Source organism: Pelobates fuscus, chromosome 13 (genome assembly GCF_036172605.1).
Source record: "Pelobates fuscus isolate aPelFus1 chromosome 13, aPelFus1.pri, whole genome shotgun sequence".
NCBI lineage: Eukaryota > Metazoa > Chordata > Amphibia > Anura > Pelobatidae > Pelobates > Pelobates fuscus.
In genome coordinates, this window is record NC_086329.1 from 25,444,118 (window position 1) to 25,987,909 (window position 543,792).

General features: G+C 42.2%; 10 protein-coding genes across 15 annotated transcripts; 4 read left to right on the forward strand and 6 right to left on the reverse strand.

Annotated features, from left to right (window-relative positions):
- Window positions 1–18,458: 18,458 nt before the first annotated feature.
- On the reverse strand, window positions 18,459–66,051 carry SNX6 (sorting nexin 6). The gene is made up of 14 exons (XM_063439703.1): window positions 65,945–66,051; window positions 65,786–65,836; window positions 45,191–45,295; window positions 43,359–43,469; window positions 40,444–40,565; window positions 38,833–38,956; window positions 38,648–38,743; window positions 34,296–34,401; window positions 31,723–31,798; window positions 29,913–29,952; window positions 29,533–29,619; window positions 20,394–20,553; window positions 19,780–19,865; window positions 18,459–19,082 (listed from the first exon to the last, which is right to left on the reverse strand). Exons 1-14 carry the CDS (start codon window positions 65,948–65,950, stop codon window positions 19,029–19,031), a joined length of 1,224 nt encoding a protein of 407 aa, XP_063295773.1. The 5' UTR covers window positions 65,951–66,051; the 3' UTR covers window positions 18,459–19,028.
- A 17,735-nt stretch (window positions 66,052–83,786) lies between these two features.
- On the reverse strand, window positions 83,787–120,266 carry LOC134582436 (cofilin-2). Its single transcript, XM_063439034.1, has 4 exons — window positions 119,994–120,266; window positions 92,313–92,620; window positions 85,813–85,889; window positions 83,787–85,242 (listed from the first exon to the last, which is right to left on the reverse strand). Exons 1-4 carry the CDS (start codon window positions 119,994–119,996, stop codon window positions 85,127–85,129), a joined length of 504 nt encoding a protein of 167 aa, XP_063295104.1. The 5' UTR covers window positions 119,997–120,266; the 3' UTR covers window positions 83,787–85,126.
- A 9,544-nt stretch (window positions 120,267–129,810) lies between these two features.
- BAZ1A (bromodomain adjacent to zinc finger domain 1A) lies at window positions 129,811–172,238 on the reverse strand. The gene is made up of 27 exons (XM_063439702.1): window positions 171,848–172,238; window positions 166,164–166,442; window positions 164,055–164,192; window positions 163,749–163,850; window positions 161,445–161,532; window positions 160,551–160,688; window positions 160,378–160,465; window positions 159,679–159,845; window positions 152,314–152,409; window positions 151,852–151,990; window positions 150,204–150,350; window positions 149,478–149,573; window positions 149,130–149,354; window positions 148,350–148,515; window positions 145,871–145,969; window positions 145,632–145,726; window positions 144,545–145,102; window positions 142,514–142,674; window positions 142,008–142,156; window positions 138,473–138,621; window positions 137,852–137,923; window positions 136,816–137,063; window positions 136,520–136,719; window positions 135,899–136,416; window positions 132,482–132,627; window positions 131,176–131,263; window positions 129,811–130,778 (listed from the first exon to the last, which is right to left on the reverse strand). The coding sequence occupies exons 1-27, from the start codon at window positions 171,958–171,960 to the stop codon at window positions 130,588–130,590; spliced, it is 4,656 nt and encodes a 1,551-aa protein (XP_063295772.1). The 5' UTR covers window positions 171,961–172,238; the 3' UTR covers window positions 129,811–130,587.
- A 4,806-nt stretch (window positions 172,239–177,044) lies between these two features.
- Window positions 177,045–197,459, reverse strand: LOC134583465 (uncharacterized). Its single transcript, XM_063440394.1, has 8 exons — window positions 197,300–197,459; window positions 195,023–195,144; window positions 193,047–193,185; window positions 192,659–192,780; window positions 191,141–191,251; window positions 190,750–190,856; window positions 189,659–189,749; window positions 177,045–177,478 (listed from the first exon to the last, which is right to left on the reverse strand). Exons 1-8 carry the CDS (start codon window positions 197,394–197,396, stop codon window positions 177,362–177,364), a joined length of 906 nt encoding a protein of 301 aa, XP_063296464.1. The 5' UTR covers window positions 197,397–197,459; the 3' UTR covers window positions 177,045–177,361.
- A 135-nt stretch (window positions 197,460–197,594) lies between these two features.
- Window positions 197,595–243,819, forward strand: SRP54 (signal recognition particle 54). 2 transcript variants are annotated; one of them, XM_063439173.1, is made up of 17 exons: window positions 197,595–197,808; window positions 200,714–200,817; window positions 201,150–201,241; window positions 205,319–205,403; window positions 206,206–206,310; window positions 206,654–206,720; window positions 209,562–209,619; window positions 210,843–210,993; window positions 212,589–212,737; window positions 212,881–212,981; window positions 215,288–215,374; window positions 215,943–216,016; window positions 216,335–216,443; window positions 216,968–217,138; window positions 219,513–219,608; window positions 241,197–241,294; window positions 242,825–243,819. In XM_063439173.1, exons 2-17 carry the CDS (start codon window positions 200,740–200,742, stop codon window positions 243,029–243,031), a joined length of 1,728 nt encoding a protein of 575 aa, XP_063295243.1. In that variant the 5' UTR covers window positions 197,595–197,808; window positions 200,714–200,739; the 3' UTR covers window positions 243,032–243,819. The 2 variants fall into 2 exon arrangements, with proteins under 2 accessions (XP_063295243.1, XP_063295242.1); XM_063439172.1 differs by lacking the exons at window positions 241,197–241,294; window positions 242,825–243,819 and adding an exon at window positions 220,889–221,723.
- Window positions 243,820–247,475: 3,656 nt separating this feature from the next.
- Window positions 247,476–268,436, reverse strand: PPP2R3C (protein phosphatase 2 regulatory subunit B''gamma). The gene is made up of 14 exons (XM_063440313.1): window positions 268,210–268,436; window positions 267,924–267,989; window positions 266,241–266,362; window positions 264,269–264,373; window positions 264,042–264,154; window positions 262,372–262,469; window positions 259,997–260,067; window positions 259,545–259,677; window positions 258,823–258,878; window positions 258,170–258,245; window positions 257,567–257,703; window positions 256,441–256,578; window positions 248,237–248,296; window positions 247,476–247,667 (listed from the first exon to the last, which is right to left on the reverse strand). Exons 2-14 carry the CDS (start codon window positions 267,970–267,972, stop codon window positions 247,476–247,478), a joined length of 1,350 nt encoding a protein of 449 aa, XP_063296383.1. The 5' UTR covers window positions 267,973–267,989; window positions 268,210–268,436.
- Window positions 268,437–268,755: 319 nt separating this feature from the next.
- Window positions 268,756–367,469, forward strand: PRORP (protein only RNase P catalytic subunit). 2 transcript variants are annotated; one of them, XM_063440199.1, is made up of 8 exons: window positions 268,785–268,809; window positions 268,986–270,002; window positions 271,478–271,525; window positions 273,338–273,470; window positions 320,898–321,005; window positions 350,608–350,756; window positions 363,698–363,893; window positions 367,246–367,469. In XM_063440199.1, exons 2-8 carry the CDS (start codon window positions 269,020–269,022, stop codon window positions 367,375–367,377), a joined length of 1,749 nt encoding a protein of 582 aa, XP_063296269.1. In that variant the 5' UTR covers window positions 268,785–268,809; window positions 268,986–269,019; the 3' UTR covers window positions 367,378–367,469. The 2 variants fall into 2 exon arrangements, with proteins under 2 accessions (XP_063296270.1, XP_063296269.1); XM_063440200.1 differs by lacking the exon at window positions 268,986–270,002 and having other exon boundaries at window positions 268,756–268,806.
- Window positions 367,470–377,522: 10,053 nt separating this feature from the next.
- On the forward strand, window positions 377,523–389,677 carry PSMA6 (proteasome 20S subunit alpha 6). Its single transcript, XM_063439175.1, has 7 exons — window positions 377,523–377,654; window positions 384,758–384,852; window positions 385,104–385,185; window positions 386,360–386,515; window positions 387,852–388,030; window positions 388,593–388,687; window positions 389,513–389,677. The coding sequence occupies exons 1-7, from the start codon at window positions 377,579–377,581 to the stop codon at window positions 389,568–389,570; spliced, it is 741 nt and encodes a 246-aa protein (XP_063295245.1). The 5' UTR covers window positions 377,523–377,578; the 3' UTR covers window positions 389,571–389,677.
- Window positions 389,678–400,321: 10,644 nt separating this feature from the next.
- NFKBIA (NFKB inhibitor alpha) lies at window positions 400,322–404,524 on the reverse strand. Its single transcript, XM_063440074.1, has 6 exons — window positions 404,079–404,524; window positions 402,514–402,622; window positions 401,875–402,082; window positions 401,654–401,742; window positions 401,192–401,449; window positions 400,322–400,835 (listed from the first exon to the last, which is right to left on the reverse strand). The coding sequence occupies exons 1-6, from the start codon at window positions 404,303–404,305 to the stop codon at window positions 400,791–400,793; spliced, it is 936 nt and encodes a 311-aa protein (XP_063296144.1). The 5' UTR covers window positions 404,306–404,524; the 3' UTR covers window positions 400,322–400,790.
- Window positions 404,525–512,877: 108,353 nt separating this feature from the next.
- LOC134582800 (major histocompatibility complex class I-related gene protein-like) lies at window positions 512,878–533,503 on the forward strand. 4 transcript variants are annotated; one of them, XR_010086273.1, is made up of 9 exons: window positions 512,878–513,145; window positions 519,398–519,661; window positions 520,434–520,709; window positions 521,405–521,677; window positions 522,437–522,538; window positions 522,636–522,668; window positions 526,559–526,610; window positions 532,282–532,522; window positions 533,391–533,503. XR_010086273.1 is itself a non-coding variant. In XM_063439453.1 (8 exons), exons 1-7 carry the CDS (start codon window positions 513,034–513,036, stop codon window positions 526,597–526,599), a joined length of 1,101 nt encoding a protein of 366 aa, XP_063295523.1. In that variant the 5' UTR covers window positions 512,878–513,033; the 3' UTR covers window positions 526,600–526,610; window positions 527,311–527,575. The 4 variants fall into 4 exon arrangements, 3 of the variants coding, with proteins under 3 accessions (XP_063295523.1, XP_063295524.1, XP_063295525.1); XM_063439453.1 differs by lacking the exons at window positions 532,282–532,522; window positions 533,391–533,503 and adding an exon at window positions 527,311–527,575; XM_063439454.1 differs by lacking the exons at window positions 532,282–532,522; window positions 533,391–533,503 and adding an exon at window positions 527,311–527,575 and having other exon boundaries at window positions 526,559–526,600.
- The last annotated feature ends 10,289 nt before the right edge of the window (window positions 533,504–543,792 follow it).

A 543,792-nucleotide genomic window follows, 5' to 3' on the forward strand; every position in this document is an offset into this window, starting at 1 on the left:
CAGCTACAGCATTCCATATATTACCAGCTCTGGAAATCTCTGTGAACACTCCTATTTTCAAAACTCGACAGATTGTGAATAGGCTCATAGCACAATATGGCTGCAATCAGCTCGTCTATCTAGTAGAAATATAAATGGATGCTGAACTACATATCCCACAGACCACTGCTAGACATGTCTTTTTATTCCAGAAGTTTGGTCCTTAAGGAGTTAAAGGAACACTATGGGGTCAGGAACATAAACATGTATTCCTGACCCTACAGTGTTAAAAACACCATTTAGCAGGTGGAGCTTAGCGACTGTTCCAGACGGACGCACTATATATGAGCTTCGAAGCAGACCGTGAATAAAAGTAATGAAACCCTGATTCTGAGCAGGGATGCAGTTCTGGCAGCTATGGGTCGGAGGACCAAAAGGTAAGAACCTGATAAACCCTGATTGGGCATACATATTGGAGATCTCCGACAGGCACTAGACGCAACTGGGCCCAAGATGGCCGCCTATGATGATGAGTATTCTCACTCGTCAGAGGAGCTACCCTTTAGCATGGAGGCCGAGGACTTACCTGCTAACCTGCAATCCCAGTTGATCCCACAGAGCACAGACTCTAGGTCAGAGACAACAGCTGTCCTAGAAGAGATATTAGCATATTATCTCCAAAAAAAACATCCGTACCGACTTTACATCGGTCCGCACTGCGTTCACAGCCCTCATTGGTAGAATGGGCTCTGTGGAAACCAAGTCTAAGGGCCAAGGGCAGAAAATAACCTTGCATGAAACTTCGGTTCTTACACTGCAGCAACAGCAAAATACATACGTGCAACGTTTCTCTACTCTCGAAGACATGAGGCGGAGCAAGAACTTAAAGAACCCAGGGAATTTCGGAAGTGGTCACTGCAGCACAATGACCACACTTCCTGAGACGTCTGCTTGTTGCCTTGCTGTCGCCTAAGCAGGCCTATCCCGCACGCTCATGGTCCTGCAAGGCGAATCGTCTTACCCAGTTCAAGACCTACAGGGAGCAGCCGCCCTCCTAGAGACCCTCAGTCTCCCACAAAACTCTCTGAAGCAGTCCAGCCCACCTCAAGCACCTAAGTTGACCCAGTGAACAACTCCATTCCTGCCCCAACAGACCCCCCCCCCCTTACCGATGCAGAAGCCACTTGTTGAAACACTACATTGCCTTTTTAATTAGATCCGTTTACCATACTATAAATGCAGATAGTCAGTTTTATTGGTTTTCAAATATACACTATACTGTTCCATACCATATGCTGAAACGTACCCTGCATTCAGATGGGTTGAATTAATGTCCAACATGACAATGACCTGCCTGCTTGCCTGACATAATCAGAAGTGGTGATCACAGCCAATCACAATGCTTTCACGTAGAATTGGCTGAGACTGTCAAGGAGGCAGATCAGGGGCAGAGCCAGCACAAGCCAAACACAGCCCTGGCCAATCAGCATCTCCCCATAGAGATACATTGAATCACTATATCCCTATGAGGAAAGTTCAGTGTCTCCATGCAGAGGGTGAAGACACTGAATGACAGTCACACTGTGCAACACTGCCCCAGCAAGCACCTCTAGTAGCCATCCAAGGAGTGGCCAGTGGAGTTATCACTAGGCTGTAATGTAAACACTGCATTTTCTCTGAAAAAAAACCCCAGCATTTGCAGCAAAAAGCCTAATGGGGATGATTATACTCACCAGAACAAATACAATAAGCTGTAATTGTTATGGTAACTATAGTGTCCCTTTAAGCTGTGACTCATACAGTTAAGGTATGTTTAAAACGGTTGTGTGTGTAGGAAACCCACAGGCTATACATTGCGCTTAATAATGTGAATAGAATAACTGCATAGATGACACGTTTTTCTCTTTTTTTGGAATTGATGGTGGTTATGGTGGTGAAAGAGAATCATTTTCTGATACAGACTTGTTTCTTTAGTATTTAGTTATGTAAGGTTCCTACTTTCTTTTAGTAAAAGCCTAGCATTGTGCTCCACAACTGGGTAGACGTCACACGAGTTACCTGATTGTCTCATCACCCTGACAGCCCGTACCTGATGAGAACTCTCGGAATAAAATTAATACGGTTTCTATAGTAACTACATGAGATTCAGTGGTGAAATGCAAAACCAAAGATTAGCCATTTTTGAAAAAACACCGCCCCTTTGGAATGCCAATATATTAATGCCAAACTCTACCGTGTAAAACCATTTAAAATGTGTAGGGACTGACACGTCACAATTCCCTTTTATTCCAGAAGTTTGGTCCTTAAGGGGTTAAGGTATTTGATTTGCCAACAGGTTTGTGCCACACATTAGTTCCTTTGCTGTAGTGAATGGGTTAAGTTAGAGAAAGTGGTGAGTAGGCTCGGCATACACCGTTACTCACTGCCCAGTTTTATATTTTGTTGGTTGAGGAGTTGGAGACACTGGCTCTGCAAGGCTGTTGTGTCTGGAATGTAATGGTCCAGCTTCAGTGCAGCCCGAGTAGTACAAGCGCGATGCTTCCAGGAATCCAGAGTCTCCGCCTCCTTACTGACGCCAACACGTTTCTCCGGTCTGCCCGGCTTCCTCAGGACGCAATGCTGTCACGATTTTACTACTCAGGCTGCACTGAAGCCGGACCATTATATTCCTTGTAAGAGACAGTTTGTTTATTGAGTTTTTAACACTGAGTTTTAATAAATTTGCTTATTCCTTGAGAATCCTTTGAGGAGAGGAAATCCCTGAATAGAACTCTGGGAAAACAGAGATAGATCCCTACCTAGAGAAGCTCTAGGGGAAATGGGGTCTGTACAGGAACAGGGGAAACAGGGAGAGAGGTATTTGCCAGGAGGGCTATATGGAGGAAGACAGTTGTGGAGGAATTGCAACTGGGATAAGCTCCACACTAAACCCTATAATAAAAAAAAACTAAGATAAAAGGTAGATATAAAACTAAACCTAAAGGTAATCCCCCAAAGAGAATAATAACGTCCTAGAGGCGGGCTAAATAATAAAAACCTGACCCTAGAAATACGTTGGCACCATGGATAAATCCACTAGTACCTTCCTAAACCAAGCTGTCCCTGTCTGAAAAAAAAAAAAAACTACTGTGTGTACCTAATATAGTTCATTATGTGATGTTTTAATCCAGTATTATTGGACAGAAGGAACTTACCAATACCTAATAGTACCAGCCACGTAACTTACACACATTTAACTCTACAGGCTCCACATATTTACGTCCGATTTAATTAAAACGTAGGATTCCAATACTAAGCCGTCGCCTCCCTACTAAAAGCCTGGTTAGTGGTACTTATATATGTGGTTTGATATTTGGTTTATATAGCTGTGTTGGTATCTTATGTGCCATTCAAAAGTTCTGCTGTGATGCGAGGTATAGACCAAGATTTAATAGAAGTAGGACTAGCCATGTCCCTGTGTGAAGTATCAGACCTAGTAGGAGTGCAGGGCAGGGACAGGACCCTCCACCTTCTGGTCACGGAGATGTGTTAAACAGCATGAAGTAGTTGTGTGTACCTTTACGACATACTGGCATGCTAGCTATTGCAAAGTGGCAAAACCATTAAACAAGTTGGTGACAGGTGAGGCTCTATCTATGCGTTGGCGCCAGGGGATTACGTGGTTACAGAAACTTGTGGCGGGGTGTCGGCCTCTCGGTGACTTTTAAAGCATAAGATAGAATAGGAGTGACAGGTGAGACCCTCTCTATGCCATGTGAGGCGTCTAACTATGAGTTGGGCCGATGGGGGTAATACCTCTGAGTATGAGGATGGATGTTGGCCTCGCGGGACCACTAACGTAAGGCATAGAGGCAGGAAAAATTTTTAAGCTATCGGGCTCCTGGTGCTCTGCCAGCCAGTAATGAAACTAACTAAGGGAGGCAGGGTAAGGTATCGAATGAGAATGTATAATTTTACGTATCTGAGAACGAGTAGTCAGAAATACAGTAAGACACAGAAGGTGGATTGGCACAGACATACAGGGGCAACGAGATATAGTGGAATTGTGGTATGTTATGTAAAAGTAGATATTCTGTTCTGCCTAACAGGATATGTAGCAATGTAACGTTCAGCCATAAGTAGGAGGTTGTGTAGTAAATCGTAGATACCTAACACCTAATGATATGATGATGTAACGTACATGAGCTCGTGAATCCAACCGAATAATCTATAAAAGACCTTCCTAATGAATATAAGGGGTATCATGAGTACTGTTGCCCTGAAATCCTGAGTACTCCATAACCTGTAATAAACATATTAATAGTAATGCCTTTGATACGGATATACTCTAACCCGTGACCCCTAAGGAAGAAGAAATGGATACAAGTGAAGGCATCAGTCCTAATTAATAGACCTAAAGCTATAATGGAATATGTGAGGAGTATGTGTGTGGCCTTGCCCGGGACCTCCTCAAGGTTAGAACCCGAATTAAGATAAAAAGGTAGTGCTGATAAGGGACCTAAATCGTGGTAACATAGTCAAGCGATTATACTATACACTTGAGTAGAATGTAGGCAAGCAGTGAATGAAGCACTAGTGATAACTAGTGAAGTACCGCACTAGTGATAACTAGTGAAGTACCGAACTGTTCGCCGGCGAATATAGCGTGTTCACGTTCGCCACGGCGGGCGAACACATGCGCGGTTCGATCCGCCCCCTATTCGTCATCATTGAGCAAACTTTGACCCTGTGCCTCACGGTCAGCAGACACATTCCAGCAAATTAGCAGCAGACCCTCCCACCTCCTGTACAGCATCCATTTTAGATCCATTCTGAAGCTGCATGCTTAGATAGAGGAGGGAAAGTGTAGCTGCTGCTCATTTGATAGGGAAATTGATAGCTAGGCTAGGGTATTCAGTGTCCACTACAGTCCTGAAGGACTCATCTGATCTCTGCTGTAAGGACAGCACCCCAAAAAGCCCCTTTTAGGGCTAGAACATCAGTCTGCTTTTTTTTTTCTGTGTAATGTAATTGCAGTTGCCTGCCTGCCAGCTTCTGTGTCAGGCTCACAGTGGATACTGTGCCCACTTGCCCAGTGCTACCACTCATATCTGGTGTCACAATAGCTTAAGCTTGCATTTAAAAACAAAAAAATTTTTTTCACTGTAATAGATTGAATAGCAGTTAGTTGTCTGCAAGCGTCTGGGTGTCAGGCCTTCAGCGTGTACTCTGCCAACCTCTACAAGTGCACTTTGCCACTCATATCTGATGTCACTATAGCGTGCCTTTAAAAAGAAAAAAAGTTTTTCACTGTAAGCTAATAGCAGTTAGTTGTCTGCAAGCGTCTGGGTGTCAGGCCTTCAGCGTGTACTCTGCCAACCTCTGCCAGTGTACTTTGCCACTCATATCTGGTGTCACAATAGCGTGCCTTTAAAAAGAAAAAAAGTTTTTCACTGTAAGCTAATAGCAGTCAGTGTCCTTAAAGCGGGTGTCAGGCCTTCAGCATCAGAATGTGGCTTTGAGGAGGAGGAGGAAGACCAACCACAACAGGCATCCCAGGGTGCTCGTTGTCACCTATCTGGTACCCGTGGTGTTGTACGTGGCTGGGGGGAAGAACATACCTTCATTGAGATCACTGAGGAGGAGGAAAGGGAAATGAGTAGCTCGGCATCCAACCTTGTGCAAATGGGGTCTTTCATGCTGTCGTGCCTGTTGAGGGACCCTCGTATAAAAAGGCTGAAGGAGAACGACCTGTACTGGGTGTCCACGCTACTAGACCCCCGGTATAAGCAGAAAGTGGCGGAAATGTTACCGAATTACAACAAGTCGGAAAGGATGCAGCATTTGCAAAATAAATTAAAAAGTATGCTTTACACAACGTATAAGGGTGATGTCACAGCACAACGGGAATCTAACAGGGGAAGAGGTGAAAGTCATCCCACGACCACGCCGGCAAGGACAGGGCGCTTTAAAGACGTGTTGTTGATGGAGGACATGCAGAGCTTTTTAAGTCCTACGCATCGCCACAGCCCTTCGGGATCCACCCTCAGAGAACAACTCGACCGACAGGTAGCAGACTACCTCGCCTTAACTGCAGATATTGACACTCTGAGGAGCGATGAACCCCTTGACTACTGGGTGTGCAGGCTTGACCTGTGGTCTGAGCTATCCCAATTTGCGATAGAACTTCTGGCCTGCCCCGCTTCAAGTGTCCTGCCAGAAATGACCTTCAGTGCAGCAGGAGGTATTGTTACTGAGAAGAGAAGTCGCCTAGGTCAAAAAAGTCTAGATTACCTAACCTTTATTAAGATGAATGAGGGATGGATCCTGAAGGGACTGACAGTGGGCGATACATTCGACTAAAAAAGAGATGAGCTGCCCTGGGCTAAAAATGGTCCACACGCTGCTGTATTTTAGCTCTGAATGGCGGTTGACTTGCGTGACTTATCCGCCACCAACTAGGGTTCAAGCCGCAATGTTTTAGGGCACTTTCTGCCTGGGAAACAAACATCAATTTTTATGGCCGCTGCTACAGCAGCGGCTGCAACAATACCTAATTTTTCAGGCATGTGTACATGCCTAATTTTTCGGCCCTCTGGTGCTGCACTGTGGCTTCAAAAACCAAACCAAAAAAAAGGCACATAACAGGGATTAAACTGATAGGAATAGTACTACTTAACACACCACTCCTATCTGGTGGCACATTAGATTGCATGCGCAGTGCCCCAAATTTGAAGTAGGAGGACCGACCAAGCATCTTTTTCCATCTCCCGGTTCCTAAAATCGATGCCATATACACATCCCCTGATAGGGCGCCAGCTCGTTATTCTCTTGGGCGCCAGCTCGTTATTCTCTTTTTCACTTCACTAGGGACACTTTACTGCACTATGGGCACTTAGACCCACTCTTTGTCTTGCACACTGTTATTCCTAGCCAGCATCTGTGATGGGAAATCAGGCAGTCATCTAAACGTTTAGATTGAGCTTTAGCTTAGAACACCCTTGAAGGTGTTTAAGGAGATTAGGGCTAGTTTAGAGGATTCTTCTTAGACCTCTCTGTGTCTTTATAGCCCTTCTACCTATCCATCATTTCTGGAAACTAGCTAAGAGAAAGGGTGGCTGTGTGTCTGTGATACATTTAACTTTATATCACCTTATTGACACTTTATCACTCCGGTCTCCATACTCTCTGCCTATACCCATCTATTTAGAGGGAATTTCCTTGCCCCTGCCAATATTATATAATAGGTAATAGTATTACCATTATTACACAATTAGGTCTCTGAGGACAGGTGTCAATCCATATCTGCCAAGTGACCCTATGTAGGGGGAACAGTCCCTATTCTGCTCTGTGTCAGTGTGTATCAGGGATCCTTAGGATAGGTGTCAATCCATACCTGCCAAGTGACCCTATGTAGTGGGAACAGTCCCTATTCTGCTCTGTGTCAGTGTGTATCGGGGCTCTGAGGACAGGTGTCAATCCATATCTGCCAAGTGACCCTATGTAGGGGGAACAGTCCCTATTCTGCTATGTGTCAGTGTGTATCAGGGTCCCTGAGGACAGGTGTCAATCCATATCTGCCAAGTGACCCTATGTAGGGGGAACAGTCTCTATTCTGCTCTGTGTCAGTGTGTATCAGGGATCCTTAGGATAGGTGTCAGTCCATATCTGCCAAGTGACCCTATGTAGGGGGAACAGTCCCTATTCTGCTCTGTGTCAGTGTGTATCAGGGTCCATGAGGACAGGTGTCAATCCATATCTGCCAAGTGACCCTATGTAGGGGGAACAGTCCCTATTCAGCTCTGTGTCAGTGTGTATCAGGGTCCCTGAGGACAGGTGTCAATCCATATCTGCCAAGTGACCCTATGTAGGGGGAACAGTCTCTATTCTGCTCTGTGTCAGTGTGTATCAGGGATCCTTAGGATAGGTGTCAGTCCATATCTGACAAGTGACCCTATGTAGGGGGAACAGTCCCTATTCTGCTCTGTGTCAGTGTGTATCAGGGTCCCTGAGGACAGGTGTCAATCCATATCTGCCAAGTGACCCTATGTAGGGGGAACAGTCCCTATTCTGCTCTGTGTCAGTGTGTATCAAGGTCCATGAGGACAGGTGTCAATCCATATCTGCCAAGTGACCCTAGGTAGGGGGAACAGTCCCTATTCTGCTCTGTGTCAGTGTGTATCAGGGTCCCTGAGGACAGGTGTCAATCCATATCTGCTAAGTGACCCTATGTAGGGGGAACAGTCCCTATTCTGCTCTGTGTCAGTGTGTATCAGGGTCTCTGAGGACAGGTGTCAATCCATATGCCAAGGTGTCAATATGTCATATGTCAGGTGTCAATCCATATCCATTGTGATTTAGGAATGTTAGGTGATTTATGCCCTTTATGGATTCAAACCAGACTCTGCATCAACTGTGTAATTTTCCATGGGAGTTTTGCCATGGATCCCCCTCCGGCATGCCACAGTCCAGGTGTTAGTCCCCTTGAAACAACTTTTCCATCACTTTTGTGGCCAGAAAGAGTCCCTGTGGGTTTTAAAATTTGCCTGCCCATTGAAGTCAATGGCGGTTCACCCGGTTCGCGAACGTTTGCGGAAGTTCGCGTCTGCCGTTCGCGAACCGAAAATTTTGTGTTCGCGACATCACTAGTGATAACCTCTAATTCCTGGTTAAGTGCCATAGACCTGGTCTCCCTTGAATATGGAAATGGATACAAGAAACACATTCCTACATTAGAATTGGAATAGCAGAAATATTGGTGCAGGTTATACGGTGTCGATGTTGAATGTAGGTTAAGGCATCGAGCCTTAAATTATCTCCAACCAAACATTAGACTAACTTAAAATATAGACTCGTGCAATATCAATACTGACCACAGTAGGCAGTCATATGCCACTCAGTATTAATCTAAACAAAGAATTTTAAACATGCCGTTAAAGTACGTGTAGAAAAGAAACATTATGGACTAGAAATGAAATGAGAGTTATTTGTGGACCGGAATAAATGTAACCATTAACCAACGCACAGTGAATTGTGAATAGTAGCAGTGATGGAGATCCAATGCTGAAATGCTTTGAGTCGGCTTCCTTACCGCCTTGACCCTGAAGAGGATCTCCAAGAATACGGCCCCCTTCGAGAATACGGCTACAGCAGGTAGGGGAGGACCAGGTAAGCGTTCCCCCGTGTAGAAGGTAAGTAAAATGGCAATTTGCACCAACCAGAAGTCGTGGTATGCAAATCGCCAGACTGAAAACAATAATGGGGAGCAGTCTAGGGTCCCTTAAGAAGGGAAACTAAGCCCCTCCCACAACTACAGGCCCTAGCTTTACATATATATATATATATATATATATATATATATATATATATATATATATACACACATACACACACAATTAGAGACATAAACCAACATAACCACAGAAACACACCCAATCACAGACCCACACATATAATCACAGACCTACACACATAATCACATAAACACACATAATCAGAACACACACACTTAACCACAGGGATGCACACACAATCACACATACATACACACATTTTATAAAAGGTCCACTCAACCTTCCTACCTTGCTCTGGGAAAGCTGGAGTGGAGGGCTGGTGGTCAGTGGTTGCTGCTGGGATCTCTGTCCTCTTCCTGCACAGGTCCCTCACGTGCACTGTAATGACGCCGATGCGGGGATGATATCATATCCCAGCTGCCGGCTCACTGCAGGGCAAAGACAGTCAAACACAGTTAGGTGCACACAGATATACATATACTGTCAAATTCAGCCACATGCACACAGTCCCAGACACAAAGTTACTCACACACAGTTACAGGCAGACAGTCACACACACACAGGCAGTAGCACGCCCAATTACAAGCAGACTGTATAGGCAGCATCACACAGTCAAAGGCAGACAGTCACACACATTCAGTAACATGCAGTCACACACACAATAACAGGCAGACAGTCACACAAATTCATTAACAGTCACACACAGTCGCAGGCAGATAGTCACACACACTGGCACAGGCAGACAGTTACACTCACACACAGGCAAATAGTCACACACTCAGGCACAAGAAGGCAGTCATACATGCAGACAGTCAAACACACTGTCACAGTCACAGGCAGACAGTCACACACACAATCACAGGCAGACACTCACACATACAGCACACACTCTCTCTCACTTACTGGAGGAAGAGTGCTTACTGAAGTCCCTGGTCTGTAGTTGGGGGAAGAAGAGACTCCTTCCTGCTTCCCCCTCTGTGTGCAGCAGCAGGTAGAAGCTGTATTTAGCTCCGCCCCGCTGCCAATTTGCCCCTGCCCACACAAACGATTTGGCTCCGCCCTCAGCTCTCCGAGAAGTTCTTCTGCTCCCAGCCCCTGCGTGTGTGAACTGTGTCGGCTGCCGGGCGCCCCTACTGCCATGGCGCTTTGTGCAGTCATCCTGTGACGAGCGGGTTCTAATGCGCCTGCTAGGCAAATGCTGCGCGTGCATTAGACCTCCTCATAGATAAGCATTGAATCAATGCTTTCCTATGGGGAAAAATCTGACGCTGGAGGTCCTCATGCAGAGCCTGTTACCTTTCAGGAAGCCCTCTAGTGGCTGTCTGGTAGACAGCCACTGAGGGCTGACTTAGTGCTGCAATGTAAACATTGCAGTTCTCTAGAATTGCAATGTTTTACATTGCAGCACTAAGTGCAAAAGGGACACAGCACCCAAACCACTTCAATGAGCTGAAGTGGTCTGGGTGCCTACAGTGTCCCTTTATATCATTTTTTTTTACTTTTAAAAATGTTTTTAAATTCTTTATTTTTAGTTGTAAAAAAGTTAGACATGCAGGCTTATTTTGCGACGATAGCAAATACAGGCATTACATGAGACATAATACTGTGGCATATAGAGGAACTGCACATTTTTTTCCAAGTAATAAACAGGCTGATACAAGTTATGTCAGATGGTGGTAAGGGGATAAGCTTATGGGGGACATCTTGTGTAGGCTGACATTAACATTGTCAAAGATGAGAAATTAATATAACATGCTAAACTATAATTAAAGGACCACTCTAGTGCCAGGAAAGCATACTCGTTTTCCTGGCACTAGAGTGCCCTGAGGGTGCCCCCACCCTCAGGGTCCCACTCCCGCCCGGCTCTGGAAAGGGGAAAAGGGGTAAAACTTACCTTTTTCCAGCGCTGGGCGGGGAGCTCTCCTCCTCCTCTCCGCCCCGTCGGCTGAATGCGCACGCGCGGCAAGAGCTGCGCGCGCATTCAGCCGGTCGCATAGGAAAGCATTTAACAATGCTTTCCTATGGACGCTTGCATGCTCTCACTGTGATTTTCACAGTGAGAATCACGCAAACGCCTCTAGCGGCTGTCAATGAGACAGCCACTAGAGGATAAGGGGGAAGGCTTAACCCATTAATAAACATAGCAGTCTCTCTGAAACTGCTATGTTTATAAAAAAAAGGGTTAATCCTAGCTGGACCTGGCACCCAGACCACTTCATTAAGCTGAAGTGGTTTGGGTGCCTAGAGTGGTCCTTTAAGATTAATTCTGGAGCTTGGTAGCCGCTGGGTACTTAGGTTTACGGCAACAGGAAATAGCATGTTTGAAACTGGTAACTAACATGGCAAGATAACATGGTACATAACATGCATAGTAATTAGCTTGGCTGGCATAGGAACTTATTGCAGGTTTCATTGTTTATCACCAGGCAGCATATCGGGCATATTGAGTCATGAGGGTAAGCTGAGCATTAGATGGTCTGTAGCCTGTGCCTGCGACTGGCAGATCGCCAAACCTGGGAAATCTAAGTCCACCTTTCTGCAGGTAAGGGCACCGCCGGTCCCGAGTGCCTGTGCACTCTTGTTCTTCACTGACTGCAAAGCCAATTAGTCCTGTAACTGGGTCATGGCCTGCAGACCGTCTCAATGCCCTTTATTTGTGTTGCCAGATGTCGTGCTGCTGTGCGGTTCGGCGCTTAGAGAGTCCACTGGCGGGCCCGTCGGCAAGATGGACGTGTCTCCATGTGGGCACATAGTGGTCCCCGTGGCGGGAGATCGGTCGCCTCTCCCGGCCACCAGGGCTGCCTTCCACGTTAGACTGCATATTTGGAGTGTGGACTGTTCACTCCAGAATTTTACGGAGCAGGTATCCACTTGGTTCAGCACTGCGGTATCGTCGAGCTGGACTGCATTAATCAAGATTGTGGCTTATAATAGCCAATATTATGCTGTATTTGTGCCAGAGCTCTGTGCACATACGTCTGGCTAGCTCAGCTGTCTACCCCACTTCCCCCTTTTTTTACTTTTTTATATGGCAATAAGAGTCGCATTAAATTAAACACCATGAAGCACCAATAAAGCCCAATTTCTGGGTCTATAAATTTACATAATAAACAACCGACTACACACAAAATCCTTCTTCCAAACCCCCCCCCCCCAAAAAAAAACAACCACACCAATCAGTGGTGTATCCTTGTTCTGTGCTGCCCTGGGCATGACAAAACTCAAGCGCTCACCCCCTTCCCCACCTTCTAAATACACACACACACATTCACTGACCGACACGCATACACTCTCACTAACACACACACACACACACAAACTCTCTCTCTCTCTCAAATTCAATCCCCCAGGCTCCTTACCTTTGGGAATGCTGCAGGGGAGTGGGAGGAGGGGGGGGGGGGGGGAGGAATTTCTCCCTTTCCCTGGGGTCCAGTGGGGCTGCTGGGCGGCCAGCCGGTGACTGCAGGCGGCGAGGGAGCACTGATTCTCCTGTACAGCTCCCTCACGCACCGCAGAGTGATGCCGGAGCATGACGTCATATTCCGACTTCCGGAATCACTCTGCGGCGCGGGGGAGCTGAGCAGAGAGCTCACAAATCAGTGCTACCTCGCCAGCACCGACCGCATGGATTTTTAGTTAGCCACCAGGCTAACAAGACATTTGCCTGGGCATTTGGGGCTTTTTTTGCCGCCCCCTGGAAAGTGCTGTCCAAGGCAAATGCCTAATACGTCCCTGACACCAATACATTTATAGACTCCACTAGAGGCCACAACCCACCATGATTTAAAGGCATCCCAAAAAGCCAGCTTACCAGAATTAGACACAGTAGCACACACACTGACATCTTCCAAAAAATGCTCCAGACATAAAAGAAAAATTGGTAGAAAAAAAGTAAAGATGAAAGTAAAGCTTTTATTCTGCCTATTGTGTTCGATTTTAACAACAAAAGTTGGGATATTTTAAAAGAGGATGACATTTTAAAGGAGATTTTTTTTACCACACAAACCAAAAATTGTTTTTAAAGGAGCCCACGACCTTAAAAACCACCTCACTAAAAACTATACAAAAATAGTTTTTAAATTAAACACTTTGGCACCTTATGAGTTAAATGCTGATTTTGACCTTTTTAACTTTTTATAACCCACAAATCTTTAAATGTATTTTTGTTCTTTGCCTTTTTATTGTGTGCTTTTGTAATGTTTTTCTTATACAGTATCTCAATATCTCTTTTATGAATCTTCCCCTTTATTTACCAATTCACCTTTACTCTCTTTGTTTACATATTTTACAATTTTGCCATTTTATCTCCCAGTAATGTCAGTTTTATTTATTGTGCTATATTTATATTGCTTTACTCTCCTTTAATATTTAGGTCCACACTACCCTTATTACTTTAAAAAAAATAAAAGAAATAATAATAATAACCACATTTCCCTTACTCTACTACATTTCCCACACTCCCCTTTGTCCTCCCTTTCCACCATCTAGTAATTGGTTGTACTAGCTAATTTGAGCTAGGAGGGTAGCTGCGCCCTGTCTCCATGACGACACAGCCTGCGTCATGTGATTGGCAGCCATCTTGGTTCACCACCTTTGGTGTGGTCCTGTGGGGATATTTATGGGATAATAATTGTAAACAGAGAGAATTGCCCACGAGTTTCAATTCTCAGATCCCTAATCGTTATCGTTATAAGTGAAATGTATGATCATATACCGGTAATTAAAATCACAAATTGTTATAAAAATAGATTTATTTTTATATTCAAATGATAATAATATAAGTAACATGCGTGATAATAATCAATGGAATTTGAGTATAACATGAATATGCAATACAATATGGTAATTTAAAACAAACATTTCCTAATGGCTAAGACGTAGTTTAGAATCTAAAGCTTTAGGTGTCAGGATTGATTTACGACCCTTTCACAGAGACAAAGAATGTGAAAGTTTCAGCTGCAGCATGAGATCATAAAGAAATTTTCAGCTGGCAGTTTAGATATAACCCTTGCAATGCTGGCTAGACCTCCTAAGTAATTAAGGTCTACTTTTATGTAATTTTAAATAAATAACATTACCCAGTCATAATCTTTAAACATTTCCTTGCATCCAATGATCTATGTTATACTATGTTATATTAGCTGATATTTTAATTAATTTGTCTAAATAGATATTTTATCTCATTTTAGAGCCAATCAATATAGCTGGATAAATGGTCATGATATGCTAACGTGATATTAATCACACAAATACATTAATGGCTATATTAATCCCAGCTGCAGATGGGATGCTATAACCATATATATATTCTTTAATAATTAAGATTTCTAAATATGAAATCTAATCATGATTTATCCAGTCATATATCATGCTATTAATTTATTTAATTTAAATTAATTAATTAAATGCCTGTATATTTACCAGTTAAGTAGATATTTTCTCATCAGATGTTCCCAGGTAGCTAAGTGTCATGGGTCTCTTTCTCTGCATGGAGTGTCTTGATTTTCTGAGTGTCCGATTCTGCCTGGATCTCTCTGAATCTCCAGAGAGTGTTGTAATGTCTCTCTCTTCAATCTTTGAATTCCCCACTCTTCCCTTGTCTTAACTTTTTAAAGGGGAAATTCCTCTAAGTGATAGCCAATCACAAATGTGGGGTGTGGTTGCCTTCTAGGTAACCATTCTAATATTTGAACTCTAGAGGGCAGTATTGTCCCACTAAACATACCTATCCAGGAAAGAGTTAACTTTTCCTGGTGGCTATTTTTGACGTCATTTACGTTATCTATATGTGGCCTATAACTTATTTTATCTGTCAGATCAAGAGGATTTCTTCAGACTATGCGTCTCCATTTTCTGCTATAATTCCTAAAATTGATAGTTTGTGAACTAAGTTTCACCTTAAACTATAATGGGACGTTGTACAATATCGAAAGTAAAATGTAATTATTTAATCCTCTGTCACCCAGGTCTGGGTTTAGAATTTATTCTTATTCCATTCGCAATTAGACAGTCTGTCCACCCCCATTCTCAATGTCTTATCTATTTGGTTTGTATTTCTATCATAGCACAAAATGTCTGCCGATATAAATACCCTGACAGTCCTGCAGCCACAAAAACGCTAGTTTTGAGCGTTTTTACCTCAGCCCACCTTCCCATACTTCAGGGCTCCCTCCTCAGCTCCATGGGCTTAAGTTTTTAATATTCCAGCCATGCTTGCCATTGTCTTTTGACTGGCGGCGGCCATATTGGTGTACCCTATGGTCCTGCTGCGGTGGCCATCTTGGTGTCCCTTTACATTAAAATAAAAAAAACTATTTCTGTATTTTATTTTGAAGTTTACTTTATTTTTGTAATTATTTATTTTTGATGTGCTTGGCATAATAAAGAGTACATAATATACATTGAGAAGCCTGAAGTGAAGTAACCTGTCACAGCATAGCCTTACAAGTGTACAGAAAAACAAGCACATTTTTTTGTTGTTGTAAGAAATAAAAAAAATATGATAAGAACAACACTGTGCATATCGATAAGAATGGTAGGGTAGTAAGTATGCCGGCTGTTTGCACTGGGAATAAGCTTAAAAAAGTAGACAGTGACTAGCTGTATAGGCAGACAAGCAATTTATCTTTGAGTAAAGACCCCTCGGAGGCCCCCTAGACAGACTATAAATGAGAGTCCAACAAAAGAGATGAAAATAAGCACAATAGCTTATTTACTAAATTACCAGGTTATTCTGTCAGAAAGAGGTAGTCCTAGACTCGGCCTTGGACTCAATCTAGGCCCTGTAGGGGCCGTGTACAGACCCTCCATGGAGGTCCCAGTATTAGGCACAGCAGCCCACCTGAGTGGTGATGTTGGGTTGCTGTGTGGCAATCAGGTATGTCCCGTGTGGGTAAGCAGGGATTCTTTAATACTTAGAAAAACTTCATTTGGAACTCAACTGCAGATGAAAGAATAAATGTAATACTGTCACTTTAAGAATGTTTGATTTATTGATTTTAGGCAGTGGCGTAGAAAGGGGGGGCACTTTTGTGTGGGCGGCAATTTCCCTGCTCCCACCTTCTGAGTGAGATCTGGCAGCGATCCTGCTCTGATTGCCAGGTCTCCGTGCGGTGCAGAGAGAGAGGGGGGAAAGGCTGGGCAGGAGTATAGAAAGTGAGGTCACTTCCCGTGCCTCCTGTCCTGCGGAGAGAAGAGAAAGTGCAGCCTGGCAGAGACACCAGTTAAGTTCTTTCCTGCACAAATCCCCCCTCCCCGTGCCTCCTAAAACCCACCCTTCTTCCCCTGCACAGATCTCGCCTCCCCTGCACAGATCCCCTCTCCCCCCAGACAGCCCCCTCCCCTGCACACATCCCACTCCCTCCCCTGCACAGAACGTAGTGAAGCCCATTCCCAGTCTGGGAGATGACAAGGTAGCAAAGTCGGTATCAGGAATCAGAGGTTCGGTACACAGCTTAACAAGAGAAGGAGCTCCGTCGGCACTTGGCAACAATTAGGTAACAAATTGATTGAGCCATCGGATAGTTGCCGCGACTTCCTTTTACAATGGAAGCACGTGACGTCAGACACATGGATGGAGTTGGATCGGCCAAACCCGGAAGTCATACAGGTGAACACCCATCAGATAGAAATGATATTGGAAATCATGACAGATTCACTCGATGGTACCAAGGTCCTGCATTCTGCGTTGTGTGCTGCAGGTCTAACAATGGGACTCGGCCTGTATCTACGGGCCCGGACGTGGCAGGGGTCTTTCACAGTGCTCATCTGGCTCTTTGACATGTCTCCAGCTTTGCCACAAAGGTTTTGGATATTTCATTCAGGTGGTGCAGAACATAGTTAGGACTATAGGATTGGACTTAAGGAACAAGCGATATCCGCCATCCAAAGTTCGCAAGAGTGCTAGTTGCTTGTTCAAGAGGAAAGCTGCATGTCTTAAGCACTGCCAGGGAGCTGAACGGGATAACCCCAGCTGGTCCAAAAACAGGGGGGTGGGAGGGAACAGGGCACCGATCGACAGCACAGGTCTGAGGCAGAGATTGTCCGCTTCCCCACTACCAGATTTACCAGGCTGCCAAGCCAGCTCGGGTTTCCTCGGTAGCATGGACACACGGAGGCCTGAATACACGCTCCAACACCACCCTAATCGGTTCAGGAGCACCACTTGAGTATTCAGTGTCGTAGATGAGCGTGCAATTTGCAGGAATAGCTGCTCGTTAGATTAAGCCCCGGGGCTCCCAGTAAGTGCTTCGGTCCGGCATGATAGTCAGGCCCCACACCCCAAAGTTAAACTACACACATACAATGTCCTTATCTCCTTCACTGCTTTATAGTATCTTGTAGCTGATCACTTGACCATCTAATTTTAATTGTGTATGCTATTTAAACAGGACAGGTCCTAATGTACTATAACACTTTGAAAATCCCCTTTGGGTGAAACGCGTTAGTTTTTTATGTCATTGGTGCTCTCTGTTTTAAATAAAACAACTTTTTACCTTACGTGGACCTTCCTGATTTTATCCAGACGTGCCACACCTTTTACCCCCTTGGTGGAGAGTAAACATTTTTGATCTCCTTATGGGAGTTATACCTCCTTTTATTTTGCTTTTACATTAACAAAACATAGAGCACTATTTTCTGTTTTTATTCTCATTTTATATAATTAGTGAATATCTGTAATGCTGCAAATTAAGAGGGAAATACCTGTGAACGCTCAACACAAACAGGTGCTTGACCCTGACCTACCACCATCTACAAGGAACCAGGATGAGCGACATATCCACAGGCGGGGATCATACTGCCGAGGTGCATATATCTGGAGCTGAACATAAGCTTCAGAAAATTGTAAGTGGCATTTCTCTTATTTCACCTCACCACCTACAGAATATACTACACTATATACAGCTTTCTGTCCTCATATTTTCCATATTGACTCACAACCATAAGAATTTGGGGACACCCAGAAGGCGCTGCTTCCCTGACCATTCCCATTATAATGTTGCTGAACACTAAATCCACAGGTAACTTGATAGTCTGATGTATGTTTTTTTTTTTTTTTTTATATCAATGTTCTTTTCCGAGCCGATAATTTGAAGTATGACAAATTACCAATAATAAAAGAACAGGACCATTAAATTAAAAATCATTGGATTCACAGTTTATTTTACAATATTTGAGAGAAGTCTACAAGTTAAGGCATACATATTGATGCATTAGCGTTAAGAACTTAAATTTTAAAAAGATAATTGAAACTTTTTGAAATATCTAAGAAATGTTTGATTAAAAAAAAATATTTATATAGTTCAAATAGTCGAGATAACAGAAGCTTTAACAAAAAAAAACCCACAACTAAATAAAAATTACATGGTAAATCGGACAAGTATACGACGCAAACAACAAATGGCAATATTAACTCCATTCGAACCATGAATGTCGAACATCATCCAAGATTAACATACATTGGTAAATAAGATTGGCAACGTTATGTGATACAGTTCATAACACGAAGAGCATTTAACTTTCTATTTTCACAAAAAAAAAAAAACGGGAAGTTGTATTTGTGAAGGACCAAAAAGCATTCTGAATAAATGTACACGTGGATACAGTGAGTGTGGGCCTCGAAGCATGTTACTGCTTCTACCATTGTAGCAGCCCTATTTCCATGTTGGAGTTAGTCTACTGAAGAGCGGGGGTGCTCAATCTACCAATCCTTGGAAAAGTGGCAGCTCTTGGATGTGGAAGGAGGGTCTGTTTTAGCAAACGAGGACGGAGTGTGCGTTACGGTTTCCCATTTAACACGGCCAGGCAGCTTTGCAGGAGCTGTAAGTTACCCTGCAATAAAAAAAAATGTATAATAAAAAAGAAAATAGTTTTTCATTTTTTTACCCTTTACATATGTAATGGTAAACTTCCAGTCTATGGGTGAGGAAACATGTTCATTAACCCCTTAAGGACCAAACATCTGGAATAAAAGGGAATCATGACATGTCACACGTCATGTGTCCTTAAGGGGTTAAAAGGAAAAAGGCTTTTCTATGGCGCAACAGTCTATTATAGGCATTTTTGTGATAAATGAAGATTTGTTATACATGGTTGTTCACGAACATGAAAATTCTAAGTGAATTAAATTTGTATTTCAAATTTAAGGTAAAAAAATAGCTGAAATTCTCTATGTTCAATTCTGCTACTTTGTTCTTACATTTCAAGTTCACTTTGAATTCTTCCTTTAGAGGACAGCCCTGATAAAGTGTAATTTGCTCTCACCAGGATGTTCCGTGAATATTAACGTATATGGCTATTCAGCTCTTCATAAACTATGAAGACATTATAGGCACCATAACCACTGCAGCTCATTGTAGTAGTTATGGTTCTGTGTATTTATAGGCTCCCTGCCAAGACATTCACACAATACTTATACAAAGTTTTTTTGAAGAAGTCATTTTTTTTTTATGATAAGGCAGCATATGCGTTACAAAAATAACAATAGTAGTGAATTTAAACCTGCAGCGCCCCTGTAAATGTGTGCTACCTTGGCGTGCTTCAGTTCCAGTTCAGCCAGTTCTACTAAATTCTTTCTAAATGCGGCCACTCTTCGAGTTTTGAAATCCATGAGTTCTAGGTAAAATACATAATAATTGGGTTCATAAGCAACAGTAACACAGTAAAGACAAAATAAGTCATATTCATGTATAATATCATATAAAAAGTTTAGTGATATAAGGTTTAAATCAAGATTTTTTTTAAACTTTATTTAATATTTATTATAGCACTATGTACAATATAGTCTTCTCTACACAATAACAGACAAGACGTAAAACTGTTGGAAACGGCTGCTAGAGCAAGGGTAGGCGAACTTCAGCACCTTAGCTGCTGTGGACTACATCCCCCATGATGCTTTGCCAGTATTATGGCTGTAAGGACTTTTTGGGAGACGTAGTCTACAATATCTGGAATGCCGAAGATTGCCTAAACCTGGTCTATACTACGTGTAATGAGAAGTGTAAACAATTTTAGATATTTAGGTCCATAATTTTTCTGGTGTTTTTAACATAAGTATCAACTAGTCTCTGGCTACGCAACTTAACATATAATCGGACGATAAATAGTACAACATTGATAAATATTAGTAGTATTACAAAGTACCTTGTTTTGCAGATTCTGATATCTTTTCAAACTTCTGGCAGCATAACTGTTGAGTGGTTTCGGCTGATAAAACATCTTTGTTTTTTGCTCTGGCCTTGTCTAGGGCTTTATTAGCGTTTTCATAGTCCACCAATGAGCGAGATCTTCTATACAGGAGATCCTAAATATACAAATGACTCATTAGTTTAAAAAACAGAGTGCATTAAACAGGAATATGAAAAATATAAAAAAAGAAAGAAAGAAAAAAAAAAGACTTAAATTGCACCTTTTACATATCTTTATACAAATAAAATTTATATAAGCCATATATGGAATTAAGAAATAAGGAAAGTATGTATCACCGAGAGCGGGCAAAAAAGGAGGACCGCGTCCGTGTGGGTAGTACTTGGGCTGGACCCAAAACATAGAACTGAAGTGAAAAAATAAATCTGGAAAAACTATCCAAAGACAGTCACCTAGCTGATAGGTAATGAGAGCTGGGACTGGAATGCTCACCAATCGCAACCAGCCTAAGAATAGCACGAAGTAGGATAAGGCTGTGGCAAAAGAATAGGGATTGACATATATTGATCTTTTAGAGCAGAAACCAATAACCAGTGAACTTTCAGGGCGATAGCTTACTGATATTTTGTGCATTTACCGTATTTATTTATTTTGCTAATCTTTTTTTTTTTTTTTTATTAAGTGGTAAATGCACAAAATATACATGCCAGTCAGATATTTTTTATGTTTTGAAGAATATTTGTGTGTGTGTAGTGGACGCAGTGAGAGTATTTGTGTGTGTGTTTGTGTAGTGGATGCAGTGTGTGTTCTTGTAGTGGATGTAGTGTGGGTAGTGGATGCAGTGTGTCTGTGTGTAAATATGTGCAGTAGGAACCCCCCCTCCCACCCCTTACCTGTCTCTTGGTGCACCCCCACCCATTCCCCTTAATGTTCCTGTCCCTTCTCTTTTAATGCCCCCCCCCCCAACCCCAGTGTTCCTTTTCCCTTCCTTCCCTTGTACCTCAGTGTCCTCCCTTAATGTTCTCTCCCCCTCCCTGTCCCATAGTTTTCTCCCCCCCTCCCTGTTCCATAGTGTTCCTTACCATCCCCACCTTATCTAGTGTTCCTTTCCACTCCCCTCCCCCATAGTGTTCCTTACCATTACCACCCCTACTTACCATAGTGTTCCTTACCACCCCACCCCGTCCCATACTGTTCTACCACCCAGTCCCATAGTGATCCTTATCACATTCCTTTCTTCAATGGAAAGGGGTTATGACTCGCCCAATTTAGCAGACAGTTGGTGGAGGGATATCCCCTAAATAAATCGCTCTGCATAGAGCCCTGCTCATTAAGTGTTAATATTGTGTCAAGAAAGTAAATGGTAGAGCCTACCAACTCTGCAGTGAAATTGAGATTCAAGGCGTTGAGTGCAATGACAAAACTCCAAAAGCGCATATCTGTATTATTCCAGATGATAAGCACGTCATTGATGAAACGCCTCCAGAGTATGACAGATTCCGTAAATGATTTAAGTTTTTTCTGAGAACACCACTGTCGCTCTTCCCATCAGCCAAGGTGAAGGCTAGCATACGATGGGGCACAAGATGTCCCCATCGTAGTCCCCCTAGCCTGCTGGTAGTAATTGCCGTAAAAGACAAAGTAATTATGGGGAAGGACAAATTGGAGAAGCTCAACAACAAAGTCACTATGTGCCTGTGTGTTGGCTCCTCTAAGTTGTAAAAATGTTGAGTGTACATCAGACCAAGTTCGTGTAGAATGGTACTATAAAGTCCCTCCACATCAATGCTACAAAGCCTAGATCCTTTTGGGGGTTCTTGCACTTTAGAAATCTCATAAAAGGTTTGCTTGGTGTCATGAAGATATGAGGGTAACTGCTCAACTAGCGATTTCAAAATCATGTCTATGTACATACTGACATTTTGTGTTAGATTATTCCTTCCTAGTTCCTTCCTAGCTAGTTTGGTTTGTTGTTTATGGATTTTTGGTAGTGTAGAAAGTGTAGCAATCCAAGGTGAAGTATTAAATAGAAAATTAAATTTATCTTTAGAGATCAGTTGTTCACCAAGGCCTCTAATAGATTTTTTTTTAATTGGGCAGAACATTTTTGGTGGGGTAATTTCTCAGGATTTTAGAAGTCGCAGATTCTTGAAGCAATTGCAAACAAATGTCAATATAGTGTGATGTATCTAGGATGACGATATTAAGTTCAGCCTTCCTCACATCTGTTTTCTGCTGTTGATGCAAAAGAAACATAGAATGTGACGGCAGATTAGAACCATTCGGCCCATCTCGTCTGCCTAATTTTCTAAATACTTTCATTAGTCCCTGGCCTTATCTTATAGTTAGGATAGCCTTATGTCTATCCCATGCATGCTTAAACTCCTTTACTGTGTTAACCTCTACCACTTCAGCTGGAAGGCTATTCCATGCATCCACTACCCTCTCAGTAAAGTAATACTTCCTGTAATTCTTTTTAAATCTTTGCCCCTCTAATTTAAGACTATGTCCTCTTGATGTGGTAGTTTTTCTTATTTTAAATATAGTCTCCTCCTTTACTGTGTTGATTCCTTTTATGTATTTAAATGTTTCTATCATATCCCCCCTGTCTCGTCTTTCCTCCAAGCTATACATGTTAAGACCCTTTAACCTTTCCTGGTAAGTTTTATCCTGCAATCCATGAACCAGTTTAGTAGCCCTTCTCTGAACTCTCTCTAAAGTATTAATATCCTTCTGGAGATACGGTCTCCAGTACTGCGTACAATACTCCAAGTGAGGTCTCACCAGTTGTCTGTACAGCGGCATAAGCACTTCCCTCTTTCTACTGCTAATACCTCTCCCTATACAACCAAGCATTCTGCTAGCATTTCCTGCTGCTCTATTACATTGTCTGCCTACCTTCAAGTCCTCAGAAATAATCACCCTTAAATCCCTTTCCTCAGATGTTGAGGTTAGGACTCAAATATTCTGTACTCTGCCCTTGGGTTTTTTACGCCCAAGATGCATTATCTTACACTTATCCACATTAAATGTCAGTTGCCACAACTCTGACCATTTTTCTAGTTTACCTAAATCATTTGCCATTTGGCTTATCCCTCCTGGAACATCAACCCTGTTACATATCTTAGTATCATCAGCAAAAAGACACACCTTACCATCAAGTCCTTCTGCAATATCACTAATAAAAATATGAAAGAGAATGGGTCCAAGTACAGATGCCTGAGGTACCCCACTGGTGACAAGCCCATGCTTCGAAAAGAAGGCACAAAAAAATATTGTTTTTTAACCAATGAGTAGGAACCCTAACTTCATTGAGAAGGTTTCACTGTTCTACTGATACTGATACTTTCATTTACAGGATTATGTGAGGATATTGGTCTCAATCTACTTTTATACTTTAATACAAGTCTCTACCCCTATACAACATTATTTAGCCGTTGTACATTTGACTGCATCCAATAATGTCTGTATAGTACATTGTAGCTATTTCTGGGAATTTCCTTTATCTAATCACACTACTTTTAGACACCTTTTGAGAGTATTATTGTCTGTAATTTCTTACCTACCAGCTAGGGGGCTCAGTCTTTGGATAGAGCTTTTTTCAATCATATATGAAATTAATATAAAATCCTACTAAAACTTTAGCCTGACAATAGGCTGGAAGAATTATACCGCGACTTCAATAGCTCTAGGTGCCTAGGAGTCTTAACACCTGACCTACCCTGCTCCTCTCCACTTATCTTTTTTTTTTAAAATTCTTTATTTTTTCGTGCAATAGGGTGTACATACAGGCTTGAGGTGCCACGATAGCAGGACAGGCTTATCAACAGGTACATTATTGTGACAGGATTGAGTTGCACATTTTAGTTTTTTTTAAACGAACATAACATTGAAGTAGAAACATGTGTAATGTATATCCGCAGCTGAGGTAACAACGTATATGTTGGACAGAGAGCTTGTGCTCGGCTGAGGAGCCTGGGGCTAGTATTTTACGAGTGCTTAGTAGCATAAGTGACGTAAATAACTTTAGTTGTCAAAAAGGTTCTATAGGGTTGTGCATATTAAAATGGCTGAGGCACTAGCGTACTCTAAGTGGTGTGGTCTGTCAGGGCTATGGAAGTGTTTGGTCCCGTGTCTCCTATGCCGGCTGGGTTGTGGCCTCTGTATGGACATCGTTACACTCCTTAAGTCATATGGGAGGTCTATGTTAGGGGATAGCATAGTGTGTAGGTTGGAGACTGCGCGAATTTCGGAGCGCTTGTTTCGGGTTGGTGCGTCATCAACATCTGGGTGGTTTGCCGGGTCTTAGAGATTTGACGCCTCTGGGTGTAGCTTAAGTGGGTTTGGGATTGTCCTGGGGTGCAGAGGGGGGGGGGGGGAGAGATTATGGGCTCTCGGTTGTTGGGCCATAGCGACCCACGTCAGTGGCTGTTGTGTTGGCTATATAGTCATAATAAACGTAAACATATATACATGAACAGGTATTAACTAATAAAGCAAGTAATTAAAATATAAACGATCTGCTCAGGTTGCTTCTGTGGCACGTCTGTCTGCCGGGATAAAGGGGGTGACTCTTGCCGGGTCCGAGACATGCGACGGCTTTGTGGCACCTCTTGTGCTAGGCCCGGTAAGGGAGTCCTTCGGGAGGCCCAGTGTTGCTAGCATGGCAGCTGCTTCATCCATATCTCGGATCTCGTGGGTGATGTTTCCCTGTGTGATCTGTAGTTTCCGAGAGGTGCGCCATCTATATGGAATGTCACCGTTTGAGTGCTGTTGTGAAGGGTCGCAGGGAGTGTCTCCATTTGAGTGTGTCCCCTGAGAGGTAATTGTAAAATGTCAGCGACATATTTTCAAACCTATAAGGCGATAGTCCTTTTAGTGCCGCCATTACTGTTGCCTTATCTCTGTTGCAGGTAAGTCGTACCACTATGTCTCCAGTGGTGGTTGCAGGTGCTTGGTGTGGCTTTGGAATTCTAAAAGTCCCATCTATGTGGATGTTCTTGGCCTGTTTGGGGGTCAGCAAGGCACAGAGCAGTCTCCGTATCATGTGCGGTAGTTCCCCTGCCGGGATTTCGTCCAGAAACCCCTCGTACCTTGATGTTGTTTCAGCGCCGTGCATCTTCCATGAGGGCAAACCTCTGTTCAAAGGTTGTCTGCTGCTTTTGAAGGCGCCGTATTTCAGCCCCAAGTGAGGTGATCTGTGTGGATTGCTGCGTGGCCGTTGTTTCCACGGTCTCGATGCGTCCCACCAGGCCCAGGAGTTCAGAGCGCAGGGAGGCCATGTCGGCCTGCAGCGTTTTCTGGAGGTCATTGTCACAGGCTGGGTGTCAGCACTCTGTGGTAGTGCCTGGGTATGGTAGGGATGTGGCATGGGAGGTGACTCCCTGTCCAGAAGCGATTCACCGGAGGAATCCGAGAAGTCTGCATAGTCGGCGGCCATCTTGGGTCCTCTCGCACCATGCGCTCGTCGCAGGAGTTCCCCAATGTGCATGCTCGTCTTGGGCTTATCTGGCTTAAGCTTCTTGCTTTTGCGCCCCATAGGTGAGCCTGCCACTGTTTTCGGGTCGCTGTGGGTGTTTTATCGTTAGAGATTTCTCGTTTCTACACGGAGCCCATGTATTGTGCGTCCGGTGTGCCTGCCTGCTTGGCTCCGCCCCCACTTATCTTAAACCTACAACTGCCACACAACATCACCAGTCCTCTACCAAGACTACATAGTTGAAAAGAGACATGCGTTTGTCAAATTTAGCCTCTCTCACATTTGATTTTTACGATTGATCCAAAAAGATAGCAAAAAAAACAGTCTGAATCGTTTCTAATTGACATTTCCTCCTGGGTCAGCCGTTGTATACAAAGCTAATGGAGAAAACTGGATTCTTCAGTTTTAGCAAACAAGGGTGTCTCTATACCATTGGTCTCGTTTGTCCACACATCACAAGGTATTGGGAAGGAAGGTATTCGTCTCCCTCACAACTCCTTTTCCAGTAATTCTAAAAGAACCACATTGCAAGGCAAACTTGTTGCTGAGCAAACAACCCATTATTCCTTCCACAGATTCATCTAAAACTTTTAGTTCATTGAGAAAATCCCAGCTTCTATTTTAGAATGTGGCCAAGTAGGATACCTGCACAAGTTTGAACCGAGTAGACACACAGATTGAACAACACGGTCTAAAGTTATGATGCTTGATATGGTCAATACGCCTGACAACTCTTAGCACCATAAGTCATTGAACTGATTGAGGTCATACAAGTTACCATGGATGAGATAACATATCAAAATTATCAAGAGCGAGCTGGTTTGATCCCAGAAAAAAACAAAAAAAAAAACCCTGGTTTTATTTATAAAATAATTTATATTTTTACTATATAGTTCACTTTTAAATAGTTTTATTTATTCTGTATATTAATAAAGATTCTGTTTTAATACCCAGTCACTCTTGAGCTCCTTATACTCTCACCATTACTCTGCTGTTCCTGATCTACATATATCCCTAGGTGGGGATTGTTCCACCTAAAGCTCCATACACTAGAGCAGGTCATTGCTCTAGCAAATGTAAGTAGGTCAAATATTATTTACTTATCCTACTTTTACATACGTACTGTACCATTGGTATACATCCTTATTTTTTTAATATGATGAATCGCACTACCTTGGGATTCTGATACCAGCAAAAAGAAATCCTTAGACGGGGATTGTTCCGTCCAGGCTCCTAAAATAGAGCTTTTTAAGCTCTGCAAAACGTGAGTGCCCCTTTGGAATATATCTTTATAACCATACTGCACTATCATTGTACTTTTATTTCCCCCCTTTTTTTTTTTTCTTTTTTTTTTAAGAGTAAGACACATAATTGCGAAATCTGCTGCTACCTGTGTATGTATGATTTTATTATAATAATTCTTAGCGCTGTCCACCTAATTTACTTGCTTATGGATACAATGTGTTTGGTCTAAAGTATTAGAAGAGGGTCGGTCACAGAGAAAACCAGTACAAATGACAGATATTGTACACTGGTGACTCCTCCCCTTTACATAGGTGAATTACCGTATATACTCGAGTATAAGCCGACCCGAATATAAGCCGAGGCCCCTAATTTTCCCCCAAAAAACTGGGAAAACTTATTGACTCGAGTATAAGACTAGGGTGGGAAATGCAGCAGCTACTGGTAAATTTCTAAATAAAATTAGATCCTAAAAAAAATATATTAATTGAATATTTATTTACAGTGTGTGTATAATGAATGCAGTGTGTGCGTATGAGTGCAGCGTGTGTGTGTATGAGTGCAGCGTGTCTGTATGAGTGCAGCGTGTGTGTATGAGTGCAGCGTGTGTGTATGAGTGCAGCGTGTGTGTATGAGTGCAGCGTGTGTGTATGAGTGCAGCGTGTGTGTATGAGTGCAGCGTGTGTGTATGAGTGCAGCGTGTGTGTATGAGTGCAGCGTGTGTATGAGTGCAGTGTGTGTGTGTATGAATGCAGTGTGTGTGTGTATGAATGCAGTGTGTGTGTGTATGAATGCAGTGTGTGTGTGTATGAATGCAGTGTGTGTGAGTGCAGTGTGTGAATGAATGCAGTGTGTGTATGAATGCAGTGTATGAATGCAGTGTGTGCAGGGCCGGTGCAAGGATATTTGCCCCCCCCCCATATGTCCTGACCTCCCCTCCTCCTCCCTCAGTGGTCCTTACCTCCCCACCCCCGTGTTCCTTCACCCCCCTCCCCCAGTGGTCCTGACTCACCCCTCCCCTAGTGGTCCTTACTTCCCCCTCCCCTCCCCTAGTGGTCCTTACTTCCCCCCTCCCTCCCCTAGTGGTCCTTATCCCCCCCTCCCTCCCCTAGTGGTCCTTATCCCCCCCTCCCTCCCCTAGTGGTCCTTATCCCCCCCCTCCCTCCCATAGTGGTCCTTATCCCCCTCCCTCCCATAGTGGTCCTTATCCCCCCCCTCCCTCCCATAGTGGTCCTTATCCCCCCCCTCCCTCCCATAGTGGTCCTTATCCCCCCCTCCCTCCCATAGCGGTCCTTATACCCCCCTCCCTCCCATAGTGGTCCTTATCCCACCCCCTCCCTCCAATAGTGGTCCTTATACCCCCCCTCCCTCCCATAGCGGTCCTTATACCCCCCCTCCCTCCCATAGTGGTCCTTATCCCACCCCCTCCCTCCCATAGTGGTCCTTATACCCCCCCCCCTCCCACAGTGGTCCTTATACCCCCTTTTTTATTATTTTTTTTATTATTATTATTTTTTTTATTATTATTATTTCTTATATTATTTTTTTTTCGTCCCCCCTCCCTGCTTGATATATGGCAGGGAGGGGGGCTCTCCTTCCCTGGTGGTCCAGTGGCAGTTCAGTGGGGGGGAGAGGGGGGCTGGCAGAGCTGTAACTTACCTGTTCTGCAGCTCCTGTCAGCTCTCTCCTCCTCCGCGCCGTCCGTGCAGCTCCTTCTATCAGCTCACACTGTAAGTCTCGCGAGAGCCGCGGCTCTCGCGAGACTTACACTGGGAGCTGACCGAGGTGCTGAACGGACGGCGCGGAGGAGGAGAGAGCTGACAGGAGCTGCAGAACAGGTAAGTTACAGCTCTGCCAGCCCCCCTCTCCCCCGGTTTGTATTATGGCAATGCAAATTGCCATAATACAGACCTTGACTCGAGTATAAGCCGAGTTGGGGTTTTTCAGCCCAAAAAATGGGCTGAAAAACTCGGCTTATACTCGAGTATATACGGTACCTTTCAGACAGACACTTTTTATCCATAACCACCTATTTCAAAACAGTGTCTTCATAGCTTTACCAAGAATATTTCCACTAAGAGCATTGGGTATGTGAACATCTGAACACACAATTTTCTTTGAGGTGTCTACTTTTAAATACAAGTGCGCCCCCTGCCTTCTTTCTCTTTTTTTTTTTTATTTCTAATTGCCTCTTTCTTTCTGCACATATTTACGGTTTGGTACAGCAAAATTAGAACCCGTGACTCTGTCAAGCACTTCATTGCTTATTATTTTGTCGTGATTGCCAGTTTAATGCGCTGTCCTCAATAAATAAAATATTAAAAAGTTAAATATGGACTCATCGGTGCGGAGTTTAGGGTCATGTGTGCAAAAAGCCATCTATTTATCGATGGACATATCCACCCTAACATTTACCTTAGCAGCTTGTGATTCTCTTAAGTAATATTTAAGGAGGTCTGAAAGCTTGAGATCTTCATCAGCGGATACTCGCGCCTCAATTTTCTGCAGGAGAGAGCGGACAGGACAGCACATTGCAAAATCCACAGGAAAATTGAAAATCAAGTTTACAAAAATGCAATTCAAAACACGACAGTCTATTCGATATACACCAACCTATAACGGATAATCCTTCCCAATGATCTTATAATATTGACAGGACTACTTGTCACGCAGTTCTGCTAACACAGTATAATGATGAAATTAATGTAAATACCCCCACCCTGTTTCCAACATTTCAATGCTGCAATCTAACATAATGAATCAGACATCTGAAATAAAATCTGTGCTTTGCCTACCCGAGTCTTGTCGAATAATTCAGATACTCTTAGGAAAAATCTGAAAAACATGAGACGTAAGAAAAGAGCAATGTTTATCTCAGTTTTGCTGGCTACAGAGTTAATTAAAAAAAATATTACTGTAGTCATTATCTGTTAATTGTGCTCAGAATACTTCAAAGGCCACTACGGGCACCAACACAATTTTCAAGTCAATGAAGTGGTTATGGTGTTTAGAGTGCACTGGACCTTTTTTTTTTTTACCTTTAAGCATTAAACCATTTTAGCATCTGCAGACACACTCAGCCTAACACTAACTGCCCATAGTAAGCACAGCGTCAGAAAAGTTTAAAGGTGTACTATAAGTGCCAGGAATACAAAGCTGTATGCCTGGCACTATAGCTCCCTCTGCATCGGTCAACCGGGTGATACATATATTGCTTCCCATTCATGGAGTATATTTAAGCAAGTGTACATCAGACACAACACCGTGTGGGCCAAAATAATTAAGTGATATGATTTAACTTTAAATAGTGTCCCATTTAGGGCTTCGTCCATTATAAATGAATGGGGAGGCTTAGGCAGAGCTCACAAGCCACATTGCTTAAATTCCAGTAACACTGCTATTAGTAACACGCAGAAATCAAGAACAAACTTTCAGCTGAATACCAAATAAAACCCCTGCTGTCCAATTCACCTTCATTCGGATTGTTCATTAAAAAGGACTGCAAGAAGTAAACTAATCCTAAATAATTCTAATCCATACATGGAGGTTGTTGCTATTTAACAGACAGCAGGACACATGAAGAACCCGCTTCTCCCAACCCGCGTTTGTGTGATTAAGGGACAGTTTAGATTAATACAAACAAATATATTTAAGTTTCTTTCCCCCTGATTTAAAGGGACACTTTAGTCACCAGAACTACTATACCTTATTGTATTTGTTCTGGTGAGTAGAATCATTCCCGGCAGGCTTTTTGCAGTAAACACTTTTCCCCCCAGAGATAAGGCAGTGTTTACATTACAACCTAGGGATACCTCCAGTGGCCACTCCTCAGATATCTAGAGGTGCTTCCTGGGGCAGTGCTACACGGTGCAATACTGCCATTCAGTGTCTCCACCCTCTGCATGGAGACACTGAACTTTTCTAATAGGGATGCTTTGATTCAATGCATTTCTATGAGGAGATGCGAATTGGCCAGAGCTGTTTGACTTGTGCTGGCTCTGCCAGAATCTGCCTAATTGACAGTCTCAGTCAATCCTATGGGAAAGCATTGTAATTGGCTATTAGGACCACTTCTTATGATGTCAGCCAAGCAGGCAGATCAGGCGCAGAGCCAGCACCAGCATACTGGAATAAAGGTAAGACTTTACTATATTTATGGGTGGTGTTTATATCACTATATATAAAGATGGTGTTTATAACACTATAGGGTCAGGAATACATGTTTGTGTTCCAGACCCTATAGTATTCCTTTAAACCTTCCTCTAAGATCAACTATAAAATATTTTTACAATTTCTGGACTTTCTCCAACGTTGTGCAAATAATGTTTACAGTGATTTACTATATAAACACACAGGAGTCACATAAATTTACTGTCACACTTAATCAATAATGACTTTATACAATTTTATAATCTGTCTCCTTGCCAGATTTGAAGAAAAACAATGAGGATATCAAGTTACAGTGAACTTTCCCTTTTCCATTTTTTTTTTCTGCTCAGATTCACTAGTCAGATAATCCATAACTAGTGGGCAATATATAGGTAATATATTTGTGGGTCATGTAAAAAACAAAAACAAAAAACAAAAAAACAGCTAGTCCCTTACTTGCATATGTCAGTATTGTCCTGTGTTCCCAATGCGTACATCGATGAACCTATCCTGTTGTAATCATCTGCAGTACCTAAAACAAGCAAAACAAATTAAAAAAATCTATAAAGTAATAGAAGAGAATGTTATATTAGAACTTTAGAATATTCATGAGTTTAAATGTACCTCAATGTGCCATCACTGCGTTTCGAGTGCTTCAAACTGCTCGGAAGTAAGGGGAACACGCAGCGGGGTCACGTCAAGTAGCCCAAGGGGGAATATATCGATTTACAAACAGGTCTTAATGCCATACTGCAATATTAGTTTTCAAACCCTCACCATCCACCCTGGTGTTTTCTCTGGTGTATAATCCCTGGAGACGCCAGAACGTTGCTGTATTTCTACAATAAATCAGCTTATTTTGCAACCTTGAGTGTCTGGACCATCTTATTTTTTATTTTGCAAACCATGTCATTGGCATGCTCCCACTAGCAACTTGTCCCAGACTCACAGTTCCCAAAGAATGCAGTATGCAGATTGCTCCTGTGCAGCACTAAATGAAGCGAGCTGGTGACTTTAAACCTTCCCCAGAGCTCATACTACATCCGCCACAAGGTCAGTATAGCAAATGACTAACTGGAATATAGCACCAACCCAGGCCAGGGGGATTATTTTACATCGCCAAATCCTTGTCAATCAGAATTGTTTAATAAAACGGAGAGTAGAAATGGAAGCAGAAATCACAGGGTTTTGACTGATTTTAATTAAACTGCAGTGGGAACATACAGCTTTAAAGACAGAGCTTGTTAAATGAGACAAATGCCTGAGCTGCTTCCAGTAGCTAGGAGTACAATGATGTACAGAATTTTTTTTTTTTTTTTTTTACATGCTTTGTATGAATATAAACCATATTGTGCTATTTGTAATTTCATGGAGGGATAGTTAATATAAAAGTAATGCCTTATGGATTGGTTTATAGAGCAGGGTTGACTTTGTAATGAGCCGATTTAACCCCTTAAGGACCAAACTTCTGGAATAAAAGGGAATCATGACATGTCACACATGTCATGTGTCCTTAAGGGGTTAAAGAAAACTGCTATTTTTGTTTCTATGGTGGTCGGCCATAATGTATGCGCCATTCCCAGAACAAGTTAAAACAGATAAAGAAGTTGATTCTCACTGCTAATTGGCATTGATGGCTGCAGCAATGACAGTACAAGCACTCTAAATGTGTCAAAGGAGAAGGAAGTCTAAAGAAGCCTAAGCGTCTTTCTTTTCTCCACTAAATAACCAAGAAAACCTATTTATCGTGAAGAGAAGGGTAATACATAACAGCATGTGTTGTGGGATAATAATGCCAGAAAGGTTGTCACGCTATCTGTTTCTTGTGTGTCTAACTCCCACACCTCCTTTGCACAAACATAAAGCAGAATATCACATTCTACATTTAAACAGCAATTTTGATGCTGGATGCTTGTTTATATTAAGGACGCCAGCTGTCAGTCTGCATCAGAATGGACACGTGTGTCAATTCATACATTTGCACGTTCTGGCAAAGTCACCTAGTATGCACCTTCCTTTACCTATGTAGAACCACTGTTCCTAGACAGCATTGCCCTGTTGTGGTTCTTGCCTGTCCAATAGCAAGCCCAAATTTCTTGTTGCGATTTTGGTTTTATGGCAACCCCCCACTCTGCTCGTTTTCCAATATCTCAGTCTCAGGCTCTACTATTTTTACTTCCTTGGAGATGTCACGTTAAAAAGGAACACTCTTATATAAGACATAGATATATATTTAGATGTGTTTATTTATCATTAATAGATTTCTACCACCCCACCCACCCAAAAAAAGTCTACTTTAAATTTACCATTAAATTAAGCTGTAATGCAGCCTGATCCTCCTCCAGTGAGATCATCAACACTGATAATCTGTGTCCAATCAGATTCTTCCTATAGAGAAGCATTGAGGATACACGGCACATGTACAGTAATAGCCGTGATCTGCCAAGCCAGTGCTTCCCATAGAGAAGCATTGGACTTACAAAGTGTCACCATATGTTATATAAGCTGACTCTGGACGTCAATAGTTGAGTTCATGTTAAAAGAGACGATGACTATAATCTTTAAATTATTTTTTCCATTTCTTATTTTCATGTATTTTTGTTGTTCCAAAACAGCCAGAGAATTGGCTATTGTGAAGCACATACTCCAATATGTAGACTCAAAACCCTACTAGGGTTTCTCTTATTTCTTGGTGCTGCATTGGGCCGTTTTGGGCTGTATGAGATTGAAAGGAGTTAATAATTGTGGATAACATCATTTTATTCTGCCTGCCGCTCTTTATTAACATGCCGGGTAGTGAACGGGGAGACTGAGATATGGCATGGATTGAACACAGCAGTTACCAAAAAGCTATGGTACAATTAAGAGGATCTTTGAAGCTGTGTGATATGCCAACAGTGTTACAGGGGTTATTTAATTTTGCTATCTGTGCCAATGCGTATACTACAGGGAAGGCAGAGGATGGAAGGATTTGGGTATCTCAGAATAAGGTGAATAAAGTAAATATTTTTTAAAAAGCAGCTACTTGCATTTGTGAGATCTTGTCATCTTGTCAGATTTAGCACTTGCGTCCTTCACTCTGTTATGATATTCCACTAGAAATGTCCTTTCGTGATCAAAGAAATCGTCCACGTCCTGGAGGGGGAAAAAAATTCTTACATCTGGGGTATTCCAACGCTTTAACAAACGCAGAAAAATACATGGACTTATCAGACAGTTACAAGACAAAATGAATCATTTAAGAAATTAAGACAATCTAAAGTCGGGTAATTAGATGGGCTCAATTAAATAGCCAACAAGAGCAACAAGCCCCCTAAAGATTTAAGTACACTAAACGCTTATAGAGAAAGAGAGGTTAAAAAAAAAAAAGTTGGTCCATTGAGATGTGGGTGGGCTAGAAGGAAGAGCAGAAGCTTTTTTTTTTAAACAAAAAAGAAACAAAGCAATGGAAATAGGGACCCTAGATTAGTTACTTCCAAAGACCTACAGCAAGGGCCATACATGGTATATACACGCGCAGGTACTTGAATAGCCTTGTGTAGTCAAGACTATGATTTTTAAACATCAAAGATTCTTTTGTTCCTGTTAAGATGTCGAAGGACTGGCTTAAAAGCAGATTTTGTGAGTTTGACATTTGTGGTGAGGAAATAATTACAAAAGGTTATGAAGGGATAATGTTCAGGAGCACGTTATATACACCAATATCATTAATAGGAGTCAAAATGGTTTCATCGAGTACAGCTCACATCAAACTAAGCTAATTGCAGTCTATAACAGCATGAATAAAAACACAGATCAGAGTGTTGCAGTGAATCTTCTTACATTTTGCTGCAGCCCACGTTGTTCTTCTTGACAGCTTAATGTACTACTGAAATGTAGGCTTACAGAAAATCACTTTGTTTATGCAGCCCAAGTCACACCTTCCCTGCATGTGACCCACACAGTCTCCCTACACATTTCCTGTAAAAAGAGATCTAATGTTTACACTTCCATTATTAGGCTGTTTAACCCCTTAAGACCGCAGCCAAATGTACAAGTTGTGATCCAAAAAAACGTAAACAAAACCTGGCATTTGCGCTATATGTCTGTCCAACCATAATTCACCTCTTTCATATTAAATGCACCCCCCATTATTATATATCATTTTATTCAGGGGAAACGGGGCTTTCGTTTAACATCAAATATTTAGGTATGGAACATAATTTAATATGAAAAAAATATTTTAAAAAAATGGGAGAAAATAAGAATTTTAAAATTTTTTTTAGTTCTACGTGACATTCTAACTGTGAATGTCATAATACTGTTTGCTTTTACTGCAATACAATACACATATTTGTATTCAGCGATGTCTCGCGTGTAAAACAGTACCCCCTATGTACAGGTTTTATGGTGTTTTGGGAAGTTACAGGGTCAAATATAGCATGTTACATATTTCAGTTTTTTTTACATTGAAATTCGCCAGATTGGTTATGTTGCCTTTGAGACCATATGGTAGCCCAGAAATAAGAATTACCCCCATGATGGCATACCATTTGCAAAAGTAGACAACCTAAGGTATTGCAAATTGAGTATGTCCAGTCTTTTTTAGTAGCCACTTGGTCACAAACACTGGCCAAAGTTAGTGTTAATATTTGAAAATGCAAAAAACTAATTTGAACGCAAATTTTGGCCAGTGTTTGTGACTAAGTGGCTACTAAAAAAACTGAACATACCCTATTTGCAATACCCTGGGTTGTCTACTATTGCAAATGGTATGCCATCATGGGGATAATTTTCATTCCTGGGCTACCATACGGTCTCAAAGGCAACCTGGCGAATTTTAATGTGAAAAAACTGAAACGCAAACCTTATATTTGACTCTGTAACTTTTGAAAACACCATAAAACCTGTACATGAGGGGTACTGTTATACTCAGGAGACTTCGCTGAACACAAATATTAGTGTTTCAAAACAGTAAAACGTATCACAACAATTATATCGTCAGTGTAAGTGCCATTTGTGTGTGAAAAATGCAAAAAATGTCACTGTCACTGACGATATCGTCGTTTTAATATATTTTACTGTTTTGAAACACTAATATTTGTGTTCAGCGAAGTCTTCCGAGTAAAACAGTACCCCCCATGTACAGGTTTCATGGTGTCTTGGAAAGTTACAGAGTTAAATATAGTGCTAGACAATGTAATTCCCTGAACTTTTGGCCTGGGTTGGCAGGCAGGTCCTGCAAATTGTAATTAATAAAATGACCTAATTATGTAAAATTATTACATAAATATATGCGTAGAATTATTGTATATATATGTGTGTATATATATATATGTGTGTGTATATATATGTATATAATTTTTTTAAATTATTTTTATTTATATATAGGTATATACATAGTGATATATACGTATATACTTATGTATATAGATATATATATTATTTCGTTCTACATGTATTTTGATATCAATATATATATATTAATTTTAACCCCTTAAGGACCAAACTTCTGGAATAAAAGGAAATCATGACATGTCACACATGTCATGTGTCCTTAAGGGGTTAAAATACAGTTAGAACGAAATTACGCATGTTTATATATTTTTTATCTATTTTTTTTTTATTTTTTTATTTATTTTTTAACGTATTTATATATTTATTTATTTTTTATTATATATAAATATATATATATAATGAAAATTATATATATATATTTAATCAATATCATTGTACGTGTATTTTGATATTAATATATATATATAATTATGTATATAATATTAAAATACACGTAGACAGTGCAAATATGCATATTTATGTGTATGTGTGTATATGTGTGTATATATATACTTAGATCATATATATAATAAATATATATATGATCTAAGTATATATAATTTATTTTTACACTGTTTTAACATTTTTTATTTTTTTTTCAGACAGCAGGGGGAGTACCTGTCATTACAGGCACTCCCCCTGGTGGCAATACCTTGGACGGCTATGCCGTCCATGTGATCGCGGGGTCACATGGCCCTGGGCGGCTGAAGAGGACGCAGGGGGACTCCCTGGGCTCCCAGGTAAGTCCCCCATACCGCGATCGCCGGCGACCGGGTAAGTACATAAGATCGCAGGACGTACTATGCCGTCCTGCGGCTTTTAGAGCCACCAAAATAAGGACGGCATAGTACGTCCTGCGGTCTTAAGGGGTTAATTTAGAATGTTTTATCTCCTGCTCTGTTTATAAACTGCAAGAGCCTCCATGTGCCTCCTGAGTATGATTAAAGTTATATTTACAGAGCAGGAAGATAAAAACTTCAAGAGTAAGATCTGAAACAATTTTTCATGGTTCAGGCGGTGTCAGTCACTTCCAGGGGAGGTATGGTTATGGCAGTATAAACAGCATCGACTTAGCCATTATTAGAGCCGATATTCAGCATTTGTCTAATAATCAGAATCGGTATTGTGTAAGTACCTGACTAGTGCCAGTTATTGTTGGCGACCGATCATCGGTATTGGCTCTGATATCAGGCAATCCCTCTTATTCCCATTTTAACTAACATTAGCTACTTTTTCATTAGGCTAAAGCGATTTTGATGCCTTTTGATGTAGCAAGCTAAGAGTTGCTGGCAAAGGTGAAGTATGAACTTGTTATTCAGGGTCTGCTTCCCTATTTGTTACTGCAAGCAGAAATAAATGGCCAACATACACACCAGTTTCCGTTTTCCTGTATGTGCTAATTATTGATAACCTATATTCTGGGAATATTCTTCAAGCCTCACATTCCAAAATAGAACTGCGGAGGTAGCACAATGGCAACACCAATGCAAGAGCCACTTCCACACACATAGGCTACATCATATACAGTAAGTATAAAAGCGGTCTCTCCCACACATGTAATATCTATACCCTTTCTCCCGTCCGGCAGCCGTTGGCTTGGAGTATGTAGCCTTATCACCCTAGTTTCATTACCCATTTATTTCTTATTTCCCTCTTTCCATATCTCCAACCCTCATCCCCACCATTCCTCCTAACTAAACTACTCTTCCAATAAACATTTAATGCTCCTTTGGTCTTAAGCATAAATGACAGCCTTCATTAAGGACCAAGCTCTTGCACGTATGGAGTTTTTTTGATCCACAGTTTAGCAATCTTGTTCTTCTGGTTATTTAATACTGTTTATAGTCATGATAAAAAAAAAATGTCTGCCCCAAAAAATAAAAATAAAAAATATTAAGTAAAATCAAATCCCCTCTCATGAAAGATTGCTGCTTCTAATGGAGACCGTACTGAAAAACAGTTGGGGGCAGGACTTTTTCCATAATGTGCCGACAAGCTAGCAAGAAACACGAGCGTGCACACATACATAGAATGCACTATAAAAATGATACTACAATTTGCTTACCTTCGTTCCTGAGACAATAACGCCATCAGCTGATTTAACTACGCTCTTAAAGAAATCTTCTAATTTTTCCTTCTTGTTCTTTCCCCGGACACTTAACTAAAAGATAAAATTTGAAATTCTGTCTCAACCTCAGAATGTAAAAAGCTGTTGAATACACATTTTTGATTGCAATTTAGTTTACTTACATCCTGATTGTACTCAAGAAAGACGTGAAAATTTAAATCTTTCCTAAGAATGGGGTGAGCTGCTACGCGGCAAAGGAAGACTTCATGCATTGCTACAGTTTTTTTAAATATTGCCAGATACTCTCTGAAAAAGAAAAACAAAAATACTATAAGGATACAGTATGAAATATGTTATTTAACTTTTTTTTTTACATTTTTTAGTTTGGCTTACAGTTTATTTCAATTCACTGTTTAGTGAATAAACCATGACAATACAACAGTTTCAATACCAACAAATCAAATCCAGCCATGTGTTTCTCTTTTCCTGTTTTTAAAAAAAAGAAAACCCCAAGCACCATAACCACTACATTCTCTTCTCACTTTCTGTAGAGTAGGGAAGCCGTGGCCATTCATTGGCTGAGAGTATCTTTTAGCCAATGACTGCCGTTCGGTGCAGTTAATTTTGCAAACAATTGACATTAGCCAATCCGTAACTCTAGTTCCAGGCTGGATGATGACATCCCGATGACAATGCCGGAGGTGGAGTTACACTTCCGGCAGCAGAGGGGTTAAACTCCATATGTGCAGCGTTTCCTAGTGAAACAGTGTACACATGGACTCCAAGCAACATGACCACTTCAAATCACTGAAGTGGTCATGGTGCAACAAAATATCCAAACTGCAGCTTGGAACAAGTCTTCAAGGTGCGGGGTCTTGGTGTGTCTGATTTATGGTTTGTTTTAATAAGATATTTTGTTATAATGTTTCCTCACAATACTGCTACTACTTGATTTATACATGTGCACTGCAGTGTTTTAAAAGACCCATCAAGTAACACCAGTAGGACAGGCTGCCTAAATGTTTAAATTTATCACTGGAGTTCTGATATCCTTTTTTCTTCATAATTAGTGTATAACTCTTTAAGGAGACTTGCTTTCCAGGTCATTACTAAGCTGCTGACTTCTATTTATCCCTCTACAAACCGTCCCCATCACACGCCCTCCCCCACCCCCCTTTTTTTTTATCTGTTTTTCTCCTCTCGTCTTCCTTCTTATTTCCACCATCATCGCTTTTCCTAAGGACTCATTTTCTCATGTGTTGTTCTATTATTTCAGTTTCTCTCACTGTGTAACCCAAGGCTGTTATTTGCAATTGACGATTGTCCACATGTGATGTTGGTATGTAAATTGCTGTACGATTACTGTATGTAGTATAATTTTTTTTAATTTCAAGTTACATTTGAGTAACAGGAAAGCTTATACATAACACATGGAGGTAAACCAGCAGGAGTACCATCTCATTTTTACGTATTAAAAATAAATTAAAGATAACCAGAAATAGCAGATAATGCACAGGCGTTCCGACTGAGCAGAACATTGTCCATCATAAAGGAGCCTAGTGATGGACACACATAAGGTCCATTAAGGACAGGATACTGAGAAGTTGCATATACGTTATTATATGTAATTACCTTATTCGAGTTTTGTGCCAATTATACAGTTCACTTCTCTTGAAAATTAGTACTTTACTTCCTATTCCAAATGATTTTTTAAGATGATAACAACGTTAATTAGAAAGTCAATGAATACATTTGTTGTAAAATCTTAGTAAAGAAGAATGTGGGGTACATACGCCTCAAGTTCCTGTTTCATTTTTGTAAATTCCTCCTTCGTCATTGATCCTTCCCCCTCGCCAAGCTTCTGAAGTTTTTCTCTGGATGCATCAAAATCCGGTCTTGGAGGCGCTGGTGGGATCTGTCAAAAGAATAGAACAATGAGAACCAGGCTGTTTATTTGAGGCCAATGTTTTATTTCCTTTTTCCTGATCCACATTAGTCTTGATGAAGGAAGCTATCAACGCTCTCTCAAGCCAATAAAATTATCAAAGGTCACTTCTCTGCAAGTTACAATTCCTCATCTCAGTAAACGCTATTGAAAATCTTACTGTGGTGAGTAGTGTTATGGTGGTAAGTCCAAAACACACTTGCCTTCACGGTACTTCTATGTTCAAGGTGGCATCATCATCTGATGCTCCGAGAGCCCTCAGGCATCTGCAGAGTAATGCCTTACAATTGCATACTTTCATTGGAATGTCTTCCACAATCTATGCCCGATCCAGAATATAAACAAGATCTCCTATAACTATTATAGTGAATTGTTAACTTTCACTAGTCAAGTTCCTATAAATGTAAAAGCAGGGATTCTAAGTTTTTTTTTTTTTTATATTCTTTATTTTAGTAGTGCATAGTTTAACATTCACATGTATGTAGACATTTCATAAAGTACAACAGCAATTGCAAAAGGTAGAGACTTGACATGAAATGTTGGATAAACTGCACAATTTTGGTAATAAGAGGAAACATAAAATACACAGTTCTCTCAAATGAAGCAAAATGAGGAAGACAAACTATAACTTAGAACTGTAGAGAGATACATGATGCTAAATACTGGGACCACTGGGTCTTGTGATATTAACTATGCCATGAAAGAGCATTTGGGGAACTATGAGCAAGTATAGCAGTGGAGGCACTGTAGGCAACGATCCAGAGGTAAGCTGCCCGACTGCAAGCTATACTGTCCAGTCAGCCTATGCCTAGGGGCGGTAAGTCGCTTTTTCCGCTGCCATCAGCTATCTCTTTTGGGGCCCCCCAGTCATTACAAGCTTGTGTGCAGTATAGTGCCATTACCCACTGGGCGACTGCAGGACACCAAGCGGTAGCTTGCTTTCGGCGGATCTTGTGAAGCTGGTATAGCGGGTATAGGAAAGGCAGGATGCGTTGTGGGAGTGCATGCTTGTATGCCCGACATCGGATCTTGGAGGTGCGAGTGTAGGGCCGGAGGCGAAGTGCGGACCCCAAACGAGGCTGTCTCCTGCGTCCTCCTCTCCGTGGAACCCTTCGTTGAGCACGTGGGGGAGGCCCACTCAGGCGGCGCGGCCCAGCACAGTGGACCCGATATGCATCAGGTCGGCTTATAAGCTTGGGGGTAAGTTCCCTTTCGGCAAGTTTAGTCCAGAAGGCAGCACAGATGCGGTCAAAATTTAGGAGCAGAGAGTCCGTCGGTGAGGGTGACCGCGGGAACGTGTCTCCGGCTATAGGGCTCATCTTGGTAGCCATCTTGGGAGATAGGTCTCAACCCTGTGGTTCAGCTGCAAGCTGTGTGTCAGCGTGATCCCAGCACCAGTGGGGACCGGGATAACCCCCACCGGTCCAAAGGGGGGGGGAACAGGACCCTGCGCAAGCGGTTTCAATTCAAGGCTGGGGATCGGCCGTCTCCCTCACCTCTTGTGTGATTGTAGGCCGCAGGAGAGTCGAGCATGGGCACAGAATCGCCTGTTACGGGTAGAGTAGTCGCGGAAAGGCTCTAGGGGGACTCCTCAAGATTGTCTGCTCGATTTTCCCCCAGATATAGTGTAGTTTTCGTCGGTTTTAGTGCTGAGTAGGTTAATATATTGAGGAGCTCCAGCACCATGCGACCGTCCTGATCGGCTGTCAGGCCCCGCCCCCAGGGATTCTAAGTTTTAATACACAGATCCCCGGGATTGTGATACTTTGTGCCAAAGGGTAAGAGGGTAGATAATATGAAGACAGTGAATGGCTGTGGGGAGTAATGACAGCAACTCAGCTCACATTGATACCTCATTGGCTGTGCTCAGGTCTTCTAGTACAGATGTTGATCTAAGTAAAAGAACAGGAATGGCTAAGGGGGTAAACAGAGAGTGCCAGGTGTGTGTTTTTTAAAGGTTCCTTTTCAGTTGCAAAGCTAATTTACAGAAGGGAAAAGAGCAGACAACATGGGCAGAGGTAAAGAAAGGTCTGATACGGAAATCCAGCGCAATTAAGAAAATAAATATAAATAAAGGAAAGGGTGAGGATTGTAATTATTATGATACAAGGCATAGCCAAAGAAAAATCATAGGGAAAAAATGGCACTGCTGAGTTCATATTTCAGAATTTTTCTATCTGTAAGTTACCATCTTCCCCATGACATTTAACTTTAACTTTCAATTATGTGGTTTTCCATGCAGCAAAACACAGACAGGGATTAGAAAACAAATTAAAAAGGGATTAAAACACATGTAATCACACTGAAAAGGATTTGTTAATCAACCAAATAGCAATCCGTCACCAAAAAATGGATAATGAAAAATCCACGCAATCTTCCCTCTAAGAAATACACCGAAGGACAGACACCCCTGAGGTTCAAGAATAAAAACTCAAGTGTAGCCCAGTCGGTGGTGTCATGTTTCTTTCTGTTGTAAACTACATTTCCCATGATGCAAAGCTAGTCCACTAACCAGCTAAGCATCATGGGAAGCAATAATCTACAACAGGGGTGGGGAACCTTTGTCCTCCAGATGTTGCGGACTACATCTCCCTTAATGCTTTGCCAGCATTATGACTGTAAGAGCGGTAGTCCAAAAACACCTGGAGGGCCAAAGGTTCCCCATCTCTGATCTACAACAAAAACAACAACAGCAGCAGCAGCACATATCTGTTTGTCATCACTGGAATAAGAGAACCCAGAACGTTTGGCGTTTCTACTTACAATATACCCCGCGTATTCCTCATTTTCCACAAACGAGTCATGTAGCCATATGAATTCTTCATGCTGCCTCACCACAGAAAACTCATTCTGCTTGAAGTTTGGTAGAGAGCTCTAACAACATGAGAAAGAGGTTAGTAAGACAGCAGGGGGGCATTGATATATAAATGGTCATCATCCATGAATATCATATAAGAACTTGCAAGAAACCTTTCACCAAAATAGTGAAATAGAATTCCAGTATTATAGAAACAGTAATATAGAAACAAACTATATATACAGTTTAAAAAAAAGCATCTGCTGCTTTCAGCAAAGTAAAATATGGCAAAATTTTTCATTTGTTTTGTTTCTAGCTCGCTCTCGCTGTCTCGAGAAGATGTCCTTTTTCTCCTTACTGCCATGGTAATGTAGGAACTCATTTCCTTTCACGGTTATAGACTAAAGTGTTAAAGGGACACTAAAGGGTCAGTAATACAAACGTGTGTTCCTGTCCCTGTAGAGTGTGTGTGTGTGTGTATATATATATATATATAGTAGGTCCCCCCTAAATTGAATCAAGGGGAATGTTCAGAGTCTCCATGCAGAGCATGAAGATGCTGAACGTCAGTGCCACTAGAAAGCCACTAGAGGTGTCCCTAGGCAGCAAAGTAAACACTGCCTTTTCTCTCTCCAATAAGCTGTATTAGTTCTGGTGACTATAATGTCACTTTAATTTTCAGAAATTCTAAGTGATTTTCAAATTTCAGATCAACAGAACTGAAAGCACAGCTATATTAGAATATTAATCACCATCCATAATAGAAGGCATTTTGTTTTTTTTCTTACAATTAATTATGTAACTTAACTGTTGGCTGACCTAAGCCACCTTTAAGTTATGCAGCATAAAAATCATCATGTAGGCACGATAACTTGTATAACAAACTCAAACACTTGGAACGTTTTGTACCTGCACTTACATTTCCTCTCTCTCTGCTACACAGCACATTTTCCAGCAAGTATCCAACTGCACTTCCTACAAAGCTACAAATACTGTATATGCTTAAATATCCACAACCTTTCTCCCAAAATTAACCTCAAAAGAGGAAGGAGTTAGATGGATGGATGCTGGAAAAGGTTATGACCAGACAACAAGAAACAGAGGTACAATAGCATAACATTATCTAGCCTGCAACAAGAGTTCCATTTGTTTCCAGTGCTAGTCTTATTTTGTTTTAAATTGAGGTGTGTGAGTGTTGCCATATTTTCCTTGTGTTATTTATGGGTGCTGCAGTTGCTTTTTAGCGTTGTCTTAGTCCTTATGTTGGAGTAGTTTGTGGTATTGTGTAGGATACCTATGAATGTGGGCTGTGTATGGGGGCTGCTTGTGGGGTTGTGTGTATGTATGTAGACTGTCAGTGGTGTTGTGTGTATTTTTTTTTTAGACTGTCAGTGGTGTTTGTGGGCTGTTTGGATTATTTATATGAGGGGGGGGGGGGGGTGTCTTATGCAGCTCTGTGTATATCTAGCAGTGTGGGTGGCTTGGTGTAGGTCAAGGGCAGGCGCTGCTGTTGGTTACTCTACTCCAGTGCAGATTCCAGTTCACAAATGCTGGGAGGAAGTAATCTAAGATCACTTCCTGTATGAGCTGCAATGGATGAATAAAAAATTGTCCCTCACCATCCGCATTTGCCCATCGGTTTACCTTAGCAGATATCTGAAGTCCCACTGGGACTCATGATAGGCCAGGCCCAGTTTGGCTCTGGCAGCCTTGAATGCCGTGCAAAGGCACCTCACATGCCATTGCTGACCCACCCACTCTAGGCCGTCAAATTCTGTACAGACATGTCAATACTCACCTTTGTATGTACCGTGAACTTCACTTTGTCCCTCTCGCTCAATGCGTCAGATATGTCAACTTGGAGAGTGGCGTCTGGCTGTAGATCTACATTAATCGCTCTTGGCTAAAAAAAACAAAAAACAAAAAAAAAATGTTATTGCAGTGATACCGATTTAGCAATTTCATTAATATACAGTCTTCAAAATTATTTTTACAGAAAATTTTTTAATAGAATATAGAAATAAGAAAAAAATGCCCTTTTTTCGTATGAAGTTTACATTAATTCATATTTCTGTCCATTCACATCACATTTAAACTAATCTACTGCTTGACTTAAATGAACACTACAGTCACCAGAACAACTACAGCTTATTGCATTCGTTCTGGTGAGTAGAATCTTTCCCTTAAGGCTTTTTGCAAACTTAAAAGAAGACAGATCATGACTGCGTTGGCATAGAAAGTGTAAAATATGCACATTTGGCATTATCCACTGCTATTTGTTAGGAACCTCAAGTAGCAAAATGGAACCATGACTTCCTTTATTTTAGGACATTGAATGTTTTGACCCTTGTATTAAGCATTTAATTTATTATCAAAGGTTTACTAATTAACAAACCCGTACAAAATAATCCGCCAACACTGAGCATTCCAGCTAAGTTAAAAACAAACGTATTGCACATTGGTAAAGGAATGTAAATGGCCAAACCTAAAACACAAATATTACACAATAGTAGAAATACAATGATCAGCCACAGCAATAAAACCATATGCCTATTATAGTGTCCCCCCTCTTGATGCCAAAACAGTTCTGATGCGTTGAAGCCTGGACTCCACAAGATCTCTGAATGTATCCAGTGGTATCTGGCACCAAGACATTAGCAGCAGATCTTTAAAGAACTGCAAGTTGCGAGGTGGGGCCTCCATCTATCGTATTTGTTGTTTCAGCACATCCCAGATATGCTCAATCGGATTATTTGGACTCCAAGGCAAGACCTTGAACTCTTGGTCATGTTCCTCAAATCATTCATGAACATTTAATGCAGTGTGGCAGGGTGAATTATCCTGATGAAGAGGCCACTGCCATCAGAGAACATCACTGCCATGAAGGTCTGCAACAATCTCTAGGTAGATGGTATGTATCAAGGTAACATCCATATGAAAGCCAGGACCCAAGGTTTCCCAGCAGAACATTGCCCAGAGCCGACTTGCTTTCTACTCATAGGGCATCCTGCTGCCATCTCTTACCCAGGTTAAAACACACAGATCCACCTGATCTAAAAGAAAATGTGATTTATCAGACCAGGGTATCTTCTTCTATTTCTATCCATGGTCCAGTTCTGACACTCACGTCCCCATTGAAGACGCTTTTGGCGGAGGACAGGAGTCATCATGGGCACTCTGACCAGTCCACGGCTATGCAGCCATATACGCAGCAAACTGTGTTCTGACACCTTTCTGTCATGGGCAGGTTTTCATGCTCTCCTGATAGCAAGACATTTCTAACCAAGAACTTTCATTAGCTCTCCTGAGATAACCAATGAACTAAGCTTCATTGCAGGGCTTAAGAATGCCCAACGCTCTGTCTTGACACACTCTGCCAGGACTTCGCTCAGGACAGCCAAAGTATACGCCTAGGCAGGAGTTTCCAGGTCTCTGTTAGAAGTAGTGGAAGCTCTGTTAGAAGTAGTGGAAGCAGGGAGCAGAGCGCAGCGAAGCATAGGTAAGAAGACAAACAGTTCTAAAACGATTGACTCCTTATAGTGGGGAGAGGGCACTCCTGGCACCATAACTACTGCAGTGCACTGTAGTGGTTATCGTCCTTGGAGTGTTTGTCTGTAGCCACTTCCCTGATTCAATAACATTAACGAGGTTCATCCCCTGCATTTGTCCTGTTGCTCTCCAGTCTACCCGTGCTCCTCCTAAAGTGATCACTGATTTGCCTGCTTGAGAACACTTCCCTAAGCGGGGGAAACCGCCTCAGTGAAGCAGACACACTGGCTTCTTGCCAGCGTCTGAACAGAGTGATGTCTTGCTGCTCATTTTCCATACCCACTAGACCAGGGGTGCCCAAAAGGTAGATCCCCACATGTTTCAAAACTACAGTTTCCATGATGCTTTGTCATTAGAAAGGAATTCTAGAGGCATGCTAAGCATCATGGGATTTGTAGTTCTACAGCATCTGGGGATCTACCTATTGGGCACCCCTGCACTAGACCGTGATAGCAGCGTCAGCTAGTGTAGCTGCTCTCCCCATCTCTCAATTCCTCTGTATTCAGTGACTGCCAAGGAACCAAGAGATAAATGGGAGGGGAAAAATAACAAAACTTTGGGCACTAGATACACTACTGGTGTAGGATTAGATGGCAATTATAGGGTAATACTTACTAGCTAGGAGTTACATCATAGAACTGTATTTTTACACAAGTACATAAATATAAAACAGGTGGTCTATGGATATCCCAAATAGCTGACATGCTGCTTTCTCTAGAAATCTTCATATGCAAAGAGATTAAATATCAAATAATGCAACAATACTTCTATTTACTGTCCAGTATTATATGCTGCAATGGTTAGCTGCTGTAAGAAGAGCTAACCAGTATTATATGCCGCCATGGTTAGCTGCTGTAAGAAGAGCTAACCAGTATTATATGCCGCCATGGTTAGCTGTTGTAAAAAGAGCTAACCAGTATTATATGCTGCAATGGTTAGCTGCTGTAAGAAGAGCTAACCAGTATTATATGCCGCCATGGTTAGCTGCTGTGAGTAATAAGAGCTAACCAGTATTATATGCTGCCATGGTTAGCTGCTGTAAGAAGAGCTAACCAGTATTATATGCCGCCATGGTTAGCTGCTGTAAGAAGAGCTAACCAGTATTATATGCCGCCATGGTTAGCTGCTGTAAGAAGAGCTAACCAGTATTATATGCCGCCATGGTTAGCTGCTGTGAGTAATAAGAGCTAACCAGTATTATATGCTGCCATGGTTAGCTGCTGTAAGAAGAGCTAACCAGTATTATATGCTGCCATGGTTACCTGCTGTAAGAAGAGCTAACCAGTATTATATGCCGCCATGGTTAGCTGCTGTGAGTAATAAGAGCTAACCAGTATTATATGCTGCCATGGTTAGCTGCTGTAAGAAGAGCTAACCAGTATTATATGCCGCCATGGTTAGCTGCTGTGAGTAATAAGAGCTAACCAGTATTATATGCCGCCATGGTTAGCTGCTGTAAGAAGAGCTAACCAGTATTATATGCCGCCATGGTTAGCTGCTGTGAGTAATAAGAGCTAACCAGTATTATATGCTGCCATGGTTAGCTGCTGTAAGAAGAGCTAACCAGTATTATATGCTGCCATGGTTAGCTGCTGTAAGAAGAGCTAACCAGTATTATATGCCGCCATGGTTAGCTGCTGTGAGTAATAAGAGCTAACCAGTATTATATGCTGCCATGGTTAGCTGCTGTAAGAAGAGCTAACCAGTATTATATGCTGCCATGGTTAGCTGCTGTAAGAAGAGCTAACCAGTATTATATGCCGCCATGGTTAGCTGCTGTGAGTAATAAGAGCTAACCAGTATTATATGCTGCCATGGTTAGCTGCTGTAAGAAGAGCTAACCAGTATTATATGCCGCCATGGTTAGCTGCTGTAAGAAGAGCTAACCAGTATTATATGCCGCCATGGTTAGCTGCTGTAAGAAGAGCTAACCAGTATTATATGCCGCCATGGTTAGCTGCTGTAAGAAGAGCTAACCAGTATTATATGCCGCCATGGTTAGCTGCTGTAAGAAGAGCTAACCAGTATTATATGCCGCCATGGTTAGCTGCTGTAAGAAGAGCTAACCAGTATTATATGCCGCCATGGTTAGCTGCTGTAAGAAGAGCTAACCAGTATTATATGCTGCCATGGTTAGCTGCTGTAAAAAGAGCTAACCAGTATTATATGCTGCCATGGTTAGCTGCTGTAAGAAGAGCTAACCAGTATTATATGCTGCCATGGTTAGCTGCTGTAAAAAGAGCTAACCAGTATTATATGCCGCCATGGTTAGCTGCTGTAAAAAGAGCTAACCAGTATTATATGCTGCCATGGTTAGCTGCTGTAAGAAGAGCTAACCAGTATTATATGCTGCCATGGTTAGCTGCTGTAAGAAGAGCTAACCAGTATTATATGCTGCCATGGTTAGCTGCTGTAAAAAGAGCTAACCAGTATTATATGCCGCCATGGTTAGCTGCTGTAAGAAGAGCTAACCAGTATTATATGCCGCCATGGTTAGCTGCTGTAAAAAGAGCTAACCAGTATTATATGCCGCCATGGTTAGCTGCTGTAAGAAGAGCTAACCAGTATTATATGCCGCCATGGTTAGCTGCTGTAAGAAGAGCTAACCAGTATTATATGCCGCCATGGTTAGCTGCTGTAAGAAGAGCTAACCAGTATTATATGCCGCCATGGTTAGCTGCTGTAAAAAGAGCTAACCAGTATTATATGCCGCCATGGTTAGCTGCTGTAAGAAGAGCTAACCAGTATTATATGCCGCCATGGTTAGCTGCTGTAAAAAGAGCTAACCAGTATTATATGCCGCCATGGTTAGCTGCTGTAAAAAGAGCTAACCAGTATTATATGCTGCAATGGTTAGCTGCTGTAAAAAGAGCTAACCAGTATTATATGCTGCCATGGTTAGCTGCTGTAAAAAGAGCTAACCAGTATTATATGCCGCCATGGTTAGCTGCTGTAAGAAGAGCTAACTAGTATTATATGCCGCCATGGTTAGCTGCTGTAAGAAGAGCTAACTAGTATTATATGCTGCCATGGTTAGCTGCTGTAAAAAGAGCTAACCAGTATTATATGCTGCCATGGTTAGCTGCTGTAAGAAGAGCTAACTAGTATTATATGCCGCCATGGTTAGCTGCTGTAAGAAGAGCTAACTAGTATTATATGCTGCCATGGTTAGCTGCTGTAAAAAGAGCTAACCAGTATTATATGCCGCCATGGTTAGCTGCTGTGAGTAATAAGAGCTAACTAGTATTATATGCTGCCATGGTTAGCTGCTGTAAAAAGAGCTAACCAGTATTATATGCTGCCATGGTTAGCTGCTGTAAGAAGAGCTAACCAGTATTATATGCTGCCATGGTTAGCTGCTGTAAGAAGAGCTAACCAGTATTATATGCCGCCATGGTTAGCTGCTGTAAAAAGAGCTAACCAGTATTATATGCTGCCATGGTTAGCTGCTGTAAGAAGAGCTAACTAGTATTATATGCCGCCATGGTTAGCTGCTGTAAGAAGAGCTAACCAGTATTATATGCCGCCATGGTTAGCTGCTGTAAAAAGAGCTAACCAGTATTATATGCTGCCATGGTTAGCTGCTGTAAGAAGAGCTAACCAGTATTATATGCCGCCATGGTTAGCTGCTGTAAGAAGAGCTAACCAGTATTATATGCTGCCATGGTTAGCTGCTGTAAAAAGAGCTAACCAGTATTATATGCTGCCATGGTTAGCTGCTGTAAGAAGAGCTAACCAGTATTATATGCCGCCATGGTTAGCTGCTGTAAGAAGAGCTAACCAGTATTATATGCCGCCATGGTTAGCTGCTGTAAAAAGAGCTAACCAGTATTATATGCTGCAATGGTTAGCTGCTGTGAGTAAGAAGAGCTAACCAGTATTATATGCTGCCATGGTTAGCTGCTGTAAGAAGAGCTAACCAGTATTATATGCCGCCATGGTTAGCTGCTGTAAAAAGAGCTAACCAGTATTATATGCTGCCATGGTTAGCTGCTGTAAGAAGAGCTAACCAGTATTATATGCCGCCATGGTTAGCTGCTGTAAAAAGAGCTAACCAGTATTATATGCTGCAATGGTTAGCTGCTGTAAGAAGAGCTAACCAGTATTATATGCTGCCATGGTTAGCTGCTGTAAAAAGAGCTAACCAGTATTATATGCTGCAATGGTTAGCTGCTGTAAGAAGAGCTAACCAGTATTATATGCCGCCATGGTTAGCTGCTGTAAGAAGAGCTAACCAGTATTATATGCTGCCATGGTTAGCTGCTGTAAGAAGAGCTAACCAGTATTATATGCTGCCATGGTTAGCTGCTGTAAGAAGAGCTAACCAGTATTATATGCCGCCATGGTTAGCTGCTGTAAAAAGAGCTAACCAGTATTATATGCTGCCATGGTTAGCTGCTGTAAGAAGAGCTAACCAGTATTATATGCCGCCATGGTTAGCTGCTGTAAAAAGAGCTAACCAGTATTATATGCTGCAATGGTTAGCTGCTGTAAGAAGAGCTAACCAGTATTATATGCCGCCATGGTTAGCTGCTGTAAAAAGAGCTAACCAGTATTATATGCTGCAATGGTTAGCTGCTGTAAGAAGAGCTAACCAGTATTATATGCCGCCATGGTTAGCTGCTGTAAAAAGAGCTAACCAGTATTATATGCTGCCATGGTTAGCTGCTGTAAGAAGAGCTAACCAGTATTATATGCCGCCATGGTTAACTGCTGTAAAAAGAGCTAACCAGTATTATATGCCGCCATGGTTAGCTGCTGTGAGTAATAAGAGCTAACCCGTATTATATGCTGCCATGGTTAGCTGCTGTAAGAAGAGCTAACCAGTATTATATGCCGCCATGGTTAGCTGCTGTAAGAAGAGCTAACCAGTATTATATGCCGCCATGGTTAGCTGCTGTAAGAAGAGCTAACCAGTATTATATGCCGCCATGGTTAGCTGCTGTAAGAAGAGCTAACCAGTATTATATGCCGCCATGGTTAGCTGCTGTAAAAAGAGCTAACCAGTATTATATGCCGCCATGGTTAGCTGCTGTAAAAAGAGCTAACCAGTATTATATGCCGCCATGGTTAGCTGCTGTAAGAAGAGCTAACCAGTATTATATGCCGCCATGGTTAGCTGCTGTAAAAAGAGCTAACCAGTATTATATGCCGCCATGGTTAGCTGCTGTAAAAAGAGCTAACCAGTATTATATGCCGCCATGGTTAGCTGCTGTAAAAAGAGCTAAACAGTATTATATGCCGCCATGGTTAGCTGCTGTAAGAAGAGCTAACCAGTATTATATGCCGCCATGGTTAGCTGCTGTAAGAAGAGCTAACCAGTATTATATGCCGCCATGGTTAGCTGCTGTAAGAAGAGCTAACCAGTATTATATGCCGCCATGGTTAGCTGCTGTAAGAAGAGCTAACCAGTATTATATGCCGCCATGGTTAGCTGCTGTAAAAAGAGCTAACCAGTATTATATGCCGCCATGGTTAGCTGCTGTAAGAAGAGCTAACCCGTATTATATGCCGCCATGGTTAGCTGCTGTAAGAAGAGCTAACCAGTATTATATGCCGCCATGGTTAGCTGCTGTAAGAAGAGCTAACCAGTATTATATGCCGCCATGGTTAGCTGCTGTAAGAAGAGCTAACCAGTATTATATGCCGCCATGGTTAGCTGCTGTAAGAAGAGCTAACCAGTATTATATGCCGCCATGGTTAGCTGCTGTAAAAAGAGCTAACCAGTATTATATGCTGCCATGGTTAGCTGCTGTAAAAAGAGCTAACCAGTATTATATGCTGCCATGGTTAGCTGCTGTAAAAAGAGCTAACCAGTATTATATGCTGCCATGGTTAGCTGCTGTAAGAAGAGCTAACCAGTATTATATGCCGCCATGGTTAGCTGCTGTAAAAAGAGCTAACCAGTATTATATGCCGCCATGGTTAGCTGCTGTAAAAAGAGCTAACCAGTATTATATGCTGCCATGGTTAGCTGCTGTAAAAAGAGCTAAACAGTATTATATGCTGCCATGGTTAGCTGCTGTAAGAAGAGCTAACCAGTATTATATGCCGCCATGGTTAGCTGCTGTAAGAAGAGCTAACCAGTATTATATGCCGCCATGGTTAGCTGCTGTAAAAAGAGCTAACCAGTATTATATGCTGCCATGGTTAGCTGCTGTAAGAAGAGCTAACCAGTATTATATGCCGCCATGGTTAGCTGCTGTAAAAAGAGCTAACCAGTATTATATGCTGCCATGGTTAGCTGCTGTAAAAAGAGCTAACCAGTATTATATGCTGCCATGGTTAGCTGCTGTAAGAAGAGCTAACCAGTATTATATGCCGCCATGGTTAGCTGCTGTAAGAAGAGCTAACCAGTATTATATGCTGCCATGGTTAGCTGCTGTAAAAAGAGCTAAACAGTATTATATGCTGCCATGGTTAGCTGCTGTAAGAAGAGCTAACCAGTATTATATGCCGCCATGGTTAGCTGCTGTAAAAAGAGCTAACCAGTATTATATGCTGCAATGGTTAGCTGCTGTAAAAAGAGCTAACCAGTATTATATGCTGCCATGGTTAGCTGCTGTAAGAAGAGCTAACCAGTATTATATGCTGCCATGGTTAGCTGCTGTAAAAAGAGCTAACCAGTATTATATGCTGCCATGGTTAGCTGCTGTAAAAAGAGCTAAACAGTATTATATGCTGCCATGGTTAGCTGCTGTAAGAAGAGCTAACCAGTATTATATGCCGCCATGGTTAGCTGCTGTAAGAAGAGCTAACCAGTATTATATGCCGCCATGGTTAGCTGCTGTAAAAAGAGCTAACCAGTATTATATGCTGCCATGGTTAGCTGCTGTAAGAAGAGCTAACCAGTATTATATGCCGCCATGGTTAGCTGCTGTGAGTAATAAGAGCTAACCAGTATTATATGCTGCAATGGTTACCTGCTGTAAGAAGAGCTAACCAGTATTATATGCCGCCATGGTTAGCTGCTGTAAAAAGAGCTAACCAGTATTATATGCCGCCATGGTTAGCTGCTGTAAGAAGAGCTAACCAGTATTATATGCTGCCATGGTTAGCTGCTGTAAGAAGAGCTAACCAGTATTATATGCCGCCATGGTTAGCTGCTGTAAAAAGAGCTAACCAGTATTATATGCTGCCATGGTTAGCTGCTGTAAGAAGAGCTAACCAGTATTATATGCTGCAATGGTTAGCTGCTGTAAAAAGAGCTAACCAGTATTATATGCTGCCATGGTTAGCTGCTGTAAGAAGAGCTAACCAGTATTATATGCTGCCATGGTTAGCTGCTGTAAAAAGAGCTAACCAGTATTATATGCTGCCATGGTTAGCTGCTGTAAGAAGAGCTAACCAGTATTATATGCCGCCATGGTTAGCTGCTGTAAGAAGAGCTAACCAGTATTATATGCCGCCATGGTTAGCTGCTGTGAGTAATAAGAGCTAACCAGTATTATATGCTGCAATGGTTACCTGCTGTAAGAAGAGCTAACCAGTATTATATGCTGCCATGGTTAGCTGCTGTAAGAAGAGCTAACCAGTATTATATGCCGCCATGGTTAGCTGCTGTAAAAAGAGTTAACCAGTATTATATGCCGCCATGGTTAGCTGCTGTAAGAAGAGCTAAACAGTATTATATGCTGCCATGGTAGCTGTTGTAATAAGAACTAACCAGTATTAAATGCTGCCATGGTTAGCTGCGGGTCGGCAAACGTGGAGCGGCCCCAGCCAAAGACGTGTGTACCCAGCTCGGATACGACCCGGAGGTAATCACACTCACCGACAAGCATGGCTCCAAACTCCCCCGCATCTGGGAGACTGCACAAGCTGACCGGCATATTGCAAGCCTGGGAGATGACCATACAAGGCATAGGCTAAAGCACAGGCATTGCGGGACTCTAGGGGACTTGATACCTTTGTTGGTTGCCTTTGGTACCCCCTTGCTCACAGAGGACATCATAGCTACCCGTTCACTACAAAGCAGCGGATAACATGTTAAAAAATGTGACAGGTCTTTCTGTTTATGTTTACGTTCCCTTTTAACAGAGTTTATCAAAAGCAGTCTTACTGTGAGTGAATCAATGTACCAAGCAAAGTTAGTTTACTTGTTAACCACATCTATATGTGTCTCCCTAAACTACCATGCATGGGCCACAGGGCTCATATTATTCATTGCTCCGGGTCAGCCTGTTTTATTAGCACTTGAATGTACCCACAATAGACAGAACCGTTAGCAAACATAATCATTTATTAATTATCAATATACTGTACCTTCTTTGGTTAATACCTGCGACTCGTTTAAGCCTCCAGAGTGACTAAACGTAATTTAAGTTTTTCAAACGTACCTGACTAGCAAGTTAGACTCAATTAAAACAAAAATGTGTGCATGTCATTTAAACGCCATACCACTGTTATACATTGTCTGAAAAGGCATGGTTTGTTCCGCTAATGTGGCGATGCAAGGTTATTATGTGTATTATCTGCGCACCAAAAACAAAGATTTTTTTTTTTAAAAAGGCGGGACTTCGATAAAACAGAAGACATCTGTACCTAACCAATATATATGCATTAGAATTTCAGATTATCCTTGTAAAGGGATGATTGAGAGCAGCAATCAATGATCAGCAAGTAAATAATGAAAATGACCATTTAACATTCAATTTCTAAATTCTTAGCAAGTCCTGCAGTCCTACATATCTTATCCTATATAAAAGGTTATCTACCATCTCTCAGTAAGCTTGTAAATTACGGTGAAGCCATAGGCGGGGTAATTCATTTACAGTAAGTGGAGGGATGAGGCATGTAAAAGCACTATGAATGTGTGGGATGGAAACAGACAGATACCAGTAAATGTCATTTGAAAGGAACTAATCCTTTCAGGAAAATGGCTTAAAGCTGCACTGTCATTCCCCCTCAAAAATTAATAAAATCGCAAATATAGAACCTTTCGAAATTCCAAACCAGCAAGAGACATACTGAGGCAAAGTAGGAAGAGGACCCCCGCGGTCTCCAGCAGCAATGTGTTTAGAAACTCTGCAAAGTTACCAGAAGGTGACAGTGCCACTTTAAGCTAAGATGCCAAAGATTTAGCCTACCTGGCAAGACATTTGTCAGATAGGGGTAAAAAACAAAAACAAAAAAACAAAAAAAACACAAAATAAATAGACAAAGGATGGGGGATGTTGCTAAGAATTAATGACAAAAGGGAAAATGAACTTTAAATATTTTAGTTTTAGCAGACTTTGTACTGACTGGATCTTTACGTGCTGAATTACACATCACGCGTTTGTTTTAATGATTGAAGAAACAAGTTCCGGGGCAGCATATTCCGCTGACTGAAACAAACGTCGAGAAAATGAGGAGATTTTACACATAAAGAAACATATGCAAAGAATGGGCATTTGTGAAAAAGCTTTATGCAGGAATGTTATAATCTGCTTTAAGATTTGACCTTGGCACGGTTTTCCATGGTAGAGATAAGCCAGACATTAAGATAAAATGTAAAATATGTCCAACAAATGCCATATGTCACATTACATGGATATTAATTTGCAAATGTGAGGTGAAGCACACAGGATTTTGGCAGATAAGGCCATATTTATATTGTAGGGCTAAATGTGACTCTAGTAGGTCTACCTGACCGCCACTAGAGGCACTTCCACAGTGAGAACAGAGTCAAGCTCACTTCTCGTAGCTGCACAAAATATACATGCCAGTCAGAATTTTTTTTATGTTTTCAAGAATATATGTGTGTCTAGTGGATGCAGTGAGAGTATTTAATTAGTGAATGCAGTGTGCGTGTTTGTGTAGTGTGTGTTTGTGTAGTGTGTACATAATGAATGCAGAGTGTTTGTGTAGTGTTTACATAATGAATGCAGAGTGTTTGTGTAGTGTTTACATAATGAATGCAGAGTGTTTGTGTAGTGTTTACATAATGAATGCAGAGTGTGTGTATAGTGAATGTAGTGTGTGTAGTGTGTATATAATGAATGCAGAGTGTGTGTATAGTGAATGTAGTGTGTGTGTAGTGTGTATATAATGAATGCAGAGTGTTTGTGTAGTGTGTGTTTGTGTAGTGTGTATATAATGAATGCAGAGTGTGTGTAGTGTGTATAGTGAATGTAGTGTGTGTATAATGAATGCAGAGTGTTTGTGTAGTGTGTGTTTGTGTAGTGTGTATATAATGAATGCAGAGTGTTTGTGTAGTGTGTGTTTGTGTAGGGTGTGCATAGTGAATGCAGAGTGTTTGTGTAGTGTGCATAGTGAATGCAGTGTGTGTTTGTGTAGTGTGCATATAATGAATGCAGTGTGTTTGTGTAGGTATGTAATGTGTGTATAATGGGGGGGGAGGTGAGGGGCATTTTAATTTTTCTGGATATGGCATTCCCTGGTGGTCCGGTGGCATGGCCTGTGCAGAGGGGGCCCAGCAGCACTATTACTTCCCTCCCCAGCATCTCCCCTGTCTAACACTTGCTGCCTGTGTGCCGCCCGTGGCAACGCTCTGACGGCCGTGGGACTCGCAAGATTTAAACACGGGAGCTGAAGGGAAGGTAAGAGTGTGCTGTGGGCCAGGCCCAGGCCACCGCCAGGCCCATGACAACTGTCTTGGTTGTCATGAATTGATGGTGGCCCTGGTCTACATTATCGGTATCTTTATAGGCCGATACCAATATTGCTGAAAATTCAGAATATCGGCCAGACCAATAATCTGTTGATCTCTAATTTATAGCACTAGAGTGTTCCTTTAATGAGGGAATTGAAACCTAGTTAATACTATACCCATTAGAAGGTGGATAATTAACCAACATTGCAGGGATTTTATGCTATAAGTGACTTTAAATACACACCGTGCAAACTAGACAGACAGACAGACGGGCGAGGAACAATGTGGTAGCTGCATTAAACATATCTAGCAAATTACAATATTATACATTTCTAATAATTTTTAATTTTTAAAAGCAGTTAAACTGTTTAATATGAACACACCCATTTAAAAGGCAGACGTGTATTACTGGCTTACAATCTTAACTAGCGAACCTTGTGTACATCAGTCTTAGAACAGCAAACAGTGATATGGTAGCTGAGGAACAAACTGTAACGGACTGGTGGTGAATTACCCTTAGGGCAAGGATAAAGATTAACAAAAAAAACAAAATTTTTTATATATATATATATATATATATATATATATATATATATATATATATATATATATATATTACCGTTTCATATTAATAAAAGCAAAAGAAAAACAAAATACATCTTGCACTGTCAAAAACATTTTTTATTTTGTATTGATATGAGAAAGTATGCTTACCTAAAAGATTATTTTTTTTGTTTAAGTAAATGGAAACCAACATAAAGAATAGCCACTCTAAATCATTGTATCCAGAGCCATCAACACATTGAAAAAGAACTTGCTATGCATGAGTAAAGTGAAACACACATGAAACTAAATAGCCGGTGAAATCTCCTAAACTTAAAAAGGGACACTATAGTCACCAGAACAACTACAGCTTATTGCATTTGTTCAGGTGAGTAGAATCATTCCCTTCAGGCTTTTTGCTGTAAACACTATGTTTTCAGAGAAAATGCAGTCTTTACATTACAGCCTAGTGATAACTTCACTGGCCACTCCTCAGATGACTGTTAGAGATCCTTCCTGGGTCATGGCTGCCTAAAATGCATCCAAGCATTCAGTGTCTCCTCCCTCTGCATGCAGACACTGAACTTTCCTCATAGCGATTCATTGATTCAATTAATCTCTATGAGGAGATGCTGATTAGCCAGGGCTGTGTTTGAATCATGCTGGCTCTGCCCCTGATCTGCCTCTTTGTCAGTCTCAGCCAATCCTATGGGGAAGCACTGTGATTGGCTCAGGCTACCACTTCTGCTGATGTCAGCAGGCAGTGGGCAGGTCTAAAGGAAACAGGGACAAAGCATGCAGCTCCAGACTAAAATACAAGTAAGATTTTACAATTTAGGGAGGCATGTGAGGACCAGGGTGGCTAGATGGTGGTTTTAACACTATAGGGTCAGGAATACATGTTTGTGTTCCTGACCCTATAGTGCTCCTTTAACAAAAAGATGTAACAAAGAAACAATAAATGTAGCAGATGTCTGGCAACTAAAAAAAATAAAATAATAGTTAACCAAGCCGGTAAATGTAAATAAGGCCAGAGATTTTAAAAAGTCCGGAACGCCACAGTAAGTGGCTATAACAGTGTTCATAAAGTGGCCAACTGTGAAAGTGAATAGCTAGACCAGTCCAGTCATTTAAAAATAAATTTTTTTTTTTTTTTTGCAGGACATCTGCTACACTTATTGCTTCTTCGTTACATCTTTAGGTTACATTAAGGAGATTTCAACGGCTACTTAGCTTATCGTGTGCAGCATAGTGCAGTTTTGTGCAGCATAGCTCTACATCTTAGCCACTCTTCAGCATTTTACAAAAAGTCTTCCTGACGGAATGCAGCTCAGCCAATGAGAGCTCAGCGTGAGCTGAGCTGCCGGTTTGGCTTTGTTGCCACAGCCAATCTCCTCTTGGTGTCCGCATAGTAGGCGTCTGGAATTTTGTTCCAGTGATAAAATTGCCATTTTATCCCTAGAATAATTAGTTTTTTTCTTCTCATGATTCTAGTGAAAAGGCAAAAGAAAAATCAGCAAAGGTTTAGTGTAATTATTAAGAACATACAAGTAAGAGGCTTTGAACACGAGCACAGCTTACATTAAAGGAAGTTAAGCTACATTTAATAATATTTGTAATTTTCAATTCAATATACTTTGATAAATCGCTGCAGTACTAAAATACAAGCAGATTGTCATAACTAGATGTGTGAACATCCAGATGTTTTTGTCAGGCTAAATCTGCAGAAATACTAGAATTTAAATGGAAAAAACGTAAATTATGTGGACTTCTTCTCAAACAGAATTTGCTATGTGTTACGAAATACATCTGGCATTCTCCTGCTTTTTCAGACTGAAAATAAACTCACAAAAACATAATTCGCTGGGAATAAATGACTAAGTGTATACCGTAAAGGACAACAAATAGGATTTCCAAGGCTGACATAGCTCTTTTTAATGTCGCCAATATGCCATATACTCACATGCCAACTCACTCGCTTAATGAATGACATAGCAATGTCCACTACCACTGAGACTTTACCACTGGTGTCAGTGCATCATAACCACTACAATACACTACAGTGGTTATGGTGCTTAAAGTGACCCTTTAAATCTCATGTGTATGTACATATATAAAAGTATTAGTTGTGCTCCCAGAAAAAGAAGTGTTACACTAAGCATCATAACCACTAAGGTCCACTTTAGTAGTTATGATTCCAGGAGTATCCGGACTCCATTTCCCAGCAACGGGGCAAACTGTTTTGCAGTGGTATGCCATTGGGACCTGATTAACCCCTTAAGGACACATGACATGTGTGATATGTCATGATTCCCTATTATTACAGAAGTTTGGTCCTTAAGGGGTTAAGCCAGGCGCCGAGGCTCCTTTCTTACAGGCTGTGACGTGTATCTGGATTCTGCAGATCTGAAGAAGCAAGAGGCTGACCCCACCAGCCGTTCTTTGGCGGAGAGCGTCAGATGACCACACTCACCAATGAATGTAACTCTGTGCTTAGATACAGGCACAGAACGGACAAGATCCAGGCCGGAACGTGTTCCGAATTGGCGTATGACGTGCCGGGGGTTGAGTTGCTCCAAAGATGGCAAAGGAGTTAAACTCTGTAAGAGCCACTTCAAATCAATGAAGGTGGTCACGGTGCTTTAAATAACTTTTTTTTTTTTTTTTAAATGGGAGCACTCAAAGCAACACAACCACTACAGCTTTGTCTCTGGGCGCCATTTAACGGTTTTACTTCAAACTACTTAGGAGTGGCCTGATGTAAATGGGGCCCCTCAGCAACAACACGCATAGTGCAGCAATAACACCCCTGTATTATCAATGTCCATTTATTTTTACAATTTTTAATAATGAGATTACAACCTGGAAAGCGGTGTTTGGCTGAGAGTGCTGGGTGTTTATTAGCTTGGGACTCTCAGCCAATGAATGTCATCCAGGTTGAACAAAACTGATGCTCAAAATGCAGGAATGTCAATAACATTGGGGTTTATAAACCATTTCCCTGGTATGGCATCCACTGCAAGGTAGGTTGACAGTAGGAGAAGGGACATATCCAGTTTTGAGGATACCCCAGATCAGGGGGCCCCAAGTACTTTTACTAGCACTAAACATATTGGGAATTGAAATGGATTTCCTTCACACAAAAGTGTCAAATAAAAATAGTGCAGGATTTTTAAAATGAACCTGCCATTCATAATTGCTATTAAAAGGGACAATCCAAATCCCTCAACAACTTTAGCTTTATGTGTAAAGAATGTGTTCTCTATTCTTCATTTTGCAAAAAGTGCAGAGTTCTATAGAAATGGACACTTTTATACAATAACCTGGTTACACCCCTTGGCTTTCAATCAGACAACAGGTAATGTTATTTCCTGGTTTGGTTAGCTAATTTAAGCGGAACGCAAGAGGCAGCAATTGCCCAGAGCACCTGCCTTGCAGAGACTTCTCACTGAGCTGCAGTAGGAAGTCTGTGATTGGACAGCCACAGAAAGTCTGGGCGGGGTTAAAAGGGGAAGGTTTGCAAAGGCAGCAGACAACAGAACTGCAGGTTTTGCAAGCTGTTTTTAGATTAACTCCTAATGAAAAAATGCATAATTAAATACATGCACGTTTTCGTTTGGGGTATATCTACTAAAAAGTGCATTTTATTAATTTGTATTTGGCCAGTGAAGTGTCTTATATCTTTAATATTTACGGTATACCGTAAATTCACTGAAATACCACTGTGTTTTAAAGATATTCATAAGGGTGTGATATGTATGTCTTTGGGGCAAGGCTAAACCTTGGCTTTTTCCCCCAAGCGGATAGGAAAGGACATTTTTCATGCAAATGCAACAGATGCCTAGCAGTTCAAGAATGATGACCAGTAGACAAATTAGTATAGACAACATTGGAAAAAAAGAGCTGGAGGCGAGTAGCTCACCATCATCTTCCTCCTACAAGGGTAGCCATGTGAGACACGATGGTATCTGGACTATGGCATAATCTACCAGAAAATAACCTCCAATCTTTGAAATAAAATTGCTCTAATAAAAACCAAACGTAATATATTAACTGCCGACGGTTAACAAATATGTTTTTGTATGTCAAATATGTAACCTTGAAACTAGGCTGTACTGTCTGTGCATCCCGGGAAAATAGCTAAAAATCACAATCTATTCTACATGGTAAAAAATAGAATGTAAAAAAAAAAAATCAATACAACTGAAAAGAAATATTTTATTGTACAGCGCTACAGAATTTGCTGGCGCTATATAAATAAGAAAATAAAATAATAAAGAAATCTCCCACTGTTCTCACCCTATTACTCATATCCAGTTTAGTTGGAATAGCACTAGATCACGCAAAAGTCGTGATTTTTGCCTAATCACTCCAAAACTGTTTGACGAGAAAAAGGAGGGATAGTATGCATACTGTATACTAATAGAACCATAATCACTACAGTGAGCTACAGTGGATAGGTAGCATAGATTGTCCTTTAACTTGTACAGTGATATAATGTATGTATGAAACGTCTTGTGTCGTGTGTGTTATTCCGCACTACATATCCTCTAATTCCAATTAGATCACCTGGATCCACCAAGAGATTTCGAAGAGAGAGCAGCAGTATGCGTTATAGCAGTGGATTTTCACCCCAGGGTTCAAACATAAACCTAGGTTCCTACTGATCGGAACAGACATGTTTTCTTATCTAGGCAACAGCTCAATAATACATTGTTTACAGGCCAAACACTAGCACATTGGACACTCTTGAGTTTAGGAAGAATCTAATGAGGGAATTTCACAAAATATTAGCACGAAAAATGAGTCCTAAGCTAGGTATAGCATTGAAGAATGGATCATCAAGGTAATAGCACGTAGGTGATTTTGATACAGAAAAGGACCGGGCGATTTTTCTGGTTGCAAACTTGAATGCGCATGGAGTCTCCCCATAACAATTTACTATAAAAAGTTTTGAATAACTGGTTCAGTGAAAAATCTCTAAACATTTTAGACATATTCAGCATAGTTTACCTAAAGCTATTACTAACAGTAAAAAGTAGATAGTCTATAAACCAAGGATAGCTGTCAACTACTCCTTATGCTTTGCCATTTTCAAGAGCCACAGCATGACGAGAGGTCTACTTCTATCTGGTGAACTAACTTTTGGCCAACCGTACTATACACCACAGGCAGGACCATATTACTTCACAGAATATAGGCAACATAGCAATAATCTACCCCTAACACAGCAAACAAACTTTTAAACGAACACTATAAGGTCAGGAACACAAACATGTATTCCTGAACCTATAGTGTTACAAACACTATACAGATCCCCAAATATAGTAATATCTTACCTTTTTTCCAGTCTGCTGGTGCTGGGTCTGCCTCCTTGGCTGACATCATCAGAAGTGATGATCTCAGTCAATCACAATGCATTCCCATGGGAAAGCATTGGATTGGCTGGATTAACAGAGGGCGGAGCTAAATGCCACCATGGCAAATCAGCATCTCCTCATATGAGGAAGGTTCAGTGTCTCCATGAAGAGTGACTGCCACTAAAGGTGTAGCTAGGCAACAAGGTAAACACTGCCTTTTCTCCGAAACGGCAATGTTTACAGTGCTAAGACTGCAGGGACAAGCTTTAGACACCAGAACCACTACATTAAGCTGCATTGGTTCTGGTGACTATAGTGTCCCTTTAAATCAGACAGTATACACAAACAATACAAATTCAACTTTTAGAACAAGATTAAGCATGCATTTTATTAGACCAGCATTATTTTTATTTTTGTAAATTACTTAAATATTTAATGATTTCTGTTTTTGTTTTTTTTTTAAAGAAGGCAAAACACAAATATATAGGAATTATGAGCTTAATCACAAAACCAAAAAGTACGGAGATTTGACTAAAGAATTGCAAATTGTAAGCTAAAAAAAAAAAAATGAGAATTCTCCAACACCGATATTTTTCCAGCTCTGCTAGTTTTGTGTAAGATTTGGAAATGACCTTGCCAATCCCCCACAATTCCTAGTTTAGTGAAAAATATAATACAATTACATGACAGCAGGGAGTCTGTCTCACTCTGTACTTCCTGTAATGTAGACGCTGACTTTTACAAATGCATGTTTCCTTCGGCAAACAAGACTCTCAGCAATGCAGCCCTCTATTATGTCCAACGGTCACTCCTCGCACCATAACAACTTACGCTCCTTGCACACGTTATAGGTTTCTCTTTGCACATTCAGTACATCAGAGGATAAAGCTAGGTTTCCATCACTGTCTGTGCCAAATTATGCATCTCCTGGGCATACTGCGTGAGCGAACATCATTCAAATCCACACTTCCCCTCCCTGATGTTGAATGAAAGCTAATGCCACAGCTGCAGACACGCATGGTCAGTGGTTTGAAGAAACACTGTGCGCTGCGCCAGTTAGTAAACAGAGAAAAGAACAGTCAAAATACCAACAGCATCAACACAGGTATAGCTGCCATCAGATCATTCGGAGGTTCTATTTATCCTCTGTGGTGAGTGGAACTGCTGGCTGGGGCCTAAATAAATTGTCAATAAACCCCTGTTTGGCAGTGTGTTTATGATACAAGATCCAACACCACAGGCAGAGAGGCCCACCACTGGTGGAGGTTCTTACTGGTAGGGGAGATGATTTTGCAGTTTCTGCACATATAGAACCATTAAAAGGTTGGAATTTTTCTATTATAATTTTAGCTTTGCATCTTTTTAACGTATTATCCATATAACGCATTAAAAAACAACAACTTGTAAGCATGTATTTTGAATACTATAGTGCTACAGTCAATATTTAGATTACCTCCCTGACAGAAATAATTGATTTTGGGAGGGGTGAGTGCATTCAGCATCCCCATGTAGAGCACGGAGACACTGAAGGTATGTTCTGCAAAGATTGCAGGACCTAGTCCAGGAACTCTCCCTAGTGATTGTCGGAGTGGCAGCAATGTAAACACTACCCTTTCTCTGCAAAGGCAACATTTACAATACTCTAAAGTTAAAAGATATATGCTCCAGAATCCCCACACAATACAATGATGGCTAAGGTTTAGCACTACAGTAGCTGCAGAATATTTTTTTTCATGATGCACATAATGCCAAATGGTTCGACAAGAAACAGAACAGCACCTGCTGGGGTGCCCAATACTACCCATCACTGCGTTACTCGATTCCAAGGGTAGCCAACCTTCGGCACTCCAGATTTCGTTGACTACATCTCCCTGATGAATTGCCAGCATTATGAGAGATGTAGTCCACGACATCTGAAGTACCAAAAAAGTTGCCTAGCAATCTGTATTCTAATAATAATAATAATTATAATGTGAAACGCTTTAACTATTATGTCAAGGAGGGTTCAATTATAATATTCTTAAAACATATAATGCTTAAAAGGTGTTTAATATCAAGCTTGTAAAAAATACTCTTAGGGCCCCCACTGCTATGCAATTGGAGCCTTACCTGATGCATTAAAGCAACATAAGGTAGGACCCCTCTACCCCCCCATATTGCAGTTTAAAAACTACAACTCCCATGATGCTCTGCCAACCTTGAGACTGGCAAAGCATCATGGGAGTTGTAGTTTTATATCATGGGGGGTGGGCATTTGATTGATCCCTGCATTCCTGGGACTGTGATCCAGCAGCTGAAGACCCCCACCCCCATATAATGTGTGAGGAGCTAAGTAGGCACTCACCGCTCTGTCTTCCTCGGACAGGAAGTCGGGTCCGTCATCCAGGCCTTCCTGCTGTGTAATAGAGAGAACACAATGGTCAGCCAGGGGGGGTACCTGTGACTGCAGCCCCCTGCCCAGACTGTGGGTAAAGGGGGCCACCTACCACCTAGCACTACTTACCATCATGGCTGAGACGGTCACTGCTAGGCAGGGGACGGGCTCCGACCGATATACAAGGGGGGTGGAGGGAAGGCAGTCGGGACACGTGACAGTAACGCAGCCAGGACCTGTAGGGGGAGTCAGGTGACAGCTTCTGCCAGTACTGGAGGGCTCTAGTGAGGGCACGTGACACAGGAGAGGGTTGGTGTCGGCCATCTTTGTTAGGGGCGGAAATGCATGTAACTCATTGATGTTATTGGCTCGCTATTCTGATCTCCATTTTTATTCATAAATAAATGTCTCGGCATGTCTGTGTCTGACTGTGGAAGCTTTATGGAAATGACCAGTCCCTTGGCATAGTAAAACAAACAAACAAACAAAAAAAATACACAAGAAAAGATTTTTGTGAATGAAATATTATATTTATTGCATTAAAAGTCTGTTCTTTCCATGCTTAGTATAAAATGAATGCAATAATTTGAAAGACTCATGTATTCCATTAGTATAATGGCAAAATGACCTGATTGCAATTCCCACAATCCATTCCTTCCTGACTGCCTCATTATTTATCCAATCCCGCTCCTCTCTTATATTTACTCTGCGATTCCCTCTGTCCACAAATGTTTCACTGGCAAATGTTCCCAATAATAATCCCTTGCTGCGACTCTTACTATTACTATTCACTATGCAATTATTTCCTGATTAAAGTATAATTATTCATTTATGTAGCCATTGCACCCGCTTTCCTGACTGCAAATCCCATATGTCTAGACACCAACACGGTTACTCCTAAAGTGAAAATTAAAACTGAATTTCAAAATAGCCAAACAGAAAAAATGATATAAGTCTGCTTTGCTGTCACCAGGGGCGGACTGACCACTCAAAGGGCCCTCGGGCAGTGGGTGATCAAGGGACCCCTGAGGTTGGACATAGACGTTGTGGTGGGTACTGAAAGGCATTAGGGGCTATGGTAGTTGGACGTAGCATAGGGGCTTAAGTGGGTAAAGGGAGAGGTAGATCCTGGGGTGGGTACAGGGAGGAATGGTGGTTGAGGTGAGTGCAGGGGAAGTAAGGTGGGTTCAGAGGGGAGTGAGGTGGGTGGGTTGGTGCAGGGAGACAGGAGGCTATGGTGGGTAAAGGGGGGCTGAGGTTGGTTCAGAGACACAGGGGGCTAAGGTGGGTGCAGGGGGAGATGTGGTGGGTGCAGAGGGGGCTGAGGTGGGTACTGGGGGGCTGAGGTGGGTACAGGGGGCTGATGTGGTACTGAGGTAGGTACTGGGGGGGCTGAGGTAGGTACTGGGGGGGAGCTGAGGTAGGTACAGGGGGCTAAGGTGGGTACTGGGGGGAGCTGAGGTGGGTACTGGGGGAGCTGAGGTGGGTACTGGGGGGGAGCTGAGGTGGGTACAGAGGTGGCTGAGGTGAGTGCAAACTGCAATGTACAGAATAAATCTATAAGGAGCTTACCTGTGCTGTCTGCCAGGCTGCTGCAGCTCCTTATCTTCCAGGTGCTCTTCAGGCAGGGCAGGAAGTAATGTCCCTGGCCCCGCCTCTTCCTCCTCACACACAGCACCCAGGGGGAGAAGACCTGACAGCAAGAACTGAATCCTCACTGCCAGGTCTCCCTGAGATGGGTGAGGGGGGTTTATCTACAGAGTGATACATTACAGGGCCTGGAATATGGCAGAAATCATGTTTTTCTGGCTGAGGAGATCATGGCTGTGCTGCCGGGACCCTGACTGCCTCGGGCCCTCGGTCCATGACCGATCTACCCGACCTGTCAGTCCGCCCCTGGCTGTCACTGTCGCTAGAATTTAAAATATTCACTTTAAATTCTCACTTTAGTAAGTAAATCTATAATGGTGCAAATATCTGCTCCTCCCTTGCCACAACGACAACATATGCCAGTGGTTCCCAACCTAGTCCTCAAGGTATACCAATAGTCTAAGCCTGGACTAGGCAACATTCAGCACTCCAGATGTTATGGACTACATCTCTCCTGATGCTTTGCCAGCATTATGGCTGTATGACTATGGGAGATGTAGTCCACAATATCTACAGTGCCGAAAGTTGGCCCAAACTCTGGCTTCTCAGATCGTGCCGAATGCCTAGTCCCATGATTATTCAACAATTTAATCCATTCAAAGAATTCTGGGAGTCGTAGGCAATGAGAGTTTGAGTTCCCTGTTTCTATGGGGATACTGGGACCATTGGCGTGTGTTGAAGCCTGGGATTGGAAAAAACTCACTCCTACCCGTACATACTGAGGGCTACTACTGCTTCTACAAAAACACTAATGCTACCACTGCCTACACACCACTGACAATGGTTCCTCCATCACTATATACTACTGTACAACTGTCCATTCCAATCTTACAGTAGCCCTCCATCACTATTCGATAATACTACCACACCCTCTGTAGCTACTCCATCTACAGGGCCAGATTTACATATCAGATGCCAAAGGACACAGAATTTTACAGCATCCCCTGCATTCCTTTCCAACCCTCTTCACACCCCAAAAAAGTGAGTTTTATAGAGGCATGCAGAATCAAAGATAATGCTAGGTGTTGTTACGGTAGGGAGGGGGGAGTGAAAGGGGTTGATGTAATTAATTACATAGGGTGTTAAGAGGATTAACGGTTTGAGAGGTCTGACCGTTGAGTTATAATCGGTGTTTAGGAGTGGGTTTAAATCTAGTATGGGATACAGGCAGTGTTAAGATTGTAAGAGGAGTTACACCTAGGGTTAAGAAAAATATTTTGTTTTCATATTTAGGCTTTGAGTGCTTAAATTGGGGAATAATGACATTGTCTGTCTTGGTTTTGGGCAGGGTTCGATTTAGGCTTAGTAAAAAGAGTGTGTAAGAGGCATGTGGACTTTAACCCCTTAAGGACACATGACATGTGTGACATGTCATGATTCCCTTTTATTCCAGAAGTTTGGTCCTTAAGGGGTTAAATGGTTATTTGCAAAGTACTCATCCTCCTATGATTACTATTAGAGTTGCAGAAGTTTTTATACAGTGTGCATCACTCAATGCTGCCCCTGCTGCTCCTCCAACACATTTCCAGTGTGAGAGGCTGCTAGTGGGCAGATGGGAAGTGATCTCTTCCACTTCATGTCCAACCTCACACACAGACAACGGAGGATCTGGGACAGCACAGAGTTTTACCCCCATTTTAACTGTCCCTGCCCCTCTGCAATTAAACATAGGAGACCTGGCTATTGGGAAATCCAATCCTGTCCTTCTACCATTATGCTACAACCGGTCACATCTTCTGACAGCTATTTCTTCTATCACTATCCATTAATACTACCACTGCCCAATAACCCTGACAGCGACTCCACTATCCACTAAACTTACCACTACTAATACCCCCCTGGCAGCTACCCCTCTGGGACTATCCACTAATACTACCACTGCCCAATAACCCTGACAGCTACTCCACTATCCACTAAACTTACCACTACTAATACCCCCTGGCAGCTACCCCTCTGGGACTATCCACTAATACTACCACTGCCCAATAACCCTGACAGCTACTCCACTATCCACTAAACTTACCACTACTAATACCCCCTGGCAGCTACCCCTCTGGGACTATCCACTAATACTACCACTGCCCAATAACCCTGACAGCTACTCCACTATCCACTAAACTTACCACTACTAATACCCCCTGGCAGCTACCTCTCTGGGACTATCCACCAATACTCTCACTGCCACATCTCAGCTACCACTCCATCAATATCCACTAATACTACCACTGCCCAGAGCCCTGAAAATATTCCCTCTACCTTTATCCTTTATTGCTATCTCTGCTCATACCATCTTATAGATTTTTCTTGTACCAATATCCATATAGTCCCCTTACCTCTCTATAATAATGCCACTATTGCCCACTCCTCCCTGACAGCTGTTCACTCTACCAATACGCACTACTTCTACTGTGAATCCTACTTCCAATAACCATGCCTATTCATATTAGCTATCAACTCTTCTCCTAGTCTTGCAACTAGGATTTGCATTATCATACCACAAATAATTACTGGATCACTTCTTGGGGTGTCTTTTTAGTATACCCCTGGCTACCCTAGGGATCAATAATTCACAGTTGTTTCTTGTCCACTTTTGCATATTAAAGTCTTATCTTGATTAGTGTCTGTGCCATCAAATTAATTTCAATGTACTGAGCACTCTGTATAATTCATTAAGCTGCTTTTTCATGCAACATGATTACAATGGCCATTATTGTGATGTGTTAAAAGATCCGAACTGGCTAGCAATCAAATTCAGATGGAACCTTAACCTTTCTTGAATGGCTCTTATCAGATTTGTAAGATTCTAAAGTTCCTCAGCAATATGCTCATTGACATCCGGCATTTCACTTTCTTAGGACATAGGTCGAGTAGCCTTCTTTTCATACAGAGATTCGTAAGTGTAGAGGACCCTTACATGAAAGATAAAATCACCAATTTGCAAAACCTCAAAAGATCTATTTCTTTAGAAAGTATTCACTAAACATCAAATTCAATTGAGCTGAGCAGCAAATTGCAAAATTCAGATTAAAACCACTAAACTGTGGCCACAGCTGTCTTAAAAAAATTGGATTATTTTTGGGTTGAGCACCCCGCCCAGCCCTCCAGCATTTCAGATACCTTTGGAGGTGACCACATGTATATATGTCAGGAGGTGTGTTATAGTAATGTCCCTATAAATGTCACACAGCAGATTTATAATATGCATTGTGGGTATATACACAGCAGAGCATTATCACTTTAATTGTTTAGTTTTTACTGTGATTTTTTGGATTGCATTTATCACACTAATTTTGCATTATATATATTCACAATGCTCTTACAACAGATTATTTAAATACACATCAGTGTATTTAGCACTAGCACTATTAGATTTGTCTCCCATGCTGGAATTTGTGTGGGACCATCTAATATTGGGGTACTGTGATGTAGAGGTGGTCTTAACACAATATGGCCATATGGTGGAACTTAATCCCCATATTTGTTTGCTTAGAAATTTATTTTTATATGTGCGCTGTTCAGTAATCTGTATTATGATTAAAACATGGGGTCACAATGGAAATACATGGATACAGGGAAAACAAGTCTAGAAATTAGGGTGACAGGAGCCAACTACGGGAACACAACTGAGGTAAGACCCAAGAAAGTGGACACAGGGAAGCCAGGACCACAAAAAAGGGAGAGAGGAGAGACCAGAGCACTACAAGGTCTGGCGGTGGAGACAGGACCGCACAAAAGGGACACATGGGAGACATGGCCACAGTAACACCCAAACATAAGAGGAAAGCACAAATATCTGCAGCAGACAAAACAGCACGAATGGGAGAACAATAACAGAAAAAGAGATGCAACAAATCTCTCAGAAAGGGATCAAGCGAGATAAAGCACATTTCAAAAAGAGGGGACAAAATTGCAAGTGTCAGAATAGGCCAATTTAACAAATAAATTACCGTGAGCATCTGAGTGACTTGCTATATAATAGTTTGTCCATACATGAATTGTTAGGCAGTCTTTAATGACAATGCTTAGTAAATAAAGAGAATTATTAATCTATCGTTTTAAAACTCTATTCACATCCCTGATGTGATTATTATAATTACCCCCCCTCCCCTCCAAAAAAAATAATTAATGTGTGTTTTTTTTATTTGTCCACTGGGAATTTGGGTGACAAGCTTTAACAGCGGCACAGTGTGCCAATTAACCAAAGTATCCTCATGACCTACGTGACATTTTTGTGAATCCAGTTTCTTTCCTGTTAAACTGCTTTGTCTTCGCATTATGGCTATTTTTCCTTTTGGACACTGAATGGTGCTTTGATTCGCGCCGTGGACTTCCAATACACACTGGTTCACTGTGTTTCTGAGAATATTGAGTTGTTTCCTAAATGACATCACTTAGCAGTCGGACATCTGGATGGAGAATGTTCCAAGCTGGCCAGACTTCGGCTTTATATCCTTGTTTTGACACTTTTCCTCTTCCGCTAAATACTTAAATATTTAAGCAGGCTTTTAACCCATTAAGGACCAATGACAGCATATGCTATCATAATAATCTAGTCTTGTAAAGATCAATTGCCATATACAATATCTGAGTCAGGTGCAGCTGGGCTGTATAGAGCTGTCAAAACTAAATAGTTGAGAGTTTCATGTTGGCAAAGGCATAGGGCCATATCGTTATGAAGGTATAAATCGCTTTTAGTCCTTAGGGAGTTCAAAGAATGTTCTAAAGCACCAATAAAAATGTAACAAGCAAATAGTTTATTTAGTAAACTATTAATTAAAAAACTGATTTACAAAATATAGGCTAAAACATGAGGTACAACTTCCCTAGACCAGGAAGTGTCAGAAGCCCTTCAGCCAATCCTGGCATTCCCATTTTTTATTGCTGACCACTGTGAAATATTTGAATAGAAAAGTTGGAATTATGGCTGCAAGAATATTTGGATGAACAGCAGAGACTCAAGAACAAGGACGCTCTCCTTGCAACATGACAAGGAATGTAAGGAATATTTGTAGTTATGTTACAGTGCTTGGATCATACCTCCAAACTGTCCTTAATTAGGGGGGACAGTCACAGTTTTTGGCACTGGACTACAGAGAACACTGGCCAAGGCTCTAGGTAGTTATCTCTCCCCATTAACCCACATAAGCTCCAAAAAGGCCCATTAAAAGTGCTGAAAATAGACTCCCCCTACAGGACAGGTACATGTAGGCCTCACATAATGGATAGTATGGTGTTAAATGGGCAATTCCTCAATGTAATTTCATACTTACATGCATTTATATCCTTTAGAGAGTCTTAAATAGGCCATCTATGTTATTTGACAAAACCATTCTGTTACACTGATTTTTAACCTCTCCCTGCTCAGCTCCCTCGCGCCGCAGTGGTGTCGATTGCCGGAGTGACGTCATATTCTGGCTCCCGGCATCACTGCGGAGATCTGAGCAGGGGGAGCTTACACTCAGCGCTCCTTCGCCGCATAAATATTAGTTGTGGGCCTTGAGTTTGACATGGCTGGTTTACACTAAAATAAAACTGTGCCTCCCTCGCCCCTGCCGGCTCTGCAGGACAGGAGGGGAGATCAGAGATCTCCCTCTCCAGCCTGATAACAGTGTAATGCTGGCAGGGGAGGGAGAGGACCCGAGGGAAGTTCTAACCTGCAGCTCCGCCGGATTCTCCTCTCGCAAACTTGTAGCGTTGGTTATTGTGCCTGGATTGTTTCTTTAAATAATCTACAAGTGCCCCTCCCAAGATTAGTTTCTAAATCTGCGCATGAACAGCAAGCATTTCTGCCGAACAGGAGCCCAGTTTATGCACATATACAACCTAGAAAATTGTTTTGACTTGGAGCGCCTTAGAAAAATATTGAAATATTAAGGGCGCTTTGAACCTAAAATATTTGGGCACCACTGATATATACCAATACTGTATAGCAGCGGTTTCCAAACGGTGTGCCCACAGGGGTACCACGGAATGTTTCCCCGGTGCTATGATTATAGCTCCGGGGAAACATCACTGCTCAACATGGACCGGTCGAGTGCTGTGGTCCTTTAAGACCGCGACCCGGTCTCTGTAATGTCGGCCGGCTGGGAGGAAGTGACAACCTGTCACTTCCTCCCAGCGTCATGCAGAGAGACAGCAGGGGAAGGAGAGGAGGCAGACGCAGCGTGAGGGAAGAGGAGCATGAAGAGCTCCAGACCTCTCACTCCCACAGCAGCAGGACTCCAAGCCACCCTCCTGGCACATAAAGTAAGCTAACAGGAGGGTGGCTGGCGATATTAAAAAAAAATTGTGTGTGTGTGTGTGTGTGTATGAGTTTGAGTGTGTGTGTGTGTGAGTGCGTGTATGTGTGTCAGGGTGTGCATGTGTCTGTGTATATATATGTCAGTGTGCTTCTGTGTCTGCACACACATCTGTGTATGTGCATCTGTGTGTCAGGGTGTGTGCTTTTATGTCAGTGTGTATATGTGTCATGGTGTGGGCATGTTTCAATGTTTGTGTGTGTCAGGGTGCATGTGTGTATATGTCGGTGTCTATATGAATTTGTGTGTATGTGTCATTGTGTTTATATGCATCTGTGTGTTAATGTGCATGAACATCTGTGTAAGTATGTATGTATGTGCATAAATCCAAGCAGTCAAACACCAGCACAACATACAAGCACACTCCTGCAATATAACACAAATATTACATACAAACACCCCCCCTTCAAACAAACAAAAAAAAATACGCACACACACCCCTTCACTCAAACACAAATACTTCACACAAATGTACATCCACATTTAAAAGTGAACATTACATTCAGACATCCCCCTGCAATCAAACGCAAACATCACATACAAACACACCTTACAATACATGTATACAAACACCAACACTGTACATTACACTATAGCGCCAATAAATGCGGCAGCACTGAACAGATATGCAACCTAGAAATTTTAACTTGAGGTGCCTTGGAAAAATACTATAGAAATATTAAGTGCACCGTGAACCTAAAAAGTTTGGGAACCACTGCTGTATAGTAATATCCTGCCACCTACTGGCAGCTGTATGACACTGCAGCGGTGATCATGGGGACCATTTTGTATTCCAAGCCCATAGTTTCCCTTTAATTCTACCATTCATTAATTTCAGATTTTCCCTGATTATAGCCTATATTAGTATTATTATTTTTTTTATAAATGTATACATTTCTATACTTTGTTTTTAGACACTGACTTGCTCAGATTAAGTGTTATACTTTCTCCACAGGTGCCCTAAATAATCATTAAATATCTAAAAAGCAATTTCAGGTTAAATTGCATAATTTCCCCCAGAATATTTTGATCTGGAACTCAGAGGTATTACAAAAAAAACAAAAAAACAATATATTATTAATTATACTAGAGGGTAGGCTAGAGACCAAAGGGTACCATCTTTTTAGAAAAAAAACCAAAACAAAACACACACACACTATACGTGATAGACAGTTTGCAAGATGCTATTCTGAATCTTTTTGTACTCTTGTACATATCATAGCTGTGTGCGCATACTGCAGAGATTTACTGTTCAAGCCCGGATCACTGGTAGCCAATCAAAAAGCTCATTTATTGTATTACAAAAAAAATGGAATTTGACGGCTGATTGACCATGACAGCTGGTAGTATTTTCTGTTACCAAGAGCTTGTAACTCAACACACCGGACGAAAGAACAGCGAGAAACAAACTGCCATCACTCTCATTTTAAACACTTTGGTCAAAAGGCTAACTTTGTAGGCTAAATGTTTTAACAGACAAGCGCAATAAACAAAGACAAACACAGACAGGACTCCGGAATACTGATGGTGTACATTTATTCAGGGGAAGACCACCTCACAAAACATGAAATGTTTCAGTTGAGAATTAGGCAAAATCCACCACTGTTTTTCACTGATCAATATCACCTACAACCCCTACAGTCCCAGCTGACATTTAAGATCAAGGGGTCTCTCTTGACGGAAAATCGCCTGTCTATTCCGTTACGCTGAATGTGTTGGTAGGCATACTGGAATATTGACCTACATTGTCTATATCTACACTGATGGTATCACACTGTGTACTTGGAAGATCATTATGCTTCAATACTGAATGTTTATTGAACCTACGTATTCCAATAACACTTCAAAGGATGGGGGCAGACAATCTCAGCATATCACAGTTCGGAACTAGATTCTTCAAAGCAAACTAAAATCACACATAGTCTGGTTATTTATTTTCTAATTAAATTCAACTTTTGCTTATACTGATATTCTCTGTTTAATTTGTGACTCTTAATTGGCATTTATCCCCATTTTTTTCTGTCTCTTGCCATTGTTCTTTTTGTTTGTTTGCTTTTTACTTTGGATTGAGTTATTTTTTTTGGATAAGGGGAGATAATGAAGGGGAACACAAGCAATAAAGAGGAAGCAGATAGGATGAGAAACAAAAATGTGTGGGTAGGGTGGGCATTTGTCTGTCCGTGATTGTGTGTCCGTCTCTGTATCTGAGTGTTTGTGTTTCTGTTTTGTCTGTTGTCATGCGTATGCGTGTGTTTCTGTAAGTTATTGTGTTTTTTCCTGTCTGTGCTTGAATTTATCAATGTGTCTGTGCATGCCACTATTTGTCTTCATGTTTGCTTTTGTATATGCATGAATGTGTCTATATGTGTATGCTTTTGAGTTTGCATGTGTATTCTGTATGTTAGTCTGCTTTACAAGGGTGTGTATATTTGTCTCTGTGTGTAAGTGTACCTTTATGTGCGTGTGTATGTGTCTTTCTGCATGTGTCTGATTTGGTTTGTTCATGAGTTTTAATGTATGTCTCTGTTTGTAAATATATCCATGTACGGCTATTTATGAGTATTTCTCTGTATCCCCATGAGAGATTTTCCTGTATATGTGTCTTTAATCTGTGCATGAATGTGTCTTTATATGTATATTTGTCCTTCTTTAAGGGCGTCTGCATGCTTGTCTGTATGCTTGTATGTAAGCCTAAATGTATGTCCATATAGGCGGCCTCTATAAGATTATATCTAATTGTGTATCTATTCATGGATATGTTGGCTGTACAAGCGCCCTCTCTGTGTGTTAGATTACATACAGAGTGCTTCTTTTCAGGGGCTGTTCTGGGAAGAGTGAGTCTAAAAAGGCATCAGGGGGATGGGATGTGAGGGTACCAATAGATGTTCTTTGATTTAATGAGATGGTGTCAGAGGAGGGGGCCTTGACTAGGTTGGGTACATTTTTGCTCTTAGTTAAAGTCCCAGATATTTTTGAAACTGTGCAACAAGTGCGTTTCACGCACAGCCTCACAGCACAAAGCATTCATATGGGTCACTTTAAAATGTCATGTCCCTAGGCCCAGACGGTTTTGAGGGAGGCAATTAAAAAACCTTCTGAGAAGAACTACTCCCACACCTGGAAGCCTTATTCCAAGACATGATTACAGGGACCCCCGAACAGGGACATGACACAAACAAACAATACTTCTCCCGAAACCGGGCAAAGACCACACCCAACCATCTCCCTTATTAATCATGACAGCAATATATTCGCCAAGATCTTGGCTGGGAGACTAAATCCACTCCTGACACATCGAATTCACGCAGACCAGGTGGGATTCATCCCAGGCAGACAACTGTTCGAGAACACACGCCGAAACATAGACATAATCTGGACACTGGCTGCAGCCAAAACTCCATCCCTAATCCGCTCCCTCGACGCTGAAAAAGCTTTTGACCGCGTAAAATGGCCCTACATGTTCACGCTACTAGAGCACCTAAGTTCCCCCCCCCCCCCCCCATATATCACTGCATTACGAGCACTATACACTAATGTATCGGCACAAATAAAAATATCTGGGGCAACTTGCCCACAATTCAACATAAGCAACGGCACCCGGCAGGGATGCCCACTACCCCAATTACTCTTTGTGCTGAACCACTACTCCAGGCCATCAGGGAACACCCTCAGATCTCTGGGGTCAAGATAGAGGGCCTCAAGTTCCTAGCCTCTGGGTATGCGGACGACGTATTGCTCACTTTTACCAAATCCATTCCATTCATGCATGCTCTGCTCCCACTCCTTCAGTCCTACAGTGCCATTTCAGGCTACAAAGTCAATTTGGAGAAATCCAGCGCACTCCACATGAATCTCTCACAGGCGGTCATCGCCCAAATCTCCTCAGACCATCACATACACATCTCACACCGGGCATGAGACCATGGGACTTCAAGGGCTTCGAGCGTGCTGACCTCCAGAGGGTCCACCAACTAAACACAGGTGGCTCAGTGGTCTCATTCCCGGAACTACAATCTAGAGCAACCCTAACCCCATCTGACTTCTTCAGATACCTTCAACTCAGAAACTACGCCACCCTAGCAAAGGTGAAAACCGCTGCCAACACCAAACCAACCTTCTTTGAATAAATCTGCCATGAGGAAAAATATCAACGGGGCCTGATCACCCAACTCTACTCCCACCTCTGTTCCACCGCTCAGGAATGGGGCGACTTACACTACACCAACAAATGGGAAACTGACTTAGGAGAAACATTAGAGGGCATCGACTGGCAAGACATATGGGAGGCCAACTCAAAAACCTCAATATGTGTCACTATGCAGGAACAATCTTACAAAACAATGTTCCGGTGGTACACCACACTGGTCCAACTATACCAAATGAAAAAGACACCCACCGACCTCTGCTGGCGAAACTGCAGAGAAAAAGGGACCTACACCCACATGTGGTGGCACTGCCCCAAGGTTAGATTATTTTGGGAAAACATTCAAACACTGACATCCCAGATACTATCCAGACCGGTCGAACTGAACCCATGGACATTCCTACTGGCAAAACCCTTTGACAACTGGTCCAGACCAGAACAACAGCTGTTTAACAAAATCGCCCTAGCAGCCAGAAGGGCCTTGGCCCAAACCTGGCTACGGCCCACCACAACCCCCATAGCCACGGTGCTCAACAAAATTAAAGAATGACACCTCATGGACAAGCTGACAGCCGAAATACGAGGCTCCATAAAAACGTTTTCTAAGACGTGGAAACCGTGGGAAAGCTATGTTGATAAACACTAGAGACACACTGACAGACCAGGGACCCGACAGATACAACAATGACCAAATCATCTCCCCCTAACCTCCCCCTCCCCTCACCCCAGACTCCTTCCCCTTCTTCTACTAGGCCGAGACAACCGGTACCCCGGCCTACTGTTCGTTACACCAAGCAACCAAAACAAGTTCAGTCAAACTTCTTGTTACTACAAGTTAAACATGTTTTCTTACTATTCTTGTATAAAAAAACTGCAGAAAGATGGCAGCTACTACTCCAGTGTCAACAAGACACACCATGTATATTACTTGTAATTCTGTTCCAACTGTATACAACTGAACCATACATGGGCTTTAGCACAAGCCACTAAACAGCAAAAATGTGACAACTTCTGTCAATGCGAAAATAAAGAATACATTTTTTTTTTAAAAAGTCATGTGATCTGTGAATCATGTGATCTGGCAGGATGAGTCACACATGCCAGCATTTAAATAACACAAAATATGGGGTGAACTCATCCAAACATGATACCCACAAATCTAAGGAATTCATACATTTTTGTTTTCTTTTACAATCACAAAGCTTGACGAAGGATGTGATACATTATATATACTTTTTGTATGTCACATTCCATCTCACTTTTAGAATTTTCCTTCTTAAAGACATTTATTTGGTTGTTTACTTAAGTACGAATTATCAAGAATTAAAAGTGTTGGGGGTGGGGGGGAGGATTAAAATCAACTTTTCACAACTATCTATACATTTGAACTTGAATTTATTTTGAATTCCCAACAATTTTCATTTTAGTAAATTACCCCAATTTAATTTTTATTATAATTATCTTTTAAATACGAAATTAAACTTTACTTAAATAAATACAAACTTGGGAAAATGAGAAATAATTATTCATCTTCAGTCAGATAATGAGGAGAGAGAGAGAGAGAGATTTTTATAACAAAATTCTGTATGAGACTATAGGGCTTATTTAACAGAGTGTTGTAGTGAATTGAAAACCAAATTTTCAATTAGAGACAAAATTAGTCAAAGTTGTAAAGAATTTGAAGAATTTCTGAAACACTAGATTTTGCTTCTAAATTTTTCAACTTTCTTTTCAGTTAAATGTTTAGTGAATAAAACCTTTAGTTACTCATTTTTTCCAATATACCCAAATCCAAAAATATTTTCACTAACACAGGTCCAGTTTTTTTTTACCTATATAGCAATTTGCAACCCCCCCACATCCTACAATTTGTAATTCCTTTGCCAGTTCTCCACAATTTCAGTTTAGTGACTACACCATATATGTCTCAATCTTTAACCCCTTAAGGACACATGACATGACATTCCCTTTTATTCCAGAAGTTTGGTCCTTAAGGGGTTAAATCCGCGTATCTGCCCAATCATTTAACTTCTGCTAAAATAAATAAAGAATTTTGTTTTTCCAAAACAATTAAAAATTTAGACAGCAGCGATTTATCTCATACCTTATTTTACATTTAAAACCACCTTTTACTCGATCCACCGTTGTTACTTTGAGTTGCTATATATATTTTTTATTTTTTTTAGTCTTTGTAGGCAACGGAATGTCCAGCTTTGCCTTTTTCGGGCCAGCGATGACAAGGCAGGGAATGTATTTTCTATTAATAGGTCTGGTGTATGAAGGCCAGCATGAAGATCAGGTTGCAAACTAATGCGCCTACAGATTACTTGTTCTATGTCCCATACTAACATTTTAGAGATCTTACCCTGGAACATCTCCTCCGCAAGCACCGTGTTAAAGGCATAGAAAAAATATATATATTTGGAATGTGTCCTAAAAAAAATAAGGTCATATCTAACTCTAAAAGTAGAATCTTTTTCTATTTCCATACTCATCCTATTTTACCTTCTATTTTTTTTTTTTAAACCATATTTAGGACAAAATAGGCAAGTAAAAAATAGATGAACTTGAGAACCTGTCTCCACCTATTTTAGTTATCCATTGTGACCTCAGTTTTACAATCTGGCTTTTATTTTATTCTTCTGCTTGGTAAATAAGCCCGAGTAGAATGAATTCACTAAACAGCGACTTTTAAAAAAGAATTGAAAATTTAAATAGCTACACTTCAAAAGTTCTACAGTTTAGCTGTTTTTTCGATTTTCTTTATTTTGGATCAAATTTGCAATTCTGTTTTTTTGTCTACACCAACCGGGAAGCTGTCTCCAAGCATATAACTAAATCCAATTACACATTCAGAGTCACACGCTAAACAATACATTTAGAAAATTGGAGGTAAAGGTAGTTCCGATCTAATGTAGTTTATCCAGTTCAACTATTTTTGCCTTGCGGATTTAATTCACTAAAAAACAGTGTTTAGTGTATAACCTTGATTGTATTTCTTGCACTTTCTTGCTAAACCTCTGAAGATTTGGCCTTTCACTAACATTTGTTGCAAAGGAATTTCAGCAAGGTACCAGGAAAATTAGTACCAAAAAGTCATTTGTCATTAGATGCTATATATACTCTTGTGGACTTTATGTTATATATAAAAATAAATAAAAAAAACCTCTGTACTAGATACTGTATTTTAAAATTGGCTAACGAGGTGATCATAGCTTTAATGCAGTGCTCATGATTGAGCTTAAATTTTACATAAGTATTGTGAAGCTATGTCTATAATTATTTGTTCTGACTTTGGCCAGAAACTTACCTCAGCTTGTCTCCAACTTACCAGTTATTCCGTGGAGTCCACAGCAGTATGTTCTAGTCTTCGTAGGTCTTCTCCCACCGACAGATATGGTTCCAGTGCTGTGCATTCTCTTAATACTAATCATCTCTTTAACTGTAGTCCAATTCCAATAACAAGTTCTAGTCCATTTTGCTCCTTATGCCAAGTCCTATCGTGAACCACAAAATGCTTATTCCAGTTCCGTTTGTCCTGGCATTGTCCTTATCCTTGTATACTGATATAATTGAATGTTCTATCAATTCTATTTATTTTTGTAGAGCCTTGTACATGTTCGGTGAGGCTCGTGAAGCCATACACTGGCCAGCTGAGTATGAGGATATGGACAATGGATTAACATTTATATGGCAATAATAACCTTTAACATGACTTTAAATAATTCATTTTCATTTTCTGTGGCATGAACAAGCCAGTTTCCGTAGAATTCAGCATTTGCTAACACATAACTGTTGCATATTGACCGAAATGTAAAGCCAAAATATCAGAAAAAGGGAAATTCTACAACTTAACTATTGCTCCAATTCGGCTATTTATTTGAAAATGTGCAGTTCCCTAAACTGTTCCTGACAGTACCCAGACCCTTAAAATTTGAAATTCTGGGAGCAGTGCTTGACTGCAATGCCGGACGGATGCAACTCAGAGGAGCTCCGGTGCTTGACCTCCATCCTAATCTTGCTATTTACACCCAGTCGAAGGAGCTACTTACCTTACCGGTATCCCAGAACTGACTGGAGGTACCTACGACTGGTGATGCCACTGATCGGGCACGCTTGGCTGAGGGTCGGCCTAGAGACTTTGTGCGCCTGAAAGGGTGGAGAGGCGGCTGATCTCTGCTCCTATTTGGCGTTGCTGCTTGGTGCCCTGTCTCCACCGCCCCCGGACCGCTGGGGGTGATTCCGGTCTACCCCTCGGAGGCTCCTATATTAAACTGTGGGCACGCGGCATAACTCGTGTGAAGGCAACAAGATATAGGCCCGCAAGATGGCGGAAGCCACATGCTTCACTGACCTGCATGGTGATATCCTGCACCGACTAAACAAGATCTTCGACACATTCTGGGCAAAACTGAAGTCACGTCTGGAACATACAGCTCCGCGCAGACTGCCTGTGGATGGGAACCCACGAGATGAGGCTCTGCTTACAGTGAATAGCCCCTACTGCACTCGGACACAGGTGACGCAAATAAGTGGTCAGAGGCAGACATGGAGACAAGCGGTGAGTGACCTATCGCAGCGCTGCAACAAACCTTACTAGTGCCCAGAAGCAAGCCTGAAATTGACACATCCAGAAGAGTTTGGGCAGATTCCATCTAGCCTGCCTGATCATCTTGTTGATTCTCCCCCACGTGGACTGCTGGGCCTGGCAGGACACTGATTGGCCCCAGCAAGGCATTAACCGAATCTTAAGCACAAGGATGGACCCTCCTATCCCTGGCTCTGCACCCCAGCAATATACCCAATGACACTTCAAGCTCAGAAAGAACTTTATTTTTGCCATCTTTTCCTTTTTGTGGGACTTAGTGACCTAGTAATGGGGGCCTTCAGGAGGTTCTTTTATTTCCTGATAAGCTTAGTGCATATAGCCTTCTCACATCTTCTACTAGAGATAAGCTTCACTTGCACAACGATATTCGTCTGTAGTTTTATATATATATATATATATATATATATACTTCACTGTTTTCTCACAACCAGTTTAGTAAACAGTGCTGAATATTGTCTGGTTTTCCATTTCATTCCTTTAAAAAAAAAAAAAAAAACAAAAAAAAAAAAAACATGCTGTATTTATGACATGGTAACAATTCTTACTGTTAAACATGCTCCAGCTAATCTGTCTCAACCATCTTATATTTTCATCCATGCAGAATAAAAATAAATAATTTCTTAAAAATGTAATTCTAAGCTGTTATTCAACAAGCCTACATTATATAATCACTTTATTGTGCTGTAAAACTTTGTAACTTTTCAAATCTTTAACACCTGGTCTTTAGAATGGGCTTGTCTCTCTACATCAGACACAGTAATGTTCCACGTTATGATGACTAATCTGACACCTTCTCACCAGAGTCCAGTCGTGTATCTATTTTCAGTTCACATGAATGACCACTTCCTGTGCAATTCTCATTCCCAGAATGTGATTGCTTCTTATTTTTTTCACAGCTGCTACTTCCTATTCCATATCCTACGTATTGAACTGGTCATGGATAGAAGCCATCTCCTACATGCCGAATCTGTCTTCGTATTTGACTTGGTAACCTGGGTGCCTTCTAAGCTATTGTCTGCACTTCATGCCGTTTGCCTCAAAGAAGCCAAAAACATTTTTTAAGGGTCTCAAACCTTAACAAGTGGGTGCTTGTTACTGGTTGTGTTACTATAGGATTCCATCCGTACTCATCCATGCGTACCTATCAGTCTTCATAACTAGGATGGAAATGTCTAAAACATCAGGAATGCTCATAGAGCTACTGTTTGAGTTGCTCAGAGATTTTCGTTCATTAAACATGGTCCTATAAAACCCAGATTGAAGAAAACGTCGAACAAGTGACTTTTTATTTGGCATCAATAAAGAAATGAGAAATCAAGCAAAACATTGTTTCGGTTTCATAACCGATGTTTGTAATCCATATTAATAAAAATTGCCTTTTTTTAAATTTATTTGTGGAGCCCCATTGTAATTTTTTGGTACGGTATCTGTATTACTTCTCAGAACCATAGTACATTGGAGAAAAAAAACACTAATTGTTGCAATTAAAACGAGAACAGCATAACTGTGAACCATCAAAAGAGGTTTTTTTTTTTTGTCAAGGCAAAGTCAAAGACAAAATTACAAGATTAGTTCTGTGGTTGTTTTTTTCATAGATGTCCTTTTTGTACATATTCCGTGCTGATCCCAAACTCTGCCTTGTACACTATGACATTGGTTGTAAGAACTCGTAGAACTACTGTGGACAGGAAAATGCAGGGCCCCTTTCGCTCTACCCAATGAACACCCATGAATGTAATAATGCTCCCCCCCCCCAAATCCTTTGTTTATTACAAACACTAAGCAACTTTGGTCTGAAACAGATATTGGGCATACACATATATTTATTTATTTACGTGACATTTTTTGCAAGGCTCCATTTTTGGGGGCATTTGCACCAAACCTAATTGATGAATCATTAATCGTTGGTGGACTCTGCACCAAACATTTTATTGAAAGGTACATTTCTAACCAGTTTTAACATATTTAATCCTTTCAATAACCTAATCGATTACCAGAATGTTTTCGTAATTATTCATGTTTGAATTATATTTCAAGAATTAAAATACTATATTAAACTGCTTTAAGCCTTGTGCCTTGTCCGACGTTCTAAGATCTCACATTGAGCTTAAATAAAGTTAAAATAAAAACATATAAATATTTTTAATATATTAAAGAGTAGTATTCTTTGCTATATAATATGTATGGTTTTACATATAACAGAATGGTATTTTCTTTTTTAAATCCAAGCCCAACATTCCTTTTAATTCTTGAAATAGTTTAAACAGAATCTAGATTGATGGATCGGTCAATCTTTGAAATGGAAATGTTTAACTTTTTGTTCTTGTGCATGGTTCCATTGATCTTAGTTATAATATGAATTTGCTGAAGGCAGGATGCAATGTATGTTCCATATGTTATAACTTTATTAAGTAATGTTTTAGGTTTGTGGTGTGTTAACGTTTCAATGTTTTCCCCCCAAACACCACAATTATTAGGCTTGGAAGGAAGGAAAATTATGATTAGACAAAAGTCAATAAATTAAAAAACAAAACAAAATAAAACTATACCCTCCCTTATGGTCAGAATAGAAACCTAACCGGTCATTTACTGCAAGGTGGTAATGAGATTCATTTTAGTGGAACCCCTTCAAGTGAGACCACCACATTTCCCCCAAGTTTGTCTGCCAGGGTAGAACGGTCTTTTATATCATCCAAGCCGTTAACCTGCCATTCATGTTTTATACCTAAAAAAAAAAAAACACAAAAAAAAGAAAAATTAGTGAGCATTGTGAATGGTTATATCATGTATTATGCAAACACTTAAAGGAACACTCCAAACACTATAAACACTGGCACCATTGTAAGTTGTAAAACCGGTTAAGAACGTGGGGCTTCCTGCCTCCTCTCAGCATCCATGCTCTCCTCAGCTAAGCCCTTCAGATAGTTTAGCTCTGACTGTAGTGGAGGCAGGGTGCAGCTCCCAGTGGGGAGAGGAGCAAGTGGACTCTTGGCATCATAGCTACTACAGTTTGTTGCAGTGGTTATGGTGCTTGAAGAGTTCCTTTAATGAGAATAGCTGTATACAATTCTTAACTGTAGAATGAAGAGTAACCCACTGTTATGCAACCTGCGAGTTTCTAGTAGGTTAAAACCCCTTAAGGACAGACGACGGATATATTCCGTCATGATTCCCTTTTATTCCAGAAGTTGTGTCATTAAGGGGTTAAAAGCCATATCGGAACAACATAGATTAAAAAAATAAAAATAAAAAATAAAATCATTGTTTATCATAGCGATGACTACATTATACTTACCTGTAAACTTTTTCTTAATTGCATCTTTGGAACTAGCATATATCATCTTGCTTTTCAGAGGTGCATTATCAGGAGCCCTAAAAAAAAATTGTAAATTAGCACATAGAATTGTTTACATGATCAGTTCCACGAAGAAAGCATTTTTGACTAATAATATATATATATTTTTTTTAAATTGACTGAAATTCTATAATTTTGAGAAAATGAAAGTTGCATTCCTGAGTTTAATTAACAAACACAAATGAAAGTATATACATAATATCGACTGAATGATTTTATATAATTATATATATATATATATATATATATATATATATATATATATATATATATATAGTTCTCAGGTAGTGATCAGCACTTACAGGCTTAAAGTAGTAAAATTCCGAAGTTTATTAAGTTTCCATTAAAATATGATCAACGTTTCAGTTCCCCTTGGAACTTTCATCAGCCTGATCCTGATGAAAGTCCCAAGGGGGACTGAAACGTTGATCATATTTTAATGAAACGTAAAACTTCGGAATTTTAATACTTTAAGCCAGTGAGTGCCGATCACTACCTGAGAACTAAATTTTCTTCCCTAGATTTTTAGCAACCGGCAATTTTTCACCAAGCGTGAGTGCAAGGATTGTATATATTTTTGTTATTTATTTATATATACACACATACACCAACCTAATGCTGATGATTTGCATTAACAATGAAACAGCTGTCCATGAGTGGTTCACTGGCTTTGCATAATCCATGTTTAAAATGGAATGAGGCAAACATGTGATTCTTTGAACTAATTTGCATATGCCCACCCAGAATCCTTTGCAGTAGTAACATCACTGCAGATTTGTGATTTCTGTGGGAAAAGCAAGTCTTAGGGCTTGACTGGTGTGCAGATTATTGTTGAACATTATATATATATATATATATATATAAAAAAATAGTTAATACAATTTGTTTATATTAAACATCTAGAATTATAGCTGTATGGATGGACAAGATTATACACCCTTGATTTAGCTCATTCTGACAGTAATAAATATGTAAGAATGAATTTCGGAAGTCCAATGTCAGAATTTCCTGGTCTTCTCGAAACAGCGATGACTTACAAAAAGTAATTTAAATGTCTCTAGGTCTTATCAAATTATAATTTTTCACCATATGACAGAGTCAGAAAGTGTACTAACTAAGTCAGCAAAATAAAGGCAATGAAATGGTTAAATACGCATATATCTGTTATCAGACTCATATTTCCATCTAAAATGTTTTTCTTTATCCCAACGTTAGGACAGAGCATACAGAAGGATTTTGGTATTGACAGCACTATAGATAGCAATGTTCTATGTTACTCTAATCGCTGTAGCCAAGATGATCTTTTAATTTCCTGATAACTTCTAACATATATACTATTGGGTTCCTGAATATATGAGAAAAGCTAAAATAGCTTTTACTTTAATTCATCTACCGATTGCAGTCTCCACTAATAGAATTTCTATTGAGTAATTTAGGAACTGCAAGCTTTAAGGAAATTGTCCCTTTCCGTAAATTAAGAATAAAGCATGCTTAAAGGGACAATCCAGTGCCAGGAAAACAATCAGTTTTCCTGGCACTGCAGGTCCCCTCTCTCTCCCACCCCACCCATCCCCGGTTGCTGAAGGGGTGAAAAGCCCTTCAGTCACTTACCTGAGACCCCCGCTGATGTCCCTCGGCGGTGGTTTCTGCTTGTGCGGCTCCTCCTCTTCCTTACGTCAGCAGGTGGGCGAGACTGATCCCACCCGCCGGCGGAGGAGACCTAATGCTTTCCTATGGGGATTTTAGCGATGCTGGAGGTCCTCACACAGCGTGAGGATGTCCAGCGATGCTCTAGCACAGAAAACCTGTGCTATGGACCAGGAAGTGCCCTCTAGTGGCTGTCTAGTAGACAGCCACTACAAGTGGAGTTAACCCTGCAGGGTAATTATTGCAGTTTATAAAAAACAAAAAATGCAATAATTACACTGGTAGGGTTAAGGGTAGTGGGAGCTGGCACCCAGACCACTCCAATGGGCAGAAGTGGTCTGGGTGACTACAGTGTCCCTTTAAGACTTAAAAAGTGAAGGAAGCTCATTTCAAAACACGGTTAAATCAGCTACAAAGTATACGGTATGTGGATTTTGTGGATTAGTAAAGCTACTCCAAGCCACCTTAGATTAGGTAATGTTTATTATAGTTGACATAAGGACAGTTTTGGAGGTAATTTTGGAAAAGAACATTTTAAGGACATTTTTTGCATCATTTTTGTTCTACGTCTTTGCCCATGTCATCCTAATACACGTCACTCCTAAAAATATTTAGGTTGCAATTCTCATTGCAACTGACGCGTCGCATCGATATGATGTCAGTGCCTGATCCCATTTCCCTTTCATGGTTCTAGGGCCATAAAGCGCAAAATTCTCTGTATTGAATACATTTTTCTGATTTGACCCGGCTTAGTCCATGACATAGATTTTTGCCCTTCTGGTATCCCAGCTAGTGCGGACACGGATATATATTTTTTGTTAATTCCTGATTCAGCCTTTTTTCTCTGTTTAGTATTTCTTGCCTTGAAATTAGCATGTTAGTTCTTCTACTTCATATTTCTACTCTTGGAACTAAGCTCAGCCACCCTAAATTCCAGTAATATACCTACCTACTGTGCCTTTTGTTAGGTGTTGACTGTTATCTGGCTGAGCATCTCTTCCACATCCTCTAGCACAGTGTTCCTCAACCTTCTCCTCAAGGCTCACCTAACAGTCCAGGATTTAGGCATTACCCGAGTGTGTCTAAGGTGTTTAACTCCTTAAGGACCAAACGTCTGGAATAAAAGGGAATCATGACATGTCACACATGTCATGTGTCCTTAAGGGGTTAAGGTTTTTTTTGTTATTTTTTTTTCTTTTTCTAAACACCTTAGACACACTCGGGTAATGCCTAAATCCTGGACTGTTTGGGGAGCCTTGAGGAGAGGGTTGAGGAGCACTAATCTAGCACAATGATATTCCCTGTTGAGCGCCCTCTGACTGCTCTACAGGTTTAAATGGCCCGACATCCAACAGTTAATACACTGCCTAACGCCGACTAACAGCTTCTTGGTGCACACGCTTACAGTAATGACAGTACATGTGATTTATTATGACACGTACGTTAGTGTGAGAGGGTAAGTGTGCAGTTATGTATGAATGAGCATTAGTGGCTAATTGACTAAGTGCAACAATTTATCGATGAAAATAAGGGATTCGCGTGAGCGTGTGATAATATCTATTGAGGGTAAAACATGAATACATCACTGCTTGGGCTCGTTTCTAGCCCCCTAAAAAATGTGTGCAACGTTAGGGATTATTTTAATTGACCAGGTTAGCTAGCAGATGCCCACACACTCTCTTCCTATATCATTTGGTCCAATATGTGTAACATCGCTGCTTGTGGTGCTGCAGCTCGATGGTGAATTGTAATTACCTCCATGGACAGAGCCTTTTTTTTACCCTCAGCCGTCATTAGTGACGGCTGATGGCGGTAGCTCTGCTTTTTTTTTGTCAAGTGTAGATAAAATATATAAGACAAAGTAGTCCCTTCTCTCTTTTATTACAGTATATCTTTTGACATGGTTGGAATTTCATTGAGATCACAGAAAGCATCTATAGACCGAGCCCTTTTTCGCCTCAGCCGTAACTAGTGATGGCTGAGGACTGGATAAACCTTGACGGTGGTAGGTCAAGCTTTTTGTAAAAGCTTTGTCGAGCGTAGGAAAGTTACATAAGACAAAACAGTCCCTACTTTGATATCTCGTGACTGGGTTGGCATATCATTGGAATTCCAACACAGTATTTAAGACCATTTCATAAACAGTTAATCGTTATTAGAAGCTCAAAACAAATTTGAGAGGGAGAGGGTTACTTTAAGCTACTACTATCTTCAACACTCAGTCTATACTCAGAGTATAACGGACAACAGAATGATCGTAGTCTGGTGAAAACTTGAGAGAATATGAATGAATATTTTTGCACGTTACTACATTATATATTTTACAACCACCACTAGCATAAGTGGCATTGTTCTTTTAGCTACACTATCTAGTGCAATGCTACATGCTGCTCACTCCATCACTAAAAGGGCTAGATCAGGGGCAGACTAAAGGTAGATTTCCAGCTGCTATTGAACTACAAATCCCATCATGCTTTGCTCAGGGTTAGTTAGAAGATCACTTTTTTATACATGTGAGATCAATGATAATCACAAGATTTAAATGCTGAGTTAGCCTGTAAACACAAGTCATGTAATACATGATGAAAAGTTATGAATAGATAAAATAAAGATAATATAAATAAAGTTAAATCACTTAAAAAGGCTAAAAGTCTAATACTTGCTTCTTGGATAAGATATAGGCCTGCTTCAAGGTTCAGCTATAATCGTGAACAAATGTGAAAGGAATATTTCATTTTTATTGACAACCCAAGAATGAATTTGGAGACAATAATAGTGTAGAAAGAAGAATATAAATGGAAGGAATGCCAATGAAAATGGACAGAAAGAATTTGTCTTCTTATAATAAGGAAGATTACCAGTCTAAAATTATTTTATAAAATTGAGGATTGAGGATATCCCCCTTCCATATGAGATATAGCAATTTTGTCCAACTTTGGATGTAATTCGTTGCCCGAAGAGGGTCAGCTGACACTTGTACTTGCAGTATTTGTGAAGAGTGGCCAGACGGTGGGCACTGAGAGAGGCTAATCAAACAGTTAAAAAAGGATGGTGAGAGAACCCCTGGCACCATAACAACTACAGTAATAATAGCAACCAATCCTTAGTCTGAAATAAAACACTTATTTTACACAATATAAGTCACCCTCTTGGTCTCTCGGGACTACATACTGTTAGCAATGTCTGTCATTCACAGTTTTATTTTCTATTTTTATATGAAAAATCTCTAATAAACATGTATAATAATAATAATAATAATAAGAAAAAAGTATCAATATTGAAACACTTTCTGAATTGTGTGAACATTGAATGGCTTTAATTAATGATTGCAAGCAAATTAATAAAAAACATTTAAATATAGGAATCGGTACCCTCTGCATATAAGAGCAAACTGACCATCTGATTCGTACCTAAAGAACATGAACTCAATAAATATTTTATTTGCTGCTCAAGATGTTATTGGGTCTATTCCTGGCATCTGAACATGTTCCCATTAAAAAGTTTGCTTTACATATAAGACGAAGCGACCTCTATCAGAAGACTACACCCATAATAGGAACCGCCACTAGAAGCATTTAAACCCTGTAATAAACAGATTGTCGTTCCTACAGAAAAGCAATGTTTTCAGCTAAAATAGGAAGGGGGGGGGGGGGTGTGGAGGCATGGCACATTGAGATGAATTGGTCTGGGTGCCTATAGGATACAGAAAGTATAAAGTACCAAATAATTGTAGAGGTTATGGTGCTTAATAGCTATTGGAGCAGTTCTTTAGTTTTTTTGTCAAACCATTTTAACTTGGTTTGACAAAAATGGAAGAAATCACCAGCAACTAAAATCTAACTTCTTCACTTGTGATGTCATAATGGGGAAATTTACTTCCTCTTCCCTTGTGATGTCATAATAGGGAAATGTATTTCCTCTTCCCTTGTGATGTCATAATGGAGAAATGTACTTCCTCTTCCCCTGTGATGTCATAATGGGGAAATTTACTTCCTCTTTACGTTCCGTCAAGTTTTTGTACAGCATAAGCAATATGTGACAGTAAGTGGTTCAGAGGTGATTCAGCTCATCCCTTTTGGATGGGTAATGAAAATAATTACATTATGTAAAGGTAGCGGGGTAGGCTTTGGTTGCTGTGGGTTCATTTGATGTTTGCCAAGCCCACTGCAAACAGCTTAAGAAAAAACGATGGACTATAGCCAATACAATAAGTTCAACTGTAGTTATGGTGCATGGGTTGTTCCTTTAAATTCCACTCCTCTCAGGGCATGGCCACTTGCTCTAGAAATGTTTATGTTTTAAATCACTTTTATTTCTGTTTAACGCAGTTCTATTCACACCTCTCCTGGCTGTATCTGACACAGTCTCCCAAAGATAGTTTTAATTTTGAAATCAGATGTGACAGCACAATGTGCTTACCTTAGACGTTTTATCTTCTGCTCTGTTAAGCGAACTTTAATCACACATAAGAGGCTCCTGTAGCCTCTAGCAGGCTATTAACAGAGCAGGAGATAAGTTCAAAATTGAGCAGAATGTGCAGGAAAGGAAGTTTTGAATATTCTGTGTAGGTCAAATGCAGGAGAGGTGTGGCAGGGGCTTCGTATTTATGTAATTTAACTCTAGATGACAGAATTGAGCAGAATTGAAACTGCAGGGGCATTATATGTGTACTAAAACCACCCCATTAAGCTAAAGCTGTTTTGGTGCTTAGTATCCCTTTAAATACGCGTTTAGTAAACCTGATTGAACATATTAACAATTAGCATTTCTCAACATTACATCAAGCAATATACCAGAAGATAAAGACGAGGTCCTCTTTCTTGGACTCTCTGGTTTCATAAGTAGCATCATACAGTCCATATCGGCAGTCGTCAAGTGGTAGAAGATTGACAAAGGTCCTGTAAGGATCTTCAACTGTGCTACCAATTTCTCCCACCAAGATCTGCTTAGCTTGTTCTACAATTATTTCCTTCTTGTCAGGACTTAGGCAGAACAGGACTGCTTTCTTCCTCTTCTTGATCTCCTCTGAAGTGGAAGATTTCCTCACCTTCATTTCATTGAAGACTTTGATGACCTCATCATTTACTGTCACACCAGATGCCTGTAAAGAGTAGGAAACTAATGTTATAGCAGAAAGCAACAAAAACATCCCAAAACAAATTATCCTTTTTGGTAATCTAAATTGATAATCTACCATGGACATTATGGGATCTTGCTGCTTCTTCTTGTAGGCTAACTTACCCATTTTGGTGTTACTCTGTGGAAAAAACCTGAACAATTATGGCCAACCGTTAAACAGAGTATTTCCGTTTTAAAAACTTTTTAACACAACCAATAGGTAACGTTTATTTAATTATTTGATTGTGTAAAGAGTGAAGAAATGACCGCTCCTTTTTAAAGAATTACTACGAGTATCACATATACAACCGCCCACTGTAGTGTTATGATACTAGGAGTACCCTGGCACCATTCCCTGGTTTTCAAACCGTTTACTTCTAGCCCAAATCTGCTGGGCTCCAAGCCTTCTCTAATGTCGGTTGAATGCCATCTGGCTTCTTTAGAGGTGCAGAAGCCAGATGCCAATACTGCTGGCCATTTATTGGCTGAGAGTATCAGCTGGGCGCTCTCAGCCAATGATTAAGTATCTGTGTGACAATGATTAAGTATCATATATAAATATGCACAGAATTGACATTAGCCAGCTGGAGGCCTCATTCCAAGCTGGCTAATGACACTGCCGGCGGTGAAGTTACACGTTTGGCAGCAATAGAAAATTTCTAATTACCGTATATGCAGAGTTTCATACTGAAGAACATATCACCCAAATGCATTCTTCATAGTGCCGTTGGTATTTACCATTAACCCCTTAGAGGGTTATTGAACAAACTGTGAATTTTTAAAGAAAGTGCTAATAGTAGGCCAATATAATCAAACAAGAAAAAAATTGCAACCGTATGATTACAGTTAAACTCGTCTAGCATTAAATGTGTAATATCCTTGTGTCTTTCTGACGTAATTCACAGTTAAAGGAAAAACCTTTTTAGGCTATTGAATCTCTCTAAATTCATGACAGATTTTGTTTATAATCCTATATTACGTAATTGCAATCACTGCTCATAAGATGGATGCGTAACAAAGTGCCAAGTAGTTAAACAGTCCCAAAAATACCAAAATACTCATCAATAAAGTTGTATAAAACTTTATCTGGTTAAACAAGAAACAATTAGCTTTGAACACCAGGAACCCAGATTCAACATGTATATTAAGAATGCATAATTTAAAGGGACCCTACAGTCACCAAAACAACTTCAACTAAATGAAGCAGTTTTTGTTTATAGATCATGCCTATGAAGTCTCACTGCTCAATCCTCTGACATTTAAGAATGAAATCACTTTTATTTCTCTTTATATAGCCCTAGCCACACCTTCCCTTGGCTATGACTGACACAGCCTGCATTAAAAAACTAAACTTAATATTATTATAAATTAAACAGAATTTAAAATAATTGAAGTGTAAATACTAGATGACTCTTTATAGGAAGTGTTTAGGAAGGCAGTGCAAGTCACAAGCAGGGAGGTGTGACTGGGACAGCATAAACAAAGTGATTTAGTTCCTAAATGGCAGAGAATTGAGCAGTAAGACTACAGGGACATGATCGATACACCCAGTGGCGTAGTTTGTATCTGTGCTGCCCTAGGCATGACGTAACTCGGGCACTCCCCTAATTAAAATTTTCCCCACGCACCTTGACTGATAGACACTACCTTACTGATGCATGCACTGACATACACTCACAGAAAGATACAGTCATTGGCACACACACATTTTCCCAACACTAACAAATTATTATTTAATTTTCTTAATTTTAATTGAAATCCATGCAGCCTCCCTGAGAGAGCTGGAGTGCATTCCTTACCTGGGGTCCACTGGGGCTGCTGGGCATATACTTTAAAGGAACACTCCAGTTCCCTTTGCCTTATTTTTATAACAGTACTGATTTCAAGAGAAGTTGACTCAGCACTTTTACAGGAGTCCTTAGTTGCACCTTTAGACAGCAAGAAGGGCTTCCTGGCTCACAGACTTTGAATGCTCATTTGCAGCAGAATGCATTGCACCTGTATGAGAAGCAACGGTTTGGCATAGGTAGGCGATTAGCGCACATGTGCCATAGGTCCTCAATGCTTCTATATAAGAGGCTTTGGATCAGATCCATGCTCATCATTTTTGATGATCTCAAAATCAAGGAATCTGTCTTTTTTTTTACCAATATGAGGGGAGGGGGAGCTCTAAATTTAAAACTAAAAATGAACACCGCAACAGTGTGGATATATATTTATTTTAGTGTTAAAGTGTTCCTTTGAGATGTACCATTATTATGAGTGTTTATAAATTTAATTTAAAGAACTTATATACTTCAGACACTTAATATATTAATTATGACATATTGATAATACTCCTAACTGAACTATACTGTTCCTAAAAAAAAAAGCAATTACTGAAAGTTAAATCCAATCACATATACGTTTCCACATTTTAACTTTATTTTTTTTTTTTTTTAAATATATCATTTTGTACTTTTGATAGGTCCTTGACCAACATGGTGTCACCTTAAATGCCTCTCTAGTCTAGATGACCTGACACTGCATACACTGACTACTCTTTTGCTCTCAGTCTGCCCTGAACTTTGCTTTGTTGTATCGTTCTGTCTCTTTTTGATATCCTGACCTTGGCCTGGTTAAATCCGCCTTGTCTCCTCGAGGTGCTATTATCAAAAAAAAAAAGACCATCAGTTCCTACCTTTTGTAAACTTTTTGGATCCGATCATTAGCTTCTCTGGTTCATTAGGCAATTTTGCGTCATTAAAATAGGTTTGTTATTTTAGGCTTTTTTGTAAAAGGACACTCTGGGCCCATTTCGACTGCATTGCAATAAAGTTGATATGGTACTAGGGGGTCCCAGACGAAGTCTTACATTAAATGGTTAAATCATTAATCGGTTTAACCGTAAAGTTTGGAAGAAGTCACACGATTGCTGTCCCATCCACGTGTTTTCATGTTTCGATACTTCAATGAGTAAGCCTCGGACTGGGTACTGCTGACTTTAAATCTATCACTTGCTCCCCCATTCAGAAAAGTTGATTTGTCGGTGACGAAGATTCGTAGATGACATATTGATGTGACGTGGCACTTTAAATATCTAAGATTTCATCGGTAGATATAACATAGATCTAGAGGGTTGGAATTTACAATAAAATAGGATCCTGAACGTATTGAAATTTAGGTATATTATATACAGGACTGACCCTAATTTAACATTGAAGCTATATATTGTAACTGTGCTAATTTACTATCACATCAACACTATTCTCATGCTTGGTGCACGAGAAAAATTTTCTTAATAGCTTATGACGTCTATTTACGGACAAGATTTGAAATAAGTCCTTAAGAAAAGAAAAAATAATTTGCTCTGCACGACTGGGGATATATGAATTGTGCCAATATCCTCACTTTTAGCACCCTTTGCATTTTCATATAAAAAGGACACAAGGAAAGAACGTAGAAGCAAGATAATGTAAGAATAGCTGTATCAGACATTTTAATTTGTTATTCTTTCTTTTTGATTCTTATATAAACACTGATCAGCCACAACTTTAAAACCACTGACAGGTGACGTGAATAACCTTGATTATATCGTTACAATGAAACCTGTCAAGCAGTGGGATATATTAGGCAGTAAGTGGACAGTCAGTTCTTGAATTTCATGTGTTCAAAGCAAGAAAAACGGGCAAGCGAAAATATCTGAGTGACTTTGACAAAGGGTCAAATAGTGAAAGGCTATGTAAGGTAAGGTAAGGTAAGGTCTTGTAGGGTGTTCCCAGTATACAGTGGTTAGTACCTACCAAAAGTGGTGCAAGAAAGGACAACCAGTGATCCGGCATTAGGGGCATGGGCACCCAAGTCTCATGCACGTGGGGAGCAATGGCTCGATCACCACCTACCTAGAGGTTTGTGCAGATCACATAACCCCTTCATGGCAGTGGTGTTCTGAATAGCAGTGGCCTCTTTCAGCAGGGTAATGCACCCTCCCACTGTCACGTCCTGCTCTGTTCTGTGAAGATGTCTGGCAATGGCTTCTGGTATCCAGTACTCTTGTTACAATTCTTGTTTAGTTTTTCTTGGTTTTTGGTTTTCTATTCTATGTCTGGTTTTCTTTATGCTGGGATTTCTGGGTTCATTCCTGTAATCCATCCCTGGGATTCCCAGTCTCCAGGTTTCATTTAAATGTTTGTTTTATGTTGCTGCACCCGTTTCTTTTCCATCATTCACTCTGTTTCAATGTTCCTGCAGGCAGCTCCTCAAGGCTTCTGCCCTTTCTTGCAGGTAAGTACTATATGTGTCTTTTGGTTGTTTTAGTATACATTAGGCAGTGTAGGACCTGCCACATATGGGGTACATTGGCGTTGTTGGCAGGCTTATGCAATGTATGATCATATAGTCAGGGACGTTTTAGCCGCGAGGCAAACAAGGCATTTGCCTTGGGCGGCATTTTCCAGGGGGCAGCAAAAAACGCCGCCCCGCTGGCGGGTGGCTGGCGAGGGAGCACTTCCTCTGAGCTGTCTGCTCAGCTCCCTCGCGCGCCGCAGAGTGAGGTTGGGCCGCCTCCCAGCCTCACTCTGCGGCGCGCGAGGGAGCTGAGCAGACAGCTCAGAGGAAGTGCTCCCTCGCCAGCTGCCCGCCCAGCCCATCAGCCCGACCGCCCAGCAGCCACTGGACCACCAGGGAGAAAGAAGACCCCCCCCAGCATTCCCAAAGGTAAGGAGGCTGGGGGGTTTAAAGTAAAAAAAAAAAAAGTGTTAATGTGAGTGAGTGTGAGTGTGAGTGTGTGTCTGTTAGTGAGTGTGAGTGTCTGTTAGTGAGTGTCTGTTAGTGAGTGTGAGTGTGTGTGTGTGTGTGTCTGTTAGTGTGTGTCTGTTAGTGTGTGTGTGTGTGTTTCTGTTAGTGTATGTGTATCTGTCAGTGAATGTGTGTGTGTGTGTGTGTGTATTTAGAAGGCGGGGGTAAGGGGTTGCGTAGGGGGGAGGGGGGCGCCTGAGTTTTGTCCTGCCTAGGGCAGCACAAAACCAGGATACACCACTGCATATAGTATGACTAAATCCCCATGAATTTCATATGTAGTACTTAGTTATTTCTCCTCTTGTTTTGCCTATGTTATCTTGTCTTGTTTTAGTTTGTATCCCAGTCATGCCCATATTATGTTTGTTTTACTCATGTCTTGTGTATATGTTCTGGGTTTAGCTTACTATCCTTCTCTGGTTCTGGGTTCTATTAGTTCTGTCTTGTTTTCATGTTTGGAGTCTCTCTCTAGTCTTGCCTTGTTTCTAGTACTGGATACAATCTTGCTGCAGCCTCCCTATTCAGCTCCTGGGAGGTCTGCTAATTTCTAAGCTCCTAGTTCCTGGTATCCGCTTAACCCCTTAAGGACACATGACATGTGTGACATGTCATGATTCCCTTTTATTCTAGAAGTTTGGTCCTTAAGGGGTTAAGCTGAATCAGGGTCTTGGTATGTGGCTGCACAAACGCTGGTGCTCAACACCATGGGGCGTGCGGTTACCCTGCACCAGACCCTGCTAATCCACCTCCACGCTGAAGACTCCCACTTAACATCAGGCATATTGGGTCCCGGTCCACGCGCCGCCGCCTGGACACTGTGTCTGGGTTCCGGGCACTGGACCGCCACCCTGACAGCCACATTGCAAAGGAGAAACCACTAAGGGACAGGAGAGGAGAGACACTAAGGGGCAGGGGAGAGCTCTAAGGGATGGAAGGGAGAGCTCTCAAGGACAGTGGGCTGGGGAGAGCTCTAAGGCACGGGGGTAGGAGAGAGCACTATGGGACAAGGGAGAGCACCAAGGGACGTGGGGTAGGAGAGAGCTCTAAGGGACGGGAGGGGAGAGCACTCAGGGACAGGAGAGGAGAACTCTAAGAAACAGGAGGGGAGAGCACTACGGGAAAGGGGGCAGGGAGATCACGGGGGGGCATGAGAGGCCATTAAGGGAAGGGGTGGGGGAGAAGAGACCAATAATGGACAGGGGAGAGCTCTATGGGGAAGGAGAGTGCTCTAAGGGACAGGGGGTAGGAGCAAGCACTAAGTGATGGGGGGGGGGGGGGGGAATGGGAGCGAGCACTAAGGGATAAGGGGAGAACCAAGGGACAGGGGGTTTGAGAGAGCTCTAAGGGACGGGAGGGGAGAGCTCTACAGGAAAGGGGGCTGGGAGATCACTGGGGGTCCGGGGGGGCATGAGAAAGGAGAGACCAATAACGGACAAGGGAGAGCAATAAGGGACAGTGGGCAGGATATAGCAGTAAGGGACAGGAGGGGAGAGCACTTAGGGAAAAGGGGCAGGGAGATCCAAGCCAGCCTTGACTGCTTCCCTTTCTGCACTCCCAGTGCTCCAAACCAGCCTTGACTGCTTTTCTTTTGCACTCCCAGTGCTCCAAGCCAGCCTTAACTGCTTCCCTTTCTGCACTCTCAGTGCCTAGTCTCCTTGACTCTCTCTCTGGAGAGAACAGCCTCTCTCCTACCTGCTTCCTGGGAGGAAGCCAGCAATCCCCCCTTTTTACCTGCCTAGCAGGGAGGAGTTTATTCCCACTGCTACAGCTGATTATCTGCAGCTGAGCAGTGGGTTGGAGACAGTCCAAAAAACCCTGGCCTGGATCTATGTCTCCCAAGAAAACCAGTAAACTGTGGAGTGGAGCATTGGCCCACCCTTGTCTCCAAATGCTCCACCCAGGGGCCCATAACTAAACATAGCTTTGTGTTGTGCAACACACAAACTACACGTACTTCCCCTGGGGTTAAAAGGCCTCTCTGCCTTCACTTTATCACAGCCTTCTGGAGAAAACTTGCACTTAGGGAGCAACAGGCTATGGGACATAAACAAGAGGAACACCCGCCAAAGGTACAGCCGACACAGTCCCTCCATGGGCGTACACATCCTCAAATACAGAGGGTCCAAACATGGCGCCGAAGACGGCGATGCCCCACACGGGCATATCAGCACGCAGGCCGAAACCCAACGCTGGCTAAATTCCAACGCAAGAAAATCTTTAACCCACCTACACCCAGAGAACCGCAGCTAATCTAGAGAACCACAGCTAATCAAGGACACCGGGCACGTCCAGACTCGGTTGGCGCAAAGAACCTGCTTCGCATTCCAGCGCGGGCCTCAGGACAGTCCCGACGAGCTCCACAATGCCCGCTCTACGCCCACACTAAACCTGCGGGTCCCTCCGACAAAGAGACATTACTGGCTGGTAACACCGAGACAGGGGGCCGGGAGGGTCCTACAAGCAAAACTCACCGTGATAAAGGTTCCCAGGGACTGCACTAGGCACTCAGAGGGGATCGGCTAAGCGTAGGCACACGGCTGGGGGCTTGCCGGGCATACATGCCGCTAACACTGGACTCCCTCACCGTACCCCACAGCATAAGACCTTCATTTTACATGTTAGATAAATGTGCAGTAATAGTCTTTAACCTGCTGTTACTCTATTTTATTTTACTCTACTCCCTACAGAGTTTCTGCCTATGTTTCTCCTATGTGATAACCTAAACTGACACTGCACCCATGGGTGCATTAACAGCGCTCTTGCCATGTCTGCCAATACGCTAGACCTAGTACACTGCATTTAATACTAACCGTGCAACCCAGCCTGTTTAGTAATTAGTAGTAGCCTGAAGCACCATGACTTAACCTGCTTCATATATTTGATGCAATTGCTCACAATCAACCTTCCAGATGACTAGGCTCGAATTCTTACAACCTTTAGTTCAGCATAAGTTCTCAAGCATGTTAAGAATGTAACGGCAAAGATTGCAATCTCTATGCTAGTCACTCATTTCTAAAGAAATCTCACGATTGCCGATACAACTATGTTATTTGCAACGATCTCACTAACGTTTACAACCAGTTTCATTTAAAAAATGTGCAACTGTATATTGTCACGACCATATATGCATTAACCTGCCTGTGTCTGCTGTCGTGGCACCACGGGCCTGTCTGTAAAATCTATTGTGCCAAAAATAAAGATTTATAAAAATAACAGCTATGTAACTATGTAACCAGTTTGTTCCACTGAATTATCTTTTTTGCTAATATGTCAGGCATAGATATTGGAAGAATACTATAGAAACATCAAAAATGTTTGCTTGTGCGTGACAAACATCGCAAATAACCTCCTTTCAAAACCTGATGAAGTGATCATTATATTAAAACAAGGGTGCCCAGTAGTTAGAACCCCATATATTTGAAAACTACAGCTTCCATAATGCTTTTATACTCATACTAAAGGGCTGCAAAGCATCATGGAAGTTGTAGTCCTAAAACATCTGGGGATCTACCTTTTGGGCACCCCTGTATTAGGAGGTAGCGTTGGGGTGACCGTTGTCATTTAAGAACACCAGGACATGTCCCATGGAGTATCTAAGTCTGTTACAGTTGTAAGATATTTTGAGTCTGTTACTGAAGTAGTTATGTGTTTGAGGCTGAATAAAATGTTGACTGTAATTCATTTTCCAGTCCCAGTGTGATATGTGATACAGTTACTGACACAGTGTATTAACACCGCACCGAATGTTATGATCATGACCACACAGGAACGTAACTCTGTATTACGTTTTATAATCACCCAATACGGCCTTCTGTTGAATCTCTTTTGCTGTCATCACTTAACATATTTGTTGAGTGACATCATACCCGTCTGCCCGTTATGAGTAAACCTTAAAGATAACAGTACACTAAATCTTAGCTACGCCTAAATAATAATCCAAGGATGAAAAAAAAAATAAAAAAATTAAGCATGTAGGACATATTTGCTGGACTGGATATACTGCAAAGTTTGTACGTGGTCTGGGAATCAGTGTGACAGAACGGAGAGGACTTGTATAAAAACATTCTTTTAGTGCAAATGGATTATTTTGAAAAATACATCATTGGAAAAAAAAAAAAAAAGCATTGAAAATCATCCATAACTTGTGTTTATCTTTAAAACATGTATTAAATATTTAGAAAATGACATCACAATCCAGGTCGGGCTAGGCATGCCCTGGGCATTCAATGCAAATTAGGAGAAAGAGAGACAATTATTGTGTATCTCTTCTCTCTATGCTGACTGTCAGATAGAATGGATAGAGTTCATATGAAAGATTGCCAGGAAGACAAGATGGATGCATCTGTTAGCAGGATCAAGAGGTGTGCGTTTATACATTTAAATTTTCACACCTCACCCATAACCCATTCATATTTGGGAGACAGTAAAATCCCGAAAAGATGAAGTTTTCTTGAAGACCGGAAGATTTTCTTATTAGGGGGAAACTCTAAAAAATGGAATTAAAATCAAAGAGTAGCTTCATCGGATAGGCAGAATCACCCGGATCAACACGCAGCCCCATGTAAGGGGACGGGCGGAAACCGGACTCTCTGGTCGAGGCCACCCTGCTCACACCAATGTAGAACCCATTGCTTACACTTCTTCCTATTTGCTTTGGTGCCCCTCTCTCTCAGGACAGTTCCCCATATGTTTCAAGATGGCAACTAAGTACCTTTTGTTTATGTTCAATATTTTGTTTATAACTTTTCTGGGGACATCCTTTCGATGTGCTATATAGACAACTAGCGATATATAGCAAATGTCTACCAGTAGCTACCAGTAATATATTTTACTTGCTCTATAACCAAGTACTCCTGCTTTAACTTTATATGCTTATTACTTAACCTTGTTAAATAATATGTGGTGTAATATGCGCCGAGCTACGCATTACGTTTTGCTCATCTCTATAGCAAACAATTCTATGCATGAGCCTCCTTATAACCGTGCTACCGCACCATGACCGCGGCTAATAGCGCAAACCAACTACAGTTTTATGACACATCGCTCTACCTAATCGTGTACCCCACCTGTCCTGTTAACTGAGCAGGGAAAGGTGCCTGTAATAGCGATGCAGCTATGCATTCTAGAATACCTATGTAATATGACACCATACTATAGTGACCACCCACCCAAGCACTGTTAGCATTATGAGCCTGAAACCAACGCTTTAACCTTTAGGCCTACTCGTACGTTATTTTAGTTGATGTTTATTAATTCGTTAAATCTTGCATGCCTCTAGCTCAAACATTCGGCAATCTGCATGTCTATATCAACATACTGTTCATATATTGCCTCGGCAATCTGCATATCTTTACCAACCTACTGTTCATATACGGCCTCACAACGTATAAGCTTGTTCTCACTAAAAAAAAAAAATGTGCACGGTTTTAATGCCATGACTGTATAGTAACTGTGTAATGCTTCGCTTTCCGAACGTTGTTGTGGCGAGGAAAGATGTCTGTTACCTTTCATGCACGCAAAAATAAAGAATAAAAAAAAAATAAAAAATCAAAGAGTAGCTTAATTTGTAATTCAGCGCTCTATAATGAACATTTTCCATAAACATTTCCACCTTCAGTCTGTAATGTAGGAGTAAACTGTAAAGCACACATCATGGTTTAGTTCTGAGCTCACTGTGCTTCCCATACAAGGAAACAATGCCCAGCTGATTATAAATGTATTAGTGATGACGAGTTATGCAATGTATGACTCTGTATGTATATGTCTGTTACATACAATCCAGAAGCTCATACTAGAACAGTTTCATTATCGTACCCATCAGAGGCATAACTAGAAGCCACTGGGCCCCAGTGCGAAAATTGCCCTGCTCCCCCACCCACCTATCCATGTGTCATTTCCTCACCCCCAGCCCTTCCATGTGTCTCATTCCCCCCCCCCCCCCCCCGTGTCTCTTCCGTTCTCCCCTCCTGTACCTGCTCCACCGTCGTGGTACCAGTCTGACAGGCACATTGCTCCACTCCTGCCGGTAACACGTCAACCGCACCCCCCGGTGTGGCAGTGCCCCGGCCTTGAAGGTATGCTGACGGCCCACGGTCGAAGGGGCCACAGTGGCAGCCGGGCCCCCTGGAATGAAGTTGTCAAGTCTTACTTGCAACCGTGTCAGGTCTTACTTGTAATCGATTCCTCTGAGTTACTTCCGGGTTTCCCTCATCCTCAGACTCCGCCCCTCATTAATGACGCTTATTCTCTGCACCTCAAAAGGGAACCACACCTTAGGTAAGACGCTTAGACAATTTCGCTCTTACTTACAGTTAGTTGCAGACTAAGCGACTATATTCTTGATTACTGTGTACTGAACCGGATGGATTACTGACCTCGCTGCTCTCTCCAAAGATTTGATTTGGAAATTCTAACAGACCAGGCTGATCTCTCTACTCCATTGACCCGGACTGTTCATTTACCATTCTCAAGTGCCTGGACTTCACTAAGCATTCCAAGTGATTATATCACTTAAACGCAATTCTGTTATATTGTTTCAATTCCCCTTCAACTTGTGTGCTGCGGCGCCCCACGTGATGTGCACATAGGGGTTCTACATAATGTTTCCCTGATGCTATGATTATAGCACCTGGGAAACATTACTGCTCAACAGGGACCAGGTTGAGTGCCGCGGTCCTTCAAGACCACGACCGGGCCCCTGTAATGTCGGCCTGCTGGGAGGAAGTGACAGCCTGTCACTTCCTCCCAGCGTCATGCAAAGAGACAGCGCGGGAGGGAGAAGAGGCAGCCGCAGCGTGAGCAGGACCAGGACTCCAAGCCACTGTCCTGGACACACAAGGTAAGCTAACAGGAGGGTGGCTGGAGATATATATAAAAAAAATCACTTATGTGTGAGTGTTTGTATGAGTTTGAGTGTATGTGTGAGTGTGTGTATTAGCGTAAGTGTGCTTATTAGTGCGAGTATGAGTGCGTGTATGTGTGCGTGTATGTGTATGAGTGAGTGTATGTATGAGGGTGAGTGCATGTATGAGTGTGCTTGTGTGTCAGGGTGTGCATCTGTGTGTGTGTGTGTGTGTGTGTGTGTATATAAATGTCAGTGTGCTTCTGTGTCTGTGTGCGCACCTCTGTGTTTTAGGGTTTGTGTTTTCATGTCAGTGTGTGTATCTGTCATGGTGTGGGCATGTATCAATGTTTGTGTGTGTCAGCGTGCATGTGTGTATGTCGGTGTGTATGGGTCGGTATCTATATGAATTTGTGTGTGTGTGTCAGTGTATTTATATGCATCTGTGTGTTAATGTGCATGAATATGTATGCATGTATGTATGTGCATACATCCAAGCAGTCAAACACCAGCACAACATACAAGCACACTCTTACACAAATATTACAAACACACCCTGCATTTCAACTAAAAAAAATCACACAAATGTACATCCACATTTAAAAGTGAACATTACATTCAGACACGCCCCTGAACCTAAAAAGTTTGGGAACCACTGGCTTATACCATACATTTGCAAAAGTTACTACTTGTTTCAATTCAATTCAGAAAAGGGTTGTCAATTACTGCTCCAACTAATTTTGGGAACCCTCTACTAAAAATTGCATTTTCAGCAAATTATTTCACTCCAATAGCACTGATTATTAATTTGATATTTTTTTTTTTAAGTAAACAAAGAAACTCAACTTCCCAAGAATCGCTAGCAAATTATTTATTTTAAAGATACACTCCTAAATTAAATCTGCAGTTGTGTTTCACTTCCACTTTCTTTACAAGCAGAACAGAAGAGCCCGGCCACACATACGACCCCAGCAACCATGGTCTACGGTTCGTATAGTGACAGCCCCTTATTCACACTTTGCCCTAGAACAGCACCTGCTTTTGCCTTTAACCCCTTAAGGACCAGACTTCTGGAATAAAAGGGAATCATGACATGTCACACATGTCATGTGTCCTTAAGGGGTTAAGGCAAGTGTCATGAAAGTTGAATTTCTTATATTTAAAAGCTTATCACATTTAATCAATTTTTTTTTTCAAATTATGAACATTTCATTTTTTGTTAAAATGTCCCCTTTTCTGTGGCTGTGCGTCCTTGTTGGGTCAGAGATTACTGTTATCTGCTGAGATTGCTCCATGTGAAACTGCAGATAGAGTCTCACCCAACATGGCTGCTCAGAAAATTTTGCACAAAAAAATAAAAACAAATAAATAAATATTAAATGTAAAACTTTTAGAAATAAACGTTTAATGACAGTTGTCCTTTAACCCCTTAAGGACCAAACTTCTGGAATAAAAAGGAATTATGACATGTCACACACGTCATGTGTCCTTAAGGGGTTAATAAATATTGTACTTTGAAATGCACATACCAATAAAGTCCCCCCTCCCCCTTTCACCCCAAAACCAGATAACGTACAAAATTATTGATCACATACTTGTTAGTAGATTTTAAAAATGATATTCATAAACTATAACTATTTCAGTGTTCGTTAATCCCACACTAATTAATAGACTGTAAATGTGTTTTCTAACACGATAGGTTGTGCATGCAATATTTGTGGGGTGCATTTTTCTTCATAATTTATCTCAATAATGAAATAACAGTTGTCATATTGATTTAAGCCGATTAAAGCCCAACTAAGAAAATATAGGTAGAACACTCATTTCTTTTTTTTACATGCATTAGATTTTTAAAAAAACTTTTTTAAATTGAAACAAATATCCCCTCTGTTGTTAAAAATCAGTATTACTTTATTTATATTTCTTGCATACACCATGTCTAAATGTTCCAGTCGTGTCGTATGCCATTGCATGATCAAAACTCTCCCACCCCAGTACTCCCAAACCCGATTCTTGGAGTGAGCCTGTATACCTTATGTTTAAGCTTGCCTGTGCCAAAGAAAGGATCATATGGCTCAGGAAACCAACAAATATCTCTCCAGCAGCTGATAAAGTACAACATCTACAGATCTGTGGGCATTACTCACTCACTCTAAACTACTTTCAATTACTTCCTCCCTTGGACTATTGCAGTGGGCTAATTCTCCCACTCATGTAGCTGGCAATACCCTCGACCTTATTTTCTCCTATTCATGTACATTATCTAATATCTGCAATACTCCATTTCCTCTCTCTGATCACCACCTCTTATCGTTTGCTCTCAATTACCCCCTCACCCAACAACCTCAGCCTAACCCCCCTCAGCTCAGGAGGAACCTTAACTCTATTGACCTCCAGCAGCTGTCGGCTGACATTGATTCACAACTGCTATCCATCCCTTCCCTCTCCTGTCCCTCACTGGCCATCTCCACATATAACACTACCCTCACATCTGCCTTGAACACTGCAGCTCCACTCCAAACATGCACCTCGAGGAGAACACGACCCCAACCTTGGCATAATAAATCAACACGCTATCTGCAGAGCTGCTCCCGCTGTGCTGAACGCTCCTGGAGGAAGTCCCGCACCCAGGCAGACTATCTTCATTATAGATTCATGTTGCTTTCATACAGCGCAGCCCTTGCCCTCGCCAAACAGTCCTACTTTTCCTCTCTCATTAGTTCATGCTCCCGCAATCCCAGACGTCTCTTTGACACTTTTAATTACCTTCTCCGCCCTGCTGTGGCCACCCCCCCAAACTAACCTTACAGCTGATAGCTTTGCATGTTACTTTACTGACAAGATTGAACAGCTAAGGAAACAATTCTCCCCTCCTTGCCATTCTCTTTCTCAACCACACATAAATCATGCTTTCCCTACCCTTCAGACTTTCTCCCCAGCTACTGAGCAAGAGGTGGCTGCACTTCTCCGTTCCTCTCTCCCCACCACTTGCCCACTTGATCCTGTCCCATCTCACCTCATCAGCTCTCTCTCCCCTTGTCTTGTGCCTATCCTAACACACATCTTTAACTGCTCTCTCTTCTGGCACTGTTCCTGCTGACCTTAAACATGCCACTGTAATACCTATCCTGAAAAAAACATCTCTTGACCCGTCCTCCCCCTCTAACTATCGTCCCATATCCCTGCTCCCTTACTCATCAAAGCTTTTGGAAAGACTTGTCTTTACCCGTGTGTCTCACTTCCTTAATTCCAACTCTCTCTTTGACCCTCTTCAGTCTGGCTTCCGCCCTCTCCACTCTACTGAGACCGCTCTTATCAAAGTGACTAATGACCTAATCTCCGCTAAATCCAAAGGTCACTACTCCATATTAATTCTCCTTGACCTCTCTGCTGCCTTTGACACAGTTGATCATGCTCTCCTCCTTCAAACTCTTCAATCACTCGGTCTGTGTGACTCTGTCCTCTCTTGGTTTTCCTCCTATCTCTCCCAACGCTCATTTAGTGTCTCCTTTTCCAAGGATACCTCCTCCCCTCGCCCTGTCTCGGTTGGAGTTCCCCAAGGCTCTGTCCTTGGTCCCCTTCTATTTTCTCTTTATACTGCCTCTCTTGGAAAACGTATTGCCTCTTTTGGATTCAACTACCACCTGTACGCTGATGACACTCAGATATACCTCTCCTCACCGGACCTCTCCCCGGCCGTCCTGCAACGTGTCACTGCTTGCCTCTCTTCCATCTCTGACTGGATGTCGTCACGCTTTCTCAAACTTAACCTCTCTAAAACTGAACTCCTTGTCTTTCCTCCTCCTAATACTGATCCTCCTCTCTCACTCTCCCTTCAAGTCAGTGATATCCACATAAGTCCATCCCTACAAGCGCGCTGTCTTGGCGTCATACTTGACTCTGGTCTCACCTTTGAGTCTCACATCCAGTTTGTTGCCAAGTCCTGTAGGTTCCAAATCAAAAACATAGCCCGCATCCGCCCCTTTCTTACGCAAGATGCTACCAAGGAGCTTGTCCATGCTCTAGTAATTTCCCGCATGGATTACTGTAACCCTCTCCTGATTGGTCTCCCCAAAAGCCGTACTGCCCCGCTACAGTCTGTAATGAATGCTGCAGCTAGACTGATTTTCCTATCCAGTCGGTCCTCTCACACCTCGCCCCTCTGCCAGTCCTTACATTGGCTCCCTGTATCCTATAGGAGTCAATTCAAAGTGCTAACCCATACATTTAAAGCACTGAACAATTCCAGCCCCTCTTATATCTTCACTGATCCAGAGGTATGCCCCTCTTCGTACCCTCCGCTCTGCCCGCGACCACCTCCTGACCGCTGCTCGCACCCGTACGGCCAACTCGCGCTTGCAGGACCTCTCACGGGCGGCTCCTCTCCTTTGGAATAACTTGCCTACTGCCATCAGACTCTCCCCTAGTCTTCAATCATTTAAGAAGGGCCTTAAAACCCATCTCTTCAGGAAAGTGTATGGCCTCCCAGAGTAATCTCTCCCTTACATACCTGTCTCTTGCTCTCTCCTATGGGATAGTGCTTTGCTCTCTTCTCCAGCTCTGCTTCACTCCTACCTGATATTTCCTATCCTAATGTTTCTAATACCCCACCTCCTATAGACTGTAAGCTCATTTGAGCAGGGTTCTCTTCAACCTATTGTTCCTGTAAGTTTTCTTGTAATTGTCTTATTTATTGTTACATCCCCCCTCTCAAAATATTGTAAAGCGCTACGGAATCTGTTGGCGCTATATAAATGGCAATAATAATAATAATAATAATAATAATAATAATAATAATAATTATAGAGATGATAAACCAAAGTCTGCTTCAAACTCATGGGGCATGTTGCAACAGCTGCTGTTACCCGTAACCTCTTTCTTATACTGGTCATCATAATCAATAAGTTCAAAGATTATTTATTTATTTTTCTTAAAGCACCACTCCATGCTCCATGACGACTTTACTGACATTTTTTTTTTTTTCAATTTGACAATTTTTATTTTCATAGGTAAGGGGGGGGTTTGGTACAGAAAGGAAGAAGGGAGGGGGAGAGGGTTCGAAGGTGTCACATTTATAACATTCTGGTACAAATTGGTACAGATTTGCGATCACTGCCGTTGGTTATTGATTTGTTATACAGAGATGGTCAAGCATCGTGAATGCAGTTCTCAGTAACCTGGTACAAAAGGACCATTTGTTTACACCTCTTTGTTTTGTCTCCTGTCTTTTTTCTGCTTACATATGTGCTTTAGTGTGGAGAGGAGCGGCAGCATTGTCGCCTGTACCTGGATTGTGTTGGAGAGGTGGATATAGGGTAGGTAAGTTATAACATATGTACATGTGGGTGCTTGAGTATGGTAAGTGGTCATCGTTTGTGTCATCACTTGTCTAGTGCAATGTGGCTAGATGTTATGGGGGTAGTTGGCTACTTTCTCAGCTGGGTTCCGTCTTATAGGGGATTTGTGTTGTGAACTAGGATTTCTCCTCTGGTGGCTTTGTTTTTAGTTCTTACTCAATTGTATCATTATATAGACGGAAGCGGCGTTCTCTGGGCATCTCGCTTGTCTCTGTATTTTCCTGTTGGGACTTTCTACCTGTGTGACGGAAAAGCTGTTCGTTATCTGTCTGTCTGTGTCTCCTTGCTGCTCACTTATTCAAGCTCTGATCCCTGTTGCTTCACTATTTGCCAGTATTTTTCCCATAGTTGTCCAGCTTCTATCGTGGCCCCTGACTCACTACTCTGCCAGGCGGCCATGAGTTCGTACTCCCAGTTGGTCTGGATTTGTTGCCTCAACATGTGATTCGTGGGAGCAGATGTCGTTTTCCATGCCCTGGCTATCATGGTGGCAGCTGCTACCAGTGTGTGGAATAGGAGTTTGGACTGAACCTTAGTTAAGTTGTCGGGCCATATATACAGGAGGCATATCTCCGGGGTTAAGTCAATTTGCATTGGTAGTATGTGGTTGAGGATTTCGCCCACCATGGCCCAATATGGCCGGATGAGCTCACACGACCACCATATGTGGTAAAATGAGCCCTTTTCAGATTGGCATCCCCAACATTGTGAGGAAGTGCCTGGAAAAATTTGTGCTAGCCTTGTTGGAACTAAGTACCATCTATATTGTAGTTTACGTATCTGCTCAAAGTGAGCAATGCATTTTGTGTTCCCTTTGTGAGCCGTGTATGCTCTGCTCCATTGTGTAGGTCTTCGTGCCATGCTTGGATATATTTGTCATTGGGCTCTACTGCTTTGTCTAGTAGGGTTGTATAGATTATCGAAAATGTTTTTTTATGCATCGTACCTCTGAGACATCGTACCTCTGAGTCAAATTTGGAGAGGGTAGGCGCCCGGAGGCGATCAGTAGTCATTTGCATTAAGGACTTGAGTTGAAGGTAGGAAAAAACGGCTCTACTGGGGAGGTGAAACTGAGTTTGCAGGTCTGGAAATGTTTTGAGCTTGGTACCTTCATATAAATGTGTGCATCCTGCCTGTACCCATACTTTGTAGTCAAATGTCCGGTTTCTTAAGTATATGCTGTACATTGGTGTGGCTAGCGATGTCTCCGAGGGTCCACTGAGATGTTCCCGGTACTGATCCCACACAGTCAACAACAGTGTAGTTGTTACTAGCGCCTGTGGCATTGCTGGTCTCTGTGTTTTTGGTACCCAAAATAAATAATGTAAACCGGCTTTGCAGGACCAGTATGATTAAATGGCTACCCATTGAGGTGTGTTGTGTTGTATGTGGGTGCTTGCTATTGTGGATAGGATTGCAGCTTTGTAATATAGCTTTATATCTGGAAGGTTCATCCCTCCCTTCGCTATTGTTTTTTTGAGTGTGGTTATTGCGACTCTGGGTCTTTTGTTCGCCCATACAAACTTTGTGATAGCTTTTTGTAGGGCTATCAGGTAGTGTTTGGGTAGAGGGATCTGGAGCGTGCGGAATAGGGATTGTAGTTTGGGGAGTAGCGACATTTTGAATGCCGCCATCCGCCCGTACCAGGATATAAAGTCCCCGTTCCAGGTTTGGAGTGTGTGTTATCTCCTGATATAGTTTATCATAGTTGTGTTTGTGTAGAAGGTGTGTCGTTCTGGCTAGTCTAATCCCCAGGAAGGTTATGTGATCATCCCTCCAATCAAAATTCAAGGATGCCTTAAGGGTCTGCAGTATGGACCCAGGAAGGTCCAAGCCCATGGCCTGTGTTTTGGTCAAATTTAGTTTGTAATAGGAGACCGTGTTGTAGTCGTGTATGCATTGTAGTAAATTTGGGAATGAGATTTGGGGTTGTGCCAGGGTCAGTAGAATGTCATCCGCAAATAGGTTTAGAGTATATGTTTTGTCGCCTGCCTGTATGCCATGGATGGATGGATTCGCTCGTATCACTGAAGCTAGGGGTTCCAATGCCAGTACATAGAGCAAGGGCGACAGAGGGCACCCCTGTCTAGTTACTGAGAAAGTTTTTAAGAAGTCTGGAGGTCCTATGCGCCATTTGGGGTTAAACCGTTTTTAAATGGCTTAAATGGACACGGTTGGCCCTATAACCATTTTATCTCTTTGAATTGGATCTAGTGCCTGGGTTTCTTTAGCGCTGTTGCTCCATTCAGCATTAACCCACTTTAGAACAGTTTAACACTGTATGAGGTAGAGATCGGCATCATTTTTCCAGAGCCAATATTGATTATCGGCCGCCTTTTGGACCAAATGCCGATAACTGAACTCACTCTCACACCTTCCTGCTTTGAGCTGTGCAGGGAGGTGTGATGTGAGGTTGTGCGATGTGGCGCCTCATTGGCTAGCGGCTGGATGCGGAAGACGTGTTATGATAAGTACATGTTATCGGCAATATCAGTAACTTTGGAGACCGATTTCGATTATTAGAAAATGATCAGATAAAATAATCGACCAATCCCTAGTATAATGGTCCCTTGCTTCCCAAAGCCCTGCTCCCACTGGAGGTATGGCGAAGGCAGAGCTTACAGACTTCTATCTAGTCATACCAATTTATACCAGCAATAGGTGCTCCGATAGGCTAAAAGGGGTCAGCTGACACACTCCAAACACAGCCGATTGCTCCTCAGGCTAATGCTTCCTCATTAGCCCAAGCAGCATAGGGAGGATAGGCTGCTGAGAGCTCCCATAGAGCACTGAAACATTAATACACATTAACACTAAATGGAAGGATGGTGCCAAGGGAATCGAGACTCTGTGGCCATAATGAGATTATGTAGTTACGGTGCCTACAGTGTCCATTCAATCCCAAAGTTCTCTCGACTGCACCGGTCTACTCGGCCCATCTGCCGTTGTCTCCAACTCTTCTGTGGAAGATTTTCTCTTAGGCACTGGTGATAGACTAAAGGCTTCTGGTAATGCTCTCAGCCCACTCACTGACTGCCCATTGAAAGAAAAGCTTAAGAAAGGTAGAAACCATGAGAAGGTCAATGTACCAAGCCGTTTGCACCATAATGTTCACCTGTACTGACGCAGATATGACATCACAGACTGTGAGGGCAAAATACCATATCTGCACCCATAACAGGCGTAGTGTTTTTTTCATTCCGACTGATCGGTGCCAGAGACGATGTGGTGGATATTAAAGCTTACGTGACAGCAATTAACTTATCAAATATATTTACTTCTTTCTTTTTACTAAACTAGAATATATTTGATTGTGTAAATCCACAAATTAGGATTATTTTTATCTAAATATATCTTGTAGTAAATACATTCACCAGTTCAATTATGGTACTCATTCTTTGTCTTTGTAATGGATCACATTGTGACATAGTAGTGATGTCATAAGCTAAACGATGATATGCAGTTCAGAATTTTCACAATTATTCTGACACCCTAGATCAGAGTTATGTTAGGACTAAAACTCATATGAAGCCTAGATTAATTATCACTTGTGTTTGTAATAACTAATTTATATTTATGCAGAAATCACTTTATGGACCTGTTAGAATAATTAAAGGAAGAGCAAGGGGAGTCATGTTAGGGAGATACCAGTAACGGCATTGTATAGGAACCCTCAAGATAAATTAAGACACAATATTACATGTCTGAATGAAACTCCCGCACTATTAAAGACACCGACTATTTTACCCAAATCCATTCCATTCTGTACATTCCCTGACCCATCTTCCTGCCTCATATCCTGCCCGCAAATAATTTAAGACATTTAAAGGGAACCTGTCATGAATGTCCTGGCCTACCGCACCCGCATTGTCCTTACAGAGGTGGATGTTACTTTTCTGTAACAACCACGGCACGAGCAATCCCCACTCGCTCCTACCCGTCTCTTCATTGATTTGCCCTTATTGGGGACACTAACCCAAATAGGACAAACCTCCTCAGTGGGGTCGACACGTCAACTTCATTGCCAACATGTCGGCATCTGAACAGTGTCACTGTTCCTATACTCCCTAGCCAGCACCATCCCCAGAGAGCGGGGCTTTACTATGGACGCCAGCCGCTGCGATATCGGCCACATATGTAGCTGTCGGGGTCGGGGGACAGGCAGACGTGCATACGCGCATACGCGGCCACGTAATCGGCGAGCACACACGTTCTGGAATCAGCTGATCCCTGCTCTTCAATGACAGTAAGGAATGGGCTATATAATTCCATTTCTGTAACTCCTCTTTGCCCTGTCGTGGTTTCCATTACTGTTTGGTTATCCGAGAGCAGTTTTTTCTGGTTTCTGATATTGGCTAGTCCTGACTATTCTTACTTCTGGCTTCCTGACCCTTTGGCTTTTGACTTCCCGTGTTTGCTCCTATCTGTATCCCTTACCTTTTCAACATACATAAGCAACTGCACTCAATCTCATCAATCTGAGCCAGAGTGCAACTAAACCAGGACCAAGCACCAGGTTCCAATGGCAATAGCATACAATATAAAGATGTTCAGGCACTCCAAGGTTCAGAAAAGGCAAATGTATTAGAACCCACAGCAACGTTTCAACTTTGCGGTCTTTGGGAATGGGTCTATGCTATGCATGAAGAGCAGAACCACCGCCTGTGGGAGATCTCTTCTGCTCTCCCTGTCAATCAATTCTTTAGCATAGAATTAATTGACAGCTGGTAGAAAGACCTTTTTTTTTCAAAACATTTTTTCAAACAAAATGTATAGCTATAAGTTGATGCGTTTTAAAAAGAGCAAATTGGTTTTGGCCACGACAGGTTCCATCCAACTACTGCCTCTCCTATGACACCATAATGACATGGAGCGCTCTATGTCTCTGACCAAGTGTTTTTGTTCGTTATGAATTAATCCCACGGTTGTTCACGAAAGTGATAATTTTAAGTGAATTTAAAATAGAAGGTCAATATAGCCGAAGTGTAAAAAAATCTCTACGTCAGCTATGCTGTCAGTTTAGCTACTCTGGCATTGAGTTTGAAATTCCCTTTAAATCCTATTTACTAAATAACCTTGTCAATATTAGATTCTAAAACAGACCTAGAGCTTAAAGGGACACTATAGGCATCAAGACCACTTCATCTCATTGTATTGGTCTGGGTGCAGTGGCCCTGTCCCCCTTAGTCCTGCAATATAAAGCATTGCAGTTTTAGAGAAACCCGACAGCCACTAGAGGAACTTCATGCAGTTTTATAGAGTTTGGTTCTGTGAAACGACGCTGGACATCCTCATGGCTTGCATGAACATACCCAGGGTCAAGCAAAACCCCATAGGAAAGCATTTAATCAATGCTTTCCCCTATGGGTAGGACCCAATGCAAGTGTGACACTTGCCTCGCTCAATAGGTTCTACCGATTGGCTGACATCGGCAGAAGAAGAGCACAACCGAGCACTGAGGGACATCGGTGCTGGAATCAGGTAAGTGAATGAAAGAGTTTTGTAACCCTATCATGGACAGGGGGCAGAGGGACACTTTAGTGTTATGAATACATTTATGGGCTCCTTTAAAAAGGAATATTCCATTGGTGGCCTAGAAACATAGAATGTGATGGCAGATAAGAACAATTTGGCCCATCTAGTCGGCCTAACAGCCTGTCTGGCAGGTGCTAAAAAGGCAGCAAGTGCAAAGATTCCGTAAAGATATAGGGCCTCAATAATGACACTTGGGAAGGATTCAGTATATATTTGGCTAAGTGCAGCCCTGAATTTGAATGTTTCCTAAGCATTCACTTATCTGTGTATAGTATACACAATGGTCTATGTAAGTAAACTATACCTTTAAAAATCGTAACATATGCCTCCTTACAGGGAGCATTTCAGAAGTCTGTGGCTTATACAGTTACTGATCATTAAAGTGACACTAGTCACCCAGACAACTTCAGCTCAATGAAGTGGTCTGGGTGCCAGGTCCCCCAGGTTGTAACCCTTTAGATGTAAACATAGCTGTTTCAGGGAAACTGCTATGTTTACACAGCAGGGTTATCCAACCTCTAGTGGCTGTCTTCCTGACAGCCGCTAGAGGCGCTTCTGCAACGCTGTATGCGAAAATCGCATCAAGCGTGCAGAATGTCGACGTCAGCGGGGGAGAAGAGGTCACCAGCGCCAAGGGAGCCAAGGTAAGTGGCTGAAGGGGTTTGTATAGTGTCAGGATTGTATAGTGTCAGGAAAATGGGTTTGTTTTCCTGACACTATAGTGATCCTTTAAAGGGACACTATAGTCACCTAAACAACTTTAGCTTAATGAAGCAGTTTTCGTGTATAGATCATGCCTCTCGGGTTTCACTGCTCGGTTCACTGCCATTTAGGAGTTAAATCACTTTGTTTCTGTTTATGCAAATATTGCCACACCTCCCAAGGCTCTGATTGACACAGCCTGCATGAAAAAAAAAACTGGTTTCACTTTCAATCAAATGTAATTTACCTTAAACAATTTTATCTCTTTCTCTGTAAATTAAACTTTAATGACATGCAGGAGACTCTTGCAGGGTCTAGCAAGCTTTTAACATAGCAGGGGATAAGAAAATCTAAAATTAAACAGAACTTGCAATAAAGGAAGGATAAACATTAGATGTCTCTTTACAGGAAGTGTTTATGAAGGCTGTGCAAGTCACATGCAGGGAGGTGTGACTAAGGAGCATAAACAAAGTGATTTAACTCCTAAATGACAGAGAATTGAGCAATGAGACTGCAGGGGCATGATATATACACCAAAACAGTTTCATTAAGCTAGAATTGTTTTAGAGACTATAGTGTCCCTTTAAAATAAAATCTAGAAAAACTGTGTCTTTGTCAGGAAACCTTAATAACAATCTCCTTGACTAGGTACCTCCTTTCCAAACTTTAAATTACCACCTGAGAAATGTAACTTTAACCAAGTTCTCTATCAGTTTATGAAGTCTAAAGTCTAGACCAGTGGTTCCCAAACTGTGTGCTGCTACAGGCCCACAGGGGAGCCGCAAGTTATTTTCCCGGTGCTACGATCATATGATGATAGCACCGAGAACTGTGCCTCCCTCTCCCCTGCTAGCTCTGCAGGACCAGAGGGGAGATCATAGTTCTCCCTCTCCGCCCGCTAGCACTTTGCTGACAGCCAACAGGGAAGGGAGGGAGAGAGAACTCAGGGGAGCTCGAACCTGCAGCTCCGCTAGGTTCTCCTCTTGCAAGCTCAAAGCGTTGCCGGGACATCATTTTTATTTTTAATAAAAAAAAAAAAAATTAATAATAATAATAATATATATTTATTAATTTGTTCTCCTACCCCCACACCACACAATAGCTCCCCAATACACAAAATTACCCCCCCCCCATACACACACAGTACCCCTCACACAACCTGCCCCTCATGCACAAACTACATCCTTCACAAACACAATGCACCCCTGTACATACACTGCATCCTCCCTCACACACACATATATATATATATATATATATATATATATATATATATATATATATAGCGCGCGCACACACACACACACACACACAATCCCGGCAGACCCCAGGTAAGTTGTCAAACTGTTCTTAAACAGTTTGACTACTTACCATGGGAGGGCACTACGGCACTACTGGCACCATAACCACTAGAATGTAATGTAGTAGTTCTTGTGCCTAGATTGTTTCTTTAAAAAAAATCTACAAGTGTCACTCCCAAGATTAGGGGCCCAGTATATGCCGCAGCGCTGTACATATATACAACCTAGAAAATTGTTTTGACTTGGGGTGCCTTGAAAAAAATATTGAAATATTAAAGGCGCCTTGAAGGTTTGGGAACCACAGGTCTAGAGACTATGAAACAAACAAAATGGCTTATATAGCGAATGGAGCCATGTTCATGAATTCTCTTTTCTAGTTTGAGATATCCCCATCTCAATTAAGGAAGTTGCTTAATGTAGGCCAAGCTCCCCCCACCCATTTAACATTTTACAGTTTTATTGTTGAGATTTTCAATACTCTGGACATCTGCCAGGACAGGGACTAAGAACCAACAGCCCCCCCACTCCTTCATTCTTCACATAGGGGTAGTTACCGTATATACTCGAGTATAAGCCGAGTTTTTCAGCACATTTTTTGTGCTGAAAAACCCCAACTCGGCTTATACTCGAGTCAATAGTCTGTATTATGGCAATTTGCATTGCCATAATACAGACAGGGGCTGTCAGAGATGTTACTTACCTCTCCTGCAGCTCCTGTCAGCTCTCTCCTCCTCCGCGCCGTCCGTTCAGCACCTCGGTCAGCTCCCAGTGTAAATCTCGCGAGAGCCGAGACTTACAGTGTGAGCTGATAGAGGAGCTGACCGGACGGTGCGGAGGAGGAGAGAGCTGACAGGAGCTGCAGGAGAGGTAAGTAACATCTCTCACAGCCAATTCTCCTCCCCCCCACTGAACTACCAATCCCACTGGACCACCAGGGAAGGAGCCCCCCTCCCTGGCACGCTAGCAAGCAGGGAGGGGGGACAAAAAAATGTCTAATTGTAATAAAAATAAATACATTAATAATATACCAAAAAAATTAAAATAATAATAATACAACAATAATAAAAATAGTAATAAAAAAAATAATATAACAAAAAAAATTAAAATAATAATAATAAAAAATATATTAAAATGCCCACCCCCCACCAAGGCTCTGCATCTCACACACACACACACACACACACACACTGCATTCACACACACACACACTGCACTCATATACACACTGCATTCACACACACTGCATTCATATACACACTGCGCTCATACACACACTGCATTCATTATATACACACTGTAAATAAATATTCAATTAATATAATTTTTTTAGGATCTAATTTTATTTAGAAATTTACCAGTAGCTGCTGCATTTCCCACCCTAGTCTTATACTCGAGTCAATAAGTTTTCCCAGTTTTTGGGGGTAAAATTAGGGGCCTCGGCTTATATTCGGGTCGGCTTATACTCAAGTATATACGGTAATAGGGCCAAGCAAATGTATTGTTCTAGGGGCCTATGTCTCACCCATGGGCCCCAGCCAGTGGTTAATCATGCTCTACATCTACCATTTCTACGGAGGATCCAAACCATCTTTAAAATAATTATAATAATGTTCTTTTACCCCCTTAAATACCAGTGACATCACAACAATCATTTCAGTTCCAAAACGGAATGATTCACATATTTAGTAATGGCTGCTCTACACAGCCTTGTAATAATTCATGGAGGGGATCATACGATCCTGAAAAACACAAAACAGATTATGATGTCACAGACCGTCATTGGTTCTTAAGTAGTTAAATAATAAAAATAGACCTTGCTCCAGGTCTGTATGACTCAGCTCCTTCTCCAGTTACATGAAGAACACTTGTTCTGATTTTTTTTTTTTAAATAAATATTTTGCTGATACACAATAAGGCTGAAAAAAGGCGCTTAATCTATAGAGTTGGTAATGTGTATCATAAGACATATTTTATTAAGATCTCAGTTCTAATGATTGGTATCTAGAGACGGTGTAAGATTATGCTCTGTCACTTGTCCTTTTAAGGATATCTTACGAATCCTGGAGCCTAACAAATGACGATCCGTGACAATCCAACTGCTAATTCACTGCAACTCCCATCATTCTAAAGGACGATCATTTCTGTATAGAAAGCGCTCACAGCTTTCAGTACTTAGTAAATCACTCCACTCTGCAGTACTCTAGCTCACACCAATGATGGAGGCAGGGTGGGGTGTTTCACTAGGATCTATTGAATGGTCACTTGACTATGCAAGTTATGAAAAGAAGCTGCAATGGCATTGAAACATTATTTGCCATAGATTTATATTTTAGTTATGGAAGTTTGTGCATCAGCGTTATATTTAAAGATCAAAGAGTGTAACACAGAGGGACTTATTTTCTAAACTGAGAATTATTTAGAATTGAAACATTTAGGCCAAAATTGGCAAACATCTACCGTATATTGCCCTTAAAAAAATTTTTTTCTTGAATTTTCTACAATTCTCAGTTTAGTGAATAAAAGGAATGGGAAAATTAAATAATTAAAAAAAAAAAAAGTTTCCCATCCACGTGGGTAAGCTATTAATAAAAAAAATAATGTATTAAAAAAAGAAAAAGAAAATTGATGACTTTTTTGTTATTTAAGTTGGAAAATACTTTGCGGTCATATAGTTTTATGATTATTTTTACAATTACATTCTTTTTTGTTTCTAAAAAAAATATATATCAAATTTATTAGTTACAATAAAAGCACAGTTCTGCAATCTTAGAGAATTTCAATACTTAGAAAAAGTTTCAAGAAATTCAAGAAACTATTGCAAAATTATGAATAGAGCTTTCTTACCATGCTTTGGCTTGTGTGAGAAGAGAGTTATATCCGGGGTGAATTTATTCCCAAGTTTGGCAAGAAATCCAGTGACAAAGGAGGAGAGTTGAGTGATACACAACCACAGGAATGAGTACACAAAGAGAGACAAAAAAAGGTCAAAAATGTAACGTGTAAAAAAGTAAATCAAGAAAAAAGTGAAGTCCCAGAGTAGGGGGCTGTTAGAGGTAAAAGACCAAGAAAAGCAAGGACGTAAAAAGAGGGAGAAGGGTGACAGGGAGATGTAATATAGAAGGGGAGGGAGACATAGAGCCCTGCGCTTGCTCATAGAACACATGCTACACTGACAGCTGCATTGGGGGCCTTACAGCACAGAACACTTAACCCTATACTGCCAAACATTGAGACGTCCCTTTCTGCAAGAGATGGGGGTCGGGGGGAGGGAAAGATTTTAAATTTAAAAAGTAAACTCGTGCTATTAAAGGGACATTCTTCGGATTAGATTTGAGACATTCTTATACAGATAATACATTAAATTATGCAAAAACACAGATATGATATTTAAAAAAATATACGGATATTTGTTCATATATTATTGCAATACCCCAAACAGCTTAATCATACTCACTTGACTAAACACAGGTGCAAGGTTTGATCTGGTTAGAAGACGGACAGATACGTAGACAGATATTTTACAGCATAATCCCAAAAGCAATGGTTAATATTGGTTGTAGTCCGTTTGTTATCTTTTTTTTTTCTGTAGAGAATGTCATAAAACAGTACAGGTAGTGATATGATTTGTGTCTAGTTCAATCAAAATAGCGATACAATGCTCAGAGGTGTCAAGAGTCAGTGAGTCTAATAATTTAAGTGTCACAATTTAGCAATCGAATGCATTAAAGCATACTTTCAAAGTGCCAGACATATTCATACGTTTAAATTTCCAGACCTTTATTGATTGAGCTAAAATTTCCTTTGAATATAGTTATCCTTATGTTTCCTGTGGGGTTCCATGGAGATTTACTCTCTTTGTATGTTTGACCTGATTCTACAAAATAATGTCATCCTGTGGTGCAGTGTGCACATGATATGATGCATACTACATCAATTGAGGATCAGGTCAAAGAAACATTGAACTTCTCTTTGGTATTGGTACCTTCTCTGAACCCAGGATGTGCGGGCAAGTCTTGTATCAAATGGATAAAAGCTTACAATCAACATCTTCATAATACTCCTAAACTTTTTTGATTTCACGTAAGTATGTTTCGTCATCGGCTACTGGTTAAGATAGTATCACCATATAATTTCTCCCAATAACAGCATATTTGAAGCAAAAGAATAACATTGCAGATGAGGGAGGACTTATGAATTAAACTTAATCATAAAATATAAAAATAAGTTTGGCATAGGAAAAAAAAAACAATTAACCACGATTATCAACTTTAACCTATACATTTCACCTAATGTTTTGGAATGACCTTAGTGGCATAAAATCTTCATAATAGCTTACAAAATTCTAAACGGTCAATTCAATGTTCTTTCAAGGCCAGATTTCTAAGAAGCCCCTATATGACCTCAGAACTATATGTCCTTGAACATATTACAGATGGTACGGTCGAGTGACCCTTTCAGGGTACTCCAGGGATATCCACAGAAATATTTTTTAAGTGGGTAGGGAGACTGTCATATTAACAAAGGATGATCGTAACCTTAGCCGTGAAGGATATAAGGAACAAGTGGTAACTGTGCAGTAAAGCAATTTGTGTCACCACTTGTGGTTGAATAACTAGAAGGTTTATCTCATTATGTTACCACGTGTGCTAAATGATTAATTACTAAAATTATCCTTTCTGTCAAAAGAGAAATTATATGGGGGATGTTGTAAAGACCTGGCATGACCAGGACAGACAATGTTTGGTTCTGGTTTTCAGGGGGGGGGGGGAGATATGTGTAGTTCCTCTGTTTTCATGATTTTTATTATATTGTCCATGTTAATGAAAGAGGGTGGCAGCAATGCTTCTCTTGTACTCCATACAACAGAGGCCACGGTTTAAATAATTAAAAAAAAAAAAAATACAAATCTACTAAAACCTTGCCACTTTTGATCACCATTGGAACAATTTATCATGTTATGAGTCATCTAAATTATGATATGGTGAAAACCAAAATGATATTTCATCCATGAAGCTCACCAAGTGTGGAGAGTAAGTTGAAAGAACTCCATATGGATACTGTGTACTTTTCAGTAGAAGCCATGACATTAATTTGGAAGAGACGTTTATGGTATGGTCATGTGACTATTCGGGTCACATAAAACAGTGGCCTTAGATTTAAATGCTTCCCATTAGAAGAGGTACTGTTTACATGGCATATGGCCAGTGCAAGGATCTTTGCTGCCACCACCTTAATTACAGAGCTTGAGTTGCAACAAGTGGCAGCTGGTGATATTTTATTAAGTTAGAGCCTATGGGATTCATGGAGGGCTATCATCTTGGGAATTCCAGGGTGTATCAGTGAGAAGTTTAATGAATGTCAATGTATTGTTTACCGAAACCTTGGGTGTATAGGAATGCAGTGTAGTTCAGTGAATATGTATTTGTGTGGATGGTTAGGGAGCATGTATGCAGACTTGTATTTGTCGGTTACATTTTTGTTGCACTATACGAGAAGGACCCAAAGGGGGCTATAACATAGTAGAACATCATATCCCTGCTGTCTTTCTCCATACTGTGGAAAGCAACTGGCAATCTGATTGGCTAAACGTCAACAAACCCCCTCGGCCAGCTCTTAAATCACCATAGTCCAAATATTGTTGTATGGGCACCCCTGTTTATCAGTGCCCTGGGCCAGTGCCTGAGTAGCGTATTGGTAGCATCGGCCTCTACATATTATGTGTATTTAGCCACTTACAAATAGGAAAGTCAAACTGAAACGCAATAGGGGGTAAATAAGTATAAATACATAAAATTCAGGACAGGAACAGAAGATTATGAAATAAGGCCGAAATATTGGATTAAAGCATTTATTTAAAAGAAGAATAAAATACATCATTGTTTAGACCAGGGGTAGGCAACCTTTTAGCAGCACTGTGCCGATATAGGATTGTGATGTCCTGTAGCGTGCCGGTCCTATTTTTTTTATAAATCGAGGTGTGTGTGCTGCCGTATTCTGCTTGTGTTTGTACTGTAATTGCTTTGTATCATTGTATTTGTGCGTATATATGCAGGGCTGTCTTTAATAATGACTGGACCCTGGGCAAAGCATTTGCTTAGGGCTCCCTGGACCTTGTCCCCCCCTTCCCAGGCATGCAATCACGTCCTACACCTCAACACAGTGGTGGACCTAAAGTAGAGAGGTGCAAGAATTCTTGGTGGTCTCCCTGTTGCACGGGTGATTAAAAGGTAGATCCCCATGTCGTGCAACTCCAGAAATGCATTGACAGCTGGGGCTCTACCATTTACTCATGTTTGCAGGTCTGTATTTAGCACTAAGCAGTTTTTTGTGGAATATGTTTGTATGTGGTGTTGGCGTGATTGCAAGCACACACAGACATACTGACATACACACAGACATGCTGTCATACAAACATACTGACACACACACACAGATATACTGACACAGATATACTGACACATAAATAGACATGCTGACATACAAACATATTGACACACACACAGATATACTGACACACACACACACTGACACAGACATACACTTTAAAACTCACCCTCCAGTTTCCTACCTTTCCTGTTGGTGGCTGAAGGCGTTGGGGTCTAGAGCTCTTGGCCAGCCCCCTCCAATCTGCCTACTCTTCTTTCCTGCGCGCTCCTCTCTTTGTGGGAGGAAGTGATGCGTGGCCGTCACTTCCTCCCAGCCTGCTGCCGAAAAGCAAGGGGCCCGCTCGCACTGTTAAAGCACCTCAGCGTGTGCCGGGTCCCTGCTGACCTTTGTGCATGGGCCACCCGGTGGGCCTCCTTAGTGTGCAGATTACCAGCCAGAGGGTTAGAAATAGTTGAGGCCAGCAGGGCTCACGGTGCAGCTGCCCAGTTTTCCCCGCGTTAAAGAAGGCCCTGCGTATATGAGCTATTATATTGTTTATGTTCATGAGTAGTTTATGGTATTGTGTATGATACATATGAATGTAAGCTGTGTATGGGTGCTGCTTGTGGTATTGTGTGTGTGTGGATGGATATGTGAAAGTGTGCGTTTGGTAGTATGTGGGGGCTGTTTGGGGTATTGCATGTGGGGTTGTGTGCATGTATGTGGATTGTTAGTGGTGTTTCGTTTGTGCGGATTGTGTGTAGGTTTGTGTGTGGGCTGTCCGTATTATTTGTGGGGAGGGTTATTCTGCATTTCTGTGTATATCTAGCAGTGTGGGTGGCTTCCCTGGGTTCCAGTAGGGACTAGTCCGGCCAGGTACATGTCAAGGACAGGAGCTGCAACAGCAACTGCGAGCTGCTCTACTGCAGTGTGGCTTCCTATTCACAAGTGCTGGGAGGAAGTGATCTGAGATCACTACCTCTACGTGCTGCAATGCATAAATTGAGGATTGTCCTTCACCACCTTTTCGGATTAGCAGATATCTGAAGTTTTACTGGGACTCCTGATAGGCCAGAGCCTGTTTGACTCTAGCAGCCTTGAGTGCCGTGCAAAGACACCTCGAGTGCCGTGCATGGCACTAGTGCCGTAGGTTGCCTACCCCTGGTTTAGACTATACTGTATTAGCTCTGCATAATCAAAGCTACTTTAATGTTGCCTTAAGTGAACACCTGAACAGCAATTTCAGATACAATTTGGGGATTTTGCCAGAATTTAGCGATTAGCTAAATTAGGCCACACAACAGGTTATAGTTTTGAAACGGAGATAGCAGACTTATTTTTCAATTAATGTATTTATCACTATGCATAACACGGCTGTAAAGAATACAAATTCTGGCTCTTACCTCTCAAGTCGACAGCGGACCGTGAGTCTATCCACGTAGGTACTTCTGTCAAGAAATATATGTAAAACAATCACTATATCCCATAAAAGGAAAAAGGCTGCAAAGAGCCCATAGTGTAATTCAGAAAGATTTCTTCCATAACGCATAACAGTAATAAGACATATTGGGAAAACAGAAAACAATAATGCAGAGCCAACTTAGAGGGACAGTCCATTGCCCAAATAAAAATAAATATATGGTTTAGTGGATATAACCCAAAAGAAGACATGTATACATTTAATTATGCATCACTCTCTCCCTCCTCCCCAGAGCAATTGCTGCCTCTTGAGATTAGCTCCACTGAGCTAATCAAACCAGGAAGTAACAGGTGGTCTGATTGACAGCCAGTGAGGAAGGGAGTAACAATATACACTTGTGAAAATGTCAATTTCTAGTGAACCTTTTCTTATCTGCACTTTTTCTAAACTTAAAGGGAAAAAATTAAATAAAAGAAATACTCTTCACACAAGCATTTCTGCAAGATGACATTTTTTTAGGGGTTTGAAGCATACCTTTAAAATGTCCAGGTTTAGTGAGTTCCAGTGTACGGATTACAGCTTTTAATTACTAAAAGGAACATTCCAATGATATTAATGCATTTATTTAGAATGGAGTGTTCTATAATTAATTTAAATTTCTAGACTCTGTTCCTGAAGAAGGAAAATTTAAATAAATTACAGACCATTAATCAAGGCAGTACCACCTTTAACACAACTCTGCCCTGCCCCTGGAAGATCATGTGTTAGGACCTGCTGGCCAATCCAATGCTTCGAATATAAAAGCATTGAGAAGCAATAGCCACAATCCACAAACAATGCTTCTCATACAGAATCATTGAACCTAATGCTTTCCCTCGAGAAGTCTCACATCCACTTTGGGAGGGGAGAGGCGCAACCTAGGAGCACTTTTTTTTACTGAAATTTGAACTTTTATAAAACGAGAAAAGAGGGGACACTCTACTGAACCTTATAGTTCAGCAAGCCAATGTGCTCAGGGGTCAGGAGAGTTCCTGTAAACTGAAATGGGATTTGAATGGGACTTAAAAGCAATCTATTTTTATTCTTACATTTCTCAAGTAGTACAATAAACCATTCAGATATAAATATCTTCAGAGATTTGTCAAAAATGTTCACCTTGCCAACTGGACTTTTACATATTTCTGTCAATGAATACTTGTCCAGCCAAGGAAACAGCGAGCGATTGGGAATGCGAAAGCAAGTGTGGGGCATATTGTGTCAATGCAGCTGTCTCTGCCAATAAAATCGCCTCGCACAGGAGGTTATGGAGTGAGCGTTCCCGCTATCGAGTGCTAGGATGTGTTACGGTCATTTCATCTCAACGTTTCTGATAAAATCTACATACACCGTGAATCCAGACGCTAACAAAATACAGATAGACAGAAAAAGGTAATAAAATTCAAAAGTACCAAACTAGAGGTTGGAAAATTAAAGAAGCAAAAAGAATTCAGAGTCAAAATTAAATACATTAAACATATATATATATACATATATATATATATATATATATATATATATATATACACACACACATACATATATACACACAATTATACAAAATAAATCCAGCATACTCACTTATTCACAACGTCAAAGCTAAATAGGGTCCTGGAATGAGGCACTTGTGAGAGGGGTGCAATACAGGATCATATAATGTAACTAAATCCCCATTATTATTATTATTTTGCCAAGGTGAGGTGTTTTTTAAAAAAAAAAAAATTACAATCTGAGATTTGAAATCATTGTTTAGTGAATAAGCGAGTGCACTGGATTGTGTATTTTGCATGTTGTATATTTTGGCCCCATAATTTATGCATGTTCAGGTGAGTGCAGCCTTCTTGGTTTCATTTATATATTTGGGAGTCCAGGCCAACTCCTTGGTTTTGTACCCCTCCCTGTCACAGGTGCCTCATTCCAGGATCCTATTTAGCCTTGACTTGCAGAGTCCCAGGAGGAAGTATGTCCCAAGTAAGTTGATTAATCTGATAAGAGCATATAAGCATTAGGCTGCTAGAGTAGGACCTGCCAAGAATGGGGTACATTGATGTTGTGGCAGGCTTATGCAATGTATGATTATATAATGTAACTAACCCCCATTATTTTTTTGCTTAGGTGAGGTGTTTTGAATAAAACTATTACAATATGTGAGATTTGAAATAATTGTTCAGTGAATAAGTGAGTGCACTGGATTGTGTATTTTGTATATTTTGGCCCCAGCAGCACCCTATAATGTATACATGTTTAGGTGAGTGCAGCCCTCTTGGTTTTATTTATACATACACACATACATAAATACATAAGAATTTTAGAGAGTGAGAGAAATATTAAATCCACTGCCATATTGTAATTAAAATTAAGCAAAGATTCTGCTACACTATTTGGTACAAAACTAAAACCTACTATTGGAGACTTGTAAAAACTTGGCAGTTCCAAAACTGGATGAGGGCAAGTTCACACACATTCATTTCACCCCTACCACCACGTGCTAGTCACACATTTATAGTTACTGAACATTCTTCCTGCATTGCACTTTGGGAGACTCCTGTTTCAGCCATTTTTTATGATGCCACAAGAGCTCAATGTTTAGTACCCGATCATCAAAGTTTTTAACGGCAGAAAACGCATGCATGGAATTTGCTCTTTTACCTTCTATCTTAATCAGAAGAGTACCCCCGTTGCTCACTCCAACATATACTTCTATTATAGTCAACCCAGCCCATATCATTTCAGTTGTAAGTGCTCCTATTTGACTTGCATTCAACACATTTTCCAGAGCAGCCCAAACTGCCACTGAGTTTAGCCCTATTTTCTTATGGACGTAGTAAAAAGGGCTACTGAACTGGTTCATGGATTGCAGGGTAAAACTGACCAGGAAAGGTTAAAGGATCTTAACATGTATAGCTTGGAGGAAAGACAAGACAGGGGGGATATGAGAAACATTTAAAGACATAAAATTATCCTAATGGTGTTCTAGTTCTGCAAAAAGAACATAATGAAAATCTGGTATATTAAAGTGACACTCCAAGCACCGTAACCACTACATCCTTCTGTAGTGATTATGGTGCCAAGATTGCCCTCACCCAGGGTTAATCGACAAACTCTTTGAGAATGAGGCTTGGATTATCCCTTTACACATTATTTACATAGTTCTCAAAACAGACACCCCAAAAAACTTTTCTAGCTGCATGTTATTTTGCACGGTGACCTTTTTTTATAATCTTGTTTCCACAGCATGTGCAGATCAACAGGTCCTATTTAAACAGAAGTGTTTTAGCTTCAGTCTGGTATATGGCATTGCTTCAAAGAATAGTTTAAATGAATTGGCTGAACGTAGGCAGGCAATAGATGCTATTAATGACCCTATTGTAATACAAGTGAATATAAGTGGAATTCAAAAGTAGACATTTTTCCTCCTGTGATAATAGCCATACTATGCAATATTCCATATCACCAATATAAGTTTCGCCCAACGTGGACAGTACTGGTTTAAAAAAAAAAAAAAAAATAAAAGAAGCCAATCAATGCTGTCCAGGTCAGACAACATGGACTTTCTGATCACAAAGAAGTGTTTATTTTGAAATGTGATGGAGATGTATATATAGTCTGGGAAGAGCACTGTTCTTTAGAACACTTTTTTAAAAGAACACTATAGGGTCAGAAACACAAACACGTATTCGTGACCCTATAGTGTTACAATCACTACCTAGCTCCTCTGGTTACCCTATGCCCACCTAAATATAGTAAAATATTACCTTATTTCCAGTCTGCCAGTGCTGGCACTTCCCCCGATCCACCTCCTTGGCTGACATCACCAGAAATGATCATCTCAACCAATCACAATGCTTTCCCGTAGGAAAGCATTGGATTGGAAGGATTGTCAAGAAGGCAGGCCGGGAGCGGAGCCAAACACAGACCTGGCCAATCAGCATATCCTCAGAGATGCATTCAATTACCGCATTTCTATGGGGAAAGTTCAGTGTCTCCAGCCGAGGAGTGGTTACTGGAGGTGTCCCTAGGGTGCAATGTAAACATGGTCTTTTCTCTGAAAAGATAGCGTTTACAACAAAAAGCCTGCAGGGACATACTATACACACCAGAACTACATTAAAAGGAAACTCCTTCCGTCACTTATCTGGATCCAGTGCCGATATCCCTCGGTGCTGGCTCTGGTCCGCCTTCGCTGTCAGAAGAGACCTAATGTTCACGCTCACATCAGGATTTCCCCATAGGATAGCATTATACAATGCTTTCCTATCGGGTTTTGGGTAATGCTGGATGTCCGAATGCATAGCGGGAGGACGTCCAGCATCACCCAAGTGACCAAAAGTCGCACAATAGCCCCTCAAGTGGCTGTCTGGTAGACTGCCACTAGATGTGGAATGAATCCTAAAAAGGTAATTATTGCAGTGTCTTAAAGGCAATAATTACCTTTGCAGGATTAAGGGACCTTAGACAGCGCACTCAGACCACTTTAATGAGCTGAAGTGATCTGGGTGACTATAGAGTCCCTTAAGATGTTCTTCTGGTGACTATAGTGTCCATTTTACAGACAACAAAACTCCATAGGACATTAAAGAAATTCTAGGCCACAGGACCACAAGGGTGAGCTGTAACGACCTTGTGCCTTAGATGCCCCTTTAAAACAAAAAGTCTTGGGTTAAGTTAAAATAAAGTGTAGGAACATTATCTATGTTCATATATAGTCTGGCTTGTCCATCTCTGGAGATATGCACACATTTTGAAATATAAAAAAAGTTTTAATGTACAGTGCATAAACAAATATATACAGTAACGTTTTAACAGCAAAATAAAAATAAAACCCCAAAAGAACAGAACTTTGGAAAAAACAAACAAATTTTATTGTTTTACACTTGAATCTGAACATGAACAAAGAGAGAGAGAGAGAGAGGACCCCCCTCCCTGCCAAAAAAACAAACAAAAAAAAGCAAGTTGCATGAAAAAGGAAAAGCCATATTCTAGGTTTCAGGAAAAATTGAGTGCGATTTGGAAGATACCAAATTCACATCACTACCATTTTACGTTCGGTAAAACATATTATAAATACCAAAACATTCACACATTTGAGTGCTAAATAAATATCTATGCAAGACATTCTGAAATACTCTCCGTTGATGAAGCCCAGATAAACAAAAAAACAAAACAATATTAATAAAAAATATATATATACTCACTTTATTCACTCAAGTAGTGTTGTTCAGGTAGAAAACGTATGGCATTTTATTGGTCCCTGCCCGCCTCCCCCTTCCCATAGTTAACAGTCAACTGCTTATCAAAATAACTACACAAAATAGAAAAGTACATAATGGAAAGATATGTTATCCTTAGATAAACAGAGGAAAACGCTCAAACTCTTCTAGTATGTTGTAAAACAGTGCGTTGAAAATCTGATATACATATAGAATTCTATAAAACATGTTTATGTGGTGTAGACCTGGTATTGCAGTATTATTCTGCTTTCCCCTGAGTGCTGAATAGAAAGAGGAACTCATGTATGTCACACTTTTTGGACGTTTGAGTTAGATTTGTAATTTGCTTGGAGATTCTGTTCAGCAGGACATTGAATTCCCTGAAAACTTGAATCCAGCTTTCGTATCAGATCCGAGACCTTTTTGAAGGTGGGAGAGGGGTCTGTGTTTTGCTGCAAGAGACCTCCAGCCCCAGTTTTTCGGCTTCGTTGGCGAAGAAAGACTGAAGCCTGACTCCCGCTCTGGCTTCGTTGCTATTAAAGTGGTTGTACTCAAAACAGTTGGAAAACATCAGCTCGACATCTTCCACAAATTCAGCTGTATGGGAGAAACACATGCTTTTTTAAAATCATTTTGATGCATAGAATGAGAGAAAAAAAAATATAAAAATAAAATAAACATTCAAAATTATATCTACACAACGCTTGATCTTAAAACGGTCCATCACACTTCTAACAATATAGTAAGAATAGCAAAACAGAGATAGGAACTGCAGCCTCCAACATGAAGACTATTCTGTCCAGACTGACAACTAATAATGAGCATTCTCATAACTTCCTACCAAGTACTGAACATATTAAAATATTAATCAATATTGATATGTGCAATATTTTATCACTGATATATATATATATATATATATATTTAAAAAAAAACAAAAAATGGTAAAGTTGAAAAGCATAGATTTCTAGAAAAGTGTTTTAAAGGGACTCACATGCAGATTTGTATTCACATTTGTTCACTTTTTCGCGGATGACATTTAGAGCAATGGGTTTCTGGATAATATCAAAGTAGTCGGGAACCTGTAAGGGAAGATTGTTTTGTTTTTGTTTTTTTATTACCCCCAAATACACAAATAAAAAAAAACGTTAAGTCAAAACCTGCATAATATATGTTCAAACATAAGCTAAGGGATACAGTGATTTCAAATCTGCAAACGAAGCTCAGATAATACAGCGGTGTGTAAATGCAACATAAACAATCCAATACAAAAATGTATTGCTGACACTATATAGCTGGTGTGGCTGTTTAGGTCCCAGCCCCCCTGTCTGTGCAGTGAAAAGGTTTTTAATCACCTTCTCTCCTACATAGGTCTCACTGCGTCTGGCCCGCGCCTCCACGGCTGAGATCATTCTTGATTATCACAGCCCTTTTAACATTTTCCCCATTAGAAGGCTATTGCGCATACGCAGCAAAAATGCTGCACTCTGCCAAACGGCATCTACTCTTAGAGATCCATTGTATTGACGCATCTATAGGAAAAGTCCATCGACTCCATAAAGAGTGTGGAGCTGCTCAACACCAGTACTGCACACTTTACAGCACGGAGATAGGAATATAAACTACGCATTTACATTGAAAAGCCTGCAGGGATAGGTTGTAGGCACCAGAACCATTACATTAAGCTGTAGTTTTAAATGTAATTGTTTTTATAGTATTGTGACAATAATGCCCCTTTAAAGAACAGCTTTTGGGGCATAGATGCAGTCCCATCAGCCTGGCAGATGAACAATATCGTTCCTGAGAAACAGCACAGTTTATATTTTAGCACTAAGCATGCCACTATTGGCTCTCAGATTGGATACAGTAATTATCATAGATGAGCAATGGATCATTAACGTGTGGGAACAGCTTCTCTATGAAATACATGTGATTAGACAAAAGTCAACAATCTTGATCACTTCACATTAGGAGGATCAGACAGCAGCGAGTAGTCTGTCTTCATGTTTGATTACAGGTACGTTTATATTGGTTTTGAAAGGATTTTGTGTTTTGGTTTGAGAACTAGTAAATTAAAACATCTAACTCACATACACAGCCACCCACCAAACAATGATGTTTTAAGTACCGTTCCTTTAAACAATGTAGATAACACTAGCATAAATAAAAAACGAAACAAAAAAAAAAAAAACAAACCTTCAAAACCACCACCAGCACTGGATGTAAAAGCAAATACATTTACTACAGATTTTAAGTGCAAAAACTAACATTATTCTGGTCGCTGTTATCATGCACGGTACCTGAATTTTTGACACAAGTTTCATGAAAGGCCAGCTGTCATCATGTCTCACTAACTCCACAACTAACTGCTCGCAAGCAGATAGCTCGTGCACACCTTGATTCCTGCCGGAGCTCCTCCTGTTTGCTTGATCTGCTGAAATGTGGTCTAAGAAACAAAACAGAATACATATGTTGTGCTGTTGGCCACTTACATTTTTACTGTAACAAAGCCACAAGGGGCACAAATCGGGTTAATTAAGGAATTATCGTAACCTTTAACCCCTTCCTGACCTCGGACGTACCAGGTATGTCCGACAAAAAAAAAAAAAAAAAAAAAACGGTTAACGACTGCGGATGTACGTCCCCAAATATCCACTTACCTGATCGCTGGCAAGCCCCCACCGGCGATTGCGATGCATCCCAGGTAGTCCCCCTGCGGCTTTTCTGTAGCCACTTAGTCAAACACTGGCCAAAGTTAGCGTTCATATTTTTTTGTGTGTGAAAAATGCAAAAAACTAATTGGAATGTTAATTTTGCCCCGTGTTTGCGACAAAGTGGTTACTAAAAAATACTATATATAATTCAAGTACTTTTATATGCACATACACAATTCATGAGGAGAGACAGACAGACAGAGACAGAGATATATAGATAGAGATCTTTACAAAAAAAAATGATATACCGGTTTAAATTTTTGTTAAAGGAGCACTATAGGGTCAGGAACACAAACATATTTTCCTGACCATATAGTGTTTAACCTCCCCCCCCCTAGAGGCAATGTAATCACAGCCTTTTCTCTGAAAAGGCGGTGTTTGCATAAAAAAATAAATAAATAAATGCCTGAAGGGAACTATTATACTCACAAGAACAACTAAGCTGTAGTTGTTCTGGTCACTATAGTGTCCCTTTAACTATTTAGATAATATACATATTTAAATCAAAATACATTTCAAATTACGTTATAAATACACACACACACACCTATCTACACACATATATATCTAGCCATTATCTATCGATAGTTATTACAATGTTAGACAAAATGTGCACACCAGTCAAGCCATAAGACTTGCTTTTCCCACAGAAATCACAAATTTGCAGTGATGTTACTACTTCAAAGGATTCTGGGTGGGCATATGCAAATTAGTTTAACCCCTTAAGGACCAAACTTCTGGAATAAAAGGGAATCCATGACATGTCACACGTCATGTGTCCTTAAGGGGTTAAAGAAAAAACACATTTTTGTCTTATTCTATTTTAAACATGGATTCATTTGAGTCTGTCTTTGCTGTATACAACAGCTTTGAAACAAAAGATGCAAAGCCAGTGAACCACTCATGGACAGCTGTTTCATTGTTAATGCAAATCATGATATATCGGTCTATATATTAAAAAAAAAAAATTAAAAAAAATTATATGTACATATGTATTTAAATTCTACAATTAATATATTACATAATAAAGTCCTTTTATTAATTACAATTTGAGGTACCTGCCTGACAACCCAGGCAGAAAGTCCAGAGAATTTGGTACACAAGCCCTATATTTAACTCTAACTTTCAAGGACACCATAAAACCTGTACATGGGGCAGTACTGTTTTAATCGGGAGACATCGCTGGACACAAATATTAGTGTTTCAAAACATTAAAACATCACAACAATGAGATAGTAAGTGAAAGTGCAGTTTTTTGCATTTCACACACACAAACGTCACTTTCACTGGTGATATTGTTGATACATTTTACTGTTTTGAAACACTAATATTTGTGTTCCAGAGCCTCGCAAGTAAAACTAACAGGGTTAACAGGTTTATAATGGCCCACCTAGTATGGGGAGAGCCCAGCTTTAAGCAAATAAACACACAGTTTATATACACCGCGTGGATACAGGGAGGACCTGTTGGTTCTCAGAGCAGTCTGAAATATCTGCAGTACAGATTTGACATGGTGATTGAAACATTCCTTGCAGATGTTGGCCACCTCCTCCACACATTCATGAGGTGAACCTCGAATACCTCCTTATACCAAAATTGAACGGATTTGTGCAAAGTTGTGCTTTGTAACATGGCACATTAATTTGCTTGAAAATGGAAAGACCCAAAAGCCATAAAGGGATAAACATTGTCAGCTACAATGTGTATGCAGCATTTAAACAATGCTTAAAGGAAAACTAGTCAGCAAAAAAGCTTTCGCTTAAAGAAGCAGTTTTAGTGTATAGATCATGCCGCTGAAGTTTCACTGCCGTTTAAGAGTTAAATCACTTTTGTTCCATTTATGCAGCCGTAGCCAACCTCCCTCGGGCTGTGAATGGCACAGCCTTCATAAAAGCAAAGTGGTTTCATTTTCAAATCAGATGTAACTTACTTAAAAGTTTGTATCTCCTGCTCTGTAAATTGAACTTTAATTACATAGAAAAGGCTCCTGTGGGGTCTAGCAAGCTATTAACAGAGTAGAAGATAAAAAAAATGCTAAATGAAACAATTTGCAATAAAGGAAGTTTAAAAATTAGAGGACTCTTTATAGGAAGTACCGTATTTATTCGAGTATAACGCGCAAAATTTTGTACCGATTTTTAATCGAAAATTAGGGGTGCGCGTTATACTCGAATAAATATTAGCCCAGCAGAAGAGGGCGGGAGTGGGTGCTCCGATAATACCTCCCAGGACCGCCGGTCCTGGGGGGGCGGGCAGCAAGCGTTTACTCACCTCCCTGCAGCTCCTCCAGCTCCCCAGTGTAAATCTCGCGAGACCCGCGGCCTGCTCTGACGTCAGAGCTGGCCGCGGGTCTCGCGAGATTTACACTGGGGAGCTGCAGGGAGGTGAATAAACGCTTGCTGCCCGCCCCCCCAGGACCGCCGGGCTTGTAATGAGCCCGGCGGTCCTGGGGAGGTATTATCGGAGCACCCACTCCCTCCCTCTTCTGCTGGGCTAATATTTATTCGAGTATAACGCGCACCCCTAATTTTCGATAAAAAAAAAAAAAAAAAAAAAAAAAAAAAAAAGGTACAAAATTTTATACCGATTTTTTATCGAAAATTAGGGGTGCGCGTTATACACGTGTGCGTGTTATACTCGAATAAATACGGTATTTAGGAAGACTGTGCAAGTCACATGCAGGGAAATGTGTGTAGGGCTGCAGAAACCGTGATTTAACTCCTAAATGGCACAGTATTGAGTAGTGAGACTACAGGGGCATGATCTATACACCAAATCTGCTTCATTAAGCTAAAGTGGTTTTGATGACTATAAAGGGCCAGTCCACTGAGCTTATAGTGCAGTACCGTACAAAATGAGAAGGGTCATACCATAAAAATGTGACCAATAGGAGGGCCCTAATTTGCAGTGTACATAGTTTTGTGTAAATAAGACAGATTAATAAAAGACATGTACACACCATTGAGCATGTGAGTGTTCCTGCAATAACAAACATGAATTTACCTGTAGACAAACGTTTCTTGCCTCGTCCTGAGGAGTGTATCTGTATAGTCATTGAATTCTTAGACTGTCCTCTCCCTCTTTGAGGTGTGTGATCAGGACTATCAAGACTGAATGGACGAAGGGCAAAAGGGCTTCCCACTGGAGTGTTATCAGCAGATTTCTGCATTCGACCACGTCCCCGGCCCCTACCTCTGCCACTTCCTCTGCCCCTACCAAGTCCTTTCCCACGGATGGAGACCAGCCCCACAAGAGAATTTCCAGGGGAATCTGTGTTTGCTTGTGTGTTCCGAGTAGATTGTCGGAACGAGGTTTTACTTCCCAGAGGTGGAGCAGACCGTGTTTTTCGTCCTGTACCTCGCCCTCTACCTCTACCTCGTGGAGAAGGTGAAAATGTTTTGGGAGTGCCTTGAAAAACTTTTGAGGCTTTCCCTCCTTTTTTCTTGGGTCCAGGTTTTCCACCTATTCTTCCACTCTTCTTTAAAGGAAAGTGGACTTTAGCCTTTCCTCTTTTCGGTGGGCTGGAAAGAGGGTGGCATAAAACATTATGGGTTAGATTCTAAAATATACAGTTGACTAAACGTCCTAATTTTTTTTTAACCGGGCATATATTTCAGTTCTCACCTATCTTCTTCAGAAAGTACACTCTGTTCTTCATAGTCCTCCTCCTCCTCCTCCTCCGACACCTCCTCCTCAGACTCTTCTTCTGCTGACTCCATCTCCTCTTCATCACTCTCCACTGAAGGTCTCTGCCTAGCAGGAGGTCTCTTCATGCGCTGCTTCGGTCGGCACTCAGGACAGAACCAGTCTCCCTCAGGAACATACTAAAGAAAAGTTTAATCATGAATAAAAAAATAAAATAAAAATACACTCTTCTGTTGCAGACTGTATAATTTGATATTCAACAAGTGAAGACTTACTTTAAGTTTGGGTCGCACACAGTAGATATGGTGGCCTCTGTCACATCCATCACAAAGCAGCATGCATTCACTGTCCCCCTTTTTTCGACACACCTTGCAACGAGCATTCAGGATGGAGCGAGACCACAATATGCTGCGGTCCAGAGTAGATAAGTGAAGAAAGATTTGGGATAGGCTTCCAGATGACAACAACGATTCTCTCCATCGATCTAGCACCGTCCTCTGAATACGACCACCATCACAGGCATCTACAAATGGAAGAATAAAATAAGGATGTTTATAAAGTATAGAACACTAAACAAAGCAACTCAAAAAGTTCACTCCGTAAATGGATCTCTGCCATTGCATGAACGTTAGGGAAAAAAAAAAAAAAAAAAAAAAAAAAAAGGGAAGAATTCTTAACCAGCTATCCATTTCAGAAAATCATATTCTTGACATTGCCCTATCCACTGTAGATCCCCTTTTCGAGAGAGCAAGGTCTAACAAAAGAACTGCAGAAATAAAATATTCTGTAGTAAGGAATGTTTTTGTTTTCTTTTTCAAGAACATTGTAATATACTCAAGCACTACATGATGCTCAAATATGTAGGGATACGAGTTTTATTCTCAGAAATTGTTGTCCAAGACTAAGGAGGGGTGAAGAATGTCTAACTTTACTAGGATAGATATAAGAAAATAGTGGAAGTGCACTCAGCCCTTCATCCAGGAATCCAGGGTGCTTTCACTGGATAAGTCCCAGTACCAGAATGGACCAAATATAAAACTTATAAAATGTAGAAAATAATCCAGGCACTCCAACGAATTCCAAGAAAAATAGGCAATTTATTAGAACCAGCAGCTACTTAGTGACGTTTCAACCCCTCAGGGTCTTTATCAGCTTGATAAAGACCCTGAGGGGTTGAAACGTCGCTATGTAGCTGCTGGTTCTAATAAATTGCCTATTTTTCTTGGAATTTGTTGGAGTGCCTGGATTATTTTCTACATTTTATAACTTTACTAGGATAACGCCTCTCCCGGTTAAAGTAACAATACTTGCCATCTTTTTCAGTTTGTTCTTCATCTTTCTTTTTTGCAGATTTTTTGTCCCTCTTCGTGTCCTCTGCGTCTCCTATCCAATACAGACAAATGTTAAAATGACACAGAAGAGCTTGTCATCAACCGACAAAACACAGTACTGACGTTTATACTGAACGGATTTATGGAATTAGAAAACTGAATGTATATTATAGTTGTGTCTATATTCAAAAGACATAGAAAAACCTTAATAAAGTGCAGCTTCCACAGATTTAAACCACCCCTGAATTTTAAGGACAAATAAAAAAAATAAAAAAAAAGGGACAACTCATACATTATGGGGCAAGCACTCAATCTCTCCATACAATATACACATATTTTAGAGGTTGCTCACACAAGGTTGGCTTATATTTTTTTTATTTTGGTGTGTGCTGGGGGGGTTACTATTCTATCAAATTAATAAATGCTTTTTGACTATTGCAAGGACCAATCTCTCCAGACATATAAGCATTACAATCTGTTTTTGGGTGACTTGTCAAATTATACAAAGCAGGATTGAGGACTGTGTAGGAGGAGAGCCACCTTGTTTGAAGGCATGCCTGTCAGTGTTACGGTCATAAATATAGCATTTTAATCTACTTACCCAATGGAGCTTTCAAGAATCTGCGCTCCACGCCTTGCTCTATCTGGAGTAAAGCGCGAGCGAGGAAACGTAGAGTGTTATTGACTGGCTGAGGTGTGTTGGTGCTCGTGGACGTAGCACTAGGAGTTTCATTTTTCAATCCTTGCAGTCTGCAAACAGAATGACAGTAATGAAAAAGCTATGTAGAGATACTTTAAACGAGCTTAAAATAAATAAATAAATAATAATAAAAAAAAAAAATAGAGCACTACACATCATGCCACGTAAGACTGATTGGGAGAAAAACACAAAACAAAAAACACACACACACACACACACTCATAGGGTTGCGCTTTTATAAATATATCCTTAATAATATTAGGGATAACACCATGACAGATGGCAATTTACTAAATTTATGCTAAAAATACAAAAGGGTTTACTTTTTTTGGCTACCCCATTTTGAAAAAAAGGCTTTTTTAATCAGTTTGGTGAATAGACTTGCATCAACTGAGTCGCGTGTTAATACGATTTATTAAATATGCTTGGCCACAATGAAAAACACATTAATAAAAAAAATTAAAAAAAAACACCAAAAAAAAAAACCCTACAAGTCTTAATTACACTTACAAACATCCCAGAAATGGAAAAAACACACTTTCTTTACATGACACATGTTTTGCTGTACACTGCAATCTCTATATGCAAGCAGCCATGAACTGCTGTTACACACCAAGCATTGCCAGGCAAGATATAATGATTTAATAAAACAGGACATGAAAACAATGATATTATACGATCGAAGCTAAATGTAAGCTTGCATTCAATACTCTTTTCAGGAGTCAAATATCACTAACATAATGAGGGGTGGTAAGTGAGGAAGTATAAAATGTTTATCCCCATAAAGTTTCAAGCGTTTTGTGGACGACACGCCCATCCTCAGCGAAAATGCTCAGCAGTGGGTATTTCAACTAAGCAATGGGCATCGTCACAAAAAGGTTTGGCATGCACAGAAGCTCCACAAATAAAATGCTATACAGTACTGTTACTGTATACATTAATAATTTTTAAAAAATAAATCCTTTTTTAAAAGAAACACCATGTGCATTGACACGCCAATAAAACAAATCCCTAGTGTTATAAATAGACTTGTTTATAATGCTAATGTGTTGTGGAGTTTACAGTGCCTGCTCCATTTATTCTTAAAGGGAAACTATGGCGCTAGGAAAACTTTCTTAGCACTATAGTGACCTACAATGCCCACCTTCCTCACGCCGGCCCCGATGTCCCCTGGTGCTGGGGTCAGGCTCTGCCTCTACTAACCGGCAAAGTGGAACTAGGGGCCCATAGGAAAGAATTGCTTAATGTTTTCCTATGGAATTTTAGCCGATGCAGGATGTCCTCAAGCAAAGTGTGAGGACTTCCAGTCAGTCGCCTAACGACCCCAAAGTCTGGTGGACAGCTTCTAGAGGTGGAGTTAATAACTGCAATAATTATAATTGCAGGGTTAAGGAGACAGGGACATTGCACCCAGACCACTTCAATCAGCTGAAGTGGTCTGGGTGCCTATAGTGTTCCTTTAAATAATTACCCCCCTCTGTCAATGTCTGCAGCTTGCCTTTCAAAAAAAGTGAATTTCTTATTATTAACCTGAAGAGTGACAGTACAGTTTTAATTTTGCAGTTTTCTGAAGGCGTAGAAAAAAAAACAAAAAAACAAAAAACAACAAACACACCTGTGTATTGAAGCGGTCATGGTGCACAGACCATAAATGTAGCATTTCAATATTAAACACTGTACATACTTGGATATCGAATGCTGCTGCCAAAGGTGTAACTTTGGCTCTGGCAGCGTCACTAGCCAGCCCAAAATAAGTGCTAGACTGCCTAATGTCAACTCTGTTTATATTCCTTACACAGGCACTCATTCATTGGCTGACATCCTCAACCAATGAATTACTGGCAGGATCAGCATCTGACTTACACTACTCTGCAGTAGAGTGATGCCATTCAGCCAGCATTGAGTGAGACTCCGTGCCTTGTGGAACCCAGGTTATTTGCAAAATAGTTTGCCCCCTAACTGTGGAGTGTGCCAGGATACAGTGGGCTGTAGTACTAATGATGTTCTGAGTAACCCTATAAATGGCAAATATCAGGAACACATACTCATGACTATTAAAAGTGAAGTACCCATCTTATAAATACAATTATAGAATGATTACAGTCTAAGCTTGATGGGTTTATGTTGATGTGGTCAAGCAGCAAGCAAGTTTGCAATGTTTCTTTCATGCGCAGAAAATGTTGAAGGTGGGTATGGAAAGCAGCAGCGGAAGTGGTTAATGGTTCAGTAATGGAACATGCGAAGGATGCTGCTTACAGACTTAATTATGGAACCATAATTAATCTTCTGCAGTCCGCACAAGGAAAAACAAAAACATTTTATATTAGAAGAGGCTGTAAACCTTCCCCCATACTATACACACATTAGTATTGTCATAATTAAATGCAACCCTTTTCAGAGTATCTTGCACTCCAAACACATACATTTTACTTACCATCATTTATTTATTTTTCTGTTGGATTGTGGCAGTACTTCCTACAAAGATTTTAGCAGTCTTTCCACAGGACAGGCAGAGAGTTTAAATGAAAGACTTTTTAAAAGCTCATCCTCCCACTATAAAACGACCCTGAAGACCCCAGAAAGGACACGCATACGGAATGCATGCCAGAAAACTATTAATAAAAGGAAGCGGCCACTAAACGCAGGGGAAAAAAAATTGTGGAAAGCAAATATTTATTTTTCACTAACAGAGGTAGTACAGATTGTTCATTAAACGCAGCTGCTTTAGATGCACAAAGTTGCAACAGCTCTGGTAGAATGGGCTTGAATAATACGAGGTAGAGATAGATTGGATGCCTTGTTTGCCAACAGAATGGCTATTTAGAGTTTCAACATTAAAGGCTTAAGGCTCAACCAGCCACAACATTGCGAATTCAGGAGACTGTCTTCCAATAAATTATTGCTTCTTTTCACACTATCATTTTGCCTGGTCTTCTGTGGCTCTCTGAGGGATTAGAAGTTACCCCATCAAGCATAGCACTGAAGGCGATGAATGCAATTATTCTTTACCACTTCATGCACCCATCTGAGAGAGTGGAAATGTAACGCACAACCTCTGTACGTATCAAGCAGGACTAAAATACATAGGAAGCCAAAACTGTCATGGATCTAAACAGGCCAACACAGAAACTGACTCTCTAGTAAAGTCATTAGATATGCCTGTCGAAAGAAGGCTCATAATTCAGTGGAATGAACAGACTACCCACTGGGAATATGTGACGGTAAAATGAAATCTTTACAGTTGGGGGGACAAGGGGAAGGATGCAGGCATCATAAGCACTACTGGGGCACATTATTGCTTTATAAAAATAAAATTACTTTCCATACGGAATACACATGAAATAAGTTTACATATCTTCTGCTATGTTCAACAAACTATAGTTGACAGTTTCCTGGCAGCTATACAAGAGGAATACAAATTAAAGTGGTCTCTCACCTGTCTTTAGTAATCGGCTTTGAGTCACCTTCCATCTCTTCAATGTCATTGCTTGACACTTTTATTCCTCCATTCTCCTTCGCTTCATCGCTCAATATTTCCATAACACATTTTTCAATAGATGCCCTCCATGCCTGTCTATCCGGTACCTACATCCAAAGAAAATATATATTTTTCTACACTTTTTTATTTCAAATTATACAGATGTACAAAAAATGCAACATGATGGCAGTTTTCATTAAAAATGTGATAAAATAAAGAGGGATGTAAAATAAGCCATCAATGCCTTCATGCAAGAGTTTAAAGGGGCTTAGTCACTGTGCTGTCAGAAATTAGCTAATGAGCCATGAAGGTTTTGAAGAAACCTTCAAAACCAGGTGTGGAACGTGTGAATACATGTCTCCGTTATCAAACACAAACAATCACCATAGTTTGATACAGTTAGTAGCCTGCTATAAGTTCATTTTCATGCAATCTGATCTTGATACTTGTAACCATATTTATACCTTAACAGAGCCAAGTGTCCCCTGGTAAATTCTATCTTCAATATCCAAGAGTAGATCACACAACCGTAGTTGAAGTTGCTTCTCTGCCGAAACTTGAGCTGTATCATGCACTTGCTGTGACCGTCCCCGGCCAGGCTTAGAATCTATAGGCAGTGGGTTATCTAAAAAAATATTTCACAAAATTACTTCAATATGTTTGGAATGGTCTGGTTTATACGCATGCTTAGGAGAGACACTATTTTGATCCTCACCAAAAAAAAAAAAAAAAAAAAAAAAAAAAAAAAGGTTCTTTATTGGCCTATATACCTAGTGTATGCCATTAGCATTCCTACGGTCTATCCATAGACAAACAGCAGTAGAGAGTTCCTCCTAATATGGGTTGTGATGCTGTACCATAATGATTATGTGGTTCTGTAGTCAGCAGCTGTTTATTCATCAGATCCGATAAGTGGAACGGTTGAATACATTTTATGAATGGGGCCAAGCACAAGTTTACCTGCGTGCCACAGACTGGGATTTTGTAAGAGCTGGACAAAGATGGTAGGGATTTGTTAAAGGGACACTATAGGCACCCAGACTACTTTACCTTATTGAAGTGTGTTGGGTGCAGTGTCCCTGTTCCCATAACCCTGCAAACTGCAATATTAAGACTGCCTCTAGTGGCGGTCTACCAGACAGCCACTAGAGGCACTTCCTGCAGTTTAATGGAGTTTGAATGAGAATGCCCGTTTTCAGAGTCCCCATTAGAAAGCATAGAGTCACTGCTTCCCTATGGGGAAGACCTAATATGTGTTCAGTGTTTGTTGCAAATGCACATTAGGTTCCCCAGAACGGTGGACGTCGGCGGAGGAGCCTGACCCAGTAATGAGGGACATCACCGGTGGATTCAGGCAAGTGTTTAAAAGGTTATTTAACACTTTATATTTCCTGAGGGGTCATGGGGAGGGCGACAACACAGGGTTTCTATAGTGTTAGGAATACATCTTGGTAGTCCTAACACTATAGTGCTCCTTTAATGTGCATTACATACACACAATAAATATTTGTGTAATTAAAAGAGGAACTAAATATAGTTCTTTTAATACCACAAAAGAGGGGGGCACGCCAGGAGCTGAAGTGACCATTGCAAATCCCTGCAGGTACAAGCAATGAGCAAGGAATTAGTGGACCATTTTGCATCATAACCTGTGCAATGAGTATGGGCTACATTTATGTCTGTAGTATTCTTTTAAGTATACCAAGACAAATATTAAAAGTTACTGGGCAAATTAAACGCTTACACTATTACTCATTACTGGCTAAGGACAGCCAAATCAAAAAAAAAAAAAAAAAAAATCCTATCATATTGTATAAGTACCTGTCCCACATAATAGGCGCAGGCATTACAAGAAACGTCATCATTTGGCCGAATGTGCCGCACAGGAAATGTATTTTTATTTTAGTGAACACTTACAGTGCAACAATTAGAGGCAAGTAGGGGAAAAAAAGCCAAATACTACAATTTCTCTTGAAACTTCAGTTCTGGTTTCAAAGTAGTTTTGGTATTCTAAAACTGTACCTCTATATTGCACTTAAGCCGTTCGGAATGTTACATTCTTAAAAGGGACAATCTGAACACCAGAATCAGATCATCTTAATGAAGAGATGTTGACCCAGTAGCCTTGAAAACCATGCCACGTCTGAGAAAGGGCACTGTGAAATTTACATTCCATATGACTACTAGTGGCTGTCAGTCAGGGAGCAATTCGGAACTTTGGATACAACGGAATCAATTATTGGATCGATTTAACATCTAGCATCTCCACGCAATGGACGCAGACACCCTACGCTATGTACATTCAGTGCTTCTCTTTATTCTGACTCGATCCTCTCCTTTTTTTACTTTCCTCAAAACTTTCATTTTTTTTTTTTAATGAGATTCCCATTACTTTATTCCCATTTTGATATTGTAGGGTAGTCTATTTCAGATTTATAAACATGGTTATAACATATGTTATGTGCTAAACCCATACTACATAGCAGCAACAGTACCAGAAAGATGGAAGCGGTTGACAGGAAGATTAGTCAGCTTTTGGGAGATCTTGTTTTTTTCTTGAACAAGTATGTCTTTCAGGGAGGTCTCTCGGTATCCTCTGGTATTAAGGCATTCAATCAGCTCATCCAGTTGCTCAGTGGAGTAATAAAACCACCAACGGTTTGGCTTGGTCACAGGTTTGGGAAGCTCTTCATTTATGTTTTGATCAGGAGGTGCGTGGCTATTAAGTGCAAGATTCAAGGCATCTCGATGAGATATTGGCCGTGGTTGTAGCATGTCCTCAGTGAGCCCATAGTAGTCTTCCTCTACAAATAGTCCTGGCACAGAATAGAATGTCCAGAAACGCCTATACCAACGATCTCGGCCCAGTGGGAAGATATTGGTGCAGGCTGTAGCCTCTTGTATCTTTTCTAACAACTCCTGCTCTTTTTTCTGTTGTTTCTGCCTCAAGGACTCTTGCTCTTCAGGAGTTAAAGCTCCTTTCTTTTCCAGGGTTACCCCCATACTTAGGCCGCAATTCTTACCATACATTAAGCCATTCTGGGTCTTGTTCCCTAGACACAAGATAGGACACAATTATGCATTTAGGTGTTTAATGATTGGTCAGGTTTGCATGTTTATATTGTGATTTGAATTTTTTTTATATATTATATATTTATATATCGGGAGAGAATAGTAATTATTTTTTAATTATTATTTCTCCTCCTCACTATATGCTGACCAGTACAAATGGAATCGCTTTAAAAAAAAAAAAAAAAAAAAAAAAAAAATTATTGTTAGAGAGCCAAGATGGAAGCAGCCCACGGCAGAGGTAAATGCAGTAGTGCGGATTTCCACATTTAAATTTTCAGACATCATAAACACAGTTAAATATAGGGGATAATTAAATCATTAAATCATTCTGGGAAGTGTTGGTTCCATTACAATTTTAACAAATGGTGCTGGTGGTCAGACAAAATTGAGATAACACAAACCAAGAAAATAAATACAAAAATGTACCCATTGCCCCTCTTAACAGAAGCATGATAATGCCTTCTTATAAGTTTGATTATGTAAATAAAGAGGCACATTTCAGCGGTCTACCTTTTTGGCCATATGATGTGTCTTCATCTTCTGAGTCTTGATCCTTTTGCTCTGGATCTTTGTTCTCTGAACTAGTATCTAAATCATCTTCATTTCTAAGAAACACAAAAACCAACATACAACAGGCTAAATACTCCAATAGCAAACACAGTCGCAGAGAAATAAAGATATCACAATAAAGCTTCATCAGAAGCAGATTATAAATCCTGTATGAGGAAGGCTTATCGAACGTCACTTACCCTGCACCTCTACTACTCTCTTCTTCCTTCAATTTCTCATGCTTGTCTTTCATCTTCATCTCCTGTTCCTTCAGCTTATCCACTTTTCGCTTACGAATTCTAAGAGAAAAATGATCACCATTTAAGTACCACTCAGTTTCTTTCCAGTAGGCTTTAAAACGTTATATCATCAGAAATATTACTTGGAAAATGTTATGGTTATCAATATGGCATTCTTGGATCATTACTTCAGTACATTTGGACTACAGGATTATGTAATATAGTGTACCTTTACAGTGGAATGCTTTGAATTCGTAAACCTAGTATGACCAATGACAATCTGACATTTAGTTCTTAAAGTGACACTATAGTCACCAAAACAACTGGAGCTTAATGTAGTTTTGGTGAGTATAGCCTGTCCCAGCAGTAATTTTAATGAAAAGGTTTATATTGGTGCCTAGGGACACCTCCAGTGGCAGTCACTCAGACAGTCGCTAGAGGTGGTTCCTGGGTCAGTGTTGCACAACATGCAACACGGACATTCAGCGTCTCCATGCTCTGCGTGGAGGCCCTGGACTTTCCCCCATAGAGAGGCATAGATTCAATGCATCTCTAAGAGGAGATGCTGGTTGGTCAGCGTGCATCTGGCCAAAGCCCTGACCTGAATTATATTTAACACTATAGTGTCAGGAATACATACACAACAGAAGGGATTCTTACTAGTAGCTTACTATAATTTACCAATCTGACCTCAAATGATATTCACTTTGCCGGTATTTAGTATATATTTAGGATTTATAACAAACAAAAAGCAAGTCGAAATAACTAGTAAACTGATGCAAAGTTTTAAATCAGGTTTGCTGCCATTGCCACTGTGAGTTCCATTAACCAGAAGAGGATAGCAGCAGGAGGCAGGGCCCTTATGTTTCCGGAAGCACCATGCTAATCCTGGTCACAAAAACAAAAAAACAAAAAAACAAGCGACCAACCTTTGTAGGGTGTTAACCCATATACTTTTTTTGTATATATTTGTCTAAAATGGGATGTGTGTGTGTATATACACACACACACACACACACACACACACACACACACACACACACACACACACACACACACACACACACACACACACACACACACACACACACACACACACACACACACACACACACACTCACCCCATTTTAGACAAATATATACAAAAAAAGTATTCTTAAAAGGGAGACACCAGGAAATGGAACTGCTTCCTAAAATTGAAATAGAACTAATAAAGGGAGCCAGCTCAATAATGACTATGAAACGCTCTATAAGAAGCAGAAATAAAAAAGGATCAAACTCCTATAATCTAGAAATAAAAAAGGATCAAACTCCTATACTCTAGTAAGAGGAAATCTCCCTTCTTATAATCAGGCAGAGTGTATACTCAAATCACAGAAGTAAGTTTGAATAGGATACTTGGTAACAAAAAATAATTGCTTGAGCGTATACACACCACGTGGTAATTTAAGTATGTCGCCCTGAAAAGTTCGTAAGCAGAGCGTGAATGGCTAAAAAAAAAAAAAAAAAAAAGCTAGTGAGAGCTAGATAGTACTCAAGTAAGTAACAAAAAATGCAGTACAGTCTATGAATAGAAGTAGGTTGAAAGTTCTATATGCTTTAAAAAAAAAAAATTAAAAACCGGTCACAAGTATATTTCAATACCTTCATCAGGGGCCAATCAAGCACTGAGATCACAAACTGGCGACTTGCCTTTAGATTGCAACATCTGCAGCCTAACTAGCCTCTGATTGAGCTATTATGTCCCCTTCAGGGGACAGGCAAAGGCTGGGGGATCTTGGCGCGGAGGACTTTTTTCTAAGGAGGAGGGTTGGCTGGAAATTAGTACAGCACCAATTAAAGGACCACTATAGGCACCCAGACCACTTCACCTTAATGAAGTGGTCTAGGTGCCAGGACCATCTGGATTAACCGTTTCTGCAGAGAAACTGCTATGTTTACAAATGGGTTAATCCAGCCTCTAGTGGCTGTCTCATTGACAGGCTCTAGAGGCGCTTCCGCGCTTCTCACTGTGATTTTCACAGTGAGAAGACGCCAGCGTCCATAAGAAAGCATTGAGTAGGTTTTCCTAGGAGACTGGCTGAATGTGCGCTCGGCTCTTGCCGCGCATGCGCATTCAGCCGATGACTGGAAAGGAGGAGGAGAGTCCGGCGCTGGAAAAAGGTAAGGTATTAACCCCTTCCTCAAACCTAGAGCGCGGCAGGAGGGGGGCCATGAGGGAGAGGGGGCCCGAGGACCCTATAGAGCCAGGAAAAAGAGTGTTTTCCTGGCACTATAGTGGTCCTTTAAGGTTTTGCTGAAACTGATGATCTAGCTCCTGAAAGATCAACACAAACACAAGAAATATTTTTCACAATGACTACAAGTAGCCAGGTTTTTGATCAGATGTTAGAAAAAATAGAAAAACACTGAAACCTGCAACTACCCATACTATACTGACCTGGCAGCAGCCCCCTCTCTCCCTCGCCGATTCTGTTCAGATTTCAGTTCTCTGAACTCTTGCTTTGCCTGGCGAAGCTCTTCAAAGTAATCTTCAATGTAGTCTCTGGTTGAGACCAATGTCAGCAACTTTCCACACAATGCATGAAGAATCATTAACTTTTCACCTACAAGGGGGGAAATGAATTTAAAAAAATAGAATCGAATCATTAGGTCTACATACCATGTCTTCCATATGAAAACAAGTTCAAATGATAATTGTAAAACAGAGCGAGAAAGGAGATGCACAGGTCTCAATTGCAATTAAAACAGAGTACCGGTATACAGAATGCAAAACAACATGGTAGGACCCTGAGGAGGATCAAACTATAAAGGCATTCAGTGAGGCCCTTCGTCTCTTTAACCTTGATATGAGCGTTATCAAGCACATTTGTGCCTTGTAGTATTTGGGGAACCATAATAAGAACAAACTAAGGGCATTTGAGAGCCAGGAGGAGAGAGGAATCACTTTTTGATGAGTATCTCACTGCAGGTACCATCAAACGGAACCAAGCATACATATATTCCTTGCATTTTATAGACCAAGACCACTGACCAAATCCTATTCTAAGGGGTACTTGTATAAAAAAAATAAAAAAAATAAACACATTTTGAAGAATTCCAGTAGTTTTGATAAGGCCCTGCGCATTGCACAGTTATTGAAATGCTGCAGGAAGAAATTAAAGAAAAAAGGATATTTTTCCTGTGTGGCAGTGTATTGTAAAAGTAAAGTAATTCTCACCTGGTGTCAAGGCATAAACAGACACAGAGGAGAGCTTTTTCAATATCACAGGGTGGCTGAGACGGAGCTCCATACAGGCATCATCCGTAGCGTCAAATCCACCTTGTTTCTGGTATCTGTATTTGGCGCTAGCTGAATTTGCATCAGCACCCGATGATAATATATGGAGACGCAGAATCTCAGAAAGCGTGCAACTGTCCAAATCTAGATCCTTCAAACTGCAGCCTGCAAAACAAAGCAAGGCAGCATGAAAAAGACGGCACATGTCAGTATTGGAAATATTTTTATACCATCTACAATTGATAATCGTCATCACATGAAACAATCACACAAGACAGAGTAACATACCTTGGTGTAATTGTGGCCAGGCAGCCGCCAGGGATGCTACTGCTGCATAGGCAGATTTAGTTGGGTCAGTAACTTCGTCCAATGCTTCCGTCAGATCTGTCAAAACCACATTAAAAAGGGGAGAGAATGCAAACATGAATATTACAATGATTACACTTTTTAAGCAAATCTACTCTCCATGACTTCTAGGCAAGATATGGGCATTGTTATATTACTTGTAAGTCAAATTATATATAGACTTTTCAGATTACCAGCCAGCTTGACGTGCATCAATAGTGAACACATCTATTTGCATTATATTTTAAAATGATCAATTTACCAAAATGACCATTTTGTAGTAATGCATAGAAAACTAGCAATTCGATTCAAGTGTTCTAATTTACAGATTTTCTTTTTTTAATCCCTTTAAAATAATTAGAAGCACGCATTTTACTTTTTAATTTCATATGTAGATTTTCCATTATTTAAGGGAGGCACGTGTAACAAACATAAATATGCTGTTAACAACACTCATAATTCATAGAGCTATTCAGCAGAGCTTAATAACAGAGAGGGTGTATCTGACAGCAAGTAACTGACGTACAAAAATATTGACATCGACAAGAGGTGAAGTAGGAAGCCCCTGCTCAAACTAGCTTACAATTTTACGCATAATCTACCGGTAACTTTTTTCCGGATCATTTGCATTTAGCTATTTTTTTGATAATGTTTGGCAAAACATACAACCTTTGGTTTCTGCCTCAATTATCTGGTCCTTTGCTACTTCTTCCTCTTCTTCAGTCATCGCCTGAAAAATAGCAGTCAGGAAAAAAAACAGCAGCTCGCAGAGTGGACCCTCGGGGTTATTGCCGACCAGAGCTTCTTCCAGCATCTCTAAATGTCAACAAGGGATAGGAAAAACAGATTGTTTTTACATAATATGTACAAACACTTCAGTATGATACACTGTTTATATCAGCCAACTCGACATGCATCACTGATATATGCATTGAAAAAATTAAGAGGGAAAAAGGCTTAATAATTTGTAAGGAACACTAAAGGAACCCAGACCTGATGACAAAAAAAAAAAACCAACAAAACACAACACATGTTTTGAATGCAGGGTTAAAACATCTCTAGTATCTGTCTTCCTAACAGAGTTATTTCATTAATTTATTAAAATAAAGTTATTATGGTGCCAGGAGCGCTCATAAATCTGCTACAAGTTTCTAATGTGGTCTCTTGTCACACAATTCTTATTACTCTCTTTTCTCCAAAAAACAGAACTATACAGCAAAACTAGCAAGGCACATACACTAACAATATTTTGATGTATCCCTCAGACAATTTAATAATAATAATAAAAAAAAATTATATATATTACTTATTTAACAATTGGTTACATATACATTCTTAATTCCATAAATATATCTACATTAGAAAAGTGCACTATTAACAGCTACAAGCAAAATGTCTTACAGAAACCAATATAACCCTTAAACAGAAGAAAAAAAAATACAAATTAAAATTATTATATATTATATATATATATTATACATATATATTATAGGAGAGTGCGCTGGATCTTGTGTATTGTATAATATGGCCCCCAGCAGCACCCCATTTAAGCATGTTCAGGTGAGTGCAACCACCCCCCCATGTTCCATATATATATATTTGGGAGTCTAGCCAACTCCTTGGTTTTGCACCCCTCCCTGTCACAGGTGCCTCATCTCAGGTCCCTATTTAGTCTTGTACTGCAGAGAGCCTCAGATGGAATTTGTTCCCCAAGTAAGTGGGTTAATCTCATAAGAGCAGACATTAGACTGTGAGAGTAGGACCTGCCAAAGATGGGGTACATTGACGTTGTGGCAGGCTTATGCAATGTATGATCATATAATGTAACTAAATCCCCATTATTTTTTGCCTAGATAAGGTGTTTTTAAACAAAACCTTTTAAAAATTAATCAAATCTGTCAACATTGAAGTTGCTGTTTAGTAGATAGGAGAGTGCGCTGGATCTTGTGTATTGTATATATATATATATATAGAAAATAAATGAATCCTGTACTCCATACAAAAATCAATATACTTGCCCAGTGCTCGTCAAGCGAAAATACAAGAATGGATACTCAGGATAGCACTCACAGGACTTAAATATAAAACTTAACTTTTAATTTTCCAAAAAAGAAAAAAGAAAAAAAAAAAGGGACGTTTCAGTCTGTGTGCAAGACTGAAACGTCGATTTTTTTGATTTGGAAGATTAAAAGTGAAGTTTTATATTTAAGTCCTGTGAGTGCTATCTTGAAAATAAATAATTAATATATACACAGACACACACACACACACACACTTTTTACATATGCCAGTTACACCAACAGACAAATACACATACCGAAGGTCATGCCATCAGGAAACTCGTCTACGAGATCAAACAGGTCACCAAAAGCATGGAGGAACTCTAAAACCATAATAGCATCACCAAAGCATTCAGGAGGGATCCTAGTCTTCACAGATGTGGGCAGCGGCAGCTCCTACATCACATAAATGGTTTAAGGCGGCCGAAAAGGAAATAAAAAATAAATCTTGATCATTCTGATAGTGTGTGTGTGTGTGTGGACACAAAGTTAATCGTAGTCCACCAAACATTTATATTGTTTTCTCTAAACCCATATCATGTAACCAGTACTTTTCTTAATATGGTATTAATTAAAAAAAACAAAACAAAATCTTTTATTAAAAGTACTTGAAAATATATAAGCAAGGAAGAAATGTTATAAGTAGGAGAGGGAGTGTGATCCAGTTGAATTAGTAATTAATAGTGGCCGCTGCAAAAAGAAATAAATGCAATGTGCACCTTGAGATCATCACACTCCATGTCTTCCCGGGGCTTACTCCACAGTTTCAGATGTTCTGCATATTTCCGCTTTTCCTCACGGATTTTCTCTCTTTCCTAGAAGAGGAATATGTATTTAAAGGTTTGAATTCAGCAGAAGTTAGTATTACAGGTCACTAGTAACAGACGGTAAGGCAGAATCAAACAAACAATGAGAACAGTAAAAAAAAAAAAAAAAGTACTGTATATACTCGAGTATAAGCCGAGTTTTTCAGCACATTTTTTGTGCTGAAAAACCCCAACTCGGCTTATACTCGAGTCATAGTCTGTATTATGGCAATTTGCATTGCCATAATACAGACTGGGGGGAGAGGGGGGCTGGCAGAGCTGTACTTACCTCTCCTGCAGCTCCTGTCAGCTCCCTCCTCCGCGCCGTCCGTTCAGCACCTCGGTCAGCTCCCAGTGTAAGTCTCGCGAGAGCCGCGGCTCTCGCGAGACTTACACTGGGAGCTGACAGAGGGAGCTGCACAGACCGCGCGGAGGAGGGAGCTGCAGAACAGGTAAGTACAGCTCTGCCAGCCCCCCTCTCCCCCCCACTGAACTACCAATGACACTGGACCACCAGGGAAGGAGCCCCCCTCCCTGCTATGTATCAAGCAGGGAGGGGGGACGAAAAAAAAAATATAATAAAAAAAAAATAATAATAATTAAATAATAATACAAAAAAATATATAAAAAAATAATTAAATACAAAAAAAATAATAATATAAAAAAAAATAATTAATAATATATTAAATGCCCACCCCCACCAACACATACACAAACACACACTGCATCACACACACTCACACTTCATTCATATACACACATTGCACTCACAGACACTGCACTCACACACACACTGCACTCACACACACACTGCACTCATTATATACACACACTGGAAATAAATATTCAATTAATATGCACTCATACACGCACTGCACTCATTATATACACACACTGTAAATAAATATTCAATTAATATAATTTTTTTAGGATCTAATTTTATTTAGAAATTTACCAGTAGCTGCTGCATTTCCCACCCTAGTCTTATACTCGAGTCAATAAGTTTTCCCAGTTTTTTGGGGTAAAATTAGGGGCCTCGGCTTATATTCGGGTCGGCTTATACTCGAGTATATACGGTAACTCCAAAAAATGTTTTTTTAAAAGGTTACCAAAGATTAGTATTTTTTTTAAATCCCACAAACCAAAGTACCTTGTTGCAGCTCAATTCCAAATTAAAGCTGTAGAAAATTAAAATGAACAAATAACAGAAGTTCCCTTAAAAAGTAAGATGTCTGCAGAATGTAAACCTGTGACATTTAAAGAAACACCACACACCCATTGAGTCCCTCTGAGCATTTAGCTACAATAATACGTATTTAATATTTTAACGTAATATATGGTTTGTACTGGCAGTGTTTCATTATAGCTCTCACCACATGGGAACGCTGGGCAGTTGCCTGGGGGCCCCACCCCGATACACATGTGCCTGGCCGACAGGGGAGATCAAAGGAAGAAAGAAGCTGGCCAATGGAGAGTGGGCCCTGTTTTCTTTCCGTGGGACCTCTCAGGCCAGTGGGGAGATCAAAGATCGAGAGAATGGAGACACGGTGGGAGGACCCCGAGGCAGGGGGAGGGACCCGGGAGGAAGAGTGCCCCACACGCAAGCAGGCTGCTCATTGCCGAGGCAACACTCCACACCACATCCTGCACGCGGGAGGACAGGAGACAGCCTGCAGCCAGAGGAGAACAGAACTCACCACCGGACCAACAGGGCTGGCTGTGTCCTCCCCTCTGTCTCCAAAGGTGGGGAGGGGACATAAATAATTTAAAAAACACAACAACATTTGCTCCCTGCACCCCCCCTCCTACTCCCCACACAAAAAAGTAAAACACCCATCATGTGATCAGAGAGGGGAAGGTACCTAAACAGACACACACACACACTCTTTCTCTAATGCGCAAACATTTAAATTTGTATTTCTAATCCACCCAGCCTTTCTACCTCTGGTAGAGCTGAGTGGACCTTCCTTGGGGTCCAGTGGGGCTTATATTCCTGCGCGTGAGGGAGCAGTCTTCCTGCAACTCCTGTCTGCAGTGATGCCGGGCCGGAATGACATCATATTCCGGCTCCCGGCATCATTACACAGCACGAGGAAGCAGAGAGGAACTGCAGGAAGACTTCTCTCTTGCGCTTGGCCCCAGCCTGCCGCCTCCATACCTCCCGCGTGCGGCCGGCTATACAGCTTCCTGAGCCAGCCGCCTCCATGCTCCTGCGATCGGCTGGCTATACAGCTTCCTGAGCAGGCAAGCAGCCGGACGGCTCCATTGATTGCCCAGCCGGCCACTTTAGGTAAAAGGCTGACAAATCCCAGACACCAGGGCAAAATTCCAAGTCGCCTGGGATTTGTCAAGCCCTGCTCCAAGCCAATCCGTAAGCCCACCATTCATAAAAATAAATAAAAAACAACGAGAAATACGTTTGTCTCTTGCCGTTTTTGCATGGAGAGCTAGTGGCTTGTAGCAGCAGCAGCAGTTGCTTTCACCCAATCGCAGCGCTGTAGTCTGAGGCTGTTTGAAGATGCAGAAGGACCGGGGCATAGCAATACAACGCTGGAAAGAAGACCTTCATAAACGGTTTAACCCCTAACGGTAGGCCTGCACCAGGGACCTCCTGGCATCATAGTTCTAGTGCCTTGAGTGCTTACATAAACTCCAATAAAATAAATATAAATTGAAAAATTAGGGGGAAAAAACCCAAAAACTTTTGGAAGTCTTATGTCTGCTAATTTGTTTAATGACTACTGGCAAATATGACTGAAAAATAATCGTAGACAGAGAAAGCAAATCCTGTGGACAAAGCTAAACAACAAATGTTAGGTTTACAGTGGGTAAAAAGTAAAAGGACAACCATCCACAATCGTTATTAAATTAATAATTTGATGTAAAAACTTGAGAAATCAAAAACAAACAATTGGGGGAGGGGAGAGATGAAAAGTTAACCCCTTCAGGACGGAGTCAATAGTGCACGTTCTGATCAAAACAAAACTTAAACAAAAACTAGAATTTGCGCTATATGTCTGTTCACCCGTAGTTCCCCTCTTTCAAATTATATGCACCCACACTTATTATATATCATTGTGTTCAGGAGAAACAGGGCTTTAATTTATCATTAACTATTCATATATGGAACATAATTTATAATGAATAAAATTTTTAAAAAATGTGAGAAAATAAGATTTGTTTAAAAAATTTGCATTTCCGTCTGACATTTTAACTGTGAATGTCATAAAAAAAATGCACATATTTGTAATCAGCGATGTCTCACGAGAACAACAGTATCCCCCATTAACAGGTTTTATGGTGTTTTGGAAAGTTACAGGGTCAAATATAGAACATTCCATTTTCAAATTGAAATTTGCCAGATTAGTAATGTTACCTTTGAGATGGTGTGGTAGCCCAGGAATGAGAATTACCCCCATAATAGCATAGCATTTGAAAAAGTAGACAAGCCAAGGTATTGAAAGTGGGGTATGTTTAGGCTTTTTTAGTAGCCACTTAGTCACAAACACTGGCCAGAGTTAGCGTTCATATTTGTTTTTGTGTGAAAAAAGCAAAAAACTAATATTTGGCCAGTGTTTGTGACTAAGTGGCTACTAAGAAAGACTGGACATACCCCACTTGCAATACCTCGGGTTGTCTACTTTTGCAAATGGTATGCCATCATGGGGGTAATTCTCATTCCTGGGCTACCATACGCTCTCAAAGGCAACATAACCAATCTGGCAAATTTCAATGTCAAAAAAATGAAATGCAAGCCTTATATGTGACTCTCTAACTTTCCAAAACACCATAAAACCTGTACATGGGGGGTACTGTTTTTCTTGGGAGACTTCACTAAACACAAATATTAGTGTTTTAAAACAGTAAAACATATTACAACAATAATAGACCATAAAAGTGCCATTCGTTTGTAAAAAATGCGAAAAACTTCACTTTTACTTAAAATATCATCGTTGTAATACAATTTACCAGTTTAAAACACTAATATTTGAGTTCAGCGAAGTCTCCCAAGTAAAACAGTACCCCCTACGTACAGGTTTTATGGTGTCTTACAGGGTCAAATATAGTGCTTGCGAATTAAATTCTCTGCACTTTCTCCCTGTGTTGTCAGGCATGTCAATCAAATTTTAATTAATCAAATCACATAATTATGTTAAAAGATTTAAATATACACGTAGAATTTTAATATATATGCATTTATAGGTATTTAAATTCTACGTGTATACTAATGTAATCTTTTATGTAATTATATCTCTATCTCTATATATTTGCGGTTATTTGTATTTTATATATAGATAGATCTATATAGAATGTCATTCCAAGTGTATTTATACACACACACATACATATATTTATATTAATAACAAAATACAGTTAGAATGAAATTACATATGCATATATAATTTACCGTATATACTCGAGTATAAGACTAGTTTTTCAGCACATTTTTTGTGCTGAAAAACACTCACTCGTCTTATACTCGAGTCAGTTGTCTGTATTATGGCAATTTTCATTGCCATAATACAGACAAGGACCGGGGGCTGTCAGGAAGCTGTAACTTACCTTCACCGCAGCTCCTGTCAGCTCCCTTCTCTCTCCTCCGTCCGTGCAGCTCCCAGGTCAGCTTCCTCTGCAACTCTCGCGAGAGCCGCGGGGTCAGAGCGTTGCCACGGGTTACCGTGGCAACGCTCCGCGCGGCAGCGAGAGTTGCAGAGGGAGCTGACCTGGGAGCTGCACGGACGGAGGAGAGAGAAGGGAGCTGACAGGAGCTGCGGTGAAGGTAAGTTACAGCTTCCTGACAGCCCCCCTCCTACAGCCCATCCACTGGACCACCAGGGAGTGAGAGCCCCCCTCCCTGGCCAGCTAACAAGCAGGGAGGGGGGACGAAAAAAAAAATAAAAAAATAAATAAAATAAAAAAAAATATATATATTACAATAATAATTAATAAAATGCCCACCCCCACCAATGCTCTGCACTCACACACACACACTGCACTCACACACACACACACTGCACTCCATTCATCATACACACACTGCATACACACTGCACTCCATTCATCATACACACACTGCACACACACACACTGCATTCATTATACACACTGCATTCATTATACACACACTGCATACACACACACTGCATACACACACACTGCATACACACACACACTGCATACACACACACACTGCATACACACACACACTGCATACACACACACACACTGCATACACACACACACACTGCATACACACACACACACTGCATACACACACACACTGCATACACACACACACTGCATACACACACACACACTGCATACACACACACACACTGCATACACACACACACTGCATACACACACACACTGCATACACACACACACTGCATACACACACACTGCATACACACACACACTGCATACACACACACTGCATACACACACACACACTGCATACACACACACACACTGCATACACACACACACACACTGCATACACACACACACACACTGCATACACACACACACACTGCATACACACACACACACTGCATACACACACACACACTGCATACACACACACACTGCATACACACACACACTGCATACACACACTGCATACACACACACACACTGCATACACACACACACACTGCATACACACACACACACTGCATACACACACACACTGCATACACACACACACACCATACACACACACACTGCATACACACACACTGCATACACACACACTGCATACACACACACTGCATACACACACACACACTGCATACACACACACACTGCATACACACACACTGCATACACACACACACTGCATACACACACACACCATACACACACACACTGCATACACACACACACACTGCATACACACACACACACTGCATACACACACACACTGCATACACACACACACTGCATACACACACACACTGCATACACACACACACACTGCATACACACACACACTGCATACACACACACACACTGCATACACACACACACACTGCATACACACACACACTGCATACACACACACACACACTGCATACACACACACACACTGCATACACACACACTGCATACACACACACACTGCATACACACACACACTGCATACACACACACACTGCATACACACACACACACTGCATACACACACACACTGCATACACACACACACACTGCATACACACACACACACTGCATACACACACACACACTGCATACACACACACACACACACACTGCATACACACACACACTGCATACACACACACACTGCATACACACACACACTGCATACACACACACACTGCATACACACATACACACACACACACTGCATACACACACAGTAAATAAATATTCAGTTAATATAACTTTTTTAGGATCTAATTTTATTTAGAAATTTACCAGTAGCTGCTGCATTTTCCACCCTAGTCTTATACTCGAGTCAATAAGTTTTCCCAGTTTTTTGGGGTAAAATTAGGGGCCTCGGCTTATATTCGGGTCGGCTTATACTCGAGTATATACGGTATATTAAATTTTGTTTCAATATTTTATTTATCTATCATTTTAATTACACGTATTTATATATAATATAAATACATATATGTAAAGTCATTCTAAGTGTATTTTAATATATATACCAATATTAAAATACACTTTGTATGACGTTATTTATATATACACACACACACACATATATATATAATATACATATATACACACACATAATATATACACACACACATATATATATAATATGCATATATACACACACACACACACACACATATACATTATATATAAAAATATTTTAAATTTATTGTTACACATGTTTAATATTTTCTTTTATTACTTCCCACCAGCAGGGGGACTGTCTGACATTTCAGACAGCCCCCCTGCTGGCAGATCCATAGCCAGCTATAGGGGGCCATGTGATCGCTCTTTGAGAGCGATCACATGGCCCCCGGGGGCCTTATTTGCCAGAGGGGGGCTGCCTGGGCTGTCAGGCAGCCCCCCAGAAGAGGATCTCGGCGGAGGTGAGTACACCTCTCCTCCAGGGGCTCAAAGCCGTTACGACGTTTCATGCCGTCGCAACGGCTTTAAAGCCCATTTAATGCAGGACGGCATGGAACGTCGTAACGGCGTTAAGGGGTTAATGTATAAATAAAAAAAAACTGAAAACCACAAACACAACAGATCCATTATGAGACCTTTGGAAGAAGTGGATGCATCCATTACCTTCTCTTTTTCTAATTTATTCCGCTCAATTTCTTCTTTCCTCCTGAGTCTTTCCTCCTCAATCATCTTTTTTTGTTCTTCTCTTTCCCGGTCTTTGCATTGCCTTTCTCGAATCCTGTTTTTATCCATTTCTCCTTGTTCCCTCCGCATTCTAGCCTTTTCCATTTCTGTTAAGAACCGAAGAAAATCAGGTGCCCAGGTTAATTTTTCATATAAATAAAAAAAATAAAAAATAAAAAAAATTAATAAGACAGACCTACTCAAATCTAAACAAAAAGGTAAACTTAAGTATCACATGGTTTAAAATTGATTGGTTATCCACAATGTTGGAATAGTAGAGGACCCTTCAGATAACTAATGTTGTGCTGGTTAAATAGTAAAATTAGCATAATTTAAAACGATTCTTGCTAGAAAGTTGACCTCTGATGTGCGCAGTAGAATGCACAACACAATAAGTTTTAAATTGGTTGTATTTGGGAAGTTTGATGAGAGTGGGCACCTTAGGTACCCAACTTATGTTTTCAAGATGCATGTTTTTTGGAAATAATTGAATACACAGAAGGAAGTATACATACTAAATTTTGCATTGCTATGCAAGAGTACCTTTGTTCATCAACAGAACATTTACAAATGGACCAGCCAGAAGCCAAGCAATGGTTATAACACAAATAGGATTTAAAATATATATATTTTTCTTACCCATGGCTTTCAACTCATTTTTGTGCTTTAGAATTCTCTCCTGTTCTCTTGCAGCTTTCATTTTTTTCTCCCTTGACAAACTACTGGCCTAAAAAATAAATAAAAATATTAAAACACCCAAAAAAAATTAAAAAAAAAGTTGGAATTAAATATTTATGAAAAATGTAACACACGCTTTTTAAATGTTTGTTGGTGGAGGGTCTTCCAGTTTGGATTTTGTTTGTTGGAGTGCGCTGAAAACTTGGGGGATCGTCTGGGAAATACTGAAAGAATTTTTTCTCTGAAACTTCATGCTTTGTAAGTGAAATTGCCTAAAAAATATATAATAATGTATAAATATACACACACACACAAAATTACACACACTTACACTAAATGAAGTAGCATTTAACCTACAGATACATATGGGAACACTGAACAAACTCTCAGAATATTGAAAATGCCATCACTCCAAATAGGAAAAAAGGAGGAGGGGGGAAACACACCAATTTAGACCGCAGTCTGAAATTCTAAATCAGGGTCAGAGAAATACCCAACTGCAATAGAATTATTGCTAGATTTTCAGCATTTTTTTTTTTTTTTTTAAAGGCCCTCCCTCTCGTTAATAATGGAAATCTGATGTGGACATTAGCGATGATCTCAGAGCAAGGCAAGCATAGAAATAGCTTGGAGTGGAGACTAAATAAAGTTGGAATGGCACATAACATGAAGTTGGTAGGGTGAAAATTCTGAAGAAATTTGAGGAAATAGAATGTTTAAAGCATCAAGAACAGTCTTTCAATCGTGGTGTAACCAAAATAGAGTGGAAGAGGTCAAGGATAATGTTGATGGCCACTGTACTGAGCACAAACGAAACTTCAGAACTGGGGTTTTCGTTCCAAAATTGGACCACCAAATGGGCTTTTTGTTCCCCATTGTCAAAATCCGTTTTAAGTTGGGGAATGCAGATATCATTTTGGACATTTACATAAAACATGGAGGATTAGTCCCACATGATATAGCCTTCAGTCAGTACTGCAAATTTAAAATATTTATAAATGTAACCAGCCATAAAATAAAGGTAATACCTTAGGCTTTATAATTCCATTCTGCGATTCACAGTGCAGCTTCAGAAAAAGTTTCAATCGCTCTTGAGAAAACAGAGATGGTGTTCGACTACAGAAAAGCGGAGAAAAAAAAAAAAGTAATGAGCATGCAATGAAGTCAACATAAATAAATGTCACTTATGAAATGCATTTTACATTATTACACTCTTTACACTGATCAACCACAACATTAAAACCATCAAAATAATATAACCCAATATAATTTAGGACCCCCTTGTGCTGCCAAAACAGCTCTGATGTGTTAAGGCAGGCTTCCCCAAACTCTGGCCCTCCAGATGTTGCTGAACTACAACTCCCATGATTCTCAGCCTATTTCATTCATAGAATCATGGTAGTTGTAGTTCAGCAACATCTGGAGGGCCAGAGTTTGGGGAAGCCTGTGTTAAGGCTTGAACTCCACAAGAACTGAGTGTGTCCTGTGTTTTCTGGCATCAAGACATTAACAGCAGACTCTTTAAATCCTGTGAGATGCAAAGTGGGGCCTCATGGATAAGGTTAGTTGTTCCACATCCTACAGATGCTCTATCGGATTGCGATTTTAGCTGGGTGCAAAGAGTTTTGCAATTATTATAAGGTAAATATGGCCTGAAAATAAATTAATTTTATATATATATATATATATATATATATATATATATATATATATATATATAAAATTAAAAAAAAACAAGTGTCCCTCCTCAAAAGTGCAATCACGTTATTAGTATATAATGTATTTATGTCAATATTAAAATAAGAAATCAGTTGTGAAACTAGCCGACATTCTAGATTAATTTTTCGTCATTTGTAACAGTCTGATGATGGAAGTGTGAATGGTGTATTAAAATATATTTTTCAACAATGAGCTTTTTTTTTATTAACAAAATAAAGAGACTATCCAGAGATCTCCCCGAGTTACCAGACTTCCTCCCTGAACAGAACAAATTGTTTCTTGATTTGATCATTTATGCCCCTGTATTCCGCTGTGATTAGCTCACTGCCACCTTAACACAAGGCATTGCTATTCAAGTTCAACTCCTGCAAGATTTGCTCAGTGACTTTATCAATGAGTTCCAGAGAATGTGTCCTTCCAGACATTTCCATTTGTTTATCGTGGTTGTTCTATTGGGACACATTATTGGTAACTGCAAGTGTGACCATTTACACTAGCACAGGCATATAAACCTCACCAGGTAACCTATTCATTTCAAAGAACTACAGTCATTGTGTTAGATGGTTTATGTACTTTTTACTCTGGATTGTATTTTTTAAAGTGGCATTTTTATTTTTAGATAGACGCTTTGGAGACTTTTCCCAAAAAACACATTAAAAAAATTACACAGCTGAAGAGCTGGAGGTTGACTCCTGTTTGTCAATATAGACAAGCTCTATTATACGATAAAAAAAAAAAAAAACATACTGCAGTTGCTGTTTTGCCCGCAGCAATGTAACCAGTTGTATAACAATGCCTTATTTTATATATTGTAAAATCAACGGAAGAATGGTTGAACCAATAAAAGCAAATTGCAAAATGCACTTTAACAATACAATTATTTAGTATGGGAAGAGAAAAGTGATCTGTACATTATGAATGCTGTGAAATGAATTTGTGAACAAACTAGGCAAAAATGTGCCATGTCAGTAAGCAGTTGCAGAGGTCAGTAATACTTTACTGCAAAAAAAAAAGAAAAAAAAAAAAAAAAGGTATTGACAAGAGGAAACAGTAAGTAGAAATATATTATAAGTATATTATGGAGCAAACATTTTTTTGAAAATGCAGAAGTAGGTCAATTGTTAATAGTAATGGAACACTTTATGAATAAAGACTAGAAAAGTTGAACTTGTTTATTAAAGGGGAAAACAAAAACATAAAAACTACAAATAAAAAAAAATAAAAAAAACCTCAGAAAGGATATGATAACATACAAATATACACAGGTCCAATACAAACAACTTCTATATGAATCTCTTCTTTGGTAGAACCATACAAAAGGTCAAGAAGTTAACTGATATAAACTTGAGAAAATAGTGGTTTTCCCTCCACAATAAGAATACAAATTTGAATTTATCTGCCTAAAGAAGTTGTATTTGCTGTTAAGCCAGGTTCTGTGCAGAGTTAGGTTTTAAACAACACCTGAAAGTTTTTTGAGAAATGGCATATTCAAGAATAGTTTTTGTAGATCCAAGGAGGAATCGGAGAGCACGTTTGAAGGCTGGAAGGATGGTTTTCTCTCAATATTGTCAGAAAACTGCCCCCCCCTCCCCCCCCCCCAAAACACCACATACCTGAGTTGAGATGACTTGACAGTAACAGATTCATACAACTCCTTTTTAATAGGTTTAACCTTGTACTTCAGCAAAGAAGGATCTATAGGCTCTTTTTTAGTCCTAAAAAAAATAAAAGATAAATAGTCATCTTTAAAATACCCGGTCCTAAAAGTTTAAGGGGGGTTTCTGGGTTCTTCCACCAAATAATTACATACAGTGACATCATACCTTCCAAATTCTAAAAATCGTTTCTCGGTCTATTGTTAATAGAAACAAAATCTGTTCAAAGAGTTTTTTTTTTCCCCCCCAATTGATTTCTCTTACCCATTCTGCGGAGAAGCTTTAGAAGACTCATCATCGCTATCACTGATGACGATGGTGTCTTCATTGTGGGGGCTGTGGCCATTTGCTATTCCATTTTGCAGTGGAGGTAGTTTAACTTCTAAAACTTTGCACTCCAATCTGACAAATAATGATTGAAAGAACAAGTTAGAATCTACTCTGGTTATAGGCAAGTCGGTACATGTAGGCACTGCTAGAAATTATACATTCAAAAGCAACAAAGCACAGACAACTAATACTTTTTACATCACACCTCATTGTTTTAGCTTTTATTTCTTAACATTCTGAATTTCAGAGGAAAATAAAGCTTTTGACTTATTCTTCAAAGCATAATTTCTGATTTCAGACTAATTAGATTAGTCTAATTCACAGTGGGACCTCCCACGCAACAGAAGGTAGCTTTTGAAAGATTACATATTAAAAATAATTATCTATTAAGACTAAATTAAAAAAAAAAAAAAAAAAAAAAATTAGCAATTTTTGCAGTGAGCACTCCCTAAGCTAGGAGGTAGGTGAAAGCTCCCAGCACACCGTTTAACACTGTGCACCAATGAATGATAACAGAGGACGTGGATGATAAAGAATAAAGTGAAAAACAAAACAAAAAAAACTGATACAAAAAGGAATGGAATGTTTGACAATTATGTACTTGTGAGGTGTGCAAAATAAAATGACATAGACATCCATATTTTGTTCATGCAGCTGGGTGCCTACATCTTATAAACTCTGCTTTTTAATTGGCAGACAGTACAGGGAAAGCACCAAGAGAACAGAATTGTAATGTTTCTATTTCTCCTTTTCATTTGCAGTGTTTTCCCTGGCGTTGCCTTGTCTAAACTGGATGATATAATGTGCTAAATATTTAAAGTAACACTAAAGTCACCACAACAACTACAGCTTATTGTATTTGTTCTGGTGAGTATAATAATAAGCCCCTTCAGGCTTTTTGCAGTAAACACTGTATTTTCAGAGAAAATGCAGTGTTTACATTACAGCCTAGGGATAACTCCAGTGGCCACTCCTCAGATGGCTATAAGAGATGCTTCCTGGGGTAGTGCTGCACAATGTGCATGGAGACACTGAACTTTCCTCATAGAGATGCATTGATTAAATGTATCTATATAAGGCGATGCTGATTGGCCAGGGCTGCGTTGGCTTGTGCTGGTTCTGCCTCCTTGACAGTCTCAGCCATTCCATTGTGATTGGCTCAGAACACAACTTCTGATGTCAGCCAAGCAGGCAGACCAGGAGCAGAGCCAGTAGCTGCAAACTGCAATAAAGGGAAGATTGTGTTTTTAACACTATAGGGTTAGGAATACATGTTTGTATTCCTGACCATATAGTGTTCCTTTTATAGACAAACAAGAGAATTTCATGGAGAAGGGAAGGGTTAAAGAGACTCTATAGGCACCCAGACCACTTCAGCTCATTTTAGTGGTCTGGATGCACTGTCCCTGTCAGTTTAACCTTGCAATTGTAATTATTGCAGTTATGGAGAAACTGCAAGAATGACATTGCAGGGTTAACTTCACCTCTAGAGGCCGTCTAAAAGACAGCCACTAGAGACGCTCGGGGTGGCGCTGGACAGCCTCACTCTTCTGCGTCAGCTAAATCCCCATATGAAAAAGCCCCAATTTGAGTGTGGCGCTGTGCATTAGATCCCTGACATCAACGGAGGAGCAGAGCCTTACCCAGTGCCGAGGCACATCAGCACTGGATTCAGGTAAGTGACAAAAGGGTTTTTTTTAACCCTTTCTGCAGAAACAATTTTTTTATTCCTAGAACTCTAGTTTCCCTTTAACACAAGATATAGGGGATTTTCATTGTTTTATTCCATAGTCTAAAATTCCAGAAAAGTGAAACACACCCTAACAAAAAACAAAACCCATAATGCAATAGTGATTACAGGTTTCACACATGCACAACATTATAAATATACAGAAAATCTAGGTATGCAAAAGGATTTAACTCTGGCTGACACTTCATACTCTTCAAGATGTTGAGTTCTCACAGCAGTGCATCATGGAAGATGTAGTTCAGGAAAAAAAAAAAAAAACTAGACCTGGCCTTTATTTAAACTACAAGATTTACCTTGCACCGCTATTTCTCACAACATTCACGGTTTCACCAACAAAGTATCTGTTTTTAACATATCCAAAGATGTCTTCACACAAGTCTGTTACACGGTGGTGGCGGGAAAGCGAAGCGAGATGTAAGATGGGTACGATTAAGGGTTGAGGAAAAGTCTGCAAGCTTTGTCTAATTTTCTTTTCCGATTCAAGTGCTTCTGGATATGTAAGATCACTTTTTCCAGTAAGGGAGCAGCTCCAAACCAGGCTGTTGCATAAGATCGTGCGCTCAAAAAATTCACTGCATTAAAAACAAAAAAAAACAAACACATTATTGGTATTTAACAATAAATGAGGGGGGGGGGGGAATTTAACAATAAATGAGACAGGAATAATAGGAAGAGGAGGACCCTGCTTAAACAAGCTTACATGAACAAGAAATCTTGGATTTTTCATTCATGTGACTATTTTAATGCATAAAAGCTACTACCTCTACAATGAAAGAGTTGTGTGCGCAAGTGTGTGATGGGAGTCATGCGCATATGGCTGTCACCTATTATACCACTAGTCCATAAGTGAAGCTATAGATTGCCTCATTTGAGCCAGTGCTCCATACAAAATTATTATTTCGCCTTATATTAGTATCAGTCCTATATCAACATTTCTGGACACCGGTATTACCAAAGCCTGGTAAGGTGGCATCTTACCAGACTGTACTTGTTTAGATTATCCCAGCAAACAGCCACTCCCGATGGACAGTCAAGCACAGAGGCTTTAGACATTTCTGGACTCTGCCAATATCACCCAGGGAGATGCAGAGGTAAATTTACATGTTTATATAGAGATATATACACACACACACACACATATATAGTCATATACACACATACATTCAGATGAGTTTCACTTTTTTTTTTTTTTAAAACCTTTTAGAACAGCACAAATAGCTAGTTGCGTGAAACTTGTAAATTAAAACTATTCTCAGTTTTTTGACTCACACAAGAACTTATATGGAACACACATGAAAGAGCAACATAGATTGGTTAGTTAGATGTGTGTCAAAGAGCTTTTATATGGCTGCATGGAGGCTTTGTCCCATAAAGAATTTAATAAATAAATTAAAAAAAACGGGGGCCCTGGGATTGGCTGAGAAAATGTATCGACTTTTTGATCTCTTCAGCATATGCATTAACTAATGGACATCTTATTTTTTACGTACACATTATCTTTATAATGCATTAAGAAATGGTTTTCACTAATTTTCCTATTCCCATCAAACCTGGAATGATGACCCCACTAACATTCATAATTTAAAAATAAATACAGACACACGGACGTTTTATTGATGTAATAACCCACATGACAGATAGAATAAAAAGAGATGAATTTTATATCCTTTTAAAGTTGTGCTCATCTCTGACATGGCATCACAGGAAGTAAAAAAGGATACAGTTAACTCATGGGAAATAATTTTGGTGTTACAAAGGGCAGGGGTGAAACATAGCTAAACAATATTTTATTATAAATAAAAAAAGATTACATGCAAACGTACATTTTTAACGGAACCACTATTCTAATTCTATATGCATAACTTTCCCAGATATGACCAAGTTGATGAATAAACTATGTAACAAAGCAATGCTTTGAGTGCACTAATGATCAAAGTACTTATTGCTGTACTTGGGACAGAACCACAAACAATATAGGGTAGGTCTTTAAAAAAAAAAAAAAAAAAAACCCACCAAATTAGTAAACTTATAACTTAAAAAGTTTTACCATAGGAGATCCATAGAAAACGAAAATGGCTCAATTGTTAAGAAACAACTTGCATTAGTCACCTCTGCTAACTGAATTGACTGGGGACATGCTATAAAAACACTTTTTCTTCTTAAAATGTGTGACACGCTATCGAATGTAAAGTAACAAAAATACATGATTCTCTGCAGTGTTCGTATTCCAACCAGATATTGATGACAGCAGTAATCAGCGTTTATTAGAATATTGCTAAAAAAAAAAAAATCAAGTCATCACCCAACAGAGATCAACATATCTGAGGGGCAGGTAGCCATGGCAACACATAAATGGGACCTGGTGATAACTTGTCAATTGACAGTGCAGAAACAAACTGCTTCCTACATATGAGGGCATTAACCGTAAGTGCTTCTACCAATCTATTGCCTGAATAGCACCTACCTCTATGTTTTAGTCTTGGTGCCCAGTATCTATAGAATGTCTCCAGACTTTTTATCCCTTCTCAAAGCACGCTCATAATAAACAAGCAACAGGTGCAAATTTTGTTATAACAAAACACCATTCTCTGTCTTAAGCAAAAAAGTAAATATGAACAAGTATTAACACGTCCCAAATGAACTGGCTAGTACTCCCAATTTTTAACTTATAACTAAACTAAAAATAATTTGAAGTGCAATAATAGAGGAGGTTCACATCAACAGGTTGGAGCATGTGGAAATATATACGTACAACTGCAAAGCGCACAACACTGGGCTGAGTGAGGAGGTTAATCAAAGCTGAACCATGTTGCTTACACTTACTAGTCAGAGATCACAAAAACACACAGCTAGGTCTACCTGAATGTTAATAAGACCCTCTTTAAACTATTACAGGACCTCTACCTGAAGATCAACAGCGATTGGGGGGGGTGGGGGGGGGGGGAGAGGAGGATGAATCAATTATGAATAGTTTAAAAACAAAAAAACCAAACACCACACACAAAATAAACAGCACTCACATGCACACAGGCATAACAAATGACAGTTGTTACTAAACACAGACCAAGAAAAGAAACTAGTTATAGTCAAGATTTTCACTGTGTCCTGTCTGATGCTCCCTCTTTAGAGGCAGAAACATGCATTGCACGTCTGTTATAGTTCAAGAAACAGCAGACGGGAAAGGAGGTTTTTTTTTTCAAGCTCAAACAAAAGCAATTGAACACAAAAGAGAAGAAAGAAATAGGGTAAAAAAGAAAGAAAGATGAGCTGTGAAATAACAAAATGACTGAAATATTTTAAACACATACAACCAGGCAGAAATGTTCTTCCAACTCACAGTGAGATTAAATAGTTATAGTCTGAAGACGAACGTAAAACAAGAACGAACAAGAGTTCCAAAACAAAAGAGTGATCAACCACATGTCTTTTCTGTGTGTCGCGTGTGCTTTGAAACTAAACTCTGCTTCTCGTCTAGGGGTCAAACAGCGACAAATATGTTGGCTTTCTATAGATCTATTGTTAACTTTAACAGAGGCTAAACTCAGAAAAACAATTTTAGCTAGAACACAACAGGACATGGGGTAGTGCTGTATAAAGAAAATAAACTTAAAATAAATCAACAAGAATATATGTTGAAAGGAAGGTCTGTGAATATGAACAGATGGGGAAAAAAAAAAAAAAAAAGCATATGGGCAAGATACAGACAATCCTATCAAGAACTTTCATGGACATACTTAGAACCCATTTGCACTGACGAAAAAGGATCATGTGAAACTGGCCATCCTTTATTATTTACAATATAACGGAGTACAATATAACGGAGTAGATATTATGGCAGTTGTCTTACTTTGGACAACAAAAGGAATCCCGTGTGTAAGAGAAGAGAGTAATAGAAGTTGTGGATGTTACCGATAGTGAATGGTCTTGCAATTAATTATATCCTTATATTGTATTACAATCATCACCAAGTTCTTGAATTCCAGCATGTGTGGAGTATATTATGAAACCATAAGGGCTAAATAAGCATCATGGAAAGATTATATGGGGTTCTGTGTCTTGTTCAGCTTATTCAGCCACCAGGGTCTGTCTCAGTATTTTGAGAGATACACATTATACAATAGCTGGAATTATCAATGTTCTCTCTCAGTGTCCTAGTCCAGATGTTAATGTATTACCGAGGATGCTCTGCCTGCAATGCAGTTCAGAAACATCTGGAGTTGTCATAACTGTCCATCACTGGAACTTCTACTGTTTATCAAGTGGAGGACCATGTGGATAGAGATGGGGATGAAGTGAGGTTTACAGAGAGAGGACTGGTCAGAATTAGGGGGACGGGGCTCTGAGAATGGCAGAGATTGGTGATGCTGAGAAGGGCAGAGATTGGGGAAGGTTGGTGATGCTGAGAAGGACAGAGTTTGGGGGGGGGTGCTGAGAAGGACAGAGTTTGGGGGGGTGCGCTGAGAAGGACAGAGTTTGGGGGGGGTGCGCTGAGAAGGACAGAGTTTGGGGGGGGTGCGCTGAGAAGGACAGAGTTTGGGGGGGGTGCGCTGAGAAGGACAGAGTTTGGGGGGGGGGGGGGTGCGCTGAGAAGGACAGAGTTTGGGGGGGGGGGTGCTGAGAAGGACAGAGTTGGGGGGGGGGTGCTGAGAAGGACAGAGTTTGGGGGGGGGGGGTGCTGAGAAGGACAGAGTTTGGGGGGGGGGGGGTGCTGAGAAGGACAGAGTTTGGGGGGGGGGGTGCTGAGAAGGACAGAGTTTGGGGGGGGGGGGTGCTGAGAAGGACAGAGTTTGTGGGGGGGGTGCTGAGAAGGACAGAGTTTGGGGGGGGGGTGCTGAGAAGGACAGAGTTTGGGGGGGGGGGTGCTGAGAAGGACAGAGTTTGGGGGGGGGTGCTGAGAAGGACAGAGTTTGGGGGGGGGGGGGTGCTGAGAAGGACAGAGTTGGGGGGGGGTGCTGAGAAGGACAGAGTTGGGGGGGGGTGCTGAGAAGGACAGAGTTGGGGGGGGGTGCTGAGAAGGACAGAGTTGGGGGGGGGGTGCTGAGAAGGACAGAGTTGGGGGGGGGGGGTGCTGAGAAGGACAGAGTTGGGGGGGGGGGGTGCTGAGAAGGACAGAGTTGGGGGGGGTGCTGAGAAGGACAGTTTGGGGGGGTGCTGAGAAGGACAGAGTTACAGAGTTTGGGGGGGTGCTGAGAAGGACAGAGTTTGGGGGGGGGTGCTGCTGAGAAGGACAGAGTTTGGGGGGGTGCTGCTGAGAAGGACAGAGTTTGGGGGGGTGCTGCTGAGAAGGACAGAGTTTGGGGGGGTGCTGCTGAGAAGGACAGAGTTTGGGGGGGTGCTGCTGAGAAGGACAGAGTTTGGGGGGGGTGCTGAGAAGGACAGAGTTTGGGGGGGGGTGCTGAGAAGGACAGAGTTTGGGGGGGGGTGCTGAGAAGGACAGAGTTTGGGGGGGGGGTGCTGAGAAGGACAGAGTTTGGGGGGGGTGCTGAGAAGGACAGAGTTTGGGGGGGGGTGCTGAGAAGGACAGAGTTTGGGGGGGGGGTGCTGAGAAGGACAGAGTTTGGGGGGGGTGCTGAGAAGGACAGAGTTTGGGGGGGGTGCTGAGAAGGACAGAGTTTGGGGGGGGGGGTGCTGAGAAGGACAGAGTTTGGGGGGGGTGCTGAGAAGGACAGAGTTTGGCGGGGTGCTGAGAAGGACAGAGTTTGGGGGGGTGCTGAGAAGGACAGAGTTTGGGGGGGGGGTGCTGAGAAGGACAGAGTTTGGGGGGGGGTGCTGAGAAGGACAGAGTTTGGGGGGGGGGTGCTGAGAAGGACAGTGTTTGGGGGGGGGGGTGCTGAGAAGGACAGTGTTTGGGGGGGGGTGCTGAGAAGGACAGTGTTTGGGGGGGGGGTGCTGAGAAGGACAGTGTTTGGGGGGGGGGGGTGCTGAGAAGGACAGTGTTTGGGGGGGAGGTTACAGAGCTGGCTGAGGGTGATCTTACTCGTAGTCCCTGAAGACCTCGTTGGTGACCCGGCAGTAGAAGAGGCGCTCGGTGGGCTCCAGGTCGGGGGGCGGCCGTTGCCGGATGAAGGGTTTCCTGTGTAGTAGCGGCATGTCCTCGTCCTCACTGCCGGACACTCAGCGCTGACACCGGGACACAGAGCGCGGCCCAGACTACATACAGAACCACCGGGACACCGGCAGCATCCTGACCGGGAAACACACACCGGCACCCGCGAGCTGTGAACGCGCCCTCCGGCACACGGTGAGGGGAGTGTGGGCCTCGGACAGGCAGAGTGGCGGGCTGCTGACACCGGGGCTGGCGGGAGAGGGAAGTGAGAGCAGCGCTGCCGGATCCTCCCCTATTGTGTTCCGAGCTCACCATGCGCCAGCCTGAGTGGGTGACAGACACAGCCAGCCAATTGGCGCGTTCCACAGTCACAGCCAGCCAATCAGCGCTCTCCTCAGTCACAGCCAGCCAATCAGCGCTCTCCTCGGGCCTAGGCAGGCATTCGGCGCCCTCTATCGCCTCAGCTAACCACTCAGCACGTGCCCTGGATTCAGGGAGCCAATCAGCGTTCTCTCCGGCCCCAGGCAACCAATCAGCACTTACTAAAATCTCCTCATCCCATTGGCTAATACAGGGCACCTCACACAGGTACAGCTCAGATGTGAAGGAGCACATTGCCCTCAGTGTCCCACACAGAGCTCTGTCTTACTGGAGTCTGAAATTAGACAGTGAGGGCAAACAAAGTACAAACACAAATTAACGTGTTATAAAAGTAAAAGTGTCCCAGTAATATCTATTTTGTTTACCAGTCAAAAACTTTATTGACCACAACTGATTTTTATTATTTATAAAGCGCCAACAAATTCCATAGCGCTGTACAATAGGTAGACTAACAGAAAATTATTTGCAACGAGACGAGTTAGACGCACAGGAACAGAGGGTCCTGCTGCAACTAGTTTACATATGATAATCTCAGGACAAAAAAAAAATTAATTATGTACACTAAGGCTTTTATAGGCACCCACTAAGCACCATAATCACTACAGCCCACCGCCATAGTGGTGCCAGCATGCCCGTGGCAGTGTCCTGTAATTCTGTACCAATCCATTTTTGAGCAGGTTCACACCAACCGATGCGATGGTCTGTTTGGCCAGGGCCCTCACTTGGTATACTGCCATTTTAGAAGTTATACGTTGGCATCAGCAGTATCGATTTTGCCAAATTTGCGTGGCATTCATTGGCCGAGTACTCACGTCTGTTTTTTTCATATAGACTGCACTGAATTTCCAGGACAATAAAGCAGGGACAACTTTGTGTTATTTACGATGTGATTTTTTACCAAATTGTGAGAAATCGCTTCTGATCGCCTCACCACACTGATGCGGCTCCAGGCAGTTTTATCTACCAGGAACTGAAGATAGATAAATTGACTAAAATGCCAGATTCCTGAAAGGGAACATGAATCAATCATAAAAAAGAAATCATATCAGTGAAAAAAAAATATTCCTTTATTAATTAATACTGATAATAATATTTTTTCAAAAGTGTTTCAACAGTGGAAACACAGAGAAAGGGGGAAGTAGTATTTGTGCTTTATCATAGTTCATCATCAGCTCACTGGAGTGTGGAGATGGAACCCGAAACGCAAGATGTATTGATAAACAGCAATATAAATAACTACAGTAGTGATGCCCCGAACGGTTCACAGGCGAATAGTTCAGAATAGTTCCTGGCGAACTTCGCATGTTCGCGTTCGCCGCGGACGGCGAACATATGCGATGTTCGGTCGGCCCCACATTTCTTCATCATTGAGTAAACTTTGACCTGGTACCTCACAGTCAGCACACATTCCAGCCAATAGCAGCAGACCCTCCCTCCCAGACCTTCACACCTCCTAGACAGCATACAATTTTGATTAATTCTGAAGCTGCATTCTTTTTTATTTTATGTGTTTATGTTTATTATACATTATCCTCCATAGCCAGTAACCTGTGTTTATTATACATTATCCCCCATAGCCAGTAACCTGTGTTTATTATATATTATCCCCCCATAGCCAGTAACCTGGGTTTATTATACATTATCCCCCCATAGCCAGTAACCTGTGTTTATTATACATTATCCCCCCATAGCCAGTAACCTGTGTTTATTATACATTATCCCCCCCCATAGCCAGTAACCTGTGTTTATTATACATTATCCCCCCATAGCCAGTAACCTGTGTTTATTATACATTATTCCAAACAATTTCGGAATGTTAGGTGATTTATGCCCTTTATGGATTAAAACCAGACTCTGCATCAAGTGTTAGTCCCCTTGAAACAACTTTTCCATCACTATTGTGGCCAGAAAGAGTCCCGGTGGGTTTTAAAATTCGCCTGCCTATTGAAGTCTATGGCAGTTCGCCCGTTCGCGAACATTTGCGGAAGTTCGTGTTCGCCGTTCGCGAACGGAAAATTTTATGTTCGCGACATCACTAAACTACAGGACCCACAAGACGATTTAGAACATAGCATTTATTAGAGAACTCTTTAAATGTGTATATATACTTTTTTCCCCTTAGGGCTATATAACGCTGTATAACACATGGCCAACGATAATACAATTGAAAAAAAAGCCCACAAATTTACATTTAACCGCAGTCTATCAGTAAAATCAATCTCACAGAATGGCAAAACAGACCTTATGGACAGACGAAAACAAAATGGTTGCACCGAGGTATTTAAATCCAGCGCAAAGAAGAAAAGATGATAAGTTTAAATAAAGCCAAGTGGCAAAAGAAGGAGTACATTCATTTAGATACAAGGAGCATAAGTAAAGGAAAAGTAAAATAAAAATTGCAGGGCTGCTTTACATCTTAAGCTACCAGGCACGTTTACCTTACTCACCAACAAAAATGGCTGGTGTGTTATCATCTAAGGGAGGCTCAGCCATGGCGGACAGTCCGCCCGTCCGCTGAGGAGTGTCTCTAAACCAGGGAAGGCTGACGTGTAGTAGGCTCCAGATCTGCTTTGTCAGCTTTACGGTATAAAACGAAAGGTATCTATTGATGCAGGAGGTCCCCCAGAAAGATGTGGGGTCGTTTGGATCTGGATGGCTCCCACGATGTGACATATTTGGCGAGTTAGGTAGGAGTGATCACATATGGCGTCTTTACAGTCTCGCTGGCAAGCTCCTCACCAGCATTTCACTTTTAATCCATGTTGAGTTGGCAGTGTGTTTTCAGATGGTAGAGTCTATTATTGTAGTTGGTTAGTGTCGGAACTCGGTGGTCTGTTTATGTGTGAAGATGTGTTTTGTTTTGTTTGTCAATGCAGGGCTATAATTATGTTTACCTAAAAAATATTACTTGTCTTTAAAAAAGTTTACTATCTTCCTTGCGTTACACAAAATCAAATAAACATCACGGTGTTGGATCTGAATGCAATTTTCTCAGCAGATAATGTACTTTAAAGGGACACTCCACTGACCAAATACAAAATAAAGATCACCAATTAGAAGATATACCCCAAATGATTGGTGGGTATATCTAGAATACAAATTAACTTATTAAATGACTCCAGAGACTGAAATTGCAGTAGTACGGTCTCAAACATGTAATGCAGTTTGTGTGGCATTTAAAGAAATAAGTTACATTGTAATCTAGGTTGAAAAAAAAAGACTTGAGTCCAACCTTTAAAACACATATTTGTATGATGTTGATCCAAAATAAGGCAAAACACCCACATTTTAAGCAATAGCCAATTTTGCCACAAAAAAAAGGGGGAGGAGGGGGGGGGGGAATGCTGATTGACTCCATAGTAGTAATTAGAGTTCTCTGTGCATCAACAACCTGTTCATATACATGTTAATTATATCCTTGAATATTCTAGTTTAAAAAAAAAAAATATATATATATATATATATTTTTTTTTTTTAAAATCATCCAAGCCTTTTTTGAAAATAATATCTCTCTTTGATTAGAAAATTCCACATCTGTCAGTTTGGGCTAAACTCAGGAGGGAGCGATTGTTCAGAGCACCTGCCTTGCAAAGACTTCTCATTGAGCTGCACTGGGAAGTCTGTGATTGGACAGACACAGAATGTCTGGGCAGTAGAAGAAGTGGAAGGCTTGCAAAGGCTTCAGACAACAGATCTGCAACTTTTGAAAAAGTTTTTTATATATAAGTTATATATAAGCGCTGTAAAAAAAATGCATAAGTAAATGCATTCACGTTTTCTATGTGGGTACATCTAATAAACGGTATTTTTTTTATTTTATTTTTTTGGTATTTGGGCAGTGGAATGTCCCTTTAAAGACTTTGAGGGTTAATCACAAAATTGGTAATTTAATTGAATCCACCACAGAATTGCAAACTATAGGACAAAATAGCTGAGCTTGACACATGGCTGACTTGGACTATTTTGGCCTAAAACCTGCCATTACCAGGTTAATTCCCACTTTAATGAATAAGCCTGTTTTCTGCTGGTCACTGTTAATCTAGGCTTAACATTTGCAACAAACCAGAGTGAGAACTAACTGTCAATATGAGTAAGTTTCACCCAGAACTGGAAGAAGGTTTGGAATAAAACTTCCCACTACTCAAAAACTTGTTGGTTTGGTTGTATTTTTTTATATATTCCTGAGAGTTGCAGTGTGTCCTTGGCTACTCCTGTAAGGGGTTTATTGAGTATTTATTTCACTGAATATATGGGCTGAGTCCCCAAGCCAGTGGTGCCCAACAGACGCCTGGCATAGACAACTACAAGAGCCGAGCTTTAAATTCATGCGATGGGCCAGGTGAGTCACGGTTTGTTCTCATATCAATTCCCAGTAGATCTATACTGTTATTTAAACATCAGACCACAACCTGTTGCAAATTCAGTATCATTCACAAGACTTTATTGCAGAACAAATGCTAGATCACATTAAACTCTGCTTTCCTGTTATAGAATCTTAGCGAGTGGAAGAGGCCCCCATTTTTTAAGTTATAGCCTGGAAAACAGTCCCCGTTATCCACTAGAGTGCAGACGGCTTGTCTGGAAAATCCCAAGCACCACCAAACTTAAAATGCCTGGGCAGACTATTTTGCCACCTTGTTTTCAAATGCATGTCTCTAAAAAGGGGATACAATTATATTGTAGAATTTAGAAAAATGACATTAATACATGATTTGCCATGCATTTTATTTTACACTTTTATCTCAATTCTGGTGTATTTTTTGCAAGTAAAATATTAACCAAACACTGTGTATTTTGAGTAAAATCTGCCTGCATTGTATATGTGAATTTGATGCTAAATAGTTGCTACAAGGGAATATGTTTTGGCTTAAAAGTTTAATTTCAGGGGCACTTGGTTTACGTAAACCTGATAGTAGTGGCGGTCAGCTGTAAAAGGTTGAGGAGTCCTAAAGTAGGATACACAGCCCCATGTAAATAAATAATATGTAGTGTCCCTGAGGCTTACTGTATTTCTAAGTTGACCAAACTGTCCCAAACCAAAAACCAGCTACATTAGAACCACTGCTATCGGACGGCGTAGAGATGAATGTCATTCAGTGCTTGCTGATCCAATTCTTCTCCTAAATAGACGTTTGTGTGCAAATCAATTTCTTCCACCCAATGACCTAAATCAATATTCATCTGGAAATGAAACACAGTAAAGACAGTGTGAATATAATAGGTAGTAAGCAAATTGTTCTTTATACTTCACTATTATTGTTCAGTTGTACTAGTCTTTTTTTTTTTACTCACCTTTTTCCAGGTCCCGCCCACACTCCGCCCCCTTGGCTGAGATCATCAACACTGATGATCTCAGCCAATCCATTTCTTTCCCACAGGAAATCATTTGGGAGGGTATCGCACCAATAAGCATCTCCTCATAGAGACGAACTGAATCAATGCAGAGCGTGGAGACGCTGAACGTCAATGCTGCCCGTTGTCTAGCACTGACTCAGGAAGCACCTCTGATGTGGAATTATTAAAAATCTTTATTGTACTTGTATTGAATTATTGTACTAACTCCATTTTAACTTTATACTGTGACTTCGTCCTCCATTTTGTCCTCCTAACCTGACTTCTTCAATCCTCCATTTTGTCCTCATGACTTAACTTGTTCATTTTAAAACTACATTACGTGACTGAACTTCTCAACCCAATTAATACAGTAGACAAAGACCGTGTTTCCTTCAAGGACAAGTACCAGGAGGTGCTGGCTACTCCTTAAGACTTGCTGGCTACTCCTTAGAGCTTGTAAGATAGTACAGTTTGAAGGCCACAGAACACAGTAGTAATGAAATGTTCTATTCATAAGAGACCTTGCACCTGGACATAAAGCCTGATATCATTGACCGTGTAAAATGACGCTTAGGACCCCCTTGTCCCCCACCCGTGTCCAGAATAATCCCACCTCTGATGGGTGGGCACGGGACTAACCTCTTAATTTTACGAACCAATAGGTAAGACACTAACCCCGTCACTTAACAATTAATCCAATTGATGATGTTTATTTGCTGATATTCTAATAATCAATGATGACGCAAAATGCCTCTTAAAAGGGCCTGCGCGCCCGCTTTTTCTTCACTTGCCAATAAACTTTCTCGAAGTTATTTTAACCTGAACCTCGTGTGTCAGACTTAATTACTTCAGCGTATATACGCAATTTAATTTTATTGATTTGGACAGGAACAGATAGACTTTGAACATTTTGGTTTACTTTCAAAAAGTACCATAACAACTTGGCGCCCAACGTGGGGCATCGGGCTATGTCCGGCCGGTGAGCCGTCCTAAGGAAGACAAGGGTGGACGGAGGAATCCAGGGGGAAGGAAGGGAGATTGATCACCTCCAGATACACGGTAGAGACTTCTGCAGAGCCACCGGTACGTTCCGGCCCCTTTGATTGACCCGTCCACGTGTCTGTGACTGCTTCCCGGGAGGACATCAAAGACAGGTAATATCTTGCCCGGTGTCTCGTTACTCACTTGTTTACCTGCATTTTAGTCTATCTGTTGCCTGGGTGTGTTTGAATTGTGTTTGAATTGTTTGCCTGTTTCCCCATTTTGAGATAAAGGGGGGGTGGACCTGCAGGGGATTTGCCTGGGGTTCTGTCTTGCTTGTTTTCCCCTTTTTGGGATAAAGGGGGGTGGACCTGAGGGGACTTGCCTGGGTCTTCTGTGTGTCTGTCTATCTGTTTGTATTTTACCCCTTTTGGGATAAAGGGGGGTTGACCCGTGGATGTGTTCCTGGGGGGTCTTCTGTTGCCTGTTTTACCTCTTTTAGGAACCACGGTGCTGTGGTTGTAAGGAAAAAGAGGGGTTGACCCGTGGATGTGTTCCTGGGGGGTCTTCTTTGCCTGTTTACTTCTTTTAGGAGCCTCGTGGCTGTGGCTGTAAGGAAAAAGAAGTTTGTGGAACTGTGGGATCTGTGTAGAATCATAGTTTCCTGTGATCCAAGTTTGTGTCACTTTGATAGCCTAGCTAGCTTCACTGTGCGCGTTCGGACTATCCAGCTCTAGTTGAGTTGGGGACGTCCTGACCCGGACCATCCAGCTCTAGTTGAGTTGGGGACGTCCTGACCCGGACCCTTCGGCTCTAGTTGAGCTGAAGGTCCACTGATTATTTAATCGTGGTAGGAGACTTAGCCTTGTGGCAGGGGACTTTGTTTCCTGGGGGAATTCAGGCAGGTATTGCTTGTTTTTCGCATCACGTGGTAGTGAGACTTATAAGTGGGTTTTATAGGGGCACTACGGGAGTGAGGATAGACGTGGCCACATTCTTGTGGACTGCAGAGTAGAGGGAGGCTGGAAAGGATTTCGGACCGGTGTTAGCTGTTATCCTTGGCCGCTGGTAGTGAGACTTATGAAAGTCGTTCTCCGAGCGGGGACACTACGAGGTTGAGAAAGGTGACTTTGGAGTAAGCACATGTAGAAGGAAAGGGATTATTGTTGATTTTATTTGAACTGTAATGCATGCACTGTATTTCAATTGTATTGTTGTCTTGTCTGTTTTATTAGGAGTCTCATGAACTCCTGTGTCTGTCTCTAAGGATTTTTCCTTGCCTTTCATCTTTTCTAAACTTCCTATATTATTATACTATCCACTCCCATTTCTCTTGAAAGAGAAGTGATTGGTCACACACTTCTCACCTCGCTCCAATCCGTGTCTACCACCCCGGGTAGGCGGATTCAGTGACTAGTCTACGTTTTGGGAAGACGCACCTGAGAAAGTCCCACGATTCTCGGGTGGCAGTCGAGCATTGTAGACGTTCTTGTTCAGTTTTCCTTCTCTCTCCCTATATCTAGGACGCTGGTATAGGGGTAAAGGGATTATGGGACAGGATTTAAGCAAGCCCAGTAAGGGCTGGTTAGCATGTGATTTAGTCGAAGACAGAGAGGGTGAGGAAATGGTTAAAGGTGTTGAAAAGATTGCAAAAGTATGTAGAATTGCTGTACCGACATGTGGAAGATTGCAACCAGAAAGTTGGCGTAGGTTACTGACAGAAAAGAAAGGCAAACTTACAGATAATGGTTTATTAAAGACTGCTGAAGCATGGTATAGAGTAGCGAAGGCTATTCAGCTAGAAGGTTGGGTTGAGGAAGAGATAAATCACAAAGGTGTGAAATTGTTTGTGTATCATAATAATTGTGTTGCTGGGGTCTATCCTCAGCCAGCGCCCAAAACCGGCGCCCAGGGAATGTCTATCCCCAAGGTTCAGTCAGCAATTAGTGATAGCCAGCTGACTATGTTCCCCACTCCCAATACCCATCCCATCACCTCCCCTGTCTGCCCGGTCCTGAATTCTGATGGATCTTTCTTTTCCCCTGCCCCATCTTTAACATTCCCATCATCCTCATCCATCCCTACGCTACCTGCTATACTTTCCCCTAACATTTCATCTGCCATTCCTGCCCTACACTCTCTCTCTGTTCATGACCCCCTCCTCTCTTCTTCCACCCAACTAACCACCTCCTCCGCCCTTGCCCCGGCTCCTCCCTCTACACCCACCCCTACCAATCCCTCTCCGTTCCCTCCCATCTCCACCCCAGCTCAATACCCCACCTCCTTCCCCTCCCCAGCCTGGCCCTACCCCTTCCCATATCCCATGGCCCTGCCCTATCCCGGATATCCACTCCCCACTCCCCAAGCCACGCCCCAGGTTCCGGTCATGCCCAGTCCGGCACAGTCTGCCCCGGATGTGCCCTCTTCCAACATGGCCGCCACTTCTTCCCTTAACCCTAATGTAGTACCTTCTCCGGCCACCAATATGGCGGCCCCCAGTTCGGCCCTGATGCCGGTAATTCCCGGTGACTACCTATCCCCAGGTTATGACTCGCTAGCCACCCCTGCATCTGGGGCTCGTTCCCAACCACCGATCCTTTCACCTCATTCAGGCCCTGCACCACGCAAAAGAGCCAATATCATAGAATTCGATGATGACGAGATGGACAGGGTGTCCCATGTCTCATCGGAGCTTGCCGCGGGAGCCCCAACTCATCGTTCTATCGATGACCCCTTTGGCCACAAGGGTCGGGGAGAACAGGCCCCTCCTAAATATGTTGCTTTCAATCCCACTCAAGCTAGTGCTCTAATGAAATCACTCCCTGACCCAGAAAAACAGCCTATGCCCTTCTACCGAGGGATAGTTCAAATTCAAAAGACTTATTCCGCAGCATGGCGTGATCTACTGAGCATTTGTGCTATAAAAGCAGGGGATGCATATTGGCCAAGCATGGCCCGACACCTCAGTACGGATCTGCTCGGCAGTGACGTTGATTACCCCTCCGGAGTAACTTTTTGCACCCAATTAAGAGAATGGGCTAAGGACAAACTTGCGGATCAGGCTGCTGGCCTTACTGATGTTATTCAAGATAAAGGAGAATCAGTGGAAAGGTTTCATGCAAGGCTGTATCAAATGTTCACAGATTTGGGGTTTGATCTTACTGACAAGATTCATTCACAAATGCTGTCAGGTGCGTTTGTCCAAGGTGTTAAAGACTCTATACGCAAGGGAATCATTGCTGCACGTCCTGAATACAAGGTTGTTCCCTTGGATACCCTGCTTTTAGTTGCTAGAGGTCTGGAATCTGTTCAGACCCCAAGAAGACCCAATCCAGCTCCACTCATGGTGGCCCGCGCTACCCCCATCACCTCTGGCACCAAGGGTGCCAAGCTAGAGGATGTAACTTGTTTTAATTGTGGGGCTCAGGGACACTACAGAAGTGATTGTCCGGAACCTAAAAAGGAACCTGGGGCACCCAGAAAGTTCTCTAAATCTGCCCCAGGCCCCAAGACCGAGAAAAAGATTCCAATTATTGAAGAACCAGATGATTAGGAAACTGGCAAGCCTGTGTCTGTAATCCCTGTAATGGCAGCGTCTACAGGGGATAAGGGAGGGCCACTTGCCACAGTGACTTTGCCCATTGAAGACCATCCTACTACATTTCTAGTTGACACAGGTGCAGCCCGTAGTGTTCTACGAGAACAAGACCTGCCAGACCCATCCTTCCTGTCCAGTATTGATGTCTCTTGTGTTGGAGTGGATGGCCAGCCAAGACGTAGCCCTTTAACAACTCCACTACGAGTTGGCTCTAGCCTGCTTGCTCGCTTTGTAGTATCCTCCACATGCCCCATTAACCTGTTAGGTGCTGATGTTCTCTCACGCCTGCAAGCATCCATCACCTTTACCCCGGATGGGCAGGTAGAAATGTTTACACCTCTGTCTGTATCAGACACTTCAGCCCTATGCTCTTTGCCTCTGATGCTGCATATAGAAAAGCCCCGTGAGGAGGCAGCAGAATTAAGGTCCAATTTCCCAGAGGAATTAAAAACACAGGTGCCCGCTAAGTTATGGTCCTCAGGCCCAGAGGACATAGGTCACCTAAATGTTCCCCCTGTGGTGGTAAAGCTTATTTCAGGAGCTAAGTTACCAAGAAAACCACAATATCCATTAAAACCAGCACAGTCTGCTGCAATTTCTGTCCACATCAAGGCACTCTTGGGGAAGGGTGCCCTTGTCAAATGTAAATCTGAATGCAACACCCCGTTATTTCCTGTGAAAAAGAAAACTCCAAAGGGTGAGCCAGAGAAGTACAGGATGGTTCAGGATCTCCGTGCTGTTAATGAAGCTACCGTCCTAGACACCCCTCTTGTACCAAATCCTCATACTCTGCTCTCCGGAGTCCCACCATCTGCAAAATTCTTCACAGTTATTGACCTGGCCAATGCCTTTTTCAGTGTCCCACTGGACCCATCCTGTCAATACCTGTTTGCTTTCACTCATGAAATGCAACAGTATACCTGGACTGTCATGCCCCAAGGGGCACAAAATTCTCCAAGTCAATTTGCTAAGGCCATGGGCACCATCCTTGACCCATGGCAAGCTGAGCACCCAGAAGTTGTCCTACTTCAGTATGTGGATGATCTACTGCTGTGTGGAGATGATATTCCCACTACTGAAAGGTGTTCAATCAGTCTTCTTTCCTATTTGGCAGAACAGGGATGCAAAGCTTCACTCATCAAGCTACAATTCTGTCAATCTTCAGTGATCTTCCTTGGACATTGCCTATCTCAAGGTACCAGACATCTTACTCGGGACCGGGTAAGAGCTGTTCTGGACATTCCACCTCCGAGGACTTCAAAGTCTCTTCATGCCTTCCTAGGCCTCATTTCCTACTGCAGAGCATGGATCCCAGAAGCCTCTCTGCTTATGCAACCTCTCTATGACGCTCTTAAGTCTGACCCGTTTTGTCTGACCAATGACGCCCTGGACAATTTCGATGCTTTAAAACGTGCCATTGCTTCAGCTCCTGCCTTGGGCCTACCTGACTACTCCAAACCTTTCAAATTATTCGTCTCTGAAAGACAAGGCCATGCTACAGGAGTCCTCACCCAAACTAATGACTCAAGAGGCCGCCAGAGGCCTATTGGATATTTCTCATGTCAACTGGACATTGTGGCCAGAGGGACTCCTTCCTGTCTCAGGGCTGTTTTTGCTGCGAGAGAACTCATAGAAAGAACCTCAGACCTGGTCCTTGGCCACCCTCTGGTTGTTTTGGCCCCTCATGACATTTCTGCCATCATCAACCAAGTCCAGCTCAAGCACGTGTCTCCAGCCAGACATCTGCGCTTACAGTGTCATCTTCTTTTGCCTGACAACATTTCCATACAAAGATGTCAAGTGCTTAATCCGTCCACTCTTCTTCCACTCCCTGAGGGGGGTATCTATTATGGATTTATCACGGATGAAACCTACATTCACCTGCTCTGTGGATGTATCAAGAAAGTCATGCATCCACATTTGACATTTTATGAAGGCGAAAAACCTCTCTGTGAAGGCCCAGATCACGCCTTCTGCACCATGTGGTACAAACCGAACATTACTCCTGAACCTTGCTATGAAGATGAGCTTTACCACCGGACCGATGTAAAGCTCACTGCACAAGACTTCTATTGTGACTCTGAAGGCAATAGCATGGTCTTGATCCAGCTACCTCAACAACTTAACTACCTTTACCGTCATTGGGATACTGCTATCCCACATATTCCTGTTACCAAGTTGAAGACAAGGTCATGGAATGATCTTGGGCCCATGGCAAAACTATGGGCCACCATGAACGAAGAACAGCTACAGGAAAATGGTATTGTCAAATACCCAACAACTGACCTTCTAGAAGCATGGCCACGCCATTTCCTGGAAAAGGAATTCCAAGATCTGGTCATAAAGAATGATTATGACCCAGAAACACCTCATGACTGTTTTGAACAGATGAAAATGGAAACAGTGCACTTACCAACTGTGCATGAGAACCCATTACCAGATCCGGATTTTACCCTGTTTGTGGACGGATCGAGATATGCCGATGAAGGAGGAACATATCACACAGGATATGCCGTAACCACAACAGATGAAGTCATTAAATCATCATCCTTACCGCCAGCAATGTCTGCGCAAGAAGCTGAATTACAGGCTCTGACTTCAGCATGCAAAATTTCCGAAGGAAAACGTGCCAACATCTATACAGATTCAAGATATGCTCTGGGTGTGGCACATGACTTCGGCCTAATTTGGAAGACTAGAGGATTTCTTACCACCGCCGGTACACCAGTCAAACACAGCACTGCAATCAAGGAGCTAATGGATGCCCTCCTACTCCCCAAAGAAGTGGCCGTTTTGAAAGTTAAGGCCCATGGGAAATTGGATACAGATGAAGCAAAGGGCAACCATTTGGCTGATCAAGCTGCTAAGTTAGCGGCCAGGGATCTGCAGGAAGTGGATGAAGAAGTGTCCGGACAAGAAGAAGAAGAAGAAGAAGAAGTCCCTATTTTTGCTTTGCAAACTCTTCCTACTGATTTGCGAATCTTACAAGAACAACAAGCTGCAGTCACTCCTGAGGAAATCCAGAAATGGAAAAAGAAAGGAGCTGTCCAAAAGGACGGAATATATTACAACAACTTCAAATTTTGTCTTCCCAGAAATTTATACCCAGCAGTGGTCCAATGGGCACATGGGCCTGCACACCTGTCAAAAGAACTGATGGCCGCCCTCATACAGAAGTATTATGAAGCACCCGGAATCACAACATTGATAAGCAACTTCTGCAAAGCCTGTGTTATTTGTGCAAAATGCAACCCGGGAAGACCAGTCAAGGTGCCTGCAAAGAACCTGGCAAAGCCCATGTACCCCTTCCAACGAATTCAAATTGACCACATCCAAATGCCCAAGAGTGGGCCCCATGAATATGCACTAGTAATAGTGGACATGTTCTCAGGCTGGCCAGAAGCCTACCCAGTGGCCAATATCACTGCAAAGACAACCGCAAAGCGCCTAATTACAGATATTGTATGCAGATTCGGACTCCCAGAAGTCATTGAGAGTGATCAAGGCCCAGCCTTTACAGCAACTGTGACTAAAGAAATTTGGACTGCTCTAGGGGTGACTCTAGCCTTCCATACCCCTTACCACCCACAAAGTAGTGGTAAAGTGGAGCGCATGAATGGCACTCTAAAAACCAGAATGTTAAAAATGTCACAAGAAACAAAGATGCCCTGGCCAGAAAGCCTACCAATAGCTCTATTCAGTGTTAGGCACACACCTAGAGGGAAGCATTCACTGTCCCCATATGAGGTTCTATTTGGGACAGCACCCAGACTAGGTTGTTATTATCCGCAGCAGTTGCAACTCCAATCAGATGTTTTAGTAGACTATGTAACTGAACTTGCAAATGTCCTAAACAAAATACATGCCCAAGTTTTCTCTTCAATTCCAGATCCCGAATTGGATACAGGTTCCCATAACCTACTCCCCGGAGATTGGGTCCTGGTTAAGAAGTTTGTGCGGAAAAATACCCTAGAACCGAGATTTGACGGTCCATTCCAAGTTCTCCTGATTACCGCAACCTCCGTCAAATTGGCCGGTAGGCCAAATTGGATCCACGCTTCCCACTGCAAGAAATCTCCTGCCCCAGAGGAGGCGAATATCGCACAAACATGTATCTCTGGTACATCTTCCCCTTAATTAGCCTTATGAAGGCCCAGCAAGTAGCCATTACCAAAGACATTAGTGGGTACACCTTCTGGTATAATTCATCATGCACCCAGGTGGCTACTTATACCTTTGACTACTGTGATATTGTAGAATGCCCATTTCCCACACCACAAATCCAGAGCATCTATAGAGATATCCCTCATTCGAAAGACCCATATGTTTGTGTAGTTGACAAGCAATGGGGGCACAATTGTGACCATTGGGGGGCGGCGGGGTGGAATGCCGGGCCTGCCTGGGGTTACAAACCAAAAAGTGCCATAGCTAAAGTAGATGATCGTGGTAGATCGCTTCTCCAGAGAATGACTTTGAGAAAGCCTGGGGGGAGCACACCAATGAAATTAATCCTTAACATTGAGCACCCAAGCCCAACAGATGCAGACCAGTATGTGATGGGAATGTACTGGAAAAGGGGTTCCTACCAGAAATTAGGGCATTTCTACCTCAAAGATATGTGCAACTCTTCTGAGTGGCAAGGGGCCACCCATATGGTCCCTAACCCATTAAAACCCCATATCCAGACCTTTCAGGACATGATGGCCATTGCTAACCCCACTTTTGAAGATACCATGGCCGCTGAAACAGGTTTTAATGATGTAAATTTATGGTTAGAATGGATGAAATATAATGCTAATAAGCATAATAGAACCGCATGTTATGTGTGTGGAGGTGCCCGGCCTCACCTGGGTACCGTACCTTTAATCCTACCCGTAGATATAGAAGAATGTGTTTTAAGCCTTTTTGCCTATCACTATAATTTTAACAGGTCCATATGTATTGCATGGACAAAGGAGTATCCTCTTCTAGCCAAAGACGTCAAACCCCCTGATGGTATTACCGTATATAAAGGTAATTACACTTGCTATGCCATGTACGATGGTATTGGTAAATTTGTAGGTAACTTTTCCAAAGGCTATTGTGCTACATACAGAACTGTCCCTGTACGTTTGCTGCAACATCACACTAGGTCACTAGGGGACATTTATTGGTTGTGTGGGGATTTACAGCTAAGATCCAGAATGGACACAGAATGGTGGGGAGAGTGTACTTTGACTAAGGCCATTATGCCTATACATATTATTTCTGACACACACCTCAACACCCATGAGTTCAGCCACACTAAGGTTAAACGTGACGCCCCAGTGAAAGGAAGTTTTGATCCTCATGTATATATTGATGCCATTGGAGTGCCCAGGGGGGTGCCCAATGAGTTTAAAGCTAGGGATGAAGTTGCTGCAGGATTTGAATCAATTTTTACCATAGTTACCGCAAACAAGAATCTAAATTGGATAAATTACATTTATTATAATCAACAGCGTTTTGTCAATTACACCAGAGACGCCCTCCAGGGGTTGGCCGAACAGTTGCAGGCCACATCCCAAATGACTTTCCAGAATAGAATGGCCCTAGATATGATCTTAGCCGAAAAAGGAGGGGTTTGTAAGATTTTGCCCGACACTATGACATGTTGTACCTACATCCCAGAAAACACAGGCCCTAATGGTAAAGTCACACTAGCTATAGAAAAATTAAATGACCTGTCTGAAGAGTTAAAAAGGAATTCGGGGATAAAAGATCCCTGGGAAAGATGGTTTGGTTGGATGACAGGATGGCAAAAGGCTTTAATACAGATTGGTATGGCTATACTAATTTTTATTTTTATTTTTGCTCTTCTCTTTTGTTGTGTCCTCCCATGTCTGAGAAAATCCCTCATGAAGACTGTTGACCAAGCAGCACCCACTTTGACCCATCTCGAAGTTGATGACCAAGAATTCCAAGACATCAACTCACCCTGTCTGCCGCTACAAACATTCCCTTTTGTTGATAAAGTGCAGGAATTCTAGGAAGGGACTAGCTCAGGGACAGCATCTGTCAGTGAATGGTAAAGGCCCCATGTGGAGAAGTGGTGGGTTAGCTGCCATGGGATACCCTTGGGTGTGAAGCGTTCGAGAGCCATACTGACGGATGGTTAGCCTATTAGGGTCAGATCTAGGGACAGCCTTGCACTTTGCATTAACACCTAGCTAGCGGCCACGGGGTTTCTGTGCCTTTGGGTTAACACGTCTTCTGATACTAATATAATAAAGTTTTATCTCTTAGAATCTAACATTTCATAGGGGGGACTGATGTGGAATTATTAAAAATCTTTATTGTACTTGTATTGAATTATTGTACTAACTCCATTTTAACTTTATACTGTGACTTCGTCCTCCATTTTGTCCTCCTAACCTGACTTCTTCAATCCTCCATTTTGTCCTCATGACTTAACTTGTTCATTTTAAAACTACATTACGTGACTGAACTTCTCAACCCAATTAATACAGTAGACAAAGACCGTGTTTCCTTCAAGGACAAGTACCAGGAGGTGCTGGCTACTCCTTAAGACTTGCTGGCTACTCCTTAGAGCTTGTAAGATAGTACAGTTTGAAGGCCACAGAACACAGTAGTAATGAAATGTTCTATTCATAAGAGACCTTGCACCTGGACATAAAGCCTGATATCATTGACCGTGTAAAATGACGCTTAGGACCCCCTTGTCCCCCACCCGTGTCCAGAATAATCCCACCTCTGATGGGTGGGCACGGGACTAACCTCTTAATTTTACGAACCAATAGGTAAGACACTAACCCCGTCACTTAACAATTAATCCAATTGATGATGTTTATTTGCTGATATTCTAATAATCAATGATGATGCAAAATGCCTCTTAAAAGGGCCTGCGCGCCCGCTTTTTCTTCACTTGCCAATAAACTTTCTCGAAGTTATTTTAACCTGAACCTCGTGTGTCAGACTTAATTACTTCAGCGTATATACGCAATTTAATTTTATTGATTTGGACAGGAACAGATAGACTTTGAACATTTTGGTTTACTTTCAAAAAGTACCATAACACCTCTAGCGGCCATCTGAGTGGCTGTCAGTAGAGGTGTTACTAGGCAGTAATGTGAACACTGCCTTTTCTCTGAAAATGCAGTGTTTACATTCAAATGTCTGCAGGGACATACTATACACACCAGAACAACTACTTACAGCTGTAGTTGCTCTGCTGACTATAATGTCCCTTTAATTTAAAATGTAAATCTCCCACAAATTACAGATTATCAATCAAATATCACAAGACAGGGACAGTGGAGCTTCCTAAACCAGTAAGAATCAAAGAAGCTTACATGCTTACATATTAAAAATGAAGTACAGCACAGAAGAATTGTCAATTGTATTACGCAAACAAAAAATAAAATGACATCTGTTTACAGGCCAAATTATACCAACCAAACATTACACACCTGTAACTTTCCCAGAGATTCCTTCAAGCTTGGTACAGTCACTAAAAGGGTTCCTCTCTTCCTTAAGTTCTCATTCAGAAAAGCCCATGCTCTTAAAAAAAAAAAAAAAAAAAAAGATATTAATAAATTAGAAATATCAAAATATAAATTTTAAAGGAAAATGTCCTGCATTTTACTATTAGAGTGAATTGGGTCATAAAAAAAGAAAAGAGCCGAGTGCAGGTGTAAAGAAAAACCATAGAAATACATTTTGAAAGTTAACGTGCACAAAGTGGTCCTCGTCATGTTTTATAAGCCAGTCTACTATTTCTGTGCCGCAAATCACTGGCTACTGAGCCACCTGCAATAACATCTGTTTAAACCAGGAAGTGGGTGAGATACATCAGTCATTCCCAGATCTCCCATTTTCTTTCTACTGGAGAATCTTTGAGCGTACACATGTGCAGTGTCTCAAAAAACACATGCCCAGTAATTTAAATACAAAAATGAATGAGGCCTGCGCGCACGCACACAATATAACGGTCGGCAGCTCTTCACAGCTCTGAATAATTATTTTTAACCAACTGAATGTACAGGTCCCTTTATTAGTATGGTTCACGTACATGCAGCTACAGGTTCACGAGAAATCGAACACTGCATTCTAAAAGATAATCTCTATTTACAGTAGCTCACATGTTCCCAACAGATATAAACACGGATTACTTATACAGATATACATCCATCAGTGCAAACACGTAAGTATTTTATGTACGAATAGTTAATTGAGGGGAAATGATGCACTAATTGCAAAATTTAGACACAATGAAAACAAGTAGGTACATTATTTTTGACTAGGATATCCTGTCAATACACTACAAATGACTGTTTATTGGCCATGCTTGTAATCATATAATAAACACTGATTAATGTGCAATAATACCTCCCTCTGTACTACGGGGTTTCAGGAACTGTAACGTGGAAAAATAAATAAATAATTGAATAAATAAAATAGATCATCTCAAAATTATTGAACCGTAACATGCTCCTGAGCTAAGTTTGTAGGGGACAAATCTTCATTAACATATAATAGATTTACAAATAGTGAAAATTACTTCAATTGGTTTTCTTTCTCGAGAAAATATTCAAACACATTATTTAAGACAACCACATCTGCATCTTGAAGAAGGGACTTCTGACTGCATATGTCCGACTGGTATACCTGTGGGGGGGACATAGAAGAGAAAACCGATTATTATTAATATTATTTATAAATTGCCAAGAAATTCAGCGGCACTGTACAATGGTGGCAGTATAGAACTGAAAGTGTGAGAGAATGGTGCAGGTTTTTTTAAACCAATTACAGAGAATGTTTATGATAATATTTAAATTTTTCCTGTATTTCTCAACAATACATTATCAACCTTCACTCTATTAAGTTAATTTAGTTACCAAGAAGCCCGACAAGCGTATCTATATCAATGATTGTTTATGTTGAACTATTACCTTGATTCTGTCCGAAAACTGATATTTCTGTATTGTTTTCTCTTGCAGATCACAAAATTCAGCATTAATTTCCACTCCATATAAATGATTGGCTGAGCTATACACATAACCCTAAAAATACAACAAACAAAACACAACAATGTACCTCAACTGCAACAAAACCACAACGGAGATAGGAGTCCATGCTTTTGTCATATCTGTAAAAAATGGCACGCAGAGATGGGGTATGTATTGGATATGATGAGTAATATGTGGTCATTTTGTATTGTGTGTAGTAGATCGAATGGCACAAAAATGGCTTTGGTTTGACAGGAACAGAACTCGAAAAGGTATAACAGGTTTGGAAAATAACCCTGAAAAATGCTTCAGATGGCGATGGTATTTTTATTAGTCAAGGAAATGTGGGATTTTCTAGTTAAAAGGACACTCTAACCACCAAAATAACTTTAGCATGTTGAAGTGTTTTTTGTGTTTAGATTATGCCACTTGCAGTCTCACCATTTAATTCTCTATTTATGCGTCCCTAGCCACAACATAATGGCTGTGACTCACACAGCCTTTCTACACACTTCCAGAAAAAAAGATCTAATTGTTAAACTTCCCGTACTGCACAGTGTGATTCATTTGGAATGTCTTATTTCCTTCTCTGTTAATAGCCTGCAACAGTCTCCTATGTGAGATTAAAATTCAATTAGCAGAGCTGGAGCTAAGAACGTCTGAAATGAACACTCTTTGCTGTAAGATCAGACTGGGAAAAAAAAAAAACAACAGCTTTTTTTTCCCCTGTGAAGGCTGTGTGGGTCAGTGGAGGTGTGACTCTGGCTGAATGAATGCACAAATTCAACTTTTAAATGGCAGAGAATTGAGCATCGACCGTGCGGGGCATGATCTCTAAATCGCTTCATTAAGCTAGAGTTGTTTTGGCGCTTACAGTATCTTTTTAACTAGTTCACAGAGTAGGTTTCTCCCTAAATACTGCATGAGATCTAATGTTCAATGCCTAGTACCATGTGGATATGCTGAATAGTTTAAAGGGTGCCTTATGTAAGGATTTCCCATATTTACCAGCTGGTGGCATGAGAAGGTAGCTGGCTCAATGTCTAAGTACAAGTGTATTATGGTTGAATACACAGTAGTAGAACAACAATAAGCTGAGATCAGTAGAGATGTTCGGTAGTCCCAATATCATCAGTGGGAACAAAGTATGAAATACGCGAGTTATAGCCTAGCCAGATGTACAGTGAAAGAACACAGCTATGAGATATATTTAACCCCTTAAGGACACACGACATGTGTGACATGTCATGATTCTCTTTTATTCCAGAAGTTTGGTTCTTAAGGGGTTAAAGAACCAGAAAGGTCTAAATTCTTCATAACATGCAAGGAACCGGGTCAATTTGTTCCTAAATCCTCACTGTAGAAATCAGAACCAAACCAAACTGTATTAGGAACATGTCATTGGCAAGGTAGGATGGGTGCAGGGAAAAAAAAAGAAATATAGAAGTCACAATTCTTTACCGCATACAGGACAGCACCAAGTCTTGAACCAACATCTATTAATGTCTTCCCAGTCAAGTCAGGTAACACATGTTGGAAAAGAAACTTGAGCTCCAGAAGAGAAAAAGAATGGGACAAAAAATCTATATATAAAAAAGAATGTTAGTGATGTAGTACTAATATGTTCAGCAAGATCAAAAAGGTATTTACGTTTTGTTTAAAGTATAGTCTAAAAAAATAGTATGTAGCCTAAAAACGAGTCATTTGAAAGTGAATCAAAAAAGGTAATGTGGCTGTTTATCTATAACAGTATAAACTATATTAATAATTAATGGTATAACGGACAGACTGGGTTAATGAAAAGGACTGGTTTAAGATGAATGGGCGTCTGTAATATACAGTAACTTACCAATGGCTGCAGTATGTGTAGAACCGCAAGATAAACAATAGTTACGACTCATCTTCCCCTCGTTGCACAAGGTATCAACAGTCTCATCGTCATAAAGGAAAGCATCGACGTGAAGAGTTGGCTGCTTGAGATTCTGAATCTGAAATGAAATACGGTGAAGTAAAGGGAATTGGGATGCGGTGCAAAGGATGGTCAGAGGCAGGCACGAAGTAGGGATGCATACTTACACAGACTAATATTAACCAACATTAAAGGGAAACTCAAAACACCATCTCTGCAAACGTACCTTTTCATTCCTTTGTCTGCTCTATTTTCATGTTAATCTGCAGCTCCCACTTGACCCTTCCTACTGACTTCATTCATGACACCCAGATATATCTCTGCTCCCTGGACCTCTCCCCTGCCGTCCTGCAACGTGTCACTGCTTGCCTTTCTTCCATCTCTGACTGGATGTCCTCACGCTTTCTGAAACTCAATCTCTCTAAAACTGAACTCATTGTCTTTCCTCCTCCTAATACTGATCCTCCTCTCTCGCTCTCCCTTCAAGTCAGTGATATCCACATAAGTCCATCCTTGCAAGCACGCTGTATTGGCGTCATACTTGACTCTGGCCTCACATCCAGTTTGTTGCCAAATCCTGTAGGTTCCAACTCAAAAAAGATGTGACCAAGTTGCTTGTCCATGCTCTAGTAATTTCCCGCATGGATTACTGTAACACTCTCCTGATTGGTCTCCCCAAAAGCCGTATTGCCCTGCTACAGTCTGTAATGAATGCTGCAGCTAGACTGATTTTCCTATCCAGTCGGTCCACTCACACATCACCCCTCTGCCAGTCCTTACATTGGCTCCCTGTATCCTATAGGAGTCAATTCAAAGTACTAACCCATACATTTGAAGCACTGAACAATTCTAGCCCCTCTTATATCTCCTCAATGATCCATAGGTATGCCCCTCCTCGTTCCCACCGCTCTACCCATGACCACCTCCTGACCGCTGCTCGCACCCGTACGGCCAACTCGCGCTTGCAGGACCTCTCGCGAGTGGCTCCTTTCCTATGGAATAGCCTGCCTACCGCCATCAGACTCTCCCCTAGTCTTCAATCATTTAAGAAGAGCCTTAAAACCCATCTCTTCAGGAAAGCTTATGACCTCCCAGAGTAACCTCTACCTTACATACCTGTCTCATGCTCTGTCCTATAGGGCAGTGCTTTACTCTCTCCTCCAGCTCTGCTTCACTCCCACCCTATTTGATTGCTATTTCCTGTCCTAACGTGTCTTATACCCCACCACCGATAGACTGTAAGCTCGTTTGAGCAGGGTCCTCTTCAACCTATTGTTCCTGTAAGTTTTCTTGTAATTGTTCTATTTATAGTTACATCCCCGCTCTCATAATATTGTAAAGCGCTATGGAATCTGTTGGCGCTATATAAATGGCAATAATAATAATAATAATAATAATATAGGGAAATGTGTAGGACAGTATTCTAGGACTATTCATGTTAGTGATAGTGGTTATAATGCTCAGTCCTGAATGTCCAATTAGAGGAACAATCCAAGCCCTCTAAAAGCTACAGCCTGTTATTGTGGTTATGGTGCCTGGGTTACACTGGTAGCGTCCTTTCATTGCAAGTAGTTAAACAAATTTGCGATGTGTTTGGCTAGGGTATGCCAGGCTCCAATAACCTCTTCCTCTGTACCGCAGAATGTCAGGGGAGCTAACAGGCGCCAGTGGAAGAGTTTACTGCCACCCATTGGACCTCAGGTAGATTGTCAAACCATTCACACTGGGAGGAGGCCAGAGTACTCCTGGCACGATAACCATTTCAGCAGGAGGGATCCTTTACGAATACTATGGGGAACTGAAGAAATAGAAGAATTGGACAATGATTCATATAAAAAAAATAAACATATAAAGAGGCAGTGTAAATAGACTGGTTTCTTAAAAACATGATTTCGAGGTTTAAAATAATATCTCACAGTTTGAATTGCTTGACTCTCTGAGCTAACCATCGCATCCACAGGTAAGCTGCTTCGTAAGTCCTCTGAAATACTTCTCAGTATTACATCATTGTTGCTAATGATGAAGTCTTCAAAGTCACCTACAAAATAAAAAAATTAAAAGTTCAGATATATTACACATGCCTATTACAAGCAAAATATAATACTAACGCTTGAACAGTACAGCCCGCTGTTTGTTATAATGTCAGGAGTACCCGGCCCGGTTCCCCAGTAAGAGGCAAACCATATATCAATTGTTTACCCTCGTACCTGGGGTGCTGCTAGGCTCTGAGGTTCCTTTTAGTGCTGGTGGCCCGCTTCCAATTTCTGCAGAGCTGCAGAAGCCAATCCAATCTAAAAGCAATCATGAAAATTTGTACAGAATTGACTAGAGTTTCAGGCCGGCTAATAACCCCCCAATCAGACTGCTGGAGGTGGAGTTACAACTCCGTCACCAAATAGGTTAAAATCCATTAGTGCAGTGTTTAACCCCTTAAGGACACATGACGTGTGTGACATGTCATTATTCCATTTTATTCCAGAAGTTTGGTCCTTAAGGGGTTAATCCTGAAGTACTGCATATACAGACTCCAATCACCATCACCACTTCAAATCACTGAAGAGGTCATGGTGCTTGGATTAACCCTTTAATAAAACAGTTTTAGCCTGGGATCATGGCACCTCTGAAGAATAAGATTTAGGCTTGGAGTTTATACCTTGCAAGAATAAAAGGGACACTCCAGCTTACTGTAGTGATTATGGTACTAAGAGGTCTAGATATTTTTCATACAACTGCAGATGACATAATAAGGAAGTTAAAAAGCTTAGCCCATGCTGTATAGTTGGACAAATAATATACGTTTTCTGCAATGAGAGGCTTTGAGCTTGTGGACCGATCGAATGCTTCTCATAGATAAGCATTGGGGACCTAATGTGCATGGAGCTGTGAGTGCTGCATACACTCAAGCTTCCTCGTAGAAAAACCTCCACTGGAGGTGGACTTAACCCTGCAATGAAAACATTTATTTCTAAAAATAAGAATACAGTGTTTTCCATTGCAGGGTTAAAAAGACAGGGCCACTGCACCCATACCACTACATTGAGATCAAGTGGTCTGAGTGATTGTAGTGTCCCTGTAGAGCAGACATTTTGCAGAGACCCCTAAAAATAACATGTCCACTTGGTGTGCAGTAGCCTGGGGGTAGAAGACTAAGGAAGCTTTCGATGGAGAGTCCTGCTATCCTTCCTTTGGTTCTTTCTTTAACTTCCCTCACTTCATTTGTCAGGAGCTAGCATTATTGTTGTACTCTCGCGCATGCACGAGAATACAACACAGTGGTCTAAGTGAGATCCTGCATGATCCTCCATATAAGTATGTGGGATGCACCGAAATTTCGGCTGAAAATGGGCCTATCCCATTTCGGCCGAAAACAGGTAAAATTTGCTAAATTTGTTTAAAAAAAAAAAAATTTATATATTTTTTCATTTGTAGTTCATAGTTTAACAGACATGCTTGCATTAACAATTCAGATGATTATATATCACAATGAAAGATACTAATGATTACATGGGGGGGGGGGGGGGGGGGGGGGGAGAGAAAAGAACACTATGGTACAGGGGGGGAAAGAACACTATGGGCCAGGGGAGGAGGGAAAGAACTGCTATACTTCTTTATCAAAAAGCAAGATGTTCTTGCCAGAGGGATATCACATGTATTTTAATTGCTTCAATGGAGACCAGAAGAATGTCTGGAAGAGTGTTCTCCTGTTCTCACCATTGAATTGTTGGCGTAGAGGGCACCAGCACAACCACTATGCGCAGAAATAACAGGCTAAGCGGGATCATAATTTTAACAACCCCCCTCCCCCCCCCAATATATTCTATTCTCTACATTCTCTGCCAGAACAACATATAGGTGGAATTTTGTGTAGTATAATCTTATTTAAGCATAACTAGCACACTTTAACTTTGCAATATTTTGACACATTTAGTGCTTGCCAAACATAATATAAATTATTTATTTCAAAGACATGTAAATGAACATGTAAATAGAATAAGATATATATATATATCAGGAAACCAATAAGCTGAAATTAATAGAGTGCTGAAAATGGATAAAAATAAAATAAATAAAAAAAATACATTAATAGAGTGCTTTAAATGCAAAAAAATAATAATTAAATTATCATACAGCAGGTCTTATTAGATCTCCCATCTGCACAAACATATAAAAAGAGACATGCTATTATAGCTTACTGCTTGCTCTCATCCAATGGATAATTTTAGGTAAAGCGTCCACAGACACGTTTCCCAAAAGTCCGAGGATAGCATTCTGGGCTTCAGTAAAGTCCATCCCATGTACCAAAAACGCTCAGCTCTCATCACAAACTCTCTGTGTGTACAGATGGAATTCTTTTTTTTTTTTTTTTTTTTTGGGTGTACAAAGATGGCGGCGCTACCATAGAGATCCGGGTGGATAGAACTAACCTAACGCACACTCTATGGTATGGCATACAGACACACCGGAAGTAGAAACCATCTGAAGGTCAAAGGTTGCCTGTATGTGGTGACGTTTCACACAGAGCGGAAGTTGTGAGCTTGTTTTTTGGATCTCACCGGTCCCTTCGTTACGCTGGGGGTGTATTCGGTGTCTGATTCCCTGGGACTCCTCCAATAACAGGAAAGAAGAGCCAGCAGCGAGGCAGCTCCCTAGAGACCGTGGGAAGGCCATAGGATCCCCCAGCTGGGGGCTGATTTCACAAGCGGTACTATAACCACTGCGCACCACACTGTAACAGGGCCAGTCTGTAATGTGGGAGACTATCAGGAATTCAAACCTTTCATTGATTTATTTTTAAACCCAAAATAGACAAAAAAAAAAAAACCCCAAAATGTTGGACCATGTTTACAGTTTTCCAATTTTGCCTTAAAATTTAGAAAATTGACTTAGAATTTTTTGTATTACTGTGTTTGTAAAATGCCAACATATTCCGTAGCGCTGTACAATAGGTGGACTAACAGACGTAGAATATTTTGTATTACTGTATTTGTAAAACGCCAACAAATTCTGTAGCGCTGTACAATAGGTGGACTAACAGACGTAGAATTTTTTGTATTACTGTCTTTGTAAAATGCCAACAAATTCCGTAGCGCTGTACAATAGGTGGACTAACAGAAATGTATTCGCAACGAGACAAGTTGGACGCACGGAAACGGGGTGTTGAGGGCCCTGATCAAATGAGCTTTATATACTAGAGGGAGTGAGGGTAAAGGGGCACAAGAGGTAAGGGTAGGATAGAAACATAGAATGTGATGGCAGATAAGAACCATTCGGCCCATCTAGTCTGCCCAATTTTCTAAATACTTTCATTAGTCTCTGGCCTTATCTTATAGTTCGGATAGCCTTATGCCTATCCCATGCATGCTTAAACTCCTTTACTGTGTTAACCTCTACCACTTCAGCTGGAAGGCTATTCCATGCATCCACAACAGTTGGTAAAAGTAATACTTCCTGATGTATTTTGTTTACGGAAAAAAGTAGATTAGGATGGTTTACAGTTATGGGGTTTGTTTTTTGGATGATATGTTTAGCAGAGGAAGCAACGTGGGTTATCAAGGTGCGGGTAAGGAAAGCTTTTAATAGTTTTTAATTGAATTCTTCATGACTCACACTTGGTGAATAAACCTTGTTATTCCCATATGTCTTATTGGTTAACGCCTCAAAACCGCCTGCTATATTGTCCATTCTACTTGCCCTCACCTGTTATTCCATATGTCTACACTTTTCAATGTTTACTCTGCTGTTGTAATGGAAAAATAGATGAAGCTATTGGGTTTTATTCCAGCGAATTAAATAAGGTTATTTCTTCCAAAATAGTAAGTGCGTATTCGGATTGAATTTATAGAACAGTTTTGAGACCTGTGGAATATGTTGGTAGTTTATGCTTCAGGGAAAATTGTCACGCACCAATCACCCTTTTCCAACAATCCATTGGTTCTCGTAGAGAAAATGTAATCCAATATTTTATAGAGAAGCTGTAGAGAGTGTGTGTGATAATGTCAAAGGTCTTAAGGAGGAAGTGCCTCTAGTGACTGCCACCAGAGGGTTGTTCTTGGACAGATGTAAACATTGCCTTTTGTCATCAACAGTGTTTTTTGTTGCCTTAAAAAGGGACAGCATTCACGCACAAAAAATAATATATTAACATGGAGTCATTTTGTTACTAGGCGCGCCCCTTTAAAATGTAGAAATCCACACTCTCTTATCCTGCAACTTGGCTCATTGTCAATCCTTATCATGATCTCTGACCTGTTTACCTGGTCGTCAGCGTAAAGAAAGTATACAGGAAAGAGGAGAAATTAAACTGTTTCTAGTTCTTCTCTACATTTGCATTGATTGCCCTGCCTAAATTGAACTGGATTGTAATTTGCCTTATAGTCTTAGTTATGTTCCCTTATCTCCAATTACATTAATCAATTCCTATAGTCTAGTGTCCCTGCTATTCTCCCTCATTGCCTCCCAGTCTCATAACCAACTCACCCCAACGTCTGAATCCCCTCAACAATATCCAGCCCTATAACTCCCAGCACAAATTGCATGACTTCATATTTCTCATCATTAGCCCATTACATTACCTCATTACCCTAGCCCCAGTCAACGCCTCAACATCATACTTGTAATCTCCTCATCAAGAATGAAATGGTAAATTTATGACATCATCTCCCTGTTTGCTCCCTCATCAAGTACAGCATAGTACTGTGAGGGAGCAGTGTCAGACTGTGTACCTGAAAATGCACCCAGCCTGTCTGTCATTGCTTCCTTGCTGTACAACTGCAAAGGGACTGACAACTCAAATGGGTTCACAGAAAGGGACTTTTGGAAGATCCTAGTGAGCAGTCTCTCAGTACACTTGTTTGTGCCTCAGCACTATTAGTTGACTTGGAGGTAGGTCTGAATACTTTTTTTCTCTTTACCTCCCTTGGTTGAGATGAGGCAGTCTCTAGTAGCAACATGGGGCATAAAAGTAATATACAGAGGAAAGACCAATGTATTTTTATTTTTTTTATTTGTATATGTGAAATTAATTGTCAAGACCTTTTTTTTTTTTTTTTATTCGATCTATCATGATACTTTGGAGAGCGTTCAGAGAAGGGCTACTAAACTGGTTCATGGATTGGAGGATAAAAGTACAAGGAAAGGTTAAATGATCTTAACATGTATAGCTTGGAGGAAAGACTAGACAGGGGGGTATGATAGAAACATTTAAATACATAAAGGGAATCAACACAGTAAAGGAGGAGACTATATTTATATTTAAAAGAAGAAAAACTACCATACCAAGACCGTCTTAAATTAGGGCACAGGTTTAAAAATATCAGGACGTATTACTTTACTGAGTGTTGTGGATGCATGGAATAGCCTTCCAGTGGTAGAGGTTAACACAGTGTAGGAGTTTAAGCCAAATGGTTCTTATCTGCCGTCACATCCTATGTTTCTATCATCTTTTGTATATGTCATGCTTGTTGTTGAGATAACTGATTACAGATTATCTATATGTACCCTATTAATCACATTCTCTTGTTATTAACTAACTAGCACAGACTTTGCTTTGAGTCTTCTGAGTAAAATGGAGATACATATAGCAATTACATGTTTTTTTGTTGTTGCAGGTTGGGTAAAACTATAGGCGTTCAAGATGGTTTTGGCAGATTTAGGAAGAAAAATCACATCAGCACTGCGCTCATTGAGCAATGCTACAATCATTAATGAAGAGGTAAGTTGATATGTTAGAGTATTCCTTGAAGTGTTCAGATTCACGCCTCCCTATCATACATGGATATATAGTAAGCAACAAACTGTTTATTTCAGGCCATCATTGTTTAATTCTTTATCCAAATGTAATTTCATCTGCTGTTCACACTGTCCAATATTGATTTTGACATTTTTTATTTTTTTACACATATTTCTTGCTTAGGAAATCACTGTAGCTTTAAACTTTGTTTCTTCAGGTGTCTTGTATTTATATTTTTGCACATGGCACCACAGGTTAGCCATAATTCTTTGACATAATATAGCAAGGCTTTTTCAAATGTGTGTATGTTTTAGGTTCTCGGTGCTATGCTGAAAGAAGTCTGTGCGGCTCTACTAGAAGCTGATGTGAACATAAAACTTGTAAAGCAGCTAAGAGAAAATGTCAAGTAAGTTAAATATTAAAATAACATTTATTTAGTAAGTTGGTTACCTACACTGGATTATTGTTTATATTGGATTTTGAAGGGTCACTTTTACCAAAAACACTGGTTCATAATAGCAGAGTTTCACTCTGTTACAGCAGAAGCGCCTCTAGTGGTGTCAGTATGTGTATGGTAATCCTTCAAGGTATATCTTGAATGTTTTACATTAACGAGTTAAAACTGCACCCCAACCACTTCATTGAGATGAAATGGTCTGGGTACATTCAGCTTGTCTTTAATATAAAATAATTAAGTAGATAAAAAGATCAGATGTAGCTAATATTATTGCAAATGGTAAGCAATCAAAGTTAATTTCCTATGAAAATGAGGGTGTCGAGATTCATTTATATATATGTTACAGTTAAAGTGAGAAATCAGTTAATGTGCACATTACCTAGTTAATCTGCAGATTAACTGATTTGCTTTGTTAAAGTGCGGAATCAAGTTTTCCGCACTTTACTTAGGTAATATGCACATTAACTGCTTCCGTATAGTTAAAGTGCAAAATGTTTGTTTCTTTCCCTCGGTAAAAGAGGAATTGTTTATTACAAAAAACATCCTTGCAGAACCTGTTTCACCCTTTCAGTGCAAAAGTTTGTTTCTTTCCCTTGGTGAAAAGGAAATTATTTATTACAAAAACGTCCTCGCAGAACTGGTTTCACCCTTTCAGTGCAGTCGCTGCAGAGTCGTTCACTTCTTGTCTGAAGGCAGAACGATTCTGTGTGAACCTGTCTCTATTCTTTTTGTGAGCAAGTTCCTTTCAATGCCCTCCACCATCAAATTCTCAAAGCATAGACACATGGCTTGTTGCTTCTCAGAGGCGGCTGGCTACTAACAAGTCTGAGAAATATTTCTCTCATTGAGGAGAATGAGACCAAGGAGAGGTCTGCTCATGGACCACTGATTCCGACAGTCTTCAAATATATGATATTGAGAACAGTGGAGAGCATCTGCTCAGATCATTTCAGGGTGTTGCTGCATAATGTGCAGGAAGCGCTCACTCTCTTGTGGTGGTGGGGGCTCCTCGTTTCTTACCAGTTCGGGATAACTGTTTGAAGAGGTATGTGACTATGTGGTCCAGACAAGAACAGAACAGCAGCCTGTGCACACCATGGTGTCCTCCAGAGCTGTGAGCCCCTCCGAGATGGAGGACAGAATTATTTTATTGCATTTTAACTAGAACAATAAACAAGGAGATATGCAAATCGTCTCAGTATGTAAATGGGACTCACTGCATAGTCTGGAAAAATATATAGCGCGGTTGAGTCTGAATACAAGACCTGGCTATCAAAATAATATGGTCAGAGACCCCAATCAAACAAAGTATATACAAGTGATCCTACAATCCAATGCCAGCCCAGGGTAGTAAATATAAGGAGATAATTTAGTGGATATCCTCACTCCACCCTAATAATACGCTTTATTGTGATCTGCTATAGGGATATGAGTGTCAAATAACTGAATCTCCATAATCTATACATCCTAGGGAATGTATAGGGAAACGTACGTACGTCCTAGGGAAACGCACGTTTCGGTGCTAAGGAGATGCACCTTCGTCAGGGGCCAACATATGACTGATAGGAAGCCTCTTAAATACCAGGGGACATGATTACCTTATGGCCAATAGGATGTAGGGGTGTGTATCACCAGCTGTCTGTAATATCCTGGCTGTCAGACTGCGACCGCATCAACTCCGTGGTGAGTATGGAGGAGGAGTCTATAGCCGGTCACGTGACCTGCCGTGCCGCGCGTCACATGACGCATCCGGCATTTCCCTAACTGGGCGTGGCCCGTTCGTCATCGCCGCTCAGCTCCGCCCATCATCCTCACGTGGGCCATGTGACAGCGGGGCAAACTGAATTGAGTTTGAATTGAGCGGGGAGACAATTCAGTTTGCCCCGCTGTCACATGGGGTCCGCCCACGTGAGGATGATGGGCGGAGCTGAGCGGCGATGACGAACGGGCCACGCCCAGTTAGGGAAATGCCGGATGCGTCAGGATATTACAGACAGCTGGTGATACACACCCCTACATCCTATTGGCCATAAGGTAATCATGTCCCCTTGTAGTTGGGGTATTTAAGAGGCTTCCTATCAGTCATATGTTGGCCCCTGACGAAGGTGCATCTCCTTAGCACCGAAACGTACGTTGGGCGTTTTCTCTGCACTGGGCACTGGTGTTTGTAGCACCATGATCACTATTTAATTTAATTTCCTTCTTTTTCTTTCCTATGCCTGTCTAGTTAGTTTTACAGGGAGAGAGGCTTTCTTAATTTAAATCATCAGTCTGATTTTGACTGACTTTTTTTACTCCTATATCAGTTTCAATCTCTCTCTGTCCTGAAGATAGCTCAAACTTTGAGCCTTTATTTATCCTAACACTGACATTCCCTAGGATGTATAGTTTATGGAGATTCAGTTATTTGACACTCATATCCCTATAGCAGATCACAATAAAGCGTATTATTAGGGTGGAGTGAGGATATCCACTAAATTATCTCCTTATCTTTACTACCCTGGGCTGGCATTGGATTGTAGGATCACTTGTATATACTTTGTTTGATTGGGGTCTCTGACCATATTATTTTGATAGCCAGGTCTTGTATTCAGACTCAACAGCGCTATATATTTTTCCAGACTATGCAGTGAGTCCCATTTACATACTGAGACGATTTGCATATCTCCTTGTTTATTGTTCTGTTTATACTTTGGGTTAAGCCCCTCTGAGACATCTGGAGTCTCATATCGGTACTCCTGTCTCTGCGTAACATCTAACACCACTGCTCCCTCTTGGGAGATTTTGGGGTAGTGTGCACGGGTGTTACACAGGGACATAGAACTTTTTGTTCTTTGTTTTTTTTGCATTTTAACTAGTAGGTAATGTGCAGATTATTTAGGTAATTTGCAGATTACCTAGGTAATGTGAGAAATATTTGAGAAACGAAATCATTTTCTGCACTTTAACTGTAACATATATATTTATTTATTAGAACCTCTTGTTTTGGAAGCTCTGTGCTCTCCCCATCTTAGTTATTTATATATACACCAAAGGGTTTCTAGATGCTTTCTGAGTTGGATCAGAAAAGACAGTGTTTGGATTACTGAGACTGAAGGGACAGTCTCCATACCACACTACAAACCGTAGTTGTTCTGGTGTTTTGAGTGTCCCTTGAATACAATAAAATGTTAAAATAAAACTTACAATGTATCTTCAACAGTCTGTTAGACTCATCCTGAAATATAAGCATTGGAAAGTTATAGATGAAAATGCTACTAACCTAGCTTAAAGGACCACTCTAGGCACCCAGACCACTTCAGCTTAATGAAGTGGTCTGGTTGCCAGGTCCCTCTAGGATTAACCCTTTTTTTTTTATATAAACATAGCAGTTTCAGAGAAACTGCTATGTTTATAATAGGGTTAATCCAGCCTCCAAATCCTCTAGTGGCTGTCTCTCTGACAGCTGCTAGAGGCGCTTGCGTGATTCTGACTGTGAAAATCACAGTGAGAGCACGCAAGCGTCCATAGAAAAGCATTGTAAATGCTTTCTTATGAGACCGGCTGAATGCGCGCGCAGCACTTGCCGCGCATGCGCATTCAGCCGAAAGGGAGGATCGGAGGCGGAGAGGAGGAGGAGAGCTCCCCGCCCGGCGCTGGAGAAAGGTAAGTGTTTAACCCCTTCCTCTCCCCAGAGCCCGGCGGGAGGGGGTCCCTGAGGGTGGGGCACCCTCAGGGCACTATAGTATGTTTTCCTGGCACTATAGTGGTCCTTTAACAGTTATTCAGCACTGCAAGGCCAGTGTCCATTGTACACTAACCAGATTAAACGAGATAAAGTGATCTGGGTGCTTATAGTGTCCCTTTAATCTACAAACCCTCATATATTTTCTGAGCATTCGTAAAAAAGTTTCTTTCCTCTAATGCATTTTGCCTCAATATATATTCTTGTGTGTGCAGCTTTTTAAATATATTTTATTTAGTTAGTTTAGGAAATCCCCTATTTTTTATTTCTAAAGGTACTAAAGCGCTTTGTTTTTTGTGTAGGTCTGCTATTGATCTGGAAGAAATGGCATCTGGCTTGAATAAGCGCAAGATGATCCAGCATGCTGTCTTCAAAGAACTTGTCAAGGTAAACGACTAGTTTAAAAGAATGTATATATTTAATTTTGGGGAGTCCTGCTGGCCTTTTTTTAAATTTTAAAGTTGCAAGTTTCTTTACTCCTACATAAGATAATTGTCTTGTCAATTTTTGACTCTCTGATTTGAGTTATTTGCTTTTTAAATAGGTATCTTAAAATATATATATATATATATATATATATATATATATATATATATATATATATATATATATATATATATATATATATATATATATATATATATATATATATATATATATATATATATATATATATATATTATCTCCTCTGTATACACTTCAAACATAAAGTGGCCAACAGGACATCATTCAATTTGCTGGATACCAGTTGGTAGGAGGGGATCCTGCAGTAAATCTGCACCTTTAGGTTGGCTTTATTGCCTGTCATTCTGAAGAACTGCTTTCCATCTGTGGTTAAACTACAAGTCCAAGATGTTCAGCAATCCTCCTAAAAGTAAAGGAGTAATTCTATGGCCGGCTAGACATCACTGGAGTGGGTGTTCCACGGCAATTGAGGAGCTATATTTTGACTTCCAGTGATCTGCAGGTGTTTTTATTACATAAAGGCAAAGTGCAGCTGTAGTATTATGTTAGATGTTGTGTACATTCTGGGCTGGAGTACCCCTTTAAAGGACATGTTTGTCAAACTTTGATATCAGCTGTTTCTTGTGCTCTATCAGTTAATGTAGAGTTCACCATAGATGACCATGTTGTAAAATTTCCATGTGAGAATATTTGTGACCCATAACTGGTTTATTATTCTCCACAGCTAGTTGATCCTGGGGTTAAAGCATGGACTCCAACTAAAGGAAAACCAAATGTCATAATGTTTGTGGGTTTACAAGGAAGTGGAAAAACAACCACATGTTCAAAGGTAAGTGAAGAACAAGATGGGCCAAAGGCTAGATTCATCTTCATTATGGTATTTGTTTTGCAAAGGGATAGTGGCAACCACAAGCCACATTCTTTTTATTACTCATCAACTACATAACAAAATAAATTCAGTACAAGGGTTCTAGTCCTTTAGTCGTGCATATGTAAAAGTACCATTTTCTTTCGTCCCCTTACAGTAAAAAGACTTGCAGACATTTCCAGTCCTGCTTACATCAAATCTGAGCAAACTCTTTCTTTGAACTAATCTTTTTCAGACCTAGTTCTGAGATTTCCAGGTTAATTTAAGTTCATCTAATGGATCTGTTGTAAATTTTGTCTTACAGTTGGCATATTACTATCAGAGGAAAGGTTGGAAGACATGTTTGATATGTGCGGACACATTCAGAGCAGGTTAGTTTTCAATCTTTTGTTTGGCTTTTTACTTTACCTTATTTATTTTATGTAACACTGAAGCCTGCTGAGATTGTCTCAGTTTGAGACATTCAAAGGGTGAATAGTGTACATTTTTGTGAAAGATGTCATGGTTTTAAACCTGCAATGTGTGAAATACTTTTAACTAAGTTTTGAACTAAACACATTTGTAAGTATTGGGATTAAACTAATATCTGTACCCCTTCTTTAATCTGCCAGGATTTGATTTTAATTATTTTATTATTAGCTGCTGCCATGTGTCTATCCTTCCAATAAATATAATTCGTCATTAATTATAAAGGACAACTGTCATCAAATGTTCATCTTTCTTTTTTTTGCAAGTTTATTACATTTAATTAAACTTTATTTTCCCTTCAGATTAGAGGCAGTGCTTTACCAATGGGATTTCTAATCTGGAGGGAAAAATAGGCAGGCAATTCTCCAACTTTTTTAAGATATGTTCAAAGATCATGCTGTGGTCGGAAGTGCACCTCCTATCGATCTCGGCGGTTCACATACTGGGAAAATTCGACGTATTGGCAGACGCCCTGAGTCGTCATCACTTAAAACAAACAGATTGGTCCCTTTCGTGCAGAATTTTCAGGCTTATTTCAGACCGTTTCGGTTGTCCAGAAATAGACCTTATGGCCTCCAGGACAAACAGGAAGACAAGACGGTTTGCATCTCTGAACCCTGCAGACAAGCCAGATATCATAGATGCTCTGTCAGTACCATGGAAGTTCAACCTTGCATATGTATTCCCACCAGTAGTTCTTATTCCCAAAGTGCTTCAAAAGATCAAGTTGGAAAAAGTAAGGATTATCATAATCCTCCCCTGGTGGCCAAGAAGAAGTTGGTTTTCGGTTCTTCTAAATATTCCAGGGGCCACTTTTTGGAAGCTTCCTCTGTCAGAAGAAATTCTAGATCACTCCATGGTTCCTCTTCCAACCCTTCAGAGATTCCAGTTGACGGCTTGGTGTCTGAACTCCAGATTTTAAAGAGTAAAGGGCTAGATCCTGAGGTCATAACAATTTTATTGGCTACTAAAAAAGAGTCTACGTCTAAAGTTTACTCCAAGATTTGGAAGAAATTTTGTCAGTGGTGTTGTAGGTTTAAAGAGGACCCTGTTTCCACCTCTATCCAAAAGATTCTCAAATTCCTTCAGATGGGATTCGCAAAGGGATTGAAGCCAGCATCTTTAAAATTACAAGTTTCAGCTATCAGTTTCTTTTCTTTCAGGTGTTTAGCCTCAAACATTCTGATATCTAGATTCTTCAGGGCTCTGGGCCGTTTAGTTCCAAACATAAGGGAAACCTGTCCGCCCTGGGATCTAAATTTAGTTTTATCCGCTCTTTGTGAGCCGCCCTTTGAACCTCTAGCAGAGGCATCTCTGAAGATTTTATCTTTAAAAAAGTTTTTTTGGTGGCAATCACATCGGCCAAGAGGGTGGGAGAAATCCAAGCTCTACGGCCGAATTTTCCGTTTTTGGTCTTTCATCAAGACAAGGTGGTTTTAAAGCTCGACCCTTCATTTATTCATAAGGTTTTGAATTCTTTTATCATCAACCAAGAAGTGGTATTGCCTACTTTCTGCCAAAATCCTTCAATTGCCTTGGAAAGAAAGTTTCACTGCCTAGACGTGAAGAGATGTCTTATGCAATATCTTGAATCTACTGAATCTTTTAGAAAAGATAAATTAGTCTTTTAGTCTTGATAAATGGCACAAGGAAAGGGATGAACGCTTCAAAGAGTTCTCTGGCTAGATGGCTGAAGGATTGTATTCTTTTGGCTTATTCCTCAAGCAACGCGGAAATTTCAGGCCCCCTAAAGGCCCATTCAACCAGGGCTATATCTACGTCTTGGGCTCTGCATGCGGCAGCTACTCCTTCTCAGATTTGTTCAGCGGCTACTTGGTCTTCTCTGCATACATTCTCGAAGCATTACAGGTTAGACATACTGGCCTCAGAAGATGCAGCTTTTGGGCGAAAGGTGCTACAAGCAGTGGTGAAATAAATCCCGCCCTTTGGAATTGCTTTGTCATATCCCATTGGTAAAGCACTGCCTCTAATCTGAAGGGAAAAACATAAATTTTTACTTACCGTAAATGTCTTTTTCCTGAAGATTAGAGGCAGTGCTATAATTCCTCCCCCCTTTTTTTCTAATAAACTCGGAATTGTGCATGTATCGGCTTGTGTATTTTCTGGGGTTGTTTGAGGTGAGCTGTTATTTAAAGGAATGTAGTTTAATTAAGGGGAGTGTCTTAAAAAAGTTGGAGAATTGCCTGCCCATTTTTCCCTCCAGATTAGAAATCCCATTGGTAAAGCACTGCCTCTAATCTTCAGAAAAAAGAAATTTACGGTAAGTAAAAATTTATGTTTTTAAATTATGATGTATTTTTATGGAATTGAGCAGTCATGTTGGGAGACACTATTGTTATCTGACCAACTGCTGCGCAGCCTAGCTTGATTGCTGCTGCAATTTCACGTAGAACAATCACAGCAGCAGGTAAGGTAGGTTGAGCAGCAGTTGGTCAGATAAGAGTCTGACTGACTGAACCTGGCTGATCAGCCAGATGGAAAGTGAAATTGTATTAAATCAATATACATCATGTAAAAATCATTTTCATTCAATGGAATACACTTTTTAAAAATTAATTAATAAAGTGAATTGAAAATCGAGATAGCCTTTAACCTTCATTAACAGGCATCCTAAAAAACATTTATACCAGAATGAAACTTGCTGAAAATGTGTGTATTTTGTACCTGGTTTTCTTAAGAATATTCCCCGTGCTTAATGAATGGGTTACAACTTTTTTTTGTAGGAGCCTTTGATCAGCTGAAACAGAATGCAACTAAAGCTAGAATCCCCTTCTACGGAAGGTAAGTCGAGACCTGTGCGATTGGCTTTAAATGCTCAAACATGTTGTGACTGTGTGTCGTCTTTTAGTAACCAGAAAGATAGAGCATCTGCTCGATAACGACAGCCTATAGAACTTTCTACTCGATAATATATACATTTACAGAGTTGTTTACTAAAGTGAATTTCAAATACAAGGTACAAGTAGCCAAACTGACGATCTTTTCTAAGCACACTATGTTTCCTGTGTGTGTATGTATGTATATATATATATATATATATATATATAGTGTGGTCTTAAATTTGAAATTAAAATATAATTACTTTGGATTCTCACGTTAGTAAATAACCTTGTCAAATTTGCTTAGTTTCAGCAATATGTTTGGTTATATATCATTTATCACATTGGTTATTGTACATTTTGGCACATTTATCTATCTGCAAAACTGATTTAATCTGTAAATTTGTATAAACCTTAATAATAATTTCTCTAGGTTTCATATTATTTATACTCTTTTTAAATTATTTTTCATGTTTAAGACCATTAACTGGCATGTCCGTAGTGATTAACGCTGTGTTTATTCACAGCTAGGTTTTCAAGGGAAAATATAGGTTTTATTACTTACCAGCGCCAATGTCCCTCAGCGCTAGGTCAGGCTTTGCCTTCGCTCCTCCTCTTCTGTCAGCCGGCGGGGCACCTAATACGCATGCGCAGCGATCACCACAATTGCATTAGGACTTCCCCCATAGGAAAGTATTGTATAATGCTTTCCTATAGGGTTTTGAGTGACGCTGGGTGTCCTCATGCAGAGCGTGAGGAGGTCCAGCGTCCGTAATGCGACCATAAGTTGCCTAGCCACCTGAAAGACCCTCTACAGGCTGTCTGGTAGACACAGCCACTAAAGGTGGAGTTATCCCTGCAAGATAATTATTGCCGTTTATCAAAATCAATTACAATTACAGCGTTGAACGTTCTTGGACACTGTACTCAGACTACTTCCATGAGTTTAACCCCTTAAGGACCAAACTTCTGGAATAAAAGGGAATCATGACATGTCACACATGTCATGTGTCCTTAAGGGGTTAAGGGATCTGGGTGCCTATAGTGTCCCTTTTAAGACAAGTGATAAAACTGTTGCAAAATGGGTTGCCACATTACCAGGAAATGGGGCCACGGTACTCCTTTTAATACATTATGGCATCAGTTAATATTTGTACACTGAAACAACATTCTCTCTCCGTCCAGTTACACAGAAATGGATCCTGTCAATATTGCATATGAAGGTGTGGAGAAATTTAAAAATGAGAATTTTGAGATTATCATTGTGGACACAAGTGGGCGACACAAACAAGAAGATTCTCTGTTTGAAGAAATGTTACAAGTTTCCAATGCTGTGGTAAGTTTGTTGTGAAAGGGCAAAAAATATATAATCCGTTCGATTTGGGGAATCTAGAAAGCAGTAAAGGTTAGTCTAAATCATAAAGAATTGTGTGTATGTTTTGGATTACTAAATCATATTCTCGTATCTGTTTAAATCTCATGATAAACCAGTCATATATTCATACAAGCACCATGGTGCGGCATAAAATATTTTATCTGTATGCAGTTAGACATCATATTGTAATTTTTTTTATTTTTTTTTATGGCTGGCATCCATTTTTGGTAGATTCCACTAAATGTCATTGATTGAGGGTTTGTGGGACTCCACGTCACCCGGTGATAGGCATAACGAGCTCAGCTGGCCATTTTGGGTTATCACTTCCTCCCAGCAATGCAGAAACAATAGCCAGAGCAGCAAAGAGGATGCGGAATGAGGTTGGCTGAGGACACTCAGTGTCAACTAGTTCAAAAACAGCCAGGCACCATACGCACTTCATTATGAATAAGTGGCTGTGTTGCCTGGAGTATCACTTTTAAAGAACAAAACAAAGTTTAGTAGCTATTTAAGTCCAAATTAAAGGGATCCTATAGTGCCAGGAAAACAAACCCGTTTTCCTGGCACTATAGGGTTAATAGGTCTGCCCCTACCCCTCCTGCTGGGTAAAACCCCTTCAGCCACTTACCTTAATCCAGCGCCTGGCTCCCTCGCTGGTGACCTCTTCTCCCCCTGCCGACGTCGGCTCCCGAGTGAAGCTGCATGCGCTGCCAGATGTGCACGCATTCAAACCCGCCCATAGGAAAGCATTACTCAACGCTTGACTATGGGGATCTGAAATGATGCTGAACTCTGTGGGGACGTCCGGTGTCATTTCAGTGCGATTTTTTTTTTTTTTTTTTTTTTTTTTTTTTTTACCCTCACTGAAAATCGCGGAAGCTGCCTCTAGTGGCTGTCAGGGAGACAGTGTAAACATGGCAGTTTCTCTGAAACTATGTTTACAGCTGCAGGGTTAAACCTGGGGGACCTGGCACTCATTGAGCTGAAGTGGTCTGGGTGCCTATACTGGTCCTTTAAGTACTCAATGTGTATTTTTAAGTAATTGCCTAGGCTTTTATTCTATTCATTGTACACATGCGAACAACTATGGCTGCTACTTTAATCTGAATCGATCATGCAGATATAATGTAGCATCACTAGATATAATTCATATGTTTTCCAATATCTAAAATGAATAGGTGACATTTAATATGATCAATATGATTACCACAGTAGATGTGTGCATATATTTCATTCAGTAATCTGAAATGTGTGTGCGCGCAGTACCGCGATAGTTAGGGCACCAAGCACGTATGCTCACACCGAGTTTGTTTAAGACAACCCCAGGTCAGTATCAATTTGTCAGTGCTAGCAGAATGTAACAACGAATACCTACCCAAGGCAGAGCTTCTAAACTTCACATTTGTGAAAGGCATGATCAATTAAAAACCCCTTTCAGCATCTGCAGGCTTTCTAAAAAATGTAGCAAATACAATTTTGCTCTGATATATTTCAATGCTGTAAATCTATCCGTATGCAAATTAATCCAAAATATAATTTATTTATTTACATTTCAGCAACCTGACAACATTGTGTATGTTATGGATGCCTCCATTGGACAGGCCTGTGAGTCTCAAGCCAAAGCCTTCAAAGACAAAGTAGATGTGGCTTCCGTTATCGTAACCAAGCTAGACGGTCATGCTAAAGGAGGTGGAGCACTCAGTGCGTAAGTATGAGAAATCTTTCTACTTTAAATAGATTTTTCTTTTTAGTGATACAGCTAGTCTATCATGGAGTTGCCTGCTATGTGTTTTAAAGATTTCCATTCTGTTTCCCTACTACAGTCTTTTTATTGTTTTTACTCCACAGTGTTGCTGCCACAAAGAGTCCAATCATTTTCATTGGAACTGGAGAGCACATAGATGATTTTGAACCTTTCAAAACACAGCCTTTCATTAGCAAACTCCTTGGTAAGCAATATGTATGTGTTTTCATCCTATTATATAGGGTGTGTTCTCTCCCCCCCCTCTCCCCCCCTCTCTCTCCCCTCTCTCCCCCTCTCTCTCCCCCTCTCTCTCCCCCTCTCTCTCCCCCTCTCTCTCCCCCTCTCTCTCCCCCTCTCTCTCCCCCTCTCTCTCCCCCTCTCTCTCCCCCTCTCTCTCCCCCTCTCTCTCTCCCCCTCTCTCTCCCCCTCTCTCTCCCCCTCTCTCTCCCCCTCTCTCCCCCTCTCTCTCCCCCTCTCTCTCCCCCTCTCTCTCCCCCTCTCTCTCCCCCTCTCTCTCCCCCTCTCTCTCCCCCTCTCTCTCCCCCTCTCTCTCCCCCTCTCTCTCCCCCTCTCTCTCCCCCTCTCTCTCCCCCTCTCTCTCCCCCCTCTCTCCCCCCCTCTCTCCCCCCCTCTCTCCCCCCCCTCTCTCCCCCCCCTCTCTCCCCCCCCTCTCTCCCCCCCCTCTCTCCGCTCTCTCTCTCCCCCCCCCCGCTCTCTCTCTCCCCCCCCCGCTCTCTCTCTCCCCCCCCCGCTCTCTCTCTCCCCCCCCCGCTCTCTCTCTCCCCCCCCCGCTCTCTCTCTCCCCCCCGCTCTCTCTCTCCCCCCCCCGCTCTTTCTCTCCCCCCCCGCTCTTTCTCTCCCCCCCCGCTCTCTCTCCCCCCCGCTCTCTCTCTCCCCCCCGCTCTCTCTCTCCCCCCCCGCTCTCTCTCTCCCCCCCCCGCTCTCTCTCTCCCCCCCCCCCGCTCTCTCCTTTTTTTTGTTTTTAATATATATATTGGGCAAATGGTAACTGTGTGGAAGAAGTGCTAAAAGTAGAATATTCAAGGACAACAGTGTTGTGACAATAATGCAACATGTAGCACTTTGACAAGGACGTTAAGTGAACGGTCTGTTATAAATGTTTTTGTTTTGAACAATTTTTATTAGATCTACCCAGAAGAAAATTTGCATGAATTTTTTTATTTCCTGCAGCCTTTGCAAGCCCTCTTCTATCTCACATGCACAGACTGAGAGTTTGTGCTGCGGAATACACCAAATAGAGGCTTTCTTATTGAGAAGCTTCTGTGCTGCTTTGAAGTGCACACATGCGATTTTAGCTTTCCGATGGTTCTCAAAGAGCTGTAGTACAGCTTAGTCAGAAGGAAGAAGGGGGGGTTAGTTTCAATCTCAATGATCTCCGCCAATCTAATGCTTTCCCATAGGAAAGCACTGGGAGCATGTTGCGCATGCGCTGCAATACTCTGGGCTGCGCCAATCAGTGTCTCCACTTCACTAGAAAGCACCTCTAGTGGCCGTCTGAGTGACTTCCACTAGAGGTGTTTCTAGGCAGCAATGTAAACACTGCCAGTGTTTTACAATACTAAGACTGTAGGGGGCATGCTACAGTCCCCAGAACCACTACATTAAGTTGTAGTGGTGCTGGTAATAAATATTTTTTTTTTTTTTTTTTTTTTTTTTATTCTAGAACAGTGGGGGGCAATTGCAGCACACTAAAGATTTTAAGAGAAATCACATGATATTGTGCATGCAAGTTATTATAGACGTATTATGAGTTTCTTCGAAATCTTTAACAGTTGGTCCAGAAATCATTGGAGAGATTGAGTGGTGGGGAGGATTAGACCAAACTGGTCTTTAGACTTTCCGTTTTTTTTATTTGATTCTCCTGCCACACAACTATGTAGAATCTGCTACTGTGTATTTCTATGCAGTCACTTTTCCATGTAAAGGGTCTTCTTCTATTGTTTTTCGTGTAAGTGCTATCTCATAGGCATGTCACATAAACATCTGCCTAACACCCACAAGGGTACTCCAGTTACCATACCAGTGATCCTATTTATTTTATGTATTTTTGTCCGTTTATGAATAGCATCTGATATGGTCACAAGAAAACGTTGGGGCAACGTGGGGACTTGTGTGACCTGAGCAAGTTACACCGGCACATTTTTATTTTTTGGGAGGTAGGCTTATAGCTGCAAAAATCATAGATTATGGTGCTTGAAAGATCTCTTTAATGAAAAATCTAATGTTATTAAAAAACAAAACAAAAAAAAACACATTCTATTAATGGCAGCATATACAAAGCGTTTGGGCAATTTGAGGGTTTTCATCATGCAGTCCCTCCCATCTTACTTGGAAGTCAAGTTGCTGATGTGCTTCATTATATTTTACCAGTTGGGTGAGCCAGCTGGGTCATGTTGCATCATTTTATATAGTTTAGGTGAGATATTCAGCTTTCTTCATTGGCAATTTGAGATTGATAGGACTTTAACCCTTTTTTGTTTTGTTTCTCAGGTATGGGTGACATTGAGGGTCTGATAGACAAAGTAAATGAATTAAAGCTGGACGACAATGAAGCCCTCATAGAGAAACTGAAACATGGTAAGACGATCTCCCAAAACATTCTTCACAAAAGGTGCTTCAATGGGCTGAGGAAAAAAAAGTGTGGTATTGGTTAGAATCATGCAATTTAAATGGAATAAATTGTTAATGAGCATAGCTTTAACCATTACGTTCCAAATAATAATAGAATAGTACACTCTTTGGCACTGTTGTGTGCTTGGTAACTAGGAAAACCTATCTGAAATGGAATATTCAAATCTCTTCTACAGCATAGCATGGATAGAGGAACGTGCGCTGTCCCAGTGTTTTCAAACATTGGAATAGTCCTGCAATTGCATCCGATTTGGAATATGCGTTTTAAAACGCCATCAATAATTGTAGCCATTTATCTTATTCACTGTTATATTGATGGCCAACCTAAGTCTCCTAAATTAATTTTCGACTATATTCCTGTTCACAATCTTGGATGTTGGTGATTGGAGTAAGGGTGCCCTTTTTTTTAGACTATGGCATTTATGTTTGACATTCCATTGGCTTGCTTGCAGTCTACTGTTAATCATGTTTACTGTAATATTGATTTTTAAAATATTCTTTCCTTTTCCTTTAGGTCAGTTCACACTGCGAGATATGTATGAACAGTTTCAAAACATCATGAAAATGGGTCCATTTAGCCAGATCTTGGTAAGTGCTTGGAACATCTCAACTTGGCTTTATTTTGTCTAATTCTCATTAACAAATGAGTTTATTACTGCAGGGAGAGCGTAACATATAGTCCTAATGTTGGAAATAAAAGAACACTTCTCTAACCAAATACAATCTTTGGCTGTCACATTTATAGATTTTAAGGGTATGATGTTGCCCAATAGCATAGAGTCAGAAGGTGATTTTAAAAATGCAAAACCTAGAATGTATTATTTAAATTGATACAATGTCACACCTGCGTCACTGATACATTAAGGTAATTTGTTAGTAAAATGATTGCTTTCTCTGTGTTCACAGGGAATGATTCCTGGATTTGGGCAGGATTTTATGAGCAAAGGGAACGAGCAGGAATCCATGGCTCGACTGAAGAAACTCATGACCATAATGGACAGTATGAATGACCAAGGTAAATCCTTACATAATCTATTTCTAGAACTTGGCCTGAGACAAACTGATAGGGATCCTGCTGTCAGTGGGATAACAACCTTTTATGATGTTATTGAATGTTCTTTTGTTTGACACACATTTTCCTTTGGAAGGAGTTAATTAAAAAAAAGTGTATTTATATCACACAAGCCACTTCTCTGACTTTATATGACTTTACATATGAAATACATTTGTAGGCATCAGAATGTTTAACAAAAGATGAGCATTGTGATGGTTGGAATAATTATTTAGAAGAATCCTGTAAAAACAAAATGAATAAAAAGTTTTTAGATATGAACAGCTTTTTTTGCAGAGGACATTCTGTATCATCAGACACCTCAAAATGTGATTATTCTCAGAATTCTGTGAATTAATCAACTAATCTAGTTTTAATAGTATGCTTGACATTGCGTGAGTTGAAGAGGTGTGTTTTTTTTGTTTGTTTGTTTTTTAAATCCAGTAGAAAGCACAGTTTAAGATTATGACCTTTTTGTTTCTGTTTAGAACTTGATAACACGGATGGAGCCAAACTTTTCAGCAAACAGCCTGGAAGAATACAGCGAGTAGCCAGAGGATCTGGGGTATCTACACGAGACGTTCAGGAACTGCTGGCACAGTACACAAAGTTTGCTCAGATGGTTAAAAAGATGGGAGGAATCAAGGGACTCTTCAAAGGTGAAAATAATTGTCTCTTCAGTATAAAGAAAGGGTGCGCCTAATTCACATAAAAAATATATACATACAAGTCCAAAATCCTACAGTAAGTCCGAAGTGATATGTTCCACAAAATATGGAAGGTACTTGGAGATGAAGATAATCTTTACGAATTGACCCTTGTAATTCAGTGGAGATAAACAGAAAGACAAGATCCCAATGGTACAGTATGTCAGCAGAATAAAATGGTAAAATGGTAGTAATAAAATATTACTCACACTTTTCAGAGCTAAAAATCCAGCTCTGATATGGAGTACGTGAAGTGGAATAATCCCCACTCAAGGATGTATGAGGTAGCGCTGGTCAGCAGGTAGTGTGCGTCAGAAGTCCAGCGTTGATCCGGTCCAGTCGAAAATTAAAAAAGAAATAAAATATAGTGCTCTCTGTATAACGTGTAAAACAATAAATGGATGAAAATATACTCACGGTATACAGAGCAGGCTAAACTGCTCGATGTAAGCGTTTGGGTGGTATAATCCCCACCTGTGGATTATTTGTGCTTCTTTTAGAATGCGGAAATATTTATGTAGTCAGGATGGATAAATAAAATATGAAGTAAATTAAAAGGAATATGGCAAACAGAATGTTTGGTGCCAAAAATAATTCCTTTATTACAAGTATTAAAATATAATATCTAGACGCGTTTCGCCCAAAAGGCTTCTTCAAGTAGATAATAATGAAAATAATAAAAAAAAGTTTCATTATTTTCTACTTGAAGAAGCCTTTTGGGCGAAACGCGTCTAGATATTATATTTTAATACTTGTAATAAAGGAATTATTTTTGGCACCAAACATTCTGTTTGCCATATTCCTTTTAATTTACTTCATATTTTATTTATCCATCCTGACTACATAAATATTTCAGCATTCTAACAGAAGCACAAATAATCCACAGGTGGGGATTATACCACCCAAACGCTTACATCGAGCAGTTTAGCCTGCTCTGTATACCGTGAGTATATTTTCATCCATTTATTGTTTTACACGTTATACAGAGAGCACTATATTTTATTTCTTTTTTAATTTTCGACTGGACCGGACCAACGCTGGACTTCTGACGCACACTACCTGCTGACCAGCGCTACCTCATACATCCTTGAGTGGGGATTATTCCACTTCACGTACTCCATATCAGAGCTGGATTTTTAGCTCTGAAAAGTGTGAGTAATATTTTATTACTACCATTTTACCATTTTATTCTGCTGACATACTGTACCATTGGGATCTTGTCTTTCTGTTTATCTCCACTGAATTACAAGGGTCAATTCGTAAAGATTATCTTCATCTCCAAGTACCTTCCATATTTGGTGGAACATATCACTTCGGACTTACTGTAGGATTTTGGACTTGTATGTATATATTTTTTATGTGAATTAGGCGCACACCTTTCTTTCTGTTTTGTATGTTTTTATTCTACCTATAAAAGGGGATTAGGGGAACTCTCCTTTTTTAAGGTGTGTAGCCGTTTTTATATACCAAGTATTTCTCTGTGGCATTTTAGCGCTGACTCCTCTCCCTGTTTCTCTCTTCAGTATAACACAGTGCTGTAAGGCTTTCTTGGTTGTAAGGTAATATCTGTGGCTAAATAACGTTTCCCATCTGTGATTGCTGCAGGAACCATTAGATTAGTTTTGGGTCTGAAGAATATGCTCCATTTTATCGTCTGTAAAATAATATCTCAGAGTTCATGAGCAAGCTACATAGTCTGCAGTGTTGAAAAGTTACTAATCCCATGTAGATATAATAAGAATCTCCACCTCACCAACCATCAATGTTTGTAATGTATTGCTGGCAGTACTGAAAGCAAATGTTACCTGACAAAGGCCAGCTTCAAAAACTTATTTTATTCTATTTTTTTTTTTTTTTTAATTCTCATTCACAATGTTGCAGTTTAGTTGGCTGATTTGTTTACATGGACGTGAGAATGTGCGTTGCTTGCGTGTTGAGTAACTAGTATGTTGTCACAATTCAGTCATAACATTATTTTGCTTTGTTCTTTGAAATTGGAGCCCTGTCATCATCGCTCCCCCCACCATAGCTGACTTGGAGAATTTTTCCAATTCAGCTGTTTTGGTCTGAAATGTAAATCCCCAACAATTGTCACTTTACTCTATAACCTTGTAAGTGTTCTAAAACAGGCCTTTAATTGTTAATGTGATGTTATTTAAAATACCACCAATTTGTTCAACTAGTATAACTTATACCCACTGTAAGGTTAAGAATGTTTGTTTGTTTTTTGTTTTTTAAATCCTAAATTTCCAAACATTTTTGGAATCCAGGTTGTGTGACACAATAGACCACAAAATATCTAAATGAAGCACTTTTTCATTTGTAGGAGGTGATATGTCGAAAAATGTAAATCCATCACAAATGGCCAAACTGAACCAGCAAATGGCTAAAATGATGGACCCCAGAGTATTGCAGCACATGGGTAAGTGTTACATTATAGGATGGAGTCCCCCCCCCAACCCCTATTTTTTTTTTTTCTTCTATGTACTGTATAGTAAATGCATTCAAATATGCAAGTAAATAAGATCAAAAACGGCTTTGGGGTTTCCTGTAAACTCCTGGGATTTTCTGCTTCTGCAGAAGGTTTTGTAAATCCAGTTGCTCCAATAAAAGTGCTAGGCATATCTTGTAAATCCTCTCACTATAGAGGTTTATGGCAGTCGTAGTTCAGTTGTCACATTTGTCCCAAAGTTGTAGACTCTGTAGTTTTCTTCATTTATTTAATAAAACAAACTCGAAATAGGAAGCTATTTACACAGGGAGTGTAAGACTGTTTTTTTTTGTTTTGTTTTTTAAATAAATTAATCATTTCAAGCTGTAAAGCTTTCGGCACAAATATGCCTGTTGACATTCAGCTCCCAGAGTCCCCTGCTTTGTGGCATCTCTACCTCATTATAACATTATCTATTCGCTATTGCTGCTGCAATGCATTCACTTGGCTCTCCCCAAGCTAAAAGGGTAGTCAAACTGGGAGGGGTATCCGCTGTAACCCTCTGCCAAGGCCTAAAAAAGGCCAAAGTGATCCTCCCGGTTTGCTGCATCTCTCATGCAGAGAGAACTTGCCAGCATTTTGATTCTGGACTGCCCTTATGGGTGGGGTCAGTGTGATAAAGCTTTACTCTATAATGGCACACGTGAGCAAAAACTAGACCTGAGTGGAGATTTACCGAAGGGCAAGCTATTGAATTTCTCTAAGCTTTTGTCCTTTCTCCTATTTTCTGTTTTCATTTACAATATGCACCTACAATGTTTGTGCCTGGAGTAACCCTTTGGCTAAAATCGGCCAGGGGGTTGGGCCGAATGCTGTTTTGGCCAATCAGGACCTCTTCATAGATATGCATTGAATCCGTGCATTAAATGGCAGGGCTGCTTACTGTGTAGCCCTGAGCCAGGAATCCCATCCAGTGGCCACCTAAGGAGTGGCCACTTGGAGGTGTCCCTAGGGGCAATGTAAACACTGCCTTTTCTCTGAATGCCTGAAGGGAGCTATTATACTCACCGGAACAACTACATTAAGCTGTGGTTTTTCTGGTGACTATAGTGTCCCTTTAATTTAAATGTTACAATCTTTATATTACTTTTTTGTTTTTATCTCACTCTGCTTTCTTTTGCATGCCTAGCCTAAGATTAAAATTGCAATCCATTCACAAACCACAGCTTCTCGTTTCATCCAACCCACCAACTAACCTTTCTATGTTCTAGGTGGCATGGCCGGCCTTCAGTCAATGATGAGACAATTTCAGCAGGGAGCTGCTGGTAACATGAAAGGCATGATGGGATTTAATAACATGTGAAGAACACTTTCTAACCTTGCGGATACTTCATGCCACCCCTGCCCCACAGCAGGGAGTCTGAACTGCAAAACCTCTTTTGGCAGGAATGTAGCCTGATTTCTGGAAGAACTGTCTTGTGAAATAAATGCAAAAGGAGACTAAAATGTGGTTATTTTAAAATTGTACCTTTTAGTTTACCCTTCACTTTTTAATATTCACATCGTGCAATTCAATATCATATTATTTTTTTCTCCCTTCTGCTCCTTTTTCTTCTTTAAGGACATGCTAGCACTAATGACCTGCTTTAACTTATGGAACAAATTATATTGTGAATGCAAAACTGCACCCATACCATGATTAGAAAGGAGACATTTTGGTTTAAATGGACTTCCAGCAGTATTGGCTATTTACTACTAATCGGTCTCCTATAAAATAAATTTATAAATGGTTGTAATTTTCTTATTATTTTGACACAGTGCTCTTAAGTCAGGAAAAAAAATATTTAAATTTTCAGTACTGTGGAATACTATTGCAATGATTTAATATGAATCACATGGAATGACTGGAAAGTGCATTCACTCTTCTAAAGGCTTTAAAAAGGACTATCCATTCCGTCGTAACCGAGGTTGCATAGGCCAGGTATTCTGTGAAAAATTACCTCCTTGATGGATTCTTTTTAAATCAATCTCTGTAGAGGCTTATGTAGTTTAAAATTTTTGAGTATGTTTGTTTTATCAAGAGAAAGAAACCACAACTTGATTTTATTTATTTATGCTATGCTTGTGATCTCTCTCTCGTAGGCACTCCTCTAGATTTTTGCTACAAAAGTTACATACAAACTTCTACAAAATGTCCATGTTTTACAAAAGTAGGATCAATGCAGAATGTATAAACCGTTTAACCCCAAAGTTGTGAAGACCGTGTCTATACACTCTGCCCCTAGATCTCCAGCAATATCTAAGGCTATATTGAGAGAGCCTTGGACATCGCTCTTGCGCAGGATTCAGATGTTCATAGTCGTCACAACTTTGGAGTTAATCCATTCGTAACTATTTAACCACTTAAGGTAAGACTGCCTTGTACCATAACTTCATTCAAAATGAAGTTGTGGTGCCCAGAGTGTTCTTTAAATGCTAATCCTACATGTATCATGAGAAGCCTAGAATCCAGTGTTTATTCTTCATTGTGTAAAAATGCTATATCATTTATAACTGCAAAAGGATCTGTCACTTCTTTAGATTTTTAATATTATGTATAAATAGCTCTATATTTAACAAATATGTATTTGTGAGGTATGAAAAATAAAATTTAATCCAGAAATATACACAAACTGGGTGACTTCATGTTGGCTCAGTGTCAATCAATGTTATAAGCTCTGTCTTTTTCACCTAGCCATATATACAAAAGGCCTTGCCTTATCTGAACTGGATTGTATTGTTGTTTGTCAAATATTTAATATGAATTTTAAAAGAAAACACAGCATCTCGTGGGAAAAAACTAAATGCAGGTTATAGATGATTTTCAATGATCAATGGTGTAAATTCTAGAGAAGTGACAGTACCCCTTTTCAGTCTCTCCTTCTATATATGTTATTAATCTGTGGATTAAATCCACTAGGATCCTGGCTACAGATGAAAGTGCCATTACCCAATGTCTGGTCAGTAATATGAAAAATTAATAAAAGTGTTATGGTGATACATAACCATAAAGTAGAAATATGAATAATGTAACAGTGTGGTTGTCCATGACATGTTTTCCCAATGTTAAGTGTTAACTAATTTATTTAGATTCAACCACCCTGCCCTTAAATGGTTAAATTGGTTTTACTCGCCTTATATCCTTTGCTGAAATCCTTGCCATGTCCTCCCCTGGCTGATATGCTCATTGCAGATGATCTCAGCCAATCCAATCTTTTAACATAGGCAATCATTGGGGGTTAGTGCGCATGTAAGGCAATCATTGCACTGCTCCCATCAGCACTTCCTCGTAAAGATGCATTTGCATGAAGCAGATCTACATGCCGAAAGGGAAGACACAAAGTCTCTGTCCTGCAAAGATTACAGAACCACTCCAGGAAGCCCCTCTAGTGGCTCTGAGTGGTGACCACTAAAGGTGGTCTTAAGGACAAAGCCAAACATTGCTTCTTCTTAGAAGTGTTAACAAAAGTCAGCTTGTAGGGACAGACTTTTTGCACCAGACTAATTACATTGAACAGAAGTGGTTTTGGTGCTTAGTGTCCCTTTATTCGGACACTTTAAGCACTAAATCCTTAAAGCGGTTCTGTCACCTACTGGGGTCTTTGCATATTTTGCAAAGATGGTGACTGCTCTGCTTGCATTCTGGTGTCTGTCAGATGCAGGGATGAGTAGGTTTTTATATACCTGAACCTCTCCCTCACACCTGCCTCCATAGTCTTCTGCAAGGTCTTCTTCAGCTCCTGGCGCTTCATCTGCCAGGAGCCGACATCAACGCTGTACAATGATCTGTATGCAAGACCCTCAAAAGAAAGCCTTTTTCCTCTGAGTACTTGACAGCAGTAGCCTCCTCCTTTTTGTTAAGTGTAGGAAAATACATAAGACAAAGTAGTGCATATTTTGTCTTATAAACAATATTTTTCTTTGGCTGCAAGTGCAGTTTTTATGAACATTTCCGTAAGGCTTTTCACCAATTTTCTTCATGGATGTGTTTACATGGCCATTTTAATGAAGTGATTTTAGTGCACAGACCCAGTTCTTTGTCTGACAACGCAAAATATTTCTAAAAAGGGCAGTGGTTAGTTACATTTGCCTTAAAACAGATCTCTAGCTGTAGTTAGACAGACAGCCACCAAATCCCCCTCTTCCCTGAAGGCTTCCAATTTTTTAGAGCTCTTTACATTTAGTGTCCTCAAGCAAGGCATGATGATGCTGATACCTTGTTCTTCAATTAAATGAGCATACTTGTGACCAAACACCCCCATTCATTTCACCCATTACCATGGATATACTGTATTTAAAAAAAATATATATTCAAGAACATTTTTTGATATAGCGGAGCAAAGACCTACAGCTATTACACTTAGTTGTGCTGTTCACACACTTTATAGGATGCACAAGCTGATGTCTAACCCCAACTTTCCATCATTTGTGTGTGGGGGGGGTGTCAAAAACTGTAATTTACACGAGAGATACATTTAATCTCATACATATCTACTGATCGGGCTGGAATTTAATTTAAAATACGAGCTTGTTAAATATTAAATCTTAAAATTGACAGACCAGCTTTATCCAGACTGATATTTTAGTAACACCTTTCCTTCTGACCCCTGTTCTATCAAAAAGTTTTTTTGATAGAACACCCCCGGCCCTCATTCCACAAGCAAGACAGCACGTCATGTGACCTGCATGAACGCTGTGTATATCGCGTTTCCTGTTTGCGTTTCAAGCCTCGTTGTGGTATCCTAGAGTCTATTATGTCACGTGCTGTGAGAATGAGGCGTGACGCGCTGTCTACAATCGTCCCACCCACCACAGAGGCTAGCGGGTGATTTCCGGTCTGGGTGGTTGCCGAGCAGCAGTCGGGAGCGGCCAGTAAGCGCCTTGTGGGATTTGTTGTTTTGAAATTGCTGTAGGATCATGGCGGCTGGCGAGGTGAGGTTTCTGGCTACTTCCTTATGGCCCGCCATTCTTGGCTAGCAACAGGTTCTGTCACTGGTCCATGCTGCCTGTTACTGGGAATGGGACTACCTGTTACTGGGAATGGGACTACCTGCTACTGGGCTACCGGTTACTAGGAATGGGACTACCTGTTACTGGGCTTGGGAATGGGACTACCTGCTACTGGGAATGGGACTACCTGCTACTGGGCTACCGGTTACTGGGAATGGGACTACCTGCTACTGGGCTACCGGTTACTAGGAATGGGACTACCTGTTACTGGGCTTGGGAATGGGACTACCTGCTACTGGGAATGGGACTACCTGCTACTGGGCTACCGGTTACTGGGAATGGGACTACCTGCTACTGGGCTACCGGTTACTGGGAATGGGACTACCTGCTACTGGGCTTGGGAATGGGACTACCTGCTACTGGGAATGGGACTACCTGCTACTGGGCTACCGGTTACTGGGAATGGGACTAACTGTTACTGGGCTTGGAAATGGGACTACCTGCTACTGGGCTTGGGAATGGGACTACCTGCTACTGGGAATGGGACTACCTGCTACTGGGAATGGGACTACCTGCTACTGGGAATGGGACTACCTGCTACTGGGAATGGGACTACCTGCTACTGGGAATGGGACTACCTGCTACTGGGAATGGGACTACCTGCTACTGGGAATGGGACACCTGCTACTGGGAATGGGACTACCTGCTACTGGGAATGGGACTACCTGCTACTGGGAATGGGACTACCTGCTACTGGGAATGGGTTACCTGCTACTGGGAATGGGGTTACCTGCTACTGGGAATGGGGTTACCTGCTACTGGGAATGGGACTACCTGCTACTGGGAATGGGACTACCTGCTACTGGGAATGGGACTACCTGCTACTGGGAATGGGACTACCTGCTACTGGGAGTGGGACTACCTGCTACTGGGAATGGGACTACCTGCCACTGGGAGTGGGACTACCTGCCACTGGGAGTGGGACTACCTGCCACTGGGAGTGGGACTACCTGCCACTGGGAGTGGGACTACCTGCTACTGGGAGTGGGACTACCTGCTACTGGGAGTGGGACTACCTGCTACTGGGAGTGGGACTACCTGCTACTGGGAGTGGGACTACCTGCTACTGGGAGTGGGACTACCTGCTACTGGGAATGGGACACCTGCTATTGGGAATGGGACTACCTGCTACTGGGAGTGGGACTACCTGTTACTGGGCTTGGGAATGGGGCCACCTGTTACTGGGCTTGGGAATGGGGCCACCTGTTACTGGGCTTGGGAATGGGGCCACCTGTTACTGGGCTTGGGAATGGGGCCACCTGTTACTGGGCTTGGGAATGGGGCCACCTGTTACTGGGCTTGGGAATGGGGCCACCTGTTACTGGGCTTGGGAATGGGGCCACCTGTTACTGGGCTTGGGAATGGGGCCACCTGTTACTGGGCTTGGGAATGGGGCCACCTGTTACTGGGCTTGGGAATGGGGCCACCTGTTACTGGGCTTGGGAATGGGGCCACCTGTTACTGGGCTTGGGAATGGGGCCACCTGTTACTGGGCTTGGGAATGGGGCCACCTGTTACTGGGCTTGGGAATGGGGCCACCTGTTACTGGGCTTGGGAATGGGGCCACCTGTTACTGGGCTTGGGAATGGGGCCACCTGTTACTGGGCTTGGGAATGGGGCCACCTGTTACTGGGCTTGGGAATGGGGCCACCTGTTACTGGGCTTGGGAATGGGGCCACCTGTTACTGGGCTTGGGAATGGGGCCACCTGTTACTGGGCTTGGGAATGGGGCCACCTGTTACTGGGCTTGGGAATGGGGCCACCTGTTACTGGGAATGGGGCCACCTGTTACTGGGAATGGGGCCACCTGTTACTGGGAATGGGGCCACCTGTTACTGGGAATGGGGCCACCTGTTACTGGGAATGGGGCCACCTGTTACTGGGAATGGGGCCACCTGTTACTGGGAATGGGGCCACCTGTTACTGGGAATGGGGCCACCTGTTACTGGGAATGGGGCCACCTGCTACTGGGAATGGGGCCACCTGCTACTGGGAATGGGGCCACCTGCTACTGGGAATGGGAATGGGGCCACCTGTTACTGGGCTTGGGAATGGGGCCACCTGTTACTGGGCTTGGGAATGGGGCCACCTGTTACTGGGCTTGGGAATGGGGCCACCTGTTACTGGGCTTGGGAATGGGGCCACCTGTTACTGGGCTTGGGAATGGGGCCACCTGTTACTGGGCTTGGGAATGGGGCCACCTGTTACTGGGCTTGGGAATGGGGCCACCTGTTACTGGGCTTGGGAATGGGGCCACCTGTTACTGGGCTTGGGAATGGGGCCACCTGTTACTGGGCTTGGGAATGGGGCCACCTGTTACTGGGCTTGGGAATGGGGCCACCTGTTACTGGGCTTGGGAATGGGGCCACCTGTTACTGGGCTTGGGAATGGGGCCACCTGTTACTGGGCTTGGGAATGGGGCCACCTGTTACTGGGCTTGGGAATGGGGCCACCTGTTACTGGGCTTGGGAATGGGGCCACCTGTTACTGGGAATGGGGCCACCTGTTACTGGGAATGGGGCCACCTGTTACTGGGAATGGGGCCACCTGTTACTGGGAATGGGGCCACCTGTTACTGGGAATGGGGCCACCTGTTACTGGGAATGGGGCCACCTGTTACTGGGAATGGGGCCACCTGTTACTGGGAATGGGGCCACCTGTTACTGGGAATGGGGCCACCTGTTACTGGGAATGGGGCCACCTGTTACTGGGAATGGGGCCACCTGCTACTGGGAATGGGGCCACCTGCTACTGGGAATGGGACCACCTGCTACTGGGAATGGGACCACCTGCTACTGGGAATGGGACCACCTGCTACTGGGAATGGGACCACCTGCTACTGGGAATGGGACCACCTGCTACTGGGAATGGGACCACCTGCTACTGGGAATGGGACCACCTGCTACTGGGAATGGGACCACCTGCTACTGGGAACGGGACCACCTGTTACTGGGAACGGGACTACCTGTTACTGGGAACGGGACTACCTGTTACTGGGAACGGGACTACCTGTTACTGGGAACGGGACTACCTGTTACTGGGAACGGGACTACCTGTTACTGGGAACGGGACTACCTGTTACTGGGAACGGGACTACCTGCTACTGGGAACGGGACTACCTGCTACTGGGAACGGGACTACCTGCTACTGGGAACGGGACTACCTGCTACTGGGAACGGGACTACCTGCTACTGGGAACGGGACTACCTGCTACTGGGAACGGGACTACCTGCTACTGGGAACGGGACTACCTGCTACTGGGAACGGGACTACCTGCTACTGGGAACGGGACTACCTGCTACTGGGAACGGGACTACCTGCTACTGGGAACGGGACTACCTGCTACTGGGAATGGGACTACCTGCTACTGGGAATGGGACTACCTGCTACTGGGAATGGGACTACCTGCTACTGGGAACGGGACTACCTGTTACTGGGAATGGGAACGGGACTACCTGTTACTGGGAATGGGAACGGGACTACCTGCTACTGGGAATGGGGCTACCTGTTACTGGGCTTGGGAACGGGGCTACCTGTTACTGGGCTTGGCAACGGGGCTACCTGTTACTGGGCTTGGCAACGGAGCTACCTGTTACTGGGCTTGGCAACGGAGCTACCTGTTACTGGGCTTGGCAACGGAGCTACCTGTTACTGGGCTTGGCAACGGAGCTACCTGTTACTGGGCTTGGCAACGGAGCTACCTGTTACTGGGCTTGGCAACGGAGCTACCTGTTACTGGGCTTGGCAACGGAGCTACCTGTTACTGGGCTTGGCAACGGAGCTACCTGTTACTGGGCTTGGCAACGGAGCTACCTGTTACTGGGCTTGGCAACGGAGCTACCTGTTACTGGGCTTGGCAACGGAGCTACCTGTTACTGGGCTTGGCAACGGAGCTACCTGTTACTGGGCTTGGCAACGGAGCTACCTGTTACTGGGCTTGGCAACGGAGCTACCTGTTACTGGGCTTGGCAACGGGGCTTCCTGTTACTGGGCTTGGCAACGGGGCTTCCTGTTACTGGGCTTGGCAACGGGGCTACCTGTTACTGGGCTTGGCAACGGGGCTACCTGTTACTGGGCTTGGCAACGGGGCTACCTGTTACTGGGCTTGGCAACGGGGCTACCTGTTACTGGGCTTGGCAACGGAGCTACCTGTTACTGGGCTTGGCAACGGAGCTACCTGTTACTGGGCTTGGCAACGGAGCTACCTGTTACTGGGCTTGGCAACGGGGCTTCCTGTTGCTGGGCTTGGCAACGGGGCTTCCTGTTGCTGGGCTTGGCAACGGGGCTACCTGTTGCTGGGCTTGGCAACGGGGCTACCTGTTGCTGGGCTTGGCAACGGGGCTACCTGTTGCTGGGCTTGGCAACGGGGCTACCTGTTGCTGGGCTTGGCAACGGGGCTACCTGTTGCTGGGCTTGGCAACGGGGCTACCTGTTGCTGGGCTTGGGACCTTTATCTTATGGCAGCCCTTTTCATACACAGCCCATCAGCTTGAAAACCTAATTTGTGTCCAGGAATATATGGTTGGGCTAGCAACACCGTTAAAGCTAAACTGCCCAGTAATGAAAGCTTTCACTCTTAATATTGAGACCTGGCTACAAAAAGTATCCTGCTAAATTACAATCCAGAGTTCTGGTTCTGTGTGTTTATATTTATTTAATTGTAATTAATGTTAGATTTCTGTCGCTCACCTTCTGCTTCTATTACGTGGCAGCTGGTAACTATTTTTCATTTAATATAGTCTGTTTTACTGTTTCCTGTGAGTGCATGTGGTCAACACCTTTTTATATAAGGGACATTTCATGCGGCATCTGTTCTCCAGGAGTTTGCCTGTTGGCGTCACACAGTGGAGAGATGGGCGCTGTATTCAATGTGTTTAGTTGAGCTATCCAGTCTAGTAACTCAGGAAACCAATATAAAAAATAATATATCATTTTTATTCCTTTTTTTTTTTTGTTAAACACAAACTTACAGGAACACTCCAAACACCATAACTTCCATAGCTCAATGTAATGTTTATGGTGTCATTCCATCGTAATCTCGTAACTCCCAAGTGTCCATATTTCACGGAAGTGCTTAATTTGGGTCCAAATCCCTCTGTCCCTCTTTTCTTTACTAATGTCCTTAATTTTTAGGAGCTGGGTATTCTTTGTTTCTAAATTTAAAACAAAACTCCACAGCAATTCTACTCCAGGTAATGTGTTTTTAAACTGAAAAAAATGTGTTTAGAAATCAGTATGTCTAAGTAACATAAATAGTTATTGTTCTAAATTATATTTTAGTTGCATAAATTATTAGCAGGTCAGTTAAAATTTATCAGAACAGCCTGGCTGCTGGCCAAGCTCACTGACACTGATGTGTAATCTGTTAAATATTGTTCGCACAGTTTGACACTTTCCTGGGTCCCGCATTTGTGCTGCTCCTACTCAAACAGGATGCTGTTGTAGGCATACATTCATTGGCTGAAAGTATGACCTGAGCACTTGCAGCCATTAACCAGAGGCGGCATGTGCTCCCAAGCACGACCCAGGTGAGTTTCACACCATGCTAAAACGACTTGAAGGATTGGATTCCATGCTTGTCATGAGTAGCATTGCAGGTGCAGTACAGCAACTGCCGTGAACTTGTCTTGCATCGCAGTGCTTCTCTGCCGGAAGTGTTGACATTGGCTGGGAGATCACCAGTATTTGCTGATGTCCTGGTAGGTAGAGCAGCGAGTGACCATGTTGATGTTGGAATAGAGGTACATTAACTATTATTTACAGGATTGAACGGAGCAAAGTGACCCTGGAGACTCCCTAACACTTCAGCATTATAAATGTATTTTTGATGCTGGAATATTCCTTTAACAGATATTTCCAAGTCTACAGCCATAAGTTCTACCTTGCTATATACTAAAATGTGTATATATATATATATATATTAATTTCTGCCTTGTAATTCAAAGAGCCAACACTTATTCTTGAGCTCTTTAGCACTTCAAAAAAGATCCCCAGGGGGGCGGAGCTGAGCAAGCGAACCGACAGGACGCACCCAGCATGAGCTCCTGCGATAAGGGCCCAATTGGGCCACTCACTCGGGGCACAGAGAGAAGACAAATCCGCAACGAAGCCCATGAGCAGGAAGAAGCGTCTGTGCACCCAGTGATACCACACTCGATGCACAGCCTGTCTGGGATCCGCAATGGCCGACTTGGGCCTACCAGAGACGGTGAGGGGGAAGGACGGCCGCCTTCCCGCCCGACTCAGCGACCCACAAGCTACAAGGAAACGCTCTCCCCCCCCCCCCCCTTTGGACCGGTGGGGGACATCCCGGTCTCCGTCAACTGGGGGACCCCGCACGCCACACCAATCGACAGCTCCAGCAGTCCTCCCAAGCAACGTGGCGGCGGGGGCCGCCAAGATGGCGGTGCTGCATGACTCAGCTACACGAGACAGACGAGAGCCCCAGTACACCCCAAACGCCAACGAACATGCTAAAGACCCAATAGATGAACTCTTTGACCGTTTCTGGGCCAAATGGTTGCAGCAATTACAACCAGCGCCAATTCTCCCCTCGCCGCCCGCACGGAAAAGGGGTAACAGAGTGAGATGAACCTCACTATGAACCTCCACGATACGGGCCCTCCCGGGCTGGGAGCAACTAGGGAGGCACCCCATAAGTGTCAGCCACACAGGCGGAGAACAGCGAGACAAATAATTACTCAGACCAGCAAAGCTTACCGCACTATCCCAAAAGGGACGACCCTGGGCCACTCCAGCACCCAGGCTCGTGACAAGAAGGCACAGGCTCCACTTCAAGTCCGGGGCAGAGGAGACTTCCCGCTCTCACAACGCCAAGCAATCCCTCTAACACAACAAAAGTCCGGCGAAAGGCGCCAGCCTGGAAAGAAAACTGCCTCCAGCGGTCACCTGGAACATGCCGACATGTCACAGGGCCCACACCAAAACAGGAGCAAGATTGCCGCCATGCACTACCCTAAAAAGTCCACCCACCTTCAGGGACTGTCTTCGAGCAGAAACCAGGAGCATCGCATAACGGCACTACAGGAAATAAAGGTTCCCACGATGGGAGTCGGCTGACTGCTACATGCCAACATGAAAGACCCCTATAGCTATGGACGTTCGGCAGAGAACCATGCACAACATAGGGGGCGAGTAATGGACAGACCGCAGACCAGTACTTGAAATCCTGTTAGGGATCCTTGTTAGGCGGTACAGCGGACTTTCCGCATTCACTTATAGTTTATCTATGTTTGTTAGTGTGTTATTGGTTGCTCTCCTCACTCACACTGCATCTGAGACTCTATGCTAAGCGGTGCAACAACAGGTTAAGCCTGTAGCTGGTACACACAATGCTGTTGTGATTAGCGTAGCATGTCTTGATCAAGCTCAATCTCTTAATGACCCAAAGCGGCATTGATATGCACTGATGTAAAAGCTTATGATTAACCGTATGTCTGACTGTGCTGACACTCTCTGACCCTTTAGTTTAAAATTGTATCCTTTATTTTGACCTAACTCTTTGTCTTTACCTTCGTTTACTCTCACTCACTCTTGACAAGATGTAATGTTGACAACCTATGGGGACACCTCTACTCACTCTTATACCCCTGAGGGGCAATGTCTGTTTTGTATTTTAAGCCTGAAAACCACGACGAGAACTAGTACACTAGACGCCATTACTCAGCTGGTATTTAGCTTGTTTTATAAATTTGATGCAAATGCCTATTATTAACCATACGTGAAACTACGCTTGAAATATAACCTTTAGTTTAAAATCGTATCTCTTATCTTGACATAAATGTTTCCGGCTCTAGTCTGATATTAATATAAAAATGTGCTGTCAAATCGCATGCCATGTTAAACCTACTGTTCTTAATCAGCTTGCTAATGCTGTTGTGGCATCGCAAGACAAAAAGTTAAATGTCTTTACATGCACAAGAAAAATAAAGAATTAAAAAAAAATAAAAAAAAATCCCCAAAACATTTTTGAGCTGGTATTGCGTTTACATTTAGAGATTGTGTATATAGTCTAAGCACTTCAATGAACACTCTAAGCACCATAACCACTATGGTGTGCTGTTATGGTGCTTGGAGTGCTTAAGGTCTCTCCTATTACAAGAAGTTAAACCGTTTCAAACTTTCTTACCTGGTGTCTGTGGGGCACCACTCCTCGCCTCCACTCCCATTGCTAAAGAGCCAGAAGTTTCTAAGCGAGATTTCGGTTTCCTTAGTGAAGTCCTGTCAGCCAATGTGCAGGTCTTTGGTCAGGAGAGCTAACGGAAGTTTCTGTTTAGTAACCTCCAGTTCTCGGACAGTGATAGTGGTAGGTGTGGCATCCTGTGAACCCCATGTAAGGGACTCAAACCATTTAAAAATAGTTTGACTTCTTGCATGCGAAAGGGGGGCACTAGGGCACTTTTGTCTCTATAACTAGTACAGTGAACTGTAGTGGTTGGGGGTGTTCCTTTAAAAGTAATGAGTAAAATGGCTGTAAGCACACCCGCTACATCACTCATGTGGGTATCAGTTCTCTGCTCACATGGTTTAGGTTAGGTTATACTATCGTGGTCACTATTTTCAAAGTGTTCCCTTGATGAACAACATTATTCCTTGCTGAGCTTCTAGTCTCTCTGTCCCAGTCAATGTCTGGATGCTTAAAAAAAAAAAAAAAAAAAAAATGATTAAGCTGCACATGGTTTCCCCTTTAAATCCAGACTATTGATGTTTTAGTGAATGGATTGGCGAGAATGACATGTAACCGATGGTTTGTGTTGCTCGACCCAGAAGATGGATGCATGCTCTCACACCTCTTGTTGGAGTGAGATATTCAGCATGCTTGCTGTAAGAGTTATTTATCTTTTATTAGCCATCTTGCTGGGAAGTATTGAAGCGTGTTTTATTGTCTTACCATCTCTAGTAAACAGAATTTATAGTTGCCTTTGAGAGAATCATTACCTAGACGGTTACATCACTAAGTAACGCAGTATGAGTCCCAGGGTGTTTGGAATGGATTCCCATTATTTATGTTGTAGAATACATTGCTCTCATCCTTTTATTCTAAAACAAATCTGTGATGGCGATTTCAGAATGCTTTGCTACAGTTAATGTAAGACTCCAAGCATCATATCCGCCTATGTAGTTATAGTCTATAGCAGAAATGGCTGCAGTTAAAATCCCACCCTATTGATTGTATACATTAGAACAAAAAGAGCGTGTGGTGAATAAAACACAAGAAGAGACAATTATAAGATAATAGTAGCCATGCAGTTGCTTCTGTGAGTTGCAAGATTAAGATTTCACTGGGCCCTCAGCAGATTACCAGTCCCCCCGATGATGTGGTCATGTCATGTCAAGCAAATTCATGTTTCCTAGGGCCCTGTTTAACTTCTAAGCCCTAGGTTGTCATCTTGCTCTGTGCATGACTGGTTTCTTCATGGATTTCATGAATGAAACTACTGCTAAGTATTGCTTGAAATAATCCACACTGGGATTTATAAACCTATTGAATCTACATTTTTTCCATTTAGACATCAATTTTCATAAATATGTGTTGGCTTCTGGAATGATGTTCTCGCTGTGTATAGTTAGATTGTATTTTTCAGAACTAAGAAAATATACCGTGTCAATCTAGATACCAGCAGTATGTACAATGTTAATTAGTTTAATTTCTAACAATAAAACAATATCTTGACAGGATTCAGTGCAATTAATCAAGAAAAGTGTTTTTTTTTTTTTTAGAGACACACCTTAACTTGCAAAGCCCACATATCTCCCTCCAGTTCTATAATCTAGAGCACCTCGGCACCGTGTAACGTTTGACTTCTTATTCCCAGGTTATGGTCAGCGGTAACCGCGACTTTGAAAGCGTGGAGTTAGGAGATGTACACAAGAAAAAAATCCCCCGGAGGATTATTCACTTTGCCAGCGGTGAAACCATGGAGGAATACAGTACAGACGAGGAAGAGGAATTGCAGGAGAAGAAGGATCTCTTGCCAGCTGCTGACCCAGTATGTCAAACGTTTATTAACCCATTATTTCATAGATTTCTGTCTTGCTAAAATGGTTCCAATACATCCTGCATTTCATGCCTTGTGTCGCTCTCTTCCCAGAGTAATGTACATTTCCCATAAAACGTTGCTGTACAAAACCTATCCCGCTCCATATCTCCCACCACCTTTCAGTGGAAGAGTGCATAGCTTTGTACCCACTGGACACTTTCCATTCATTAAGCAAATCTATAAAACGAGTGAATGGAAGCACTCTGTCAGATGCTTGTCATTCCTGTGTGTGGGTGATTTAATTTCTGTATTGTTTTGTTTTTTTTAATCAAAGGAACCCACAGGTCAGGTTATGTGTCCTTGCATTGCTGTACAGTATTCTCACGGGGGTGGAGAGGGATTGGCTGAGAGATACAGCGCCAGCAGACCCTGATGGTTTATTGTAAATAAGGAAACTGCGTTTTTTAGTTAGTTTGCTCACGTAACGTTTTATTCTATGCATACATTCCATACAATCTGTGCTGATATGATTCTACTTGTCACATGAGGCTTTTGTACCCCTTTTGCTTTGAAACTTATCCTGTTTTGTGAAATTAAAGGACCACTCCATATACAATTACATCAACACCTTCAACTTGCTGTGAAGTACCTTCTGTGTATGGAACATCCCATTTTAATAGCGTTTTATAATTTAAAGAACCCCGTCCTGTCTGTCAAGCAAACAGCCACAGAGTTTTTTTTATTTTTTTCTTCCTTCCATTCACTCCACTGAGCTACTGGAAGTGGCAGGCGTCCTCTGCTATAACGCGCCTTCCTTCTCCCATGAGTCACTGTGATTGCGTGCAGTAGAATGTAGAGTGCGGGGAGAGGCCGGAATGGAGATGGCATTAGAAATGTATTGAATACAAGGGAGATTTAAAGGGACACTATAGGCACTAAGAAGTGGTCTGGGTGCAATGTCCCTGTCCCCCTTAGTCCTGCAATGTAAATCATTGCAGTTTTTAGAGAAATTACATGACCAAGACTGTCTGTCTCTAGTGGCTGTCAATCAGACCATCGGGTGAGTAAGATTATTTATTTATTTTTCTTTCTTTCAACTCTTTATGTATTGCAAGGACCAGAGGTCACTATAGTGTTAGGAATATAAAGTTGTGTTCTTAACATGATCGCATCCCTTTAATGAAGCAGTTTAGGTGTATAGATTGTCTCTACAGTCTCCCTGATCCATTCTCTGCCATTTAGGAGTTAAATTGACCGCCTTCAGCGAAACACAGCCTGTTTGGGTATATTTCAGTATGGCTAGCAGGAAGTGTGTAATCGCTGCCTGCTCAGAGCAATACTTCCAGTAGGGGTAGGGCTATTGAAAGCCAGGGGACCATTATTTAGTTTTAAGCTGTTCAAAAATGGTTTGAGTGGATGGGAAGACTGCACTAGAGGACTCTAGGCACAATAGCCAATTCAAAGAGAGGGGTACACAATAAGGATGTGGAATGTTCTGCCTGAAGGGGTGTTTTTTTCAGTCTATACAGATGTTTAAACAGCAATTGGATAAGTGTGTTTGTGTGTTTTTTTGTTTTTGTAGGAAAAAAATAAGGGCATTTTTCATTATATTACATTGTTCAAATTTGCATTTAAACTTGTTTCTGTGGATTTGCGATCAATATTTGCTACATTGTACTAAGGTGCACTTTAAGCAGATCATTAAAGGGAAGTTTTGTGGGTGTGTAACAATGGAGAGTTGGTTACAATAGAAACACAAGCTGCAGATTCATGCTAAGGAACCTAGGATACTTCTTGAATTTCTAACGCTTACTAAACATTAGAGATCATTGGAAACTAATGCTTTTGATGTCCCCAGCTGTGAATAAAGGGCATGAATTGAAAAGCAGTGATCAGGTTTCATTGTCCTATACTATGTTTAACAGGTTTGAACCACGGTGTGTGACTAGCACACAGAGCCTTACAGAACCACCGTGTGTGACTAGCATGACATCGCAAACACACAGACTTCAGATTGAGACACATTAGCCCCGCGCTGAGCCTCTGTTGCCCAGATTAGCCCCGCGCTGGGCCTTTGTTGCCCAGATTAGCCCCGCGGAGGGCCTCTGTTGCCCAGATTAGCCCCGCGCTGGGCCTCTGTTGCCCAGATTAGCCCCGCGCTGGGCCTCTGTTGCCCAGATTAGCCCCGCGCTGGGAATACTTTAGAATATAATTTCTAGGTACGATACTATAACCATTTCAGCTCATTGAAGTGGTTATGACGTGTGGTGTCCCCAGTTTCATTCGTGCAAAAACAGCCAAACTGAAAGACTTGTGAAATGTTAATTTGCTTAATATTTGCCCCTGTATTGCTTACAATTCACGCTTTACTCCCTAACTGTCAATGGGTTTTACATTTTCTATGGTTCCTGATGTGGTAGAATACTTTACAAATGTACAGCTGAAACACCCAACAGGAAACACGCTGTTTATTACAGCCCCAAGCTATATATAGACAAAGAAACCAGTACAATGATTTACTGATAAGAATAAATACTAGCTGAGTAATCTTTACAGTTACAGTAAAGGAACCTGGCAAAGCTGGTTTAGGCTGTAGGGGTTACAGGAAATACTATATGATGGTAAACAATTATTAATGGAAAATTGACATTTCTTTATTATTGGTGAAACGAAGATTATATGTAATCTAGCCTCATTGTGAATTATTTTACATTGAATACATTTCAGTTGGTAATTCTCACTTATCTGCACTTTTAAAGGTCTGAAATTGTGTGCGCCAAGGTTACATATGATGTCCAGATTTGTGAACGCACACTATCGGTTGATTACGTGCGTAGTTTCTGGTCTGATAAAATGTGCTCTCAGTCTATCACTTCCTGCTATGGTATAAAAGTGAAACTCTGCCTTAGTTCTGCCATCAAACAGGCTGGGCAGGGGGCTTCTGGATTTATTGTTAAACCGATCGGATAAGGTTTTACAATGACTTTGGTCACAGGACCTGCGCGATCCAGGCATCAGAACCAATTCAACTCATTAAAGTGGTTATGGTGTCTAGAGTGTCCCTTTTAAATGCTGTTGGGAAAAAGATATCTTCCTGCATGATGCATTATAGAAGCCTGTGATATCCCACTGCACATGCACAAGAGGATCTTTGGAGGGCCTAGTGGGACCACCTGTAGACTCCTGTTTTGTAATCTAACCCTTGCAATAGAATGCAAAAATGGTGCAGATTCCGGCAACCTCACCTGAGAAGAGTTTGTTTGGAAGATAGTGCACCAAGCGTAAGCAGTGTCCTGTTTGCTGCAAAGGAACACTAGAGCATTAGGTATGCAAATCCCTATCCCCCGTTATATCTCTATCCTCTCCCCACCCCCTATAAAATAAGTTTCACTCCCCCTTTTCCTGAGCCAAGGAAGCCACTCACCAATCCAGTACTCCTCATACACTGATATTGGGGCACTGATGCGCATGCGCGTCGATTCCTGTGCATGCATCCAGTGCTTCTCATTGAAAAGCATTGAATCTGATGCTTCCCTAGGAGCTCCTGCTTTAGTGATCGTTTTACTTGATCAGTGCAGCCCAAGTGCTAGTTGCTGTTAGAAAGATAAGCCACTATTAAAAAAAGAAGGAAAAAAAAACACTGCAGGGTTAAATGACAGGATCACTGCATCCAGACCACTATATTGAGATAAAGTGGTCTGGGTGACTTTAGTGATTTCTTTAAGCAATGACTTGATAACCCAACCTTGAAATGTAAAGAACCAAGTTAGAAATAAAATGTATGCAGCTAAGCTATTGTTATCCATACATTCTGCATGCCGGTGCATTGCGGGCTCAACGGGGACCTCTGTTGCAGTTCAGCTGTCAACGTTCTACAGAAGGACAACAGCTGGTCTGCAACTTCCAGAGACTTTTGCTGTGCGACCTCTCTGCATATTAGAGCAATAAGTGATAACATCACAGCTAGAAGTGATTTTATATTACAGCTGTATTAGAACAATAAAAGTAAAACTACACAACATGAGGGATGATCAGACAATGCGAGAGAATGTATAAATTCACACCAAATAACAGACTGCAGATGAACCTATATACACTGTACCCGACATGTCCCTTTTTAAATAAACCTCATTGAAATCTAAACTGAACTTATTGTTACAGACGAAGTTGACCTGGGGCCCGTACCTCTGGTTCTACATGCTACGAGCGGCCACTTCGACCCTTTCAGGTATTTTTCTTTCTTTCTTTGATTTCTAGTTTAAACATAAGTCATTTAGATAAAACTGCAACTTGGGGAAATTAAACAAATGTAGAATGTAGCTCTAAATATTTTGCACATTTGAATTTTTATCCTTGTTTGTATATATTAAACACTATTTAAAACCAAGCTTTTGTAATCTGCAAAACAAGTTTTTCCAATCAATAGACTGGTAGAGATCTGCTTTCCGGATATCTCCAAATATACTGGCTAATGAGCAGTAACAACAAATCTATGTCTTGCTCCAAGGCTCAGATGGAACAGTAATGGAACTGGGCTATTCAAACGTTTAACCCCTTAAGGACCAAACTTCTGGAATAAAAGGGAATCGTGACATGTCAGACATGTCGTGTCCTTAAGGGGTTAAAATGTATAGAGCACCAATAAAATACAAAAAGGAGAAAATGAAATTTGATAGTCCTATTTCAAGATTGCATGATGAGCTATATAAAAATATTGACATAGACTTATCAATTCTTATGATCAGATGATGTTTTTCTGATTATTTTCTAGCATTTAAAATATGGGAATACACTGATCAGCCACAACATTTAAAACCACCTGCCTAATATCTTGTATATCCCCCTCGTGTCCTGTGGTATCTGGCAGACATTAGCAGCAGATAATTTAAGTCCTGCAAGTTGCGGGGTGGGGCCTTCATTGATCGGATTTGTTCCAGCACATACCACCGATGCTCAATCGGATTGAGATCAGGGACATTTGGAGGCCAAGTGTTGCACCTTGAACTCTTTGTTGTGTTCCTTAAACATTCCTGAACAATTGTTTCCGTGTGGAATGGTGCATTATCCTGCTGAAAGAGGTCAGTGCTATCAGAGAACACCATTGCCATGAAAAGGGTGTATGTGGCCAGCAACAACTTCTAGGTAGGTGGTCAGTGTCAAAGTAACATCCACATGAATGCGAGGACTAAAGGTTTCCCAGCAGAACATTGCCCACACTGTGTCCACTAGCCTGCCTTCTTCCCATACTGCATCCTGCTGCCATCTCTTTCCCAGGTTAAGGCACACATGCAGCTGGCCATCCACCTGTTCTAAAAAAATAAATACAAAAATAATCTGATTCATTAGACCAGTCAACCTTCTTCCATTTCTCCATGGTCCAGTTCTGAAGCTCATGTCCCCATTGAAGGTGCTTTTGGCAGTTGACAGGAGTCACGATTGGCACTCTGAACGGTCTACGGTTAGTCAGCCCGATATGCAGCAAACTACAATGCACTGTGTGCTGTGACACCTATCTATGATGGCCAACATTACATTTCTCAGCAAGTTCAGCTACAGTAGCTCTTCTTTGTGATCGGACTAGATGGGCTAGTATTCGCTCCCCACTTTCATCAATGAGCCTTGAGCACCCATGACCGTTACACCGGTTCACTGGTTGTCCTTTCTTAACCTACTTTTGGTAGGTACCCACTGCACACCGGGAACACTCCACAAGACTTGCCATTTTGGAGATGTTTTGATGCACTATTTGGCCCTTGTCAAAGTCACTTATATCCATTTTTTTCTCTGCCAACATATTAGATTCAAGAACTGGCGCACGAACCACCAACCAAAAACAAACCGCCTCTGTGACCTTCCCCCCTCCCCCCTCCTGCACCACCCTGGGGTACCCCCACCGAGGGAATCCACCCACCCCAACAAACACTGGCCCATTCGAAGGTCAACAACTAAAAACACAACCAAAAGCAAAAGAGTATTGTATATTGGTAGGGTACCCTAATCCCCATCCCTCTTTCTTTCTGTACCCACCTCCCCCCCCCCCGAACCCTAGCCCATATGTTCAAACGGATGGTACGAAAGGAGACGAGATGAACAGGCTCACAAACTAAGCCTCACCCAGGCTAACACAGACTGACCTCCTACTCAAAGTGTAAGACTTCAACACAAGCAACTGTATGTATATCATTTTATATGTAACCATCTGATACACCTACTTCTTTCTTCTGTACCCCAACCCCATTCAAAAGAAAAATACAAAACCTTTCAAAATAAAGAATTTATACAAAAAAAAAAATCAAGAACTGGCCGTTCACTTGCAGCCTAATATATCCCACCCCATTGACAGGTGTCATTGTAACGATATAATCAATGTTATTCACTTCACCCTGTGTTGTGGCTGATCAGTGTATAGGATGAGTGAAATACATATTTTAAAAAGATGGGTTATTTTTCCCAGATACTTAAATGTAAGCAACTTGTGGAATACCAATATTGGGCATGGCCTTCAAGTAATAATTGCCTGTCTTTTCAGTTTGTGACTTTTTAGGTGAGAAGATAGCATCAGTTCTGGGCGTTAGTACACCTAAATACCAGTATGCCATTGATGAATATTACCGGATGCAAAAAGAGGTTAGTGATCTTTGCTATAATGACTGTCTTGTTCGTGGGCCTGTCTTTGTGTTTGAACAATAGGCCTTTGTCATTTGGAGCACTTCAGGACATTGTGGGTTTTTATTTTTTTATACATAAATGCAAACTATAAATCTGTACATGTTTTTGTTATTCTGAAAACACTTTCTCTGATAGATCCATGAACTAATTTTCCCACATTTCCTCTGTTTACATTGCTTTAATTACAACGGAGGATTCTGGATATGAATGTCCAAGTGAAGCTTACAATGGCTTTAAATCCTGTACCCATTTTATACGAGCTATTTGTGTGCTCTTTTAAAATGGCTGTGTAAACAAATCCTATGTTAGTGGGTGTATTTCCGGGGAATATATTCCTGTACAAACTTAGATTCTGATTGGGAATTTTCAGCCTGTGGTTGGTTCAGAGCGATGAGTTCATTATACCTTGCCCAAAACGCTTACCTGTAAACCCTCCAAGAACACATAGCAAGGATTGCATTCAGCCTTCTACAGCTCTGAGTCTGCGTATTCACGGCACTTGAGGCACATGCTGTGTACAACAGCACAGTAGTGTTGTGTATCATTTTTGTAAAAAAGATCAGTTTGAGTATATTCTTATTTCCTGTTCTATGGATGGCTGTGTTGTAAAGACATTTATTGTAGTGTTCTTTTAGATGTATCATTTTACAATTACATAAAAAAAAAAAAAAAAAAAAAATATGTATGGAATACTATATGGACTATAGTATAGGATCACCTGACATTTACACCAACAGGGTCTTTTATGAACTCGCATTCTAAATACATTGATATGTAGTTGGTCCCCACCATTGCAGCTAGAACAGCTTCCACTCTACTGTTAAGGCATTCCCACAAGCGTTTTCGGCGGGACTTTTTGCCCATTAATCCAGTAGAGCATTTGTGTGGTCAGCCGAGAATATCTGGCTCGAACTTTTTGTTCCAGTTCATCCCAAAGGTCGTCGATGGGTTTGAGGCATTGTACTTGGTGATATGAGGCTGCTCGGACATAAAAACCCATTCCATTTGTGCTGATAATAATGCCAGTGAAAGTTTGGAGCTTTTCAGCTATGGTATCAGCAGAGCGTTGGTGATTTTTACGCACCATGCGCCTTGGCACTCTGCGACCCCGCTCTGTGACTTTACGTGGTCTTTCACTTTGTGGCTGAGTTGCTGCTGTTCCTAAACGCTTCCACTTTCCAATAATACCCCTTACAGTTGACCGTGGATGATGTAGCAGGGATGACATTTCAGTAAATGACTTATTGCAAAGCTGGCAGCCTATCACAGTACCACGCTTGAATTCACTGAGCTTTTCAGAACAACCAATTCGTTTTCACAAGTCCTTGTAAATTCAGAAACCCCTGAATTCAATTATTAAGCGGTGTGTCCCAATACTTTTGTCCGTATAGTGTAGCTATATGCAATTCTTTTATTTAAACAATGAAGTAATTTGTTATTTTATCCAGGAGCCATTTCTAAGTGATTGATTGTGATCTGTATATACAGGTGGAAGAGGAGGAGGTAGAGAATGAAATGTCTGAAAAGGCCGAGCAGCAGTTCCAGGAGCAGCGAATTCATAAGCAAGACGACGGTGATGCTCAGACGCAGCAGCCAGAGGCATCCAGCTCGTTTGTAAACATTAGTTTTGTGATGGAAGGAGAGGACGCGGTTAGTACATCAAAGAAACAGGAACTGGCAGCTGTCCCTACCTAGGAAACATTGCCTTAAACGCTGAGATTGAATAAAATACCGCTCCTGCCAAATTTTGCATGGTGCCTTCCTAAACGACAAGCGCACCTGAGGTACAGGTGCTGTTAAGAATGATAAATCTGAATATAACAGAACCAACTGGGTTCTAGAACTCTTAAAGGGCGATATATTTCGCAATCCCCTTGTATAGCACTTGTTATTGTCACCTGCTTTGAGTTCTCAAAACATGTCTCTTGGTTATAGTGCCTTGAGCCTTCTGGTGCCAAACTTTCATTCAGTGGTACACCATTTTTAACTTTTAACACTAAACGAGGGTCCCTGGCCCCTGCTGGAGATTGCACATTTCCTTCTAGCCATACGAGCAATGAGGACTGTGATAGGCTGGAAGCAGTCAGCTAAAACTCTCAGCCAATCACCGTCGCCCATTGCTGCTCAGACTTTCGGTGCCTGGAGCCTGTCGTTTAGTAATAAACCATTCAAAATGTTTTAGCACTGAATACAAGGTCTGTGCCAGGGGGCTCAATAAACTATAACCACTTTGAGATGAAGCAAGTCTAGTGCCTAGACAGCCCCGTTAATTTGGTTAAAACAGGTTGTTTGTTTTTCTTTGTGTATGTGTAAACCATTTTAATATACCAACAGACTGTTGATAAATGGAACAGTAAGAATTTATCTTAATTAAGCAAGAAATATTCAAACTTTTAGCAGTTCCAGAAATGACACAGATGTTTTTTTTTTTCTTTTCTGTATATACCATATATGACACTATTAAATTATTACATTCTAAAGAATGAGGCTATTCGTTCTGGTCTTAATTGGGATAGAAACTGCATACGTGGCCTTGTTCTGTACTTCCTGCGTTTTCTTCTGACTGTTCATAAAAAATTAGATTAAATTTCTAACACCAGTGGGCATAAGTCTAAAATCTCTTGGACACTTTAATTTTTAAAGAACTTTATATATTTTCAAATGCATATATGGAAAATAAGTAAAACAAAGAGAGACCTTTAAAATACGCAATGGGGACACAGTAATGGGTGGGGGGATGCCAGAGCACATGTGGCACCATAACCACTACAGTGCACTCTAGTGATTATGGCACCTTTTAGGGTTCCTTTAAAAACCCCAACATTTTGAAGGCTAGGTCCACAAATATGACCATCAGGGCTTTATAATAAGTGTCTTATACTAAGTTAATCTGCATTGATTTTATTTATTTAAATAAAGCATATTTGATATGTGGATAATCTTGCTCTTTGGCCTTCAGACGTTTTGGGCCATATTCTGATTTTATGCCATTCCTTAGCTACTTACTGACTGTGCTGCACAGAACAAGAACAAGAGAAATCTCAATGTATCCATCCTGGTAGAATATTTTATAAATAAATCCCCATGGGGGGGATGGAAACATTTGTAGTTCTACCTGCAGACAGACACATGAGATGTAAATCTGACCTGGATTATTTGCATACTATGAAACACCATGAGAAACCTTGAACAGAGATAATTGAATTCACGCTGCTGCTTTATATTAAACATACAAAGAGTGGAGAGCAGAATCAATGAAAATGTATGTATACTTACGGTAATATATTACCCATGGCAGCATTTACCTATGGGTTAGCTCCTTCCTGCAGCTGATAGGACAGGGAGTTAATTGCCATGAATACCCCATTCCTAAATCCTCAGCCTTGTTGCAAGCCAAGGGGAAGAACAAATAAATGGTGAGATCTTATTTCTGCCATTAAAGCGTATTGAATACATTTTCTTATTCAGCATTTAACCTGTGTGTAATACCCAGGCTGTGATCACCACCGGGAGCTAATACTGAACTTAAGCTGAGGATTTAGGGAAGGGGGTTGTGTTTATACAGCTTACTTGGTTTCCTGTTCTGTTTGAGGCATGAGCTAACCCAGAGATAAATGGTGAGCCAGGAAATCCATAACATGGCTAATGGAAAAAAATAACTGCATGCCTCTCAGCTAATGTAATAAAGGACAAGAGGATTCAACCCTTACTTGCCATTCCCTGCAGTCCCTAATTGTCTGGGTTGATTGCAGCTATGGTCCGGCTACAATAAGAGCCTGTTATATGGTGCGGGTGTGAAACAGAACAAGCTATTCATATAGCCATCTCCTAACATAACCCCCTGGGCATGAATGCTATCTTATTCTTTGTGTGCAGGCTTTCCTTTTCCTCACTGTAGTGTTTGCAGTAGGGACAGAATGTGCTTTGTCCATCTGCATTCATTCAGCTTGTGTCTGCAAGCCCTAAAAGCAGATTGGAAAGCGTTAAAATTATTAAAAAATAAAAAAGCTAAAGATTTCCTTTGCTTTGACGTTTATTCTTGTACTTGATGGTATATAGCGGTGGTTCCCAAACCAGTCTTCAAGGCACCCTCTACCCGTCCAGAACTTAAGGATGTCCTCCCACCTCCTCCCTAAAACCAGCTTATACACAACTGGGTAATCCCTAAATCCTGGACTGGTAGGGGTTGCAGTGAGGACTGGTTTAGAAACCACTAGTATATAGCAAGGGTAGGCAACCTTCTGCACTCAATATGTTGTGATCTACATCTCTCATAATGCTCTTACAGCCATAATGCAGGCAAAGCATCAAGGGAGACGGAGTCCCTACCCCTGATATAGAATTGAGTATATTGAGAGAATATTCTATTATGGTTAGTTAGCCTTGTGTTTTAGAGTACAGGTTCACATAATTGAATCTGAAATTATATATTCTGAGCATAGTCCAGCATTCTAACTCCAACAATATTTAAATCTGGTATGAGTTGGTATGGTAGTGTAAAAGTATAAACGTCCTCTCTGCCAGACCTCCCCTCGTGCACTGTAGTTGTTATGGTACTTGTAGTGTTCCTTCAATTTTGAACATGTTTAGACATTCGGTTATCTGTAGATTGATTCTTAACCCAATTTTTAGGGCAAATTTAATGTCCAAGTTTTGTCAGTATACCCATTGGTTGAAATTGGAAATCCTGTATCCTGGAGTATTGGTGTGCCCTGAGGACAGCGTTGGGAACCAGTGAGAAATGGTAATATGCTAAAATTGTCAAGAATTTTTTTTCTGTATTCTTTTAGAAGACTTATTTCTATCTGTCGTATCCCCAGTGAGCATTGATGGTAAACTTTGTGCTTAATGCTTTTTGGGTTCCAGTTCCCAACGTAACTAGTTATGGATTTAACCCCTTAAGGACACATGACATGTGTGACATGTCATGATTCCCTTTTATTCCAGAAGTTTGGTCCTTAAGGGGTTAAATTAGGAACAATGGTGCAGATATTCTGACTGGGAGAATAAACTGACAACTGTAAAAAAAAAATTGGTACACTTTTTTGTAATGTTAGTTAGCATACATAAAAATGTGACTATTTTCAAGTTACTTGATTAACCCCTTAAGGACACGTGACATGTCTGACACATCATGATTCCCTTTTATTCCAGAAGTTTGGTCCTGAAGGGGTTAAAGGCTGAGCTTTTCACTTAGCATTAGTAGAGGGAGTAACTTTATCTTATCTTGTTTAATGTTCTGTTTCCCCTGATTTTGGATCAGATCTATTCTACAATTGCTACAGAAATTCATTATTTTGTAACAAAGTAAACACATGGATATCTGATCTTAGCCATTGCTATTGTCAATATTCCTAAATTTAAATAACCAAGATCACTAATATGCTTTTAGAACAAACCCATAGTCATTTCACTTACGCAAGCTATAGATTTTTTTTTTGTTTAGCATGTGTAGTTCAACAAGGGTTTAATTCCAACGTAATGTGTTTATCAAACCTAGTGCTCTGCAATATGTCATTATAAAGACTTCATATCTGCAATATAGCCTTGCAGAACAATCTACAACTCTTAGAATGCTCTGTCAGCCAGAATACTGGCAAAGCATCATGGGAGCTGTAGTTTTGCAACAGCTGGGCATCTCTGCATTTAGTCAGCCTTGATCTAGCCCTCTTATTCAAACCGCAAAATAAAAACTGAACTGCAAACTTTAACGAGTTAAGTGATTGGGCACAGCTTTGCGGTTAGTCTCTTTTTTTCCTGTGAATTAGTTTTTATTTGAACACAGTTCACTAGTTGAAGAATAAACCAAGGATTCACTAAAGCACAAGTTTTAAATATTAGCCTCCTGTAGCCGAACTGGAAGATCTCAGTCTTGGATTTGTTTGACTATCTTGTCCTAAAACTTCAAATTCAGTTTGAATTCCTGACAATTTGCATATTTGTGAGTGTTTAAATAGTACAAATATGGTCATGACAAGACCAAAGCAAATATACAGCGTATAAAGCAAGGGTCTGTAATCACTGATTTGTTCTATTGGTTTTATTCATTGTAAAAAAATTTTATTACATTTACACAAAAATAAACATAAATGCATGGTTAAGGAGACTGCGCAAAAGGCACATGGAAAAACACGAGTTCCTATGACATATCATCAATATCGGCAGGATTCTCTCCATCATTCGCTACGAGCACTTCCCTGTTCTCGTACGTCCAGAATCCATTCAGATCAATAAGAATACTGCAAACGGTGTCACCCTGGCTACTCTGAATCAGGTCCTGGAGGGTAATAGACAGAGGGTCCTTTGGCTTAACCATGTCAAAAATTTCATCCTAGGAATTAAAAAATACAAAAACATGTTTTTACCTCTTATTCCAAATTCCCTTTTTTAAAATCAATGAAACCTTTAACTATGCAGTAGTAGTTTCGAATAGAATTGCTATCACTGCAGGAACAAAGGGGACAATTCCAGTTTTCATAATGCTGTAGGTAACAGTTAAACGCGGTTTATAAAACCACATTAACAAGACTGATTTTTCAGCTGCTGATTTTACTATGCCATTTCTGCACGTGGCAGCAAGATGAGAATGTCCTATCATATGAAGCTAGCACAGTGACGCCCTAGGGAAGGGCATAGCCAAGATGATATGTGCTTGTACACCACTAAGCCAATACCCCATCATCACCACCACCACCTGGGGCTAGAATTGGTGCAGAGGTAAGTTAAAAAAAAAAAAAAGGTAGAGGAAAAAATTGCATCCAATACACTCCTCGCCCACGTAAACGCTTCAAAGTAACAGTTCCTCTTTAAAATGTCATATCAAATTAACTACTACCCTCACCTAAGGACAATGCGAACAATAAGTGAATTATTGATGTTCTTTTGCTGTCACGTGTTTACCTTTACATCCTGAAAGGAGACCGGTTCCTGGCCGTGAACTTTCACTTGTTCCTGTATTGCCTGGCATTGAAAAGACAATCATGGGTTGGTCAAGGAAGAAAACAGAATTTTTTACTTACCGTAAATTCTTTTTTTCTTAATATGGTGGCAGTACCAGTGGGTTTTGATCCTTCCTGTGGACAAGCATCTAACAAGCTTAATTAAATCAACAAAACCCCTCCCCCTTGCCCTATAAGAAGGGCTATCCGGCAAAACCAACCTCAGTAAGTAGCAAGAAAAATCCCAAATAGAACTCATACTGAATCAAGAAAATGTAATATAGAGGGAGGGAAGCTGTACTGCCACCATATTAAGAAAAAAAGAATTTACGGTAAGTAAAAATTTCTGTTTTTTCTGACATATGGTGGCAGTGCCAGTGGGATATAGCAAGATCCTTAACTAGGGCGGGTTCAATGTCACCGTAGGTCGCAACTTATACGCCTAAAAAGCAGTTTCAGAGGATGAGAACATCTCTAACCTGTAGAGCTTTATGAAAATGTGGTATGGAAGCCCAAGATGGTGCCTAACAGCCACTAGAAAAAACAAGTGTTCTTACTGACCCAGAGGCAGCCAATACTCCAAGCGTCCTGAGAGAAGCCGGAACTTGAAGACCACCGGGAGAAAATGGCCAACCAACATACTCGCCTGAGTCAAATGAAACAGAGTTGCAGGAATCACTGTATCCTTACACCTTTTATGGGAGGATAACAAACAGAGGACCAGAATAACTGAGCTCTTCAGTCCTAGGAAAAGAGACATTACAAAGCTCCTTCAAGCTATACTTAGTACCAACCCGTAGGGAAAAAAAAAAATGTTTAGCGTGAAGAACCACCGTGTCCATGAGCAATACTGAAAAATCATCTGGGGATGAAAACGACTGAAGCTCTCTGAACCTATTAGCCGATAAGATGGCCCCCAAGAAGGTGTCCTGGAGAAACAAAACTTGTAAGGGAAACCCTTTAACAGGATCGAACGGGTGTTACCTAAAAAAAATAAAAAAAAATATATCAAAATTCAAGGACAAAAATACCAGGAAGGGAAAACAGAACTCTAGGAGGATGTCTGGACCTGGCAGATTACAAAAAACCTCAAGCTTAAAATCTGGATGTAAACTCTAAGAACAGCAGGATTCTCAGGCTTGAAGGCCTGGACCTCAAAGCAGAAAACGCCGAAGCCTGCCGAACAAAAAAACAGAAGACATTAAAGCAAGGGTTTTTAGACGAATGAAACACACCAGCAGGGGTGTTCCCAAAATCCCCCCCAAAAATTTCTAACCCTTATCAGAAAGTAGACCTTTAAACAGGATATATAGTTGCCAAGCAACATAGCCAAACAAATCTTCCCGCAGACCTAGATGATGAAGAAGAACCCTAGCCGTAGTCAGGCTATCAACCTGAAACTCTACAGAACCACTAGGGTAGATCCCTATACATCATGAGACCGATAGAGCTTTGAACGTTTGGGAATCAGAATCTTTATGCTCAGCATGGAATAAGAACCAGGATAAGGCTCCGATAGACCTAATTTTCTAAGACAACTAGAAAAAACGTAAGCGGAAGTAAGACACATTACAAAGAGAGTAATCCATCACCGAGGGACCTGTACTGAAACAGGAAGTGACTTGGTCGTTGAAAAGTTTGTCAACAGAGCCCTGGCTGGAACAACAATTTTCCACTCCAGAGAGTCAAATTACACGGACATAAGGACCAAACTTCCTAATTCCAAATACCCTCTCTGAGCTAGACGGCTATGTCAATCCCTCTGAAAGGAACTACCGAAATATCTACTAGATGAATTTGCACCTCAGCAAGATAACCGCATGCAGGAGAGAGAGAGAGCGCCTACACCGGTTCCTCCCTGCCGGTTGATGTACCAACCCTGTAGAAGAGTGCGCATGAAAATTTACAGCCTTCTGCCGTATCTACGGAATGAAGAGATGAAGGGTGGCAATACACCTTAAAACCCCTGGAATCTGCGGATTTTCCCTTAATCATTACCACGAAACATGAAGGGGATTAAAAAAGAGCATCTGTAGCGATCCCCAACCAGAAAACAGACGGAAGACAGACTTCCTGAAATGAACTCTATCTAATTTGAAAATTGGATCCGCTACTACCAACACCCCTTCTTCTATGATCGGGGAGAGAAAACAGTGGGATTTCTTTTTTTTTTTTTTACATGTTACGAGATCTAGGGACTCTTATGAATAGGCAATAGAATATATGGATTGCTGGGGAAACGTCGGTCTCAGAAATTTTTCCCTCTGTACGCTCCGTCTGATCTCCAAAATTTAAAATAATCGCCTTAATATACACAACAGTACTTCTTTAGACAGTACCGAGGTTACACGCTAATCACCTGCTACAAGTAACGGAATTTATTAGACCACTGCAATTTCTGAAACGACTGGGGCAGAGGTTAATCCTGTTCTGCAGTGTGTTGATGAAAAACACCTACATTGTGTGTGTTCGTTAACCGTCCAAATTGCCAGAGATATCAGTAACCTATACTGAATCTTGTATGAACAGAAAGCATACCTACACAACCTAAGCCATATACCAGGGTTACGCAACTCCTGTGGAGATGATATAGATACAGATATAGATATGAGCTACTGTGAAGATGCCATCTCTATACCGTCTAATGAGCATACATCTCCTGGTAACTCATCCATAGAGAAACTAGTGAAGACATATACTGAGGCCCTGTCTTCCCAGCACCTCATACATAAGGCATATAGAGTATACCTATATCCCAGAAACTAGCGGGGCTTTTTTTTTTTTTATAGAGTATATAAAAGGAAAAGAACCCCCCTAAAATAGCCTATAGTGGTTACTAAAGTTGAGACCACACATCAACTCGACAGAGTATATAGTAGATGCATATACTAAGGCTGAGTCCTCAAGTAACTCCTAACAGAGCATGCACGGAGGTTGAGTTCTCATTCCTAACGAATACAGTGCATACAACTAATGAAGCGGAGGCCACACTTCAAACTCGGCATAGAGCATATAGTGGGTGCATCTACTAAGGTCGAGTGGATAACAAAACAATGCGACATAGAGCATCTAGTGGATACATCTAAAGAGGTTCTTGTCCTTATACAAGGACTTTATAGTGTGTACCCCTACTGAGGCTGAGTCATCTTAGACACTCACACACAGAGCATATAGTGGGTACATATACTGTGCACAGCCAGGGGCGTATTAACCGCGAGGCAAACAAGGCATTTGCCTTGGGCGGCATTTTCCAGGGGGCGGCAAAAAACGCCGCCCACAAATGCCCAAGGCAAATGTCTTGTTAGCCTTGCGGCTAACAGACATGCTGGGCTGGTTGCTGGGCGGCCGGCAAGGGAGCTCTTCCCCTGAGCTCTCTGCTCAGCTCCCTCGCGCGCCGCCCGCAGAGTGAGACTGGGAGCCGGAATATGACGTCATATTCCGGCTCCGCCTCCCAGCCTCACTCTGCGGGCGGCGCGCGAGGGAGCAGAGCAGAGAGCTCAGGGGAAGAGCTCCCTCGCCGGCCGCCCAGCCTGCCCGCCAGTGCCGTCCTGCAGGGAATGGGAGAACCACCCCCACCCCCAGCATTCCCAAAGGTAGGGGGGGGGGGGGGGGAGTAAATAAAAAAAAAAAAAAAAAAAATGTGTTAATGTGAGTGTGTGTGTGTGTGTGTGTGTGTGTCTGTTAGTGTGTGTGTGTGTGTGTGTGTGTGTGTCTGTTAGTGTGTGTGTGTGTGTGTGTGTCTGTTAGTGTGTGTGTGTGTCTGACTGTGTGTGTGTCTGTTAGTGTGTGTGTCCGACTGTGTGTTTGTTAGTGTGTGTGTCAGACTGTGTGTGTCTCACTGTGTGTGTCCGACTGTGTGTGTGTCCGACTGTGTGTGTGTCCGACTGTGTGTGTGTCCGACTGTGTGTGTTTGTTAGTGTGTGTGTCTCACTGTGTGTGTCTGTTAGTGTGTGTGTGTCCGACTGTGTGCGTCTGTTAGCTAGTGTATGCGTATCTGTCAGTGAATGTGTGTGTATTTAGAAGGCGGGGCAGGGGGGAAGGGTGGGGGTGGGGGTGCCGCGCGCGGGGTGGGAGGGGTGTCTGAGTTTTGTCCTGCCTAGGGCAGCACAAAACCAAGATACACCACTGTGCACAGCAACTCGTCATAGTGCCTATAGTGAGTGCATACACTGCTCACAGAACTCGTCCGAGCATAACGTGAGTACATTTACTCTCACAGCAACACGTCATATGGCATATAGTGAGTACATAAATTGCTCACATCAACTCGCCGTAGTGCCTATAGTGAGTACATATACTGCTCATAGTAACTTGTCATAGAACATATAGTGGTAACATATACTGTTCACAGCAACACGTCATAGTGCATATAGTGAGAATATATACTGCACATAGTAACACGTCAGTGCATATAGTGAGAATATATACTGCTCATAGTAACTCATCATAGAACATATAGTGATTACATATACTGTTCACAGCAACACGTCGTAGTGCATATAGTGAGTATATATATATACTGCTCATAGTAACTCGTCATAGAACATATAGTGATTACATATACTGTTCACAGCAACACGTCAAAGTGCATATATTGCATACATCTTCTGCACACAGCAAGTCGTCATGGTGCATATAGTGGGTACATATACTGTGCACAGCAACTCGTCATAGTGCCTATAGTGAGTGCATACACTGCTCACAGAACTCGTCCGAGCATAACGTGAGTACATTTACTCTCACAGCAACACGTCATATGGCATATAGTGAGTACATAAATTGCTCACATCAACTCGCCGTAGTGCCTATAGTGAGTACATATACTGCTCATAGTAACTTGTCATAGAACATATAGTGGTAACATATACTGTTCACAGCAACACGTCATAGTGCATATAGTGAGAATATATACTGCTCATAGTAACTCGTCATAGAACATAGTGATTACATATACTGTTCACAGCAACACGTCATAGTGCATATAGTGAGAATATATACTGCACATAGTAACACGTCAGTGCATATAGTGAGAATATATACTGCTCATAGTAACTCGTCATAGAACATATAGTGATTACATATACTGTTCACAGCAACACGTCGTAGTGCATATAGTGAGTATATATATATACTGCTCATAGTAACTCGTCATAGAACATATAGTGATTACATATACTGTTCACAGCAACACGTCGTAGTGCATATAGTGAGTATATATATATACTGCTCATAGTAACTCGTCATAGAACATATAGTGATTACATATACTGTTCACAGCAACACGTCGTAGTGCATATATTGCATACATCTTCTGCACACAGCAAGTCGTCATGGTGCATATAGTGGGTACATATACTGTGCACAGCAACTCGTCATAGTGCCTATAGTGAGTGCATACACTGCTCACAGAACTCGTCCGAGCATAACGTACGTGTACATTTACTCTCACAGCAACACGTCATATGGCATATAGTGAGTACATATACTGCTCATAGTAACTTGTCATAGAACATATAGTGGTAACATATACTGTTCACAGCAACACGTCATAGTGCATATAGTGAGAATATATACTGCTCATAGTAACTCGTCATAGAACATAGTGATTACATATACTGTTCACAGCAACACGTCATAGTGCATATAGTGAGAATATATACTGCACATAGTAACACGTCAGTGCATATAGTGAGAATATATACTGCTCATAGTAACTCGTCATAGAACATATAGTGATTACATATACTGTTCACAGCAACACGTCGTAGTGCATATATTGCATACATCTTCTGCACACAGCAAGTCGTCATGGTGCATATAGTGAATACATATACTGCTCACAGCAATTCGTCATAGAGCATATAGCGAGTACATATACTGCTCACAGCAATTCATCATAGTGCATATAGTGAGTATATATACTGCTCATAGTAACTCGTCATAGAACATATAGTGATTACATATACTGTTCACAGCAACACATCGTAGTGCATATATTGCATACATCTTCTGCACACAGCACTTCGTACTCCTCCTAGAGCATATCGTCATCTTCGTCCTCTTCTTACCACGTGGCTTCACACTTTGCAAATGAAGTGTCTAAACTTTTACAGAGATCATTTTGAAGGAAAGATTAATTCACCTTACCTCAAAATGCCTCTGAACCGTGTGGGGGGTTGGTGACACGGCGTACCACTTCTGGCAAGCATCCATGCTGTCAGTGGGTACTGCACAGCTTCGTCTATGCCGGCATCAAACTTCGCTCTTTTTTTTTTTTTTTTTATATAGTTTCGGCATGCGCATGCGCACCACCGGAAACTTTTGGTGGAACGCATCACCTCCCGGGCGTGCGTTCCACCGCTGTGCGCAGGTCATCAAGACCGCCTCCAGAAAGTATTTGCCGGAACCTTCTCGGCATAAGAGGCAATGTATCCATTCGCTCCGTAACCATAACGGAGGTAGCACGGTCTCTCAGCTAACCGCCCGGGCAGCTCTCGGACCGGAATCCCCCAGACCAGCAGCCTGTGTGTCTCACCCTCCAGATGCTGTGTCCTTCCCTCTTGGGACAAGAAAGGAAACTGGGGTTGGTTTTGACGGATAGCCCTTCTTATAGGGCAAAGGGGAGGGGTTTTGTTGATTTAATTAAGCTTGTTAGATGCTTGTCCACAGGAAGGAGCAAAACCCACTGGTACTGCCACCATATGACAGAAAAAACATGCTGTTGGCTTTTCTGCTTTGTAATGCATAGTTAGTGACTACATGTTTACTTTTCATATGAAAAGCAGCATTGACATTTAGATGACTTTATTCCAAGAAAACTTCTTCACAAATCCTGAAATGTCACCGCACATTCGTTTTTCAAAATTCCCCTTGAGGGTGCTGTCTGTACAGCAGGCATCTCAAACTCTGCCCCATAGACGCTACAACTCCCATCATTCTTTGAATGTAATGGATTCTAGTACAGCATCATCTGGGGTTGGATTTGCCTGCTGTCGAGGCCTTATTATGCATGTACTAAGGTGGGAGCAATGTTAGTGTGGCACGTGACACACCATCTCATGTACTTCCTCCATAGGAATTAAATTTAAGCTGAAACGGTGCAGCTGCTGCTGCTGCTCCTTTATGGGGAACACGCTCAGTTATGAGGATACTTTTTACAAAGAACTTTTACATTTGGAACATATTTAGCATGTGCCCCTAGGCAAAGTTCAACTGCTGTACATAACATTCTAGACCAGGGGTGCCTAAAAGGTAGATCCCAAGATGTTTTAAAACATGTTTCTATGATGCTTAGCCATTCTAAAGGCATGCAAAGCATCAAGGGAGTTGTAGTTCTGCAACATCTGGGGATCTACCTATTGGGCACCCAGTTCTAGAATGTTATGTAGAGCAGTTGAATTTTGCAGAGGGGCACATACTAAATATGTTCTAAATTCTTGTTTTTATTTTAAAAGTTCTTCGGAAAAAGTATGCTCATAACTGGGCAGACGCCAGTCTTTACACTAAGTACAGATGTCTTCTACTTTTCTTAAACAGCTGTTTCCTGTAGCTTAATCTTCACCACATACAGGATTCTTGTAATTTTCTCTTTGTTCCTTATCCATGTCCGCTACACTAAATTTAAAGTTCTGCAATCCACTCTACACACTTAAATTAGAGTGGGCATTCAGGGTGGAGGTGAATATTAAAGTGATACTATAGTGCCAGCAATACAAAGCTGTATTCCTGGCACCATATCTCCCTCTGCCTCCTCCCAACCTCGCGTCCCTCTTCCCCTTCGTGAATAAAGGGTTAAAATACCCTTTATTTACTCACCTTTTTCCAGCGGCGATGACCCTAAGTGCTGGGTTCTGGCTCTGCCCCCTCCAACAGCCTGCAACAAGCGGGCTCTAATGTGCATGCGTGGCAAATCCTGCACTTGCATTAGATCTCCCCATAGAAAAGAATGCTGTCCTGTGGGGGGAAAATCTGACGCTGGAGGTCCTCATGCAGAGCGTGAGGACGTCCAGCGTCAGATACCGAACCAAAGGTCCGTTGCGATTCAGGAAGCCCTCTAGTGGCTTTCTGGTAGACAGCCACTGTGGGCAGACATAGAGCTGCAATGTAAACATTGCAGTTTCTCTGGAACATCAAGATGATATGACACAAATGCGCATGGGGACTTACTCGGAAGAAGTAATTTAGAGAGAAGACGTTCAGGCAGCCTTTGTTCTCAATGTCTAGAAGCTTAAATATATACTGCAGTGCTGCTGGCTCCTTCCTGTTCTCTAAAGCCAGAACAAAATCCAAGTATGTCTTGTAATCCTGAAATAAATACAAACATTGGCATTATGACAGTCCATATCATACACACTAGCCATTCTGTAATTTACAACACCTGATTTAGTGACATTAGCACAGAGTTTGCACCACCAATATCAAGGCAGGTGCGTAAGTAACCTGTGAAGCTGTAGACTGTCAGAATAGGTATGCATGAAGTTTATAAAATCAACACATTGTATTGTTAGCATTAAAGGGACACTCTACTGCTCAAATAACAAAAATATATATAAATCACTGTTTAGATATATCCCCCAATGAAAACATGCATTTAAGTATGTATTTTTTTTTTAATTGGGGTAGATCTAAAAACAGCTTTCAAAAGCTGCAGATCTCTGACAGACACACACACACACTAATGTATACATTGTAGTTGCAGAACTGCTAGCTAATGTATACATTGTAAATGTTCACTGTTTGCCACCTGTCAGTCAATTTTCACAGGACTTAGCCAGCATTGAGTGACTGGAAAAATCAAAAGATACCTCCTGTAGGTGGTTCTTCTGCTCTTAACCGTGCTTGCTGGGTGGGATATAGTACTGTCTGTTGCCACATTGAACCCAACATGCATAAGAGATGCTTTCCCTGCTTGAAGTGACCCCAAACAGGAGAAATTTTCATCAGAGGGTGGTTGTAACAAAGGTGTAACACCCATAGTCCTCTGAGAATGGTGAGATTAGATTAAAGACAGGAGGTAAGGGAGGATAACAGTCCCACAACATGATGTAGAACAGTTTGATTTCTAATCTGGGGTCCACTGGAAGCTGTACCTCATCTCTACTGCTGCCTCCATAGTGCCAGAAGCTCTGTCTAAACCAAGGACTACCATGCAGGTCTAGCTCAGTGGCTGAGAGCATCAGCTGATCAACTAGTTCCCCTGAGCTTAAATCAGATAGAGAGCTATTGGTTCTATGACAGCTGGTGTGGAGGCAGAAATCCTAAAAATTATCAGATTATTATACTGAAAGCTTACCATCTCCCCATCGTACGTCAGGCACTCCTGGAAGACACGATCTAAAAACACGCTGGTCAGGGTTCCGGTACCGTAACGAGAAAGTTCTTCTTTGCTCAGCATTCCATTGTGATCCTTATCAAGATTTAAGTACTGTCCTTTATATCCACAAGGGGCAAAATAAAGAAATGAAAAGGGCTGAGTTATAGAGCAAAAAAAATAAATCTCCTTTATTCTCATGCTCCCCACTCCTCCAAAATAATCTACCCCAGTACATTCTCACTGGGGGTTGGAGAGGTTACCCTGCATATTCTTAGTGGTGTCCATGACCTACCCCATTGTCATTAAAATAAATGAGAACTCTGTTGTCCCGGCTTCACACCATTTTAAAGCACAATGGAGGGACATATTTGACTAGTGCAGCCTTAATCTAATACTCGATTGGCTATTTTGGCCTTGGATGTGTAATTTACAAAATGCCTATTTTAGGGAGCGATTCCATGTCTTTTTAGATATTTCCCAGAGGATCACACACAAGAAAGGTCATCCAATGATATCAATGTCATCCTATACATGAACATGATGCCATAGAGAGGGAGGACGAAAATATTAACCATTGCGTACCATACACCCTTAGTGCAGACGGAGCAGAGAACCAGTTTGATTCTTGACTCTCCTTTGAAAGCTCTTCGTCCCGCAGCTGCAAGAATGAAAACCATATTCAATCAATTTAAAACTCACTGAATTTCCAATAGTTCTCACTTTAGTGAATAATACTCAGGCAGGTCTTTGTGGCTCACCATTGGTGGACTCCACCACACCCCAACGTTATTATTTCAGCTTTAGTCTGCAAAGCTATCTGCGCACTAATAACCTAACTTTTATGTTGGTTTACTGATCTTTACCTTAAATTCAGCCTCAGGCACCTATTCAACAGAGCTAATCTAGAACCCATCTGCAACACTTTGGTGTGATAAAATATGGCCTAAACCAGGGGTAGGCAACCTGCGGTACTCCAGATGTTGTGGACTACATCCCCCATAATGCTCTTACACCCATAATGCTGGCAAAGCATCATGGGAGGTGTAGTCCAAAACATCTGCAGTGCCGAAGGTGGCCTATGCCTGGCCTAAACAATGTCTAAAATACTCCCAATGTCCCCTCCCAACTGGCTGAATCAAATCCTCCAGAATATTATGCATTAATCAAGCACAGAATTCTGTTTTTTTTTCCCATGTGACAGATTGGGAAAAAGACTACATGAAGCCTACACTCACCTCAAGTAAATCATCCAAGAAGCTGCAAGCCAAAATATCTTGAATCTTTATCTTTCCTAAAAACAGAACAACGCTATTTAGTTTCCACTATAATATACACAATAAACACACTCTATTTAGTTTCCACTATAATATACACACTCTATTTAGTTTCCACTATAATATACACAATAAACACACTCTATTTAGTTTTGGGAAAATCGCAAATAAAAGTAAAATGCATTCTTTATGGTACCAGAAACGCCCGCGTGCCATCTCAAAGTAATCTGCCAAATTGTTACTGAATTATTGCTCTGTCAGGTAAAAGCACTCAGCCAATGAATATAGCCCAAAGCGGACACGCATTGGTATTCTTATGCAGTAGTATGAACGGTCACTATAGGATAGCAGTGCAGACTAGAGGGACCACAGGCACCCGACAGGGCCAGGTAACTGTCAAACGGTACATAAATGGTCTGACAGCCTAATGTAGGATGGTGCCAGTGAAAGCCTACAGCACTGTGTAGTGGTTATGGTGCTTTGCGTATCCCTTTAATACATTTTAGGCATACTTTTTTTACATGTGGTCAGAGAACGATTATCGGTATAAAGGCCTAATACAATGGACATGCACATCAAAAGCCAAAAATCATGCAACTTGAAAGGAATCAATGAGATCTATATATACATATGGGCAATATGAATTTCAGGTGAGGAACACGCTCTGGACAATATGCCGTTACCTGTTCTCAGGGGATCCAGGAAGAAGAAGAACTTACGGACAGCTGTGCACACATAGAAAGAGTAGAAAGATTTTTCCAATCCGTCAAGTTGAGGCAGAGTTGGTATAAGTTCTAGGATATAATTCTCTAAATCCTATAAAATAGAGACGTATTATTTTACCAATCAAATCTCATCTCTTGACTTTGTTACTGTGGACTTCTACGATAACAACCGATTGACTGGTGAGTGGGAAATATTTAAATAGATTTTTACACCGCCTGTCCATTTACCAGAACAACGTACGTAAGATGATTTTGCATGTACCGCCATTTCAGTTAATGTTTTGTGACAGGAACACTTTAATTACCTTAAATACTTATGCAGTTGAAATTGAACACAGACGTGGGGGTAACAAAAGTCATGGGAAATCAAATGACTTACACCGAGAGCACAAATGAAACTTGGTGCATACCGATTCCCGAAGGTATCCTTGCCCAGCGACATCATACAAACTCAGTCCTATCCTGGTCTGGTGCAGCCATACTATCACAGAAAAAGCAATGTTACATTAGACGTAGGCAGGAATCACTGCTCACAGGAACACAATTTATATAGTCGAAGCCACTTACAGAGCAGCTTTGCCCTCTACAGCATTCTTCAAATCAAATCTAATGCCGTTCATTCAAAATCTGTATTTTCACTTTAGCGACATTTACAGAACAACATTTTTCCCATTTCCTATCATTTGGTCCCTATAGACTGTGTGCCATTATAAAATGATCTACTTATATAGCAACTACAGCGCTATCCAATCCTGACATCATTAAATGAATGGGATCTTTAAAGACTAGATAAGTAAGGGATTAATAGCTTTCTTGTTTTACACAGAATATCAGTGACAGCAGTATTTATCTCTCTATGTATAACGGATTAATACGCACACACCAAGCCTGTTCATAGGCACCAGACTATTTTAAGAATGCTCTGTCAATCGTCTCTGCCAGGGAGTGAAGATTGACATACACCTATTTGCTGTAGAAGGGTGGAAACAACAAATGTGCCACAAAATAAATAAATAATAATAATTGGACTGTGGATCTAAAAGCAGCTTTAGAACTCAATAGTCTTAAGCCTGGGGAAGATTTATACATTACTAGGCAATATATACATCATCTGTAGCCATCTCTATAAACCAGCGATGGCCAAACTTGACGCCCAACATGCTCCTCTGCCTGAAAGCCAAATTAGCATCTTAGATAAAATAGTGCACAGAGTGTATGAGCATTTGAGGGAGGAAAGGCTGGCCCCCACTGATTTTAACCACTACACTTCCAGGCGTACGCCACTTAATGAAAGATTTTAAGATTATTTTTTGTTTGATTTTTTAAAGTTTTCATCAACTTCACAATAAACGATGATAAAGCTACGGTTTTCAATATCAAAGTTTTTGTGAGCATATCAGCAAAAACTAGTCATACAAGATAAAATCAGATATCACCATTTATTTATTGGGCCATCAAAAGCATGTATGGGCTTACGTCACAATAATAAAAATAATGGAAACAAAACAGTTAAACAGAAACAAGAGAACAAAATAGCTGGGACCTTAAATAGCTCAACTGTCAAACTTAGATTTCCTATCAAGATGTATGTTATTTGTCTGCATTGATCTTAAACTGTCCAGATCAAGCTGTGCCATACACTGTATGACGAATGACACAAAAATGGCAAATACCAAATTACTCCACATTTTCCAATCCATCTGGATACACGTAACAGGAAAACGGTTTCCCTAATAAAATGTTTTCTTTATGTGTGACTTTGTAAGTATTTGTTTAAGCATTTATATTTAAGTTCAATTTTATCACAACTCTTTAATTTTTCCAAGTGGAGCGCTATTATTATTGTTATTATTTATATAGCGCCAACAAATTCTGCAGCGCTTTACAGTGGGTGGACGAACAGACATGTAGTTGTAACCAGACAAGTTGGACACACAAGAACAGAGAGGTTGAGGGTCCTGCTCAATGAGCTTACATGCTAGAGGGAGTGGGGTAAAATGACACAAAAAGGTAAGGATAGTAGACTAATGACAGTTGCAAGAGAGGAATCAGTCGAGAGCTATTAAAAGTTTAATTGATATGCTTTTATGAAGAAGCGGGTTTTTAATGATTTTTTGAAGGAGTGAAGACTGGGTGAGCATCTAACGGAGGAGGGAAGTGAGTTCCACAGGAACAGTTCAGCCCTGGAGAAGTCTTGAAGGCGAGCATCAGAGGTTGGAGCACGAACAGAAGATAGACGTAAGTCTTCAGCAGAGCGTAAGGGCCTAAACACTATAATTTAAAGAGATCTTCGGGCAATGGCAACATGTGTTTGAATGAATATCGCTCTCCTTTGTCTGACTGCTGTGTGTTCACAGTTCAATGATGTTAGCAGTCATCACCTAAAGGGCATTTAAAAGCTGGGTCAGTGTGTTCTCCCAGAAATGCTCTGAGGCCATAATAATTGTAGCTACTCAGATCTACTACAGTTTATACGAATTGCAAACTAACATCTGTTTGTACTTCTATCTGCAACAGTGCCGACATCATTGGAACATGGAAAACCCACAGCAGCCCGGCAACGCAGCGTGAGCTTTGGTCAGATAAGTGCGGCTTCTGACCTAAGATCACTTAAAATGTCAATGACTCACAAAGAAGGGTCACAAAGAAATTCTGAGTGAACCTGAATACAGACACTTAAAGAAACGTCATAAATTAAGAAAACTTTTTTATTAAAACAAAACCGGAATATTATTGGCAGTTTTCCCATAATAAAATGCTCCATATATTTACACCCTGAACTTACCTTTTCTCATAACATAATTGAAAAATTGCATGATGGATATTCTGCCATAAGGATCATTGTGAATAAGTTTACCGAAGACTTTGGAGGTAAAAAAAGACCTACGGAAGAGAGAGAGAGAGAGAGAGAGAGAGAGAGAGAAAAAAAACTAAACTAAACTGAAGAGCAAGAATAACTGTATTCATTTTTTTTTACTAAAATCCCTCGTCTTTGTAAAGCTTAAAGGGACACTATAGTCACCTAATTTACTTTAGCTAAATAAAGCAGTTTTAGTGTATAGATCATTCCCCTGCAATTTCACTGCTCAATTCACTGCCATTTAGGAGTTAAATCACTTTGTTTCTGTTTATGCAGCCCTAGCCACACCTCCCCTGGCTATGATTGACAGAGCCTGCATGAAAAAAAAACTGGTTTCACTTTCAAACAGATGTAATTTACCTTAAATAATTGTATCTCAATCTCTAAATTGATCTTTAATCACATACAGGAGGCTCTTGCAGGGTCTAGCAAGCTATTAACATAGCAGGGGATAAGAAAATCTTAATTAAACAGAACTTGCAATAAAGAAAGCCTAAAAAGGGCTCTCTTTACAGGAAGTGTTTATGGAAGGCTGTGCAAGTCACATGCAGGGAGGTGTGACTAGGGTTCATAAACAAAGGGATTTAACTCCTAAATGGCAGATAATTGAGCAGTGAGGCTGCAGGGGCATGATCTATACACAAAAACTGCTGTATTAAGCCAAAGTTGTTCAGGTGACTATAGTGTCCCTTTAACCCCTTAAAGACCAAACTTCTGGAATAAAAGGGAATTATGACATGTCACACACGTCATGTGTCCTTAAGGGGTTAAGCTGCCCTGTTGACGTTGGATGAATACTTATTAAGGATGCACCGAAAGCATTACAATAATTATGCAGGTTCTTGGATTATTTTTGTAGAGTTCAGCAGTAAGGCCTTAATAAGCTTTCCAAACGATTCAATGCCATTGATTCAATCTAGAAAAATCCCCATAGAGTTTAATGTTGACTTCGTAGATAAATCACTTGGAAACTTTTCAAACAGTATTGAATAATTAGGAAAAGCTTATTAAAATAAAAAAAATGACATAAAAATTCAAAAATAGGGCCGAGATCCAGACTAGCGTCACACATGCACAACAGGCCAAACATCAGAAAATCATGATTGTTGAATATTCCGTCATGATTCCGTTTTATTCCAGAAGTTGTGTCCTTAAGGGGTTAAACCGGCCAGCTGCTACTCGATAAAATATCTTCATATGTCTCCCCGTTTCCATAAGTGTGTAGCAGCTGTTCACTAACTGCAAAATTTCAACAGTGGTGACGGGGATTTTACAGTCTGCCGCTACTTAAAGCCAATCACAAAGTAGGGGCTACCCGCTCCCATTATTCTCTATGGGAGCCGCTAACTGCTCCTGAGCAACTAAATTCCTAGACATCCTAAATACATGTTGGATATCAAATAAACAGAAACCCTAAAGCACATGGCGTTTCGTTGTCTTTGTATGTACACTGCACAGAGATAATAAAAGTTGAATCTGAACATAAATATTAAACCTTACCGTATCAAATTGTACAATAAGAGGCCAGACACGATTTAACACATTTACACATTTTAACTGCGCCGTGCTGCATTGCAATGTGTGGTTGTACTTACTTGCATTTAATTCCAGCTTTTTCACCAACAGTCTGGAAGTTTTCATAGTTGATCATGGCTTCCTCTCCAAACAGAGGGGGGGACTGATGCTTATCCAAAAGGAACCACAGATTCTTAAGCAGTGAATGGAAAAGATAACTTTAATTCCTAGAGAAAATCACCCTGCGTCTAACGTCTATCTATATACAGCAGAAAGCCAAGAAACCAATGGCAATGTCTATTCCTACCTGTAACTCCTCGTTGTCTAAAAGTTCTCTGCTTTTCCTCTGCAGAAAGACAGCCCGGGATTCTTCTCTCAGTTTCTGCTGCAGCACCTCATCATCAGCAGGCAGCTGTGTTAGGAAGAAATAGTAATTAAAGCAAGCATGATTTGAGTCAGAATAGTCTTATTGAGACAACAGATATCCTGAAACCCTCCATCATAAAAGTACTGGCCTCTTAAAGTATGTTAATTAAATGTTCCCACACAGCCTATACCCCTAAACCATAATCTGGAGAAAATGATTTTTTAGCACTAGAGCACCCTATAGTGCCTCCCTCTCTTGCAGCACCCCACTTGTAGACAGCTACTAGAGGTGGAGTTAACCCTGCAATGTAATTATTGCAGTTTTTCAAAAACAGTAATTATTACAATTGCAGGGTTAGGGGGCTTTAATGAGCTGAAGTGGTCCGAGTGCCTATAGTGTCCCTTTAAGTCCAGTCATTTCTGCAGTAGTCAAAACACTTACCACTCACTTCTGATCTGCAATTTTTTTCAAAACCTGTATTTTGGTGATACTGTATGTAGATCTGACACTACATGATTACTTTACCTGGCTGCAGGGAGACAAATTAAGTGCATTTGTTAGGCCTAATATAACTTGGCTTTACTTTAAAGAGCAAAAATTTCATCTATACATTTTACTAGCAAAATATACACGGTTTGATCTTCTTCAGATTTACTGCAATGCGGTCGATCTTACTGTACAGATACTTTTAGCATTATGGACCTTTACTGGACTGTGATTTGTATCCCAGAAACCAAAGCTGAACAGAAGGGGGTTATGCGTGATCTATAGTGAGGCCAATGAAATCAAAATAGAGAAGCAACATGGTCAACAAGTCTAAGCCACTTCTTGGTCTCTGTAACATCATTAAAGAAAGCAGATACTGGGATTTTCAGCAATTCACTTTCCCTTCAATAAACTTATACAGCCATTTTTAAGAAACTTACTAATATGAAAATCTTTTAGGCAGGAGTTTAAAAATGCTGCAAAGTAAATGCCATCTATATAAAACATTTTCAAAATAGAAATGTTAATACTTAATTTTTTTTATAATTAATAGAATGCAAAGTGAGTGAACATCTTCACACCAAATATTGATTTAATTTAGATTTGTATTCCGTTCTCTGACTTTGCATTTTGCTAAAAGGTAGAATAAATAAGTTGGGACTCACTAGACTGGGACAGGACAGAGTTAATTTTGGTTCTGCAGAATCCAGAGTAGCTTCTTTGAATTGCCCAGTAATAGCAAAGTAAAACCACTGTTTGGGCTGAAACATTGCTTGTGGGTTCCTAATAAAGAGCTGCCCTGGGACATTGTGCGTCCCGGATGCTTGTTAAATTGTTAAAAATAAAATATTAACATTTCTTTTTTTAAAGTCATTCTTGTCTTACAGCATTTTTAAAGGGCTACTATAACCCCTTTGAGAGGAGGTACCTTTATGGTGTAATATACTCTTATTGGGCACTTTGGGAAAGGTCCCCCATCAGTTTGCAGTAATACCTGCACATAAAATGTTTTAGTTACCTTAAAATGCTCTTCCACTACCCCCTCCAAAATCATTGGGGCCGTGCGCCGGCTCAGAGCACATGCGCGTGTTCAAGGTCAGCAAGGGGAGGAAAGTTGGAGTAAAAGGAGGGTGGATGGAGCACAATATGGTCTGCCCGCAAGAGGAAGATTTCTACCGCTGTTAGTGTGCAGTGTGCACTGACAGCACATGTATTTTATGCACAGAACTGACATTAGGCAGCTGGTTTAACTAGACACAAGCACACAATTAACAATATCTCTGTATGTGCACAAACACTGCACATACCGACTCTTACCACCATGACCAACTAAAATCACTAAAGCGGTCATGGTGGTTGGAGTAACCCTCTAACACCATACACAATGGGAATACAGAAAGCAAATTCAACCGTTAACAGAACTCACTCTGTAATAGAATCGAGGGATGTTCACTGAGTTTGGTCCCTTCGAACCTCCTTTCCATTCTGTGTAAAACTTTGTAAAAAGCATCATTTCATCTTCTTTCATCTCCTGTTCACCTCTTCTTACTGATAAACAGATAAATTCAGTTATGTCCAGACTTTCAATTACAACGAAAGGATCCCAGGATAATCCTATGTTAAGAAGTATTGTCGAAATGAACAGAACTGGGATCTTTATTATTCTTAGAGCTGAACAAATATGTACAATGGCAACTAGACATTTCATTGTGTAAGCCTGCAGTAGGATATATTACAATCCCACCATTTCAGCATTAAGAGCTTTAAAGGGACTGGGGAACAGGGCACAAAAACCAATACTTCTCTGTGGGAAGTACTCTATTAAATTAGTTCAAAGTGAGTGAAACAGGAAATCCTCCCAGCTGCCTCTTTGTTATCCAATTGTTACTGAGGGGATTTATAAATAGGTGTGCTTTTGATGTTGTTGTTTTCTCCATGTTCAACTATATATTTTACAGATTTTTGCACTATCCCCTTAGCCACATCTACTTTTTTTTAATATGAACACTTCCTGATTGCAAATACAAAAAGTATGTTCTCTGCACAGCCAATGAGAGCTGCATGTGAGCTGAGCTGCTGACATGAGTTCATCCTACATGTGCTATCCTATGATTACGCGCCCTATTTCCCCTAAGCATGTCTTTGAAACATTATACAGAGAGAACAGTTATTGGCTGTGGAGGAGACTAATTTCAGCAGCTCAGTTCACACGGATCTCACATTGGCTGAGCTACATCCAATTTGGAAGAGATTTTGTGAAAAGGTGATAGCTAAAACCGGACTACATTTCTAAGTTTATAATAGTTGGATATTTATAAGTGATCAAACTGACCACTCATCCAAGAAATACACCTGTCTTAGACTTTGCAACTACTCTCTGCAATAAAACCCAATTTTGATTGAAAGATGGGCAAGAGATTTTTCTCTCTCTTAATTATAGACTCCAGTGTATATGCTCAGAGTTTAAATGCAGACTGAGCATCAGAACGACTAAAGCTCACTGTAGAGATTATAGCGTTTACAGCAATGGTACCTATAGGTCAATCGTGATCAACCAGTCAATTACAAAGATGATGCTGTTAGATTGTGGCAGGCTCTTTATTGAGACACGGGGGCCTCTTGGCCGCCTAAGCAGAGCATCACGTCAGCGTTATGATCCAGTCGTCCGGTCTGGTTGTCCCAAAACACGGCAGGAAAGTATTGGACGTTGATTGGGTGCCAGTGAGCGAGACAGTTCAGATTTTTCATATTTACACATTAAAAATCCAACCTTCACCTCTCTTCCTCCTATTCCATTCTTCTCTCATCCACATTGTCAGCTCTCTCTCTCCCACACACACCGTACTAATGTCTCTTTTTTTTTTTCTTTGTCTATCATGCACAATTCCCCAACTCTTCCTCGGCTTCCATAATACCAGAGTATATTATCTACAGACAGAAGGTTGTGAAAAATATAAAAGGCAACTACTAAGCCCTCTGCTTATTTTACGGAGACATTTTCGGCGACATTTTCTGCTTAGCTACCCCCCTGAAAGGCTCTCATTACGTTAACACATAAGAAAGCCATTTCACCTTATCACACCTTATTTTTGCTCCCAGTCTCTCTAACCTTTGTTATCTTGCTTCAGTTTATCCGCAAGGCTTTTTTTCCAATCCATCCTGGTTTCTTGTTAAACTGTAAAAGATAAAAAAATTAAATTAAAAAAAGACACTTTAAACAACACATTCCTGGCCCAACATTTTAACATTTACAAAGCTGACAGCGACTAACCCTGCCAATGATTACAGTACATTATTTTCCACAGCTCACCCCATGCTGCTGGTATATATTTCTCTGCCATGTAATATTTTAATGCAATCCTCCACCACCACAAAAAACAATAAGTCTGATTTACCAGAACCTTTATTCAGCAGATATTCGGTTAGGATAACCCCACAATGGCATCTCTTCTTCCAATGCCCTCTTCTTGGTGAGATACTATGTTGCCAGTTGGTTTTTGAGCATGAGATAGGATTTACTTCATTCCAAACTCTCTGTGAATTTAGAGGAATCTGAGTTACTAAGGAACAGCCAAACATGGGCTTCCTCTCTTAGTCGCACTGTTTATACGTCACACCCACTCCCTGTGATCAGTTGCTATCCCTGAGCTTCTTCACTGCTGTTTGAAAAAGATTGGCCGCTAGAGGCTCCCGTTAACAAACGCGTTTTGCGTCATCACCAAAGCGTCGAGGCCCATAAATCAGTCTCACACTGGAACAGAGGGCTAAAGCGAGGCTTGGAACGCAAACAATGGCTATGATTGGTTGCTGCCCATTATAACCCGGAAGTATAACTTCTCATCGTTACCGGTACCCTGGGCATTACCCAATCACAATGCAGAATGCTTTGATGTGTAATACCAACGAGTGCTCTGATTGGCTAGTGAGTAATGAGACCCGGAAATGGTTGATCCCTATCAAAACCATGTGAGTCTGTGAAGAGATATTGGCAGGTAGTGGGATTTCATGGAGAATAGAATTAAAAAAAAGAGTTAACATTGTAACCAGATGTGATGGTTATTATTATTTTGTATGTTTCATGTGTTGGAGCAGTAATGCCCTTTAATACAATAATGTGCATGTGATTTTTTTTTTGTAGCTATTTTTTGTTCTGCATGTGATTTTATCTAAGTGACTGAAAGGAAGAGGCCAGTGACTGCCAAACCATGCAGTCAATTCAGTCATTTTGCAGGACTTTGCATAGCCAGGTCTTTTTAAGAAAATCGTTGATGTGTCAAAGTACCGTTCTTTTTCTGGGCTACAAAAATCCAGCTGCAGGTTCCAAGTCTGCTCAGAGCATAAACACGTCTTCAAGGGCAAATTCTTATGTCGATAAGGATCGTCCATTGCCAAAATATTCAAAAGTTTCCAAAAACAAGGGTAAGGTCAAAGGCCCATTGATGAATTCCTTCACTGTGTTTTCTGCGGGTGCATCAAAGAAAAGAGCGGACATGCAGTATAAACCAGAGACATTGGATGACCAGGAATCGACTCCTAGAAGTGCGAAATTCTCAGTCCCATCAAGCCCTTTGCCAATCAAGGAATGGAGTAGCTTGAAATTGGAATTTACTGGATTGAAAGGATTTGAGGAATATATTATGGCAAAATGTATTTCAAACAATAGTGACATTGATATTGCCAAATCACTCTTGAATTTTGCAGCGAAAGAAGAACACGGCATCAGTTATGCGCTACTTCTAAAATATTTAGCTCTGTGTGTGAAAAAAAATGCCATTTCAGAGGTTTATGATGTTTATGATATAATGAGAATCAAATTCAAGTCTTTGGAAACTGGAGCCTGCAGCTTGTTTATTAAGGCATTTAGCCAAACTGATCGCTGGAGAGAATCAGTTAGTATGTTGGAAACTATTAGGAAAACTGTTTGTCCTTCCTCCGGAAACTACAGAGATTGTATTAAAGGAGCTGCTTCACATGGAGAGGAAATGTTAGCATTGACCCTCTATCATGAAATGCTACAAAGTGAACTGATTCCCTCTGATGATACCATCCAGGCTCTGTTTGATGCTGGTAGGATCATCCAAAATAAGACCTATGACAATGAACTAATCAGCATATTGAATTATTTTAGAGACAACCAGATCTATCCAGGGGAACCTCTTATGGAAAGTATCAAGTCATGGTTTGAAAGGTAATTTTATTTTCTGTTCCTGCAGCTTGTGACACCTGTTTGAAAACATAGATTTAGCAAATGGTGTTTAATATTTTAATTCTCACTCTTCAATGGGCCTCCTCACCAAAGTCTGTAATTGTGAATAGAAGGAGAAAGGGGTGTAAAATGGTCAGACTAGGTTACAGCTCACCCTATAATCAAAAAGTTTGCACATCCTATGGGCCAATCAGAAACCTTTTACACCCAGAGCCATGATAAAGCCTATATACATCTAGTGTACTGTTACACGCAATCATCAAGTCACCGTTAAGCAGTTGGACTTTGGTATACATATGCTTTAATCTAATTTATCACGGAGATATACATTTGATCCTATCCATAAATTTCCATAAATTTCCATAAATAATCTTCATGGAAATATTGCTTAGTATGTTTACCATGGTGGGTGAAAAAAAATAAACCTTATAATTTAGCGTGCAAACTACAATTTCCTCATAAGGCTTCATTCATGTCATGTACCTTGTAGCCAAATAGCGGCTGCATACACTTTCTGAAATAAAGATCAGTCATCCAATGTAATCAGTGTAAAATCTTTTTGAATCCACAATGACGCAATACATAGAAGGAAATAAAAAAAAAAACCTATTAATTAAACAAAGTGGCAAAAGAGGGCATTGTGAAGATTTATAGGTGCTGTTGAGAAAGTGTCAAAGCAGCTCGAAATGCATCAGTCCATCAAATCCCACCTTTCTGCCATATTTTTGGATGGGATTGCGTTTAGATTTTCTTTTGCTGTTATGCTCTGCACCGTTGCGGAATTCAAAAATACTCAACACTGATTATGGCTTTTCAAATGATTCAATACTGTTCGAAATACTTTCCAAATGATTTGCCTACAGGAGTCTAGTGTGAAAGAGTAATGGTATAAGGCACTCCAAGGTATCCCAAGTGTTGGTGCTTGTGCTGCAGGGCCAGGTTCCTGTTCTGCAGAACCCCCTAATATAGCATCAATCAAAACAATTCTCAACACTGTTGGTTTAGTGTGCCAACATGAAAAAGGCAATGTTTCGACACTTGATGTGTCTTTCTCAAGCTTAAGTAATTAAGTAAAACTTAATTTTTATATTTTTTTTTTTTGCTCAGGGTGGGGGACCTATTTAGAGCTAAAGAGAGGGAAACTATAGCATATTTTCATTCCTAATGGTATGGCGTTCCTTTAAAGTTTATGGGAATCTTTGTAGGTAAATCATTTGGAAAGTTGTTTTTTTCTCTAAGAGTATTGAATCATTTCGAAAACTTTTATAAAGAGGCCTGTGTTAGATGATTTTTATTCCGGTAAGTGTTTGTATGTATTATTTTTTGTAGGTTGTGAATGAAATCTGAATTTGTATTAGAGTGATTCATTTCTAGGTTTAGTCCCTCCCACCTCTCTTACTTCTCTGTTTTCAGCTGAAAAGAGTAAATCTGAAAAATGTGCACTGTTTATTTTCCAGTTTACCCAATGAAAGTTGGAGAGGGAGTCTTGGCAGCATTTCCCGTAGGTAAGTACTCATTCACTGCAAGATATCTTGAAAGAAAACTTTTTTCCCCACCATTTTCTTACCCCTTAGTAAATGCCACAGAATGCACCTTCATGGCACTCACCATACTTTCAAATGATTTGTTCAGGTTTTATTAATTGTTCCAAATCTTTCTTTTAAAGGAATACTATAGGGTCAGGATCACAAACATGTATTCCCCCATGGTTTTTAAAATCACCATCTAGCCACCCTGGCCCCTCCATGCCCCTCTAAATATAGTAAAATCTTACTTGTATTCAAGTCTGCAGCTGCTGGCTCTGCCCCTGATCTGCCTGCTTGACTGACATCTGAATATATTCTGCATATATAATGCATCTATATGATTTCATTATAAGTGTATTTTGAGATATATGTGTATATATCTCAAAGTACACTTGTAATGAAATTATATATGTATAATATATTATAAAATGCTTTAATTATTTTATAATATATTATACATATATAGGAAATAAAAGTGTGTGTAATATATATACAAACCAATGTGTTCATTATCTCACTGTACATGCCAGATCATAAGTGCCCCCTCCCCCAAGTTTATAACAAAATCTTCTGATGTTTCATTTGATAGTTTGCACTATTGTATCAAACTTTGCTCCTATAGAAGCATATGGGTCCTTGGGTCCTCTGAGGGATGGACTGGGAATAAAATGCAGCCCGGGAAAGAATTTCTATACTAGCCTAATAATGCATCGCACCAGCATAGTGAGCAGATATAGAGGCGGAAAAGATAACTTAAAATTGAAAGCTTGAAAACTATTACTCCAAAAAGAAAGTAAGCACTCATAGGGCTTCAAAATAAATATAAGAGCGGATGTGCATTTGAATTAAAGGGATACTATAGTGTTAGGAATACAAACCTGTAATCTTAACACTATAGCTTCCTCTGCCTACCCCTTCCCTTGTCCCCCCATGGCCACACTACAGTAAGTGACTGACAGAAGGGAAGTGTTTCTTCCATTTTTGGTCACATGGCAATTACGCCCCAGGGCTGGTGCCCTTAAATGTGGTTGCGAACTGGCCCGAAGGTGTGCCAGTCCACCAGGAGAAGGCTCAAAATTTCAAGCATCCACTTTTCTTACACTTCACATGCCTGTAGGTACCCCAAATAATCAGAATGACACGTTTTACACATATTAGTCTCACCATAATACCAGTGATCTCCTACACATTTACATTACAAAGCTGAAAAAGATATACAATGGGGGATGCTGTGCACACTGATGACAGATGACTGCTATGCACAGAAATGGCATTAGCCATCCTGGAACTCTTGTTGTGAACTTGCTATTGATGCCCTAATGACACTGCAAATGTGGGGTAACGTCTTCAGCAACAAAGAGCATTTTCTCTGCATATGCTGAACTTCATAATGAAACACTGCCTGTACAGACTCCAAGCTACATGCCCACTTCAAATCAGTGAAGTTGTTGTTGTGCTTGGAGCAACCATTTAAGTATGTACATTGTACAGCGCTACGGAATTTGTTGGCGCTATATAAATAATAAAATAATAATAATAATATGTTTGGATTGTAGAATTACAACTATACAATGCATTTAGCGCAAAAATCTATTAAACGTTCTGTAAACGTTCAATAGATTTTGAGATACGATGAATGGTGTTTTTGTAGCTATGGAATAATGTGCTATATAGGGCTTATTCACTAAACGGTAAATATATAAAACATTTTGCCCATTTATTTTTAGTTTATGTTTATTTTTTGAATACTTAGTTAGCTAAAGTAAAGTGCATTTTTCTAATTTCCTTTAGTGGTCATTGCCAGGTTTGCCAAGAACAAATGGAGTCCATTTATATGAAGCCTGAAGAGTATGGTGCATTGAAGGACATTTTTCTCAATAGCGTTATCAAAGGAACAGATACCTTCCGGAAGACCACACCACAGGTAATTTAATTCATCAATCTGGCTGCACTATAATTATGGAGATAGGAACTCCATCACTGAACTTCCTTGACTGCACACTTACAATAACAGACCAATCTGTGATCAATACCACACTGTATCGTAAACCTACTTCAACTAACAACATGCTGCGATGGGAGAGTTATCATCCAACCTCCCTTAAAGGGACTCTCCAGTGCCAGGAAAACAAATCAGTTTTCCTGGCACTGCAGTGCCCCCTCCCTGCCTCCCACCCCCCCCATCCCATATTGCTGAAGGGGTTAAAACCCCTTCAGTGACTTACCTGAATCCAGCACCGATGTCCCTCGGCGCTGGGTAAGTTTCCGCCCACGCTCCTCCCCTGCCGTCAGCCGGCGGGGTAGACCAAATGCGCATGCACAGCAATGGCCGCGCGCATTAGACCTCCCCATAGGAAAGCATTATTCAATGGTTTCCTATGGGGAATCCGGCGACGCTGGAGGTCCTCATGCATAGCGTGCGGACGTCCAGCGTCGTTTAAAACACTTTTCGTGTTTTAAGAACACCAAAGTCCCTCTAGTGCTGTCTGATAGACAGCCACTAGAGGAGGAGGTAACCCTTCAAGGTAATTATTGCATTTTATAAAAACTGCACTAATTACACTTGCAGGGTTAAGTGTGATGGGAGTTGGCACCCAGACCACTCCAATGGGCAGAAGTGGTCTGGGTGCCTGGAGTCTCACTTTAAGAGGGGCATTTCAGTAGGGCAATACCGTAGTCTCAGAAGAAATTTCTCCTCTACTGAAGACTTTGAACTAAAGGCAAAAAAGCTTAAGCAAAAATTCAAAGAAAGTGGGTATCCTAACAGATGCTTGAAGATTGCTTATCAGAGAGCATCTGTATGCGAACGTGAAACATTACTAAGCGACATGGCGAAGTTAGATACGTCCCAAACAGATCAGGTGTGTAGTTTATTTTGACTCCGGTTGGGATGTTGCCAAAAAAATTCTGGGAAGATTCTGGCCACTCCTAACTCAGGACCCGCATCTGTCACAAGTTGTTCCCCCAAGAGTGTCACTCACTGCTTGAAGGGGTAAGAATTTAAAAGAAATGTTGATACCAAACCACTTGTCAATATCTAGTACAAGTAAGAATTGGATCTCAGTGAATGGAACATACCAATGCGGGCGGTGTGTAGCATGCCGTTACATGGCTAAGGGTTCTAAAGTGTTGACAAATTCGACCGGTACTGTCAATATTCCAATTAAACAGTACTTTAACTGTAACACCTCTGGGATGGTGTATCTTTTGACATGTGAGTGTGGCCTTAAATATGTGGGCAAAACCATACGTCCCTTCAAAAGAAGGGTTATTGAACATATCCACTCAGTGACAACTTTTACGGACACCCCTGTCGCTAGACATGTCAGACTACATCATAAAGACTCCCACAGAGGTATGAAATTCGCAAGAATTGAAAAAGTCATTTTGGCAAAAGGGGGGCGGGAGAGATCTGGATTTAGCCCTCAAAAAAAGAGACTGTTTCTGGATCTACAAGTTTGACTCCCTGGCACCAAATGGGCTAAATGAGGGATTTACACTTACACCTTTCATTGGCACAAAGGAACGATATAGTAAAATACTAAATTAACATGAGATATCAATATATTGTTAAATTATAATTTACATTCTGTTTATTGGGGATATTTAATATTAACAGTTTTATATGTCTAATATTGTATAGAGTTGCTGTTGACTAATCCGTTCAGTGATTAGAATAATCACAACTTTGACCACAATGCGTTAAATATTGACATCATCTATCCTATAAACTTCAGCTGGGGACCTAATTAGTTGTGAATTAGGACGCACACCCCCACCTCCCATTGGTCATGGGGATACCAACCCCTTTTGATTTCTTATTTAAAAAGCAGCACAGGACGATGAACTGTTCAATGCCTAAGCCGAAAGCGCTGTAGTAACGCCGAAACGCGCGTCAGGCTCATGCTCAACTTTTTAATTAACTGCACGTTTTTTTCATCACTATGGATAGTTTGAGGGTTTTTGAATAATACCTATGAGGGTAAACTCTCTTTAATGGGGTGTAGTTAAGGAATATTTTAGCCAGCATGTAGGGCTCAGCTTTTCCTTATCAGGGTTTTTTTTCCTTGATTTTTCATTTAGTAGCTTTCAGCCTTCATTTTAGTAATTTTTTCAGACAGCGACTTTGAAGTCGATTTATTTTTAGTAAGTTTACATGAAGGCTTAGCTGCTATTCTCACCTTCAGTGACTATTTCCGTAGGATTCCTTTCAGGTGGGGGGTTATTGATTTTAAATCATTGCCGTTAGACCTCAAACGTTTCATACTGTTCAGCAACTTACATTCAGTTGGTTAACCCTTTGTGAGTTAAATATATCCTAGGGATTCCTCTTAGGTGGGGGGTTACTGATTTCAATATATTGTCGTTTTGTTTCATAGGTCCTATAGTCACTTTGATTTCACCTCGTATTCTCACTTTAGTAGATATCTCTGTATATCTGTGAATACATCTCTGAGCCATGTATCTAATTATGCCTTACCTCACTTAACTATAATATGGCTTTAGATGTAACACAACAGTGTGAAGTTGTTTAGCTAATCATACATGTATAAACAGAAACAAGAGTAAGCGCTAAATAAAAAATAGGCAGCAACCCTATAAGGGAATCCCTCAAACACCCTTAAAGAAATAATGAAAACAAAAAGAAAGCGCAGCCCTTTCTCTTTATTCTTTTTGTTTTAATCATACATGTATGCTTCTTCGAGTTTATATACAGGAAGGTAAATTGTGTATTACGAGAAAATGTCATCAAGGGTCATTATTCAGTCTTGTGGATTATTAGAATGTCTTTACATTACATTATACATTATAGCCTTGTTTTAACAAGCTTTCCAAATGATTCACTACTGTTGAAATTTTTATCCACATTTTTTTATCTATAGAATTCCCCATTAAAAGAACACTCCGGACACCATAACAACTTAATGGAAATGAATTTGTTATGGTTCGAGTAGGTCCCTAGCGCTTCCTTACCTTTAGTGCTTAAACTGTTCACGATTGGCTCTGAATTCATCAGCAGCTACTCATTTATAAAAAAAAAAGTTGCATGCCTTTTTTATGAATGGGGATCTACTGATTGGCTTAGTGCGTCAGAGTTCATTTCAATTTAGTTATGGTGCCCATTGTGTTCCTTTAAAGTCTATGGAAATTATTGTAGATAAATCATTTGGATTGTTTTTCTAACAGTATTAGAAAGCTTAATGAATTGACGTCTGTAGACTTGGATTAGGGTTAAGGTTAGGGTTGATGTTCGAGAACGACAAGAATTAACATTGCAGCAGCTGCTGCTCGGGTGTGTAACTCCTACTACTCTTGTGTGTGTTTGTCTGTATTTGTTTTACAGGCTTCCACTTATCAGTAACCTGCTGTGATAAGCGTTACTTAGAGATACCTTGCTTTTTCCTTTACCTAGAGATAAAAAGTTCCCTTTTATGTTTAAAGAAATATTTCCTTATAGTTCTCAGTATTCTCTTGCGACCCATTTTTTACTCTCCACAAGTTTAAAGGGATAATCCAGACGTGGACCCCTTGCTCACGGTGCCTAGGGAGATATCAGCTATGCCTCACTGATGATGCCTAACAAGGCTGAAACGATCGTCTGGGGTTGCTGTGTCTCTCGTGCAGAGGGAACTTGCCGGCATTTCGGATCTGGGCTGCCCGTATGGGTGGGACCAGTCTGATATGTTTCAGAGAAGTTAGCTCTGTAATGGCACAAGATGAGCAAAAAACAGCTTGAGAACTGAGCGGGGACCGACCAAAGGGCAGGCTATTTCAGCTGCTGCCCGTTCTCAGTATTCTCTTGCGACCCATTTTTTATTAACCTTTAACATGAAATGCCACGCTTTTATCTTATGATTGTATTTAAAAGATCACGTTCCATCTTCCTCGATTCTTCGACTCTACCTTAAAGGACTCTGGTTTACCAGTTGCATATTTTTTAAAATATTATTATTATTATTATTATTACACCACAAGTGACACACCTAAACATGTGTTTATATATTTCACAATAAGTTTTTCTTTCTTTTTTTTTTTTTTGTTGTTGTTGCCCGGAACTTGCTGAACATTACCAGGAAAGGTTAAAGGATCTTAACATGCATAGCTTGGAGGAAAGACGAGACAGGGGGGATATGATAGAAACATTTAAATACATAAAGGGAATCAACACAGTAAAGGAGGAGACTATATTTAAAAGAAGAAAAACTACCACAACCAGAGGACATAGTCTTAAATTAGAGGGACAAAGGTTTAAAAATAATATCAGGAAGTATTACTTTACTGAGAGGGTAGTGGATGCATGGAATAGCCTTCCAGCTGAAGTTGTAGAGGTTAACACAGTAAAGGAGTTTAAGCATGCGTGGGATAGGCATAAGGCTATCCTAACTATAAGATAAGGCCAGGGACTAATGAAAGTATTTAGAAAACTGGGCAGACTAGATGGGCCGAATGGTTCTTATCTGCCGTCACATTCTATGTTTCTATGAACATCCGGGCAGGCAGATTATTTTTTTATTATTCTTTTAGCTCTTTAGCCTTGGGTGGAGTTGGTGCCGGGCAGGGAGTGCGTCTACCGCACTGGTCCACCCGGAAACATGTACCAGGATGCCGTAACCCTGTTGCAGCTTACAGGGAAGTATGAAGAGCGTCAGCAGCCAACTACTTCTTGCGATTCTCGGGTCCCAAGGCAGCTGGGATTCAGCGTGACGTCATATCCCGGCAGCCCTACATGCTGAAAAGTACAAAGTCAGCTTGGGACAGGATGCGCCTCATATTCTATGCTGTGTGTGTGTGTGTGTGTCAGAGAATATGGCGTGTGTGTCAGTGTGTTAGTGTATGTGTGTTTTTAGTGTATCACAACCACAGCCAGTACATACATAACATACAGCCACCGTACCTACACATCATACAGACAACACATACATTCATAACATACAGCCAGCACGCACACACATCGTATATAGCCAGAAAATACATACATAACATACAGCCATCACGCACACACACACCACATACAGACAGCGCCTACATTCATCACATACAGCCAGCACGCACACACATCATATGTAGCCAGAACATACATACATAACATATAGCCATCACGCATGCACACACACACACCACATACAGACAGCGCCTACATTCATAACATACAGCCAGCACGCACACACATCGTATGTAGCCAGAACATACATACATAACATACAGCCATCATGCACGCACACACACACACACACACACACACACATAAACCTCACATACAGACAGCACGTATCAGGCAATACCAGATCATCGCTATCTGCAGGAAAGAGTCCCAGCTTGCGAGTATGTGGGGCTTGTGCGCCAATATTCCGCCCTGTCTGCATCTCGCAGTGTGGGGATGATTCCTCTATGGCGTGGTCATTTCAGTCGATGCCCCGTTTGTGCAGGGGTGTTGGAGCTGGAAAGCGTTTCTGAATGGGAGCCGCTTTGAGCGTGTGATGCAGGTCAGTCTCGTGGGTGGGTGTACGGCCCGGTTCCATTTTCTCCGCGGGCTCTTGTGTGGGTTCTCCACATGTCTTCCGGAGTGTGATGGGGCTGCAAAGGGGTAGCCCCCGATGGGGGGTAGGACGGCTCACCGCTTGTCTTGTTCTGCGGTGTTGAGGTTTGCATCGAGTCGTCCGTCTCCTTCTTCCCGCCATTTTAGCTTTGCCGATACCCCGGATGGGAGCCACGGGTCTCTGCTCAGCTTCTTCCCGGCACGCTGCTGGTGGAGTCTCCACTGCTGTGTCTCCCTGTTGGTATATTTTAGCCCAAAAGGCGGCGAACAGGCGATCCAGCTTTTCTTCCAGAGGGGGCAGTGGGGCGCTGTTCAGAGGGTTACTCTTGCCCGTGCCCGACATAATTGCTGGTGCTGTTCTGGCTGTGTGGGACAGTCACTGCTGTAATTTTGCCTATGTATCTCACGCTGTAGTTGCCGGGATATCCCTCACCAGTGGGGGGGGGGGGGGGGGAGTGTGCCGAGGAGACCTCCAGATGAGTGGCTGCGGTTGGCGTAGGGATCGGCCGCCTCCCTCGCTTTGTCAGAGTAGGCCTCTGGTAGGCCTCAGGTCTATCCCCGGTTAGAAGCCTCTGATTTCGGTCACGATGCTTGGTGCTTGACTCTGCAGTTTAGGGATTCCCTCTCCGGGTTGCTTAATCATATTTTGCTGGGTTTTTGCCCTGAATTTAGGTAATTTAGAGCTTTTTTTGCATTGAGCTCGTTTCACGTGCGACCGCTCAGCATGGCCGCTTAGCTCCGCCCCCCCGACCTGTAGACTTTCAAATTACACTTCAATCTGTATAATGATGTTGTGGGAAATATATTATATATATCATTAGATGGTTTTTTTTTTTATCTGTCGGGGGATGTCCAGGGGATTTATTCTGCAGCAGACTGGTGGAGATTTGTTGACTATAAATAGACATCTTTTCGAATTGATAAAGCTGCAATATCTCATGTTTATTAATGAACGTCATCAAGCATGAAAACATGTGGTTGGTTGTTGAGGTGTTTGTATGGTGGAAAAAACATTTTTAAGATAGAAGTATGAAAGAGTTTAAGAAATTTCCAGACATCTGGAACATTCTGAGACTTCAACACAAACCTTTTTCTTTCTTTTTTTTTTTTTTTTTTTTTTTATCCAACCCAAAAATCTGGAAATGGAAGACACAATGAAACTTATAGCAGAGCAGGTATCAAACCTGTCACTAACTGGGAAAATGCCAGTCTCAATCAGGTTCCCCAGTGCTGTTAAATCCTGCTTTCACGTACTTTCCATGCTTTATTTGCTAATTTTAATTCTTGGCCCCACCCAAACCCTTCTATCAGTGCACCTGTTTTTTCTGTCTCTACATCTGTATCACCTTGCCCAGAGATAGGCAACCTTCAGCACTCCAGATGTTTTGGACTACATCCCCCATAATGCTCTTACACCCGTAATGCTGGCAAATCATCATGGGAGGTGTAATCCAAAACATCTGGAGTGCCGAAGGTTGCCTATGCCTGCCTTAGCCAGACACATACTCCCCTTTTGTACAATGACATGACATGACATGTACAGCGTTGCATTCCTAGATGTCATGTCATGAATACAACGCTGTATTCCTAGATGTCATGTCATGTCGCAATAGTGCCAGGAATACAACGCTGTATTCCTAGATGTCATGTCATGTCGCTATAGTGCCAGGAATACAACGCTGTATTCCTAGATGTCATGTCATGTCAGTGCGGGAGAGGGAGCTATAGTGCCAGGAATACAACGCTGTATTCCTAGATGTCATGTCATGTCGCTATAGTGCCAGGAATACAACGCTGTATTCCTAGATGTCATGTCATGTCGCTATAGTGCCAGGAATACAACGCTGTATTCCTAGATGTCATGTCATGTCGCTATAGTGCCAGGAATACAACGCTGTATTCCTAGATGTCATGTCATGTCATGTCGCTATAGTGCCAGGAATACAACGCTGTATTCCTAGATGTCATGTCATTTCATGTTTCTATAGTGCCAGGAATACAACTCTGTATTCCTAGATGTCATGTCACTATAGTGCCAGGAATACAACGCTGTATTCCTAGATGTCATGTCATGTCATGTCATGTCAGTGCGGGAGAGGGAGCTATAGTGCCAGGAATACAAAGCTGTATTCCTAGATGTCATGACATGTCGCTATAGTGCCAGGAATACAACGCTGTATTCCTAGATGTCATGTCATGTCATGTCGCTATAGTGCCAGGAATACAACGCTGTATTCCTAGATGTCATGTCATGTCGCTATAGTGCCAGGAATACAACGTTGTATTCCTAGATGTCATGTCATGTCATGTCGCTATAGTGCCAGGAATAAAACGCTGTATTCCTAGATGTCATGTCATTTCATGTCGCTATAGTGCCAGGAATACAACGCTGTATTCCTAGATGTCATGTCATGTCATGTCGCTATAGTGCCAGGAATACAACGCTGTATTCCTAGATGTCATGTCATGTCATGTCGCTATAGTGCCAGGAATACAACGCTGTATTCCTAGATGTCATGTCATGTCATGTCAGTGCGGGAGAGGGAGCTATAGTGCCAGGAATACAAAGCTGTATTCCTAGATGTCATGACATGTCGCTATAGTGCCAGGAATACAACGCTGTATTCCTCGATGTCATGTTATGTCATGTCGCTATAGTGCCAGGAATACAACGCTGTATTCCTAGATGTCATGTCATGTCATGTCGCTATAGTGCCAGGAATACAACGCTGTATTCCTAGATGTCATGTCATTTCATGTCGCTATAGTGCCAGGAATACAACGCTGTATTCCTAGATGTCATGTCATGTCATGTCGCTATAGTGCCAGGAATACAACGCTGTATTCCTAGATGTCATGTCATGTCATGTCGCTATAGTGCCAGGAATACAACGCTGTATTCCTAGATGTCATGTCATGTCATGTCGCTATAGTGCCAGGAATACAACGCTGTATTCCTAGATGTCATGTCATTTCATGTCGCTATAGTGCCAGGAATACAACGCTGTATTCCTAGATGTCATGTCATGACATGACATCTAGGAATACAGCGTTGTATTCCTGGCACTATAGCGACATGACATGACATGACATCTAGGAATACAGCGTTGCCTTGGAAAAGATACTCTCACTAAGGTTTCTTGGTCCTGTAGTGCCAGGAATACAAAGCTGTATTCCTAGATGTCATGTCATGACATGACATCTAGGAATACAGCGTTGTATTCCTGGCACTATAGCTCCCTCTCCCGCACTGACATGATATGACAATGACATGACATGACATCTAGGAATACAGCGTTGTATTCCTGGCACTATAGCTCCCTCTCCCGCACTGACATGACATGACATCTAGGAATACAGCGTTGTATTCCTGGCACTATAGCTCCCTCTCCCGCACTGACATGACATGACATGACATCTAGGAATACAGCGTTGTATTCCTGGCACTATAGCTCCCTCTCCCGCACTGACATGACATGACATGACATCTAGGAATACAGCATTGTATTCCTGGCACTATAGCTCCCTCTCCCGCACTGACATGACATGACATGACATCTAGGAATACAGCGTTGTATTCCTGGCACTATAGCTCCCTCTCCCGCACTGACATGACATGACATGACATCTAGGAATACAGCGTTGTATTCCTGGCACTATAGCTCCCTCTCCCGCACTGACATGACATGACATCTAGGAATACAGCGTTGTATTCCTGGCACTATAGCTCCCTCTCCCGCACTGACATGACATCTAGGAATGCAACGCATTCACACACACTGTTCTATGTACTCCACACTAACTGAATTAGTTCATCTAAAGATTTTCACTATTCTAAAGAAATCCAACCTCCAAGATTTATTGACCGATTCCATACGTAATCTGTAAATTCGTATTTGCATTTCACGCTCTGTTACAATTTGATCTTCAGTTAAAAAAAAAAAAAGTCCCAACTCCCATTCCACTTGTTTTGAGTGCGCAGGTGCAGTATTGGATAAAGGGATGTCCTCCATGATTCACAACCTTTTTCAGGACCAAGAAACCTTAGTGAGAGTATCTTTTCCAAGGCAACGCTGTATTCCTAGATGTCATGTCATGTCATGTCGCTATAGTGCCAGGAATACAACGCTGTATTCCTAGATGTCATGTCATGTCATGTCGCTATAGTGCCAGGAATACAACGCTGTATTCCTAGATGTCATGTCATGTCGCTATAGTGCCAGGAATACAACGCTGTATTCCTAGATGTCATGTCATGTCATGTCGCTATAGTGCCAGGAATACAACGCTGTATTCCTAGATGTCATGTCATTTCATGTCGCTATAGTGCCAGGAATACAACGCTGTATTCCTAGATGTCATGTCATGTCATGTCATGTCGCTATAGTGCCAGGAATACAACGCTGTATTCCTAGATGTCATGTCAGTGCGGGAGAGGGAGCTATAGTGCCAGGAATACAAAGCTGTATTCCTAGATGTCATGACATGACATCTAGGAATACAGCGTTGTATTCCTGGCACTATAGCTCCCTCTCCCGCACTGACATGACATGACAATGACATGACATGACATCTAGGAATACAGCGTTGTATTCCTGGCACTATAGCTCCCTCTCCTGCACTGACATGACATGACAATGACATGACATGACATCTAGGAATACAGCGTTGTATTCCTGGCACTATAGCTCCCTCTCCCGCACTGACATGACATGACATGACATCTAGGAATACAGCGTTGTATTCCTGGCACTATAGCTCCCTCTCCCGCACTGACATGACATGACATGACATCTAGGAATACAGCATTGTATTCCTGGCACTATAGCTCCCTCTCCCGCACTGACATGACATGACATGACATCTAGGAATACAGCGTTGTATTCCTGGCACTATAGCTCCCTCTCCCGCACTGACATGACATGACATGACATCTAGGAATACAGCGTTGTATTCCTGGCACTATAGCTCCCTCTCCCGCACTGACATGACATGACATCTAGGAATACAGCGTTGTATTCCTGGCACTATAGCTCCCTCTCCCGCACTGACATGACATCTAGGAATGCAACGCATTCACACACACTGTTCTATGTACTCCACACTAACTGAATTAGTTCATCTAAAGATTTTCACTATTCTAAAGAAATCCAACCTCCAAGATTTATTGACCGATTCCATACGTAATCTGTAAATTCGTATTTGCATTTTCACGCTCTGTTACAATTTGATCTTCAGTTAAAAAAAAAAAAAAAAAAAAAAGTCCCAACTCCCATTCCACTTGTTTTGAGTGCGCAGGTGCAGTATTGGATAAAGGGATGTCCTCCATGATTCACAACCTTTTTCAGGACCAAGAAACCTTAGTGAGAGTATCTTTTCCAAGGCAACGCTGTATTCCTAGATGTCATGTCATGTCATGTCGCTATAGTGCCAGGAATACAACGCTGTATTCCTAGATGTCATGTCATGTCAGTGCGGGAGAGGGAGCTATAGTGCCAGGAATACAACGCTGTATTCCTAGATGTCATGTCATGTCATGTCGCTATAGTGCCAGGAATACAACGCTGTATTCCTAGATGTCATGTCATGTCATGTCGCTATAGTGCCAGGAATACAACGCTGTATTCCTAGATGTCATGTCATGTCGCTATAGTGCCAGGAATACAACGCTGTATTCCTAGATGTCATGTCATGTCATGTCGCTATAGTGCCAGGAATACAACGCTGTATTCCTAGATGTCATGTCATTTCATGTCGCTATAGTGCCAGGAATACAACGCTGTATTCCTAGATGTCATGTCATGTCATGTCATGTCGCTATAGTGCCAGGAATACAACGCTGTATTCCTAGATGTCATGTCAGTGCGGGAGAGGGAGCTATAGTGCCAGGAATACAAAGCTGTATTCCTAGATGTCATGACATGACATCTAGGAATACAGCGTTGTATTCCTGGCACTATAGCTCCCTCTCCCGCACTGACATGACATGACAATGACATGACATGACATCTAGGAATACAGCGTTGTATTCCTGGCACTATAGCTCCCTCTCCTGCAATGACATGACATGACATCTAGGAATACAGCGTTGTATTCCTGGCACTATAGCTCCCTCTCCCGCACTGACATGACATGACATGACATCTAGGAATACAGCGTTGTATTCCTGGCACTATAGCTCCCTCTCCCGCACTGACATGACATGACATGACATCTAGGAATACAGCATTGTATTCCTGGCACTATAGCTCCCTCTCCCGCACTGACATGACATGACATGACATCTAGGAATACAGCGTTGTATTCCTGGCACTATAGCTCCCTCTCCCGCACTGACATGACATGACATGACATCTAGGAATACAGCGTTGTATTCCTGGCACTATAGCTCCCTCTCCCGCACTGACATGACATGACATCTAGGAATACAGCGTTGTATTCCTGGCACTATAGCTCCCTCTCCCGCACTGACATGACATCTAGGAATGCAACGCATTCACACACACTGTTCTATGTACTCCACACTAACTGAATTAGTTCATCTAAAGATTTTCACTATTCTAAAGAAATCCAACCTCCAAGATTTATTGACCGATTCCATACGTAATCTGTAAATTCGTATTTGCATTTTCACGCTCTGTTACAATTTGATCTTCAGTTAAAAAAAAAAAAAAAAAAAAAGTCCCAACTCCCATTCCACTTGTTTTGAGTGCGCAGGTGCAGTATTGGATAAAGGGATGTCCTCCATGATTCACAACCTTTTTCAGGACCAAGAAACCTTAGTGAGAGTATCTTTTCCAAGGCACACCGACTTTTTGTTTTCATTATAATCAGCAGCTTTTAAATGTCACATTTACTTGCATTCTTACTAGACAGATTTGTATATTCTAGCTACATGTTCTTAAAAGTTTTATGAACGGGGAATTCCTATTCAAATACACAGTTACTAAGAACACATTTAAATACCACACTCATCCTGTTGCAGCCCTGAAGTCACTGTGTTGGTGGAACAACTTGAAGTGGCTTAAGACACACCAGTAAGCCACAGCACACTGTTTGCCAACCACTGCTCTATGCGACCCCCTAGAAACTCACCCACCACACAATTTCAGCACTCTCTGATCAACAATCTATATCCGATGCAGTGATTTTACTACAGTTCGTGGTTAATTCCTCTTGTGAGATCTCTGGAGCTTAGCATTGTCATAACTCCTTTCTTAATTATTCTTCATTCCAAGCAATATGAAGGAGTACGTCTGTAAAAGCCGGCCACGTCAGTGGGCTCTGCTGCCTTTAAGCACTTATGCTATTTAAGTTCTCTCCCACCAATTTATTTATTTATTATAAAAAAAATCTTAATTCTCTTTACATTGTCCTGCCACAGCATCTGAAATATACTTTTTATAGTAATCTCAAAGTTTTTCAACCACTTTTGATAATGGTGTTCCATGTGTTTGTAATCATCCTTTCAATCACATGTTTTTCACTTATCTTCTTAATTTCATGCTGAAACATTCTTTGTCCTTTTTCGATATTGGTCACTAGGTGGCAGTGCTGTTACATTTATTTTCAGTTTATTACCAGGGTTTTGTTGTGTGCTTATTTTTTTATTTTTTTTAAACAGTCTGGAGTTCAAAATATAGGCCAAAACAGACGATTTTAGAACAATTCTCCAAGTCAGTTCTGTGTACAATCTAGCTTTTTTTGGCCTTACATTTGAAATTCACTTTGTATTGACTGTAACTTCTCAGCAGTTCTTACTTTAGTTAATAACCCTAAAAATCTTAGGTTTTTTTTTTTTCTAATCGATAAATAATAAAAAAAAAGAGGGTGAATCTAAAAGTTCCATTATAAAACTGTGAAAACTATTCATCTTGCACATTCCCGGAGATTATACAAATACCAGTAATTCTTAATCTCTTTCTTAAGAGCATCTGTGTTGTAGTTTAAGTGCCTTAGCCAGTGCATATCCAACACTTGGGGACTAGATGGCATGTCGCTAACCCTTTGTATATGGCCATTAAAAAAATAAAAAATATCAGGCCCCTGTTCTGTTACCCTCGGACATGTGGAGATATACCTTTTGCCAATTCTGATCAGCACAGCTCACATGCAGGTTTAGCTGTAATAAATGATGTCCGTATGTAAAGTTAAGTAAGACATAAAATAATACCTAGTGAATAGAGGTTCTGAGGAAAAAGGAGGGTTGACCCCAATATGGAATACTTAAATAAAGAAACCGGTTTTACCAAATCTCGGACATTACATATCATGATAAAACATAACCTATATTACTCATTAAAATGAAGAGACGTCAAATTTAGATAGAACGGTACTAAAATAATGATCTCATTTTTAGTCCTATTTTCTTTAGCGTTGATATCTAGATAGCTGACATTTTTAAGGTTAGATTATATTCATTACAAGAGGTGAGCATAACTCATTTCACAGTCTAGCCCTATCTGTTAGAATTGGGATGAGGAACGGGGATGTAGGTTACAGTGGGAGACATCTGACTGTTAGAATTCTGTTTAAGATCCGGTTAAGAAACAGAAGACTCATGCTTGATATATCACTAACCCTATGTGTAACTGTTAATGTAACCATAACAGCCCTAACTCTATTAACCAAGTGAACACTTCAACACTTTGCTGACCAGTCCTCTTCAGACGTGGTGAGTGCACATTGCCAAGTGATCAAACATGGCATTTGCACCAGATATGTGAAGCGGCTGTTCACAATACAACGCATTCTGCAGCCAGCTACAAATTATGGAAGCAATCACATACATGACCATTCATTTCAGAGGTCATTCTTGCAGTTTCAGCAATCAAGCTAACCACACAGAGGCAGGTTTTTTGTTTTTTTTAAATCTGAGTAACTCAGTAGGAGATAATTATGTCTTGCTAATTTCCCCACATTGTTCCATTCACAATTACTGTTGCACCAAGAACCACAGAATTACCTTTCTAATAGTTTGTGTGATGACATATGGCCATGAGGGTTGTGATTTGCTCACGTGGTCAAGGAACGTGGCTCAAGCTGTAAAGCGATGGGTTAGAAAAGGCACATGGCTCATAAAAATGTTTACATAGTTAAACTAATTTCACATCTTCTCTCGTGTTTTATACCCGGTATAGTTCACTGTTTGTATAAGGCTGCAGTTCTATTATTGTCTAAAACTTTTTTGTTTTGTCAGAATTTTCTCAAGGTGCGTCTTCTGAAATTACATACATCTGATCGTGCAAACAATGTGCTATATTTGTTGTTTGCTTTTTTTAGTTTTTTTTTTTCAGTGTCTGGGGATTTCCACGAAATCCTGAAAAAAGCATGTTTGTCCAGTGTTAAGAACATTTTGTGAAAACATTTTGTAAGAACATTTTGTGAAAACAGCAGCAGCCTTAATTATAATTCAGTCTTTCTTTATTTTCCTGAAAACAAATTAGGCTTGTATATCATATGATTCATCAATTGAAAATTGTACAAATATGTCACGTGTAATTATACTGTTATAAAACTGCAGTACACACCAGCCTGGGTTTGACCGTTCTCTTTGGAATGCATTTTGTAAGCAGCACATCAAAGGAACACTGAAACAGTAACCCCCACTTTGCAAGTTAAAATAATAAAGTTATACTCTTCTTTCATCCATTGCTGTCCCAGCCCTGCATCTTCACCTTCTTCTGGGGTGATTGTTCCCAAATCTGATGCATATCCCTCCATATTGCATAATCGGCAGTGAGGTTTTGCCAAACCAGGAAGTGACTGGTGCTCATTTTACTTTATGTTGCATGGGCAATTTTGTCAAATAAGCAGCAAATGCTTCTGGGAGTTGTACTTAATTTCCCAGCATTCTGCTTTGAAATCTGGAACTTGGCGCATAAGGTTTTAAAAATAAGCTTCCTTTTATTTTGTTATTGGCCACGTACATTAACTCACTAGGTAATGAGCTTTTCTGCTTCCCTTCTGAGGCACTGGCTGCAACTCACACAATGATTGTAAAAGCAGAGTCTTTGGCTCTCCCTGGTTTATTGCTATTTTGGGCCACAGAACCTTGTATTGTGTACGGTGACATGCGTCTATATACAGAAGATGATAACCTCACATATTTGTAGTGTTACCAACGTCTGAAGCGAGAATAAAATCCCCGGGACACTTTGTAGAATAAAAAATCAACCACATTGTTTATAAGATCATTTTTCCTGTTTTTTTTTTTTTTGTTTTTTTTTTAACTGCTTCAAAAACATCAGGCAAAGAAAAAAAAGCATGCAAGTCCATGTTTTAGTTACAATAATGTCTATATCCTACCATGCAAAGGATTATGGGATATGTAGTTCAGAAATGATTTCATTTATGGCATTTTTATAAAGAAAAATGTGACAATTCGCACAAAAAAATGAATTAAAAAAAATCTTATTATTGACATTAACAAAACCATAAATTGTAGGGGTTTTAAACCCAAGTTCCAAAATTTAGACCAAAATAGTAGTTGTAAAGTTTCTTCAATTTCACTATTTTGTGAATAAGCCCTTATTAACTGAAGAGAAAACCAAACAAGCAACAGTGACGGCAGAAAATTAATTTCTTTGTGTCATGTGGTTAGTGGCACTAACATCCTACAGTAGGGGAAAGAATAAACATCCTACGAGGGATTTTAGAATACACGTAGAAACATAGAATGTGACGGCAGATAAGAACCATTCGGCCCATCTAGTCTGCCCAATTTTCTAAATACTTTCATTAGTCTCTGGCCTTATCTTATAGTTAGGATAGCCTTATGCCTATCCCATGCATGCTTAAACTCCTTTACTGTGTTAACCTCTACCACTTCAGCTGGAAGGCTATTCCATGCATCCACTACCCTCTCTGTAAAGTAATACTTCCTGATATTATTTTTAAACCTTTCCCCTCTAATTTAAGCATTTTGTTGTGGTTTTTCCTCTTTTCATTTCAAAGAAGTACATTTTGTTTGACTTTGAATGTATTTATCTCTGTACAGTGGTGTCTGTAACATAAAAGTATATGATGACCAGTACACTTAGGTGACTTGGAACAAGAGGTGATGAGCAATCTGGTCAGACGAGCTTGCATTCATGTATTAACGCAGGACATTTTCCTATTGTATAAGAAATTTGTTTCCCCATTGGGAAACCCCTATATCCCCAGGCAACTGCTATTGCTGCATTCCATCTGAATCAAATGACCACTAGGAGGAACAGTCATCGTGCTTTTGTCTGTGGTTTCTTCTCTGTTGAGGGAATTTCCCAGATTGGATATTTATAGTATTTCCTACTATGAATACAAAGGAAAACAACATTGACACTGGATCACATTGACTTCTTACAATATGGTAATCGGCCATTGATTTCTCACATTTGTAAATTAGACTGTTCCCAAAACTGTGACCCCCACCCACAGTTATTCCCACCATAACCACTTCAGAAAGCCCCAGTCCAAAATATAGCCTAGTACTGAGATGGACTACAACAGGGGAAGGCAACGTTCGGCACTCCAGATATTGTGGACTATATCTCCCATTACGCTCTTACAGCTTTTTTGGTGGCAGAGCATCAAGAGAGATGTAAAACAAACAAAAAAAAATCCATCACACTTGGGTTCTGACAGACCGTTATTAAAAGTCCTACAGTGGTAGAAAGAGTATCCATGCACTCCATGTATCTTTAAATGTGTTTATTGGGACAAGTGAGATATCGCAACGTTTCGACCCCTGAAAGGGTCATTGTCGTGATTGGAGTGCAGTTCATTTTTTCTCTTTTTGCAAAAAAATATAAAAGTCCTACACACAGGTACTCATTCGTGCAGGTCCCTCTGTATACCTACACACGGTTATTCACTTTGTAAGTGAACTAAAGATTAAAGGACAAAATGGCCAAACTTGAAACATTCTCGGTGTCGACCATGTTTTTTAGTTTGACTGTTTATGTCTAACATTTTAAATTCACAAAGACATAGGTACACAAACAGGCAAGCTGTGACTTACAAGAAAAGGATTGTGAGAGATCTTAGCAGAATGACATTAGAACGGATAAAGACACAGATTGTTAGAGACAGACAGATTCTAATAATTTGTTTATATTTACCAGACTGAGAGACGTGTACGTACCTAGGTAGACGACTGATGGTAAAAATGTGCTCAATGTGACAGATCATGTTTGGTACAAGGTCACATGATCAATACACACAGTTCTAATAAACCTGTATTGTTGTCTAGTCAATGTTCCACCTTTTGTCTGTCTTTGCTTTGTAATGCAGAAAATAAGGAAACGTAACATGAGGCTGTGTATCCTGTTCGCCACAGACAGCAGATTGACTTATTGTTGTAGGGTTGTGATAGTCTCAAGCAAATCCTTTTTCTCCCTGAGGCTCAATAACATGCACTATACAAAAAAAAAAATGTGGACTGGCTGCAAGGCTTGCTACACACTGTCAGGGCACCTGAGGTCTCTACCTTTGAGAAGGGTAGAGACTTAGTTGTTTATCCGTCTAGACACGCCATATCTCCCGTTCCTCGCGGTCCATCCAGTCATTCTAACGCTGGCCGCAAGGGATCCGCTTCCTTTTCTAACATGACGCTCGATACGTGACGTCTTGACGCTATCCCGAGCGACCTGCCACTCTATTGGCTTTATCCAATCAGCACCCAGCTGAGGCGTGTCTACTCCCCGGACTCAGGGTATTTAAGCTTGCTTCTCTCGTCAGCTCATTGCCCTGTCGTGGTTCTAGCTTGTCTAGTCACTCAGTGCTCTTGTATTCTAGTATTCTCTTTGGTTTTGACCCGGCTTGTTGTACTATTCTGCTTATCTCTGTTATCCCTCTGACCCGGCTTGTCTCTCGCTTACCTGTCTTCTCGTTCCCTCGACCTCGGCTTGTCTCTGACTATTCTCTGTTATTCTCTGTACGTTAGTCCGGCCATTCTAAGGCCCGGTATACGTACCTTTCTACTATTTGTACTCTGCGTGTTGGATCCCTGTCCCGATCCTGACATTACGACAGGCCAATGGATCCTGCAGGTACAAATAGTCAGCTTGGTTCTTCCGACCCCAGGTTTGATGCCATGGAACACAGGATGGATCAGATGGCCCTAGCACTACAGGCGCTATTGTCTCGTGCTAGTAACCCACCAGAGGAGACACGTACTCCTTCGATCTCTCCTGTAAGTTCAGGTCTAGAAGTAGCTACTGTTGGTGCTTCTTCTCGTATTACTCCACCAGTACGTTATGGCGGTTCTCCTGAGAAGTGTCGTGGCTTTTTGAACCAGATCAGCATCCATTTCGAATTACAACCCCGCTCCTATCCTACAGATAGAGCGAAGGTTGGATTTATTGTTACGTTACTCATTGAGAAGGCTCTGCGATGGGCTAATCCTTTATGGGAGAATGATAACCCGTTAGTCTATAACTATAATGCCTTTGTAGCTGCTTTTAAAAGAACTTTTGACCCCCCTGGTAGGAAGGTCAATGCAGCTAGATTACTGTTGCGCCTTAGACAGGAAAGTCGAACTCTTGTGGATTATGCACTAGAGTTCAGATCCTTAGCGGCAGAGGTTAAGTGGAACGAACAGGCTTATATAGATGTATTTTTAAATGGGTTATCAGATGTAATCCTTGACGAAGTCGCTACTAGAGAGCTCCCTGAGAATTTGGAGGATTTAATTTCTTTTATCTCTCGCATTGATGAACGCTTAAGAGAGAGGCAGAACACTCGAGATAGGACTCGTAGACCTTCCTTTAAACTAGCTCCTGCATTTCGAAATTCTGAGATCGAAACCTCACGTTTCCCTGAGCCTATGCAGATAGGTAATACTCACCTCACAGAGGAGGAGAGACAGTACAGGAGAAGGGAGGGTTTATGTATGTACTGTGGAGACAGAGGTCATCTACGCCTAAATTGTCCCAATCGTTCGGGAAACGCTCGCACCTAAGTTTCTCTAGAGGACAGGCCTTGGGTGTATCTATTTTGTCCTCTGTTCACAATTATAAAGATCACAGGCTTCTGCTACCCGTTTCTTTGACTTGGGAGAAGGGAGTAGTAAAAACCATGGCTTTGATTGATTCTGGAGCTGCTGAGAGCTTTATCGATCAAGTTTTTGTTAACAAGCATACTATCCCATCCCAGTTAAGGGAGACACCTCTGGCCGTTGAGGCCATAGATGGTAGACCTTTACTTGAGCCTGTTATTTTCCGTGAGACCATACCTATTAATTTAACTGTTGGTATCTTGCATGAGGAAGACCTATCCCTGTTGATCATTTCCTCTCCTTCTATTCCCATAGTCCTGGGGTACTCCTGGTTAAAGAGACACAACCCTATCATTAATTGGGAGTTAGGGGAGATAATCTCATGGGGTCAGAATTGTCAAGAGAAATGTTTACGGAAGGTCTCGCCCCTTTGCCTGGCGAACACGTCGGCTAACTCCTCTAATCCTACAGAGACTCAAATACCGCCTCAGTACCTGGATTTAAAGGCAGTATTTGATAAAAGGAGAGCCGATACCTTACCTCCACACAGATCCTTTGATTGCAAGATTAACCTACTCCCTGGTACCATGCCTCCCAGGGGTCATGTATACCCGTTATCTACTAAAGAGAATTCTGTTCTAGAGGAGTATATTCACGAGAATTTAGACAAGGGATTCATTAGGAGATCCTCCTCCCCTGCCGGGGCTGGATTTTTTTTTGTTAAAAAGAAGGATGGTTCACTTAGGCCTTGTATTGATTATCGAGGTTTGAACAAGATAACCATTAGGAATGCTTATCCCATTCCTTTGATTACCGAACTCTTTGATCGTTTAAAGGGTTCTACCATTTTCACCAAGTTAGATCTCAGAGGGGCATATAACTTGGTGAGAGTCCAGCAGGGACACGAGTGGATGACGGCGTTCAATACTCGTTATGGTCACTATGAATATACAGTTATGCCTTTTGGGTTATGTAATGCACCGGCTGTATTCCAGGATCTGATCAATGAGGTTCTTAGGGAATTTCAGCAGGAGTGTGTTATTGTATACCTGGACGATATACTCATACATTCTAGAGAGATTGAGACTCACCACGAACAGGTCAGAAGGGTTTTGCACAAACTTCTTCAACATGGTCTGTACTGCAAATTGGAGAAATGTAGTTTCGATCAATCCCAAGTAAATTTCCTCGGTTATGTGATCTCTGGGGAGGGATTTAAGATGGACCCGGATAAACTCCAGTCCATTCTGGATTGGCCTCTACCCAAGGGTCTCAAGGCCGTTCAGAGATTTATTGGGTTCTCCAATTACTATAGGCGCTTTATTAAGGGTTATTCTTCTATTATTGCGCCCATCACCAATATGACCAAACAGGGGGTTGATACTAAGAATTGGTCTACGGAAGCTCTCCTTGCTTTCAAAACTCTCAAGGAGCTTTTTGCTTCCGCCCCAATTTTAGTTCACCCTAATACCACTCTTCCTTTCCTACTTGAGGTAGACGCCTCGGAGACTGGCGTAGGTGCTATCCTATCCCAAAGGCTAGGTGTGGATAAACCATTACATCCATGTGGATTTTTTTCGAAAAAATTGTCTGTTGCTGAGAGCAGATATGACATTGGTGACAGAGAACTACTAGCTGTTATCAAGGCTTTAAAAGAATGGAGACATTTATTGGAAGGGACATTACATCCTGTTACTATTTTAACGGATCACAAGAACTTGTCCTATATTGGAGAGGCCAAGCGATTGTCTTCCAGGCAAGCTCGTTGGTCGTTATTCCTCACCCATTTCAACTACGTTCTTACTTATAGGCCTGGTTCAAAGAATTCTAAAGCCGATGCTCTATCTCGCCAATATGAACCTTTGGCTTCTTCTGAACCGGTTCTGTCCTCTATAGTACCCCAATGCAATATTATTGCTAACACAAGTCTCAAAATCCATTCTCCGTTGCTTGCCCAGATCTTGAACTTACAGCATCTGGCACCTGGACAGACTCCTGAGGGAAGAAAATTTGTTCCTCCTGAACTCCAACTGGAGCTCTTACAGTGTTTCCACGAAAGCAAGGTGGCTGGTCATCCTGGCATTCGCAAGACTTATTCCCTGATCTCCAAGGATTTCTGGTGGCCTTCCTTACGAAAGGATATTAAGGAGTTCGTCGGAGCTTGCGAGACTTGTACCAGGACTAAACAGCCTCACGCATCTCCTTGTGGTTTGTTGCTCCCCTTGGACATTCCTGAGAAACCATGGTCCTGTTTGGCCATGGACTTTATTGTGGATTTACCTGCCTCCAAGAGACAGACTGTTATTCTCACGGTGGTGGATAGATTCACTAAGATGGCTCATTTTGTACCGTTGCCTAAACTCCCCACGTCTCCTGAATTGGCGGAGATTTTTGCGAGAGAAGTTTTTCGCTTACATGGGATACCTTCTGAAATCGTTTCTGATAGAGGCTCTCAATTTGTCTCACGATTCTGGAGATCCTTCTGTTCTCAATTAGGTATCAAATTGAACTTTTCCTCTGCATATCACCCTCAGTCTAACGGAGCCGCTGAGCGTACTAATCAAAAGATTGAACAATATCTGCGCTGCTTTGTTTCCGAACACCAGGATGATTGGGTCGGTTTGATTCCTTGGGCAGAGTTCGCACACAATAATCTCGTTTGTGATTCTACTCGTTCCAGCCCCTTCTTCATGAACTATGGCTTTCATCCCTCCATTTTTCCTTCGGTCTCTTCTTCCCAAGGAGTACTGTCGGTTGATGATCATGTCGCCAATCTGAAGAAGTTGTGGGATCAGACTCGTCAAATTCTTCTGCATAATTCTATGTTGTTCAAAAAACACGCTGATAAACACAGAAGGGCGGCTCCAGTTTTTGTCCCTGGGGATAGAGTATGGCTGAGTACTAAGAACATTCGTTTAAAAGTTCCCTCTATGAAATTTGCGCCTCGGTACATAGGTCCTTACAGGGTTTTGTCTCGTATCAACCCGGTTGCGTATCGCCTAGCTCTGCCGTCGGCCTTACGCATCCCCAACTCCTTTCATGTGTCTTTGCTGAAACCACTGATTTGCAACAGATTCTCCTCTACGGTTTCCTCACCTCGTTCGGTTCAGGTGGACGAGGTCAACTCCATTATCAATTCCCGATTTTCCCGGGGAAGATTACAGTATCTGGTCAACTGGAAGGGATATGGTCCCGAGGAGAGGAGCTGGGTACCTCAGGAGGACGTCCATGCTCCTCGTCTCCGCAGGGCGTTTCACTCCCGCTTCCCATCTCGTCCCGGTTCCTTCCGCCCGGTGGGCGTATCTGAGAGGGGGGGTACTGTCAGGGCACCTGAGGTCTCTACCTTTGATAGGGGTAGAGACTTAGTTGTTTATCCGTCTAGACACGCCATATCTCTCGTTCCTCGCGGTCCATCCAGTCATTCTAACGCTGGCCGCAAGGGATCCGCTTCCTTTTCTAACATGACGCTCGATACGTGACGTCTTGACGCTATCCCGAGCGACCTGCCACTCTATTGGCTTTATCCAATCAGCACCCAGCTGAGGCGTGTCTACTCCCCGGACTCAGGGTATTTAAGCTTGCTTCTCTCGTCAGCTCATTGCCCTGTCGTGGTTCTAGCTTGTCTAGTCACTCAGTGCTCTTGTATTCTAGTATTCTCTTTGGTTTTGACCCGGCTTGTTGTACTATTCTGCTTATCTCTGTTATCCCTCTGACCCGGCTTGTCTCTCGCTTACCTGTCTTCTCGTTCCCTCGACCTCGGCTTGTCTCTGACTATTCTCTGTTATTCTCTGTACGTTAGTCCGGCCATTCTAAGGCCCGGTATACGTACCTTTCTACTATTTGTACTCTGCGTGTTGGATCCCTGTCCCGATCCTGACACACACCTCTCAAACAGAGATGATGTACAGCTCTGCCTCCATGAATTTCTGGACCCAGTGATAAATTTAGATTGGGTTTTCTTCCCATTGCCAAGTAAAATGGATGTTGAGACACAGAGATCATGCCAGGAAGAAGCAGAGGCGAGGGTGGCTAGCTATGACAGTCACTATGGTGTCCCTGACCTCAACTTGATGTGTCATTTTACCACTTGTCATACAGTGCTGACGCTTTACTGATGATACTAAAATATGTAACAGGGTTAATGTTCCAGGAGGGATAAGCCAAATGGAAAATTATTTAGCTAAGCTAGAAAAATGTTCAGAGTTGTGGCAGCTGACATTTAATGTGGATAAGTGCAAGATAATGCATCTTGGACGTAAAAACCCAAGGGCAGAGTACAGAATATTTGATAGTCCTAATCTCAACATCTGAGGAAAGGGATTTAGGGGGAATTATTTCAGATGACCTAAAGGTAGGTAGACAATGTAATAGGGCAACAGGAAATTCTAGCAGAATGCTTGGTTGTATATGGAGAGGTATTCGCAGTAGAAAGAGGGAAGGGCTCATGCCATTGGACAGAGCAGTATTGTACGCAGTACTGGAGACCGTTTCTCCAGAAGGATATTGATACTTTAGGGAGAGTTTAGAGAAGGGCTACTAAACTGGTTCATGGATTGCAGGATAAAACTTACCAGGAAAGGTTAAAGGATCTTAACATGTATAGCTTGGAGGAAAGATGAGACAGGGGAATATGACAGAAACATTTAAATACATAAAAGGAATCAACACAGTAAAGGAGGAGACTATATTTAAAAGAAGAAAAACTACCACAACAAGAGGACATAGTCTTAAATTAGACTGACAAAGGTTTAAAAATATCAGGAAGTATTACTTTACTGAGAGGATAGTGGATGCATGGAATAGCCTTCCAACTGAAGTGGTAGAGGTTAACACAGTAAATGAGTTTAAGCATGTGTGGGATAGGCATACGGCTATCCTAGATATAAGATAAGGCCAAGGACTAATGAAAGTATTTAGAAAATTTGACTAGATGGGCGAATGGTTCTTATCTGCCGTCACATTCTATGTTTCCAAGAAGCATTCTAAACTCCATAACAATGTTATCTTTGTGTGCCTGATGGTCCTGTTCGCTTCTTACCTTCAGGCCGAGGTCCGAAGCTTCAATGAGGAAGCCTTGGACTGTGCGCAAGTGACACACTGGCTCTACACAGAAATCTGAGCTTTTGTGCCGGGGTCTAGTTGTACGTAGGCAGCCCTTAGCTCTGTTCTGGATGGCCTAATGTGAGTCCATTGAAGAAATTACGTCCATCGGCACCCACTGCGTGCCGTCAATGGACGCAATTGTCTTCTTCACTTGCACACAATTGTTTGTTCATCTGTTTGATTTTCCCCTCCGTTTGTCCACCCCCTTTATGTCCACCGCACACTCTCTCCCTCTTCTGCGGGGCTGAAAGCTGTGAGGTGAGTGATAAGTATCAATGCTGGCTGCTAGTTGCTTTGGGGTCATCTATGGAATTGAGAGGTAGATTGGCTTTAGTGGTGAGATGAGTGAATTAGGTTACAATTTGGTGATTAAAAAATATGTAAGTGTTCTACTTTTAGTGGGATTTGCATGGAGGAATAAGAGATTGTATAAGTGGTACCGAATCCACATCCTCTTTTGGCTGAAATTATCAACTCCCAACCATATTTGCCTTTAATAAACATAGCAATTGCAAATTTGGTTAAAATTCTGTTATTTTAGCCAAATCGTGCTAATTTGGAAAGTTTCTGTACTGAATAATGTCCAATCAAGTATCACAAAAATGTTGCATTTTGGCATTATAATGCGATGCACACTCACATGAAAATATACACATTATTTCCCAAAACATGCAAGGAGGTTTATACACCAAACATTGAATTTCAGCGAATTAAAACCAAAATTGCAACATTTAGGCTGAAAGAGACAAGTCTTTTTTTTTCTGATTCCACAATGAACAAATACCCTGTTCCGGTATAAACATCCACATTCTTTAGCTACCCTTTCCTATTCTAAGCGGAAATTATTAGATGTGCAGTTTATTTTTGACATAAATCGCTCGGTGTGTGAATCAGAGAACTTACAGGAATACAAATATTTGAGTCTGCTTGTGAAAGATGTTCATTTTGTGACCGGATACATTTCTAGTACTGAGCACGTTCATATGTTGCTTACTAAATATAACCCGTCTATAACAAATGTTGCTGATTGCAATTTTACTTTTGTTGATTTCCGTGATATACACTCGTACACACTACACATTACTAAGATTTCGTATACCCTCATACACCACACACTATGAATTACATTGATGTGGTGTTTGGTAATACACACTTGTATGCAACACTATGCTGTGATTTTTTTGCTGTAGCACTCAGGAATTATCCCGTACATACTAAACACTGACCAGCCACAACATTAAAACCAGCTGCCTAATATCGTGTATGTCCCCCTTGTGATGTCAAAACCGCTCTGATGCTTTGAGACATGGACTGCACAAGATCTCTGAACTTGTCCTAGGCTATCTGGCACAAAGACATTAGCAGCAGATCCTCCCTGCAAGTTGGGAGGTGGGACCTCCATGGATCATATCCCTCAGATGCTCGATCAGGTTAAGATCTGAGAAGTTTGGAGGCCAGGGCAACACCTTGAACTCTTCGTCATGTTCCTTCAACCATTCTTGAACAATTTTGCAGTGCAATAAAGAAAGATGTAGTCTCTTGAAACGAAAGAGACCAATGGAGTTCGTGTAGTTAGAACCAAATTAGGGATAACCTAAATTAGAAGTAACCAAAACATTAGAAACATTTCTAAAACCACCCCAAAATGGGAGCAAGAGATGAGGAGTTCCTACTTAAATTAACATTAAAATGTAACTTTATTAAATTGGTAGAAATACATAAACAAGGGGAAACTAAATAGTTCTTAGGTGTAGATGGGTAACATTAATTTTCTTGTTGTAACTAAACCTCATACATATTAAATCTATATAAAAATGGCCATTACAGTACAATGAAAATGTGCCTCTAAAGTCTTTAAATGGGACTCGGAGGAGCATGGTTGGGGGCTGGGGGTCCCCATTAGGTATATCCCCAGATGTTTTAGAACTACAGCTTCCATTCGGCTTTGTCATTCTAAAACCATTCTAGAGGTATGCAAAGCACCATGGGATTTGAAGCTCTACAGCACCTCTTGGTCACCGCTGAGTTAGACAATATGTCCCTAATAAGATGATAACATTAGCTGTAATTAAGATGAATGTGTCTAAATATAGATTTGTTAATAACAAGAAAAAAAATATCTTGGTCTAACAACCATAGAGAAAGCTGTATTTGGGTAATAAATTGTCCCAGTGTCTATATTTCCCCTGAAGTCTGAATTCTAGATACTGGCACTAATTTCTAATGAAAATCCAAGCTATTTAAAACTACCTGGACTAGTCAGCCATAGCACAAGTACAAACTGTATACATAAATCAATGTGTTATGATTGTAACCAAGGTAAGTGACAAATAGGGAGTTACACAACTTGCTATCCAATGTAGCAAGAGCAGTCCTAACGTAATAAGCACATGGGTCAATTAGGAGTGTAATGTACTTAGTACAGGATTCCATAACAAGTGAAATATATTACAAGATAGTACTTGGAAAATAAATCCACAAAACTCTAAGGACATAAATAGTAACTATCCTGACAATTGGCTTGTGTTTGGCAAACCGAATAATTAGCAAAGGAGGAGGCCTATCCCAAAAAGTGAAACAGGTAAAAAGCTCTTTGTAGAGGATCCCAAATAACTGACCCGAAACTCAAGGTCCCAAATCAGCAAGGATTGAAATTAGGTTAGAAGGTTAGTATTCCTCCACTCTCTCTTAAAATTCTCCCACCATCATCTGAATAGGTCCCTTCCAAAACCATGTAAAAACCAAGGGTTCATAAATAATCAGTGGTGAAACAGAAATAAAACCAATAGAAGCAAGCTGCCCTGTGCAGACTGCATTAATGTGCTGAAAGAGGCCGCCACCATCAGGGAACACCATCGCCATGAAGGGGTGTACTGTACGTGGTCTGCAACAATCTCTAGGTAGGTGGTATGTGTCAAAGTAACAACCACATGAATGCCAGGACCCAAGGTTTCCCAGGGCATAATACTGCCACTGCCAGCCTGCATACTTCCCATAATGCATCCTGCTGCCATCTCTTCTCCAGGTAAACAACATACACAAAGACCTGATCTAGAAGAAAACATGATTCATCGGACCTGGAAACCTCATTCCATGGTCCAGTTCTGACACTCCTGTCCCCATTGAAGGTGCTTTTTAACAGTGCACCTTCATGGGCACCCTTACCGGTCTAGGGCTACACAGCCCCAAACGCAGCAAGCTACGATGCACTCTGGGTTCTGATGCCTTACTGTCATGGCTAGCATAACGTTTTTCAGCAATTTGAGCTAGCTGTCCTGTGTGATCGGACCAGACTGGTTAGCTTTTGCTCCCCATGTGCATTAAGGAGCCAGTTCACAGGTTTCCTTGCACCACTTTTGGTAGGTACTAACCACCGTATGCCGGGAAAAACCCTCAAGACTTGCGATCTCTATTTGGCCATTGTCAAAGTCGCTCAAATCTTTTTGCTTGCCCATTTTTCCTGCTTCCAACACATGAAATTCAAGAACTGACCCTAATATATCCCACCCCTTAGAAGAGACCATTGTAACGACATATTCAATGTTGTTCACTTCACATGTCAGTGGGTTTAATGTTATGGCTGGTCAGTGTGTTTTATAAGACAGATCTGTGTGATACATTTTTAGTATACGTTATTTTCCATTTTATTGCCATGGACCTCTGTTATTCCATCATATAACCCACACATTAATGTGCGTTCCATTGCTATGGAGCTGCGTGATGAACTACTTCACATTTTAAATTACTGTGAATTTCACTGTTAGGGAGCTCTGTTATTCACTCATACACACCATGTCGGTTTCTTTGCTAAGGAGCTCTGTCATACATTCACAAACCCTCTACATTACAGTGGTAATATCACTGTGGAATTCTGGGGTACATTACTGTAGAGTCCTGGATTATGCTATTCTTCAACACACATTACTGTGAAATACCTTGTTGTGGAGTTCTGTGATATACTGGTACACATCAAACATGGCATGTTTTATTGTTGTGGAGCTCTGTCATATATACACACTTGTATATGAGTTTGAGTTTTTGTGCTCTAGAGGTTAATGAAACACTTGTATAAACTGCTCATTTGTGTGAGTTGTACTATTGTGGACCTGTCTGATCTAAAAGAATAGATTTGTATTCCTAGTGTTATAGTGCCCCTGTCTCTAGTTAAGTACGTGTTTGTTTACCCACCTTGTTATAAAAATAAAGGATTTACTTTTCGGTTTCCCCACCTCCAGCAACATCATGGAGGAGGCGTGACCTTCTCCAGTGCCCCTGATAACGCATTGAGGATCTGATGCAAAAGCATGATGAGTGCCATTCACGCATCCAAGCTTCCCCATATGAAAACACTGTATCCAATGCTTTCCTATGAGCTTCCACATCATTCGACAAAGTTTTACTAGACAGGCGTTCGGGGTGGATTTAACCCTGCAATGTAAGCACTTTTTTAAAACTACGTTTTACATTGCCGGGTTAAAAGGACAGAGATACTGCACCCAGAACACTTCTCTGAGATGAAGTAGTCTTGGTGACTTTCGTGTCCCTTAGTCATACACTCCAGACAAGGAATGCAGACAGGTGATTTTGTAAGAACAAAAGTATCCGTGTTTATTTTGGTGGATACTAAAAGAGGGGAGGCGACACCTGCTTGTATTCAGAAGAAAACAGTTAATTATTGTGACACAGATTCCAAATTCTCCTGAACTACCACATTCCAGTTTATTTTGGTGAATACTGAAGAGGAGGGGTGTCTTCTGCTGGCATCCGGAGGGGATACATTTATTATTGTTTCACAGACCATAAAGTCCCCTGAACTACCACATCCAATCTTTTAGATCTAAACTGAAATGCTCGTTCTATTTGGATTTCCCCTATGTTCATGTACTGTGTGTCCTTTTCAAAAAACACAATATCGAACCACTCTATTCAATTTAGCAGTGGTTAGAAATGTATCAAACTGCAGAACTGAGCTAGCGACAGCGTGACCTCAAAGTTGAGATTACCTTGGACAGTCCCACGTTGTATAACTAGTCCTAAATTCCGTGTCTTGCGTAGTCTAGGAAAGATGCTTTTGTGTACTTCACGCGTGACTTTAAAACCAGACTAGCGCTGGCCTGTTTGACTTTATTTTGCTGTGAGACTGCCGTGAGCACAAGGTTGTTTTCTTGGCAATCAACACTGCCTTTGAATTTAAATTGATTACGGTTAAAACTTGTCAAAAATACATAACTCGTGGATGACCGACAAGTAGGTCCCCTAAATATAGTCGTTACATAGTTAACATAGCTGAAAAAAGACTTGCGTCCATCAAGTTCAGCCTTCCTCACATATGTTTTTGCTGTTGATCCAAAGAAGGCAAAAAAACAAGGTCTGAAGCGCTTCCAATTTTGCAACAAACTAGGAAAAAATTCCTTCTTGACAAAATAGCAGTCAGATGTCTCCTTGGATCAAGCAGCTATTACCCCACTAATTAGAAATGATATCCCTGTATGTTTTGTTTTTGGAAGTATTTATCCAATTGCTGTTTAAACATCTGTATGGACTCTGATAAAACCACCTCTTCAGTCTAAAACCTCCATGATGCTTTGCCAGTCTCTGGGCAGCAGCCACTCATCTTATCCATGCATCTCGCAAAGCTTACTATAGTACTGTACTGGACACTAGTAGTGATGACAGGGCTGCCATCAGGGGGGTAACAACCATGACAGTTGTCAAGGGCCCAGCTGCCCGGGCCCCACGTGTAGCACCGGGGCCTGCACGCTGTTGGGGCCTATCGGGTGGCCCACGCACTTAGGGTCACCCAATGGGCCCTATATCTTCAGAGGCCCGGTCAGCGCTGTGGCCTTGTTATAGCGTGACCAGGCTCCTTCAAAAAAAAAAAATGCAGCCGCAGCCTGCTAGGAGGTAGTCTCACTCCGCGCGGGAGGAGAGCCAGCGTGGACTTGAAGAGGGAGAGTCACGCCAACACCCATCAGCCCCGGCCACCTTCCTGCAAAGAAAAGGTAAGAAACAGGAGGGTGGCTGAAAAATTTGCTGTGTGTGTATGTACGTGTGTATGGATGTCAGTGTTTGTATGCATGTATGAAAATATGTATGTCTGTCAGTATGTCAGTATGTCTGTATGTATGTATGTCTGTATGTCATTATGAATGTATGTATGTGTCTGTATGTCGTTATGCATGTGTGGAGAGCCAGCGTGGACTTGAAGAGGGAGAGCCACGCCGACTCCATGTGTATGGATGTCAGTGTCTGTATGCATGTATGAATGTGTGTATGTCTGTATGTCATTATGAATGTATGTATGTGTCTGTATGTCCTTATACATGTGTGTCTGTATGTATGTTAGTATGTGTCAGTATGTATGCCTATATGTCTGTTTCAGTATGTGTGTCTGTTAGTATGTATCTGTGTTTGTGTATCTGTGTGCTTTTGTATCAGTGCGTGTGTTTGTGTCTGTGTGTGTATTCCTGTGGGTGGGATTTGGAGGCGGGCCCCTGGGGGCCCAGACCCTGAGCTGAGTTAGGGGCCCGAAATTTCTGGTGGCGTGCCTGAGTGATGATATCATTTCAGATGGTGAACTAGAGTCAGGTGGTCTATCTATTTTACAGATTTTATATAGCCACTCTCTGACCAGTTACATTGGGGAGGGGGTACAAGGGCACTCCTGGCACCTTAACTTCTTCAAAGGTCTGTAGTAGTTATGGTGCTCAGAATGTTCCTTTAAGATTGAATGCTACGGATAATACTGGTTTGTTAATGTACTGAAATTACTGCTTCGATTTCTGCTCACCATTCTCTCGCTGTGGTTATATGTTATTCTTTTAAAAGGTGTATGCTGCACTGTCATTCCTTGATTATTAAAGGTTTTCAAGCAAGTGATGAGAAATTACAAGGTCTGACTGTGTAAGGTACCTTTTTAGTACAACCTAGGTGGCATTTGGTGCATTGAATCATGTATACCACATTGCTGGATGTGCAGGAGTATGATCCTTTAATGCTGTAGGGGTTATTGTTGTGTGTGTCTGTGTTGTCTGTGCATATGTGCTGACGCAGTTGGAATCGAGATTTTTTGCATTGACAGGTCCTGTTTTCTTTATTCTTCCCATCAGTGGGTAGCTTCCTGTTGATTAATTTTTGTTGGAGGTTTGGTGGTTGTCTGCAGGCCAAAATGGATGTTTCAGAGAAAATGTTTTTCAGAGTCTCATCTTCTGTTAACATTGGTTGTAGGTCTTTAAGGTCCGTATTTCCTCAAAAGCTGGGTTGTAGGTGACTACAAGTGGCACTTGTGTAGATATTTTTCTCTCTCTGTACTGTAGCAGGCATGTGCGTGGAGTTTTTACAGCAGAGTTGATTTGTTTGGTAATAGTTTTGGGTTTGTAGCCTTTCTGTCTCCTAGATTGGGAGAGTATATTTATATGGGAATTACAGTCATTAGGGTCAGAGCATATGCAATGGTACCTTGTGGCTTGGCTGTAGATGATGCTCTGTTTAGTATGGGAGAGGTGTAAGTTGGAGCTGTGAATGTGGGTTTTCTGTAAACCGAGGTGTGGATTGTGCCATTTTTACATGTCACAGTGGCTGCAAGAATGTTGTCTATTTTCTATGAAACCTGTGTCTTATCTGCACTCCTGTCGTTTTAACCCCTGTATCACAACTCAGCTTTTAATTCAATGTGTTGTCTTGCTGAGAAATCTTTCAGACTTGAGAAAGGGAGGATCTCCCGAAAGCTTGTTATTAAAAAATTCTGTTAGTCAAATAAAAAAGGTATTACAAGATACACATTTTATCTGTTTTTTACATCTACATCACTGGCTGCAATATATATAAATATGTATATATATATTTTTTTTTTTTCTTCATTTTTTTCTATTTTTTTTGTTTTTCTTCATTTACTGCATTGAAGTGGAGGGATTTAAATATAATTTATTTTTCTAAGCTACAGGCTTCCTTTAAAGCTGGATCTGCACACTTTGCCCTGTTGTTGTTGTTGTTATTTATAAACCACCAACATATTTTGTAAGATTGTACAATAGGTGGGCTGCTATACAAGTTGTTGCGCAAAAGCACACACAAAAAACAAGTTGGATCAGCAGGAATAGGAGGTAGTGACCCTACATGGATATAGCACTATCAGTTCTTTGCCTTTACAGTAGACATTGTCTAATAAGGTGGTCATGTTTTGCAAGAACTGTTTGTTTTATTATCATGGTTGCTGGGCAGCCTGGGAATTTCAGGAGAATGAAACACACTGGGTTTTAGTTCCTTATCGGCTCACACCCAGCTGTACAAAGTGCACACCTTTCCACACTGGGGATTCCCCAAGCATTCTTCCCGAGTGTGAAAGAGAAGTGTGTTTTATCGAACACATTTTACCTGTGTAGCAAAGTGCAATCTACCTCTAGATGGCTAGATCCATTCACGTGTGCAAGTCTTTTATCATCTCTGACAAACCTTTAGAAATCTTGCCCCCCTTAGCCTGTATTCACTTTCACGAAGGCTTTTTGTGCACAAACGGTAATGTAGTCCACAGCTGCTAGATTGCTAAAGCTTCGCCATCACCGCTGTGTGGGTACTGCTTCCTATGTGGTCAGTACTTACGGAAATGGTTCTTACTTTATAAATACATGGTGCTTTTAATATTTTGGTTTTTAATGAATTTTTGCTTTCTGGGTACTTTCCAGGTGATGCATGGTGGTAACTGATCTAAACCTGTACAAACTGTCAAATGTTAAACAACATTCATTTAGACCAATGTTTATGCAGTGGATTATGAACAGATTTTCTACATTTTATGAATGTGGGGATCATTTTCAAAAGTTACCCAGGATCAGCTTTTAAAGGGGCACTTTTACCCCCCAAACCGTTACATCTTAAAGGTACCATATACTGCTCAATAAAATAAGAAAATAACAGTTTAGTAGATATTCTACCAATAAAAACATGCATGTAAAATCACTGTTTAGATCCGCAGCCCCCCATTGCCTCCCTTTGAAAAGGTATTTTACACACCTCTTTTTTCCAGTGCCGCACAGGTCTCACCACAGCTGGCCCGGGCTTTGTTCCGCCTCAAATTTGACGATCTCAGCCAATCCAGTTGCTTTCCCATAAGAAAGCATTGGGAGGCAATCATGCATGCGCGACAAAACTCATAGAGATGCATTGAATCAGTGCTTCTTTATCGGGAATGTTCAGCGTATCCATGCAGCTGAACACCAGTGATGCACACTCTACTACTGGCTGCCACTAGAAGTGTTACTAGGCAATAATGTAAACACTGCCTTTTCTCTGAAAAGGCAATGTTTACGTCAAAAATCCTTCAGGAGCAGGCTACATACACCAGAACCACTACATTAAGCTGTTCTGGTTCTGGTGACTACGGTGTCTCTTTAACATTGTTTTATTTCAGCATAGTTTTGGAAGTAATTTTAATTTGCACTTCCTGTTTAAGGGACAGTGAAGCCGGAGGGCAGGTTTATATGGTGACAATGATACCATCTTACATCCAGGATCGGATGTTTGCTTTTGCCGCTGTTGACTGATATTGTATGCATACTGTTGCCAAGTCTAAAAATCCAATAACCCCATAGCCTAGAAGTAGCTCTCCAGCTGTTGATCAACTAAATCTCCCGGGATCTCGAACTTACATTTGTGTTTGTTACTGTCACAAAGTGTACTGAACCCTTCTTACGGTGTACATTAGGTAGCAAAGAGATAGTAAGGTGTATGCAATCATTCAAATGGCCAGGATTAACAAAACGCCTTTTAGGAAGAAGAAAAAAAGAGAATACAGTAAGACATTCTGTTATAAACTGTAAGGCAAGCAGAATTCAGGATTCCGACAAAGATATCCATAAAACCAGACCAAGGACCACAGCAAAGGTCAAACCATAGTAAATGGAATTGTGGTGGAATCTCGGTAAAAATAAATTTAGTAGGCCGAGATTACCACGTGGCATGTGTACGTGCATATGCTGACGTATCGATCAGTTGGTTGCACGTGGCAAGATACAATCAGTAGTGTACGGAGCATGTGCAAGAATACAGGATATAGTATTCCCCCTCCTCCATTGTGCTGGACAAGCCATGCGGTCAAACAGGAAGTTAATTCTTATTTGTGTTGATTGGTTAAGAGAATGTGCGGGTGGAGCTTAATATGGGAGGAGTTATATGCCTATATAAGGAGCCTGCACTATTGTCCGGGGCTCAGAATTTGCTGTATTTTGGTGACGCTAGTCCCTCTGAGTCCCGATCGGTGATCCAATAAAGAATCTCTTCCTTCCTGAAGAAACCTGTGTCCATCTCTCTGTGCTTGGCTTCCGTCAGTTTCTCCGGTATCATTTGGTGCATTGGCCGGGAAGCTCATCGTTCAACGGTAGCTGAGAGGCAGAGGCGTGAGACGGTCTATCTTTGCCCACGTTCTCTACGGCTGCACCCCTGAACTTCTGCGTGGACCTCCCTTCGTCTCGGCGCCACTGGTCTGTTGTCCAGGAGATCATCGGCCTCTACGTGAGAAGTGCTGGGGTGTCCCCGTCGATGAGTGTGAACTCAGGTTCAGGAACGAGGAGGTAAGACAACTGCTGTTTTAGACGGCAGGACCCGCTAGGGGTATACCGATTGTGCGGTAGGCCCAAAGGGGTTTTTGAATCTGTATCTGCCCCCTCTGTCGGAGGGAAGGAGCGAAGGCGCACCGCTCGATCGAACGCTCTTTAGTCAGACCGTTTGATTTGGTTAGTCAGGCGGGGTCCTGGTGTAAATAGCCCTAGCCGGACACCGGTGTCTTGTCTAGACTAGCGTTCTAGGGTGTATATTACGTTCGCTAGGTCGGAGGGACCGGGAGACTAAGCGGCGCCTGTGTAAATTCGGTTCGCTAGTTCTCATCCTATCTGGGCTAAGTGGGAAGGCGTGTAAATTTGGAACCCACTAGACTTTTGATAGTACGACTAAGAGGCGCCTGTGTAAATTCGGTTCTCTAGCTCGTTGTATAGTGCGACTAAGAGGCGCCTGTGTAAATTCGGTTCTCTAGCTCGCTATATATGTGGTGATTGGGCAGTGTGGCTAACCAAAACGGGTGTATATAGTTTTAGGTAGTCCATTCAAGGTACTGGCCAATAGTTTAGTTGGGAATTGTAAATGTGTTAACGATTGTTTTAGTAAAGTGTATATCTTGTTAGATAGCGCGAGCTCAGCCGTCTAGCGAGAGTGTTAATAGTGTGTTGCTGTATTATAGTGCACGGTACCATAACCCTGTATATTTACTGACATTGTATAATAAGTACTAATCATTGTCGTCAATTGCATGTTTTAACACCATAACCACTAATAATTGTATTGTGACCTTAACTTGTGCTTTGACCTATGCTAACCGTACTGTAACCGCTATTTGTAAAAGACGATGTTACTGGGGTGTGTTATAGACGGGTAATTCGTATATAGAGAATTATAGCGTGGGTGACTGTATAGTTACGCCAAAGGGCATAATATTGATTATATAGTGACTGGTGTAGCAGCTGTGTGTGTACGGGAATTCCCTGAGTGTTTATTGTGTTATTGTGTACGTTTCACTTGGTAACCGTACCACGTGGTGGTGCTGTTGCCAGAGGAAACGGGTGTGACTGTTGAATAGTACGCGTGTATAGTAATCGTTGTCGACGACGTTCCATTGTTAAATATGGGTGCGTCGCAGTCAACGATTCCGGATCCCTTAGGATGTATGGTTAAGAATTTTAAAAAGGGATTCAAAACCTGTGATTTTGGGGTTAAGATGTCTTCTGTGCGTTTAGTTACTTTGTGCACTAGGGAGTGGCCTACTTTGGTTGCGGCATGGCCGCCACGTGGCAGTTTGGATCTAACTCTGGTACAGCGCTTACACGTGGCTGTATCAGGTAGGCCTGAACTTTACGGCCAGTTTCCTTATATTGACTGTTGGAGACAGGCCGTAAATGACTCGCCAAAATGGCTCCAGACATGCCACGAGGAGCAGTGTCGCCTCATGGTAGCTAGGACTTGTTCGTCCACTAGGACTGGTGTTAGGCCCATTTTGGACACGCCCCCTGAGTCCGAGATCCCTTTGCCGCCCCCTTACTTTCCGTTAAGAGGAAGTGACGCAAACGCAGGAAGTCCTGCACCCCTCCCCTCATTACCCTCATCCACTTCCGCTTCCTCCTCCAGTACAGGATCCACCCCCCCTCGTACTAAATCTCCCCTTCCGGAACCAGAACCCACCCCCATTAGAAACGAATATCCTGATTTGGCGCCACTTCAGACTTCCGGTCAAGCTTCATCTAGCTCGGCCCGAAGTGTTTTATTTACGACCTTTTCCCAAAACCAACCTCCCACATCCCCATACCCTATCTCTCCCCGACCGGAACCCATGACTGACGCTTCCCTACGTAGCCCCATCCAAACCCGACAGTTGACTGGTGCCCAACAATTAAAGCACTATCAGATGCCTCTTCGCCTAAATCCCGGGTCAGCTTATATCGATGCCGCAGGTCAAATGGCACACGCTGACCCAGTCTTCGTATATGTCCCATTTACCACTACCGACCTTTTAAACTGGAAGACCCATAATTCCTCGTATACTGAGAAACCACAAGCCATGACTGATCTGTTCACCTCAATAGTACAGACGCATAATCCGACATGGGCTGATTGCCAGCAGTTACTAATGACTTTATTTAACAATGAGGAAAGGACAAGAATAAATCAAGCAGCCATTAAAGCATTAGAAGATAGAGCCCGTGCTTTGAACCAAGCTAATCCAGCAGCATGGGCCGCAACACACTATCCCAATACCGATCCCGATTGGAACGTAAATGGTGCTGATATGGTTCAACTCAGAGCCTATAGAGACGCTATAATTGCTGGCATGAAAGCAGGAGGAAAGAAAGCCATTAACATGTCGAAGACAGTTGAGGTGATTCAGAAAAGCGATGAAGCGCCCAGTGTCTTTTATGACCGATTATTGGAGGCATACCGCTTGTATACCCCCTTTAATCCGGAAGACGCAGACAATTCCCGAATGGTTAACTCCGCCTTTTGTCAGCCAAGCATACGGAGATATTAAGCGCAAGCTACAAAAGTTAGAAGGGTTTGCAGGTATGTCCATCACCCAACTAATGGAGGTAGCAAATAAGGTCTATATGAACAGGGATACAGAGAGTAAGAAAGAGGAGGAGCGCAAGATGCGTAAAAAGGCTGATATGCTAGCGGTAGCAATCGCAGGCGTAGATAAACGGGGCCCAGATAGAGGCAATAATAGATGGAGTAGGGAGCCTTTGAGTAGGGATCAGTGCGCGTATTGCAGGGAAGAAGGGCATTGGAGGAACGAATGTCCGCAAAGAGAGCAGTACGAGAGAGACCAACCCAGGGCAGGCTACGGAAACTTTAGAGGCAGAGCGAGAGGTAGAGGAGGCCCCGGAGGGAGTAATGGTTATAGAGGGAGTAATGGGAACAGAGGAAGTGTTAGGGAAGACAGGTATATTCCAGCAGCGCAAAGGTCCCGCGATAGAGAAGGTAGGGACTTCGTAGGATTGGCTGACACGGTCATGGAGGACTATTGATACCGACCGGGCTCCATCCCCCTTGGTCGAGCGGAGCCTATGGTCGATGTATCAATAGGGGGAAAAAGGAGTGCGTTCATGATCGACACTGGTGCCGAACATTCAGTGGTGACTAATCTAGTTGCTCCTCCATCTGGAAGAACTATTACTGTGATAGGAGCAACTGGAAGAAGTGCTGAAAGACCGGTTCTTAAAAGTCGACTCTGTACATTGGGAGGCCACGTAGTAAAACACCAATTCCTTTATATGCCTGAATGTCCAGTCCAATTGCTGGGACGTGATATGCTATCAAAATTACAAGCGCAGATTACGTTCCTACCAAATGGAACGACATCTTTAAAGTTTAATGGACCTTCAGGTATTATGACTCTATCCGTACCAAAGGAAGAAGAGTGGCGACTTTATACAGTGTTGACTAGCCAAAACCCTAGGAGTGATGAGACATTGTTTAACATACCAGGAGTTTGGGCAGAGAACAACCCACCAGGACTGGCCCGCAATATTCCACCTATAAAAATTGAACTGAAACTTGGGGTTTATCCAGTAAGCCTAAGACAATACCACATCCCACAGAAGGCTAAGAAGAACATCCAATCCTATCTGGATAAGTTCATACGGTATGGTATCCTAAAATTCTGTACTTCCCCCTGGAACACCCCATTGCTGCCTGTTCAAAAGCCCGGTACAGATGAGTATCGACCTGTACAGGACTTAAGAGCAGTCAATGATGCGGTTGTTAGTATACATCCAGTTGTACCCAATCCATATAACCTGCTTGCTTTAATTCCGGGCGGGGCTACTTACTTCACAGTCTTAGATCTCAAAGATGCCTTCTTTTGCCTCCGAATTGCCGCAGAAAGTCAATGTATTTTCGCTTTCCAATGGGAGAACGCTGTAACGGGCTCAAAACGCCAAATGACTTGGACAAGACTGCACCAAGGGTTTAAAAATTCACCTACCCTATTTGGCTCAGCCTTAAGTCAAGATCTACTGGATTTCGAGTCCATCCCAGGAGAGTGTGTCTTGTTACAATATGTAGATGACTTGTTGATAGCAGCAGTTACAAAAGAAATCTGTCAGCAAGCAACGCACGATCTACTACATATTCTCTGGAAGGCAGGATACAAGGTGTCTAGAAAGAAGGCTCAGTTGTGTTTGCCAACTGTCAAGTATCTGGGATTCCATATCTCTGAAGGTCAAAGGATTATGGGGCCAGAGAGAAAAGAAGCTGTCTGCCAAATACCAATACCCAAGAATAGAAGACAAGTGCGAGAATTCTTGGGGGCAGCAGGCTTCTGTAGGATATGGATTCCCAGCTATGCGATACTAGCAAAACCTCTGTACGCAGCCATTAAAGGTACAGAGCACGACCCCTTCTTATGGACCCAAGAACAGCAAACGGCATTTGAAGATGTGAAGAAGGCTTTGATGAGTGCCCCAGCATTAGGTCTACCTGATCACACACGACCATTCTACTTATATGTACACGAGCAAAGAAGAATGGCTGTGGGAGTATTGACACAGTACTTGGGATCATGGCAAAGACCTGTTGCCTACATGTCTAAGCAATTGGATGCAGTGGCCAGCGGACTTCCACCTTGTCTAAGAGCCGTAGCTGCAGCCGCCCTGCTAGTAGCTGAAGCCGATAAACTCACTCTGGGTCAAGAACTTTATGTACGAGTCCCACATGCAGTACAGACGTTGTTGGATTACAAAGGAAATCATTGGTTTAGTAACAGCCGTATGACCAAGTATCAAGCAATGTTGTGTGAAAACCCAAGAGTGCATTTAGAGACTGTAAACACCTTAAATCCAGCTACCCTTTTGCCACAACCTACTGAAAGTCAACATGATTGTTTGGAAGTAATGGATGAAGTATTCTCAAGTAGACCAGATCTTCGTGATTTTCCCATCCAGAACCCCGATGTTCAATATTATACCGACGGCAGTAGTTATGTGAAAGAAGGGATCCGCTATGCAGGATATGCAGTAACAACAATAGACAAGGTGATAGAAGCTCGGCCACTGGCAAAAGGAACATCAGCACAAAAGGCAGAATTAATAGCACTAACACGAGCGTTACAATTGGCTGAAGGTTTAAGAGTAAATATCTATACGGACTCTAAGTATGCGTTTTTAACCACTCATGCCCACGGAGCTCTGTATAAAGAAAGAGGACTACTGAATTCAGAAGGCAAAGAAATCAAGTACGCAGCTGAAATCCTACAACTATTGGAAGCAGTGTGGGAGCCGAAAGAAGTCGGTATTATACATTGTCGAGCGCATCTGAGAGGAGATGGTGATGTAACTAAGGGAAATCGGATGGCAGATAGTGCAGCTAAGCGTGCTGCTGAATCAGGAAGACAGGAGTATGTGGGGCATATAGCTGCTCTAATACCAACCCCACTGTCTCAATGGACTCCAGTTTATACAACTCAAGAAGAGGAGTGGTTAAAGACTGAACCGGGAAAGTATCTGGAGAACAAGTGGTATCAGCTAGAAGATGGAAGAATAGTTATACCAGCATCGCTAGCGGTAGAAATTGTCCAAAATTATCACAACGGGACACATTCTGGGAGAGACAGTACTGAAGAATCTCTCCGGAAACATTTCTACATACCAAGATTGTCCAACTTGACTCAGGCCATTGTACGCAGATGTGTAACGTGTGCTAAGAATAATGCAAGACAAGGACCAGTAAAGCCACCAGGAGTCCAGTTTATGGGGGGACTCCCCATGTCCGATCTACAAATAGACTTTACAGTGATGCCTAAATCGGGTGGACATCGTTACCTGCTGGTAATTGTGTGCACCTATTCAGGCTGGGTAGAAGCATGTCCTACTCGTACCGAGAAAGCAGGAGAAGTTGTGAGATTCCTGCTACGAGAAATAATACCCCGATATGGACTACCCTGTTCTATAGGATCGGACAATGGTCCAGCTTTTGTTCACCAGTGCCTACAACAACTGACTCATATGCTTGGTATAAAGTGGAGGCTTCATACTGCATATAGACCCCAGAGTTCTGGTAAGGTAGAGAGAATGAATAGAACTATAAAGAACCAGTTGGCTAAAATGTGTCAGGAAACCCAACTTAAGTGGAACGTTCTCTTACCTATAGCTCTATTGCGAATCCGCAGTACCCCTACCAGAAGGATGGGCCTCTCTCCTTTTGAAATTATGTATGGGCGACCACCTCCCGTACTTGGTAACTTAAGGGGGGACTTGAGTCAGTTGGGAGAAGGAATTACCCGGCAGCAGGTTGTAGAGTTGGGTAAGACTATGGAGGAGGTACAGAAATGGGTACAAGATAGATTACCTGTGAATATTTATCCCCCTGTTCATAATTATCATCCAGGAGACCAAGTGTGGATTAAAGAGTGGAATAATGTACCGTTAGGGCCCAAGTGGAGAGGTCCTTATGTTGTTCTTTTGTCTACCCCTACAGCGATAAAAGTAGCAGAAGTGACTCCGTGGATACATCACTCCAGGGTTAAACCAGCAGCAGTCGATTCTTGGCAAGTTACAGCAGATCCAGAGAATCCCTGCAAGATCCGGTTGAAACGCACTACTCAGTCGGAGTAACGAGGAATTATTGTGGATTACAAATTTTATTGTTACAGGTGTAAGTGAGAAGGCCATAATAAAGCCTGTCCTCTTACCATCACATAGTGTATAAGCCAGGAAAGTCCCGAAGGGACACCTGTGAAGACGAGCAGAACTCCATTCCCTGCAGCCCTCACATCCTGGAAGCTGAGGTTCCATCGCACGGACGAAGACTGAGGATGACGGCGAAAGATGTGCTTTTGATTGTGTTTATTTATATGTGTTTTTATATTCAGGAAGGTAGAGGTACCGACACTCCTAGCTGTGAGGTATGCATTAAGACTACGAGAACAGGTAACCATATTTCCCAAACCCTAATTTGGCATTCACAATACGAATGTAAAGGAGATGTATCAAGATGTAGATACTTAAATATAGACTATAGTGTATGCCATTTAGGAGTAGGAGAACCTAAGTGCTTCAGTCCGGAGTATCAGCCTCGTACAATTTGGTTGACTCTCAGGAATGGAGATCCTCAGGGGACCCTAATTAATAAGACGGTGTTAGAATCCGTATATTCTTCGGGTGTTCTGCTATTTGATGCATGTAAGGCGATATCAAGTGGTAGAAAGCCGTGGAATGTATGTGGGGATCTTAGATGGGAGAGGACGTATGGGTCTAACGATAAATACATTTGTCCCAGTAGCAAAAATAAATATGTGAGTCCTAGATGCCCAAATAAAGACTATAACTTTTGCCCATATTGGTCTTGTGTGGGGTGGGCGACTTGGGGACAGACAGTAGATAAAGACATGATAGTGACTAAGTTGCCGACTAGCCCATATTGTAAGTCTATGGAATGTAACCCAGTCCATATACTTATTAATAACCCCGACAAGTTCCTAGATAAGTATGGCAATTTATTTGGGTTTCAGATATACGGGACGGGTTTAGATCCTGGGACATTATTGTTTATAGGGATAGAGACTGATACGGTATCCTCCCAGACTCATCAAGTATACCACTCCTTTTATGAAGAGATGAGTATAGATAATAAGATCCCCCATAGCGCTAAGAACCTGTTCATCGACCTAGCTGAAAGTATTGCCGGTAGTCTTAATGTTACCAACTGCTATGTGTGTGGAGGTACTAACATGGGAGACCAATGGCCTTGGGAAGCAAAGGAGGTAATGTCCGGTTCTGAGGCAGTTGACCAACTAATATCTGCACCAGCCGATTATCATTTGAGTGTTAGAGGTAAATCTGAGTGGAGATTAAAGACCTCCATCATAGGTTATGTTTGCATAGCAAGGAAAGGAATAATGTATAATACTTCTGTAGGAGAATTAACTTGTCTAGGGCAAAAAGCTTATGATGATGATACAAAGAATACAACTTGGTGGTCGGCTTCAAATGTCTCAGAACCATCTAACCCGTTTGCTAGATACGCCAATTTAAAGGATGTGTGGTTTGATCTATCCATCACATCTACCTGGAGAGCCCCAGCAAATTTGTACTGGATCTGTGGTAAGAAAGCCTATTCGGAGCTGCCACAGGACTGGGAAGGGGCATGTGTGTTGGGTATGCTCAAACCATCCTTCTTCTTGTTACCGATTGAAACAGGTGAGACTTTAGGTGTTAAAGTGTATGATGTGAATCATAGGAAGAAAAGGGGACCCTTAGAGATAGGTACCTGGGAAGATAATGAATGGCCTCCCCAGCGTATCATAGATTATTATGGGCCAGCCACGTGGGCTGAGGATGGTACCTTTGGTTATAGAACCCCTATTTATATGCTCAACCGTATTATAAGATTACAGGCGGTGGTTGAGATTATCACTAATGAAACATCACAAGCGCTCAATCTCCTAGTGAAACATAATACCAGGATGAGGACAGCAGTATACCAGAATAGATTAGCCTTGGATTACCTTTTGGCAGTAGAGGGAGGTGTATGTGGGAAGTTTAACCTAAGCAATTGCTGTCTTCAAATAGATGACGAAGGGCAAGCAATAGCTGAGCTTACTAGCCATATGGTTAAACTAGCGCATGTGCCTACTCAGGTATGGAAAGGGTACAATCCAAGTAGTTGGTTTGGTAGCTGGTATGAGTGGTTTGGAGGGCTTAAGGCAGTGGTAGGTGGAGTCCTACTGATTTTACTGTTGTGTCTACTCCTACCGTGTCTTATACCCTTAGTAGTTAGGTCTGTGCAAAGCCTGATAGGAAGTATAGCAGAGAGGAAGGCTGCTGCACAGATAATGGCGATATATAAATATAGGGCTCTAGATCAGGGAGAACCACTGCAGGAAGATGAATGTTGAAGATTCACATCATAAGATAAGTCTGGTCTGGTTCAAGGTAACTTGCGGTGTAAGCAAACTAAGGTTATGTGATGCCTCAAGTAATTGTAAAATATCAAGAGGCATCAAAGGGGGGAATGTGGTGGAATCTCGGTAAAAATAAATTTAGTAGGCCGAGATTACCACGTGGCATGTGTACGTGCATATGCTGACGTATCGATCAGTTGGTTGCACGTGGCAAGATACGATCAGTAGTGTACGGAGCATGTGCAAGAATACAGGATATAGTATTCCCCCTCCTCCATTGTGCTGGACAAGCCATGCGGTCAAACAGGAAGTTAATTCTTATTTGTGTTGATTGGTTAAGAGAATGTGCGGGTGGAGCTTAATATGGGAGGAGTTATATGCCTATATAAGGAGCCTGCACTATTGTCCGGGGCTCAGAATTTGCTGTATTTTGGTGACGCTAGTCCCTCTGAGTCCCGATCGGTGATCCAATAAAGAATCTCTTCCTTCCTGAAGAAACCTGTGTCCATCTCTCTGTGCTTGGCTTCCGTCAGTTTCTCCGGTATCAGAATGTTTTATAGGGATGTGTCATTGAGCTGCAGAGAATAAAAAGGGGGCATCGAAATAGTGGGCCAACAAATTTTGTTGTGTGATCTACTTGAAAATGAGTGTTAATGCACTGAGATTCTAAATGGGTTCTCACACACGTTTGTATGTATTGAACCCTGAATTGCGATTTATTTCTATGATTTTTGCAGGAATAGATGCATAGACACAAAGGATCTCATGGTAGCATTGATCAGATTCCAAGGGCCATCCTTTTCTACAGCCTAGTTGTTTTTATTTCTATATATATATATATATTTCAAAAAAAGGAACATTTTCATGAATGATGCATTTTCCTCTCTTGGCAATCTATCCAAAATGACCAAATTCAGAAACCACCTTGTTATTCCTGTGTTTTAGTGGCCTATCTGCACGTAAGGCGGGTTTGATTGCACGTATCCTTTGTGAGTTCAAAATCCAACTATACTACAATTGGAAATTCCCCAATTCTCCTGATGCTCCAGCAAATCTTAATCATATTAAATATCCGTTTTTGATTGAGGAAGTGACTCAATCTTTAAAAACAACACATTATATTAAAATGTAGATTATTTGGCTGCAATAAGTCTTGATGTTACCAAAAAAAACTTCACTTGGTTTTCAGATTGTCTTTAGCTTGGACATTCATTCTGTCAACACCAATTTCTCGAACACAGTTAACTGCAAATACGTTTTATCTTCTGTCTTGTTATACATTATCTGTGGCAGTGGGTATCATAGCTACAGCAACCAGTACTAGCTGCATACAAAAATGGCCAACGTGTTAAATACATGTTTATATCTGCGCTAGGGATCAATCTCGCCTTTGCGTCTCATGTGATGTTGTCAAATTTAACCATAACTACTAACAAATAAAATAATGTGTCAAGACAGCCTGGCATTTAATAATTGTAAATTTAAGAATAAAAAAAAAAAAAAAACATCTCTTACTGCACATTTCTCTCCCTTTCTCATTATTCTCCTCCCCATCTTCAAAACATTTTCTGTCCATGGTATATTTAAATCGAAGTGGGTACGTCAGAGTCCCGCTTACCGAAGGATCACTTGTTGCTCGTGCCACTTCCCAAGACCGTTACTGTCATCATCCGTGCCTACAACATAATTTTTATAACTGAGATGTAATTCAATGTTTATTATCAGATCTTTAGTTTGAACCGATTTGATATACTTGTCTTCACTTATTTCTGTTTCTCGTCTAAATAAAGATGGTCACAAAATAGAAAAATAAAGAAGTAACAGTGGTACATTAAAGGCTCATTTCCTGCTGGTATCAGAATGCATGTAAATTCTGCGTGACACAGATAGTTTGCAAGTGCATTCTAATTATGAGTGACATAACTTAGGCACATTCTTTAAAAGCTGTGTGAACATAGGTGAATTCGGTTCAGACTTAGTCATATCGACTTACCTACCTGTGTACATTTCGGAATTCCCCTTGGTGTGGTCCAGCTAAAACCACATAATGTAAGTACGCCTCCAGCCATAATCCAGTATCGCAGAACATGACACAGGGATATGTCAACTTGGATCTATAAACTTATAGCATGAGACCATGTATCTGGACATAAACACCGACATAACGTGGAAATTCCCAGTTATCCTATCTCCCAGCATTTCAAATGGCCAGTCAGGGACTTTTTATTTTTTCAGAGGAGGAAGATTTCACCTGGATCTATTTTAGTAATTTATATAAGAACATAACATGTTGGTGCAACTGATTAACCTAAAGCAGGCACCTCAAACTATGCATCCAACCCCCCTCCAGATATTGCTAAGCTGCAACTCCCATTATCTTCTGGCTGTCTATTGCATTCACCGAATTCTTAGAGCTTCCATCAACATATAAGTAGGGAATGTGTAAAGAGACATTTAAAGGGACACTCCAGACCCCGAAAGCACTTTAGCTTGCTGAAAAGCTTTATGTGTGAAGAGTGTGTCCTCATTCTTTCATGTTTCAAAAAGTTCAGATTTCAATAGAAATTGGCACTTTCATAACTTCAAATGGTTACACCCCCCTCCACCCCCTTCACTTTCAAGCACACGGCAGGTTCTGTTACTTCCTGGTTTGGGTAGCTCACTGGAACTAATCTCAATAGTTCAGAGCACCTGCCTTGAAAAGACTTGACCTGCATTGGGAAATCTGTGATTGGACAGCCACAGAAAGTCTGGGCAGGGTTAGAGGGGGAGGGTGGGGGAGCTTCCAAAGGCGGCAGACTAGAGAACTGCAGCTTTTGCAAGCTGTTTATAGATATACCCTCCAATGGGAAAAAAAAACACAATTAAATGCATGCAAATTTTCATCTGAGGTGTATCTACTAAACAGTGATTTATATTGTATTTAGACGGTAGTGTTCCTTTAATCCGAAGAAGGGAGATTGAACTGGATGGTATAAACTGGGCTGAGGATTTAGAAGTGGTTGGAAGGCCATGTAGGCTTAGGAGTCAGACATAGAGATTTGACGTGAATAAAGTAGTCTGAAATGGTCAGTGGTTATGGTGCGATGGATACTTTTAGTGTTCCTTTAATAATAAGCAAGCAGTGCACTTTAAGCAGACTTTTTATACGTACTTCCCAAAAGTGCATTCTGCATTACGGTAGAAAATCGCTCATAGTTTTGAAACTGAAAGTAGTCAAAGTTTCTGTTACAATGTTATCAGTTATTTTAAAAAATGTGCAAAATTCCCCTTCATTTAATCTGTTTCTTTTTTCCAGGAGCTGCAGGATTTTCAACATTTTGTGCATTCCCGACCTCCATATGATATTGTAGTTGACGGACTGAATGTGGCACACATGTCCACTAATGGCATACGCTCCCAAAATGTGAGTTATTAACTTTTTCCATCTACTAAATAGGCTAGCATTTACCTATATTATATAAACAATTTTACATTGTCTATTAGTACTGGATGCCAGAGTTGGGATCCCCCACCATGTACATATCTTGCTCACAAAAGCTAGAGGTTATTATCCGTTCCTCTCTGATGAGGACTGTTAGATGTCGCACTGTTTCTTATGTTGAGAGAACCTGTCTGGTATTTCAGGTGGTATCAGTCTGACGTGCCACTGTAAGAGTTCCCACTAAAATGGCAATAAATGATCCAAGACCTGAGCAAGGAGTAAGGGTAGTGTAAGCTATTAAGCTTTTCTGTTTTCTTTAAGCGTCTTGTGGTCGCCATGGTTAATCCATTAAGCTAAAATGGACACCGAAGATGCTGGGAACTACAGTTCCCATCATTCTCTCACCAGGAATGCTGCGAGTTACAGTACATAGCTAATGTTGAAAAGTAAAGTTAGCACCCATGGGGTCAGACAATTAGTAATGTAACACAGACTTTGACAACAAATGGGAATATGGAAGATGAAAAGAAAAATAAGTGGCACGAATCGAAATCGGTATTATGGCGTTTTAATATAAGAAAGCTCAGTATAAGGCCTCGTCGTGTAACGTCCTTTAATGTGTGCTGACCTTTGAAATCTGGAATATCGATCTAAATAATGAAATATGAAAAAAAAACATTTCTGTTCAAGTTGCTTAAATTGTACCACTTGCACAGGTAAACACCTCCGTGGGTAGGAAGGTAATCCACCAATCAGGAGCCTCTTGTTCTGGTTTAGTGGGCTGGACCGATCTTAATGACAATGGAGTTAGTTTTAGCGACTTTTGCAATTCACTGCAATTTTAAGCCACTCCAAACTGTATATACAAGTAACTCTCTGCACCATAGTCTGTGAAGTAGTGCAGAGTTGTTATAGTGCTTAGAGTGACCCTTTAACTGAAATCTACCTTAATGCTTTATTAGTTTTTATAACGTCATTTTAATGTAAAATGACAAGTTTAAAACGATGGACTTCATGTTATGAAACTACCTCTAACCCTCCTTCCTTTCTTACTTAGAATTTAAATAATATCAAAAAAGGTCATTTTATGTTGGCAATAGGTCTTTTAACTCTCTGAATGCCAGCTGGGCTACCGATGCAAGCTTTTGCTACATAGCACAGTTCCTTACGTGAGAATTTGATTTACTAGCCCAGAGGCTTTAAAGGACCACTATAGTGCCAGGAAAACAAACTTGTTTTCCTGGCACTATAGTGCCCTGAGGGTGCCCCCACCCTCAGGGTCCCACTCCCGTTGCGCTAAAGGGAAAGGAAGGAGTTATTCCCTTATCTTTTTTCCAGCGCCTGGCGCTGGGACTCTCCTCCCTCTTCTGACGTCACCGGCTGAATGCGCATGCGCGGCAAGAGCCGCGCACACATTCAGCCAGTCCATAGGAAAGCATTCTCAATGCTTTCCTATGGACGCTGGCGTCTTCTCACTGTGATTTTCACAGTGAGAAGCGCGGAAGCGACTCTAGCGGCTGTCAGTGAGACAGCCACTAGCTGCTGAATTAACCCGAATGTAAACATAGCAGTTTTACTGAAACTGCTATGTTTACAGCAGAAAGGGTTAATCCTAGATGGACCTGGCACCCAGACCACTTCATTGAGCTGAAGTGGTCTGGGTGCCTATAGTGGTCCTTTAATGTTTACAGCTCAGGACAGGTAAGTTAGTGGTTGAATCCACAGGAGCAATGCTCACAGAAATGTGCGTTTAACCCCTTGAGACTGCAGGGCATTCTATGCCGTCCTTATTTAGATGGCTCTAAAAGCCGCAGGGCGGCATAGAACGCCCTGCGATCTTATGTACTCACCCGGTGATCGCGGTATGGAGACTCACCTGGGAGCCCAGGGAGACCCCCTCTGTCCTCTTCGGCCCCCCTGGGCCATGTGATCGCGACGTCCACAGCAATGCCAGTGAATTTATTACTATCATGATTCCTTGGCTAATCTCTTCTTTTTCCCCCCTTTAGTAGGCAAATTGACAAATATGTTGGGATTTAGGTATTTAATATCCATATGGTGTTTTTGTAATTAAATTGTAAAGATGTTTTTATGTATTTGGATTTTTAGACATTTAGACATTTAGAGAATATCCCTCCCCCCCCCCTTCTTTTGTGTGGGTGCATTTAATATGAAAGAGGTGAATTACAGTTGGACAGACATACAGGCAGTGCAGAATTATTAGGCAAGTTGTATTTTTGAGGATTAATTTTATTATTGAACAACAACCATGTTCTCAATTAACCCAAAAAACTCATTAATATCAAAGCTGAATATTTTGGGAAGTAGTTTTTAGTTTGTTTTTAGTTATAGCTATTTTAGGGGGATATCTGTGTGTGCAGGTGACTATTACTGTGCATAATTATTAGGCAACTTAACAAAAAACAAATATATACCCATTTCAATTATTTATTTTTACCAGTGAAACCAATATAACATCTCAACATTCACAAATATACATATCTGACATTCAAAAACATAACAAAAACAAATCAGTGACCAATATAGCCACCTTTCTTTGCAAGGACACTCAAAAGCCTGCCATCCATGGATTCTGTCAGTGTTTTGATCTGTTCACCATCAACATTGCGTGCAGCAGCAACCACAGCCTCCCAGACACTGTTCAGAGAGGTGTACTGTTTTCCCTCCTTGTAAATCTCACATTTGATGATGGACCACAGGTTCTCAATGGGGTTCAGATCAGGTGAACAAGGAGGCCATGTCATTAGATTTTCTTATTTTATACCCTTTCTTGCCAGCCACGCTGTGGAGTACTTGGACGCGTGTGATGGAGCATTGTCCTGCATGAAAATCATGTTTTTCTTGAAGGATGCAGACTTCTTCCTGTACCACTGCTTGAAGAAGGTGTCTTCCAGAAACTGGGAGTTGAGCTTGACTCCATCCTCAACCCGAAAAGGCCCCACAAGCTCATCTTTAATGATACCAGCCCAAACCAGTACTCCACCTCCACCTTGTTGGCGTCTGAGTTGGACTGGAGCTCTCTGCCCTTTACCAATCCATCCATCTGGCCCATCAAGACTCACTCTCATTTCATCAGTCCATAAAACCTTAGAAAAATCAGTCTTGAGATATTTCTTGGCCCAGTCTTGACGTTTCAGCTTGTGTGTCTTGTTCAGTGGTGGTCGTCTTTCAGCCTTTCTTACCTTGGCCATGTCTCTGAGTATTGCACACCTTGTGCTTTTGGGCACTCCAGTGATTTTGCAGCACTGAAATATGGCCAAACTGGTGGCAAGTGGCATCTTGGCAGCTGCACGCTTGACTTTTCTCAGTTCATGGGCAGTTATTTTGTGCCTTGGTTTTTCCACACGCTTCTTGCGACCCTGTTGACTATTTTGAATGAAACGCTTGATTGTTCGATGATCACGCTTCAGAAGCTTTGCAATTTTAAGAGTGCTGCATCCCTCTGCAAGATATCTCACTATTTTTGACTTTTCTGAGCCTGTCAAGTCCTTCTTTTGACCCATTTTGCCAAAGGAAAGGAAGTTGCCTAATAATTATGCACACCTGATATAGGGTGTTGATGTCATTAGACCACACCCCTTCTCATTACAGAGATGCACATCACCTAATATGCTTAATTGGTAGTAGGCTTTCGAGCCTATACAGCTTGGAGTAAGACAACATGCATAAAGAGGATGATGTGGTCAAAATACTCATTTGCCTAATAATTCTGCACACAGTGTATAGTGCAAATGCCAGGTTTTGTTTACGTTTTGTTTTGATCACAACTTGTACATTTGGCTGCGGTCTTAAGGGGTTAAGCTATAGTAAAACCGTTTTTTGAAATAGGTTTGTGTATACGATATAATTTGGTGTCCAAGTACCATAACTACTACTGTAGAGGCTATTGTATCAGGCAGTGGCAGTGCTGGGCTTAGCTCATTGGCTGAACGCAACGGACTGACGCTGTCTGGAATTGATTTGGCCTCAAAAGAGCTAATGGAAGCTCCGTGCAGTAGGTGTCCAGCGTCTGCCAGACTCTATGTAAGCATATTTGTTTGCTGAGAAAGATGATTTTAGGTAGACAGTATTTTTGTGTGCGCTGTTCCTTAATCTGTGTTTTGTATAGAGTTTGGTCTCTGTGGCAGCACCATTGTTGAGAAATGCATGTTTTGGGAGTGCCCCCAAGTCCGTTTTTTTGTTGTTGTTTTTTTTCTTCTTTAACTGAGTGCCTCTGCAACCTACATCACATATCAATATGGAGCCAGGAGAGAACAAGTGGAAGAGGAGATATATAGAAAATAAAATATGTTTCTGTATGTCCTCCCCCAAATAGGATGCCTGCCTTGGCTGTGCATCTTATTCCAAAATAAAATGCCCTGTGTATATAACCACAGCGGGACTGTATGATGCTGCCAATGCTAAATGAGCAAGGTATTCCATGTTGTCATCTATTTTGTAGGGATAAGATTGGGAAGTTGGAAGATTGTGCCATTGGCCGTTAAGGGGTTAAATATAAAATCAGAAGTACATAGCCTTTTTTGTGCCCTGGTCAGCTAATTAAAAATTTCTCATGAGCTGCAGGGTGTGGAAGTCCCAGGTTATTGACGTAGGGATATGAGCTGCAGATTTGAATTGTGTGATTCATTATTAAGTAAACACTTGTGTTGCTGTAGTAACAGATTGTTGTCTTTGTGTGTCTGGTTTTCCTTTTCTTGAGCTTTGGGAGGGACATTTAGCTAACGTCACAGTTCTTAAAACATACAAAAGAAATCTTTGCGCAGACATACGCTCTAACTAACGTCATGCTTTCTGCAGGAGATCCCTGCACGCATTCATTTAATCATAGTTTGTTTGGTTTTTATTTAGACAGACACACACGATGCCTGCAAGTATGATATGTACAATATATGGCCAGGAATCGGAATCTCCCCTGATGACACTGATACATTCAAACAAGCATTTTAACGCTCATTGTTAAGGGTTTTATTTGCAGCTAAATTTCAGTAGTTTTTATACTAATTATAGACAGCAGCCTTCATTAAAGGAACACTCCAATGTGACAAGGAGCACCTTCTGTCAAGTCCTAAACACTTTAGCAATGAAGTGCTTTTGTAATCTGTAGAGTCCTTTTAACAAGTATATTGATGGGTTATACATCAATATGTTTTGGCTAGTTTTTTGACTGTAACTGTGTAAAGGGACACTCTAGACACAGTAATCACTTCATCATATCTAGTCTGGAGTTCTCGGCACCATTCTTCCATTCAACGTTAAACCATTTTAAATGCTTTCTGCTAAATGCGAGTCCCCTGCAGCCCATCCCATCTGTGCTGCTCAGGCTAGTAAGAAAGCATGGCTGTGATTTGGTTAAGTGTCAGCTGACCGCTTCCAACCTATCACAGTGCTCACTGTTGGTTATGAATTGGTGTGGGCAGGAAAGTGTGAAATCGCTGCTTAACCACCCCTCCATTGTATATCCAATTCAATAAAATAAAATGCTTATAGTGCCTACTGTCTCCCTTTAATGAAAATAGTTATGAAATGCTCATATTGACTGTTTTTAAATTTTATTCTACTTTGTGTTATTGTAAAGCCTCAAGTTGACAAAACCTAAATATCGTATCCGCCGTAAAGTTTTTCGGGCATTTTCATAACAAGACATGATATATTAAGGTTCTTGCGAGATACTCCATAGACACAAGTGTTGTACTCGCACATTTGAGAATGCAACACTGGTATGGGCTCCTTTTGTGTGAAGAACCAAGGGCTGGAGGAAGAATATGAAACAGCTCCTGGTATAATGTACTTCTGCAGCACCTCCAGGTCACCACACTACAATAAATGCAAAGACCCTTTAAGGTAACAGAATCCCTTTAATCATATCAGCTCTTCACTAGTAGCCAGGTTTAAAAGTTACTTCCTGTTACAAACCCCTGTTTTTCCTTGTCCCAGTTATTTTTCCTGCATTCGGTACATTGATCTACCGAACACCGACCACCCCTCTGGCTCATTTAACTTTAAATAAAACCACAAACTTAAGTGGCCTTGTGGCCGCCGTTCATATAACCGAACAACATGTGCACTGGAAAACGGCGGCCATCTTGTCTCCCAAAAGCAGGCAGCGGTACTTGATCATCGAGTGTTTGATACTCTAAGTCTGACACTCGACCCCGCAAACACCGGTCATTTTGTACGAACGCCTGCGACAAGCCAGGAGAGTGCTGTTCGGTAGGATTGTTTGCACGAACCAGGCGAACAATTGCTACCTATGAGCCAGGGCAACAGTTTGCCTTTTTGTTCGTTTTGGAATCCCCGAAAGTGACCAAAAGCTAACACTTTTTTCTCTGGAACTATTTTGGGCAACGCCATGTGTGGCGATTCGGCTGTATTCGTGGGATCTGAGCGCTATTTGGATATGTTGGGCGCTCAGATCCAGGCAGATAAGACTTGAGAGGTTTCCTATGTGTGTTATATGTATTTTAGGGTATTTTATGTTTTATTTTCTGTACCTCTACTGCCTGGAAGATAATTAGTTTATGCAAAGTACACTCAATTATGTCCCAGACACAGAGACTCCTGGGCATGTTTTACTATACTTTTGTTTGAGACCCCATGCTGGTGGTCTGTTTATAAAAGGTGGCCACATGGCCATGGTAAATCATTCCTGTTGTACCCATCATCAAGTCTCGACTGATGTTTGGGTAAGGGAACGAAGAAGCGCTTGATTTTAACCGCGTTCTACTGGGATTTCGGGAGAATACGAACTAGTGTACTATGCGAACGGGGCTATAATCACCCAAGCCTCTAGCATTTCGGGAGTGTGCGAACGAATGTATCATACGAAATACAAGGGGTTCGTTACACTTACCACTTTAATTGTCTACCTACAGTACAAGCTCAGTGAATGGACAGCCAGCAGAACTTTTAGTGACCCACCAGTACGAGCTTAGTGATTGGATAGCCAGCAACACGTTTAGTGACACTGCCAGTACAAGCTCAGTGAATGGACAGCCAGCAACACGTTTAGTGACCCTGCCAGTACGAGCTCAGTGATTGGACAGCCAGCAATACGTTTAGTGACCCTGCCATTATAAACTTAGTGATTGGATAGCCAGTAACACGTTTAGTGACCCTGCCAGTACGAGCTCAGTGATTGGACAGCCAGCAATACGTTTAGTGACCCTGCCATTATAAACTTAGTGATTGGATAGCCAGTAACATGTTAAGTGACCCTGCCAGTACGAGCTCAGTGATTGGACAGCCAGCAATACGTTTAGTGACCCTGCCATTACAAACTTAGTGATTGGATAGCCAGTAACACGTTAAGTGACCCTGCCAGTACGAGTTCAGTGATTGGACAGCCAGCAATAAGTTTAGTGACCCTGCCATTACAAACTTAGTGATTGGATAGCCAGTAACACGTTAAGTGACCCTGCCAGTACGAGTTCAGTGATTGGACAGCCAGCAATAAGTTTAGTGACCCTGCCTTGACGTGTTGGGGGGGGGTCTTTCAGCATCTCTGCACTTCCAAGAGAAGAAAAAAGTATTTGCCACCGGGCATTGTCATATAGAAAGTAGTAAGGTTTCAGAGTTACTAGCCTATCCGGAAATCATGCAGCTGCTTGATCCCCTGGTTAAGACCCACTTGTGAGGGCCACAGATATTAGCCACTATGGGAAGCGGCTGCTGCTTTTAAGCAGCTCTGAGGATTGCCAACAGGTAGTGGAGGGGTGGACGGCAATTACCACTCACCAAGGCAGAATTTACCTGCCAATTGGAATTGTACATTTTGAGATGGAAACATATTAAATGTACTATTTTTCAAACCGCTCTGGCATTGGCTTTTATTTTCTCATACTAAATTAAATTGCATCTCTCAAACTGCATGTGCGTCACACAAAGGTTATTCCAGTTCAAAATGTGTTTTTGAGTGCAGTACCTCTTACAGCCTCTTTGTGGAAGTGTTTGTATGCTATTATTTAATGGCTGTTTATAGCCCGTTGTTAAATGAGTAACATCCAGAAATATGAGAACTCAACGCCTATGGAGCACCTGGAATTAAAATAATGCAAGCACAGGAAAAATAAATAAACACTTGCTTCAATCCCACCAGAAATTGGGTTAAAAGTGACACTGATGTAGAATTATTAAAAAATCTTTATTGAACCTGTATTGAATTACTGTACTAACTCCATTTTAACTTCACATAATTGATATATCCTCCATTTTGACTAACTTACACATTACATGACAGAATTTCCTAACAGTATAGTATAATGAATAGAGACTGTATTTTCTATAAAGACATGACTAACTCTGGAATTGCTGAATCTCCTGTAGTTTGCAACAAAGTATAATCTGAAGGCCATGAGAAGCTGGCCTAATGAAATGTTCTATTCATAAAAGAACCTTGCACCTGACCACGAGTCTGACATCACTAACTACGCAAAATGACGCCCAAGCCCCCCTTTCCACCGAGTAAGCCTCGTGCTGGGAAAGATGGCGCTTGAGCCATCTGTCCACCCCCGTGTCCAGAACAATACCACCTCTTGGTGGGAGGACACCTAGCTAACCACTTAGTTCTTGAACCAATTAATAATATTGATGGGTGGACATTGACATAGCCACTTAACAACTAATCCAATTAATGATGTTTATTTACTGATATCTTGATATTCAATGATGATGCAATTTCGCTCTTATAAGGGCCTGCAAGCCCACTTTTAACCAGATGCCAATAAATTTCCTCGAAGTTATTTTAACCTGCACTCCGTGTGTCAGTCTGAATTTACTTCTGCGTATACGCAATTTATTCATCTCAGATTTGGACAGGAACAGATAGACATTTAAACATATTTGTTTGTTTCTAAATTATACTATATCAACACCAAACATAGTGACTTGGTTTAGTCCGGTTAACAGTGACACCAAACATAGTGACTTGGTTTATTCCGGTTAAAGTGACAAACTTCTTATGGGATTGAACAAAACAGTGGCATTTTGGGACTTGTGGGTACTTTTTATTTTATTTAATGAAGTTCAGAACACCTTTTGCCGTCCAACCCTCCCACACACAGTTTCACCAAAGCATTATATTTTCCTGGGTGCTTTTTGGCCAGAGTGCGCCCTAATTTTAGCTTAGACATGAATAGAATTTGTTGATTCTAAAACGGTGCTTTTCTGTCTTCAGTTCTACTACCCATTAATGCTATATTTTCCACTCATTACTTTAATTCGACATCCCATCATTCTATACATGATGCCATTAAAGGGATACTTGCATCATAAACATGTCATTGTTGTTGTAGTGGCTCTGTTTATATTGTTGACACAAGAATTATATTCAAGTACAAGGTTTGAAAGGAAAGTACAAAACAATACAGTCAAATGCAAAATATACCGGTAGCCATAAAAGGAATAATTAAAGCAATAACAGTCTTAGTTTAGATAACAGTCCAACAGTCTTAGTTTAGATATCAGTGAGTGTCTGCCACTGGAGGTGCTACTATGCAGCAATGTAAACACTGCATTATCTCTGAAAGGGCAACATTTACATTGAAAAGCCTACAGGGACAGACAGTAGACACCAGATCTACTCTTTTAAACTGTTCTGGTGACTATAGTGTCCCTTTAACAGCAAGGTAGAGGTGATTTGTGATTGCTTCAGTGGTTACATTTTGACAGGATTTGGTCATTACAGAATGTTCTGAAAAACAACCCGCCCTGAGCACAGTTCGTTACAGTGGCAACTGGACAAAGCTAGAACATCTCTGAACTTTGGGGAATTTCCAGTACAAAAATATGACCATTAAAAAAAAAAGTTAATTTACATTCAAGTTCTGACATAAAAATAGTGATTACGTTTTCAGGTTAATTCTTTGGGTTGGAAATTTTGGCTTAAAAAAAATAAAAAATAAATTTTTGCATGTCAGATATAATTGATTATTGACATCATAAAGACCATTGACACAATATAAACTACACTGTACCCCCTTAAAGGGATACTCCAAGCACCACAACCACTTCAGTGATTTGAAGTGGTCATGCTGTCTTGAGACTGGATGTGTAGAATTTTAGTATGAAACTATTAAATGCTGCACATACAGATTTAACCCTCTTTTACTGCCAGAGGTGCAGTGTCAGGTGGGGTATCATCAGCCAGCCCGAAACGTCCGAGCCGACGAACGTCTGGCAAATTTCATTGCACAGATTGTCATTGATTGGCTGAGAGTTGTCTCAGCCAGTGAATGGCCACTGCATCTGATTGCAGTTTCTGCAGTTCTGCTGTACAAATTTGGCACCTGTCACAAAACCACCTCGGTTGTTGAATGGTTTGCCCCATTACCAGGGAACCAAGCCAGGCTACTCCTGGCATCATAACCACTGCACCGGGTACAGCTCTACCACTCTTAAATGAGTGCATCTACCACTTTTCTGAATTTTCCCCTTTGTTGCTCAGGAGCCATTACTCCTTAAAGGGTTAAAGAGAAGCAATATTTAACGATTACACGTTTTGTTAATGCAATATTTAGATAATGCATTTGAATTAATACAATAAAATATACCTGTCCTTCATAATCCTGAAGCTGACTGCAGCGTCATGCAGACCCCTCCTTCTCCAGGAAGAGTTTCCACCAATCTGCAGTATTCGTAAACATGCACATCAGAAGATTATGGAAAATGTGGTGTATCTGCCACCTGGTCTACTTAAAGTTGCTCTATGAACTGATAGCATCCATACTGTGAACCAGGCTGTGTATAGCAATCTGCACACAGCCGATAGCGCTCAAGAAGAGAGATCAGTCCTAAATATTAATCTAGTGAGCGCATGCCAAACAAGCATTTTGGACAAAATTAATATAGGTGGCCCTGAACAGAGAATTCTGCCTGTTTCGGGGTGGCTTCATATAAATTGATCATAGAAACATAGAATGTGACGGCAGATAAGAACCATTCGGCCCATCTAGTCTGCCCAATTTTCGAAATACTTTCTTTAATCCCTGTCTTATCATATATGTAGGATAGCCTTATGCCTATCCCACACATGCTTAAACTCCTTTACTGTGTTAACTTCTACCACTTCAGCTGGAAGGCTATTCCACGCATCCACTACCCTCTCAGTAAAGTAATACTTCCTGATTTTATTTTTGCCCCTCTAATTTCAGACTACTTGTTGTCCTCTTGTTGTTTTTTTTCCTTCTTTTAAATATAGTCTCCTCCTTTACTGTGTTGCTCCCCTTTATGTATTTAAAGGAGTACTATAGTGCCAGGAAAACAAACTCGTTTTCCTGGCACTATAGGGTCATCAGTTCCCCCTCACCCTCAATGCCCCCCTCCCACTGGGCTGAAGGGGTTAAAACCCCTTCAGCCACTTACCTTTCTCGAGCGCCGGGCTCCCTCTGTGCTGGGAAACTCTCCACCCCCTGCCGCGCGCGCATTCAAACCGCCCATAGGAAAACATTAGTCAATGCTTTCCAATAGACATCCAGCATCTTCTCACTGTGATTTTCACAGTGAGAATCGCGGAAGAACCTCTAGCGGCTGTCAGTGAGAAAGCCACTTGAGGCTGGATTAACCCTCAGTGAAACATAGCAGTTTCTCTGAAACTGTTATGTTTTCTGCTCCAGGGTTAAAACTAGAGGGACCTGGCACCCAGACCACATCATTGAGCTGAAGTGGTCTGCCTATAGTGGTCCTTTAAATGTTTCTATCATATCCCCCCTGTCTCGTCTTTCCTCCAAGCTATACATGTTAAGATCCTTTAACCTTTCCTGGTAAGTTTTATCCTGCAATCCATGAACCAGTTTAGTAGCCCTTCTCTGAACTCTTTCTAAGGTATCAATATCCTTCTGAAGATACGGTCTCCAGTACTGTGTACAGTACTCCAAGTGTGGTCTCACCAGTGTTCTGTACAATGGCATGAGCACTTCCCTCTTTCTACTGCTAATACCTCTCCCTATACAACCAAGCATTATGCGCTGCTCTATTACATTGTCTGCCTACCTTTTGTCATCTGACATAATTACCCCTAAATCCCTTTCCTCAGAGGTTAGGACTCTATCAAATATTCTGTACTCTGCCCTTGGGTTTTTATGCCCAAGATGCATTATCTTGCAATTTTCCACATTAAATATCAGTTGCCAGAGCGCCTACCATTTTTCTAATTTACCTAAATCATTTGCAATTTGGTTCATCCCTTGTGGAACATCAACCCTGTTGCAAATTTTAGAATCTTTAGCAAAAAGACATACCTTACCATCAAGACCTTCTGCAATATCACTAATAAAAATATTAAAGAGAATGGGTCCAAGTACAGATCCCTGAGGTACCCCACTGGTGACAAGCCCAAGCTTCAAATAAACTCCATTGACTAAAACCCTCCTTTGCCTGTCACTCAGCCACTGCCTTACCCACTCAACAATATTGGAATCCAAACTTAAAGATTGCAGTTTATTGATAAGCCTTCTATGTGCAACAGTGTCAAAAGCCTTACTGAAATCTAGGTAAGCAATGTCTACTGCACCACCCTGATTTTAGTTACCCAATCAAAAAAATCAATAAGATTAGTTTGGCATGATCTCCCTGAAGTAAACCCATGTTGTCTCTGATCTTGAAATCCATGTGACTTCAGATGTTTAACAATCCTATCCTTTAACATGGTTTCCATTACTTTCCCCACTACTGCAGTACGGCTTACTGGCCTATAGTTGCATCGGTGAAAGTGAGTATAGGGTACTCTGAAGTGGTCACGGTGCTTTGGGTTGCTCTATGTGCAACATTTCAGTTTGAAACGCTGCTCGTACAGAGATAATGGCCTTTGCTGCTGGGGGGGGAAATTTGAACTCTGGCAGTGTCATAAGCCAGCCCGGAATTATTTGTACAAATTTGTCATCTGAACACATAGCATGCAGGTGACTGACAACCAATGGTATCACACACACACCCCTTTATTGAGGTGGTGTAATGTCACTGTGGGAGGATTGTTGCGGTATAAAATGGTTATATATTTATTTATTTTGGGGGGGTGGTTAGATGTTCACTAAAACGCTGGTTTTGTTTGGATTAACCCTTTAAAGTTTGAAATAATGCAAAGCTGTTATAGGATTTTTTAAAAGGTCCCTTTGAAAAACCATATGTTAATGTTAGACTACTTACAATGGGCACTGGGGGCACCAGTGCACTCCTGGCACCATAACCATTGCAATAAACGGTAGTGGTTATGGTGCTTGGAGTGTTTCTTTAAAACTGCATTCATCATGTACTTGGTTTTACCAGATTGCTAGTTTCTTTGTATGCTTACAATTCAGTGCCATCTTGGAGTTCTCTGAGTGCCACTGGTTGAACCCATGCCATGGGCGAAATCCCACTGTCCGGTTAATTGTCTTAAAGCCGTAAGGAGTAAAATCCAAAGCATTTCATCCATCACCTCCCCTGAACCTAGCTTAGCAAGGAGCAAATAAGAATTTGGTATCCACACTTCTAGTGAGATTGTATGATCTTCCATATTTGTTTATTGCACCACTGCATAGGGAATTATTTAAAAAGAAAGTGTGTTATTACAGTGTAATAATATACAGTACTGCAACAGAATGTAACTTGCATATTGTACTCTACCTTGTGAACAAATTCAAGCCGAATTTTGTAAAAAAAATTCTAACTCGAAAGCCAACATTTCAGATCAAGAGAGAAAAAAAAATGTGAAATCGGCCTACGAAGTTCCGGTTTCAAATTGAAACTAGATGTACCAAAAAAGCCCCTTTAAATAACAGAAGCCAATTTTTACTGTTTTGTATCTGGGGTAATGAATTTCCTCTTATTACCAGAATAATTGTCAGAATGCTCTGTCTTCAAAGCTGTCTATGCTTTTCATATGAGGAACAGAAATATCTCCTACAAATATTTCAATTGCATTAAAAATACAAAGAAAAACCTTGGTCCTCAAGTTAAAAATGTTTGAAATCTGAATAAAAATGTATTTCGCTAAATTGAGTTTAGGAAAAACTAAACTTAACATTGCACATTTAAAAAAAAAAAAAAAATTGCTCTGTGATAAATCAATTTTCCAATTTGTATATTTTGACATAAAATTTGCTATTCCCTTGTATGTCCTGCAGAACGCTTAATTTGGTGAATGACCCAAATTGTTCGGATCACCAAGGCAATAGCAGGGCAATTAGGCTTTGCCCTTTGCAGTAAGAAAGAGCGTTAATGAAACAATGTGGGTTTAGACACCACCCACACTTAGATACCTGGAGATATACTGTTACACTCAGAACCCACGGGACAAGTCTAGAATTCCCTTGTACTGTCATTTTGATCTCTTGTTTTTAGAGTCCTTGCTGAACCGAGTTGTTTGTTTGGCTGGTAGCCTCATTAATTTGTTTCAGACATTTATCAGTATTGCAGTGCAAAGGGTAGTAAATAAAGGAAAAAAACTTACATAGGGATACTGCTATTTCCTTGTAATTTTAAAGGACCACAATAGTCGCCCAGACCACTTCAGCTCAATTAAGTGGTCTGGGTGCCAGGCCCCCCAGGTTTTAACCCTTCAGATGTAAACATAGTTTCAGAGAAACTGCTATGTTTACATTGCTGGGGTAATCCAGCCTCTAGTGGCTGTCTTCCTAACAGACGCTAGAGGTGCTTCTGCGACGCTCAATGCGAAAATCGCATTGAGCACGCAGAACGTCCATAGGGAAGCATTGAGAAATGCTTTCCTATGGGCGTTTTTAATGCGCGTGCGGCTCTGGCTGCGCATGCGCATTCGGCTCCACTCTTGAGCTGACGTCGGAGGGGGAGGAGAGGTCACCAGCGCCGAGGGAGCCTGGCGCTGGATAAAAGTAAGTGGCTGAAGGGGTTTTAACCCCTTTTGTAATAAACTTCGCCCTTTGCACCTTTCAGTCAGTATAGAGAACGCATACAGAGGAGAGGAGAATGTTGAAACAATGTTTCTATTACTTCCCTTCATTTGCAGTGTTTGATCTGGTGTTTGCCTTGTCTGAACTGAATTTTACCACATGACAGGAGGCTTAGTATTTGCATCCAGTGACTGAATACTGGTTTGTGCCTTACACAGGGGTATCCCTTACTACAATAAACCTACTTGACAATGTTATGCACTCGTGGCTTTGTAGCCTCTTGCTTAGAATGTCCATATCCGCTGACGGTCGAACAAACCCATGCCCTTCCATGCCATACAGAACGGCTCAGACGACTATAGTGACCAATGGCGGAGGTCTTTCAGTATTCACGACCTTACCATGGGCGATGCTGGACGCCGCCAAACATCGTCCAGGAACGGGCATACAATTTGGGTATATGGACTCAAAAAACTGTTTCTGCTCCTCGCAGGAAACCCCAGTGTTGGCCTCTCCCATAGGATGCCCATAGCAGCACTCCTCCACACTGACAGATGGTTGGCGGTACTGGGCGCCAAGATAGTCGGAACCCCAGGCACTGGGCACAAAGTTCCGAAGGGAACTTATTAGACACGCAAAGGTCCCACGGCTTTCATAAGGGCCCAAACCCCTAGGAAGGAGGTGTTATGCGATTACCTTTACAAGGGATTCTTTGGAACCGGTTGGCAACAGAGCCGGTCGTCGACCACTTCAGGACATCTGACCCGAGATCCGCTACCGCTAGCTCTATTACCCATATAGAGCGAGAGTCAACCAATGGTGCTCCAGATAAGCAGACAGAGAACACGGTACACACAGATACCATCAATATACCTCCTACTACATCCACAGGGGATTTCACCACATCTAGGTGAAAGGCACTCAATCCTGAGGAAGACCACTTTCACGTAGTCAACCGACTTGCCTTCAGGACCTAAAGACACGTCAGGACAATCGTCTTGCTTCCCGCTCGACCACCTTACCCAGTTTTCAGGGGACATCCTCTCCTTCCCGATCCAGTAGCTCGGAGCCTGGTGGGCCCTGATAAACTACTGAAAGAAGTAATGAATACAGACGGGGAAGACAAAACACTCTCTTCCAGGAGAACCTCATTCAGATCACTCCAGGGAACTGAAAACTCGTCAACACCCACGTTCATCCGAGAACCAGCTGGAACCTCTTGTAGAAGACTATTCTCTCACAGGATTCGTAGACTATTCCACAACTTGGGAATATTTGTACGACTCTCCGCGGCACCACCGTGACCCTGTACGTTTTATACCTAGACTTATGGTCCTATACTTCACAATACATGGATTGATAAAGAAGTACTAGATTGGCTGCACCCTACTGCAGGTAACCACAGATTAGGCAGTCAGGTTTCACATCCACTGGGATGGACCAACTCACGTTTATCAGACAACATGTAGGCTCCTTCGATCCCCGTCTTCTTCACAGAAGATCAACCTGTCTCCTGCGGGAGACGCATCTCATAGGGGCCGACTGATTTGGATATTACCACTCGTCACAGTATAAGTCGAGGCACGATGGTGATCGCGCTCTGTCTGACCTGACCTCCCCGGAGGACTTATGCTTCTAATGCTTACAAGGTCTACAGTAATTCTTGAGCAGGCGAGGATCTTCTCCTGCTACATTCAGGGCAAACAATTCCTCACGGAGCCGTAGGGTACTCACATCTAATATCCCAGGAGGGTCGGCTACCTTGGGGCCTGGACCCGCTTTGGGGGATTCTTGGCAGGTCAGCGGATGATCGCAGGCTGCCGGGGACCTCATGGGAATCTGGGAACCCAGGGATGCGACAACCCTACCCCTACATCTGGACATTCCCAGCCAGTCTGGTTCGGTCCTGCACCTTGATCCCTTATGTGAGGATGGAGATGGAACTGCAGGGATACCCCTGTGTAAGGCACAAACCAGTATTCAGGCACAGGATGCAAATACTCGCCTCCTGTCATTATTAAAATTAAGATTATTAGTACACTAAAGCTAGCATAATCTTCAATTGTGATGTAATTTTCACGATCTGTAAGATACATTTAAAAGGTAATGAAGCATATCTGTTCCTGTGTGTCCAGCTTGTTTGGTTAAATCTACATGTCTGTTCGTCCACCCACTGTAAAGCGCTACTAAATTTGTTGGCGCTATATAAATAATAACATAATAATAATATCATGAAAATTGGTTAGCGCCACTTATAGCTGATTTTCAAATTTTATTTAATTTTTTTTCGGGATCATATAATATGTATAGACGCACAGCAATTGCATAAAACCACACCTCTAATTATTTTACAAAAATGCAATAATATAAAAACAATTTCAAGAAATCACAGAAAGAAATGTCATAGTGGCCCAGGTTTAACATATTTAAAAATAACAAATATCGCAACATAAGCCTGATCTCCATGTAAGGAGATAAATAACCTATTGATTACCTGATGGCTATTAATAAAGTATTCATTTCATTTTATAGGCATACCTACCTTGCAGTAAGTGTTATATACGCTTCAGTGACTCTTTTGTCCTTTCTCCAATATTACTACCAACAACACCTTTCACGTACATGCCCATTATATGAAATTATGTTATTGTTTAATTGATATTTAGATTGCAATATATGTATCACACTGTGATGTGACAATATAAAAAAAAAAAAAACATTTTTTAAAGCAAAAAAGACCACTTCCTACTTCAACTTTGGCACTTTCTGCTCTCAGCCTCCTTCCTGTCACCGAACAGGTGTCTTACTTTTACATCTGTCTTAACGCTATCTGTCCTTTCACTCTGTGTATATATATATATATTGCTAGGTGATTTCCCATCTATAACTTATCGTTACAATTTTGTGCCTTCACTTAAGGTACGATAGTGAAACAGTCAAATGCTGGGGACGGTCCCCGGCTACAAACCAAGCTTGTTAAATGCTTTGCTATTCTTGTAGGCTCTTTATCAGTTAAAGTAGAATGTTTTAAAATCCATCATTTCATCATCTCGCAGCTACTCACAAGACAAAACCAATAAACAATCTGCCTCACATTGAGGCATCATCTCAATAATATTTCACAGCTGTGAGAGACAAGACTGTCTTGAGAAGACATGTTTTACTAAAAACTGCAAAATTGGATCATATGAGCATGGACCAGCCATTGAAGCCTTGAATTGTCTTAGTAGCATTGTTCCACTATCTATGCAGCACTAACATTTAATGCAGCTCTGTTCGATAGGTGGACATCAATTTGACTTCTATGCAAGAAGAATACAAAAAGGGTTACTCAGGATCCTGCTCGCACAAATTATAGCTTCCCTTCTCGAGGATTTCAAGACTGTTTTAAGAATTTGCCGCAGACCATACTCATCGAAAATGCCTGTAAAGAATGGCTATGAGTGACTGTATGCAAGGGGGTCCTCCCCAATTTATATGCTTTGATTCTTAGTGTTCAGCACATGGATTTATTTGGGCTCAGCTAGCCATACGTGCAGCTGGTGATCAGTAGAGCTTTTCTGTGCCTGGGAGACAATGGGACGGTCTCTTTTCCCACGCCTGGACTCCCAGGCTAAGAGGCTCTTGGGAAGAAGACCCCTGGCGGTTGGTGTGGGAAACCCTGTGGGTTTAATGGCGGGCTTTGGGGACAAAATGAACAGAGTTCTTTCCCACGATAGGGATCCAGGGAGGGGGAGGATCCTGGGAGGTGACCTTGTAAGTTTTATGTGATACACACCTTGCAGGGGGTTATGCATAAAAGCCGTGTGTGGCCAATAAAATTGTGTTGTACCTCCAGGACTGTGTGTCGTCCTGTTACTGGGGGGATGAAAATGGGTCTCTTTATGCTCTAACTGGCCAGCCAGTCAGGTTACCCTAGGTCCGCTACACACCTTTTTCTATATTATCTAGACGTTCTCTGTTATTGAAGCTAGACTGCAGTGTTCTCCTATATCTACGATCATAGGTGCCCTCGAAGGCACAGATTAGGGACCACCCAGATATTAGTCGCTGTCTTTCAGTCTCCTATGAGACTTCTCTTATACCGTTTAGACTTTATATGAGTGTGTTTATTTTTGCCTCTATTCTGCTTTACAATTGGGATTTAGATTTTATTCACATTTTTTCTCACCTTACTAATTGTAACCATTTAGGTGATATTCCCCTCTCCCTGTTTCCCTGCCTGGTTTTGATACTGTGTATTTTCCCTATACTCTCATATTGTGGCAACAGTGTTCTTTATACTTAGTTATTTAGTAGTGTTTACCTTCCCACTAGAAATTCTTTATACACTGTTGCTACGTTATGTTGTGTTACAGTAGTACCGGCTAGCACAGTGGTTCCCAAACTTTTTAGGTACAAGGCACCCTTAATATTTCAGTATTTGTCGAAGGCACACAAAGTCAAAATTTCTAGGTTGTATGTCTGTACAGCACTGCGGTATTTATTGGCGCTATAGTGAAATGTACAGTGTTGGTGTTTGAATGGGTGCTTGTATCCAATTATTGTGTTTAAATACAGGGGTGTGTTTGTACGTGATGTTTGCGTTTAATTGCAGGGGTGTGTCTGAATGCAATGTTCACTTTTAAATGTGGATGTACATTTGTGTCAAGTATTTGTATATGTGTTTGTATGTAATATCTGTGTTAGATTGCAGGAGTGTGCTTGTATGTTGTGCTGGTGTTTGACTGTTTGGATGTATGCACATACATACATACATACTTACAAAGATATTCATGCACCTTAACACACAGATGCATATAAATACACAACACATACACACAAATACATATAGACACCAACACATACACACATATAGATACACACCGACACATACACACATGCACCCTGACACACACAAACATTGATACATGCCTACACACTGACATAAAAGCACACTGACTATATATATATATATATATATACACACATACAAACACTCATACTCACACACACACACATACACTCACACACAAGTTTTTTTTTTATATATATATATATATATATATCTCCAGCCACCCTCCTGTTAGCTTACCGTATGTGCCAGGAGGGTGGCTTGGAGTCCTGCTGCTGTAGGAATTGAGGGGTCTGGAGCTCTTTATGCTCCTCTCCCTTCACGCTGCGGCTGGCTTCTCTCCCTCCCACGCTGTCTCCCTGCAGGATGCTGGGAGGAAGTGACAGGCTATCACTTCTTCCCAGCCAGCTGACATTACAAGGGCCCGGTCGCTTTCTTAAAGTACAGCGGCACTCGACCGGGTCCCTGCTGAGCAGTAATGTTTCCCCGGGGCTATAATTATAGCACTGAGGAAATATTCCGTGGCACCCCTGTGGGCACGTTGCGGCGCCCCAGGGCGCTGCGGCACACAGTTTGGGAACCGCTGGTCTAGCAGATAATCTTCTTTTTGGGTACTTTACCACTAGACTCAGACACCTTAACTATACGTAGTTAGTGTCTTTTACATCTCTTTATAAGACACCCCTTGTCCCAAATTGGTTTTTTTTCATTTCTTCTTTTTGCGATCACTTTCTCATTTTTCAGTTTTGTATTTGGTTAATTTAGTAGTGTTTTTTCAACCTCTTTATTTTAACATATATCCAATAAATTGTATGTTTTTAGATTCCCCCTTGATATTACCTTTAGGACAGTTAACGCTATTTATTTTTTTTTCATTTTACAAAAAGTGCAGATTTCAATAGAAATTGGCACTTGTATAAATATATCTTGTTTACATCATCCAGCTGTGAAAAATACAACTCACCCTGTTACTTCCTGATTTGGTTAGATCAGTGGAGCTAAACTCATGAGGCAGCAATTGTTCAGAGCACCTGCCTTGCAAAGACTTCTCACTGAATGTCATTGGGAAGTCTATGATTGGACAGCCACAGAAAGTCTGGGCGGGCTTAGAAGGGGAGGGCTTGCAAAGGCTACAGACAAGAGATCTGCAGCTTTTGCAAGCTGTTTTTATATATAACCCAATGAGGAAAAAATGCATAATTAAATATATGCATTTTTTTTATTGGGGATATAGCCACAGCTACTAAACAGTGATTTACATTTTGGTTGGGTGACACTGGAGCGTCCTTTTAATTTCTCTCCGTTTGCATGTAAGTTCTTTGCCAAGGTAGCACTTTTCGTATGTTTCCATAAGCATGAATATGTGGTCTGCATCCTGGAAAACTTGCCAGATCAAATTACCCCAGTTGGGAGATATGTGTCTGAAGAGGGAGCAATGCCTTTCTCTTCTCTTTTTTTTTTTAATGTGTGCCCTTGGTGACCTTGTGTATGCATTTACCTTTTCTGGTTGTTCTTGCTGCTGTAGTTTAGCAGATAAAATCTGTTATTTTCTGCTACTTCCTACATCATAGAGCGCTGGGGACACTTTTTCAGTCTTTAACAAAATGAACCATGCTTATAATCACTATAGAGGGCACTGTCATCCTCTGTAAGGGATCATCAACAAATTTTGTTTTGTTTGTTTTTTTTCGTGATATTTTCTATTAGTTAAAGCAAAACTGTCACTTGTAGGGTGTTTGGATATTTTGTGGACATATCCACATAAATAACAAATTCCGTGAACGGACATGGAAGGTAAATATCCTCTTCTTTGTCCTGACCTGGTGGCTTCACCTGCCAGCAGCCACTGTCACTGGGGGGCAAAACATGTGTCCGTAAGACTGTGGGGTCCTCCATAGAGTGTTTTATAAATGTAAACTGAGAAACCATAGGCAAATTTTGTGTATCATGATTCCTGTTCCCAACAACCATCAGCGCAATGTTTGAAGCTCTGCAATTTACATAATTTTGATAAAAAAGAAAAAGAAAATCATGTATATTAAAGAGTGCTCTTTTCTTTGTTTTGTGTGCATCTACTTATCATCCATCTTAATGGAAAAGCTCAAAAGCGAAAGTGTACTTTAGAGGAACACTTTAAACACCATAACCACTAAAATTTGCTGTAGTGGTTATTGCGCAAAGAGTGTGCTCCCCCACCCCATGCATTGTAAGTAGTCAGATTGTTTTAGATCGGTTTGCCTTTTTTCCTTGTGTCCGCCAGGTGCCACTCCCCACCACCGCCACATCTTATGGAGATCCAGAAGCTCTCTATCTGATCTAATTCCTGCAGTAAAGGAAGTAGTTAATTGGCTAAGAGAAATCAGATGATGCTCTCAGCCATTGAGCTATAACCCTGTATTGCTTCTGCTATCCATAGGAAGTAGCGAAGGTGAGGAGTGGTGCCCAGCTAACCACTCAGCGGACCTCAGGTTAGAAGTCAAACCATTCAAAAATTGTATCAATTCTTAGAATGAGCAGGGTGCCGCAACTCTTCTGGCACCATAATGACTATGGTGAGCTGCAGTGGTTATGGTGCTTCAATCGTTCCTTTAAGGGTCTTTTCAAACTCTCCAAGTAATGCACAATACTGTTTAATCTGCAAAATCCACAGCATCACAAACTATCAGAAAATTTATGTGTAGAGGAAATAATAAGGCCATTTATTTAAGTAAAACAAATCCACATTACATCCTCTCTGTAGGCGTTAAATACATCTTCACTTTTTAAACACAAGCATTCTGTTTGTATAATGTTTCATTCTGAATGTGCTTAGCGTGAATGAGTGTACAGGTCTGTGAATGGCTTGCTCATATCTCCATGCCCATCTAGGAAGTGCTGTGAGAACACAATCTATTATCTGTCTTCCTGTGTGGAAGTTCCGCTGGGATTGCCAGTGCGTTTTACTGCATCGCCCAAAGCTTTTTTGACGGTAAAGATTAGTTGTGAAATCACATGCTGTTGACTACAAAGCAGAACTACTAAAGCACTCAAACCAGACAGATTTGGTCTGCAGAAAATAAGTTAAAGGTTGAGCTGTCACGTTTAGACCACATGCTCTCCATGTTCAATAGAGTGTATAGATCTGCTGCACAGCAAGTCACGAGAGTGCATCATACCTTCCCTATGTCTCAATTTACAAGGAGGAACAACTGTTTTGGACCCAAATGTTTGTGAATGGATTTAATAGATCAGACAATAATGTATCTTTAAAGGGTTACTCCATCCAAATACAGAGTTTTAAGTAACCCTCCCTATAGTCGCCCCCCCTCCCACCACCCCGAAAAAATATATAGCTAAAACCTACTTTAATTCCAGCACCAAAGTCAAGTTTCCCTGCAGCCCAATCGTCCTCTAGTGACATCAGTCTCCCAAATGAGACATATGTCGGTAAGGGGGCGTACAGAGGGGAAGACCTGGGCACCACCGATGGATTGTGTGCTGCTAGCATGCTGTGTATGCTAGTGTCGGACACCAAATTTACACAGGATTCACGTTAGCCAGCCCGGAACTCTTACTCCAAGCTGGCTAGTGACGTCCCAATGATGTGGCTGAAGATGGAGTTACATCCCTGGCAGCAGAGGCATTACACTCTGTGTGTGCAGCCTTTGATACTGGAACATTGCACATAAAGACAAAAAAATATATCCAGCTGTGTTTCCAGTTTGACAGGTTTCGGCTTATAATGTACAATTCGTGTCAAGTCACGGTATAGTCAGTAACATTGAAGGTTGCACAATGTAGAGTAAAATAGCGAAGTTGGTAAGAATCCAACTATTCAGCTTAATCCAAATTGACTTTGACCTACATTTTAAAATCCTCGTTTCCATTTCACAGTAATTTGATTTATACCCTAAAGTGTTTTTCACGAACGAAATGTCAGGATCGGGACAGGGATCCAACACGCAGGGTACAAAGAGTGGAAAGGTACGTATACCGGGCCTTAGAATGGCCGGACTAACGTACCGAGAGTAATAGAGAATAGTCAGAGACAAGCCGAGGTCGAGGGAACGAGAAGACAGATAAGCGAGAGACAAGCCGGGTCAAGGGATAACAGAGAAGCAGGGTAGTACAACAAGCCGAGTCAAAACCAAATAGAGCAAACTAGAATACCAGAGCACTGAGTGACTAGACAAGCTAGAACCACGACAGGGCAATGAGCTGAAGAGAGAAGTAAGCTTAAATACCCTGGCTCCGGATGGTAAGCACGCCTCTGACAAGTGCCGATTGGATATCGGACACTTGAGTGACAGGTCGCTCGTGATAGCGTCATGACGTCACGTATTGAGCGTCCTGCTAGAAAAGGATGTGGATTCCTCGCGGCCGGTGTTTAAGTGGCTGGATGAACCGCGAGGAACGGAGGAAACAGCTCGCCTGGACGGATAAACCACCAAGTCTCTCCCTCCCTTAGAGGTAGAGACCTCAGGTACCCTGACAGTACCCCCCCTCTCAGATACGCCCACCGGGCGGAAGGAACCGGGGCGAGATGGGAAGCGGAGGTGAAATGCTCTGCGAAGGCGAGAAGCATGAACGTCCTCCTGAGGTACCCAACTCCTCTCCTCAGGACCATATCCCCTCCAGTTGACCAGATATTGCAATTTTCCCCTTGAAATTCTGGAATCAACGATGGAGCTTACCTCGTACTCCTCCCGACCCTCCACCTGAACAGGACGAGGCGAGGAGACCTTAGAGGAGAATTTGTTGCAAATAAGAGGTTTCAACAAGGAGACATGAAAAGAGTTAGGAATGCGTAAGGCAGGTGGCAGAGCAAGGCGATACGCAACCGGATTGATACGAGTGAGAACCCTGTAAGGGCCTATGTAGCGAGGAGCAAATTTCATAGATGGAACTTTTAGTCGAATATTCTTAGTACTTAACCATACCCTATCCCCAGGAACAAAAACAGGAGCCGCTTTTCTATGCTTGTCAGCGTGTTTCTTGAACAACGAGGAACTATGTAACAGAATTTGCCGAGTCTGATCCCATAATTTCTTCAGGTTGGCGACATGATCATCAACCGACGGTATCCCCTGAGAAGAGGAAACCGAAGGAAAAATCGAAGGATGAAAGCCATAGTTCATGAAGAAAGGGCTAGAGCGAGTTGAATCGCAAACAAGGTTATTGTGTGCGAACTCCGCCCAAGGAATCAGACCGACCCAATCGTCCTGGTGTTCGGAAACAAAGCAACGCAGATACTGTTCGATCTTTTGATTGGTACGTTCAGCAGCTCCGTTAGACTGAGGGTGATAGGCCGAGGAGAAGTTCAATTTGATGCCCATTTGAGAACAAAAGGATCTCCAGAAACGTGAGACAAATTGAGAGCCTCTATCAGAAACAATCTCCGAAGGAATCCCATGTAGGCGAAAAACCTCTCTTGCAAAAATCTCCGCCAATTCAGGAGAAGTCGGAAGTTTAGGTAATGGCACGAAATGGGCCATCTTAGTAAATCTATCCACTACCGTGAGAATAACAGTCTGTCTCTTGGAAGCAGGCAAATCAACGATAAAGTCAATGGACAAACAGGACCAAGGTTTCTCAGGAATGTCCAAGGGGTGTAACAGGCCACATGGAGATGCATGAGGTAGTTTAGTCTTGGCACACGTTTCACAAGCTGCGACGAACTCCTCAATATCTTTTCGAAGTGAAGGCCACCAGAAATCCTTGGATATCAAAGAGTATGTCTTGCGAATACCAGGATGACCAGCTATTTTACTTTCGTGAAAACACTGTAAGAGCTCCAGTTGAAGTTCAGGAGGAACAAAGTTTCTTCCCTCAGGAGTGTTTCCGGGAGCTAGATGTTGTGACTTCAAGATCTGGTCAAGTAGCGGAGAATGGATTTTGAGACTGGTATTAGCAATAATATTGCATTTGGGTACAATGGAGGACATAAGTGGTTCAACTGAAGCAGAGGGCTCATATTGGCGAGATAGCGCATCGGCTTTAGAATTCTTTGACCCAGGTCTGTAAGTCAGAACGTAATTGAAATGGGTAAGAAACAACGACCAACGAGCCTGCCTGGAGGACAACCGCTTAGCCTCTCCGATATAAGACAAATTTTTGTGGTCAGTTAGAATGGTAACAGGATGTAATGTACCTTCCAATAAATGTCTCCACTCTTTCAAAGCCTTGATAACCGCTAGTAATTCTCTGTCACCAATGTCATATCTGCTTTCAGTACCGGTCAATTTTTTAGAGAAAAATCCACATGGATGTAATGGTTTATCAACCCCCAACCTTTGAGATAGGACAGCACCTAAACCAGTCTCTGATGCGTCTACCTCAAGTAGAAAAGGCAGAGAAGTGTCGGGGTGAACTAAAATTGGAGCGGAAGCGAAAAGCTCCTTGAGAGTTTTGAACGCATGGAGAGCTTCAGTAGTCCAATTCTTAGTATCAGCCCCCTGTTTGGTCATATTAGTGATAGGTGCGATAATGGAAGAATAGCCCTTAATAAAGCGCCTGTAATAATTAGAAAAACCAATAAATCTCTGTATGGCTTTAAGACCTTTGGGTAAAGGCCACTCTAGAATGGATTGGAGCTTATCCGGATCCATCTTAAATCCCTCCCCAGAGATCACATAGCCGAGAAAGGTTACCTGGGTTTGATCAAAGCTACATTTCTCCAACTTGCAGTACAAGCCATGCTGGAGAAGCTTGTGCAAAACCCTCCTGACTTGCTTGTGATGAGTCTCAATCTCACTAGAATGAATGAGTATATCATCTAGGTATACAATGACGCAATCTTGCTGAAATTCCCTAAGAACCTCATTTATCAGATCCTGGAATACAGCTGGCGCATTGCATAACCCAAAAGGCATAACAGTATATTCATAGTGACCATATCGAGTATTGAATGCCGTCATCCACTCATGTCCCTGCTGGATTCTCACCAAGTTATATGCCCCTCTGAGGTCTAACTTGGTGAAAATTGTAGATCCCTTCAAACGATCGAAGAGTTCGGTGATCAAGGGAATCGGGTAGGCATTTTTAATGGTTATCTTATTCAAGCCTCGATAATCAATACAAGGTCTCAAAGAACCATCTTTCTTTTTAACAAAAAAAAATCCAGCCCCGGCAGGGGAGGAGGACCTCCTGATGAATCCCTTGTCTAAATTCTCGTGAATATACTCCTCTAGAACTGAGTTCTCTTTAGTAGATAATGGGTATACATGACCTCTGGGAGGCATGGTACCAGGGAGTAGGTTAATTTTGCAATCAAAGGACCTGTGTGGGGGTAAGGTATCGGCTTTCTTTTTGTCAAATACTGCCTTTAAATCTAGATACTGAGGCGGAATTTGTGTCTCTGTAGGATTGTCAGAGGTAGTCGATGTATTAGTTAATCCGAGAGGTAAGACCTTCCGCAAGCATTTTTCTTGACAATTCTCTCCCCACGAAACTATCTCCCCTGACTCCCAATTAATAATAGGGTTGTGTCTCCTCAACCAGGAGTACCCCAGGACTATGGGAATAGACGGAGAAGAAATGAGCATTAAGGATATATCCTCTTTATGTAGGATGCCAACAGTCAAGTTAATCGGTATGGTCTCATGGAAAATAACAGGCTCAAGTAACGGTCTACCATCGATGGCCTCAACAGCCAGTGGTGTCTCTTTTAACTGGGATGGGATAGCATGCTTGGCAACAAAACCCTGATCTATAAAGCTCTCAGCAGCTCCAGAATCGATTAGTGCCATAGTCTTTACTACTCCCTTCTCCCACCTCAAAGAAACGGGTAACAGAAGCCTGAACTCTTTGTAATTGTGAATAGAGGACAAAGTAGAAACACCCAAGGCCTGTCCTCTAGAGAAACTTAGGTGCGAGCGTTTCCCGAACGATTAGGACAATTTAGGCGTAAATGTCCTCTGACTCCACAATACATACATAAACCCTCCCTTCTTCTGTACTGTCTCTCTCTCTCTGTGAGATGAGTACTACCTATCTGCATAGGTTCGGAAATACGTAAGTCCTCGAACTCAGAATTTTGAAAGGTAGGCGCTAGTTTAAAGGAGGGTCTACGGGTCCTATCTCGAGTGTTCTGCCTCTCTCTTATGCGTTCATCAATACGAGATATAAAAGAAATTAAATCCTCCAAATTCTCAGGGAGTTCTCTAGTAGCGACTTCGTCAAGAATTACATCTGATAACCCATTCAGAAACACATCTATATAAGCCTGTTCGTTCCACTTAACTTCTGCCGCCAAGGACCTGAACTCTAGTGCATAGTCCACAAGTGTTCGATTGTCCTGTCTAAGGCGCAACAGTAATCTAGCTGCATTGACCTTTCTACCAGGAGGGTCAAAAGTTCTTCTAAACGCAGCTACAAAGGCATTATAATTATAGACTAGTGGATTATCATTCTCCCATAAAGGATTGGCCCATCTCAGAGCTTTCTCAATGAGTAAAGTAATAACAAATCCAACCTTCGCTCTATCTGTAGGATAAGAGCGGGGTTGTAATTCGAAATGGATGCTAATCTGGTTCAGAAAACCACGGCACTTCTCCGGTGACCCGCCATAACGTACTGGTGGGGTAATACGGGAAGAAGCACCTACAGTGGCTAACTCTAGACCTGAGACTGCAGGAGAAATAGAAGGAGTACGTGTCTCCTCAGGTGGGTTACTAGCACGAGACAAAAGTGCCTGTAGTGCTAGAGCCATCTGATCCATCCTATGCTCCATGGCGTCAAACCTGGGATCAGAAGAACCAAGCTGACTGTTTGTACCTGCAGGATCCATTGGCCCTGTCGTAATGTCAGGATCGGGACAGGGATCCAACACGCAGGGTACAAAGAGTGGAAAGGTACGTATACCGGGCCTTAGAATGGCCGGACTAACGTACCGAGAGTAATAGAGAATAGTCAGAGACAAGCCGAGGTCGAGGGAACGAGAAGACAGATAAGCGAGAGACAAGCCGGGTCAAGGGATAACAGAGAAGCAGGGTAGTACAACAAGCCGAGTCAAAACCAAATAGAGCAAACTAGAATACCAGAGCACTGAGTGACTAGACAAGCTAGAACCACGACAGGGCAATGAGCTGAAGAGAGAAGTAAGCTTAAATACCCTGGCTCCGGATGGTAAGCACGCCTCTGACAAGTGCCGATTGGATATCGGACACTTGAGTGACAGGTCGCTCGTGATAGCGTCATGACGTCACGTATTGAGCGTCCTGCTAGAAAAGGATGTGGATTCCTCGCGGCCGGTGTTTAAGTGGCTGGATGAACCGCGAGGAACGGAGGAAACAGCTCGCCTGGACGGATAAACCACCAAGTCTCTCCCTCCCTTAGAGGTAGAGACCTCAGGTACCCTGACACGAAACAACTGAGCAGAAACTATGAGAACTCTGAGGGCAGGCAAAATCTCCTAATGCTCAATAGCTTGCCATTCAGTTACTCCCTGCTCGGGTCTCAGAGGTTTTTACTCACTTGTGCCCTTACAGAGAAACCCTGTAAGAATTAGATGATCAGACTGATCCCACCATAAGTGCAGTCCAGATCTAAAAATGCCAGCATTCTCCCTCTGCACAAGAGATACAGATAACATTGTTTCGGCCTTCCTAGGGCCTCGTCAGCAAAGGTGTAGCTGATACCCCGCTAGGCACAGTTAACACAGGGTCCATGTCTGGATTATCGTTTACACTTAGGGTCTCTCTTAGTAAATGTATTGCGCCAGAGAGAATATAATAACTGAGCAAGACCAAAAATAGGTTTTCTTAACAATCTAAAGTTTTAACAGAAGTAAAAGCAGTGTACGTTTTAACTGTTGCAAAACTCCATCTTGATAACTGCTGTGTTTATTCTCCTTTTCTGTATTTCCCGTGTTGCTTGTCTTTCCACTTCCTGATCATCTCTGTTTTCTTAGCTCTTAGATGTGGTGAGCAGCCTGGCTAGTGGCGGGAAACGTGTGCTGGTCCTGGGACGGAGACACATGTTGCAACACTCACGGGGATGGCAACGGCGGCACTTAGAACAGCTGCAACAACGGGCAGATTGCTTCTTCCTTCAAAATACGTGGGTGACTTTTTTTTCTTTTCTTTTGTTAAACAAGTTTCTTTTATTGGGCGGTGGGTTGTGGTGTTATATTTTGCGTGCCAATTGTGTAAACATTCTCATTCTTCCAAATAAAAAAAAAATATAAATTATATTGAGTTTCGTAAGAAAAAACCTCTCTGAAAGAGTGTAGATACCAGGAGCTGGCTAAGTGACTAATAGCTAAAGCACTAATGAATAGAGGAAAAAGCTGATGCTATACCTTTAAATCTTCAATGAATGAGATGTCCCTTTAAATGTGGGATGAATGTGCAAAGTGCAAATAAATGCTACATTAGAGAGTGAATACACTTATAAAAACTCTAAACCAAAAAAAAAATAAACTGAAGCACGCAACTGGATCACTTCATTCATTCAAAAATGCCAGTTTATTTCATACTTTAAAATAACTTGAATAAGTTAAATATAATAAAAATACAGGTCAAAATGAATTCAGGGATGCATTACCAGACTGATGTACTAAAAAATAACAGCAAGGACCTTCGGATTGTTCAGATGGATGTGGATTGTGATGATCCGTATTACAGCTGCCGGTGAGGACGGCGTTAGTCTGCGAGCACGTCCCGAGCAGGAGCCTCACTTCAGGGGACGTGCAGAGCAGATGCCTCCGGTTGCGGTTATTACCAAACAGGTCCTGCGTATGGGGATTGAACTGCTGATGTCGCTGCTGGTAAATGCGTCTGATCCTGTGTGTTGCCATGAATGCCTGTCTTTAGGCATTTACCAGCAGCAACATCAGCAGTTCAACACACAGGATCAGACGCATTTACCAGCAGCGACATCAGCAGTTCAATCTTCATACGCAGGACCAGTTTGGTAATAACCGCAACCGGAGGCATCTGCTCTGCACGTCCCCTGAAGTGAGGCTCCTGCTCGGGACGTGCTCGCAGACTAACGCCGCCCTCACCGGCAGCTGTGATACGGATCATCACAATCCACATCCATCTGCAACAATCCGAAGGTCCTTGCTGTTATTTTTTTAGTACATCAGTCTGGTAATGCATCCCTGAATTCATTTTGACCTGTATTTTTATTATATTTAACTTATTCAAGTTATTTTAAAGTATGAAATAAACTGGCATTTTTGAATGAAGTGATCCAGTTTCGTGCTTCAGTTTACCAGCGATACATTGTATTTATTGCCTGAGCTAACAGTTCCTCATACTGTATTGCTTACCATTTGTCTCTTTTATCATACAAAGTATATTATTTGGAACAGATATCATTTACCCCTCATTCTATTGGGATATAGATACTAGTTTCATTCATATTTGCTGGACATCCAGCTGAGAATTTGGCTTCCATATCAATCCATCGTTTACATTTTTACATTATTGCATTTTTACATTTTTACTTTTTATTTATATATTTATTTATTTAATTTTTCTTCTTCATTTTTTATTTTTCTTTTTTGGTTTAGAGTTTTTATAAGTGTATTCACTCTCTATGTAGCATTTATTTGCACTTTGCACATTCATCCCACATTTAAAGGGACATCTCACTCATTGAAGATTTAAAGGTATAGCATCAGCTTTTTCCTCTATTCATTAGTGCTTTAGCTATTAGTCACTTAGCCAGCTCCTGGTATCTACACTCTTTCAGGGAGCTTTTTCTAACGTTTTTTTTTTTTATATAGGTTTTTAGTAAATCCCTATTTAAACCAGTTCTAGAGCAGCTTAGTGCTAGTCCGTCTCCCTCTCCCCTGTGTGGTACATTAGGTACACCAGAATTGTTTTCTTTATATATTGAGTTTCATACTTGCTGTGTTGCAAGAGCTATACTGTAACCCAGCTCCCTAATTATTCAAAGTAACTACCCTATCTATGCAACACAACACTGTTTGTTTTTATAGACCAAACCTAGGGTTTTGATCTGGACATTATGTCATTGTTCCCCAGTTATTTTATTTCTAAACCATGCATTCTGCCATCTGTTCCCCCTCCTCTGAGACTGATCAGATCCATCACCAGCCAGTGACATCTTCATATTCCAGAAGAATGATGGAAGGCCTTATGGGATCTTTAACCTACAAACGTACACTTTTCTCTCTAGCTGGTTGAATATGAAATATACAGACAGTATAAATTATTATTTTTTTGTACCAATGTCTCTGCCACAGTCACTTGAAGAAATAAAACTGGGACAAGAAGTCCAAACACCATAATCCCCTACCCACAGGGCAACTTTTAACCAGATGGGGGAAAGTACAAGCAAATTGTCTTTGTGTGCATGAACTTCACAGGTCTAACTGAGGTTGGGTCTTGCTCACAAGTCGCATGTGATGTATGGGTTTGGTATATGGAGGCTCCTAGAGTTAATAGGAGCATCATCACCCTTGCAACCTACATCAATTTAACCTGTGTAGCTCACAAAGCTCTCCACATGCTTGAGAGATGCAGATGTTGTTTCTCCTGGTTAATGACCCCCGATGACAACTCATCATAGTTTAGGGTCCTGGTTGGTCCATCAAGAAATATCCCATTGGGACAGTCCACGCCACAAACCCACACAATGCTACAGCCTCACTCCTGCAGTACATTGTCTTTAAATCCATTCAGACACCTTGCCATCATCCCAGCCTCTCTCTTGTAAAGCGCTTCTGATACTGAAAGTGTGAAACGCATACATGGTTGTGTAAAGTGTGGTCTTTTGAAGTGGAGATGAACTAAATGGTGAGTAAAGGGGCTATGTGTTAAAAAAAAAAAAAAAAGACATAAAATGTGCGGGGGGCGGGGCCTGGCTGCCGACTGAGGCAGACGTGTGTCGCAGGGGCTCCTCGACAAAACCTGAAATTATACGGATTGAAGGGAGATTTCACCCGATTTTCAACTACAAAATCGCCTAATATACCTGCACTTACCGTGCCAGCAGTCTGACCAAGTCTTGGAGGAAAATACCAGGCACACAACGCAAGCTGCCCCAGAGGCCTACAGTGTCAAGTGGAGGGGACGGCCACTCCTTCACTTCACCTCACTATCATAGCATTTTGGGCCCTGTTTCCCCCCCCCCTTTGGACCGGTGGGGGTTATCCCGGTCCCCACTGGCATGCCGATCTGACGCACCAGCACACTGCAAACCCTGTGGGATCGCACACCCGAGATAATATAGCCGTATGGTGAGCTCGAAGAAGTCATCCAAGATGGCAGTCGTGCCTACTCCATACGCGCGCGCCTCGTGGCAGCAAGAAGGAGACCCTCCTGACACAATGCAGCAATCCATGAAGCGGCTGGAGGAGATATTTACTCGCTTTTGGTCAAACCTTGAAAGCCGCACAGCACCAGCATCCCGCCAATCTCAAGAAGACAGCCTGGTAAGAGGGTCCCCTCCAGACAGAACCCCTACTCACAAACTTACATTGCCAACCGCAAGCCTGACCCAGCAAAAGGCCGCCAAGAGCATAACCCTGAAACATCACCCACGCAAACAGAGGGCACCCCGTCACCTACAGCGACAGCCTACCGGGACCCCCCACTACTCCCAAGGGGGGGCAGAACGGGACTCTCAGAGATCCAGAGCTCGTGGCTCGCTGAAGCGGTCAGTCGCACATCCCTGGGGACTGAGGATTATCTGGTCCCGCTCACACTGTGACACTACGTACAACACCTACCTTGCTCCCAGTGAATGCCTTCCAAGTCTGGGCATAGGGTAACTCCAAATGTGCAGCCTTACCACCGCTGGTACTGCCTAGCAGTTCCTGGATGCCGTCTCCTCCCCCCCACAGGCAACTGCAGACCATGTTCTGTTATAACTAATGTTTTCAATAGGTGCACTCATTTATATAATATGTTCCTTTTTGTGGTAGCATGACTTATACTCTTTTACACATGGCCGGCCCAGTGGCATACTCAGCCTGATTTAACTAGAATTGTCAGCACGTAATAACTCACTCGTAAAAGCGCCTGTTAATTTTCATGTACGACTAAATAATAACAAAAATGTGCATGACTCTCATATCCCCCTGTGTAATACATAAATGTGAAACGCTGGAGGATTGCCTTTGGGGTACCTCACAAGCGAATGTCATTTGCCCACGTACGGCAAAAATTAAAAAAAATAAGAATTTAAAAAAAAAAAAATGTGCGCAAACAACGTCAGGTTAAAAAAGAAAAAAAGCTCAAAAGTACAAATGAAAAGGTAATTTGTCTTTTACACTGGAAAATGCCTCTGGCTGTTTCTTAAAAAAAAAAAAAAAAAATGAAACCCAGAAATAAAGTACTAGGAAACTGCTCTTCTTTTTTTTTTTTCTCTTCCTGGTCTTAATTCTGCACCTATATGGCATTACAGCAGGTTATTTCCTGGTTCCTATTAATCTTGATTTACAGCAAACATTTGCATTGTCATGTTCACCATGGTAGTCTGTTTCTTCCTGGTTGCGTTTGCTCTATGTTACTGAAATGCATGTCTTTTCTTTAGGAAGCTTCATTTTCCTCTTAAAGTTAAACTGTCACTCCCCTGGATTATTTTATATAATACATATCCCACACATTTAACAAATGTATTGTTTTGAGTTATGAATAATAAAAGTAAATGTAGGAATCCACACTACTACTTTTAGCTGTGTGTTGGAGCATAGCACCATCATCTTGGATCCCTCTCCGGTAACCCCTGCTCTTTACAGTAATTTAACATAAAATGCAAGACTGTCTCGAGTGAGGGAGGGGCGATGACGTGACGACGCACGCCGGTCACGTACCGCGGGAGGTGAGGGGAAAAGCCGCGAAAAAGATAAGGAAGCCGCGAGGTACCTGAGGCTGAGGGTCTATGGCGGCGGTTGGCGGTAGTTGGAGGTAGCTGGCGACGGACGAGCGTACATGCGGTGGCAGTGTCCAGATAGCGCAGGAGAGATCTCGGTGGCATGGTGATACAGGACAGGGAAGCCTGAGGTTGGTGTTAACGCAGTGAAGGGGAGCGAGCGAGCAGACACACGTGGTGGACGGACAGACGAGCAGATCGGAACATCCAGTACGGCAGCAAGCCACAAAAAAGATGACATAAATAACAAGCAGAAGACAATATAACTGCAAGTATACAAAAGGCATATTAATAAGCTGAATAATGTCTGCATAATCAACAGAAAACCATTTCACAGGCACATTTGAACATAGACTTGATAAACTCCACCTTACTGAAAACTCCACCAATAGGATGATATATAATGTTGAAATATACTGATATATACTGATATATAGATCTAAGGAAAGTCCACAAATAGGAGCGTGGAAAAGGCTCCAAATTAATCTCAGTTGCGAGACTAGTTCCCACTGAAGATAGGTGTTTAACCTATTTTTATTATTGAAAACTCCGTTAACAGGAGTGGGTAAAGGAGGTTCCAAATGATTTTTGTTGAGAGAGCCTCTCGGATGGAAAAGCGAGTTTAACTTAACCGTCACCCAAAAAATAGTTAAGACGGGAAAAAAAAAAACAAAAAAAAAAATGGAATAACACAGAATATACGGAACGTTAAGTTCCATGTACTTGTTTAAAATAGACATTCGAGAGGAAAAATCACTATTTTGTAAATCGCCTGTAGCTATCTGGAGAGCTGAGGGATAATTGGATAAAATTGGATAAAATTATATATTTCCCTCTATAAACGCTCTAAAATCTCTAAAAGCTCACCTGATGAATGTAAAGTTGTTAAGAACGAAAGTTAAGACAACTGGAGCCTAAGAAAAAAACGCAATAAAACGCCAGAGAACGCCAGAGAACAATTGACAATTGACAATTGAAAGCCGTGGAACGCCGTGAGACCCTAGTTCCTGAAATCAAGATACCGGACACAATCAAGCGAAAGAAAGACGGAATAATCAAATAAAAAAATTTTTTTTTGTTTTCTTTTTTTTTTTTTTTTTTTTTTGTATATACTTTTTGATACATATTATCCTGTTCTTATTAACTCCATACAAGAAAGTGCTATAATGGCAAACAAAAAAAGTGAACTTAAGCTGGGAAATAAAAGAGAAAAAAAAATCGACCAAAGAAATGAAAAAAGACTCTCAAATTATTTTTCACCTCAAGACAAAGAGAAGGCAGAAAGAAGAAACAGTATAAATGGAGCAGCCCAACCCATAATGCAAGCTATAATGCAAACAAACCCTGAGCAGGAGATGTCGGACTCTCTGAGTAAAGATGCTGGCCTGATTGGAAAAGATCTCCTGAACGAATGTTTACAAGTACAACTAGAAAATATAAAGAAAGAAATACATCTAATGATGGGAGATTTTAAAACAGAGATAGCTAAAATAATGGGCAGAATAAATCTAATGGAAGATAAAATGGACCATATAAAACTACAACAAGGTTTAAATGAAGAAAGAATCATACAGATGGAAAAAAAAATGGCGTTAATGGAAGCCAAGATCTTGGATAACGAAGATAGAGCAAGGAGAAACAATATCAGAATAAGAGGAATCCAAGAAGAAGTGACTTCAGGAGGACTGGACGAATTCCTAAAAGAGTTTTGTAAATTTTTGGGGGTCCAGCAGAACTTTAGCCAATTCTGTACGGAAAGAATACATAGAATCCCAAACCCAAGTAACATTCCAGCCCAGCAGCCAAGAGACGTCATTGCAGCTTTAAATTCATATAGACTTAAACAAGAAATTATGAGGGCAATGAGATCCAAGTCCCTACAAGACTCTAAATATGAATCTATCAAAATATTCAACAACCTATCTAGAAGTATCAGAATGGCTAGGAAAAATTTTACATCTTGTACTGTCAAATTGAGAGAAATGGGAATCAAGTATATTTGGTTGTTCCCAGTTGGATTAAGATTCACGTATGGAGAAAAAGTGGAAATGTATAGAGAAGTTCAGAGTCTCCAAAAATGGATTCAGGAAACTTTTAAATAATAAATGTACGGGTTTACATTAGACTTCCCCCTCCCCCTCCCCACGAATAGGGGTCGGGAAGAGGTAACTGTAAGTAGCCTTTAATTTATTTATATTTTTTTTTTTTTTTTTTTTTTTGCCTTTTCCCCCTCGGTTGCCTTCTCATGAAGAGAGAGAATGATAGGTAACATTGATAAGCACTTTACACAAAGACGTGTTTTAAAACAAAGAAAAATAAAATTAGGATAGTAGGGTAGCTAATATAATTTCCTTTATAGAAATTAACATGAGGTGAATGAACCGAGATAAAACACAATTAGAGAAACAGAAAATCACATGGTTAAATAATTCACACAAATATTAAAGAATATATAAAAAGAAAGGAAATAGAGAGGAAGTGGGGCAGTAAGACAAAGAGGGAAAGAAAGAAAGAAAAACTAAGATACTTTTGAATATCACACAAATAAATGATAGTAGTGGGGAGCACTTAAGCACTGAAAAATAGATATTATTAGTATAACCAGTAGCGAGAAGGAAAGAGAAAATAAATAAATAATAAATGGAGAGAGAGTATTACACTTTAAGTAAACAATATAGGATATGAGCACTAAAGATAAATAATACAGGGGAAAAGATAGAGAAGAGAGAAGGAATTTTGGTAAAGAATGTAAAGCAAATTTTTTTTTTTTTTTTTTTTTTTTTTTTTTTACTATCTCCGCTTGAATTCTGGGTAACTTGCGGATTGCTTTCTTACATGTTTGATATAATTGTTGGTATATCCCATCACCAAACCATATAAGGTGGTTAAATTGTAAATTTCTTCCCTCCTGATATACAGGGGGAAGGAACGCAGGGAGATCTATGGCTCCTATGGGAAAGGAACCATTTATTTTAATGTTAAGTGTAGGGGTGCAATGTCTTGTATGTTATGTTTTTCGGTTGTCCAGACTGAGGGGAAAGGGGTCAGATAGAGTTAAGGTATGTTTAGAATAGCATCTCTCAATGTAAGGGGGTTAAATACACCGCAGAAAAGAGTAATCCTCACCGACTTTATTAGGAAAGAGTCAATACATATATGTGGAATACAAGAGTCACACTGGCTAAAAAATGACAAAGATAGATTTAGCTCAAAAGAGTTCCCACATATTTTCAGATCCTCTATGCCCAAGAACAAGAAAAGAGGAGTAGCAATTATAATTTCTGCAAAGATAGACTTTAAGTTAATTCATCAAGTTACAGATGATGAAGGAAGGACTCTCATAATAATCGGAGAGATAAACAATCAGAGATATACAATTGTAAATCTATATGCTCCCAATAAGGCTCCCATAAGGTTTTTAAATAAACTGGTGAACAAAGTTGAAAAAATTAAACAAGGGAAAATAATATATATGGGAGACTTCAACTGTATACTAGACCCTGATATGGACAGAAATAAATTAAAAACAAATGAGAACAAGAGACAGTTAGAACAGTCCTCCCAAAAATTTAATGAGGTAATTAAAAAGGCAGGTCTTATGGATACTTGGCGCATTTGGCATCCTATGGAAAGGGATTATACTTGTTTTTCCTTCCCGCATCAGGTATATTCAAGAATAGATTATATATTGACAGAAATAAATATCGTTAGAAGGGTCAAGAAAATTTTGATCACTAATATTCCATGGTCAGATCACAATGCTCTAATTCTGGAAATTAAAGAAGAATTTCCCAAAACTAGATCTAACTGGAGATTGAATGAAAATTTGTTAAAAAAAAAACAAAATGTGGACATAATACAAAAGGCTATAGAAGAATATTTCAGAGAAAACAATAATTCTGAGATCTCCTTATCTACGCTCTGGTGTGCGTTTAAATGTACAATCAGGGGAAGCTTTATAAAAATGGGCACAGAGGAAAAAAAAAGAAACTCACAAAACTTGGCACAACTTTATATGGATCATGATAGATTGGAAAAACAGAACAAAAAAAAAATATCGTTTGAAATAAGTAAAGAATTAAAAAAAATAAAGGAAAATATTAATAACATATTGATAAACAAATCTAACCTTGCGTTAGAACGTTTAAGAAGAAACTGGTATTATAAAGGGAATAAAGCGGATAAACTACTAACAAATAGATTAAAAAAAGAAAAAATTAAAAAAATTATTTCTAAAATAAAAATAAACGGTGAAGAAGTAGTCCTGTCGCCAGAAAAGATCGGTGAAGCATTTCAAAAATATTATGCAGAGCTATATAATCTACCCGGGGGAAATAGCACTGATGACATTTCTAAATTCTTTACAGAACTCAAACTCCCGCATATAACAGAGGCTCAATTGGAAGTATTAAATAAACCTGTCTCACAAAATGAAGTTGAATCTGCAATTAAAAAATTAAAATCAAAAAAAGCACCAGGACCGGATGGGTTTAGTAACTGCTTTTATAGAACCTTTAGGGATAATATAATAGAACCTCTTACCAAACTATTTAATGACTTTATGTCATACGGAAATATTCCCAGTGAATTGTTAAAAGCCCATATAGTTCCAATCCCAAAGCCTGGGAAAAATTTGGAATTAGTAATAAATTATAGACCTATTTCATTACTTAACAGCGATATTAAAATCTACTCCTCTGTTTTAGCAGACAGGTTATCTAACGTAATAACTAGTATTATTCATCAAGATCAGGTGGGGTTCATATCCAGCAGAGCCCCAACTTCTAATATTAGGAGATTGATAGACGCGGCAGATATGGCAACCAGACACAAGATCCCCCTCCTTGCCCTGTCATTAGATGCCGAAAAGGCCTTTGACAGGGTAAGGTGGGAATTTCTGGAGAAAGCCCTATCCAGCTTCGGATTTCAAGGTAATATCACTAGGGCTATCATGGCTCTATATACAACTCCAACGGCTAGGGTAGTGGGAAGCGGATTTTCCTCCGAATGGTTTAAGCTAACAAATGGAACTAGACAGGGTTGTCCCCTGTCCCCAATATTATATCTGATTAGTCTCGAACCACTAGCACACAGAATCAGAGCGGATGATTCTATAAAAGGAATAGAATTAGAGAAGGAATCATTAAAGCTTACAATGTATGCAGATGATGTGGTACTCACTCTGAGAAATCCCGTGAAATCCATGGAAAAGGTCATGGATTCCATAGAGGAATATTCACTCTATTCAGGATATAAATTAAACTTAAACAAGTCTACAGCACTTTCATTCAATCTTACGTCGAATATTAAACAAAAGTTATTTGACAAATTCGGTTTTAATTGTGAAAAAAAAACCATGGAAGTTTTGGGCATAGAAATTACTAATGAACCGAATAGTATTATGGAACAAAATTTTTTAAGGCTAATGAAAAATACAGCAAAAACCCTGAATAATTGGAAGGGAATTGAAGTATCATGGTGGGGGAGAATAAATATTATAAAATTCTATATATACCCAAAGTGGGTGTATCTCTTCCGCATGCTACCCCTCTATTGTTCAGAAAGTTGGTTATCCTTAGCACAATCAATTATTAACAAATTTATTTGGGGTCAAAAACGTCCTAGATTGAGTAGAAACCATTCAAAATTAAAGATAAAATCGGGTGGACTGGGAATCCCACAATTAAATCATACTTGGAGAGCTTGTAACATAGCACATGCAATAATAACCCAATCCGATGTAGCAAAAGAACAAATTTGGTTTAAAATGGAACAGAGTCTACTAAACGACGAAATAAAGGAGGATATATACTCTCTCTTCTGGAAGACAGACCATAAAAAAAACCTTAGACAAGGTAAATATGATAAGGGCTTAATCCTAAATAATTTAATCCCCATATGGTACAAATTAAGAAAAGACCTAGACCTACAAGGTAAACTGCTTCCTAGCATTGAGTTTAGACAGTTGCAAAAAAATATAATGGATTTAAACATTCAGAGCTGGATCAACGCAGGGGTCAATAAAATCAATAATATAATAGAGAATGGTAAGATAAAAGATTTTAATACTTTAACAGACGAATATAAGCTACAAGCCAAAGAGATATTTACCTATATAAGAATAAAGGGGTATCTTAATGAGCACTTAATAAAAAATTATTCAGCGAAACATTTAATACTTGAACAATTATTAAAAGACCACACTATTATTAAAAAGTTAGTCTCAAAGTGTCTTAATTTAATAGAAACTGACCCAGAAGAAATCATTGGCCTAGTGATATCAAAATGGGAGAAGGAAATAGATAATAACATAAGTTATGATGACTGGATGAAAGCACTGAATTTGACCATAAAAAATGTACACTGTCTGAACTTAGTGGAACTCCAATATAAAATCATGAACAGATGGTATTTAACGCCAGATAAACTTGCTAAAATGTACCCGGATGCATCGGATAAATGCTGGCGCTGCGGGGATCATAAGGCAGGAATGCTACATATATGGTGGGAATGTGGTGAGATAAAAAGATTTTGGGATATGGTAACTATAAATATTGAATCATGGACAGGAATTAAGGTTGACAAGAAACCACAGTTATTTCTGTTACAACTACACATGTCTCAGAATTTGGACCAATATGCTGTCCTGATAATCCATACACTATTAGCAGTCAAAATATCAATTGCTAGGAAATGGAAAGCCAGAGAAATCCCAATATGGGAGGAAGTAAAATCACAACTAATTTATCAGCTGAAAATGGAGATAGGGATAGTTAAAGAACCAAGTACTTTGAAAAACTGGCTAGGTATTATACAGGAAAATTAGTTTATAGTTAAACCCTGCTTACATATGTTACAGAGATAGCTAGTTGTTATAATAGGAAGGTAAAACTGCTCAACTAAAATCTAATCTGACTCAAGAAAGCCCCCAGTCTGGACCCTTTGTGTATTTCTGTTAATGTATAGTCATTGTTTTGTATGTTTGATATGTATACACTTGAATTTTTTGTTATCATTGCAATTTGAGAAAACGGTAATGCATAAAATGATGTATATGTTCTATATAACAAGAAAAAGAATAAAATATTAAATAAGTAAAAAAAAAAAATGCAAGACTGTCTCATTTTTCCAGCGCTGTCTATGCCCTCCCTGAACTGTGACATTAGTACATAACAAATTTAAAAGAAAATGGAGCTTCACATGAAAAAAAGATAAAAAAAGACTCCATGCTCCATCAATACAACAGTCTGCCATTTTGGCTATGGTGCCATAAGTTCCCTAGCGCCCTCCTAGAATAACCACTAATCTGGGCACCATCGTCTGCAGTTCTTCTATTAGATTCTCTCCGAGGGGGAGCTTTGTGCTGTAGTGGTTATGGTGCGTGAATTGTTCCTTTAACATCTTTATATTTTCACAATTTTATTCAATGGGGTATTTTCCAGAAAAGTGACGGTTCTATTTCACAGTGGACCTGTCATTCACAAATGATGTAGAAGGCAAGTTCATCTTTAGCCAGGTATAGATTTAATCTAAAATATAACCATGTAGTGGCCCTGCTCACAGCCCAGTAGTAGCTGCAAGCAGTGATCCAGTTGAGAAGTTCTATGCCATCATTCTAGTCTAATAAAACGCTGCAAAAACCAGTTTAAATTTAAAAACATAATTACACACTACTCCCACGTAATGATATTTACCATGGCAGCCGGCCTTTTTTTTTTTATTTTTTAGAGATTGTTCTTTAGAGCACACATCTTTTTAGTCTTGCAATGCCAATTTTCTCCACTAGCAGATGCTTTGGGGATCTTTAGCCTTCCGTTATTATTTATTATTATTATTATTTTATTATTTATATAGCGCCATCAGATTCCGTAGTGCTGTACAATGGGACACAGCTTGCTGATACTAATCACTACCCTATTAGTCCCAGCCAGTGGTGAATCTCTTTTCAATTTCTTCTCCACCTGCCCCTTGGATTCTTCTATGGACCTGTTGACCATATGTAAAGGTACTCAGACAAACAATAAAATATTCAAAGTGTGTAAGGCACTGATAATAACCCAAGCTCCATAAATTGTATGTGCTTTGGTTAAATAGCTTTAAATTTAATTAAATTATATCATATGCAATTTGTTCTCTCTTAACATCCACAGGTCAGAAGATGACCCATTCCTTCTGTATGCCAGCTTGTATTCTGGAAACCACTGCCACTTTTTGACCAGAGACCTTCTGCGAGATCACAAGGCTTGCCTCCCGGACCCTCAGACTCGACGTCTTTTCTTTAAGTGGCAGCGTGGCCACCAGCTGGTCATCCCCTTCTATACACCGGGAAGTAAAATCATCCTACAGGTAGACCTAGCACTTTGTTAGTTCCTCATCTGACTTTGTTTTGTTTTCCGGTTACTGATGCTAAAACTGTACCCCAGTTACTTCTTTGATTAAACACATCCTTAACTCTAAATTATCTTTTCTGTATATATGCATCTTTACCAAAGCTAAAAACAGAGTTGGATTGAGAAACCCCTTATGGTTTGAACGGGGGTTGCTTTTAACTGTTTTTTTATACAGTTTTGTTTTTTTTCTTCTTTTTTTGTAGTTATCCTTTACTTAATTTGTTTTGCTTGAGCAGTACAGCGATTCTGAAAAAAGTATAAAAAAAAAAAACCTTTTAAAACCAGACTGAATAAAACATTTGCAGTCATAATTAAACCATGTTTTTTAACAACTTCTGTTGTTTTGCAACATTGTAAAGTACAAGAACAAAAAAATAATTGTGGTGAAGTGGAAAGATAAGATCTGCCCGTTCGTTCCCTTGGAGATGTCAATTTACAAGAACACAACAGTCACAGACGTAGAACCGTATGCAAATCAGTAGCGAAATGAACAAGAGGTTACATAACATTACTTGTGGTCTTATTACATTATTAAACTAATTGTCAAAAAGTTGACAATGGATTTCCTTTAAAAATTCTCGACTTTTTTCTCACACTTGGGGTAGTGAAATACTGAATTCAAACTATTTTTTTTTTTTTTTTTTTTTTTTAAATGTTCCTGGCTTTTTTTTGCTTTTTTTCTCTTGTTTTTTTTTTTTTTGCCTTCTAATTTATTTATTTTTAAACTTAGTCTGCCTATATTTGTTTTCTTAACTGTTTCCTGTTTAAAATATATACTGCTAAAACAAGACTTAGTCTGGCATTAGTCAGATCGATCTAATGCAAACAAATCCAGATTTAACAATGGGTCGCTGTCTAGGGTGCAGGCCCAGAGGACCCCTATCTAGGCCTGGAGTTCTGGCTCTGGCATTATGGGGGAGCCCTTTTTGAGCCGGCTGGGAGATCAAAAGATGTGCACCAATATTGGCACACTCCATGACTTATGAGTCATAAACTGTGCCCCAGATCAAGAGGGAACTCTTAAAGGGAAATTATAGTGCTAGGAATACAAACCTGTATTCCTAGCACGATACTTCCCTTTGTACGCCCCCTACCCCCCTCTCTCTGTGCGCCAATTGCTGAAAGCGCATTAGGCCCTCCCCATAGGACGTCCTCATGCACAGCGGTTGACAGCCACTAGAAGCCTGCAAGGTACATTTCACCCAGACTACTTTAATGAGCTAAAGTGATCGCAGTGCCTATAGTGTCCTTTTCAGGTGAGTTGCACCCAAAATTGGTGCAGACCACAATGATCCCTTAAGCGGGTCAGGGGGCATAGGGACAGGCAGAGGCATCTTTTTGATCTAGATCACCAGGGATCCTGATCTCCAGCTCACCCTCCACCAGACCACTAGGGATCCAACCCAGAGTTCCCTCCAGAATTTTAACTTCCACATTAGCAATTCATTAAAGGGAAACTCCAGTGCCAGGAAAACGATCCGTTTTCCTGGCACTGGAGGGTCCCTCTCCCTCCCACCCCCCAATCCCCGGTTACTGAAGGGGTGAAAACCCCTTCAGTGACTTACCTGAGGCAGCGGCGATGTCCCTCGTCGCTGTCTCCGCCTCCGCGACGCTCCTCCTCTTCATTGCGTCGGCCGGTGGGCGAGACTGATCTCGCCCACCGGCCGAGGGGACCTAATGCGCATGCACAGCAATGCCGCGCATGCGCATTATGTCTCCCCATAGGAAAGCATTGAAAAATCATTTCAATGCTTTCCTATGGGGTTTTGAGCGACGCTGGAGGTCCTCACACAGCGTGAGGACGTCCAGCGACGCTCTAGCACAGGTATCCTGTGCTAGAACCCAGGAAGCGACCTCTAGTGGTTGTCTAATAGACAGCCACTAGAGGTGGAGTTAACCCTGCAATGTAATTATTGCAGTTTATAAAAAACTGCAATAATTACACTTGCAGGGTTAAGAGTAGTGGGAGTTGGCACCCAGGCCACTCCAATGAGCAGAAGTGGTCTGGGTGCCTAGAGTGTCCCTTTAAATGAAGACATCTTGACACAGAACCAGGGGACTGCACCCGTAGTCTACTAGCATAATAACCACTACTATGGGCTGCATAAATTTGATTGCCCCTTATCTTATATAAATGTGCTAGTGACCTCCAAAATCAATCAAGTTATGCAGCAGAAAATAACATGCTTCTGTTACTGCCAGGAAGTAAAGCCTATGAGTTTAAATAACCCCTAAATTTAAGATCTTTACATTGTGATCTCAGCCAATCACAATGCTTTCCCATAGGAATCAATAACTGACTATACTTACCAGAACAAATACAATGAGCTGTAGTTGTTCTGGTGACTATAGTGCCCCTTAAACTATCCTCTGGGATAGAGACTGTAATTAAAAGAAAGAAAAATTATTCTGGGAAATGTTGCTCATATGTTCATGTAAAAAAAAATGTGCTGATCATTATTAAAAATGTTCTCCTTTCAGACTTCAGTGTTAACGTTTTTGCTCCAGTTGCACAGCTATATTATTTTAAGAGGCAGCATGGACTGCCTTATAGCATTCTATGAGATCGTTCATATCACCAGCACACAAAAGCTGCAATCATTTAATTAATAAAATATTAAGTAATAAAGTATCATAATAACTATACAGATATAGGTTGACTAATGTCATTTCCTATGAATGAAGCTAATAATGGCATTGCAGTGACCGCTATAGTGTCATTGCCTGTCTTGGCTGGATGGTTTAATAAAATGAATTCACAAATTGACAATGTGGAGTGCTGAGAGCTATTGTCTCTTTACTAAAGCTGTCATTGGACTGTACAGCTGAATGGCAAATCCCACAAACCCCCAATATACTACAGAACGGTCTGGGATATAGAGAGCCATAGAGCACTAGCATTGGCTGGGAACTTTCCAGATATTTCCTACTATGTTTTCACATTAATACATATTTACCAGTAGTATGCGGTCATGTCCAAAAACCCAAGAAATGTCTACAAATAGTCCCTAAACTGAAACTACAATAATATGACAGTTCTCTAACTATGATGATATATTCTGTAGTTCCTAAAAGATAACACGGCATTGCTATTGTGCTGTTGATCCCAATTATAGAACATTCTCTATATCTATGAGTTTGACTTGGTAAGCAGTCTATTCACAGCTTAAACGTGGGAATAGCAGCTGTCAGATTTTATTTTTTTTTTCATTTTTTTTTTTTTTTTTTTTTTTGGTCGATACAGTTCTTACCTTGTGTTGTTTTTGTTATATCTTTTTATCATTTTTTTTTTTCATCTTTTTTTTTAGCCAATCCTGCGTTATGATACCATCCTGCAAAATACAGACGTCTCCTGGCATATTCCGTACGATAAGACAGGAGTGAAGAGGGCTACTTTTGAAGTTCCTGAAACCTGGCTATGTCTACGAAAGAATCATTAGAAACAAAATGTAATCCATTCGATTTCTTATGATTTATTAATCGCTCATTTTGTTTTCTTACGTTGCAATAAATAATTATTCCCATAATTAAACCCAATCTCCAAATGATATCTTTCTATATTTAATTTAAATTGAGATAAGCCCTTATTACAGGATTATTATCTACAGGAACAATAAGTATATCTTACAATACAAAGCAATTATTGAAGATTTATGGCTAGTGAAGTTTGGGACTTCAACCAAAAAGTGGGATTAACGCTGGTAAATTCATTTTCAATTGTACTTTTGATATGCATGGTAAAATGTGCAATCGGTCACCTGAAAAATGCTTCTCTTGTGGTAGAATCTAGCCCTTCTTATCTTCAGAAATCATAACCAGTGGTGCCAAATTCAAACAAAGGGGGACCATTAATACATGCACATTGAAAAAAAGCACATTGGTACAAACACACACATTATTGCTTTGAAGGGCCATGATATTCATAACCGACACAAAATACGGGTTTTATTCTTTTGATGCTCTGGGTTTTCCCAATACACACTGCTAACTGAGCCTTTTTATTGTAGAATAGAGCTGTGGGGGACAAACCCAGACTTCTTCATCAATAAAACTCACAGTACTATGCAGTTTGTATGAGGATATCACAGAGCTCTACAGCAATAAAACTCACTATAATGTACTGAATATTTGATCAGGGAACTAAGCAGCATTGGAACTCATAGTAATGTGTTATGATTATATCACAGAGCTCTACTGTAGTGAAACACACAGTGGTTTGTATGAGTGCATCACAGAGCTCCCCAACAGTAAAACCCCTAGTAATGTGCAGTGTGTATAAGTGGGTCACCGAGCCCCAAAGTAATAAGCAACCACAGTAATGTGAGTATTGGGAGAGAAGGCTGTGTGTAATGTGGTCGCTGTAGTAGATATAGCTCCACATGAAAGCATGTTTACATTTAATAATAGAAGCTTACAAAAGCTGCATATCTTTAGGTCTGAAGCCTTTGCAACCCCCTACCCTTCTACCAAACCCAGACTTTCTGTGGCTGTCCAATCACAATACAGCTCCACTGTGCTAAACAACCAAGAAGTAATAGGATTGTTTGTCTGATTGACAGCCAGGAGGGTGTAACAAGGTTAATTTGATCAAACAAAAAAAGTGACACACTCTTCGCATATAAAGCACTTCAGCAAGCTAAGTGTTTTAGGGGTCTAGAGTGTCCCTTTAATATTTGATCCCTGGTGGTTCAGCTGGGCTATGTTCCCTGGTCATAACAAATGATATACTTGCAGAATTTTGCCCCAAATTGAGTTTTATAAAACTCTTCCAAGGATGTTTATCAAAAAGTCATCAGACAAGTGTGTTATCAAAGGGCAGGCAATCACTGTAGAAATCAGTGGACTCAGCAGGGACATTCAATTGAGGATAACTTATATGATCAAAAGACATTGCTAAATCAACCCCTAGTTTCATGTACTTCAGATTACATATCTCAAAGATACAAAAATATCCCTTTACCAATGGAATTAAACATACTAATGTTCCATTAAAAACACAACATTAAATTGAGCTGTTATTATGGTGAAACCGCTGACAAAATGGAAATGCACTTATAATACCAATGGTTTGATATATTTGTAGAATCACACATCATCCAAATGAATACATAAATGACTCTGGGTACCTTTTAAGGCTCCATTACAGTAATCTGATTGAAGCATGGAACACATCATACAGAGTGATTGTCTCAGAGCCTGCATGATAGTGAGTGGGTGGAAAAATCATTCTATAAATGTATAAGTCACATTGATGTTTCTAAAAAGGATATTTGAAATGTCGCATAAAACCGAACTTTTAATTGAATACATTAATTTGGTTTTGCACAGCTATATCCATTTCCTTATTGGAGGAAAAGGAGCTAAATCAAGTTAAGGGATTAAAAATAAGCTCACATTGGTTTGGATAATGCTTTATATCGGTGTTTGATTTGGACTGAAATGAAACATACCCTTCAAGCACCATAACCACAGCAGCTTATTTCAGTACTTGTCCCTGCTTTTTTTGGGGGGTTATAACCTTTTCAAGTAGTTTAACATAAAACAGAGAGGATTCCCCAGCACCCAAAGCCACTCAACTTGTGACACAATAAGTTAAAGGGAAACTATTGTGCTAGAAAAACAAAGCTCACTATAGTGCCCCCCTCCCTCGCAGCCTCCCACCATGGTGCAGAAGGGGTTTAAAAACCCTTCTGTTACTTACCTGCTTTCAGCGCCGATGTCTGCCTCCGCTCCCCCACCGTCAGCCGACACTGCGTGGGGCATAATGCGCAGCACTCTCCATGCTCACATTAGGATTCCCCTCTAGGAAAGCATTATACAATGATTTCCTATGGGTTTTTGGGTGAAACTGGATATTCTCATGCAAATCAACCAAAAATCGCCTAACAACCCATAAGTAGACTTGTAGACAATCACTAGAGGTGGAGTTAGCCCTGGCAATTAATTATTGCAGTGTTTTACATTGCAGGGATAAGGGGACAGGGACACCAATGAGATTTAATAGTCTGGGTTCCTATAGTACAGACATAATGGATGGAGCAATTATAATCCTCTCTTCTCAATTCAATAATGAAAATTAGAGCCAATTGAAAACCTGGCTCTGGTATCAGTGGCCTCAGGATCTTTCAGGGGTGATCCAAATCCCTCTGTGGATGGTCTGGATGTCCACAGGTAAACTTGCTCCCAATCATAGACTGCAAGGATCCAGGTGATTTGAGAATAAAACTTATATTTATTGATACATATAAATAAAATAAAAGTCTATAAGATAAGTGAAAGAATATTGCCAAATAGTGCCTATAGTGTTTATTTAGTGTAATATGTTTGTATATTTTTTTAATGCATTAGCTTTCTAATGCATTAAAAAAACAGAATTGGTCCAATCTCTAGCTTCTACTGTCCCTTTTCATCTGTTAAATCAGAACTCAATTCTCTAAAAGCGACCCTTCTGCACTTTCTAGGGCCCTATCCTACCTTCCCAGGTTTGCTGTTCGGTATTCTGCATTTGAGGACAGCAGATACCAAGTCCACACAGAACACAGCATGAGCCCCAGAGTGGGGCTGCCCAGGGTGGTTTGTAGTCAGCCTAGTGTGGATTACCCTACGCTGACATGCCACTTGTTCTGACAGATCTGCCTCCTTTTTGAGCAGACACTACCCTTACCCTGCCTGTCCCATTTGTATTCCTTCCAAAATTTGGAGGAATGCAGTTCCTTTATCCTTCACCCCAGTTAGCCCTAGTTCCTGGTAAAGGATAATTTACTGGGCAATAATGCAAGATTTCCACTTCGTTTCCTTGTTGTGCAAGCCTCATATCTGTCCTGCTTTCTGCAGATATATATCCTTATGGTGTACGGTGACGCAAGGCAGACACACCCTGTCTGCGAGTGGGCCGGAGCCAGACACCTTACCCATTAGATTCTGCTGTATGCATGTAGGTATATTTTGAAATTGTAACGGTAAAGCAAAAAAATATTAATAATATGTGCACCCACAACTGAGAATTGCTGAGTATTGTTCAGTGTTCACTAAGCTCTGACTTTTAGCAAATTAAATTGGAATTGCAAAATTGATGGAAAAAATGCTATTCTTTAAAAATTCTCCAACTTGGCTATAATCAAGTAGTGTAGTGTACTAAGAGGTGGTGACAAGAGGGAGTGGGGGGTAAACTGTGCTCACAACACCACTGTTTCGTCTGTCACTGTTTGTGGTGTGAGTGCGCAGGATCCAGGTAAAGGATTTAATTACTCTCTAACTAGGTCTAGCAGGGAGGAAGCTGCATAACACTCATGTAGGCTGCGGGGACAGAGTTAAGTGCTTCTGACACCCGTTGTCTGTTAACTGCATACCAATCACTAGTCACCAGGGGATGCAGTGCCTGCTGCCTTCGCTCCGTCCCCCATAAATGTAAGAGGGAATTTTGTGACTGTTTTCCCCAGCGGTTAGGTCCCAACACCTGGCAAGTGAAAATTTAGCTTTGGTGAGTAAAACTACACTCCTGGTGAGCATACTATGGCTTGAATTTGTCAACTATTAGCATAGGACTTCAACTTGTATGCCTTAACATAGTGTATGTGACTGTGTATCTAGGTATATGTGTGTGTAAGTGACTGTGTGCAGTGGTGTATTTTGGTTTTGTGCTGCCCTAGGCATGACAAAACACAGACTCACCCCCATCTAAGTTTCTCTTCCTGTTTAAAATCAACACACTCTTTGACTGACAGACACAATCCTCACTGATGCATACACTAAAACACTCACTGACAAATACACAGTCATTGACACACACACTCACTCACAGTTACACACATTCACTGACAGACAGACACACATTCACTGACAGAAGTCAGTCATACACACATACACCCTGTTCCAAATTATTATGCAAATTCTATTTAAGTGTCACAAAGATTAAATATTTTGTTTTTCAGTTTAACTCATGGATGGCATTGCGTCTCAGGGCTATTTTGATCACTGAAAACAATCTCGGACACCTGTGATTAGATTGCCAGGTGAGCCCAATTTAAGGAAACACTACTAAAGGAGGGTGTTCCACATTATTAAGCAGAGTACCATTTTCATGCAATATGTGGGGGAAAAAAAGCATCTCTCTGCTGCCGAAAAGAGTGAAATAGTTCAATGCCTTGGACGAGGTATGAAAACATTAGATATTTCATGAAAACTTAAGCGTGATCATCGCACTGTTAAGAGATTTGTGGCTGATTCAGAGCACAGATGGGTTTGTGCAGATAAAAGCACATTGAGGAAGATTTATGCCAGATCCATGCATCGGATCAAGAGAGCAGCTGCTAAAATACCATTACATAGCAGCAAACAGATATTTGAAGCTGCTGGTGCCTCTAGAGTCCCACGGACATCAGGGTGTAGAGTCCTCCAGAGTCTTGCAACTGTGCATAAACCTTCTATTCGGCCAACACTAACCAATGCTCACAATCAGAAATGGGTGCATTGGGCAGAAAAATACATGAAGACTAATTTTCAAACAGTCCTGTTCACTGATGAGTGCCGTGCAACCCTGGATGATCCAGATGGAGCAGTGGACAGCCACCCTGTTCCAACAAGGCTGCAACGTCAGCAAGGCGGTGGTGGAGTCATGTTTTGGGCCGGAATCATGGGAAGAGAGCTGCTCGGCCCTTTTAGGGTTCCCGAAGGTGTAAAGATGACCTCTGCAAAGTATGTGGAGTTTCTGACTGACCACTTTCTTCCCTGGTACAGAAGGAAGAACTATGCTTTCCGTCATAAAATCCTCTTCATGCATGACAATGCACCATCTCATGCTGCAAAGAATACCTCTGCATCAATGGCTGCTATGGGGATAAAAGGAGAGAAAGTCATGGTGTGGCCTCCATCCTCCCCTGACCTCAATCCTATTTAGAACCTTTGGAGCATCCTCAAGCAAAAGATCTATGAGGGTGGGAGGCAGTTTACATCCAAACAGCAGCTCTAGGAGGCTATTCTCACATCTTGCAAACAAATTCAAGCAGAAACTGTCCAAAAACTCACAAGTTCAATGGATGCAAGACTTGTGAAGCTGCTGTCAAATAAGGGGTCCTATGTTAAAATGTAACGTGACCTGTTAAAATGTTTAAAAAGTTAAAATGTTGTTATAAGTTTGATTGAAATAGCTTTTGATTTCAGTAAATATGCTGCAAACACAACAAATGACAATTTTCAGTTCTTTACAACCTATAAAGTGTTTTGAAACTTACTGTGCGTAACATAGAAACATAGAATGTGACGGCAGATAAGAACCATTCGGCCCATCTAGTCTGTCCAGTTTTCTAAATACTTTCATTAGTCCCTGGCCTTATCTTATAGTTAGGATAGCCTTATGCCTATCCCACGCATGCTTAAACTCCTTTACTGTGTTAACCTCTACCACTTCAGCTGGAAGGCTATTCCATGCATCCACTACCCTCTCAGTAAAGTAATACTTCCTGATATTATTTTTAAACCTTTGTCCCTCTAATTTAAGACTATGTCCTCTTGTTGTGGTAGTTTTTCTTCTTTTAAATATAGTCTCCTCCTTTACTGTGTTGATTCCCTTTATGTATTTAAATGTTTCTATCATATCCCCCCTGTCTCGTCTTTCCTCCAAGCTATACATGTTAAGATCCTTTAACCTTTCCTGGTAAGTTTTATCCTGCAATCCATGAACCAGTTTAGTAGCCCTTCTTTGAACTCTCTCTAAGGTATCAATATCCTTCTGAAGATAGGGTCTCCAGTACTGTGTACAGTACTCCAAGTGAGGTCTCACCAGTGTTCTGTACAATGGCATGAGCACTTCCCTCTTTCTACTGCTAATACCTCTCCCTATACAACCAAGCATTCTGCTAGCATTTCCTGCTGCTCTATTACATTGTCTGCCTACCTTTAAGTCATCAGAAATAATCACCCCTAAATCCCTTTCCTCAGATGTTGAGGTTAGGACTCTATCAAATATTCTGTACTCCGCCCTTGGGTTTTTACGTCCAAGATGCATTATCTTGCACTTATCCACATTAAATGTCAGTTGCCACAACTCTGACCATTTTTCTAGTTTACCTAAATCATTTTCCATTTGGCTTATCCCTCCTGGAACATCAACCCTGTTACATATCTTAGTATCATCCGCAAAAAGACACACCTTACCATCAAGACCTTCTGCAATATCACTAATAAAAATATTAAAGAGAATGGGTCCAAGTACAGATCCCTGAGGTACCCCACTGGTGACAAGCCCAAGCTTCGAATATATTCCATTGACTACAACCCTCTGTTGCCTGTCACTCAGCCACTGCCTTACCCATTCAACAATATTGGAATCCAAACTCAAAGATTGTAGTTTATTGATAAGCCTTCTATGTGCAACAGTGTCAAAAGTAAAAACAAGGGGGGTGTACTAGCGCTAATTTTAGTGAATGTGACAAAGTGAACAAGCAGCTTCAACTTCAAATTCTTATCTTTATACAATAGTGGAAAAAGTGAAAAAAGTGAAACGTGAAGTGAAGCGCTGATATTTTGAACAATGTGAGGTATAAAAATGCAAGGATAATACCTTAAATTCATACATACAGGTCCATAAGTGTCATATAGTACCTTAAAATAAAACACAAAATAAAGCAAAATAGTGTATCCGCCTTTACGGATCCTACAGGCTATTTTATTGAGCTATATCTATTAGCTCTCAAAAGTGTGAGTGGGAAATCTATATATTTTATATCCCCTTTTTTGTATATCACAGGATACACTATTTTGCTTTATTTTGTGTTTTATTTTAAGGTACTATATGACACTTATGGACCTGTATGTATGAATTTAAGGTATTATCCTTGCATTTTTATACCTCACATTGTTCAAAATATCAGCGCTTCACTTCACGTTTCACTTTTTCCAACAGTGTCAAAAGCCTTACTGAAATCTAGGTAAGCAATGTCTACTGCACCACCCTGATCTATAATTTTAGTTACCCAATCAAAAAAATCAATAAGATTAGTTTGGCATGATCTCCCTGAAGTAAACCCATGTTGCCTCTGGAACAGTGCATTGTAAGTAATATGGAACAGTGCATTGTAAGTAAGTTATGTTTAAAAAAATACTGTTATAAGGAGGTTTGTTAAATAAAATTTGAATTGTACTCTTAATAGTTGATAACATGAGAATTATGATGACTGTTATTACATCAATTATTTAGGTAAATGATAAAAATATAATTTGGAACAGGGTGTATACTCACTGACAGATAAACATGCACACACTGAGACACACATACACACTCACTGACAAACACACACACTCTTTAACTGACACATATACACACTCACTAATAGACACACACACACTGATACACTCATAATTATTTATTTTAATTTCAATCCCCACCCAGCTTCCCTTTGGAAGTGCTGGAGTGGATTCTCTATTTCCCTGGTGTCCAGTAGGGATTCTTTCCCTGCTGGACGGCCAATGCAGGCGGCGAGGGAGTTCTGATCTTCCTGCTCTGATACAAAGCAGAACAAAATAAGGTTGCGCCTAAAATATACAATAAAACATATAAAAATGTATATAGTAAGTGATATAAAATAGTACAATTTAATATAGAATATTAAATGAATTATAAAATAAATAGTTGGCAATAGTCCAAAACACTTATCATAAGTCCGTAATGGCATGTGTAAGAACAGGGATCCTGAGACGTAAAATGTTGTGTGTCTTTACAGTAGTGTGCTTGAAATCCATTGGAGTAATATATGGAGAAAAGACAAAAGGAACTCCAATGGCACAGTATATAGATGAATAAAATGGTATACAAAATAGAAATAGTCTTACTCACACTTTTCAGAGCTGAAACCTAACTCGGGTATAGCGCACGTGAAGTGGAATAATCCCCACTCCCTCACGCACCGCTTAGTGATGTCGGACCAGAGTGATGTCATATTCTGGCGTCACTGCAGGGAGCGCAAGGGAGCAGGGAGAGCGCTCCCTCGCCGCCCGTGTCCAACCTCAGCATATGCCAGCGTTGTGGGGGCCCCAAGGTGGCCAGTTGGCCTGCTCTTGAACCCCCAAGACAAAAGACTGACCAGGCATCTGCTGTGGTGTTTGGGGGTTGGCATTTTTTGCCGCCCCCCTGAAAGTGCCGCTAAAGGCAAATGCCTTGTCAGCCTCTCGCTAAATACAGCACTGACTGTGTGTTAGTGTGTGATTTTGTCTGTGTGATCATTACGTGTCCATTTTTGTATGTGAGTGCATGTGTATGTAGAGATGTATACCATTGTGTCTTTATATTGCCCTAGGGGGCAGGTCTGCTAGAAGGATTGGCCGGTTAGCTTTGCATGAATGAACGCCGGGCTCCCGTCCATCATCCACTGTTTTAGTGCTCTCTGCAGAGTCTGTGTCCAGAGCATAGCGAGAGCGGGTCTAGTGATGTGCTTGTGCTATGCTTGTTGGGAACGGTTCCCTGGTATTCGCAAAAGCGGGACACCAGGCAACAAAGTTGGGTTGACAGGAGAGGACCTGAAAATCGGGACTGCCACTGCCAAAATCAGGACAGTTGGGAGGTTTTGTTTGTGTGTGAGGGAACAAAAAAGGTCAAGAGGGTTTGAAAACAAGCAAGAGGAATGGGGCAGGTTAAGAGATACAAAAAAAAGGTGAAAACGGTTAAGAGTCACAAGGTAGAAAGAGGAGATTAGGAGAAACACACGAAGAGATGAGTGGGTGCAGAGGGTGAGGTCCCAAGTGACCTTAGCACACCTCCAGCCATGCCTTGGCTATTTTAACATCTCATTTTTTGTCATTCTGATTAAATTTGCTAAAATGAGTTTAAAGGGACACTATAGTCACCCAGACCCCTTCAGCTCAATGAAGTGGTTTGGGTGCCAGGTCCCCCAGGTTTTAACCCTTCAGATGTAAACATGTTTACATTGCACGGTTAATCTAGCCTCTAGTGGCTGTCTTCCCAACAGCCGCTAGAGGCGCTTCTGCGATGCTGGATGCGAAAATCACATTCAGCGTGCAGAACGTCTATAGCAAAGCATTGAGAAATGGACTGTTTGAATGCACGCGCGGCTCTTGCCGCGCATGCGCATTTATTCCGCTCCACTCGGGAGCTGATGTTGGCGTGGGAGGAGAGGTCACCAGCGCCGAGGGTGGATTAAGGTAAGTAACTGAAGGGGGTTTAACCCTTTCAGCACCGGGGGGGGGGTACCGAAGGGTTATATAGCGTCAGGAAAACGAGTTTGTTTTCCTGACACTATAGTGATCCTTCAATGACTAACCCGCATTCTTTTTCACTAAAGTGGAGTTTTCAAAGTGAATTAAAATTTAAGGTCAAAATATCCAAACTGGGGGGGAAAAAAATAAAAAAAATTCAGCCATGCTTTCAGTTTAGCTACTTGTGCCTTAAATTAGAAACCCACTATGACTTCTCATCTTAGTAAATAGCAATGCCCGTCTGTCTACTAACTAAGGGCACAGTGCCCTAAATCAAAATGGCCGCCGCGCTCAGCGTGCTGGTCTCAGGTCACATGACCAGCACTGGCAGTTTTAGTATCTCCTGGCGGTGTCGCACGCTGATGACGCGGTGTCGCACGCTGTTAGCCTTGCCTTGTTGCACACCGGGAGTTCTGCTCCATCTTTGTCTCAGTCATGTCTCGGGGATCCAGCGCGGGGTTTGACCGGCACATCACCATCTTCTCCCCCGAGGGCCGGCTCTACCAAGTGGGTGAGTAACCGGGTGACCGAGCCGCTGGCCAGCCCAGGAAACCGGGGGGGGGGACGACGACACAGGGCTCCCTGGCTGCTGTGTCACGCTGGGCCTACAGGCTGGGCTCTAATATTACCATGATACCATAATACCCTGATACTCTAATACCATGATACCCTAATACTCTAATGCCATGATACTCTAATACCCTGATACCTTGATACCCTGCCTGCATGGCTTCTCACTATCCCTTCCCTGGAGAGCCACTGGCACCTACCCTGTGTCTGTCATATTATTATTAATATAGCTTCTCACTATGCCTTCCATGGAGAGCCACTGGCACCTACCCGGTGTCTGTCATATAGAAATCCTAATTCATATTACTGACATTTAATCAGAAAAACCTCCATTTATAGGAGCCTTGCTGCAGGCTGCCAGGTCAAACTGGCATATATTACTTTTTAATTTCCATTTACACATCAATTAAATCTACATTCTTCACAGATATGGAAGATTACTTACAGATATTCAAATTGGAATAGCTAATTATTTAATATTTGAACGTGTATACATTTTTATATTCCTCAAATATATTTGTAATAAATTATTGCATCTATTTGGGTGAAGAAGCTAAAAAGAAGATTCACAGCTCAATTCTTCATTACCGTACTTTGATTTTGTAGGATACATTTCTCAGTCTGGAAAACATTGTAAAGCCCGTAGGACATGGGTCCTCAAACTCCGGCCCCCCAGATATTGCTGAACTACAACTCCCATGATTCTCTGGCTATCTATGTAATTCAAAGAATCATGGGAGTTGTAGTTCAGCAACATCGTGGGGGGGGGGGGGGCGGAGTTTGAGGACCCATGCCGTACAATGTCTTGTACCAATGTGCAAATTGTCTTTACAGTCTTTGCAGGTACGTCAACACTAGGAAACTGGATTCGGTTTCCCCCTTAAAACTCTACTAAGCATATTTTCTTTTAAATTAAGCATTACTTAATGCAAAGCTTTATTCCTAACGGTATAGTGTTCTCCTTTTTATTTATGTTCAGGGCCACCCAAATATAAATATAATTTGGAGGGAAAAGGCTAACACCTTATTTTACCCATCACCGAGATCCACTCCTGCAGCCACTTGTCATGATGACGCATCTAACAATCTAGTCCTCATAGAGGAGCATTGGGAACTAAAAGTGCGTACCTGACAGCGCTGCACTGCACTCCTATTGGAAGCTAGTTGTGAGTACCAATATTGTCTCTGTTCTCACAGTGGGAAGCGCCTCTAGTGACTTTCAAGGCAGACCATCACTAGAGGTGTATTTAACGATGCAATGTAAACATTGCTATATCCACTAAACGGCAAAGCTTCACATTGCAGGGTTAAAACTAAAGAACCACTGCACCCAGACCACTTCATTGAGATAAAGTGGTCTGGGTGGCCCTAGTGGTCCTTTAAACGTTACATTTATCTTTCCTTTGTCATTACAAACTAGTATTTAGAAAATGCAACAGGCTGTACTCTCATTTTTTTCACATTGGAAGCTGTGTGGATTTCCACTACATTAAGAGAACCCTTTTGAATGTGGTTGTTATGATCAGTAACCGAATACCCATTTTATAAAACAGAAAATAATTTACAGTATAAAGTCACTACTCTCTTCACTGTCGTCCAGTTGTAATAGATCTTTTGATTACACCCACCTAATTATTTTTTCCTGTCAACTGCATAATTGCAGGCAACCTAGTGGACTGCAATCGCAGAATTTGATCGCAAGCATCAGAAAATATTTCATATTCTGTCCTGAAGCTCCTTCAAATAACCCTCTGAATTTCTTCAAGCAGAGCTTGTACTCCTCAAAGGAGATAACAAGTTAGGCTCATTGGAGTCTATATGGGGACCATCTTACCATCAGTTGTGAAATTGTTTCCCGAATGTTTAACCTCTGGCGCCAAACACAGCTGCCACCCCATCTTCCATCCTTTCTCCTGCTGGCATACGGGGCAGGTCTTGCAGAATGGCTGGTGAAAGGCTTAAAACTTCAGCAGGTTGCTCTCAGCCCATCACTTGCTGCTTTAGTGAAATTAATAGTATGTAGTATTTTTCTCAATGGACAACCATTGATAGACTGACAGCGTAAGCTGATGCTCGCAGCCTGCCGCCTGGCAAAAACTTGCCTCTTACAACAGTGGTAGAAAGCTAGGGTATCAGTTGGCAGCCGCGTCAGGCACTAGAGTTAAACCACTGGAAAATGCTTTTACCCCTGAAGGAACGCTCTTGCCCCCGAAAAACAACTTTTGTAAGTTATTGTAGGGATGTGAGTTTCTTTAATCCATTGTTTTATTTTTCTACATCCTTGTCTCTCCTGCACCTTATTGAAATCAGTTTGAATAAGGAAGACATGTAATGATGATCCAAACACCAAGGATGGGAATGGAAACCGCACATTATACAATCACTTTGCACATCTTCAGCTTCTTGTTATAGGGATTGGATTGTAAGCTCACATGAGCAGGTGCCTCAGTACTTCTTTCCCTGCAAGGTTATTTAATATAGTGGGGTGCTGTATTTTGTGTAAGGTAGAGGAGACACAAGCTTCCCCTTGCAAGCTGAAACACCGCACATCCAGACTCCTACCACCATGACCACTTATGAAAGCAGACGTGGTCATGGTGGTTGGAGCAATGTTTTCTAATATAGGCATTCCAATCATTCCGATCTGTAAAATAACTCCTCTAAGACAGCAATTTACCTAGAGGTGTCCATTGCTTTCTAGTGCGACCAAGTGTACAGGACAATTAAAAGGTGCTGCTGATTGTAAAAAAAAAAGGGGGAAAGTAGCTTTACTGTCTACTTTTTTATTTTTCTTCATTACGTGTCGGAATAAAGAATTCTGTGTCACTTCGTGCATTAGTTTTGCCGTGTTTTGCCTTTTTTTCAAGCTTTTTGTTTATTATTATTATTATTATTATTTATAAAACGCCAAGTTCGGTAGCGCTGTACAATGGGTGAACTAACAGACAAGTATTTGTAACCAGGCGAGTTGGACACACCGGAACAGAGGGATTGAGGGTCCTGCTCAATGAGTTACATGCTAGGGGGAGTGGGGTAATGGGACACAAAAGGTAAGGATAGGTTAGAAAAGTAGGTTGCTAGGATAGTGTTCATTAAGTATTTTAACCTATCAGCTCTCACCTGAGTGCACACTGTTTATTATGGTGTGGGACCTCTTTCCTATACATTCGAGCTTGTGTAGTTTCTAAAAATGTCAGGTAAATAAAATCCCCTATATGTTATTGTTATTGAAACAAGGCGAAATCCCATAGCCTTCTTTGCAGTTGCTATCCTGAAATCTAGACTTTATGGTATGCTGTTCTACAATCCAAACCTTGGTGTTTGCAAATCACTGTAGAAGTGTTACGTTAACCAGCGGTCCAGTGATTTTCATAGCGACACCTTTGGCATGGATATTTTTTTTTTTTTTTCTTGCTTAGTAGAAGGTCATGAGGACTGCTTTTAAACACTTGCTCGGTGAAGTGAATCTTAACCCCTTAAGGACACATGACATGTGTGACATGTCATGATTCCCTTTTATTCCAGAAGTTTGGTCCTTAAGGGGTTAAACGTTTAAAATGATTTGCTGGTACATTTTCAGCAGAAACCCCCCAAACTTTTCCTTAGAAATTTCTTGCAAAAATTGCAATATTTGAACATTTTACAGGGAACTGAAAGAGGCCTTGTTATATACGTGTTTAGGAGAACAGAAGTGAAAGTGATGTTAGAATATCATGGACACACCTTATAACTGCACGTTGATTGATCACTGAGTTTGTTCTTTTTTAAAGTGTAATTCAAAGCACCATGACAACTTTGCATTGTCCTGGTGAAGCGAAAGTACCCTTCACTCAACATGAATCCTGAGTGACATAACTAAAGGGATTTCAGCATATATTTAGAGCTATGAGCCTGCCTCCCACGTCTCTCACATGTCAAATAGTTTATTGACCATCTTATGTGATGCTTGGATCTGTGGCTGGGGGATAAACTGTTTATCCATTAATCCCTGTTTGACAGAGAATTGGAAAGGATCAAACCACATGACCAGAATGTGAGGCTTATAATTGGTGGAGCCTTAGTGGTCAGTGAGGAGTCTGTCACAGTATTTTTTTTACTGCAATATCTATATACCCAATTAAAAAATGCTGGGGTCCATATTTGCTAGTTATGTCATTTTAAAGGGAACCTATAGTCCCAAAAATAACAATCATTATTAAAACTACATTAAATAAAGTTTACTTTACTCATTTTTAGCCCTGGGACTCCTCCACTGCACCCTCCAGCTCCTCCTCTAGTGATGTCAGCATCCAAGCTGACGTCACCCACGATCTCCTCCAATCCATTGCTTTTCATATAGAACTGGGCATGCTCAGCCAAACGCTGTGGCCCTCCAATCAGATGCTACAATCCGCAGCATTTAATCCCAGGTCCGAGTTTCACCTGGTTCTCGAGGAAGATGGCGCCTCTAGTGGCTGTCAGAAAGCCAGCCACTAAAGGGGTATTTAATCCTGCAATACAAGCATTTCAGTTTCTGCAAACCGGTTACAATGACAGGACCACTGCACCCAGACCACTTAATTGAGAGGTGTCTGGGTGACTTGAGTGTCATAGTGATAGCACCTCCTTATGCAGTCAGTGTATAATTGATCAATTTGTATATTCCATTGCAGTAGGAATTGTTAGTAGAATACATTCCCTATAGCACTGCCATCATGCAAAGTTCATGGTTATTACACTTGTCTACTTCCTGCTCCCTTCCTAGATTCCAATTTAGGAATAATTCATATGAATGTCCAACATTTCATGGTTTAGTGAATTCGGCTATAAACCTGTGCACAATCACATAAATTAGTGATGCTCGTATTAGAGTCCAGAGTCACCTTTCTCTTATCGGTGCCACCCAATATATATATTCGTATTTACAAGGCAAAGTCACGTTTGGAAAGAACATTAAAAACTCCTCCTTTGTAGCCTATCCCACTATTAATATGTATGTGTGGGGTGTAAATACTTTAATTATTTCTTTCTTTGTATTTCCGTTGACTGTTACAAATAATGTTTTGACTTTAATAAAAAGAAATAACACAAAACTGACTGACAAAAAGCCGCAAATACTGACTCCATGCACTATGACCACCTCAAATCACTGAAGTGGTTATGGTGCTTTCTGTAGCCCTTTAAAGGGACAAGTGGATGGTTTTCTTGGCTATTACAGTTTATTCCATATTGCGTGAGCAGTATGAACAAATATCAGAAATTATGATAGACCTGCCTGTTTCTAGTGGTCAAGCTGTTTTAAGAAATCACATTTATAAACCTGGAACTATCCATCATTTCGTAGGGAATGTATTTTTGTGACAGACGAGGACTCTGAAATGAAATCTTATTTTTCCCTTTATTTTGAAAGGATTTTCATTAATCTGCAGTAAAAATGTAATCCTTTTACTTTCCTTTCTGTTTTATAACACAATCAGGATGAGCTACTTCATTTATTTCAGGTGGTATTTCGGTGACCTCCATTTTGAATGCATGATAAAGATTATACTTTTAGATTTTGGTGCAAATCCCCACATTTAACATCGTCTTATGACTGTCCACACCAAGGAGTAGCTAGAGCAGTCTGGAGCATCGGATTCTGATCTGTGGAGTCTGAACTCTTGGACGTGTGTAACCCAGCATTGTGAGGGTTCAACTGCAGCTTGTTCACTAGCTGTTTAAAGGGACACTCCAGACACCCAGACCACTTCTGCCCATTGGAGTGGTCTGGGTGCCAACTCCCACTACCCTTAACCCTGCAACTGTAATTATTGCCGTTTTCATAAGCTGCAATATTTACCTTGAAGGGTTAAGTCCTCCTCTTGAAGGGACTCTTTAGTCACTAGAACTACTACTGCTTAGTGTAGTTGTTCTGGCGTCAATAGCATGTCCCTGCAGCCTTGTGTAAACATTGCCTTTTTCAGAGAAACAGCAGTGTTTACATTGCTCCCTAGACACCCCTCCAGTGGCAGTCACTCAGACAGCCGCCAATGTGCCGCACTGACGTTCAGCAATCTCTATGCTCTGCATTGATTCAATGCATCTCTATGAGGAGACGCTGATTGCTGCAGCATGACTTTTTGCCACTTATGCCCAATAGTCTCCAAATGTTTTCATATGGGAAAGCATTTGATTGGCTGTGATCAACAAATTTGATGATCTCAGTTGGGGGGTGGGGGGGGTGGTTGTGCACTTAAATTACCATTTTAAACCTATAGTGTCAGGAGTAAATATTTGTATTTCTGACACTATAGTGTTCCTTGAACTATAACTAAAAGAACATTTATTGTGCTCTATGATGGCCTATCTTGCTATGTTAAAGTATAAACACTATAGATTAGTAGAGGGTCACAGAAAAGGTGGGCTTATAAAGTTTCAAGATTATGTACCTAGGTACAGTAACTAGCATGAACTAAGTATTTTAGAATTGAGTAGGTGGGAGAAATGTAAAACTTAAAGCGTCAGTGTCACACTGAACTTGCCTTTCTCCTATTGTTTCCTATCTCAGAATATGTTCCTTTTTCTGATGGGCACTACTTTGACTTATGTATTTTTCCTACGCTTGACTTTCTTTTACCAAAGGAGGAGCTTAAGTCAGCCGGTACTTCCTGTGGTCAAATAAATTTACTCGCCCTCGTCCTTGATAATGGAAGTTAAACAGACTTAAACTCCTCCTTTGGTCAAAGAAGACAAAGTGTAGGAAAAATAAATAAGACAAAGTAGTCCCTAAAGGCAGGTTTGGCACGACGGTGTCGCTTTAAAATCCAAAATATTGCAAAACATTAATTTGTTTTATTCGCCAAACCTTTAAAAGCTGGTCATCCAAAAAAAATATAGCGACGGTAATTATTTAGGAAAAAAGAAAAGGTTTAGATTCCACAAAAGTTTTGTTGAAGCAATAAGTGTTCCATTAACCCCTTTGTGACCGATGACATTATTTTCCAGTCCTAGGAAGTCTTTTATCTGATAATAAAAAATGTATGTTGGTAAATTCAGTTTTGTTGATTATTTTTTGTTTGTTTTCAGAATATGCCTTCAAAGCTATCAACCAGGGTGGGCTTACATCTGTCGCTATTCGAGGAAAGGATTGCGCTATTATTGTTACACAAAAGAAAGTTCCCGTGAGTATTTTACATCATTACTTTTTCTTTGCCTGACACCAACCTTAAGCAATCATGGAAGATAAATATGGCATCCTAATTTTTGTTCAGCGAAGTGGGCTGTTGGTTTTAAACCTAAACTTCCAAAATAGGTTTTTTTTTTTATAAGGTTTGCTGTACTCCCTTCTCTATTTTGGAGAATACTAAATTGCACAATCTTGTAATTTTCACAAAGTGTTTTTAAAAATAAATAACTCCTCTCTATCCTCCAGGACAAGCTGCTAGACTGCAGTACAGTTACCCATTTATTCCGAATAACTGAAAGCATTGGCTGCGTGATGACTGGAATGACAGGTACACTTTCTCTTTCTTATATTGAACTATTGAAGGAACTACCAGAGTAGTTTGCCGAGCCATTTAATGCAAATGCCTGCGCCCAGTGTGAGCCTGGAAGTGCACCGCTGTAGTGATTATGGTGCTTGAAATGTTCTTTTAAAGTGTGGCTTTTGTTTTGTGTATAAATCCATTCTACGGACAATATTGTGTTTCTTTGCAGCACAACCTGGCTATTAAATGTGTACCTAATGGATGTCAGAGTCTGTTCTGGAATAAAATTAAGATGCTGCTCACATGGGACTTGGAGGACAGTGTCCAATACTCTATTTCAGTCTCACAGTATTATGTAGTATTGATAGAATAGGCCGCAGTGTGCACTGTTATTATAGTATGCTGATTTAGTAGTTATGGTGCCGTTAGGCTGCTGGTATTGTCCTCTGGTTCTTGGTCTAATCATTTTGGAGTGGTTTGACCAACATGTGGGTTTCCTGTGCCTATTCCCTTCTCAGGTATTGCTAAAACGGAAGTTTTTGTTCACATGTTAAAGCCACTCATTGGTTAAGTGCATCAAGAACTGTGGATGAAATCATAACCAATGCTTAGGTATGTATTGGATCTAAAGCCTAGACTGCCCCTTTAACCCCTTAAGGACACATGACATGTGTGACATGTCACGATTCCCTTTTATTCCAGAAGTTTGGTCCTTAAGGGGTTAAGCATCCAGAGTAATTCCTGCCTTGCGCCTATATGTTGGGCAGATTTGTTTGATGCCACATACAGGTTTAAACCATCTCTGCATTAGCCTGGTTGGGTTCAGTCTGATGAGCAAGTAAATAAACTCACCTGTGGTCATTGGATCACAGTGTCCCACCTGTAGAAGTATGGTACATTGCCATAGCCTTGCTTGACTGGCTTTCCATCACTGATAATTATCAAATCACTAAGCATCTTCTTGGCAAGTTGGTAATGGTCCTGGATGCAGCAGCATGGCCCTGCCCTGGAGGTGTCAATGCCTATAGGCCTCTCTTTATCCTCCACAATAATCTACTATACTATGAATAAGCAAAACATACAAGTATTTCAACCATTTTAGAGGTACAGAATCAAAATGGCGAAAGCCTGGTTCAAACAGATAATCCATCCATTGTGGCTCTTGTCTGTTTCTGACCCTTCCCTTTATCTCTCTTGTTAGCCGACAGCAGGTCACAGGTACAGCGAGCACGTTACGAAGCTGCAAATTGGAAGTACAAATATGGCTATGAGATTCCAGTTGATATGCTCTGCAAACGGATTGCCGATATCTCTCAGGTGTACACACAAAATGCAGAAATGAGGCCCTTGGGATGCTGTAAGTAGCCTTTCACCCTGTCTATGTGTGTGTACAAATCTGATTCGTACTAATGTGACATACCACTTTGTCAGAGATAAACTGATGCAAATGCCCAACATTAAATACCACTAAAATCCACCACTGTCTTTGACTTTACTGCATAGTGATATGGCTAAGTTCCACTAATTAAGACTTTAACTTGTATTTAGAGTGTTATTAAAAGTGCGCGTAGTTGATTTGAAATGAATGCCATATATTTAATTGACTCCATAGAGTTCACAAAGCTTTCTGTGCCTAATCCTTACACAAGATTATTTAAAATAACGCTATAGTCACCAAAACAACTTTAATTTAATGAGGCAGTTTTGGTGTATAGATCATGACCTGCAGTCTCGCTGCTCAATTCTCTACCATTTAGGCATTAAATCACTTTGTTTATGCAGCCCTACCCACACCTCCCTGCATGTGACTTGCACAGCCTTCATAAACCCTTCCTGTAAAGAGTCGTCTAATGTTTACACTTCCTTGAAAATTATGTTTAATTTAGAATTTATCTCCTGCTCAGTTAATAGCTTGCTAGGACCTGCAGGAGCCTCCTGTATGTAATTAGTTACATTTACAGAGCATTTGATTCCCTGACTGGGTTTAACTTCGTCTGGAGGAGGAAGACAGCCACTAAAGGTTTCTAAAATTGCAACGGTTTACATTGCAGTTTTAAAATTAAGGGACTGCTTCATTCGGATTGTTTCATTGAGATCAAGTGTTCCTTTTAATTGTTTGGTTTTTTTTTTATACAGCCCTTTCCCCTCTTAATATTAAGGTTATTAAAGTTTGCTTGCTGTTGTTGGCACAATGTAGAAATAATTTTCCTTGCCCTGCTTAAGCACTATTAATTCAACACTATATAGCGTCAGGAAAACAAACAACAAGCTAAAGTGCTTTAGGGGTCTGGAGTTTCCCTTTAATAAGTTTGTCAGCAAAAATATTCCAATGTAATCCAGTATAATTAACTTACTAAAGGAAAATACGATAAGTTTCTACTATTCCGGTTATATAAAAACCAATGACACTGCAAAAAGCTTGGGGATTTTTTGCAACCCAGCCAAAAAACAAAACACTGCTGAGCTGGAAAAGATGTCATGTGTCACCACTAATTCAGCAGCTTCGTCTGTAATTCACACGAGGTGAAAGGCAATCCGCTAGGTCTTCACATTTGTGCTTTAGCTTTTTAAATCAAATAGTGTATTCTTAGACAATTCTACGATTTATTGCTTTAATTTGTCTTTGATATCCTGCCAGTTGTATGATTTCATTCTGCTTTGTTTGTTACGTATTCACCTTGTGGCTGTTTCAGGCATGATCCTAATTGGAGTCGATGAGGAAAATGGACCGCAGGTCTATAAATGTGACCCCGCTGGCTATTACTGTGGCTTTAAAGCCACTACAGCTGGCGTCAAGCAAACAGAGGCCACTAGTTTCCTTGAAAAGAAAGTGAAGAAGAAGCTGGACTGGACCTACGAGCAGAGTATCGAGGTGAGATGATTGGCCGCACATTGTTAGCACCAAGTTCTGCTTTCCACTTTCTTCTATCCAATGTCTGTAAACCAGTATTTTCTTGCCAAATTCTGCCTTCCACCTTGCTGTTCATTGACCACTTCCTTTTGTCCATAACACATTTCCAAAAATAACGGTTACATAATTCAAAAGAAAAATGTGTACAATATTTAAGATGTTTGTTTATGGTGTCCTTCAATTTGAAGCACTATGGTCTTTTCAAAAGCAAAACTGATTCCTTTGGGCCATATTGAGTGTTTTTGGTTTTATCCTCAGAAGACTTAAATATTTACACTCCTCCAAACAAACTAAAAAGCAAATCATACCAAGATTCCTACATTTATTCATTTCTTTTGTAGTTCTTTATGGTAGACTTTCACAAATATTAACAATAGAGCAAGATTAACAATTACAAAAATGCACAGTGCATTTATAAACAAACAAAAAATCACAAACCGGGACTATATGAATGGGAGACAGAATGGAAAGGTTGTAAAATGTGTCCATGCTTGTTGTAACATAATCTTTTACTGAATTTCAGACTGCAATTTCCTGTCTTTCCACTGTTCTTTCCATCGATTTCAAGCCATCTGAACTTGAGGTTGGGGTAGTGACTCTCGATGACCCAAAATTCAGGTATGTGTGGCCTTAACACCTATGTAGGTGTTAATTTAGCATATGTTGTTTGTTCATTGAAATTGCTGATATGCAGCTTGCTTTCCTACACATTTGAATATATTCGAGGACAGGAGCAATGTTTAGGAGGAGGGAGCACAAAAGGTGGGAGGCGCCAGAGGAAAACTGTAAGGGGATGAGGAATTAAGGGTAGAGCTAATAGGATCCAAACCCATTTTAGAAGAAGCCGGCCATCAATTAATAGAGTTTACTTCTATATTCAATAGAAAATTAAAGTAGGCGGGGGTATTTCAACTTTACCAAAACTACCAAGCTACACCCCATTTAGCATACTGTCTCTCTATAGCAGACAGAGGAAATGTTTGAGACCTCACCCATCCCCTTTCCTGACAGTGAAAGCAAGCTGCCTGGCGCACTGAACCGTACAGTAACAGCCCTTTACAGATCAGGGAGAAACTTTTCTCCAATAACTATGACGTGTTATTTATTGATTATCACATGTCTCATTGTTCTAATCACAAGGTTCACTCTACCAGCTTCCTTTTAATAACTAGGGTCTCAACGAATGTATCAACCTTCAACTGCCACCAATCTCTTTCCTGTTTAGCTATTTCGGCCAAAAATGTGAAATTCACATTGAATTTTTTTAAGCTCACGCTTGCGTACTAACAAATAGCCCTGGCAAATGTGGGCACTGATTTCATAAATAACCTTTTCACTTTGTGTAAAGGAAGTTACGGTAAGTCATGTTTTACATCTTTTGCCCTATCTCCCATCATACAAATCTATAAAGGCATTTAGCATATTATTGTTTTATTTTTTCAGGATCCTCACAGAGACCGAGATTGATGTCCATCTTGTTGCACTAGCAGAGCGTGACTAGTGCCATCATGTCTGTCCAGAAAGACTCTCACTTTACGCGCTACATACACATTGATTTGTCTGTCTTTTTGTTTCTTTTCCTCTGTATAAATAAAGCAGAGCTTTTTTTGAATATGATCATTGTTTTTTAATTTGAAAGGAAATCTGTTTCGATAAATCTGAATGCATTGATTTTCACATATGTAGCCCAATGACCATTAAATCACCATGTTTTCCTGGACACACATTTTATCAAGTTGATTGGCAGCACATGAAAATGCTGCCCTGTATTATGGATAATGTATATGCTGTCAGATTTCCTGATTGATTTACTACCTGCAGCATTTGTCTTCTACATACTGCAGGTCAGCCCTTTCTGTATGTGGCCCAACATTTTGTATAAATTATGTGTCCTGGCAAACATGGTGGATGTGGTATTCTGATATATAACACATGTTCAGGTTAAAGTTTTATTTTAAACTAATGGGATATTTTGATTGTATTACAATGTCAAGTGCACCAAAAAAACAAAATGGTGAAAGCACATTTCGACTTGGGTATTGTGGTTATCTAATTATTACTTAAAGGAACACCATAGGGTCAGGAACACAAACATGTATTTCTGACCCTATAGTTTTAAAAACACTATTAAGCGCCCTGCCCCTCTTAAATATGGTGAAAACTCACCTTATTTCCAGCACTGGCATTTGGCTCTGCCCCTGATCTGCCTTCTTGGCTGACATCATCAGAATTGATTATCTCAGCCAATTAGTGCTTTCCCATAGGTTCCTGCACAGCGCATCAGTCATGTATCAGTGGGTGCTACTCTTGCTGTAAAACACACCTCTCCTGCATACCCCTGTTTGGGAAGCACAGGCAAGTTTCAATACCAGGTTAAAAGTCCCCAACACTTAAAGGGAAACTATAGGCTAGGAATACAAAACTGTCCTGTGATACAGGTTTTTTTGTCACTTACCTGAATCCAGCGCATTTGTCCCTCGCTGCTGAATCAGGCTTCACCTCCACTCTTACCCAGACGTCAGCTGAAATCGGAGACCTAATGCGCATGCGCAACAAGTGCTGCACTCTCAGGACTACCCACTAGGAAAACATTGAATCCATGCTTTCCTATGGGGCATTGGTGCTCCTTGCACTTTTTAAAACCACTTCCTGGTCCAGAAAATTAATTTCAACGGTTTCCCCCACCTGCTGCAAAGGCAGTGCAAATTTACATCCGTTTTGACAAGCTATCTGAGCTAATCCATCCTTATTTGTCATTATTATTTTATAGCGGTGTTTGCTGCAACAGATCAATGTCCTAAAGTATTTACTTTTATGAAATCGTTGTGACATAATAAAAGGCCGACCTTGTTGGCTTCTGTATCTGTACATCTTTGATCCCATTGGAGTGTAGTGTGTGGGATTCAAGATATTTGTCTTCCTTACTCTTTTAGCACTCACACTACAGGGTTATTCACTCAAATATTAATTATTTTTATAATTCAAAGTTAATTAAAACATTTTTGCCAAAATAGGCAAACCAAAAACATAGCTGCTGTAATCTTCCAGTTCTGCTAATTTGACCTAAAATGCACATATTTTTTTATTTTTTTTTTATATTTGCATTTTTGGGGTAGTACAAAGTTACAGCGTATACATATATTCCATCTTTATCATATTATTATCGTCTCTTACATTATGTAAAAATACATGAAATGATTATCTGTGGCCTTGCACGCATTCAAACAATTCCTATTATCAGGACCAATTACCTTTATTGGCTATTTTTTGTGGACACTGTCCGTTTGATGGGCCTGCTGTACTCTGTACATTTTGGAACATAATAGAACTGGGGATGGTGGGATGGGAGGGGGTTGGTCGAGGCAGTTAGCGCTCTAGCGTAGCGCTTGTCCGGTAAGCAGTCAGTTTTACATTTCAGTCTAGGACTGTGTTAGTTGAGGTTGTGTTTTTCTTGTTGTAGTTGTCCCACAGCTGCCAGGCTTCTACCCAGAACTTCTGTGTGGGTTCTGTCTTTCTGGCCATGATTTAATATTTTTTAGAGGATTCTATAGCTTGGGTACAAGCTGTTAACTGCGGAGTGTGAGACGACAGCCAGTTTCTGCTGATCGTCTGCATGACTGCTATAAGTATATGATACATCAGATATTTTATAGTTTTCGTTGTGTTCTGTGGGAGTATTTGTAGTAAATACTGTTCATGTTGAGGGGGCATTATCACTTTAGAGGTATCTGTTATTAGCCTCGAGATTTGTGCCCAGAATGGTGTTATCTTTGGACATGTCCACCATGTGTGGTAAACCGTGCCTGGGTGTTCGTTGCATCTCCAGCAGTTACTAGAGGCTTGCGTTATATGTTTGAGTTTGGTTTGGTTGGGACGAGGTGCCAGCGGTAAAGCATCTTTCTGGACATCTGTGTGTAGTGAATAGTGTCTGTTTTTTATTTGCTGTGAAAATGTTGGCCCACTGAGACTCTTCCAATTTCTTTTGGAAGTCCGATTACCAAGCTGATATGAAAGAGGGTCTTGTGGCATGGAGCTTTTGGATGATTATGTGGTACAGTTGGGACATAAGTTTGGTGGGCGGTTTACTTTGTGTACAGAGTTGCTCAATGGTTGATAATTGCCATTCTTGTCTAAGGGGGGTGTTTGGGGGATAATGTTTGCGAAACCATGATTGTATTTGCATATACCTAAAGCTCAGTGTGTTTGGTAATTTATATTTTGTTTGTAGATGCGCAAAGGGGAGTAGTTTATTGTTGTCCAGTATCTGGTGTAGAGAGGTGATGCCGTAGTTGGACCATTCATTTGCATTAGAGTGGGGTATGAGTGTCGTGAGCGCTTGGAGTTTCATAGCTGATGACGGGTGTGGTGGAGGCCACGTTTTGGTTCTATGTGTATCCCATATTGAAAGAGTTAGCCTGGTGGTCGGTAGCATGTCTCTATATTTGGGTCTGATCTGGCGTGGTATCCAGATCAGTGAGGTTATGTTGTGTTCTCCCGTATATACGGCCTCTATTCTGATCCACTCTGGTGGTGGCTTCTGATGGAATGCCATGATGATGGGGCTTAGGAGTGAGGCCGAGTAGTATGTGTCATGGTGTGGTATTCCCGTACCGCCTTTTTTTTGAAAGGCCTGTGTAATGTGGACGCTGCCACTCTCGGCTTTTTGTTGTTCCATATGAATGTTGAGCATGGCTTGTGTCTCTCGCAGAAAAGTTTTTGGGAGTTTAATGTGTAGGGTGCGGAACACGTACTGAAGCTTAGGCAGGAGTATCATTTTTGTTGCTGCTGTGCGGCCCAACCAGGAGATATACTTTCCCCTCCACCCCATGACTTGACTTTTTAGTTTGTTTACTAGTTTAATGTAGTTGGCTTGCAGCAGAGCATGTGAAGTGGCCGCGAAGGCCACTCCTAGGAACGTTAAGTGGTCAGTGCGCCATTAGTACGCATAGGTCCTCTTCAGGTCATGTAAGGTGTGTGATGATATGTGCATACCCATCGCTTGAGTTTTTGTGATGTTAAGTTCATATTACAAACTTATCACAAAAACTCAAGCGATGGGTATGCACACTTTTTGTAATGAATAATTCTGAAAGTAGTAAATGTTATTGGTGATGGATAGATGTTATCCTTTTTCAAGTATGACTGCCAATGGTATATGTTTAACGTTGCGCAACGAGAAAATATTGGAGGGAACTGGTTGTTTTGGAATTATGTGGGTGCCAGGCGTTCCTCTTGGCTGCCACTAGAATAATGTTGGCTAACATTTGGTACTAGAGGTTTACCCTCTGACTAGTTGGAAAGTTTAACCTATAGTGTCTAGAACAACGTCCGTTTTTAGAATCCATCCCAACATTTAAAGCAACAATGATCTGTCTCGATATGACTAGTTAAAGGAACGTTGTTGGTATTTCCTCACGTGTCCTGACTCTATTCTGTAATATTGCAACTGTGATTCATGAAATATGCATGGAATGCACGTATGTGAGTGACACGGGGCGGACACACCCAGCTACTGAAATAATGTTTACCCTAGTCGGGAAAAATACATTAAAAAATGTTCTCGTTGGATTGCGCCATACTAGGAAATAAAGAATCTTTTTGTTAAGTAGCATTATAGAAGGTTTCAAGGTAGTGTGACTAAGAATGATGCATGTAAATCCATGGAATGCTAATCACTAACATGATAAGGATGCTTTAAAGAATAACCCCATGGGGCTACGTGTTTGACTGGAACAGGACTTATTCCAGGTTTGGAGACGCTTGGCATGGGTGGATTAATTTGGGCCACAATGTCCCAGGTGTGTTGGTGACACATGCCAAGTAACAGGAGACAAATTGTGGGATGGATGCCAGCACTATAAGATGTTCTAGTTCATTATCCTCAGTTCAACTTTTTCAGTGCTTTATTGGTTCATTTAAAATGGGATAGAGTTGTCCAAATTTCTAAAATAAGGCTTAGTTGAAGGATTCAGACCCACAATACAATATTAAAGAGACACTATAGGCACCCAGACCACTTAAGCTCCTTTAAGTAGTCTGGGTGCAGTGCCCCTGTCATTTTAATTATTGTAGTTCTTGATCAACGGCAATTATTATCTTTGAGAGTTAACTCGACCACTAGTGGCTCTCCACCGGAAAGCCACTAGAGGAACTTCCGGGTGGTTAGGGGACTTTCAAAGGCCTAACTGAAGCTCGACATCCTCACGCTCTGCATGAGGACGTCCAGCGTCATCTAAAACCCCATAAGAAAGTATTGATTTAATGCTTTCCTATGGGGTAGTCCTAATGCGAGCGCAGCACTTACCAGGCATGCGCATTAGGTCCTTCTGCCCGCCTGTTGACATTGGTGATGTAGGAGCGGATTCGGAGCCTGAACCAGTGCAGAGGGAGGGGGGAGGCATTGTAGGTCACTATAGTGCTAGGAAAACAACATTGTTTCCCTAGGACTACAGTTTCCCTTTAAATTGGTGTTTGCTTACTAACAAGTAAACTGTAGTCACCTAAAAACCATATTGCAAATTTGTGGCCATATTAACTCTTTTGTAAAATTTCTCCCATGGTTAAATCCCTAATTTTGTTCTCAATTAACTGCAACCCTAAAGCATACATCCCAACAATCCCAGACATGGCAGCACAGTCACGATTTTTGGCTTCCGGTCCCATCATTCTGTGTTTGTTTCCTGATGATTTTCTAGGGACACCTATAAAATGTCTCAAAGTGTCTCCCACCTCCAAGTGTCTGTGTACAAAGTTATTGATTATAACAAATATGTGCAGAATGTGGAAAAGAGTAAATAAGAAGCTATATACACCTCAAAGTGGTGTCCCCTATACCACTTAAAAAATCAACAATATACGTACATAGACAAGATGGAGCTTCTTAGAATGGCAATATAACAGATATTCTGTAAAATAGAATGTATACCATAGTGCAATACAGTAATGCAAATAAAGTAAGGGATGTACACAAAATTGATATCACTCACAAGCCTGGAGTCATAACCTCATATGACTCGGATGGTGTGCGCTCTTGGACCATTACAGGATGTCCAAACTTTTAAAGTGCTCTTATAGTGCTTCCAAGTTTCTCAATTGGAAGCACTTTAAAAGTGTAATATGTTTGCATTATTTCTATACTGTAAAAATATCGATATGATGTAAGTACATCAATTTGGTAAGAGGAATACATCAGAATTCTCCATATATATGCAGATTTTATTTGAATGTACATTAATGCATGTAAACAGTCTTTTGCCTTATAAATATAAGCTGAACGAGTTGAGAAGATAAGGAACGCCGGACTATGACGTCATTGAAACGCACGTTGCGTTCCAACCACCCGAAAACGAAACCCGGAAGTAATGCAGTAGGAAATTATACCGCTATGCGTTCCAGCCAAGCAGAAACCGGAACCCGGAAGCATAAATAAGCGGACTTTTAAAAAAGGAGAAGACCAAGCAGGGGACAATACAGCCAACTGAGGAAGCCTGTTTTACCAGGCGAAACACGTTTTGGCGATCTTTTCAAGGACTATATAGCCCTACTAATATTTTATTTGTTGTGTTTTAATTCATATATTTTTTTATTTACGGTATGTTTTTTATTGGAAAATAAAGCACCATCCTTTTGGAAATACACCACTGACCTGGCATTTTTGTCTGTGAGCTGGTTGAGGGTGAAAACAAGCAGAATCCTGTATGAAAGAAGGATTTGGACATCCTGTAATGGTCCGAGAGCGCACACCATCCGAGTCATATGAGGTTATGACTCCAGGCTTGTGAGTGATATTTATTGTGTGTACATCCCTTACTTTATTTGCATTACTGTATTGCACTATGGTATACATTCTATTTTACAGAATATCTGTTATATTGCCATTCTAAGAAGCTCCATCAAGTTATTGATTACACAGGGAACTGTAGTAGTAGTAGTGGTGGAGAAGGCCCTGCTTGAACGAGCTTACCGCTATGAAATGTAAAGGGTTACTCCAGAGTCTGTATCGCAATGTTTCTTTATGATATGGCTGCTAGTACCAAGTTCAACCTTTTCGGAAGCTGAAAGTGTACCTACATAGCTGTCATCAGCCAAACTGGAACAAGAGTTTAGGACTGGCTGATGTCAATTCTGTGCATATTTTATTGCACAGCGAGCTATTCATTGGCTCAATGGTCAGCTGATATTTTCAGCCAATGAATGGTGACTACTGCGGAAGCTGGAATCACATCAATGGAACCACAAGGATCCGCGGGGACCCACATAAGAGGACCAAACCTCTCCTAAGCAGTTTGCCTCCATAACTGGGCCAGGCTACTCCTGGCATCATAGCCACTACAGCGGGCAATAGTCCTTATTATGCTTGGAATAACTGTGTAGAACTGGACTCTAAAATTTAGGCAAAAAGTGCTGACATTTGCAAACATTCTCCAGTGCTGCTAAATTCACTGTTCTGCTTTAATACCCTAACGTTTACACCCTGATTTTCCGCTTACTACCATTCTGTGTTGACTGAATAACTCAGTGCTCATCCATCCGCACAGCTTCAGCATTGTTTGTAGTAGGTAATATAATTGTTTTAGTATGAGTTAGTCGGGATAAATGAGATCAGTGCCTTTTTATAAGCCTTGCTGTCAACTGATTATATAATGACTAAATTATTTATAGCTACGCACAGGGTATATCATTCATTCAAACAGCTATTCCAACTGTCAGTCTAAAAACATGTCGCCTCCTCCATCTTCGTAATATCCTTTATTTTAAGACGCAAACTCTTCAATATAAAATATATATATATATATATACTTTACTACAAATGGCATAATGATTTAGTAGTTATAGAGTCATCAAAGAGTGTATAAAAAGGTAGAATTAGGTGGAACCAGACTAGATTGCCAAGGTACTGTAACATTCACATTTTTTTCGTAGCAAGGGGCCAAGTTGTCCAAACTGTTAGATTTAATGGAGGCGTTTGGGTACATTGGAGATGGGAGTCATGCTTACCAGAAGCTCTGTCTGGCTTTATTAGCTGCGTCACAGCTATTGAACATCATGTAAAAAGATGCCTGTTTATGTTGCAAGTACAGTAAGGTGCAACTGTTGGAAGTCATGGCTTTTGCTACATTTTCCCATAAATAGGATTCGCTTTAAAGACACCATAGACCATTATGTTTTCTGATTGCCATGGAATTCCAATCAAAACTAATTGTAGTCTACGTTTTATTTAATTTTTGTAGTGAAACTATCTTTACAATAATCTCAGAAGTGACAGTTCCTCTTTAATATAGGAGGACCACGAGCATTCCCAGCTGTAAATTGTGGGTGGATTTTTTAAATTAATTTTTTTGTGGTATTCATAGGGCTATCAAAGTAGTGCAGCCAAAACTGTGTGCTTATTACTAAACAGTAGCTCGTTTTGGGGTTTTTTTAGAACAAAGGTGTCAATGCTTGCCTAATTGTGGCCATCTAACTATATAGAGGAAAGCGTTCCTACACTGATCACCACCAGTAATGTAGGCAAGTGGTGCCCATAAGGTAGATTTCCAGATGTTGTAGAACTACATCTCACATGATGCTTTGCATGCCTTTAAAATTGACAAAGCATCATGGAAACTAGTTTTAAAACATCTGGAGATCTACCTTTTGGGCAGCCTTAGTGTAGACACTTTGCCCAGTGGAATCTATATGCGTTTTCACCTTATTGACCACCTCTCCACTGAGTAACAGCCTGCACCTTTGTTTGTTTAAAGGGGGTCTTTCCAAAGACACCTGTTGCGACATTCTGGGTTTAACCAGAGGAGCATTCACTCTAGGTCCAAGAGAAACATCTGTTGTAAGGAGCGAGGCCAGAAACTTAGTTAGGAGCTTAAAATACAAGTAGAAAAAGTGTCAGGGCTCAACCACAAAGTGAAAGTCAATTCTCCATCTACAAATAAAGCTCATCAGTCAGTGGATCTGGGATGGGGGGGGGATTTTATTTATAATAGCATCCTGAAAAGTTAAGTTGCATTTTTAGATCCCCCACCCCCATTGGAGGTCTGGTTATTCATTAACTTTAAGATAAAGGTACAATCTCAAACTATACAGCTATTTACCTAGTTTCATAAATGATTTCCTTATTATATATTCTCATGAAAAGATGTGGGAAAGTTTCCTGTGTGTAAGAGTCCACTTGATTTCTTCTGGTGTCCTGAATGAATCATTAACAGCTAGGAGAAAAATTCTATTATTGTGTAAGGTTACTGAAAGAAATGAGTCGTTTTTGTTCCTATATTCTCTGGAACGGCGCTGTGTATGGTATTTATGGTTGACCTTTGAACAGAGTGAGCGTGAAAGTGCCTTGGGTTTAAATAAAAACTGGCTACAGATCTTTGAAACCTTAAAACTCCTAATCACCGGCATCGTTAAAATAGTATTTGCTTTAATTTTTAGTGAGCAGCATTAATATTGAAGGTTCTTTTCCTTGCTTGAATGTAAAACTAGCTTAAGCATTCGACACAAAGTACCTCCTGTATATGGTTCCTGAAGAGCTTTGCAGGTCTGGGGTCACATTTGTGAGTTTAACCCCTTAAGGACCAAACTTCTGGAATAAAAGGGAATCATGACATGTCACGTGTGCTTATGGGTCCCAATTATGATAGCAATTAGCATTTATAGAACTTCACTGAAACACCTTTTCTACTCCTGTTGGCTCCACAGGCTAGTGCACGGCTACAGTATTAGAGCTCATTGAGAAGCATAAGAAAGCCGCAATCATCTGAACGTGCGTGCAGTTCTAACACATGCTTCTCAAGGACAGCAAAACTCCAAAATGCCAGTAGCGCAAGTTTCTTACCATAAAAGGTATAATGGGAACACAGTTACAAATGCAAAACTGGTCGCCAGGTATACACATTCAGTAATAATTTTTTTTTTTAAATAAAATAACCCGCCACTCCAAGCGCTCAAAATCCACAGGAGGTTTATCGGCACAAAACAAAAAGGTTGCACAAGACATTTAAGACCTACAGGTACTTAGATTTGTCTGAAATGCTTTAGGTGTGTCCAATAGACTCCAAACTTTAAACCTACTGAGGCGCTATTTATCTATCTTTAGTTTTATACCCAAGAAGAAACCAAGCAAAGAAAAAAAAAAAAAAAACTTGTGTGTTTTCTTTGAGGGCATTTACAGACCTTTTTAATGAATTCAGTGAATTGTTCCTTTAATGTGGCTTATTTAAATAAAAGCAAACATTTCTCCAAATGTGGTAGTCTTAGCTTGGCTATTTTATCCTGGATTTGGCATTCAAATGTCCAAAAATTAAATAAATTCTCCCTCCCTGCTCCCCTTACAATTTTATTCAGGAGTAGACAGACAATAAGGTGTGGTTTATAATCTATTAGGCAATATAAGCAAGATGAATAAAGTATGTCCAATGAATGTCAGTTAGTGGGATCAATATCCAATATAGGAAAGAAAAAACAAAACAAAAAAAAAAAAACCATAACCGAATAACAATATTTACTAAAACCCAATTACAGAAATTAAAGGGAAACTATTGGCACCAGACCACTTCAGCTTATTTAAGTAGTCTCAGTGCACTATCCCAGTCTCCCTTATTCTGCAACGTCAATCATTGTGGTTTTTGAAAAATTGCAAGACTAAGACTGCCACTAGTAAATAAGCGACTTTGGTTAGCCTGACGCTGGACAGCGCTTCCATCAGATGACTGAGGAGGCGGGACACTGAGCCAGCACCAAGGGAGACCAGCTCTGGCATCGGGTAGGCAAGGTTTTTTTTTTTTTTTTTTTTTTTTTTTTTTAAAAACCCTTTCCATGCAGGGGGGAGGGCGCAGAGGAAACTCTAGTGTAAGGAATACACCTTGTATTCCTTTACCTATAGAATCCCTGTAAATTAGTTACACGTGGGCAGGAAAGTCATTGTAGACGCATGGGCAGTCTCTCTTCATGCACTGCCTTGTAGGTTTAGCAATCGTACCCATTAGAGTAGTAGATAAGACTCAAGGACTTATAGGGGATCTAAGTGAATGATTTTAGTGGGCAGATAGTGATGAAAAGAAGAGCAAATTGGGCCATACCAAGTGAAGTTAGAATTCTGAAATTTAACCAAGGAAGTGAAACTATAGGAAATCTAAAATACAGGTTAGACAGAAGGCGATACAAAAGGTCAATATCGGAGAGGGAGCAGGAAGGAGAGACAGTTGTAAAAAGTTAAACATTTATATTGTTTAAAACCCAGTTTAAACTGAACACAAGAGATTTTAAGTTTCCTTCATTTTTTTAATAAATATATATCTCATATAAAATTATATTGTACAGTATTTACAATATATACATTCTGCCTTTTGTTATGCATCATTTGTCACGCGGCAGTTTCAACAGTTTGTCACTTGGAGACTGGATGGTATCCCATGGTCTGTTTTGGGTTTCTTCTGGGATTACCGAGACTCCATTCGACCCATTTGTACGGAAGACTGCTGCATGTTAAAGAATCTTTTTGTTGTGTATTTTACTATTTTAAGACATCTTCGTAGCTCACACAACATCTCTATCACCGACACATGAGAACAGCACAAGCACCTCATACTCGACGACCCCCACAGTTGGGTTCTGTCCAGAGCTGGAGGATTATTCATTGGTACCAGTACTGCATCAGGTAACGAAATCAACACGATCTCCTTTTATTGTCTATTTTGGTTTGTTTTTTCCTCCTTGTGTAAATTGGAGTCTAATGCACCCTTTTACCCCCTAGTGTACAGTCATCATACATAAGCTGTGAAAAGAAGAGGGAAAAAAAAAAATACATTAGAAGTCAGAAAATCTGTAAAATGATGGCTTAGATAAAACCGTTAAAGGGTTTAGTTTTTTTTTTAGATTTTGAGCACTACAACTCTATAGAAACTTAAGCAAGATGATACTCTCAGCAATCTATTCTACTTGGTACCTGGTATGGTGATTAAAATATAAGGTAGCCATGCATCTTAAAATGATCACTTATCGGAGTTGACACTTCTTTTTGGGCAAATAAATTGTCAGATTTTGGGATTCATCTACATGCCTCTCCCAACAAATTCTACCCATAGCTATTAATAAAGTGTATTTATATAGAAACACCAGAAGGTTTCTTACCACTTCGTCTGCGTATTCCGATTCAGAATCTGAACTTTCATCATCACTTTCGGGCAAAAGCTGCAAATCAGTCTTCGTCCGAGACACCAGCATCTCCTGAATGAACAGGTTACTTCTCCCCCACGTGAGTTGGCAGGGAGAATATCCTTGATATGTGACTCTGTTAACATCTGCACCTTTCTCAAGCAACAGCTTAACCAGGTTAGCGTTCTGCAGGTCCACAGCTATGTGAAGCACGGTACGACCATTGCAAGGCTCCTGTTAACAAAAAGAATGAAAAAAGTTGTGTTAGCATATAAAGTGATAAAAAAAAAGTTAAACATTCTATTAGATTCTATAGAACAAGATAGTAATGAAGAGTTAAGGCCCCATCTTCTATTAAAGCGAATAAAACTTAGCTTCGCAGCGGTCAAATTACAGAAATGAATGGGTTTATAGAGAAAACTCTCTGAATTTAATTACCTGTGCATCAATGTCTGCGCCCACTGATATTAAACTTTCAACAATCGCAAGAAAGCCATGAATTGCTGCCAGATGAAGACACGTGTGACCTGTAAACACGCACAAAAAAGAAAAAATTTATAACTAAATATCATATAAAGCACTACACAGATGGCGGTAGATCATCACCATTCAAAATCTAGGTTTAAATATATAAGTGAAAAATCATAATTGATACATACCGTCATAGTTCACAGCCTGCAGCAGGAACGAGATTTTATTGAAGCAGTTTTGAAGGATGACCCCGACAGCATGCAGCGACCCCTTTTTGCAGGCGATATGCAGGGCAGTATCTCCATTGAAGTCTCTGATCTCTGGGTCACAGCCAGCTTTAAGGAGCTGCTGGGCAATTTCTGGTTGGTCTGTTATGACTGCCAGGTGTAGCGCGGTCTGCAAAACAGAAGACAAAAATGATAAGAGAAAAGATCTGAAGGAATTGCATCCATATGTCAAAACCATTTAACAGTATGCAGCTACTGGGATGCTAGAATAATAACAGCTGCATGCTGGCTCTTAAAGAGTTACAACTATTGCATTATTTATTTTTAAGCTTTTGTTTTCTTGTCTTATAAAGCACTTTTTCAATAAAGAAGAAATCCTGTATATTGCTATATCCGGCCACAGAGACCTTTTTCTTGTTTTCCCGCTTCCTCTTGCAAAATAGGTTTATGGGATGTCAAAATTGTATATTTAATATATTCATCTTAACTCCTCATTTAAAATAATCATAATTAAATATATATTATGTTGAAGGACAATTTCAGTTAAGCAGCATCCTCGCTTTGACTATTTGAAGACACAATTCTTTTTGACCAAATTACCTGATGAAGGTGATTTTGCTGGTTCAGGTAATAAATATACCATTGAGCATGTGCGATGGCCTCACTCGTGATTTTCTTTTCTTCGTGAATTACAGCCAAGTTTAGAAACCTGAAAATGTTAAAAAAAAAATGCACATTAAAATCACATGAATATCAAGGTATACACCACGTCAACCGCAGGCATGTTAAAAAAAAAAAAAAAAAAAAAAATATTCAAATATAATTCAAATGTAAGGTGAAAATGCAAAAAGGTAAAGGAATACCAGTTTATTTCCCCCCAAAACTACACAAAGCAAGAAACAAAAATCCTGCTTAGGTAATAGGAGTTTCTATCAAATTAACCTATTTACTTTATTTCCCCTCTGGAATTTTTTTTAATAAGTCATGTTCTATATATTTCATCACCCCATTAGGTTACTATAGCTAGTCATAATGTGTCAGATCTGAGTTCATTTCCCCTCCCCCAGCTTTAGCAAACTCCAGGATTGTGTAAGTTAGGGGTTTTTTGCTTCTATGGCTGTTGTTTTCCGCTTTCTCATGTATGTAATAGTGTTGGTGGCTACAGGCCAGGGACTTTCCAAATAGCTGAGCCTTGGGTGACTTCCAACCCCACCTCCCTCCAACCAGCAAGTCACAGCACAGACTGCCCCTCCCCCATTCATCTCACTATACAAAGAGAGGAAGGGAAAACCCAGACAAAATGGCGGCTGCCCTCACCCAAGCCAAAAAAAAATAATTAATAAATAATTATATAAAGAGGCTAAGTAAACACATTGAATCGGTTAAGCTTTCAAATCTATATTAGTTTTTAGTATTATTATTATTATTATTATTATTACCCACACAATTTTAAATATTTTAGGTACAAAAAAAAAAGTCAGCCAACATTTAGGCTATATTTTTTTGCCTAAAATGTAATATTCACCAAGAATTCTAGACAATTCGCACTTTAGTTCTTAAACCTATGATGTTCCCACGGTGGGAGATCTGCAAAGCCGTAGCATTAAGGTAATTAACCTTAAAGTATTTTGAATGTCAAAATAAGGAATTTATTGTTTTAAAGATAAAATGCTAAAGTGTTGGGATTGAAAATGTACAAGATTTAAAGGGACAAAATGCATTGTGCATTTGTGGTTATTTTCCCCAGTTAGACTACTTTAAACCCCCATTTCTTTTTTATGGTTTCCAATGTGGTGGTTTCTGTTTAGTAAACAGCACTATTCTAAGATTGAGCCTCTGTTGTGGTTTAGAAAGGGTAACATTCTAATTCGATGTAGATACATTCTACAAATTACTGAGAATTCTAATGCAGCTCTGCATTACAAGCCAACATGGCCGCCCTTGACATGGATTTTAAACGACTTAGAATTCAACAAAAACGTAGATGTAAAAAAAATATAAATAAATAAAATTCTAAAAATTAAGTTTTCAATTAAATGTAAAACTAAGAGCCTGTGAAAATAATAAAATGCCCGATTGCTTCTTTTAATGCACAGCCACGCATTTAAAATAGACTAAAAATGTCACATCGGGTCTCTAAATACAGATATAGAAGGCAAACTTACGTGTCTCCGTCCTCATTACAATAAAGCATCCAGGGTTCTGGCTCAGAGTACTGGGATTTGATGCAAAGCCCTCCAAACTCTTGGGAAAAATTGTCATATTCCTCTTGTTTCAAAGAGTCCAGTCCACTGTCTATCCTGTCCTCCTGTTGGACCAACTTGTCCTTTTTAAGATCCCTCATTTCTCCTTCCATCGAATTTCCAGTATAATCCATATATCTAGTAGACATGATGGGGGATTTTTGTTTCTGCAGCCTCTTCACCAAAGACCAACAAAAATCAGAATATTTAGGAAAAAAAAACTCCAAAAGATTTGAAAATAGAAGGGGAAAAAAAGGCAATCCTGTGCTTTTCTTTGCTGCAACAACAAAAGTATTGCTACAATGTTGATGATCACAAAATAGTTAACAAAACTCCTCCAAACGTCTGTTCTTGTCTCGAGTCTAAGAGCAACTGAGATGTTCTGCTTCTTATGCCCAATATACTAACAGCAAGATGGGGAATTCTATTGTGGGAGGAGCTCATCAGATCTTAGTGTTTGTACTCTGGATGGGAAATTCCAAAAACTGCAAACCAGACCCATCCTGTTCTGAGGCTTTTGGTAGAAGGAAGCACTCAATATATTCAAGCAAAAGAAAACTTCCAAATATTCAGCAAGCAGAGAATTTCCCTTTTAATAACGTATACTATAGGGGAATGTTCAGCTTTATAGACTCAGAGGTTATTTACATGATTTCAGACACTGTCCCTTTAAGTAACCTTTTTATAATTCGAAAGTCTCCCTTTAGGTTTCCTAGTCTCTGTTTTGGCTTTTCTTTTTTTTTATTTATCTATTTATTTTTAGCATACAATCCATTTTTGGCTGAATTTGCATGGTATATGGTTTTCAGAGCTAGACTACTTATTCATTAACCCCTTAGTGACACATGACGTGTGACATGTCATGATTCCCTTTTATTCCAGAAGTTTGGTCCTTAAGGGGTTAAACTCCAAATGGCAGAATAAAAATATAGCCAGCTAACTCAGAGAATTACTCCAGATCTCCAATTTTTGGACTTAAGTGAATGACCCTGCCAGTTGTGAATTTGTCAAGAATTCAAAAAGAATAATTAACAAATTTTGCCATTATATTTTTAATTTATTACACATCAGTGCTCAGTGAATTCATTCCTAAATTAGCAGATTAATGTGAGAATTCAAAGTGAATTTATCGGAAAAATTATCTAAGTCAGTTATGCCTTCAGATTGGCTACTTTGGACTGAAATTTGAAATTCACTTTCAATTCACTTTTACGCAACCCTGACCAGTTAGGAATTCACCAGGGGGATTATACATTTTTGGTGATTATACGCAAATTTTCCAGTCGTAGAATTTGCAGTTCCCTGGTGAAATCCTACCAGTTTCCAGTTTTATTGAATAACGCAGGGGCTTATTCACTAAAAAGTACCTGATTGTAATATAGTAGAGTTGCATAATTTCCATATTTATTAAAGGCAGTAGCAAAGTTTTTCACTAAAACGAGAAAGTATGAATTCAAAGTGAATTTGAAATTTAAGGCCAAAATAGCGGAACTGGGAGCATAGATGGAAAATTTTACATTTCCACTAATTTGGCCTTAAATGTCAAATTCCCTTTCAATACGCGAGAGTTCTCACTTTGTTGGTGCTATATCAATGATAATAATAATCTTAAAAATTCCCACCAGCATTAAGTACATTTCAGCTGCTCCTGGTGTGACATTAATCACTGCAGCGTTTGTGGAATTTCCAATAATTAGTGGTAAAGTCCTGTTTAGTGCTGGGCTGCATTTTCAAACCATACCAGCAGGGTTACACTAACACTCTCATGTGTTCTTGGACAGTTTTACATGTTTATGCTGCAGGTTTCTGTAGGATTAAAGCAGGGGTGGGGAACCTTTTATCTGCCTAGGGCCATTTGGATACTTAAAACCTCACTCGCAGGCCATACAAAATAATCAATTTAAACATTAGCCTGCTGTATTTGGTCAAACATTTAATTAACTCACTTCTAATTCGATGGCTGGAACTGCTTCTCCTTGGTGTGAGGTTAGCTGATATAGATGATGTTGCTACTCAGTGTGTGTGTGTGAGGGATACATAGTGTGAGTTTAATGGGTGCATTGTGAGGGGTGCAGTATGTGTGTGAGTGGGTGCAGTGTGTTTGTGTGAGGGGTTCTGTGTGTATGTGTGTATGTGTGTTTGTGTGGGATGGGGGATGCTGCGTGTGTATTTGGGTGTAGTGTGTGTGAGGGGGTGCAGTGTGTTTGTGTGAGGGGTTCTGTGTGTGTGTGTGTTTGTGTGGGATGGGGGATGCTGCGTGTGTATTGGGGTGTAGTGTGTGTGTGAGGGGTGTAGTGTGTGAGAGGTGCTGTGTGTGGGGGGGTGCAGTGTGTTTGCGTGAGGGGTTCTGTGTGGGGGGAGCTGTGTGTGTGTAAGGGGGTGCAGTGTGTTTGTGTGAGAGGTGCTGTGTCTGCGTGGTTGTGTGAGGTTTTCTGTGTGTGTGGGATGCAGTGTGTTTCTGTTTGTGTGTGAGGTGGTGTAGTGTGTGTCAGGGGCCTATATTGTGGTGGGAGGGATCAGGAAGAAAATCTATATCGTTTTCTGTTTTTACTTAAAAAGGAACATTGTTCTTACTATAACAACTTTGTCTAAATAAAGTTGCTATAGTGCCTACAGTAACCCCCCTGTGTCCTAGCTTCAGAATTTAAATGTTTTATTACTTAGAAAGTCTGAAAGCTCTCTGGATAGGATAGCCAGGACTGTTATCCTAGCTCCTATACCCAGGCTTACCGCACAGTGCCGTCACAGGCAGGCCTGGAGAATCATTGCATTTAATGATTCCGTTGGACAAAATCAACACGGTGAGCATGCTCGTTTGGTCCTCACGCGTAATATACCTTGAGTTTACATTAGGCTGGGGGAAGGCCTGGTGGTCTTGCTCATTCCAGCTGGTTCATGGGACTGTATCAGAGTATTGCTGTGGTTGGAGGTGCAGGCCGCAAGCTCCACAGCCTCTTCTACATAACAATAATCTTTGATCTACCACCAGCTGCAGAGCTCCTTTTCTGGGCTGGGACTCAGGTAGAACTGGCCCTGCAGAGATCATATGATTTTCATGTTGACCTTGGCCCAGGGCCATCGAATCCTACCAGATATTTGCCTGAGTGCCTGATAGCCATCAGCCATTCACTAAACCCCAAACTTTAATGAAAAGCAAAATTCCTTAATTAAGGCCAAAATTTTGGATTTGGGAAAAAAGAAATCATCTTAGCTATTAATCATTGCTTGATTATTTTAGCCTGAATTTTGCATTCCAGTTTCCAATTTACAACAATTTTTTTTAATTTTTTATTATTGAATAAACCCTATTGGTTTAGTGGCTAGACAGTAAACACTTAGGCTCGCTGGAAATTTACAGGATAATTGCAAATTTAAGAACAAAATTGTGAGATGAAACCATAGCACACTCACACGGTTATTTGCTACAATGTGAAACGTTTCAGGAATTTTAAGCAAATGTCCAATTTTAGACCAAAAATAACCCAACTGAAACAGTCGACTTTACATTTTTTTTTCTGACTTTCCTATTTAGGCCTAAGATCTGACATTCGGTTTGAATTCCTCGATACTTTAGTACATAATTTTATTTTTTTCAGTTTAACAATTAAGGCCGTAACAGTTGCTTTTAAATGAAATAATCTACAGTTTAGGTGTTTTACTAACTCTGTTATTACGACCTAGATGTTGCATTTCAGTTTTATGTTCTGCAGAATTTTTTTTACTAAACTCCCTTAGAGTTGTTAGGGTGCAGGTGGTTATTGGGGGTCCAATCACTGGAAGCAGCATGTGGATCATGTGATTGCTGCAAGGAAGGCCCATGACTGCAATGATGAGGAAAACTCACTGTAAAAGTTACCTTTTGTGAAGGTTAGAACATTGCTCAACTTTAAGAATTTTGCTCATATGACTAATTTTATATACATTTCCTGCGTATACATGTATTGGTACTTTTTACAATATGTTGTGCTTTATTGAGGGGTTTGAATACAGCAGCAGCTATGAAATCATCTCAGAGAGAGGGGCGTTAATCATTCACAGATTTATAAAAGTACTTTTTTGGCCAACTGAAAGGGGAATTGCACATTTAAACTCAAAATAGCCAAGGTAGAAAAATTATCTGAGTTGTAAGAGTTTTTAAAATTACCTATTTTGACCAAACACTTGTAACTCACTTTTTTTTTTTTTTAATTCTTTATTTTTGTAGTGCTTTGCATTAACTTACAGGTTTACATAGACATTGCAATTGGTAACAGTAAAGATTATCCAGCAGCATATATTACATGTCAGATGAACAGCACTTTTTGATTTTAGAAAGGTTATAGTTTAACATTAGAATAACATCAGATTGATCATGCTGGTATGGCATATGGTCTTGTTAAGTAAGATTAGTCGAGGGTCGACAAAATGGTGCAACAAGGCAGATGGTAACATTATGTGAACAAGGCTGTTTGAGTAAGTACACGGTAACCTGTTTAGCAATGTGCTGTGACCTCGTCGTGAAGGTATATCAGGCTGGAGTCCTGTAGAGTGTCGCCTCTTGTCGGGCCAGCCCGAAGGTAAGTTCTTTGATCGGGAGCCGTGTGGGCTTCCGCTGAACCCTGTTTGCCGGTGTCTCCCTTTGGGTCCCGGCTGCTGGCGGATCTGTTCTGGCGGGGGTTGAGTGGGCGCAGCTCAGGGCCCTGTCTGATTGAGTCTCTCCAGCCACGCTGTCAGTCTCCTGCGGGGCACTGTGTGGAGTTTGGAGTCTGCATGCCTCTTGGTATGAGCGATCGAAATTGAGTATGCCGCCATTTTGCACGCGGCTCAGGATCTCATCCGCAGCGTGGTGACATTTCTTTGCCGCAGGTTCGCCATTGTTGCAGGGATGTCGGGGCTTGGGCCGGGATAACCCCCACCGGCCCTAAGGGGGGGAGACGGGACCTGTTCCGTGACCTCGAGGGTGCTGGTGTGATTCAGTCGGGCGGGATAGCGGGGCAGCGGCCGTCTACCCCGCTCACCGCCTAAGTAGGCCTCATCCTATGCGGACGACATGAGTCATTCTGGGGGACTAAAACACGGAGTGCAAGCCTCTCCCCAGGTCCAGTGTCCCTACGTGTGTCGGACCGCGTTCTCTGGTAGTCAGGAGGGTACCAGTTCAGCCTTAATTTCTTTTAAATTTTGCCTGATTGCAGGAGCTGTCGTTTCATGCGGCTGTTCTGCATGGCGGTCAGGCCCCGCCCCCTGTAACTCACTTTTTAACGCTGGTCTGTTGCAAATTTCATGAATAGACCCCATAGATTCATTGGATGTTCAGTTAAAGGGGCTCTCCGGGTACCATAACAATTAATTGGAATGAAATTGTTATAGTGCGAGGAGGACCCCGGTTTGGCTTACCTTTATGGGCTAAATCCTTAACAAATGGTTAGACACCAAAGTGTTGAAGCCAACACCAGTTAGCTATGCACCTCTCTTTTTGCTTTTGTCTGAGGCTTGAATCAAACATTCTTGGGAAGCCTCGAACAAAAGCTGTATGAGAGGGGCAGAGCTACCCAGTGCTGGATCCAATACTTTAACGTTAAACTGTTCATTAATGGTTTGACCCCTAAAAATAAGCTGGCATCATAAACCTCCTAGCACCATAACTACTACATTCCGATGAAGTTGTTATGCTACCCAAAGTGTTCATTTACGTGAAAAACTTGCTAATGATGTGGAATCAACACTAAATCTCTTGGACATCATAAGTCTGTGAGGATAGCTCCTCTCTTGAAGTCGTGCGCCATGTAAAAAAATGTGTTTTCACCGCCATGGTATTTGAGAAACTAGATAATTTGCCTTTTCCCTTTTCCTGATATCTCTCTCACACACTTCATAAAGCAGCATAACAATATACATAATGCTCCTGATAGACAAATTAAATTATGCAAGTGTATGCAAAAAAATGTTTTCCTCCAAACTTTTTGTGGTTTTGTCATTATATTTATTTGTCGTTATTCAAGCTGATCAGCAAGTCCACAACTCCTTTTTTAATTTTTTTTTTCTTGCATTTCCTTTTTGCCTAACCTGACAGTGCAGTTTACATATATCAAGATGATTTATTTTTATACTATGATACGCTATGGCTTTTATGGCTTAAAATTCCAGGGGGCGCCAGATTACATCCTAAATTCTGCCATGCAACACAGGGCCGTATAAGTACCTGCCCACAGACTCCTGTCCTGCAGAGGGCACCTATTTACAGCACTTATCATGTGCCCTTTTGGAACGTAAATGGGCTGGTGAGGGGAGATAAGTACCAGGAGTTTTGGCCAGTGTCCTGTGTAGTCAGCCATCTATGTTTTAAAGCAAAGATGCAGGAACATTTATAGAAGGTGTAAAAATAACAAGGTTCTTCACTAAAGTGAGATTTCAAAGTTAAGGTCAAAGTAGCCAATCCATTAAATCAGCCATGCATTCAGTTTGGCTGCTCCGGCCTTAAATTTAAAATGAACTCTGAATTCTCATTTTAGTGAATAAACCTCAATATGTTTAGATAAAAGTTCCCATTTGTTTCAGTTGATGATCAGATCAACGGCATTAAAACAATGGTGCGATACTTGTGCAACTAAAGAGATACTATTGGGACCACAACCACTTTATGTTAATGAAGTGGTTATAGTGCCTCAAGAGAATCTGGCACCTTACCTTCATTTTCAAATGTTGAACACAGGAGGCCCCCAAGTGCTGTTAAGTACCTTTCTACAGCATTTCTCTCAATTGGTGGCTAGTGAAAGGCTAAGATTGTCTGACGCTCTCAGCCCATCCTTCGCACCCAAGGGAAGATTTCCTTATTAGTGCTGGGGCCGAGCTTACAGGTGCCATTTAGATAACGTTGGGGTTAAAGCTCAAAAAAACTTTTTTTTTCATTCCCATAAGTTACGGCAGGGCCCTGACATCCACCAGACCCCATAAAGTCTTCATTGGCATGGTGTTGCCAAGGAACCTGGTGTAGTCCTTTAACCTTAATATAAGCTGTTACAAAGCTCTCTAGAGTGATGTTATACAGCATCTGGGGACCTAGCTACCTACCTTTTGCCCACCACTGCTAAAGCTATTAAAGTGTTGCCATAGTTTAAACTTCTCGAAAGGACTGCCACATGCCGATTTTTAACCCTTCACGTGGCAGGACCAGTGCCCGCCTAAAGAAACTGTCATTAATATGCAAGTCAGACATCAGAAGGTATAGAACTAAAAATAACTGATAGCAGAGTTATACATGATTCTTTAATAATCATTTTTTTCCCCTCTTATGCTTACTTGCAAATTTCTGATTATAGAGCACGAGACCCAAAAATTAACATGTGTGACCCACTTTGTGTCAAATTAAAAAGAGCGGGGAGTTATAAAAAGTTAACTCCTCTCTAAAAATCCCAGAAGTTTACATTTCTGTATTTTTTAATTATTTTTTTTTGGCAAATATTTTTACTTACTGGAGTTCCCCTGATATCCCCAACCAAAACTCCCAAGCAGACTCACAGCGTCGCCTGAGTACAGATCAGAAACAGACTGAGGAAAGTGCGTAGAATTTTGTCAAACTTGACGTGATGACTAATTTAATGATTTCCTTCATCTTTCACTGCTAGTTATCAAAGATCAGTGAATGCAATGATTCTAATTCTGTAGCAATTATCATTATAAAGTTAAAAATCTACATTTACTTTTTTTTATTTTAAATGCATAATATAGATTGCAAAAAAAGAAAAAAAAAAAAGAAAGTTACTTACCTTGTTGCACTGTTTAGTGGTTCTGCAGTTGCAGGCAGAGTCCGCCTACATAAGGGTGAGGGTTATTTTTTTCGTGGACGAGCGCAAACTCCTTCTTTATAGTACCTGCAGTGTGTGCTGCCTGATTGACAGTCCTGCTGACTGTTCAATAGCAATAGTGCTTTTCACAAATTGCAGCCCCCATAAATGTGTGTGAGCTCAGAGTGCAATGCTGCAAAGTGAGCATGTGTTCAGACTGACCTTATTGACGCTTCAGATGATCATTAAAGGACCACTCTAGTGCCAGGAAAGCATACTCGTTTTCCTGGCACTAGAGTGCCCTGAGGGTGCCCCAACCCTCAGGGACCCCCTCCCGCCCGGCTCTGGAAAGGGGAAAAGGGTTAAAACTTACCTTTTCCCAGCGCTGGGCGGGGAGCTCTCCTCCTCCTCTCCGCCTCCGTTCCTCCCCGTCGGCTGAATGCGCACGCGCGGCAAGAGCTGCGCGCGCATTCAGCCGGTCGCATAGGAAAGCATTTATAATGCTTTCCTATGGACGCTTGCGTGCTCTCACTGTGATTTTCACAGTGAGAATCACGCAAGCGCCTCTAGCGGCTGTCAATGAGACAGCCGTGGGAGGAAAAACGGGAAGGCTTAACTAATTGATAAACATAGCAGTTTCTCTGAAACTGCTATGTTTATAAAAAAATTAGTTAACCCTAGCTGGACCTGGCACCCATACCACTTCATTAAGCTGAAGTGGTCTGGGTGCCTAGAGTGGTCCTTTAAGCCAGATCAGGTGATCAGGTTAACATGAAAGTGTTAACCAGAGCACAAGTGTCAGGGAGGCCCCACTGGTTGCTGCGCTGGTTCTGTCTCCATGACTGAGATAATCAAATCTTGGCGATCCTAGCTGATCCAATGCTTTCACAGGAAAACATTTGAAGGCTATTGCGCATGTGCAGCAAAACGCTGCACCAATCAGCATCTCCTCATAGAGATGCATTGAATCAATGCATCGCTATGGGGAAAGTGTGCAGCACTGACCCAGGAAGCACCTCTGGTGGCCGTCTGAGTGACTGCACCTAGAGGTGTTACTAGGCACCAATGTAAACACTGCCTTTTCTCTGAAAGAAATGCATATAGACATCAGAACCACTACATTTAGCTTAACATTCAGGCTAAATGAATGCATTGCATGGGGCACTATCCGGCAATAATTTGAACGCACCTTTCGGTGTGTGTCCTATGTAAGGGACCAGCCTTCAGTCTAGCAGAGCATCATGGGAGTTTTAGTTCGACAACAGATGGAGAGCTAACTTTTGTCCATCCCTGTTCTATAAGTAGCCAACAGACAGGAGCATGTTAAAGAGATGTGTGCTCTCACTAGATAACTGAAAGATGGTCTCTTATCAATTTGGCTGAGGCTGCATGTTAACACATAAAAATAAAATGCTGTTTGTACTAAAATCAGCTCAGAATGTCCTGTAACTATCACACACGTGAAATTTCACAAGTCCTGGGCAAGCTATTGTAGTACATTTCTGTAACAAGCAACCTATTATTACATCAGCAAACATACATGCATGCAAATGTTCGTCACGTTCCCGACGAGGATGTGCTAAAAAAAAAAAAAAAAGTCACATGTGCTTAGGAGGAAATTTCTAACAGGAAAAAAACCCTCCGTACAGGCTTTGTAATTGTCATTCATTTTTGTCTCTGATCCAATGTAGATGTATCTTTATTATTATTTTTAAAGCGCCAACAAATACCGCAGCGCTGTACAATAGGTGGACTACTAGACGTGTATTTGCAATGAGACGAGTTAGACAAACAGGAACAGGAACAGAGGGTCTTTAGGGCCCTGCTCAATCAGCTTACATTCTAGAAAGAGTGGGGTAAAGTGGCACAAGAGGAAAGGGTAGGATGTATTTCATGTACGGGGAAAGTAGGTTACTAGAGGAGTTAATACATTTTTTGATGACACAGTAGCAGGAGAGGAAGCGGGGTGGGTTACCAAGGCGGGAGGGAAAGCTGATAACAGTTTAATTGATATGCTTTCCTGAGTTTTCAATTTTGTTTAAAATTTTTTTTTAGGCGTGGAGACTGGGTGAGAGTTTAACAGGGAAAGGAATTATATAGGAACAATGCAGCCCTAGAGAAGTCTTGAAGGTTGGTGTCAAAGATGCGCAGTACATACAGAGGATAGACGAAGACCCTAGGGCAGGGATAGGCAACCTTCGGCTCCAGATGTTTTAAACTACATCCCCCATAATGCTCTGACACCCATAGTGCTGGCAAAGCATCATGGGAGGTGTAGTCCAAAACAGCTGGAGTGCCGAAGGTTGCCTATGCCTGCCCTAGGGGCCTGGACGGGACATACTTGTATAAGTGAGGACAGGTAGGTAGGAGTTATGTAGAGATTTAAAACCAAGTACCAGAATTTTAAATCCCATCCCGTGTTAGGGGTGAATGCAAGCTATATTTTAAGATGGAATCTGCCTGATTTGGTGTTTTAGATTTCCTACTTCACCTGATTGCATACAACGTGATCAGGTTCCAGATTGCCTCTTTGTTCCCGGATACCTAAATTTATAGCTTAATTTTTCCTATTGTGCTGCATTCTGGAATACGTCAACACTTTTTAATTAAAATTATATTAGTATGGTAATTTCAGGGTGAACAATATTCCTAATGGGTTATAGGTATTGTGTGTATATCTGCCTAGAGCTAAGGCGGTATTTGACCGGAAAAGGTTAAGTGACCTGGCATACATAGTCAGACACCCGCATGTACACAGATTAATGTACACAGATTAATCAAAAGCTCAATATAGGAGCAAGCGATATATCGCATAGACTCAGAATGCCATACCCGTAGCTCTGACCTGTTCGAAATTCTCCCGCACTCTCCAACCATATTATATAGTGTTACGGTGCACAAACAGGTCGTGGTTGGAAACCACTGCCATTAACATTGTGTATGTGGCCTACAAACTAAAATAAATACAGGGGTGTGTGTATACTACACTTTTTTTAAAAAAAAAATTCAATATTAAATTACCATTAAGGTGGTCTTATTACCTGAAAATGTATATCCATAAATCAGTTTAAAATAATGTTTTTATATAATTCTCATTTCAACGAGCCATGGTAAGTTTTGTTTACCACCTGAAGGCCTGATTGTGATTCACTGTGGAGGTGGCCATTTTGGGATTGCTCCACAATATTCAAACCTCCGGCGGCCATTGCTGTTTTAAAAATAAATAAATAAATATGGCTGACGCCATGTGAGCGAGCAGTAAGACTGGGCTCTCTACTGTAGAGGAAACAGGAAATGGTTATTTAAACTCTCTGCTGTGCCAAGCATACTAAATGTTACCTAGAAATAAGTCATAGTCTCTTTGCTGAAAACATTCTGATCAGTCTCTCTCTTTACCTTCAAACTCTCATCCTAACGTGCAAGCTTTAGTTTAGAAAACTTTAAGCTTCCTCTAACACTGAACATCTCATGACTGCTGAGCCATAACTGTATACTCCCTGCCCATTGCCCAAAGAACACAAGCTCCATAATTATAGTGTATAATGGAAAAGCACAGCTTTCCTGGATTTAAACATGCCAACCATAACCTAGAACAGAGGTCAACAACCTATGGCACGTGTACCATGCACGGCATTTGAAGTGCCTGTGTGCCTTTGCATGGCATTCAAGGTTGCCAGAGCCAAAGAGGCTCTGGATTATAAGGAGTCCCAGTGGGACTTCAGATATGTGCTAGTACAAACTGTGCGGTGATTGCGGATGGTGAGGAAAAAGGCCTCAATTTACGCGTTGCACACACACACATTCCCCACAAACGCAACACCACTGACAATCCACATACACGCGCACACAACCCCACAAGCAGCCTATCACAGACAATTACACAAGTGGCCCGCATACACAGCCCACATTTAGAGGTATCTTACACAATTCTACAAACTACTCGTAAACATGTATACAATATAACAGCCACAATACACACAGATAGAACATTACAAAGCTACTGCAGCACACATAAATTAACACAGACAATAAACCGTAAACCAAAACAAATGATACGGTAACCGTTAACATTGTGTAAGAATAATAAAGTAGGTGATATAAATTAAGTATTACAACCTTTTATACAAGGACCCGACACATTCTGCCCTAAGGCGATGTAGGTGACCGTGTGGCCTTAGGCGGCTGCCTAAATCTTCTTACTAAAGAGCCGCCTCTGATCACAGTCTAGCACCCGGTATTTAAAAAGTGATTACATTAAAGCAGGAGTGCAAGGCAAGATTGAACTGTGTGTGTGTGTGTGTATATATATATATATATATATATATATATATATAATATATATATATATATATCTATATGCACACATACACATTACGTGGCACAAGGACTTATAAGGCTGGCATACATTTATTTTTTCCAGGGCTGCTTTGAATTCCCAGTCCTGGCCCTTGGGATGACCCCTGCCGGTCCAAAGGTGTGTGTGGCTGGGGTGGGGGGGTGGGTAGGAGTGATTCAGGACTGTTCAGTTGCTGATGAGCGGGAAGATCGGCCGCCTCTCCCCAGCTCTGTTACAACAGGCTGCAGCAGCGGATATCTGGCCCCCAGTGGGTGTCAGACTTCCATAATGTATCGGGCTGTTGCGCTGAAGCCTCCTGAGGGTAGTTATGCCTCTCGGTGGGTGAAGGCTCCAGGTGGCCGGGGTTAAACACAAGAAAAGTGCTTATTTTGCAGGAGCCCAGGATCCACACGTCTGCCTTGCTTAACAGCTAGGCTCCGCCCCCATGAAGTCTAAATTTAAAAAAAAAATCAACCCAAAAACTGTGAGAGCGCATACGTAATTTATGATTATGGAGACACTTTAAATGTTTGGAATGTATATCTGGCTCATTATTAGTTAACGTTCTTGCAGGTGGATTGTATCATTCACTATTTTCTGGTGCACTGTAAAACAGCTGCTATTCGGCCATCTTATTGTAATAAATCCAAACAATGATAGACACTTCCTCCAATATCATCAACACACTGGTTAAACTCCCAAAACACTGTATAGATACAAATGTTCTCCTCACCGCCCTGCTCAAGGTCTGGATTCCTGGCAGAAGGAGTATTGGTCCCTGGTGTAATCTGAAGCCGAAATAGCAAAAGAGCTCTGTTACTTCGATTTGGGATTACACCAGGGACCAATACTCCTTCTGCCGGACCTTGAGCAGGGCGATGAAGACTCTCGGAGGCACTAGCCACGCCATTTGAGTTGGTCTTTGGAACATATTAATGCGCCTTTTCAGTCACTTTGGTGGCCAAATGTTTGTGAGTGATTCGAGCATTTATTATACCCATTGTGTAGGGTTTTCCAATGCTGTTTTGGTTTTTACCAAGTGATTAAAGTTTTTTTCTGCTGCTATTTGTGACAATATTATTGGATGAACATCTCTCTTATGATTGCTTATTGGTCTAAGCTCAATGTGTTACCTCACTTTAACACCAATATAGCATGACTGATTAGGTATCACGTGCGATGTATACCCCACCTTCTGTTTTATCTTATTACTGTGTAAGGTTTGCATTGCTCTTACAGAGTATGGTTTTGGTTAGTTCCAAGCCCTTTTACTTAACCCCTTTAAGACCAAACTTCTGGAATAAAAGGGAATCATGACATGTCACACATGTCATGTGTCCTTAAGGGGTTAAGGATCTTAACTCTGTTGGAGTCTTGGATACAAGTAATTAGGAATGCAAAATAATTATGCATTGAAACAAACTATGACTGGGTTCTCCGGTACTCAATTATTTCACATCTGAATCGCTGGATTAATATGTGCCCTCAAAAAAGTGAACTACTACAACAAATCCTAATAATGCATTCAGTCTTTGGGCATACTACGTAGTTTCTCATTTTGCCAATTTTCTTGAAATCTTCTCTCTTTTTTTTTTTTTTATGCTACCCATGCAGAGTTTTTTTTAATGTTTACTTGAAAATTGGTAAACTGGTGGATCCTCATTTTGTTTGACAGGTCTGTTATTAGTGATGTCTGATAGGAATTGGGAAGGTGCTTATTTGAGTGATGAGTGTTTTCGGTCAGGGGTTGCCAGAACAGTGAAGTGGTAACGCTAAGTAACAAGTGAGTCAACAGTCAGCCGGAACCACCCAAAAATATCAGATTAATCCCATAATCAACCATTACGCTTGGTGCCTGGTTATTGGCATGCCAAGTAGAACTAATGCAGTTATAGAGAATACGTTGTTTATGGAACACACCAGAGGGATGGATCGTATTTATCTCTGGTTATACTTTCAAACTCAACTCAGATGGTGCCAGAATGACTCCAAAACAAGCTTGCTTAGAACATGGACCTGTGATGGAGAACATTAATTTAGCTTAAATAAGATTACGTTTGCAAGTCCTGTCCTCTGCACAGTAGATAGCATGCAGCCTGGTCATTTGATCACACCCATCTCAGACTGTGGACAGCTCTTCACTTCAGGTCCAGAAAGGAAACCGTGAATGCCACACCTAATAGTGTCTTCAGATGTTTTTTTTTTGCATTGGGTATTTGTGCTGATTTAGATTGGTACATGCAGCTGCAGTTCAATAGGTCCACTTGACCATATCCTATCCTATAAGAATTAGTTTATTATTACTCGAAATTTAAAGTATGGGCCAAGTGGCTACCTCAAATTGATGTTTGTGCATTGATGCTACTCCTGTAGCCTTGCATATGAAATTTTACTTTTTTTTTTTTTTTATAAATTCTTTATTTTTCTTGTGCATACAAAAAAACAAACATTTGGTCTTGCAGCGCCACAACAGCAACTGCAGGCGTATCTTGAACATTAAATTGATATGGCATGCGATTGAATAGCACAATTTTATGGTATATTATCATGAGAAACAGACGATTGCAGACTGTTCTTTAAAGTGTAGTTTAGACATTAGTATGAGCATTTGCAGATTTCGTATAAGAACAATAGGCTGAAGCGTGCTGCAGTGGTTAAACTCAGGTTAAAGTAAAATATGGATTAAGGTGGTGTTGCACTTTAAGTAGGTTAGGCAACATGTGACCACGAGTGGATGAGCGGCCCTTATAGGGTGACCCGTTGCTTGTTCTGACCTAGGGTATGACTGCGAGGAGCTTAGTGCGCTGCGAATGTGTACCTCAGTTTGTTAGTGGAAACTGACAGTAAGCTTAAAAAAAAGATACATGCCTGGGTGTCTGAAGCAAGTAGATGCGCCCTAGTGCTTGCTAGTGTATTGTACTGGGTGGTACGCTGCGCTATGTGCGAGGTATAAGTCTATTAACTATAAAATGATTGATTGGGAATGGTGCAAGCCAGCCTACCAGGCTAGGCTTATGGTAGGAGGCGGGATGGTTATCTCATAGCACTTTGTAATATTGAGCGTAGGTAGAGGTGTGTATGGGACAAATTAAAAGAAAAGAAGATCATAAGCATAGGCACATGAGAGCAGAGTTATAGCAGGAGTCCAACAGGTTAAACAAGGTCTGTAGTGTCTTCTGCATAGCTGCATTATACATATTGTCCCATGGAAAGCAAAAGAGAGATGTCTTGAAAAGGAGGACACTAAAGCATTAATACATTGATTTATGATAGTAGGTATTGCATTGGTGGGATAAAGGTGGCCTCAGTCGGATAGTCCAGCGTCAGCCCGTTCTCCTGCTTGGGGCTGTATGGATTGTCCAGGTGAGTCTGTTTAGCCAATGCCTCTGTGTGAGGCTGATTCCAGCGGAGCCATCGATGGTGCCGGTGGGAACTGCTTCCCGGTGTCCCAGGGGTGCGGCATGCGGGAGATATGTGCGGGTGATTGCCTATAAGTAGAGAGCGTTTGCGGTACTGTCCCTGTAGTGGGTAAGTGGTTTAGGTTAGGTTGTGGATGGCCTTGGTGCTTTACGCCTCTTGGGTGCTGTGCTCTTCCCTCTCCCTGGTGGGCGTAAATGCGCCACTTGTGCCATGCTCGTCCATAGTAAGCTTTCTGCGCCCTCAGGGAGTATGGTGGTCTTCGTGGCTGGCCAGGTTTGTCCACCCTGCAGGGGCCTTGTGGTCTCTTCGGCCGAGCACGCGTGGTAGTAATGGCGGGCCCTGCCTCGTGTTCCCCTTGTTGTTGTCTGCCCCTGGGATGTGGGTTTCCCTGCGGTAACTGCATGTGTTGATCTGCATTGCGTAGGAGCTTTCGCCAGAATCTTTTGAACAAGTCGTCTAGGCGCTTTTCAAATATTTTGTGCCGTCTCGTGGTCAGTCGCCACCATCTTGGTCTTTGTGGCTTGACCGTGTGCGCAGCGTTAGCTGACCAGTGGTGAGAATCAGGTGAGTAGAGCTGTTTTATGATGACCGTGATAACCCCCGCCTGTCCGGGGTGGGGGGGAGTACTTCGCCACGAACCCTGTTACGATTCCGGTTACTGCTGATGCACCCGGAGAGCGTCCGTCTCTCCGTGGCTCGGTCCCGTTTAGGCCGCAGGCCTCGTTGTGCCAGGGTGGCTGTGCAGGAGCTCGTGAGAGGTACTATTCGATTCAGTAGCCTTTCCTGGTTCGAGGTATCATGTTCTGCGGTCTGTGGGTGACAGTGTTCAGGCGCTGTACCCCGTTTTTTTGTTCCCAGACGTGGGAGGTCTTGCTGTGAAACGTGGTGATTTCTGTGTTTGCAAATGTCCGCAATGCTTCTCTGTGAGTTGTCATGATGAATTACTTCATAGGAGCATGATTGGACTGCAGTGAAGAGATTGTCCCAACTCCAAATTACAGGTAAGTTTAACTATATTATTTAAAAAAAAAAATAAACAGAGGAGTAATCTAAATAAGTTAAAACGTGCAATTAAAAAAAACAAACAAAAAAAACAGCTTGATGTTTTATCCCCCTGGTTTCAGATAAACACATAACACACTTTCTAAATGAAGTGTAAAGTCAAGATAAAATAACAGAGATATAGCTGTGGGCACAGAATTATAAAGTGAGCAGTACAGGGCAGAATAAAGGAAGGAAACGGGGGACTGGGGAGAGTATCAGAGGTTAAGAGTCATGTGAGGTCGATAGGTTTGTGCAAAAACAGCAGAACTGAAGGCAAGGTAGTGAGCTTAACTGGTCTGTACATTCATAACGTGTGCCGCATTTCAGTGGAGGGTGCACCCAACAAAGAATTTTTTTAAAAATCTAAAAAAACTTTTTTTTTTTTAAACTCACATTTTTATTGAATACTAAATACATATATCATCATGTTACATACTTATTGGTACATATTACATTCACTAATGTTATTTTTTTTGCATTACTATTATATTCCTTTATTATAAATTATCACCATGGTAGGCTATATTTTCTGGGGGGGTTATAAACATCCATAATGCTATATCACTTGCAAGCTGTGTTGTGTGTTGGCAGACTAGATGAAAGGATGGGACGGATTTCTGGATAAACACATAGCTCCCAAGTTTCCCGTTTTAGTTTTCACAGTCCCTATTTTGTGCCCAAATCCCACTTTCCCTCTTTTCTATCCTAATGCACCTTGTGTGGCTGAGTGTATAACCGAGCTCTTCAGCAATAATACTCCCAATAATGTGCATTTATACTACGATAAATGTGTTTTAGAAATCAGTTGGTGTTAATGAGATACATTGTTCTGGAGGCAACTTTAGAGTTCAACTGTTCGAGAATGTTTTAACCGCTTGAGGTAATAGTGACCCCGGTAGCCTTCTGGCACCATAACAACTTCATTTGGATGTGTCCCTTTAACTAAAGTGAGAATTCAAGGTGAATTTCAACCTTAAAGGGACTCTCCAGTGCCAGGAAAACAATCCGTTTTCCTGGCACTGCAGGTCCCCTCTCCCTCCCACCTCCCAATCCCTGTTTGCTGAAGGGGTGAAAACCCCTTCAGTCACTTACCTGAGACCCCCGCAGATGTCCCTCGGCAGTGGTTTCGGGTCGCCGCCGCTCCTCCCAGTCATTACGTCGGCCGGTGGGCGAGACTGATCCCGCCTGCCGGCCATGGAGACCTAATGCGCATGCGCAGCAATGCCGCGCATGCGCATTACAGCTCTCCATAGGAAAGCATTGAAAATGCTTTTCAATGCTTTCCTATGGGGAATTGAGCGACGCTGGAGGTCCTCACACAGCGTGAGGACGGCCAGTGACGCTCTAGCATGGGTTTTCTAGGCAGCCACTAGAGGTGGAGTTAACCCTGCAAGGTAATTATTGCAGTTTATAAAAAACTGCAATAATTACAGTTGCAGGGTTAAGGGTAGTGGGAGTTGGCACACAGACCACTCCAATGGGCAGAAGTGGTCTGGGTGCCTGGAGTGTCCCTTTAGGCAAAAAAATAGCCAAACTGGAAAAAATTCTCTAAATCAGCTATGCTTACCATTCAGCTGCTCTCCCCTTAAATTCAAAATGCACCCTAAATTCCCTGTAAGTTTATGGGAGCCATCTCCTAGCATTCTCTAAAAACTATTGCTAATTCAGAATTTCCCTTGGTAATGCAGTAGAGGAGTTTCTGTAATATAATTCCGGCTGAAGGTAGTTATGGGTACTTAGAGAACAGTTTTTTTGGTTTTTTTGGGGGGGGCGGGGGGGTTTGTCAAACCCATGGAGTCATAGGAGTCATAAGACGACACTGCAATGACCTCGAGGGCTTCTAGTGCTCCGTAGGCAGCGTTCGATTCCAGAGAGATACTTTGAAAGTAACAAATAACAATCACTTCAGACAATTTTCTGCGGCATTAATATTCGTTCATTTATTTTACAAGATTAAAAAGATTTATTTCCTGTGGTTGAAAGCCGTGATTAAAAAAAGAAATGAAGGTACTGCAGGCGATTAAAGCACGAGGCTTTCTATTTTTAGATACGGGTATTTTGTCTGTTGAAGAAAGGCACCAAAATCTTTCAAGCAATACCTCTGCGGAAACCAAAAACCCACCCTCTGCTTTCTGTTATAAGGAAAACCTTGCATTGTCTGAAATTCCCCATGAGGGTCACTCTCTAGTGGGCACTTGACCTTGAGATATATATATATATTGTTTTAGGTTTATATTTAGCCCAAGTAGTCACAGAGTCATTGGATTGGTGAAAACACAAATTAAATTATTACGAAATGGATGCTGGGGTTTCAAACCTTAGAGCGGCACTATTACCATCTGAAGACTATTACCATCAGAATTTGCAAGGACCCCCAATGGTTACATCGCTGCTGGGGCTCCAATGGGTGGGTGGGCATTAAAATGTGAGTACGATTTCCTTGCACCTGTCCCTTGCAGGTTCCGCCATCTTCTCCGGGTGGGTCCTCTTCAAGCGATGTCACTGCTGTACTCTAGCGCATGTGTGAGAATACAGCACTGAGGTCTAGGAGGATCCTACAGGACCGCGGGATCCTCCATAGATATAGTCAATTTCCTGCAGCCGCTGGAAGAATTGACACTTTAATACTGTGGTGGAATTTCGGTGAATGTAAATTTAGTAGGCCAAGATTTCCATGTGGCATATGTGTATGTTGTGTCAGTTAGTTAGCTACACGTAGCTAGGATACTGTCATCAATGTACTGAGCATGTGCAGGAATGCAGGAACTGAAATTGCACTTATTTCCTTTGTCTTGGATGGGCCATGTGGTTTGACCAGATGTACAAGTCTATATTCTGCTCATTGATTTGTTAAAGGTATATGTGGGTGTAGCTATTAATGGGAGGAGTTATAGTGCTATATAAGGAATGTACACCATGTGTTGCTCTCTCAGATCTGTTTGGAACGTTCGTTCATCTGAGGCCCGATCGGTATGTTAATAAAGACTTCTTACTTCCTGAAGACCTGCATCCATCTCTCTGTGTTTGGCTTCTGCTAGTTTACTCGGCAACAATACGGCGATAGCTCTGAGAAGTGTCTAAGAAAGTCAGGCGTTGGAAAAATACACAATGCAAAGTAGTTCCTACTGTGTCTTGTGCTTTTAGTGAGAAATAGAGGGGGGGGGGGGAGACGGTTTGGGGGAAAAAGGAAGTTAAGAGTAAGCGATTGAGAACAGGTAAGTACAGCGTGACATTGCCACTTTAACTATAATAACTTGCTAAAAATTTATATGTTTAATGGAGGGGGGTTGAAATAACCATAATAAAAGCACATACATGCTGTCAGGTGACATCATAGGAATGGTTTCCTAATAGATGACTATACTGGCAAAGAAAAATCATGGGTGAGATAATAGAGGAGACTGGTCTAGAGAGAGGATAGGATGAGTGGCATAGAGATGGCACAATATCTGACACTACTGGCAGCACCAGTATCTGCAAGTTAAAACACTTACACCTTTTTGCAACATAGGATGCACTTCTTGCATCATATCAGGGCCCAAGTAAAATTAGGTAAAGGAGGGATTAATAAGGGGAAAATGGTGTCCTTTTTTCCAGTAAATGTGAAACACTGCGATTCTAGCCTACATTTTGCAAGTTGGTTATGACACATTCAGTTTTGTAATACAATGTACGCATTGCATAGTGTGCATAAAAAATATGCAAAACTGTAAGTTTTAGTTAGAAAAAATACATATGTATTTGAAGTTCCTGCAATTTCACGTGTGCATTACTTTGTGGCGCTTTGCTGATACGGCGCTGACAGTACTGTGCAGTATGTACCATTTCTGGTGCCTGCCTTGCCAACGTCGGTGACGCACACGCCAGCTGTCTCCGTATGTAAGCCGCAAGCCTGCTGTAGAGTACACTCCGAGTGACACCCTCAATGCTCGTTGGCCCCACAGTTCAGAAACCACTTCCTACGGCTACTACTGGATATGTGATTCGCTTTACGGCGGTGGTCTAAAACCTCACAGGCTCATAGATGCACGCTACACTTGCACATTTTCAGCATGCGCACATAGATCCACTTGCACATTCTCAGCATGCACACACGGATCCACTTGCACATTCTCAGCATGTGCACGTAGATACAGCTGCACTCACACATTCTCAGCATGCCCACACAGATCTGGCTGCACTCGCACATTCTCAGCACACATTCACTACAAAGCATGGTCATTTCTGCATCCGATGGAATTACTGGTCCTGTACTAATTATAACGCAGACGGAACTTGAAAATAATAGCGAGGATGTGACTAAAGCAAACTTGAAGAAATCTTCAAAGTTAGCCATTGCTGCCTAAAGTTATCATTTTCGATTTTCCGTGTACTACATCTTAATGTTTGATGAATATATCTGCGCTGTGTCAGTTTTTGGTGTAAAAGGTCAAGGATTAGGGGTAACATAGTTTTCTGCTTTTGTGCTGTAGATATTGTGGACTATAACTCCCATCATTCTTGCCCAGGAAGAGGTTAATGATCATGGGTGCTTACTACACAAAATGCACCGTGACATGGTGCATGTGGCTTTGAGCACGGCTCTCAAATAAAATACAGGAACTGTATGTGACGAGGGTCCTGCCCAAACAAGCTTAAAATCTAGAAGATTTTCAAAGATTTCATTAAATGATATGGTATGTGAAACTGCCCATTGTTTTTTTGTTTTTTTTTATTGTTTTTTTTTTTTAGGTCTTTTTTTGTATGTGTACATTTGTAATTCAATTTAAAAAAAGAACTGGGGAAAATCCCACGTAACAATACACCCAATACACAATCCCACAGGCTGGGTTTTCCCTACATTTCCAATCCATCTGAACAGATTTTCCAGTTTTAGCTGATCATCAAGTACTCTAGGAATGTTAGTCATTGGAAATGTAGTCCTCAAATATCCGCAGTGATGAGGACAGCCGTTTCAGTAAACGGTCAATGAATTTCCTTAATTTTATGAACTCACTGAAAATGCAAGCAAACTAGAAGGTCATAGGACAGAACTAGTATAACATCATCACACGTGCAGTATCCAAGGTAGGATTTTAATCCAAGTTCGGAGGACTGTTTGGATGCAATGACTGGGGGAGGGTGAACGTTTATAGTAAACTGGGGAGAAAAATGAGCAACGTGGCCTTAATAGTACATGAAACACCATAAAAGTAAATGCCACAATACATGGTTCAAAGTTCTATCATAATTCTCCACGTGCTAAGCTCAGCGTACCCATGAATGATGCGAAACTTGACTACGTAGCTCCACTGACCCCCCTTCCCCCACAAGCCTTTCGCATGCCTAGAGTGCATGTTTCCCTCCGGCTTCTAGTCAACTGCGCACGTGTAAGGCAGGTAAATGGGGACCAGTTCCTAAAAGGAGAGCGAAAAATAATGCATACTTTTTAAACACTCATCATTGTTTGTTTGCATGGTGAAATGGGTGATGCTTTTTGCACACCGAGGAGGAATATATATGTGTAAATATCTTTTTTTGTAAGCTGTAGAAAATATTGATGATATCGAGGCACGGCCTGACAGCTCACGAGTCAGTCGTGCATGACTGCAGCTCCTCGGACTAGGCCTCTGTTTATGCCTTTTGTTCTGCAAAAACACTCTAATTTCACCTGAAACTTCTGGTATTTCTTGAGAAGCATGGTGTTGAGTGCCCAGTCTGTGCCTTGCTGGTGCTGATCCTAGAGGATACGGTACTTACCAGATACTCTTGTGGCCTGGGGGAAAATCTGATGCAGAGGAGGCGGGCGATCTTCTGGCCTAGATCCTCCCCCCCACACTTTTGGACTGGCAGGGGTTATTCCTGTCCCCAGTGGTGGTGCCCTAACACAAGGCTAGATTGTCTCTTGCTTATATGTGCCTACAGCCTCCCATCCATAGGCATCGGCTGAGCAGTTTTGGGAAAAGATCACAAACTCTTTGCAGCAAAGTTTGCTTTCTTACTCGATATGCTGGCATTAATGTTATGTGATAGGGCTTGGACTATAATTTTCTTTCTGTCCATTCTGTCCTGAGATGTTAAAGGAACACTATAGTTACCTCAACAACTTTAGCTTAATGAAGCAGTTTTGGTATAGATCATGCCTCTCAGGTTTCACTGCTCAATTCACTGCCATTTAGGAGTTAAACCACTTTGTTTCTGTTTATTCTTTTTCATCCCTTGCCACACCTCTCCTGTCTCTGATTGACACAGCCTGCATGAAAAAACTGGTTTCACTTTCAATCAGATGTAATTTACCTTAAACAATTGTATCTCTTTCTCTGTAAGTTGAACTTTAGTCACATACAGGAGGCTCTTTCAGGGTCTAGCAAGCTATTAATATAGCAGGGGATAAGAAAATCTAAATTAAACAAAACTTGCAATAAAGGAAGGATAAACTGTAGCTGACTCTTTACAGGAAGTGTTTAGGAAGGCTGTGCAAGTCACATGCAGGGAGGTGTGAATAGGGTTCATAAACAAAGCGATTTAACTCCTAAATGGCAGAGAATTGAGCACTGAGACTGCAGGGACATAATCTATACACCAAAACTGCTTCTTGGTCTGGGTGCCTACAGAGTCCTTTCAACGCCCATCGAGGTTGCCATTTTTAGTTGATGCTGGCTTCTGATGTAAAAAATAACAGTGAAGGGGCGTGTCCTGGACTCCGATCATGGCGGCAGCATAACCCCTCGGCGCCGACCTCCCCGGCATCCACGTGCTCCGGAGAGGAACCCGTTACTCTGGCTGACATAGGAGCTGAACTTCGGCGGATGTCAGCACAGATGGTCACAAAAGCAGACCTCACTAGGGTCTCTGACACCCTGCATGCTGCGCTGAAGGCAAAAGTGGCGGGAATCAGAGCAGACATCACACTGCACGACGCACGCATCACCGCCATGGAGCAACGAATAGAACAGGCAGAGGGGAGGAATAAAGCTACAGACACAGCAAGTAAACGGCAAGGAGATCTATTGATGGCCATGCGGCGACAATTGGAAGACCTAGACAACAGAGGTTGCCGCAACAATATACGGGTGCGGGGCGTGCCTGAAGCAGACAGCTCGGGAGAGAACGTGGCAGAAACTCTTACCCAACTTTTCCGCATTATCCTCCGTGAGGAGACCCCAGACCACTTCAGATTCGACAGGGCGCATAGGGCCCTCAGACCACGGACGGCAGAGGCAGCGCCGCGCGACATAATTGTCAGGATCGGGACAGGGATCCAACACGCAGGGTACAAAGAGTGGAAAGGTACGTATACCGGGCCTTAGAATGGCCGGACTAACGTACCGAGAGTAATAGAGAATAGTCAGAGACAAGCCGAGGTCGAGGGAACGAGAAGACAGATAAGCGAGAGACAAGCCGGGTCAAGGGATAACAGAGATAAGCAGGGTAGTACAACAAGCCGAGTCAAAACCAATAGAGCAAACTAGAATACCAGAGCACTGAGTGACTAGACAAGCTAGAACCACGACAGGGCAATGAGCTGAAGTGAGAAGTAAGCTTAAATACCCTGGCTCCGGATGGTAGACATGCCTCTGACAAGTACCGATTGGATATCGGACACTTGAGTGGCAGGTTGCTCGTGATAGCGTCATGACGTCACGTATTGAGCGTCCCGCTAGAAAAGGACGTGGATTCCTCGCGGTCGGTGTTTAAGTGACAGGATGAACCGCGAGGAACGAAGGAAACAGCTCGTTTGGACGGATAAACTACTAAGTCTCTACCTCTTTTAGAGCTAGAGACCTCAGGTACCCTGACAGTACCCCCCCTCTCAGATACGCCCACCGGGCGGAAGGAACCGGGACGAGATGGGAAGCGGAGGTGAAATGCTCTGCGAAGGCGAGAAGCATGAACGTCCTCCTGAGGTACCCAACTCCTCTCCTCAGGACCATATCCCCTCCAGTTGACCAGATATTGCAATTTTCCCCTTGAAATTCTGGAATCAATGATGGAGCTGACCTCGTACTCCTCCCGACCCTCCACCTGAACAGGACGAGGTGAGGAAACCTTAGAGGAGAATTTGTTGCAAATAAGAGGTTTCAACAAGGAGACATGAAAAGAGTTAGGAATGCGTAAGGCAGGTGGCAGAGCAAGGCGATACGCAACCGGGTTGATACGAGTGAGAACCCTGTAAGGACCTATGTAGCGAGGAGCAAATTTCATAGATGGAACTTTTAGGCGAATATTCTTAGTACTCAACCACACCCTATCCCCAGGAACAAAGACAGGAGCCGCTCTTCTATGCTTGTCAGCGTGTTTCTTGAATAACGAGGAATTATGTAACAGAATTTGCCGAGTCTGATCCCATAATTTCTTCAGGTTGGCGACATGATCATCAACCGACGGTATCCCCTGAGAAGAGGAGACCGAAGGAAAAATTGAAGGATGAAAGCCATAGTTCATGAAGAAAGGGCTAGAACGAGTTGAATCACAAACAAGGTTATTGTGTGCGAACTCCGCCCAAGGGATCAAACCGACCCAATCGTCCTGGTGTTCGGAAACAAAGCAACGTAGATACTGCTCGATCTTTTGATTGGTACGTTCAGCAGCTCCGTTAGACTGAGGGTGATAGGCAGAGGAGAAGTTCAATTTGATTCCCATTTGAGAACAAAAGGATCTCCAGAAACGTGAGACAAATTGAGAACCTCTATCAGAAACAATCTCCGAAGGAATCCCATGTAGGCGAAAAACCTCTCTCGCAAAAATCTCTGCCAATTCAGGAGAAGTCGGAAGTTTAGGTAATGGCACGAAATGGGCCATCTTAGTAAATCTATCCACCACCGTGAGAATAACAGTCTGTCTCTTGGAAGCAGGCAAATCTACGATAAAGTCTATGGACAAACAGGACCAAGGTTTCTCAGGAATGTCCAAGGGGTGTAACAGACCACAAGGAGATGCATGAGGTTGTTTAGTCTTGGCACAAGTCTCACAAGCTGCGACGAACTCCTCAATATCTTTTCGTAGTGAAGACCACCAGAAATCCTTGGATATCAGAGAGTATGTCTTGCGAATACCAGGATGGCCAGCTACTTTACTTTCGTGAAAACATTGTAAGAGCTCCAGTTGGAGTTCAGGAGGGACAAAGTTTCTTCCCTCAGGAGTGTTTCCGGGTGCCAGATGTTGTGACTTCAAGATCTGGTCAAGTAGCGGAGAATGGATTTTGAGACTGGTATTAGCAATAATATTGCATTTGGGTACAATGGAGGACAAAAGTGGTTCAACTGTAGCAGAAGGCTCATATTGGCGAGATAGCGCATCGGCTTTAGAATTTTTTGACCCAGGTCTGTAAGTCAGAACGTAATTGAAATGGGTAAGAAATAACGACCAACGAGCCTGCCTGGAGGACAAACGCTTGGCCTCTCCGATATAAGACAAATTTTTGTGGTCAGTTAGAATGGTAACAGGATGTAATGTACCTTCCAATAAATGTCTCCACTCTTTCAAAGCCTTGATAACCGCTAGTAATTCTCTGTCACCAATGTCATATCTGCTCTCTGTACCAGACAATTTTTTAGAGAAAAATCCACATGGATGTAATGGTTTATCAACACCCAACCTTTGAGATAGGACAGCACCTAAACCAGTCTCTGATGCGTCTACCTCAAGTAGGAAAGGCAGGGAAGTGTCGGGGTGAACTAAAATTGGAGCGGAAGCGAAAAGCTCCTTGAGAGTTTTGAACGCAAGAAGAGCTTCAGTAGTCCAATTCTTAGTATCAGCCCCCTGTTTGGTCATATTGGTGATAGGCGCGATAATTGAAGAATAACCCTTAATAAAGCGCCTATAATAATTAGAAAAACCAATAAATCTCTGTACGGCTTTAAGACCTTTGGGTAAAGGCCACTCTAGAATGGACTGGAGCTTATCCGGATCCATCTTAAATCCCTCCCCAGAGATCACATAGCCGAGAAAGGTTACCTGGGTTTGATCAAAGCTACATTTCTCCAACTTGCAGTATAAGCCATGCTGGAGAAGCTTGTGCAAAACCCTCCTGACTTGCTTGTGATGAGTCTCAATCTCACTAGAATGTATGAGTATATCATCTAGGTATACAATGACGCAATCTTGCTGAAATTCCCTAAGAACCTCGTTTATCAGATCCTGGAATACAGCTGGTGCATTGCATAACCCAAAAGGCATAACTGTATATTCATAGTGGCCATATCGAGTATTGAATGCCGTCATCCACTCATGTCCCTGCTGGATTCTCACCAAGTTATATGCCCCTCTGAGATCTAACTTGGTGAAAATTGTAGAGCCCTTCAAACGATCGAAGAGTTCGGTGATCAAGGGAATCGGGTAGGCATTTTTAATGGTTATCTTATTTAGGCCTCGATAATCAATACAAGGTCTTAAAGAACCATCCTTCTTTTTAACAAAAAAAAATCCAGCCCCGGCAGGAGAGGAGGACCTCCTAATGAATCCCTTGTCTAAATTTTCGTGAATATACTCCTCTAGAACTGAGTTCTCTTTCGTAGATAACGGGTATACATGACCTCTGGGCGGCATGGTACCAGGGAGTAGGTTAATTTTGCAATCAAAGGACCTGTGTGGGGGTAAGGTATCGGCTTTCTTTTTGTCAAATACTGCCTTTAAATCTAGATACTGAGGCGGAATTTGTGTCTCTGTAGGATTGTCAGAGTTAGCCGAGGTGTTGGTTAAGCAGAGAGGTGAGACCTTCCGCAAGCATTTCTCTTGACAATTCTGTCCCCATGAAACTATCTCCCCTGACTCCCAATTAATAATAGGGTTATGTCTCCTCAACCAGGAGTACCCCAGGACTATGGGAATAGACGGAGAAGAAATGAGCAGTAAGGATATGTCCTCTCTATGTAGGATGCCAACAGTTAAGTTAATCGGTATGGTCTCACGGAAAATAACAGGCTCAAGTAACGGTCTACCATCGATGGCCTCAACAGCCAGTGGTGTCTCTTTTAACTGGGATGGAATAGCATGCTTGGCAGCAAAACCCTGATCTATAAAGCTCTCAGCAGCTCCAGAATCGATTAGTGCCATAGTCTTTACTACTCCCTTTTCCCACTTTAAAGAAACGGGTAACAGAAGCCTGAGCTCTTTGTAGTTGTGAATAGAGGACAAAGTAGAAACACCCAAGGCCTGTCCTCTAGAGAAACTTAGGTGCGAGCGTTTCCCGAACGATTAGGACAATTTAGGCGTAAATGACCTCTGACTCCACAATACATACATAAACCCTCCCTTCTCCTGTACTGTCTCTCCCTCTCTGTGAGATGAGTACTGCCTATCTGCATAGGTTCAGAAATACGTAAGTCCTCGAACTCAGAATTTTGAAAGGTAGGCGCTAGTTTAAAGGAGGGTCTACGGGTCCTATCTCGAGTGTTCTGCCTCTCTCTTAGGCGTTCATCAATACGAGATATAAAAGAAATTAAATCCTCCAAATTCTCAGGGAGTTCTCTAGTAGCGACCTCGTCAAGAATTACATCTGATAACCCATTCAGAAACACATCTATATAAGCCTGTTCGTTCCATTTAACTTCTGCCGCCAAGGACCTGAACTCTAGTGCATAATCCACAAGTGTTCGATTGTCCTGTCTAAGGCGCAACAGTAATCTAGCTGCATTGACCTTTCTACCAGGAGGGTCAAAAGTTCTTCTAAACGCAGCTACAAAGGCATTATAATTATAGACTAGTGGATTATCATTCTCCCATAAAGGATTGGCCCATCTCAGAGCTTTCTCAATGAGTAAAGTAATAACAAATCCAACCTTCGCTCTATCTGTAGGATAAGAGCGGGGTTGTAATTCGAAATGGATGCTAATCTGGTTCAGAAAGCCACGACACTTCTCCGGTGACCCGCCATAACGTACTGGTGGGGTAATACGGGAAGAAGCACCTACAGTGGCTACCTCTAGACCTGAGACTGCAGGAGAAATAGAAGGAGTACGTGTCTCCTCAGGTGGGTTACTAGCACGAGACAAAAGTGCCTGTAGTGCTAGAGCCATCTGATCCATCCTATGCTCCATGGCGTCAAACCTGGGATCAGAAGTACCAAGCTGACTGTTTGTACCTGCAGGATCCATTGGCCCTGTCGTAATGTCAGGATCGGGACAGGGATCCAACACGCAGGGTACAAAGAGTGGAAAGGTACGTATACCGGGCCTTAGAATGGCCGGACTAACGTACCGAGAGTAATAGAGAATAGTCAGAGACAAGCCGAGGTCGAGGGAACGAGAAGACAGATAAGCGAGAGACAAGCCGGGTCAAGGGATAACAGAGATAAGCAGGGTAGTACAACAAGCCGAGTCAAAACCAATAGAGCAAACTAGAATACCAGAGCACTGAGTGACTAGACAAGCTAGAACCACGACAGGGCAATGAGCTGAAGTGAGAAGTAAGCTTAAATACCCTGGCTCCGGATGGTAGACACGCCTCTGACAAGTACCGATTGGATATCGGACACTTGAGTGGCAGGTCGCTCGTGATAGCGTCATGACGTCACGTATTGAGCGTCCCGCTAGAAAAGGACGTGGATTCCTCGCGGTCGGTGTTTAAGTGACTGGATGAACCGCGAGGAACGAAGGAAACAGCTCGTTTGGACGGATAAACTACTAAGTCTCTACCTCTTTTAGAGATAGAGACCTCAGGTACCCTGACAATAATATGTTGCCTCCACTCATTCACGCTGAAGGAACAAATAATGCTGAAGGCCCGTTCTCGCACCCACTGGACCTACAGAGGCGCAGAGGTCACTCTTTACAACGATCTGTCTCTGCTGACGCTAGATGCCAGATGCGCCATGCGACCAGTGACAACTGCCCTGAGGGACAGGAACATCCCTTACAGATGGGGATACCCTTTCAGCATAAATGTCCGACACCGCAACGAACTGGTATCAGCCCGAAGTCCGGAGGACATACCTACCTTCCTGCAAAAATTAGACCTACCTAATATAACAGTGCAGAACTGGATCCTTCAACCCCTGGAACTCAGGCCGCAACCGCAGCGACCTCCTCGGCGGAGGGGCAAGGAACCGCCGGGGAGCAGCTGGAGGCCAGACCTGGCCCTGCCCGAAGAATAGCACCGCACCGTCTCAAGAACTGGCCCCAAGCAGTCCTCACACCTCACAGATACACAACCAGGGACTACAGCCACACTACGATCCTGAACGCCGACCACCTGCCACGCCAAGCCGACACCCTGACCCGAAGAACTCTGAACCTCGGTAAGACGCATGACCCCCACCCTGGCCCGAGCAACCCCCATGGGACAGGGACAACATATCATCTCACCATTTGGGGAGGGGGGACTTCGGGGGGAAGAGGGACACCAACTGAACCGGCCTCACAGCTTGATGGACTTAACTGATATCTCTCCCACCAACCCAAGCCGTAGCCGGAGATGGGGAGAAGGACAGAGAGGGGGTCAAGGATAGAAGTGTGTCCCAATACAAACCCCCCACCACAAAAAAAAAATGTGGAGGGGGGAGACGGACACACACCAAAGAGGGGGGGGATGCAGAGCACGATTGGGAGGGGGATGAGGGGCGCCTCAGGAGAGGCCACACACGGAATGCTGGAACTGGAGGCACAACACCGGAGAGTGGGGCCCCCTCTCCAGCCAGGCCCCATATGGACACAGGCCACCAAGGACCATAAACTATAGCGGAACCAGCAGAGACAATGCACAGCTATAGAAAGCGGACCCATTCGCACGGCAACATCAATACTGCTCTACCACTGACACTAGCTCTTACCGAACTACCTAGATTGGCCTGGTACTTAACTCAAATGGGGGAGTGGCAACCTGCCAACTCTCCGTAAGGTTTACTGAAAGTCCGCATTCCCCACCCTTACATCCACTTAGATAGACGGTCTTGATTAGTGGCACCAACACAATAGTAAAGTCAACTCGGGTGCCTTAGCTCCCGAGTTCACGATGACCACGGGGAGGAGGGGAAGCGACCCCCCACACTCATCCAACCCCCAAAATAAGGACTTTGCACTACAGGCGCCACTACTCCCACACTAGGACTAGGAACATAGCAATAGGGCCGGGATTGGAGAGGGGCGGAGGAAGGAGGAAGAAGGGATAGGAAAAAGGAGGATAGGAGGAGATGGGAAGGGAGGGGGGGTGGACAGACGAGGAAGGCAAGGGGGAGGGGGGGAAAGGGGATCATTTAGAACTGCCTGCTCCGATATGACTAACCGGTCGACTTGATTATCGTGCTCACGCCACTGGGGTAGGTCACCATAAGCTGAAGGCCACGTGCAACGGCTAAAATGAATCCCAAGGGCACAGATAATAATACTTGGCAGTTGGCAAAAAAGGGGGGGAAAAGTGGGGGCGGGGGGAGAGGCGGGAGGGTAGGGGGAGTGGCAATACTTATCGCCGCGCGATTGGGCTTCATGGAAACAGACAAAATATTGGACCCGGAAGGGCGACACATCTTTCTGAAAGGCACGATAGCAAACAGAACGTATACCCTAGCGTGGGTATACGCCCCCAACCGGAAACAATCGCAATACATCCGCAGAACAATGACTGCTCTGGCTGACTTTACGGAAGGCACCCTTGTACTCGGAGGCGATCTCAATGTTCCCCTAGACTCCACACTAGACACCTCCACAGGATGCAGTAGCATTCCACAGAGAGAAATTCGAAGCATTTTGAAAGCCCTCAGGCACCTACGACTGGTGGATTGTTGGAGAGCCTTACACCCCACGGGGAAGGACTACACACACTACTCAAGGGTCCATGCGAGATACTCGCGAATCGATTATGTATTCCTCGAGCAAGAACAACTTACCGCCCTGCAGAAGGCGACCATCGCCGCGGCCACGTGGTCGGACCACGGAGCGGTAACGGTGGAAGTAGATTCCCCACTGACGAGACCGAGGTTGATGACGTGGCGCTTAAACGACACCCTCTTGGACGATGTAGAAATCAGGGACAAAATCGCAGAAGCTCTGGTGGAATACTTTGTGATCAATGAGACTGGTGACACCTCGGCCACCACCACGTGGAATGCCCACAAATGTGTCATGAGAGGCCACATAATCCAAATGGCCACAAAAAAGAAAAAAGATACTCAGCGACAAATAGCGGAACTCCTCAAGGGCATCGGGGATATAGAAGCACGTCACAAATGAACACTCGCTGACGAAACGTACACCGAATTGTTGGAGCTCCAAGGCCAGTTGCAGGCATTGCTGGTCAAGAAACATTACCGGCAACTACAGAGATCAAAAGCCTTCTATTATATACATGCGAACAAAGGGGGTAGACTTTTGGCCCGCATGCTCAGAGGACACCAAACGCTGGCGCAAGTTCACAAGCTAAAACTAGCCGGGGTAGAGCGACTCAGCATCCTGAAACGATAGCGAATGAGTTCCGAACATACTATACCCAACTGTACAACCTGCACCTGCAGCCCTCCATGATGTCAGCACGCACAAGGAAAAGGGAGATCCAACAATACTTGACACGGCACCTCGCCAAACACGTAACACGAGAAGAAACTGAGCTCATGGACGCCCCTATCACCGAGGAAGAAATTAAGGCAGCAATCAAAACAACAAAGACAGGCAAAGCTCCGGGACCCGACGGGTCACACTCGCATATTATAAGAAGTTCGGGGACACGCTCATCCCAAAATTAGCCGAAGCCATGAACGCAATCACAAGGGGCAACGAACTCCATGATGACACTCTAGCGGCAGTCCTAACCATCATCCACAAACCAGGGAAGGACCCAGAGCTATGCAGCAGCTACAGACCCATCTCCCTTTTAAACATTGACCTAAAATTATTCACCAAAGTCCTTTCGAGCCGCCTCAACTCGTTCCTTCCCGGACTGGTGCACCCCGATCAGACGGGCTTTATTCCAGGCAGGGAAGCTCGCGATAGTACACTGCGGGACCTCTCCATCCAGCACCTCGCCAAACGCGTTGGGGACCGACTGCTACTCCTATCTACTAACGCAGAAAAAGCTTTTGAGAGGGTGGACTGGACATACCTGTCGTAGCTTCTCAAGAAGATGGGGTTCGGAACCAATCTGCTCACCTGGATCGCCGCAATATATAGCCGGCCGAACGCACAAGTCAGGGTAAATGGGGCGCTCACGACACCTTTCCCAATCCGGAACGGGACGAGACAGGGGTGCCCCCTGTCCCCGCTGATATTCGCCCTAACGTTGGAACCCCTACTCGAAGCCATACGGAACAATGGAGACATTAAAGGACCACTCTAGTGCCAGGAAAACATACTCGTTTTCCTGGCACTAGAGTGCCCTGAGGGTGCCCCCACCCTCAGGGACCCCCTCCCGCCCGGCTCTGGAAAGGGGAAAGGGGTAAAAACTTACCTTTTTCCAGCGCTGGGCGGGGAGCTCTCCTCCTCCTCTCCGCCTCCGTTCCTCCCCGTCGGCTGAATGCGCACGCGCGGCAAGAGCTGCGCGCGCATTCAGCCGGTCACATAGGAAAGCATTCATAATGCTTTCCTATGGACGCTTGCGTGCTCTCACTGTGATTTTCACAGTGAGAATCACGCAAGCGCCTCTAGCGGCTGTCAGTGAGACAGCCACTAGAGAATTAGGGGGAAGGCTTAACTAATTGATAAACATAGCAGTTTCTCTGAAACTGCTATGTTTATAAAACAATTAGTTAACCCTAGCTGGACCTGGCACCCAGACCACTTCATTAAGCTGAAGTGGTCTGGGTGCCTAGAGTGGTCCTTTAAGGGTTTCCATTCCAGAGGGACGACACACAAAACAGCAGCATACGCAGACGATATGTTGTTCTTTATCTCACAACCCAGAATTTCCCTCCCTAGCCTGCTACAAGAATTCGAGACATATGGACGAATCTCTGCACTTAAATTAAATCTATCAAAATGTGAGGTACTCAACGTATCGATACTTAGCGACGAAAACAATAGCCTGTGTACACAATTCCAATTCCACTGGTGTGAGTCCAAGATGAATTACTTGGGAATATGGCTCACCAAGGACCCACAAGACCTATACCCATCGAACTTCATACCACTCCTCAACACGATACAGCGATACCTGCGCGACTGGAACTCCAAACACATATCATGGCTGGGACGCATAGCCGTGGTGAAAATGAATATCCTGCCCAGATTGCTCTATCTATTTCAAACATTACCAATGACGATACCCGTAGCGTATTTCTCCTCCCTTAGATCAGCAATAATCAAATACGTGTGGAGAGCCCAGCGACCCAGAATCCGACATGAAACACTGTGCCTCCCACGACACCGGGGGAGCCTTGCACTCCCGGACGTGAAAAAATACCATCAGGCCACAGTACTACAACGCATACTTGAGTGGCACTCTCGCCCTCCACAAAAACAATGGATCCCGCTGATGGAAACCGGAGGCCAAATGCCCACACAAGAGGCGGTATGGGGCACCAAGACCACAGCCCGGAAGGAACTGGACAGAATGTCACCAATGACACATACCTTGCACACGTGGGCCAACCTGAGACGGGCACATCACATATCCCCGACCCCAAGCCCTATGATTTCACTCCCTAATAATAGCTCACTAGGAGGAGGCCTCACTGCCAGAGCATGGGGCATTCTGGGAGAACAGGAACAGGATTACATCCCATTGCACTCGGTCCTGAACGACACTGGCCTAAAACCACTCTCAAAACTCACTGATATGCGGCCTCCGACCTTTCAACAGTCGTTTCGATACACCCAATTGAGACACTACTACCACTCGATGGTCGATAAAGCAGCCCTACACAGGGCCTTAACGCCATTTGAGAACTTATGCCTAACCAAAACTAGCCTAGATAGAGCAATTTCCTATCTCTACCAATACATCCTCGTGGGAGAGCACAAGGAAGTACTCATGTTCAAGGCGCAATGAGAACACATTGTAGGCCGGGAGATTGCTCCAGCCCAGTGGGAAAAAATTCTCATCCTATACCATAAATCCTCAGTGAGTTCCCGATACCAAGAAGTCAACTATAAACTCCTGTCCCAATGGTATAAAACTCCATCACACCTACACAGGATATTCCCCAACATCTCGGACGCGTGCTGAAGGTGCGGAACTGGAGAGGGCAACCTGAGACATAGCTGGTGGGACTGCCCAAACATACAGCCGTTCTGGAACCAAGTTAGTGAAACAATCACAGAGATACTACTGGAAACGATCCCCTTGGACATAGAGCAATACTTGCTACATTCAACACCGTGCCCAATCTCAAGATATAAAAAAATCCATATTAAGACATCTACTGGACGCGGCCAAGGCACTTATACCCACAATGTGGAAGCAGACACAACCCCCCATGATGACCCAGTGGTATGACAGAGTGGAAGAGATCCGCTCGGCGGAGAGCATGAGGGCACTCCTCATGGGACAGAGCGAGAAGCATGTCGAACGGTGGGGGCCGTGGCTGGGGTACGAGCAAAACTCGCACACCACTAGACTGTAGCCATCTCGGAGTCCCCACATCCCGCCGGACACATATATTATAACCACAGCTAAACGACCAACAGAGAAAGCATACTCACCCCCCCCCCCCCTTCCGGGCGTCCTGACGGCTCGACCCCAGAAACATAGACATATGTGCAGGACTAATAGGCAACTATCGCCTAAATTGCGACCTACATTGACACTAATCGACCGACAAACCATACCAACAACAAAATCTAAAGTACAATCATACAAAGCACATAGACGAAGGTGTAGCTGACATCATATCGACCTCACAACACAGACAAGTACATCAATACAGGGCAGAGCACTAGGCTCACAAGTCAATGCCCACACTACTCGAACAACAAATTATGTCCGCGGCATCAGACAGATGACGCCGCACAGACTACAACTGGATAGGCCTGGTCAAAAGAGAGACCCACGCGACCTTTAGATCTAAACAAAAAGTTTACATCTTTCCTTGTTATCTGTTTACTATCCAGGTTACATAGAGACCTGCGCGTCTCACCCACATCCTTTATTGTTATCTTGGAGATCTGCGCATCTCATGTGACCAATTGTTATAACCCACGAGTTATTGATTACCTCCTTATTTGAAGTGTTGAACAACTTGTGAAAACTCTTTAATCTTCAATAAAAAGAGATTTATAAAAAAAATTAAAAAAATAACAGTGATTCAGGGCCTATTCGCATTCACATATGTAGCAGAGTCCCAAATGGGCAGGGTTATAATTAAGTGATGGCTTTTGGCACAGAATTGTTGGTATAACATTGCAAGGAACCATCCAAGTACCATAACCACTACAGTGTGCTGTATTGATTATTAGACTAGGACTGCCCTGGCACCCCATATTGTAAGTACCAGTGAAACCATTTTAGAATTCTTTGACTTCTTACGTGGGATCTGCTGATCACCGATCCCTGCCTCCACTACTTCATGTACGAACCTTCAAGCTCTCTGTGTGTGCTAAGCCCTGTAGTACAGTCAGGGGCGTATTTGCCGCGAGGCAAACAAGGCATTTGCCTTGGGCGGCATTTTCCAGGGGGCGGCAAAAAAAGCCGCCCCCAAACGCCCAGGGCAAATGCCTTGTTAGCCTTGCGGCTAACAGACATCCTGGGCTGGTGGCTGCTGGGCTGGTTGCTGGGCGGGCGGGCGGCTGGCGAGGGAGCACTTCCTCTGAGCTGTCTGCTCAGCTCCCTCGCGCGCCGCAGAGTGAGGCTGGGAGCCGGAATATGACGTCATATTCCGGCTCCGCCTCCCAGCCTCACTCTGCGGCGCGCGAGGGAGCTGAGCAGACAGCTCAGAGGAAGTGCTCCCTCGCCAGCCGCCCGCCCGCCCAGCAACCAGCCCAGCAGCCCGACCGGCAGCCCCACTAGACCCCAGGGAGAGGGAGAACCCCCCCAGCATTCCCAAAGGTAAGGAGGCTGGGGGGGTAAATTAAAAAAAAAATGAGTTAATGTGAGTGAGTGTGTCTGTTAGTGTGTGTCTGTTAGTGAGTGTGTCTGTTAGTGTGTGTGTGTGTCTGTTAGTGAGTGTGAGAGTGTGTGTGAGTGTGTCTGACTGTGTGTGTCTGTTAGTGTGTGTGTGTGAGTGTGTCTGTTAGTGTGTGTGTGTGTGTCTGTTAGTGAGTGTGAGAGTGTGTGTGAGTGTGTCTGACTGTGTGTGTCTGTTATTGTGTGTGAGTGTGTCTGTTAGTGTGTGTGTGTGTGTGTGTCTGTTAGTGAGTGTGAGAGTGTGTGTGAGTGTGTCTGACTGTGTGTGTCTGTTAGTGTGTGTGAGTGTGTCTGTTAGTGTGTGTGTGTGTGTGTGTGTGTCTGTTAGTGAGTGTGAGAGTGTGTGTGAGTGTGTCTGACTGTGTGTGTCTGTTAGTGTGTGTGAGTGTGTCTGTGTCTGTTAGTGTGTGTCTGTTAGTGAGTGTGAGTGTGTCTGTTTGTCTGTTAGAGTGTGTGTGTGTGAGAGTGTGTCTGTTAGAGTGTGTGTGTGTCTGACTGTGTGTGTCTGTTAGTGTGTGTATGTCAGTGTGTGTGAGTGTGTCTGTTAGTGAGTGTGTGAGTGTGTCTGTTAGCAGCTAACAGACACACTCACACACTCACTAACAGACACTCACACACACTGACATACACACACTAACAGACACACACACTAACAGACACACACACTAACAGACACACTCACTAACAGACACACTCACTAACAGACACACTCACTAACAGACACACTCACACTCACTAACAGACACACTCACACACAGACACACTCATACACTCACACACACACACTGACAGATACGCATCCATTAGCTAACAGTTAGCTAATGGATGCGTATCTGTCAGTGTGTGTGTATTTAGAAGGCGGGGGAAGGGTTGGGTGGGGGGGGTGGGGGTGAGGGGGGCGCCTGAGTTTTGTCCTGCCTAGGGCAGCACAAAACCAGGATACACCCCTGAGTACAGTTCATTATTGGCATCGAAGGTTGGATGCGCTATATATATATATATGCATATATATATACTTGTTATATCGTAACCAAGTGGCGCTGCAGGATATTGCTTAGATTCCTTCTCCACCAATATGAAAATTGATCTTTAACTCAAAAATCAATTAAGATATCTATATTTTGTTTACTCATTCAGAATTATGTTAAAGGGTTACTCCAACTCTTATGAAGGGGGGGTACTATGGAAAAGCCCCCTGCTTCCCCCATCCCCCCCCCCCCCCCCCCTCCAAACCAAACCTGCAAGAGATCCTCGGCGGCCATCTTAGTTCGCCAGTTTGTGATTCCCACGAACTGGCACAGATTTTCTGCTTCTATTAACGTTTTTATGTGCCATTAAAGTATTACAGTATGTGTGCCATCACAGGTACACCACTTGATTGAAAGAGCAAAAAATTATGATTGCTTTACACTGAAGCTGACAAAATATTCTGTCATGTACACTGAGAAGTTTTGTTGTTTATCCTATTATTTGAATTAATTCTTCATGCTCACATAATATAATGTGTAACTAAACACACTCCTCACTGCAGTTAATCCCTGCAACTCAGTGTTAAAGGGCCACTGCAGATAACTTACCAGTAGGATGGTATTACACCACACCAGGAACAACTCCCATCAGGCTAAGCACTCTTCTCACTGCAGTTAACCCCTGCAACTCTGTGTTAAAGGGCCACTACAGATAACTTACCAGTAGGATGGTATTACACCAAACCAGGAACAACTCCCATCAGGCTAAGCACTCTTCTCACTGCAGTTAACCCCTGCAACTCTGTGCTAAAGGGCCACTACAGATAACTTCCTGTGAGGATGGTATTGCACCAAACCAGGAACAACTCCCATCAGGCTAAGCACACTCCTCACTGCAGTTAACTCCTACAGCTCTGTGCTAAAGGACCACTGCAGGTAACTCACCGTTGGGATTGTATTACACCAAACCAGGAACAACTCCCATCAGGCTCAGGCTGCACTGCCCAATTAGATGAACACTCAGAAGGCAATGATGATTGTTACAAAGCACTGAAGAACTACCCAGAAATCACTACATACAAACAATCAACAACAACAATTTGTTGTACAAGGGTGACCACCACGCCCAATCAAGGGCTTATAACGAAGTACGCACAATCCACAATGGCAAAATTCCCACAAAATTCCATACACAAGGGTGACTCCTTGCAAAAGCGTACTGAGGTCTTCGATACCTCACATTACCGGGCTTACGTCTCGACCATTACCGGGCTCCGTCCCGACCATTACCGGGCTTACGTCCCGACCATTACTGGGCTCCGTCCCGACCATTACCGGGCTCCGTCCCGACCATTACCGGGCTCCGTCCCGACCATTACCGGGCTTCGTCCCAACATTAAAGACCGTTCACCCCGGTCGATAAGAGGGTGACCCCTCTTCAGACCACTAGTCAAACTCCTAGTGGTACTGATTATTTGGTACCTGGGTACCCCCCAGTTGTACGTGGAAGCCACTGTGTAGACACATACGCACTGACGTATACTCTGTCTCCCCACAGACGGGAAAAAATCATACTACCATTGTGTCAGACACTCCACAAGACCCTCATGAGAGAATGAGGAACCATTATCTCCATCGTCCTTAGAAATCATAGACGAACGGAGGGCAGAGGACTCTCCCTCGGAGGAGGAGGTCTGGCAAGACATACCTCAGGAAGTCAGAGAACCCAACCAAGACCCGGAAAGGGCTAAGGACATATAGATATTGGGGTCTAATCCCCACGCCCTAGGACGGGCTGATAACCACGGAGTACGATCTGTTACTGTATGCCAGATCGGAACACAATGGATACATGTATGTCGACAGCACCAAGAAAGGAGAGCTCACGGTGCTGCCAAAGCTCCACAGTACTATACCCAATAAGGGTGACCCCTTGGATAATTTGGAGACTGACGTACCTCCCCATACGGGCTTACGTCCAGACATTCCTGACCGTTCAGCCCGGTCTTATTGAGGGCAACCCCCTCCTCAGACCACTCCAGGAAATCTCTAAGTGGTACTGATAGAAACAGTTCCCGGAGAACCCCAGCGGTATGTGGAGACCCTCTAGTGGCAATAAGTGTATTACCGTACCTGACACCTGTCTCGGTACCCCACAGACCGGAAGAGGGTCCCAACATGACCCCAGGTACGAAGGGGTGACCACCGCGCCCTTGTCCAGGGCTTCTACCTTCAGAATATGCTCTGGCATTGCATGCACAGACCAGGGCACACTACATGCATGTGTTCCGACACCTCTACGCCCCAATTGAAGGACCCGTACGCCCTTCCCTTAACCGAGAAGGAGAACTCACTATACCGCCAAACTCCACAACTCTAGGACATATAAGGATGAACCATTAGATTATACATAGGGAGACTTTCACGTCTCCCATACCAGGGTACGTCCCGGTCCTACGGAGGGTGTCCTCATTCTCAGACCACTACCCAGATCCTGCGAAAGTGGTACCAATTAATCGAAATGCTGGGTGACCCCGGTTATACACAGAGACACACTGGAAAACCTCGGTTGACTCGCATACCACCAGACACCCAGGATCATCCGAAAAGGGGTTTTGCCGAAGCACCGGGAACACCTTGCAAACCTCCGGCTTCGGGGAAAAGAAGTACGAAACAAGCTCAGGATGGAATACCCATGTCATCTAGGAACGAACAAGATAATCCTCAACAGTGAGCTCGGTGTCACTACAGGGATATTCATGCCACGATCAGACCGAGGTCCACGTAAAGTAGTAAAGAAGAAGACAGGAGACTCTCACCGTCATCAACATAGGACAACCCAATGGTTTTGGGGACGTACCGACATCTCAAGAAGGAAGGTATACATCTATTAGGAGACCTACTCCTCGAAAAGGTTTTCTGCAAGGTTAGATTTGAAAGGACACTTACCTACTGGCTCACTTAGTCCCTCAAGAAGTTTTGGAAGCTGGTCAGGACGCACTGAAGAGCAAAGGGTATCCGCCGTAACACTTGCTGACCCTTGGCAAGCCCAATTCCTAACTGCGTAGATAAACTAGATTTATTGTCACAGTTCCTGGAATTGTTGGGATTCATAGTGATCAAAGCGGAGTCGGTTCGATTCCAGTTCCGAGTAACTACATATCTCTACTTCGGAATAGATGCCACATTGGACGGATTGCACCTTCCCCACATCAGCGATAACGACTTTCGTAAGGAGATTCGACGGATATGACGGAAAGGCTCCATAGTACCTTGACTACTTCCCAGGACCACTTCACTGACGGGCCAGACATCGGCTGAAAGCTCACTGCATGAGATCCGGGCACACCTACGAAATTGGGATCAGAACGGCAAGGACTTCGATAGTACTCGTTACCGAGGTAAAGGAGCTAAGCGGGACTTCTAGAATGATTGTCTTTAATTGGGATCATCCTCTGCTTCTTCAGTTTTAACTTGCCTTCGGGCAGATCAAAGGGAGAACATCATCGATTGTTAACGCAGGAGCGGCTAGAGTTGGTGGATTGGTGTCTTCCAAGGGAGACGGGTATGTCAAGGGACTATCGCAACCAACTAGAGTCATGAGACTCATGGACAACAGGTATTCCCCGAAATGATTTATCCACATGGAAGTCACGGGGGTAGGGAAAGGGACTACGACCCTTTTATTACCCCTAGCTACCTCGATATTGAATCTTGCCCATAATTTTTTCACGACGGGCCGATCGGAACGATTCGACCGCTCCATTAACGGGATACGTTCCGTTATTTCGACAGCGCATAGTACGATTCACGACACTCCGGTCGATCAAGAACCTTTGATAGACCGTTTTTTCCGTGGGGTAGCATACGGTCCAAAACCATGAGTTAAAGTATCACTGTTGTGAGACTTTGATTGGGTTTGTTTCGGAACTAGTCAGATAACACGAACCTATCCTGCCGTCATTCATAATCACATTATGTTGGATTTTCGTCGGATATCAGATCTTCTGGAGTTCGACGTATATGGTTTTTCGGTATCACCTGAAGGAAGGACCTCTACGGTTCTCGTAGAACGAAATCTTTTTCGCGTCCGTGTTTTACCCTGTTCCCGGCGTTTTTTTTCACAGTCTTTGTGCAGTTATAGCGGTGTTTGGTTATATGGAGATCCCGACAACACTTAGATTGACACATTAAGACATCGGTGGGGTTTATAACAACCATACAAGCCAGTTACCATGAACACTCCGTCTAGATGGGTTCACTGGTTGACTGGTTGTCATCGTTAACGGGGGAGGAGACGTGCTTTAGGTACTCATTCGGTACGAGGCACGGCTGCTTCTCCGGCCTTCATGAGGGGCCTCTATATTTTTTACAGGCGGCGAATTGGACACGGCGAGACAACTTCCGTATATTTATTTCGTCAACCGCACACGCATCCTTTCGATCATACCACAGCTTTAAAAATGCAAAATACGAAGCCTCCTGTCATGTGATAAAATTGTAGATTATGCTAACGTAGTGTACCTATAATCTTAATTTTAATAATGACAGGAGGCGAGTATTTTCCCTCCCTGTTTCCCTCCCTATACTCTGGGAAATTCGAATTTTTCTGGTTATCATTTTCAGTCTAATTATAAGATTTTGGATATTTCAGTATATTTATGGGATGCTTATATAGTTGACGGATATTACAGCCGTGGCGATTATAGTAAACCATGGTTGTTTAATGTTAAAAAATTTTAACGTACCGGTAATATAAATATAGATGCATATAGTACTGTTTTTTTAATGTGGACATCAGTTGGGTTCCACCACCTTTCACGTATTTCTGTTCTTTTCAGAGTAACCATCATAAAGATAAAGATCAAGATAAAGCTGGAAGGTTTTTTCAAGTCATGTTCCAAATTATGTTCTACACGTTACTCAAGACTGTTATTTGAATTCCCTGACGTTATAATGGACTGTTTTCGCATCAAAGAAAGAGGAAATCATGTGACTGTCAGGGCTTTATATATGCATGTGATGCCTGTTACTGATTGGTTCAAAGTTTTCTGATTGACTTGTGCTGCTGGAGGCATAAAGTAAAGAAAGTTATGCAAAATACTCGCCTCCTGTCATTATTAAAATTAAGATTATAGGTACACTACGTTAGCATAATCTACAATTAGCAATAACTCTGTAGGTGCAGTGCTTCAAGCAGAAACACTGCACATATGGACTCCAACCACCATGACCACTTCAAATCACTGAAGTGATCATGATGGTTGGAATAAACCCTTTAATCATTCTGTAAACAGCAAATATTTCCTGCAAGCTTGCTCATCCGTATGTTTTCATTGCTTCAAAAGTCAGTGCCTGTCAGTGGAATATTGTATGTATCAGGACATGACTCTTTGTGACCGTTAAAATATTTCCTGTCCATACTGTCTAACTGTCCTGGATCTGGTGGGACAGTCTTGACTCCCACCTTCAATATTCACATGTGTGTATTATACTAGTGACCTCTTTAATGACAAATGAAGACCGTCAAAGCTAAAAACCAGTAATGACGACGAAAATGACCGCGCTTTGTCATTACCATTTTTTAAAGAGAGAGAGAAGTCCAGGTGTAGCAATGGCTACATGGAATTCCATCCTCCATGCCCACGGATGCTTTAAGTGTAATCAAACCACAAACCATAGCGTGACAAAAAATATATCCAGCAGCCGTTGCAGATCTACAAATCCCTCCATACTTTGCCTTAATGCTGGCCGATCCTCATGGGAGCTGTAGTTCTGCAATAATTGGGGATCAACCTTTTGTCCATCCGTACTGTAGATTACTGCATGTTTAGAATGTATAAATACCAGAGATCGGTGCTTTCCCCATCTCTAGCTGCCAAACAAGATTGACCAGTGTAGTGGGCTCATATGCAGTAATTATTTGTTATTATTGTTCCTGGTGACTCGTGGATTAGATGAGGATTTGAAGATGTCACATACAAATCCTCCCTTTTTTATTTGATTTTGCATGAAATGCTAGGCTTGCTATGCCTGGGCTATGATGCACATTGCATTGGCCAGTGACTGAGCAGAGACTCAGTCACTGGCTCTTTTAATTGCATTGTTCATAAAATCGGTTAATGTTTGAAGCAATAGCGCCCTAACTTCTGCCGGGATAATCACCTTGAGCTGCTGAAGTGTACACAGTTTGTTCACGTACACCCGCTCCTTTAGATATCTCCACAGTTAGTACTCTGGAGCTGAGAGGCCAGGCGAACTTTGCGGCCAATTAATCTGGGAATTTATTGAAATTATCCGCTAGCTGAACACTTGTCTCAGAAGGTCCATTGTGGCCCTGGCTGTATGGGCAGTAGCCCCTTCCCGTTGACACCACATTTCAAGATGATTTTCTCTTTGTGTCAAAATAATGGTCTTGCCATTTTAAAAATAAAATTCCACTAGTTTTTACTTGTTGTAATTGAGCTTCTAACAAATAAGTTATATACCTGTCAATTCTTTCTCCGAATTTTGGCCCACCCTATATATATGGCAGGCAATATTCATATAAATAAAATGAGACCATACAATAACCACAGACAACGTTTAATTACTTTTCAATGGGCTTGGCTGTGGTGTTTATTCAAAACTCAATGTGCTTACAACCATAACTTTGTAACCATAACCATATAACATATGGTTCACCAACTTTAAAAACTTTTAGCTTTATTAACCACCAAATAGCCAGTCAGTCATAGCCTCAGAGCCACTAACCTGACCGCGGGGCGGAGCCAGCAGTCAAACTATCCGGGAGCTCCGAGCTGGCTAAAAAATAACATCCCGACACGAGCTTCCCAAATACCGCAGCGGGTCGTACGTGGTGTGTGATTGACCCCTTACACCATGGGGCGCAAAAACAAGAAATATAAGGCGGACAGACCCGCGCTTACTGCCGATATTGGTGACCTACACTGGAGGCCCCAAATGGCGCCCATGTCGGATGGACCCTCCTGGTCATCCAGCGATGACTCTCTAGCTGACATGAGGAGACTGGAGAGGCATTTGGAGAGTAGGGGAGCTGACATACCTCTAGCAAAGACTGGGGGTCCACCAGTGACGGAGGGAGCGCTGAAAACCCTCCTTGATGACCTTTGCCGCAACATTGTGGCCGACATCAACGTATTTAAGGAGGAGATCAATGGAGTGTCTGTGCACCTCTGCGACACAGAGCTTAATACCGCAGTCCACGAGACCCGGCTCACTACACTGGAAAATGAGCTGTCCGCACTGAAATGCGAACAAGCACAAATCCACAACTGCATGGCGGCAATGGAGGACCGCAGGAGATGGAAGAATGTGAAGGTTCGAGGCCTGGCAGACTCGATTGCTATAGCAGAAATACCTCATCTCTTCCGGAGACTACTTGCAAATTTATTCTCTGCTAAACAAGCTAAAGCCATGGCACTGGACGGCTGCTATAGACTCCCAGCACCACAAATAGGCACCTCGGGATTGAGCAGGGATGTGATCATCCACTTTCAACATGGCCCAGACAGACAAGCCTTTATGACGGCGACCCATAGTAAAACTCCATACCGCTTTGAGAAACACTCCCTGGCATTTTTGCCCGCCTTATCCAGAGCCACTATGGACTGGTGCAGATCGCTGTTGGTGCTTGCCAACCATAAGATCCTGTATAAGTGGGGTACCTGTAACGAGTATATACCCCTACACGCAGGATCCAGCCAAACAGAAGACAGTACAGAGGAGAGATACGTCTACCGGACCTTAGAGTGGCCGGACTCGACGTAATAGGAGAAGACAGAGTCAGGAACGATCCGAGGTCAAGGGCACAAAGAGACAGCGTAAACGAAAACTAGCCGGGGTCTGGTACACAGGAATCAGCAAGCCGGCAAACAGTACAGACAAGGAAAAAGCGAAAACGAAGTCAGAATACGAAGCCAAAGGTCAAATACGGAGAAACACAACTGAACACAACAAGCACTAAAGGGAACTGTAGCAGAAACCACGATAGGGCAAGGAACTAAGGGAAAAGGGTAAGTATAAGTAGCTTTCAAACTAATGTGATTGGCTCCTGTCACTTCCACTCCCCCAACAGGTAAGTGTATGGGGTGATTGGCATGACAGGAGCCAATGGGAGCCTTTTTGCAATTTAGGCTCCCACTGTCTCTTTAAGAGCGCGCCCGAGACTCGCAGCGCGCTCTTAGCTGCAGGCAGGACACTTGACCGCATCTCGCGGTCACTGCCCGTCCTCCTGTTAGGAGAGTCGGATGAGCCGCGCGCGGCTCGTGCAGCCGCAGGACCGCGCGCGGCTTGAAGTGAGGACCGCGGCCGGCCCCCGGATAAGGTAAGTACCGCTACAGTACCCCGTTCATTCCTGCTGCCCAGCGTGGAAACTCTGCATCTGCTGCCGTCTCGTCAACGCTCATGTGCCACTATACTAACACACATCTTGTTTGATTACGTTAAATGTTACCTGCAGTTTGAGTTCAGTTATGTTTATCTACTTTAGCACATTCATGTCCTGCTAAGCGACCTGAGGGAAGCATTCCGTTTTATTACCTCCAGCTGGCTTTGGGGACTTAGCTCCTCATAAACTCCACACACCCCCATCCACTCCCGTAAACCTAAGCCACGCATACCGACCTAACGCAGTGGGTTTTAGCCTCTTAGTATATGTAACCAGTAGATGTATTATCCAGCATCATCTTTGCGATAACAGGCAAGTAGCCTTTAATGCCCCTATACAGCATGTGACTTTGCTTCTGATATCCTTCATGGGTGGAAGGCTTCGTACACTAGTGATTGTTTATTATTTATAATGCTGCTCCATGTAACACAATATCCTCAAACCTCTCCGTCTAATCTTAGTAGCGCTTGGCATATCACAGTTGTCCTGTATTTTGTCTATGAACCTCGGCAATTGTACTGCCTGTGTATTTTATGGATTTAGAATGAAAAGGGATTGCCAAAAAAAAAAAAAAACGAACCTGACCGCGTTTTGCTTAAAACCTTTAACTTTATTAACCACCATATTGCCAGTCAGTCATAACTGACCTGACCGCCTTTTGTTTAAAACCATTTACCACCATATCCTTCCTCAGAACTTGAACCTGAGGATGAGTTTAGCCCCAATGCTTCATAACAGCACGACAATATAATTAAATAAAAGGAAAGGAGGGGGGGGAGGCAGTTAGATACCCGTCTAACTGATCAACTACCACAAGATGTAAAATTCCTCACATTCAAATCCCAGACAAAACAGATTAACTCCTTCATTGCCACCATACATAAATGCCACAGTGCTTGGTGCCTAAGGCTTCTTTATAATATATATATATATATTAAATATTATGGCACAAAGTGATGGTTTTATGGGATGCACGTAGAGATGTGATGAAATTAATCATTAGTTGGAAACATTCTGATGTCATAGGCAGATTTAACAAAGTTTGTTCTACTAAAACTGTTTGTTCATTTGTTCGGGTATACTAACATTAGTTTCAATATATGTTGTTGCAATTTATGTTCTCCACGTGGATTCACCAATTAGCCATTAACCCCTTAAGGACACATGACATGTGTGACATGTCATGATTCCCTTTTATTCCAGAAGTTTGGTCCTTAAGGGGTTAAAGGAACTCAAAAAACAAACAAACCATAACTGTAATGGTTGTAGGGTAGTGCTGTAGTGGTTATAGTGTCATACGTTGGCTCTCCTAACCTAAGCCCTGCTGGGCTATCTTATTCGCTAAGCGCATCAGCTGATCGCTTTCTATCAGTGAAATAGTACTCCTGTGTTAACCTTTATTTCATGAAATGCTCTGTTTTCTTTAATATGAAAGCGTTAGCAAATCATATCATATAATCCAGTTGAGACAAGGCACAGCCAGGGCACACATTGCAAATGAGGAGGAGATATAGAAACACTGCTTCCCTTCTCCTCTTATGCTATGTGTGCATTCGCTGATGACAATGATTGACAGGGAGCTAAGATGGTGATGCCCAGATGCATTAAGAGATGTGGATTTCCACTTTTAATTTTCACAGCTTGCAAATACATATTTATTAAATATAGGGATAAATAAACATAATATTAAAAATCCAGGGATGTGACAGTTTCCCTTTAAGGAACATAGGTGAGTGTATTTTCAGGGGCAAGCATTACACCTGCAGGCCCCGTCCAGGGTCCTAGAATTTTTTTATTTCTATGTTTCCCTAAACCCTGCATATTTCCTTGGAATAGCCTAAAAAAAGAGACATTCAGAGACTAGATTAATATTATATCAGGCACTTTATTCTAAAACTGACCTTGAGGCACCCCAAATGATGAATGATGTCCTAATCCTGCAATAATAGTTTTATAAATATTGATATGAAAATTCACAATTTTTTATTACTGCATTTATTTAGTAATCCTGATCAGCTGCAAATAAACGTTACACAATTTCAGTGGAGCTTGTGTCACTGGAGACATTTAAATCTAGATAAAGATCTTAAAGATATAGATCAATTTTTATTTTCATATTTCTTATTTTCCAGAATTTTTTTTTTTTTTAGTTTATATTTAATGTGTCCTGTCAGAACTAGAGTAAGTTTAAAGATATTAAATCACATTTGACTCTGATGAACTTACTCGGTGTATTTAGGGAGACTACATCACTTGGCATGCCAATGGTGCCAAGACTCGGTTAGTAGGAGGGGAGATTCCAGTTGCATTTTTTTTTTTTATTATTATTTCCAGTGCTTCAGGGAGGTCCCAGGTCCACCCATCATATTCATTTTAGACAAAGTTCTCTAAATGGGGACTTGCATAGATGTGGGAGTATAAGAATAGGAAACATTGAATGTGAAGACAACCAAAAATGAAATTTCCACTCTAGAGCAAGTAGTGTTTTAACCTGCCTGTCTGCCCGCCCACAGATTTTTAAGGTTAAGTTAATTTATGCATTTTTGGGTCTTTTTTAGAGAGAAAGTCAGAAGCTCATAGTGAAATGTGAACTATCACAAGTCAAATGTTTCAAAGACAAAAAAAAAAACAACCAACCCATAACGTTTGTATTTTATGTAAAGAACTTTGGCATACACTGTATTTTTTGTGCATGTTTGTGTATAAAACCAGAATTTGTAAAGCATTATCTAAAATCTGGAATGTGCATTATTACAAAGTGCTCCTGCAGAATTTACACAGAATTTTCACACGTGATAAATATTGTTTCATATGTTTCTAGCCTACATTCCAAGCACCATAACCACTGCCGTGGGGAGATTTACCTTTTAAACTAGGGTCCCGTATATGTATTGATTTACATTTTTTATTTTGCTGACTATTTTGTGGGGCTTCCTAGAAAGGGGTGCCTGAGAATTCCCAAACACCTATAGGTGCAGATGTAAATAAGGCCTTGACTGCTATAACGTATTGTAGTGTTTAGGCACAGACAATGCACACCCTCTTGTCTGTGTCAAAACAATTTTAAGAAATGTGACATAAGTTGGAGAATTCCATGGAAATCTAATCCCACCCCTTAGCTTTTGTTCTCATGATTCACTTCCTCTTTGTCTTTCCATATATTTGTACATTGTGAGCACACGCAGTGTGCAACAAGAAATTGCTGTTGACTCTTGGTTCTCATTAATCAGCAAAAAACTTCCAAATCCTCCTGTGTCCTCTGTGTTCACAGCCTCTAAATGTGTATAATAATAATAATATATTATTTTCTTAAATCTGGTCGTAAGCCCATTCCAACAATAATTGCTTAAAAGAAAGCTCCAAGCACCATAATCACTACAACACACTGTAGTGCTTTTGGTGCCATCACACCCATAGTGTGCTATAGTGGTTGTTTTTTTTATTAATGTTTATTATTATTTATTAATGTTTTTATTAGTAATGGTGTATTTTATTATGAATCTGACTATAGCTGTTTGAAATAAATCAGCCCTGGATTTCCCATCGTCACTCCTTTTGATCCATTGCCCTTTAGAAATAGTGCTATCATCCTTATGGGGGGAGATTTTAATGCTACACCCTGTCCGGCGATGGATAGGAGCTCCAGGGCTGGAGGTCCGAGATCGCAGGGACGCAGGGGACAGGACCGCCAGCTTAAGACCTTTATTGCGGAAACAGGACTGGTGGATGCTTGGAGGGCGCAACACCCTATGGACAGAGATTATACTTTTTACTCTGCTCCCCATGGCACCTATTCTAGAATAGACCTATTTTTAATAAATGCAGCTAGCCTTTCCAGGCTCTCGAGCTCAGAGGTGGGAAGTATATCCTGGTCTGACCACGCTGACGCATCTATAGTCTTAGGTAATCTTTGCACGGCGAGCCCATGGTCCTGGAGACTGAATTCATCGCTGCTGAGAGATGAGTCGATTCTAGACAGCATTCGGAAGGCTATTACGGATTACTTTCAGGTCAACACCACACCTGACGTAAGCAACAGCACGATTTGGGCTGCACACAAGGCGGTCATAAGAGGGGAATTGATTAAACTGGCCACAAGAAAGAAACGACTAAAACACCTTCACCTGGAAACTCTGCTTAAACGGCTGAGGAACCTTGAGCAGCAACACCAGGCTACCCCGGACGCTGAAATACACGGTAGACTGGAGGCAGTCAGACGGGACATACGCACACTTCTGCTAGATGACACGGCTAAGGCCATGACATGGTCCAGACGGACCTATTTCGATAAAGCCAATAAAATGGATACGCTATTGGCCAGGACGCTTAGGCCCAGGCAACAACGGCCCCACATCACGGCCATCAGACACCCAGATGGCACGACAAAAACAAAACCGACAGACATCGCAAAGGTATTTGAAGAATATTATAAACAATTGTATAATCACTCCCCGAACGGTCACTTGATGGCCAAGAGGACCGAAGCATAAAACGATTTCTCGAGGGACTAGACTTGCCCAAATTGTCAGGGGACGCTGCCGGGAACCTGGCGGCGGAGATCAGTACTGAGGAGGTAGACAAGGCCATATCGAGCCTTAAAGGGAACAAGGCACCTGGCCCTGATGGATATGATGGATCATACTACAAGGCCTTCAGGGAGGAGCTAGCACCTCACCTGGCCACGCTGTTTAATTCCTTAAGACAGGGAGGAAGACTGGGCCCTGACATGTCATTGGCTACGATCATATTACTACCCAAACCGGATAAGGATGCACACCTACCTGAAAACTACAGGCCTATATCGTTGATTAACCAGGATGTGAAGATCTTGGCCAAAATACAGGCAGACAGGCTGAACCCACTTCTGACTACTCTTATACATGCCGATCAGGTGGGGTTCATACAAGGCCGACAATTGTTCGAAAATACAAGGCGAACGGTTGATCTGATCTGGAAACAGGTGGCGACGAATACGCCCTCCCTGGTAATATCTATCGATGCCGAGAAGGCCTTCGACAGGGTCAAATGGAATTTCCTATTCGCTGTATTGTCACACCTGGGATTTCCGGACGAGTTTGTGCACATCACGAGGGCAATGTACCATGATGTAAGGGCTCAGATACAGATCTCAGGGGCCCCGCTTACTCCTTTCCACCTACATAATGGAACCAGGCAGGGGTGCCCTCTCTCTCCCCTCCTCTTTGTGCTGGCCCTCGAGCCTCTTCTACAGGCGATTCGCAGGCATCCGAACATTCATGGAGTAGAAGTCGGAGGGGTAGAATTCACCGTATCTGCCTACGCAGATGATGTTCTCCTCACCGTTACGAACCCGCTCGAGTCGATGACCGCATTACAGAGAGTTATAGGAGAATACGGGGACCTATCTGGATACAAAGCAAACATTCCAAAATCCAGCGCGATGCCAATCGGCATGACAGCTGAAGATGTGGCTCAGATACAGACCGCTTACCACATACGAATGGAACCGCACTCCCTCAAATACCTGGGAGTTCATTTGACGGCAGACCCGAACCGACTGTACTCTAGCAATTACGAACCCATGTTACGGGCTTTAATGAATGACATGGACAAATGGACCGATAAATCTATCTCTTGGCTGGGTCGTATTCACTCCGCCAAGATGAACATCCTCCCTCGTATTCTATTCCTGTTTCAAGCCCTCCCCATCCGTGTCACGAAATCTCAATTACAGCCGCTACAAAGGGCGATCTGTAACTTCGTGTGGCGGAATAAGCGGCATAGAATAGCCAGACAAGTTTTGTATAGGCGAAAAGATAGAGGGGGATTGGGGCTTCCAAACTTGTACTATTACTATTTGGCGGCCCAGCTGTCCCAGGTGATTATGTGGCATTCCCCTGTGGGTGACAGGAGATGGGTGGAAATAGAATCTTTGATGGTCGGTCTTGATGTTCCCCAATTCACTATGTGGGTCCCGAGAGAACATAGGCCCATGGTCAGAGTAACCTGCCCGGCCATCCTTAATTCTCTACGATTATGGGATGTGAACAGCACCAAATTCGGACTCACCTCATCCCCCTCCCCCATGACTCCGATACTTAGGAATCGAGCATTTCCACCTGGTATGGCCCCGAGGAATTTTCGCAATATAGAAAAAACCGGGGTTCAACGGTATTACCAACTCTATCGAGGGGGGACCGTGATCCCTTTTCAAGACCTCCAACAAATCACCCACCTGACTCCAACAGATTATTTTCGATACCTCCAGGTGAGGGACTTTGCTAGGAAACCAGATATTATAGCCGCGGCCAAGGGGCAGTTTACCTTCTACGAGAAACTTTGTAGAGATGCATCTGCCCCCAAGGGGATGATCACCCTCATATACGCTCACCTTAGTACAGAAACTAGAGAATGGGGTAGACTGGCGTACATTGACAAATGGGAACAGGACTTAGGGGAAGTACTCGAAGGTATCGAATGGCAGGAAATCTGGGAAGCCACCAAGAGCGCCTCTATATGCGTCACACAACAAGAACAGGCATGGAAAACCATGCTCAGATGGTATACTACCCCGGTCATTTTACACAAAATGCACAAACTAGACTCCGACGATTGTTGGAGGAGCTGCGGTTTCCGGGGTACGTATCTCCATATGTGGTGGGAATGCCCGGCGCTCCAGGGTTTCTGGAAGGCTGTTGAAAACCTAATGAGACAGACATTTGGCAGACCCCTCCCCCTAGACCCATGGATCTATCTTTTAAATAGAACTATAGAGGGATGGTCCAGGAAAGAACAGAGATTGGTGAGGACAATCACCTTGAGTGCGCGTAGAACTATAGCAGCGGCTTGGTTAACACCAGGAGGACCGGAGTTCGGGGGGGTGATCTCTAGAATTAGGGACAGCAGGATCATGGAGGATCTTACTGCCAGGATGCGAGGGACCGTAGCGGCCTTCCAAAAAGTTTGGGAACCGTGGGACAATAGCGCCCCGGGCACTGGGGATACTTAATGGGATGGGATCACGCATACTACTTCGGGGGGTCCCTAGCTCGTCCGCCCTCCCTCCCCCCCCCCCTCTTTATTCCTTAATCCTTGTTTCTATTCTTTCTTTTCTCTTCTTCTCTTCTTTTTATACTTCTACAAAACCCTTGATATATATAGGGGTTTTCTCTTCTATTCTGTTATTCTTTCATTTGTGTTGTCTCAGTTCACTTGGAAGTGGTTCCTTCCTAACACAGACATGGGACATGTTGGAGAGACGGGGATCCCTGGGGCTCATCCTACTTTGGGTGGCCTCTGGGCTATTGCTTAAGGTACAAGACCTGTCTAGTAGTACAATATACTTGCAGAGAGGCGGATAGCCTGGAATTCCGGAGGTGGATTATCTATAGGACTGGTATGTGTTACGATAAGAGCTCTGGTAGGGGTTATCTAACAATGTATACTATTGCACAGGATTTGCCTTACCGCTACTTCTCGCTATGCCTCTCCTGTGTAACAGTAAGGAACTTAATTGATGTTGCTACAAAAAAAAAAAAAAAAAATCCCTCGATAGGGGGCAGGTATTACAGACTGCATACAGTGAATTGTTGTGGGTGCCAAAGGTGTTATATATTTGTCTTTGAATATATGTTCCTGTATATTTTGGCTTCTGCGCAAGCTTACATGTCGTATTGCTTTTGCCTTTCCTGTCGAGTGCAAAAATAAAGAATTTAAAAAAAAAAAAAAGAAATAGTGCTATCATTTAAAAATCTTGCTCTTCCTGCCTTTTTCTAAAACACACTTTGCAAACTGTGTCAAATTTCCTCTGTAAAGGAATTAAAGGGACACCATAGGCACCGAGACCATTTAATCTCATTGCATTGAAGTGGTCTATGTACACTGTCCATGTCCCCTTAACCCTGCAATGTAAACACCAGGAAGTGCTTCTAGTGGCTGTCAGGCTGGTAGACTCTGTGAAACAACGCGGTGCGTGAGGACCTCATGCATCTTCAACACCCCACAGGAAAGCATTGAACCAATTTTTTCCTGTGGGGAAGGCCTAATGTGCGTGCGGCCTTGTCACTGACGTCAACGAAGGATGGGGGTTGCAGAGGAACACTTTAGTTTTGGGAATACAAAGCTGTATTCCCAACACTAAAGTTTTCCTTTAAGGCTTTTCCGGTACTGTTTTTCAGCACCAATTTTTTTTATCACAGAAATAGGTCAATAGGAATGGAGAAAAATGGGTTCAATGCTCTAATATCCTGAATTCTCGGAATTCTGGAAGGATTGCAGCTTAGCACACTCCCACCACCTTTTAATGTTTCCCTCTACGTTTTAATGATCACTCTGAATGTTGGCAGCACAGCTATTCCTGTTATTGTGTGCTAAAAGTGGTAGTGTGATACTATCTGGTTATTTTATAAGCCAATGGATAACTGAAGAATCATTAAAGGAACACTATAAGGTCAGGAACACAAACATGTATTCCTGACCCTATAGTGTTAAAACCATCATCTAGCCCCACTGGGCCCCTCATTCCACCCTAAATATAGCAAAATCTTACTTGTATTCAAGCCTGAAGCTGTAGCTCTGCATGCTGTTTGCCTCAGAATAGCAATCTGTCAGCTGACATCATTAGAAGTGGTGTCCTGATCCAATCACAGTGCTGCTCCATATGGTTGGCTGAGACTGACAAGGAAGCAGATCAGGGGCAGAGCCAGCACAATTCAAACACAGCCCTGGCCAATCATTATCTCCTCATAGAGCTGAATTGAATCAATCAATCTCTATGAGGAAAGTTCAGTGTCTGCATGCAGAGGGAGGAGACACTGGATGTTTGGATGCATTTTAGGCAGCCATGACCCAGGAAGGATCTCTAACAGCCATCTGAGGAGTGGCCAGTGAAGTTATCACTTGAAGCCCATGGAACAGTGAAACAGGGGAGTGGGCCTTGACAAGGCCAGGAAGTAGGCAGGTAGAAAGGTTTGGGATGTTCAGGGCGGGGCTAGGTAAGGGAGGAGTCAGGTAGTGTAAATAGGCGGCCATCTTAAGTGAGGAGCCAGTTAATCTGAATTGCACTGACCTGTCACTTGTCCCACCCTCCCTCCCTATAGTTGAGTTTTGATCCCGTTTGGTCACAGCGGCGGGAACAGGGCGTGTTAAAGCCAGGAGTTAGATGGAATTGGGAATGGACAGGCCAAGGCCTAGGCTGGAGTAGGCCAGATGGATTAGATGTTGGTAGGTTCAAGCTCTTCGGTGGCTACGAACCTAGGGGGTAGGGGTGTCTGGGTACACCCCTACAGTTAACAGATGGTTTTGGGGCCTCTCTGGTAGGCCGTGTGTTTCTGGTTATATGTTAAGTGAATGTTAATTATTGTTCAAAAGATAGGGTCATTGTCAGGGGTATTGTACGGGGGGATAGTAATATAATGTTAGATGGACAATGACCCTAAATTGTTAATTTATTTATTTACATATTTAATAATTAATAAAGCTGTGGACGTTATAATCCAACAGATAAATTCGGTGTCAGTGTTTTATTTAAGGTAAACTAAAATGGCACCTGCCGAATAACGACGGTGCATATGTCAAGGCTGTAATGTAAACACTGCATTTTCTCTGAATATACAGTGTTTACAGCAAAAAGCCTGAAGGTAATGATTATACTCACCAGAACAAATTCAATAAGCTGTAGTTGTTCTGGTGACTATAGTGTCCCTTTAAAGTCTTTTAATCACGTTTTCTAATATTAAATGCTGTGGGCAGAAAGTAATCCCCAAGCGTACCCAGGTTAAACCAGCAAAACATAATTTATAATCCTTCTTGAATTCAATCCGAAGTCTGTAAAATTTAATTTAAAAGCAGAAGTTGGTAAAATTAAAACTTTGCTGTTCGCCCAAAGGCTTCTGTGCGATTCTCCCAAACAAATTAATTCAGCAGGGAATATTAATAAGTCAGATTCCTGTACTTTTGCCAGAAACTGTTAATTGTAAATATAAAACTACTTGAAACCTCCCAAGAATATTCTCTAATTATTTAATTTTGGCCTCCGCTATTAAACGGTGTAATCAAACCACATGATATGTGTTTCAACCCATTTATAGAAGGCATGTCTTAAAATTCCCAGTGAGAATGTCTGGTTACAAGAGAGTGGAAAGGGGGGCGGCCCAGGGGGGTTTTACTTAACTGAATATTCAACAGAACTAGATGACCTGCAGTTAAAGCGGCTCTATCATTTCCCAGACCCCAAAAGAGACATCCTTGCCGCCATTTTTTCTTTCTTCCCCTCAAAAGACCAAGTCTCGCGATCTGAGAAAAGAATATTGATTCTCACGACTGTCTTTTTGTCAATTTCAGGTTTTCCTATAAGAACGAGAAGTACTTACAGTAGTTTGTCTTGTTCAATGAAATTCCAACACAGTCAATGTGAGTATTACATAAACTCAATGTAAATATGTCTTAAAAAAATATATAATTCTCCTTAGAGGGACACTATAGTCCCCAGAACAACTACAGCTTATTGTATTTGTTCTGGTGAGTAGAATCATTCCGTTCATGCAGGTTGCAGTAAACACTGTTTTTTAGAGACCATGCATTGTTTACATTACAGCCTAGGGACCCCTCCAATGGCCACTCCTCAGATGGCCACTAGCGGTGCTTCCTGGGGCAGTGCTGTACAGTGTGTAGCACTGACATTCAGTGTCTCCACCCTTTGCATGGAGACTCTGAACTTTCCTCATAGAGATGCACTGATTCAATGAGCTGAAGCGGTCTGTGTGACTGTAGTCAGGGCTGCCATCAGAAATTTTGGGGCCCCTGACAAAGCACAAGGTCTGGGCCCCCCCCGCCCCCTCCCTCCCGGGCCCGCCCACGCCCTACCTAGTCCGCTGACAATGATGCGGGACTGAATGTGGTGTGTATAGTGGAAGTGAATTAGAATGTGTGTAATGGATGTAGTGTTTGTGTGTATTAGATACTGTTTGTGCAGTGAATGCAGAGTGTGTGTTTGTGTAGCGGATGCAGTGTGTATAGTGAACGCAAAGTGTGTTTGAGTAGTGGATGTAGTGTGTGTACAGTGATGTAGTGTGTGTTTGTGTAGTGGATGTAGTGTTTGTATGTACTAGATGAAATGTGTTTAGTGGATGCAGTGTCTGTAGTGGATGCAGTGTGTGTATTAGACGCAGTGTCTGTGTATAGTGAATGCAGAGTGTTTCAATTTGTGGTGGATGTAGTGTGTGTACTGTGAATACAGGATGTTTGTGTAGTGGATGCTGTGTGTACAGTTAATGCAGAGTGTGTGTCAGTATAGTGAATCCAGAGTGTGTGCATAGTCTAGTGAATGCAGAGTGTGTGTTAGTGTGTAATGAATGCAGAGTGTGTGTTAGTGTGTAGTGAATGCAGAGTGTGTCAGTGTAATGCATTTAGTGTGTGTGTGTAAATGTGTAGTGAATGCAGAGTGTTTGTAAATGTGTAGTGAATGCAGAGTGTGTGTTAATGTGTAGTGAATGCAGAGTGTGTGTTAATGTGTAGTGAATGCAGAGTGTGTGTTAATGTGTAGTGAATGCAGAGTGTGTGTTAGTGTGTAGCGGATGCAGAGTGTGTGTTAGTGTGTAGCGGATGCAGAGTGTGTGTTAGTGTGTAGTGGATGCAGTGTGTTAATGTGTAGTGAATGCAGAGGGTGTGTTTGTGTAGCGGATGCAGTGTGTATAGTGAACGCAAAGTGTGTTTGAGTAGTGGATGTAGTGTGTGTACAGTGATGTAGTGTGTGTGTTGTATGTACTAGATGAAATGTGTTTAGTGGATGCAGTGTCTGTAGTGGATGCAGTGTGTGTATTAGACGCAGTGTCTGTGTATAGTGAATGCAGAGTGTTTCAATTTGTGGTGGATGTAGTGTGTGTACTGTGAATACAGGATGTTTGTGTAGTGGATGCTGTGTGTACAGTTAATGCAGAGTGTGTGTCAGTATAGTGAATGCAGAGTGTGTGCATAGTTTAGTGAATGCAGAGTGTGTGCATAGTTTAGTGAATGCAGAGTGTGTGCTAGTGTGTAGTGAATGCAGAGTGTGTCAGTGTAATGCATTTAGTGTGTGTGTGTTAGTGCAGTGAATGCAGAGTGTGTGTAAATGTGTAGTGAATGCAGAGTGTGTTAGTGTGTAGCGGATGCAGAGTGTGTGTTAGTGTGTAGCGGATGCAGTGTGTTAATGTGTAGTGAATGCAGAGAGTGTGTTAGTGTGTAGCGGATGCAGAAAGTGTGCTAGTGTAGTGAATGCAGAGTGTGTTAATATGTAGCGAATGCAGAGTGTGTCAGTATAGTGGATGCAGTGAGTGGGTTAGTGTGTAGTGTATGCAGAGTGCATGTTGTATTAGTGAATACAGTGTGTGTATTGTATTAGTGTATGCACTGTGTGTGTTAGTGTATGCAGTGTGTGTTGTGTTAGTGTATGCAGTATGTATGTTGTGTTAGTGTATGCAGTGTGTGTGTTAGTGTATGCAGTGTGTGTTGTATTAGTGTATGCAGTATTAGTGTATGCAGAGTGTGTGTTGTGTTAGTGTATGCAGAGTGTGTGTTGTGTCAGTGTATGCAGTGTGTGTGTTGTGTCAGTGTATGCAGTGTGTGTGTTGTGTCAGTGTATGTAGTGTGTGTGTTGTGTCAGTGTATGTAGTGTGTGTGTGTTGTGTCAGTGTATGCAGTGTGTGTGTGTTGTGTCAGTGTATGTAGTGTGTGTGTTGTGTCAGTGTATGTAGTGTGTGTGTGTTGTGCCAGTGTAAGCAGTGTGTGTGTGTGTGTGTTGTGCCAGTGTAAGCAGTGTGTGTGTGTGTGTGTGTTGTGCCAGTGTAAGCAGTGTGCGTGTGTGTGTGTTGTGCCAGTGTAAGCAGTGTGTGTGTGTGTTGTGTTAGTGTATATAGTGTGTGTGTGTTGTGTCAGTATATGCAGTGTGTGTGTGTTGTGTCAGTGTATGTAGTGTGTGTGTGTGTTGTCAGTGTATGCAGTGTGTGTTGTGTCAGTGTATGTAGTGTGTGTGTGTTGTGTCAGTGTATGTGTTGTGTCAGTGTATGCAGTGTGTGTGTGTTGTGTCAGTGTATGCAGTGTGTGTTGTGTCAGTGTATGCAGTGTGTGTTGTGTCAGTGTATGTGTTGTGTCAGTGTATGCAGTGTGTGTGTTGTGTCAGTGTATGTGTGTAAATTTGCAATCTGGGGTGAGGGGGAGGAGGGGCATTTTAACATAATAATAAAAAAAAATTACATTTATTTAAATTGTTTCTCCCCCCTCCCTACTTACCTGTGTCTAGGGAGGGGGGAGTTTCCATCCCTGGTGGTCCGGTGGCATGGTGGGGCCCCCCGGCTTCCCTGTTACCGCAGAGGGGGCCCAGGCAGCACACAGCTTCTCCTCTTCTCTCTCCTCCAATAACTCTCGCGAGACCCGCGGAGCGTTGCCATGGCAACCGGGTCTCGCGAGAGTTATTAGCAGAAACGAGAGGAGAAGAGTCTGTGTGCTGCCTGGGCCCCCTCTGCGGTAACAGGGAAGCCGGGGGGCCCGCGGCTGCACACATAGATCGCGATATTCGCTATCTATGTGTGCAGGGAGGGAAAGTGGGGCCCAGGACTGCCAGAGCCGTCATGGTTGTCACCCCCTGATGGCGGCCCTGACTGTAGTGTCCCTTTAAGATTTGGAGTTTAGGGTGGTGGGTCAGTATCCCTTTTAAGAATGAGACTTCATGAGTTTAAATAGTGGTCTTAATAAAGTACAGCATCTGTGAAATGCGTTAGTCATATCGCTATTCATTTGTGTCTGCTCCTGCCTTGATGCCACAGCCACACGGAGATAATTAATATGTATCAATATAGGGGGCGGGGCCTGGCCGCTGGCCGGATCAGACACGCTTTGTCTGAGCTCCTGCCTCGGAGCTGGAAAATCGGAGCTAACCGCGGGCCATGGGCACACACCAACCTGAAACTGTGAGCACAACATCACCCAGGTGATGGCGATTCAAGGGATACCCCATAGGACCCCCAAAGGCACGAAAGTCACCCGATCGAGGCCTGAGGCCTACGGGCTTGAGCTCGGGTGAGACGGCCGCTCACCCAGTTCTTCTTGGCCGGCGGTCTGCCACCCCCTCCCCCTCTGGGCCGGGGGGGTCATCCCGGTCCCCACGGGCGACCACCACCGCACACAGCTACAACTCCACTCTGGCCGAGCATTGTGGAACGGACGGCGCGCACCAAGATGGCCGACCAACAGCTATACGGCATAACCACGAGCATCGCACAAACAAGTCTGGCTGTTACCTTGTGGCGGAGAACTGCTGCGGCTCCCTCACCAAGCCCACCTGGTGACATCCGTGCTAACGACAGAGGGGAATGCGGGGATAGAGGGAGAGCGGGGGAAGGACGGGACCTCCCTGGGCACTCCCCATCAGGCAACGATGCTGGCACACATAATGGGCCCACCTGGGCTGAAGACCGCCGGGGATGGAACCCCAGAGCACCGACCGCTTATGCTGAATATCCGACGCCGCAAGCGGCGATCAACAGCTAGGACACACAGCAGCCCCCCATAGGGGAAGAACTCTGCCTCCCACGTGAGTTACCCGGTTCGCGGACCTGAGGTGCAGGCCTTCACACAAGCCTGGGGCTATAGGGGGGACTTGACCAGACCCTGCCCCGCATCCCCGCATTTTCCCACACACCCAAACCTGAGATGTGACACGGGTTGGGCTGGGACTTAACACCCCAAAAGCATAGAACGATGACGGGTCTGCCCACACGCTGGACTACGCATTTGAAATGTAAGACCAAGCTGTCTTCCCTCTCCGGGATATTCAGCTAGATCGCGGAGATTCATCCATACAGGACACTGTAGAGTTAGAAAGGGACACAATGTATCTACATAAGGGGACCCCCACCAGCGAAAGCCACCACCTGCCGACCCCTAGTAAGCTGGGGCAGCCTGCAGCACTCACCCTGGCAACGGGACTCTGTATATCGGATCCATTCAAGGACGGTATGGCTCTGCCGAGCCGAGGCATTGGCTGACCGTGCCATGAGCCCTCGAGTGAGGTACCCATGCCCCCATCGGGACTCACAGCCATACCCGGCTTGTCAGTGCCACAAGTGGCAAACATCATGTGAAGTTCCCTTTTGCATAACCTATAACCTTAGCATGTAAATGTGTACTGTGGTTCCCAACACTTACCCTTTATGCCAGTTTATATGCCGGTTATCTATGATTTATGTTGCCAGCTTACTGTCTTAAGCAACGTTTAACGAAGAGTCAAACGCTAATAATCATAGCCTATAATCTAAGCATGTAATTATATACTGTGGCTCACACTACTTACCCTTGATGCCAGTTATACGCCAGTTGTCTAGAATTTATGTTGCCAGCTTACTGACATACTCAACGTTTAGCCACAAGTCAAACATGAATAACCATAGCCTGTAATCTAAGCATGTAAATGTATATTGTGGTTCCACAATACTTACCCTTGATGTCAGTTACATACCAGTTGTCCATGATTAGTGATGCCAGCTCCTTGACATATTCAACGTTTAACTAAGAGTCAAGCATGAATAACCATGGCCTGTAATCTAAGCATGTAAATGTAAACTATGGCCTCACAATACTTACCCTTGATGTCAGTTTATAAGCCAGTTGTCTATGATTTATGTTGCCAGGTTACTGACATACTCAACGTTTAACCGAGTGTCAAGCATGCCTAAAATGAAAAATGTGCAGTTTAAACCTATGTTTCTTAACCCAGAATCGCAGGTATCTGCTATTGTGGCAATACCGGCGTGTATGTATTCTCTATGCACACCAAAATAAAGACTAAAAAAAAATAAAAAATATGTATCCATATATCGCTTGGCTGTGATTGCTGAATTAAAGAGCCTTTTAATCCATGTTATTTTAATAGCCTAAGTCGATATAAACAGAATTTAGATATGACAGTTGCAGCAATTATTGTGCACAAGACACAACAGGGATGGAATTCGCACGAGGCAAGTACTTCGTCGAATCTGTAGAATACAGTGACAAAAAAGGAGAATGAGAAGAGATACTAGTAGTACCTGAATGATCAGCTCCGCAGCATTCTTGGGTCATTACCAGATCATTTGTGGACCCCTCTCTTCATCTGCTAGGTCTAGATCCATTATATTACTCCCACTGCATGCACAACACAATATAGAATATTTTGAGTTTTGGAAGAGGTGCTACACCCCTCGGCCTCCCCTATTTTCCTCCTCTCATCCTTTCATGATTTCCTTTCTTTTGTATTTTGCGTCTATTTTTGGAAAATAAATGTGTGGATTATCTGTTATTCAGTACTATCGCTAGTTGTGGGTGCAATTTTTGCAATGATTTTTTATTCCTTGTATTTGGCAATCCTGTTTGACATCTTGACTATTGCATTGTTTTAGGCTTCTCCAATATAATTATAATTTACAAAACAAAAAACAGGATGCCTGTGGCATGAGTGTCCCTTTTAGGATTAAAAGAAATGTTGTCTTCCAGAACACGTCATCTCAATGTAGTTGTCTGGGTGCAGTGTCCCTGTCCTTTTAACCCTGTAAAACATTGCAGGTTTTTTAAAAAAAACTTAATATATACATTGCATGGTTAAGTCCACCTCTCGTGGCTCTAATCCTGACAGCCACTAGAGGTGCTTCAGCTGCACCGACCAAATAAAACTCGGTAACATGACACAGAAGCCGCATCGGAAAGCATTGATTAATTGCTTTCCTATGGGGAACCCTAAATACGCTTGTTGTGCATGGACTTTAGGAGCATTGCATTGGACAATCCAATGCCTCCTCTGTGATGTCACAGGAGACGGAGAGGTCAGCAGTTCTGAGAGAACCTTGGCGCTGGACAAATGATAAGTAAACTTAACTTTTTTTTTTTTTTTTATGGCACACGGTGGAGACCTTAATAAAAGTATAGACAGGGACACTATAGGCATTGGCATTAGGCATACAGATTTGTTTTCCTGACGTTATAATGTTCCTGTAAGAAGAAACCTGTGTGCACTATTTTTATTGCAATTTTTACAATGTACAATTTTTTAGAATGAGTGGAAGCCAGAGATGTCCCCACGTGTCTGACTCCCAGCTTAATTTACTCATAGCGTTACTGTGTTCTGGTCTATACTTACAGGTGAACAGTTTCAGATCCTAACTGCAGTACACCACAATGCCGAATGCTGTGTGTGTGGTCAGCAAAATATGGGTCACACCGCACGTCTGCTTAGCGACACATTTTCTCAAAGTCAGGCAAACCACCTAAAATGGTTTTGTTTTGTGTAGTCTCTTAAAACGACTTGTGCACCTAGCAAACATGCAGATGGCGGTCTTATTCTTACGACAAGATTTTTTTTTCTCTCTCTCTCTCTCCTCTCTCCCCCTCTCTTCCTCACTGTTACTGCAGTAACTAAACATATAAAAAGTAGCTTTTCAATCAATGTTGCTTGTAAGTCAAACCTCCATCGCTGTTTCTTATTGGTGAATATTCATACAGAAGCCAACAATAACCAAACAATACATAATACATTATTGCGATAAAAAAAGGGATTTTCTATCCTGATATGTTTGTACATATACTGTCATTAAATATCTCGCATTGTCTAGAAGTAAAGACGGTCATCCAGAATGGGATGGGAATTCTTAGTTTTTACCCACTCACATGGATATGGGTGGAGGGGATTAGGAAGGGATGACTGGAAGGTCCCTCCATGCTATATCTGGCAAATGGAGCAAGTAGGGTAATTATAAAAATCAGGATGATGCGAGGACCTGATTTTTATAATTACCCTACTTGCTCCATTTGCCAGATATAGCATGGAGGGACCTTCCAGTCATCCCTTCCTAATCCCCTCCACCCATATCCATGTGAGTGGGTAAAAACTAAGAATTCCCATCCCATTCTGGATGACCGTCTTTACTTCTAGATGATGACCCAGCAGTCACCCCTCTGTGCCGTACCACAGGTCGAGGTAAAAAAGAAAATCAATCCTATAAGCAGCCAGATTAGGATAGGTCCCATCTGTGACTGGATGATGAATGTTAAATAAATGGTTAGCTGTGCCCATGCCATGGTAGGTCTTTAGGCGCCCTGTGCAAAACACTTTCACATCGCCCCTCTCTGGTCACACCCACTCATCCATGTATCGTGTATGTATAACAGTGGCGGATCCAGAGCCTGATCTCGGGAGGGGCACTTGTAGATTATTTAAAGAAATAATCCAGGCACAATAACCACTACAGCTCAGTGTAGTAGTTATGGCGCCAGTAGTGCCAGGATCCCATCTCAGAGTAAGTAGTCAAACCGTTTAAGAACAGTTTGACAACTTACCTGGGTTCTGCTGGGATATAGGGCAAAGGAGCAGTGGTATGTGTTAGGGGTGAAGTGTGTGAGGGCGGCAGTGTATGTCAGGGTTGCAGTGTGTGTGTTAGGGGGCAGTGTATGTGTGGGGCAGTGTGTGTGTGAGAGAGCTGCAGTGTGTGTGTGTGTGTGCGGTGCAGTGTGTATGTGAGGGTGGCGGTGTGTGTGAGAGTTGCAGTGTGTGTATGGGGGCAGTGTTTGTGGGGCAGTGTGTGTATGGCGGCAGTGTTTGTGGGGCAGTGTGTGTAGTGTGTGTATGGGGCAGTGTTTGTGGGGCAGTGTGTGTAGTGTGTGTATGGGGGCAGTGTTTGTGGGGCAGTGTGTGTAGTGTGTGTATGGGGGCAGTGTTTGTGGGGCAGTAGGTGTAGTGTGTGTATGGGGGCAGTGTTTGTGGGGCAGTGTGTGTAGTGTGTGTATGGGGGCAGTGTTTGTGGGGCAGTGTGTGTAGTGTGTGTATGGGGGCAGTGTGTGTATGGGGGCAGTGTGTGTAGTGTGTGTATGGGGGCAGTGTTTGTGGGGCAGTGTGTGTAGTGTGTGTATTGGGCAGTGTTTATGGGGCAGTGTGTGTAGTGTGTGTATGGGGCAGTGTTTGTGGGGCAGTGTGTGTAGTGTGTGTATGGGGGCAGTGTTTGTGGGGCAGTGTGTGTAGTGTGTGTATGGGGGCAGTGTTTGTGGGACAGTGTGTGTAGTGTGTGTATGGGGGCAGTGTTTGTGGGGCAGTGTGTGTAGTGTGTGTATGGGGGCAATGTGTGTAGTGTGTGTATGGGGGCAGTGAATGTGGGGCAGTGTGTGTATGGGGATAGTGAATGTGGGGCAGTGTGTGTAGTGTGTGTATGTGGGGCAGTGTGTGTATGGGGATAGTGAATGTGGGGTAGTGTGTGTGGTGTGTGTATGGGGGGCAGTGTTTGTGGGGCAGTGTGTGTGTATGTGGGGCAGTGTGTGTGTATGGGGGGGCAGTGTGTGTGTATGTCCCCCCTCCCTTCTTACCTGGGAGGAGGGGGGGACATATTCCCTGGTGGTCCCAGTGGGATTCCCTGGTGGTCCGGTGATGGTGAGGTGAACTCTAGCCCACGCTCCAGGGCTTGAGTTCACTCTCGCGAGATTTGGAGCGTTGCCGTGGTAACCGCGGCAATGCTCCATTCTTGCAAGAGGAGGACCCGGCGGAGCTGCAGGCCGAGCTCCCAGGTCCTCTCTCACTCCCTCCCCTGCCGGCTGTCAGTAATGTGCCTGCGGACCGGGGAGGGAGATCATTGATCTCTGATCTCCCTCCCCGGTCCGCAGGCACATAGCAGGGCTGGCACTTGGACAATGCCAGCCCTGCATTAGCCGGCAGGGGAGAATCCTCCCTGGATCCGCCACTGATGTATAACGATGTAGTGTTTGTATAGGGGTATTTAATTCAGACTCTAAAAAATGCATAGTCCCATGTGTGAATGCTAGCATGTATTTATGCAGTTTCACATGCACACAGTCCCACAGTTAGACATACACTCTGATGCACACAGTTATACACATATACGGTCAGGGCCGCCATCAGTGGGTGGCTTTCGCAGTCCCGGGCCCCACATTGCCTCTCTGCACATAAATATAGCGATGATCGCTACCTCGCTACATATATGTGCAGCTGCGGGCCCCCGGCTCCCTATACTTGCAGAGGGGGTCCAGCGGACTGCAAGTGTACTTACAAGCTCTTCCCTCTACACTAACACACCCTCTGCATTCACTACACTAACACACACTCTGCATACACTATACTAACACACACACACACTCTGCATACACTATACTAACACACACACACTCTGCATTCACTACACTAACACACACACACTCTGCATTCACTACACTAACACACACACACACACACTGCATTCACTACACTAACACACACACATTCTGCATTCACTACACTAACACACACTCTGCATTCACTACACTAACACACACTCTGCATACACTACACTGACACACACTCTGCATTCACTACAATAACACACACACATTCTGCATTCACTACACTAACACACACTCTGCATAGACTACACTGACACACACTCTGCATAGACTACACTGACACACACTCTGCATAGACTACACTGACACACACTCTGCATTCACTACACTAACACACACACTCTGCATACACTACACTAACACACACACACACTCTCTACATCCACTACACTAACACACACTCTGCATTCACTACACTAACATACACTCTGCATACGCTACACTAACACACACTCTGCATTCACTACACGGACACACACTCTGCATCCACTACAATAACACACACTCTGCATTCACTACACTAACACACACTCTGCATTCACTACACTAACACACACTCTGCATTCACTACACTAACACACACTCTGCATACACTACACTAACACACACACACACACTCTGCATTCACTACACTGACACACACTCTGCATACACTAACACACACACTCTGCATCAACTACACTAACACACACACTTTGCATCAACTACACTAACACACACTCTGCATCTACTACACTAACACACACACTCTGCATTCACTACACTAACACACACTCTGCATTCACTACACTGACACACACTCTGCATTCATTACACTGACACACACTCTGCATCCACTACACTGACACACACTCTGCATCCACTACACTGACACACACTCTGCATTCACTACACTGGCACACACTCTGCATTCATTACACTGGCACACACTCTGCATCCACTACACTGACACACACTCTGCATTAACTACACTGGCACACACTCTGCATCCACTACACTGGCACACACTCTGCATTCACTACACTGACACACACTCTGCATCCACTACACTGACACACACTCTGCATCCACTACACTGACACACACTCTGCATCCACTACACTGACACACACTCTGCATCCACTACACTGACACACACTCTGCATTCATAAACTGCCACATACTCTGCATCCACTACACTGACATACACTCTGCATTCATTACACTGACACACACTCTGCATTAACTATACACACAGCATCCACTACACAAACATCCTGTATTCACAGTACACACACTACATCCACCACACATTCAAACACTCTGCATTCACTATACAGAGACACTGCGTCTAATACACACACTACATCCACTACAGACACTGCATCCACTAAACACATTGCATCTAGTACACACATCTAGGTGTCTCATCTCAGGACCCTATTTAAGCCTTGTACTGCAGAGAAGTCGAGATGGAAGGATTTCCCCAAGTGAGTAGCTCATTTAGTAGACAGTTGGCAGTGAGAGTAGGACCTGCCAAAGATGGGGTACATTGCCGTTTGTGGCAGGCTAATGCAATGTATGATCATATAGTGTAACTAAACCCCCATTATTTTTTGCCTAGATTAGGTGTTTTTAATAAAACTAGTCAAATCTGTCAGCATCAAAGTAGCTGTTTAGTTGATAAGTGAGTGCGCTGGATTTCTATTTTTAATCTAGTACACACAAACACACACTACATCCACCACTCAAACACACTCTGCGTTCACTATACACACTGCATCCGCTACACAAACACACACTGCATCCGCTACACAAACACACACTCGGCATTCACTGCACAAACATCTAATACACACAAACACTACATCCATTACACACATTCTAATTCACTTCCACTATACACACCACATTCAGTCCTGCATCTTTTGCAGCGGACTAGGTAGGAGTCCTGTGGGCGGGCCGGGCAGGGGGGGCGGGGGGGGGGAGGGGGTGTTCACTACACTAACACACACACACACTCTGCATTCACTACACTAACACACACACACACACACTGCATCCACTACACTAACACACACACATTCTGCATTCACTACACTAACACACACTCTGCATTCACTACACTAACACACACTCTGCATACACTACACTGACACACACTCTGCATTCACTACAATAACACACACACATTCTGCATTCACTACACTAACACACACTCTGCATAGACTACACTGACACACACTCTGCATAGACTACACTGACACACACTCTGCATAGACTACACTGACACACACTCTGCATTCACTACACTAACACACACACTCTGCATACACTACACTAACACACACACTCTGCATACACTACACTAACACACACACACACACACTCTCTACATCCACTACACTAACACACACTCTGCATACACTACACTAACACACACTCTGCATTCACTACACTAACATACACTCTGCATACGCTACACTAACACACACTCTGCATTCACTACACGGACACACACTCTGCATCCACTACAATAACACACACTCTGCATTCACTACACTAACACACACTCTGCATTCACTACACTAACACACACTCTGCATTCACTACACTAACACACACTCTGCATACACTACACTAACACACACACACACACTCTGCATTCACTACACTGACACACACTCTGCATACACTAACACACACACTCTGCATCAACTACACTAACACACACACTTTGCATCAACTACACTAACACACACTCTGCATCTACTACACTAACACACACACTCTGCATTCACTACACTAACACACACTCTGCATTCACTACACTGACACACACTCTGCATTCACTACACTGACACACACTCTGCATTCATTACACTGACACACACTCTGCATCCACTACACTGACACACACTCTGCATCCACTACACTGACACACACTCTGCATTCACTACACTGGCACACACTCTGCATTCATTACACTGGCACACACTCTGCATCCACTACACTGACACACACTCTGCATTAACTACACTGGCACACACTCTGCATCCACTACACTGGCACACACTCTGCATTCACTACACTGACACACACTCTGCATCCACTACACTGACACACACTCTGCATCCACTACACTGACACACACTCTGCATCCACTACACTGACACACACTCTGCATCCACTACACTGACACACACTCTGCATTCATAAACTGCCACATACTCTGCATCCACTACACTGACATACACTCTGCATTCATTACACTGACACACACTCTGCATTAACTATACACACAGCATCCACTACACAAACATCCTGTATTCACAGTACACACACTACATCCACCACACATTCAAACACTCTGCATTCACTATACAGAGACACTGCGTCTAATACACACACTACATCCACTACAGACACTGCATCCACTAAACACATTGCATCTAGTACACACATCTAGGTGTCTCATCTCAGGACCCTATTTAAGCCTTGTACTGCAGAGAAGTCGAGATGGAAGGATTTCCCCAAGTGAGTAGCTCATTTAGTAGACAGTTGGCAGTGAGAGTAGGACCTGCCAAAGATGGGGTACATTGCCGTTTGTGGCAGGCTTATGCAATGTATGATCATATAGTGTAACTAAACCCCCATTATTTTTTGCCTAGATTAGGTGTTTTTAATAAAACTAGTCAAATCTGTCAGCATCAAAGTAGCTGTTTAGTTGATAAGTGAGTGCGCTGGATTTCTATTTTTAATCTAGTACACACAAACACACACTACATCCACCACTCAAACACACTCTGCGTTCACTATACACACTGCATCCGCTACACAAACACACACTGCATCCGCTACACAAACACACACTCGGCATTCACTGCACAAACATCTAATACACACAAACACTACATCCATTACACACATTCTAATTCACTTCCACTATACACACCACATTCAGTCCTGCATCTTTTGCAGCGGACTAGGTAGGAGTCCTGTGGGCGGGCCGGGCCTTGTGCTTTGCCAGGGGCCCCAAAATTTCTGGTGGCGGCCCTGTATACGGTCAAAAAATAGCCACATGTCCCAGGCGCATAGCCACACATTACAGTCTCTAAGTCGCATGCAGACAGTAAGAGGCAGTCACACACACACTGTTACAGGCAGACAGTCACATACACAGTCAGTCATACACACAGTTACAGGCAGTCACACACACACACAGTTACAGGCAGCCACAGACGTACAGTCACACACACAGTTACAGGCAGACAGTCACATACACAGTCACACACACGCACACAGTTACAGGCAGTCACACTCACACAGTTACAGGCAGTCACACATACACAGTTACAGGCAGTCATTCACATACACACATACACATAGTTACAAGCAGGCAGTCCCATACACAGTCCAGACAGACACACACACACACACAAACACAGTTACAGACAGTCACACACACACACACACACACACACAGTTACAGGTCGACAGCCACACACACTGTAACAGACAGTCATATGCACACAGGTACTGACAGTCACACACACACGGTTACAGGCAGATAGTCACACAGTTACAGGCAAACAGTCACACACACACACACACAGTTACAGGCAGTCATTTACACGTACACAGTTACAGGCAGTCACACACACAATTACAGGCAGACAGTAACACACACTGTTACAGACAGACTGTCATATGCACACAGTTACACGCAGTTACATACTGTCAGGGTACCTTCTGTGGTGACCAGGGATGTCCCCCATGGTACTCACTTCTTACAAGAGGAAGTAGGTCCTCTCCAGCATTCCTCTTCTTTCTCCAGCAGTTTTCACGCCGGCCACGATAGCCCTGTCCCTTGCGTCGATGTCATAACGCTAATGACGTCATGTCCCGCAGAAACGTTCGGGTTCGGATGTTTTGGGGGCGTAGCTACCATCCTAATGAGCCACAGTATAAAAGGACTCACAGGGCTAGGTTTGTTGCCCTGTTGTGGTTAATTTTTGTTCCCTGTAGTGCTTTATCTGTATTCAGTATTCTAGCTTTTGACTTCGGCTCCGTTTTTGACTAATCTTCATTCTATACTCGTTTGACCCGGCTTTAGTATTCTCGTTTATCCTGATCTCTGTACTTCTTGCCCTCGGCTTGAATTTGACTAGTCCTTGGGTTTTCCATTGGGTTTTACACCATGAAATATGTGTATTTCAACTTGTCACCTCCCTGTCTTTTTCGGTAGTATTGGGATTCCCGTGGTTACTAAAACACAACCCCATCAAACTGGGAAAGCGGTAATATCGTATCTTGGAGTAAGAGTTGTCTTCAGGGTTGTGTATGAAAGTACAAACCGTTAACCTTATCAAAGTTCCTACTATGTCTCCTATATCCACAACAGTACCCCAAAAATATTTAGGCATAAAGGCAGTATTCGATAAGGGAAAAGCAGAGTTATTACCTCCTCATAGATCCTACGACTGTGCCATTAATCTTCTTACTGGTACCATGCCTCCTAGAGGTACCGTTTACCCCCTTTCCGCCAAGTAAAATTCCGTTTTGGAGGAATATATTACAGAGAATTTGAGGAAGGGTTTTATTAGAAGGTCTTCTTCTCCAGCAGGGGCCGGATTTTTCTTTGTATCCAAGAAAGAAAGGTAACCTTAGACCCTGTATAGATTATAGAGGATTGAATAAAATTACCATACGTAATGCTTATCCTATACGTCTAATTATGGAGTTGTTTGATAGACTCAAAGAAGCCAAGATTTTTGCCACAAAGTATCTCTGAATACTTTAAAAAAAAAAATGTTTTATATGTGTTTGCATCCTAATGGAAAATGGAAAGTCAGATCAAATTTTTGGACTTTTCATCTTGTTTCCACTTTTGTTTACTTTGTTACTTTATCTGCCCCTAAACAAAGGGTATGTTTATCTAAAACTGATTAAAATGATTATTGGTGCCATCATGGGGCTAGTGAATGACTAGTATTGCAGTACTCGGCTTGTCGGCCACAGGAAGGAGGTGGCAGGGTTGCCATTTTAATGCCGTTGATTACTTGATAGCACCTGCGTAAAACTGGAGGAGAATATGCAATCTTTCTGTTCTGGCTGCAGAGAGGGGTTTTTGCCCCTTGTATGGAATGTTAGCCTTTATCATTATTTATAGTGCCTAATGGACGAGTTCTGGGCTTATTTCCATTTATGATATCCACTTCTACTTGGCCCCATTTCCTCATTTCCATCTATTTACCCGTGGTTATGGTGTGTGCAAGGCTATTGTATTTTCTGGATATGATAGGACATTTTTTTTTTGCTATATATTAAAATGTATTTTAAGTTATCAGGTTAACCTTAAAATAGACATTACTGAGTCAAAGGGGATTAACCAGTAATTAGTTTACACTAAATTGGATATCTCCTCTAATGCTATGTGAATATTTTAGTGTATTTCTGTTTGCTTTTTTTCAGACTCCAGACTTTACTTGTATCTGGAAGATGTCAGGATACGAACTCTGGCAAATAATCCCACGATTTCAACATGTACTTAATAGAGCATTCCAAGTAATAAATATGAGAATGTCATTTTTACTCTTGTATCAGGTGATTGAATGACCTCTGGATATGACTTAGTCATTGTGGAAGTATATTATACAGGTTGTAGTTGGAATTGATAGTGATGTTATGTTAAGTTCGTCTTAGTAGAGAAAGTGAACACATCGTATGATCACAGGCCCAATCTTAGTTTCTGTGGATTAGTGTTCATATTGGGTGTCGTACTGAGTCATGTCATATCTCGTAACACATTTTCAGGTATCCCTTCTGTTATATTGGATTTGTTCAGGCTTGGCACAATTAACAGGGATTTTCCTCCAATTTAAGGGTTTTGGGGTAAGTTGGAAGACTGGTGCTAATTCCATATCCTTGTTGTGATTACTCACCCAGTGGGAGTAGAACGTTGCCATCGTCTCTGATGTCGCATTCTATCACACCGACTCTTTTTACATGGTGTCTAAGGATTATGGGTAGGGTACTTAAACCCTGAAACAATGCAGGTCCACTGCCCGTTCATGGCTATTTGGGTTTTGCAGTTTTTTTTGTTTTTTTTTTATTCTTTATTTTTGCATGCAGTGTTAAATCACAGGCTTTCTTATTGACTTCATGACTTATGACAAAAGTTGTAATGACAACGTTAACCCCTTAAGGACACATGACATGTGTGACCTGTCATGATTCCCTTTTATTCCAGAAGTTTGGTCCTTAAGGGGTTAAACAAATGAGGTCAAGATGTGCTGCACATATTTTGTAAGAGAACAAGCTTAGTCATAGTAAGGCATTACATTAACATAGAGGTTATAAAAACATGCAAATTGCCTGTAGCTTAATCTAGAAGCAGGGATAGTAATCAATCATGCTTAATGAACGAGAATATTATAGACTTAACCTTATGAGGGTTGCCAATCAAGGTTAGCATATAAAATGTAAGCATTTCTTGCTGTCTGTGATGGTTGTACAAGTTAAGGTTCTGTGATTATAATACATGCTAGGCAAATTAAAAGTCTAGTGTCTATAGTATATTGTCAGGTGTGTGAGATAAGCATGATGCGAAAGAGAGGATGCTAAGTCTATTATGTAAACTGAGTGAATGACACTGGTTGTACTGAGTGCTGCTTAAACTTAACGGCTAATAAGTAAACATTAGTGCTACAAAACACGGAGCAATGATAATACTCTAGTCCAAATGCACATGACCAGAGTTCTGTAGTTATTGAACATTATTGCCTGTATATGTCCGCCAGACACCATATGATGGGGTAACAGCGCGCGTCGCCTTCAAGCTGAATGATGCCATCTGCATCTATCAAGGGCTAAGCAGACATATAAAGCTCGGATAGCTACTGGGTCAGTCCTTTGGTTGAGATCTTGTAAAGTCCTGATATTCAGATTGGACTGTGCGTTAGAGGACCTGCGTGGGTTCGTTTAGTCCATACCCAGTGCTGGCAGGCCGTTTGCTCTGAAGGATGCATATCAGTAAGGGAAAGAATTGTTGTGTTGCGCCTCACAGAAAAGACATGGTTGCAGGTGCAGCCCTTGTAGTCATCCTCCAGGCAGATAAAATGGGCCCCAGGAGAGTGATGGCGTCCTCCACAAGCGCAAAGGCTTTTGTTTTATTTCCTTCTCCCACCCGATATATGTGTGGTTAGCATCCCCTTAGTCTGCTCAATGTAATCCCCAGGGCAGGTTGCTGTGGTGATCCGATGGCATTGGATGGTTTCTCCTGTGGTAGGTCGCACATGTGGCTGGCATGCGGCGGCCATCTTGGGGAATACCGCCGGAGAGTTTTCCATAGCAGGGTGGTAGTTTTTGGCCCCGCGTGGCATGACAGGAGTTGCTGCGTGTGTGCAGACCGGGATGACCCCCCCGGTCCAGAGTGGGGGGGGGGGGGGGGACGCCAGACACCGGCCGGAGACCCGGGAGAGCGGCCGTCTCGTCCCGGCTTAAGCTCCTTCACGCCTCGGGCCTTCATCGGGTTACTGTAGGGGTTTTGCAGTTTTAAGCTGCCCTGTCACCTTCGGAGGTTTTGCATATTTTGCAAAGATCTCCCAATGGTGACATTGCTGCTTGATGTGCAGTAGCCTGGGGCTGTCCCTTGCGGCTGCCGCCATTGTGGGGGATCGTCTTCAGCCCTTTTATTTCATCTGCCTGGAACTTGCGTCACTACACTCGCGCATGCACAAAAGTACAAAACTGATGTCTATGGAGGCTCCTGCAAGAGCGCAGAATCCTCCATGTACAATGTTTATTTTCCTTACAGCCGTCACTAGTGTCAGTTGGAAAACATTACAAAGTTTAATGGCGGTTGTCACAAACACACCCTACTTCATGCCTTCCAATGTTTCTCTATGGGGAAGCTTTGGATTGGCTGAGATCATCTTGATCTCAGCCAAGGAGGCAAGGCAGCCATGGTGAGTGAGTAAAGATGAACAAAAAAATGTTTTTATTCCCAACAGAGGGCGAGGTGTACGCCTCAATAGGTAGGGTATATCTTTAGCATTAGAAGAAAACTATAGCGTTCGGAATACACAGTTGTTTTCCTAAGTGTACAAAAATTATATATTTTGATACAGGGCCTGGCCGCCTGGCAGACGTATGCTGTTATTGCTTCTGCAGAGAAATGTCTCTTGAACGCTGCATTTGATGTCTGTATTTCAGTCTCGGCGGTGATTCTAAGCATTGGCACAGGAACCCAATCTATAGGAGACTGCAGCTCCTAGGATTCAAAGCCTAGCCTGGAGAGCGCAATGGGTAGGTGGCCGCTCCCTAGCACCAGTCCACTGATAAATGCACAAGCCCCTGCTTTCCCCACTCTGGACAGGTGGGGGCTATCGCTGTCCACACAGGGGAGGCAAGATGAGCTAGCAAGCGCCTTACAGGCATGGTTTGAGCAGGTTAACTGCAAGATGGCGATGGGGCAGAACACATCTACATTAGGCCTGCTCTTAGGAGATGTGTTGGTGGCATTCGCTGTTTGCTCATTTCTGGGGTCAGATTCTTTGACGCTCAACCCCAACAACACACGCTTGTCACCTTGAGGTGGAGAGACAGAGACAACGAACAAGGAAGCCTGAGACACTTGTACCAGACGCAGCTACTGTACAAAGTGGTGAAATCCTCCAACTAAGCCCACCCGGTCGAAGAGCCAGTTGGGGGAAACCAGTCCACACCTACAACATCCACACATGGTGAAAAATATTCAACGCCAATAACATAGGAGCCAGTTGGTAGGGTTCCTCTACAAACCCCATAAGGAGAAGGACTTTCACAGGTAACTGGGTTTGTGGCGTTGAGGTTACAGCTCATTTTCTAGCATGGGGCAGGAGCAGTGTCCTATTCCAAACTGCATACCCAACGGTAACACTCCTACCCAGTTTAGGCATTGGGTGACTGTTCTTTTTTTGTGACTTACCAGCCCCCCACTCTAGGTCCTTAGCTAGTCGGATGAGTGAAGCTTACTATAACGATCTATTTCTTGCCCATGCTTATATCGGGATGCTCTCCTGTGGTCAATACTTTTACAAGCAGTTGTTACTTATGTGTTACACTCTGCTCTCATGCTGTCTAGTAAGTGGCTATATTACGCAGTTGATGGTTTCTATTCCTGCCTTGCTATTAATAGTCTACATCTTTTTATCTCCAAGAACAAAAGTGCAATGATGGTTAAGCATGCATGTGCCTTGATACCTTGTAACTTAACCTTACATGTACCTGTCACTATATATCACTGATCCTATTTTTCCTGTATTGCTTTTGACATTTTGTGTTTGAGATACTCATACTAATGTTACCCATGTTATCTATAGCTGCACAAAAAAAAAATAATAATAATGGGAAAAAATATATATTTTCTTTCAAAACTTGATAAAAGGATTATTATTTTTAAATAATAGTTTTAAAGTAACAGTTGTACTTTAAAGAATACCATACAGGATCCCAGCCACATCGTTAAAGTGGCCTAAAGGTAGCTGATTGCAGCAATGGAAAAACATTGCTTTTGTTATTTAATAGAGTATATATCTATTTAGTTAAAAGCAAAACGTGGTAGATTCCGTCATGAGTATCCCTTTAAATCCAAGATAATTTGTCAGCAGCATTTCTTCTTAAATTCATACAACATTGGTAAGAGAAATGCTCTATGTTGTAGGAACCGTGCGCCCTCCAGTGGCCATATTTAATGGCCGTTACTTGCAACTTGAACACAAAGATTTTAACGTTAAGAGTCATGTTCCCAACTACTTAAATTAACGGAGTGCCATGAAAAGTAAAAAAACAAATGAAAAAGATTTGCTTACAGTATGTCAGGATCCCGCGGGCGGCTGCGAGGGGAGGCTGCAGTCCGCTCGCGGCACTCACCCTCCAGCCATCCGCGGTCCCCTTCTCCTCGTGCGCTCGGCGAGCGGCATCCTCCCAGCCTCGGATGCCGCCCGTGTCTTCCTCTTCGTCCCCCAGCGGCAGCATGCATGACGCTGCACGCTGGGAGACCGCCCAGTTTTGTAACTGTGTTTCTCTCTGGTTTACGTACTCTCTGGCTTGTTTATCCGACCTTGTGACTTTCTCCTACCCTTTGACCTCGGCTTGTCTCTCGTTATTCTGTCTTCTGGTTCCCCTTACTCGGCTTGTCTCCTGACTATTCTTTGTGTGCTTAGCCCGGCCACTCTAAGGTCCGGTACTGCACCTGTTCTGTGTGTGTGTTAGCGTGTTTTGGTTCCCCGAATCGTGACACAGTATATCCCATGCCGATTCAATCTTGCTGCAGTCATCATCAGTCATCATCAGTAAAGACCTCAGCCAGTCCAATGCTTCTCCATTGGTAGCATTGGGGACTACTGCGCATGTGCGCCAATCGCATTAGCTCAGTGCATCTCCATGGGGATCCTTCAGCTTCTTCATGCAGAGCGTGAATACGCAAAATGTCTGTCATGCAAAGATTGCAGGAACACAACAGGAAGGGCCACTAGTGGCTGTTAAAATAACCTTTGGAACCATTAGGAAACATTCCTGAGACTACAGGGGCAGTCTGTACCAGAATCACTACATTAAGCTGTAGTGGTCCTTGTGTCTTTAATCGTATAGGTATATCGTATATAAGTCAATGATCTTTATCTTTAAATTGGACTGTCCCTTGCAGGTTGCATTATATATTACCCAGCAATTTGGAGGGAGTGAAGCTTTGTGAGCCTTCTGGCTATGTTGAGAATAACAGATGAGACATAAAGGACAGTAAGGGGGCTCTCTAAGAACCATAATCACTACACTAATTGAAAACCAAAATTAATTAAAATGTGCAAAGTGTTATTAAGCTCATTTAAAACATAACTTTTATTCTAGATTTTTTAAAACTACATGCAACCCTTCACAGGGAGGGATATAGAAAACTTAATAAGTTAAGCTATGATTAGGTGTGATCACTCGCACAACACATATTTTTTCTTTTTACTTTTAGGCCCCCCCCAACCCCTCTTCCTGTTGAGTTGATTGTAATTTGAAGAACCTTGAAGACATTTTAAGTTTCTAGCAAGATGGATTAACTCTTGCTCTGAAGAAATACCCGACTGTCGATGACTCTCATTGGGGCCCTCTTTCTTTATGTCTACCACATACTGTAGGGAAGCCCTGAAAGTGCAAGAGTGCCTGATGGCCTGAATGTTAAATTCCTTGTTCCCCACTGCGACATGGTCAAGTACTCGAGTTTCCGTGTGGACTAGTGACACAGTCTTGTTGTGCGAAGGCTCTAGGGAAGCAGAAATCCATTGGCAAGCAATCTGGTATAACTAACGGTAGTAGGTAGCCAGCCTGGGAAGGCACATTACAGGCATATGTGTCTTCTGTAGCGCTCCAATCATGAAATCAGTGTCCAACGGTGGCATGGAGGATGTATTGAATCCATAGTAATCCATAGTGATCGTAAAGACTAGATATATAAATAACTAAAACAGAAAAGAGACTAGAAAGTAAGAAGGGTAAAATATCCCAAAACCTAACACAGAAATTGAGTGTGCTGAACTCGTAATAATCTCTTCCCACAATAGATGGTCGGATCAGTTTTTTTTGTACTTGATGAAAAGACAAAGGTACTTAACAATAATTATAGATTTTCTATTGTAATAGATATAATGCCAGGAGTACAATGGCACTGTTCCCTGGTAATGGGTCAGTTTGACTTCTTACCTGGGTCCCTACTGGGCACCGGGCCTCCTGAAACGACAGTCAAAACTTTACTTCCAGCTAACTCGGGCCAGCCAACTCTGATCCGAGTGCTCTTTGGACAGAGTGGGTGCTTAGAAAAGAGCTTTCCTGGGGACATCATTTGCTTGGAAATGGTTTGGGAATCCATTTACATAGAAACATAGAAACATAGAATGTGACGGCAGATAAGAACCATTCGGCCCATCTAGTCTACCCAATTTTCTAAATACTTTCACTAGTCCCTGGCATTATCTTATAGTTAGGATAGCCTTATGTCTATCCCATGCATGCTTAAACTCCTTTACTGTGCTAACCTCTACCACTTCATCTGGAAGGCTATTCCATGCATCCACTACCCTCTCAGTAAAGTAAAACTTCCGGATATTATTTTTAAACCTTTGTCCCTCTAATTTAAGACTATGTCCTCTTGTTTGGGTAGTTTTTCTTCTTTTAAATATAGTCTCCTCCTTTACTGTGTTGATTCCTTAAATGTATTTAAATGTTTCTATCATATCCCCACTGTCTCGTCTTTCCTCCAAGCTATACATGTTAAGATCCTTTAACCTTTCCTGGTAAGTTTTATCCTGCAATCCACGAACCAGTTTAGTATCCCTTCTCTGAACTCTCTCTAAGTTATCAATATCCTTCTGAAGATACGGTCTCCATACTGCGTACAATACTCCAAGTGAGGTCTCACCAGTGTTCTGTACAATGGCATGAACACTTCCCTCTTTCTACTGCTAATACCTCTCCCTAAACAACCAAGCATTCTGCTAGCATTTCCTGCTGCTCTATTACATTGTCTGCCTACCTTTAAGTCATCAGAAATAATCACCCCTAAATTCCTTTCCTCAGATGTTGAGGTTAGGACTCTATCAAATATTCTGTACTCTGCCCTTGGGTTTTTACGTCCAAGATGCATTATCTTGCACTTATCCACATTAAATGTCAGTTGCCACAACTCTGACCATTTTTCTAGTTTACCTAAATCATTAGCCATTTGGCTTATCTCTCCTGGAACATCAACCCTGTTACATATCTTAGTATCATCAGCAAAAAGACATACCTTACCATCAAGACCTTCTGCAATATCACTAATAAAAATATTGAAGAGAATGGGTCCAAGTACAGATCCCTAAGGTACCCCACTGGTGACAAGCCCAAGCTTCGAATATACTCCATTGACTACAACCCTCTGTTGCCTGTCAGTCAGCCCCTGCCTTACTCACTCAACAATATTGGAATCCAAACTTAAAGATTGCAGTTTATTGATAAGCCTTCTATGTGCAACAGTGTCAAAAGACTTACTGAAATCTAGGTAAGCAATGTCTACTGCACCACCCTGATCTATAATTTTAGTTACCCAATCAAAAAAATCAATAAGATTAGTTTGGCATGATCTCCCTGAAGTAAACCCATGTTGTCTCTGATCTTGAAATCCATGTGTTTTTAGATGTTCAACAATCCTATCCTTTAACATGGTTTCCATCACTTTCCCCACTACTGAAGTAAGGCTTACTGGCCTATAGTTGCCCGACTCCTCCCGATTACCTTTCTTGTAAATGGGCACAACATTCGCCAACTTCCAATCTTCTGGGACTACTCATGTTATCAATGATTGGTTAAATAAATCTGTTAAAGGACCACTCTAGTGCCAGGAAAGCATACTCGTTTTCCTGGCACTAGAGTGCCCTGAGGGTGCCCCCACCCTCAGGGACCCCCTCCCGCCCGGCTCTGGAAAGGGGAAAGGGGTTAAATCTTACCTTTTTCCAGCGCTGGGCGGGGAGCTCTCCTCCTCCGATCCTCCTCTTCTCCTCCCCGTCGGCTGAATGCGCACGCGCGGCAAGAGCTGCGCGCGCATTCAGCCGGTCACATAGGAAAGCATTCATAATGCTTTCCTATGGACGCTGGCGTGCTCTCACTGTGAAAATCACAGTGAGAAGCACGCAAGCGCCTCTAGCGGCTGTCAATGAGACAGCCACTAGAGGACATAGGGGGAAGGCTTAACCCATTCATAAACATAGCAGTTTCTCTGAAACTGCTATGTTTCTGAAAAAATGGGTTAACCCTAGAAGGACCTGGCACCCAGACCACTTCATTAAGCTGAAGTGGTCTGGGTGCCTAGAGTGGTCCTTTAATGGTTTTGCTAGTACGCCACTAAGCTCTTTTAATAGCTTTGGGTGTATTCCATCAGGTCCCATTGACTTATTTGTCTTTACTTTTGACAGTTGAAATAGAACCTCTTCCTCTGTAAACTCACGTGTAATAAATGACTAATTTATCCTTTTTCTTAACTGCGGTCCCTTTCCTTCATTTTCATCTGTAAATACTGAACAAAAATATTTATTGAGACAGTCAGCTAGACCTTTATCCTCTTCTACATACCTTCCTTCTTTTGTTTTTAATCTAACTAATCCTTGTTTTACTTTTCTTTTCTCATTTATGTATCTAAAAAAAGTTGTGTCCCCCTTTTTTTACTGACTGTGCTATTTTCTCTTCTGTGTGTGATTTGGAAGCTCTTATAACTTGCTTAGCCTCTTTCTGCCTAATCTTATAGATCATTCTGTCTTCCTCACTCTGGTTTTTTTTTATAATTACTAAATGCTAACTTTTAGTTTTTTACTATTTTGGCCACATCTGCGGAGTACCACAGTGGTTTCTTGAATTTTTTGCTTTTACTGACAAGCCTAATGCAATTTTCTGTTGCCTTCAGTAGTGCAGCTTTTAAACAATCCCATTTCTCTTGGACTCCATTTAAATTGCTCCAGCCTGATAATGACTCCTTTACACATATTCTAATTTTAGAAAAGTCTGTTTTTCTAAAGTCTAAAACTTTTGTTTTTATGTGGTTTTTGTGTAATGTTAACCCGGTGCCTGTAGGGGAAAAACTGCTTCTAGTTGACGGTCAGGAAATCTCCATCCCTATCAGAGTGCTCTGGGAACAAGTAAGGAACAGACAAATACAATTCCAAACGAGTTCATCGGTTTATTGATACAATCATAATATTTATACAGCAAAAGTAGAGAGTGATTACGTGGGCTGGTTTCTAACGTTGCTGCATACAGCTTGTCCTGTACGCACATAGGAAATGTTACAATTTCAAGTTTGTCCTACATGCACATACCAGAGATAATGAGTTACAGTTTAAGCAGAAATCTTCAAGCTATTTCAGCATAGAATTTCAAACTGTTTTGCTTCTGCAAACATGGATTAACTCTTCAGTGCCAAGGTATCTGGCCGCTAATTAATTTACCTGTTCTGGTACATACACCAATGCGCTGGGTATGTTGCAATGCCATTGTTCTCCTGGGGACCTCCTGTTGACGCACCAGGTATAAAAGTGTGACCATTGTTTCAATAAATCAGTTTTTCATCCTACACTATGTCTCGGCTAGTGCTTGGGGTGAAGCTGCTTAACATCTATAATCGTCTACTATGATCTGTGGGCTATAATCCCTGAGGGAAAGGGAGTCCTTGACGGCGACACTCCAATCCCTTGTGAGTAGGTCACCACACACTTCATATCGCGTTTAAGTAATCCTTTAATTTTCTTCATTCTATTGCACTTATGATGTGCAATGAAATAGTCAACATGACATGTCTTATGGGTGGCCTCTCATAAGTGCATAGCCAGGTCCGTAAAGTCCAGCTGTGTCTAAATCAAGGAGACCACATGAAACAGAATATTCGGATCACCGGAATTAATATCAGAGAGACTGACTAAGAAAACATCTAAGGAAGATTTTCCTTATTCTCTTTGGCATGGCCTTGTAGGTGGGACAGAAGCACAAGGCTTGTCCTCTTCTACCACAAGATGTCACAAACTGTATGATAGTAATGTTTCTTGACTGCTAATCTCCTTGAGCACACTGGGTTCCTGTAAGGTTCATCAGGCTAAATTAATTGCTTCTATTTCTATTGGGATTTATTGGTCCCTGAAGCTTAAATCAATATGGTGAATGTTTGTGATTGTAACCTTAAGTAGCATAACAAAGGCTGGTATTTGCTGTTGTTGGATACATTTTGCACTCGTGTAGTTCTATCTCTAGACTGTTTGATTCTAATGGCTATCACGTCTTCTCCATATAACCATGGTGGAGGAATTTAACAAAGAAGGTGCCTAATGGCCACATCAGAAACCGGATGTCAAGGCAAGCTGCATAGTAGCAATAAGTGTAAACAACCCAAGTTCAGGGGTGATAGTGTCCAGAATGTACATTGTAAGAAACTCAAGAAGGCATCATCATGCACTATAACACTCACAGTGGGCAAGTATCGATGTGTATAGATCTATCCTTTTTTTTTTTTTTTATACAAGGACTAAGTGACCTGGAGCTGATTATTGAACTAGAGAAACCATGTACCAATATGTGCACTGTCATGGCCATGAATATGGTGGAACACAATGGTCAATGACTGACCAAATGTATCCTGTTTACTTATCACACATAGTACCAAAGAAAACATGGAATGCCAGGTGATTGTCTTTTTTTTTTGCTATGCGAAGAACACGAAACTGTTCCAACAAACAAAGCGCTTAAAACACAGAAAATGTGTCAACAAGGCCACATCAGGCAGATGTACATTCGATAGCATCACGCACAAATAACTGCTGACACCGTTACAGAACTCCAACTACAAAGCAAGGAATAGAAAGTGAAATAAAATAAAAGTATGTGTTACAGACTCTGTAAAATACATCATAGTGCAGAATACTATATATCAGACATAAAAATGTGTGTTAGCCCTAGCTCCCACAATGCTCATTAGAGCATTTATAGTTCATACAGAGACTGTGTGCAGAATAAACCGACAGTAAGTGTAGGGGAGCGCTGGTCTTAGCAGGGACTTTTCTCAGCTGGTTTCTCCAAGATGTGCTCAGGAACAAAGAAGTTACTCCAAGGGAACCGCTAAATACAGCAAGACGAGCCAAGATTCTCCCAACACCTCCCCAGTAACTGGACGACACTCAGTTTTGGGGGAATAACTCATTTTTTTTTTTTTTTTTAATTCTTTATTTTTGTTGTGCAGGGTGTTACAAGGTAGCGACATACGCCACATCAGCGTGTTAAGAGATGTACTGGAGTTTGACAGTGGCATGAGGAAGTGCACATTTTTTTGTATTTTTAAGCATAGCTAAACGGTGAACTTAGCAATAGTAAAGTAGGGCGGTCAACGTTTAACAGTTCTAGATTAATGTTAAAAATTACATGGAAAAAACACAACATGTTTACAATGCCACCACAGCATGTAGGAATAAACGATGTATCGTAATGTAACTAAAGTGAATAGCATTCAGAGAATTCTGCACATTTTTGTATATATCAACGTAGCTTGACAGACCGATTAACTGGTTCAGCTCAGCTGAGTTGGAGAGGTACAAGTTTAACTATAGAACAAGAAAAAAAAAAAAAAAAAAAATTATAAATAACTTGAGTAACTCGAAGAGTGGTTCTAGGTGATGGAATGTGTGATTGATTTTGTTCAATCCGACTATGTGGGCGCTGTCTGTGTAGCAGGTCAATTAAGGTGGGGTCTTGCTAGTCAGGCACGGGATGGGGCTACGTAGGTTATATGCCTATATAGCGGTATACCAAAAAGGGAAAAGAAAAAATGTGTGCCCTGTTCTACTTTTCTGGGCATAGAGGTTACGCTGAGGTCTTGGGGTAGGCATCCTAATCCAGCATGCCAACTGTGCCGGTGGTTGACGGCCATATTCTATGTGGAGGCGTTAGTAGGTCAAAGACGTAATGAGTAGTTGGGGGGTTAGCCCCGTGGCTAGTTGCTTGAGCGCTACGTATGCCCGGGAGAGATATGCACCTGAGTATGCTGTGCCTCTCGCGCGTTACTGTGACTTAAAGTGTTAGCTTAATGTCATGTAGTTCTGAATGATGGCATAAAACAAAGCAAATAATAATAACATAACATAACATAACACAAGGAAGAGCCTGGGTCTCTGGGTATGCAATCAGTGGTGTCCCCGCAAGTACATCAGGTATCCCGGTCTGTGTCCAGGCCGGCTTCCGGGCTGTAGGCCAATGTTGTCGTTTAGCCGATGTTCTCGGAGTGCTTTATGGGGTAGTCTTTGATCTGGAAAGCGTTCATGTTATACTTTACAGTCCAGGGGACCTCAACAAAGTGATAGGTGCGGATCTTTAAGTCCACCTACGGTGTCAGCGCGAGCTCGCCGGTAGGTCCGTTTGGGGAGTTCTCGGGACAAATGATCTGGATGTGGCCGGATTCCACGTATGGGAGTTGTTGGGCATGGCAGGCTGCAGTATGGCATCTTGCGGGAGGCCCCAAGCCGCCAGGTGCTTTTGTGCTTCTGGTAGGTCGGTTATGAGATATGTGTCCGTCCCATGGAGCACCTGTATTTTGCGGGTTGGGCGCCACTGATATTGTATGTTATGTGCGCGGAGCAGGGTAGTGAGAGGCCTGAGGGTTGCGCGCCATTGCATTGTTCCCCTAGATAGGTCCGTGTAGAACGAGAGGGACATGTCTTCAAAGGCATAAGGTGTGTTTCCCCTGGTGGCTGCCATGATGGCCATTTTATCTTGGCGTTTTTGGAATTTAACTATAATGTCCCTGGGTGCTGTCGCTGGGGCCGTCGTGGGTTTGGGTATACGGAATGCACTGTCAATGCTAATTCCCTTGGCCTGTCTTGCGGGTAGTATTGTGCTTACCAGGCGTCGAATGAGGTGAGGCACCTCAGCATCAGGGACAGAGTCCGCTATACCTCGGATTTTGAGGTTTTGGGCCCGCCGCGTGTCCTCCATTGCCGCCATTTTGTGTTCCGTTTGTATGCATTGCAGTTGTAGGGTAGCGATATCTTTCTGTACAGATGTTAGTCGCTGTTCGTGGCTCAAGGAGTCTCTCTCGACTGCATCCACCCGGTCCGACAGGCCTTGGATGTCTCTCTTCATTTCCGCCATGTCGGCCTGGATGCCCCGCCGAAGCTCTGCCAACAGCTCCCTCATCTCCATTTTCGTGACCGGTGCAGCATCCGCCTGTACCGCGGGTAGTGTCGGCGGTCTCGAGGCGGGTAAGGCCACTTCTTCTTGGTCTGAGAGTGGGTCGTCGGAGTTAGTGAAGTCGTCCATGTAGCCTGTGTAATCCGCCATGTTAGGTTCCAGGGCTCCCTGTGCTCTCCGCCACAGGTCTCCAATACTGGCACCTGGACGCGTGCCGTCCGATTTTAGTTTTTTGCTTTTCTTCCCCATGCTGACTAGTTTGTTGGGGTGATCAGCTTGTTTTGTACGATTTTGGGGGGTGATATTTTGTAGTTTGTTGGAAAATACGCTTGTAAAATCACGGAGCTCGTCGGAGTTGCGACCACTCTGTTCGGCTGTCGGCTCCGCCCCCCGGGAATAACTCATTTTTAATGGAGTCACACTGCCTTTTATGTGATTTTCCCCACAAGATTGACGCCCAGGTAGACCTTGTGGGGCACCGAGACACAAAGTTTTTTTTTTGTTTTTTTTTTTTAATTCTTTATTTTTTGTGTGCAGAGCATAACAATACGCTTGTGAAAGCCACGACAGCTGTGACAAGCCAGACCGTAACAGTGTTAAACATCATCGTGGCATACAATTGACAGCACAATTTTATGGTAGAATAGTAATAACATGCTTCAACATTTTAGGAGGATAGGCTAGCTTATATTAAACATGGAAAACATCTCCCTGTAGCTCATTTCCAGCAGTGTAGCAGTCCATGCTTCAAGGGTCGTGTGTAGACGAGGAGGCTAGGCTAGACATGCCTACAACAGTAGGAGTGGTGTTTAAGGTTGAGGTTATATGGCATTACTTTTTCAAGAGATTAAACATTTATACAGCACTAAACAGGTTAGCCTTGCATTGTGTGGGTGAACTACGTTTGCCTAACAATGTGGCTGCACATTTTTATAGATTATTTTAAACAAGCTTATACATGCGCTTCTATTTACTGCCCTCAGTAGTTGACGATTGGTTAGGGCTCATAGTGTAAGTTGCCGATTTGTTTGATCCTGCTTGTCAAAACTATTTAACTGTAGTTAGGGTACAAGTAGGCTTAAAGCATGTGCGTCAGTGATAGGTGCACCTTCATGGGCACTGCGAGAGCGTGCCTATCTGTTTTTACTGACTCAGTATGGTTGTTCTTTTAGTGTTTCTAACGTTGCTGCATGATATAGCACAGTGATACAAACATGTGGCCTGTTCATTCTAAGCTTCACTTTTAGGGACGTTGTGCTTAAGTTCGCATATGATAGGATGCAAGCTTGTCTGTAACATTAGTACATGTTGCAGTTCATGCTTAAGTTACACGCTAAACAGACTAACGTTTCTATTTTAACAGACTAACGTTTCTATTTTATTTTAAAAAAGCTTTTTCGTGGGTTAATGCTTGCAGGATCATTTCCTAAAGTGGTACTGCTCGATTGTCTCGAGTGTGTTAGGGAGGGGGATGAACAGGGGATGAATATTTCCTATGCTTCATGGAGGGAGAGGGGGGACAGGTTGTCAATAGCTGGAGAACATAAGGCAAAACAAATATCAAACTTAACCATGTCCCTTGTCAATATGGCATTCATAGGGGTCCGGCATATCGGGTACTTCTAGCGTGACAAGTGCAGAGACCCTGGAGGGTGAGTAGCAAAGTCCCACAACGCCGTCTGAGCGATCTGCCACCGGTGTGGAGGCTTGTGCATGTAGGCCCTGGTCAGCTGTGTCCAGGGCCGGACTGGGGATACAAAGCAGCCCTGGGAAAAAAAATCTATGCCAGCCCCATAAGTCATTGCGCCATATATTGTCGCATGTAATATGTAAGGCTATGTCTTGCCACCCCAGATGATTGAGTAATTATATATATATATATATATATATATATATATATAGCTTTTTCTAATATAATATATTGGTCCTTTCAGAGTAAAAAATTTAATTATACAGTAAGCATACTCACATGCAGACACAGACAATCTCACTGACACACACAAGCTCATTGATACACAGCCTCATAGACAAACAATTTCACTAATATACATAAGCTCATTGACATAAAAACACAAGCTCACTCACTAGCAGACACACACACACACATGCAAGCAAGCAAACTCACTAGCAGGCGCACACACACACACACAGCTTAATGTAGTGGTTCTGGTGTCTATAGCCTGTCCCTGCAGGCTTTTGAATGTAAACACTGACTTTTCAGAGAAAAGGCAGTGTTTACATTGCTTCCTAGTGACACCTCTAGTGACAGACACTCAGACGGTCACTAGAGGCGCTTCCTGTGTCAGTGCGGATTGGCTGAGATCATCAAGCTTGATGATCTCAGTCATAGAGGCAGAGACCAGCATGACGTTGGAAAAAAAAAAAGTGAGTAAAACACTATTTTTACAAACACACACAGACACTACGACTGACACACACACACACCATGACAGACATACACACACCATGACACAGACAGACACACACACAGCATGACACAGACAGACACACTCCCACTGACATACATACTTGTTGCTACCTGTGTGGGTGGGTGGGCAGACTGATAGGTGCCCCTCCCCTTCTGTGCCCTCTTTTGCCCCCTGTCCTCCTGTGTGCTTTTTAGCCCCTTCCCCTCCTGTGCCCTTATGTAGCACCCTCCCTTCCTGTGCCCTCTTTAGCCCCTCCCGTGCCCTCTTTAGCCACCTCCCTTCCTGTGCCCTCTTTAGCCCCATCCCGTGCCCTCTTTAGCCCCCCCTTCCGACTTGTACCCTCTTCAGCCCCTTTTGTGCTCATCTTTTGGCCCCTCTCCCCCTCCTGTGCCCTTTGTTACCCCCCCTCCCCTCCTGTGCCCTTTGTTACCCCCCCTCCCCTCCTGTGCCCTTTGTTACCCCCCCTCCTGTGCCCTTTGTTACCCCCCCTCCTGTGCCCTTTGTTACTCCCCACCCTCCCCTTCCTGTGACCTTTGTTACCCCCCCACCCACCACCCCCCACCCCCCACCCCCTCCTGTGCTCACCTTCCAGCCCAGCCAGCCTTCCTGAAGCTCTTCTTGCGGCCGCAGGGGAAGCTCTTCTGGCGGCCGCTGGGGGAGCAGGCTGTTCTGTCTCTGCTCCCCCTCCCTCGCACGCAGCTTAATGAGACCGGGGCCGGAATATGACGTCATATTCTGGCGCCGGTCTCTTTCTAGCGCGCGAGGGAGGGGGAGCAGAGACAGAACAGCCTGCTCCCCCAGCGGCCGCCAGAAGAGCTTCCCCTGCGGCCGCAAGGAGAGCTTCCCCTGCGGCCGCCATCCAAGCTCTCCATGCGGCCGCAGGACATCCACATGTCTCCCCGGCCCCAGGTGCCGACGGCCCACCGGGAAATTTCCCGGTATCCCGGTGGGCCAGTCCGGCCCTGGCTGTGTCATCCCTGGTCCGGGCTGTAACGCAGGTTTGTTGTTGGCTGAGTGTGTGCCGATTGTCAGTTTGCCTCTGCTCTTAAGGCTTGTCTTGGCAGAGCCTGCAGTGCGGTGAGCAGGTGACGAATTTGGGCTTCCGTTTTGGTTATGGTGCCATGTTGGTTGTGGGCATCTGTGGCCCTGGAGGGTGGTGGATGGTCCGCCTGAGCTTCCCGTAGGTGGCTGTGGCGCCTTTGCATGGCTTCCATCAGGCCGCTTCGTGCGGGTAATGCCCTTTCGTCGCTTTGTCTGCTGAGTCCCAGCGCCTTGCACTCTTCTCCGCATCGGCAGCGCTGTGCTTGGGCGTCCCGGCTGCTTTTTAGGGGGTGCGCTATGATTCTTTTCCGTTGTAGAAGGCATCGGTCTGGGATGTGAGCGCCTTGCCTCCAATCGTTCCCAGAAGCGCAGGCAGACAGCATCAAATTTAGCCTTGAAGGGCGTCGCCCATTCCTCAGTGGGTTGCTGCTTCAGGTTAGTGGCCCCGCCGTCGGCCATCTTGGCTGGGCCTCGTGGGCCAGTCTGTGTGGTGTGGCGCTGAGTTGCGTCCCAGAGGTGGGTGCTCGCCATATGCTGGTGGACCGGGATGACCCCCACCGGTCCAGAGGGGGGGGAACTGGGACCCTTCCACACCAAAGTCCTCGTCCGTGGCGGGGGGAGAGCGACCGTCTCTCCCGCTCCCACCTGTCGGGTAGGCCTCCGACGCTTGTCCGGCATATATTGCTCATTTCACCGCTTGATGGGTATCATTGCACTCCGCTTGATGTTCCCTGTCTATTGCTGGGTCTTTTGACCCGATTAGTCTCCGTTTTGCATGGGAAAGGTGGCTTTTTTGCGGATTTGTGCCGGAGCTCTTGAGGTTGTAAACCACTCGGCTCTGCGGTCAGGCCCCGCCCCCCCACCGAGACACAAAGTAAACAAGCTAATGAAACAGTGTTATACATGGAGACACTCCCATACAGTATGCACAAGCCCTCCCCTCTGCCTGGTAGATAATTGAGATAGAGAATGTTATAACTCAATTATCCCCATGTAGGAAAACCACATATTTTACAAGATTTCAGAAGTACCCCAAAAACATCACATATCCCCATTAATCCCTGGATAGCTCTGATCTGGGTGCACTGGCGTACATACAGCGGTCGCAGGGGTCACAGCTGCGACCGGGCCCATCATTCCAGGGAGCCTGGCCGCCCTGAGGACCCCTGCGACCGGGTACCCGCCGCCATCTTTTGTGGCCCCCGGCCTGTGCGGCAAACCGCTGGAGCCACCGTCCATGGGGTCCATTGGGTGGCCCATGCTCTCAGGGCCACCCAATAGAGATCAATTGTGAGGGGGCCCGGTCAGCGCTGGGCGCTTTAACAGCACGACCAGGCCCCCTGTGATGATGTCAGACATAGTTGGGGGGGAAGTTACTGCACGTCTCCTCCTATCTGATCTCCTCACGGCCCGTGTGGACCCATGACCAGAAAATAGGGCCACCTCTCCATGGGCTGGAAGAGGAGATGAAAGGATCTCCACTGTCAACCGTGCACGCTTGGCAGCGTGATGCGGCCTTCATGCCCGTGAGGCCCCTGAGCAACTGCCCAGCGTGCCCATGCAGAAAGACGGCCGTGAGTGCGGCCTCTTGGTTTCTAATTGCTGTTTAAACATCTGTATAGTTCGACTCTGATAAAACCATTTCTTTAGGCAGAGAATTCCACATCCTTATTGCTCTTACTGTAAAAAAAACAAACAAAAAAAACTTTCCTGTGCCTTAGACTACATCTCTTTTCTCCAGCCTAAACATGTGACCTCGTGCCCATGCATTGTCCTGTTTATGAATAGATTTCCAGACAATGGATTGTATTGGCCCCGGATATATTTGTATAATGTTATCATATGCCCTCTGAGGCGCCATTTTTCTAAACTAAAGAGGTTTAATTTTGTTAACCTTTCTTTATAACTAAAATTTTCCTTTCATTTTTATTAATTTTGTAGCCCGCCTCTGCACTTTATGTAGTGACATAATATCCCTCTAGAAGAGGTGCCCCAAATTGCACAGCATATTCAAGATGTGGTCATACCAGTGATTTATGAAGAGGCAAAATGACATTTTCATCCCGAGAATTAATGCCCTTTTTCATGCATGACAATACATTGACACCCCCCGCCCCCCATACACACACAGCACCGCTCACAAACACACAGTACTGATTGACATTGCACATTGTTGCATAGTTTGTTGTCTATAACAATTCCTAAACCCTTCTTGTGTGTTGGTTTTACTAATAACCATGTTCTTCTCGATGAATTCCTGGATATTATCCCTCAATAGCCCTTCAAATACTTTTCCAGCCAATGAAATTTAGCTCACATATCTATTATTTCCAGGCAAATATTTTGAGCACTTGTTGAATATAGGAACGACATTTGCCTTCCTCCAATCCTCCAGTACAATGATGAGGTGTCACCTGCTTTTCCTTTAGGTATAAACAGGCTCAGTTTTGCTTGTTTTGCCATACATTGTACTTTTAATTCATACGTAACGACCTTTTTTGTCTGTACTATACAATCATAATATAAACAAGGCTGTTCAGTTAGTTAAGTACATGCTAATTGTGTAACAAGAGCGTGACATGAGAGTCAGTGCACAGGTTACGTTTCTAGAGAAAAGAATAATAAAAAATAAAAAAAACAGCTTTGCACGAAAAGCCTATATGATTACAGACTAATATAAACATTAGTGTATACATTTTAAGCAAGCTAGGTCGAACTTGTATAAAACGAGGTTAGGCTTAGAAATATGGTAAGTAGGTAAGACAGTCTTCACTTCGTATCTCTTGCTTGCCTAAATGGTTAAGTTGTCAAAATATGATCAAGTAAAAGAAGATAAAACAAAACAAGATAATCGATGCTTAACACTGAGTACATCGGCATTTGTGGTTGGTATGCATAAGCTTAATTAAGGTTAACCACCAGGGGGCAGCAGATCGTCGGACCTTCATGCTAGCTCAGACATATTAATTACTTTAAGCAGAGAAAAAGAGAACTCTGATAACCAACTATATAGCAATGCAGGCGTTTTCACTTGCACACATCCTTAGATGTAATAAACAAGAGTGATTGACATTGGCTTCATAATTAGCTATGGATGAACTCTCTGCAGAGGGATATATATTGTAACATAGAAGTCTCTAGCTAGGACATCTGTGCTTGTAAATGAACAAGGTAAACCATGGGTTAAATACATAACAGTTTGCACAGTCGGGTAAGATGGCTGCTGTCAGTATATATCGGGTCTGGCAGCTTAGGCACGGATTGTATGTTCAGTTCAAGTTCAGCCGACTCCTGATACCGGGAAACGTTGGTGATCTTTTGGGCAGTCCCTCAGTGCCTTGAACACATGTGGGGGCCAGTGGGACCGAGTGGTCACAGGGGTTCCAATGTTGGTCATGGTCGGTACCTTCCTCTGTTTCGGTCTGCGTTTTGCTGTGTCCCATAGTCTGCTTGAGCGCCACTGTGTAGGCCTCCCTGCCGTCAGCGCTGGTCTCCCCAGATGGCAGCTGGTAGGTGTGGGTGTTATGTTCCGTTTGCCTGGTCGCTTTTGGCGAGCCGTTCTCTTTGTGGCTCCCAGCACATGGGGGTGGTTGCCGCTCATGGCAGGTGCTGGGCACCGTGGGATGCCGCTATGTGATCCGCGGACATTTTGGGCTGCCCTCCACTGGGATGTTGCTGGGGGGTCTCGTTGGGGACCTTTCGCTTTTGCAGCCAATTTCGCCCAGAAGGCTTCCAAGATGGCATCAAGTTTAGCCTCTAGGCTCCCCTGGGGCACCTGCCTGTTTTGAGTTGTTGGTCTCTGTGTTTGGCTGTGACAGGCGCGTGAATCCGCCACCTCGTGCATCCGAGTATATTCCATGGCTCCGCCGCGTCGTCCGCTGGGGACCATCCGCTCTGTAAGCAGTGTAGTACGGACCAGGATATCCCCCCCGGTCCAGAGGGGGGGAAGCGGAGCCCTGTGTGGTCCCGCTGGGTGAGAAGATCCGGGACGGGTGATCGGCCGCCTCACCCGCCTGTGGTCCTCGCAAGGCCGCAACCGCTCGGCAAGGACCCTGGCAGCCGGCATCCCGGTTTTTCGGACCGGAACACTCGGGCTGTTGTCTATGTTGGGGAAGTCTCTTTTGGGATCCAGTAGTGAGCGGCAGGAGGTTCGGTTAGTCGCTCGGGCAGGTAGTGTGCTGTGGAGCTCCTGCATGTTGCAACCGTCCGCCATGCTGGTCCGGCCCCGCCCCCCACGACCTTTATTTTGTCGCTAACGTGAGCTTTCTTTTCATATGCTGTAATGTGCCATATATTTAAGAAACTTTTAATAATATATATATATATATATATATATATATATATATATATTAAATGTATGGATTAGAGGATCGCAGATTATGAGAAGGGAAAAAAAAGGAATATGTAAACAATACCAACTAAAAATGTCTTTAAAAAGTGTAGCTAGGCTTTGCACCTTATTACCCAGTATAAACACTCTATTGAGTACGTTCAAACCCATAAAACAAATATCAGGGGTAGGTACCAAAACCTGATCTTGAAGTCCCCTGGTGTGCCAGTACTATTTTTTTAAATTATTCAGTTGTGTATGTTGCTGTGTTCTGCTTGTGTTATTTAAAGGTGCTTCAGTGGCTTTGTAGTACTGTATTTGTGTGTATGTGGGCTGTTATGTTGTATATTCATGAGTAGTTTGTGGTATTGTATGAAACCTTTGAATTTTGGCTTCTTGTGGACTTGTGTGTGTGGACGATGTCACATTGTGTGTTTGGTGGTGTGTGCAGGGCCAGATTAAGAGCACAGTGGGGGGGGCGGAGCCTGACCACGAGCCGGAGCGGTCGCACCTCAGCACAGCTCCCGACCGAAACCCGCAAAAATCCCGACAAAGTGGGGATTAACACCCCAAACTCACCCACTCCTGACCAGGGGCATCATCGGCACTCTCCCCTACCACCTCCCATGCCGTTTGTGTGCCCGGCACGGGTGAACCGCCGGAAACGAAGACCTGCGGCCTACAAGCCGGCTGCAGCCCTCGATTGGGCGGCATTCCTCGACGGCCTCGATCAGCCTGAGGACTCAGCAGGGGACGATCCCTATACGGCTCCCCTACACACTTGGGCAGAAATGGGCCGCCGGTCCCAGAAACCCCCACCGGAGACTGCCTCAGGGTCCAGGGATATCAGCACCATGCTGCAACAACACAGGCCGCCAGCCACAATGGCGGGAACAGCGGAGCAGGACACCACGAAGGTACACAGGGGTCCCAGCCCACATGCCCAACCCCCAGAACAGGTACCTACACCAGGGGGAACCACTGATGGGTCTGCCCCAGTCACCCAGCGGGACTTCCAACACCTAATTGGGGAAATCAAAAACCTCTTGGCGACCAGCATAGAAGCCATTAAATCTGACGTGCAGGCGATAGCTGGCAGGGTTCAGACCACAGAGAACGATGTGACTGACATCAAACAGGGACTAACCACCTTGCAGGACACAGTACTGGCACTCCAGAATCAACAGCAAGCACTCTCCCTCCACTATATCGCCCTCGACGACAGGACAAGGCGAAATCATATAAAAATAAGAGGAGTACCAGACAACGTCTCCTCAGACGAATTACCTCACTACCTGAGACGCCTCGTGGCCGCCATCCTGCCACCTACACAGGCCAAGAAATTTAACACGGATGGGATATACCGCCTGCCACCCTCGGGCAGGACAGCCCCAAACTTGGCCCGAGACGTGATTGTCCGCTGTGCTACCTCCCAAGACAAAAGAATCCTGATGACTGCTCTCCGGGGCAAGACGCCACTCACATTTGAAGGCGCACAGCTTAACATCTACCAAGACCTCACCAGAGCCACGCTACAATGGCGCAGATCGCTGAACCAAGTCACCAGCACCCTCAGAGAAGCGGGGATAGAATACCATTGGAGGTCACCCAGATTCCTGGTGGTCACTAGACACGGAACTGTTCACAAAATCTCCACACTTGAGGAGTTCCCGACATTCTGCCATGCTTTGGGCATACCCGCACCCAACCAGGCCATTGACAAGCGACCAACTCCTGATGCCTGATTCGAATAATAGAGACTTTACCACACATGTTCTATGTTGCACAGTTATAACTACACACAACCTGCTGACCTTGAGCCTCTCCTAGCTCACCCCATTCCCCCCCCCACTGGCAAGAGGGAGCGACCGCTCCAAACCTACGTACCCCCCCCCAGGCCCCCCAGGGCCCTGGGTACACATAGAAGAAGGCCATAACTCAGAACCCGAGAGGGTTACTACACACATATTATGGTTACTCGCCCATTCTCCCGAGGCAATTCACACACTCACGATAGCATACCATTGCAGGCCCACATTCCCTAGTACATGATCTTGTTTACATGCTGTTGTTCATGCCATACTATATTTTCATGATTATGTTTGATGTATGTTTCAAATATTCTTGACCCGCACGGGTATGAAAAAAACAAAATTTCAATAAAAAGAGATTGACAAAAAAAAAAAGAGCACAGTGGGCTTGGTGCTGACAATTATGATGGGCCTAATTACAAAATCTTATTGACCAAAAACACTAAAACAACCATACCTCCTAAGCATCATGTATCTGATGGAGATGGTGCTGGAGGGAAACTCATAGGATGCAGTTGTTGCGGAGGCCTGATATTCCACAGGTTAACTCCACTAGAGATCCCAGTGAGGCTCAGGAACAAGTAGTAAAAACACCATGAAGCAGCAAATAAAGTAATCCACGAATATCCCCATACAGATCCCAATGACTGGACGACACACAGCATCAGGAGCAGAACTGACTTTTAATCCACACAGTCTCCTTATAAAGCATTCTCCCATGCAAGGGAGGGATTCACATTAATTAGGACAGTATCCAATAGTATAACCGTTACCTCCCACACATCTCCTCCCCTCAGTATGACACTTAATCCCATTATACATACTGTAGTTTTCCCCCAGTTCTGAATGTACCCAAAGCAAGCAGTTACAAGAATCCTGGGGGTACCCCCTGGTAGCCCTGATCTAGGTGACTAACATATCCAAAAATCACCCAGATCGGACCAGGGGTTCGGGAGTTAGGTGGAGGGTGTAATTTGACTGACCGCACACGAGGTGATATCCGAAAAGAGTTCCATAGGTTTTGGCCCTGCAGTCGGTCTTCGTTCGGGAGGTAAAATACACATCAAATACTGCCATCCACGATTAATCTTGGATTCGTATGAATCCCCTTGTTCGGTACTTTGAAACTACCGAATAGGAGACTGATTAGCCTTCCCGTTTGGGAGTTACGGAGCCATGGAGGTCTCAGCGGTGTTCGGGTAATTGAGTGTCCGATTTGAGTTCCAGACACTCGATGACCAAACACCGCTGAGATTTTCGTGCGTAAGATGGCCGCCGCCACGTGTTCGTATACCGAGCGGCGGCCACCCAGATACAGCACTAAAGTACCGATTAACCTGCGGTTAGAGAAGTGTGAACGATTAATAAGGTACACACTTCTCTCTGGGGTGGTCTATTGGTTCGGTAGTTTACATTCGTATGGAGTACGGATGGAAACTACCGAACAATCATACGAATCCCCCATACATTTTAACCATAGAAACAGAAATAACACACGAATTGCAATAATATTACAGTCTTTTAGGACAGCTCTGGTACCATCTGCTACACTGCTCCCCCTTGCCTACAAGTCGGCATACACAGTCTGATCCAACACGGATCGGCTTGGGGATGTCCGGGGATGCTCACGGATCATTTTTCCAGGTCAGTTTGTTTCGACAACCTGTCAGCGTTTCCATTCTGTTTCCCCAGGCGGTACTGAATGTTAAAGTCAAATGGCTGCAGCGCCAAACTCCAGCGCAGTAGCCTGGCATTGTCCCCAGCCACCCAGTTCAGCCATACTAACGGGTTGTGATCCGTGAGCAATGAAAAGGGCTGTCCATACAAATACGGCTGCAACTTCTTTAGGGCCCACACCACAACCAGGCATTCCTTTTCGATGGCGGCGTAGCTTTCTTCTCTAGGTAACAGCTTGCGACTGATGTAAGCCACGGGATGTTCTCCGCCATCGGCTCCAGCTTGGCTTAGTACTGCCCCCAATCCAAACATAGAAGCGTCTGTGTGAACAAGAAAACGTTTAGTTGGATTGGGAGCTACCAAGACAGGAGCATTGCTAAGTGCACTTTTCAGATGTTGGAATGCCTGCTCACACTCCGGGGTCCAGGTTACTTCGCGGGGCAGGTTCTTACGGGTCAGGTCAGTAAGGGGTTTTGCTATGGGGCTATAATTGGGAACAAATTTCCTATAGTATCCCGCTGTCCCTAGAAATGCTAGTACCTGAGTCTTGGTCCTAGGAGTGGGCCATTGGGCTACGGCCTCTACCTTCGCTGGTTCTGGCTTTTGCTTCCCACAGCCCACTCGATGTCCAAGGTATTGTACCTCGGCCATTACTATACTACAGTTGGCCGGTTTTAACGTCAGATCGGCCTCCCTAATCCTGTCTAGAACCGCTCCTATATGGGCCAAGTGTCCTGCCAGGTATTGCTAAAAATGGCAATATCATCTAGATATGCACAGGTGTAGTCCTGGAACCCATCTAGGAGTCGGTCCACCATCCTCTGGAAGGTAGCCGGAGCATTTTTCATCCCAAACGGCATGACTTTAACCCCTTAAGGACACATGACATGTGTGACATGTCATGATTCCCTTTTATTCTAGAAGTTTGGTCCTTAAGGGGTTAAAGTGGTACAGGCTGAATGGGGTGACAAAGGCTGACTTAGGGATGGCTTCCGGAGCCAAGGGAATTTGCCAATACCCCTTACACAGATCAATAGTAGTGAGGTATTGGCCTCTGGCATTGGATATGCGTCGGATATAGTCTTTTCGTTCAATCTCCGGTAGTCCACGCAGAAGCGGGTCGTACCGTCTCGCTTGGATACGAGGACTACCGGAGAAGCCCAGGGACTATCTGAGGGCTCAATCACCCCCTCATCGATCTCCTTGCGCATATTCTCCCGTACCGCTTCAGGGATGCGGTATGGGGTCTGACGCATGGGGAGTTGCCCTGGGGTTTCCACCCGGCAAGTAGCCAGAGGAGTGTATCCAGGCACATTAGAGAATATCTCTTGCTTCTCTCGCAACAGCTGCTGTACCTCGGCACGCTCCTGTGGGCTCAGCTGGTCTCCCAGTACAACCTCTCCTAAATCCCCAGACAGCCTACCGTCTCCCAGCAGATCGGGGAGGGGAAGGCTGTCAAACTTGTCGGAGTTTGGTGCACAAATTGCTGTCACCTCCTCTGAGCGTTCCTGGTAGGGCCTCAGCATGTTCACATGGAGCATGCGTCGCCCTCCAGTCCCTGAGCAGGGGTCAATTATATAAGTGGTGTCACATCTATGTTCCACGACTTTATAAGGGCCTTGCCAGGCGGCCTGTAGCTTATCATGTCGGACAGGTTTTAAAATTAAAACTTTCTGCCCCACCTGGAAGCTACTGTCCCTGGCGCCCCGATCATACCAGGTGCGTTGGCGCGTCTGAGCCGCCTGAAGGTTTTCCCTTCAGTCCGGTCTCCCTCCCAATGTTCTCTAATGAGATCTAGGGGCCCTCTTACCCTCCTCCCAAATAACAGCTCAAATGGGGAAAACCCGGTTGATTCCTGAGGCACCTCCCGGTAAGCAAAGAGGAGGTGAGGCAGGAATCGCTCCCAGTCCCTGTGGGTCTCAGCGAAGGTTCGGAGCATTTGTTTTAATGTGCCATTGAACCTTTCACAGAGACTATTGGTCTGGGGGTGGTATGGGGCACTAATGATGGGTTTAACATTACACAGTCTCCAGAGTTGCTGAGTGACCTCTGCGGTAAACTAAGTACCCTGATCCGAGATGATCTCCCTGGGTAACCCCATCCGGGAGAAGATCTGCATCAGGGCCTCAGCCATGGTTTCAGCGTGTATATTTGTCAGGGCCACCGCCTCTGGATATCGGGTAGCGTAATCTACAACCGTTAAGATGTATTTCTTGCCGGAAGGGCTAGGTTTCTGAAGGGGACCTATGATGTCTACCGCTATTCTGTGGAAGGATTCCTCAATTATAGGTAGCGGATGCAACTTCGCCTTCCGCCGATCTCCCCTCTTCCCTACCCTCTGGCACGTATCACAGGTACTGCAATACTTCCGCACCTCCTGGCTAACTCCTGGCCAAAAGAAACTCTGGGTCAGTCGGTATTGGGTCTGACTAACCCCCAAATGCGGAATATCGTGCGCTATCCGCAGCAATTCGGCTTGGTACCTCTCTGGTACCACTAACTGTCTTAACACAATCGGGTCTGACCCAGCTACTTGCTTGTCTGACTCCCTGTAAAACAGCTGTCCATCCCATACAAATCTTTCTCCCTCCGCCCCAGGGTGGTCAGAGGTGACTTTATCTCTATATACTTGTAGGGTAGGGTCAGTGATCACCTCTGCCGCAAATTTGTTTGGGGGGGGGCCCAAGGGACACAGTCTAGGGAAGGGGAAGGTTCTCTTACCTGCACCTCCGGCAGTGTGTTGTAGTCCTGGGTGCGGGCCTGTTGCCTGGTGACCACTGGATGCGCTTCCTCAGTGGTTGTGGTTTGGGGCTCAAAAGCAGACGTGAGCTTTCCCAAATCGTTTCCCAGTACCACCTCTGCGGGTAACTGTGGCATAAAAAAAAAAATCAGAGAAGAGTTATAGCTTATGGCGCTGAAGAACAGCTGCTGGAACACACTAGTGGGATTTAATCACCAAAGTCCCACAGGAATTAAGAACAGTGGGTTGTATATCAGTAGGTATCACTCCTATACATAAAAGATAAGAAAAGCCATAGCATAATACTGCATAGGTAAATCAATTCAATGCAGCAGTCTTTATGGTCTCACTCACATGAGTTGGAGCCTGTTATCACACTGGCTCAGGTAATATCACTTTAAAAGAAGTCTTTCACCGGTTTCCAAACGAATGGAGCTTGATCCTCCCAAAGTATAATGGATAATATAGGCAAACACCAAATAAGAATATAGCAAAAGTATCATTTATTACAAAAGCATATAAAATCTTACATTCAAGGTATTTTGATGCCAGCCACGAGCAACTGTGGCATCAACCCCACCTCCACATTTCCTGACCCCGCTCCCCAATGCAAATGGACGTTAGCAGTATTCAGCCGATAGACGGCTCCCCCAGCAACCCTGACTGCTATAGTCCTGTTGGTTTTGGCCTTGTCAGCGACCAAGTGGCTTTTTACCAGGGTTATGGTGGCTCCTGAGTCTCGGAGCCCCTGCACTGCTTTTCCTTCCAGATATACAGTTTGCCTGTGGTGTTGGCGATTATCGGCATGTGCTTGTAGCGGGTTGGCTTTGTGCAGTACCTCCCACTGTTCTATGGTAGTGACAGGAACTGCGGAGCCATAGGCGGCGGGTGTTTCCTCTTGGTATGTGCAGCTGCTCTCGGTGGTGGTGGTGGTGGGGGTCCTGGTCGGATCCAGGAGGATCGGTCTCTGAGTTGCGGGCATTCTCTTTTGTAATGTCCCCACTTCTGGCAGTGATGACAGGGCCCTGAACTAGGCGGGCGAAAACGCGGTTGTACAGCAGGTGGTGGTGGTGTTAGCTGTCGTGGTAGTACTGTGAGGTAGTTTGTCCCCCAAAGGATTTTACTGTGGCTTTTGGGACTATCGGTTTTTGTGGCCTACGAGCATCCAGGTAGTCGTCTGCTTTCCTAGCAGCCTCTGTGAGGGATATAGTGTTACGATCCCTTACCCACTCCTGGACATCGGTTGCTACCCCATCATAAAACTTCCATTAGCAACATTTGTATGACATCCCCCATGGACCGGGCTTTGCTAGCTTGTACCTATCCAAGGGCCACCCGCTGTAGCCTACAAGCCCACTCAGCATGCGAGTCTTTCTCTGCCTTCTTTAAATCCTGGAACTGCCTTCGGTATGCCGCTGGTGTGATGGCATACCGGGCCAATATAATTTCTTTTACTCTACTGTAGTCCCGGATTTCCTCGTCTGGTACAGTCCTATAAGCTTCTGCTGCTCTCCCATTTAACCGCCCAGCCAAAATAGGTACCCAATCTTCAGTACTGATCTTATGCAAGGCACACAGTCTTTCAAAATCTTGGAGGAAGGCATCTATGTCTTCCTCTGCCTCCACATAATTTTTAAAAGCTTGGTAAGGAATTTTTGTCTTACCCTCTGTGTTGTTAGTGGTTGCTGTGTTTCTTACTGCGGCCTGTGGTGGTCTTTGGCGTAATATAAACTTCGGTCATAGTCCTGGAGATAATGTCAGGCGTTGGATAATGTCAGGCGTTGGATTTTCCCTATCCTTTGTGAGTCTGGATCCCAGCGCTGCCAACCAATGTAGCGGAGGCCTGATATTCCACAGGTTAACTCCACTATAGATCCCAGTGAGGCTCAGGAACAAGTAGTAAAAACACCATGAAGCAGTAATTCCAGCAAATAAAGTAATCCACGAATATCCCCATACAGATCCCAATGACTGGACGACACACAGCATCAGGAGCAGAACTAACTTTTAATCCACACAGTCTCCTTATAAAGCATTCTCCCATGCAAGGGAGGGATTCACATTAATTAGGACAGTATCCAATAGTATAACCGTTACCTCCCACACATCTCCTCCCCTCAGTATGACACTTAATCCCATTATACATACTGTAGTTTTCCCCCAGTTCTGAATACACCCCAAAACAAGCAGTTACAAGAATCCTGGGGGTACCCCCTGGTAGCCCTGATCTGGGTGACTAACATATCCAAAAATCACCCAGATCGGACCAGGGGTTCGGGAGTTAGGTGGAGGGTGTAATTTGACCGACCGCACACGAGGTGGTATCCGAAAAGAGTTCCATAGGTTTTGGCCCTGCGGTCGGTCTTCGTTCGGGAGGTCAAATACACATCAAATACTGCCATCCACGATTAATCTTGGATTTGTATGAATCCCCTTGTTCGGTACTTTGAAACTACCGAACGGGAGACTGATTAGCCTTCCCGTTCGGGAGTTACGGAGCCATGGAGGTCTCAGCGGTGTTCGGGTAATCGAGTGTCCGATTTGAGTTCCAGACACTCGACAACCAAACACTGCTGAGATTTTCGTGCGTAAGATGGCCGTAAGACGTGTTCGTATACCGAGCAGCGGCCACCCAGATACAGCACTAAAGTACCGATTAACCTGCGGTTAGAGAAGTGTGAACGATTAATAAGGTACATACTTCTCTCTGGGGTGGTCTATTGGTTCGGTAGTTTACATTCGTATGGAGTACGGATGGAAACTACCGAACAATCATACGAATCCCCCATACATTTTAACCATAGAAACAGAAATAACACACGAATTGCAATAATATTACAGTCTTTTAGGACAGCTCTGGTACAATCTGCTACAGCAGTTATAAAAAAAAAACACATACCCTATGCTAATCTCACACTTTCATCTTTCAAGTAATCCCCTACCCCCTAACAGCAGTGTCCAGTAAAGCAGGAAGTCTATGGATGGGGTAAAAGGGTGGGCCACTGACACAAATCACATAAACAGAACTGCCAAAAGGGGCGAACATACACAAAAAGGGGGCATGTCTGTGTCCCTATATCTCCCAGTCCCATAGTGTCTGTGTCCCCATGTCTTCCAGTGTTTCCATGTCACTAGGACACTAGAGGACATTGAGAGACATTGGGACACTGGGAGACATTGGGACACTGGGAGACATGAGGACATTGAGATACTAGGGGACACTGGGAGACATGGGGACACTGAGATACTAGGGAACACTGGGAGACCTGGGGACACTGGGAGACATGGGGACACTGGGTGACTTTGAGACATGAGGGGGCACTGGGAGATATGGAGCACTGAGACACTGTGATGCATAGGGGACACTGAGATACATAGGGGACACTGGAGACTTGGTTTTGACCTAGGTACAGGTCAAAACGTTGCGGTGTCCAATAAACCTGCTTAAATCTATCACAGTGAGTGCCTGAGATTTTTTTTCTTTTATACTAGGGGACACTGAGACACTTGGGGGCCCAGTGAGACATGGGGACACTGTGTGACTAGGGGACACTGAGCCACTAAGGACACTGAGAGACACCAGGGACACTGGGAGACATGGGGCACTGAGACACTCTGATACATAAGGGACACTGTGATACATAGGGGACATTGGAGACTTGATAAAGACCTGGGTACAGGTCGAAACATTGCAGTATCCAATAAACCTGCTTAAATATATCAAAGTGAGTGCCTGAGATTTTCTCTTTTATACTAGGGGACACTGAGACACTTGGGGGCACTGTGAGACATGGGGACACTGGGAGACTAGAGGGTTTTGAGAGACTAAGGGACACTGAGACACTAAGGACACTAAGACACTACGAACACTGAGAGACACCAGGGACACTGGGAGACATGGGGCACTGATACACTCTGATACATAAGGGACACTGTGATACATAGGGGACACTGGAGACTTGATAAAGACCTAGGTACATGTTGAAACATTATGGTGTCCAATAAACCTGCTTAAATCTATCACAGTGAGTGCCTGAGATTTTTTTCTTTTATACTAGGGGACACAGACACTGGGAGACACTGGGACAAAGAGACACTGGGAGACTAGGGAGCTTTGGGAGACTAGGAAACACTCAGACACTATGGACACTGGCATACTACGGACACTGAGAGACACCAGGGACACTGGGAGACATGGGCATACTGAGACACTAGGGACACTGGCTGGGAGACATGGGGACACTGGGAGGGCCCCAAGTCTCCCAGGTCTCAAATTTTCCCAGTGTCCCCATATCTCCCTGTGTCCCCCAGTGTATCAATGTCTCTCAGTGTCCCCATGTCACCCAGTGTCCCAATATCTCAGCGTCCCAAAGTCTCTCACCGTCCCCATGTCTCGCCGGATGGAGCTGCTGTCTGGACTCTGTGCAGAGCTGCTCCCTCGTGGACCAGTGAGTAGTGAGAGGCAGGGAGGTAGATGCTGTAACTCCTTATCCTTGCCTCTCTCCACACAAACAGCGACCCCTACTGGCCGGCGCCGGTATTGCAGAATAATCTCTGTTTATACTCAGACAGACATTTTTATTGCTGGTATTACTGCAATACCGGCACCGGCTAAGCAGCCTCAAATACCTGTGAAATACTTCTGAGAAATACCTGGCAACGATAAGAAATACATGAGAAATACATGGTGTTACTGCTCCCCCAGTAGGAGTGGGGTTACTGCCGTATAGGACGTTCCCTTACTGAATGCAGAGGTAGCCACTGAGCGCTCCAAACTGCCGAACAGCAATCATACGGATCAATTATTCTTCCAAACAGCCGAACAGCAATCATACGAATCAGTTATTCTCCCAAACAGCCAAACAAGCGTACTCCATACGAATAATCCCCCCAATGACGAGACAAAGCTCCGTATTGAGGGTCAGCAGGAATCTGGTTTAATGTGGGCTAGATGCCCGGCTTTTATGCAGGTCTCCCATCTGGTAGACACTCCCCTAGGGGACCAGATGGGAGACTGTGACAAAGACATTGTAGCAGCCAATCACAGGGTACACACTTAGCCATTCCCCTTTTATTACCCAGAACCCTCTGCTCTGCCCGGGAGATAATTGTGAAGTAATTCAATTATCTCCCAGGACAGAGCCTAAACGCCATTTTAGGTGACAATAACAAAAAGGCATAAAAATACATAACTGTTACGTGTTACAACATAATACAGGCATTCAACAGGTCCCCAGATAGCTAGGATCTGAGCGCACAAAAGTACCGAATAGCGCTCAGATGCTATGCACACAGTCCCACGGGATGTCTATCTGGGGTTTGGTGTATTCGTGGACAAAATACCGAATATAGTGCCGTTCGTGAACTTTCTACCCAACAAGAAGGGAGGTCGGCGGCTTCAGCGGTGTTCGTGACAAAAAAGTATCCGTTTTGAGTTCCATGAGTTGGGCGTCGAACACCGCTGTGCGTTCGTGGATTTAAAATGGCCACGACCTCGTGTTCTGTATACGAATGGCAGCCACCCAACTACCGTATCAATTAAGAGGTGTCTGCAGTTAACCTCAACGTTCTAATGGGGCCAAGAGGTTACCAGCAGCACACTTCTCTACTGGGTGGCCGGCCGTTCGGTAGTTTTATTTGGTATTTTAAAAGGGAACGGCATAGAGTCCACATGAACGGGGAAACACGAATCAAACTCACGAATGAAGAATACGGTTATTTAAGTCCAAGACAGAGGGATCTGTCACACATGGCAACCCTAAGAGTAGTGTGTAAAAAAAACATTTTTTTCTTTTTTTTTTAACCCCTTTTATTCCAGAAGTTTGGTCCTTAAGGGGTTAAAGCAATGGGCCTATTCCATGGGCCTGGGCCTGGAGCTGCAGCTCCATCAGCCCCTATGTTAATCCGGACCTGGGTGTGTGTATGTGGGGTTGTGTGGGTGCATGTGGATTGTCACTGGTGTTGTGTTTGTGGGGATTGTGTGTGTTTGTGTGGGCAGTTTGTATTATTTACATGAGGGGGAGGGTTATTCTGCAGCTCTGTGTATATCTAGTAGTGTGCATGGCTTCCCTGGTGTCCAATGGGGACCGGGCTGGCCAGGTACAGCTCAAGGGCAGGAGCTGTGAAAGCTGCTGTGGACTACCCTACTCCAGCGCGTATTCCCGTTCATGCATGGAAGACATGCCATAGGTTGCTGACACTTTCCCTATATCCAATATTATCCCACTAGGGGTAGCAGTGCCTCCTTAAAGGACCACTATAGGCACCCAGACCACTTCAGCTTAATGAAGTGGTCTGGGTGCCAGGTCCATCTAGGAATAACCCTTTCTGCTGTAAACATAGCAGTTTCAGAGAAAACTGCTATGTTTACCTATGGGTTAATCCAGCCTCTAGTGGCTGTCTCACTGACAGCCGCTAGAGGCACTTCTGCGCTTCTCATTGTGATTTTCACAGTGAGAAGACGCCAGCGTCCATAGGAAAGCATTGAGAATGCTTTCCTAAGGACTGGCTGAATGAGCGTGCGGCTCTTGCCGCGCATGCGCATTCAGCCGATGACGGGGAAAGGAGGCGGAGAGTCCCCACCGCAAAGGGAGCCCGGCGGTGGAGAAAAGGTATGTGTTTAACCCCCTTCATCCCCCTTCAGCCTGTCGGGAGGGGGACCCTAAGGGTGGGGGGGACCTAGAGACCCTATAGTGCCAGGAAAACGAGTATGTTTGTTTTCCTGGCACTATAGTGGTCCTTTAAATCCTAAACAACAGACATAAACCTCTAATAAATAATACATTATTCACCACTAGGATTAGCAGTCTCAGTATAAGAAAAAAACTCTAACCTATCAATGCAAATCCATGCAGTATTAACCTACTGTATGATATGTATACGCTTAGGATAAGGAGGAACAAATTTATTCTGCAGTATTTACTCGGGTACACCATCGATTCAATGTTTTCTGGAATTTCCTAGCTATATTGATGTTTGTAAGACAAATAAAATCACATGGTATTTCTGAGAAACTGGTCAAACCGGATTATGGTACTGCTTTCTCACACATTGCAGATATTTACTTGGTTATATATTTATAATATTATAGAGCGCACAGCCTGGGAGTCCCAGCCGCTTCCAAAACTAAGGAACAAATGGTGGCTAGGATAAAACCAACTTGTGTTGACTGCCATTTGCCCTGTACGAAATAATAGAGACCCTCCTGTTTATTGATCACCCTACATTACATTTTTACTAATTAATTTCATTTTATGCAAGGCACAGTGTGCTCAGAGTCACAGTTACTAATTGAAATCATTTACAGATTCTAAAGGTTCTAGACCAGGCTTCCCCAAACTCCTGCCCTCCAGATGTTGCTGAACTACAACTCACATGATTCTCAGCCCATCTATTTCATTCATGGAATCATGGGAGTTGTAGTTTAGCAACATCTGGAGGGCTGGAGTTTGGGGAAACCTGTTCTAGACCATAGAATCACATGGCTAGATGATAGACACCCTGTCCATTGCCTCTTTTTTGATGATTGCCCATAAATGCTATACTTTTCTGACTTTGTCCTGCTGTGACCAAAATATTATCCCATCAATTATATTTTTGTGACCCCCGACCACCCCTGTGTTAGTATAAACCAGATACTCTGCGTGTAATAAACCCCTGAAGCAGTGGTTTTGGTCTGTTGTTCTGAAGATCTTATCACAAGTTACCGTTAAAAAGTATGCAGATGTTAAAACAGATTTTCCATGTGGCAAGTAAGTATTCAGGACCGGTGTCTCAGAAACGTGGTGTACATCACTGACATGCACTAAGTTGACTGTGCTCCATCCGTCCCTATGGAGGGCAGCAAATTGGATGTATATAATAATTCAGCCGGCAGTTGGTGCTGTTTTAAGAATACTGATCAGAAACGGAATTTCCAGACAGATTTCTGAATGCAGGATATTCTGAATTCTGGGTGAAATAGACTTAACTATTTCTTGATACCTTTATTTTATTATTATTATTTTTTTTATCGCTACAAAGAAAGTTAAGCAAAAAGTTTAATCTGAAAAATATGTCACGTTTGGCATTTTGTGACCCTTTAACTCTGATGCACTATTGTTTACTGGTTTAAAGTGGCACTGTTTTTCCTCCTGCCCTTTATATATGTATGCATTTAATTTTAAAGAAGTTGTTAAATTCAGGACCTCAATTTTTTTTTTTTTTAAATAAAAAAATAAAAAACGGTGAAAATTGAAACCCGTGGTTCCCGTGTGAGAAGCACTGGATGCTTTCGCCCAAATCATGCTGATGTAACTGTGACGACCTTAGAAAACTGAGGTCAAAGTGCCTGTAATTGTTGGCCGTAAGACAGCCGCTAGAGGAGATTTTTTTTTATTTTCATAAATGTAAACACTGTTGGTTCTCAGAAATGGCAATATTTTAAAATTCCTTTCCCCCCCCCCCCCCCTCGCCCCCAAAAAAAGGCCACATCTATGCAGAAAAACCACTGCATGAAGATCTTGTAATTCTCAATGCTTAGTGTCCCTTGAAAGGTTGTAGTCATCCCATCACCCACACACACTTGACTTTGTTTATAATTTTTAGTACATATATATGGGCAATGTGCGAATCTTAGTTCCTTTTTAGTCACCTCTATTTTGTTCTCTTCTGCCAATTGTGTTTGTGGCTTTCCCTTTTGTGGGGTTCTTTTGACTGATTGTGGCAACTGAAAAGGAACCTTTCGTACGTTCCACCCGTTGCCCAAGATTATGATATGTAAGAAAAAGTAGGGTCAAAACAAAACAGCAAAGTGACAGTGCCCTTTAAGTAAAAATGGAAAACAACTCAAAGTAGGCCAGCTAAGACGACCGTTTTTCTTTTTCCTTGCCTATAGGCACGTTGACGGCCTACTTATTTAAACAGGAAGCTGAATGCTTCCGTTCATATGATACAAGTAGCAACATTGAAATCAATGATGCAATGAGGGCGTTCCTCTCTTTCTGCCTTTTGACCTAATCCTCAGTGCTCTCGTATCGTTCACTGTGTCCGGGAATTGTACAGAAAGAAAACTGAAACCGTTTTTGAAAGCAGTGAAAATGTCTGTGTTATTGGACACCTAGCATATTAAATGCATGCCGTGTCATTTCTGAACTCTTATCACCAAGGAGAAAGGGGAACTATGGTGTTAGAATTACTAGCTCAGCTTTGTATTCTCCTGCAGGTGACAGGTGTCTTTTCTGGTGAGTAACTGCGTTTGGTAAAGTCATTTAAAAAAACTTAAGGGGGGAGATTCGTAGGATAGAAAAAAACTGATCAGAATGTGTGAATTGTTGAAAATTCTAACTGAATTTGAAATTTTTGGTCAAAATATTCGAAATGGAAAAATTATCCACTGTGATCAACTATTTTGGCCTCAAATTTAAATTGACTTTTAATTCCTAAAATTTTGTGAATAACCCTGTGGGGTATATACACTAAACACCGAATTGTATTGAATTGCAACACTTATGCTAGAAATTATGATTTGGAAAAATTCAACTGGGCTATAGTCATAACTTCTCTTTTTAGCCTAAAATATGGAATTCAGTGTTTAGTGTGACTAAACCTTTTTGATGCATGAAGTCATCTATTTAAACATTTATTTATTTAAAGGAAAACTCCAAGCAGGGCTGGTGCAAGGATTTTTGGGTACACAGGCGAAGATGCATTTTGACACTCCCATTTCTCACCAAAAAATGCATCTTCAACCAGTGTGCCCTTTAATCCCCTTCCCCTTTATACCCCACTTTTGTGTTTCTTATCCTCTCTTTTGAATGTATTACCCCCTTTAGTATATCTTATCCCCCATTTTTTCCCTTTTGAGCGTCTTACACCCCCTCTGTGTGTTTCTTACTGCCCTCACCCTCTTTGTGTGTCTCTTTGTACCCCAGCTCCTTTTGTGTGGCTCTTACTTCACTTAGCCCTTTTGTGAGCATATAGCTCCCCCAGCTCCGTTGTGTATCTTTCTCCCCTTTCCCATCCCCTCTGTGTTCTTCCACCTCCCAGCAGGGCCGGACTGGGGATACGAAGCAGCCCTGGAAAAAAATATATGCCAGCCCCATAAGTCATTGTGCTATGTAGGGTGTTTTATTTATTATATTATATTATATATTATTATATATATATATAATATATTATTGATACATTTCTTCATTTCTAATTCAAAATATTAGTCCTTTCAGGGTAATTCAATTATACAGTAAAGCATACTCACATACAGACACAGACAATCTTACTGATGCACACAAATAGGCTCATTGAAAGACAATCTCAATGACACACACAGACAAGGTTACACACACACAAATTTAGTACAGACAAACTCTGACACACACACAAGCTTACTACAGACAAGCTCACTGTCACACACACACGCTCACTACAGACAAGCTCACTGATGCGCGCACACTCTCCCTACAGGCAAGCCCACTGACACACACATGCTCCCTACAGAAGAGCTCACTAACACACATGCTCACCACAGACAGGCTCAGACACACACATGCTCCCTACAGACAAGCTCACTAACACACACACACACACATATATGATCCCTACAGACAAGTTCACTGATACACATACAAGCTCACTCACTAGCAGGTGCACACACACCGAAGCTCCCTCACTAGCAGATGCGCGTGTGCACACACACACACACACAAGCTCGCTCACTCACTAGCAGATGCACACACAAAGACATCCACACACACAGAGGCAGACAGTCACTGACACCGAGGCAGACATCCACACACACAGACACAGGCAGACAGCCACACACACACACACACACACAGGCAGGCAGACAGTCACACACACACACACACACACACACACAGACAGTCACACACACACACACACAGACAGACAGTCTCACACACACACACACACACAATCACAGTCACACAGGCAGACAGTCACACATACACAGGCAGACAGTCACACACTCACACACACACACAGGCAGTCACACACAGACACACTGACCTGCTTCATACCTCCACGTCCCTTAGGGCTCCTGGAGGCTGGTTGTTGGGGAAGCAGGAATTCCTTCCTGCTTCCCATGCAGCAGTTACCTGGGCCCCCACCGCACAGCAAGCTCTGCCCCTGCTGCACGCTAAGCCCCGCCCCCGCCGTGTTCCTGCCCCCTGCTCCCATAGGGCCCTGTGCGGCCGCACAGCTCACACATAGCCGGCCGGGATTACAGGAGCCTGATCACTGATGAATAGGGCTGTCAGCCCAGCCCCAGGTGCAGCGGCCCACCGGGAAATTTCCCAGGATCCCGGTAGGCCAGTCCGGCCCTGCCTCCCAGCCCCTTTTGTGTATCTCTTTCTCCCCTTCCTCACTCCCTCTGTCTTTTTCTCTCTCTCTACTTAGCCCCACTGTATGTCTTTCTCCCCCAGCCCATATTGTGTGTCTTTCCCCCAACAGCCCCTTTTGTGTGTCTCTTTCTAACCTTTCCCAGCCTCTCCATGTCTCTCTCTACCCTCCAGATCGATGTAATTTTCTCCGCCATCCCTTATGTCTGATTGTCTCCCCCAGCCCATGTCAGTCCCTTTTGCCCCTTACTCAGCTCCTGTCTGTTCCTTGTGCCCATTCCTCAAACCCTCTGTGTTTCTCTTCCCCCCAGCACCTTGTCTCTTTGTCTCCCCTCAGCCAATGTCTATCTCTTTTGCCCTCCCCCCTCGCAGTACCTCTGGTATCTCTTTCTCCCCTTCCTAAACCACCTGTGTGTCTCTTCCAAGTACCTTGCCTCTTTCTCCCCCCCAGCCCCTTTGTATGTCTCTTCCTCCTTCCAGCCCTTTGTCTCTTTTTCTTAAAAAAACACAAACCAAAAAAACGTTGAGCATGAAGGGTATAAGGAGGTTGTGTCGGCGAGGGCTTAACTAAAAGAAAGACTGAGGGAGGGGCGATAGAAGAACCCCCCTAAGAATTATTTTTAGCACAAATTTGATATTGGGATGCCTGGAACAGGGTGCAAATAACTCGAGACACCTAACACCAAAAAAATCCACTGCACCCCTCTCACACACACACATTGCACCCCAGAAACAGCACACCCCCACACACACACACTTCACCTCACACACACACACATTGCGCCCCACACACACACACTGCACCCTTCACATACACCGTGCACCCCTCACACACATTACATTCCAGACATACACAAAATTCCTAATACGCATACACAAGATCCTGTGCACAACTCTGGATCCTCTATACACACACACACACACACACACACACAAACCCTTTACACACTTTAAATCCTCTACACACTAAATCTCTGACTCCTATACACTCTCTGGATCACCTATGCACACACTAGATCCCCTGTAAGCAAACACATACTACTTTCCCTAAACACACAAACTTTACAACCCCTACACATACATCTATACACACTTGCTGCATCCCCTATACACACACTCTCTCATGTTCTAGCCATACTAGCCATATACCCCCTAGCCATATACAGTACACCACAAACACAACACAACTGAAACTTACATTTTTACAAAACACCAAACCAGAACCAACTCATTATACACATATGCAATCCCACAAACAGGCCACAAACACATGCACAATACACTTCCCTGGCCCTTTTGTCCTCTGGTATCCCACTTATGGAGATATCAGAGACAAGTCACAAGCAAACACAGTGCAAGCATGTTAATAAATCTGCTTGCGCTGCCCAAAACAAATACAGGGCTTTTTTTTTTTCCACATGAGAGCATTTTAGCAGGGTTCTGTGCGTGGGCTGCCCTGGAGGAGCATTGACCCAACTTGCTCATTTTGAGATGGGATGTGCTTGTCATGGGTGATAACAAAAAAATTAAAATTAAAAAAATACCCAGGTCGGGGCGGAGCTTACCAGCCGAACGAGCAAGTCGCACATGGCGGGAGCTCCCGCATCTGAGGCCCTGATTCTGGGCATTGCGCCCGACCACCGCAACGTGCCCGCGGCGGACAACGACCTTCACACCCAGGAGGTGATGCGGAGTCTGGAGATACCCGGTTCGGGACTCCCCGCCGCAGAATTGCCCGTTTTCCAGCCCGCGGCCTGCACGGGTGGGAGCCGTGGAGAGACGGCCGCTCTCCCGGTTCTCAGGCTGAAGAGGGGACACTCACGCACCGCTTCCCCCCCCCCCCCCCCCCCCATGGACCGGTGGGGGATATCCCGGTCTGCACCAACACGAGACACGCCAAACGGAGACATCAAAGCAGATGCTCCCCCAAGCAGTATGGAAGCTGTAGGGCCCAAGATGGCGGACAAGCCACACACCACTACACGTGGCCTGCTGCAACCACAACGCAGCACTGACAGACACGCAACGAAGAAGATGAGGGAGACGAAACATGGCACAAGGGACACCCTTGCCACCCCACCCAGACACCCCCAGGAGTTCTTTGACCAAATCTGCTCCAGCTTATGGTCACAACTCCGGTACAAGGTCCGGGCCTTCAAACAGGCGGCTCGAGCGGTGGCAGCATGGGTCCGACCAGCTACCCGGCGGCACTTGTGTGAGTATCCACAACGAGCCCCCAGGGCGGCCTCTGGAAAGGGACGAAGACAGAAGGCGAAGCAGCGAGTAGTGATGGCTCGCCTCACAGACGCCAATACTCACCTTTTCAAGCGTCCACAACCAGCAAAGAAAGCCCACGGACGAGCGACAGCCCAGCCCCAGCAATACCCCGAAGCAAGCAGACAAGCTAAGGGGCCAGCTCAAGAGACTGCTCTCAGCCGGAATAGTACAACCCCAGCACAAGCGGTGTCCCCCACGTGGCAAGCCTCGGACCGCTCTCAAACCCACGCCATCAGCCTGCCGCCCGCGGGCATAGGGTAAAAGGGGACATTTGCCTCTAGATGGCACAATAGTATGACACTGTGCAAAACCAATAGGCTACCTAGCTCTCTTAGAACTTTCCACGCTATTTGTGTCTCTCCCAGATAGGTGTTTATTTTCTACCAACGTGCATTGGCTTATATCGGCATTTTAGACCGCAAGTTGAACATGTTGAAACATGTTTCTACTAATATGCCTTCTCTTCTCTTCTCATCTTCTCACCTTCTCAGCCCTGTATTGATATAAACTAAATTGCGCTCAGGCAGCTTATAGACGAAATCCTTTTGGCATTGTATTACTTTAAATACCTGATTCAGTTACGCTGGTTACCTTACTATTTTAATATATGTCAATAAGTCTATCTGTATGTACACCTGCATGTGTAATCCTCCCTGACACATCAGACTAAAGCATAGCAAAGCATACATTAACGTGCAAACTACTGATAAGCGAGGATATGCAACAGAAACGTTCACCCTAAGCTACTGTTACCAAGCGATGATGTAACTTACTATAACTAATGCGAATAACCTATGTGTACCTAGCCTGCCTTAATAACATAAAAATTGTGCTTGTTCCATCTAAATGCTATATAACGGTTGACAAATCGGTATGCTCAATGTGTTGGAATATGCTGTTGTGGCATTGCTGACAAGCGGTTGTTATTCATGCACAGCAAAAATAAAGAATTACAAAAAATACCCAGGCCAAATTTTTTCCCTCAGCCTGGCACTGGGGGAGGGCATAGAATGAGCAGTAAGTAGATTCATGTCAGACCAGGTAGTGGTAAAGAAGATTCTCTACCATGATCCACGATGCCACACTACAGACACAGACAGAGTGAAACCCACAAAATGGGGAGGTGAGCGCAAGAGACACTTAGGGGTAAGGGACACAGGTGGGGTAAGAGACACAAAGGGGGAGGTAAAAGACACGATGGACAAAAGGCCCAAGACACTCTTAATGTATCTTACCCCCCCATGAGTAAGATTTTCAAAAGAGGAATAAGAAGGGGTAAGAGGCAAATGAGGGAGTAAGAGATCACAAAAGAGGAATAAAGATGCAAAACCATAAATAAAATGACAAAAAAAAGGATACAGTATCCAAAAAGGGGCAAAAGAGGTACAACACAGGGTACAAGAATGGCTAAAATGGCTAAAAGGGGAGTTAATAGACACAGTGGCGAAGACACATTTTGGGGTGCAAAATGCATCTTCACCTGTGTAGACAAAGATCCTTGCACTGACTTTGTGTCTGGCACTTCCATACGCCATAAGGACCTGTAATTTTGCACTAACACTGCTACCTGCATGGCCTTTGGTTGGACATGTGATGTTTTCAAACCAAAGATGGTGTCAGGAGTCTGAGGAACCATCACAACCACACAGACGGTGAGTGATACTCAACTCCAACTTGTACTCCGTGCATCACACAAATATCACGTTGTTGACTTGCTGGGGATACATTCCTAAAAACATCAATTATTGACTCTAATGATAACGAATGTGACTGTATTGTGCTATACACTCCCTTTCTTTGATTTTATTCAAGGTTTGTTTCATTTCTTTCCGTGTTGTTGCCTTGGTGTCTTCCTCACAGCCAGTCACTCTTATCGCTATTATTACACCGGGATCACAGAAAATGCAAATGGCCAGCCTGTGTTCACCGCCACCGCGTATGTGGATGATTATCCAATTGGAGCTTACACCAGTCACTCCAAAGAGTTTAAACTCCAAACCGACTGGATAAAGGAAAAAACAGATCCAGAACTGTGGGAGAGAAATAGTGAGATCTTTCAGGGTTGGGAGATCGAATTCAAAAAGGGTGTCAGGAGTCTGATGAATCATTACAACCACACAGATGGTGAGTGATACTCACGTTATACGTATACTCTGTGCTTCACAAGAATGTCCCATTGTAGACCTGCTGGGGGTACATCCCTAAAACCTCAATAAATGACTATGCTCAAAGTTGACTTTGTCACATAAAATCGCAATACATTTAGTTTGCTTTACTCAAGCTAGAGTTATTACCGTAATTGACAGGGTTGTTTGCTAAGCTCACAATTTCTCCAAAATTAAAGGACCACTATAGTGCCAGGAAAACAAACTCCCCCACAGGGTCCCACTCCTGTGTCTAAGATGTTCTATTAATTTTACATTCCTAGCAATTAACACTTCAGTAAATAATTCTGAAGATTCTTAGAATTCTTAGTCGATCGGAATTTCCCGTATCTGAGCAACTTGGGGAAGTAATAATTTAATATGGGCTGAATTTGCTTTAATTCATCCATGAAAATATGAGATATCCTTCAAATCGTATATCCCACACTTCAAACTATGGATAGACAGGATGGAGTAAGGTTGCAACATAAGAGATCATACTTTTTGTCCCAAAGTTTAGAATCAGGTGAATGTGTGAACAAAAATGAATTGGATATACCAAAAAATGCCACCATTATCTTTAACTACAACAGTGCATAAAATGAAGATTATTCTGACACTATAATTTCCATGAATTATGTAGCCATCAATTTGATCATTCAAAGAGTCTTTGTAGCACCCATATTTTTAATTGATTCACTACTCTTAGATACACAATGTAACTCTGCTACACTTTCACATGTTATTTGCAGGATTCCATACACTTCAGTGGATGTACGGCTGTGAGCTCCATGACAATGGCAGCATGAGTGGATACGATCTTGATGGATATGATGGAAAAGAGTTCATGGCCCTAGATGTAGAAAGAGTTATCCACACAGCTTCCCTTCCAGAAGCCGAGACCATTGTTGAGAAATGGAACACTGAAACAAATGAGGCAGAGAGAATGAAAAATTACCTGCAAGAGCAGTGTATCGAGTCATTGAAGAAATACATCCGTTCTGGAAAAGAGAACCTCGAAAGGAAAGGTGAGGAAGCAATTGGTTATTTTTCATAAAGTACTATACTGTATTGTCCTACTGCAATGTACATAATATATATGCTGTATTTTGTTAGTACAGTACTCACTAGCCTTATGTCCTTTTGGAAGATGGCTTAAAATATTTTGGAAATTTATCTCATGATTCCATTTCACCAAAGTGCATTTAAGTGGTTCTATGTATACAACTGCACATTAGTATTGGCTATTACTTTTTATTTTAAACCCTCATTCTGTGTAGACTTCTTGGTTTCTGTTGATTTTGTCAGAATTTATGCAGTTGAATGGGTGATGCGTCTATGGTGAAAATATGAGTTTGAAATGCAGTGAGACCTATTTTTTTTTTTTACTAGGGAGAGGGAACTTGTGAAATCTGATCTAGAACTGATTGGTTTGTTCCCAACTGATGGAAGTATTGTCATTATAGTGAAAATAATCCCATGATTGGAGTGTGGCTATCGGTGATTAATTTACAGCAACTGTCCATTAGATTGACAATGCAGAAAACCAGTTGGAAAATCCTGAAATAGTTTGGCAAGAGGCAAGTGGAAAGGGCAGTTGTATGCTAAATGAATGGTGGGAACTTGGAGAAAATGCACAGTCAACCCTGGAGAATAAGGCATGATAAATCACTGCCAACCATACTTTAGTTCTCTACCTATCTTGTTTGTGGTTTTTCTTTAGTTCTTCCAGAGATAAACATTTCTGAGAAGACAACGGACAATGGCATAACCCTACACTGCCATGCCTATGGATTTTACCCCCGAGATATTGATGTCAAGTGGATGAGAAATCATAGAGAAGAGGTTCCTTGTCAAGATGACCAGTACATCCTGCCCAACACTGATGGAACATACCAGGTCCAAGCTTCTATACACATTCTGTCCAAAGATGGGGACAGCTATTCTTGTCATATTGATCACAGCAGTCAGACGGAAACTCGTATCTTGACATGGAGTAAGTGTCCTATAATTCATGAACCTAGAGATACATTGGAACCATAAAATGTCAGCGTGACCTTCTGGGGTTGCTCGATTCCTGTTATTCTCTGTGTTAGGGTTATTGTACAGTTGTTGTATATAGATTTTGAATAAACGTTACAAATAGGCAAATGAGCAAATTACCAGAAAAACAGTTTCCATGGACACTGTTCTTCAATCATGCTATCCTCAAGGCTTCTCAGTATTACTCACATTTAGGGCTTGACTCTTATACCGAGATGTTTCACACTTTTAAGTAATCCCTCCACAATATAATTCCATGGGTGCCTAGGCCAGAGGTTGTGGGATACTGAAAACCGAATTGCAACATTCGGGCCAAACCAACCCAGCTGTGCCTATTTGGGTTGAATTTAAAAAAATATATATTTATCAAATTCGCTATGTTGTCCAAAGTTCAGGTATTTTAACAAACCCCAATACATTAAATTAGCTCCCCTTTCTTACTGAGAATCCTATGAGTGTTGAAGCTTGGAAGGTATTTTTTTTAACAATTAATTCATTCTAATTTAAACACGTCTTGTACTAATTAAAGTTTCTGGCTTCTGCCAGATTGAAATAAAAAGTCTCAAAGCTCTAAGGCTGTGTCCTGGGATCTCTGTATTCAAAGATCCTAAAGCTGTTTGTTGGTTTGGAATTTTAACCATCCGTTCATTGTCTACATGACATCATCTCTACTCCATTTTCTTCCACAAACTACGTCTCTCTTCTTTAACAGAACCCACGAAGGATGCGACAATATATATTGTCATGGCTTTGTGTGTCTCAGTGATTGTCCTGGTTACTGCACTTGTTGTAATATGGAAGCGCCGGGGTGCTGGTAAGTGTTAAAAACTAATTAAATAACTCCCAATGTAGTGTTTTATTTTATGTATAACTATGTTATTCTGTTTTTAATTTCGTTCTTTCTATTGTAGGAAATAACAACTCTAACTATGCTCTCTCTACAAGTAAGTTAACAATGTACTGTCTTAAAATGTGGGTGCAATGTGTGATTGAATAATAAACCACTTACCGGGTGGACAAATACCGACATTAAATGTGCTTCGAAGTTGGTAAAATCCACTTTGTAATTAAAAAGACTGTTTTTGTCTGTTTGTTTTTAAATAAGGAATTTTGTTAATGAAATTATAAAAATGTGAGGGTGGGGGGCCTAACAACCGACCAACATAGTCTCACATGGCTGGAGCTCCTCATTAAAAGCATATAACTAATCCTATCAAACGTCAAAAATACTATTGATCCAGAGGACTGCTCTGATGAGTATTTGGTCTGAAACTTACTGGATCCAGAGGGCAACACCTGCATTTGGCTTCACTGCGGCATGTGGATGTTGCTGAGGCAGTGGAGGCAGCCTACCCTCTGCCCTGGCTGTGCACTAGCTGGTCTCTGAGCCCTGTCCCCACCCATGCCCCCTTTGGTCTGGCAGAGGATATCCTGGTCTCCATTAATGATCTCTCATGGCCTTTTCTGAGAGACCCTTGTAATTGCACATGGATTGGTTGATTCAGGCCTACTATATAAGATGTGACCTGCTTCTCTGCATGTCTCCACACAGCTGCCCTCCTAGGTGGACTCGTTTCTTCAGTCTTTTGAGCACAAATCCTCACTGTTTTGGGTGAAGTTCCTCAAATGAATAATGCTACACCTCTGTATCGGGCCTCCCAGGGTATGTTTCGGGGTCAAGTATGCTAGGCAGACTTTCTACAGGGTATCCCCTGCATGGCATCGCGGAGGGAGAAGCACAAGCAAAAGCAGCGGCCCGTGCATAATCGCCAAAGGTCCATGTTCCAGCCTCGCTTTACTTTGCTTAAATTTGCTCTTGGCTACTTAAGCTGGAACCTCTACTTGCCACGTAAATCACTGTGTTAATACTTTTTCTCATGAGGCAAATTAGTCGCAGCATTTTTAAATCCATTTTCACCTAGCTTTTGCTTTTGAGAACCTTACTAGACCGTTCACATACTAAAAATGGGGCAATATTCATCTGCATACACTATATTCTGCTAAATGCTAACTGTGAAATATTATTAAAACAAGGCACAATCATAAACAATACTAAACTTTCTAGAAGTGACTTTTGGTAATAGCAGCCACCCCCTTAAGGCTCCTCTTAGAAATCCTCCATGTACATCAAGCATGCAAAAAAAAAAACAACAGATAGGGTTTCAGCTGTTCCTAAAAATATAAATGCAGAGAATAGTATAATATATACAAACAAAATATGTGATCACAACCCCAGTGAGAAACAGTGATAATATACAAAAAACGGAGCTTCCCTGTACAAGGTGAAGTTTCCTGGAAAAGGTCCCCAAAGACTTCCTCTTGTCTTCAGCATACATACAAAATAGAGTAGGGGATTATCTGCTAAACACAGATAAAATGGAAAAACATAGCGTTTAACTGTGTGGGAAAAATAAGGATGTATAATAAGCAATTGGCCACTCACAAATTTTCAGATGTAAAAAAGCCTTGAGTGTAATCTTTTTCCTCCAGATTTTCTATGTTCATCCTCACACTCCCATCAGTAGTTTAGAGATATTTGATGTATATTTAAAACAATCAGCATATCACCACTGGGCGTCCTACGCGTTTCGTCCTAAAATAGGACTTCCTCAGGGACTTGGTGCATCAAATGACAGCAGAAAAACAAATATCAAACATATTTGTTTTTCTGCTGTCATTTGATGCACCAAGTCCCTGAGGAAGTCCTATTTTAGGACGAAACGCGTAGGACGCCCAGTGGTGATATGCTGATTGTTTTAAATATACATCAAATATCTCTAAACTACTGATGGGAGTGTGAGGATGAACATAGAAAATCTGGAGGAAAAAGATTACACTCAAGGCTTTTTTACATCTGAAAATTTGTGAGTGGCCAATTGCTTATTATACATCCTTATTTTTCCCACACAGTTAAACGCTATGTTTTTCCATTTTATCTGTGTCTAGAGAATAGTATAATATTGCAACACTGCAATTCGCCAGAACAATATTGGTTGCACGCACAGGACGTCAGACGATATAGTGCCTCAAAGCCTCCCTTGGACTTACTAGGGGACTCCCAACACACCTCCTTCGATTGGAATCTCTGCAAAAACGCTCAGGAACACCGGGTGCAAATTAGAAAATTTATTCTAAATGTAATAATAAAACAAAAATTGCTCCTATGCCTTTTTGTCCGGCAGCTCCAGACTCCCTCAGGGCAGGGACCATAATTAGAAAAACATGTAAATAAAATAAACAAGCATAAACCCCCCCAGCAACCCCCCCCCCCCCCCCCACAGTGTCCATTTAAATAGTTCTTGTCCTGCGTTCACGTTTGTCCGTGTCGCTTGTCATTAATTTTAATCTTCATTGTTCTGATGTATTCCTGCGCTTATTGGAATATATTTTTCTTTATTAATGCATTAAAAAGTGGTAATAACCACAAAAAAAAATGACAAACAAATGATCAAAAAACTGACACTGTAATCATTCTGGTGGGGAACAGATGTCTAAGAAAATAAATCGTTATAAACATGTGTTCGTGAACATAGTGACCTCACCAGAAGTGTCAGTATATGTTCCCGACGTAAGGGGGTAAAACCCATATCTGTAGATCCCTACAACGTCAGAAACAAGGGGGGGGGGCTTTCCAAGTGGGATAAATGGAGAGGACCTGTGCAGAGGTTTCCAGTGTCCTCACTGTGGATAGCTAAGTGCTAAAGGGAAGATAGTTTCGCACAATTCATCAGACACGGGTAAACTACCCACAATGTCTGTTAGTGTTCCAACGTGAGTGGGTAAAGTCTCTGTATATAAACCCCTAAAAGCGTCAGAAGAGAATGGATTAGAAAGCTTCACTAGTCAAACCAAAATCTATAGAGAGGTCCTGTTCAAAAGTTTTCAGTGTCCTCTCAGGAGAAGCTAGGTGCAAAAAAACAGTAGTTTTGCACATAATGGACATGAGGTGTAAGTGTATACTGAGACCACCTGGGTACAAGGCATCAGTACATTCACTTTAACCATATATTATAGGCATAGATAAGTAACAAATTACATAGATGAATAGCGTAAATAGAATCTTGAGTATAGGTGAATGGGCGATCGTGAGGGTTGGGATCTCCTGGGTGGAGATCACTAATACACCCGATACACAGAGTAGCCCCAATTAACAATATAGCATATATGCTGGCATCCCCTCTGATGAGCTGCGGGCGAAACGCGCGCGTCAGGGGCCTCTCGACGATCCACAGCTATCATTACTTCTGATGCACAAAGATTTCTCTCCTGTTATGGCGTTTGTGGCACCATGGATCTCGAGCTGACTATAGCTTTTACTGGGAAGGGAAAGGACTAGTGGCTATGTTCCTACTGCTACGAACTAGCCACCTAATACTTTTCTATTATTGGCCACCCTGCCGGCCGACTGCAACACCGACCTGCCTAGTTTAGCTTTAAGTTTTACATTTATTTAAGTATAATGTATTCGGGGTATACTTCTGACCGTTAAGGTACCCGTCCATATATCCATAAGGCTCGATAGGGCACGATACGAGACTTATAGGTGCATACCATGCCAGCATATATGCTATATTGTTAATTGGGGCTACTCTGTGTATCGGGTGTATTAGTGATCTCCACCCAGGAGATCCCAACTTAAAAAAAATTAAAAAAAAATGTAAACATATCGAATAAAACAGTAGTGCGCTTGGCAGAGAAATGTCCATGTGCCCTTACAGAGGACCACTCTCAGGTGGTATGTGAGTTACTTCTATTTTGAGAGATTTAGTGATTTTAAAAAATATATTTCCAAAATAATCTGTTTAATAGCAAACATTTGTTTCTCATTTTGCAGCTGAAGATAAGGATGTGCCTGTGTCCCTTCCAGCTGTCTGAGGTAACTGCAGGTAATGGGATTTTCTTAATGGAATAACTGTGCCTACCCCATACACAAATGATCATCAATTTATTTTGTTTAACTCCATATTATACCCAAAGTACATAGGTTATACTTGACTGACGTTTACAAATCAAATTTATTTTTTCCATTTTTTTTTTCAATTCTTTAAAAAAACAATTAAGTAAGATGGATGTGAAGAATCAATCAGATGCCAATTCCTTTTTGTTAAACTGTGTACCAGCCCTGCCAGGTATTAATTGTTGTAATACAATCTGGATAAGCGGAATGCTGTTTAAATCACCAGATTTGCCATTAAGACATGTATTCAGAGCAAATCCTAGAGTTTCAAGCGCATTTTCAGTGAATGTAAACATCTGTTTTTTTTTCTCATTTAACAAACAATTAAAAATTATCAGATTGACCCTGATTTTTTTTTCTGTAGGAGGAACATTTCCAAAATACATCCACCTGTTTTTTGCCCTCAAAATTACAGAAACCCACATTATTTTGCCATTAGCTGCACAAGCAGTGGGATTGTAACATTCAGTTCTGAATTAATGTATTATGAACCACATAAAAGGTCTAAAATCCGGTATAAATTAATGTCCATTCGGGAGCGGTCTTGCTAACGTTGGGACACATTGTTGTGAACAGTCAATAGTCCATACACATTGAAATAGTCAACTGTTGTTGTGTTTTTCTTGCAGGCACGTGTATCCTTCTGATTTCAAATCCCATCTTCTTGATATTAATATACAAGACTTGGCAAAGCACTAGACAAATATTTTTGAAGTTCAGTGACTCGTTATATACATAAATATTAATATTACTACAGACATTCTTTCCTTGCAAAGCTTGTTTTCACATCTTACATCTTATCCTTGTAGGATCTTTTTATTCTCTTGGAATCATAGGTACAATTAGAATATTATTAGTTCTTGAACAATGGTTCTCCGTATGTTTCACTTTCAACATAATATGTTATTGGCTTATCTGTTGTTCTTTCTGTGTGATAAAAAAAAAAAAAAAAAAAGAAATATATATATATATGTATATAATTGCAAGCATGCCTCAAATATAGCTTGTGTGAGTTCAATATGTGGGTTATGGTAAATTTGCTAAAATACACTTTTTATGTTAAATCAAATCTTTTTTAATAACGCGGTACTCTTCCACAAAGATGGGTGGGTACTTGCTGTCTGTATGATGTTTTCCTTTTAAAGAGGAACGCATCGCCATCCAAGAAAGGACTAAAGATTTATGGATGGTTTGATGATGATGATACGTCTTGTGACTCCACATCGACAATCACCCCAACTGCTCTGTTCCTTGCTTACTTTTGAGGGGAACTACATTTTGGAGTCTCTGAAGTTGCAAACTTCCACGGAAAAGCAGCGACAAGAAGTATTAAGGAATGAGACCTGTGAAGGTTTTCTTGGACCCAAAGCTGGTTTAACTGTGCTATAACTGTTAACATTAGCCACAAGACTCAAGTCAGCCTTTTAGCCCAATGAGTTTACCAGGTATACTTTGCATTGGCTCTCCAATATCGCCACCATCTTGGATGTTGACCACGCTTTTGGTTGGTAAGATTTCACAGAAATGGACCTTATATGGATTTTCATTAATTTCATGAGTAAAAATTGCACGTGGTTTCTGGACAGATACCAACCTTTGCAGCTCTGATGGGGTTCTATGCAGGATATATAGCCAAGCCAACAAAGCAATGGAAACATCCACTTCAAACCCAGCAGACTGTTATGTACCCTCTTCCAACGTATTCTATTCTGTAAAAGTGGGGCAATCATCATGTGGGATCCAGTAGAACCAGCAGGTGCATTTGAGTACTTTGAGAACTCGAGCTATTACATGTTAAGCGTCTATGACTTGCTGTTGTGGGGTTGCCCCTTTGTCATTGTTTGATGTCCTGGTATTTCTTTTACATTTGTCAGAGGAAACGATTTAATAAATGTAAATTTTTATTAAGGATATTGGTTTTATCCACTCTGTAGTCTCACCTTAGCTATTTTTCCTGTGCATATATGTTTCCATGGTTTGGAGTCCTAAATTTCAGATAATTACATAGCCACGAGCTGTGGGGTTATTTAACATACATATTCCTGGATATTTTGTATTTTTCTTTACTTTGCTAACCAGAGGCGCCTCTAGACTTTATGAGGCCTTAGGCGAAACTCAAACATGAGGCCCCACTAACAAAAAAGTGAAAAAAATAGAGTTGCAATACATGCACAGTTTACCTGTGTATGTGCCTGAGAGTGTATCTGACAGAGAGTATCCATATGTGTGTGAATGTATGTCTCTGTGAGCATGTTTGCGTTTTTGTCTGTGAGCATGTATGTGAATGGGGTAGCTGCTTGAAGTGTGTTGTGTGTATGGGGGTCTGCCTGTAGCCTTTGTGCATTGTGCTTATGGCAAAGCTATGTTTCCTGACCGTGTGTGTGTGATAAATGTCTTCAGCTGGTGACTGTGACAAGGTGAGTAAAGGGGTACCAGTGGCAGGGAGAGCGTGACAAGGCGAAGGGGGTGAATGGACGGGGGGGTTGTGAGAGAGAATGAGGACAGGGAGTATGACATGGTTTGATGAGGGAGTGAGATAGGGCGAGTGGAGGTAAGTGTGTCAGGGCAATTGTGGCATGGTAGGAGGGACGAGTGTGACAGGATTAAGAGGGGTTAATGTGACAGGGTGAGTGTGGCAGAGTGAGGGCAGGTGATTCTGGAGGGGGTGAGGTTAACAGGATTAGGAGTGGTTAATGTGAGTGTGGATGCACAAACAGGCTGACAGTGTGGGGGGGGGTGACAATGTGTGGGGAGGTGACAGCGTGAGGGGATGCTAACAGTGTGTCTGGGGAGGCTGTGTGTGTAAGGGGGGAGGTGATACTGTGTGTGAGGGAGGGTGATGTTGACAGTGGGTTGATGGTGAGAGGGAGAAGGGGGTGATGGTGAGGAGGGTGATGGTGTGAGGGATGGTAATGTGAGGGGGGTGATGGTGTGAGCGAGAGGGGGGTGATAGGGAGAGGGGGGGGGGGACTAAATACCCTTTTTTTTTATTCCCTGGTGGTCCAGTGTGGGCTGCCTGGTGGTCCGGTGGGCTCCCTGGTGGTCCGGTGGCCATTACATCTGGTCTGCAGCTCCGCAGAGCTGTATCTCGCGAAACCCGTCAGAGCATTGCCGTGGTAACCCGCGGCAATGAATGATTGGCCAGTTCTCGCAAGACACATGGTCTGCAGCTCTGCAATTGCTGGCCGGGCAGACATGCACCCGGGGCATACTGAGCAAGCCGCCGGGCCCCCTCCTGGTGTCGGATCCTCGGTCACTGACCGAGGATCCAACACAGTCTGCCCTAAGGTGGTTTAGGCGGCTGCCTAAACTGCTTACTTAGAGAGCCGCCTCTGTTGCTAACTGTCCCAGAAAGTGCAGTTCTGGAGCCCATACTGCGGTAGCCCATGGCCAAGCCAACTTACGCATTTTCATTGTCCATTTTGTCCAACCTATGTGAAAAGGTAAAAGGAAAAAAAACAAAGATTCACTCACTTCTCACTGAATTTATTTACCATTGTTGCGGACATGTCTATGCCAAGTATGTCTGCTTGTTTATTGCACAACCAAAATAAAGAATGTCCACACAAAAAAACAGCAAACCAACAAATATTCATGAAATAAATAAATACCCACTAACAGGTAGGGTATTATTGGATATGTAGACCTGATGCAGCTAAAGGGCCAAGGTTAGACTACCTTCGAACATGAACTTCATAGACCTGTGATTCAGGCTAATGAACAATAGACATGTGCAATTCGTTTCGAACCGAATTTGAATTCGGACGAATTTCGGGCAATTCGGACATTCGGGTACTTCCAAAGTGCCGAATTGCTGAGGTCCCGAAGTTGCCGAAGTTCCGAAGCACAGTATTGCCTAAGTACTAATATACTTACCCAGTGAGAGAAGAAGAACGTTACATTGTAAACAATTTTAAATAAAAAGTATACAAACATAGCCAGGATTCAGCTGTAAGCATTTGCAACACTTACAACAATCAAGTAACATACATTCATATAAAATGTAAGTTACTTGGCCAGTCAATGTAATGACAGGAATGAATAAGTAGATAACTCCCTAATTCCCACGGTATTAGGGAGCTATCTACTAAAAGGCTGAAAGACCAAATTTGGTCTTTCAGCCAAATTTACTAATACTAAGTAAAGATTACTTAGTATTAGTAAATTATGCCCCTACTCACTATACCGCGAGTAGGGGCATGTCTATTAAACAGTGAGCAGCCTGTTTAAGTAAAATAATGGGGGGGGCTACAGTAAAATAAGGGGGGGAAACCTAATGTCCTCCCCCCTGGCCCCCACCCCTGAGCGGTGGGTGGGGGCCCTACAGTAAAATAAGGGGGGCGACCTAATGTCCTCCCCCCTGGCCGTCCACCTCTGAGCGGCGGGTGGGGGCCCTAAATTGGAATAAGGGGGGGACCTAAGGTCCTCCCCCCTTGCCCCCATCCCTGAGCGGCGGGTAGGGGCCCTAAATAAAAACGCCCCCCCCCCCCTAGGTTTGGGAACCCCTAGTCACCTGGGGGGACATTTTTTTAGGGCCCCCCCCTTATTAGTATTTAGGGCCCCCACCTGCCGCTGAGGGGTGGGGGCCAGGTGGAAGGACACTAGGTCCCCCCCCTTATTCTAGTTTAGTGCCCCCACCCACCGCTCAGGGGTGGGGCCCATGGGGGAGGACATTAGGTCCCCCCCTTATTAGTATTTAGAGCCCCCACCCGCCGCTCAGGGGTGGGGGCCAGGGGGAGGAGACATGCCCCTACTAGACATGCCCCTACTCGCGGTATAGCGGTAATATTAAGTAATTTTTACTTAGTATTAGTAAATTTGTCTGAAAGACCAATTTAGGTCTTCCAGCCTTTTGATAGATAACTCCCTCCCCAAGTTCCGAAGTGTTGAAGTTCCGAAGTGTTGAAGTTCCGAAGTGTTGAAGTGCCGAATTGCCGAAGTCCCGAATTGCGAAAATCCCGAATTTCGGAAAGCCTAACTGAACCGAAAATTTTCCCCATGCACATGCCTAATGATCAATAGGTATAAGAATAATCATAATTTTTGTGGAACATATGCTTAGTAGTAGGCGAAAATGAATTAGAACATGTCCGTAAAAATGCAAGGTGGACGAAGGATACAAATATTTATTTTGTTATCTTTGAAATTTGGAACAGAAACATTCTGTAGACCCCTCTATGGGAAATTAAACATCAAACTGTAAAAGGTCATATAGACATACATAAACAGCAGTACGTAGACACTTACACAACAATCTATATGAAACAACCAAGATGGTATGTATGTTAAATCACACCAAGATGGTGTACACTAAGATTAAAAAAAAAACTGCACTACAGGTAGAACATTCATCAATCTGGGGACAGAATCCAGAATATAAAGTGGACAGTTGGGGTAAGTTTCTAGATAGATTATCTAAATTGGCAACTAAGCTATTGGAATGTCATAAACTATATATGTTTCTTTTCTGGGTTACGAAAGCAACAGGAAAAGTTAGATAAAAATCCAGACATTTCAGAAGGTGTCCACAAGTTTGATAGTCTCAGGTAAGTTATAAAATCACGCGCAGTTTGCTATGTCTTGTTTCTCCTGTTTTACAGAACAGCTTGGCTGGAATCCCAGAGATATTTTATTTCAAATTCTATGCTGTTGCTGGGCATGAGGAAGTGGAACCTGACATCCATCAATCTCAACTTAATCTTAGCTCCACACCTTGGCAAGCTGTGCTACTATATCATCATCCTATACTACAACTTACATAATGTTTCTAGTGGTAGAGAGGGACGACTGAGCATTGAAGGAACCTCAAAACCCATCACAACATTCCATCTTCAGAATCAGGTTAGTGAAGAACCTTTGGTAACGTCTGGCCAGGTTTTTCTGTGTAATAAAGATGGTTTAATACAGAGGGAGTTTAGCTGTCACTCAAAGAAAAGTAGAACAAAGTTTTAAGAGTGGAACAAACACCATCAAACTAAAGACAATGGCCCTGCTCGATTTATTTGTTTCTGTAGTGATTGCTCCATTGTTTTTCTTGTTCGTTTGTTTTTAATTGCACCATGTTTTTGTTGGTAGCATCTGTGTAAATCTTTCCTTTGATTAATCAAACCTTGCTACTGTCTTGTTTGGCGTTTGTCTTCTATTTGAAGACTGTAAATGTGTTCTAGACCCATGGGTTTCTGAGGTGGGAGATGTAGAAGGCAACATGGTCACTTCCAGGGATGCCCTCAAGTCAATTCCAGTGTAATTTGGAAAATATCATCTCTGACAGCTCCCGGGTTTATTGGAAATCAAATAATATTAATTTGGTAGCAAGGAGATATTACTTGAAGCTATATTTTGGTATAGGATGTCCTGAGTAGTTTTGGGTGCCCTTTTTTTTGCCTATTTTCTAAAGGCTGGTGGTTGGAGAAGTGCTTTAAAATGAAGCTCAGCAGAGTGTATCTGGGTCTAAAGTTAGATAGCTCTGTCTCACTTTCTCCCACTTCAGTTCTTTAAGGAATATCTGTTACAGATGACTAGATAACTTGGAAATCCCAACCACATCATGGTTTGTGTTAGTAGCTGACTGAATGCCGTTCTGGTTGTAATTTTGTTTCTTGAGAAATTAAGAAAACATTTAAATCTGCTGAAAAGAGGTTCTGCAATAGCAGCCTGACAGAGGAGTTTGAACCAACTGTGACTTCAGGGTTACGTTTTATTCTTGCAGGCAGCAGAAAAAAACACATCTGGACCCCTAATCGCAAGGAACAATTTACAAGTAGCAGCACATGACGGATCAAGGAGAGCAGTGCAGGAGTGCACGGATCATACGACATCCATGAAGCAAATGTTGCTCAATAAAATCCGTGTGAGTACATCAACTGACATTTATAATGTGGACGGGCATGTGATACAGTTTATAGATGAAATAGAAATGTCACAGGAAACAGTGGGGTTTATTTTTTACTAATTTGGTTATTGTGAGAAATTGATAGATGCAGCTGTTAGCCCCTTAAGGACCAAACTTCTGGAATTAAAGGGAATCATGGCATGTCACGTGTCCTTAAGGGGTTATGGGCATTATCAAATGTTACAAGTGCTAAAAATGAAAAGTTGTATATTTTAAACTTGGCGCTGTGTAAATATCATTGTTAAGCTGGCTATGGTTAGCCTGGCACTGTGTACATGTCGTGGTAAACAAGCACCTATCAAGGCAAAATAGCGTTATAGCAGGTTCAGGTGAAGCTGGTATCATGTCCTGGTATGACATGTTGGGGCGAGCCTGGCACTGTGTACATATTAGCGTCAAGCTGGTTGTGGTAAGCCTGGTTCTGTGTATGTTGTGGTTGGTATCTACACGTTGTGGTATACAAGCACCTATCAAGGTAAAATTGCTTGCCATTATACAAATATTGTTGTTAAACTGGTGAGCCTGGGGCAAGACTGAAACTGAGTATTTTCTGGAATAACAGGCTGAGGTGAAGCTGGTATCATGTATGTCATGGTATAGAAAGTTCGGGAGAGCCTGGCACTGTGTACATGTAATATGGCATGTTGTGGTGAGCCTGGCACTGTTTACATATTGTCGTTAAGCTGGTTGTGATGAGCCTGGCACTGTGTATATGTAGTATGGCAGGTTGGGGCGAGCCTTGCACTGTGTACATGTAGTATGACAAGTTGGTGCGAGCCTGGCACTGTGTGTACATGTGGTATGGCATGGCGGGGAAAGCCTGGCATTGTGTATGAGTTGTGGTACGGCAGGCTGAGGTGAAGCTTGCACTGCATATTGTCGTTAAGCTGGTTGTTGTGAGCCTGGCACTGTGTACATGTAATATGGCAGGTTGGATTTTATATGTCTATATTTATATTTTTATATACGTAATAAATATCTAAAAGACAAAATCTATTGCTTCCAAGACAATCCTTATTTTATATTGTATTCTCAATTATTTATATATGCAAATAGAGGATCTCTTACTAACTATATAAAATTATGGATAAGATATCTGTATGGTTAGCCCTGCTAAGTTCTATGCTTTAAGACATTATAGTGGTAAATAAGGGAACTGCCTGCGGTTACACCTGCATAAAAGCCGGGCAGGTAGCCCTCATTAAACCAGATTCCTGCTGACCCTCAACACGGAGCTTTGTCTCGTCATTGGGGGGATTATTCGTATGGAGTATGCTTGTTCGTCAGTATTGGGAGAATAATGGATTCGTATGATTGCTGTTCGGCTGCTTACGGGAATAAGGGAAATGTATGATCACTGTTCGTCAGTTTAGAGCGCTCAGTGGCTACCTCTGCATTCGGTAAGGGAACGTCCTGTACGGCAGTAACCCCTCTCCTACCGGGGGAGCCATAACAATATATATATATATATAATCGATGTTAAGCTGGTTGTGGCGAGCCGGGCACTGTGTATGTTCTGGTATACCAAGTTGGGGCGAGCCTGGCACTAGGAGTTGTGGTACGGCAGGCTGAGGTGAAGCTGGCACTGCATATGTCATGGTATAGCAGGTTGTGGTGAGCTTGGAACGGAGTACATGTGGTATGGTACGTTGGAGTGACATTGACACTGTATGTTGTGGCATAGCAAGGTGGGGTGAGCCTGGCACTGTGCACATGTAATATAGCAGGGTGGGGTGTACATGTAATATGGCAGGTTGGGGTGAGCATGGCACTTTGTACATATTGTCGTTAAGCTGGTTGTTGTGAGCTTGGCACTGTGTACATGTGGTATGGTACATTGAAGTGACATTGACACTGTTTAAGTTGGGGTGAGCCTGGCACTATGTATGTTGTAGGCAAGTTGGGGCGAGCCTGGCACTGTGTTCATCTAATATGGCAGGTTGGGGTGAGCCTGGCACTGTGCACATATTGTCGTTAAGCTGGTTGTTGTGAGCTTGGCACTGTGTACATGTGGTGTGGTACGTTGGAGTGACATTGACACTGTGTATGTTGTGGCATAGCAAGGTGGGGTGAGCCTGGCACTGTGTACATGTAATATGGCAGGTTGGGGTGAGCTTGGCACTGCACATATTGTCGTTAAGCTGGTTGTTGTGAGCTTGGCACTGTGTACATGTGGTATGGTACATTGCAGTGACACTGACACTGTATGTTGTGGCATAGCAAGGTGGGGTGAGCCTGGCACTGTGTACATGTAATATGGCAGGTTGGGGTGAGCTTGGCACTGCACATATTGTCGTTAAGCTGGTTGTTGTGAGCTTGGCACTGTGTACATGTGGTGTGGTACGTTGGAGTGACATTGACGCTGTGTATGTTGTGGCATAGCAAGGTGGGGTGAGCCTGGCACTATGTACATGTAATATGGCAGGTTGGGGTGATCATGGCACTGTGTACATGCAATATGGCAGGTTGGGGTGAGCTTGGCACTGTGTATGTTGTAGGCAAGTTAGGGTGAGCCTGGCACTTTGTACATATTGTCGTTAAGCTGGTTGTTGTGAGCATGGCACTGTGTACATGTAATATGGTAGGTTGGGGTGAGCCTGGCACGGTGTATGTTGTAGGCAAGTTGAAGCGAGTCTGGCACTGTGTACATGTAATATGGCAGGTTGGGGTGAGCCTGGCACTGTGTATGTTGTAGGCAAGTTGGGGTGAGCCTGGCACTGTGTATGTTGTAGGCAAGTTGCGGCGAGCCTGGCACTGTGTACATGTAATATGGCAGGTTGGGGTGAGCATTGCACTGTGTACATGTAAAATGGTAGGTTGGGGTGAGCATGGCACTGTGTACATGTAATATGGCAGGTTGGGGTGAGCATGGCACTGTGTACATGTGGTATGGTACGTTGGAGTGACATTGACACTGTGTATGTTGTGGCATAGCAAGGTGGGGTGAGCCTGGCACTTTGTACATGTAATATGGCAGGTTGGGGTGAGCCTGGCACTGTGTACATGTAATATGGCAGGGTGGGGTGAGCCTGGCACCGTGTATGTTGTAGGCAAGTTGGGGCAAGCCTGGCACTTTGTACATATTGGGCACTTTGTACATATTGTCGTTACGCTGGTTGTTGTAAACCTGGCACTGTGTACATGTAATATGGCAGGGTGGGGTAAGCATGGCACTGCACATATTGTCGTTAAGCTGGTTGTTGTGAGCATGGCACTGTGTACATGTAATATGGTAGGTTGGGGTGAGCCTGGCACGGTGTATGTTGTAGGCAAGTTGGGGCGAGTCTGGCACTGTGTACATGTAATATGGCAGGTTGGGGTGAGCCTGGCACTGTGTATGTTGTAGGCAAGTTGGGGTGAGCCTGGCACTGTGTATGTTGTAGGCAAGTTGCAGCGAGCCTGGCACTGTGTACATGTAATATGGCAGGTTGGGGTGAGCATTGCACTGTGTACATGTAAAATGGTAGGTTGGGGTGAGCATGGCACTGTGTACATGTAATATGGCAGGTTGGGGTGAGCATGGCACTGTGTACATGTGGTATGGTACGTTGGAGTGACATTGACACTGTGTATGTTGTGGCATAGCAAGGTGGGGTGAGCCTGGCACTTTGTACATGTAATATGGCAGGTTGGGGTGAGCCTGGCACTGTGTACATGTAATATGGCAGGGTGGGGTGAGCCTGGCACTTTGTACATATTGGGCACTTTGTACATATTGTCGTTACGCTGGTTGTTGTAAACCTGGCACTGTGTACATGTAATATGGCAGGGTGGGGTAAGCATGGCACTGCACATATTGTCGTTAAGCTGGTTGTTGTGAGCTTGGCACTGTGTACATGTGGTATGGTACATTGCAGTGACACTGACACTGTATGTTGTGGCATAGCAAGGTGGGGTGAGCCTGGCACTGTGTACATGTAATATGGCAGGGTGGGGTAAGCATGGCACTGCACATATTGTCGTTAAGCTGGTTGTTGTGAGCTTGGCACTGTGTACATGTGGTGTGGTATGGTACATTGCAGTAACATTGACACTGTATGTTGTGGCATAGCAAGGTGGGGTGAGCCTGGCACTTTGTACATGTAATATGGCAGGTTGGGGAGAGCCTGGCACTGCACATATTGTCGTTAAGCTGGTTGTTGTGAGCTTGGCACTGTGTACATGTGGTGTGGTATGGTACATTGCAGTGACATTGACACTGTATGTTGTGGCATAGCAAGGTGGGGTGAGCCTGGCACTTTGTACATGTAATATGGCAGGTTGGGGAGAGCCTGGCACTGCACATATTGGCGTTGGGCTGGTTGTTGTGAGCTTGGCACTGTGTACATGTGGTATGGTACATTGCAGTGACATTGACACTGTATGTTGTGGCATTGTACATGTAATATGGCAGGTTGGGGTGAGCATGGCACTGTGTATGTTGTAGGCAAGTTGGGGTGAGCCTGGTACGGTGTATGTTGTAGGCAAGTTGGGGTGAGCCCGGCACTGTGTACATGTAATATGGCAGGTTGGGGTGAGCATTGCACTGTGTACATGTAATATGGCAGGTTGGGGTGAGCATTGCATTTTGTACATGTAATATGGCAGGTTGGGGTGAGCCTGGCACTGTGTATGTTGTAGGCAAGTTGCGGCGAGCCTGGCACTGTGTACATGTAATATGGCAGGTTGGGGTGAGCATGGCACTGTGTACATGTGGTATGGTACGTTGGAGTGACATTGACACTGTGTATGTTGTGGCATAGCAAGGTGGGGTGAGCCTGGCACTGTGTACATGTAATATGGCAGGGTGGGGTAAGCATGGCACTGCACATATTGTCGTTAAGCTGGTTGTTGTGAGCTTGGCACTGTGTACATGTGGTATGGTACATTGCAGTGACACTGACACTGTATGTTGTGGCATAGCAAGGTGGGGTGAGCCTGGCACTTTGTACATGTAATATGGCAGGTTGGGGAGAGCCTGGCACTGCACATATTGGCGTTGGGCTGGTTGTTGTGAGCTTGGCACTGTGTACATGTGGTATGGTACATTGCAGTGACATTGACACTGTATGTTGTGGCATTGTACATGTAATATGGCAGGTTGGGGTGAGCATGGCACTGTGTATGTTGTAGGCAAGTTGGGGTGAGCCCGGCACTGTGTACATGTAATATGGCAGGTTGGGGTGAGCCTGGCACTGTGTATGTTGTAGGCAAGTTGGGGTGAGCCTGGTACGGTGTATGTTGTAGGCAAGTTGGGGTGAGCCCGGCACTGTGTACATGTAATATGGCAGGTTGGGGTGAGCATTGCACTGTGTACATGTAATATGGCAGGTTGGGGTGAGCATTGCACTGTGTACATGTAATATGGCAGGTTGGGGTGAGCATTGCACTGTGTACATGTAATATGGCAGGTTGGGGTGAGCCTGGCACTGTGTACATGTAATATGGCAGGGTGGGGTGAGCATTGCACTGTGTACATGTAATATGGCAGGTTGGGGTGAGCATGGCACTGTGTACATGTAATATGGCAGGTTGGGGTGAGCATGGCACTGTGTACATGTAATATGGCAGGTTGGGGTGAGCATGGCACGGTGTACATGTAATATGGCAGGGTGGGGTAAGCATGGCACTGCACATATTGTCGTTAAGCTGGTTGTTGTGAGCTTGGCACTGTGTACATGTGGTATGGTACATTGCAGTGACATTGACACTGTATGTTGTGGCATTGTACATGTAATATGGCAGGTTGGGGTGAGCATGGCACTGTGTATGTTGTAGGCAAGTTGGGGTGAGCCTGGTACGGTGTATGTTGTAGGCAAGTTGGGGTGAGCCCGGCACTGTGTACATGTAATATGGCAGGTTGGGGTGAGCATTGCATTTTGTACATGTAATATGGCAGGTTGGGGTGAGCCTGGCACTGTGTATGTTGTAGGCAAGTTGCGGCGAGCCTGGCACTTTGTACATGTAATATGGCAGGTTGGGGAGAGCCTGGCACTGCACATATTGGCGTTGGGCTGGTTGTTGTGAGCTTGGCACTGTGTACATGTGGTATGGTACATTGCAGTGACATTGACACTGTATGTTGTGGCATTGTACATGTAACATGGCAGGTTGGGGTGAGCATGGCACTGTGTATGTTGTAGGCAAGTTGGGGTGAGCCCGGCACTGTGTACATGTAATATGGCAGGTTGGGGTGAGCCTGGCACTGTGTATGTTGTAGGCAAGTTGGGGTGAGCCTGGTACGGTGTATGTTGTAGGCAAGTTGGGGTGAGCCCGGCACTGTGTACATGTAATATGGCAGGTTGGGGTGAGCCTGGCACTGTGTATGTTGTAGGCAAGTTGGGGTGAGCCCGGCACTGTGTACATGTAATATGGCAGGTTGGGGTGAGCCTGGCACTGTGTATGTTGTAGGCAAGTTGGGGTGAGCCTGGTACGGTGTATGTTGTAGGCAAGTTGGGGTGAGCCCGGCACTGTGTACATGTAATATGGCAGGTTGGGGTGAGCATTGCACTGTGTACATGTAATATGGCAGGTTGGGGTAAGCATTGCACTGTGTACATGTAATATGGCAGGGTGCGGTGAGCATTGCACTGTGTACATGTAATATGGCAGGTTGGGGTGAGCCTGGCACTGTGTACATGTAATATGGCAGGGTGGGGTGAGCATTGCACTGTGTACATGTAATATGGCAGGTTGGGGTGAGCATTGCACTGTGTACATGTAATATGGCAGGTTGGGGTGAGCCTGGCACTGTGTACATGTAATATGGCAGGTTGGGGTGAGCATGGCACTGTGTACATGTTATATGGCAGGGTGGGGTGAGCATGGCACGGTGTACATGTAATATGGCAGGTTGGGGTGAGCATGGCACTGTGTACATGTTATATGGCAGGTTGGGGTGAGCATGGCACGGTGTACATGTAATATGGCAGGGTGGGGTAAGCATGGCACTGCACATATTGTCGTTAAGCTGGTTGTTGGGAGCTTGGCACTGTGTACATGTGGTATGGTACATTGCAGTGACATTGACACTGTATGTTGTGGCATTGTACCTGTAATATGGCAGGTTGGGGTGAGCATGGCACTGTGTATGTTGTAGGCAAGTTGGGGTGAGCCTGGTACGGTGTATGTTGTAGGCAAGTTGGGGTGAGCCCGGCACTGTGTACATGTAATATGGCAGGTTGGGGTGAGCATTGCACTGTGTACATGTAATATGGCAGGTTGGGGTGAGCATTGCACTGTGTACATGTAATATGGCAGGGTGGGGTGAGCATTGCACTGTGTACATGTAATATGGCAGGGTGGGGTGAGCCCGGCCCCGTGTATGTTGTAGGCAAGTTGGGGGCGAGCCTGGCACTTTGTACATGTGGTATGGTACGTTGGAGTGACATTGACACTGTGTATGTTGTGGCATAGCAAGGTGAGGTGAGCATGGCACTGTGTACATGTAATATGGCAGGGTGGGGTAAGCATGGCACTGCACATATTGTCGTTAAGCTGGTTGTTGTGAGCTTGGCACTGTGTACATGTGGTATGGTACATTGCAGTGACACTGACACTGTATGTTGTGGCATAGCAAGGTGGGTGAGCCTGGCACTGTGTATGTTGTAGGCAAGTTGGGGTGAGCATTGCACTGTGTACATGTAATATGGCAGGTTGGGGGTGAGCCTGGCACTGTGTACATGTAATATGGCAGGTTGGGGTGAGCATGGCACGGTGTACATGTAATATGGCAGGTTGGGGTGAGCATTGCACTGTGTACATGTAATATGGCAGGTTGGGGTGAGCATGGCACTGTGTACATGTAATATGGCAGGTTGGGGTGAGCATGGCACGGTGTACATGTAATATGGCAGGTTGGGGTGAGCATTGCACTGTGTACATGTAATATGGCAGGTTGGGGTGAGCATTGCACTGTGTACATGTAATATGGCAGGGTGGGGTGAGCATTGCACTGTGTACATGTAATATGGCAGGTTGGGGTGAGCCTGGCACTGTGTACATGTAATATGGCAGGGTGGGGTGAGCCCGGCCCCGTGTATGTTGTAGGCAAGTTGGGGGCGAGCCTGGCACTTTGTACATGTAATATGGCAGGTTGGGGAGAGCCTGGCACTGCACATATTGTCGTCAAGCTGGTTGTTGTGAGCTTGGCACTGTGTACATGTGGTATGGTACATTGCAGTGACACTGTATGTTGTGGCATTGTACCTGTAATATGGCAGGTTGGGGTGAGCATGGCACTGTGTATGTTGTAGGCAAGTTGGGGTGAGCCTGGTATGGTGTATGTTGTAGGCAAGTTGGGGTGAGCCCGGCACTGTGTACATGTAATATGGCAGGTTGGGGAGAGCCTGGCACTGCACATATTGTCGTCAAGCTGGTTGTTGTGAGCTTGGCACTGTGTACATGTGGTATGGTACATTGCAGTGACACTGACACTGTATGTTGTGGCATTGTACCTGTAATATGGCAGGTTGGGGTGAGCATGGCACTGTGTATGTTGTAGGCAAGTTGGGGTGAGCCTGGTACGGTGTATGTTGTAGGCAAGTTGGGGTGAGCCCGGCACTGTGTACATGTAATATGGCAGGTTGGGGTGAGCATGGCACTGTGTATGTTGTAGGCAAGTTGGGGTGAGCCTGGTACGGTGTATGTTGTAGGCAAGTTGGGGTGAGCCCGGCACTGTGTACATGTAATATGGCAGGTTGGGGTGAGCATGGCACTGTGTATGTTGTAGGCAAGTTGGGGTGAGCCTGGTACGGTGTATGTTGTAGGCAAGTTGGGGTGAGCCCGGCACTGTGTACATGTAATATGGCAGGTTGGGGTGAGCATGGCACTGTGTACATGTAATATGGCAGGGTGGGGTAAGCATGGCACTGCACATATTGTTGTTAAGCTGGTTGTTGTGAGCTTGGCACTGTGTACATGTGGTATGGTACGTTGCAGTGACATTGACACTGTTGTGGGGTGAGCATAGCACTGTGTACATGTAATATGGCAGGTTCGGGGCGGGTCTGGGTGAGCCTGGCATTGTCTATGAATTGCGGAACAGCAGGCTGAGGTGAAGCTGGCACTGCATATGTCATGGTATAGCCGGTTTTGGTGACCTTGGAACTAAGTACATGTGTTATGGTACTTTTGAGCCTGCCACTGTGTACATGTAAGGATACAATGTCCTGGTATAGCAGGTTGGGGTGAGCCGGGCACTGTACATGCTGGTGACATCAACATTGTTTAAATATAATGTGTGGTTTGTGCTGCACTCAGAAGACGGCCTAAACCTTATGTATAGCAGGTTGGTGCGAGCCTGGCATGTTGTAAACATCGTTGCATAGTGGACTGGAAGCAGGCACTATACATACAACTTGTTAATACACTGCTGGTAGTTTGAGATGTTTATGGCATGCCATCTTACCATTCACACCATGCACCCCCACTGGAGAAATGGTTATGGTAGAGAACCTTTTAATCCTGTATGAATTCATACTGGTGGTGTTCAGCAGAGAGTCTCAGCTAATTACCACTGGCCATTGTTGCCTAATGCTTCCTCGGCTTTTAAGGACCTGTTTGTTTTTTAATGTTTAAAGGTTACATTTACCAACAGTTTTAACACTGAAAGGATGGATGGCTCCAGGTACTATAACAACATCAATGAGATTAAGTGGTTACAATATCTTGAGTGTCCTTTCAGGATCTACATTGTTATCCTTAAAGATGCTGTGCTGGTGTAGAATGTCCTGTTTAATTTGCATACAGCCCTGCCATTGCTAAATGAGCGGAACATTCCCTTGTTACAAAGAACCCAAGTACTTTAGCTTCCTGAAATACTTTGCTTGAAAGCCAGGGGTGTTGCCATGGTTATTTACAAAAGTGATAATTTCTAATGAAATCAGCACTTGGTAAAATTAAAGCTAGTGCAAACTTCACAGACAGCCTGTCTTGTTATTTCTGGTTGTTTAGTTCAGTGCAGCTAAACTCAAGAGGCAGGTAATAGCTCAGAGCACCTGCCTTGCAAACACTTCTCATTGAGCGGTGATTGGACAGCCATAGAAAGTCTGGGCGGGGGTTAGAAGGGGAGGGCTTGCAAAGGCAGCAGTTAAAGGGACACTCCAGGCACCCAGACCACTTCTGCTCATTGGAGTGGTCTGGGTGCCAACTCCCACTACCCTTAACCCTGCAACTGTAATTATTGCAGTTTTCATAAATCTAATCAGACAGCCACTAGAGGGACTTACGCATTCTTAGA

Bases quoted from the DNA above. Each gene is read 5' to 3' on its own strand.
- LOC134582800 (XM_063439453.1), top strand. From the start codon at position 513,034: ATGCATGCCGTGTCATTTCTGAACTCTTATCACCAAGGAGAAAGGGGA. The intron at 513,146-519,397 runs GTGAGTAACTGC...TCTTCCTCACAG, and splicing joins GGTGACAGGTGTCTTTTCTG to CCAGTCACTCTTATCGCTAT. The intron at 522,669-526,558 runs GTAAGTTAACAA...CTCATTTTGCAG, and splicing joins TAACTATGCTCTCTCTACAA to CTGAAGATAAGGATGTGCCT.
- SNX6 (XM_063439703.1), bottom strand. The intron at 29,620-29,912 runs GTAGGCAAAGCA...TCTCTCCTGCAG, and splicing joins AATTATTCGACAAGACTCGG to AAAATTGAGGCGCGAGTATC. The intron at 19,866-20,393 runs GTACTTTGTAAT...TATTTTACCTAG, and splicing joins ATCAGAATCTGCAAAACAAG to AACTCATGGATTTCAAAACT.
- PPP2R3C (XM_063440313.1), bottom strand. From the start codon at position 267,972: ATGGATTGGAAAAAAAGCCTTGCGGATAAACTGAAGCAAGATAACAAA. The intron at 262,470-264,041 runs GTAAGTACAACC...TCTCTTCCGTAG, and splicing joins AAAGCTGGAATTAAATGCAA to GTCTTTTTTTACCTCCAAAG. The intron at 259,678-259,996 runs GTATGCACCAAG...TCTATTTTATAG, and splicing joins AAGGATACCTTCGGGAATCG to GATTTAGAGAATTATATCCT.
- BAZ1A (XM_063439702.1), bottom strand. From the start codon at position 171,960: ATGCCGCTACTACACAGGAAACCCTTCATCCGGCAACGGCCGCCCCCC. The intron at 149,355-149,477 runs GTATGTTACTCT...TTTGTTTTGCAG, and splicing joins CTGGCCACAATTACACCAAG to GCTGCAGTTTGAAGGATCTA. The intron at 136,720-136,815 runs GTAAGTCTTCAC...ACTTTTCTTTAG, and splicing joins GTGTGCGACCCAAACTTAAA to TATGTTCCTGAGGGAGACTG.
- NFKBIA (XM_063440074.1), bottom strand. From the start codon at position 404,305: ATGTCTACTAGATATATGGATTATACTGGAAATTCGATGGAAGGAGAA. The intron at 402,623-404,078 runs GTAAGTTTGCCT...TAACATTTTCAG, and splicing joins TGTAATGAGGACGGAGACAC to GTTTCTAAACTTGGCTGTAA. The intron at 402,083-402,513 runs GTAATTTGGTCA...TCTGTTTTGCAG, and splicing joins AGCAAAATCACCTTCATCAG to ACCGCGCTACACCTGGCAGT.
- PSMA6 (XM_063439175.1), top strand. From the start codon at position 377,579: ATGTCTCGGGGATCCAGCGCGGGGTTTGACCGGCACATCACCATCTTC. The intron at 388,031-388,592 runs GTGAGATGATTG...ACTGAATTTCAG, and splicing joins CCTACGAGCAGAGTATCGAG to ACTGCAATTTCCTGTCTTTC. The intron at 388,688-389,512 runs GTATGTGTGGCC...TTATTTTTTCAG, and splicing joins CTCGATGACCCAAAATTCAG to GATCCTCACAGAGACCGAGA.
- SRP54 (XM_063439173.1), top strand. From the start codon at position 200,740: ATGGTTTTGGCAGATTTAGGAAGAAAAATCACATCAGCACTGCGCTCA. The intron at 201,242-205,318 runs GTAAGTTAAATA...TTTTTTGTGTAG, and splicing joins CAGCTAAGAGAAAATGTCAA to GTCTGCTATTGATCTGGAAG. The intron at 212,982-215,287 runs GTAAGCAATATG...TTTGTTTCTCAG, and splicing joins TTTCATTAGCAAACTCCTTG to GTATGGGTGACATTGAGGGT.
- LOC134583465 (XM_063440394.1), bottom strand. From the start codon at position 197,396: ATGGACTTTACTGAAGCCCAGAATGCTATCCTCGGACTTTTGGGAAAC. The intron at 193,186-195,022 runs GTGAGATATTAT...ATTTCATTTCAG, and splicing joins AGAGTCAAGCAATTCAAACT to ATTCAGAATCTCAAGCAGCC. The intron at 189,750-190,749 runs GTAATTTTCACT...TTTTTTTTTAAG, and splicing joins GAGAAAGAAAACCAATTGAA to AGCATGGGCTTTTCTGAATG.
- PRORP (XM_063440199.1), top strand. From the start codon at position 269,020: ATGCAGTCAATTCAGTCATTTTGCAGGACTTTGCATAGCCAGGTCTTT. The intron at 271,526-273,337 runs GTAAGTACTCAT...AATTTCCTTTAG, and splicing joins CTTGGCAGCATTTCCCGTAG to TGGTCATTGCCAGGTTTGCC. The intron at 350,757-363,697 runs GTGGGTGACTTT...TAACATCCACAG, and splicing joins TGCTTCTTCCTTCAAAATAC to GTCAGAAGATGACCCATTCC.
- LOC134582436 (XM_063439034.1), bottom strand. The intron at 85,890-92,312 runs GTATATTGCTTG...ATTTTTTTTTAG, and splicing joins GACCTCGTCTTTATCTTCTG to GGCTCCTGATAATGCACCTC. The intron at 85,243-85,812 runs GTAAGTATAATG...TTTTTTTTTTAG, and splicing joins AATTAAGAAAAAGTTTACAG to GTATAAAACATGAATGGCAG.